We start from the raw sequence: 492,676 nt of genomic DNA on the forward strand, positions 1-492,676 counted from the left end.
CAGCAATGTTATTCTCAGGCTGAAATTCTCACCCTCAGGAGCAAGGAGACGGAGCAGTCACTGTGACTGGCCCACACATTTGCAGCCACTGCTCTGGAGAAATCAGGGTAACCACAAACCTCAGCACCTTCACAGTCAGCGCAAGCCCTGCTTCAGTCAGCCTCCCCACAACATCACCGCGCAGAGAACAAACAGAGCACAGTGTGCTGTCTGCGGTGGAGGAGAGAAACCTGCCTTTATGCATGCATGGAAGTGCATGCCGGGAAAAGCTCAGATACCCTGGTGAGGGGCACCCTATGGGGACTGAGAAAGATCACTGAGAAACAGGGCTCTGCTTGCCCTAAAGCAACAAGCAGAGGAGCATACAAAGAAGAGCAATATGCTGTTTGTTCCCACACCCTTCCCAGGCTAGAGGAGCACCGGGTGCAGCAAGGATGCACCATTCACATATACAGAAAAAATAATAGCTCTCTCTCCTCCAATCCACAATTAACAGCCACCAAGCACTTCAGCTTCATTTTATCTTAAGTATGCTTTAAGTTCAACCAAAGCTGATGAAACATTTAGGGTTAAAGGTGCTCTGTGCACAAGACCTGGAGAACTCAAGGCAGTGGCTCACATAAAAATAGCAGCTTTGACAGCACGTCTATAGCAAAGCACTAATGTTTATTCTTGTATCTAGGACTAACTTTAATTCTGCCTCAATGCATGTACATAAGAAGGCACTAATGTTCCTTAAAGAACCAATGCCTCACCTACCTATATGCCAAAAAAAGTGAAAACTGCCCCTAACTTTGCATCCGCCTTGTTCCTGCGCATGGCACACAAACACATTGCTAACACTGGAATACACCTTCAAAGGCAGCCATGGACTGCAAGTTAAAGCACAAAATGAAAACCAGAAAGCACATAAACAACTTGGTTATCTAACTGCCTTCATGACTTCTGAAGAGGGGTTTAACAGCTGGAAGTTCTGTGAAGGAAACTCAGCTATGTCCACACAACAACCAGCTATTTCCAGTGCCATATGGAGGAACCAAAGCACTCAGCAGTGGCTACTGATGTGGAGGGCCTGGCAGCTGAAGTCCTTCCATTAGCTAAAGCCCTGCTTCTGCCTTCAAAGAAATGCAATTGATTCACCTCCAGGGGAAAGGGCGGGGGATCTTCCACCCAGATACTGCCTCCGGTTACTGTAATGCAAAGCGGGGCTCCACAGATCCCACACTTTAATGGAAACATTTGAGAAACACAAATACTATGCAAATTGACACCAGCAGGTGTAACTTTCCCCAGCTTTCAGCAGAGTTACCCCGAAAAGAAGCAATGAGTTACCTGCATTTCAACCCAGACTTCCCATAACCAAGCTGAACAGCAGAAAGAGCCAGAGAAGAAGGTGCAGGAGGCTGCATCAGAAGAGAGCTGAATTTCATCTCAGCAGTTAAAACACACACAAAAATCCCCCAAACCAAAACAAAACCAACCCCATGCCAAAGCAAGCAACCAGCTAACAACCTATCCTAGTGCAACATTAGGGCTCCGTGATGTTAGGGTGAAGACAGGACTGCACAAGACATGCTGTACCTCCTAGGATAGATGTTAACAGTGTCACCATCAGATTGCCACTCAGCAGCATCCCTCAGGGGGAAACCAGGGCTGGAAATGTGATTGATGTGCAACACACCTCTGCAAGTGCATCTCCAGCACCCACGTGAAAAACAAAGAGGGACTGAGACTCAGTTCCCACACTTCTCACTTTCTTTTCTGGACTGAAAAAGAGTGGTTTGCTCCTGTTGGAGCAGGATTTATACTCACTACAGGCTGGGAATCCCCTAGAGGCAACAGGCTGCAGCATGGAAACAGCGTGCACCCCTTAACCTCCAGGCAGCATTTCCTCTGCTATGGGAGGGAATGGGTCAAGTGATCTCGGTGCCAACACGGCCACAACACCCAGCTCCTCTCTGAGCACTGGGCCCAAGGGCAGTGTATGGCAGGAGCCTTAACCCAGACACCAAACTCTCCTTGCTTTTAGCTGACTTTCCGAGGAGCCGGGCAAGCTCAGGCATTCATTCCCCAGAGCGCAGCCACAACCTTTCCCCAGATATCAGTCAGGGACCTGCCTCAAACCTTAAAACCCAGCCACAGCGTGCCAGGTATCTCCTACTGCTCAGGCTGACTGGACACATCCACCATAACAATGCTAAAAATTAATAGCCACATATTGGCAGATTGCTCAGCTGCATACCAGATTTTCCCATATAAGGGAAAGTTGAAGGCATTGTCCTATCGCACGGAAAACACATTGCACCAGCCTGAGACATTAGAAAGCAAAATCAGAGCCTCCCCACGCCACACGCTGACACCGCAGCACCACGGTTTTCCCCTTTTCCCAACGGTTTGGTTGGCTTTCCCCAGCTCTGCTGCGTCCTGAAGGATCGCTGGAGGCACTGGCAGTGCTGGGATCGCAGCCCAACGCTGCACAGGGACCATGCACTTCCTTAAGAGGATTTTAGTCCCACCACCACCACATGCTGGCAATGCAGGCACAGACACTACTGGCAGGGTGAAGTGTAACTCTGCTTCTTGGGGGTTTAGCGTGCTGAGGACCACCACACAAGCCCTGTTCACTGTCACCAGCGCTGCTCACAGCAAACACTGCTATTCGACTACACACAGAGCATTCACCCTCACCATCTTCTCCTCCCTTTACAGGGCCTTTTGGTCCCCAACACAGCTCTGCCTCTGCTTTCACAGACCAGAGCAAAACCACCAGAGGATGATGCCACTGGCCCAAGCAGGAAACTGCCTCTGAGAGAGAAGTGCTTTCACTGCTATGTACAGGAGCAATGACAACAAACCCCCTCGGCTCCCCTGAAGCCCAATGAGACTTCCAGCACTGTGCTTGCCAAGCATCTCTTTAATACAGTTTTGGAGAAGCCTCCCTCTTCATGCTGCTTTCAAGACCAAACACACTGAGCCCACATTCCTGCACCAAGGCTGATCAACCCTCTCCCCTCCTTCACAAGGACAAGCTTCTCCTCCACGCTGATGTGTGTGATACTGGCTCTTATCTCTGCAAACCTGAGACAGGCCAGGACAGCGCAGCCCCACACAGAACACAAGTTGCTGCTCTGGCAGCCAAGCTCTCAGCCGTGCCACCTCACAAAAACAAGTTCACTTGCTTGTGCAAACCCTTCTTGAAACAACGCAAACCATTACAGTGAGACACTTTATATCAGCCACCTGTAAAAGTTTATGTCTTTGGATAAGCTCTTGAGAAAATAGAACAGATCTCTCAAGGAAAACTAAACCTTAAAAAGTACTGAGACTACACTTTGGGATGGGGAAAGGGGGCAGAGATCTGCTTCTCGTTAGAGAAATATGGTTAAAAGTAGTCAGGAAAACAAGATATTCCTCCAAGAGCCTCCTCCATCAAGCCACTAGAAATCACAGACCCCAAAGATAACCACAGCACTGACCTTCGGGGCTAACACTGGCCTATCAAGGGCCAGTTGCTCGGAGACCAGCAGCTCAGACAGAGCTGGTCTCCCCCAGTGCCAATACATAAGACAACAAAGGGAGAGGTAAACTCAAGGCCTTCAAAAGGCACATGCTACCAAACCAGTCAGCAGCACTCAGAGCAAGGTAAGGAGGGATCCCAACAGCACCATCCACAAGAGGTGCGCATTAATCACATGCTTTAGCTTCTCAGATACACAAAGGCTAGTTTTTAACACACCCATACTAGCCTGCAGCTAGAAGGGGCTGCAACTGCCTTCTCAGCAACAGGGCAATCAGTGCTGCTGCTTGGAGGATTGTCTCCAAGTCCTCTCACTGACTCTGGGGTTTCATTTGAAGGATACTTACTGTGAGTTCAGCTGCACAAGGTATACACAGACATTCTGACGGGATGCAACTCTGCTAGTTATGCTTTACAGCCTGAAGCACTCGAGGGGCAACATTCAGGCAGCTTCACCCCATCACTGCTGCAGGGAAAGAAACCCAGCAGCAAGTCCCACACTCCTGAAAAGCCCCCAAGTCCAGGCAGCAGCACCAGTTTGGAGACAACGAGCAGAATTAGCTTTTCCAAAAGCAAACAGTCAAGAACATGAAGCTTTGTAGTGGAAGAGAAATCAATTTTCCACTAAACAAGTGGGAAAGGAACCCAGGGGCAGCCCTGAACAAAACCAGCCCAGCTGGAGGGCAGAAGCCTCGAGAGAAACAACCTATTCTCCAGGAAGAATTCACTCCCAGAGCAAAAATATGCTGTTATTGCTTCATACTGCAACAGCTGGACCAAAACAATGATTTCTCTGCAAAGCAGCAGAGCAGAGCCTCCGCATGAATGAGGTAAACAAGAGCAAGGAATGGTAAGGGAGCACCTACTCCTGTGCCATCACCTGAACAGGACCCAAAAGCAACAGCAACACTTCAGGGCAGTAGGGAAAACACTGGCAGAGCTCAGTGCACCCTCTGCTCTGCATCACCCTAACCCAGCTCACCCCACAACACTTCAAAGGATACAGGCAGCACCAGCTGCCAAATATCCATAGCCCTACAAGTGAAGGTGTGAGGGATAAACAGCCAACAACTCCAACCGCATCTGCCTGCCCCTGAGGAGCCCTGAATGCTGCCAGGGAGGCCAGTGGCTGCAGGGGCCTGCGAGAGACCTACAGGATACTTTGCACAACCACATGAACCATCTCCACACCCCTCCCTCATTCTCCAACCCCCAAAGCCATTTGCTGCATTTCCCGCATTTCCCAAGCAAGAGGGAAACAACAAAAAAAGGCAGAGCTTTTGGCTAGGACCATCCCAACTTACAGAAGGAAATCAAGCACTTTTCACAGCAAAAACACTGGAAAGCTCTACCACATCCAAGGCCGGCAGCAGACAGAGCAGAGCCGTGTGCCGGCGCAGCCTGCCTGGCCTCCGTGGTCCCCGACTTCGCTTCGAGTTCAGCGTAGTTTTCGGGAAAGGAAATCGATAAACGGAGAAAACGCTGCTCCAGGCGGGGTGTGCACCTGGGGCAGCGATGCCGGCAGAGGATTTCTCTTCACCTTTCCGTTTGCGTGCGTTTCATGCGCAGCGTTTACCCCGTTGAACCTCACGAATCAAGCCCCAAAGCCGCCCCAACGCCAGTGAGAGCCGCCGGTAAGCGCAGCGGGAGCCCCACCGCGCAAACACCGCGCACCACGCGTGAGGCTGCGCGGGGCGGCTGCGGCGCGGCGACTGCAGCGAGCGAGACGCGGCTCCGACGTGACTGCGATGCCTCTGTTGTGACATGGCTGCAATGTCACAAACAGCCCCGCGTCTGCTCCGCGAGCGGCGGCACGGACCCGCCGAGCACAGGGACGAGCCCGTCGCGGCTCTTTAAACCGAGTGCCCACTTCCATCGCCCCAGGTGCCCTTGCTCAGCGGGGGGCCGGCCGCGGGGAAGCCGTGCCCCCAGCCCGCACACGGGCCCGCTTCTCCCCCGCCCGCCAAGTTTAAAGCCTCAATTATCGATGTTCTTGAGCACTGCGGCCGCGGTGACGGCGGAAAGCTGCGCCCCGCGGGCGGGCTCCCGGTGCCCCGCATGTCACCCGCCGCCGCGGTCGCGACGCTCGCTGCGGGGCCGGGGGGCCTCGCTCCCCCCCTTCCCGACGGGAGGAGCCTCCGAGCAGCACAGGGGGGAGCCCGCCCCGCCCCCGGCCCCCCGCACGCCCCGCGGCTACAAGGGGGGCGCCGAGCCCCGAGCTGCCTGCCAGGCACCGGGTAGGCCCGGCCCCCCCACCACCACAGCGCTGCTGCTGCCGGCCCCGGGGGGCGGGCATGGGCCGTGAGGAGGAACCCACAGGAGGGACGGGGACGCCGCCGCCGCCCCGCCGCCGGCCCGTCCCCGCGGCCGGAGCCATGACAGGCCCGGCGGCCGCCCCGGCCCTGCCGCCCTCCGCCCGGCCCGCGCCGCCGCCGCGTTCATTCATAGCGCCGCCCCGGCGCGGCCCCGCCGCCGCCCCCCGCCCCGCTGCCCCCCGCCGGCCGCGCCGGGCGGGCGAACGGCAAAGTTGGGGTCAGAACTTACCTAAAATGGCTCCTCGGCCGCCCCAATACAAACAGCTATTATTTGGTGAAGTTTAGCCCAGCACCCTGCAAGGACACCCTAACCTCGCCCGGGCACGCCCCCGCCCCGCGCCCATTGGCTGCCCGCCGCTGTGCGCCGGCTCCCATTGGCAGGCGGGCCCGTCAGCCTCGCGGCGCCCGCGCCAAGCTTGGCTGCAGCGCGCCCGCCGCTCGCTCCATTGTGCTCCTGTTTGCACCGAGCAGAGCGCGGCGGTGATTGGCCGCGCCGCCGCCCCCGCGCGCCGCCGCCCCGCCCGCGCCCTCCACGTCCGCGCTCGCCGCTCGTTCCCCGGATGTGAACCGGAGCTCGGCCCGGCCCCCGGAGGGGGCTGCAGCCGGCACCGCCCGCCGCGCCCCGCCCCCGGGCTGTGCGGGTCCGGCCCCGCGGCCTCTCCAGCGGGGGTCGCCTGAGGCTCCGGAGGTGCGAAGGCGCCCGGTAAAACGTGGGGGCCTGAGGAGGAAGCGCCGCCCCCGGGGGATGCTGGAGCCCCTCACAGCCAGACCCCCTCGGGGCCTGCTCCCGCAGCGCTCCCGCGGCCCTTCCTCCGGCTCGGCACCCGGCAGCACCTTGGCCTTGAGGGCCGACACCGCCCGCGTCCGCTTCTCTGCCTGAGAAGGCGAGAGCTGCTCGGGAAGAGGAGCAGGGCTGGCAGAACGCAGTCACCCTGGTGCCAGCTGAGGTGCTCCGGGCAGGTTGGCTCTGGCACCGCAAGGAAACTGCTGGAGCAGACGAGCTATGCTGGGGCCTGGGGCTGATGAGCCCAGCGCGGTCCTCACGCAGCCGTCCTGCTCGCCGCCCTGCAGGGAGGTGCTGGCACACCCTGCACTGTACCCGCTGAAGCACGGGCTCTGGTCCCCTGTGCTGTCCGGCTGGCACCTTCCCTTTGTGCTTCCTGGCTTCCCCCAGATGCTGCCATCTTCCGCTGGTCATGGGGGACACCAGCCCCCATGGACTCACTGGTGGGAGAGAGCAGGCAGCATCATCAGCAGTGCTGGTGTGCTCCGGGGTTACCTGGCGCTGCACACAGGTAGATCAAACACAAAGAACACAGACAAGGGACACAGATCTATCACAGAGCTAACACCCACCCCATTCTACACCTCCTCTGCACAGACCAATGTACCGCTATGCTCTTCCCAGTGAGACAGAGCTTAGTTCTCTGCAGTGTTTATACTTGCTCCAAGCCGTATCTTCAGATCCTTTTTCTGCTTGCAGGTCAACACGTGTGAAGTATTCCTCTGCAGTGCCTGCCCCTTTCCCTAGTCCTACCTACTCCTTCCCTGCTCACCAGGCATGCCTGAACCTGATCTTTCAGTTTTCATCCTGCACTGGTCAAACTTTGGCCAACCAACACCATCCTTTGCTATATCCTCCCCACAAGATACAGCAAAGAGTTTCCAGAGCAGCTCTTCGGCTTCTGCACGAAGAATGTCTCGTAAAGGGGGAATTAATTGGTACTTTCTGACCAGAAAACCAAAGCAGTTTATTTTCAGATTAACCACTTTTTGGTCAGTTGGCCTCAAAAGAGCACCTAAGGGTGGTTAAATGACTCATTGCTGTAGGTGGGCCAGTTGTTAGGAAACAATAAAGCAAGACACAAACAAATCCCCTCCTGGATGAGAATTCTTCTGGCAAACAGCATCTGGGAAGTCATCCTTCTAACACCTTGACTGTAGAGCTGCAGAAGTGCTGGTGGGAAGGGACCAGAGGAGGTTTGTTAGAGATTTCCAGAGGTCCCTTCCCACCATCACTTTCCACATTGATGACAACTAAAAGATGAGGTCACCCATGGCTTTGCTTACCTGAGTCTTAACACCCTCCATGGCCAGAGATTCCATCACCTTTCTGATGTCCTATGCCAAGGCTGCAGCACCCTCCCAGGAAAGGGTTTTCCTAACACCCCATTCTGAACCTTTCAGGGCTCCTTTGTGGCTGTTGCTCTTTAATGTATCAGCAGACACTGGCAAGAAGGATTTGACTGCATCATCCTTGCTCTTTCACTACTTAGACAGCTGTTAGATCAGCTTCTAGGTAACTCTTCACCAGAAGGAACTGACCCAGCTCCCCTCTATTCAAAGGCCTTATGTCCATCTTGGTCATCTGTCACTGGTGCTTCTCACTTCAGACTCTGAGATACATAGCCCCCTGTGAGAGCACATCTTTGAGAGCAAAACTTACTGTGTCTGTCTCTGCCCTAGAACAACCCCCATAAACTGATTCAGGAATGTCACAAAAGTGATTCTGATTTTGCAGAGATTTCCTCTGCCTGAAGCAAGGTTCAATTGCTTTGAGAAACGCTTTGACTAAACCCATCTCTGCCTGCATCAGCTATCTCATGCCCAAGGAGGGGATATTCTCTAACATTGAGCATCTGAAGGCTGTAAAATCACACCAGCAGTAAAAGCATCACTTATGCTTCCAAAGGTCTTTTGGAAGGATTTAATGGTGGGCAATGACATCCAACCAACCCAGGCAAGGGGGACATGCAGGTCCAGCCGCCAGGTCCTACAGGGACAGAGGTGTCAGCCCAGCCCTGCCATGCTGCGAAGCAGGCGAGAAGCAGAGCTCAGCTGCTGAGTGTCTCTGGTGGCAGCAAACCAGAAAGGAGCTGGAGCTGCTGGTGGTGGGCAGGAACCCCTTTGGAACTGCAATTTCTGCTGGCTCCCAGCCGGATCCATTGCAGCAGGAAGGAGAGGGAGTTACCCTAATGCAGCAGTACACGTCCTTCCCTTCCTGGCTGTTGAAGCACACCTATGCCCCTGCGAAATACAGAGCCTGCAGGCAGCTGGAGGGGAAGGAACAGACTTGTGAAGGCCTTGCTCAGGCTGTGAGCGTGCATGGGTAATTAACCAGTGCAAGCATCAAGGCAGAATTCAGTGCCTTAAAGACCAGCTTAGCAGGTCGGGTTAAAGCTGACTTCCCAGTGCAAGGTGTGAAGAGCAGTTCTGAACCCAGGTAAGTGCTTGGACACCTCTGCTCAGGCCCATGGGCACCGCAGGTCCCCCAGCTCCAGGAGACTTGAAACTCCCATATATCAGGTACTCTCTGTTGGAGCAAACAGCAGGGAGGTGATGGGGTCCTCTGTGGGCAGCTGAAGCAGTGTCTGAACCCTGCATGGGATCAGAGATGCCTCAGCCCAGATGCTTCTCATTCTGGCTTTGCTTGTTCCCTGTAGGGTTCTACTGCCTGCACTCCTGCTGCCGGGCTGTGGCAGGAGCAGCTAACCTCCAGCCTGCTCAGGGGATGCCATGGATCTGCATTTCCTCAGCCTTGGTCTAGGGAGTCTGTAAGGCTTCAGCTGGAAACTCCCTGCTCAGGGTTTCCTTGGATGTGGTTATTTGAGGAAACTCCCCTGCCCTCAGGAGCTTCTATCAGATAAATTACAATTGCTGTTATAAATCTTCCTGTGGGACTATTTGGGATTATTAAGGGGTTTCCTGGGCTTTGCTGCCACAGATGATTGATGGCAGAGGAGATGGGCTGCTCCCAGGAATTGGGAATTTCCTGGACAGTCCCCCCTTGCCATCATACTTCTCTGGTGCTGGGCTGCTCTGCATGGCCATCACTCACTGGCCCTGCAGTGAGTCCTCCGCTTTGTGCTGCTGTAAACCTGGGCACTGTCCCATTCTGCATCCTGCTCATGGTGCGGGGCTGACTCTGTGATGGATGATGGAGCGAGGACCTGGGAGCCTGAGGGAAGCTGTCCCATGAGGCTGGGGGCAGCCCACCTCCTCCCATAGACTTGTACAGGGCACAGATTAAACACAAAACTTCACATCATAGAATCATAGAATCATAGAATAGTTCGGGTTGGAAAGGACCTTAAGATCATCAGTTCCAACCCCCTGCCATGGGCAGGGACACCTCACACTAAACCATGCCACCCAAGGCCTCATCCAACCTGGCCTTGAACACTGCCAAGGATGGAGCATTCACAACCTCCCTGGGCAACCCATTCCAGTGCCTCACCACCCTAACAGTAAAGAATTTCTTCCTTATATCCAATCTAAACTTCCCCTGTTTAAGTTTGAACCCGTTACCCCTTGTCCTGTCACTACAGTCCCTGATGAAGAGTCCATCCCCAGCATCCTTGTAGGCCCCCTTCAGATACTGGAAGGCTGCTCTGAGGTCTCCATGCAGCTTCTCTTCTCCAGGCTGAACAGCCCCAACTTTCTCAGCCTGTCTCCATACAGGAGGTGCTCCAGTCCCTGATCATCCTCGTGGCCTCCTCTGGACTTGTTCCAACAGTTCCATGTCCTTTTTATGTTGAGGACACCAGAACTGCACACAATGCTCCAAGTGAGGTCTCACGAGAGCAGAGCAGAGGGGCAGGATCACCTCCTTTGACCTGCTGGTCACGCTCCTTTTGATGCAGCCCAGGATACGGTTGCTTTCTGGGCTGCGAGCGCACACTGCAGCCGGCTCATGTTCATTTTTCCATCGACCAACACCCCCAAGTCCTTCTCCACAGGGCTGCTCTGAATCTCTTCTCTGCCCAACCTGTAGCTGTGCCTGGGATTGCTCCGACCCAGGTGTAGGACCTTGCACTTGGCATGGTTAAACTTCATAAGGTTGGCATCAGCCCACCTCACAAGCGTGTCGAGGTCCCTCTGGATGGCATCCCTTCCCTCCGGCGTATCAACCGAACCACACAGCTTGGTGTCATCGTCAAACTTGCTGAGGGCGCACTCAATCCCACTGTCCATGTCACCGACAAGATGTTGAACAAGACCGGTCCCAACACCGATCCCTGAGGGACACCACTCGTTACTGGTCTCCAGCCGGACATCGAGCCATTGACCACAACTCTTTGCGTGCGGCTATCCAGCCAGTTCTTTATCCACCGAGTGGTCCATGGAGCCTTAATCTTCCTTTACTGCTGCTCTTCCGGGCTGGGAAGAAAAGGAGGGAACAGGCAGCTGTGATGTGTTGCATCCTTGTGCCCCACTCCTGCATCAGCACCCGTGCCCCTCACCGTGCAGACCCCATGTGTCACTGTCATAGCAAGCGATGGCGGCAGGAGCTGTTGTCTTCATCCGATCAGACCTAACCCAGGGGCACCCTGTGGGCAGCAGCTTTAGCTGAGAGGAGAAGGCTTTGCCAGCAGCAGTTTCCCATTGCTCCCAGTGAAACCCCCAGGATTCACTTTCTGCTCCGGTTTTGTGGCTCCTGTTCTTCAGGGCTGCAGCTCCCAAGTGCTTCCAATCACTCCTCCAGTTAATGACAGTGAAAGGTGCTTAACATGCTGCTGCTCATTAACCAGGTCCCTGAACCTGCCTCCAATGTGAGCCCTACTCATTCTGTGCATGCAGCTGAAGCGGAGCCCCTGGATGGAGACAACAGAAATAACCTCACTAATTCAGATTACGCAGCCCTCAGCTCTTCACACGCTGTTTCCCAGAGCATTTTCCTCTCCCTGACTCCGACTGATTTTGCTTCCAGCCAGGTTCCCTCTCTAAGCTCCTCTTTCCCCAGGCTGAGCACTCACCATGACGTGGGGTCTGCTGCCCACAGGAGCTTCACCTGCTTCTCCTTACCCCAAAGTTCATTCCTGTGACTTCTCCAGCCCTGGTTTCACTGTCAGTTCCCAAGGGAAGCTGGTTTGATCTCCAGCCCCCAGCACCTCCCTGTGTGGCTCTGTGGGATGATGCCGCTATTGCCTTTGTGGTCCCTACATCCCTTTGGGTCTCTAGGAGTAATTCTTGCCCAGTTGTTCTGCCTTTTCCTCCTCACATGAGGCCAGCCTAGCTCTTGCTTTAAGGGTTTTCCGTATGTGTGCACCCAGAAATGGTGAAGTTCTAGAAATGAAGGAACCTTTAGGAACAGCTCATGCCAATGCCACACTGCCAGCTCTCCCAGAAACCCCGCCATGGAGACTGGCTGGGAAGAGTTTTCCCAGTGCCTACCTTGAATTTCCCTGTGATAACTTAACCCTGCTTCTCCTTGTATTATCCAGCACAAGCAGATGAATCCTTTCCCCGTTACAGGAATCATTTTCATTCCTGCCAGCTGCTACTGCAGCCCCTCTGCTCTTTCCTACCAATTGAGCAGTCCCACATCGCGCTGGTTTTTCTTGCTGGTCGTGTTTTCCAGGTCTCTGGCATCCTTCCCTGGATCCACTCCAACCAGCCCAAAGGGCAATGTCCACAAGTAGCTGCCTTCTCCAGCCACCACTTCCTGGTGCTGTAGAGACAGGCAGAGCCAACTCCAGCCCCTCCAAAGCCCTCCTGGTTCCACATCCCGGTGTCGTGATTGCTCCTTCAGTGCTCTGCTGGGATTTATTAGAATATCAGGTCCTTCCCCCCCAAATTACTTCTTGCTCCCCATTTCTTGTGCATACGATGGCCTGGTGGTGCTGGGATGCTGCTGCCTTGGGCTGTGCTGTTCCCCAAGGCTATTTATCTAATCTGTCACTGAGGGTGGCATGGGGGGGAGAGCTCAGGGTTAGGAATCTGCCTTCCAACATAATTCCACTCTTCCTAACTTCCTATTTTGGCTGCAAGTCCCATATCCCATTATGTTACCTGCTGGCAGCTGCAGCGTGGAGGCGGAACCGAGTTGGGACCAGCACTCATTTTACAGCAGGGTCAGGCTGAATACGAGCTGCGGCATGCTTCTGGGCTGCCTTTAGGAACCTGTGCCAAAAGCCTGACAAACAAACACCCTGCAGGTGAATGGAGGCAGTGAATGCCCCCAGCACTGCAGTATCCCCATCAAGGGCTTCCCCTTCCCACCCCACAGCATCAGGCCCAGCTTTGCCTCTCCCCTTCCTTTGTGTGTGCTCTCATTGCTTTGCTCGCCCCATCCTATTTATTTTCCCTTTGGCCTCCTTGATTTTGCATTCCAGGCTCATGCATTTACATGGAAACCTGCCCGCCTGCTTCCTTCTGCTCCCCAGCCTCCTGGTCCGAGGCTCATAGTTTGGAGGCAGCATGGGATGCTCTCTGCCTTGCCATGGCTGTTGTGGTGTCCTGGTTTCAGCTGGGATAGAGCAGACCCATTGCAGCCAGGCTGGTGAGATGTAGATGGCAGAAACAGCCAATAACAGGGGGTAGGAAAGGGCTGGAGCATGGGACATGGGGGGCACAGTGCCAAGACAAGACCCAGCATTTGGGGAATGGGATCTAAGGACAAGACCTTCTCCCTGAGGGTGGTCAGTCCCTGGCCCAGGGCTCACAGAGGTGTCTGAATGAAGCCCCAAGCACCCTGCTCTAACTGGCCCTGCTCAGAGCACTGTGTTGGACCAGGCATCCCTGGATGTCCCATTTCTCAGTCTCAAGCTCTAGCTCTTTCCCTCTGCAAGACAAGGAGCTCCTTCATGTCTCATTCACATTCATCCCTCTTATTTCCCTCCTTCCTCTGCATCCTTGCCCTGGAGGGTAGGAGCAAAGCCAGAGCCTCCCTCTTCTACTAATCTCTTCTCCCAAAGCAATCACTTTAATGCCTTGGGAGTGTTTGCTGGGCAGTCTGGCTGTCCCTGCTGTCCTGGTTCCACACCAGCCGCTCAGGTGGGATATCCTCCATCACCACGATGTCCTGGGCTTTGGATGAGCTCATGGAAAGCTCCTCACTGTGCAGCCACCAGAGCAGGATGGCATCCAGGTTCCCCCCGGTTTGCAAACCGAACGTATCCAACCCTCATAGACAAAGCAACACATTCCTCCTTAATCCCCTGCCTGTCTTTCCAGAGCAAGCTGCATCCTTCCATATTAATATTCCAGTCATGTGGCTGAGCCCACCAAGCCTTTGTTATGCCAATTAAATCATAATCTTGATCACGCACGGAGACTTCCAGCTCCTTTTGTTTGTCCTTCCTGAGCGCCCCGGCGGGGCAGGACTGAGCCAGGCTGAACCCTGGGATGCTCTGGGCCCAGGGGCTGGGCTGGAGATGCCACCTCCAGGGCTCCTTTGAGCTGCAGCCGTGGGGTCCGTGTGTGGATGGGACCTGGGGACCCTCTGAGCATCGTGTGGCTCCATGAGGCAGCCCCCAGTGCAGGGGTGATGCTGCCGGGGCACTGCCTGTCCCTGCACAGCATCACGGCAAGGGGACAGCAAGGGAATAAGACCCCCCGGGCCCTTTGTGCTGGCTGCAGAGTCAGTAATGGTACATATGTGTGTGTGTACATGTATATATGTGTGCATACATACGTACATATATGTGTATATGTGTCTACATGTGTGTGTACATGTATATATATGTGTGTGTATATGTGTGAGCACACGTGTATATGTGTGTGCACACGTGTGTATGTGTGTATATGTGTATATATGTGTGACAGGAGCACTCGTGTCAGTCTGCAGCAGCCCCAATCACAGCACCAGCACAGGGAGAAGCCGGGTCTGGGTTATTCCAGCTTCAAGGCAACACTTGGGCGCTTGAAGTGCCAGGTGTAAATCCAAGCTCTGGACACACTCCCCTGGGCTGTGAGCCCTCATCCTGGAGCCCTGTGCTTCACTGTCAGCACTGGCTTGGACAAACAACCTCCTATCCCTGCCCGGAGCAGCCCCAGGCAGTGGGATGCTCTCTGCCCACACCGTGCCAGTGTGTGCTGTGGATCTAAAGAGCAGTGAGTCTGCATGACCAGAGGCAAACCATGGCAGCAGAGCCCAGGGAAATCAATAGTGTGAAGGAAAATTAGCTCATTAAACAGCCATCAATGCAAATGCGAGGAGCACTGCTCCTTCCGCTGCATCCCTACCACTGCTTGGTAGATGCGGACAGGGACAAGCCCAGTGGACGGTGGGACAAGGAAGGGTCAGGCTGGGGCTGGAGACCTCCAGAGGCCCCGTGTGCCACCCCATGGTCCTCTGAGACAGGACCTCTGCTGAAGGTGGAAATAATAAGGAATATAACAAGGGAAATGATAAGGGAATTTCAGGTCTCCCATTGTAGGGCAGCAATGCTGTGCTGGAGCCAAATGATGGGGAAGCTTCCACTTCAAGCAAGAACTCATTTTCCTTTTCCTTGACGCAATGCCTGTTGGAGATGCCATAGCAATTCTTAGGGAATTAAAGCAGTTTGATTCCTTATTGTTCCATTATAAACCAGCACAGTTCGTTAGCAGAAATTAACAGCACTGAGTACTCCCAGTTCTCCACCTGGGCAGAGGCTGAGCTCTAAATCCCCCACCACACATCCCTCTGCTGCCTGAATGCTGCCTGTCGCCATGCTGGGCAAGGGGCTGGTTTGGTGTCTGCGGTCACTGGTGCCTGATGTGGGACCATCAACTGATGGGGAAACTGAGGCAGAGGGAGTCGGGGCTGTCACCTCCTGCCCTGTGGAGGGGCTGAGGTGCCGGCAGCATCTCCCTGCTCTGCCAGATAGAGCCCTCCTGAACCCCATCCCAGTGTCCTGGGCTGGGAGAACACGGACACAGCCACGATGAGGATTCATTGAGCATCAGCCATTGATGAAGAGCACAAACCCCAGAGCCAGGAGGGTGCCCGTTAGCACCGGTTCATTCCTGGGCCTGGTGCTGGTGCGAAGGAAGGGCCTCACTCACCCTGGTTTGTCCCTGTTGGGGAGACTTCTGATGCGGGGGCTCTGATGCGGTGCCAGCACACGGGGGGTGCGGGGACAGGGTTTATTCAGACCCAAAGCAGATCGGCTGTGCGGGAGGAGGGGAGCAGGGACGGGGCACGGCGAAAGCAAACAAGAACAACTTCAGACACATATTTTGGGGGCAAAAGTGCAGGTTTCCGGCAGGACCGGTCAGGCGGGTGGGAGGAACCGGGGATGAGGAGCCACCACCAGCACCTTGCCAGCAAGGGGAATGAGAGGGGGGATCTGGGATGCGAGTGTGCTTTGGGGCGCCCCTGGTGTTTGGGACCCAAACATCAGCCTGGTGCTGCAGCACGCAGGATGCTCCGTGACACCGTGAGGTGACCAAAGCCGAGCTCGGGATCATAGCGAATATCCTGAGCAATGGAGGGCCCTGGGGAAGGGGACAACGGGGGCAGCGCCGCTCCCCTGCCTTGTCCCCCCATACAGGAGCCTTCAGCACAGTCCTTGGATGCTCCCATTTCTCCTGCATCCCTCCCCCCCCCACTGCCATTCAAACAAAGAGACAAAATAAACCTTATTTGGCCCATAACTGAGTTTCCTTCATGGGAAAGGAAGAGTCCTGCAGTCAATGAGCAACAGAATCCCCAAGGGCTCTTGCTGCCGAGGACGAATGGAGCCATCGCTCTGCTAACAAGTGTATTAGCTAATGAAAACAGTATTTAAAATAATCACAATATTTCTTTATTTGTATGTAAAGATGACATAATAAAAGATAATGAGCAGCGTGTGAAGCCGCTTCTACTACTCAATTTTCTCAGTTTAGCTAATTAATTATCTTAGTAAAATGCATCATTATGGCTAATTTTAGCAAATCGAGCAGCTGCAAGGTCAGAGTGGGAACAATTTCAATTTGTAATTGGAAGAAACAGGAAAGTGAGTCAGATAATCTTTCATTAGATAATACTAATAACGAATCACATGGGCATGTATATGAAGTACTTTAAGAGGCTGAAAATGCTCTTAATCATTTAATAATGCCATCAAATGTGCTTTCATCGGGGGCTGTTGGGGGAACACAGGGGCATCCCAGCGGCTGGGCTGTGGGGGAGCCCCCTCCCATGGGTCAGCCTTGGGGGGGCTGCCCTGTGCCCCTGCTGGCAGCAGAGCACCCCAGGGCTCGCCACAGGGGATGGGGGCTGTGGGATACCCCAGTGGGTAACGGGCGATGGATGCTGATGGGGATGCTGGAGGTGGGCACAGTGGGATGGGGGCCGGTGCTGGGGGAGTCAGAGGCCAGTATGGGCAGGGAGCACAGGGCCCACGTGCCAGCCCTGTACCCCCAACCCCTCTGGGCCACCCCAGCTGCTGCCCAAAAAGCATCCAAAAGCAGCCTGGTCCCTGCCAAAGCCAGCAGAGGTGATGGTGCTGCTGCACCGTGGCTCCTCCTGTCCCACCGGCTCTGGGCAGCCCAGGGACCCTTTGCCTCTGCTATGGGATGAGCTGGCCCATCCCTGCCTTACCCATAGACCTTTGTGAGAAAGCCAGGCATGAGCCCCAGAGCCATGGTGCTTCCCCTCCTCCCATCACACCCTGCCTGGGTTAAAGGCAAAGCTAGGCCCGTGGCAGGGGCAGGTTGGTTTAACACAGCACATATAATAAAGCAGAAGGTGTTACCGCTCTCGCAGGAAGCAGGTTTAGTTCTCATGTGTGTCCAGGTGAGTCTCCACAGAGCTCTTCTTGGCCACTGCCATGCCCGTAGTTTCTGGAGCAGCACTGGGAATGAGGGGTCCCCCCAATGCACCGATGCAAAGCCACAGACCCCCAGCTGAAAGCCAGGGCTGAGCCCCCGGGATGCTCCTGGTTGCTGCAGCAGCACATTGCCCTCCTTGATGCTGCTGTGCTGGGGCCCGTTGTCGCAGCAATGACCCAGCCCACAGCCATGGAATGGCCTGGCAGTGGTCCCTGTGTCACTGGCACAGCTCAGGGGCAGTCCAGCATTTACATGGCCCAGGGACACTGTGGTGGCACAAACATAGCCCAGGAATACTCCAGCAGCACCAGCACAGCCCAGGGATGTCCCATCAGCATCTGCCAGGCCTGGGGACACTCCACTGGCACCCACAGCCCAGTGCACAGCGCATGCACTGCCTGAGGGACCCCCCTTCAGCACCTACCACCCACGGGGGTGCACTGGAGGACCCCAGCAGCCACAGCTCAGCCCAGCTCCACCTTCAGCCTCTTCCCCCCCTCCCAAGAGACACAAGTTCACTGCCAGCAGCCAAATAACATTTCCTCATCTTCAAGCAGTGACTAAATCACATTTCACCCTGGAAAATTGTTTGTAATGCAATTTGGTTCCATTTGTGGTCAGAATGAGCCGTGCTGCGGCGAGAACGGGCGCATTGGGCATCGGCGCGTGGGGTTGCTCCTGCTTCCACTCAGCACGTTTATGGTATTGAGCTGAGGAAAAGGGTGGTGGAGGGCACTGGGGACAAGACATCTTCTGCATGACCCATGGCAACGCTCCACGCACCCAGGCTGGGCAGGACACAGTGTGGGATGGCTCTGAGCCGCTGTCCCTCCTGCCTCCATCCCTGCATTGGTTACTCCTGTCTTTACAGCCTCCCGAACGATGCCCTGGTGCACAACAGCAGCTTGTGACTGTTCAGTGCAACAAACACCTTCAGTGCCTCAGCAACAAACACCTTCAGTGCATGGGAGGAGCTCTCATTGGAAACAGAGCCAAAGAGGTGCTTGGAGCTGCCCCAAGAGAGCCTGAGGATCCACTTGAGCTGACTTCGAGCTCCTGGGCTTGAAGCTGCAGGTTGGTCCCCACTGCTCACCCAGCGCGCACAAAACAGGTCCCGTTTCCATGCGCCCTGCTGATGGAAAGGTGCTTTCAACCCATGGCCTCGTCACTGAGAAGCCAAATTCTTTATCCTCAGCCTGCACAGGAACAGGAGCGGTCTCCCAACACTTGTAGCACTGCATGAAACCACCCGGCCTTATCCCAGCCAATTCCCGGTCCTGCTGCAGGACTTCAGCAGGGGCCCACGCCACACATCAGAACCAACACATTGAGCACTTCACACCGCAGGAGCATCCGGTCTCCCTTTAAAGCTGCATTTCCACATTTTCCTTCCCCACACCATTGAGATGCAATGAAACCCAAGTGGAGCGCTGTTACCATAGCTGCTGGGTAGCAGAGGATGCACGATTCCACCCCATCCCTCTGCTATTTCCAGACGCAACATCTCTATTGGGCAACGATTTCAACCAAAGGCATTGGAAATATTAAGAATTGACAAGTGCAATGTTACTAGATAAGAATCTTTAAAATTTATTGGACTAATTGTGTTACATTCAGTATTTGATGTGTTTCTCCTGGACAAAGAATTGGCATAAATACAAACAAGCCTTTGTGTGCCTTCCCTAAACAAATAAGAGATAAAGTACTAGAGACAAGGGAACATAGTTCACATCTTCCTATTTACACTTTGCCTTTACTTTACAACTTAGCGCCAGGAATATTTACAGAAAAATACAAGAAGAACAAAAAGATCCCGGCTTGGCAACATACAGAAATCCATACAAATTGTACATGGTTTGAAGCACACGGTATCTTGTCTGTAATTGCTCCTGCTAAAATCCATGTGGAAAAGGTCTGTGTTTGCCTTCAAAGACGCTCCTCAGTTACACAGCCATTAAAATCACAACAGGTTTGTGTCTGTTAGAGTGAAGTGTGGTTCTTGTGTCTTTCTGGGCATGAGAACCTCACAGGAAAGAAATGAAGTCACCTATGGAGCCCTCAGCACATGCAGTGAGGGGCTGCTCCTTCTTAAGGCCCCATGCACACGCTGCTGTCCACACTGGCACCATCCTTCCCACCTCCCGTTTGCTCTAAGGTTTAGTGCCTTGGTTAGAAGTACCTTTAAGAAAAATGCTTTTCTTTACAAGAGAGGCTCTAATAAGGTCCTAAAATGTCTGAATTTCCACACTAACAAGTGACAGTGGTTCCCCCCCACCCCTTCCTGCACCATTAAAAGGATGCTGTCAGTTAAAGCAGAGTTATGAACCCAACCAGGAAGCCCTTATGCAAAGAGAAAGTCTCCGTTTAGATCTTATGCAAAGTCTGAACTCAGCTTTTGCAGCAGATGCAGGCTAACATCATAGTATGCATGAAGCAAGTGGTCAATACCCATCCCCTCCAGCAAAGAGGAACACAAACCCAAGTCATGCGAGCTCTCAAGGTGAAAACTCAATACAACAGCTTGTGATAAAGAACCCCAGATCTGGATTCCTGACTAGCATGTTCTTGCAATCACAACTGGAATACATCTCATTTGCTCTAACCCTGCTGAGGAAAGTACTCAAGGCTGTATCCCTGGACTAGCTGAAGCCATCGGAGTCTGGCCACAGACTTCAACAGGACAAGGACTTCATTCCCAAATAGGTGTTTGTTATGGAGTCAGAGACCTCTCCACGCACAAGGGAGGGAGGGATGCTCCTTGCAGACACCCTCCACCAGCACAGCTCTGCCAAGGGTGCTCCTGCTGTAACCAGCATCCAAACCAAGTGGGATGGCAACACACGTCTGCGATCACAACATCCTTACACTAAACTGCAGCCTTCTTGAAGGTTCCGCTTTCCAGGCAGCAAATCCCAAGGCTCAGGGCCAGGTCACACCACTGGTGTGCAACATGTTCACCAGCTGGTTTACAAATCAAACCAATGATCCCAAGTACCTGCTCCTTCGTGGAGGGACCACGCAAGCTGAAGTTACCTTCCTTCAACGATGCTCTCAGGGCTGTTACAGCACAAGTGGGTGCCACATCCACGCTTCAAATGAACACAGGAACAAACCCAAGACCATTCTCCAGCCTTTATAAAGGTAAATTTCCAGGCAGCCCATGTGGCTCAGACTTTATGGAAAACAGCCAGGGAATTCCCTGATGCACACATCTTTACATCTCTGCACCCAAGTGCCTGAAAGAAGTATCTTCTGTGGCTCACTGCTATATAGACCAATGACCTCGCACACGGCATACACTTAGCTATGGTATGTGGGATTTGTGTTACATTACTGAAGATGTGCAGACGTCTGGTTGCTCAGTATGTTTGTTTGTCACACATGCACTGGTCATGCCTTCTAAATCAGTGGACTAAAGTGTGTTTGGCCAGTCATTAGATCCAATAGGTACATAGAAAATGTGGATATATTTAGTGTCCATGCATTAAACGGACACTGGCAAGAGTCTGGCAGAGGAATGAAGCTGTCAGTTTCCCTTCACACCTTTGCCACTACACCCAAGCGCTGCCTTGCAGCCCCTCCTGCTATCTGCAACCTGGGCATCACACAAGCGAGGGCCATCCCTCATACTTACTGCTGCTGTAGGTTTCTTTATGTGGTTTCCTCTTTCCACTTGTGATGCATCTGGATCAAAATCCAGAGCTCTGAGCTGAGAGGCCAAGCGGCTTGTCCCCTGCAACAAGCACACATCATCTAAACCTAATCCCCCTTGGTTAACATCCCTAAAGTCCTTTCACGTGTATTTTTAGGGGCCTGTGTTCCCATTAACTCTGTGAAAAACCACATTGAGAGACAGAAGCAGGGGATGTCCCTGGCAGGTAAGCTGTAACCAAACAATTGAGACTATTTCAGGTCTGAATTGCTGCAAAATAACTCTGAAATATAAAAACTGACTGACAGGTATTACTGCAACACATTAAAAAGCTACTAAAACACTTCTGATGTGAGGAGTTCCCCAAGTTCCTGCTCACATTCCTACTCTTCCATTACCTGCTTACTGGAAGGGAAAGGACACGTGCTGCTGCCAGCGATCACAACCTGCATCTACCCGGCATGCCAGTGATGATTCATCACTGCAACACAAGTCAGGATGTGTGCCGGGAGCCTGGAAGTGCTCCCGAGGCTGCCGGTGCCCACTGCAGCTTTTAGATTCCCAGTATTAAATCCCACAGTTGTAAACACCTTTACCCAGCACATCCTTCAAGTCCTGAGCTCATGAAATCCATGGTCTGACATGAGAGCTTCTGACCTAGGTGAAAGGGAACCACCACTGCGGAGCAGGAGAAAGCACAGTCGATCCAAACCAGTTTCACATTCTGACTCCAAAGGGGCTTTCATGGAATTGCAAAATTAATGGGTAAAAAGAAGAATACTTGGAATTTTTTTGGACTTGTTTTAGTCTGTTTAACAGGAGCTTCTGAAAAGTGTTGTAGAAGCTGCGAAAACTGCTTATGCTATAAATACAGCAGGCAGGAGGCAGCCCCAGAATCTCAGATTTCAATCCAATGAAAGGAAAGCAAGGGATGTTTATGCTTTTTATGGACATGGTGAGTAGGTGATACAGACACTTGAAAATAAATTAAGTAATTGCATAAAAAAATTAAAATAATCAAGCTACTAAAATTAAATGTGACATTTTGCAACAGACCTGAAAGCCACAAACCCCTTGTTTCTGTAATCAAGAGCTCTTATCTAGTAACAACTTAGGTTGGAAAGTCAGGTAATACCAGGTGGTGTTTGTTGCCAGCATGACAAACCTCGTGGGTAGACGGACTCGCTCCCAGCCACAGAGGGAACTGCATCTCAGCTATTTATCCATGACCTGGTGTTTCCAAGCAATTTTCTTCCTCTTGCTTTTGGTACACAAATTGGTTACAAGCAGTGAAGGATCTTCTGTTGAGCTCTGAAGGGGGGCTGAAAATGTCTTTTAAGTTCTTGCAGGAAAATAGAACGCTCTGAAACTGCCTCTCTCCCCTCAAAGGAAGAGATCTTGCTCCCTTCTCCTGTAAGATGTGGGTGTAACGAGATGTCTGAAGGCAGGTTTGTTTGTATTTTGCTTTCTATCCTTATATGCAGAGATGGCTTTGTTCGGATTGTTTTCCTCTCACAGAATGAGACACAGTTCCTAATTAGTCTGGAATAGATGACTGGGTGAGGGATTATGCTGCTATAGCATCCAGGAAGACTGGAATTAAGTAATCTTCTGAGGGTAGGTGAATTAAGTCAATATCCCAACTGCAATGTTCTGGATTCATTTCTCATTCCTCCCACATGGTATCTGCTGACTTGTGCTAGAATATCATTTCCTGAATTCCGGAGGGCTGAGGAAATTTGTTGTTGTTATTTAACCGTTTTCATTACTGTAGCCACCAAGCTCTGATCTAATTGTCCTGGAAGGATAATGACCTAGGGGTTGCAGTTCTTGAGCCCAACCTCCTGGAAAAGCGAGGTATAAAACTCTGGCTCCAGCTGCCTGTTGCGATATTTATTGACAATGTCTGCTATTTTCTGTTTTCGGCGGACATGGGGGGGGTTGTAGGAGTCACTTTCCAGCCTCTTCCTCCGACAAATGTTTATTACTGTTTGCCTCACTAAAAAACCTGGAAAAGAAAGAACGTTTGAATCAAGTTTAAACAAATTCAAGTCTACACTCCTTTGCTGGCTTCGCTGCTAAGGACAGTTCTGGGTTCTGTCCCATCTAGAAACCCAGGGCAGATGCTCAGCACTACCAAGTCAAGAACTTTCTCAATGAGTCGTTGGGAACAGACAACTAATGGTCCCTAGGCCTTTAAGGAGGTTTTACTGTGGAAAAAATGGGTAAGAAAGGGACTAAGTCAGTGATACCCTGAACTGGCTGGAGGAAGAGAAGGACGATTTCTCTGCTTTGCCAGAGCCAAGCAACTGTCTGCAGTAGCACACTCAAGACCAAGAGGGGAAAGAATCCAGAGCAGCTAACACAAGAATCACAGTGCTACGGCTCCAGCCATGCTACATGAGAACGTGCAGAGCTCAGGTAACCACAGGGGAGCTTTCAGGATGGCAAAAGCACCCATCAGTACTTTCTCCAGTAGGAATTGCAAAGCCTTCCCCTTGGAACAGGAGATGAGGGAAGCCTTGATGGGTTATGGCTGGAAACAGGCTTCCCCTTGCTGCTTTGCCACTGTTGTTACCCCTCTAACTCATGCTGCTGTATATGAGGGAGAAGGTTGGGAACCAAAGCTGTAACCCTTGGTCAAAGCTCATAGTGGACTTTATCCTATTTTATTCTGAAACTGATATGCCTCCAATGAAGTAAGTGTCCATTAACCCTTTTGCTGTTTGACTAGCACATTCCTACAGGCAGAAATAGTGTCTTCCTTATCTAGGGGACTTGATCCTGACTGCACACCAACCGCATCTGCTGAACTTGGAGATGAGACAAACTTCATCACATTGACACTCCTCATGCAGATGAAAAACCAGCCCAGCTCTAGGAAAACACACCTGATTCTTTTTCAGTACAGGCCATTATCATCAGCTGAATTCACAAATGCTATTTAAAGGCCAAGTTTGGCTTCAATTTCCCCATCACTGACCTAAGCATGCAAAACCCAGAACCTGAAAGTCACCACCAACAGATCCCTACAACGTTAATTTCATGGTGATGTACCAGCATCCTAATGTTTGTTTATTCATTTTGCTGCCTTGTGAATTGCTCCCACTGGAGTGAGACTTCCAGTTACAGAAGCTATAGTAGCACAGATACCAAGACAGTCCATTAATCCATCCAGGAGCACAAGAAAAGGCAGACAGCACACACAGACCCCTGTTCACACATGCCTGCATAGTAGGTTAAATATTTTATTGAACACATTAGAAAATCCTCAATTGCTGTGGCTTTTAATCACTTTTAACACAGCATGCCAGCACAGCACAAATTCAGCAGTGCCCTCTGGCAGGCACTAGCACCAGCACCTCAGCTCTTAATGCTAAACACTAGGGTCACATTTCTGATCTCTCTTATCTAGATACCAGGTATTTACCTTTTCCTTCCACTATTACTAGTTCCAGTCCCTCATCTCTCTCCAACAATTAAGTGGAGCTCTGCTGTGGTGCCAGCAAAGTGCTGACCACCTGCTCCCTCTGCTGTTCCTGCTACCAAAACATACTTTTGCTGCTGCAAAAAGCAGGTTTTTGTTTTGTTTTGCCATGCCCATTGCCTTTCCAAGGAAGATTCCAGACCATGTGCTTAGCAGATACATTATTATTATTATTAAAAAGGAAAATATATCAAAACATGAGTGTTCCTAAAAATCTTTAACTTACCAAGAGCTCTCCTACTGACTATCATTCCATCCACCAATGGGATAACCATATTGAATTTCCCAGTTGCTCCTTGTAGTTTTATCCTGAATAAGCCAGTGTTTAAAGGATGGATGAAGATCACAGGAACTTCCTTCTCAGGAATGGTAGACCTTAAGGAAAAAGCCATGACTGTTACACCAGTTTTATAGCACTGTTTCAATTAATCTAGAGATGAAAACCAACCACTTTAAGTGTTAAAAAGAGTGTTAATTAATCAACTGTTCTGTTTCTATGGTCTTCTGTCACCACAGAATGAGAGTCCTTGCGCAGACAGGGCTTTAAGCCTCACGCACACACAGCATTAACCGCCTCACAAGCGACTAAATCAGGAGGCAGACTCATCACATACTGAAGATAAAAACTACACATCTTCTGTTCCTTAATTTAGGTTTAAATTGCAGTGATATGAAAAGCTCCTTAATTTTTTCTGAAAAAAGAGAAATCCACTGAAGAAACTCATCTGTCTTTAACACAGAGCTAAAGCCTAGGGTTTTCAGGACAGCTGAAGAATGCAAATAATCTTAGCTAGGACCTTTTTTAAAGTGCAGCCTAAACTGTTGTCCACAAGAACCAAGAAAAAACATCAGAATAAGAGCAGTCTTACCTTAGGGAAGTGCTACTGTTGGCTGTAGTTTCCACACCAGTGCTCGTCTCGGACACCAGATCAGGGAGGGGGAAGTTTTCTGTAAGAAGAGGATGCACTGAATAAAGCTTATCTACTCCTGGGTTTGGGGTGGCTTTTTGTTTTGTTTTTGTACAAAGATTATTTATCATCAGTCAAAACCATGCAGTCCTGAAGCATTGATACCATGGATGTTCCTGCACTGCTAGCAATGCAAAGTCTGTTTTTAAGATTAAGAATTCATGGAGTGTATAGACACACCTCAGCCACCCTGCACCCAACAGAGAGGTAGGACATGTCCCAGACCCTCAATTCTCTCAATCCCAAAGGTCAAGTCTCTAGAGGAACAGTGAAAGCAGGAAGGAGATGAAGTACTTCAATCACAGAAAGAGCTTTCAAGTTGTTATGTACAGCATCACCTATGAACAAGCAATCAGCCTCAGGAAGAGTGCTGGGAATTCCCAACAATACCACTGCTCACACACCTGCTCCAACAAATGTGGTATCTTTCCTCAAATCCAAGCTCTTAGATCCTCATAACCTACAACTCTGCTGCCATGCATTTCATAACAAGTGACTGGATAATGAAGGTGCAGGAGGAGGAAGTAAGAACTCAGCTCCCTGGAAGTGGATGTCAAAATTCCCATTACCTTGTTTAGGGGCAGAAACTGAGAGATGCTGACAGTCATTCATAAAGTACAGTTCAAACAGAAGGACAATGCTGACACCTCTTCCAGCAGAAAGAGTATATGGCCTTAAAACACCTTGTGCTATCCGAGCTGGATACTAAGAGTAGACAAAAGCTGGAGCTAGCATGGAGGGCCATGGAAGTACTTCAAGATAGAGGAACAAAGAGAGCAGGCAGCTGGCACAGGGCTGACAGCCTAGACTACACAGTGACAGCTTTTCCTTGTCCAGATTCAAAATTGTACCAGAAGCACAAAGTAAAAGCCAAGAACATAAGAAGCATAAGGCAAAGCCTGTGGGCTAGGAGCTACTTTCAAGAACTCCCCCCACAAATCCAACTGCCATTCTTACTGAGTCTCACAAACTCATCTCTTCACCTTCAGGCTCAGAGCTTTGGGAGATTCCTACAGCTGCTGAAAGAAGCAGCCAAGCAGAAACATGCATGTGCAGCACAGCTGCTGCCTCTGCAGTGAGCTGTCTTTAGCTGACACCCAAGAAAGAAGTGGGTCTGAGACACCAGTTTGGGAAATGAAATGGCTGAGGGACTCCTGAAGCTAAGGGTACACACTCTGAGCCAATGTCTGGATAAGAAAATGGTGCTGCAGGACTTGACGTCTGCCTCCTGATCCAGGTAAAGCTCTGAGGAAAATGCTTTGGACATCTTGAGAATTTACACTGACACTTTATAGGAAGCTCCTCTTCTCTTGGTTGTTTTCCTCTGGAAGAAGATGGCAGCTGAGAGGAACTCAAACCCAGGGGTGCACACTTTCTTTGTGCATTCAGCTTAAAGTGCATGACAGCATCTCACAAGTAATCTCCAGACCTGCATGTCACTGATTCATGTACTCCCAAGGACCACCACTCAAATACCAAAGAACTCTTTTAGAATCTTGCAAGTGTCAGCTACAGACATTAGTAAGGATTTAGCATTTCAGAGAGGAACAGAACAGAGTTTTTTCCTCTGGTTCCTGCCCTGTCATTACTTCAGCAAACAATAAGAACTTCTACGCACCTATATCATCGTAACGTTCCACCCAGACCACATACACTTTGGTTTCAGGTCCCATTGGTGGAATGGTCCGGCCCTGAGGCACCCTCTTGGATCTGGAAGTAGGACTGAGCTGTTGTGAACACAAGGGAAGAGCAGCAGCTGCAAATATGAATCCAGTAATGCACCCAACAAGCATTTCCACTGATGCTCTGCAGTCTTCCAGGTCTCACACAGATACAACCTCTACCAACTGCTGAGATGGGGCAGCTCCTGTGGAGCTACCCACAGTAATATGGGTCTTCAAAACATTTAATTTCAAAGTAAATTAATATATTAAATCTTAAAAAAACTGCTTGAACTTTTTCTTAATGTTCTGAAAGATCTTCAGCCAGTTACTGAAGATGCATTTGGAAGCAAATTCGATATAAGAAATAAGCACTTAAAATCCTTTGCTAACACCAACAGCAGTTCATGGTTTTCTGCTTTGCTACCATACAGAAGCAATTTCACATCTGATACTTCAGACAGAACTGGCACATACCATTTTAAATGGGGTAGGTACAAAAAGTGTCCATGTCTATTCATCCTAGATTTCCAAGCATGGATTAATCACTCCGTAAATAAGGCACAGATTTTTTTCCTGCATGCATTTCAGTACGCAGAATATTACTGTTTAGCATATTTAAGTTTTATAATTAATGCAATCTTGCACCCTCCTACTGCAGGTGCAAATTCTGGCAGGATCAAAGCAGATGTCAAAGATTAATAGCTAGGAATGAGTAGCTCCAAATGGTAGGAAACCAAATCATTTACTATCAGGAAATGCTGCAGAACTGCCAGTGGGAGAAAGAAAAAAGCCACTTTCATTTTTCAGTGCAAGTTTTTGCTTACCCGCTGGGAGGGATTAAGATTGTCTGTATGATTGGGGAAGAGTTCAAGTGTCAGAGACTGCTGCTTCAATATTCCTGGCAGTAGATCCATGTTGGAGTCACTTTCTTGGTCAGAAACGCTGCTTTCCAGTGAATCAGCTGTAAGCCAGAAGAAGAAAAGTGGGGTTTGTCTTTTCTTCTGCCAAAAAACCTAAGCTGTCATCATTGTAAGGTTTTGAATCGAAAAGTCTTACAAGGTTTTTGAAACTAAACATATATAGATTTACAGTCACGTCAATATAGCACTCAAAAGCAGGAAGAAGAGTCAGCAATGGACAACTGCCAGGTATTCCAGAAACAGACTGCAATTAAAGCACTCCCTATGGATTTAGAACTGTCCCATCCATTTCTTAGGGAACAGAGTCTCCTCCTTCCATGGCTGTCATTTCCTCACAGCCCTTTTATTTCAGGGAGTGTGCAAAAGATGTGAAAGCTCTTGCTCACCTACACAGCAGTTGAGTACATGCTCCTCCATGTGCTGCAGAAGCATGTCATCAGGATGGGAGAGGAAAAAGGAAATAAGCATCACCAGTTGATGGTGAACCCTGTGTCCAAACTAATGCACCCAGGGGCACAGCAATATTGAGGCTTAGACTGAGATAAAGGGCACAGAAGAGATGCCACTTTAGGAAGGAGTATGAGGATTAGAATGCTGTAATTTAAACATCAGTAGCTTTCTGACAAGGATCTTGCCAGGCACAGCATCAGTTAATTTAGGTTCTCCTTCTGAAAAAGCTCTCTAACAAAAAAACGTTTTGGATTTGCAAGCAGGAAGTACAAAGTGGTCTTACTTAGGGACTCCACTGGGGATGGGACAACAAAAGCTATTTCTGTCAGGGCATCCGCATAATACAGCACCTTCTTCTGCCCATTGAAGATACTTGCCCCAACATCTTCTGAAATAATTAGATCATCTGAAACGGACATGAAAGGAAAGTTTAGTCAAAAGGAAGCTCCACCTCTTTATATACTGCCTCAGAAACAGCCTTCAAAGATAAGGTGCAAACAATGAGAAGAAATCAGGCAAATCTCATTTTAAAACAAGATTTCACAGTCAAATCTCATAGGTTCTAACCTTTCTCAGGTAAGTTTTTATTATCTCAAAGGAAATGGCATTTTGGGTTGGGAGAGGATTTATTCTGAAATCATTTCCACTGTACTGCATACCCTTGGATTGAGTATTCTAGTAAGCACATCTGCCACAGAATTCATCTAGTAGCTATTTCTAACCATTCCCTCCAGCAGACATTCAGTTAGTCATTAAATTTCCAAAGGGTTCTAACATTTCTAACTTCACTCTGATGCTATTCTAAAATTCAAGCCAGTTTCTACAGTGTCTCCTCTGTGCCTGTTCTTCTGCCAAGGAGAGTTAGCAAGAGGCTCTCTTGAATCAAACCCAATACAAGAAAGCTCCCTGTTCTCAGCTCCCATTTATTCCCTCATCGCAGTTAGTCAGTACATCAGGCTTCCACAGCAGAGGAAGATACCTCAGCCCACTTTTCCTTCCCCATACCACCTCCAGAAAGACTAGCAAGGACTTTGAATTATTCCCTTGTTCCAGTTTACAGACAGTTCCTGGGATAGCTGCCTCAGCAAAACCAAAAGAGCAATGAATTCAGCATGCTGACAGAGAGGTGGCCAGGGGCACACAGGAGCCTCCAAGCCATGTTTCACTGTCAGGGAAGTGCTCCTGCATCTCTAGCCCATAGCCCTCAGGGAGCAGCACCACAACCTGAACCCAACCATTTAAGAACTTCTTTGCTTTTGGGAGTGAGCAGGGAAGCAAACCCAAAGCATATGCCTGTGAATTGATTTTAATGATGCCTCATGGGAAGCTATTCCAGAATCACAGAATCATTTAGGCTGGAAAGGACTTTTAAGTCTGCCGAGTCCAACTGTAAAGCCAGCACTGCCAAGTCCACCACTAAACTGGGTCCTTATGTGCCACATCTACACATCTTTAAAACACCTCCAGGGATGGTGACACCACCACTTCCCTGGGCAGCCTGTTCCAGTGCTTGACAGCCCTTTCAGGGAAGAAATTTTTCCTAATATCAAATCTAAACCTCCTCTGGCACAACTTGAGGCCATTTCCTCTTGTCCTATTGCTTGTTACTTGGAAAAAGAGACTGGATATCTCACTACAACCTCTTTTCAGGTAGCTGAGAGGGATAACGTCTCCCCTGAGCCCCCTTTTCTCCAGACTGAACCCCCTTGGTCTCTCAGCCATTTCTCATCACATTGTGCTCCAGACCCTTCACCACCTTTGTTGCCCTTCTCTGGACCCACTCCAGCACCTCAATGTCTTTCTTGTGGTGAAGAACCCAGAACTGAACAGAGGATTCGAAGTACAGCCTCACCATTCCAAGTACAAAAGATAATCACTGCCCTGGTGCTGCCCAGACTATTGCTGATACCAGCCAGGATGTAAACTCATTAATGGATTTTTAATCAGAGCCATTCACAAACAGAAAATCTATTTAAAAAAATAAATATCTTCAATCACAGCCAAGACTGGAGGAAAACCAAAGCAATCTTCACAAGCTTGTCCAAGTCTACTTCAAATGTACCATTTGAGTTTTTAAGCAATTGCTTGTTAAAGCTACGACTCCACTCATGGATTTTTCCAGCAGCAGAACCAGGTTAGAAGTGTTCCTCCCTCCCACCCCTGAATGCTTTTTCTGTTCCTTCTGTTGAATTAATTCAACTATTTGGAGGTCTGAGATCTAGGCCAAAGGGCTGAAAAACCATCCAAATTACAAAGCCCACATCAAACCAAGTTACCTCACCTGGGCACTGCCTTCCACACAGCTTTACTGACAGAGCCAACTGCAAAGGGAAGGGAGAGGGTTTTGCCTTCAAGTAAAGCACAGTCTGATCCTGTCTTCAAATGAAAATCAAACCAAGACCTGGCCATTTGGTAACCTCCCCTGACTTGTTCAGGGAAAGCCATGCCTCTCAACATCTCCCCTGCATTTCAAGCCTTCAACTGTTTGTAGTTTTATTTTACAAATGACTAGAGAAGCCTTTAGTTGCTCAATTACAGGTGAAGAGCATTTCTAAGGCACAAAGAAGGGAAAGTAAAGTTGCTTAAGCAAATGCAGTAGTAACAGTGTTGTATCTGATGGAAATGCCAGATCAAAGACACTGGACAAGCTGGACCAGCCTGCTCAAAGCCTTCGGGTGGCCCACAGCAGAAGGCTGAGGCTCTGAAGATCACCAAGAAAAGAGTCCGGCCCTTTGGAGTAGTGACCATGAACCACACTGAAACCAACCCAGATGCTGTCAATTGCAGGTGATCCAATTCAACTGTTCAAGGCAGAAACTAATTCAACCTCCACTCTGGGATAGCAATTCACCACCCTGAGGATCATTTTAGTTGACAGAATGGGGAGAGGTAGTATATGACAAGCCCAGAGGAAGAGCTGCTCTACTGGAAAAAAGCAGAGCAAATTAAGCAGGACAGAAGAGCTGTGTGTGGGCTCCAACTACTGTGACCTACAAACAGCAGCTTGCTTTTATTACTCCCTAGCAAGCATGATTACAAGGCTAACTTATTACTACATCTTATTTTAATCTACTTATAGAACACTAAAAACCACACAATATTTCAAGTCTACTTGCCAATATGCAGCACAATCTGTATCTGATTTCACCCAAATACTGGGTAACATATTAAAGACTCATCAAGTCTGCTAAAAACACAGCACAGAGATACTTCTTGCTGAGGCTACTTCCTCCCAGTAACAGATACACATTAGTTTTGCTCACTTTGACTTGAAGTTTAATCAAATATTTACAAATTCCTTTCTAGTAAACATTAGCATTTCTCTAATAAAAATACGCAAGTGCTTAGATAGAATTTCTTGCTCCTGAGCACCTAAATTAACTGCCTACTAAAGGAGCCTAAACTTCTTAATTTAACCATTTACTATGTGTTACCTTGTTCAGGTCCCTCTTCATCACTGCAGCTATTGATTGACCAGCTTGTTGAGACATGGCCGGTCCATCCAGGGTGCTTCCCCACATCTACAGACCAGCCAAGAGACAGCAAGAACTCCAGGAAGTGTGGCTGAACAATTCTGGAAGACTCCATGTTCTTCAGGATCTGAAACAACCAGCAGCACTATGGTAAATACAGGAGACTTCAAGGAAGCAGCTCTCTTCTCCCCACACTTTTTAAATTAAGATTTAATGTCACCAACATGGTTTGCTGAAAAACAGCCCTTCAGCAAGCCTGGAACCCCAGGACACTACTCCCTGCTGCCCAGCATCCTCCCGTCCTGCTTAGCAATGTCCTATTCTATCAGCCTGTCTCTCTGCCATTACTGTCAAAGCCTGTAAAATGGTTAATCAAGCTGCTAGAAATGGCAATTTGGAGATTTATCCACTCATTAGGGATAAGCCACAAAACTGTTCAGCACAGAATCTGCATTAGCACAAAATGTAACATGAGAATTTCCTGGTCAATTTTTACTACTAAACTGAGGGGAAATTGGAGGAGAAAGATGTTTTATCACTACTCACCTGCACATGACATCCAGCGATTCAGACTGTGGGCCTTAAGTTACAAAACTGATTTTGCAAAACTATTTCAGCAGGATCAAGCAAGCACTTTAATCAAATGTCACTGTTCCGTGCGCTTCGCTTTAAACCTTAATCCTACTTCTTAAAAAGATCTGAGATGTTTCCACATCCAAAGGTAATTTTTATCCATTAAATTGAACCTTCACCAACTGCCACACAGGGAGACATGGATGGTTTGTGATTTGGTCTACCAGAACCACTGTGACCTGTGGAATAGACAATGCTGTGCAATGCATCCATCCTCTCTGAGCTATGTGAGAATCTATTCTGCAGCAGGAGTGTCTTTGATTTTGGTTTGTCCATCCACACAGTCCTGGCACCCCACCCTAGCGCCTCGTACAGTATTCAGCAGTGGCTATACATACTGCATTGCTGTACTACGATTATTCTCATCACTAAACTCATTGAAACTGTATCTCAATTCATTCTGAAGCATAGCTAAAAGCAGTTTAGAAGACAACTTCAGAAAACAGGCAAGCTCAGGCTTTATACAAATGTATGGTTTTATATCTAAGCCCATTCAAAAACAGAATTTACAGTAAAGCAAGGACAAGGGGGGATTTTCAAAGGGCATTTAATGATGTGAGGTAAAATGATGTAAAAAGTGAGCAGGCAGCTTCATTACCCTGTATAAATAAATGCCATGAGAACCTTCTCAAGCGTAAAAACCTACCACCACAGAAAAATATTTGGAGCTAAAGCAATAGCAAGCTAGATGCCACTATTCCAGGCTGTACAGCATCAGATAAAACACATCTGACACCACTCCTTGTGAAGGGACAGCAGGTCACCTCAGAACAGAAAGAAGTCCTGAGCTGAAGTGGCGTGAACTCACAGAAAGAGACAGATGAGTAGGACCAGGCAGCCAGCCTTGCTAGAAGCACAAACCATGTCACAACTTGGCTTCGATCTCCTCCTCCCTTGATGGTTAATATCAAAACCAATGCAGGACAGAAATAAACCACAGGTCTTTTCAAGGATTGGAGCAGTATCAGTGTTTCACTCAGCCCTGATCCATAGAGACAAGAACCTTGACTGTCACTGCAACCTTGCACAACCTGAAAGGCTTAGAAATCACAGCAAGATGACCACGGATCTTGAAGCAGGAGTGGCATCTTCATACTGTGTCTAAATACATCCAGAATCTCCCAAACACAAGATTTTATTAAATCTACATGGCAAACCCCATGCTAATTGGGTTTCCAAAGGCTGGCAAGTTCTGCAGGACTAAGTAATCACATCCATAATAGCATTTAAGCATCAGATGGGAAAAAAGCATTCTGCTAGCTCAGCAAGAGCACATTTCAGCTGGAAGGCAAAACTTATATACCTTGTTTGGTAGCTGACTTTGGAGATGGAAAGACTGGGTACTGGCTACTCTGAACTTCAACTTGAAAACTCACAAACAGCACGATCCTGGTTTCAAGAACTAGTGTATTCCATGCAAAAGCAGAAGATGCTGCAATGTTCTGTCAACTTCTGTCACAGAGATGTGAAGAGATGGCACAATAATTTATTATGGAAGCTATACTTCTACTCTTTGCTACGAGAATTATGAATGGAATGAGGAGAAGGTACTACAGAAACAACCTTTTCTGATGAGCCCATAAGCTGTCTTAGGGAGTTTCTAGGTCACAGTCTAAAGAAGTGACTATTTAGGTTTGCACAAATCAACCTGATTAACCTGATTGCATTGGAATATAAATAGTGTAATGTAAAGACTTGCAAAGCAGCTGTGCTTTCTTACTTGCAGAAGCTTTTCATTCCTTTAACAAGTGTTTAACATTAGAATCAAACTGGACAAAACCAGGACACTGCACATTGCTGAGAACAAACTGCAACCTGCCCTGCAAGCTAAGCCAATTTGAAATGCATTTCCAACATGAATCTTTGAACTCTACAAATAATGACAACAAGGACAGAACAGATAAAAATACTATGAATATTTTAATATATTAAATATGTATTTTATATATATATTTAATTATATAAAAGAGATGTTACCACAACCCTAGATGTGGGTAACATACCTCAACCTATAGATGAAAGGAGTACACAGTGACTTGTTATAGCTGACACTGTAACTAAACAGAGTGCCCAGAACCCCTGGGTCTGACACTCCACTCTAGTCATTAGCAGAACTTGAGAAACACTAGAAACAAGACAATACAGGCTAGTTGGCATGCTATGCCTTCACTTACCTCCTGGCTTGTTTTCTGGCCTGCCTTCATGTAGAAAATGAAAACGGTATCAAAAGGACGACATGGCAGTAAATCCAAGTAGCCAAGGTCATCAAAAAACCCAGGAAGAGCTGAGTCAAGTGCAATCAGGTGAGGAGGTAGACGACTGTTAGCAGGTTCCTATCCAACAGAGTTCAACAGCTTAAAACCCCATCTTTCCTAACTGGAAAGTTCTTTATGGTTTCTATATGAATCCATTAAAATATAAAAAGACAACTTCCCTTTTCTAAGAGCAAAATCATGCACAAAGTTCTGATGTATTATAATCCTGTTACCACGAAAAACACCATAGTTTGACAATTTGTTGCATTCTACTCTTCTCATTAAATAAAAATGCTATTTTGCCAGTGAAACAGACATAACATTTTGCTCAAAAGGAGTGCTAGCTACCACAACAGAAGCAGCAGATACTTTCAAACTAGCACAACTATAGTCACATATGTAGTTACATATTTATTAACTTATACACCAAAAATCTGTAAAATACTAAACACTTTTAGACATAATTTTTGCAAAAGCTCCATTGTCTGCTTTTGTTGATGGTTTTCTGGAAGAAAATGCAACAAATAAAAGGGAGAATCCACAGATGAGAGGCAGAATTTCAAATTAAGAATATGGATCTTCTCTACAAACTGTTACTTTAACTTTAAAAAGAAAGCTCTACAACCTATATGCACTCCCAAGTGTTTATTTATGATTAAACCATTTCAGCACAATGATCTCTGGAGCAGAACTTTTAAGGCAGTCGTATTTCAGAAACTCTTAAAGTACCAACCCAAAACCTAATTCAATCTTATGCAATGATTTAAAGCACGAGCATAGGAATGGGATAGCTTTTGTACTGAGGGCGTTTGCACAACACTAAGAAGTATCAGATCACCTTCAATGCCTCTAGCGAGAGAAACCCGAAGTGAGAGAGGAAGAGGCGTGCTGTCTGGAACTCCTGTGCTGGTGGGGGGGGCTTACACTCCGTGATGGGATCAGGAAAGCTCTTCTTTCGCCACTCCTCTTCACTCTTCTGATCTATGGAAGTCTCAAAAATAATTTGCTGGGCCATGCCATTCCTCAGCTTCTCATGTCGCTCTTCGAGCTGGAAAACATCGTGTGAAATGCCGATTCCACCAAGATCCATTAAAACAACAGCTCCATCACTCAGGAAAGCTATAAGGAACTGGTAAGCAGCAGCTGCAACTCCACTACCAGGATGTTTACTACAGCTCTATCAACAAGACCTTGCCATGTTACAAAGTGAACATCTAAACACCCTGTCTGCATGGGACCACTGTTGCGAATTCCCATGCCCAGTATCAGCTACAGCTTCTCCCTTTTAAGTGAACAGAAAGTAAAACATATTTGGCGCTGTGAAGCTTTATTTTTGAGACACACACTCCCTTTCTTCCCTGGATCTCAAAAAAAGGCCTTTCCATTTCCCTAGAAGAGGAAACAAAATCCAAGTCATTGCTTCCCAGCCAAACCAGGATATTAGGATCAGTAGTAAGACATGTTGAACAGTGCCTCCCAAAACCACATCCAAGGCACTGTCATCCGCGTGGAAAAGTGCACAGATTTCATTAGTTTGCAAAGATTATAATTCCATTAATATTAAATTAGTCAAGCTAAAGAGTAAAACTACAGTAAGACATTAGTGTATGATTCATGAACAGACAAAAAAAAACCCAACCCAAGTACAAAATTAGAGACTAATAATGACTTACTTCCTCATTCACAATTTCATGTAAATCAGGAATGCTCAAGTCAGCTTTCACAAATGGGATCTTGTCCACTTCTTCAGGAAAAGGGCGGTGCTTCACACTGTACTTCAACCCAACATCATTTTTAGGAGCTGGTCGAGGCTCTGGTACAAAAGTCTGACAAAAAAGGGGGAGAGTTTTTACACTGAAGGCATCGTAACACTAGACAATACTTCATTGCAATAGATGGAAAACATTCCCTCCCACCTCACCACCAGAAGTACACAAATGCATTAGTGAGAAGTATCATTAAAAAACATTGAGTACTTCAAACTAATAGACTTGTATTAAAGACATGGCTGTAAATTTTCAGACACAGCTCTGCCCATTTTGGTGCCTACACTCCTGGAATCTATGAACCCTGCTTACTATCTAACCCCTGAGCAGCTGCAAATCCCAATAAAAATGGCAAGTTTACATGGCAACATCTTATTTTCATCCCATTGTAACTGTATTGAGTGAAATCTACCAACTGTTTGAGAAGGCTCCATTTAAACCCTGCTGACTACGATGATCACAGCAAGTCAAACTGAGAAGTCCTGGAAGAGAACAGCAGCAACGCTGTGAGTCAGGAGGGAGATGCACTGCCAGAATATCAAAAGGGCTTGCATAACATATCATAATGTAATTCTGACATTGCTGCTATGTTTTCTAAACTGTTAGTGTGCAATTCAAAACTTGCAGTTACCAACAAAAGATCTAGGTGCACAAGATTCAGCAAATAAGACCTTTAATTACATCTTGCGTGCTGCTTTATGAATTTATTTACTACCATTTACACTTCTAAAGGGCAAAACTGTTAACATTAAAAGTTAGAGAATCACTTCAGGGTGGAAAAGTTCCCTTAGAACTGGTAAGGAGGCCAGGACATGGCTTCTCCTGTGGTGTGGGAGGTCACACACTTGGACTGACACTATCTAGTGAAATGGCTCAGCTCCAGTGACAGCACAGCTCCAAAGGCATCATGCGGAGAGTCTTCCTGAAGGCTGCTCTCAAGAGACCAGATTCAGCTACATGACAGCTGAGACTGATAGGCCCTGATTTCAGCTACATTATTATTTCCTTTATTTTACTGAGAGGCATGTGAAGAGTTTGAAGATTTGGAGCAGTTCAAAACCAGACAGAAATGCAGCATCTCATCCTACACCTCTTGACTTTGCTTCCTCTGCTGCAAGGGCTTGACCTGACATCCTAAAATCAGCATTAACACTCATGCTTACACACTAAATACACTGTCCATTGCCCCATCACCTCAGAAGATGCTCTCAGGAAAAACAAGGAGAATGCCCCCTCCCCTTAAGCAAGTCTAGAGGCAACAGCACTTTCACAGCCTGTATTTAATATTAATCACAAGTCGTAAAGAGTCACCAGAGATGTGTCACATTACCTACAGCTAAAGGCCCCGTGGCTCAGCCTTAATGTATAATCACCAGCTCTGTGGGGCTGTCTCACATTAGTGGAATTTCTGCTGAACATCTCTAAGTTAAAGATTTCTTTACGGCTTTGATAGAGACCTTTTGATTTGCTTTAGCTCCTCTTGGTAAGAGACAGAGCTGCTGGGCCCATGCAAATCTTCCAGATGTCCCACGGATCAAAATCGTGACAGAGGGGAAAGAGTCATCTGCAAAGCACATGGGTTAAGAGAATAATGCATCATCATAAGTTGCAAACAGTTCACTGTGCAGTAATTTAACCAGAAAGAAAATGAAAGCATGATGACAGAGGTTTTGTTTTCAAGGTAACTCCTCCATGACCCTGATGACAATTCCTAGTGAGGAGCAAGTGATCCTCCTCTCTGCAGCAGGGAAGTTCTAGTCTACCCTGTGGTCTGTTCAGTAGCTGCCAGCTCAGGTTCATCATTAACTTTAATCCAAATTCATGAAGATCACTTTTTCTGCCCAAATTATCCCCAGGAATGAAAAAAAAGATTGCCCAGCCACTGCATGTTTAGATAAAAAAAATGACCATATGGAAACACGGTTTCCATGATACTTCCATGGCCTTCTGTAAAGATCCCACAAAAATACAATCATTTTCATAAGGGCCTGTAGGCTCTAAACTGAAAGAGGGCAGATTTAGATTAGGTCTTAGGCAGAAGCTCTTCCCTGTGAGGGTGCTGAGGCGCTGGCACAGGGTGCCCAGAGAAACTGTGGCTGCCCCATCCCTGGCAGTGTTCAAGGCCAGGTTGGACACAGGGGCTTGGAGCAAGCTGCTCTAGTAGAAGGTTTTCTGCCCATGGTGTAGTGTTGGAAACTGGATGAGCATTAAGGTCCCTTCCAACTCAAATCGGTCTCTGAATCTACGAAATAGCAGCAATAAGCACAGTATAAGGACAAGACATAATGGTCAACCTAAGACACAGGAAGACTCTGACTTCACATCATGGAAAATTTTTCACAAGGAATAGGGAGAACAAAAAGAAGTTGTCCTCATGGGTTTTCAAGACCTACTTGGACAACGTCAAGTCGCTCTGTCCTGGTCTGAATTCACTATTAACCTTGTTTAGAGCAGGAGGCTGGACTGCAGATCCCTGAGGTACTGCCTTTCAACTTGCACAGTGGTGGTTTTAACATTGCAATGATTTCAGTCTTCCTTCAAGACTTAAAAAGCCACTGATATTCACCACTTTAGAAGAGGGATCATCATACCTCTAGAGCTCCTCTTTTTAAAATAGTGTATTTTTGTGCACATAAACCACAAATTGACACCGTCAGGTAACTAGCAGATACATATTCCTTCCCCAGTATTTCATGAGAAGTCCAAGATAGCTACATAAACATACATAGAAACAAACCAAACCAGCTCCCCGCAGTCATTCACTTCTGTGGCCTTCCCTAAAAGTGGCGTGTCCCTTTTGTGCAATACTGCATTTAATCTTGTCATTCAAAGGGGATTTGTAAGCAAGTTATGCACAGCAAGAAAAGATAATTTAATCAGAGATTCTAATAGCTTTACAGAATTCCTCAGTAATGAATTTAGCAGGGGCAGAGTGAGAATTGCTCAGATGTTCAAGTATGCTCTAATCCATTCTAGTCAGGAACATGCTTGCTCAAACACAGACTGAGGCTGGATGTGCAGCAGCTCCCAGCATCAGCATTTTCTGCAAGATCTATTTAGTGATTTGCAGTGAGGCTGGAGCACTCGGGACCACAACTCAAAGTAACTTGGCCAGTTCATGAAGTTCTGTGCAATCTGTTTTCAAGACTAGTATCTAGACTCCATCCCATCCATAGATAAGGAAAAGGTATCTGTGGCAGAGCAGCAGATCTAACATACCTTGGTCTTAAACCGAGGTTGCCTATAAGAGAGTCTTCATCTATTCTGTTAGGTACTGCCATGATACATGAAGACTTACAGGGGGATCAGTTATGCAGTTCAAAGCATCATGTAATTTAACACCAGACTTTAACATAAATTCTTGTTGGTCAAAGCACATGAAGCTGAAACGAATCAGGTTCATATGTGAAAGCCAATACCCTGTGACAGATCTCCTTTACAGTAGGTGTCACTGATGGAACAGAATGGTACACGGGAAAGTTATAACAGCTCTGAAGCAACTAAAACCATTTGAGCTGAAAGCACCCACAGAAGTATTTATTAACAGGAGACCTAAAGCAAGCAAAAGCACCCATGCAACATAAAGGTGTCAACATCAACCATTTGTTGAGCACTTCTCCCTGTCAAGCCTCCTATATTCTTTATATTTTCATTCTTTCGTGAACAAGGATGTTTTCAAACTGTAATGCTATTGCTTTAGACCATCAGCAATAATTTAGATGTCAGTCAGCTGCAAGTATCTGATCTAACTGGATGAAAGGCACAGACAACTGCATGAATAATTTGGATGGGTTTGTACATGTTTGATTATTGGTGACATTAAAGTTATTCCCACCACTTCATCCCAGAACAACACTCTGCTCAATTATACACCCACGAAACAGGTTAAGTCCCTGAAATGCAAGAACAACACTTGATGAACTGCCTTTGTTTCGCAGCTCTGTACAATTTTAACCAGAGGAAGGAGGAAATGGGAGGTACTAACTTACTTTGTTCATTCCCTAGAGGCTGCTCCAACATCGCCAGGATGACACTGTTATCCAGAACAAAGTATCGGAAGCTATGCTTGTTTATGGTGGGTAGACGAGAGTATTTAATTAATGTGATTTCATTCACCAAGCTGCAAGGAGAAGCAGGGCCACTGGGAGAAGGAAATGCTCCAAGTAACTGCATAATACTGCAAGTGAGAAAAGAGTTACGACAGATTAAGAAGATGAACAGTTCCACCAAGGCACAGGCCTTCACTCATACTCTTTATTTATGTCTTGACACAGCAGTTATGCTGCCAGGGTAAACCTGCCCTCTCCCATCAGCTTGTTTTGAAACAGACCTAGTAACTTCAGAAGAACACACATGAAACCCTAGAAGAAATACTATTAGAAACCGAAAATTTCTGTGGCAGGAACCAATAACGACAGTTGTTCAGTGTCAGGCTGGAGATCCTAGGATTTATCTCAGGTCTTTACTCTTAACACTCCACCTGGACCAGAAGTAAGTTTATTGAAGTCCTCCCCTCACACTTTTCCGCTTTACACCAAGAACACATAGTTTCATCTCTCCAAATGAAGAGAGGCACTTTTATGCAACAACAAATGTTTGTCCATAAGTTCTGATGAATGCTTGTTTTTACCTTAGTAAAAGGACTGTGTAATTTTCACGAGCAAAGTTCATCATCGTTTTATTGCAAAGCAGAGCAAGAACGAAAGCAGCTACTGCCTTTTGCAAAACATATTTATCCTACCCATCCTCAATCTGTCCTGTCTACCATCATGCTTTTCATCCAGTAAAACAGTGCTCTTCAACTTCTCTGGAGCAAATCCCAACTTTCCTCTCTGTGCTTCCCCTCCCCAGCCCACACGTTATCTATTACTGCATTTCCAACAGAACCTCTCAAATATATTAAGCAGGCCCAGTGCTGTGGGCAAACTGATATCCCTTCCTGCACCAGCTTACATCTGCTGCATGTGCTATTCCCTGCTGCATTACACATGAGGCCAGTGTCTAACACTTTCACAATCAGTGCGAGGATGGCATTTCTCAGGCAGAGAAGGGGAAGGGGAAATGGAAAGACAGGACTGTTAGGTTAAGTGGGAGAGCGAGGGAACTGCTGTCTGCAGAGAGGACTGGCTGAGAACAGAACACCATGGGCTGCAGGAAGGAGTGGGTTTTGCTCTCCAAGGAAGCAAACAGGCAGGAGAGGAAGACAGCAGTCGCAGGGATATTTTTCCTGTTGAACACCCATAACAGGAGAAGGAAGCCAGCTAAGGCAGAGCACAGAACAACCCTGCCCAAAGGGCAAAACAGAGGGAGCTTCTGGCTCACTGTTCAAATGCTCTTGCTACATCAGAGATCTCACCATCTGGGAACTCCTGATTAAAACACTTGGGACAACGCAACACCAAACAGCAAACATGCTCTGACAAATTACATACCACGTTAGTGTAGCTTCAGCAGCATCCTTCACTCTCATGGATGCAGGGTTTGGCTCCTTATCTCCTTTGTACTTGACTTCTTGTTCACTGTTTTTGGATTTACTTCCCGAAATGCCCAGCTCCACAATCTCCAGTACCTCTTTTAAACAATCCTAAACCACAAGAGGAGCCATCTTAAAGCAGAAACACTCTCATAGATGTCTCCAAGACCTCAGTGAAACAGTGATACACCATCTATTAAAATAAAGCACTGCTGGGAATATGAGCAAATAAAGGCAGAAGATTATACTAACAGTGTTGGAATAAGATCACACTTGCTGTAAGAGTACTTTCTCTATGTACAGATGTCTACTTATGTTTGTATTCTAATGGTATGAAGTGCTCTGAATGAATATACACACAAATATATTCCACTACAAATGTACAAAATTGCCAAGAGGACTATTACAAGTGCAATTGAAAAATGGAAGCATATTGAAGAGATACTAAATACATTTCTAAGACTCTGCAGAACTTCTGATTAAGTTCTAAGCATATCAAGAATGAACTCATCTGGAAAATTCCACTAAATCCTTTTCCAAATCTTTCAATTGTCAACAGCTTTCATAAGATATATCATGGGATCTAATTCAGCAGAAGAACAGTAACAATATTCTTAATGGACACAGCAAAGCTTCAACAGATCTATTGCAGGAGATGCCAGCACTCAGCAGAACTGAAGGTATGACTCAAGTGTTGCTCATCACACAAAGCCATTTGCTGAAACTATTTGGATTGCTACAGCAAAGGTTCAAATCTCATGGCTTGAGCTACGGAACAACAAGGAAAGTGCTCTCATGAACCAGTAACTACCTAAACTCTTGAGCACAAGGAAGTGGCCAGGTTTTACCACCAGAGATCAGGCAGGGTTCTGTGCCTTGCCCTGTATCCTTCCTTGCATTCGGAACTGATGTAGAAAAAGAGGTGAAGAGGAAGTTTTCTGACATAGCAAAATCAACCAGTGTTGAGATGCAACGACTGGCCATGAAGAATTACAGAAGGAGTTTACAGTGTTGGCTAGTAAAATAGGTGAAATTCAGAGCAAATATAAGGTGAGGCCCAGGGAAAATTGCAATTCTAATACTTGCAAATGCAATGAAATCTGATTATCATGACTCAGGAATGAGCTACTAAGTGTCCAGAATGTATCACACACAGTATGTAACATTATATCAGTATGCCATGATAATTAGAATAAATAACCTAATGAAAGGAAATTAAGCTTTATGCAATTGAATAACCTCATGCTGTGCCACATCTTGTCCTAGTCACCTACTGCAACGCCAGCATCCCAAAATGCCCTACAGAAAGCATATTTTTGTTGTCCTGCTCATGGGTTTTCAATTCTCATTTATAAAAATATACATATTTTATACATGCTATAGAATATATAAGCAAAATAAGAATATACGAAGTATATATTCTATATAAAACTGTATCGATAATACATACAGATACAAATTATATGTAAAAATCTAGTAAGACCACTGAGCTGTCTCTGCAAGGAGACCAGCAATGAAATTTCTTTCAAATTATATTTTTTTTTTTTCCACAGCAGGGCAGAAGGCTGTTGGAAACATGTAACTTTCTCTGCCTGCTCTTTTCAAGCTTCCTAAGGAAATTCCATCTTGAATTGAGCTGTGCCTTGCTCAGTTTCTACAAAACTGGTTTTTGGTGAAACACACTATGATTATCAGAATAGAAGTATCAAAGGAATTCCAATAAGTGTAGAAGATGCTTTAGTTGGGTAAAAGCTCAGGAATGGGAGGAGACATGGCTTTTAGTGAAGGTTATGTGCAGCAGGTAGCTGCTCTATATCTACACTGTTAGCGCTCATATTTTTCTTTTCAGTTTCTGTTCTTTTTCCAGGTTTCTTCTGCTCTCTTTTCCCAGCTTCAAAAAGCAAGAAGAAGGATCAAGACACTCTTAGAAATAGAAAAGGTCATTTTAAAGGCAAAAACATTCCTGACGACTAAAGAACAGAAATGAAAATTGAAAACTATTTTGCACAGAAACTAGTTTTGAAATTCCTGCTATACTTCTGAAAACTAAGAAATCCACATGAAAGTATCAAGACCAGACAGGCATTACAACCTGGAGTGTTGGAGATATGCACACCAGAGGTTTGTACCTTCTCATCCAGCATGTCCGGGTGCTCAGTGAGCCAGACACAGAGGCACTGGAAAGCCGCAACTATCATGGAGTGAAGGTCACGGGAGTGGAGCGGGGCTGGGCGGCTGCACTGGTACACGATATAGCTGCACACTGAACTGATGGCTCTCTTCCGATCAGAGGGATCCACTGCCACTTTCACCTGCACAAAGCAAGGAGAGGATGAAGATTCCTCCACAAAACAATTCTGGAACAGAAGTAGTTTTTAAAAGCACTGTGTGCAGATAAAGCTCTTGAAGGTGACACCTTCCTATTAGAAACACACTATTATTTTCTAAGCTTAGAAAACTATTTCCAAAATGAGATCAAGGGGAAAAGCAGGTACCACAATTACCAAAAGGGCAATTAAGTTGCTTAATACACTGCGACATGTACCTGAACGGACCACCCTGACCTTCCTTTCAAGGCAGCAGTCATTTACAGGGCACACATCACTTGAGCCACAGGCATTCACAATTAGGACAATATGAAGTACAAAAGGAGTACTGCTTTTCTTGTGTCCAAACAGAACATTTGCTGACTAACTCAGACACAGACAACTGGTGGCATGACTTTCACCTGAACAGGACTATGATCACCCTTTGAGAAGGGGCCAGAGTACACAAGGCTTCACCTCTCACCTTTGCCAGCCCAGACAGAAGCTCCAGTGCAGCCAGTGAGATACTCATGTCCTGCCTCCACTGGGAGTTGAGTCTTTGAGTTACCAGGTGAATACTGCGTATCAGTAGTCCAGCAGCTGTATCTGTATTAAGAGCTAGGATATAACCCCAATACCACGTACCACAGGGAGGGAAAATAACTAAGCATTAGTGACAATAAGCAAAGCACAGGCACAAGCTAAAGCAGCCACAATACACACAAAATTATACACAGCCCAGAATCTAGAATTTGGGTTGATCACTTTTGCACAGGATAACTCCCTCGTATGCACCACCAGACATTATAAAAACCATTCAGACTAGCTTATCCCAATTTTTACTTTAAAAACACATTTTTGATAATCCCAGCACTCTGCTGCACTTCAGGTTTTGCTGTTGTATTTAAATTGCTGCGATGTCTTGCAGTCTCAGAAAAATTTAGGCAGTGGTAATGTATATTAAATATTAATACTTGTATATTTAGGCCACAATAATGAACTAAGAGTGCATGTAACTTCAGCTATCTATGCCAGAAGCTACCCACTCTTTCTATACCTAGTGCTTATCAAAAGTCGTATTAGTTTGATAAACACAGATAATGCAAGAATCAGTCCTGGAGAAAAAAAGACCCAATTATTTCTAGACTTTAATTTTGGTTTTGGTATCAGTTGTTCCCATTTCTATTAGGAACCAAAATACTATACATAAAGCAGTATATACTGAAGTAGGCAAATTAATTTCATAAACAAAAACTGCTAAATGACTAGTTATAGAGACATGAGAGCTGTGACAGCTAAGTAACATCCTTCCCCAAACTTCATCAGCATCATCAGATGTGTAATTCTGTACTTAACTCTTCAGTGTTACAAGTAACAAGTGTCTGCTACAGTTAAACAGTAAAAATAAACCATCTTATTTTCAATTTTCTCTTGTTTGAAGCATCTAGCAGAAGTAATTTAATTCTTTTCATAAATTTCTTACATCCTTACCTTTGCACATGGGAAATTTAAGAAAATCCAATAAGATAAATGTATTACAGACATATCTTTCAAGTCATGTCACGGTTTAAAGACTTCATAAGTCAGATATATTTTTAACCTTACAAATAGATAGTTTTACAAGCACTTGCCAATAAAAGCCCATACGAACTAAACACACAATTTAAATGCTGTGCTGAAAACTAGCACTTTAATAAATCTCAAACAAATCCTGTAGGAAAAGCATCAACATGTTTATATGAATCCCTAGAATATCCTAAAGTCTTCCCTGCTAATCTCCCTCCTCTCAGTTATAGAGCTAAAGAAAAAAAAACAAACCCAAACCATTTTTGGTTGGCAAGAACAGAGCTGTCAGCCTAGGTTCCAACATAATAAAGGTGATCTGTTCTCACATTTACTTGGTCAACATCAGTTAAACTGCTGAAGACCAAAGAAGCAAATGAAATTCCAGGATCTCAACATTTGGCCAGCTTACCACACAGATTTATAACATGGATGTTATTACAAAGATTCAAAAATGCACAGTACAAGACATAGCAAACTGAAGTTAACCACTGAATTCTCTTGTTATAACAAATGACACAACACAAGCATTTTGCTTACTTGCTCTAGAAAAACTGGAGTCCCTCAAATGCTCTTTAAATACAGTTTAAGAAAAGGTGTTGCAAAAGTCAGGTAAGCATTTGGAATGCTACCAAAATGATTGAAACATGTTATTTATACCTGCTATACCTTCGTCCCATTGCTGTTCATGAAAACTGAATGTCTTGAAAACAGAAGCTTAAGACAAGCAGTTTGCAAACACCTTTTTCATAAGCTTTTACATTCTTATTTTAAAAATGTTAACCAAGTCCTTTAGTAGGATTAAAAAACAATCACTTAAAGGGCACATATGAGCACAAACTGGCAATAAACAAAGGGTCTCTCCACCATGGGTTCATACCACCCATGCACATTAATGTATTAGCCAGAATGAGAAACAGGAAAAACCCCAAACCACCACCCTGGCATGTAAGGATAAGGCGTTTTCAGAAGAACTTTTCTTACCATAATCCCTCAGAAGGGCTTGTGCTGGTCTCTCACTATCTGGTGTTGTGGGCTCCGTACTGCCTCCACTTGCAGTGCTAATGCCACTGTTAGTACGACTGTGGCTTTTGAAGAGGTTATTTTCACCACCATTCTGCAAATTGAAAGTCAGTTTTGAGCTATGAGCAGATTCTTCTGAGGAGATTTCCTATAGCAGAGGATGTTCTCAGGTACAATGGAGAAAAAATGGTGATCAAAGCTCAAGATGCTGAGAACATTACAACAGCAGATAAAGCAACGCATTATTTTGGTTACTTCATAAACAGAAAATACTCACCGTTTCCATCTGACAGCCAATGGCTTCTAACAGTGCTGAATCTTGAACAATATTTAACATTGCACCTGAAGAATCAGATATAAGAAGATAACTAAAAACTGCAGTAGAATATTAGCTTCTAAAATGTACAAAGAAGTGCTGAACATCTAACATGCAGGATTGCAATTCTGGTTCATAAAAACTCTGTGTAAGGGTTTTATAAAACACGGGTTTTGCTTCAGGCTTAGCCATTTGAAGCAGATGAGAGCTGAGACAGAGTGCTTTCAGCTACTTTACAAATGCTTTGAACATAGGTTTTTCAAGTTCCTCAGTTCAGAAGGTTTTTAGTTTCACAGAAGGGTTGATATCATTCCTTGACTGATACCATTCCTTCTCTCCTATCAGACTGTGCTGATTTAAAAACTCAGGTTACATTTAAGGAATCTACTGATTCTGTGAATAAAACACTACTATTTATTAGATAACCAAGTGCTGAAGTGAGCTGTGTAGTGCAAAGCCACCTCCAGGGTTATACAGTGCTGGCTTTGGCTAAGTTCTTGCCTGGCACCAAGATGCTCTCTTCCCCAGTTTGGCCATCAGGATCACTCTGAAACCATAAACATCCTCATCCCTTCACCAGCACTGGCCTCAAAGCATTCTTCCAACTATTCCCCTCTAGTCTTCCACTAGTAAAAGAACTATTTCAGTCACTGCACGGAAACTTCCCAAAAGTCTTTGCAGACTGGATTTGTTTCCCTTCATTTCTTTGACCATGCCATTTTCCTGCCCTCCCCTATTAATCGGCAGGCTCTCCATGTCCCAGAACAAGGCAGACATCTCTCATTGCAGTGCAAATCTGGTTCCTTTTTAACCAGACAAAAGGAAAGTGGTATTGTAACTATCAAAGGACAAGAACAGCATTACATGGAAAATACACTTCTAAAGAGAGAAAAATAAGGGGAGAAGAATAAAAGGCAAGTATATTTTTACTTGCCTGAAAATATATTTAGCTTGACAGATTCTGTGCTATTCAAGTTTTCAGCTTCTACTTACTTTCTGAGTATTCAGAATAATGATAATACACTCATTACCCCAGTGAAAAGTTTGTTGCCAAACCACAATGCCTCTCCAGACCCTGTGCCAAAGCTGTTCTCTGAGGATTTACACAGTGCTAAGCAAATGTCATCTCTATTTTGCCAATGTCAGACCGCTGGTCACTGGTTCAGTTTGTTTCTAGACATAAGCATGCCAAAACTTAAAACGTTCCCTGTAACTCATTAGTCAAGAATATTTCTCAATATTAAAACTTTTCCTGTTTCTATTCCTACTTATAACTGACTTTTCCTGCTAGAATGTCCTTCACTTCCACCTCTATTTTTCAAGGACTATTCCACACCTGTAAAGAAAGATTTAACAATCTCTTTTGAGGCTTTCCAAGATGTTTTCCTAGTTTGAGGGAGATTATACAGATGACAACCTGCCAGGATTTTCACTTTTCTTGCAAAGCAACACGTTGCTAATAACCCGTATTATCCCAGAACAGGTTAAGACAGACACTTCTCTAACACAGTTAATAAATAAAGAGTTGTAATAACCTAGAATCATTTGAGTATTGTTGGGATCTGTTTCTGTTTGCAAAGCTCCTATAAGTATATTCACAAGCCTCAGCTTCAAGGAAAGGAAGGTTACTGGCTTATCGTATGTCGAGCTGTCATCATTGCTGAATTTCCCTTCCAGGACAACCTGAGGGTAAAAACACATTTATTTCAGTATCAATTAGAGATCACACCAGCATGGTGTTGGTTTCAAAAGTCAGCATCGACAGCACACTTGTAATAGTCTTACTGCTACAGACTTGCTAGAGAGAGTTTTAACTGCTAAAGAGAACACTAAATACAACCCACAGGTCATCCAAATCCCATCCCAAAACAACCAGGAAAACAGAAATGGAAATGCAACACAAAGTGGTAGAGTTTATTACCTCAGACTTTATGGTTCCAAAATGATGAGGGAGAGGCAACAGAGACAGCAAGATGTTAATGGAAGCTCTTCTTAGCTCTGTGGGGTTTACATAGATTTTAAACTTTGAGAGTTCTCTGCAAATCAAAGCATTGCACAGTTAATCAACTTTTCACAGGAATCTGCAGCCAAAACTAATTAAGTTAAAATTAAGCACACAGCCACCTTGTGGTCTTAAATAATTTGCAGTAAATAATGTAGCTGTTTCTTTCTAGGCTCAGGGTTCTTATTTCTTCTTTAAGGATTAGCAATAACACAATGAATCCATGAAGGAACCATCACTTGCTAAGGATTTTGTACCCCACATGAAAGCAGTGAGCTGATGAAAATACCATTTGTATACTGCATCCATCTTCAAAGCAGGAAGTTTTAGTCATGACCCTCCACTGGCTTATTACAACTCAAACCCACCAGAGATCCTCAGAATATGCTCACATGCATTCTGCATAGAACACAAGCTGCTTAGCAAATAGCTTTTTTCAGTAGCCACCAGCAAATTCTTCTACTTATAAGACCTATCCAAAAGAAGCAGTGGCTCAGATTTAAACCCAGAAGATAAATAATATTTTATGCGTAAGTTCAAAATGAAATGCAGTACCAAGACACAAAACATAAGCTGAAGAAGGCATGCGCAGAGTAGTATTAAACTACTTAGCAAAACATTCAGGAATCTATACAGTTCTGCAAATGACGTATCTTTTGGTTTAAGAACCTACTCCAATTTCACCAGCCAGTCTAAATCATCAATTTTTCTATTTAATGATGTGCAAGATGAATTCACTGCAGCAACAGCCACTAATGAATGTCCTGTGAAATTTTACTTAAAAATCAGTAGGTTTTCAATATATTTGAGCTAAATCACTCCTTTTCCCTATTCTTACAGCTACTGCTTTCCAGAATGGAATATCTAGCTAACACAACTCACATATTTCATTTAAAATAAGCACTACCATTGCTTTAAAGAAAATTGCATTACACAAAAGAGCAAATTAGAGCTCATGAGGTGTGTTATTATCACCATCAAATACAAACACACTATGGGGCCCACACTGCAGAGTTCCTTCAATGAGAGCTACTGACAGAAACCCCTGAAGATAAAGCACTTCCCCACATTTCTTATGATATTTATATGGAAATAGCAATTTACCTGTCAGGTAAAATAGTTTCAAGAGCCGAAATGAAATAAGGAACCACGACATCAATCCCTTTCAGGTCACAGCAGAACAAAGGAGGGGAGTTTAGAATAACACTGGCAAGAACTGGGTGGCAAACGAAATCTGCTATCTGCAAACCCTGAATTAAAAGCATGTAAAATCTGACAAAGAAAGATAAGATTAAATTATTTGCACACAAAAAGCATCAGCATCCCACATGAACAAGAATGTGCAGCCACTATTTGGTCTTTTCTATATAAAATAGTTCAAAAATCAGAGCTAGGAAATGTTTCTCTGAGCATTCCCCCAAGATACTTCAGCAAAGGCAAACATATTAACCAGCTTAACAAAAACCCCTCACAAATCACAAGTATTACATGTGAAAAGCCAGTGCAGCCCAGTTTTACTGAAAGCTTTGACTAGTTGCAACACAGACTGGGAGCTGTGCAAATACAGCCCGGACGATTACTAACAGCACTTCGACCACATGCTCTCCCACTACTCCCTTCCCCACATAAAATCAAGGTCTCACTCCCATCCTTAATTCCCCAACACAAGAACAATACTGGGAAATCTTTGGTGAGGGGAAGAGGACAGGACACACTGATCAACAGTTTGGAAAATGAGACTAACCATAACCATCATAACCAGTTCAAATGAGAAAACTGGGAGCAGGAACCTGGCTGGCCATCACCCTGGAGCAGTTAGTTTCTTTTACAGTTTTCTTATTAGAGAATCCTTATATCCCCTTTAATCTGTTTTTTTAAAAGGCTTGCAAACACAGAGGAATCTGACTGAATGGGTGAGAGGAACACAAACTATCTATACACAAAACACTACCACATGCAAGAAATAACACAGTTCAGTCTTTCAGGAAGTCTTGATGCCACCTGGGACAGTGTGTACCTGGACAGTTGGAAAGTGATGATTTGAAGCTGAGTCTCTGCCTTTCTATTACACTTTTTAACACAAATTTGGAAAAAAAAGTACGCTATGATGGGCAAGATTGCCTTATTTTATGAGAAATAAGACTGAAAACAGAGGTAGTTCAGAGCCCAACTGTTTCAAATAGCAGAATATTAGTGCATTTCTATATTTGAAGAAAAAACCCCACTACAACAAACAAATTCCATCCCAGTGTTGTGTTGACAATGTAGGACCCTTCATGGTCTAATAAAGTGTACATCTTATGTCTGCACACTGATTTTATCCATCTGAACAGTATCCAGTGACAAATTACAGAAAAACAAGAATACAAAAAGCAGAAAAGTATCAAAAAGACAACATTCCTTACAGCTGGGAGGCACTTTAGAGGACTTCCTTACAGCTGGAACTGGAAGAAAACCCAATGAAAACCAGCACCATGAGAAGACAAAAATCACTACTTGGTCTAGCTGGGCATCCCCACCTACAGCATCTCAAGGCTAACCAGGTTTTTGAATTGCCAACCCAGAATTCAGTCAGTAACTGAACACTATTCACTGTGAGTTAATTTGCACCATAAAGTTATACCAACAAAGCAACTGGAAGACAGGTTAGTACCGGGATAGGTAAGCTGGTAATATTTCCTCCCCAGTCTTCTTGCTACAAAATATCCTACACAGTGTCCCGCATGCCTCTGCCCTTCCTGCTTCATAGTTGTCTGGGAATTCACTTGCATCAAACATGGGGTTGGAAGCCATTGTGTCTGTGGACATTTGAGATCCTTTCCGGCGGAACTCCACGCTAGCTTGAGTTGCTATAGCTGGGAAGAGAAAAAACAGCGTTTTACTGTGGGTGTTAATGTATAGACAAGGCTCATGGGATCCTGGACACAAAGATCAAGTCAAATTTAGTAGTTATCATGAAGCTGTTAGTTCACTGCATTTGAGACAGTGCCTCTGTTTAGAAAGTATTTGTGAGTGTAATTAACTTTTTTCTTTGTAAGGATGACAACTGACCCTTGTATTCTAGAGCCTGTTCCAACTTCCTGCTGGGAAGAGCATGCTTCTATCCAATATTTGCTTCCTACCCTCTCTGGAGAACAAGAATCTTCCCTCGCCTAGTTCTCATCTCCAGAAAACTGAAGTACCACCTTGCCTTGCTGTTTTAACACACCAAAAAACTTTTAGATGGTGACACTGTAACATCCAAGCAAGTGCTTAATATTCAGCTGGCCAAGTTACCCCTTACACTGCTCTGAATATCAGCCTGCTTTGATCCAGTTTTGTTTTATAAACGTTTGTTACAAATAAATTATAGGGACCCATATCAATGGGATTCAGCAAACTGCTCTCTCTCCTGATTTGGTCCCTCTACTACTGAAATAGCCAAATGAATCTGAGGTCAGGCAGTCTCCAAATGGCACATTAACACTTCGACCTGTTAGTTTATGGATAGGTGTTTTGTTAGCTTTTAAAGGAAACATCTTAATGACAGGTGTATACTCTTTTTTTGCCTTTAAATTCATTGTTTAGCCTACTGTTACCTTACAAATTTTCATGACATAAGTAGTAAATAAGCACAAATCTTTATGTATCTTCCCATGAGCCATTTTTTGTCCTGAATAAGCTATCCAGCAATATATTGTAGTTGGAAAAAAACACTACATGCACAATGCATACAAATCAAACACTAGGTCTGTAAAATAAGCATTAAGTAAAAAAAACATGGTTAGTGCAAAGTCCTGAAACTCATGACATGATCACAGACTAAAGTACAGAAAAGATGGGACTGATTCAGGCAGATTAATTTGCTTTTGCCAACAATCCTCCCCATTCAAAAACACACACAAAAAAAATTACTTGTCTTTTTCCAAGTAAAAGTGCAAAAGCTACAAGAGACAATGGGAATGAATTTACAAATAAAATATGGGATAATGGAAAAAAGAAAAGCATGACCGCAATTAAGGAAAAGCTACTGGTTCCTACTTACAAGATTTATAAGAAAGAAGAATTTGGATAAAAGATGCTGCAAGATAATAGAAATAAAATGGAAACAAATCAAAGGACAGCAGTAGTTATAAAATACTTTTAAGATGGTGAAATTGTAATATAAGTTAAGAAGCTTTTAGCTTTTTTAAAAAATAGATTAAAAGCTTTATGATACAGCAAGCTCGTTAAACACATAGGAAATTGGCATTCAGGTCCAAAATTATGGTTTTGAAAGTACCATGCAAAACAATGAACAAAAAGTTACAAAATACTAATAAGGTTCAGAGCTGTTCACACCAATGTACATCAGTTCCTCAAACAGATGCATTAACCCTTCCCTGCTCAAGTACACTTCCCTAGGCTGCACTGTACCTGATGTACACACCAGGCTATGCTAAGGCTCTGTGACTTGGGGTACAATGTCTTGTAGGGGGAAGGTTACTTACCTGCAGTCTCCTCACAGCAATATTCCTACTTCCAAACCATGAGTTCCTGAAGGTATTACAGCTCTGGCTTCCCTAAGCCAAGCTGCTATCAACCAGTATACCCGAGCATGCCTCCCCTGACCACCAGCTCAATCAACAACCTTCCAAAGCAGAAATAAAAGGCAGAGCACTCCCAGAAATATCAATACCTCAAAAACAATCTCCAGAGAAAGAGGAAAGATTCCAGTAGCCAGGGACCAGGAGAGAATGCCACCACCTCATGAGAGTGGCTGCTGTGAATGTGCAGGGTCAGATCAAGACCTATGACCAAGCAATGCTCAAGTATGTCCCTAATCAGGGCTTCTTGTAGCTTGCTCCTAGAGCTCCAGAAACAGTCTTTGGAATGTTTAATATTAATGACAGTAGGGACAGAAAACATGAGGATAAAACTACACCCACTGCCAACAGCACCAGCAACCAGCCTAAGGCCAGGCTCCCTCCGCTGCTATAAACCACATAGCTGACAGGCTCATGACCAACTGGTACAAGGATTAACAGTGAGGCCACCCAGACTGGAAGACTCAGTTCCTGAAATGCAAAGCAGGGTCAAGTAGAGCCAGTTTGGTTAACCTTCCACCCATCCAGATATTTTTCATCTCAGAAACACAAAAAGCTGCACATTTTTTCCACCAGTCGTTTTTCTTAACTTCCCTCCTGGAGGTTAAAGTGTCCAAGAAGTAAGATATGTGAGGCTCCAACACAAGGAGAAAAGCAAGAGCAGAGAGGTACTCATTCACATGCCCCTTGATTAGCTGCTCCTTACTTCCTAAAGCTCATCAAAAAGACTTGTGTCTTAAGATGGGAGAAGGATGATGTGCTGGTCCCTGTGAATCAGCAGGGTTTATTTCAAAGAATTGAACTAAATTCTGAACTAGAACGTGAGATTGCAGCTTGTCTGCAGCATTACTTATTAAGCAATCACACGTAGCTCATGAATGCTTCTTTATAAATCATGTCAAATGGGTTCTCATTGAGAATGAGACATAACAGAAGAGGAATAAGAAACACACATTAGAAAAAGCAGCATTCCAGAAAGACATCCCAGGGCAGGGGATCTCCCTCTGCAGGAGCAATCTGTATCAAGATATTTCACCTCTTTCTTTTTCAAAGTGGTCCTCAGTCCTCCAGTCAGACACAGAACAGAGAAATCAAAGCAGAGAGCTCCAAGAGAAGAAATTCTGAACTGCATGGCATTGAAACAAACTGAACGTTAGAAGGGTTTAAAGCTGTTGAGATCTTACACAGCTGCAGTCCTACGACAGAAAAATAGTGTGTGGGCCAGTAGAAGACAATATTACATAGCAAAGCTGATTTTAAGTGCAGACACTTCCCAATCATAAAATATTTAAAGCACCCATAGTGCTTCCTGAAGCTAATGCAAAGCTTATCAACAGCAGTATCAAACATGGTAAGACTATTCAAGCTATTGGCAAGAAGTGGTACTGTACCAGGCTACAAAGGGTAGCAGATGGCCTGTGATATATACAGGTACAGACAACCTGCTGCCAAAAAGAAGCAGATTTATTTTTGGCCTCTTTCCTAAAGGTTAGGGACTGTGGCAGCTAACCGTCCTTTTCTGCTGCCCTCTTTCTGCAAGCCACATCTACACTGGGTAACACAAGCAGAGGCTGGCGGATGGGCACAAATGCTGCTCTGATTATTACTGATGGGCCCCACTCGTGTGACAGAGGGGGACGAGAGCACACGACCCTCCTCATTCAGCCTTATTCAGGTTTCATGAATTAAACTCAGAGAAGCTTTTCAATTTGGACTTAAACCTGATTTAAAGGACATGGACACTTCAAATCAACAGAAACTGCAGGAGCCCTTTACAAATCTTGCTTCATTTTCCTACAGCAGAGACTGTGCAAAAGGATTTATTCAAAAGGCTGAATCAGGCAATTAGATTTTGGAGCCTCTGGAAACTCTTTACAGAGTTTCAGCAACATGGGTTTATCTTCAGTTCGCTCTCCTGACAGCCTGCCATAGCATTTTGTCACCAGGACTTTACACAGTGGGAAGAACACGTGTGGCATCCTGGAAGGGCAGAAAAGACTTGACTAAATTCCCTAAATTAATTCTATCTTCCAAATAGCTAGAAAAGCAGGACATAAGAGTTTTCTGGATCTCCAACAACATAATTCCCTCAGATCCGCTGCAGCTAATAAATGGCAGAATTTGTGACAGTCAAAGACTGGTCTCACCAGGGACAGACCTGAAGAGGATGGAGGAGGAAGATAATCAAGTCATTTCTAAATAGGTGTTTCTAGCTTTCAGGAAGCTAGTAAGTTCTTCTCTAGCAACATGACCATTTTCTGACCACTGTTAGGCATACATGACTAGAAGGCCCTGGAACCCCTTCAAGGAAGTCAATCATTTTGATTTAGGATAACTGTACTTCTGCTAGAATCATGCCACCTCTGTTTACAGCTGACACTGTCACATAAGCAGCATCTCAGCCAAAATTGTTTTCAGGTTAAACCCTTCAATAAAATTGCTCAAGATACAGGTTATGTCAAAATTAAAATGATCCAGTCAAATCTGAAAAGCATTAATACAGAAACACATTAGGAGCACGTGAAACTGAACATAGCATCAAGTGATGCCTTATTGCTTCCCAAGTGCAGCTACTGCTCTAGTAATGTGTCGTAGGCCTTTTACAAAGGGACCCGAAACTTCTATCACAGAAATCCACAACTGAACACTTTCAAAAACCACGTGATCCATATCTAAAAATTCCTTTAACAGATTCCAAATCCTAAATCCATCGCCTCCACACAGGTATTTGTGACACAACAAACAAGGGAGATCAGCAGTTTAACTGCTGCTGTCATGTCCCACCGTGAACCCAACTTGCTACAATATCTTCCTCCTATTTCTCTAAGGCCAGCAAGCTCCTGATAGATACATTTCTTGGAAGAGTTTAGCAGACATTCAAAACACTACATGAAGAACACGGAAAATGCAAGGAAAGTTTATTCTTTTCTGATTATCACCACCAGAAGGAAGAATGTTAAACTCCTCTTTGACCAGAGCACTACTTCTGCTATCATGTTTCAAAACATCTAACCTCTAAAGCTGAGCAAAGCATAGGAGACACAAATAAATGTAGCAGTCAAGGACTGAAGACCATCAAGGTATCAAGTCATATAGGGGAACATGGAGCAGCCACCTCTGAAAAGCAGCAGCTTCGCCTGCTACTTTAAGGATTTCTGTTTTCCTAACTCTCCTCAACACCCAGAAATACCACTTTGTGCAGTATCTGGAGCAATGTCTGACAGTATTTCAAATATTAAAGACTCACTATAAAAGTTGCTATTATTCAGAGATACTCAAGCAGATTTCAAATTAGGCAGTGGACTCTTACTGCACCATTTCCTTCACTTAATAAGATTTCCCCACTAGCATGCTCAGGAATGCACTGTTAGAGCAAGTGTTTAATAGCAAAAAGTGATTTTTTTTATAGATTTTAAAGCCCCCAAACACCTGCTTCAGCTAATAGCAGGTGCTGGCTCAGCTGGGAGGGGTTAACCACAATACAGCACTTCAGATGATTTTGGCTTGGATTATGCATATGTTAATCTTGCAGGTAGGAAATGTCAGTAAAACAAGGAAAAAAAGTGTATGTGTATTTTTCAGTGATATTTACCAGTCATGCTGCTGTCTCTGTTTATTCCATTATGAAGTTTACAGTGAACAAATGCTGCATCAAATAACCACGATCCAAAGAGGTTCAAGATGCTGTTAACCTTTGGCCTGCGAGGAGCTGGTAGTGGCCGTGGCTCAGAACTTGTCTGGTTTGGGCTAGACAGTGGAGAAGTAGAGGAGGGTTGATGCTGCACTTTTGAAGTATGTGCAGTAGTTACCTATTTGAACAGAAGAACACATAGATCAGCTCCTAGAAGCAAGTAAATCACTTCCTCTAACAGAAGAAACTATCAGAAGGGGCAGCTACTTAAATACAGAATAGGGAGTCTTACAGTGCTGGTTTTCATTGTTGCTTTATTCACAGTCACTGCCCGATGCCTTCGGTTGTGGGGTGGAGTGGTGTTGATAGCAGTGTTCTGGGGCATGCTCAGCCTATTCACTGGCGTGGGTGGTGCACTATCAGACCGGGGTCGTGAAATGCCTGTGGATCAAGAAATAAAGCAGGTTTTAAGCAAGGATTCCACAGGCTTATATGCAGCAGCTCAGCTAAGTAGGCATCTGGGCCTTCTGTAAATAGACTAGCTTTCCTCCCTGCCACCCAAACCAGCAGCAGTAAGAAAAACATTTTTCCCCTTTTACTATTAGCAGAAATAAATGTACAACGAAAACTCTGCTTACATGTGAGAAGCAAACGATTAAAAACCACCAAAGAAGGTGGTTACTACACCTTAAGAAGGTCAGAAGTGGGATATGGTAGGAGCAAGTCTAAAAGCAGACAAGAGGGGAAGGGGCAAGGTTCGTTTGCACAAGCTAACTTAACAGCTCACTTCTGCCAAAATCCAGGTGCCTCTCACCTTTGTTCTTTCCCAGTGATCCCATGGTCTGTTCCAATTCCCCTCTAAGACTTCTGACTCTTTAAAGCCATCCTAGCTCACTAAACTAAGCTGAAACCCATCCATCACATAGTTTTCTACCAATTTGGTGAGCCGAACCACTTGCTGAACAGTCAAACACTAAGTCAGTACAAGACATGGGGTAAGAAAGCAGAGCAAGCTGTCATTTTTCTGTCAGGACATTAGATCAGCCTTTACACAGCCTCAGGCAAACACTCCTGGTGTATAAAGCTACTCTTCCCAGTCAGAATCAGAAGCAAAATCTTCAGTGACAAATACCACTTCTTCCCATTGTAATGAACACCACCCTCACACCCCATTTGGAAAATGACATGTGGAATTGCAGTGTCCTTGAAGATCTGACACAGATTTTTTTGACTGTGTTACTTAAGGCACCCAAATACTTTCCATAACACATTATAGAACAACTAACTCCTGCTAAACCAGCAGTGTTGCACAGCCAGTTTTCTTTCTGAACACATTTTACATGTTTGCTCAAGTCTTCTGCAGTCTCACATCAGCTCACACTTACAGCAGACGACTACATTTGTTTGCATACATTTAAAGAAGCAGTAAAAGACAGGCAGCTCTTCAGAGTATACAACAGCACATTTTTCTCTGAAGAATTTTAATAAGCCTGAAGCATACTAAGAACAATGCTTTAGATTTCAGATGCTATATAGTGTACTTAAAACTTATCAGCCAGCGCTTAGATCTACTTCACCTTTCAGTCAAATTTGAGCTACTCACTTAACCAGCAGACACAAAGAAACAGCTTTTCTTCTCAGCATTACTAGTCACCCACTAATCACAAACTAAGTGAAACTGGCACTTGTAGCATAAAGATCTGAAGATGACAGTCAAAATTCAGTACCTTATAAAAACAGGCACTGCACTCACCTGTTGCTACAAAGTTCATAAATAAAGTGGTCAGTACTCACAAGAAGCTAAAAGCCTAACACTTGTATTGGTGATTAGACAAAGAGAAAGAAGCTTTTCTTGGGGAAGAGATGGCTGCCTTTATTTTAGACTTCAGATTTATTTATTTGTTTTGCGTTTCAAACTAAAGCCATCTACAACTTCATGCATTCAAATGTTATTACTGCGTACACAGATGGCCATACAAAAGTGAACTGAGGCTCCTTCCCTATCAATTCCAGGATATACTTGCAAATGATAAATTGTTATGGCTGTATTTATATAGAAGACATTTAGAAGAGATAACATCATGATTAAGTTACTATTCCTAGCTATCCACAGGTAGGACAAAAGCATTACCTAGGAATGCATCCACTAAACAGCTGATCCCACGCATGGCACGAAAGAATATTTGAGGCAGATGTTTAAGGCAGGGGTACTGATTCAGTTCTTGAGTCATCCCACTCACATTCAGAAACTGCTCCTGAAATTTGGGGGTAGAGCTAATAATGGCTGGGTTACTCAAATCCACAGGATTACTGCAGACAAAAAGAGCAAAATATGTTTTAGTCAGTTTAAGATCAGGTGTTAGGATTTTAAAAATGCTTAAAGACACAACAGTTTAAGGCATTTAAACAACACCACCACAAAACAGCATCAAATATCAACATACTTTTAGCCGTCACTCCATCACAGGAAGTCAATTTTCACTTCCTGGGTTAGCAGTACTTTATTGTCTTCATTTCAAAGGTACCCAAATACACGTAAGACTGTTATTGAGAGCCAATGAAACAGAGCATACACTTAGAATAGTACAGTCTTAGAACAGTATAGTCCCACTGTTGCAGTAATATTATTTACTTATAGTTTTTTGAACCCAGTTTAAGAGGCACTTGCACTGTTAAAATTCTTCTCAAATTATTATTAGCAATGAATTTGCTATTACCAGTGACAAGAAACGGAATGGGATGTAAAGTTTGAGCAATTTTTCCTGACTGATGCAAATCCTGTAACAGCAATTCCAGATTTGAAGAGTACAGCACTTGTGACATTACTATCACAAACGAAGAAAAAGAACAAATTTGATAACAATTAGAATTTAAAGTCTAATGTTTCTCTAGCTTTAATCAGTAGAAGTTTTAGGTACATAGTTTAATATTCCAGCCATTCAGAAAATGAATGCAATGCCATTCCCAAGAATTATACAACCAAGCATGCCACTTGGTTCTGCTGTATATTTAAGGAAGAGTAACATGCATGTTAAAATTAACTGCATACCTTTCTTCATAAACCAGAGGTACACCCTCTTTAAAAATAATCTTTTGTAGGTTAAATTTAACACTCTAGAGAATAAATGGGAGCAGTTTATATCTCTGGGAGCTATTGTTCTGCTTTTCCTGTTTGCTGTCCCAGAGAAACAAAATTATATTGAAGTCTTGTTTTTCAGATCCTTCAAAATATCAATAGCTAAAAACTTTCTAGCTAAATGAACCAGTTTACATCCTAAAAGAGTCAAAGAGTTCAAAGTTGAACAGCATAACCTGCCCTGAACTGCTGCAGTGCACTGCAATAACAAGGCTCTCACACTTTGTGTGCTCAATCTTGGCAATCTCCAGAGAAATCTTTCATTTGTCATGCAAACGTATAGAGATGATGCAAGAACATGAACAATGGATGGCTGTAATTACAATACCTCAGCATATGTAAAAAGCGAAACCAAGTTTGTGCAACGCACTCATTATCCATTTCAGGAGGAATCAGACCAGCATCTTCATCGGGAATTTTAAACGGAGGAAATGAAGGTCCATATGTAAAACGCAGCAATCTAGAAAGCAAGTCAGGCAGATCTGTCATTCAGTTAATACTCCTCAAATCAGCAGTGCATTTGAGCCTCAAAGGAATCAGCAATCCCCAGATGGGCCCACAAGCAACAATGCAACATCCTGAGTTTTCCTAGAGCTCCTCACTTTATACAATCATTTAGTCCTCTTATAGCTTTGAAGGGTACATGCCTTGGAGCCTGCCCAAAGGTCCAACCAAACCAAAGAGTTGTGGAAGCCTAAATCTAATAGGAAAGTCAGACTAAAGGCTCTCCCATGTGATTAGCCAGGGGGTTACTGGTTAATGCAGGCACACATAACTGACAAGATGCTGCCTCAGAAGGGAGCAAGGAAAAAGAAAACGAAGAAGGAATTTAAGCTCTTATCATTAAGGCTCTTTAGCTAAAGTGTCCTATGACAGGAAGTCACATTAGATTACAGGTCTAAATTCCAGGTTACTGATGAGTTACAATTTACACCATGAGAAACACTCAGTGCTGTTCTACAAGCAGCACAGGATTTGCAATCCAGAGAGTAGCAAGCTCTTCAAGAAAGGCGCACTGTGTTTTGCAGAAGCTAACACAGGGTTCTCTAAAAGGATGGAAGAGATCTGAGACACACTTTTCAAATATCCTAGCATTCCCAGAAATTAGTTTTTACCTTTCCCTAAGTGAAACTCATTTGGAGCCTGCCCAAAGGTCCAAACAAATCAAAAAGCTATGAGTTTAAAATACCACTGAACTTGAAGTTAACCTCAGAGGAGTTCAGCTCTCTTTGTATTAGGTGCAAACCAGTATTACTGAACAGCAGACTACAGCATTACAGAAAACCTGCAGGTTAGTGTGCATCAACAGAATGAAGACTGTTAGTCAACAGTGGAAGCTAAAGTGTGGGCATAGTGCATGGAGCAGAACACCAACGCATGTTTTGAGACTGAGCTGTTCTTTTCAGACCAGTGAATCATAAGATATTTTCTGTTATGCAATGCTGCATCTAGTGAGCTAAAAATAGCTACAGAAATAGCGTGGGAAATACACAGGACTTGCACTGCAGCTTTATTTCCCACAGATTTAACAAGGCAGCCCCATAACCTGGAAAAATCTATCTACACTCGGAATTTTGACTGGTAATTCAAGACCAAAAGTTTCCAAGAGTTAAAATAAACCCTTGCAGAAAAGCATATGATTGTGTTTTTCACAGTGCAGCAATTTTCATGCATCTTTGAATTTTTATAGAACTGGTTATTGATGTCTCAGGATTGCTGGGAAGAAGAGATCCAGACCCCTGCTCCTCACTAATTAGTTTAGTTTTTTCCTCTGAGAGGCTGAGATTTGTCCCACAAACTCTTCATACAAGGGGAAGTGGCCTCAAGTTGCACCAGGGGAGGTTTAGATTGGGCATTAGGAAAAAATTCGTCACCAAAAGGGTTATCAAGCATTGCAACAGGCTACCCAGGGAATGGTGGAGTCACCATCAACATTTAAAAATGCAGATATGGCACTTAGGACATGGTGGACTTGACAGTGCTGCATTTATGGTTGGACTTGATGATCTCAAAGGTCTTTCCAACCTAAACAATTCCATGATCCTCACTGTTCCTATGCCCAGCAAGGTTTGGTCCAGTTCTCCTCCTATACTCCCTGGAGCAGAATGCCACTGCTCAGAGGAGAGCCTGCATCACATTCCTACTGCCAGGACACAAGCGCCAGGCAGCTATAGCACAGCATCAGCTCCACAGGGTAGGAGAGGCAGAGTCCAAGAGTTACAGCAACATGCAGTAGTAACAAGCACCTAACAGTTTTGATGGTGACTGTCATTAAACATACAGACTATAACGTGACACTAATATTCCTGACTCATTCTTCATGGGACATAATGAAGAGTCACAGTGATGGAGACTAGTAAACATACTGTAAAGTACTAAATATCTAAGAGATGATGAGATTACACAGTGACAGAGAAGATCCAACTCAGATCTTCACTTGCAGAATGAAGATACACAAGTCAAAACAGGGCTTTGAGAAACCTGGTCTAATGGAGGATGTCCCTGCCCATGGCAGCAGGGTTTGAACTAGATGAGCTTTAAGGTCCCTTCCAACCCAAACCATTCTATGATTGTATGAACAGTAAAAGCCAAGGATACGAGACACAAGATCTCTCACTATGCTCTGCTCATTCACTTTTGGATTGCTGGTGTTCCACAAATAAGCAACTCCAGAGAAAAAAACATGTATAACCATTATCATCCTTGCACATGTGTGTATGTCCTTGGGATTTCTCCTACCTGGAAGTAAGGGCACAGATGACCTTGCTCCATTGCTCCACTACTGCAGGGTGATGTCGCCAGTTGGCCACCATCTCTTTGGCAGTTTTCCAGTAAGGTGGTGTTGGAAAGCACCGTGTACAAGCCAGTAACCACACCTCAAACAATACGCCGATTAATTTTTCAGCCAGATTCTCAGCAATGCCACCTTATAACAGAAACAAAGCATGCCTTCAGTGAGTATGTGACCTAAATAACCTCAAATACCTCCTCAGGAAGATTTCAGTTTGAGTGTGTAAAGATTCTTAAGTTTAGTTTTTTCATTTAAGAATGATTCCCAATTGCTTCCTACAGCCAATTCGTCTTTTTACAAGACCAAGCATATTATATAATGTGCAGCCAAATACGTGTGTCACTAAGGGACACTGGCAATTCCCTGATCTGTCTTCCATTACATTCTATCTATACTGATGTCTTTTATTTAATAGATACAAACTGACAATATGATTTTCCAAGCAGGCAGGCCAAACAGCAAGACACATGAGGGTTTCAGTGAAACAAAGAGGGAACAACCACCTGAAACCATTCACCAGGAACTGTTCCTGTATGAAGTCACTGTTCTGCAACAACACATTAAGGAAAACTCAGCTCCAAACCATTCAGTCTTTTCTGACAAAGCTCTACTGCAGAGTAGTGAAGCCAAATCAGGAGTGAGCTATGGTGCTTTGGTGGCTATTAAAAGCTTTTGGCAGGTTTCACCCCATCCCCCTGGCAGCTCAACATCAAGCAGAGACAAAGGTTTTTCCAGCAGTTGAACCAAATGAAAGTTGAACATGAACCTTGCACAGTTGGAGCTGCTAGAAGAGTGTCATTGATCTGAAGAAGAAATAATAACAAAACCTCCCAGGTTTCTCTTGCCATAATTGTCGATTCATGAGCCAGTTTCTGGACAGCTTTCAAAACCTGCAAGCACAATCTGATCTGACTAGATCCTGGGTCTGGCCTGCAAGAGAAGAAAACAACACTCGAGTCTCTAAACAAGAACTATAAAGTGATGTGTACAATAATCTGAACTTTGAGCAATTACAAGAGGAAACATCAATATTATTGAACAAGAGCCAAGAACATGAGCTAATATGCTTCTACGCACCTTAACTCTGTCTCTAAGCATCCTAACTCTGCCTTAATGAGTACAAGATGTACTGTAACATTCTTCTCTAAATGACACAGAACTCGCCACCATAAGGTGAACACACCCCATTATCTCAAGGGAATTTTTCTTAGGCCAAACAATGAGAATGTAAGACATCACTGTTACACACATAATTCAGAAGGAAAGTGGCAAAATTAGGAGAAACATTATTAGCAGACTAATTTAAATTCCTCCTAGTTTTCCTTTTGCTTCCAAATGTAGATGCAACCCTAACCCCCAATTCCTTGGATTTAGGGGGAAAAAAAAATAGTATCTAGAAGAGGGTCATTAAATAGGAAAGTCAGACTAAAGGAAGAGGAGGTAAGTAAGGAAGAAAGGGAACAAGTTGATATTATCAAGGTCTTCCTTATAGTAACAACCAGCTCCACACTGCCACTGCTGAGTCACTCAACAAGAAGCGTTGCAGAAGCAGTCCAAAGCAGCACACTCTTTTCCCATCAGTTAGTTTGGACAAAGCAGAAAGGGGTACAAAACAGTAACATGAAACATTCTGGACAGGATCTGAGGACACCGATGAACAAAGCTGAGGAAGCCTAAAAGCTGAAAGGGTGAAAGAAGAGACTTCAAATTACAGCGTGCAATATACACAAGCTGCACTTCAACTTGTGCACTCTTTCAGCTCTCCTACCACTTACTGAAGGGATGACAAAAGAAATCATAAAAATATTACCTTCCACTGGACTACTAAGTAGTAGTCCCAGATTCTTCCAAACACTTTCAGTGTGGTATAACTCACAAGTCACGTTGCATGGCAAGTATCTCAAGAACATGCTGATCCACTAGATAGAGATCTGCTTTTCTTACACAGTAAGATTATTGTCAGATACCTTTTAAAAATACTATCAACTATTATCTGGATAGAATAAATGTTGCATTACAGTACTGGAAACAAGATTACAAAGACTCTAGATAATATCTAATGCCAAACTGCAGACTAGTCACAGTTCAGGACTTGAGTTGCTTGATGCTGGTGCTAGATCCTAACAGTTTCTGTAGAACAAAGCTTGACACCAGTAAGCCCTGCCTTGGTCATAGCCCTGTTTTTATCCTGAGCAACAACAAAACAGATACTCTAATTGAAAGGTATCTTTAATATTGACAGACTTGAAGGTTCAAAGCCTGTTTCAAGACTTGTTTCCCTAATAACATAGGGAATCTATAAAAAGGGGGTTTACATATAGGAGCTCTATATGCAAGATGACCAACAGGATACCTCGAGCTGATCAGGCAACTCTAAAGTCCCTCTACATCTACCAGCTCCTCTTGTCCACAAAGCTAACTGAATGGCAAACTTTGGTTGCAGCATTTTGTAGATTCATGTCTAGATTTCTCAGAGCTTGGCCTTTTGGTTTCCACACTCCTTTGTGACAAGAATTGTTCTCATGATTTCACATGAGACGCAGAAGTTACTACAAAAAAAGCATCTATTACACTTGGACAGTCACATGTTCCATAATCTCTCAATCAATTCCAGATACTTCAGTTGCACAGAAGACCCTTGTATCTACATCTCAGTCTCCTGGGGAGGGGAAGAGGGAGAGTTCCCATGTTTTCTTTCTGTGCTTCCAATAGTTTGTGGCACCAAAACCTTAGCGGACAGCAGTAACTACTACTACTGCTTCAGTAATCTGCAAGGCTTACAGAGTATCGTAGGGTTGTCAGAGACAGAAAGCCTAAGTGTTGCCTGGGGACTGCTCAAATACATCAAGAAAAGAAGAGTTTGTTCCACTGGGTTGGGCAGGTCAGTGCACGAGGGCTGGATGCAAGTACCCTCTCTCTAGTCTGTCCAGGAGATAGAGAAGAGGCAGCTTGACTCTTCCATTTTTCACTGTTCTTATTTCTTGGCACCACACCATTTCAAGGGCTGTGCATATAAACATATGCTACAGCCAGGCACTCAAACTGGAATGTTTTATACACACCTGCTTTGTATTTAGTGCATACATCTTCCTGAGATGCTATTTAAGTCAAACTGCCCACTTAAGGCTGCTGCATTTCACACCTCAACTCTACATCTGAAACCCTCACCTCAACTCTGGGCCACTACTTTTAGGCAGCCAAACCAACAGCTACATCGTTTCCTGGAAACCAGGATGAGGAAGGAAGCTATTTTAAACACAACCCTCCATAGGACATAGGCTTATAATAAAGGCTTAGTATTTTCAACACAAGAACAAGAGACTTTTCCAGGAGATAGCTCAACGCATGTTGCTACAAGAGCTGCTGGGTAGGTGTTCTACAGGAGCCCATCAGAACCAGCAACCTGTATCAACTAGGTAAAACCAGAAATTATTTTTCTCTTCCCCTCCCCAGGCACATAAGAATTTGCTTTCACTCAAGCAAGGTGTGCACAACCCAGTTCTGCATTTAATTTCCACTGCAGAATGTATTCCTGTTGCTGGAGTGAATTCTGAACACAGCTCCCTGGAGGACAAAACTTAAAGTTCAAGTTTTCAGCTATGAAAAAAGTGTTTCAGATACATCCCAGAGGCTTTTGAAAGAAAAACAACAGAACAGTTATGCTGGGGGAGGGAGGAAGAGGAGTAGAGTCTTTAAAATAACGATTTTCCAGCCCTCCCTGTTTCTGGATGTTAATTATTTTATTCAAGAGTCATCCTGTGCAGTCTACCACCCTTCACTGAGCTCCATCAATGAAGCTGAGAGATAAAGGTGAAATGGCAGCTTGTGCCAACAGAAATGTGACCACTGAACTGCTTGCTACCAGGGCTCCTGGTGAGAAGGCAGTCAGGGGATCATAGCAACAACTATTTCATGGACTAATGAAGAATTCATTCTTTACTGTGACAAGGGAATAAAGGTTCCCAGACAGTAGACTCTATTTTGCATGTATTAAAGCTTAGAGACAACTTCCTGCAGAAGTCTTACCCAGAAGCATGCTTTACTCAGGTTTGTGTTGTTGTTTTGACCATACTTTAATGGGAATTAAAATGCCTTTTTCTCTACAAACCAAGAGCAATGACAACTAAGGTTAGGTTATACACTCTGAAGCAAGTAATAAAGAGCAATGAAATCCTTGCCTGAATTCGTATCAGTTGTTAACAAAGCCTTCAAGTAAAGTTAAGTGATCCAAGCGCAGAAGAGCGCTTTGAAGGCCATTTGCAGTGATACATTACTAATAGTGACAAAAGCAGGTGATCTGGTACTCACAGACATACACTAAACATTGATCTGAAGCAGTTTCAGATAGCTAATATTTAAGTACTGTTTCATAGGGCACCATTAAATAATTTCCTCTTACTTATCCAATATGTGTGTTCAACAGCAGCAGGTAAACTTATCAAATGATATACGAAGTATGATGTTTGAGCACCTTGACAATGTAACTCTGTCCAAGGCCTAAAAGCATGTGAATCTCAACACTACCATCCAAGGATGTTGAATTCCTGAGCCTGCCGAGTGTTCCAGTCCTAACACTCACCTCGGCACAAAGAGATTTTGGAGATGTTTGAGAATGCTTTGAACATAAAGGTTTGGTTCCTTAATAACTGGTAAAGGAATGGAGTCCTTAGGTAATACAAGAGCCATAATCCAATCTGTATATACATCGACGCAGTATTTCACAGTATCGCCATCCAGAGGGAGGGTCAGGCCATAACAAACCACCTCCATAGTCCATTTTACCTGAAGAAACAAAGCAGAAGTTATTAAAGATAAATATTAGCAAGTAAACAATGGTCAGAGCACATTGCTTTGTTGAGGTAGAACCAACACTAGTTATGTGGTACAAGCAATTCTGTTTAACATATATTGCAAGAAAACACCAAGTCATTAATTTGTATATCATGACATTAAGAAGATTAACAATAAATGGCAAATCACTCTAAACCTTGAATCTCAGTCTAACTTGTAGAGAGAACTCTTCAGAACACACAAGAGCTGATGCAATGAAAGATTTCCAAATTCTAGTGAACACTTGTACTATTCAAAGACCTTTTAAGAAGTCGCATACTGTTGCTTCAAAAATGAAAGTAAGTAGAAAGGTTTCATGTGTGTTAACTGCTACATCCCTTGTTCATTTTTTTTCCTAGTTTGGTGGTGTTTGGTGGGTTTTGGGTTGGTTTTTATTGCTTTAGCCTGAACTTCTGGGTTCGGTAGTAACTATTTATCTGAGCTACTAGGTCATGAAGTACACTGTTGCTATGATCAAGCTGCTAATAGAAGCCTTATTTAGATTATTAACCTAAAAATATAGCATACTTCATACAACTTGGGACTACTACAGAGAAAAATAAAGGAGGCTACAGAAAATCATTATGCTGCCACTCTAGCATGAAGGAAACTATGCTCTGTAAGGAAATGCACTTACCTCTTTGTCTGTTTTTAGTAAACTCTCACTTCCAACAGATGATGTAATTAAAGCTTGTCCAAGAGGACGCACCACTGCGTTTGCCACTTCTCTCCCCACGTTTTCAGGATAGCTGTGAAGTACACTGGTATTCCCCTGATCATTTTGAATGACAAGATGCAAGGATCTCCACTCTGAGTACATAGTGCCTCTATGCTACAATCCAAACAACACCTGGGGGCAAGGAAGGAAAAGAACACATAATTAGTACAAATGTCTATGACACAAGTTACCAAAACTGAGGCTGTCTGCCATGATATCAGAGCCTTGGGTGACATGGTTTAGTGTGAGGTGTCCCTGCCCATGGCAGGGGGGTTGAAACTAGATGATCTTAAGGTCCTTTCCAACCCTAACTATTCCACGATCCTATGATATGGACCCTTATAAATTCAAGATGCATGTGTCCATGTCACACATTTGAAGACCTGGAAGAGATTCCAACAGCTGGTTTCCAACCTTAGTATGTTGTGGTAGATTTTTGTTTTGTTTTTAAATACAGCTGTGAGCTTGGGGGTTGGGGTTTTTAATAAAAAGATAAACAGTAAGTTTCAGTTTGAGAATCTAAGTGAAACTGCCTGCAGCAGCAGCAGGCTTTTGTAGCCATTCACAGCAACATTAAAACTGCCACTTGGAACTGGGACCAAACTATCTTTTCTTCTTCTTCCACCAACACCAGCAGTGTTTTATCAGCTATCTGAGCCAGCTGACCATGTGAATAATAACACAAGGAAAACAGGGTTGGCACTGGGGAAAAGCAAGGAGTGTTCAACAGTCACAGCTTGGATCAGCTCAAGATGTCACAAATGGCACCCTGAGGACCGTTTGCCAACTGCACTTTGGAGGCACATTTTGGAAGCCAGTTACTTATACAGGAAATATTTGCAATGCCTCCCTTAGACATTCCTTGGCCCAAAACCAAACAAGAAGCCAGGCCTGGAAATACACCTTCTTAGAGAAAAGCCACCATTTAAGCAAGTCTGTGTATTTTGCTGACTCCACAAGTGTTTATTTACACCCAAAATCCACGTAAAAAGCCTGATGATTCCCTTCAAGGCAGGAGGGAAAGCAAGGCAGCAAGATCTTGGCTTTCCGAACTATGTCCTTCCTGGTTTGAGGCAGCAATCACGTGTGCTTATCTGACAGCAGATTAATCAGAGCAGCCACAGCCTGCAGGAAGCATATCCTCTCTATCCTGGAGGCACTTTCCCTCCTCTGGGGGCCTTGGCAGGGGGAATGCGTGTGCCACTGTGGTCAAAACTATTAGCTTAGAGGAAAACAATTCCAGGACGCTATCTCTTGGGACACAGAGAAGTCACAACAACAACAAAACAAACCACCACCAAACAAAAACCCCAAAATAAGCATGACCCACAATCATTAGTGATATAGGTCACTAATTCAGTGAGTCAGTCACTGCTTAATTTCATGATACAGGTTTCCTTAGAGGTATCTTTTCCTTTTATATCCTATACTCATGGGGCCTCTGTATCTTCCCTTTCTGTCCCATCAGAACACTGCCTGAGTCTCCAGCTTGTGTTTGGAGTGGAAGAATGAGGGACAGAAGTGAAGTATCATCCACTTTGTAAGCCTTCCCCTTTCCCTTGCAAACCCCCAGCACTGCCTGTACCCCCAGAGCAGCATGCCCCTTCCCCTGCCCTGGCATTGCTGCTCACCACACAGGAAGGGGTGAAGGCACTCTCCATCCTCCCATTTGACACTCAAGTTCGTTGCAGAAGCACATAACACCATTTGAGGAGCGCTGGTTTAAATAAACCGATTTCAGCTGATAAAGCAGCATGTACTTTCCATCACCACGCTCCAGCTGAAGGACTGGCAGCTCACAGGAACTTTATCAATGTGCTGATAACCGCAAGCACACGTAGTGTGCCTGCCTGTACACCAGAATAGAGTTCCCAGAAGCATGGAAGTGCTGCACAGCACAAACTGTAAGCAGTGCCTGTGTAGGAGCTTTCTTGCCCACAAGATAGAAGTCATCAGAGAGGATAAAGATTCACAAATCCTGCTGCATTTTGGAAAACCCACATTGCACTAGGGCAAGAGAACGGGAAGACAAAATCACTTGCCTTCATGCAGTTCCCTGCCATGCTGAAGCAAAGATGCAAAGATCTTTTGTGTGACCTTCCACACTTCTGAGAGGAGCAGCGTTTGTAACACAGAGGATAGATATAATATGCTATGTTTAAGAGAGGTTTAGCAGCAGGACAGGGTAACCAAAACCTCTGGTGCCTCATACATCCAGCCTGCTGCCTGACCTTTATACATAAATTTGATGATCAAATCTGCATCTTATTCAAGACTTCCTTTGGTCTTGCCAGAAATCTTCTGTCAGTCTTATCAATACGCAAGGAATATTGAAACAAGTAATTGTTCCAGATGTAAAATCCTTTTGCGGTGGGATTTCCTGGGGTATTGATTTATTTGCTCCGTATATTTAGCAGTAAGAAGTTTTTATTTGCAAGGACTAGAAGTCACTTTTCATTTAATATTCTACTTCAACTGCCATTTGAATTGGAAATTGCTGCCATCTGTTCAGACTGGGGCATAGCTAAACCCATCTACTGTTCAGCTTCTTAAAATTGGACATAAGTTGAAAAAGGCTGGTAAGTCCCTCCACACCACAGTATCTGTTACGATGTGTTTCAACAGATACAACACACTGACAGTTCTGTAACTTGCTTTAGACAAAAGGCACCTAATGCTCTGTAGAAGCAGGGCTCACTCCCTCAGAAGAGGCTGTTACTGATCACAAACTACTTACACAGCAACAGCAAATTGAAGAAAAAAATGCAGCTGTCACACAGGCAAACAGCATTCCCTGATTTTTACTTCTGTCTTTGCAATGCTTCTGCATTTCAGCTTCAAACAAAGCATCCTCACTGGCCCAAGTAACATCTCCTAAGTTCCATGCAGCTGAATGTTCGTATTTCACTTAAGCATAAGTCTTACTGAGGTTCAAATCACTAAGGACCCTCAGAATGACAAGCAATCTAAATAAGAGGAGGGGTGGGAAGAAGAATAAATACAACCCTGAAGTTTACCAAGCAGCAGTTTCATACACCCTCAACTTTGGACAGGGGTCCTGCTCCTGCTCCTGTTCCTGGAGGCTGCACTATTTAAAACATCTCCAGGTTCTCACAGACGGACCTGGAAGGAAATTGTCAGCATTTACATTGGCATGACAGCTGAGAGATGTGAAGTTCAAATATCTACCACCTACTATGAAACTGAGCATAATTCCAACATTCCTTAGTGTGGCAAATAATTTGGGTTTCAACATATTCCCCCCCAGATCCATTTCAGCTTAGGAACTGTAGTAACTATAACCATATAAACCACTGAAAATGGGTGTTTCAGCATTTAAGACCAAAGATCCTCAGTTCATAAACACTGTAGAAGCTGGTGAGCATGAAGGAACTAGCTAATGAGCCCATAAAACTCCAAAATTAAGGATATTTAAGTTCTGTTTCAAGTCCTCAAAGACTTCATATGAACAACTGCAGCCAAAATATTTAAACTCTTGGATCAGTGAAGATAGACAGTGAGAATTCCCTAACTACATAATAGACCCACATTCTGCAGTTACTCTCACAGAACACGCAGAAGCTCAGAGCCTAAAGCAGAGATGGGGGTTTGGAGCATGTGCAGGGAACCAGCAGTGGTGCCCAAAGCAGCCCCTCAGAAACCCTGTGCTCAGTGAGCGCAGTGCTAAGGGCAAACATGAACATAGAACCCTTCATGCTCAGCAGCTTCATAAAATAAAATCATACATAAAATGAAATGTTTGCCTACAATGCAAAAGGATTTCAGGCCCAGAGACAAGCTGTCCTGAAAACGGATGCTTCTTGGGTTTTATTAGAACCAAAAAAGCAGAGCTGAGACAACTGTTATGAAGAGAGTAGATGCAAAAATGACCAGCAGAGAGGTGCAAAACGAAGGTGGAAGACTTAACAGAGCCTAATCAGAGAAGCATCAACATAAAGGCTCTACACCATAAAGCTCCAAGATATTAATATACTTTAAGTATTTCACATATATCTCTAACACAATCCCTGCTATACCAGTAGTACTGACATCTGCTCTCTACAGGCAACAACCACTGCCAGAAAGCACCTTCCACAATGCACCTTCCCTGGACCACATACCAAAGAGTTTATGAGCTATTTTTTCAGACACTCTGAGCATGGACAATTGCCACATACCCACCTGGACACTGTTGTCCCTCTGCCCTCCAAGTTTATGTGGATAGAACAGCTCCAATCCTGCCAAGACTAACTCAGCACCTCTCATATTAAGCCCAGCAGGACTGAAGCAGAGCAGACCCCTCCAGGCAGATCACCTCTGGAGCCCATCCAAGCGGTAGGCTCCGCCCTAGGCACGCACTGTGTGTAAAGGACAGCAGCAGAGCAGACAGCAGGCAAACAGTAAAAAAGGCAAAGGCCAAACAGAAAACTCAGCTTTCTGCTAGTGTTTGTAAGTCAGGATTTGGTTAAAGAATAAACAGAGATGCATGTCATGATTGCTATTAAATGAAAAAAAAGTCTAGATTCAAGGCAGGAAGAAATCAGGCACAGAAAAAACAGGAGCTCATGTCATCCTTTCCCAGGCCATCCAGCCCCAGTGTTGCTGAGAATTGAATCACAGCCCCCCTTGCCCAGGGAAGGTGAATTTGTCTGATTTTACCACCTAACTGGAGAAGTTAATATGTGATTAAAGGGAAGGCTGGATCGCAAATGTAAGGTGCCACATAAGCCTTGGGGCTTGGGTCCCACTTTCCCCAGCACTCCTACTCACTGACTTCAGTCATGCTGGTTCTGAGGGCACCACTGGACACCAACATTCCCAAAGCAGGAAGATGGGTACCTGCCACAGAAAAAGTGGCTGCCTAACACACATTGCAATACCTGAAGATTAACAGAGCCACCAGAAAGCAACAGCACCAGTTAATTTTGTATGTTTTGGCTATTACTCTGCTTTCAAGCTTCATTACTCAGCCATCAGTGCTACTTTGCTTCTCACCATCACTCTCATCTCTAAAAGCAGGTTTGAGAAAATTACCTTCCAGGCAGGGGACCTGAGAATTTACTGAGTTTTCACATCCCTCACTTGTGCCAAAACCCACACAATGAACTCGCCTGCAGAACAGTGCATTTCCCTGACCCAGAGTGAGAATAGTTTTTATTCTACAGCTTATTTTACACTGGCATTTCTTCCTCAGTCTAGGTCCTTGTGCAACTCCACCAACTGCACAACCAGGAAAGGACCTCCTGAAGCTACAGTCCCTTACATCCGGGGAGCAGAATCTTGCTCTGCTTTTGCTGCTGTTCCCCGGTTTCCAAAGGAAATCTGATGTACTGCCCGCGGATCCTGAAGATCAAACGGACGAGAAATCAGCAAGGGAAAGCAAAGGCAGGCCTGCAGCCAGGAACGCAAAGCACCACCGGATAAGTCCTAAGAAAGTCTGCAAGGGAACAGCGACACAAACTTTTACCTCCCGCCCGCTCGCACTCCCGCAGGCGAGGGCCGGCCTGCGGGGGGAAGGAGCTCACCGGCCCCCGGTGACACCACACGCTTGTGTCGGGGACCCGAAACGCGGCTCGAAACCCGTCCCCGCAGCACGGACCCGAGCCGAGAAGGACCCCAAGATCGCGAGTGGGCGCGAGGGGTCCCCCGGCTCACTCCCCCCCGCCCTGCGGCGGCTCCGCCACACCAGCCGGGACCCCCTGCAGCAGCCGCTCCGCGGCGACCCTCGGGGATGAGCGCGGCCCCCGCCGGCTCTGTCCCGTCCCGCCGTCCCGCAGGCCCGGCCCTGCGGCGGGCAGCGCAGAGGCCGGCGCGGTGGAGGCTCCCGGGCGGCGCCCTGCCGCCACAGGCCCCGCCGCCGGCAGGAGCGGGCCGGGCGCGGGCAGCTCCACGGCGGGAGGGCCCGGGCAGCCGTACCTGCGCCGAAGGGCCCGGCGGGCATGTCGGGGCAGGCCCAGCCGCTCCGCCCTCAGGCCGCCGGCTCCATGGTGCCCGCGGCGGCCGAGGCGACACAGGGGGAACGCCGCTCCGCGCTGCCCCGGCTCCGCTTGGCCCCGCTCCCCGCGGCCGCTTCCGGCAGCGCCACAAAGCGCACGGCGGGCGGCGGGGCCCCGCGGCGCTCTGCGCATGCGTGCGGCTAGCTGCAACACTCCTCCAGCACGGGCATTCAGCCCCGCCACCGGTCGCGCCGAGTAAGTCGCGGAGGAAGGCTCCGCGCATGCGCGGGCTGGGCGCGCCTGCCGCGCTCTCTGCGTTAAAGAGGCCGTGTCTGTCCCGCTTGCTGCTCCTCCTTGTGCCACCCTTTATCTCTGCGCTTACTACCTGTGGTTTTCAGAACCACTGAGAATGGCCTCAGGGCTGCTGCCTCCCCAGCTCGGTGCCGTTTGCCCTGCTTGGGTTCTCAGTGTCTTAGCACAGGGTTCACACACCTCTCCATTGTCACGTTATCTGTATTTATGTATAACAAAAATTAAGATCTCTCTCTTCCTTCCTTACACATGCTGGGTTCCCTCTCCAAAGCCAAGCCACAGCACAACTGCCTCTGGAGCATGCTGGAAGATCCACGTTCCCATTGATCCTGACAGGGCATCAAGGTGACCCATGCAAGCTCTGGCCCAGGGGCATAGCTGTGTGCACCACGGGAGAAGTTTGGTCTGGACCCCTGCCACAGGATGAGCTGCACCAGCAAATTGTACTGGAGGAGCCTGTAGGCAGCTCCCACTTGGCATCTGGCGATGACGCCACCGGCCTGTCCTTGTCCTTATCTTGAAGTGAAGCAGCATGTTTCCATTAAACAGCCTCTGCCCAACTGCAGAAATGATGAATGGAGTTGTTTACCCTACAAGACCCTGAAGACCACAACAGCAGGTGCTTAAGCCTGTTTCTGCTATCCTCTTTTCCATCTTGTGTTCCAGCAAGGGTTATTATAATCGATTCCTCACAGAGCCAGAGCATGTTTCTTCCACAGGGGCTATACCCAGCACCGCACCAGGGCAATGAGCACAAGCCTGAATCAGGACAAAGGCCATGCAGGCTCTAGGGTGGCTGTTACCTGACCTGCTATATAAAGAGATATATATCTATACAAACCTATTTCTACATATGCAAAACTGTAAAAATAAGTAAAAACATATTACACACATACAAATTCACTTTTATATATTTTTTATATTTGCAGAACATAAATATATATAAAAGTGTATCCAGGAAAAGATTGTTTAATAAGAGGTGAACTTAGTAATTTAAGTTTAACTGCAAATAGAAAGTAACAAGAAGCAAAGGCAAGCTCAGGGACCATGGTTTGCACAGTTCCAACCCCCTGGGGTGCAAAAAACCCACACACTGCTGAGGCTTGGGGCTGACCAAGAGGTGCCCACCCAACCCAAATCATGCAAAGGAGAGGCCAAGCCTGTGTCTGGCCCGGAGGCTCCCATGCATGCCTCCAAGCCAGCCAGTGGCCAGCCTCTATTACTGGGGTAGCCTTTGGTGTTTGTGCTACGTAAAACACAGGCACGCCACCCACAGAAATGGAAAGCCACGTCTAAATGCCAGAAGGATGTGTGTGGCGACAATAACTCCCAAGGGACACTGGGCAAAGATCGCATGCTGGAAGAAAAGAGGGCTGGGCCAGATGGTTAGAGACAGAAAACTGCGGTTGCTGTCAGGTGGGGTTTCCCTTTGCCCACAGCTGCCAGTTGAGCTTAAAACCACTTGTACTCACCATTCAGCAGTATCAGCTTGTGCTAGCTGTGTTTTCTTATCCTTTGGCCAATGATTTTATGACATGCTTTCAAAACACAAGCCTGGCTGACCTGGTAGAAGACAGCAGTGCTCAGTAAAGAGTCCTCATCCATGTTTGGAATCACAGCTCTCAAAGAAAGGACAATGTCAGAGAAAGGCTATTGGCATTCAAAGAAAAAAAAGAAAAGGCTTGTTTTAAATTTAAGGCTTTTTTGCATTCTAGAGAATGACACATGTCCACTAATTGGGCTATTAACTCTGGTCTACTAGTTACATTCTTGATGGGGACCTCCAGCCTCTCTGCTTTGCCAGTGAAGCACTTTTCCCTCTATAAACCCATCATGACTCATCACTATTTTACTGTACTTTTCTCACATTTCCATCAATGACATTCTTTGCTGTAGCTTCCATGCATTTGCCTGATAGAGACATTAAACTCTGTGGCCTGTAGTTCCCCAAATCACTTTCAAAAAGTGGAATCACATTGTGGTGTCCCACTCTTCTCATATCAAGGGCATTTTGCTTTCTGGTTACATAAGCAGGTAGATGACTAATTTCTTGTTTAGTCTACAACACAGGAGGGGTATGATGTAGAGCTAGCAATGTTTTCTTATGTGCAATTTGTCTTAAGATTTCTTCTGCTTCAGTTTGAAACAGATTTTCTGGCTGACTCATTCCCCATCAAGAAAAATCGCAGCCAGGGAATAGCCTGAAGCTCCTCTGTAGTAAACAGCAATGCAAAGGCTTCAGCTGGCTTCTTGAAAACCTCTCAGATTTTCTCTCAGTGTCAACCTCGATGCATTCGAATAGTGAACAGAGAGAGATGGGGGTCATCCCGACCTTGGGACTTGTGTAGAAGTGTCCAGCTTCCCAGGGTCTGCCTTCTTCAGAGTCAGCTCCCAGCCCTGGGAGGAACAGGACCGCTTCTGCCCTGCTTGATGAGGTAAAACATTTGTCACATAGGTGTTCTGTAGACAAGCCAGCCTTGTGCTGGGACTGAGCAGCACATCACAGTCTGAGCTTCAGTAGCTCTGTTTTATATACAAGCCAGAGCTCTGTTTTATAAGCATCAGAGGATATTTATAAAAGGATGAGCATCAGTTCCTTACTACATGGCACCATGCTTATAGGCTGTCTTCTATCAATCATATTTTAATTTGCTAATTATTTTACATACATTGAACATACTTAAGTCCAAAGCTCAAGCCCAAAGTACTCAGACTCCAGGACCATGCATTCAGTTAATTCTATATCCATATTACATCAGTTCACTACATATATGCATAATGTATATAAGTAACACATAATTAATGAGAATACATAATTAATGAAGTTGGGACTGTTCAGCCTGGAAAAGAGAAGGCTGCGTGGAGACCCCATAGCAGCCTTCCAGTATCTGAAGGGGGCCTACAAGGATGCTGGGGATGGACTCTTCATTAGGGACTGTAGTGACAGGACAAGGGGTAACGGGTTCAAACTTAAACAGGGGAAATTTAGATTGGATATAAGGAAGAAATTCTTTACTGTGAGGGCGGTGAGGCACTGGAATGGGTTGCCCAGGGAAGTTGTGAATGCTCCATCCCTGGTGGTGTTCAAGGCCAGGTTGAACGAAGCCTTGGGTGGCATGGTTTAGTGTGAGGTGTCCCTTCCCATGGCAGGGGGTTGGAACTGGATGATCTTAAGGTCCTTTCCAACCCTGACTATTCTATGATTCTACATCTTATATGATATACCTGTGATCATAACCATTTATGTACATATACATGCGTAGCTTTTCTTTGCATATTTTTACTGCTTCCTTAGCCTGCTCTTCTGCATTGAGACAATACCCCAGGTGTCTTGTGAAGATTTTCTTCCGCCCTTTATTGTAACCCTTGTGGTCCCACTTAAGAGCTTGTTCGGAAACAAACTGCGAAAAAATGCTCTCTATCCATTATATTCTCTCCTTTCCCATTATTTCCTCTGCACACCTCTGATACATAGCTATGCTTTCAGACATGCTAAGCATTCATTACTTTAGTTACCATTAAGACTTACTAGGAAGTGAATACAGAGAAAGTAAATGCCAAACAAGTAAATATTTAATGAAGAAAAGACATGGGTTCATAAAAGAAAAAGGCATTTGATGTGATCTATTTTCTAGGCTGGAAGATATGGAGCCACCCCTATTTGCACACAAACAGCCAGTACTCCCAGCTTGGGCAGAAACAGGGATTGTGCTGAAAATGAGAAGAGTCTTCCCCATTCAGTGGAGCTGCTGAAGAGGTATATGGCCCTTTCATGTCTGTGCTCCTTGATCATAAATCACCCAGCCTCAGGAAGGCAGCTTTCTGCCTTGAGAAAACAGAGCAGCCAACCTCCACTTTGCACAGTAAGCAGCGCTGCCCCACTTAATGTTGTCAATAAATGCTCAATACAATGGATGTGCAGTGATGATGTGGAAAGTGTTTTTCGTCATACCACTGAAATAAGAGTGCTCCTTTCAATTCTTCCACTGTCGTGAAAGCCGCAGAAAGCATGAGTGAATAATTGGCTGTGATACAAAGAAATGAGGTTTGCAGCAAGCAACTTTGCAACCCTGCCCTCAAAGCATTATTACAGTGTTCTGTCTTGCAGAGAAGCAGCAGCCTTTTGCAGGAGCTCTTCAAGGGCTCCTTTTGATGCTGGCACACCATGCAGGGAGGTTATCAGACTTGAGCTCCAATACACATTGGAAACACATGCTCTTATATCATGTTGTCTTGAACAACTTACCTTATAAGCTTGTCATTCTCCACAATCTCTGGCCTTGCAGTGCAGCATGCTTCTTCATTTCCCATCTGTGGCTAAAGATAAGCAATCATGACTTCTGTAGCCTGGGAAGATGCTTGGCAAGTGCAGCCAGGAGGACAGCCATCCTGCTGAAGCACTGCTGCTGGCAGTTTCTACAGGAGAGCAGGATTGGATGCTGTAACAGTTCTGCTCTCTGGATTCAGACAGCTTTGCTCTCTGCATTAAAAGGTGTGAGAAGTCATGCTGGCCCAATGGATTTGAATGAACCTGGTGAGGGCAGTGAATGCAGAGGTGGCACAGTTGTTTGCGCCCTGCTGTTCTCCTGAATACTGTAATGGAAGAGAGAGGTGCCTGCTAAGGGCCAGCCCCAGGCTCTTTACCTGATTCCCACTGTCTCTTTCACTGTGTTCAGTGGAAACAAGCCATCACCTTTGACAGCAGTCAACAATTCAGGTGAGTCTCCTGTGGTAAAAACAACGAATTAGGCTCCCTTTACCTTGCACTGCAGCTGTATATGCTGTATGCTCCTTGTTGCGTGGTCACAAGAGCTGTCAGAAGGAGAAATGTTAGATTTTGAACTGCTTGCAGAATCAGGCCATGCACAGCAACCCTCTAGCTCAATCAGATGCTCTGATGCATCCCTCTGCGGGGCTAGGATGACTCCAGCAGCAGTATAGTCTAGTGCTGCTCTTCCTTTCCTGCTGGGAACATGCTCGGTTGTGGTTTACCTGCACACTGCCTCAGCTTTGCCTCCCCTCCTCCGCTGCTGTTCAGTAACAGCCTTAAATTATTTAAGAAACGAATTAGTAGCTGTACGTAGGACCACCGGGTGGCGCCAGAAACCAGAATATGGATTATGTTCGGGAAATACCTTGGTGCAATCACGTTTGGGGCAGGGCCTTACCAAGGGTAAGGTGAGAGGCGCTGGGGGTGGAGGTAAAAGGCAGCAGGAGGTAGAGGATAGCGCACACCCCGCTTAGGGGGTAGAAGTGCCAGGCGATGCACGGAGCTTGCTGGCTGTTTGGGATGCTCTCCCTCATAGAACACGGCACCGGAGCCAGGCTTCAAACACAAGGACTGAGGGTTAGCAGTGACCTTGAGGAAGGCTCACCCAACGTTCACACTGCCGGAGCCTCCAGTGGGGGAACAACCAAACCTGGTCTAGCAAGAATTTAGTCTTACCTCTGGAAGGACAGGAGAAAGGACGCAAGCAAAGCGAACACAGAAATGTTAGCGGCTTTGAAGCTGCTCCGAGCATCGCCATAGCCAGCCTACCTCCGACCCTGGTACCCCCGCCCCCCCATTCCAGCTCCCTAAGCTGGGGCATGCGGTCAGGGCTTAGGAGTCACTATGACAGCGAGAGGACCGAGAAGGAAGGCTCACCAAACAGAGTTAAACGCAGGCGACTAGTACCACTTCCTGCCTGGGCGGGCAGCGGGGGCCCAGCGCTCCAGGCTGAGGGCGGTGCAAAAAACCTGCCCCAACATGTCGCCCGTCCAACCCGCCATCTTGTTTGTAGTCCCGACTCCCCCATCAGCTCCCCGCGCAGGCGTGGTCCCGCGGCGCAGCGCGCAGGCGCGGAGTGCCCGCATGCCGCGGGGTCGGAGCTGCGGACGCACCTGCCGTACAGGTGAGTCCCGTCGCGTTCGTGGCTCGCACCGCACTCGCGCCTCCGTCACCGGTCACTGCGGCACTGAGGCGCTTAACAGCCGCTCGGAGGGGCGGCCCCGCGGCAGGGCCGGGCTCAGCGGCTTGTACCATCTGCTCCTCCGAGCCCTCCGCCCTGCGGCCGCTACTGCTGCTCCGTGACCCTGGGGCTGCCGGTAAACGGTTACCTGAGAGGGGCGGGGTGTGTGTGTTTCCCGGGCGGGTCCTACTGAGGCTGCCGCAGCCCGCGGGGCCCCACCGAAAGGCCGCCGCTGAGGAAGGGCTCTGGAGCTGCTGTTCTGAGGCGCCGGGGGAGAGAACCGCTCCCTCACGGAGCCGAGTTTAGCAGGCTGCGTTGGGGAAAAGGAGAAACGCCTCAAACTGCCCCTGGCTTTATTGCGGATATGATATTTTTTCCATGTAAATAACAGGAGCGCTTCGGGCTTTCTGCTTGCTCTCACCTGCAGCTTTTCATTTTAGAATGCAGATCTCGGGATTCTCTGTTATATTATTTCTTTTGGGCAGCGAAAACAAGGGATTTTTTTCTGTCATTCGGTGCAGTGTTGTCGATGTGTGAATGGGAAAGAAATAGCTTACAAAAAGGGTTTTTATTGACTTGTATCATCTCTTTAGGTCAATGTCCGCTTCTTTTTTTAATATTTAATGTAAGTTCTGGGGAGTAATTAAAACATTGTAATAAAGTCAGATGATTCTATCTTAAAACCCATTGCTATAAAGTCTGGTGTGGAAAACACAGTGTTAGAAGCTGAGCGATGTGGCACAGCGCTGTGCTGGCTTCCAGTGTGTTTCCAGAGAATAGGGAAAGGGTCAGGAGATTACATTTGGGAAACGCAGGGGAGCTTTTGTGTTGAATACTGTGATGAGAAGATGGGGGTTGCAGGTGGGGAAGAATCCACTTCTGCTTCCTGGGTCAGGCATGCTCGTGAGTCTCCCATGTTAAGATAAGAAGACTTGGGTGCTCATTACTTCAGCTTCTGCCTTTCCTTTTCTACAGAAACAAGAGGACAGCAGTCTTCCAAATAGTGGAGCCTGTCAAACTGCGTTTGGCACCAGTGTATCAGTCTATGGTGAAAAGTAAGAAAGGTAATGTAAAGTCTTAAGAGTTGAATTTAATGTCAGTGTAAAGCTTTCCTAGCACAAGGTAGGGGAGCAGGGCCTAGCAGATGTGTGTCTCACTGAATCGGGGATAGGGTCCTGAAGAAGCAAGGTGGTCACTAGGATTCATTTGGATTGTTGGACTGGGATTGTGGAGAGAGCGCAGGATTGGGGACAACTCTTCTAATTTTACTGTTTGTTTGGGATTTTGAAATTTAGCTTGTGTGTGGCACACAAGGCACTGAAACTTGTCTTGAGGGCAGAAACTTGGTGTGGGCTGTGCTTGGCTGGTATTGAAATGTTTTCAAGTGCAGGAGCTGGAAACGTTACAAAATCAAACAATTGCTGGAAGCAGTGTTTTTGGAGGCTGTAATTATATTCCTGGCTACTCATTTTGTATCCAAGGGTAAAAGCTAATTGAAATGGACAAACATCCTTAGCTTGTGTTTTCCTAATCTCAGATCACCTTCAGAAATGCCCTAGTACTTCTGTTTGCAGCTCATGTTTCACACTGGTCATGATCTTCAGTGCTTTTCAATGGAAAGCATAAGTGTAGTGGAACACTTAGACTTCAGAGGCTTTATTACATGCAACATATATTTTGGCTCCTTAAAGATATACCAGGAAATTTTCTGAAAGATGCTTCTAGAATAGTTTTCTTCAACATTCCTCTATTGCATGATAGAGGAATCAAGGTAAACATTATAGCTAAGTAGTAATATATAGGTATTTCAGTAAGAAGCTGGAGAAGTTATGGTCGTAATATAGTCTAAGCACAAAAATGAAATAATAAGTAGGAGAAAGCAAATCAGCTTTAAAACTTCTGGAAGGTTTTCATGTGTAACAGAGTAGGGATGTTAATTTTTAACCATTTAATTGCCACTCACAAATAACTCGGCTGGATTGCTACCACTGTTGCTTCCTGGAAAAAAAGGGGCAGCCAACCCCTCAGTGAGTTCTATTTCTGTAGGCAGTGCTGACACCATAGCCCTCCTTTATCAGGGTTTATCTTGTGCTCATCATCTGTCAGCTGGGTCTTGGATATAAATAAATATGCCTCTGCTGCTTATGGCTCTTAATCCTCAGATTGGGCAGTTGTGTGGTACTGGTTAAGATTATTTGTGTCTGTAATTATTACAGCCTGGTTCAATCAGCAATAGTTAAAGGAGAGCAGAAGAATGTTTTGCTACTGTTCTCTGTGTAATGTTGAAGACAATGTTCCTGATGTGTGTTTTGATACATCCCAATGGTCTCGTTTTCATATGAATGTGGTTTGGGAGGAATAATAAAATTTGGTACTGCTTTTCCCTTGGAATTTTCAGTGTTTTGGCCACATCAGGTCAGTTATTAAGCCAAGCAGTTGTAATTTCATCCTGATATGGGTAGGACTGCGTGACTGTGCCTTCTGCTGTGCAAATCAGAGCTGATGAGAGATTTTAATAATCTCATTTGGTTTTAGTTCTGTTCTTGTAAATAGGATTTGCTGGAGTTTTAATATGTTCTTATTGATCAATCACATTTTTCTATCTGGTCCTACCCCTTAGCTTCTGATAGGACTGATGTAGCACCATTTAATGGAGTAATCAAATCGATGCTGTGGGAAGCACGGGAAGGAATAGCTTTGTTTTCATTTGGCTATTGGCCTTACCAGACTTGGATGCATTTCCTTATTTACAATGGGTTTTAGTTCGCCAAGGGGTGTTCCTTACTTTGCATAGTGTAAATACCGTAGAAATTATAAATGTGACCTTTTATTTTAAGGTAACCTTTACTATTCGGTTGTATATAAACTAGACTCTCTTTGTAATTACCATATGGATTAAAAATGTGAAATTGGGCCTTTTTTCTTTTTCTCCCCCACAAGATCTGGAGTTGTGGCTTTTCTCTGTGTGTTTGAACAGAGGATATAGGCAATCTGCTGCTTCCTCTTCATCTGCATTTTGGTGATGAAGCTGTGTGTAACATCTTAAACTGACCTAATGTCTGGTTGGCATGCAAAAGGGCTGGTTCTGTTCCTGCTGCCTTGTACCGCCCTCAGCATTTGCTGGATGTTTTCCTGAACCAGTTCAGTTTGTTAAATAAGCAGGGCTCTTGTCCAGCCCCTCTGTGTCCGCATCTCTCCAGAAGATCAGCTTTTGCCAGGTAAGCAAGTTCAGTGAGTTCGAAGAGGGCTGAGGAATACCAGAGATGTAGTTGATTTTTGTGGTGTAAAAGCAGCCATAGAATCAGGTGGAACCATCAAGTCCACTGTTATTCCCTGACACCAAAAAGAAACAAGCATAAGGGCAGGGCAAATTACATAAACCCTTGTCTGGGAGCCCTCTTATCTCTCATCAGCTGTAGGATGTCAAGAGATTGTGTTGGTTGCATTTATTTTGTTAATAGTTAGTGTGTTTTTCTTCTGTGAACTTGCATGTTTCTCTAGTCCGCTTCCCAGGGTAGACCTTCCAGAGCACAAAATAATGTTGTAGGTGCTTAACAACCTCTGCTTGCTTGCTTTTTCAACTTGACAGCTGCTAGCTTCATTTCATCTCTTTTTGTATGGTTTGGAAAAGGTGAACAACTGATCTCTATTTACCTTCTCCATGCAACTGATGATTGTATAGCCTTCTGTCATAGGTCATTGCAGTAATCTCTGTTTCCAGGAAGAACAACCTCAGTCTAATCGACTATTCCTCATTGTTTATCTTTCCAAACCTTGTTTCCTTTTTAAACATATTTTGCCCTTCCATTATGTCCTGTGGACATGAAGGAACAGAAGCTGCATCCAGGATTTAAGCTGCAGACATTCTATAGCTTTATGTGGTGGTTAAATTACTAATCATTTCCTGACGTTAGGTTTATTTTTTATATGAATAGCTGTGAGCTGATGCTTTTCAGTGTCATGACTCCAGCAAGACTTTCTGAATGTTAATGATCAGCTTGGAGCACATCACTCTCTATGTGAAATGAGGATTATTTTTCTTCAGGCTGCTGCTTTATTTGCACTGAATTTCATCTATTATTTCCTGATTATTCAGCCTCAGGTATTCATTCAGTCCTTCTGTTTACTATCGAATAGCTCATGTTCTCAGGAGACTTTTGCTCCATTCCTTGCCCCTTGTTCTAGGTTGTTTATGAATACAGTGTATAGCAGAGCACTGCAAAAGGCTTCCAGAAGTCTCCCTCCCTGGGAGACTTGACTGTTTATGCCTACTGTCTGCTGTGCTTGCAGGTAGTTTAGTCCAGATGAGGGTTTCTCCATTCATCCTTCGGCTGCGGTGCTGCCCATGTTCAGCAGCTTTAATGCTGCCCTGTATTGCGGTTCAGTCACTGCTGTGAACGTGGTCTGTGGACTCCCTGTTCACGGAGAGCTTCTGCCCATCCTCACAGCACTGGCTGCTGCTCCCCTTAGCGCTCCTGCTGCTGTGCAGTGAATCCTGCCTGGAGACAGATCTGGCTGGAAATGAACTGGCAAAGCATAAAGTAATGCTGATTTGGTGTTGCTGTACTGATAGTACATACATACAAATGTGTGGATTTAATTAGAATCAGTTCAGTTAGGTAAGTGCGTATTTCTGCTTGCTGCTGCTGATTGAAATTGTGACCTTACAGGCTCAACTGCAGTCTAGACTGAAGGCAGTGTGTCTGTGCGCTGCACTTTTTATTTCAAATTGGCATGGATTTGATGCTGTAGATAGATCAGTATGACCTGGTGTAGGAATTGCACTTGGGTACCGATTTCATCGATTTTGTGACAGCTTCTTGGATGTTTTCCCTGTACTGAGACAGAAAAACAATCTGACTGTGGATTAATATCTGGAATTCCTTAAACAAAGACAGTGAATAAGAAGGTGTTTGTTTTCTTTAGTGCATTTATGTAAGTTAATAGGGATCCAGTATTACTTTTATCCTATATATGGACTTCATTCTAATAGGAACAATGGCATCATAAATACTTCAGAACTATGTAGCTGGAAATTCACAGATTTTGCTGCTGATGCCCTTGCAGTGCTTTGTAAAAACTAGAATTATTTGTGTACGTTTAAGCTTCCTAAATACAGTGGAAGTCTTTAATGAAATACCTGTTTACTAAATAGGCTTTTCAGGTCTGTTCGTGAAAATGCATATTCAAATTCACCAGTTGTATTGTCATCCATAATAAGTTTTCTGCTGAGGGTTTTTTTGGATTGTCTTTGTGTGGAGAACTGAAGTTAGATGCTTCTGTTTTTAGCAGCTTCTTTTGGCTGTGGTAGATTTGAAATGTATTGCTTAGCCAGTAAGATCTGTTCTTTTTCTGTTTGTGTAGGTGTTTCTACCTTTGCATAGATGAAAACAAAAGCTTGATTTGTGTAAATATATGGTTATAACACTTAGATTGGTGCGTGTCCTCCAGAAAAGGAGGTTTCTGTGCTTTACTTTCCAGATGGTAGAAGATGGGGGCTTGGGGGGTGGTTTGTCTGCTTTTCTCTGCTGCCAGTTTGGGTGCTGCCTGGTTTGTCTCTGCCATGGCTGGAGAATTAATACAACAGCAAGCACACACTCATCAGCTGATAAAGAGGCATTTTTAATGGTTGTATAGTAATCTGCCTTTGCTGTTTTGCTCATGTAGTTCATTCTGACATGGCTTTCATCAAGGGAATGGCCCTTGTTACAAACTTTTTTCCTTCAGCTTTGATGAAAAGGTTACCAAATATATTTTGTATGGTCATTGGGAAAGCCAGGGAAGATGGTTTCTCATTTTGCAGTGCAGTTGAACTTTATCTGTGGCAGACAGGGAGAAAGGCACAGGGCTTGGTGAAAACCTGCATATGGATTAGCTCAGCCACAGAACAAAATTATACTTTCCTGACATTAAAATGTTGGGAAATGTTTAAAGACTGGAAGCACTCTTTAAGAAAAGAAAAAAATCAGTAGGAAAGCTCATATGCCTAAATAGTTTTGGTCACTTCTAACAGGAAATGGTGGAACACCCAGCAGGCTCCATCCAGTTCATATTTGGCACATAAATCACATAATTTGCTACATCACCTGATGGTGAGTGGCTTCCTAGTTCCATCCTCACAAAGGTGAGCACAGTTGTGTTGCTGTGAGATGTCAGTGCATGTGGAGTCTGGGAATACCTTCGAGTTTGGAGCTGAAGTGTGGGATCACAGGTCTGCTGGTGTGCAGCAAGGACACTGCTTTAAAAGGAGCATTTTACCAGTATAGCACCTATAGAAAGTAAATGCTGTGGCTGCTGTTGGAAGAAACAGAAGGGGGTTGTTTAGAAGATACTCTGTAAAGATGTCTCCTTGGTGAGCCCATGTAGTTCCCTGTGTCATGCTGCGAACGCTGGGTTATGACATCTCCCGGTCTACAACTGCTGCTTTGTCACTTGGCGGTATTGGGTACCATACTTGTTCCTACCTGTATCGTACAACTGAGGAGTCAGTACAGACCAATGTAGGACTGTCAAGTGTCATTTCTCTTTATTAAGCCCAGACTGGGAACTTTGCAGTACATGGGGTCGTGTTATGAGAGAGTGAAGGTTTAAAAAGTTCTCTTAAGGGTTTTAAGTGTTCTTTTGACCACACTGAGCAGAACCACTGCAGCAGCTGGGTGGTACCCAGATGTTTGTTACCTTTTGGTAGCTTAATTTGTGCATTTGTAGTTTTAAACGGTCTTGGAGCTCAGGGCTGTTCCTCCCCTGGACTTGGTTATGGGGCTGACTACAGGAGGTGAGAGATGAGGCAAGTTGACTGGCATTTGTGATTCCAGGGGATCACAAGGGTTTTTTTAAACTTCTACTAAAATGCCACAAACAACGCAAAGTTGATGTGCTGCTGCTGATCAAGCTTCAGGAAACACCTAGTGCTTGTGTGGTTTCTTTTGCTCACTAAAGCAATCTCTCTGATCTCTTCAGCAGCATTCCAAATCTTAGAAAATACAAACCATTGGCATTTCTCCTGGTTTCTACACCCAGAAGGGTTATTTATGTGCCTTTGCTGAGCATGATGCTTGCAGTTGGATTTGCTGAGCATGATTCTTGCTGTTGGAGCTAATGGGCTTAAAGCCAGGTTGATTTTGTTGTCCTTTAGCTCAGGTTATTAATTGTATTTGAATATATGCTTGTCTGGGTGTGTTGCTCGTGGCAAGAGGATATGATCCCAGACTGCTTTGTGCAAGTAATTGCTGACTAATTTTCCTGTGGACGTGCTCTAATGGAGGGAGCAGCCTCAGACATGTCATTCTTGCTCAGAGGTGTTACTTGCCTTAGGAATGATTGACTTTACTGCAGCACTCCCTGCACTCAGCCAGAGCTCCAGATTTCCACCCCAAACCTGTGAGGAAGTCAGATACCTTTGCTGATGTGATTTCCTTGGGGAGTAGCCTGTTTCTGAACTTCAGTGGTGGCATGCTGCAGAGCAATAGGTGGTGGAGATGCAAGGATAACAAACACCATTTTCCCACTCCCCTTCCCCCCCTAGTAAATTCTTCCTTTCTGAAATAACTGTATTTTGGGTAGTGAATAGGAGACCTTTGTATTTGTTTCTGATAAGGATGCCCTTACTGGGTAGGGATGCTGCAGCCTTTCTGGCCCCCCTTCAGCCTGAGACATTTATACCAAGACAGTGATAGAGGCTTCTGGCACCTTCTTTACCTAATGCTTTTTGCTGGTTGGTTTGTTTGTTTTTCCTATTCACACATGTTGAATATGGATTGACAACGTTGACTGATGTGTATGCCCGTATTATCTTCGTGGATTCTTTGCAAATACATAGGAATGTTGGCAATGATTCCCAAATTTGGGGTAGCCTGCCAGCTGCTGTTACAGAGGATTATTGGCTTCATAACAACTCGCTTATCCGGGTATTTCAGCAGTGCTTTGAAATCTGGGAAGCAATAGCATCAGTGCCAGGGCTGACTGGGCACTGTGTATAGAAGCTTCGCTACTATAATGAGACCATCAAGCCTCTGATAGTGATTCAGCTTACACTGTGAGAAATGGCTTTTATTGTTATGCCTGGCAGTAATTGCCTAAATGAAGTGTTTTCAAGGGTAATTCTAGGCCACTGTAATTATATGTATGCTGCCACTCTCACCAGTGTGAAAATGTCTTTAAAACAATTTGCAGAGCTGGCCAGTTGGTTACTCAGGAGGGGGGTCCTCTGCCTGTTCCACATGAATGCATTCCGCTTTTGGTGGTGTTTTTAGGTGCTAGAAAATGGTATTTCCTTACACATCGCAGTTTCTTGGCAGCAAAGTGACCCCTAAAGAGTTCTAAGAAGTCTGTCATCCTGCTTTTTTTTTTATTAACTGTGATGTCCCAAGGGCAGCAGAATTCCTGGAGGACAGTTAAACCTTGATAGTGAAGATGGGTAGCTGTAGGACTGTGAGGTGGAGCAGAAGATGCCTTTGGAAGGGACAGTGAGCTGCGTGCTCACAGCCAAGCTGCAAACAGAATCCTCAGCTACAGCGCCAGCAGTGTTGTGCTGCCGTGCTTCCCACAGGAGCAGTGTGTGCTGTGATGCTGGAGCACGGAGCCCGAGCTGCTCTTCTCATCTACCTTCCATCTACCAAATGCCAGATTTCAAATGGGTTGCACAGGGTTTCTCAGACAGATGAAGGAGGCATTCACTAAGCATTAGATTGTTTTAATTTGTTAGTAGTAGAAGGATAGTGGAGGGGTTTCCTTTGTCTTTTCACAAGATAACTGCTTTTTTCCCCCCTTGACTATAATTGCTTCATTCTTCTTTATTAAAGACAGCAGTTTCTTAACAATGAAAGCAATAAAACAGCCAGAGAAAATCTTTTGCTCTCTTAGAAAGAAGGGAGAAATTAAGAAATACAGTTCATTGTGTGGTATAGTAACCTTTGAAGAAATTTGTAGTAGAATAGGAATGTAAATTTAAGACTTTACATAAAGGCAGGAGAAATACTGTCAATAATTCATTTTCATAGAACAAGAACTGTTTAGGAAGAAATACTATTCAACCTTCTAGGAAGGTCCCCAGAATATAAATCTCTGTATTTTCTCTGACTGGTGGCTAGAAGTTGTTGCGGGGGAAAGATTGAAATGGCTTGAAATATATGCACCAGAGAGCTCAATTTGTTACCTAAGCATTAATTGCCTGAACTAAGAAGTGTTGGGATGCAGGGATCTTGCTTCTCTGTAGTTTGATTTCTTTGATGTGATGTGTTCACGTTTTCTTAGATCTCCAGGATTCAAATGTCATTCCTGACTTTGGATTGATTGTAAACTTGGCATTTATGCTGCTATTTTTATTATGTCTCCACATTAAAAATTAACTGCTTATGTAGAAGCCATCATCAGTCACCTTGTTGGCCTAAAAATGGTTTAAGCAAATACAGTCTTGATATTGTCAAAGCTTTCAGTAAGGAAAGGCTCACGGAGTTTAAATCCTGATCTTGAAACGTTGCCTTTAATGAAATCTGAAGTATTTTTATGCTGTCATAAATCACTAGACTTGCATTTCTTTTTAAGAGAACCCCAGGTCTTCCTAGCAGTGGTGACTCCAAATTGCTTTCATAGTCTGGGGCCTTAGCTTTCCAGACTGGCACTCGCCTTTCCATAAATCAAGGGACTTGTTCCGCACTGTTGGCTTCTGCATCCCTGCAGCACAAATCAAGCTTCCATGTGAATAAATGATCCAGGGAAAGCTGAGGTGCTGCACTCCCAGGGGCTGGTCCGGAGCTCCCAAGTGCAGTTGCAGCAGGAGGAGGTCACTTTCTTTTCCTGGCCAAACAAACAAGGGCTGCAGTGATTCCTGTGCAGCTATTAGAAAGTTCCATCCTTTCTTGTCTGGCATATGTGTAGACATATTTTAAGGGATGAATGGTCACATCTCACAAATGACAGCAGCTTCCTCTTTTAGAGGCATCTACAAGGCCATCACAGTCTTGTAAGGAGCTTGGTTGAGCAATACTGTGTTGTCTTTCTCCCTCATGCAGTGGTTAGATGAAGAGAAATGAGTTTTATTACTGGTGATCGGGTAATAAAAAGTAGAAAACAGCTTTCATGATTCAATCTGTCTGCAGGGCAGCAGTGGTGAGGGAGGGTCTCTGTTTCACTCCATACTGGCTGCAGAGTCCTTACAGGGGGGATGGCCTTGGAGCTCTTACCTCTTTCCTTGCTTCTCCTCAGATTACAGCTTCATTTGAAGGAAAACCAAAACATTTCAACTCTGCCCGAGGTGAATATTTAACAGGAGGAGTGTATCAGGTGCCAGTGAACTGGGCTGCAGTGGAAAGTTTTGATCCCTTCATTAAATGTTAAATGTCCCTTCAATTAAAGTTACTCAGTGCTGACTCAAAAGATGCCAAGGGAAATGGCACCGCTCAGTCCCAGCATGTGTGGCTTGATGAAGGTATTATACAGAGGAATTTATTATCTTGTGCTAGGCAGGAGAGTCAGAGAAGACTGAAACTGATCTCTACTGAGTTTACTGAAGAAGCATTACCTGAAGAGTCCAGGAAAACCAGCAGTACAGCCTATAAATAGACTATGATGAACTGTCGAAACTAAATCGGATCAACACGCTGTGTTGAAAAGCAGCATTCACCTGAGCCTGCAGTGATTTCCCCCTGCATCTTCATTTTGATTGGAGATCTTAAACAAGTAGAGGACTTCACTGCTGCAGTGGATGGACACTTTCTTTCCAGCTACCATGCACTAACCTAGGGTAGCTCATTCACAAATGCTGGAAATGTACATAAAAAGCCTAATCTAAAAATAAAATTAAAAATTTAAGTCAACATGAAGTCAAGGGGAAGCCGCTGAGCAGCTTAGATTTAAAATGATGTAATACAAAATTGGTTTTAAACAAAATTCCCAATTCTGGGAGTAGTGTGGAAAGCAGGGCATTATGTAGAAGGTTGCCTGCATGTTTATAAAGGTATGTGGCAGTTTTAAGGAACATTTCTAAAGAGAAGCTCTGATATATCTCCCTGAGGAAGAGTGAAAAATGATCCTATAGAACAGCAAAATCTTAGACATAATCTATATTGGAGCTCATTATCAGCATAGTTATACTGACAAATCCTTTGCATATAAGAGAACTAGAAAAGAGAAAGGTGACATGAGAGAGCAAAGGCGTGGGGTAAGGAGACATCAAACAGTTTCAGACTTTGCACCTTGGAAAGGAGTCACTTGGAGGACAAAAGGAAATAATAAAGCTTTATGAAAACATGACAGGAGGTGAGTAAAGAATAACCAGCATTTCTGAAAGCATGAGACTGTTGAAACATCCCATAAAAATTCAACTGTAAATTGGACAGAAGGAGCATTTATTTTATACCATGTTTTCACATTAGCCATTGCCAGGGAGTGGTGTAGAGGCCAAATGCACAGAGAAATCAAAGGTGGAAAAATAAATTGAAGAGAAGTGACAATGGGATTTTTATTGATAAAAACCATAATTGTGATAGTAAATAGAGGACTTAACTTTGAGGAAACATGGAAAAATCCTTCAGCACTGAGTGATAAAACAGCATTTTAAATTCAGTGTGGTGAAGTAGCGCACGTGGAGAAGAGCCCCCACTGTGTGCAAGCTCTGAATTAGCTTTCCAGTCATAGATGAAACTTGGGGTTATAATAGGCAGTTCTATCAAATACTATCTCAGTGTTTGGAAAAGCAAATTGAAGGTTAGGTGCTTGTGGAAAAATAATAGTGATCAAACAAGGAAAGATACTGCTGTGCAAAGCCATAGTGTTGTGAATGCTGCGTCAGTGCTGGTCTCATCACTTTTAAGGACCCAGTGAAACCAGGAGAGATCCTGAAATGGTTGAGAAGAATGATCAAAGGTGTGAAATGAGTTGCTTGTAAAGAATGAGAAATAGATCAAAACCTCAGTTTCAAAAAGAAATTTTTGAAGAGGGTATGATGGAAGCAGATAAAGTGTTAGCAGTATGGTGCGTGTATGAACATTATTTACTGTGTCTTCTGATAAAAGGACTAAGGCCATGAAATGGATGTAGTGGGTAGCAGGCTCAAAACAAAGTGACATAAAGTGGGAGCAGGACCTCCTCCTTTCTCTTTGGTATTGAGGTTTTAGTCTGTTGGCACAATTCTCTGGATTTAAGCTGATTTATTCCGCAGTAAACACTTCATCAGAACGCTGTTCATGGGGCTTTGAAAGCTTAGCTCTAGAGCTCTGCTCATAAGAGAAATCCTTTTGAATGTTGGAGTAGGGATATGGAGCCTGGCAGGCTGAAACAGCCCCTGTGATCGTTCTTCATTGAGCAAGATCAGTGCAATTTCTCACTGCTGGATGGAAACACCCAGTGAAGTCAAATACAGTTTGTACGTATCACAACATACAGCCCAGCCTTGTAGGTGGTATTTTGGGCTTGTTATTGGAGTATTAGAACTTCTGTGACAGCAAGGGTTTATGTTTTCTCTTTGTCTGACAGTGAGTTGGGATGGTGGTGTATTAGTTGTGATGGGTAGTTCCAGCTTCTGCTGCTACAGAAATAATACGACAATAAAATACCAGCTAGTGGCAGCAGTGTTATTTTGGGATTGCTCCACAGGATTTAGAAAAGGACAGACTGAAGGAGAAGCTTTTGGATTCATGAAAACTAGGCATGGTTCTAATGTACAAGTGTTATCTATTTGTGACTTATTACCTGTGCTTTGTCATGTTCACATGTTTTTTGTTGACAAAAATAATTTCTTGCCATTTTAAGCCAATTTGGAGCATCTTGCTGAGTATTGCTTAATTGCAAAGAGAAATTATTACATAAACCCTTTGACTGCTGAGGGGAGCTGTGCTTTGGGTTGTGTTTTCAGTTTAACATCTGCTCCTGATGTGGAGAAGGGCTTCTGATCACAAAAGCTTGTCACTGTTTCCAGCTAGTTAAATAAAAGATATTACCTCAATCTGCAAATCTGTGAGATATTTGGAGGTTGAAAGAGTAGGGAGAGGAGTGATGGGATCTGTTGATGTTGCCTAAATGACCTGTCTGGTGTAAGGTGTGCTGAGTCTCTGGCTCCCAAGAGATGCTGTGATCTGCCTGGGGATACCACCTCTGAGCAGCCCGAGGCTGAATCAGGCTCTTGAGAGTGGTGAGGGAATACTCTGCATAAGGTGGGTTATTGTCATTTTACTCCTAAGGTATTATGTCTGATGCACAGTAATTGGATTACTGGTGCTTAGCAGATAACTCTGTTATGTTCTGTGGATGCTCTTGGGCCTCTCCACCAGCCAGCTGAAACTCATTAGTTTTGCTGTGGAGGAGGCTCAAAAGAGAAGCTACACTTGGCTTCCATGACAGTGACTTAAACTATTATGATCTTCTTTATAATTGGGTTTGGCACCTGTTAGTACCACAATTCACCTGACTAATACTGTCTTAATTATGTCTTACAGTACCACTAGCCCTCTTCAGAACATTTTAAATCTCCTCTGAGGGTTTTTGTAGAATTCATGGCTACAAAACTGTAATACTGGGCATGGGGTAGATGGATATATCTGTTTTCCCAAAGGATAGGGCAATGAAGCTTGGGAAGGGAGGGGCAAAAAAAGCAATACTGGAATGAATAAAATCCACCCAGAACTGGGGCTCTCATTCTATTCCTGAAATGACTGCATGAGCAGTGTCTTTAAACTAAATTCTGTTTAAAGGTTAATGTGGGAGAAATATGCACATAATATGCATTTCCTGGAAGGAAATAACCAGGTAAAGAGATGTGATTATTTCTCTCCAGGTGACTGTTAGCAAGCTAAGCTCTATCGTTAGAGAAGGTATTGTCAGCAGGCTTTTGTAGGGTCAGGGCTAGTGTGCTAAGCGTGTTTTGCATTGAGAATGTGACTTGGGGGGTGTTGGTCGATGAGAAAATGAACATGAGCCGGCTTCAGTGTGCGCTCACAGCCCAGAAAGCCTGGGCTGCATCAAGAGGAGTGTGACCAGCAGATCAAAGGAGGTGATCCTGCCCCTATATTCTGCTCTCGTGAGACCTCATTTGGAGCATTGTGTGCAGTTCTGGTGTCCTCAACATAAAAAGGACATGGAACTGTTGGAACAAGTCCAGAGGAGGCCACAAGGATGATCAGGGGAGGGGAGCACCTCCCATATGAAGATAGGCTGAGAAAGTTGGGGCTGTTCAGCCTGGAGAAGAGGAGGCTGCGTGGAGACCTCATAGCAGCCTTCCAGTATCTGAAGGGGGCCTACAAGGATGCTGGGGATGGACTCTTCATCAGGGACTGTAGTGACAGGACAAGGGGTAATGGGTTCAAACTTAAACAGGGGAAGTTTAGATTGGATACAAGGAAGAAATCCTTTACTGTTAGGGTGGTGAGGCACTGGAATGCGTTGCCCAGGAAGGCTGTGAATGCTCCATCCTTGGCGGTGTTCAAGGCCAGGTGGGATGAGGCCTTGGGTGCCATGGTTTAGTGTGAGGTGTCCCTTCCCATGGCAGGGGGATTGGAACTGGATGATCTTAAGGTCCTTTCCAACTCTAACTATTCTACGATTGTATGATTCCCTGGACAACACACACTGACTTCTGGCAGGTTGTGGCTGCTCAGAGCTGTTAAGATGGGTTGTCAGAAGGAGTTTGTCTTTGATTCAGCCTCTGCGGTGTCTTACTTCATATTTTTAATTTTTGCCATGTTGAGGATGAGAGAGCATCCTGTGTGTCATAGGTAAAGCTGTTAATAACTTTTGTGGCTGTCAAGGAAGGAGAGAGGCACCAAACTAAATGTCATGGATACAGCTTCCTTAACAGTTACTCTGCAGAATAAATAACCTCTGTGTTTGGAAAGAACATCAGCGTTTCAGTGCACTGGGGAGAGGCTCCTACAGGACCTGAGACACTGATGCTCCTCTGAAGTGTGGGAGCAAAGAGGAATATCAGTAGGTGCTAGGGAACAGCAGCAGAATAGGCATTTGCTCTTGAACTGTATCAGACCAGATCTTGCACCATACAGATCTTGTGCGGTTCTTCATGTGTTCTTATTCTGGAAAGCACTGAATATTTTTTAGGTGTGAAGATCAATTTTAATATTAAACCTCTTATTTTGACGTGTTAACATCTGCCCAAAAAATCTATCAGGAGATGATCCATCCACTTCTTTAATGTGAAGTGTCTGACTTTATTTCTTATTCATTATTAAACAGTTTTAGAAAGGGAATTTTTAAATAGTGTTGATGTGTGGCTGTAACAGACACTGCTTCTGGATTTTAATTTTTCTTTTTATTCTGGTCTGTGATATTTTCAGGTTAAAAATCTCTTTGTTTATACATCTGTCTTCTATTTACAATGTCTCTTCTGTGCCACCTTCACCTGCGGAAGAGGCTGGGAACAGACTTCTCAGAAACGTCCCCTTTGTACTTCTTACTCGCGGAATTAGGTTTAGACTTTGGTGTAGTCAGTTTATCCTCCACTGTTGCCTTGGTGTGATGTGTTCCCTCGTCTCACGCTGGTTTCTAGAGGATGAAATTGGGAATGAATCTGATGTTAATTAATCAGGTTAATCTGTTGTAACCAAGTCTTTCTAAATGTGGAGGGATTAAACGTGAAACTCATGATGGTTCAACTTCATTCAGAACTGGAGTATTGAAACTAAATCACTTTATCAAAAGCTTCAGCTACCCAGTAATTAGGTCACAGATTCCTCCTTAGCCTTTATCTGACAAATGTAAAATTTGGGAAGGCGTATTTGCTAGAGTGCCATCCTCCTCTGGCCTCCAGCTACCTTCAGGAAGGCATTCCTAATTTGATGGAAAACACCACTTTCCTTCCGAAGATATTTTAGGTATCTACTTTATATCACAGTATCACAGTATGCTAGAGATTGAAAGGGACCTCAAGAGATCATCTAGTCCAATCCCCCTGCCGGAGCAGGAACACCTGGATAAGGTTACACAGGAATGTGTCCAGGCGGGTTTTGAATGTCTCCAGAGAAGGAGACTCCACAACCTCCCTGGGCAGCCTGTTCCAGTGTTCCGTCACCCTCACTGAGAAGAAGTTTCTTCTCAAGTTTAAGTGGAACTTCTTGTGTTCCAGTTTGTACCCATTACCCCTTGTCCTATCATTGTTTGCCACTGAGAAGAGCCTGGCTCCATCCTCATGACACTCCCCCTTTATATACTTATATACACTAATAAGGTCCCCCCTCAGTCTCCTCTTCTCCAAACTATAGAGACCCAGCTCCCTCAGCCTTTCCTCATAAGGGAGATGCTCCACTCCCTTAATCATCTTAGTTGCCCTGCGCTGGACTCTCTCCAGCAGGTCCCTGTCCTTCTTGAACTGAGGGGCCCAGAACTGGACACAATATTCCAGATACGGCCTCACCAGGGCAGAGTAGAGGGGAAGGAGGACCTCTCTCGACCTACTGACCACCCCCCTTCTAATACACCCCAGGATGCCATATGTAGTTTTATAATTGACTTCAAGCAGAAGTTCTTATGAACAGTGATTCGAAATCAGTTACTGGTGGCCAGGAATCAGACCCAGAGATTTCCATGAGGCTGTGCTGAGATTTAACCGCTGCTCCACCGGCCTGTCAAGTGACAAATTGCTTGAGCAGCTGTGACTGGCAACGATCAACAGAGCTCAGCATCAGAAAGAGCTCCTTTATTTTGGGTAAAGTGCCACTTGGTCATCAGTGCTGATGAAATAGCAGTGGTTCTGTGCCACCTCCTGCACTCTTCTGTGACCACAGCTGCTCAGAGCTGTGCTGCTGTGCCAAGCATTGGCATCCCAGGTGGCCTCTGAGCCCCTTCTGCTGATCTGACTTGCACGATACTCATTGACCTGTGCAAGGGAAGGAGAGGAAGGAATTTCTGTCTGGCGTAGGTAGGGAAGACGGATGGGGCATCCCTCTGGCAGCAACCCATGATGATACTAAATGAATAATGAAATTACATCCTGAATTGATTCTGAGTTGCCCTATATCTGTTACTGGGTTTAGCTGCGTTAATTTGAGCTGCCTCCTGTGCTGGCCAGCTGCCTGAGAAAGGGAATAAAATTCAGCCTGACACATACAAGGATGATTTCTTGCTTGGAAGTTACTTCACAGACTGGAAATGATGGAAAGGACAGCAGTACAGCAGTCGTGATGGTTTTGAAATAATGACACTGATACTTAGGAAGGGATCGTCAGATGATGCAGGATGGGCAATGAGCCAAACCGAAAGAGCTGGTTCTGGGAAGCTCCAAGGAGCAGTGCTGCTTGGGGCAGGGAAAGGTGCATTTAATTAATGAGGAAGAAGAAGGGGGGCGGGGGGGAAGCATAAAATAAATAATTTATCAGCTTGTTTTTCACACAATGTATGTGTTCTTGAGGTTTACATCAACCCTGTGATTGCCTCTTTTGCAAGAGATCTGCAGTTAGCAGATTAATGAAACAGCATCTTGAGGCTTAAATCTGTCTTGTGTACATCTATTCTTACATTCAATAGACATAATTATTTAATATTAAACTATGTATTTGCCATGATAAAGCTTAAAATATCTCTCGCATGTTCGGTGGATTATTCGAAATTGGAGATGTTGAAATGTTTGATCAGCTTTTCCCTGCAAGTATATGATTTTCTGATAGCCAAAATCCATTTATTCAAGCTTGAATGAAAAAGGAAAGTTTGGTTTTTCTCTGCAAAGACATTAGTAGAAGTGATTTAGCTGTATATACATATACAGCACAATAAAAGAGCGTTAGTTACCCGAATGAACTGACACCAGAAGCATTTGTGTTGTCTTAGCTGCCGAGGAGCAGGATGTATTAATTCTTCCTGAGCTTTGCATGTGTCTGTGGGTGATTTCTGTACATTTACCTCACATTACGGGGGTTTATCCAGGCTGCCCTCCATTGCACTGCACATGCCAAGAGATGTGACCAAAACCACATGGGGCAATTCCTTCACTGCTGAATGTATGTTGCTGCATTGGGTTTAGGCTGTATAATTTATATTGAACATTGTATATAATATTTATTATATATTATTAATTTATATGAATATAGATTATATTAATATATTATTTCTTTATATAGTATATTTATGTTTACTTATATGAGTAAACACAAAGCATTTAAGGCAGTTTTATCTTTAAAATGAAAGTGACTCTGCAAGTCTTTCTTAAGTATTTGATCTGAATACTTTTCTCCCATCTCAATAGCACTTGACACAAATGAGTTAAAGAAGATCAATCACAACTGCATTACAAGATAGGAAGGCTGAGGTCTGACTAAATGTTTGTTTAGCTACACCATAACTTACATGGTGGCTCCTCCCACACGGCAGAAGGCTCAGCTGGGTGTAAAGGTTGTATTTATCAATGCAATTTAATGTTTGGTAGCCAGTGAAAATGCAGCTTTTTCAGTAAGATAAAATGCAAATTCAGCATTGAATTTCAGTAAATTGAAATGTGCTGCTTGATGATAAAAATTAGTGTTAAAATCACATTTAAACAGATTTCCAATCCATCTTGCTCTGGAATGCTTTATTTTGCTCAGTGGGATACATATTACTTTTGATTATTATTTTTCACTTAAAATGTAGAAACACAGAGTCAATTAGTAGGAAGTGTAGTTGAAACAAAGCAGAAACAAGATTGAAAATAAAACTGCAGAGGGAACTGCTTTTCTTGGTGGAAAGCAGTCAGATTGAATCACAAGCTGCCCTAGAGTAAGTTGCTGTTGAAGAGACCGATTTCCCAACTTGTGTTGGATCAGAGGAATTGAGCTCAGCTACATCCATGCCTAGGTGGGACATCCTGAACTATGAGTGTCGTGGAACGGGCAGCTCAATAGAGCGCCTTTGAACAGCTCTATTTGACGTGTCCTTCACCATAAAACTGAAAATGGTTCTGTGGCTTCATTTGAGTAGCTGATACTGGATAATGCCAGTATTGCCTCAAGAGTGGTGCCACCCTGAGAAAGGGACATGGAAAAATGATGTGAACAACATGATTGATGATAATAGCCACTGCTTATTTCATTGGCAGTAGGGAGAGCAGGTTATCAAGGGAAGTGCTACAAAGCTAATTGAAAGAGATACAATGACCAGAAAAAGCTCCTTTGGAGACAATAATCTGCATCATTTCCAGAGGAGAAATTTCTCATTCCAGTATCCCCATTCTAAAACATCTTGACTGTACTGTATAGGGGCGTTCAGCAGGGTTCAGTGTTTTCATGATTCCAGGTAATTCAAAACAATTTGAAGACTTACGTTTTCCTTGCATACTTGTTTAATCAGGCTTATAGTTGATTCCTGCTAATTCAAATGGTGACCAAGAATGATGTCCTGCTGGCTGAGCTCAGTTACACATGGGGCAGCGTGACCCTTGCTATAATGAGAATTGGACTCCTCCAAAATTAATGGAAAGCTGGGCACGGCCTTTTCCTCACAAAACCATTGTTAAATGTAGGTCTTGTTTAAATGCCTTAGAAAGCTGGCATTTCTGTCCTGGGTGTAGCCCAGATTTAAAGGAGGTAGAAGCATGCTGTGTAACGAAGCTGCTGTCACTCGTGTGCAGTTGCTGGCACTGTGCTGGTTAAGCAGAACGTAATTTCTCTCTGCAGGCTCATAGTTTGTCTTGGAGATGAAGAACCATGTGGTGCATTCCCAAAAATACATGAGCTGGAATGCACAGGGAGTCACCTAGGAAAATATTTTGAAGTGAATTTGGACCCTTTTGCCTATTTTGCTGAAAGTTTACCGTGTCGGCCAGCGTTTCAGCCTGTGCAAATGGTTGGGAAGCGCACTTCTGTCAAGAGGCTTACAAAGGACTGAGGAGCAACGTAACAGGAGTGCCCAAGTGTCTCAAAGCCCATAAATGAAACTTGATTTAGTTCGGATCTACATGCTGAGATTGTGGGCTCAGACTGAGGAGTCCCAAGAGGCAGCTTATCTTCAGGTGTGTCTGCACCAGAGAAGCGAAGGAAGCACAGGAAGCAGGAATCCCCTTCTGTAGAAAGGGAAAAGCTGCAGTGAAGAGCTCCACACCACACACAGCTGCAAACCTGAGGACCATGGGTAGTGTGCTTTGGTTCTTGCACTGCCTGCAGATTCTGAGTTTCTTCTCTTCTTCCTTTGCACACCCAAGAGCAGCATTTCTTCTTTCCATCCCCTGAGAAGGGGGTGGCTGTGTCAGGGAGCAGTTGTGGAAACCTAACCCACATTGTCGTGACTGTAAGTCACTAGAGAGGAGGCTGCTTCAGCCAGCTCTGCTAGGCTGCCAAACAGAGCAATGTACATTTAGGTAGATTTAATGCCATGTTTTGCAGCATAGCTACTGTCTTGTGTAATTTCCCCTCAGTGCGGTTAACATACAAAGCAGGAGTATAACGGGCTATAAAGTTAACAGATTAGAAGCTGTTGTCTAGTTGAGATGAATGAACAAGAATTGTCAGCCTCTGAATACAAGATTTTTCTGCAATGTTCCTTAACAACATGAAGAGATTGCAATTCCATAATAAACCAGAATATTTCAAGGAGGTGCCCGGAGAGCTGGATTCAAAATCCGGGTCTTGCAGCTTGGAATCCTGGGGAGAGCAGCACTGCTAGAGCTCTGCTGACTACAAATCAGGACCCGAGTACCCACAAAACATGCAGTTCTCACTGCTGGCTTGGTGCTGTAGTACTCGTGCTCTTGGCTTGCTGAACTTATTTTCACACACATTCTTTTTTTTATATCTTGAAATAATGTAAATTGAGAGCATCCTTATCTTGGAGTAAGCATGTGAGCTTACGTATTCCAGATCTTATTTATAGGTAGGTGGTTTCTTTCTGAGGCTGGCCTGCCTTGGGGTTTTTTTGCAGCCTTCTGTGTCCTACCCTGATTTCTAGTCTCTGCTAATGATTCACCAAATGTCATTCCTCGTATTACTGGTTTTCAAAGAGCATAGAGCCTACTCCAGCCTTTAGGAAGCTTTTGGAAAGGGATGGATGGTTTAAATTGAGGTATTTGAGTGTATTTATAGCCATCTATAAATGGAGGCAGGAGGAATACTTGCAAAGCATGTGGTATTGGGACGTTTAAAGAAAAATGCATGATTTATACACAGATCATTCCAGGCAAACCTTTTGCTCTGCCTGTAGCCTGTCTTCTATGGAGCTCTTCTGTGTGCTATGAATATTTATGCTGCTTTGTTGTGGTATTTTAAACTTGATTTCAGTTTCTGAAGTGACAGGTTTGGTTCTCTGAATCACCAGAGGAGTGGAGGGAGAGTACTGATTGTTTCCTGGGCAGCCATGTCTGCATGTCTTTAACATGGTTGGAGCAGAGGGTAGCCCAGCTCACCGATACACCCCTTCCCTTTGCCACTGCATTTAAAGAGGTGTTTTACCAGGTGTCTCTGCTACAAATCATTCTCTTCTAAGAAATTCTTGTGGCCTTTTTTGACAAGTCCCCTTTGCCATGTTTCAGACTGAAAGCCACATTGCTGTCTGCATCGCAGGGTGCTCAGGTGAAGTTGTGCTCAATAATAGTACAAAGTCAGACCTAGTGCTGTAATGACAAGTTACACAGATGTGGCTCAGGGCAATCACATTCAGCTTGTTAAGATCTTGGGAAGAGAATAGTGCATGCATCTGCCTGCAGAATATCCTCTGAATGGATTGAAATGAAATCCTGAGTCTGTGACAGTAATTTTCTGGAGAGTTCATAAGTGGATTGGGAAGAGCTGGTTCAGCAATCTAAAAAAAGCTGCTTGTGAGCACTGATGGGGACCCCCTGTAGCTTCTCCTTCAAAAACCTTCAAAAGGCTTTGAGATTCTAGGAAAGCGGAAAAGCGTCAGATTTGCTGGATGAGCAGGTTGGAATCAATACGTTTAGAGAAGCAATTCACCATCTGGCCATTTGTGGCTGTGCAGGTTTATTCTCTGCCTGATTTTGCTCTCAGTGCAGCAGTTTTCAGTGATTTCCTGGCTCGCCTCAGTATTAGGTCACCTCTGACCCCTCAGAGCTCTTGCTCCAGCAGCCTGGGTGAGGGTTTGTTCCATGCCACAGAGTCTCCCAGGCTGATTGTGCCGCAGGCTCACTGCAGAGCACATCTCATGCCCTTCCTGCATGCTCCTCTGCAGTTTCCCCAGCTCCATGGGCTCAGTTGGTGTAAAGGGAGCTGTTCTGTTCTCTCTCAAGGAAGTTTCACCTGATTATGAGCCCAGCATCCAAACCAGCAGCTTTCCTTGTTGCTGCCCAGCTTTAACAAAGGAACAACACACAGTACAGGTGTAACACAGACATTTGTTGTCTTACTCCCTAGAGACCTCGCTTCCCCTGAAACAGTATTTGCAGTAGAAATGGACCAGGAAGAGCAGCCATGGCTGTTTGCCTTCTACAGTTACACAGGCTTTGTGGTGCACTGAGAACCAGATTTTTTCAGACTTTCTGGCTTCAGCTTGAGCATATACAAGTCTAATGAAAGATCTTTAAGTTTGCTTTGGCTAGCAAATCTTCTAATACTGTTTCTAACAATATGCCTTTGTTTCAGAATCAACCATTTGCTGCTCTGAGGATTAGTTGGCTCCACTTACAGCACCATGGATGAACTACAGGATGTTCAGTTGACAGAGATCAAACCACTCCTGAATGATAAGGTAATGCTTTGGCTGTACTCTAACTGACTTTGTGTCTGGCAAGGAGCCTTGATTGCCAGAATCTCTTTACATCTTGAAGTACCTTAGGTACTGACTTAAGTGCTTCCCCACTCTGGTAATCCACCACCACATACTCTTCCGAAGTCTCAGGGCAAGACAAACCACCACGATTCAGGCGAGTTTGGAGTCCTGGCCAAACAGTATATCATTGTCATGCCTGTACTGAAGGTTTACAAAGGCAGGGTGGAAACTGGAAAGGTGATACCATTGCTGACCTCTACTAAGTTCCTGCTTGTTAGAGAAGCCTTGGACTGTATCCCGCTTTCTTTTTTTTTTTTCTCTTTTTGTTTAAAATAATTTGTCTGAAATTATCCTCTTGTGTTTTGACCTCCAAAACAACCCTGCCTCTGTTCATTTAGTAATGGAGAGCCATTTCCTTTTAATACCTACAGAGCCTAGCTAGAGCAGTCCAGATTCATGCAATACTGAGACTTTGGAAAATCACTATTGTGGCAGTTGTTCACTCTGTCTTCTGTGGGCTGGAGAACAGGCATCTGGGCTTTAGGACAGCCTTAGCCTCACTGGATTCTGCCACAGACCGTTGCTCTGCTAAAGTCGTTACGGGCCATCCCAACAAGACCTAGAATCTCGCATCTGCAAATTGTGCTTGTAAGCAATGTGATTTGGTGACTTTCCATACCTCACAGCCAAGTTTGATGGTATGTGAAGCAGTTCTCAATGCTTTGCTGTTTAATGACTGACATGAAGGACTAGCTTGTGCTGCTGAAGGGTCACAGTACTTTGTCCACTCACTTGGGAAAGACTGTGCTGTCTAATGCAGTTAGTGTTTGCTCATTTCTTTAGTGTGCCACCATATCTGTTTAGTGTCTGTGAAGTGTAAAAATCCGGCAGAGTCCAGCTGCCTGTTCTTACAGCGTAGTGCTGACTGCCAGGCTTCCACTTGTTGCTTAAACATCGTCTTTGAAATGTTTCCAGGGAGAGTGAGTTTTGAAGAACAGAATCAGTGTAGACCAGCAGAAAGTCCCTTGGAAACAGTGTGTGATTTCAAAATGAGAAATCAAGGTTTACAGAAGACAAGCTTCCTAAATGCAATGCTCATGATTCTTCAAGGACTTTCCATGTTTGAGTTCAAGAGGGTAGATTTCCCTTGCTCCAGTGTGCTGACCTAAGCAGGAGGTATCGAAGTATACTAAAACAAAGTGGGTTTCACTTCATAAGTTTTCAGTCTCTCTGTGCAGTATTGCCTGGTCAGTCCCATCAGGTCCTTGCTGTGATGGCACAGCCACTTCTGTTATCTAACAGCTGGGACAGTTCTGGTTTAAGTGCAGAGTGCTCACCTGAACACCTGTGGTGTTAACCAGACACGGAAGGGCACGTACCAAGTGATATTTGGTTTCACTGACTCAGTTCTGGAGTTACAGGAAGGATCTCAGTAGGGAAAAAAATAAGTAGGGTGGCTCCAGAACCATCCTCTGCACTGCATGGGAAGAGAAGTGTGCAGTGGCTCTCCTTTTAAGTTTGTTTTAATAAAAGGAATGCCTCAGGGAGCTACCATCTCTGGGGTCTGGTCTTTGTTAATGCTTTCAAGCTTGAAATAATACGAAGTACTTTTTAGACCTATTTTATGGAGCATATGGGTGTAGTGCTATAACACACTGTTATGTGCAGTGTTACCAGAGTCCAGAAAGTACCGAGGTGACAATTCACCAAGGTTTTCACTGACCACTTGAGATGTAGTAGTTTGAGCTAGAGTGGATTAATGGCCAGAAATAGTACAGTAAAATTCTTAAGGTACTAAGAGCTTAGGTGCTCAGCCAGAAGAAATGTTTGGGGTGTGGTTTTTTTTGTACATATCTGGTCCTAGCTGTAATTTTAGCACTAAGGTGCTGTACCTAAAACACAAAAGTTAGAATGCTGTCCCAGGTTATTTGCTCAGCCTTTTGCAGCATTTGACAGCACTCAGCAATGTTACCTACGCTATGGTCAGAGACAGTCTTAATAAAGCACATGAGCATACAGACAAGTTACTGCAGGCCTTCGAACTTGCAGTATGCCGAATGTGGGATGCACTTGCTGTGCTTACCTGCATATGTGGTGTCACCCTCTGGAAAAGTCAGCTGTGGATTGCTGAGCCCAGTTCCCATGTGCTCTGGTCTCAGTAACTCACAGGTCACTGTTTGCCCTGGATCTACACCATGCAGTTACGCAGGGGAGCTGACTGCATAGCCTGTTTCCTTGTGCTCATGACATGAGGTCCTAGTGGTAGTCCTTTCAAGGGCACCAGGACCAGACAAAACCCAACCTTGTAACCAGCTTAACTTCGGTCAGGGTCCTTCCTGTGTATTCCTGTCCCTTCTCTAGTACACTCAACTCTCACCTGTATCCACAGGTACTCTTCTTAGCTGGCAGGCTTGGGAGAGCCCCCAGCAACCTCGCTGTGTAGTAATGGGCAGAACTTGCCTGGAGTTCCCCTGTGTGGGTCTCACATTGAGCTGCTGTGGTGACTGCAGTCGGGCTGGCCTGTACTGAAGAAGGGGAAAGGGTCTGTGAGGGGAGCTTTGGTGGTGTTGGGAGTGTTCTGGGGTCCTGTGCTGAATTCTTGTTTTTTGTTAACAGAATGCAGCTCGCAACTTCCAGGACTTCGACTGTCAGGTAAGACACATGGGTAGGCTCCCCATAGCCCATCGATAATGCTGAGAGAGATGAAAAAACTCTATATATTAATTTTAGCTCTTGTTAAGGCTTAATCAATAAGAACTTTAATATATCCAGTTGGCAGAAGTTTGCCTTCACCCTTTCATGCGGCACACATTGTTCTGAGCGCAGAGATGTAGACCTGTCCTGCTCTGCCAAGGTTCCATGACATCTTGCAGGATGGCTGGTCTCCTGAAAAGCAGTTTCTTGGAAAAATGCAATATGCTGAGCAGAGCTGCAGCTCTGTCACATCCCATCTGCTTCACAGGCTAGGAAAGGAGGAGCTTCTGTGCTCTATTTGTGTTAAGGGGATGGAAGTCAGCAAGCTGCCCCAGATACAGCACCCTGCTTTGCTGGGCCTGGGTCACCACCAGCGATGGTCACTGTCTGGGAGGTTGTTCACCTGAGAGAGCAGTGTGGAGATGAGCCTGATCACTCTGGTTGTATAGGAATAATCCTTTTAGAGGAGCACTGCACCACCAGCATCTGAGACAGAGGACACCTTCTTTGTTAGGCAGAGCACAGCACTGAGATTACGTGGTGTGTTTTGTGGGACGCAGGCTCATTTACTATGCTGGATTACCTTGCTGACATGCCCTCAGCATGTTGATATGCAGCCAGCAGCTCTTCTTTCTCTTCATCTGATTGCAGTCAGGTTGAAGATTCTTTCTTTTCAGCTGTAAGAGGCTGCTGTGTCTGGAGCATTCTGCTTAGCACCGGCCAGGCCCTCGCTGCTGTATTACACCAGTGGTATGGCCAGGGGCAGAACTGTCAACATCACATGATAGCTTTTAATAAAGGTCTGTTGATGCATGGGATTCCAGAAGGCTTTCCGCAGGCCTGTGTGGAACAGAAATGTAATAAATACAGTCCTTAGAAGATAGTTTGTGCTTTTTCTATCTCTTGATAATCAGACACTGGAAGTACAGCCCATCTGGGCAGCACATGTCACTGTACTGCTTTAGCTTGATTCACTGCGAGTTTTAGTATTCTTTTAAAGCCTCTAAATATAAAAATTACTAATCTTAGCATGTTATAACTTTAGTCTTAAAAGTGGCAAAAGTGTTAGGCAGTGATTTTTTTTGTTTTAATGAAGGTAGATGGTGGGTTTAAAACACTTCCCTGTATTGTCTTGTCTTGTCTCCATCTGTTGTTCTGCATCTTCTCCTTCTCTTCTAGAGGTGCAGTGTGCTCCTGTGTCAGATGGGTGGTGGGTAAAGATAGGTGAAATGCTTCTGAATAGGAGCATTATGTAGTCCAGTTACTGCCTGCTAAGGCCTGTCTGTTATGATTGGAAAGGATATAGATGAAGTGCCTGACACATCAGCCTTCACTGCAAATTGTCTAAAGACCCACCAAAGCTCTTGGTTTGCCGTGCCCTGCCTGTCTGTGAGAAGTATGGTCTGGGGAGCCAGAGTAGGAAGATAAGAAGGAGTCCCTTTAACAGAGGTGTGCATCGCTGCTACCTTTTCACGCTGCCCTTTCATTCAACAAGCAAAGCCTTTCTGTGCCCTTCTTTACAAATTGCCCCAAATCTGAAGCTGTATGAGCCCCGCAGAAACATGGTGCCACCACCATCGACTCAGCTATGCTTGGCATGTCCTCATGTTGTCTGCCCTCGGCTGAACTGCAGGAAGAGCTGGGGAGCCCTGCAGCCAGGGAGAGGGGCTCTGGGGAGCACTGGGCCAGGGAAGGACATGCTTGTTGCTTCTCTGTGCTTCGATTTAGATCAGCAGTGAGCTGGTGGCCATGGCAACAGTTGGGCAGGAGACAAGATGTTCCTTCTGGGAGCCCTCTTGGTAATTCATTTAGAAGAATTTTTTTTAGCAAGAAGTTAACGCTGACTCTTGTGACTGTAAATACTATCCTGGCCTCAGCTCACTCCAGCATCTCCCCTTGCAAGGTGTGGTTTCAGGGCACATGTGGCTCAGCCCCCTCCTCCTACCTGTAAGATACCCCCCAAGGGCTGCATTAAGTCTTTGAAATCTGTGAGAGAGGAATAGGTGGTATGTCGGGTCCTTTGATTTTTCTGCTGCAGGAACAGTACCAGGAGCAGTGCTTAAACTTGGAGAGTGAGCTCTTGTGTTGTCCTGTGAAGAGTTACTGCTGCCTTTTAATCCAGCAAAGCACATCTGGCTACCATTCAGGCCTCTGGGAAAGTGGGGTGATTCTACTTACCAGCCTTGGAGAAGGGAGAATTAAAAGTGAAGAAGTTTACTAGGGCTTTTAGAGGAAAAGAGAACCTTAAAAGCTCTTAGCACTTAGGTGGGAGATTAATTTGTCTGGAGACCCAAACTGGCCACACATTCATGAAGGCTGATAACTGGAAGCTGGTTTCCAGTTACAGTGCAGTGAAGTTCTTGATCAGCTTTCGGTGGCAGAACCATCTGCAAGGAACCTGGCGGGTTAGGGGCTTTATGGGATGGATTATCTTACACAGTGTAGTGTTTCTATGACAGGATGGCATCAGCGACGTGAAACCTGCATTGCAGACCTATTTGTTTTTCTAATAGTCAAAAAAAGCTGTTTTAAATGAAGATAAGGCTGTGGCTTTGCATGGGCTGACCACATCCTGGGCTGTGCTTGCAAGGCTGCAAGGCGAGAGAAGCGAGTGCCCTCTGTCAGCGCTGGTGGCAGCCCTGTTGACAGCGCAGGTCCGGTTTGAGCTGCCCAGTACAGACACCGATGTATTGGAGTGAGACCTGTGTTATTTCAGCCTATCTTATTCTGTGCCCTTGACCATGAGGTGGTGATGTGCTGCAAGTTCATCCTGACTCCTTCCGGGACTGACCAGTGCCCCTGCAGAACTCTGTCTTGCATACAGCAGAGCAGTAACACAGCCAGCCTCAGTGTCTGTCCATCCTGCAGCGCCTCTAGACCTTCTTCTGGCTGTACGCTGGAGTTTCAACTTACTTCCTGCAGTTGATCCATGCTTAGGGCTGGGAGAAGTGTTTAGTTTAATCCCAGCTCACGAGTGTGTCATTAGCACTGTCACTGACTGTGTGTAGCGCCAGGCACAGGGGTTAGGCACACTGTTTCTGATCAAACTTTGGCATGTGTTACTTTTCAAGGTAATACGTATCTAAGGTTTGTAAGATCTTCCCTTTGGGGGAAATGGGTGATACTGTTGTGAATTTCTATTGATTTCCTGGTGTTTGGTTTTAGTTTTTAATAATTTGCCAGGATCAGATGTCGGCTAAGTCAACAGAGGAAGTGTCCTTCTGAAATTGGTTACTCTGGGTGAATGTGGTGTGGAGATGCTTTTAGCTCTTCTGATACAGCTGACTTTGAGATACAGGTGCCCTGGTTTTCTTAAACTGCTCATCTACAAGCAATCACAATTACCCCTGACAAATAACAGCTTGCCTGGGCATCAGTAAACAACCCCCACATAATCTGATAACCATTTGCAGTGGAGATAAAAAGAAGCACTAGCATGGTGGCTTAGGGGTCTTTATCAATATGAATCTAGGTTATTCTGAGAAATAACATGTATTAACCTAAATCTGAGATCTACATTTTACTTGAAAGCTGTATGAACCCTAATGAAAGCTAAGCTTAGCTTCTTCTCATGTTCATGGGCAGATGGTGAATTAAAAGCTCTGGATTGCTGATGGACAGATGGTGTGGTGATCAGTGCTGTTAATAGAGCTGTGCTTGTGCTTTTGTTACTGTCTGCTGAGCCTTCTTCAGCCACTTTGAGAAGTAGGTGTTCTGTGTTAGCCTGAGTGTCTCTCCTTTTCCAGGTGATTTGCTTTAAATACCAATGAAGGAATGTGCTGATGTACTTGTAAAGCTATCCAAATGAATCTGCATTGTTTCAGTCTGACATAAGCTAGCATTTGGTGGGAACTGTAGCTAGTTCTTCCCCTCTGCTGCCTCCTATCCACATGAATAAAGTGTTCTGCTCTCCAGCACACACCGTGCAGAAGAGGACCTGGACCTAGGGTGTGGAGATGGGACTGGGATTTGGCAGAGTGTTTGCAGAAAGCTCACAGGGAATGGAAGATGTAGGGATAAGTAAGTCCACGACATGCAGAGTTTAGCTGAAACAAGAAAGACAAGCCATAAGTAAACTCATGGAGAAGAGAAATTAAAGCTTCCCTGTAAAACAATGTGCTGTGTGTTGCTGGAGTTGAAAGAAAATATTGAGTTATTTGGTGTTGCCCAGAATGAAACAGCAAAATATTTGAAGAGTTAACAACAGACTGCCAGTGAGGCTTTTATTAAAGTTTGCTCATCCTTGCCCAATGTCTTTGCTTTACTTTGCTTGCTGGGCAGTAGGTGATGACATTCTGCTAGTGAGGGGTTGCTGAAATATCCCATCATGTGCGTTTTCTGATGTCATAGACATTGAATCAAAGCTGTTCATTTTTTAATGGCATCATTAAAGCCAGCTTGTGATTGCTACACAGTGGTGTTGAATACAAGATGTTGGCACTTTGAAGAAGTGTTTGCTTTCCCCGCATGAATAACAGGGAGTTGTTCTAGCCAGCACTGAAACATTCTGTCTAGGATATTGAGGACAATCGTTCTTCTGATTTATACAATGACTTCTTTTGTTCTCTTGTTCAAAGTGCTGGAGTGAATTTTGTGACAACACAGAAGATGTTTTTATCTAGAAAGCAAGCTTTTCGATGCCTTCTAAATTAGGAGCTGCCCCCAATCTTACTAAAACTAGTGTCACCACTGAAGCGCTGCATTTGGCTTCTGCTGAAATCACAGCAACAAATACTGTAAAGCTAAAAATTAGTAAGATTCTATTTTACTTAGGATTTTTTTTTTCATTACTCTTATTTCTTGGGAGGTTTTTCCTGTGATTTATCCCAGCACTGGCTTTCCATCTCAAAACAGTTTTCTGTACAGCTGCAGTGTTGAGCTCTGTACAGCTTTCGTTAGCTGGGCTTGCATGGAAACCTGATCTTTATTTTTAAACACATGAGCACAATTGTGCCATGGGGTTTACTGAAACATTACTGTTGCTTTCTGGATGCTCATGACAACAGTGTGCTAAAGAGGCTGATTATGCAGATGTGGTATTTGAAGTTCCTGTGCTTTTTTTGTTCTTGTCAGGGAGTTGTTACAGCAAAGAAAATGTGTGTGCTTTAGGTTGAGAAAGGGATTTGCCTCCTTCCTGCCTTGAGAAAAATGAATGGTGCCTCTCCACTACCAGTGATTGATCTGTTTCCATCAGTTACACAACACCATTAATGGTATTTCAGAGCAGCTACTGAGTAATTGCAATGCTAGTTGTAACTCAGTGCAGACTCAGTTGTGGTTTTCAGGGACACTGAAGGTTTGGAGGCACAGGACATGGCCCTGCTTTCTCTTCTTCAGGAGGTTTGAAGATGTTCATGGTCTTCAGTAATATACTGAAATGTAGTTTGACACAGCATGTCATAGGTAGACTGTCCTAGGCTGGAAACATGGCCCCTGGCTTAGCTTCCAGGTTGCCTTTAGGGGTTAAGGTGATCTGAGGTCCAGCAGTCATGCCAAATATTTTTAGACTTGCCTGTGTATTAGCACGTTCAGATGTTCCTTGAGTAGGATTCAGGTTTACAGAAGCTGTGTGCCTGCAGGTTGTGGCACCTCAAGCCCACTGTGCAGGGAGTGGAGGAGTGCTAGAGGCATCAGCCTCTTCTGTTTGCAGCCCAGGAGGGAGGCAGCAACTTGATTCTCTGCTGACTCAAAATAGCGGTGCAAAGTGCTGGGAGAAAACCAGCTCACTGCCAGACTTGGGCATATGAAAGCTGATGTCATCTTGGGCAGATAAGAGCTATCTCATCAGGGTTTAATTCATCCTGCACTATTTATAGATCTAGGCAGGCCCAATTTCCTGCATTACCTCAGAGAGAAGGGATTTACCCTCAGAGCAGGAGTAAGAAGCACCACGTTTTCCTAAATCTATGCTGTGTGCCTTGCTCATGATGTTGGACACTTTACTGGATGCAAGAAAGTTGTGGCTTTAACTGCTGCTTGGAATACAGGCAGGGCAGCAGCTGGAGGAGTACATATTGCTCCATCTCTGACATGTTGGTGTTGTCATTAATTGCTTGTTGGGCTCAATATTGTGTGATTGCAGAAGTTTGTGATGTGGGAGCAGAAGCCCAAGCTGTCAGCTGTACTGCTGTTGTAGGTCACTTGACTTGAGTTCAGTTGACTGCAGAGGCAGAATCTGTTCTCCAGCAGAACCTGTGTTTTGGCAGTGACTTTGCCATTTCTCTCTGGCTGACACAGGGCTGCAGGTACATACCAGGTCTGTCCTGCAGCATCACATGCCACTGGAGGGGAAACACACAAATGGGGGTAGCCCTGCAGCACCTTTGTCTTCTGGCGCTTTTGTTGTTTGTGTAACCAGATGACATACTTCATTCTTCTGCTCCTCTTAATTCTCACCCAGCATTTCTCTAATTTAAGACTTAATCCCATTACACAAACTACTAAAAACCATTGCCTGCTTGCATAGATCATATTCTGTTTTCTATTAATAAATTTCTGCTCTGTATGGAAATGAATAATTTAGTTCAAGATGTTGCTTTAAATCTGATTTAGGCTTGCTGCCCACGCAGCCGTCTCCTTCAGCTCTACTCTATCCAGAATAGCTTTGCACAGAAAGGAGGTAACTGCCTTAAGATCGATGGTACTGCCATGGTAAGAGTTACCAGATGGAGATGTTTTACACTCTTACAATATTTTTCTTTTGCTTATAGGCATGGTTTGTGATGTTGTTTTAGTTATCTGTAGAAATTTGAGGGCAAAAAGCAAGACAATGGAATCTCTACTTTAATCTCTCCATGGTTAACAGCTGTAATAGGTTGCCCAAGGAGCATGCTGCAGCTGTTTTCTACCTTTGCCAAGACTGGCAAAGATGACATGAAGTAAATAATCCTGTAGCTACACTATCACTGAAAAAGAGGAAAATCTGATCTGGATAATCTGTGTCTGCTCCACTTCACAGCAAAGCAGCAGTGGCAGTTTTCTTTGCCTTAGGTGAACCTGAGTGTCCTTAAGCTGAAAGGCTTTTCAGCTTGTTTCTGGCCTTCTGCTAGTACAGACATTCAACAAGCTTGAGCAGAACGCAAGGAACAAGCACCTTGCTGCTCAGTGTTCTGCTGGATTTGAATATGAAAAATGAATAATTGCAGGGATTTCACAGATGTGTTCTTTATTTACAGTCTCCAAATTAAATCAACTCTCAGTTCTTCTCCAGGGAATTAATCTTGAACGTTGAGCAGCTTCACATTGGGACTAAAACTCATCTGGTAATACCAGAAAAGAAGCTTAGTAAATTAGTTGTGAAAAGCACTGGTAGTATGAATTCTCATCATTAATCATTCCCGCTGTGAAACGAATGGCTTACTACAGACTTTAATAACTTTTAAAACCTGAGCTCTCAATCACACTCTGATGTAGAGCAGAGGGAGCATGGCTGGAATTGGCAGTCCAGCACCCAGGTACCTCTTTTTGCTGCCTGGGTGTCCCTGGAGCTCGGGAGACTCCTGGATGTGCTCTTGGATGCTTCATTCCTTCACTCAGAACTGTTAATATGGGACACTTTTGGTGGTACCTGTCAGTGGCACTCATTGCTTCCCTTCCTGGCCACAGCATGGCAGTTGGAGATGATTCCTCCCCTCATTTGAACCCTTTGCTGTCAAGGTGTGCATCTACTTCTTTCCATAATCAGTCCCCCTGTACAATTAGACTCTGGCAGTCACAGCTGCGGGTGTGTTTTCCTCCTCGATTTAAGAATCATTCAAAGATGTTAAGGCTAGGAGACAGGACAGGGGTAGGAAGCTGCTCTCTGACAGTTGCACAGGGACATGAGACCAATACTGCAGTTTAGCTGCAAACTTCTATGGATGCAGCTCATTAGGGAGCCCAAAGGAGGAGAAGCCACTGTTGACATGATTCTGAGATGGGCAGAGAAACATATTCAAAAAGAGCTGCTCCTTGACGGGAACCATAATGTGCTCCTTCGGAAAAGAAAAATACATGGAAAACTTCACGGGTTTTGCACTCAAAGTTCAAAACAAGAACTGCACAGAAATGGAGAAGCTTATTGAAAATAAGCTATGCAGAGGGGAAATGCCCACCATCTATCACTGGAGACATGAGGAATAGTGCGGGGAAGCCAGCATGACTAAACAGAAGGGCATGGAGGCTGTTGAGAACAAAAAAGCATTTTTCAAAGAGCTGCAGAAGATGGGGAAGGTTATAAACTCCGGCACATGGAATAGATGAACAGAACAGAGCAGGCAAAGGGGAGTTTGAAGGGTGATTTGCAAAGGGAAATAAAAAAATAACAGTCATGTGTCAGAGCTATCAGAAATGGAACCACGTGAGAAAGTCTGGAGAGCTCCTGACTCTGAAGGGAGGGCTCAGGGAAGATGCAGCCAGAACAGAGGAACTAAATTGACGTTTTCCACACCCAAGCTTGTCACAGAGCCGCTCACAGAGGTCACCGTGGTGAATGCTCCTTGTGAGGAGTCAGCAGAGACCCTGCCTTAAACTGCAGTGCCTGTTGAGAGGCCATAAAGGAGATAAAATGTATGCCTTTAAAGCAAGTGCCAGGACTGGATGCGTCAACACAGGAGTTTTAAATGAGTTTAAGGATGGAATAGTTGAGTTATGAAGTGAAAGGTTACGCTCCTCGGTTGAAGCTGCCATGGTGCCTGAGGGCTGCAGTGCTTCACATGATTTCCAGAATAGATCCCAGAGGAGTTCTGGGAATTCACTGACCAGCAGGACCAGACAGACTGATAAAACCAGCAAGAAGTAGCGTGGATTAATCACACTGATAAATATTGGGAAAGGGTCAGCATGGTTTTTGGAGCGGGAAGAAGTCTTCTGCAGAGCTGCTGGAATTCTTTGGAGGAGTCAGTAACCATATAAATAAGGGCAATTCAGTTGATGCAGCCTGCTTGGATTTCCAAAAGACAAGACCCCTTACCGAAAGGAGTTCTTAAGATATATGTCTTAAGGGACTTAGGTGGCCATGTGGTCAGAGGAGAGGTCCTTTCTTGGGTGAAATACTGGTTAAAAGGAAAAAAAACCAGGCAAGCAGCAGTTATTTTCACGGTTGTTTGAGATCACTAGAGGAGCACCTCAGAGATCTGTGTTAGGACCTATTCTGCTTAAATCTGCTCTTAAATGATCTGGAATAAGAGATGGAATGTTCAATGGAAAACTTTTATCTGCCTTTGGGTAAACATAGAGCGTGATGTACATTGAGTAAAACCATCCTACAGTGGAATATTAAAGTGCAGGCTCAGGGTTGATGGTCACCCGGAGGCATAAGGCCTTAATGTCATGAGAGATGAGTGAAAATGTCAGCTTGTGGCTCCTGGCTTTCAACAAAGCAAATCAATTCTTGTTTATCAGGAACAGAGAACAAAGCGACCTCATTGTGCTACTGTGAAAACACACAGTGCACCCATGTGTGATTGATGTGCCACCAGCCCCTTGTCTGAGGGAGGGCAGAACACGGTGGGACACTTCTGGAGAACAATAGCATGGTCAGAAGAAAGCTGCTGTGCCAGAACCAGCCGGATGGTCCAGAGCACATCTGCCCAGAAAGGGGCATGTGAAGGGGAATTGCAGCAAGCTGTTAGGTCATCACATCTGGAGGGTATGGAAGTGGGGTCAGTTGTTCTCCATCTTCCAAACCAAGGACTGGGAGATCTCCTGCAAAACCAGCGGATACAAGATGGGAAAAGAAGCACTTCTTCACCCTACAGGTTGTTAAGCTTTGGCTTTCCTTTTCACAGGGTGAGGCAGGTGCCAAAAGCACAGGTAGCAGGAGGTGACTGCCCAGTTCTCAGATGAGAAGGTCAAAGTGAAGACTACATCTCCAGTTCAGGAAATCTCTTTTGACCTATAGATGGTTGGAGGCTGAGAAAATGAAGGTTACAAGAGGCAAGTGCTGGAGAAAGTATCACTGCATGCTTGCTCTCTTTTAGTTTTCCCATGCCTTAAAGTGAGACCAGGGAGGCTGGCTGGACCATACCAGCTCCATACATCCTGATCCTCCTCCATCACTGAGCCCCTCACCCGTGCCCTGAGGGAGCTGCTAGTGTGTGAAGCAATGCTTCCCAGCTTGAGTTGATCAGTAGCTGCTGCCTGCACAGGACTTGGGTCTCTGCTCCATCTCCCCAGCAGCTCACTGCTATTGGCGTGTGTCACGAGCTTTGTGCCTGCGGGCTGCAGAGCAGAGGTTGCCTCTGCTGTTGAGTTCTGATTTACAGCAGGTTGTCTGCAGCTGCTGGTTATTTTTTGCCTACTGTACGAATAAGGGCAGAAGATAAAATCTCTTCAGAGAAACCTCTGATAAAGTTTCCACTCCCTAGGTGAAAATGAAATCTTACCCAGCTTTACAAAACAACTGTAGATCGCCGTCTTCTCTCACGTTTATCTCCCTTAGTTTGCAGACTGCACGTTTGTCACAATCTGGCTGTCTCCTGGCCACATCTTTTTCACCTGCCTTCTCCTGTCACTGCTCATTGTGGACCAGATCAGTGTTTAGGCCCCAGCTGGAGTTAGACAGCTGCAAGGTACCAAAATCCTTGAATCACCATTCAGGCTACACTGCTGCAGTGTGCCAAAGCTGGCCTGAACTGAGACCAGCAACAAAGCATGCCAGCGTCTGAGCAGTAAAGATGACAAATGTCTGATACTTTCCAACACTACATTTCTACAGGAGCAGTGGACAAATGGGTGAGAATATGCAGAGTTGTGGTTAGGTGACTGGGTGGCACAGGCAGGGCGTCTGGAGGGAGGAGTGTCTGCAAGGACGTGAAGAAAGGATGTTTAGCAAGGGCAGAGGTTGTTCTGTCACTGAGCATTCAGGTACCTGTTGTAAGTGGGTTATTCCACTCCATGTTAATGATGCAATTTTGGCCAATTCAAGGTAGCAGTTGTATCTTACAAGTGTGGAGACTGTTGTTGCCATCCTAAGAGTGATATTAAGCTCTATATTAAGCATCTGCCTCATGCTGTCCTTTGGCTTTGGTATGTGGGAGAGAGCTGTTTCGGCGAAAAGCAGGTGACAGGGAAGTCATGTGTGCTGTAACTGTGTCGTCTGAAAATGGTTTTGTCCTTTGCAATCGTAGGTCAAGATAAAAGCCCTGAAGCTACAGGGCAAGGTTGCAGGGACAATAAAGTTCACTAGAAAAATGGACATAGTATTTATTAGTATGGAAGCTGGGTGTAAAACTCAGTCTTACCATCTCCAGGTAATCTTGAAAAGGAGATCATCGCAGTATTGCAATGTCTAGCTAAAAAAGTGGGTGGAAAGAGAGATTTGACAGGGCTGCAGACTGCAAGAGCTTTACTGAGCTACCAGCTGTGGGTACAGGGAACACTGTTAGAGTGTGGATGTGACCCTTACTGCTGGCCCTCAGTTAGGGTTCCCTGTAGCACAGGCTGTACGTGTAACACAGAGATTCCTTCTTCTCTCTCTGCAGGAACATGACATTGAGACAGCTTTCGGTGTGGTCCATGTCACCATGCGGGGCATGCCCAAGGGGAACAGACCTGTCATCCTCACATACCATGACATTGGCCTCAATCGTAAGCCCTTGCATTCCCAGGACCCTGAAAAAGGGGTTGTTTGTGATGTTTGCTTTTGAGTGTGGGGATCAGCAGGATTGGCCTGGAGCTGAGATGAGACAGGTCATTCCAGGGTAAAAAGATAAAGGTCCTCAGGATAGGGAACATGTAGCACACCCCTGTCCTTTCCAACAGCCCTTGAAAGGTAGGGCCAAGGTGGAAATAGGTCCACCCACCACTCTAGTGCTCCAGCTGACTTGTTGCACTGTGTGACACAAGGCATCTGTTCCGTGGATGCTGGGCAGATGAACAAGTCCCTTCTACAAGGCTGCAGAAGTAGTGTAATGCTTCTGATGCACTCAGTTGCTCTTTCCATGTGTCTTCCCCCCTAGCATGTACTGCTATGTTCACCCCAGCACTTCTCAGTATGTACTGTGAGTACCCAAGCACTGCTAGGCCGTTTTCCAGGGCATGCACACTGGGGTGTCATTTGTCTGCTTGCCCTCCAGTGGTGGCATTACTTTGCTAGGACTGGGTGCTGTGTTGCAGTCAGGGGCACGGCAGTGTGCGTCACCTAGCACCCATTGCCCCACAGACTCAGCAGCAGGGTTGGGCTCATGCAGGTGTGTGGTGCTGTGGTGTTTGGAGGCTGGATTGCAATAAAACTTCAGGAAACGTCTCATGTCTTTTCTTTTTGTTGTAGACAAATCCTGTTTTAATGCATTCTTTAACTTCGAAGACATGCAAGAGATCACTCAGCATTTTGCTGTATGCCATGTGGATGCACCAGGCCAGCAGGAAGGAGCCCCACCATTCCCTTCTGGGTAAGAGCTCTGCAGGGACTCTTGTTGTTCCAGACATGGTCTGGTTTGCAGTCTGGACTGAGGCAGCACCCAGTTTAAGCCAACCGGACTGCCAGGATGCTGAGGGTAGTGGGAGGCAGCTTGTAGGAGCAGAGGAAATGAGAAGATGAGGAGGCTTCCCAAGGGACATTCAGGGAGCCTTCCTAATACCGATGCACACATAAAGCCCTCACTAGTGAAGTGCTGGTACCAGCTTTTTGACTTGAGCACCAGCCCAGCACACTGCAGTCTGGCTGCCATTCCATGCTCCATCTGTCCATGCTCCCACAGAAGTCTGGCCAAAAAACCACAGTTCTGTGTTGGTCTTGCTCTGAGGGATGGGATCCATGCAGTTGGCTAGAATACACGGTATCATTGCAAAATAATCACCTGTGTCTGTCAGATGTTACTTGCTTTTTCTACCTTGGATAGAAATGGAAGGTGACCTCTCTCAAGCTGTATTTGGAGGTGCTTTGACTTCAGTCTCCCTTGGTTTTCAGGTACCAGTATCCCAGCATGGATGAACTGGCTGAAATGCTGCCCGCTGTTATGACACACCTAAAGTAAGTCTCTGAAAGGAAACAGGGTGAGCCAGCTGGATGCAGCCATTCCAGCACTTACCTCTATCCCTGCTTGCAACATCTGATATGCTCACTGAGTTGTCCCAAGAGGTCTGAGCAACTCCTAACCTGTGTAACCCTGTCTGGTTCTTATGCTGGGAACACTGTCTGCCACATGACACAATTTATGGCTGCTGCATCATTGCTGGATCGCTTTGAAAACGAACCATAAGTGAACAGTTGGATGCAGAGAGGGGAGAGGCTTTGCCTCTAGGGATGCTTTGCTGTGAGCTTGTTAGCCTTGCTGATTGGGAAATGCCTGTATTTCAGCCTGAAAAGCTTCATTGGGATTGGACTGGGAGCTGGTGCTTACATCCTCAGCAGGTGTGCAGTAAGTATCTCTTCATTTCCTTGTGATTTCTATGAGCTGTGGTCTTCCTCTGCTCAAACAGACCATTTGTGGGGCAGGGGCAAGGTAGCAGGCAGTAATTACAGTAGGCCTGCAGGGAGCCATGTGAGAGCTGCTTTGCATCCAGATGGTTAAATTGGAGCAGCCAAGATTACTCTGAACCTATGCCAGACATGGGGAGATTGTAATGTGATGTCTTTGAGTCAGCAGAGCCCATCCTAGCTGCTAGGAATATCCAGCCTCATGTCTTCACAAAGATTGCTGCATTGCTGTCTGCTGTCTCCAGTGTTTGTGACACCAAACAATTGATTTGGTGATGTGCTATGAGCACTGAGGAGGAATGTGCTTTTTCACTGCAAGTAGATTTTACACTCCACCTTTGACAAGAGAGTGCTAGCTTTATCTGGGTACTTACTTGTACATTCCTCTCTAGTGGAGTGTTTATAAGCACTTGAAATCATTGGAGGTAGTTCAGCAGCCCAGGAATTTGTCTGAGTCTTTCAGAGAGAGTGTTAAAAAAAACAAATACAGAAGTCTGACATTCTCAGTGAACTTGGCTTCAAGTTGCTGAGTGCAGAGTTGCCTGTGATTTAGGCCATTATTGTTTCTTAAAGCCACTTCACCATGCAGCTGCCCTCCTACCAAAAGTTCTCTGCTTCCCATTTCCCCCACTCAGGGTTGAGCCTGAGGCGGTGTGAGGCACTGGTGGTTGCTGTTCCTTGCTTTTGGTATCCTGTATAGTTGCCAGTCTTGTTGAAGAGATAATCACACAGATAAGCCTTTGTCCTCAGCTCAGTTAAGTGCAAGAAAGCTTTTGTCGTGCAATCTGGATTGCAGGCCATTTCCTGCAAGGAGGGTGTTTCCTTCTGCTTAACCTGTGCTAATCTATACTGTGGAGCAGAAGAGCTGGTGCAACATTTCAGCCTTGGAGTGAGGCTAGAGCTCAAAGTTTCCTGGCTGTGTTGGATTGCTGGGTTTGTGTTTGCAGATCTCAAAGTATTTTGTGCCCGTGCTGCCCATGCACCCCCAACGTAAACTGCAGGGTGCTGGGGAGCAGCAGAAGGATGTGCTCTCCAGGCACAGGCGTGTGTCCAGGTCCTTCCTGGAGGTGCCATATTGGAGCAGAGAGAGTCACTGCTGACAGCCCTGTAATGCACAGGGGCCTGAGCAGGACCTACAGCTGCACCAGATGCATGGGTCACCAGATGCCTCTGGCTGCAGGTCAGGTACTCTGTGAGCAGACAGCCCCTTAGTGCCAGCAACTGAATGAGTAAGGTCTAGTTGGGAGCCAGCTTTGGACCAGGCTCTGAAAAGGCTGCTCAGCACAGGAGGAGTTCCCCATTCGGCCTTAATTTAACTTTCTTTTGCAAGAAGCTTTCTAGCTGCTGTGCCTGCCATTGACCCATGTGTGAGCTGAATGACCTTCTGAGTGTGCCTGTGCTCTCTCTCCCCTCAGCTCAGCCACCCAGACCTGGTGGAGGGACTCATTCTTATTAACGTTGATCCATGTGCAAAGGGCTGGATTGACTGGGCAGCATCCAAGGTGAGATTCTTCTTCCCTTGCACGTGTCCCCTCCGCAATGCTTAATGAACATTGTGTAGAGTAAGCAGAAAAAGGACAGAGTACAGGAATGTGTTGGTTTCCAGCAAAAACTGTACAATCTCATTTCTGTCCCTGCTGCATTCCCAGTCTGGGTGTAGTACGGCCTCCACTGTAGGAGTAGGGGTGGGTGCGAATGAGAAATCCTGGTAAACTGCTTGGAGGTGAGTGGCTGTTGGGCACTTGGCTCTTCTCTGGTTTAGTACTCATGCTTGCGGGCTTTGTTTGGCTGAGGTTGAATGGATGTCTTAATTATTCTATTATTCTGGCCACTTGCAGTTATTCAGGGTTCCAAGTTTCTGTAGAGCTTGTGTGAGCACAGGCTCCTTTGGAGTCTTGCACGCCCATCCCATTTGCTTCTTATATTGCTTGAATTATTTCTTTGTTGTTTTCCTTCCTCTGAGGAGCTGCTTTGAAATTTGTAATGAAACTGCATTTTCCAGTTGTTGTCCCTCCTTCTCATTCATGGTCACTTTCAGTTTTCAGGCTGGACAACCAACATAGTGGATATCGTCTTGGCGCATCATTTTGGCCATGTAAGTAGCTAGCAGGTGTTAATGTTTCATGTACAACTGTATATGGGGCTATAATTTCTCTACGTACCTGCTCTGAAAGAGCTATTCGGTCCACCAAATAAGGGTTGCCACGGATAGTACTGTCCTCTCTGTGTGTTAAGCTTGCATCAGGGCTTTGCCCACTGCAGGTGAGTGCACATCCCCATGCTTGTCCTGAGTGTTCCCAGACATGTTAAGGAAGTAGTATCCCACACACTAGTGCTAGAACTGCAGAAACAAGTAGGAGCCAGTTCTCTGAAGCCAGCATGGAAGCATTTGGGCTGTGGGTAGAGCACAGATCAGCTGGGAGTTGACAGAGGGGTATTGTATGTGCCCAGATGTTGAACTGCTGCATTCCGCTCTTCAGTTTCAGCAGAGGCAAACCAGCCCCTCCTAAAACCTTTGGATGCAGAAATGCCTTCTGTTTGGGATTTGCTGGCTTCCAACCAGCAAGCTTACTGGGCAGCTGAAAGGGTCTGTGCGTCATGCACTCTATATATGACATGCAGCAGATCAGTCCCTGACCTGAAGCCCTCCTGCATCCACACACATCAGTGCTGGAAGGAGTCACGTAGCTTTCTCCTGCTTAGAGCACATCCTGTTCTCTTCCTGCTTTCAGGCCCTTCATTATATGTAATGCTTCCTTGCATTCCATTTTCTCTCTGTCTCTCCCTAGCTCTCATTGGAATGCAGTTTCTTCATAGAACTGTGTGTTGGGATTAAATTTTCCTTCAGTCCCACTCTTGTGGCCTACTTGTAGTCACATACCGAAGTATGGCACGTAACAGCCACGTCACAGAGACTCTTCCTGTCTCCTACTAATGCAGTCTGGAGTCACTGCCCTCATGTTATTGTTCACAGGGGAATGATGTGTATGGTGGCAGTTTAATGCTTCAGAATTTTTATGAGTATCGTTTCTTTACTTGTGAAAAAGGTGATGTTCCCTGACTTCAAATTCTTCTGCCTTTGTACAGGAGGAACTGCAGGCAAATCTAGATTTGATCCAGACATACAGGCTTCACATCGCGCAGGACATTAACCAAGATAACCTTCAGCTGTTCCTCACCTCATACAACAGGTACAGTTACTTTTTTGCTTGCTAGATTGCTCCCATAGCTTCCCTGCTTCTGTATGTATTACTCTGTTGGATACTGTCATATGAACCTTTGTCCTAAGCTTAGTGTTCAGCCATTATCCTGAGCAAAGCTCAGCCCTCATGCCTGAATGACCCTTTCATATACCTCAGTAGATCATCTCTCTAGGCACATAGCAAGCTTGCCATGAGAGCGTGGATCCTGTTTTAAGGCAGTGATTGCTGAGGCTCCTGCTCATAGTAAGACACAGGGAGTGATAACCTGTTGCCTGGGTGCTGGGGCCAGCACTCCTGGTTGAATTTTGTATGCTCCCACAACAACCAGGTTCCTCTGCTGCTTTGATGGCGAATTGTTCTGTTTTGTCTTTCAGTCGTAGAGACCTGGAAATCGAGAGACCAGTTCTTGGCATGAATGAAAATACTGCAAAAACACTCAAGTAAGTTGCTCTGGGTCAGCCTGTTTCAGACACTTACTGTGCGGTCCCCTCAGTAGAAAAGCTGCTTCTCAGCAGGAACCCCTCAAGCCCAGGCACAGTAAAGACTGTCTAAGCCCTTCCATTAAGAATACATTTTGATTCTGCAGAAGGCAGAGTCAGAGGAGTAAGTGTATCCACCAGCAGTTACTGTATTTGCTGAGCTGTTAGTTTGGCTGTTTTGCATGAAAAATTAGGGAGGCAGGTTTTCGTTTGGTGCCACTGACTGCTTTCCCCCACCTTGCTGAAGAAATCACATGTGCAACAGAACTGGCAGTTGTTGTGCATGGAGAGGGCAGTGTGGGTATATGTGCAAGCCCTGGAGGATGTTTTGGTGCAATAAAATGCCACGGTGTGGTGGCAGGGAGGGACTTTGCTCTGAGCATTGTTAAACTTTCATGAGGCTGTTGGTTCACAGAGTTCAAACTTCTCAGCAATCCCTTTGGAGCACTGTGAGTAACGTCTCTGTTTTGATTTTTGACCAGGTGCCCTGCCTTGCTAGTGGTTGGTGACAGCTCACCTGCTGTGGACGCAGTGGTATGTACGCATGAACTCTTTCCTCTCACGTCACGAGCCCTAAAAATCACTTGGCAAACCTGCCTCACCCAGCAGTGCTTTCAGCATGCCCAGAACTAGGCACAGAAAGTGGCTTCTTGTCTCAGGTTCTTTTCTAGTCCTCCAGCTGTTGAGATGTGTCAGTTATTAGTGGGAGTCCTTGTGCCCTAGCATCTTGCTGAACAAGTGATGCAGAGAACACCTTTCAGGAATCCCTGAGCTCTGCCAGGCTGCTGCCCAGAATTCAGTTCAAGTCACGAATTACTGTTCTATTGCTGTTGTACTGAGGCTACCTGGGGTTTAAAAATAAGCAGTGTGACTGCAATTCCTGTGGTGGGGAGTCTGCAAAAGCACTGCTTCATAGGGAAGGCAGCACTTACAGGCATCTCCTTCCTGTTGTTCTCTGTAGGCATCTATAACCCACTTCCCTCCCAGCACAGTTATAAATGGGGCATGGAACAGTGCAGTGTGGTTGTGGTGAATGTTGCTCCTCCCCTTCAGCCAGTGATTGTGGGGAGACCAGGGGATTGTGACCAAAAGCAGTTGTCTTAAGGAACTGTGAAAGAATGTAATCTCCTAAAGCAGTAGCTTGGACCCAGGAGCTGTGCATGGAGAACTGCTGCAGGGCTTTTTCTGGTCATGGCCTGTTGCCTTTTCATCAGTCTGGTCTGGAAAGCCTGAGACATTCTGCAAGTTTTGACTTTGCTATGATACTACCCCTGAGGATTCTCACTGCTTCCCAGCCACAGGGGGGGAAGTTCTCAGTCCTTCCTGGCTCCAGAGAAGTTCTCACTGCTGAAGACAGCCACTGTTTCTAATTCAGCTGCCCCACATGTTATATCTCACTCCTCGAGTTTTCTGTGTGATGTCATGTCCCTCCTTCCTCCTTTTATTTTAGGTTGAATGCAATTCACGTCTTGACCCAACCAAAACTACCTTTCTGAAGGTGAGTGCCACTCCAGAATCCATTCCAGCTCCACAAAGACAGTACTTTTGCTGAGGCCAGTTCCACTTAGGTTTTTGCCTTCCATACGTTTGGCTTTAAGAAGTTTGTGGACAGTCATTCAGGGCTGTGTTTCTCCTGTATGGAGCCAGACTTGGGAGAGGAGAGTTTGTCAGGGTGTCCCTGTTTTATGACCACTTCTCTGTTATCTCCAGCCAGCAGGGAAGACCTGCTGAGAGATAGCAGAAGTGCCCTGCCTGCTCTCTGCCAGCAGCAGCATCACTTCTAGCTTTATTCCAGTCCTTCCCATCCTCACCCGTGGCTCTGCAGCATGCCAGACCACTGCTGTATAGAAGTGCAAAGTGACAGGTTTGGGAAGAGCAGCAGAAGCTGGGATGGTCAAGGGTTACTCCTGGACCTAGAGTATGGCCTGAGATCACTTGGTAATGTGGCCTCCAAGGTGCTGGGTTCCTTCAGCAACAGGCTCTCAGGAGGTGCATCACTGGGCCCTGTTTTAGCTTTAGAGACCAAATGACACAAGTGTGGCTCATGTGGCAATGCAGCCTCATGCCATCGCCCTGGTGGGGTGGGCAGTGCTGGGTGGGTCTGGGGTTGTGCTGCTGGGGTGGGAAGGACAGTTCAACCTCCCTTTGTTTCCTGTTGCAGATGGCTGACTGTGGGGGCCTGCCCCAGGTGGTTCAGGTGAGAAACACCTCTCAGCTCTCCTTCAGCATTTGGGCTGACAGAGCCCCTTGCTCTGCTCACACTAAAGCTGCACTTTCTGTTTCCACAGCCTGGCAAGCTGACTGAAGCCTTCAAGTACTTTGTGCAGGGAATGGGCTACAGTAAGTGGCAAACACAGTTTTCTGGTTTGGAGCAGGGCTGTTGTGAAGGGAACTCAGCCTTCCTGGTCCATCTGAGCCCATTGGCATCTGTGTTCCCACCCATCAGTGTGGTTGCCAGGAGATCCATCCACAGTGGAAAATCAACTAGGGTGCTAACAAGCCTTAGCAAACTAATGTTGTCCCTGACGTGTTTAATCCACACTGCAGCTGGAGTGGTGACTCCTTTTTAGTTTCTGCTGTTGGTAAAACCTTGTGAGTCTGTCTTTGTGCCAGTCCAGAAAAGCATGATCCCAAGAACAGTAAATCTCCTGAAATCTGTGCATACCTTCTCCAGAGGGGAGGAGCTGGCAGCACAGCCTCACAGTTGTGATGGGTACGTGAGAGTCCTTCCCTTTCTTCTCAAACATGCCTATTTCTTTCAGACTCCCACAAGGGGTAAATGATATCTCAGAGTGAAAGCCTCCAGTGGCAGAACAGAGCTGAGTGACTTCTGAGACACCCAGGAGCCCAGAGGGAGCTGTGCTTTGATCCAGTGCATGCCCTGCTCTATGGCTTCCTCCTAGTGCTTGGAGGCAAAAGACATTGTCTCCTGAGTGTGTCAGGCTGACAGCAGCTCAGCTCCACTGCTCTTGGTACTCCAGAGACTGGGGACTTCAGGAGAAGAGCTTCTCAGTGCACCAAAGCACCTCTGTCTCCATTGCAGGCCCCTTGGCACAGCTCTGCCTTGCCTGCTAGGGGTCAGGTCTAGGAGTTCCCGTCTGCAGATGCTGAACCTTCAAAAGCTGGAAGTATGGGAGGGGTTGGTTCATGTGGCTTATTTCAACTAAGGATGGCCACTGTGGCAGCTGTGACACTCCCCATGGTCTCCACATGGCCAGGAGTTCTTTGCCAACTCATGTGTGTCAGGGCTCAGCAGAAGCTGTCCTTTTCCTTAGAGCTGTGTGTAGTTGACATGAATGTAGTAGGACATATTCTCCAAGGCTGGCCAGTAGGGCCTGGTCCTGCAGAGGAGTGTACTATGTGGGAAGGCTCCCTCAGCCTCACTGAGAGAGCATTTCAATGCTCTTATCTCCTGTGTTCCTGGTGTTAGTAAAGTCAACAAGTGCTGTCATCAGAGCAAGGACTTCAGCAGCACTTCAGGGGTGAGATCTCATGCAAGTAGGATGTGCAGCACTGGGTAATTTTATGCTTACAGAATTAGTAGCTAGTACCAAGATGGTTTTTCCCAACTTTGGTGGACAAGACTGTGTTGGCACTGCTGAGCTTAGCCTCCCCTCTCAAGAGAGAGAAGCAAATCAGAAACTTGCCGTTTCTAGAAATGCACAAGTCAGTTCCTCAACAGCTACTCAGGTGTCTTCTGCACATTGGCTAAAACAGTTGCCTGGGCTGACACTGAGGGTGGAAGGTGACAGACACTTTGCAGGAGGCTTTTAGCAGAAACCTGATGCTGTCGGGAAAGACATGAATTTCTGTTCCGTATCTGGAGTTACAGAGTACACCCCAGCTTCCCCACCGTAGGAAAATGATGTCTCTGTTGAGCAGTTGTGGTGTGTGCAGCAGGGAGGTCAGCAGGTGCATTGCAGTTGCCAGCTAAAGGCATTGAAGAGATCTGGCCCTGATGGATTTTGAGTCACTTGGCATCTCCTGGAGATGCTCATTAGCTGCTGTTTCCACAGATGCTGGGAGCTTTCAGTGCAGTGTGTTAGCTGGGAGTGGAAGGGAAGGTAGCTGGGGGTCCCATGAGCATTGCAGCTGCTAGTCACACACCACAACTAATTGGCTCTTTCCTGTATTCATCCCTTCCCTTGTCTCATGTTGTTTCCAGTCCCTTATGTGCAGCTCAGCCACCTAAGCACTGAGTCAGGTACCTTCAACTGCGCATCGCCTCGGCCCAAGTCTGTGTACTGAGTTGAATGATTCTTCGGGTGCATTGCTGTGTCTCGGCATGTCCTGCTGCGGGCTGGGCTGATCATTGTACAGTGTGTGTGCTGGGTTTTCACCTTTCATTTGTATTTTGTTGATTGTTGCATGACTTGAGCTCTGTGGTTTTCTAGAGTGACGAGACTGACTTTCAAAAGGTCATCTGTACAACAGCTGCCTTGGTCTGCACAGACACTCGCCATGACTGCACTTGCAAATGATCAGTTACACTTTAGGCATTTGCTCACCTTGGACCTTTTGAAATTGGGCCTTAAATATGTTGCTTTAGACGTTAATTTTGGCAGTGAAGAGTGAGTTTTCTTCCTGAGGGTATAGTTCTTTTCGTGCTTACCCAGTGGCACATATCTGAGTGACTGTTACACTGCTCTACAAACTTCCTCCTTTTCTAAGTCCCACGCTTGTTCTCTCTTGCAGTGCCAGCAGCCAGCATGACCAGGCTGATACGCTCCCGTACCCACTCCTCCTCTAGCCTGGGCTCTGGTGATAGCATCCGCAGCCGGTCTCACGCTAGCAACCATGGTGAAGACAGTGCTGGAACTCCAGAAGGAATTGACCTCCAGGAGGCACCTCAAACCATGGAAGTATCCTGTTAGGCAGGAGCCCCTCTTCTGGATTCAGACAACTCCACTCTCCCCCACTGAACCCACTCAGAATCTAGCATTTCACCAACATGGCATTAATTGTTCTAACTTGTGCATGCCCATCTGAGCTGCCACCTCCTTGGTAGTCTGTACTTGGCATTACTTTGGTCCTTTCTGTATGCCCTTGGCATCAGAGCCTCTTTAAAACTCATTCACATTCCGCAGTCTTAGTAAGTCCCGTTACTGTACATGCTGGTCCCATTTCCTGTCTGTGCTGTATATCAATCCAGATGACAGCCGTTGTCTCCCCTGTTCATTTAAATATAATTTCTGTGGCTTTGTGAGGTTTAGAATTGCTTTCTAGTTGTGCTTCTGCTAAAGGACCCTTGTGGTGCAGTTGATACGGCATCTGTGGGACATGGGAAAGCAAGACCACGATGATGTGGGACTCCAGGCGCTGGAGCAGGTGAACCTCTTTGGCAGAGCTGTGCCTGGAGTGTAGAGCCCATCAGAGGTCTTTGTGTTCCCAGGACTCTCGGCATGCCAGGCAGCCATGGGGAAAACAAAGGTCAGAAATACTGTCTTGGTCTCATCTCTGTGTGTGTGTTAGGAAGGAGCAGAGTTGATTTCTCACCTGAGCCTCCTGAAAGGGCAAAGCAATTAACAAGTAAACTTTACTCTAACCAAGGTGCACTATTAACCGAGTACAAGGGATTACACTGCAGCAGCCCTGGTTCCAGACCACCTCTGCTGGCCCTCCAGGGTCAGATGCAGTTTAACACCTATTCTGCTCTTCTGCCCTGGCATCTTCAACATCAAGTAGGTTGTGAAAGGGGCAGCAGTGCCCCATGCCAGTTCCAGGAATCTCCTGCACTGCCAGCTCTGCTTCCCACCACTGCCAGCCCAGGCAGGGTGTCTGCACAGGGTGTTAGCTGAGATTCAGGAAATACCTGTGGATGTCAGTGACCAGCAGGCACACATTTATGTGAGTCAGGTCAGAAGCATGAGCAGGGAATGCCTCTGTGCAGGTGCTGTTCACTGTCCTGCTGGAATTCACAATTCTGCTGCCTTTTTACATCTGGCTGGGTCATAAAGAGCGGGAGGCAAATGCCTGCTGCGTGCCAGGGTCTTGCTGTTAATGGGAGAAAAGGGAAGAGTGGTCAGGCTACTAGAGGGCTCAATAGATGAGCAAAACACCCTTTCTTAACTGTTGAGCAGGCCTGACTCACTGGGAGCCAGCTCCTCCGAGGGTCACGCTCACGTTCTGCTCCATTTCAGGTAGGGAATGGGACTGGGAGGCTCTGCCTGAGGGGGACTTTGTACCAGTTATTAAATAAAGCTATAACTGAGTTTCATTGTTACTCGATGTGCTCGTGGTGTTTCTCCTGGCACAGCTTGAGGCCGCTGGTGTGAGAGGCAAACTCTTTCCCATGGAAGGGGCAGCACTTGGAGAGGTGGCCATGCAGGAGTGGGCCCTGGAGAGCTGCCTTCTGCAGAAATGCAAGAGGAAACTTGCAGCTTTGACAGAGTGGAGGCGAAACAGGCCAAGAATTGCCTCCAAACAAAGGGGAATACAAGCAGCTGCCTTCCCTGATGAAGAGAGCTCCGCAGCGGCGGGTGTCACAGGTAGGACACAAAGTGAAGCTGTCAGCCCTGTGCCAGGGCCGTTGTGACACGAGGAGGCTGAGGGCCATGAGGTCTGTTTGCACGTCGTTGCTCTGCACCCCAGCCAGCTGCGGGCGCAGTAGGCAGTCGTTAACACAACCGGTTCTTCATCTTCTGCTTTGGAGAGCCGGGTTTTGCTCTGAGGTTTCAGGTTTGCCATCGCAGCTGGCACAGAAAGCCAGCAAGGACTGGCGGGGGCCAGCTGCTGCTCACGGGTTAGTCGAGGTCTTGCTGTCGTGCCCACAGGGCTCAGTGCTGCAGCCTTGTGCTTTGGCTTTGGGAAGACCTTCAGGAAGGTCATTGCAGGGAGTGAGACAAAGGGGGTTTGTGAATAGCAAACTGAATGGGGAGAAATGAGAGTTGTGTTAATGAGTGAGTAGTGAAGTGATGAAGTGATTAAATGAACAGAAATACAACAAGAGACTACCAGAGCGACCAGACCAGCAGATACCACATGAAGTTCATTGCTGCTGGATGCAAAGCAACGTGCACAAGAGGGAAGCTGCTGGTGGTGCAGTGCTGTGATCTAATGCCAGCTGTGACTCCACTGAGAAACGATTCTTCCTCGAGTTCCCTTATGACAATACAGCAACAAACCAAATGAAAGGGAAATGCAATATTAAAATGGCAATGAAATGAGTTAGAGGAAATTAAATGACGGCAGGGGTTGGTGCAAGCTCGATGAGTGCTGTTTGTGATGTGGAGCAGGAGAGCTCGGAGCTGCAGGCTGCCCATGGACAAGGAAGCCAGGAGAGTAAATAGATGAGATTTTGGGCAGTTTGGAAGGAAGGTGATTAAGAAGAGAGTTTTGTTGCCATGGTAGTTCACAGGCATAAGCGAGGCAAGATTTGTCATGGGGTTTGTTGTATGTTTTATTACCCCAAGGATAAGTGGAAAAGTAAATTTGTTTTCACATAAGTAATTGCTTTTCCTGTTAAAAATACAAAAATCAAAGCTAAATACAAGCTGAGAAATGAGTTTAGTAAAGGACAAAATGTTTCTCTGGGTGGCACGAGCAATGCCATCCAAATCCAGGAGCAGAGCTTTGGCTCAGGACAGGCTTCCCCAGGGTGGGATCCCAACCCACATTGGCGCTGGTGCTTCCACACTTCAGGGCAGCACTGAGGTCCCTGTAAGATCACAGAGGCCTTCCTCGGCCTCTTCTGGCTGGAATTTGAATGCCCGGGGAGGGGCTCAGCACTTTCCAGCTCTCCCATACTCTTAGGACCAAATTCACAACTGCTCAGATCCTTGTGATGAGCTCATCCAACAGCCCAAGCGCCTTTGCATCAGCAGCAGCGTGCATCCCTCTCTCCAGCAGCACGGGGCAGATCGCGCTGAGCTCGGCTCTGCTGCAGGTTTCTCTGCGGTCACCGATGGAAAATCACCTCTCGCAGCCACAGGCTGAGGTTTCTGCCTCAATCTGCAGCACCTCTTGTGCTGGAGGGAGCAGTTTGTTACCAGGAAAGCCACAGGCCTTGCAAGGAGGCAGCTTCACGCCGCTGATTCCAGCTCCTGCCCTGGACCACGCTGCACACCCATACCCGGATGTGCTCCTTGGTGCAAGGTGATGGAGTCAAACTCTTCTTGGTGCCAGATGATGCTGCAAGGAGGAACTTGGTTGAAACAGTAACTGCTGCTGTGTCCAGGAGGCACCTTCAGCCCCTTGTCCAGCCTCAACCTCTCAGTCCTGGAGCCTGCTCCTGCTCTCATGTGCCACCCATCCCTCCTTTCTACCCACCCCAGAGCCCATGCGGTGACCACAGTGCCTTGAGTGCCCTCAGGGAGCTTTCTGTGTGCCGCAGTCCCCAAGGGGCACCAGCAGCTGAGCAGTGCGAGTGAAGAAGAGAAAACCCCGCTGTGTGTGTATGTGCACGTCACAGGAAGCAGCAGCAGCCGCAGCCCCTGCTCCAGCTCCTCGCACCCCTCACACCGCAGCACTGCTGGGAGCACCCAGCCCTAGAGCAGAGGGACGAGGGCAGAACAAGGGGATCCCTCAGCGGCAGGGGCTGCCCTGCATAAGGGGGATCCACTGTGCAAGAGGGACCCTGCAATTGCAACCAAGGAGCCTGAGGACCCACCACACAGTGAGAGCAGGGCCCAGCCCATGCCTGCCCAGCCCTGACAGCTCCTGCAGGATGGTGACAGCGAGACACAGGTAAGTGGGGTTCACCCCAACTGAGGGCAGCAGCAGGTCCGGGGCCTCAGCCAGTGGAGGGTCTGGGTCACACAGAGCTTCGGGTGCACCTTTCTATGGCCAAGGAACCAAAATAGGTGGACCTGTGTCCCCATAGCCACTGAGCTCCCATGAGAGCTGGTACAGGGAGCCCCACACCTTGCAGACACCAGGCTGAGGGGTGGCAGCACATAGAGGGTGGCCATGGTCAGGGATGGAGATGTGAATGCCCCATCCTGGGCAGGGTCCTGCTGTCCCCACCAGTCCTCATAGCACTTGGGGGGGGGTCCCTAGCAACTGCCCACCAGGCTCAGCCCAGCCCAGAGCCCTGCCCTGGGGCACAGGGTTGGTGCCTGCAGCCCATGAGCATCAATACACGGCACCACCGGGGTCCAACCTGGGCCTCCCTTTCCTCCCCAGCCGGCAGCAGCCGAGGGCCGGGGGTTGAGCCGCGGGATGGGGAGCGGGCCCAGCCGGGAGCAGCCGCTCAGCATCACTGCAGCGGCCCCCGACACGACAGAGCCCCCGCTGCCCGCACAGGCAGGTGAGTGCCTGCAGCTCCGGCACCCCCATGTGCCCCTTTCCTCCCACCCCTGCGGGGGCCTGGTGCCATTTGCGGAGCTCTGAGCCCCATCACCGTCCCCACAGCCCCCGGTGGCGTCCAGGCCCTGGCTCTCTGCGACTTCCCCTCTGGCTCGGGGGCCATCCTGAGGATGGGGGAGCGGCTCCGCGTCCTCTCCGAGTAAGTCCCTGACCCCAGTGAGTGCTCCCAGCCAGGCACCGGGCCCTGGCGGTGGCACCGTGCTGGGGTCCCCTCCCTGCAGCCTCAGCCCCTCAGGATGGCTCAACCCCTTCTCCGCAGGGATGGGGACTGGTGGCTGGTGGCATCGGAGGTGTCCGGTAAGGAATGCCACATCCCCAGCAGCTGCGTGGCCAGGATCAGGCACAGGTAAGGGTCTGTCCCAGGGCGGGCACTGAAGGACGTGGCCCCACTGCAGAGAGCCCGGCCACAGCGCTGAGCCCAAACCCCAGCCACTGCCCCGTTCCTGTCCCTGTGACACGGAGCAGCGCTGGGGCTCGGGGGGTGTCCCCAGGACACGCGCTGCTGCCCTCCGAGCTGTCCCCTCCGGCCCCGGGGCGCAGGGAGAGGCTGTGCCAGCGCCGCTGCCCTGCAGGTGGCTGTACGAGGGCATCAGCCGGCAGAAGGCGGAGGAGCTGCTGCTCCGGCCGGGCAACGGCAGCGGGTCCTTCCTGATACGGGAGAGCCAGACCAGGCGAGGTGAGACCCGCGGCCCCGGGCCCTGTCCCCGCTCCCTGCCATCCCCACTGGGGCCGATCCCCCTCCGTCGCTCACACCCGGTGACAGCGGCCGGCTCCGTGCGGCAGTTTCCTGGTGCTGCTGCTCCCTGCGTTGTGCTGAGCCTCTGCCGCGGGGCCTCGGAAGCCAAAACCAGCGTGAGGCTTCCTGCGGCTTCTGTTGAGCTGAGGGGTGGAAAGGCTCAGCCTCTGAAGTGAAACAGGGCCCCATCACAATGGGGTGCTGAGGGAACCTCACAGGCGATCCTGCTGGGTGGCACGAGGCCGATGCACCAGCTCAGTGCTGTGTGGCCTCACGGCTGCTGGGAACAGAGGGGGCCATGAGGCTGGGGACAGCCAGCAGTGAAGGCTTGGGCAGGGATCTATAGCACCTGATGCTGAGGGTGTGTGGAACATGGCGGACAGCTACCTGAGGTCATCCCATGTCCTGGCACTCCCACAGCCCATTGTGGAGGTGCTCATGGCATGGGGCTGCCACAGGGTTGCTCACACCCATGCAGCCCCATGGGTGCTGCCGGCCACCCCCGCAGGGCAATGACATCCCTGCTGCGGGCAGGCTGCGCAGGGGGTGCCTGCCTCATCCCAGCCTCGTGGCCCGGCCCCGCAGGCTGCTTCTCGCTGTCGGTGCGGGGCTGCTGGGCCGCGGTGACCCATTACCGCATCCACCGCCTGGACAACGGCTGGCTCTACATCGCGCCCCGCCTCACCTTCCCCAGCCTGCACAGCCTCGTGGAGCACTACTCCGGTAAGGCCCTGGCGCCCGGCTCTGTGTGTGCCCTGCAGGGAGGGAGATGGCGGCCGGTGCCCCACTTGCATTGGGGTGCAGATGGAGGGGTTCACCCTGTGACAGCACCGGCTCCCTGCACAGAGTGTGGAGAGGGGCTGTGCTGCGCCCTGGGCGAGCCCTGCTCCACTGACGGGGTGAGGGTGGCTCCTGTTCCCGCCATGCCCGCTGTCGTGAGGAAGCCATCGCTCAACTGGGACAAGATCGACAGGTAGGGACAGGGCGGCTGCCCCTGCCCCGGTCAGCACCCAGGGTCTGCGGGTTGCCCAGTGACCGCCCTCCCACAGCTCCCTCCTGCTGGACACTGCGACCCCCCCCGAGGACTCCCCCATCAGCCTGGGCCTGCGGGAAGCCGTCAGCTCCTACCTCCTCCTGACGGGGGCGGCCATCCCCGAGGAGGGCACTGAGGGGAAGGGGGCAAAGAACTGCTGAGGGCAGGGCCCCGCCTGGCCACAGCCCCATGGCGGGGACGTGGCCTGGTTTCAGCCGTGGCTGCTCGTTGATGCTGCGGGGGATGGGAGCCTGGACAGGGGAAAGCTGAGGCCAAGGTGAGGACTCAGAGGCACCGATGCAGGAGGAAGGGGCTGCCCAAAGGCCTGCACTCCCCAGAGCCGGGCACTTTGGGATGTGAGGTCTGAGCAGCCCCAGCATCTCCTCCCATGGCGCTGGGTGAAGCAGAGGCTGAACACAGGAGGAGCCACTTCAAAGAGGCCATATCCACACTCCCACAACAGCAGGGAAATAGGATGCAAATGGCCCAAAGCCTGGCCTGGGGGTAGGAACGGACCCCTCGCGCTCATGTACAAACTGACTTGGGGTGAGGTGGCTGCAGGACAGGGCCTGTGAGAGAACGCTCCTGCTCTCCCCGAGCCCTACACTCACCCATGGGACCAGCCACAGCAGCCAGGAGGAGACCGGCCCCTCCTGCACCCGCAGCAGCTGATCTCTGAACCTGGCACTGCCCGGACTGCGCTGGGCTCAAGGGCCATAAACCAGGATCCTGCTGGAAACCGCCATTTATCACATCTTAATTAAAGGGCATCTCGGTCACATTGAGGGGGTGTGAGTAAATCGTGAATTGCAGCTGCAGCCACGGGGCTGGTTTCACCCTCCATGGCCTGGGGGGTTTTGCTTCTGCTCCCAGCTCCCCACACGGGGGGAGCCACCGCTCCGGTCACTGAGGACAAACGAATGAGCCCTAGAGCCTGGAAATGTTTAAGGGCACAAGCGCTGTTCTAGGAGCAATGGGAAACGGGCCCGGGCCGTGACCCAAACAGGCAGAATGCAAATCCTTGCGTCCAACCCCCACTGAGCTGCACCACTGGGCTTAACAGCAGGCTCAGAGCACCACCAAGCCTCAGCACAGCACAGCACGGCCTGGGGAAGCGCCCGGTGTTGCTGCTCCGGGCCATCCCCTCCTTCCTTTCCCTGCGCTGGTGCCTCAGGACCCCCCTTCTCTGCAGGTTTCCTGCCCTGACATGCTCGACTCTCCTCATTTTCATGTCTGACACACGGGTTCCTCCAGGCCCACCCTCGCTGTCTGGTTTCCCTGCACGCAGCAGCCCGGGGCCTCACCCACCTGCGCAGCCGTCGGGCTCAGCGCCGCTGTCTCGGCGGCACAGGTTGGGTTTGTCCCTCAGCCCTGACCTGGTTCCACAGCCAATTGAGCCGCTGCTGTCACCACTGGGCCCCCGAGGCTGCGCTGCGGTTTTCCTTCCTTTATTTTTGCCCTTATCCCCCTGATTGTGCCTCCTTCCTCCTCCTCCAGCCTGGATCCATCCACAGTGGTGTAGGAGCATCGTTGGTGCTTCCGCATCGATGGTGCTACCTCAGACTGGAGGGTGCTGCTGGGGCTGCCCAGCCCCATGTGGCACTATTCCCACTCCGGCCTCCCACCCTTAAACGCTGCAGCCCGTTACCAACATCAGCACAAAGCCTGATGGCAAAGCAGGATTTCAGGCTGTGGCCAGCACTGATCTCCTTGGAGAGCTTTATCACCAGTGTCCTCTGAAGTGACACGTAGCAACATGCAGGTGTGCAACCCTGCTATACACACCTGTGCTCTGCCACCTCAAACCAAGCTGTTTGAGCATCCCTTCCACAAGATCAGCTACCAGGCACTTGCTGGGAGCAAAGGGACTGCTGAAGGTGTTCACATCTCCCTATGGAAAGACCTTTCCACCGGAAAGGTGAACAGAAATGACGTCTTTCTGTCATTTCAGAAACAAGTGAAGCACCAACCTTCATGGCTCGGTTTGCAATGTTCACCTGACAGCACTCGTCCTGGTTCACTGGGTCCTAGGAACTGCCTGCGGATGCTACACCTTCAGGCCTCCACACTCTTGGAATGAGTGCCCTGGCTTCACACTTGAACCCTGGTACCAGACTCTCACAGACACAGTTCCAGGTGCTGAGAGCTACGCTGTTCTGGTTAGAGCAGCCTCCCACCTGCAACACTTGGCTGTTGTGAAGTGAATCCTCTCTGACTGATCTCAGCTATGAGAGCTACCGCTCTCACTGACACTGCCGAGTGATCAAGTGCAGCTCTCAGGCTGCTCACTGGAACGGGCACACAGATCAGGTCAGGTTTTATACACCCAGTGTAATGTATTACATGTGTCAGGATGTGGGAATAAAATGTACAAGCTCTTCACTAAAACAATATCCAATACACTCCAATACAGTTTACCTACTGAGAATATTTGAGATGTGGAAAACAATCACTTCCATACTTAGGAACAGTCAGGATCTCCATTCCTGTTGAACAACAGTATTTACATTTCAGTGCTATGTGAAAAACAGTCCAAAATTGATCAAAATGACTCATCATTAACTGAAACAAAGACTTCACTAAGATTTAACCAACAAAAACCTATTTATTTATTCCAAACACCAAGATACAGAAGTTTTCAAGTTTTGCAAATATTGCTCCAAAGCAAAGTTCTATGTACAGCGCCCTCGGTTCTAATAGTGCATAAACAAAGACAAATATATTCAGGTATCCACAGTGCAATGTTTGCTCATTTCATCAAGGCTCCACTTTGCATTCACTTACCAGTGATTTCAATAAAAAGTGACCTGCCAGACCAAACCGTGGGTCCAGACTAAGAAACACCAATGTGGAAACTTGCAAAAAACAGGGACAAAAATGAATCCAGGCAGAGCACAATAAAGCATCTTTCCTTGAACATGAGGAAAGCTATTCTAGTTTAAATAAATAGTTTCAGTCTTTAGCTGCAAGGGCTCCCCCAGCTCTACCCACCAAGTCTCCAGTATCTGCCAGTTGATACCCCCATCAGAACCATCTCTTCTTCCAAACCTTAGGTCCTGCCCTGAGCAAAAAGAAACTGGCAAAGTAAAAGCCTGCAATGGACACACAAAAAGCAATGGCTTGGGAAGGAGAAGTTCTGCTTTGGAGTGAAAAGTCTGCTCAGGGATTGAACTGCTTTCGTGTCCTCCAAGCACAGCTGACATGTTAACACCACAGCTATGCTCTTTGAGACGCCCGGCGGGAGTGCTTGCTTTCATTTCAACCAGGGAACACCCTCCTAGCCCATCTCACCTTGAAATACCCCAAAACCTTCACTGTGCCTGGGGTGCTCCTTCTGATGCTGTCCTGGTTGTCCTGTCACTGCTGCCTGTTATAGAGCTACACAGTACCCACAAACCCAGGTATCGTTCAGAGGAAGGAGACAAGGTGTAAGCACTGGGCTCATCTTCAGGGAGCAAAGTGATTCTTAAATATCAGGTAAGCTTTATCCAATTGTGTTACAGAAAAATAACTATTTTTCTGCTGTACGTGTGTTGTACTCACTACAGATCAACTAGGACTACAAAACCACAACACAAATTATCCCCTGAAATGAGTCTTGGCACAGAAGCCTCAGTTACTACCTGGAGTACCCTAATTATTTTGATTTCTAAATGAAATAAAATATTCACTGGGTAGATACCCTTAACTCCTACAATAATAGTGGATATTTCAAGTTTACATTATTTGCTGTATACAAACATTACAGATTCGTATCCAAAATTAGTAATTCCTACAGTTACGGGCCTTTCAATTACAACTGTGCTTGAACCTTCCCCTTAGGTGGTACCATCACACACAAGATCAAGGTAACAAATCCAGTTTTTTAAGGACACCCTTTCTCTACAGAAACAGCTTTCCAACATTCCACAGTGAACTTCTCAGCAACGCTTGGGAAGGGAAACTAAAGTCACATCCATTATTTATGGAGCTCTGATCTGCAGCTGAAAGACTTAACATTTCCAATACTTACAAGACACCACCGTTCCATAGGTATAATGTGACTGGACCAGAAGCAGCATTTTCACCTTGCTCTCACAAAGGAACACAAACAAGAGAATTCAAACTTAAGGTATAAAAAGGGACTTTGTGAACATACACCATGTAAGGTAATAACCCACTCACTGCCTGCGAGGACAGTACCTCATGCATAGATCTCGAGGCTTTATTTACACAATATAAAATAAACTGATTCCCAAAACCACACATTCAGAGTAGAGTCTTTACAATGAACACGTTCAGAGGACTGAAAAAAGTCTACATTTCAAAAGAGAACCGGAATGGCAATTATTAACACATGGGTAGAAAACGACACAACATCCACCACAGACCTTGCCAAGTCTGGAACGCCGAGCGCGTCTTTCCAGGGCAGCATTTCCTACAGCCACAACCAGGGTGTCCCACTGCACTGCTTCAGGAGGCACAGCGTGGCCATGTTTAAGAGCTCAAGAATGCACATCAACACAACGTTAATGGGTTTCTCCCCAGTACCAAGTCATGGGATAGTGACAGGATAAATATGGAAAACAATCATTTATTCTGAAAGTGAGTGCAATCCACCTGTGACCTTCTGCTACATTATTTAACATAATAGAAGGGGGGGTTAGGCCACTGTTACTTGCAAACCTCCATGTAACACTTGACAGTTAAGAGTTGGACATTCATATCTACTAAGTCTGAAAACTGTTATAACGTTTCCTAATGATTAAATACTGTGTGCTATTATGCATAAACCAGAAGGAATAAAACATGACACAAGTCACTTAAACTATGCAAAGTTATTTACAACCTCTGTCAACTAAACATTTTTGGCTCTTAGAACTCTGTTCTTTCAGTGGCACAATTTTTAGTCAATTTAAGGATGAAAAAGTCTACCGTTTAATTGAGCAACTTGTAAAGGAGTGAGATTTTAAGCGTAATTTACCAACACCCAACCTCTGAAGACAACAGCATGACCTCTTCTGTATCGATACAATGGCCAAATACACCCGAAATAACCTTTTAGCTGTTCTTTGAACAGCGCTTCTTCACAAATCCCTGAAGTCAGTCTGCATCTCATGCAACCAGCATGCTCATTTCATTTAAATATACAGGGCTGTTCACATCAGATGCTCCAACTTCGCACTCAGTAACAGTCCTCAACATCTTCTAGTCTCATGTTGAGCAGCAGAGTGCAATCTGTTGCACTTTGCCTAGGTCCGTTATAAGCTGCTTTATGCAACGTTTGAGCTGAGGGAGTCGAGCCAGTGGTTCTGGTGGTTCCAGCTCTCCTGTGTAATCCAGCCAGCTCTCCAAAACTGCAAAGAAAACCAGAAGTGTCACTACTGCAGTGCTCAGTGAATAGGTCACCTGAAGCCACAAAGCAGGAATCCACTACATCTTCTGTGAAGAGCAGTGGGCAATAGTTTTAACATGTGGTACTTCAGAAAACCCAGTTCCCCACGTCAGCCTTTGCAAATAGCTTTTGATACATGACAAATAATTCAGAGGGGGGTTTGTGATGTTCCTAGGAAAAAGAAAGGAAGGAAAACTCAAGACTAGATAGTGTGAAATCTGGTGATAAACTTCCTCTGATGTGTATCAGTTTCACCGCAAGGACACTGCAGTACAGGAAGCTTATATCATGCGATTACCTTTGAGATCAGCATTAGATGCAACTGAAGATCCTAAAAGGACAGGACTATTCTAATGGAAGAACTTTGCTATCAATAGACTATAATGGTCAAAGACAGAAAGAAAATGAGGATGAAATCCAAAGGCACAAACAGAACTGACTACCACACAAAGAAAATGCATTCCTGATCTAAAGCTTCTCAGTGGGAAACAAGAACCAGCAATACAACTGACCAGAAGTCAACTCAGGCCACACTGTAGCAGAACCTTTTTCTGCACAGTTCTGCTCAGTTTTAATTTGATCTTTCTTTTGAGATCCACCCCCCCCCCCCATATCAGCCTGTTTTCTCAGTAAATGCAGTAATCGGACAAAGCAATGTTCACCTTTTTGTAGGTCTGCAGAAGTAAAACTTGGGTTAACATGTTCTGAATGAGTCATTAATCACAGTTCAATTTTGAAATGGGAAAGCGTCACCTACCATCTAGCTCCTTCTCAATGAAATCCATCCTGTGGATGACTTCATCTTGCAGAGATTCCACGTGAGCTAAAAGATTGAGCTGCCACTGCAGCTGCGAGTTCACAACTCCTTCTTTGTCTTTTTCCAGCAATTTCATTTCAATTGCTTCCTCTGGAGAGACTTTCTTAGAGACAGACTCTCTTACCTAGCAGGAACACACAGAGTAATGGTTGTTACTGTGAAATACAAGTGGGAAACCAGCCTGTCTGGGTCCCTACAGTTACTCAAGCTATTTGCTCAACTGATCTTAGGCTAATGGAGGACAGAGACACATAGAAGAGATCATACACAAATGTTAAGGTGGACAAATGGGTCTAAATACAGACATATTTTTACATGTATTTTGCTAAGATCTATTCTTTGCATTTCACAGGCACCTGATTTTCAAGAGAAAACATAAATCCATGTAGCTAGCTCCCTGTCAAAGTCCAGCCTTTGTGCATCTTCCATCTGTGCATCCTTGGGAACACTAAAGCCATTTGTAACGTGACAGTAACCAAGTAAAGAGCAAATGATTTTGCAGTCAGAAGGGATTTTTCCTGGAGGAATATAATCTCAATTCTACTACAGCTTTCAGAGAAGCATCTAGAAAAAAACACATCACCACCCCTTATAAAACTTGACTGCACTGTCAGCAGTGTTGATTCTACCCCCTACTTTTGTCATCGTTCTGCTGAAATACAACAGGATTTAGAAGAATGCTCCTAGAAGACTGAAGAACTGAAATGCACATCTTTCTGGGAAACATACTGCAATCTCAACTGATCTGATAAAGAACTAAAAAAACCCCATAAATTTCACCTGACATATGCACGAAATAAAAGCTAAACCTTTTCATCTGAAAAAGGGAGGTCGGTATTTCCCAGAGGCTTTCATTTTAATTTGTATTGGCAACTTACATTTAACAGCATAGAAAAAAGTTAAACACAAATAAATAAACTAAATACTGCTAAGAAGTGTTGAGGTTTTCACTTCGCCAGGCAAACACATCTTCCATGCAGAGAGGGTTATTTTAATGCAAATACCTTAGAGTAATTGTGTTTGGATTCATTCTCCATCTTGCATATTTCTCGGTCTAGATTCCAGCCAAATCTCTCTGACAGGGCATCATCCCCGTTTTCCCGTATTCTATTTACTCCATCATCCATGGCTGAACCTCTTGTTTCCACAACCAACCTCTGCTCTATCGCAGGGTAATAGGCCCGAGGCTTCTGGTAACAGTGTTCACTTGTAATGTACGATTCCTCCACAGAAGGAATGGTTGAGGGTTTCTCAACTGTCCCATTCCAAGTTCTATAACTTGCCGTCTCCTCTTTGCAACAGTTTTCCTCAATGTGAATGATGTGTTTTGTATGAATCTTGTCATCCACCGTGATGTGCTTCCATGGATGGCACCAAAGCTTCAGGTCAGGATGCTCTTTATTTCTGTTCAAGCATACAGAAAGTAAACCACCCGAATTTAAACGTCAAAGTGATGACACAAACTATCCTTTCCAAAGGGGAAAGAGAAGTGTTTCAAGTACTGCCAGTGACCCTACTGCATCACCGCAGGTTAAATGTAAGGGGAAAAGTGCTTAAGTACACTGGAAGCACTAAAAGCTTTGCTTTCCAAACAGCTGCTGCTGTGTAGTTTATCAACTAACATATTACAAATATGGAATTCAATCAATTTAAAACTGCTGGATTTGTGTTAGAAAAAAAATGTTTACAGTTGTCAGAACCCCAGGGTGACTTTAAACAGGAAAAGATGCAGAAAACTCAACCAATTTCTACAATCCTTGCAGAATATGTTATTTTTTCATATATCTTTGTAGTAATATAATTATATTATTTTATATATAATAATATATATTATTATATTATCTTTGTAATAATATAATAATAATATCTTTGCATAGAAATGAACTGCTACATGTGGCTGAAGGTGCAACTGCTCTTCCGTTAAAACATTATGCTGAACAAAAAGATTTGCTTTCTGCTGGAAAAGCTCTGGTTTAGAATTACTGGAATGGAGAAGGCAAGCGTTACAATAATGCTGCCATAGGTTACACACCTATCATTCCTGTTACTTACATCTATTTAGGTGCTTTAGCAGAAGCTGCTGTTACTAGTTTTCTCCCTCTTCCCTTCATACTTTCCCAACCCTTCTACATACAAGTCAATTTACACCCCTCAACACACTCACAGTTTTTAAGCAGCCAAGTCCTTTTCCAAGATCATGTTAACAATTCAAACTATGTTATTAAATATCCACAAAGAAGCACAAAAGTAAGTCTGAATTTCCAGCTATTTTCCTACTATTTGAAATCTAATTCACATTGAGAACATGCCAACTGATACTTAAACACTGCTTACTGTAATATGCTCATCTTCAGCTGCAGTCCATGCAGTACTTCTATCACTCTCTGTACATCGCCAAGAAGCTGGTGAGTGGCTACAATCTTCTTGGCATTCTGGTGGGAATAGTTTTCTTCCAGAAACGCTAAGCCATGCATGTGCCCATTACTTAACCACTCCTTCTCATACCAGTACTTTAAGCTGGACCTCTGACCTAAAGCAACAGTAATGAGTGTGTTAAAATGAAGCATTCACTATGATATGTTAACATTAATAGTAGCAATTCTGATTATCTCCAAGTCTTACAACAGCTTATTTGTTCTTATCAATAGTACCAATAAAGATCCTGTAATTGCAGACAAAACACTGCAGACATGGAAAAACTTGTAAAGTGGGAAGTGAGATAACCTCAGTCAAAAATCTCTGCCCAACTATAAGAGCATTCAGATCACAAATTCCATCAGGACAACCACAACAGGTAATTGCAGCTGATGCACAGGAAAAACGTGTATTTTTAGCAGGTTATCAGTGTTTAGTAACCATGGTTATAACGAAGGCTACAGACTGAATAGAGCTCTCTGCAGACAGAAAATGCAGAAAAAGGCAGTGAACATCTCTTCTCCAGTGGTCTTGTTTTTAAGCATCATACATGCATTAGCACAGCCATTTACAAGTACATTTTAAAGGAATCAATGATGAGGTTCTGATGGAGAACTTGCCTAAACTGGGCTATTAATAATGCAAATTCTAGCTTAAGAGTTTGGTAAGAGTTTGGACTATCAACAACAGCTGAAATTCTGTTAAATGTGGTAAGTGTATCAGTAAAAATAACTTAAAAAGCCAAACAAAATGGTATTAGCAGGGAACAGTGGAGCTTGAGATTCATGCTAAACTGCAAACACACAAACATGTAAGCATAACATGTCTTCCTTGCTATTAGAATACAAGCTACACAAATCAATGAGTTAAGCTACAGAAGAATTGGTAGTTTAAAACAGCCAGAAAAAAAAAAGCAGAGATGACAATGCAAGTATGTATGTAAACTGAAATAGTCTTAAAATGTCTTGTGATTAGGCACAGAGATCCCATTTTCTCATCATTAATGAATATGGACTCAAGCCCAGACCTCATCTGTTTCCATATTCAGCAAAGCTTTATAATTCATTGAGTAGGAAGTCAGAAAAGATGCCCACAACTGTAATTATACCTTGTGTTAGATGGACTAAGACATTTTAAAATCCATAGTTAAGAGAAGAGAATGTATTGCTTAATCAACTCTGACTGCATTACCCAGGATAAATGCAAGTAATGCGGTCAGACAAGTAAGAGCCATGGCTGCTGAGAGCCTGGAAGCCTCTTGCTAACTTAAAGAACTCCTAAGCCTGGTCTTGTTGGAGGAACGCTGCATTCACATCCCGTAAGATGTGCCCATGGGGAGTTTTTGCTTAAGTTTCCTGAGTGCTTCTAAACTCATTTTCCGTAGCCAGACAGTACAATCCTTATTAGTGGCATATATGTGACAGATGGTCACCACAGTTAAAACATTCATTTCTATTCCTGTCCAGCTGCAATTCCACAATATTGACTCATGCACATTCACATAACTTAAACTTTCTGTATCTATAACTCAACTCTAATACCTAGAATGACAGGCACAGCTAGGGGAGCAAGAAGTTTAATCTTTGCAATATGTATATAAACTAATAAAGTTACTGCACACAGAAGAAAGCTCTGTAACCTTAAATTTCTGTACCTGGAGGATCTTGGCAAATATAGCAGGTATATTTCTCAGGTATGTTATCTTCCAGTAAACCCATACAGACTCCATGCTGCCAGCACAGACACTCTTCACACTGTTTAAAGTCAAGAAGTGCACATCAACAGAAATGAAGCCTACAGGAGCTCAGCAAGATTACCTCAAGTAAGAGACACATCATTTTGAGATAAAAGGTGTATTAATACCCACCCCCTTTTCCAGCTACAAGCAAATACATTAAAGAATCAGACTACAATAAAATTCAAACCCTTCCCACAATTTTTCACAGGGATTTCTGGAGAATGACGCCGATTACTAAGTAGAAGGAGAGATCCTGAAAAAATGTTCCCTTTGGAGATGAAAATCTTTCACACATAATCAGGACAGAAAACAGAATGCAATCAAGCTTGCTTTAGCAAAATATATCAAGTATTCTGAATGAAAAGGCTTCCCCTTCAAACAGTAAATCACATTCCATTATAAAACAGAAGGGGTATTTATGTCACACCAGACTAGCCAATATTACCCTTTACTGACACTTGTATCTCTAACATCTTACCTATTTCAAAGGTAGATCTAACAGAAAACCAAAATGGAGATGCATTTGCACTAGCTTCAAAACTTCTGACATCCTTCCAAGTGTGGGCAATCATACTTGCTAGGACTGAACATAATTTGGCTCTACTTTTTTAGCACAGTTATGCTTTTTAAAAATGCAGCCATTGTACTTAAAGCCATACCGGTTTTAAGCAGGAAAAACTATATCCACATGTTCTGTTTCAGTCACTTTCCCCCCTTTCACAAGGAGGCAAAACACCAACTGCAGCCTAAAGACCGCTGAAACATGGGATGAATCTCCACTGAAGAATATCCAAGGCAATTCTGATTTGAAACTGTGGTGTCATTCAGAATTACTATTTTCATAAGCAGTTGAGACAACAGAGTCAACCTTTGCTTCTTGGAACATAAGCCAAAAGCTTAATGCAGAAATCTTGTCAATATTGGCAAGGTTTTCAAAATGAGCTAAACCAAAGAGCAGCTGCAGCAATCTCAGATGCTGCTCTTCACTGACCTATGGAGATGCCAACGTAATCAACATCTGTGTTGAACACTACTTATACCACTTTCAGTAATGCTGCTTTTATCTGCAGTCTTTCCTCAAACTAGGAGGGACAGAAAGGGATCAGTTTTTGAACACATCACTGTATTACATTAGTAGTCTAGGTCTCGAGGTAACAGAAGTGCTGGGAACAGAGAATGTGTAAGGTCAGAGATACACAGATTTCTGTAAGATGGGACTAACAATGTTTTGCCTTACAAAATGGGTAAACAGTGCTAAAGCAGCTGTTTTCGAAACAGGCTGAGAAACCATTCACCTTTCACTAAGTGATCAGTAGGAGCCAGGAAAAGGTGTCCTTAAACAAAGGAAACAGTAAGAAAAATATGCTAAAAATAAGAAGAGAGCTCCTGGACACTTGATACACACTTGCATCCTATATTCCTGCCATATGGCAGAGCTACACTTTGTGATTTTCCAGGCAAATCTGCCCAGAACTCTAATGAAGCATCCCAACTGTTTTTATTTTACTCAACTGCTATTTAAATATCTATCCCATTAGGGCACGGGTCCTTCCTTTTATCTGCATGTCCCACTTCACAGCCTGGCTGGCCAGGCAACTGTTCTGGACACATGCTACATAGGTGCTACTCCCTGCCCAAGCAGTAATAGGGAGATTCAAAGCAAGCCCAATATAAAATCTGAAGAGGGAAAACATGCAGAGTTGTGCAGTAACACCTAAATAAAAGTGCAAAAGAAATAACCAACGGGCATTTATTTGAACACCTTTTCATCTTCCAGAACAAAAATATCCCAAGTTCATTCACATCCATCACCTCCGAGGCTGCCAAATCCAGCCCCAGAATTCTCTACAAGCCCATACATTGAGCAAAATTATGTATCTTCAGGAAGAGAGGACAAGTCTAAAAGAAAGTTCTTTAGTGTAGACACTTCCAAATTCGAGTTTCCAAGTTTCAAATTGAAGTCTGAGTAGGAAATAGGGGAGAAATCTTACAAAGTTATGAAAACTACGCAGGATTCTCACACTATAAAGTCAAAAGGGAAGCGTCAATCTCAGCACTACACCTTTGGAAGCTGAAAATAGGTTCCCCTCATCATAATTCCATAGTATCTTTGCTTTGTAGTAAAGCTCTATACTCAACTAGCTAACTCAGGCATTTCTACATCAACAACAGAAGAACAGACTGCTCAACACATTTCCCCCCAAAACCACAGCCTGACAGGAAGGTGTAGGGGAAGCACAGCACTTGGCACCTTAAGCAAACTATGTGCCCATCCTACACCCCCTCTGCCCCTAGATCTTGTTACCAGCTCCTTGCTCCGCACTTCCTATTGCTTCACCCCCCATAATGAATGCAGGTACTTACCATGCTGCTGATCTGCATCTCTTTGCCAGAGAGAATAACCTGCTCTCCTAGGCAATTCTTCTATAACACAGCCAAAGTGTTTAAAACTTTGCAATACACAAAAAAATCCCAATCCCCAAAGTAGATCAACCCAGAAAACCCATCTCAGAAGCAGCCCACGAAACCTTACGTGAAAGCTATCCCTAGACTATGTCCTCAGCTAGCTGACAGCTCTCTGCATTCTGCAGTCATAAACAAGTGCAGAGCCTGCTTCTGCCAGAAAATTATACTACAGCCTTTATCTGTGTTTTACACTGATCCATCTCCTCTGAGGGCAGCCACCTCCTTTATCCCCAACTGCCGGGCTCCTTTTCCCCCTCTACACTCAGTTGTTATTTAGCTTTGACCACTGCCCATCACTACACCCTTTCCTACTAATGCACAAGGCATCTTTTGTCCTGCATGTGTAGCAAAATGCAAATCCACAAGTGAGAAGCCAACTGTCAATGACTTGTATAGAACTGGCCCTTTTCCCCCACTTTCCTTCAATTAAAAACCCCACACTGTGCTAAAAAGCAAAGTTCTCTACTTATCATTGCAGCTGCTCAACCTGACAGGTTACCTTAGAAAAAATTCCTATTTCAGAGGACAAAGCCAGTTTATTTCATGTACAGACTGTACCGATGCATATTGTTCTACAGACATCTTCTACTACTGCATTCACCAAAATGGGAATTCACCTTCCACGTCGTACCTGAATCATGAAGTCATTTTCTTCTTTTACTTCACAAACACAGCGAACAATCTCAGAATCGCTTTCTTCAACTTCTTCATCGGGATTCGTGGTGACATCAACGTCCTGACTGCAGTCATCATCGCTCCACAGCAAGCTCTCCAGAGATGACTCACTCAGGGTGTCATCCTCTGTACAAAAAAGAAGTTAGATAAAACCCCAAGTAATGACAAAAATCCCAAGCAAGTCTCATGATTTCACCCTGAGTATGCAGACATACATTTCTAAAAGCATGAGTCCACCATCTGATTTAAGGAACATTGCAATGTTACTACATTATCTAATGAATTTTAATGCTAAAGTTACTACCATATATCATAAAGTTTTATATTCTTAATAGTTTCTTCAAAATATTCCAACTTAACAGCTTCAGTCATTAACATTGTACTCTCGACACACAGTGCCCCAAACCAAAGACAAAAAGCCTCTTCAGACAAGTAAGTGTAATAAAACCCCGTTTATAAATTAGAACAGAATTCATACTAGTTCCTGCAATTTGTATAGAACTGTGGCTTGATACTCTAAGACTAGAGCTCCCAGAAAGAGATAAGAGGGTTCTGTGTTATGAACCATTCCATCTCACAAAGTAATGACTCCATTACAGAAACATTCAGAGTCCAACACAGAATTTAATCCTGCTTCAGAAATGATTATCATTTAGCCTCCTGTTGAGGACACATTTATCAGTTCAGGGGCAGTGCAGGTATTCTTTAAGAATGCTCCCATAGTACTTAATGCTTTAAGTGGATTGAATAAAACTGCCAAGAAAATCTTGTACTGAGCAGCATGCTAAATTGAGATGTTCACCTTAATAATACTAATGCAATGTATTCCTTGGGGGTCGGATGGGAGGGTCAGAAAGAGAAGGCAAGGATTTTAATTATGTGTAAAATACTTTAATGAGGTGGAGGACAGCGGAAGGTAAGAATTTAGTTGCTCTGAAACAGACTGCGGTCTCTCACCTATGTTGGGTAGAACTACTTTGATCACTTTGGCCCTAGAACAGGACTGCAGAAATAGAAGAACCAGCCTGTGGTACAAACTCAGTCATTTGGAAAAACATCTCTTCTCAAATTTAAGGGGCTGAGAACCCACTGTATTAGTTCATTTCCAGGTTTTAAAGCTTTATTCCACCTCTGAGATAGGACACTCCTCAAGTATTCTGGAAGCAACAGATGAAGCACATTGCACTTCCATTCTACACAAGTTACACTATTGCTTACACCAGATCTTGTTTATCTGGGCACTGCTGTTATTATTAATACAAGTTCTGCAGATGCAAAAAGCAGTAAGAGAATTGCAAACAGGATGAAATAAAACCATTTCCAATACTTCTCACCTCTTTCAATGTCTATGAACTGATCAAAAGAATTCTGAGCAACTGATGGCCAAGTTACTAAACTGCAATACACACTATGGTCAATATACTCCATAACCACAACTCATCAGACTTGCAGAACATGTTTTAAGACATTATCACCATCTGCGCTTCAGTAGTTTTTAATGTTTCCTCTGTTCCCTGTGTGATGGAATTAACTGAAGTTAAATTTTTACATTTTGCCTAATTCCAAACAATAAAACAATTGTGTCAAAGCATAATTGAATGGTCACCAACAGTGCATGTCTATAATAAGGAATCAGTGAGGAACTTAAGGCTCCTGTACATGAACATAATCAAGCTGCCATACATTTCCCGTTTCCTTCAAATTTGTGAGCTTTAATAACAGAAAGAACAAAATGTTTGTTTGCCTTTTTTATCGTACCAGCTTGTGACAGTAAATACTGAAAACTCTGAAAGCTGGAACACAGCAGCCACATTTTTATGAGCTCTGTTTATGAAGTACTATGAAGATAAGAATAAAGAGCTTATCATCATCATGAAGCTCAGGAAGTCATTATAATCATATATCATAGTGTATCTACACAACTACATGTAACCACATCCAGTGGTGTCTCAAACACAGCACACATACTGCATAAAACTTGCATAACCTCTGTTTTTAACTCCGAATTATTATTTCATTAAAACCTTTGAAATACTAAAAATTTAATTACTAAACTCTGACCACAGTTATTATAGAGTAAATAAGGGGCTGCAAAAAGGGGCAAAATGAGTTTGAGTCTGAAATAAGGGCAACAGTCTTAGAGTTTCTGTGAAGGCAAAGTCAAAACAAAAAGCAGCAACATCAAGCTTTGGCAAATGAACTGGGTTCAACTTCTTCGGGCAGGGGAAAGGAAACACACAGTCCTGCATAAGAACAGCCAAATGTACATCATGGGTATTGACTTTTGTGGACGTTAGTGCAGCTCACACATTTACTGGTAATAACAGAACCAGCAAATCAGAGGGGAGAGTCAGCTTACCGTTTCTTTTTGATCTTCCTCTGTGCTGCCCGGACCCAGAGCAGTGCAGCACTGTGCTTGTATGGGCAGATGATTTATTTGAAGGAACAGATTTTGTGACACCTGATTTTTCAGGAGAAAGCTCCTGTGAAACATCCGTGGTTTCCTCGCTGCCAGAGTAGTCTGAAAAATCATAACGAGTGGTATTACTAGAAATCTGAGGTCAAGAGAAGTTCAGGAAAGAGAAAACCAGCACCACACATGGAGCAGGGATGTGTAATTCCTTGTGACAGCTTCCACTTCAATATGCCAGAACTGCAGGACTTTGTTATGCTGCTGGAAGCTTTCTAGAGGCAATAAAGTTATTGTCTGAACCAGGAAAACCTTACACAGTTCTGTCATCCTTCACTGCTGATGTATGTGAGAGAGGCTGAAAAGGCTGGCTAAACCTAACTATTCTTCAGGGTGAATATGCTTACAATGCTTCTGCGTTACAGGCATCTCCACATAAGCACTGTTAGCTGGACACCTCTCCCTTGTATCCCACTATCATTCACATGGGCTACTACACACATCCCCTCATCTCTCAGACTACAAAGTGGGCAAAAAGCATCTCTTATTTTCCTAGTGTGCATATGGAACAGGATGCATGAGTGGAAAGCAGCACAGTTAGGAACATGTGGAGAAAACACCTAGAACAGCTCCTCTGTGAAGCATCCATTCAGCACATCCTGGATGTTGATACATCAAGGCTGTGTGTAGTTACAAGCAGCACCCTCCAATCAGTTATCTGGGGAAAACCTTTAAAGCTCCTGAAGAACCACAAGACAGCATCAAAAGAAGGGGCAAGCAACATCTCAAAATCCAAGAGTAAATGGACAAGTAATAGTGGGTACTACTTGCAAATTATTTGTGCATCTACAAATGATACTGTGCATATTATTGTTATATTTGAGGGCACCATATAATCAGAACCTCACTAAAATATTTGTCTCAGTACAATGCTGAGTCAGTCTGCCTATGGTTCCTTCTCCTGCTCTACTCTCTCATGACAGCTTGCCCTATTTCTTCACTGCAGCAAACAAAAAGGTAATCTATCTTCTTTCCCATCTCAGTAACTCCTCCGTAAGGAGCTCTAGTTTAACAAATTATGCATGCTAGTTTGGAATGTGCTGCATTAATGATCCTAGACATTCATCAATGGCAGAAAAAGCTGCCATGCTTGATCTCTAAGCATTCCACTAGAGACATCTTCCAGAATCAACTGCCATCTCCAGAAGTGAAGAAGCCAATCACCAGTAACACCTGGGCCTAGATATGAACTTCAAAGTGTAAAGTGCCCCGAGGAAAGCATTCCCAAGCCTCTGTAGATAAAATCAACAGTGAAGACATGCTTCTACTACAACCCTATTACCACAGGTGGAACAGCATGCTAGGGGACATGACAGAGGGACACAGCATGAGTACAGACTTTAGATGAGGCTTTTACAGGAGCCCCAAAACTAACTTATATAACTGAGAACATCTGGTACACAGGGCGTTTGGTAGCAAATCCAGGGAATCTGCATCCTCTGTACTTATGTACAATTTGCATACAGGTGCATTTGCTAGTGAAAAGCCATGCTTAATGTTATTAATGCTTAACATCTATTTTAGAGTTAGATTTATTCTGTGCCATTACATGCACTACTGCAAGATGTCATCCAGCACTAATGGTGCAGCCCAACCAAGAAACAAATTATCTTGCAAATCACAATATTAACCACTTAATAATATTAGAACAGATTACAGAAGCATTATTCTCTGCAATGCTTACTCAAGAGCATGAAACTAAGTAACAGGCAAAACAAAACAACAAAGTTGTATTTCTCTACAGAAGAAAAAAGAGCTTTACCAGGCTTAGTTCTCTTTCTCTTTTTTTTCTTTTTCTTTGACTTGGACCTTCCATAGTCTTTGGATTTCCTTTCTTTGCTCTTCTCATGTTCTTTGACAGCTGAAATTAGACAACATTCCACCTTAAGCTGTGAGACACATACACACTGATTCTACTTAATTACTTTCTTAAAGACCTCCATGGTTTCTTTGGACAATCAGGGCCAGTTCACTGCAAAAAACAAACAGTAAGAAAACTTATCTGTAAGAATCCCCGGCTCCCACAATCGGAATGTGTTGGGTTAAGTCCTAATTTGACTGTCCCATAAGAAAATTACAATAGCATGTGTGAGAAATCAGTTGTACACTAATGCCCATTTACTACTTAGGTGCTTCAGAGACTATTAATAAAGAAATAGGGGAGATTTGTTATAACTGTTTTCTAAATTATTATGGCTGAACATTTCAGCTGCATTGTGACTGAAAGAACAAAGTCTGAAAGAACAAAACCCCAACCCCCCCCAAAGTCTAGTATGGCTCCTCAGTCAAGTATTTAGTTTTCATAGAAGATGAAGGAACAAGTGGTTCAGCTGGCTCTAACTGCAATCCTCTCATCACTCGTTCTTCATTCTACTTTTATGGGAATAAAACACCCCATAATTTTTAAATGATTGGGCAACAGGTTTCAATAAAGTCCATCCTCAAAGCATGCTTCCAGAGCCCTCGCCATCAAGTATATCCCTGCTGGGAGGTGACGTGCACACAAACCCTTGCTTTCTATATCCTAGCGTTTGTTCACAACTCCTGTCTTTCAGATTTAAGTCTCTACAGCAGAATTTGTAGATACTTACATGCTTCCTTAAATTATCCTGACTCAGCAGAGACTACAGATGCAATCATCAAATCTATTATGGAAGGATGCCTTGCATCTCAAAAGAGCTGTGCTCGCAGAGTGCTTGGCTGACTAAGCCACTCACCATCCCATTCAGAGACCTATTTCAATTTCTGAGTATTGTTACCAGAATAAGCACCTAACAACACTGTATTATAGGAAAGCTTCTCCTACAGAACACATTTAAGAACCCTAGGTGGTCACTCATGAAGCAAACCAGCAATACCGGTGTATTATGTTAACCTCTTTCATACACACCAATATTTAACTCCCCAGTTCACCATCTCAGCCTACATATTTCTAGTACAAACAGCTCATTCTGAGAAACTGGCAATCTCAGTCACATTTCCCCAGCTGGGATGAGCATGCAGGAGATGTGCAATGAGCTCCTCCTTGTGAGAGTCTTCAGCTCTGTATCTCCCCATCCTCTTAGTCCTTGAACAACATCTGCTACTTTGCCACTTGCACTCCTCTTTGCTGTCATTAGTGATGGCTGCTAAAGCTGCATTGCCAGCAGCCACATCAACTGCTGGCATTGCTGGCAACCTGCCCTACCAATGACATGTCCTTCAAAGGCAACATGACAGGCAGCACGAAAGACAAGCTTTATCCCCCCTCCATTACCATTTGGAGGGGAAAGAGGTTCATATTTAAGTCTCAGAACCTCCACCTTCTTTCTTTCCTTTATCCTCATCTCCTAGTCCTCCAGTGATCAGGATCCTCTGGGTACCATTTCCTGCTCCCTGCACACAGGGATGCAAGTGAATTCTGCCATTTTATTCTTCCAGAATGACACAGAGAAAATAACTAAAGTCAACATAAGCATGAAAATTTTGCATCTTTTCATTTGGAAACTGAGATTTGCATGCTCAGAACATTTGTTTTAACATATCTGAGAGCAGAGTACGCTATTTCAGTCACAATCAATGTATCTGTGATGAATATGACAAAAACCTGTCACTCTGTTCCACACTTTTCCCCCTTGAGCTTGCTGGCATGTTTAAAAATCTGGAAAAATCCCATTATTTGCAAATTTCTGTGTACAGCTGTCATCTTAACTGCACAACACAGCTAATGCAGGTTTCCTTAAACAATAAATCTGCAAAGAATGAGTATTATAAAAGGGACCTTCCAAACCCCCCTGAACTGAAGAAGCTTCCTGACTCAAGTGGCTTCTTGCGAACATTCTGAAGCCTAATGAATTCTCACTGAAAGAAGACCAGATAAGGAGGCTGGCCAGGTTTGGAGCATCTTCACAACTCCATGTGATCAGAGAGAAAGGTGAACTGCCCTATATGATCCTAAAAAGTCATCACAAAACAACTACGTTTTTAAAAAGGGGTTTTTGGCAAAACCAGTAAGAGACATAAGTCCTCTTCACCTCCCTGAATGGCAGAGTAATGAAGATCAGGAGGAGTACTCGATCACATCCTCCAATAGCACTATAAAAGCATGTTCTCATCTCTACATGTCATCCTCTCAAGCAAGTGTGAATTGAGAGGTGTGAGATGTCCCTGCCCATGGCAGGGGGGTTGGAAATAGGTGATCTTAAGGTCCTTTCCAACCCTAACTATTCTATGATTCTATAAACATCCCACTGCATCAGCCCAATGAGGAGACACTAATGGATCTCATTCAGACCTTCCTACAAGGGAAAGCAGCAAAGGATGCCCAAGAATAAAGAGAGGTGGTAAGTACTGACTGACCACTATGACCAACAGAACAATAGAGCAACAGGTAAGAGGTGATCCTCTCAAGACTATCTTCAGAACAACAATCACCTGTTACAGATAGAATAAGCCTAAGCTCAGATATTTTTGTGTTTTCCTCATCACTGTGACTCAATTCTCACCACGTATCCGAAGGAAACTGGTGATGCAGTAAATCTGGAAGTATGCTGGACAGTTTTCTATGTATTATTTATAAATAGATATTTAAATATATACATACATTACTTGTATATATGTGCATGTATACTTACACACACCCTGCCCATTATGGCTGTTACCCACCTATACTATAGTAGATTCCAGTATAAACATGGTTTACACTATACCACCGAATAAAGTCAGGAAGCAAAGTTCTTCAGAGATATTCAGTAGCAGTAAGTTTTCACTATCAGAAGTAGCCAAATGTTATGAAAAACCCAAAACTACAGAAGAAAAAACTGGATCATCCTGCTCCCCTCTCTTTTTTATTACATTTAAGTATCTCAAGTTCAGGATCACTTCCAATATTTAACGCTTTGGACAACCAAGAGTTTAACAGAATTAAGACTTGTCAAATAAGCAAGCAATAAGCAAGGATCTTTCACGCCCTTAAATACTTCAGTACTTTTACATCTTAAAACTATTACCCACTGCCTGGGAAGAATAAATCCCAATGCACATAGCAAGAAAACTTCAGTGAACCCCCTACATGGATTCTTCATTTGAAACTACAGCAAAGAAAGTGGCAAAACCCTGCTTACATTTTACACTGTACGCTCACTGAAAATTAGACGCTCAGGAAGAAAGTACACAGAACGTTTGCTATCAGTATTATCAGATCCTTACAGTGTTTAAAACCTTTCCTTTTCCAAGTTTAACTCTCTCAAGTCAGACTAAAAGGCGTACCAGTTCCAACTCTCTTTTCTTGAGGCTTCCGCAGTGATCTCACTACATGGTTCTTGGTTTGTTCTCTAAGAGGATGTCGGTGACTATTTAATGCACTTACAGGAGTCGAAGTTCTTCTCCTTTCTACTTTGTCACCTCTACATTGGGTACTCCTTAGGGCTATGTGTACAGAAGCATCTACAAAGAGAATAAAGACCAAGTCCAAGCTTTAAACACTTTCAAGATGCCAGTCTACTTCACCAGTAGTAGCTTTCATAGTCCATGTGGAGCGTTTCTGAGCAGACGCACTGCTCAACTTGCAATCCAAAGTCGATGTAAAGGCTAAAACTTGTACTGCTTTTATTGGTCTGGGAATTTTTCCACAAAAAAAAAGAAACAGAGGATGCAAATGCATTCCACAAAGCTCTACTCTTCCAGAACACTGCAGCTTTGAAGAAAGGTGGAAAGAGAAACAGTTCAGTTCAGCAGAGATACAGGTCAGGCAATTTTGTTATCAGTTTCTTTAAGAGAAAAGAAGCCCTGTTGATTTGATCAGAGGAATCAAAGCCTGTTCTCAAAGGCACGCTTTGTAATGAGACATGCAGAAGTGGTATAAAGCTCTGCACATCTAAGGAAGGGCAGCTTTAAAATCCATACCGCTGAAACAAGCAAGAATTCAGAATTACTATCTAATATTCATAAAAATCACAAGATACAAACATGGCTTTATCTGAGATTCATTTACTGTTAAGTCAAGTCAAACAGTTCCTATCGCCTAACTATGGCTAGCAACTCCTACTGAAAGACTCCTGGATATGGAAAAGGAAAGGTGAAGCTGACAAAAGCTACGGCTGCATGGCATTTAGGGCAGCCAAGCTGAACGAGACAAACACACTGCCACCCTGGAGTGTGACATTAAGCATTTTGGTCAGTGAGAGCCAGCAGCCACAGTGACAACTTACTAACTTTCATCAAGAACATCCAATTCTATCACCATAAGCATCTCAAAGGTTCAGTGGATACGAAAGACAACTTCCTTCTTGTCTGAAGACTTACGTGCCAGGCAGATTTTCACCTAAGACACCTCTAAATAATTCTGAGCAGTACCTGGCCATGACTGAAAACAGAAGGAAGAGTCCAAGAGAGCATACTTCAGAGAAGAAGTGGTATCCAATGCTCTGCCCTGGACAACATTTTAAGTTGAAGCTATAAGGCACGCTAAAACATGTCATTATGGAGCTTTCAGAATAAAGTGGATGCCTTCAGGCAAAAGAAACTCCAAGATTCAGAAATCTGGAGGCCATCAGGGCCATTCTTCCCTGATCCTCTCACTCTGATGCTGCATTAGAACTTAGGGAAAAACAGAAGTATAGGAGCTTCATAACTATTTCTGTAACCAGCTTGTTACCTTCTGGTCACCTGCCATAGTGCTTAACAGCAGCCACAACACAGAAATTTGACTAAACTCCAAATTTCCACACAAGGCACCTTTTATCCAGTCAGGCAACTGACAGTTGCTTTTCCCTATGTTCTTATTTACCTCAAGAGCTGCAGAATTTTAAGGAGCTGCCTGTTTTGCCCACAAGTATCAAAACCAGAAGATACTCCTTGATAAAGATACTGCAGTGTGTGTGTGGCCTTCTATTTTCAAGAGAACTAGCTTCTCTTCTTGCAGAAATAAGTATAAAAAGGGGTTTTTTTGTTGGTTTTGTTTAAAATATGGGTCTCTTTTTGTAGGACTTCTTGCTAACAGGATTTGCTCCTCTGAGAACTTCCACGATTCATGGGCTGAAGAAGACAGCATCAGTTCATACAGACAGAACTTCTTCCCATGGTACATGGTAGCTGAAAATGAAGATACTGCATAGGCTGTTTGGGAACCCCAGTGTGCCAACAAACCTTCCAAAATGCAAACTGTGTGCAGTAGTACCGGGCGAGAAGTCAGGTAAAGAAGCCTTTCTCAGGCTTTCCTGATTATCTACCACTGCGCATAGTTTCTAAACTATTTACAGAACATTACACCTCAGGGAGCCCAAAAATTACAATACAAAAACCTGTACAAACCAGACAAGCTTCATTTAGGCCTCTTAACTTCCCCTTCTCCAAATTTCATGAATTAGCATCTGAGGAACCCCACAACCACCTTGAGCCCACCAGTCTTTCAAAGAGCACAAGGCATCTGGGCTTCCCGTAAGCTGAGATCTGTACATGCAGACTCTTGGTAGAACAAAACCACATTTTATGTCCATAAGGGGTTTTTAGCTTTGCAAGACTGGATTTTTAGGAGATTTTTGCCAAGAATATGTCGCATCTTTTAAGACCCTGCAGTTCAGAAGATAATGCAGCTTTCACAGGAAGCAGAGACTGAACTCCCCAGTGCTGTGAATTAGGCAATATTCCCCATCCACAGCTGTGAGATCATGCGCTGAGAATATCCACTGGTATTTTTAAGACTGAAAGACCACATATCATCTTGACTTACAGCTGAAGCATTTCACACAGCCATCCTCCACAAACTAAATGCAGCCTTCTCAAGATAAGCTACAAAGACCATCAGTAATCCTGCAGAACACCGCGGGAGTTAATACAGAGCTGCACCTACTCCAGTGAGACACCCTGTGTTTGCAGGTCACCCATGCACATTCCAAGCCCAGCAGAGGCATCCCTCAGCCAATCTTAAAGAGGAAACAGGGAACCCCTCAAAGGATCACCCTGGAAACCACTAACACACATGTCAGAGGTTCACAAGTTAACAGCTATCAGCTGACAACTGGACATCTTAGATGTTTAACCTGCAAGTTTGACAGCCTGCTTCCTATACAAGCACAGGTACGATCTCATCAGTAACACAAGCCAAAGACCCCTTTATTCTTCACAAGTATTCCTGGCATTAAGACACTTACACGTTAACATGACATACTGTAACCAACTTTGAGTAGGCAGGACCTGTTATCAATGAGGTCACATACAGAAATGTAAGCCCACTGACAAAATCAGTTTTGTTTTTCTTTAATTCTCTTTTAAGGACTCCTCAATAAAACAGATTTTCTACAGTCTCTGAACTACAAACCACAGGTTTGCTGCTTTCTTTCCTCCCTCATGGAAAGAACAGCAGAGCCAAGTCTGGCAGCAACCTGTCAGACTGAGGCTGTCATTCTATACCTACATACCACGACTGCAGCCTAATACCACAGCACTTTTAAAGTCTCAAAACTAGCACTACTACATGGTTATAAGGCCTCCCCATAGCCTTCTCTTCTCCAGGCTGGAACCTGGCATAAGTTGCCTTTCAGATTTCAGAAGAACTGGACATCCATCTTCATTCCTATGTGCTGAAATTCTGATTTTAAGCATTACAAGAAAAAGGTTTTGCTGCTGTTCTGAATATTATTACATCATCTCCTAATGACAGTAATTACACCCATTACTTCAGGAACAGTAAGTATTTTCACTTTAAATCTAGCCAACAGTCCACCTCCACCATTTATTTATTTCATGTGTAGCAGAAACAGTAAGGAGCTGCAGAACACCAAAATGAAACTTTTGAGATAAGGACTTAAGCATGATAAAGCTTCTAAATCAAGACTATCTCCAGGCTTATGGAATAAAAAGACTCATCGTTTCTAAAGTTCTACGTGTTAGAAACTGCCCCCTTTTCTTAAGCACTACGCAACTTATCTAATATACTGAAATATAAGAAAGGGAAATTTGTACCAAAAGGTAAAATGATTCAAATATATTCACTTTGAACAGAAGATTTTTTGCTCACAAAGACTGTAAAGATGTACCATACTTAATGACGTATTCAAAAGCCTCCACTCTCACTAGGCAATACATCCGAACAGCCTTTTTAACAAGTGACATGTAGAAAGCCTTGCTCAGCAGGCTGTCATCCATTAAGATCAGAAGAGATGGCTGCAAAAGGACAGAACAGAACACAAAATCCAACAGCCTGAGAAGAGAAGACTGTGTGGGGACCTCATAGCAGCCTTCCAGTATCTGAAGGGGGGCTATAGGGATGCTGGGGATGGACTCTTCATTAGGGACTGTAGTGACAGGACAAGGGGTAACGGGTTAAAACTTAAACAGGGGAAGTTTAGACTGCATATAAGGAAGAAATTCTTTACTGTGAGGGTGGTGAGGCACTGGAATGGATTGCCCAGGGAAGTTGTGAATGCTCCATCCCTGGCAATGTTCAAGGCCAGGTTGGACAGAGCCTTGGGTGACATGGTTTAGTGTGAGGTGTCCTTGCCCATGGCAGGGCAGTTGGAACTGGATGATCTTAAGGTCTTTTCCAACCCTAGCTATTCTGTGATTCTATGACCTTATAAATCCCATTAGCTCTACTTTAGAATGTGCAATAACTCCACAACACCATTTAAAGGAATTGAGAACATACTGAGTTAAACCCTAAATGGCATTCAGTATCAGACATACGACTGATATATAATGACATTACTCTTTATTGATGAAGAAAACCTTACTGCAGTTCCAGCAGCAGGCTTTGACAGTAAAAGAGACTTGAGAACTTTACGGTCCACCTTCCACCTTGACACACTGTTCAACAGCCAGCACAACCCAAGGGCTTATTTACAAGGGTATTCTTTACATCATCAAAACAATCCAGGTTAAACGTATCTATCCACAAATAGGGAATGAAAGGGGTGTGTGCTTAGAATAAGGTTACAACTCAACACCATCAAGAATTTCTGCCAGCGCAGCCAAAATGATTACCTTAAACCAGTGTGCACTTGAGTGAATGGATAAATGAAAGGCTCAAGACCTTGAGTGACTCATCAGTTCATTCAAGACAATCACAGAACAGCTTCTCAAAGCAAAATAACTACGCAGTTACACAGAGCAGAAGTCTATGGAAAAGCACAACATGCAAGAAGCCCATTCTGATCACTGTGCAGGTGTTAGCAGCCATTCCTCAAAGCAGTCATCTCACACGTGTTTGTCAGAGCAGCACTTCAGTTTACCTAAGCTGCATGCAAAGCATAATACACACAAGCTGGCACATCCTAACGCATGTGAAGAACAATCTTCCTCTATCTAGTCAAACCTTATGCCTTTGCCTTACTGAAGTTACAGATGTAGTTTGGGTCTAGAAGTTTACATGCTGTAGTAGTGTGTTAAGTTATCTTGTTAGGAACAGGCAGTAGCACCTTAAATGAGAACACATTTGCTGGACACATCAGGAAAAGCAGATGTGAAGCAAAGCAAAGCTAGATACATTCTGCTGTAGTGACCTGTAGCGCAGTGAACTTGCAAGACTTTGAAATTCTCAAACAGAATATTAATGAAACATCAAAAGCAAAGACAAAACGCACCAGGGAACTGACCAAAGAGAAAGCTGGATTTGATAAAACAGGCTCAATCAGAAGACAAGAGATGACAATTTTTATGGACCTGCAGTACAAAGACAAGTCAGTCCACAAGAACAGAGTTTAGGCAGGTTATCAACACCACCTTGCAGCTCAAAACTAGACCTGCACTGCCACTCTGATGTTACACAGGACACCAGGAAGAAAAGCACTTCAGAGAATGAGACGTTGAAACAGAAGTTAGCATGATTCCTGAACATTGCAAAGCAGTTAGATCTTAAGCACTGATTTTTTCCCTAACCATTAAGTTTTTATCCATTTCCACCACCCACGAGTTGTGTGAGGATCTTTTCCAAGTACAGCTGTAGCAATTACATTTGTTTAATACTAGGACTTTCTTCCCCCACAGCTCTAGCAATGAAAATGGTAAATACTGCAGAAACTGGCAGTGGATTTCTGGTCAAGTATACTCTTCAAGTCAGACCATGAAATGTGAAGACTAAGTGAGAAATAGGAGAGAACTGGAGTTACTCAGATCATTTCCTTAATAACAGAAAAGTCAATTGCTACAAAGGAATAAGAGAAGCTGCATAGTTGGTTCATTACAGAACATGAGCTATATTTCTAAATGGGGGAACTTCTTCAGTTTTATCGATTCTAAAACATTTTTACAGGTATCATGCTGCTTTTCCACAAAGATGCTAAGATGTAGCCCTAAAGAGACTCCTTCAGCCCCAAATTTCTCCTCTTCTCTGCTTGCCCTGCCTACTGCTGCTGTTTAAAAAAAGGAAGAGATCAGCAACATACTTACACAATGAACCAGCCGCGCTCCGTCCTCTTTTTGACCTTTCTTGATTAGCTTTTTCAGAAGCCAAAGAAGCTCTGGTTTGAATATTTCTTTTTACAGGGTTCTGCTGTGATTCTGCAGCCTTCTCCACTCCATGAAAGTATTTCATGTGATAATGCAATAACTTGGCTTTGCGGAAGGATTTTGAACAGTCCAAGAACTTGCATCTAAACTTGTGATCTTGATCAATAGTTGCAGGTTTTTTTGATGCAAGAAAATCTGTTCTCCTACAAGGTTTTGTTACTGTAAGAACAAAACAGATAAATTCCCCCATGCATTTGCTATATTTATCAAATGGTTTCCTAAACTTAAAACAATGAAAAGAAAGGTTAAGAAATGGGCATGCATTAAAACATGTTAGCCACAAAATGCTAAAAAGGAAGTTTTAATGCTGTATCTGCCTTTAAGCTCAATAGCTTTGAAGGGAAAACTCTGCCCTACTGTGCTCTTAAAAACTGTTATAACAGCAGTGCTTTTGTCGAAGAGTTACTATTAGAAAATCGTATTTTGCTTCCATGAGTCCCTTGCCCAACTGCTAATGTCACTGTAATATAGTGCTAACGTCACTGTAATATAGTGCTAATACAGATATGAAACTGAATTACACAGAGATTGTGCCTTTAGTCAGAATGCTGAAGGTTATGTCCTATCAAGCATTTATTTAATTGTTTAAAACTGTTCACATCTTTGGTGAAAGCGCTTTCCAAGGAAAACAGTTCTGTTTCTTTGTTCACAAATATTCTGCTATTTGCTTTCCTTCTCCTACCACCAAAGTCCGGTTACTTCCAAGAACGACGGAAGCAGTATGTCAGGACTGCATTTCTCAAGTAAAACTGAAGTTTATTTCAATTTTCAAGCAGCAATTGAAGACTGAAACTAAGGAACAGGAAAATTGCCTGCATCTGTTCCAAAATGTCCCCTATGAGCTACAGTTGGTTTCTCAAAGAAAAAGGCAAACTGAAGAATACTTTCAGGTACCTGGTGCACCGGGCACTGCCGTGCAAGCCAGGCCCATACCTAAACGTGACCTGGTGAAATCTTACTTCTCTTCCAGCACTTCAGAAACTTTTCATTCATGCTTTTGCCAAGAAATACATAAAAATCCCCACTTTGAACTATGACTACATCAGATTACTGTCACCAGTATCTGGACCTAATACAACAGAGGAGAGGCAGCCATTTGGAAACACACAAATATACAGTGATCCAGGCAATCATCCATCACTAATACACACAGCATCAAAGAATCCCTCCCCAACTACAGACAATGGAAAGAAGGTGTCATTTCTTACAAAACAGCTTTCAAGTGTAAGTTTTCCATTTGTTTTGCCAGTACTCAAATATTACTTCCATATTAACAAGTATTTTCAAGCTTTGAGAACTGCTTAAAGCTAAAACCCAAACTGAGCAACAGTGATGCAAAACTGAAGGTATGTGGCACATGAATTAAGACATTCTATCAGAAACATGTGCAAAGAAGGAACACAAAAGGACCTAGAAACATCACAAACAAGAGTAAGTGAAGAGGAAGACTTTCCACAAGTGCACATGTGCAGGAATGCACTGAATGGGAATGCTAAAGGTAATGTCAATACAATCTTGGGGTTTAGAACAGCACGGCTTGGTCAGAAGTTTTCAGCATGCAGCAACAAAAATGGTGTTACTGAGCTGCATACTTAAAGGTTACATCACAGGGAAGAAAAGCATCCTGGACAGCGGTATCTGAAGCACACTCAGCTTTTAAGTACTGTGTTATGACAACAAAATAACACTTGAAGTCATTCGTAGAGAAAAACAAGCAATGGTACTGTGGAGGCTGATGCACAGGGAAGGATTAACAAGTCATACACACAGACTGGTTAAAAAAGAACATTCACTTAATTTTGAGAACAGTAAAAATGAAGACACTGCTGTTGGGTGTTTCACAAAGGTAACAACAAGGTGAAAGACATTTTGGCATAGCCACATTAAGAACATGCTGACAGCGATGCTGCCTCAAGCAATTATGGTAAAAAGACTGCAACAAAGCCAGACAACAGGATCACATTTGCTGAATGACAAAGTTTGCCAATACCAAAATTGAAACATGTCCTATACCATTAAAAGTTGCATTTATGAAGAATGAGAAAGTGTTTCAGGAATGGTCAAGTGAAGTGGCCCCGGGGTTTAGTGAAGGCAACTGCAGAAGGTTCTCCTGCCCATAAAGCTAAAAACCAGGATTCAGGACAGCGAGAGAGAACTTGTTTCTATTTAATAACTAATACGAAGATTGGAAAAGACTGGAAAACTTCACTGCAACAGAATTGGGTAATGGGGTCCGAAAATCATTTAGCCAAAAAACATGACAAAGATGACAAGGAAACCCATTACAGCATCACACAACTATTGTGAGACCCTGTATCCAAGCTCAGAACAAGTCCCCTCCATTGAGATGGACAAATTCCAGAGAAGATACAGGGAATGGCTTCTAACTGATGAGCTACAAGCTGGAAGAAGAGTACAACATCACCTTAGCTGAAGCTTAGAAACAGAGGTAACCATATACGGGGTAGCGGGAAGCAAAGCAGACAAAAGCTCATTGCAACATACAAAGGCATCTATTCAGAGTAACAAAAACTGACAATCCCCCAGTCTGAAGCAAAGTTTAGTTATTACCATCACCACACGTTTGGGGGCATCTTCCTCCTTTACAAGCAGCACAACAGAGCTTCCTGCTGCCAGGGCACAGCAGGAAGCTCCAAGGAGAGGCTCTGAAGAGCCTGTGCTCCCAGCCAATGCTCAGAGGCCAACTCACTACACCAGCATCCAAAGGGGAGAACTTCCACCCCTGCACATGTGCACAATTTTTGTTCACAACACATGGTACTAAAACTGGTTTCTATGGGGAGAAAATTTTGTTCTATTAGCTTCAAATTTTCAGTCACTTGCCTTTCCAGAGGAGCTTGGTGGGTGTCTTCTCCAAGTATAAAGTTAATGATAGACCTACCACCTCTTCTTTCTTCTATGTTTATAACCCAAATGAAAACTCCTCACTTGGCATTCAATTAGGCATTACAATATTAAGTAGAGCCTCAAGGTCAAACAAGCAAAGGAGAAAAAATCCCCATCTCTTCTGTGTTCAAAGAAGCCTCTTGCTTCTCATTGTGCTGTACTATCAAGGTCTGAGCTATAACCACATCAAGCAGTAAGCTTATAGTAAAATGTCACCATGTGAAGCTTCCGAATCCACAAGAGACCTCCCCACATACACAAGCTCAACCTATGTTAGAAAACAGATGTCCTTACAGAAGGCATTTTTTCATAGTATTTGATCACTAACCCCAAAGCTTTGTGATTACACACAAGTAAAATCATCTTTATTCTTGAGAATATTCCATGATGACTTCTGGATTATTTTACAAAGGCAATGGCAACAGATGCTTTCTTAACACAGCATTAACTGCTTAGAAGAACATCTGTGATCATTAACACAGTTTTTCTATGCTGTTAATACAGTGTGCTCTTTCAGAAAAACCCAAGATTTACCATTCCCCAAATTCCCAGACCTTATCAAAGCTGTGCTTTGTCGATCTGCAGCTCAATGGGTACCTTCAAAAGCTTACACAAAGATAAGCGTCATCTTAAAAATGCTATACTTCAAGCTGAAAATCTTCTGGAATTTACAAAACAAAAGGCTGAACGCCTGTCAACTCAAAAAACCTCGCTTTAAGAAATGGAGTGAGTTTATCATGAAAGGTCATTGAAGTTAAAAGTTTTCTATCATGCTGGTTTTCCACATAAAGTATACCCAAAAGGTGACTCTTCACCGCAGCGGAGAGCTTTGCCATACCTTCTCTTCTATTAAATAGTTGTCTCAAAAGTGAGTATTTTCAGCCACACTCAATATTCTTTCAATTTTCAGAACTGCTACAATCTGCTGCATCTCTTGTAAGAGTTGTGTCTAAGGTGCAAGTCCTGCACACTTCACCTCAAAGCAGTTCAGTTCACTGTACCTGTTTGGAGCCAGACCTGTACCTGCAAAGCTCGCATGCCAACAGCTTGAGTCACAACAGCCACCACTCTTTCTAGTTGCCTGAAGCACAAGATTCCAATAGAGTCAAGAATCATATACTCAGAGCTAACACAGAGAGTAACGGCATTTCCTTGCTATTGGGAGAGGTTAACATTCTGCTCAGGAACAACCAACCAACAGTGGTTTTGCCTTCATGAGCCAAAACAAGCTACAGCCCATCAGTTAAAAAAGGTAAACCCAGAAGTACTTTACAGACTGACAAGGACACAGCATCCTGACTAACAAAAAGCTACTGCAGCCACTCTATCTTTTATACTCACTGCCAGAACACAGGGAAGGAAAAGGTATGGCCCCAACACACACCAACTGAAAAGGCTCTGAATATACCATAGTTAAAATACAGGAGGGTATTTCATCAGCCTGCTTAGGAAGGACAGCAAGATCAAAATAGCTCCAAGCTGTAAATATGAGAAGACCGTTCCATCCAATCTAAGCAAAGGAGAAGAAGCAAATTCCCTCCTGCACAGAAGGTACACATCAATGGCAAAGAGGGAGGGTGTTTTATTTGTACAACTACACGAGAGTGGGTGAAAGCACGTGCAAGCAGGAGAGCAAATCTGGAATAACCAAACAACATCATGACAGCCAGCACACATAGATTAGCAATGCTGAGTAACTGTAAGCCCCTGTAAATGTGCTGCTCCACTTGAAACTAAGCTTCTTTGATAAAGCACAAACCAAGCAGTTTGTAGTTCAAGCTTCCCCAGCTAGCTGCAGATATAAGTGTTGAAGTTACAAGAAATAATCACAGGACAGCACTATGTTTTGGCATCTTTACTATCTGTATAGGAAATTTGAATTTGAAAAAGCAAGGTAAGCACACACCCCAGCTAAGAGAAGACAGAATTCTATACATTACTAAGTCAGATACTGCAGTGATTGAACCATTTCATAAAGTTGCACTAAAACCTCTGAATAGTCTAAGGCTCAAGTATAACAGAAGCCAAAACATGAGGATATAGAAATACACAATCAGGATTACCAAACATTAATGCTTCCACATATGTGCAGCACAGAAATGATAGAAGAACCTGCTCTTTTAAGATGTTAGTTCAACTTAATCCAGAATGACAAACATTGAATTATAACCTGAAAACAAGCATTTGTTAATGTCATCATTCACATGCTAAAAATATTCCACCCAGTCATTTAAAAATTACGATTTCTACTTTTTGGAAGATCACTGTCAAACTGCAGAGCGTAAGACCAAAACTGACTCCATAGGGAAGAAAAATAAGCATTTTCCCCCATGGTTACCATTGCAGTAACACACATTTTTGTTAGTGACACTTGTACAAGCACAAAACACCTGGCAGCAGCTGCCTTAAGAAACGCATCAATATTAAGTATGAAATCAAAATTTGAACCTGGAGCAGCAGAAGGTTCTTGAGTTACAGTTACAGAGGAAGACTCAGCGTCTTCAACCTTCTCTTCCTGTAAACTGGCATCTGTGCTGGGTGCTGTGGTATGTGATGTGTTTCCGGGAGAACCTTGTTCACTGAAACTTTGGTCAGATTCAACAGGAATTTCTAACTGGACTAGAATGGAAAAGAAACATTTCACTGAGTAAAATACACACAAAGGCATATTACTGAACACTGATGTATGTGTTCATCACATTACAGTGGAGACAAACAGTCATCCACGCTCAGATGCTTGCTGTTGTATTAACACAAAATAAGTTTTTAACAGCACAGCTACTTGTAGCAACCCTCTAAATTTAGAGCTCCTTAGAAACACACAGGCTAACTCTTTATGGCCCAAAATGGGATAGGTCTCCTCAAATCATTATCAGAGCTCTCCCTGAAAGGGAAAGGTAGTGAAGCACTGGGCATCTCCACCCAGTCTAAGAATAAAAGCATCCTGTTTGAGGTTGAACAAGAGGATTAAACTGTAAGCTTAGCATTTGGGTTACTGCTTCAATCTCACAGTGTGAAAACTTTGTAATTACTTCATTTTCACAAGCATAATCTGCATCCTTAAAAAAACCCCAAAAAAACACCACCACCAAACAAACTACCACATTTCCTTTAAGTTATTTTACAGCCTATGGAGCTCTCCCCTTTTGCAAGGCGTTATCTCTCTACTGGAAGAGCTCCCACCATGCAAGGGGAATACTAAGGTTACTGATGGGAGAGAGAATCAAAAGCAAAAGGCAACCAGGGCTGCACAGAAAGATACAAACTTGAGTTTTCTCTGCACTGCTGATGTAACCAGGTTTCAGTTGCAGCTAAAGAGCCTGCAGGATACACAAGTAAAACTATCATGCTTGCAACTAGATGACTGCCACCAGAGTGTACCAGGAAGCTGCTTACCCTTCTCAGGCTCCTTTTGGTCAGATACTGCATCTTTCCAAGGCTGAATTTCTGTTGAAGTTGTGACATGATCTGTATTTAAAATCTCTTGGCTAATACCAGATGAGAGTCTTGAAGATCGCCTCCTGATCTGGTCTTTTTCAGGGTTATCTGAAGAGTTCTTCAATTTATCCTGAGCTGGAACAGACAAATGTAATGGTACCATGCAGTTACATGATTACTAAATAGCTCACAAGCAAACTTTAAAGATCTTCCAGTGGCAGTTTGAAAATGTATTTAAGGACTGAGGATAACAGCAAAAGCTATACAGCCCTGGTGATTAGACCTCTCCATAAAAGCTACAATCATATTAACAGTTATGTTAAAGGTCCCTCAACATCTCTTTTAGAAACAGATCTGAAGTAAGAATACAGATCAGTATCTTTTGCTAAAACATTGCTTTAAACAGCAATTGTCCCACTGACATTAGTAATACAGTAAGTTAGATGGGACAATTCAGACAAAAACCAACTTTGACTCCATGCACACTGAAGTTTTAACATTTGTGGACCTAAGGAAGGGAAGGACAGCTTTCTTCAGATCTTCGCCACTAATATAATTGTCTTTCCTCATCAACACACTCAAGTTCAACATCACTACAAAGTATACAAAGATAAAGTAAAGACTGTTAGACTGCACTGACATGGAAATGTACCTAGCATTAAAGTCTCTTTGCTAAGCAACGTGGTAAATCCTCCATCTAGTAATTAAAGTTTCTGTAACTAGAAAAAGGCTTTTATAATCTTCTATGTATTGCAATATAATCACTGCCTCTCCTTCCGCATCAAGATTCACAGCTTGTGGCTCCTTTATACAAACCCAGCTTCCAAAACTTAGGAGGAAATTCCAGCACAATGATGCTGTATACAAATGACCAATGGAAGAAGAACAGGTGATGCATTTCAGCCACTGCATGTATCACAGTTCAAGGTTAGTACTACAGACTTTTTCCCACTCCACTTAAGCTTCAGGAACTTGTACGTACAAATACTGTGAGAGCTGAACACCAAAAAATACTTACACAAATTCTTTTCAATCCTGGGGCGCTTTGATGGAATTTCACCTCCTTTAGGTATTTTCCGACGTCTTAACTCCAAAGTGATGGGCTGCAGCGTCTGAGAACTTTGCTCTACATATTTAGACAGAGAACAAAAATTGACTGGATGAGAAGCTGTGAATCTGCAAAACAAACTCCTAAGCATCACAGCTTACAATACTGGACTTGCATAAAGAGTTTCACCTGGCTTTCCAAAGGCTACATATTAGCATTTAATCCTGTTGCAGACATGGTTTATAATACATAAAGAGAAGATTATTTGCCTAAATGTAATCTCTGACCAAACCACTGAAGCTCCAAACGTGTCTGACAAGGATGCTCTCAGCTGTCCTAACCAAGCCTGAACAAAGATGAGTTTAAACATTTCTGTAAGTTTCTAGAGAGTGAGGCTGTGAAAGAGCAAGATACTTCTTGTTCCTCTAGGTAAGTTTACAAGGGTTCTGATACATAGCCTAAACATTTATGTTTAGATACATACCCGTTGGAGGAGTTACTGGCGGTCTTCCACGTTTTCGTTTAGTTTCTTTCACATTTTCTTGTGGACTCTTTACGTTGTCATTCTCAGGCTTCTTCTCAATTTGTGTATCTATTGAATATTCCATATCATTCTCTGATATATTCTCCTTATCTTCTTTTCCATTCTTAGATATATTCTTTTCCGAGACCTTGCCTTTTTCTGAAATACCTATCAATTTTCCTTCTTTATCCGGTTGCTTAACTCTTTTCTCAGTCTTTAATGTCTTTTCATCCTTGTCTTTCTTTGCATTACCTGTTGCTTTCCTCTGATCTTTAAATTTCTCCTGCTTTTCAGGAGATGATGGAATTTCATTACCTCTTTCCTTAGGCTTAGCATTACCCACAATATTCTAGAATAAAGAGAACATAGGAAAATTAACTTACTGCAATCTCAGAGTCCTCCCTCACCTTTGCATTTAGCAGACTCGCATCCTTGTCCATTTTTTCACAGGACAAAAGCACATACTCTATTGTAAACCACAGATTAAAATTTAGAGGCACTTGAACTGTTCAAGGACCAATGCAGCTTTCACAGGACACTGCAAGAGATTCAGATTCAATCTTTTCACAACTCAATGGCAAAGAGATTTGCTGTTTCATTGCTGTCATGTGCCTCAGGTTTCATCAGTTGTGCTGCTCACAGAACCATCCAATTTGAAGCAGGTAAGTGGTATTGGAACACTCATGAACCATCCTAATCAAGTTATTCTCAAGAAACTAAACCATAAATACAGTATGTCTGAATTGTCTCTTGAATTGCCTCGATATTCCTGAACTCTTAGAAGCTGTGTGTCCTTGCATAAATGCATCCAGAGCGCAAGTCATCGGCATTTACCACGACTCTTCAATATAGCGTGCTACACCCTCTATACAGGAACAGACCAACACTGACATTAAAGAACAACCAGCTTATACTGCTGCCTTCAGAAATCAGGTGGTCTGGGCCTCTCTCCTACTGATGAACAGGAACAAGACACTTCCCATTCACTGCCAGCATGCTGCTGTATCTGTACTGTACCTGAATCCACACCTTAAGTAACTCACACTCACCACTGAATCTTGAGCTTTGCAGCGGCTCAAGTACTTTTAAGCTTTATTTCTGATTGTGTAACCAGAGCTCCCTAGGGAATTCTCTCTTTATGTTTTTTATGCTGAAGAAGAGAATAAAATGTTTTAACACAACTTATCTCTTGGGTTAAGAGAAATCTTCCCAGACAGCTGTTAAATGAAGAAAACAAAGTCTTTTCAAAACCTACCTAAAGCTATGAAGAAACATGAGACTCCCTAAAAGGAGAGAGGAAAGACAAAATATTTTGCCTTTCTTATGCACAATATTTAAGATTCTTCAACTTCATGTAGTTAAGGTTAAATATGGTAGAACTATTTCTCAACCAGGCACAACATTCAATTCAACTCAGAATATTCCAGTAGCAAACACACAATACTTACCTGATCTTTGGAAATAGCTTTGACATGAATGTTTTTGACAGTCTGAACTACACCATCATAAAACTTCACAGTGTATGTACCTAAAATTTGAAAACAAGAGCTTGAGGATCAGAAGCTATTTAACAGAGCATTTGCTAACAGCTTCAATACTCTAGCTTTATCTTTAGTTACAGATAAAAGCTGCCTTATCTGTGTTGTTAGAAACTTCAACAGTAGAGGTCTTATCACAAGCCAGGTAAGGGCAAAACTGACATTATGAAAAACCCAATTCTGGTCAGCATAAAGATGCATGTCTAAACTTAGTGTTGCTCCTTTGATACACCTGCCTCACAAATAGCTTCGGGGGAATATTCCAACAGATAATTACAGACTTTTTCTTCTTAATCGTATAATATACAATCTAAAGAAAGCACAGCACGAGAACAAGTTCTTCATGATTCCTTACTGATATAAAAAAGAAGGATGAGGAGAAGCATGACTGTGCTGTTTTTTGCATTCGTAAAGGGGTTTTGCAGCTCTGACACCAGTTTTACTGCAATTACATGTATCTCTTGACAATAAACTCCAGAAGAAACAGCTTTTCCCAAATATATACTTAAAGCAATTACTGACACAGCAGAAAGTTCTTTTATGTCAGAAAACGAATGAGAGGTTAGGTTAAAAAAATCTGATGGCAGACTAAAAACCACAATTGAAAATAAAGCTTTTCACAGCAGTTTTCTGTCTGCTGTACTACCTCTCCACCTTCACAAAAGGTTAGAATGCAATCAGAAACGCATTACTAACGAGCATAACAAAACAAGAAGTGACTCCTTACCATCTTTGTTAACAGAAGTAACTTTGGCTGGATAGAAGCGACAATCAGACCAGCATGCCAACACCTGATCATTTATATGAAATCCCTACAAGACAGAAGTGTTTTCATCTGAGAATTACTGAAACCTATAACTTCATTAAAACATTTAAATTGTTCGTTTTCCAATACTTAGAATAGATCGTAAAACTCATGGAGCAAGCAACACAGCAACAGTGAAGCATTTTAATGGTCATAATTCATACAACTGCATATTAAATTGTTACACACTCAAATGTCCTCTATTTTCTACTTACTGCACAACCTTCTTCCTCCTGTAATCCTTCTTTTCTTAACTGTATTTTCTCTAAGGGACGCAAATAAGGACTGTCCCAACAAAACCATTCATCATATCTATGGTTCCAGCGTTTGAAATGGATAAGCACTTTTCCTTCTTCATAATCAATTTCTTCAATGTGAGCTGGATACCTGGTCAAAAGGTAGATTAAAATATTTCAATCAAGGTAAGTGGCCTCAGGCACTTAACTACAGCACAAAACATTATACAGATGGAGCCTTCTGCATGATCAAAAGCAAAATATCTGAAGATCTGCTTCATCAGGTGCTATGGGAGCAGAGTAACTACACTTAACCTTTAGTTTTGACTATCTTAATATTATTTGATTTATAACTTGTGTAAGGAATAAAGATACTACAAAACGATTAAGCTCAGCACACGACAAATCCCAAAGTGAACAGGCAAACACTGGCTGCAGGAAGAGGAAACAACCGAGTTCTTAGTCTGGGATGGAAAAAATGTAACTAGAGATCAGGAAGTCAGAAAAACCTTCCCTACACCTAGAAATTCCACATATTAGAAAAAAATGACAGCTCCAGCTCCCTCTTACCAAGAATAACACCTGGAATACACTCACTTCTCTGAGGCATCGATCAACAGGCATCATAAATCATCTTCCCAGTGTAACTGCAAAAGCCCAGCAGGCACACTAAAGCTCATTTAAGTTTTATATTCTCAAAGTTAAACTTCATCTGCAAAGTCCTGGGAATTTTAAATAAAAATGCCTCAGTATTTTACAAATACAGGAATCTGAGATGCTTCAGATCAAGTTGTTTCTAATCAGGAACACCTTAAAACCTCTGCATTTCTTTAATTGCATTGGTAATTTCTTGACTTCAGAGAGTATTTCAGAATCGTAGCGTATTTCACTATCCCAACTGAAGGTAACATCCCAAATATTGATGTTTTCCCCTCTGCAATAATAGTGCCAGGAGAAAATCTTCTTGTCAGTGTTTTCAGTTATTTGTGGAGGAAAGGCAATGCCCCATTGCGCTCCTGAACAAAGGGCTGCAGAAAAAACCAAAATCAAACAACAAACAAATCCACAAGTATTCTTTACCTGATAAATCACATTTAAAAGGATAGCACAAGTAGTAGTAGAAAGAAATGGCATCTCAACAGGATCAAGCCTGATGCTAAAAATAAAACCCAGACATGTTGGAATTAAGATTTAAGGCAACACAGACTATCATTCTACAATTCTCCAAGGACGAAAAGCCACCTAAAACTGCAATTCTTCAGCCAATCTGGTATGTCCAGTCAGGATGTGTCCAAACAGACTACAAACAGGCCACACCAGAGACTAATGCCTGGCTTAACACTCGCTGCCACATGCCTCAAGCTATGCCATTAGTTCATCCCAATATATCATTAAAACACATGAAGCAAAGCCTGTGGAAGAGAGGAAGACAACAGGGCAGAGACATCTCTAACTGGTTACCAGCTTCCTAGGAATAAAACAACTTCCTTTGTGTGACAGTCAACATATTTCATATTTAGGTAACCCCAGGGACTACCCTGCACAGGTTCACAAAGGGGGAACAGTCATAGTCTTTCTACATATAACATAGTTCTATTATAGTATATTCTTAGATATCTCAGTAACTGCCTATCACTAAGTAGTGATAATGAACAAAAATCAGTATTCAGTGCAGTACAAAGTCCTGCACAAACAATTAAACCCATGTGACTGACAAGACAAACCTTGTAGCACAGTACTCCAACATACTAATCTTCTTCTCAAGACTCAAGAGCCTCAACCAGAATCAGAAGTCTCTTAAAATCCATTTTAGTCACACAGAGTGAACTTGAAGAGGTGTCATTACAACAGGTAACATAACAAGTGCCATCATCTACTGCAGGCATCCAGTGCAGTCACTCTCTTTTCAGTAAGAGAGGATGGCTGCAGTTAGTCAGCACTGAGGAGTTCAAACGATCCAACGCAAAATCCAACTCAATTCAAGCACGACAGCATGCGCACGTACATCATCACAGCTAGATCTCTAGGATCTCTCCATTTAGGACTGCACCACAAGAGCAGTCGCACAGCTCCATCCTCTGAACTCCACCGCTATGCACCAAACAGACCTTTCCGCGTGCACAGAGTCACTGCCTGATGGCCAGAGATCTCCTTCAGCACCCCAAGGTCAACAGACATCATCACAAGGCTTCATGGCAGCTTTGCTGCATCAACCAAGTCCTGAGAACTAAGCCAAGCACTGAAAGTACTCAGTGTACTCACTGGAGTTTGAGTCCAAGAGGTGACAAACAACTGCACCAGGAACTGAAGCACACTTCCAGAACATTATGATTCCAGAGTAAACACAAATCAGTAGGAGCTCTAAAGATACAAAATTCACTCATCACTTTGGCAAGGAGAAGACTGCATTGACTACTCTGCTGGCATACACTTTTCTTTTTCCTCTTCAGCAGGGTTGGCATCACAACCAAACACCCTGAAAGTCCTGAACTAGCATTTCAGGGTGCAAGCCACTGCTATGAAAGGCAGGCAAATGGGGCTTCGAGATTAAATACTTCCCAAAGCACTACTGCCATCTGAGAAGAGAAGCAGTACTGAGCACAGAAATTAAAGCCAGCCCCTCAAGCAAACAAGAAACTTCTGCCTTTGTTTAAGAGCCAACATCACAACAGACGTACACCTAAGAAAAGCTTGGACCTCTGAAGGTCTAGCACCAGAAAAAGCAAGTTCCAGCAAACGAAGTCTTGTATCCATGTAAAAGGAGCACACTGGTGCCAGAGTGGTCCTGTTCATATAGCAGCAGGTGAAAGGAGCAGGGGAAATAAACAAGTCACCTGTACTCTACAAATCCACACCTGGGGAGGTGTCAGCCTATCAACACTGATATTGCTAAGAGAAAACAGACCCCCCCCAGCTCTTAACAACATTGGTTCACAAACCCTGAAAGCACACACACACAGACAACCAGCCAAGCAAACACAGACTTTCTGAACCAGTATTCAAAAGCCTGGCATGCAAAAGAAAGCTTTCAGAATGGGAGAGTTAATAACTAAGATGTGAGATCAAGGAGTTACAACACACTGAACATAAGACAGGTAATTTAAGTCCAAGTGTTTTCAAAAACCAAACAACACAGGTTGGTTTTGGACATGCAGCATATCCAAAATTCAAGTTGAAGCCAAGGAATACACAGAAAATATAGCAGGTGCTGAATCTACCAAAGTTTTCCCATCTAAGAGCCATATGCCCATATTTTGAGATAATGCTGTTACCCAAAAATGTCAGAAGGATGATCATCATGGACACAAGTTATTAGGCTTACTCAAACACAATCTATGCTGAACTGCATCTTAATAAGCCTGCACCACAGACAGGCCAAGAAAACTCATTTTTGTAGGCATGACAATTTCTTCTGCTGTACAAACAAAGCTCAAGAATACAAAGATACATGCAGATTCAGACTGAAGCTCTACCTAAGGTTGGTTACGCAGGAAGGCCAACATAACATGCAAGCATGAGTTAATGCTGTACTTCACATTCTTTCCAAAAGAGCTGCTTACTTATTTTCACAATTCCAACCCCCTGTATCTGGAAAGGGGACAAATACTCTGCATTCAATTAAGATGCTTTGGAACAAGCACCCTACGTCTAAGACAGTGCTCCATCCTTCTGGAATGTCCAAATGGTTTTCAACACCGATTTCTGTACACTTAACCCACCAGCAGGTTCCAGAGCCTGAAGTACAATCAAGTCTAACCCATGGTGGTAGGCTCTTTAAAATTCCTGTATTTAAGAAGTCTTTGAATCCAGCAATTTTCGCTGTATGCTTCATTCCTTGTGCATTATTCAATGCTAACTTTTGAGCTAATTTCCTACAATGATCAGCTAGAAGGCTCAAAGCTAGCTCAAGTAGCTTTTAGGCCCTTTTTCCCTTCCTACTCTTCCTCACAACTGGAGTCTCCAAGACAGGCTCCAGAACAGACTTCTCAGTGTGGAATATGTTGCCCTATCCAATTCTCTACTCTAACTCTGACCACCCTCAAATGAGCAAAGGCCATAACAATTTCAAGCTGACTTCAAACCTCCGAGTTCACAACACCAATAGGGAAGGAAGTAGCGAGGAACTACCCTGGGCATTCCGTACAGCAAAGGATTTCTCTCTCCATGTCTGCTTTGCAATCTGCGCGTAGCACAGAACTTAGTGTGAATTCACAGGTAGCAAAGTGAAGTCCCATTAGATTTATGAGTAGTCCTATTTCCCAAACAGACACAGCACCAGTACACTTCTTTTTAAGGACTAGCACAACACATCACCATCTAGTGCCCATTACAATCACTGGTATATAAACGTTTATCAATTAACTACTTTCCTACAAACCAATGACCAGGACTCTAAATATTGTACCAATACAAAATGTTTAAGATATTAAAGACTTAGAGTTAATATAATATGAATGGTTTTAAAAAAATACCAGTTTTTTAATCTGTCACGGGCTTCCAACTGGGCTCCCACCTCAAAGTTGATCCCTCTTCTATTCGGAGGATGTTTTGTCATTTTGTAATATCAACACTGCTGATTTTATTCCCCTGAAAAATGCAATTAAATATCAATCACTAATCAAGACATACACAAAATAAGCTTAAGCACCATAATCCCCCAAAAGCTAGATGTTACGGGACCTCTGTATTTGCAATTTGCAGGAAGTAATGGGGACAATTATCTCTAACCACGGTTCCCAAGTGACAGTGTGCAGAACCATTCCAAAAATGCATTCCAAATGGGAGCTACTGGACCATGAAAGATTGAAGCTCAACCTTTGTCCATCGGTCCAAGTTCCAGGTCAATTAAGAACTCTGCAACCCAATGTTTATTCACAGCTGAGATGGAAGTTTCACAATATCCTCTCCCCCCTCCCGGGTTTGATGAAAACAAGGAATCCCATAAACAGGAAGTGGGCAAAAACAAACAAAAGAACAAGCTTTCACAGCTACCATGATAGTGAAACACTCCAGCACACTATGTCGCCTCATCACTACAAATGCAATAGAGTTCAAAGATGCCAGAAATACGTAGTTTGACCAGTTTTAGAAGGCTGTCTATGCTGCCTGCGTATCTGCATTGCTTTCTTCCCTCTTCTTCATTTTAACCAGAAAATACTCTTCATTAAGACATGTTTTCAACAGATAATACAGAAGGTTTAAGAAATCTTGTCAAAGTAGTTTCTCTCAAGGTATATTTACTGGAAAGCTTGATGAAGAGCTATTTTCCCCAAATTTTTGTCAGTCACTTCCCACAGCTGTAAGATACAAAACCCATTCCTGTAGTCTTCAAGCTCACAAGATCCAAAAATATGAATTGCTTTATTCTATACTGTCCTCTCTACAATAAGACTGTGTCTTGATGATTCAGTAAAAGACACATAACATGGACACAAGTTAAATTAAAAACCCTTCTAGTCTTACACTACAAGAATACAGACATGCACTGGCAACAGAAATAAGCAGCAGCAATTTGGTTTACACAATGCATAAACAGCAATGATACCAACTGAGCTGCATCTCCAAAAGGACTGACATTATTTTATGAAGAACTACTCTCAAGTTCAAATGTGGTTCAGAAATGAAAAGATCTTTAAGAAAGTCATAAAGCTTCTATCACAGGATAAAGCTACTCCATCAACACACTCTTTACACCATGCCATTTGCCAAGTCTGGCCATGGAGGCACCCTTGACACAGCAGTACTCAGCAAGCCCTGCATAGCAGGCTTTTTGTTTCGCAGCTAAAATCAGGAACAGCTTCCACAGGCAGATACATACTTGGTAGAACATTACATGAGAAATTACTCAATAGAGTACCTCAACAATTTAACCCGAAACACACAGCTGTAGAGGAAGACTGAAATCATGTATGACATGAGCTTCACAGGGAGCTACCACACAGCTCTTCACAAACAAGGCTAAGAGGCAACGCTAAAGCCCATCCACATTTCACCAGCGTGACCTTGACCACGCAGAGAACTTCGTTTCTCAGAAAGACAGCACTAACACAGGGACTTGCCTCCGCTTCAAGAGTTTTGGTCTCTGTCCTCCCCTGCAAGGACTACTTAAAAACCTCAAACTACATCAAAATTCATCATTAACGAACAACCCCAGACTAAAGACACAGCTGTAACTATGACTTGGAAATAAGAACACTTCACCCAAACATCTCTTCTAAGATTTTCTTCAGCAGAAAATGAATTTGTACTAACTCGGTAACCAAACCGAGAGAGAAGCAGCCTTTTCACTTCAGTAACTCCGGGAATCCATTATTCTCAAGTGCTCAAGACCACAATTAAAACAAGGGATAGATACCAGGTCTATTCCCAAAGCTGTATGGCTTTTCTCCAAAGCTTGTATGAGGATTAGACCTGTTTCAGGAACAGGCAATCCATGATTTAAACAAGTTACTATTTCCAACAGAAAATATTCCTACATCACTGAAAGTACACATCTGTCATTTAAAACGGAGAGCCTTTTCTTCTCCATCCCAGAAGTCACCAGGTAATTTAGCTTTTAAAGATTATCCAACTATTCAGATACTTAAAAGGTACCAATTAGGAAGGCACATTTCTATCAGGGCAATGCAAATGGGAACACAGTTACATTAGCATTGATCCCTTAAGGGATCATTATTTTCATCCTAAAATACACTTTCTGCTCTGCTAACAGTGCAGGTTCTGTATACCTGCAGCCATTTTTATTCTCTTCTGTTTTAAGCTCTGTCAGTGCTGAGCCCCAAGTCTGGCACATCACTAGTGCCCAACAGGAGAGGGTTCCCCTGGAAACTGGAGAAGTCTTTCACTTTATCATACAGAGCAAAAACCAAGCAGTTATGGCAAACTTTCACTAATAACAGCCTCTACTGTTTTCTCTCCAGAAACAGTAGAACCATTGCAGCCTTCTTCAAACATTACCTACCTTTGCAAACACCATTTTCCAAATCACTTGTAGGTATGGTTAAACACCTATGTACTATCAAACCAAAACGCTCACCTTCAAATTCAGTCCTGCTTCCAAACTTCATACTATCTCAGTTCAATACTGCATAGGCAGCTCAGAAGAATGACAAATACAATCCCACAATTCAGCCTCTTAACAACTTCATTCTTCAGTGTATCTGTGCAAAACTCACAGATTCCCCCTCATCAGAGCACAACAGAGAAAGAGGAACTCCATGAAAAAACACAGTTATTTGACTTGAGAAAGGAGCATGGTAAACTTTGACATAAATATAAGCTTTCAGTGTAAAGTAGTATTAAGTTTTATTCGGGATGGTGAGCTTACTGTCCAATGCCTCTTGGGGATTCTACATCACTAGTGATTCAGTAGGACTGCATGGTAGGACAGGTAGCGGGTTAATAACAAGCACTGGCAAAACCAGGGTATAAAAGCAACTAGCAAGAGATTGCCTTGTGCTCACTGGAGATGCAGCACAGGTTTAACTGCACTTCGATACTGAAGGCAGCCCCAAGATTTTATTTGCAGCTTCTATACAAGCAGCAAGGCACAAGCTTGTTTTGTTTCCTTCATGTATAAGCAGCTTCGATGCCGTAACAGGTTTACAGTCAATTCCACAACACCTAAACTGACTCTACGGTTCACTCCAGCACCAGACAGCATTTCAACCGCTAGCATATCTACATGCCCACTTTGAAACTGCCAGTGACTAAATCCAGTCACATTTTCCACATTAGGTTTTTATTGTTCTGCAATAGTTAGTTTTGATCTTTTACCATCTGCATACATGACACCAAGCCTTACATCTTCATCAGTGGTAAAACAATGAAAGCCTCACCCAGTTCACCCCCTACAACATGCACGCCCCCATCAGGGATGGTCAATCCAGAGAAGTCCATGGTCCCCACCACAATCGGAAGACCTTGCAAGTGGATGACCACAGCCATGCTGTGCTGAAGCCACACACCTGCAGATAAGAAAAGGTAATGGCTATATCAGACTACAAAACAGCATTTACAGACACCATTTACATTATACGGCCCTAACGGCACCTTATGAACACTAAGTACCAGTCTCACAAACATTTGAAGACCACTTTTAAAACTTGTGATCAGCTTCCCAAGTCAGTGCCAAAACCAACAGACTTCTATTGCCTGCAGACAATCAAAATTGGCCTACCAGGTTTTGCCTACAGCAGCACTGTAACCATGAAGTATGCCTCACTGTATTCTACCCTCATATAAAGCCAGAAATAAACCCTCACCCTGTTAAAGCGCTAACTCAGACAGTTTCTGTACCAGCTGTTTATCTAAGGATCCCTATGCTCCTGCCTCACGTTTTGTTTATGCATACTACTTCATAGTAAGATTAATAAGTTTCAGGACACAATCCTAAGTTTCAGATGTCCTTAGTACAGGTATTTCACAACATAATGCCTCAGATTTTCAGTCAAGCTGGGTTTTTTTTAATGCAACAGGAGCAGAAATGGGAGAGATCTGAACTGGATGTGAAGGCACTGCAACAAATTCCAAGGAATACTGCATCACCTCCCTTTTTCTATCCAAAAGGCATTTCAAACAAGACACTGGACTTCATGCAGTTCTTATCTGCACTATGTATGATCCTCAATTAGATCCTAACCAGAGCTCACCTCCTGCTTTAAAAGTTTCCCAGATTCAATCAACAACTACACAGGCAAATTCTTTGACTGAGCAACACAACTCTGAAATTGGATCCTAAACTGATACTGAAAATTTCCACGAGAAGAACACTGCACAGATAATTCCTCAACACTAAAACATTCCCTCAAAGCACAAGATACAGTATTTTATCTCAGACTCCCGATTTTCCTTTATAGTAGACTAACAAAACCAACACCAATAAAAAAATATCCGCATTTACTCTCTTCTTCAGGCAAGACTTAAAATACTCTGTGACAAAACAAAAAGGGGTCAGCACATAAAAGTTACCCTCCCCAAAGCAAGATCCTCACACCCTGTCTAAGATCACAAGACAGTGAGAATGTCATTTCTATCCTCCCAACAATAACTGTGCTGTCAATTCAAACTGGTGGCGAGACTGGCACAGACCAACGAAATTATGAACATGGGCAATTGAACAGAAAAACTATTTTTCTATATTAAAACCTATTTGAATTACCAAGTGCAATTAAAGAAATACTCATGGCTGAAAAGAACTCTTTTTAATCATGTGATCATCTCTCATTTAGCTGTTCTGGTTTCTCCTCCTTCCCCCTGTCACACATTAAAAGACAAACACTCCTGAACACTGAAGAGGCAAAAAGATTTGGGAAAAGTGTTTAAGTCACAGGAAATAAAGCAGGTTTTTCCTAAATAAAACCACATTCAAGAAAGTCTACTTGAACAAAACTGCCATTTTTTCCACCAACTGAAAATGTGCAGTCTTTGTTTCAAGAATATAAGGATTTAATTTAGAGAAATGCTATCCACAGTGGCTCTGCAAGAATTAAGAAAAACCTGAACTTTAAAGCAAAACTTAAAAAGCTTAAAGAAAAGCTATAATTAACAAGAACAAGGATCCATGCTTATACTCACCAAGAAGAAACTCGTTGCTTATCTGGCTGCAAGCATTCCAAACACTGTTGTACGACTATAGGGAAGGAAAAACAAAAGTCATGTGAATTCCAAAACTAAAAGTAGTTTAGAGTTCAAAAAAAGTATCTTCTCTACAGCAAACGATACCAAATCATACAGTAACACTTCTGGAACACCCATTTAATCTGAAAGTATTTCAGTACACAGGGTCAGCAGGCTGCCGTGAGCCAAATTAGAAACTTCAAGAGATCCTTGAAGACACTCCATCCACATACCCACATCAAATTTCTCCAACACTTATGCTTTGCCAAACAGAAGCCAAGTAACTTTATCATTACTCTTACTTTGATGCAGCAGGTATTTCAGAATCACCCCATTAACTAAGCTAGTGGGCAGTGTAACTACCAAACCTCATATAAGCAAGTAACTCAAAATTCAAGGTACTGCCTGCAAATATCTAAAGAATAGATCACTGACATGCTAAATGCACCTTATGCTGCACTTCAAGGAAATAACAGTTTTATTTGGTGATTCTAGTTGCAATGCCAGGCTAAAGATGCAGCACAGATGACCATCATGAGCTCATCATCACCACCCCTTTATCTCTTTTGCCTTTTTTCTTCCTTTCCCTTCCTCTGCTACAATTGCAGAAATTCTTATCTGCTCTCCCCATTTCTTTATTTAACCACTATAAGGCAGATAACACTTTTAAGTAAATTTTCTGAAACCTTCAAAGATAGCTAAATGCAATCAATCTACCTCAAATCTAATGCCTTCTTTTCCTTTCAGTTTTACGAGAGCTACCACTGAGAAACCCTGACAAACACCACTGCAATTATACTCCCATCTTCCAAACAATCTTTAACTCTGAGGACAGCAGCTAAAAAAAGAGAAAGCCTCAATTCTGAAATACCAAGTACGAGAAGGAGCCTGCAAACAAAACTGAAACTGCCAAATCCGAGTGGAAGGGTCAGAACATCCAAGTGTTCTAGATTTGGAAGTACATCAAAATGCTTTTGCCAAACAACTACAGCAGGCTGGGATTCATACCACTGATTCACTTCTGATGTAACACACAATTCCTGCTCATACCAGTGGATTTCTGATGCAATACCATGATGGTTACTGAACTTTAACAAGTCATCTTCCAGTACTTACAAGTTATTTATAAAATAGAAAACAACCAACCAATACCTGAGGTGAGATACAAGCCTTCAACAAGATTAAATCACAGGGATACCCTGATTCCACAAGCCTGGGTTTTCAAGACAGATTGCAGTAAGACCGATGCTTTCTGAATATTTAGAAATAGCTTTTAAACTAGTCAGAGACACATTAAAAAAAACCCTTCTTGCATTCAGAAATAATTCCACCACCACAAAACAGCAGCATAACAAATGGGGGGGGATCACATTAAACACTTCTCTCACTGAAAAAGCTTCTAGCAACTCATCTCTGGTTTTAGATCGTCTTAGTTAAGAAAGAATGTATTTAGTGTGAAGGATATTTTAAGGTGCAAATTAACATATCAGACAGCAAGAGTTTACACGTTTAACAACTAAAAAGACCTGCAGAGAGCTCAAGCAAGCTGCATTGTTTCTCATGGAAGCACAATCTCCAGATAATGAGAGTTCACCTCATCAATCCATGCGTGTCTAGTCACGTGAGCAAACACGAGCCAAGATGACCAAACACAGCCCTCTCCTGTCAGTGAGGACATCCTCAGTTGGATAAACCACATTCGTCACATGGCAGAGGGATCTGTGTTCTGGTCATACAAGAAATAACAGTTTCTTCATCCACATTCATGTTAAGACACGCAGGGCTTCTCCAGACTGCAGGAGTGGCAGAAGCAAGCTACAGCCATTTGTATTATTCCAAGAAGTCTGATTTAGCCCACAGATTAGGCACACCAATGCAATTTCTCCTGCTTTTCTACTGAAATGAAGCTGTATACAGCTACTTCATGGCTCTGAATGCACCAAGTGTAACTGTCCTTCAGAAGGCACTTTTGCCCTGCTAATCAGGTAGCCAGGGGCTTAGAACGCCTTTATCAAATCAAAACGGAATCAGAAGAGTGGACTGATTCTCTTTGCCATTCTACACTTGCTCAGAAGCAAAACCAACAAAAAAAACCCGCAGAACTCCTTGCACAAACTTACAGTGAGACTGTATTTAAATATTTGGCTTAGGCTGGTGCTGCAGCAGCCTAAGGCTGAACCTATTACACACCCTGGTCCAGGTGCTAACTGTCAGAGAGTGGCCTTGCATGACAGATGAGGAAAGGAACCACATGTGTCAATCTCAGTATTTTGCAAAGACAACCAGTTTCTTCTTAAAAGAACATACCCTTAAGAAATGGGTAGGTACCAAGAACTTGATTTGCCTGCTCATTGTCTGCTTGGCTACAACATTTAGATTACTGAGCCTAATACTGTTCTGCACTCAATGCAAATGTTTCAAAGTCAGTACAAATATCTGTGTATTAAGTAGGTCTGAAGTATTACCGCCTACATCCCTACTGCAAGTAATACCTTGGTATTCTAGAGAAATCCACATTTCAGATAGGAATTTAATACTTCAGGCTGCATGCTGGTCAGTAAGCTGACCAATTCATTCCTCAGTTTTGATGAGATGTCCCGCCCCTCGCTTTGAGGTTGCTCTGGTTGTTCCAGCAGCACACTATACACTTACAGCAGCCTGCTGAACCTAAGGTTTTTCATATCAGCTGGTATCAACATGTATTTTAGCTATGAGAAGAAAAGATTCTGACCAAAACCCGGAGCCAATAGGAAAGCACAAAAATAATCTGATAACGGTACCTGCAGCAGTAACTGGACCTGGGCTTCTGACTCTTAGAAGAAATCTACCTGTAAAATCCATAAAAAGAAAGTTTGAGAAATATTTTTCACAGATATCACCTGCCATACTGGCCACTGAAACCCCCCCAGGGCATCACTTGCAGTCAGTCAGTATATAGTGTTCTGACACACGTGGCATTCTCAGTTTCATTACTCAGTTCCCTCCTGACTGGACAGGGTCAGGTCTATCTTACTTGCTGATAAAGAAGAGGACACTTTAATGTCAAATCAAGGGAAATCTTGCAAGTTACGCTGCCATGAGCTTTGATTTGGTCTTCATTTAAGACAGCTCATTAAGCAGACAAATCATCTGTGTCTGTGCCACACTGAGAAGGATGAAACTCCCCTGTTTCATTACAAGAAGAAATAGGTGCACTTCAAGGCTGCTTGCTAAGGATGCTCAGTTCTACAACCGGAGGACTAGAGGTGTTCAAGACAGATTCCTGACGTGAGCGCTCTGTGGAACAAGAGGATGCTCTCCATTTCCTTGGCAAGCAAGTGCCGAGTATAAGCAGAAGAAAGAGAAGTCCGTTTCAAAACTAGGATTTTAACATCAGCAACAAGATCAGGAAAGCCCTTTGGTACTAACTTCACACTGAACAAACAAACCCCACACTAACAGATGTTAAAATGCATGTAGCTGTGTTATAAGAACTAAAGACACAGATGGAGACAGTTATACCTCTTTTTAACCAGTTTCATAAACCCACCTGAAATAGAGTTCTTAAAACAAGGCAGACTGCAGCTGGCTATTCTGAAACAAGGCTGGCTGGCTGAAAGTGCTCAAGCCCAGTAAAACCACATAAACGCAGGGCAACAAACATCAAGCCTCAAAGAGTATTTATATTCCAGCATGTGTTATTTACTGCCACACACATCTGCAGTCAGTCAGCACAGATACAACAGCCACCCACATGTGCATGATCTTGCATCCACAAAATAAAGAGCCACCAGTTCCAAAAGGTTTTTTGGAATATATAGGTGATGTAGCCATTGGCATTTTGACAGCAAGGACAAACCAAGAGCTATTTCTTACCTGAAACAAGTCTTTTCCTACAGGAAGCACGAGTCAAAATAAGCCTGTAGGCAAGCAAAGAACAGAAGTACAAAGATGATAAGGAATAAACTGAAACAAAAAAGAAGTAGACTCATTCAGCTGTTGAATGAACTATTACAAACACTGCATAAGACTTGTCAATATGATGCACCATTAAGCCCAAAGTATACGCAACTTCTCTCTGTTGTTTAACTTAAACCACTGCACCCACACAATTAGGCAACCATCAAGAACACAGTTTAAATACTGATGACAACCACTTGTGGGGCTGAACAATAAATCCTCCCCCTGCCTCATGTACACTCTTTAGCTCAGCTCACAATACTTGCACAAGTGCTCACATGTGCGCAGGGCAGTGCCATATGGGCAGAAATGAGGAGACAAGTGACAGGACAGCTTGCCTACAGCAACAGCTCCTGTCAAGGTCTGACAAATCACAGCTACACACAATACATAGGTTCTGGAATATGTGGTTACAGAGAATTTATTATCCCCGACAATTAAATCAGGGATCGCACCCTCCTTTCCTGACCAAGGGGGAGAATTCAGGTCAATATCACTGCATAGGTTATCCAGGAATTACAAGAGCAAAAGAAAGTGCTTCAGAGAACTTATCCAATTAAAGGTAAGAATTAATTACACGCTTCTTACATTTCAGTCAAGGCAGCACTGTTATGAGCAATTACTATTCCTGCCTCATTTCAAGCTTGACCTTAATGAATTACTCTGGATTACAAGCAAGCAGATTTTACTCTCAGGCTGCTCAAGTCAAATTTTACTTCCATTCAGGAGACACCAGCAAACTTATCAGCAAGAATAAACTGAGCTCTTCCAAGGCTGACTCAGGTCAGTAACAAGTGAATCACCTTCAATTCCAGAACTACTGAAAAAGTTACACAAAAATGAAAGAGAAAATTATACTACAAATAATTCTTGTTGCAAGTCTTCTCACGTGGCTTGCTTTGGAAAATGGTCCTGTGAAAGGATCCTTGCTCAATTATAGAAGCATAAATGAACCCAAGCCCAAAGCACTTCTGTTATAGAGACGCTCAATTACAAGTCTCTGTACAGACAGCTAACAAAAGGTTACTTTAAGCCACTAGCACTGCTTTTAACAGTTGGGTTTATTCTCCTACAGCATAAACCACCAAATTCTGTACACAGAAACAAGATATTTATTTTATCCAGCCTGGACTCATCAACACTCAAATATCCTTTCTATTTTCAAGCGTTCCAGCTAGAAACAATAGTCTGGGATCACAGAAACATCTCTGATACCAGCAGGACCGCCAATAAGTAAAGAAGATACAACCATTTCCCAAAACTGTACTGACGACCTGCTTTGACTAACCTAGCCCTGCTATGACCACAGTCTGCACGTCCGTGCAATAATGCACATCGACTGCAATAAGCCATAGCTGAACCTAGGCCTATCAGGAGAAAGAACATGGTGCCTCCCAATTCTACGCTTTAACAGGTATGACATGAAGCAGCACTTGGGTTAGAGCAAGGATCCACCGTTATTTCTGCTCCATAAAGGCATCTTCAAGGAACAAAACCCGGCGGCATGGAGACATTCTCCAGCCTTCACGGGACACCACAGCTTCCAACCTGCGGTACCGCCCACAGAGACCCACCCCGGCCGCGGTGACACCCTGCGGTGTACCTGCCCCACGCGAGGTTCCTCCCCACTTCATCCCTCGGGGGCAAGCGAGGAGCAGCGGCAGGCGCCCGGCCGAATACCCCCGGGGCCGGCTCCGCGCCCAAGGGCCGAGGCGCCAACAACGGGACCGCGCCACCGGGCGCGCAACTCCCGCGGCCCCGCCGCTCCCGGCCGGCGCGACCCCCGCACGGCCGCCGCCACAGCCCCCGCTCGGCCTCCGGCACCACCGCAAGGTCACTTGGCCGCCCCCGACAGCCGGGCCCTCGGCGCCTGCGCTCGGCCCGCACATACTCACCTGCCCGCGCAACCCCGCGGGGCTCGGGGCGCGGCCGGAGGGAAGGAGGAAGGGAGGAAAGGAGCGGACCGGGGCCGGCCCGGGCCCCTCGGCCTCAGCGCGCCGGGCCGCGGCGAGGCAAAAACGGCCCCGCTCGGCGCCCCAGGCCCGCAGCGCGGGAGACGCCGCCCGGCCCGGCCCTTTGTGCGCGGGGACGCGTGCCAGCCGCGCCGCGCCCGGCCTCCCTCCCCTCGCCTCGCCGCCACGCCGCGGGCCCGCAGCGCTGGGCAGGGCAGGCGGCCCGGCCCGCCCGGGCGCCGCCGCGCTCTTACCGAGGGATCTGTACGGGAAAAAGGGTTAGAACGGAGCCGACCCGCCCCGGGCCCCGCTGCGCGCCGAGCCCAGCGCCACCGACCGCGCAGCGACACAAAATGGCCGCCCCGATGCGGCGCCGCCAGCGGAGGGGCGGGGCGCTGGGTTCCACCTCCTCTCGCTGCCCGGGGGGCGCGCTCGCTCCGCGCTGTGGGGCCGGGCGCTGAGGCGGCGGCGGGGCCCGGTCCCGGGGCGCTGGAGTGGCCGCGGCGGGGCGGGACCCGCCCGTTACCGCGCGGAGCGGCAGGGCCCGCCCAAGCTCCTTCTGCCGGCCAGGAGAGGCCTCGCGCTCTCTCCCGCCGGGCCCCAGCGGCGCCGCGGGCCGCAGCGCGGCTTTTGGGACAACGGCCGCGGGTGCTCGTTCGGGCGAGCGGAACTGTGCGGATCCAAATCGAATTCTGGGGGTTTTTCTTTCAGTCTCATGCTAGGTTAAAGCCAAAGCCAGACACAGCAGAGCATAAATGTTTGCAGGCTGAAATTCACAGAATCACAGAATCAGCTGGGCTAGAAAAGATCTTTAAGCTCATCAAGTGCAGCCGTTCCCCAGCACTGCCAAGGCCACCACTAACCCATGGCACTGCGGGCCTCGTCTCCACGGTGTGTGAGCACTGCCAGGGACGGTGACTCCACCGCTGCCCTGGGCAGCCTGTTCCAATGTCTCAGACCAGCCCCAGCTCAGTGTGAGCAGTGCCATGAACTCACCTGGCTCGCTGCTGGGGAGCGGCAGGGGCAGGGTGCTGTGCTGGACAGGCGAGCTGAAGCCGAGCTGCCAGTCGGACAGGCAGGGCACTGTGCCATGGGAGCAGAGCGGGGCTGGTGGCAGTGATGAGCATGCATGGCCCCACAGCGGGCTGCAGTCAAGGCGCATGGGCTGGTGTCAGGGTGTGGATCAGGGCAGCATTCCTTAGGAAGACAGAGGAAGCTTCCCGTGAGGCATCCTCAGTGCTTTCCCTTCAAGGCCAGTTCTACAGCCGTGCTATCAGAGCTGTCCTTGGGCACAGGCAGTGGTGCTAACGGCATTGCCCCTACCTGCCGGAGAGCTGAGCTTGTTGGCCAGCTCCCTGTACCTCAACACAGAACACCGGGAACGTGTCTAGGACAGCGCCCCAGCCAGCCTTCCGCCTGCACTTGTGCACTGGAGGAACTGTGCTCAGGAAGCACCTCTGGCATTGCCCAGAAGAGGAAGCCAAGCAGCTCCAGCCTGACCAGCACGGCCATCGGGAACGGGTGTCCCTGTGCCGTTGGAGTTCACCTTCTCCTGCACGGGACCTGTGCGGGAGCCCTCGGCTGCCTGCGCGCAGCCCACGCGGGGTCACTGCAGCTCTGCTGCCGAGAGGCGGCGAGATGTGCACATCGTCCGCCCTGCTGAGGATCAGGTGAGGGCCAGTATGGGTCTGGCGGCTGCAGGCTCAGTCCTACCACGGTGCGTGCAGGTGAGATGTCTGTGTCAGCTCTCCCCACTGTGCCTCATCCTGCTCGTACCTCCTCCTGCTGTCCCCACAGGCCTGGTCCCAAGGTGCACACAAGGCTGGGAGATGAGGGACTCACCGAGACACCATATCTTCATCACACCAGTGCTCCACACCCAGGCAGTTCCTACCTCAGGACAGCTTCTCCCCTCTTCTTCGCTGGCATCCAGAGGGGCTGGGAGCTGCCTGCAGACCTCCAAGGAAGGATGTCCTTGGGGCAGCGTGGGGGAGATGTGCAAACAAGCAGCACTTCTGCACCAATGCACCCCCAGGGGATCCCCTCACCTCCTCCTTCTCTTTGGGGCTGCCTGCAGGCAGCAGGGACCCACTCTGTAAGGCCCCTCTTGTCCTTGGGGTGATGGGGTCTGGCTGTCTTATCCAGCCCCAAGAGCAGGGGTAGCACACACTACAGGGACACTCCAGCACAGTATTTGGGCACTATTTGCAGTTGCAGCAGCTCTGTCTTCCCCAGCAGGTACCAAGGCCAGGTGGTACATCGCGGCTGAAACAATCCCCCAGCTCCTCCCGCACTCTCCACATCCCCCCATGACCCACCCCTCTCCCCGTTGCCTGTGGTCTAAATGAAGCATCAGACCTGGCACAGGTGGGATGAAGGAAATGGGGCTGGAGTGGAGATGAGCTGATAGAAGCCATTCGGTCTCCTCTGGGAGAAGCAGGAGCTTGTCAGACCAGCCTTGGGCTTCTAAATACCTTCACGCATTTAAGCCCCGAATCCTGCCAGCACCCAGCCCCGACAGCTGAGGTCGCACTGCCCTCAGTGCTGACACAAGCTCCCTTTACGGTACCAGGAAACACTGAACACCTCAGGCAATGTGGGATGGCTTTGATGGTGGAGGCTGCATCTCCCCTGGGAAATGCAGGTTCAAACCATCATGGGCAGAATCTTCAGCTGATGCCTCCTGCTTCGGAAGGAAAAGTCCAGCTCATGAACGACTCAATTCATCCCAAGTACTCTACTCCAGCAGGGTCCATTCGTGCTTCAACTCACCCTGAACGCCTGGGCTTCCCCTGTTCCTTCTTCATGCCCAAGATGCTTCCCAGCTGCCTGCACCCACACCCAGCTCTCCCCACCATTAACCGTGGTTGACAAACACAGCAGGACAGCAGGAGCTCCGAAAGCAGCAGCGCTCAGCAGCTACATCAGCTTTCTCCATCTTATCAGGGTGGCTGTCCCGCAGACAGTTCGTGGGTGTGCTGGAGCCAGGCGCTGCGCTGCAGAGCCCCAGCTCAGTGCCACCTCCACCAGCCGGTTCTGCCGATTCCACCGGTGCTTTGCTGTGCCCACATCAAACCCGCTGTGGGGCAGCGTCAGGACAGGGGCCCTCCCGTCCTTGCCTCCCTCGGGTGCTGCAGGGCTCCTGATGCAGCCCTGCCTGTTCCTCTGCTGTCTTCCCACAGGGCTGATTGAGCACAAAGCTCAATGCTTTAGGATTAAGCTAAAAACCCGCATGAAGACTAAAGAAAAACTGGCCTCCTACTCTGGATTTTTGGGGAGGTGGCACAAGCTTCGGGCACCTCTGGTTTGGAGGAGAAATGAAGTATCTGGTGGGCCAGGAGAAGGGAGACACCTCACATTTGCAAGGGGAGGAGACAGTGCAAGCTTCTCTACTAGGATGGGTGGCCTCATGGTGATCTCATCCTGTAGAACACCAGGCAGTTGCCAAAGCTGAGCACCACCTCCCTCCATCACAAGCTGAACCTACAGAAAGGTCCCAGATCCATCCCTGACTCCCCAACATCTCCCCAACCTCTGCAGCAGCCCGGTGGAGCATGGACAGCAGGCCTGAGGGCACGGTGTCTACCAGCTGCATTCAGTAACTGCAAAAATTGCTTCTACCACTTTTGTCTGCAGATTCCCAGGACACGATCACAGACACAGCAAGAGGCTCCTGCCAGGTGCTGTGAAAAGGAGACTTAAAACAGGCCAGAAATTCAACATCACCAACCAGAACACCCAGCACCACAAGGGTGCTGGCCCCACTGGGACACATCACCCTTCTGTGACCACTGGCAAGTCTGGGGCAAGCTGCTTTGCCTCAAGTGCACCATCTCCAAGTACTGACCTTTATCAGTTTCAACCTGTTCTCTTCCAAGTTCCACTGAGTGTCCCTTACCAGCTGCCTGAGAACTAAGAACAAACCAGCCCGCAGCTTGGTTTCCAAGCACTTACATCATGCCGATTCCCAAACGTTACTCATGAACACTGACAGGCAGGCTGAAATCAGCAGCTCTGGGTGGACATGGTCAGGCTTCAGAAAGTCACAAAGACAAGAGACAACCATGGAGATTGTATTTATTATTATAACAGAGGAGAGACCGCTTTACTGACTCGTATTTACAAACCTGTTGGCAAAGAAAATAATATCCAGTGTCATTTATTAGCATTTATTTTACAGCCCTGGCAAGAAGCATTCATTTGTAATAGCAGCAAATGCCTATGGTTTGATTGACTGCTACAGCTAAGTGCAAGGAATAACATGGATCACTTACGTGGTGGCTGGCTGCAGGCAAAGCCCCACACAGGCACATGCATCTGCAGCCCAAAGAGGGCCAGCACCACAGGGCTACTCCAGTCTGAGCCTGGTCAGAGATTCCAATGTCAGGACTGTGGCAGTGCCAGTAACCCCCTGCCTGTCCCTACCCTTCTGGTAAAACAGGCCCACATCAGAAGCACAAGTTGTTGACTGCTTCAAGAGGCCAAACCAAGCTGGACAGCTTGGATGGGATGGATGGGATAGGTGTGTGAAACAGATCTGGGCACGTATTTGGGGGTGTGTTTGACAGAGCTAAGCCAGACATGGAGGCAAGATTCCCTGACCCACAGAAGCACCTGGTACAAGGAAAGGAACCACGACCCTTGTTCAGCTGGGTACAAACTGAACTCCTACTGTGGAGTTCATCCGAGCAAACACATGCCCTGGAAACCCTGTTCACACACAGCAGGAGATCCAAGCTGCCAGCAGGCTCGGGGCACTCTGCATGGGGCACTGTGTGCCCAAACTTTGGGTACAGATCCAGACATCAACCTCACTGCTGGCAGGGCTCAGCTCCCCGCGGCAACCAGAAGATGATCCCACTTGAAAGGGAGGGGGATGCAGAAATGCAAATGCAACCTTGGATGAGACTGGCAGACCTGGCACTGCATGAGAAATCCCAACACAGCAGCAGACCTGCCTCCAGCAGGGAAAACACTTCAAAGGAAGAGAAGAGTAACACAAGGATGCCACAGAACTGGAAATGGCTGCTTGCTAAGGAACATGCAACAGTAGCCAAAGGCTGCAGGAAAATCCAAGCACCGCCTCTGGAAGACACTGTCCTTGCTGTGCCTCACTGCTGGTGGCACACAGAAAGCCACAGGGGTTCAGTAGCAGCAGTGAGAATGCCTGACACCACCCTTACACAGACTCCACCACAGTTTGAACACTCAGATCTGCCTCTTCCTTTCCTTCCCCTTCACAACCCTTGTGCAGCTCCCATGGGAATTCGGTGGGAAGAGCACAGGTGCCACAGTTGACTCCAGCCAGGATCAGCATTTCACGAGCACACAGCAATGCTGCTGCTGTGCCTGGAAGGGCACATCTGAGCACAGGAGCACTTCTTACTGCTGGGGGCTTTCTTCAGAGCTGGGCTGAACCAGGAGGATGGGCACAATTGGTATTTAGTCTTGGCAGAGCAGTTTGGGAAGGACGTGGTACCAGGAAGGTGATGCCAGAGCCATGGAAGCCACTCTTGAGCGTGGTTTTAGGTGCTCTTCAGGAAAGCTGGTGTTTGCTCACGCTGCCCATAGCAGAAAGGAGCTGCAAGGCTGCTGGGGTTACTCCTCCAGAGGATATGGCCCTTGTTAGGAAGGTGTTTATCTGTTTGCTGTCAGGAGCATCGCCTTCCTCTTGTCCCCAGCCCTCAAGCCATGGGTGGGTGCTGGTTTAGCTCAGCACAGGGCTGTCCCACATGCTGCTGTGCAGCTCTGCAGTGGCCTAAAGGAGTAGGTTAGGTGCATGCTGTGTGGATGTAGCCTGTCAGGGCTTCCAGCTGTGAGATGTCTGCTCAAATGCCTCCTCTCCTCTGGGCTGCAACGCGCTTCCACTGACCAGGGCAGTCCAAGGAACCCCTCTGCCTCAGCAAACCCTCTGCACCTTCACATCCCTCTACCAACATCATCATGGGGTGAACCAGGCTCCATAGTAGTGGGCTTATCCCCAATGAGGCAGCATCTCCCCCAGGACCAGCCCATGCCACAACACAGGAGTGATGTCTTCCTACCTGAAGCCAACTCTGCCTCCAGAAGGGAGATAGAGTCTCACTGCCCCAGGCAGCAGTTTCTCATGGATCTCTCAGCATTTTCAATGAGCAACCAAATCCTGCGGCTCCAAGAAGGCAGGCTGCCCCCCTCTGACATACATTGGAAGGCCAGGAACCACTGAATCTAGCCTGGCGTGTCCAAGGACTTCCTGGTGCTGAACAGTCCTTGTCCTCGAGGTCATATGCTGGGAGATGCTCAGGGGCTAACCCAGGGTTTCACAACAGCAAAGACAATGAAGAAACCTAAGTGGAGGGGAGAAGACTTCAGGCACCCAGCGACTCCCCAGAGCAATGGTTTGGACCCCAGGGCAGCGGCTCAAACCAGCCCTTTGATGAAGCTTGTGTCCAAGTGCACTATGAGCATGCGAAGAAAGGACATTTCCTTGCGCGTGTTCTCAAAGATGACACGAGGGTCGTCAGACTGGCAGCGCAGGCAGTTGGGGGCCATCACCATGGCCAGGTTATTCACATCCATCTTTGTCCTGCCCACGTTTGATGGCTGAGCAAAGATCTGTGGGGAATAAGACAACATTCACCTGGAGCAGTGGAAAATGGCAAGAGACTCCAAACACATGGGCTAAGAGGAGGTGCAAGGAAGAGTAGAAATGTGGCCTGCCTGAAGGACAATGCCCCACAGCCACACATTCATAGAGGAAGACTATGCTCCAACACAGCCGACAGCATGGGAGCCTTAGCAGACAGGGAACATCTTGCAGATCTCAACCTTTGGGGTCAAGCCCATGCTCTACAAGATCAGGAACATGGTTAATTGCTTCCATAAAGGACAAGGCCAGCAGACCGCTCATCAATCTCACCTTAAATACACGTGGTCCTAAAATCCTGCACCAGTGGCCCACCACAGCTGTCCCACTAACCATGCCCCATATGCTGCCTACCTGCAGGAAGTGTATGAGGTAACACAGCACCAGTCTGTTGAGCTCTGGCAAAAGCTGCACCACGGCCACGGCAGCATCAGGGTTCTCGTAGTTGCTGATACACTCTTTGTAGAACTGCTGGGGGATGACGGGCTCCTCCAGCTCCCGATACCAGAGCTTGAGAAGAGAGGCTGGGCAGAAAGAAGGTGTATGAGAACAGCTCTGATCAGCTCCCCACCACCTTCAGGGGCAAACTTGGCAGTGAGACTCAGTGCCTCAGGAAACGGAGGGCAGAGAAGGGATTCTGCACTTGTGCTGTTTCACCTTATTTCAGTCATGGCTCTGAAATGCTCAGGCAGCCAAACTGGACAGACAGAAGGAAATACTGGCTCTTATCTACCTGCTCCTCCAGGAAGTGGCTCTGAGGCCACCTAAAGGAGAGGAGAATGGAAGCTTGGAGTTAAAGTGCTGCTTCTGAATGGCTTCCAGCCACTCTACACAATGCCCAGCTTGCACAGCCTCACTGCACCCAAGCCAGAGGTTCCCCCAGCGTTTTTTCTATGGGCAGTATTTGAAGTGGAAAGGCACAGAAAGAAAACCCAGCTGGTGAAGACAGCCTGTGTACACGTCCCCAGACAGCAGCACATCTCCTGGGCTGCTCCTGCACCTTCCCCTCCACACTGTACCCCAGCTTAGGCTGCAGCAACCCATGCCTGCTGTGTTCCCATACCTGGGATGTTGGGGTCACTGAGACTGCTTGGGATTCTCCACTGATCCACTTGCAACTTCAATGCATTGACTTCATCTATGTCACCAGGTATCCTGCAAACAGAGACACAGCAAAGGTGCTTGAGAGTTTGGCTACTGAAAAGCTAACACAAATATTAAATAAAACAAAACAAAAATCCAAACCCAAACCAGCATCCCCTATGGTCACCATACAGATTTGCTGACTCCTCCTCTCTCGTGACTCATGTCTCATGCATAATCAAGGCTGATGTGCTGCATTTGATTAACTGCTCTGCTGCTGTTCATCTTGATCAATCTGCTGTTGATGAAAGTTCAGTGCCTGGCCTGGGTACATGCTGTCCTGAGTAATTCAAGGCAGATCTATGCTGCCCCCTCTGTGCTAATGAATGCCACTTGCCTGATGCTACTTTACGAGATCATTCTTGAACCTGGGAAAGGTTGGGTTTTGTCTGATCCATTTCAGAGTGCTATTCTCAGGGAAAAGGAAGTGCGTGGAGGTCAATTTTGACTTCTCAGCATTGAGGACATACACATGGGTGGCTCAAAAGTGACACCATGTCCCAGAAACTCACCTGAAGATCCCCTCGGTCTGTTCTCCTCCCAGCGCCAGGACCTGCTGCGATAGCTGTGTCTGCACCCAGGGCAGCTTGTTGCCCGGGTACATGTCCTGCTGCCGCAGCATGATTTCCTCCAGAGAGCTGCCGAAGAGCGACGGCGTCACGATGGCATTCCTGGCATGTGTTATCTCTTCCACGGTCGGCTTACGGAGGCCCTGAGGACACAGAATTGCTCAGTGCAGCACACAGAGAAACAGTGACCTGGGTGGTGGTGAGCAGCCAGGATGGAGGGATGCCCATGCATGGGGACACAACACTGGCCTCCTGGTAGCATAGTTCTCACTCTTGAGCCTCCACCTCATAAAATCAGGAGGGGTTTCAACTTATGAGGCCCAAGAGGAGCAGAGAGAGGCCCCTTTGGAGCTGGTTTTGCCCAAACCTGTCATGTTTTGCACATTGAGGGTGCTGCTCCAGCCACAGCTCTACCTGCTGGTGCAGCAAGAGGCAGAAGGAGGGAGCCCAGCCTGTCCCCTGCTGTGGTGAGGTCAGCACAGGGCATGTGTACACCAGCCCGGTGCCGGCCAAGCGCTCAGTCACAGGGCAGCTGAAAAACAGCCCTTTGGAGAAGGGAATTCCAGGTATGAACAACTCTAGGGAAAGCCATGCTCTCAGAGATGCTAAAGCTCTCTGAAAAGTGGGCATGGGGTCTTGCTGCTTCTGAAAGACACCACCAACACTTGACAGGGGCTTTGAATCAATCCTGGCAGGGATCTGGAGAAACACGGAGCACTGTCATAGGGGCGATGGACTACCCAGTGACCCCATGGCCAAGCAGGAGGTGCAGCAGAGGGGAGAAAGCTCCCACTGACCCCTAGCAGGGCAGCAGCTGCCTGGGCTGCAGTTGTGTGCAGTGCGTGTCCGGACGTTTCCTGTCCTGCGCCTGCAGGGACGCCGGGAGCCTTCGCCCCTCCCGAGGTATTTGAGCTATTTGCTTGCTGTACACGGAGTCCAGATGGCAGCAGGGCCCCACAGGGATGTGCAGAAATAAAAGACAACCGGATCTGGCTTGGAGACCTTGGACGGACGGGCTGAGGCCGCCTGCCAGCTTCCACAGCCCCAGGCAGGACCTTGCAGGGGAAAGGGAGGCCGGGGACTTCCAGCTAACGCAGAGCTCAGAGGTTCCCTTCCACACCAACCATCTCCACTGTGTCAGTTTCTGAACTGGGAATGAACAACTCTGCAGTAAATCAGCTGCCAGACCTGGCCCATGCAAGCTCTCAGTGACAAAGTGAGACTTTTCCTTCACTAGAAGCAGCCAGAGGATGGTCAGCCCCTGCACAGACTGCTCCTCTTACCCTGCAGACAGGCTTGTCCTCCCCATCCCTAAGGCCAGCACACAGGCACTGCTGCCTGCCAGGAGGATGGTGGGACCCAGGCAGCACCTTCTCCTGCACGGTCATGGGGAGCTGAGCCTTGAGCAAGCCTCTCCCACTCTCTCTATCTCCATTTTCCATCACTGAATCAGCAGTGACCTCCCAGTCACAGGAGCTGAGGCAGTGCTCACGCAGCCCATGGGCAGCCGCTCACCTTTTTGCCTCCGGTGACAGCTACTTTCTGCAGTTTCCTGTAGCAGTATTTGGCGTAGGTGCTGATGGGCAGACCTGGTGGGAAGGGGAAACGAGTGGTCACACACAGCACCATGTACCCACCACACTGGAGCCTTTCAGAGCACACCAGCACAGCAGTTCACACCGGCACAAACAGCCAGCCCCTTCTGCACATCCTGTTGTAGGGTCAGGGCACTGAGACTGCCAAAACCTCACACTGAGCACCCCAAAGCCTCCGGGCCCTGCAGCCCCATGGCAGGAAGTGTCGGTGCAAGTCAGTGCTTGGGCTTGGAGGTATTCATTTTCTGAGCTCATAGCTCTGCACCTCCTACCCCTACTCCTGCAGATCTCCACCTCTCACACAGGCAGCCTTACCCTGTCCTGACTCAATGCAAGATGCCCGTTCAGCGTTCATAGCCTGAGCACACGTATGAAAGCGAGTCCTGGCTCCCGGCACTATGGCTGCAGTTACGTGGCTCACAGACACAGGTCTGGACATTTCTGTATTGCCAGATCTCAGCCAAGGAGCAGGCAGTGCCAGCCCCCTGCCAGGAGAGATTTCAAACTGCTTTAAACCCAAGTGGTTTATGATTCAAGAACTACAGTCCTGGGCTAGTGAGAGAGGCGGCAGCAGCACTGTGAGCGAGATCAGGATGCAAGGAGAGGCAAGAGAAAGTAACAGGGTCTCCCTCATCTTCCCAAAGCCCTGCAGAAAGCTTCCTCACTCTCCTGCCTGCAACCTGCTCCAACCCAACCTTGTACCGCAAGGCTGTGTGATATAAGGAAAATCAGACACATCAGCGCTTGGGAACTTCACCACCAAAGCTGCAGCCCTCTGCAAGAACGGCTGCTCTGGTGGTTGTGCTTGCTTCAGCGAACTCTGAGGGAGAGCAGAGCCAGGATTCAAAGAGCTAATCCCCCCGTGACACCAAGAGCAATGTTTGCACTGACAGAGCACTGATTGCTGGGAGAGTTTTTCCAAACCCGTTGGCCTTTTGTTCTTTTTCAAGTCAAGCCCAAATTGCTTGCTGAAAGCACTGAATAGATCTGCCCTATTTGATTCCCTGCCAGGCTCAAAGCTTGCAGCAGAGTTCAAAATACTTGTGGCTTTTAAAATCTACATTCTGGTCATATGCTGCGTATTTCAGCTGAGCCCTGCGCACAGCCTACGGCTTAGGTAAGCTGGTCAGGAGCCTGGAGTTCCTCAAACCCTCTCAATGCTGTGGGAGGAGAAGCTCTTCCCAGAGCAGAACGATTCACAAAGGTGAGAGATGCACTTTTCCCGTTCTCCTCTCAGCCAGCAGACAAACCACAACCCTTGGCTCCTCACAAGCACCCCCTGCCTCAATCAGTCTGCTTGGCAAATGGATGGAGCCTCTCCATAATGCTGGAGCAATGCTGGAGGAGGCACAAGAGCATCTCCTCCTCCCGCAGGCAATGGGATGCAATGTCAGTTTAAAGAATTCCTTTCTCTTGGGAATATCTAAAGCAAACGTTCTCTGTATGCAAAAATCCTGCTAATCCCAGGCATGGTTTATACTGGAAATATCTAAGGATTAAAGAAAACAAAACCAATGAGAGCTGCTTTGTGATGCTTCACTATTCCAGGTTACAGCTCCTGTTGTTAAAATGCATGGACACCCCGAGGCAACGTGTCACCTGCTTCACAAAGGAGGGAATGGGAAAAGACTGGGCTGTGTCTCTGCATCACAACAATTACACAGGAGGCAGCACATTCAGACCTTACAATAGGAAATGCTCTTTTCACACTGTAATTAGACCATGAAACCCATAATCACATGAGGAGTTTAACCAGGTCTGCGAAGGAACTGGTTGCCTGCACGGCTGATGTGTGGGCAGCAGCCAGACATGTTTGCTTGAAGCCTGTTTTGTGCTTTCCCAGGAAGCTCCCTGATCCTGGGAAAAGCCTAAATCCTACATCCTGCTCCCAATGACAACTGAACTCCCGCAATGGACCCAGAGGGGAGCTGACTGCATTCCATGCAAATAAACTGAAAACTCAATTTGCTCCATGAGCAAGGGACTGGCCACAGTGGGCACACAACAAATGGCTCCTGCAGAGGCTCACACCTTAAACATGCAGCGTGCAGCCTCCCCGCTACATAGCAGAGTGCTCCTGGCTCCCAGGGCATGGTGTAGAGCGAGGTGGGTGAAGGAGACATGGAGAGGCCAGGAGGTAAGTGTTGAGCTGCAGAGAAACATGAGGGAAATGAGCAGAATTTAGCTTTAGCCTCTGCTTTTCCAGACCAGCGACTTCGCTCGACCATCTGACTGCTTTCACAATGCTCGTGAGACCTGCTCCTGGCACCCAGCTCATCCCACAGAGTCAGCTCTCTTAACAAGGGGCCAGGTACTGCCTCTGCTGCCCAGCTCACAGCTCTCAGGCTGGAAAGGGCTAATACTGAAGGCAATTGCATGCTCAGAGCAGATGCTGAATCTGTGAAATCCAAGTTGAGCTGTTATTTCCTGTGGTACCACAGTAGCCCCAGGAGCTCGGCAACAGCCCACACAGTGAAAAAGAGTTTGCAAGGAAAAATATTTTTCCATGTGCTGGCCTAGAAACACATGCAAGGAGGTTCTTAAAGAACCTCTCCTTTCATAACAAGCTAAAATCCAGGCAGGGCACACGCAGGAACACACCTTCTGGAAGAGACTCAAATGCTCTCCTGCCAAAAATGCCTTAAAAATGCAGCAAAGTGTGGATTCAGGAGCTGGCCACGGGACACCTACTTTAGCACAGCAGAAGCTGTTGTCTCAGTATACCTCTGATCTACCGTGGCCTCTCAGACCTCAGCCTGGCACAGTCAGAGCAGGCTTCAGCCTAGGACCTGCCTTGCTCTGCTCTTCAGCACAGGGGTAGGTGCCTCCAGAACAGCTCAGCTGGGTGTCACTCTCCTGGCTTAGATCTGCCCAGGCACCCCCATTTTACTGCAGTGTTTTATCCCCTCTTCCTCGCACCATCAGCACATCCTTCTGCATCCCAGCAATGCTGCTCCCTCACTGTTCTCCTATGTGGGAAAAGCTATCCTTTATCAGCCCAAATTGCTGTACAAGTCAGCAGCCTGCATCTGCCACCAGGAGGATAAGAAACAGATACAGGATGTCTGAAAAGTGAGTATTCCCCTTGGAATATCTGCTAACAGCAAGTGAGAGATACCCTGAGGCAGGGCTGCACCTGGACCATTAGCCATCAACTGAGAGACCTCTCTTCTTTCATTTGTCCCATTTCTTCCTGAACACGTTTATGCTCCCAAACTGCACAAAACCCTGCTTTGCCAACTCCTAATGGTTTCCTTTTGTGCTTCAGGACAGAGCAGTCTCAAGCCTGCTGCCCAACAATAAAAGCAGGTGCTTTACAATTCTGCTACAATGAGATGTTTTCTTCCTCTTGCTTTCCCCACATGACCTGCGGTTGCTTGCAGCCCACTGCAACTTCAGGTCTCTGCTCTGAATCCCACCAGAGACCAAGAAGTGATGGACACACTTAGTGCAGGGGCTGCAACTAAGGGGCCTCCTCAGCCACTTCCCAGCCTGCAGTGGCCTCGAGGGAGCAGTGACACAGGGAAGCCACCACAGGACAGCGTGGCTCTGGTGCCCACTGCTGGCTTCAGGTAGGGCTCAGCAATGCAAGAAGCTGGACTCCAGCTCTCCCAGATTAAAACCCCAAGGCCACATGACATAAACTCTGCTGCCTGATAGAAATTCCCAGGGTTGGATCAAGTTTCCTGAAAGCAATATAGAAAAAGAAAATGGAATGGACTTTGTCTAGCAAGACTTTAGCCAGACAAATGATTACCCTGCAGGCAGCAGTTAGAACCTGAGGCTGGAGGAGTAAGTGAACTCTTGTTCATTCAGCAGAGGTGCTATTGCAAGCCCTGGACTGCAGAGTACAGGGAGGTTGGACAAGGGGAAGCCAATACTGCGGAGAGAAAAAGGCAGTGCGCATTGCCAAATGTCAGGGTGCTCCCTGAGGGCCTTCAGGTTTGGTAGTGGTTTACAACATCCATTACTACAATTGAGACAGATTCTTTTCACCATGCTGGCTCGTATGGCTTTTAGCACTGGAATGTCCTATAGGAAACTCCGTGGCATTACACAGACCAGTTGAATCATAGCCTCAGGTCTGCAACCAAATTAAAACCCCTTTGTCACACAGCTGTGAGTGAAAGCAGTCACACTGTACCCATCCCATGTGCTGCCACCCACACTGCTGATCTCAAAGCTCTCACAGCAGCCACCTGCAGCAGAGTTTCCTGAATCTAAGTCACTTAATCACTTAAATCACTTAAAGAAAAGGTCGATTCTCAGTGGAGCTCAGCATCCCTGCCTGTCAGAGCTCAGTGCAGTCTCTCTCTCAGCTCCCTGCATGCTGTGCCTCTCTTTACCTTCGTCCTCAGTGTTTTGTTTCCTCTTTTTCCTGGATTTTGAGTTCTTCTTGTTCTTCAGATCCGCAAGCTCCTTGATGCGTTGGGCAACTGAAAAATCAAAAGGTTCCAGATTAATAATGTGGAATAATAAAATACCAAAGCCTGAACTGCCCCCAGACACTGTAGCCGGCTTAACTCCAGCATGAGGAGGTCTGCTTGGGGAAAGATCTTGTACCATAGCCAGCTCCAAACACATCCAAGGGGCCCATAACATCACCCAGCTTCTCTGAATGGCCAAAGAGTTGAGAAGGAGCTCCAAGCAGCAAGGTTATACCTTGTTATAAGCTTGTTATGGCTAAGGTTATAAGCTTCCTGTATTAACATTCACAGACACCAGTGAGAACCGCAGGGAAATGAGCTGGTGGCAGCTTCAACCCATCAAGAAAGGGTGAACTCACCCAAAACACGGTGCTCTCACAGATGGACACCACAGCACTGGCTGGTGTATTTAAAAACCAGACAAGCCTGAGTAAGTGGCACAACCCACCGGAATGCTGCTGGGGACAGAGTGGGTTTGCACAAGGCACTTACTGTTTTCATCACTATCAAGGTGGCGATAAATGTAACCTTCCAGATAAGACTGAAATTTGGGTGATGGGGAGAAAAAGGCCAGACTGATGGCCATCAGTTCCCAGCCCCACGCCAGACTTCGGTAGCACGTGTTATCTGTTGTCTGCCGGATGAGTTGGATATAGAGCTCATCCCGTAACCCCTGCATGCTCCAGCACTTGGTGACTGTGACCAAGGCCACATGATTCCGGTCCATGCGAGTCTGACGATCTCCCATGTAGCTCTGCACCAGTTTGAACATCTCACACGCCTCTTTTTTGATGGTGCGGTTGCTGGTGATGAGCATTGGCTTTTTGATAGAGCCACCGTTCCAGGACAGCATGTTGGAGATGGAGATCCTTCGGCGGAAGATGCCCTGCGTGTGCATGTTGAGGTTCTTAGAAGCCCAGTCTGCCATGCTGCTCTGAGAGATGGGCTTCCGCAGAGTGTTGTAAGGGAAGTGGTATCCTCCACAGCCACCAGGCTGGCCACTGCTCTCCTGCTTGGGGTCCAACTCTATTGTGCCAGCCTGCAATGGAGAACAGGGATGTTAAAAGCAGTTTAGATGACTCCTTACACTGCTAGGAAAATTATCCCATGGCTGGTTCCTGCCTTTAGTATCTTCCCAAGTTCTAGCAAAAATAAGAAGAAAGAGAAAACCATGGCTAGCAACCACCAGGAGCTGCTGAGCTTTGGGCAGCCTGTGCCTGCACAGCCTCTGCTTTAAGGCACTGTAAAGATGTATCTCAATTCCACCATGACTTTCCTAATGGAAATACTGGCCAGACACATGAACAGGACAGAAGAAGCTTAGAGAGGCACAACAGTGCATGGGCACAGCTATTTTGATGGCCAGGCTGTCACCCAGGTAGGATAAATCATGTTTGAGTTGGTGAAGCAAAGGAGACCAGGTATCTGCATCAGTTAACTCTACCACCAATGGATCCCACTGTACTGCCTCTCACTGAATCCTACAGACACCACAACCTCCTCCCAAACTGGCCCTGGGCTCCCTACCATGTTTTCTATTCAAAACAGGCCTAAACTTCCCCAAATCAAATTAGAATCGTTTCCAAGCACTGGATTGTGTTTTATTCTCAGAGAACTAGAACAGCCGCTGCCCATCCACAGCCTGCAGTGATCAAACTCGTCTGTTCCAGGGACAAGTCCACTGATCACAAGCTGACAGAGATAAGCAGCAGAGATAACAACCTTCCTTTCTCTCAGACTCTGTGTGCAGTTCCTCCATGCAGCTCTTATCCAGCCTTCTCCCCCAGTGCTGGCTATGGATAACTAGATAATTAGAGCTTTGGTAGTACTGATCCCAAAAAATGGTGTCTAATAACTACTTGTGAGAATAAGACACTTATTTTGCCCATGAAGAATTCTCTGTTTCGGATGGAAGTGGCAGCCTGGGACACATATTGTACTCAAAACACCCAACAAGCTGTTTTAGGAAGCAGACTTTTTGATTAGACTTGAAATTACCACATATAGCAACTAAGGGCTTAACAGCCCACACTTTGCTCTGTGACCTCCAAGATGATCTCCAGCAAGTGAAAAAAGCCAAACAAGATAATCTTGAGGATTTTGGGTTTTAAAGGAAGACAAAGAAACGTAAACCCTGTAAAGTTTGGTTTTGCAGTGGAAAAAGACAGAGAAAATATGCATTTTCCTTCCTTGCAGATCCCCTTTACCTTGTGTGCCACACTCTATGCAGGTCCTGGCCTACAGTCATCCCCAAAATACACATCAGTTCTTAAATGTTTAGAGCAAGTCACTGTTTTCTTCTTAGTAAGGAGGAATTGCTGAACTCAGGACAGAGGCTTGTGCAGTGCAAGGCTTCCCTATCTTACCCCAACATGTACCTACATGTGGATGACAGGATTAGCACACATCACACACCACCTCTTATTGCCAGCCTGAGGCACAAGTATTTCTCCTGCTTTTCCACTTTGTTTTGGTTTTCTATCCCTCGAGTTACCCCCCCACCTCCTTACCCCTCTGAATTCACCTAACACAACTGACTGAAGATCCCTACCTGCAATCCTCTGCCATCTCCATCCCTGGTCTCCTTCAACACACCTTTCAGGCCCAGGACTGGTTTTCCTCCTACTACCCTAATTGCCCGTTCAGCATGTTAGACACTTCTGAGGATCCACCTCCTCACACTCTCTAGAGGTTCAACAGGCTCTTGGTTCTCTCCTCTTCTCTCTCTAGAGTTTATCTCTCAAATCTCATTCACACAACTACCCAGCTATAATTACCTTTGTGCTGACAGTACACATCCACCTCTGCTCAGCCTGTCCTAGAACTTCTGCCCACCCTCCTCAGTAATGAATTTCCTCATCTCCATCACACAAGCCCAGCACAGGCCACTGCTGGTGACTCAAGCCACACACTGCCATTTTCAGGTGAAATAGTGATTCTCTGCAACCTCCTCTCCTCCTTACTTGGACTCTTACGTCTCAGAGTATTTGTGTAAATAGAGAGTTTATTTCTTGACATGTTGCCTTTACCACAACATCCATCTCCTTACATCTTCCACTGTGTTCTCTCCTTCTCCAACCTACCACACATGAATTATTCTTCATTTTCAAGGCCATTCCCAGCCTATCCTCAATCTCCCATCTCTTGCACTCAATCAAGACATCAAGTTCCAGCTCTCCACGTCAATGCAGTGAAGTGTAACATACCCTGAAGATGGGATAGCAGTCTTCCAACAAGTCTAAAGAGGCTGTGAAATGAAACTGCTGAACTATTAACTGTCACATGTGAGTGGTGTAAACTCAGACTGACCCTGTGCCTCAAAAATGGGAAACGGGGGACCATGGCATCAGCTTTTAAAAGGGTTTCAGGTGAGAGCAAGGTGCTATTGATCAGGAACCACAATAAAGAGGAGAATGCACACACATAAATCTGGTACAGCAGGGAGGCGTCAGCCTGGCTTTTAAAGCTACACCTCACAGGTCTACTGGAGCAATCTGAAATGCTCAAGGAGCTTTGCCAAGTTTCTTCATGAAAGGTCATGTAGTGGCAAACAAGAGAAAGGAGAGAACAAAGGGATAAAATAAAAAGCCACTTTTCATGCTGGAGGTTTATTATTAAAGAGATGCAGTGACTCAGGCTGCAGGGTGAATAGAGTTCAGCAGGAGTGAAATAATTGAAGAGGGAGCAAAAAGAAAAAGGGCAATACCTTCACAGGATATAAAATCACCCATGTAGAACCTAAATCTGAGCGAAGGAAGCAGGAGGTTCCTTCAAATCCAAATAAGAGAAAAGATGGCAAACTAAATTTTGCAAAAGTGCTGTGTTATAAAAACAAATCCACTTGTGCAGGCAGGCTAAGGGGCCTTAAAATAGCTATTCCCAACAAGAAGATGCTAGAGTCACTGCCACTGGTTTTCTGATTCCACTCAATGCTCAGGCACAATCATCAGGGAGAACACAATATGAGGAACTAGTAGGAGAGAGCCAGGTTCTCAGCTCTGCATCACGACAGCCCAACACAGCATGACATGAACCCGGTGTGGACAGGGAGGTACCTGGGAGGAGTGACGTGTAGCATCTGACGAAGCCAAACTCGTCTGGCTGGTCACATTCTTTTCTAAGGAATCTATTTTCTCAAAAGTCCTCTTCTGCCTCACTGTGTCCTGTGGAGACACATCGCTGGGAAAGCTGCCCCTGCTCTCCAGGCCCTGTCTATACAGAGACCTGTTACTGGCCGAGATGTCATCCCTTGAGCTCCGGCTGATGCACTTCTTCAAGTGCTCAGACTGGAACCTGACTTTGCTGTTCTCTGCTGGGATGCCACTCTCCAGGCTTTCAGCATCGAGACTGGCCTTGCTTCCCCTGCAAGCTGCTGACCTGCCCACCACAGCACGCATCTCAGCAATCAGCTTATCATTCAAAGCCGTGAGCTCGCTGCTGCTGCCCACAGAGCCAGGTCTTCCCTGACCCATCCCTTGCCTCCTTCCTTTCCTTTTTCTCAAGCTTGGGGAAGGGCCAGTTGAATAACCAGAGTCCTGATGGCTTATCCCGGTTGGGTACTCTTGAGTTTGCAGGCTGCTCTGGCGACTGTGGTGGGCTTCCATGTTCTTGAGGACGTTGGCTTCCAAGATCCTCCAAGACTGCTTGAAGCTGTCTTTTGAAGTAAGCTGACCTGGCAATTTAGTAGAGGCATCAGTTGTTGCAGCAGAAGAATGGGAGAGTTTGGAAGACTGGTCAACATTGACCATGTGTTTTATATACTCTCTGCCAGCTGGGCTGTATTCAGTGGCAGAGGGATTTCTTGCATGCTTCTTTGCAGCTTGCTGCTGTTGCATACTTGGATGCTGTAATAATTTGGCTGGCTGCAGCTGCTTTTTTAAGCTACTGCTTGGTGACCTTGGTGGAGACACCCCACTCATGCTGATGCTTTCAGTGTCCATATCTACTGGTGGCTCATCGTAAATTGGAGACTCCAAAGATGGCTCATCATATATAGGTGCAGGGGAGGCATACTTGGGGGATACAGGCTGAGGGGTTCCTGTCTGGCTCCTTGGAGGTGTTTGAGAAGTTGGACCATTCATCAGCACGAGGCAAAACCCACCATTCTCTGTCTTTTTGATCTGCATAGACTGCTTCGTTTCTCCTGTAGGCATTTGCTTTGTGGGTCCAGGGCTCTGGGATGTGGATTGAGGCTGAGCATATATGGCTGGCTTCGGAAGAGATTTTTGAGTGCTGGCCTCTGAAGCACCCTGCAGCTGAAGGGAACTGTTTGAAGAGCTCTGTATCTGCCTCAGACTGTTCACTTTGACCAACATGGCTGCTTTCGTGCCAGGCAGAGGCTGCCAGTGGGTAGGAGTCTCCCTACAGAAGAAACATACAAATACAGGGAATTACTTAAGAATGATACTGACTGAAGTGTTCTCTCATCTACCCAAATCCCACATTGTTAAGTCTCAAGAGCCTGGAGATTCCCCAAGCAGTTATATTGGCTCCTCATTGTTTTTTCCTGGAGATCCCCCTTCCTGAAACAGAAACATCCCTGTTACACACGAGATAAACTTCTGAGTCATGAACAGCAGAACAACGAGATGAAACAAGTTCATTGTACTATAACCTGTTTGCTATCAGCAGCACAAGACAGGAAACAACCTATGCCTTCCAAGGCTCATTAGCTAGCACAGCACCCAGAACAACCAGCTGAAGACCAGCAAAGCTGTTCTGAACTACTCAAGCACTGAGCTGCAAGATAATCCCAAGTGTCTGCCTTCAGACTGTCAACCTGTGGTGACAATCCTTCTACACCATGCTACTGTTTTGATCTAAGTTTCCTTTTATTTGGCAGAAAACCCCATGATATCTACAGGAGATGTACAGGGTATGTGTTACACTCCCACACAACCCAGTGAGCTTCCATGCAGAACATCCTCCCAGCCCGGCCCAGATGCCCTCAGATCCAGTTCCTCTGGCCAAACCTCCTGTCCCTGCTCAGCTCTCATGGCTGTGAAATCTGCTGTCAGGCTATACCCAGTCTGTATTTGTGAGCTCTGAGGAAAAGGGAATGGAAAGGCTGTTAAACCAGCCTGAACTTCCAGGTCTTCAAAAGAAGGTCCCCTTGAGCCTTGCCCCATTTTGTGCCCTTCCTCCATGCATCTGCTACCAGCCATCCCTGAGTACAACCTGAGAGTGTGCTGTGTATGCCCCAAGATGTTCCTCTAACACCTTCACAGCCATTTTGCTCTATTTGAACCTAAACACTTGTTCCATATCCCACACCTCTGACCTGTCCTGCATGGCTCATGTGCTGGCACACAGACCCACCTCCACTGCATGCCCAGAGCTGCCTCTCGGTGATCCTACCCCTTCCGTGTGCCTTCCCTGCCAAGCCCCAAGATATCTGGACATCCCAACCCTCTTGCACTCTGCTCCTATTCTCCAGAGACCTTTCACCTGCCAGGTCCCAGTCTCTCCCTTCAGCTCAGCTTCCTTGGGGGTGCTCTGCCTGTCCTCTGTGCCTCTCCCCCTGGCAGGGTGCTCTCCCCACACCCCAACCCAATGGGACATTTCTGCTCCAGAGCAGCAGTCTGACGGCTCTGCCGATGCCCTATTTCACCTGTTCCCCGCCTGAACACATAACCTGCCCCACATCCTCTGCTCTACATCCAATATTCCATGTCTGCTCCTAACCACTCCAGTTCTAAGGGGCTGGTGTGTCCCTTCCCCATCCACCGCTTACCACATCTTTGGGAAACCACGCTCTCCAGTGGCAGTGTATCACTGTGAATCCCACCTTGGCACAGTGGCACTGGGAGAGGCACAGGTGAGGCTGGTGCTGGCTCCCAGCCATGGTCCAAAGGCCACCACCCCCCTTTGGCCCCACATTGCTCCACCACTGCCTCGCAGGGCCCTGCTCCTTCCCCAGGACAGACACTTAACTCTGCCTCGTGCAATTACCCAGGTGACCAGAGAGGGTCTGAGGAAGGGTCACCATCCTGTGCTCCCCATCGCCCTAGGGACCTTCACCAGCATCTCCTGCTAAGGCACAAAAGCTTTTATTATTCCATCAGCCCTCCCTAGGGACCTTCCTCACACTAGTACATCCCTCCTGCATGCAGCCAAGTCCCAATTCCAAGTGCAAATGCCACTGAAGACCTGGTTGTTCCTCGGAGAGCTCCTGGACTAACAGGAAGAACCAGAGCAGCAACATTGGGTAGGCTTTTAAATGAGCATCTCTGACACCCCTCCACCTACCCCTCTGCCTGGCTGAGCCAGCAGCTCATTTTGTGGCAGGGAAGTGAGACTGGCAAAGAGCCACATCAGTGACGAGAAGGACAGAGCCACTCAAGGGCTCCTCATTTGGGCAGGCCAGCGGTGATCGTATGGGAGTGATCTTAACTCAGTGATACAGCCAGAGCAGCACTGAATCTGGATCAGCACTGTCCAGCTATTGTTGGTATCTCCCCAGGGCCCCCCAGTGCCCACTGTGTGCCCATGGGCACTCCTACTTCAAGGAGAGGGTATTACACCCATGCGTTTTACATTCATGGCTTTACGCAGGCATGTTCCTCATGCCATAGTAACATCCTTGCATGGCTCTGCCAAAATATCCAGGAGGGTCTCACAGAGCTGGAGGAGAAAGGGGAGCTGTGCCACTGAGAGAAGAGGAAGCCAACCTCCAGCCTGACCACAGCCACCATGCTCCCCCTGACCAGGAGCTCTGTAAGTGAATATGATGGAGAAATGAACCCTCTAAATGTGTGCCTATCAGTCTCATCTCGGACACAACCCGCCATCTCCAGCCTCCTTGGCTGCTGGAGAGGAAAGAGGCACCACTGCAGAGAAGACAAGGCTTTTTTGAAAGGACCCTTTCCACAGCCACATCTGGATACATCTTTTCTCAACACCATCCCCAGGCTCCCTGAAAGACCAAGCAGAGGAGAGCAGGGACTTTCTGATTTTGCAGCATGAAAAAGAGTTCAGCCTCATCCTGAGCAGTGAAAACCTGAATGAAAAGCAAAGTGAGTGGTGCAGAAATGTCCCTCTCAGTCATGTTCTTCAGCCGTCAGCAGCAGAGACTCTACAGAGTCCCCCGAGATGTTCCTTCGAGGAATGCTTTCAAGTAGCTCCAATATAAACATGGCAACCCGGCACTGGCTTTCCCAGCCCGCACCCAGCTCCAGCAGGCCCAGTGTATCCGGCAGCTCTTCCCAGGCTTCAGAGCCCTATTGTTTGCTCTTCCCTCCCAGAAGGCTGGAGAAAAGGACTTGCACCTCAGCTCTGCCCTTTCCAGCAGTGGTTTTCCTGGTGCTCTGACATGTGAATGAACAGGGATGTTTATCCCAGCAGCACTGCTGCTTCCTCCAGCGCCCATGCTGGAGGCAGGGATGGAGAGCCCATGGAGGCAATCCACCCAAACCCAGGTCTGCACAGTGCCAAGGAGAGCTCTGTGGACACTTGCAAAGCACCTTGTGTGTTTGTGCACCCTGTCCCAAGGTCCGGGGCATAACCGGGGAACAAGCCTGCAGTAGGAACCCTGATTGTGTTTCTAGCCTATTAAGAACTTAATATTAGCATTATTTACACTGCGTCTCAAGAGACACAAGCCTGTTACAAGGCAAACCAGACTCAGAAGGAGCAAGAGGTATCCTCATTGCCACCTTCATGGGCTTCATGTCCTACTATGCTGGATTTGTATCTGGAGGACTCTGAGATGCGTTGTTATAGCAAGGGGAACCCTGGCAGCACCGCTCTGAAACAAGTCCTGGGAGACTCCTGGGAAGAGGAGGAACAGGGTTGGACTGCATGGACAGCAGGGCCGGGTACAGCAGAGCCCACTCATAGCCCTGACCAGTGGCATGCCCAACTGCTGCAGCCAGCACACAGGCTCTGTTCCCATCAAGACTGTCCTCTTCAAGCCTTGGTCCTCCACGGAAAGCACAGTGTCCAGCCCCTTCTCACCCCTGAGGCCTGAGGAGCTCCAGCAAACCCCAGCATGGCTGCAGCAGCTCACAAGACACCTCCAAAATGCTACCAGCTGCTTTCAGCCTCAGGTCGGTCTCCTGATCCCCAAGGGAACACATCCACTCTTTGCAGAGTTTTCCAGCACGTGAAAGGATCTTTTGGCCCCTACCCTCCCTGAAGACTCCGTCTTCCTTCACACTTGGACCCCAAGCATTTGGGATGGATTTGGAGCTGTAAGGCAAGTGCTGCCCACTGTCCTTGCTCTGGCAAGGGAGCAGCAGAGCCAGCACTGGACTGGGTAGCCCTGGGAAGCACAGCCAAAACCCAACACAGGACCAAGAGCACATGGATCAGCAGAAGATCCTCTCCAGGAGGCTCCAGGATCACAGCAGCATCTCTCACTTCCCTGGATGGGGTTGACCTCCCTGTGTCATGTAGGGAAGCCATAGGCCAATGTCCAGGGAATCACAGAATCCCAAGGGTTGGAAGGGACCTCAAAAGATCATCTAGTTCAACCCCCCTGCAAGAGCAGGGTAACCTAGAGTACATCACACAGGAACTTGTCCAGCCGGGCCTTGAATATCTCCAACGTAAGAGACTCCACAACCCCCCTGGGCAACCTGTTCCAGTGCTCTGTCACTCTCACAATAAAGAAGTTTTTCCTGATGTTCACATAGAACCTCTTACACTCCAGTTTACACCCATTGCCCCTTGTCCTATCACTGGACATCATTGAGAAAAGCCTAGCTCCATCATCCTGACACTCACCCTTTACATATTTGTAAACATTGATGAGGTCATCCCTCAGTCTCCTCTTCTCCAAGCTAAAGAGACCCAGCTCCCTCAGCCTCTCCTCATAAGGGAGATGTTCCACTCCCTTAATCATCTTTGTGGCTCTGCGCTGGACTCTCTCCAGCTGTTCCCTGTCCTTCTTGAACTGAGGGGCCCAGAACTGGACACAATATTCCAGATGCGGTCTCACCAAGGCAGAGTAGAGGGGGAAGGCAGAAAAGCAGCAGTGAGCAGTAGGGCAGTGAGGGAGAGGATGAGATCAGCACCCAGATCGAGCTAATGGGCAGCAAGGAGCAGTGGTTCAGTGCTCAGCGTCCAGAGAGTGCCTCTGCTCTGCTTGAGGCCATTGAGAGAGCACACAGAGGCTCTGGGAGCAGGGAGACGTGGCAGTGGGCATAGCAGACTGAGCAGTGCTGGTAGAAGGCACAAGAGAGAAAGTGTGTTTGGGGGGGGGAAAGTCTGCTAAAAGTAAAAAAACCCTACTCGACCACAAAGTATTACTGAAAGGAGGACAAAATCCCTGCCCCCAGCTCTCTGTGGCATGTGCTTGCAGGAGGCCCCTCTTGGGGACCACGCTGGTCTCTTCTGGCCTCTCCGTCTATCACGGGATGACAAACACGGAGGGAAGAAAAACAAATCTTTTGTGCTGCCCTTAGATACAAAAGCGAAACCGTCTTGGGCTCAGGTACCTATAGAGATGTCAAGTGCTACCAACAGCACTCAAAGTATTTGCCTGGTGTTTATACAGCTGCATCCCTGACAAGGGAAGGAAGAGGATACACTTATGTTTGTCTTTAGAGAACAACGCAGACAGAGCTGACAGGCTGAATGTGCTTTTACTGTTCCTAGATTAGACATCCCAGCAAGGGCATTAGATCCCACCTGGGTACACTTGCTTTGGGCTTAGCTCTTTGTTCACCATTTTATGAGCTAGCAAAAGGCAAGAAATCTCTCCCAGGTGTCAGCCTTGGGTAGGGAAATCGCTCTCCATGCCAGAACTGGATATGCAACCCCTGCTCACACACAGCAGTGACAACACGTGATGGATGTACAAGGAAACAGTGTTCAGTCTCCTGCTTCCAAGAAAGCAGCTTCCACAGGCAAATAATGTCAGCTTACCCACATGAGGATGTGGAAGAGCCTCACACGTCCAAGCAGCCTATGAGCTCCCATGTGATCTGCCACTCATACCTTTACTCAAGAGCCTTAGGCAGAAGTATGCTGGACCCCATGAACCTCAGGATATTTTATGCCCTGTGCAAGGCTCTTGCACTCACTCCTCTGGAAACACGTAGTTTGTTGGTGTCTGTTGGGACTGGAGGGAACTGGAGTTACTGGGGTTCAACTTAAGGCATTTCTCACTGTTTGTGCTTCTCCTGGCAGGGATCATTCTCTGGATGGGTCTGAAGCTCAGAGGAGCAGCTTTTGGGGCAGAGACACTGGAAGCATCAGACACCAGTACAGCCTTGGCTCTTTTCTGGTGCACTTGATGTGCATCACCAGTGTCTTCCAGTCATACAGATCCAAAGTGAATGCAGGAGCATCTCACAGGGGCCAGCAGACAGGCAATAAACCTCAGTTTAGGGTGCATATATTTTCCAGAATTGCCATTATAATGGTTTTCATCATCTTGGCTTTTTATTTCTCTCCTCGCACAGAGAGGCAGCCTTGATTCAGAAACCGAGCTGTCAGAGCAGCCTGGCTCGCTGCATTGCCCAGAAGAGGGGACAAGGAGCAGTGGCATGGATGACAGGAGTGCCAGGCTCTGCTCTAGCCTTTGCGTGAGTCACTTCTCAGCGTGACTCAACTCCGCTTGCTGCTGTTGGTACCATGTTCTCCAAGGCAGGATGATGCCCAGACAGGAGGAAGGCAGAGCAGCTCTGTGTACCGCTCCATATGGAGGGGCCATCCCCACAGACTGGGGAGAAGATGCTTTTGTGCAGCTGAAGCTGGCAAAGTTTCAACACAAAAATAATTTGTCAGAGTGGTTTGAGTGTAAGAAAATCTCTGCCAAACAAAATAGCACCCCGTTATAATTTTTTCATTTCAGGCTTGATAGGACCAAAGAAGTGTTCCCAAGAGCTCTGTCCCTGCAGCCCCATCTCCTGCCCTGGCTGAAGCTGCCGGCACATGCGAGCAGCAGAGTGAATGGGGAGGAAAAGAGCCGAAGCAGCCGGGCTCACCCACACCCTTGCACGGCAGCTCAGCCACCCCAGCAAACCCTGTCACAAGTGTCCGACAGCTCTTGTCACTGTGTGACACTCCTGCCCATCTCCTCTCCTGTTTAGCATAAAGGGCTCTGGAGCAATGACTGATGCATGTTTTCATGGTGTCTCACACACAGGAGGCCTGGCTTAGGCGGGCATATTCAAGCAGTACTGCAGTGAGAGTGGATGGCTGCACCCCTGGAAGAGGAGGGCACATGGTGGTGATCACTGGCAGCACTTTGCCCCGGCTCTGCACCCTCTTGGGGCAGCACAGCTTCCAAGCCCATCCATCAGGCAGCAGAGCCAGCCTGACACCTGAAGCCACCCAGTAGACAGAGAAGGCCAAAGCTCTCCCTACCTGCCAGGGTCTTTCCTCTTCTCCGCAGCACAGTCCCCCTTGCTCTTCTCCATCTCCTGCAGGAGGGCCATTTGGACAGGGGTGCTTCTGCCATCACTGCCGGTGCTGCTGCAGTGCTGCCGGCCCCGGCAGTCGGGCTGGGAGCTGCGCTTCATGGCCTGGAGCTGCGCCAAGGGCACGATGTCGCAGCCCTGGGGCCGGTGCCACACCGTCTGTCGTGTGATGGCATTGTAGTAGTAGAAGCGGTTGTTGTTCTGGTCAAAGAGCTCCCACCACTGCTTCTGGTCTGACTGGCGCACCTTGAGGTTGGGAGGGGGCTCCCAACCGCACTCCCCGGTGGTCAGGTTGACATACATCCGCTCCTGCGAGCGGGGCTCGATGATCTCCACCCAGTCCGAGCTGCAGGGACACGAGAGCCACGTTAGTCTGCGCCCAAGGCTCGAGGCAAACTGGTCCTCTGGGAGCTCTACAGAGCTGCTGCCTCTGGGCCAGGCAGCTGTGCTGCAGATCAAAGCACTGCTCGGGGCCATTCAGCAGTCTAAGGAGCTCAGGAGAAGACAAGGTTTGAGAGGGGGCAGAACCAAGGAACCAAACCAGCAGCTCCCTGGCACAGAGAAGGAGAAGTTACCCCCCCCGCCCCAGCGTCAGCTCACACCACTCACCATCCCGGGACAAGTGGCATGGGGCGGGAGAGCATCGTCTGCTGATGCTCTGATAACTCACATCAAGGGCTGGCGCGATCGCAGGAGTGCCGGCGCCTGGCAAGATGCGCAGGGGAACTTGCTCTTGAGAGTGGGGAGGATCTGCAAAGCAGGATCTGCTCCTTTGGGGAGCTGCACCCTGTTGTTAATGACACTCCAAACCTCTGGCTACCCGACTGATGCAGACAGTCTGCCCATGCAGGTGCCTGCCTGCAAGGCTCATGTGCTGTGGGGCTGGAGGGAACCTCTGCGTCACCTGGTCCCTGCTCAAAGATAGCACTTGCTGGCCCAAAAGATAAATGCAGGAACTGAGGGATGGATGAAACCACCGACATTAAAAGCTCTTCCCATCCTCCCTTAGCTGATGGGACAGAGTCCTCAGTGGGGCCACATGAATAGGATGGGCTCAGGACTACCCTTGAAATCCACTCCTGCCTGGTGCCTTGGGAGCTTACCCTGGCACAACCTCCCGCTGCTCCCTGGAGAGGGCATGGCAACAGGAGCCATTCCCATAGGAGCAGCAGCAGAAGGGAGATCCCATTGCTTCCCTCCCACCTCCACTGCCAGCCTGTGGTTCCTTAGAGGCGTCTGGGGTGATGATGGCAGCACTGCAGCGTCCAAGACAGGAGCCTGGGCTCTGGGCGCTCAGCCCTGCTGGCACAGTGGTGGGAGAGGAGGTGTTTGCTGGCAGGGCAGCACAGCCTCAGCTCTGCCCCAGCTTTCTGGGCAAGGTCAGTGTGTCCTCTCCAACCAAGCAAGCCTGGGAAGGGGTTTAATTGCACATCACACCTCCCCACTAGGAAAACCACGGCTGAACTCGATCCTGAGCAGTCTGGCATGCACCCCTAAGAAGTAGGCTGCTCCTTGAGTCTTTGAAGATGCAAAATTGATAGGTACAACATCAGTTCAACCCAAAATAAACCTGAGCTGCCTGAAAAGGTGCAATTATCCCCACCACCACATCTACCACACGATGCTGACCTCCACGCAGTCTCACAGAGGGCTGATGTTCAGGCTATTCAGGCTGGGGAAGCTGATCCAGGTGAAAGCCACTGTTTTTGTGGCATAGGCCTGTTTTCAGCCAGCTCAACTCACCTGGCCCAGGCTATCACCACCACGACCGAGCAGTTGAGAGCAGGACACCCATGGCACCCCTTCCTGCTGTATCCCACCACTGCCAGAGCAGCATCCTAAGTGGATCCCACTTGGAAAACTCCATGTCCAGAAAACATCTGGTTTGTTGTTTTGGTATTTTTCCATCAAAACAACATCAGTTCCCCTGTTTGATTTAAGGTGTAACAAACCAGCTGTACCAGCACCACGTGCCACGGTTGGGGGTGGGAATCACAGAACCAGCCTGATTATTTCCATGCAGTTACAATGTGAAAGCACAGGCACAGGAACACATCAGCAAATCACTGCTGTTATCAAGGGCACTGTCAACTGCAAAGAGGTGTCATCCATAAACAGGGCATTAAAAGGGGGAAACAAGGGCCCAGCAGTGCTGGGAGTGAGATGAGCATGGCCATGGAGACAGCAGCAAAGTGGTGCAGGTAGGACAAGGAAGTGGCAAAGTGGGCAGAGAATGAGAGGAGGTAGATAAGGAGTGTTTGCTTGGCAAGGAAAAAAGGAAACAAAAACCCCCTTTAAGACCCATCTGAGCAATCCAGATGCAGTTGAGTCATCAACCTTTTGAATGTTCAAGAACACACTGGGTTTGAACTGTTTTGCCAGCAACGGGATTAGCACAGCTCTGAAACACCACTGCTCCACCAGCGCTGCTGCTCCTCAGGAGGGCTCAGCTATTTTCTGTTAAGTGCAAGCTATTGAAAATAACACATTCTTCTCATGGCACTTGGCCACAACCAAGCACGTGTTGCTAACTATAGCCTTCCGTTTTAACGAGCTTACATTCGTCTTTGCGTGCAAAGAGATGTAAGTGGATGGCTTGAGTGATGGTGACCTCTTTGCTCCGCTTAAAAGTGAGGGGCTGAGGATGACTGAGGTGGAGTTAAACCAGGGAAAAATCTGCACAGAACACACTGCAATACCAAAGGGTTTGCTACAATCACATTCATATGTAAAGAAAGAAAAGGAAAAGCAAACAGCACATTCCTGGAGCAGGGCCAGCCCTGGGCTGCCACACAAGCCTTGAACATAACATCAGGAACTCTGGAAAGACGTGATAAACGCAGGATTGCAGAGAGATAAGGCCATAACTTGGACATTAAAGAAGAATTAATTCCAACTCCCCTCCATGGGGATTAAGACGAAGTTTCCTGGGAATAGTTTGAATAATGCTTTTCCCCATCGTCTCAGCTCCAAGCACTGGACAACTGTGGAGCACGCATCCTCTCCCGCTTGCACAGCGGTGTCCAGTCATGGTCCCACCAGCAGGATCACTGCGGTGGGATGGTTTCAGCCCATCTCATCTCTTGGGACCCAACCTCCCCAGGCACAGGACCTCCCTGCAGGCCCAGTGTGCAAACACACAGCAAACCCCACTGCAGCCCAAGCTGGGGACACGTAGCCCATGGGCACCGCCAAGCTCAGTCCTTGGACACCACAAGCTCTTTGTCAGGCCATCCAAAGATAGGAATAGTAGAGAGATGTTTTCTCAGCTGGAGCTTTCTGCTCGAGGCCAGCAGGCTATGACCTCCCAGCCCTCTCCATGAGACATTCTCGCCACTCATTACCTATGCACACCGCTCAGCACCAGCTTGAGGAGGCACTCACCTGCCGAGGGTAAAAGAGCCCCAAGGGAAACCATGGGAAATCCCTGCCTTGGGGAGCTTCACACCAGGCTGCTAGCAAATCCCTCTGCATGGCTATAAGGAGAGCTCTTCCAGCTTCATCATCCCCCATTTCACTTCCCTGGTCTGCAATTCTAGGACTTCTGTGCTCTGAGCCAAGATCCCACCTCCCTCGCCCACTTCCCTTCATCAGGATGAGCCCTGCAGAGAGCTGGGGCAGTACCAAGTCCTTCTTGGACAAACACAACTCCATACCAAGTGGGAATTCGGAAGGCTGATGCCCTCAAAGGCACTCGGCACATGCTCAAAGGTGGCCCTGGCACAAAAAAAAGCAGATGGGAAATACAGCTCTTCCTCCAGGAAATGGGAGCCTGAATGCAGCCAGTGTATGGTCTCATGTTTAGTATTACAGAAGGATGGCTGCATTCAGAGGATGGGGACCCTCCTGGACAGCAGAAGACTGAAGAACTTGAGGGGCCACAGGCCAACATGACCTTAATGACTGTTGATGCTTCCCTTTACATACTCTCCATACCCTGCATGGACAAGGTCCTGACACTAGGTCCCGTGCAGAGCAGCCACCTTGCTGTGTCCTTGCACAAAGAGCTGCAGTTCTTTGCCTGTGGCTCCAAGCCAGGGCTGCTGAAGCCTCTGTGATGCTCCAAAAGGCGGTAGGGCTCCAGGAACAGGAGGATCCCATCATCAGTGGTGATCTGTGATGACAGGCATCACAGAATAGCTTCTGTTTAGCTAAAGCCACCCCAGCACTCCAGGTGGGCTGTCAGACAGACTCCCCTTAGACAAACCTCACTCTGTGCAGACAGTGAGCAATCAAGTGCAGCCCCTGGGTGCTCCAAGTCACTCAGATCTGCGCACCAAAGCCAGGACAAGGCTGTAAAACTCATCTGTAACCCAGAGCTGCAGAGGGCCTCTAAGAAGGTCTCCAGCACCAGCTCCTTGTGGCGATGCTCCACCAGCTGACTCAGTGGGGTTTATTTACTGCCTTCTCCCAGGCAGAAGTGTCTCAAGTCCAGAAAAGCTGTAATTTAGGGGAAAAGGGAAGTACCCAAAACAACCCTCTCCCTTTCCCCCACATACATATATATATATATATATATATATATAAACTTCTCTTGAATACACATGCATCCTTCTATCAAAAATTATAGAGGAACTAAAATAAATACAATGTCAGCCTGTTCCTAAAACTCTCCTGCTTCCCAAAATAAGCATTATGCAAACAAACCAACCTCTGCTTCACAGGAGACAGACCAGACGGTGAAAATATAGAACAAACGGCTGCAATTGCTCAAAGCCTGAGCACAGATGCTCAACTCTAGCAAGAGCTGAATGGGCGCTGGAAGCAGATACCAGACCAACAACACACCACAGGGAGAACAGGGCACAGCATCGTGAGTTGGGTGGGTCAGAGATAGGAGAGAGGCTGGAAAAGGTCCTATCATGGAAAGCATCTCATTACTTTGGTGGTTTTAATTACAAAACCAAACAGCAACCGAAGCCCCAAGCCTTCTGCTAAGTGGTATTTTCAAAGGCAGAGACATCAGATGAGAAACTTGGCGGCTTCTCAGTTGCTCAAACTCTGCCAGTTCTCGCTTCTTCCCCAGCCATTCCCAGACCATGCCCCAGCCCTCCGATCTTGTCACCCTGAGTCTCTCAATTCAGCCCAGCTCTAGAGCAGAACTGATGGCAATGGGGCAGCTCATCCCACAGGAGCAGGTCAGGGCAGCACCAAAATTAACAGCAGATTCCTTCAAGATCCTGAAATCACTCCCAGGCAAGCCCCAGAGTCACACAGAGAGCATCCCACAGGGAGGGGAAGACAGAAAGACTTCAAGTGCTGCTCATCACCACCCCATCCTCCATCCCTCCTCCAGAGGATGGGAGTTGTGTGACAGAGGGAAAAGCAAGGGCTGGGAAACATCCTCACTTCCATGGCTTCACAACAGAGCATAAAGCACCTGCAGGACAGGCACTAACAGAGCAGGAGGAGTTCAAGTACCAGAGATGTGTTTATAGATGCTTCCCTCTGCTCTTTGTAAGGCTCCCCAGGCTGCTCAGGCTGTCCTGTGTGTCTATCCCAGCCCAGGGGACAGGCATTTTCCATGACTGGGGAACAAAATCCTTTGTAGAGCATGAGCCCCAGGCCACAACAGAGTGGAGAGCCAGTTTCCCTGCCTGGACAAGTGGTCCAACGCTGGAGCTGCTGCCATGGCATCCCTGGATCTCTCCTGCCTCCATGGCTGGAGTTTTTGTTTTGCATGTCAGAGTATGGCCCAAACCCCCAATCCTTAAGCAGCCTCCCTAAAGCTCTGCTTTGCCCCAGACGCAGCGGCACCTCCTAAAGCTCAGCTGAGTTGTTTTCCCTTTTAAGGGCTGAGCTTTTGAGAACGGGTTTCAGAAGAAGGAAAAAAAATGTACTGGCAGATTTCATCCCTTTCTCTCCTTCCAAAACGTGCTGCATGCATCCACAGCCCCATCCAAATCCCAGCTGCTGCAGGGGAGGCAGCTGCGGGACAGGCTCAGTGCCAGCCGGGTGATCCCTGCCCAGGGGCACAGAGTTGTGCTGGAGGGGAGCTGAGGCCTGGCCAGCTCGATGCTGTCCTGTCACCTGCACAGCCACAGGCTGCATCAATCCCAGGACACATGGTCAGGTCCATTGCTAAGGGGACTCGAGTGATGTCAGTGGTGCTGTACTCTGATGGTGACTGCATCCCTCCCCAACACGCTCGTAACCAGGCTCTGTCCCCAACATGGGACTTATAGGGGAAACCCTCAATTTTAGCAATATTCTAGACAGGAAATACTTCACAGATGCTTAGGTGAAGGTGCTATGGAGCAAACTGTGAGGTCAGCAGCAACTTAGCACCACGTCTGGAACGTATCCTGCCCTCCCCCTGATCCCCTGGTGCTGCCGCACTGAGGCACCCTGCTCTCAGGCAGCAGTCTCATGCCTTCCCATGGTCCCCAGAGGTGATGGCCCTGGTTCAGGAGGATTTGTAGAGGCAGATACACTGTAGGCACAGCTCTATGAGCTCACTGCAGTCATCCCACCTCTACATGGCGCCACCAAAGAGAGCAGTGGGCACTCACACCAGGCTGCACCGACTGCATCCTTTCAGGCGTGCAAATCTCTGCCATGAGGTATCCAAGGCCACACATCTGCTTTGTCCTTATGTCTTCCTGGAACACACCAAGCTAAGACAGATGCTTCCAGCCAGAACAGAGCTGGGCTTTATCAACCTCTGAGAGCATGTGCTGGCACTGACTCATACAGGATCTGCCCAAGATGGGACCCAAAGCACCTAAGAGCCTCCCATAGTTAATGTAACCCTAAAATTAGGCATAGGCTGTTCCTGTTTTATCAGGGGACATGTGGCAAGAGGAAGGGATGGAGCCAAAACCTGTGCACGAGTCTCCTGCCTTCCTGATGAACCCCAGCACCATAGGGGTACCCGCTGATGGAAACCCTGCTCAGTGACCAGAAAGCTGAATACAGCTTGTTCCTGTTTCATAGAATCATAGAATAGTTAGGGTTGGAAAGGACCTTAACAGCATCTAGTTCCAACCCCCTGCCACAGACCTTCAAGTTCCCTACACCTCTCGCCAGCCACCAAACAGAAGTAAATCAGACCTAAGCAGGGCAATATATCCCAGTGCTGACAAGGCAGCAGCAGAGCCAAGAGCACCATGCAGAGGTGGAGAAGTTGCACCTGCTGAAAGGAGGAAGGGCAAAAGCCCAGAGCCCTGTAGAAGCAGCACACGCCAAGCACTCTCCCTGTGCCAAAGCAAGTAATGTCACACAGATATCATCCCTGCCATCTGAAGGACACAGCAGCACCCGCTGCCCTCTCTGTCATTCCAGGAATTACTGACACCATTCCTGATTTATCTGGCTTGCTGCTCAGCTGCTTCAGGACTGAGATTCACTCTTCACAGCCTCCTGTGTCACCACTGCTGATTTCAGGGATTCCTCCCAGCATTGCCACCAAGCCCTTGCAGCCCAGGACCCTGCAGCTGCTGCCTTGGCTGGTCAGTGCCAAGGGGAGCAGCCCTGAAACAGGAGGCTCCACAACCAGAAGCTGTTCTGGAGAAGCTGCCCCACTACCTAAAGCCAGCAACTGCTCCACCAGCCTGGCAGCAGCCCACATCACTCACCCTGGGAGAGGAACACGACTCTGCAGCGTTGGTTAACTCTGCACCAGCTCATCTGCACTGTACATGGAGAGATCACCCTGGGCTTAGCGAAACCACGCGAGGCATTGCTCAGCCACAAACACACTGCGGTGCTCCAGCATGTAGAGTTTCCACCATACAGGAGGGAAAAAGAAGAACAGCTTTTGTATCATCTCTATTGAAAGGAAGAGAGATCTCATAGCAGCCATAACAGAGCAGAGCAAACAGCCAAGTGCCAGAGGCTCATTTACACCCGGGCATAGAGACATTTGTGTGCTACACAAGGGAACACTGAGCAACACGGAGAAAACATTTACAGACGTTTCTGAGCGAAGACTGGGAAGACAGGAACAGAAACCTGTAAAAGCACAAACAACAAACCCCATCCACTGCCACCTCAAGACCAAGCAGCCACCTTGGCAAGAACGGACAGGGACTGAAAAGGCCTCTTGAGACACCCACCTCATGTCTAAAATAACTCCAGGAGGCCGTGAAACCCCCGCCACAAGCTCAGCTTGTCCAAAGGAGGCAGCAGCAGTGGCAGGAGCAGACCAGGGCTCTAATTGCAGGGTGGAGCACCTGCAAGGCAAGGCCACAAGCGCCTGGTGTCACCCAGGGTGCCAGCCACTAGCTCCACACAACCCACCAGACCCCAGAGCATAAGGCTTCAAGCAGCAGCCTCCAAAGCTCCAGATCTGAAGCTGGGACATTCCTAAATGCGTGGCATTAGCAAAATAATGGCCCTCTGTCCCTCTTCATTTAAAGGGCTGCCAGTCATTTATCAGCCCAAACACAGAGCCCCTTGAAAACTGGTGCACAACACAGCCGCGGTCTGCAAGGGACCAGGTTATTTCCCAGCTAAGCAGAGCCCACAAGACACTGGTGGCTAAAAGCATAAAACAAAGATAACAGTGTTTCATCACCACTTTTTTAGGCCATTTCATTCTTCTGCAAATCTCTCCGGCTGCAGCTGTCTCTGCTGAAAAAACTAAGCAGGAACAAATGCAGAGCAGCTCTTGAAAGTATTAACTGTCCAAGCTTGTTAAGCGTGACTCCAGTTAACCACTACAGTGCCAGGATGGCAGAAGAATTTGGCAGGGAGTCAAAGGCAATAGGAAACACAAGAGTCCGTAACTCTCCCCTGCGCCCCAAGCTGCCATCAGGAAACTCATCCCAACATGACTCCGTGCAAAGGAGCTGCTTCACAGTCGTCATTTCTCCCAGCCCAAAGCACACTAATTTCCTCTGGCAAGGGAAAAGAGGCAGTAAACAAATAGCTGAAAACCTCAGCCACGGAGTTCACAAATCTTTCATAAAACAATAAGCAAAAAAACCGTCTTTTCCATGAGAAATTAATTTCTTACATTTGTTTTGCCTACAGGAATTGCTGAATGAGAAGCGCATCGGACATGACAGAGGGAGGATGCTGCAAAGCCGATGAACTGGATCACGCAGCATCAGTTCCCTCCAGCATGCCTGTCCCACCGAGCAGGGTATGGTGCCCTGCTCCACGCACGCCTTGATCCCTGCCACACTCACCTATCGATGAGTGAATCCGCAGTTTCGGATGAGACATACAGCCCATGTTTGATTTTTTCCATTGTTTTTAATTCCGATGTAATAAACCATGAAAAAAGCTTCCTCTGGAAGGAAAGGCGTGTTTAAGAGTTGCCCCAAACTGACATTCTTTTCCTGATTGTCTCCAAAACGTTACAGTGTGGGTAGGAGTCACATCCCGTGAGCTGTATTTCAACCTCTGCTGTGTGCGCTACACGCTGGTGTCTGTAAGAGCAGCAGTGACTATAGTAACACCTTCAAACTCCAAATAAACAAAACCACGAGTTATGTGTAGTGCTGGTGCTTTGTCATTAACAAGATCTGGCTTGATTTAATGAGACAAAGACCCAGTCGCTCAACCTTACCTTAAAACGCAGTCACAGCCTTTTTAAACCGAGCATCTCTGCAGTCTCGCATGTCAGAACAAAGCACGAGCGGTTAAAGCCCAAAATCTGCCTTTGCTTTCACCATGTCATAGAAACAAAGGTGGGATTAACCTCCCTGAGAGTCAGCAAGAAGCCAGTTATTGTAAATGACTGTGCCAGTCACCAAACGTTCTCAAAAAGGGTCTCAGCTGCTTCTTGGAGATGTGCAGGAGCAAAGCCGGGCTGTGTGAGCTGGTACCATCCCAGCCAGGCTCACTGGGCTGAGCTCCCGCCTCCCATGTGCTGCATCCCCAGGGAGCTGCAGCCCTCGGCAACACCTCCAGTGGTACCACATTCAACAGATCCTCCTGAGAAACAGAGCAGCAATAAAAGAAGGATGCAGTCACTTCTTGCAAACACAACTGAGTCATTCCTTGCCTTGGACCAACCTTTTGCAGGGCATATGCTCATTTCTGCAGCTTCTCCAGGGAGGTCTGTGTTTGCACTAAATCTTTTCCTTTCAGTGATGACGGCAGGCTGTCAATGCAGCGGGGTGGGGAGATCTGGGGAAGGGTGAAGCCAAAGACAGCAACAACAGAAGATGCTGCAAGACTTGAGAGCAACAGAAAATAAGGAAAGCACGAGTGCTCATAGAGAGTCTTCTTTTCAGCTCCCAAGTTGGTGAGGAAAGGGGGTAGGAAGGCTTTTACAATTAATAGCTATGCTTCTTCAGAAGAAAAGTGAACTCACTGAGGAAGAAGGGATTGCCCTGGCAGTGTAAGCAAAAGCCCAAGTTCCACCTTCTCTACAGCTCCTCAGCCCATGCCAAAAGACGTGGTGACTATTTCTGACACACTTCTCTCTCAAAGGAGATTCACTGGGGCATGCTAATGCAGCTAGGTAAAGGTGGATAGGCACTGAGGGGTTTTAAACATAGTTAAATGTAACTACTGCCAAGAAGTTGAACCACAAATCTGAACACACGGGATTTATCTTGCTTAAACGACCAGGAGTTAAGTAAAGAAATTATGCAGACCAGAGCCCGGCCGAGATCATGTTTAATTGGGCAGCAGGTTCTCCCCTTAACCAAGTTAGCCTGGAATAAACACTTCAGCTTCTGTGCATAGCTGGATGAGTAAATACGTGTCATCTGTTCGTCCTGGTGAAGGGAAACAAGGGAAAACAAAAAGATGGAATAAAAAACGCAGACTGGGCTTTCTTATAAATAGCACAAGAGACAGCTCAGGAGGTGGCTGCAGAGCTGGCAGCACCGGACAGGATCTCCAGAACAAAAAATATCCAGGAAATCCCCAGTGTCACTTCTCCCCACCATTGATTTCAAATGAGCTTATCCCTCACACTTGGTACATGAGGAAGAAGAAACTTCCTGGCTACAAGAGGGGGGAAACACAGTTATTAATAGCACGACAATGAGCAAGGATCAGAAGTTATGTTGCAGCCCTGGAAGATCTTGGCTGGATCTTGAAAAACTCTGTTGCCATGGCAGTCATTGCTATACATGGTAACAGCACACAGTGGTGTGAGAACAATTTACTTTTTGATTTGGTGCCCAAAACAAGTTCCTTTTGTTTTCTCTCACCAAAAACCCAAGCATTTATTAGCTTGTGCTCAGGCCAAAACTGAGCTTTTCACTTTCAGCAGTGGTAAGGAAGGCAGCAGAACAAGGAGCAAATTGAGAAAGGCGTCCAAGCGGGCAGTGCTCTGTCCTTCTTTTAGAACAAAGCCAATGGAGCGGGGCAACCATCAGGACCACAGTCAACTTCCCTTTATATCTGATGTCCATCTAGACAGCCCTCACCTGCCTCCAGTACACAGTATTTGCCACTGATCTAAAAATCTGTGGGAAAAACCCAGAGAAGCACTTACTTTCATCAAGGACTCTTCTGAGACGGGATGAACTGACATACATTCATTAGTCAACATGGCAGCAGACCACAGTGGTATCATGACTTTTTCACTGTCCTTCACTCCTCTCTTTGCTGTTCTCTTTCTCTTCCCTTCCCACAGCACTGCCAAACACTAGCCAACACTTTGGCAGGAACACCCATTACCCCCAACCTCATTTATTCCTCAGGAACCGCAGCATTTCTTCCCCCCTTTGCTCAGAGCCCAGCACTGCTCACACAGACAACGGGATGCTCCTCCCCAGCCATCGCTTTCATCCCTGTTTCTAGGTCATGCACAAACACTGTGAACAGAGATCCAGCCTGGTCCCCGGAGGAGCTTCCCTCCGCTGGGAAGTCTGACAGTCTATTCCGCATCTTTGTAGATGAACTTTTAACTGTTTATTCACCCATTCATCCCACAATGGACTTGTCTTGGATACGCCATCCTGAAACCTTTCAGGGATGTCCACTAGAACACTCCACTGGATCACCCCTGCCATGTGTTAGCAAACACTTCCCAAGTACCAACGGAGCCACGCGGCTCAACTTCCATTTACAAAAGCCATGCTGGCTCCTCCAAAGGGTCAAACTGATGCCTTCTGCTTTGTTGTTATCTCCCTTGCTGATTGCGATCAAAATTTAATGGCTTTTTTGGCTAACACTGCACACTGAGCTGATGATTTCAGGGAACTGCCGATGATGACTTTGAGCTTCTTTCCTGAGCTGTAACCACCAGCTCCAGGTTCAGCATTACACAGGCCCGGTATAGGTACTTTTCCCTATGGGTATCCCACATTTCCCTACAGTGAAGTTCAACTGCCACTTGTTTGTCTACTTGCTTCTCTGTGAGGATTTCCACTTTTGGTTTTCCTCGCTCCCAGAGAGGTGTCGAACTACCTGAAGGAACTGAGGATCCTCTGCAAACCTGGGCATTTCACTGCTCCCCTCCATGCCCAAGGTCACCAACAGGATGAAAACCGGTCCCAACACCAGTCTCTGGGGCCTCACTGCTGACTCTTACCCATGCTAAAAAGCCCTACCTTCACATCCTATGCTTTCACCAGCTCTCAGTCCATAACAAGACCTTTCCTCCATGCCCATTGCAACCTAGTTTAAAGGTGGAGAAGCTTGCCAAAGGCCGTTTGAAAACCCAGATATAAGAAGTCTCTTGGTCCTTCTACCCACGTGCTCACCAACCTGCATGAAGCACAGCTGTGGTCACCAGGATCCTTCCCACAGCCCTTGCCAAGCAGTGTGCCCGGCACAGACATCCCACTTTTATCAAATGCCATCACATTTACCACCATCAGTTTCTGTGATACCAAGGGCACTTCAGCAACAGGATACACACAGAAGTATCCCAGCAATTCCAGATTTCAGATCCTATGGCACTCTTGAGTGAACGCTATCTGTTCTTCACAGTCTCTTATCAGTGCCTCTGTTTGCTCTAAAGCCATTTCTACTCACATTCAATGCGAGACAACTTCTCAGACAGCTCTTTCATAGCCAGCTTGCAGCTTGCAAAGCTACAAAGCTCCTCCACAGGAGTCAAGATGGCCAGAAAATGGTTTAGATTCTTCTGTGATAGCTTTACCCTCCATGCCTCTCATGCCCCCATCCCTTCCCCCACCTGGCTCCAAAGGGTTTCCAATGCATCTGAAAATTAATCATATTTGGCAAATTCACTCTTTGAAAGTCTTGTAGTGGCCTGTCTTGTTCTGATTTTACATGCAGTCTGCCAAAATAAATAATACTGCTTTTGGTCTTCTTATAGGGATACAGTTCCCCTTTTTGACCAACATCCTTCCCACTGCAGCAGCTTCTTTCCCTGCACATTTCCTTCTGGTTGCTGCCTTACCTCAAAATAGGGGGAAAGAAGAGAAGAAAAAGCCCACAACGCTGTAGTCTTTGATCTTTTCTTGGTGGAGGTATCCATTCCTTCCGAGCCGCCAATGTCATCACCAAATAACTTCCATACCACCCCTGGTCCTATCAGCTACTCTTCTGCAGAGGGACAGGGCCGTACAAGGCAGACAAATATCAGGGCTCTTACATGACTGCAACAACAGCCAGCCAGGCTCAGGAGTAAATGCCAGCTCTATGGCAGGGCAGACATAAACCTCATTAATTTTATTAACACTGCCACTCATAAAGAGTCTGTCACAGCCACAAGCTCGGAGTTATCATCACTGTTCCTGGGCACCTAGGTACTGAGTTTTCACAAGTAACTGCATATTCCTGGTTTCCAGACACCCAAGCCAAGATGTGGTTCCAGCTGGAAACATGTTAAGTGACTAAGGCACCTCTTAAGGCACTCACCAGATGAGAGGCAGAGCCGTTAAAGCTTCTCCTTTCTGGGGGGATATGGGATCACATCAAAGGGCAGCCACGACCCCAGGAGAGCAGCACCCTGTATCAGCATCTCCCTCCTAGGGAGCAGCCCCAGCCTGGACCTTCTCCCTTATTTTCAGTTTCTGAGCACGCAGAGCTGCGGTCAAGGCTTGCACAGCTCCTGCCAAGGTCCTGCTGGACACAAAAGGCAGGGCCCAATTGCTTACAAACTGCAAAACAGGTTTAGTCAGCAACAGGTTTTAATTCAAAAAATACTAAATTCCCCAATCAACTTTTGCCTGAAGCGCAAGAAAAACGAGGGTTTCATCTCCCAGCTGTTCATTACTCTTCTTGATGCCTCCTGTCAGATCTTGGCAGGTGTGAAGTTGAAAGAGATGAAGCCTGATACTCTTCTGCATCTTGAGCAGCACGGAACGCTCCGCCACAACAGGGCTGCACCCCAGCAAGGGGCTGGCTGGATGTCACCCAATTTTCACAGCCAGCTGCACTGACATTGCTCTGTGTCCACAGACCCACATACTGCCTGTCCTAATGAAAGCCTGCACTGCACGAGGACCAACAGAGCGGCCCAAGCTCTTGCAGAGACGCATCTCACCGTTAAAGCTGTTTATGCTTACGGATGTTATTTGCCTTTCCCAGGGGAAAGTGCTGCACCATTAGGAGGGTTTACAGCTATAGCCCTATGGGCAAAGCAGCACTAGCTCCTGTCACAGGTAACAGCCCCAAAATGGTAGTTTCAGGGGAATACTGTTAATTCATCTAAATTCCATGGGGACTCGGGTTTACCCCAGGTGTGGAGGGCAAGAAAGCAGCACTGCAGGCAGCCCCAGGAGAAACCTGCCTATTCTCTAACCTTCCCCATGCATTCACTTGAAGAAATGGCTACTGCTGCAAATAGCAGAGGTTTGAGCAAGGTAAGAGGAGTTCAACATGTGCCCTCCCCTGCCTATACCCATAGCCCATAATGTGCTGCTCCTGGGGCTGAACTCTGCTCCAGGCAGCCACCACATGCGCTGCCAGGACCGCAGTAATGGAGCTGCCATGGTCAGCTGCAGGGGCTCTTATTTCAGTGCACAGAGTACACAATGTACATGGTCATCAGGAGACACTCAAATAGGAAACTGTGCTCTTCCCCAGCAAGCCTCCAGTGCAGCATACAGCCCAAAATCCACATGCTCCAAGCACAGCTCACTGCCCCAGCCACCAGGCCAGGCAGGAACAAGAACATCAACCTTTGGAAGTCACTTTGAGCTGAAACGCTTCACGTTTGGTCATTGCCATGCCGTCCACCCCTTTTCCACTTGCAGTCTGTGTTTTGTGCTCCAGAGCAAAGAGGCAGAGAACATAGCCCAAGATGAAGTTTCCCTTCAGCCCCACAGCAAACATGCCTTGCACCAAACACACTGTACTGAAAAACTTCTTCACCATGCACAGTTCTTGCAGCTCAGCAGAAGCTTTCCTTATCCAAATGGAAACAAAAGCAAGTGACTTCACCCTCCAAGACCAAATGAAGTGTAAGCACTCAAGTGCTGGTGTCCTGCTGGTGACCCATGGCCAGAAGAAACAAGAGTGGCAGGGCACAGGTTCACCCCCAGGAGACCATCAGTGTCTTTCTTATGTGTCTATTGCCACCCCAGAACAGACTTCTGCTTTGGAAGAGCCTTCAGTCTCCAGAACCTCAAACCTGTGTTTTAGATCAATTTCAAATTATAGCTTTAGTGAATTTAGGCTGAGCTGTCAGACCACCACCTACTCACCAGGCATTTCCTCTGCAGCTTCAAAACCCACACAGTAGGGAAAGGACCACAACACTTGACGTTCGCCCTCATTTTCATTGACTTAAAACCTAATTTCATTAAAAGCTTATTCCAGTGGCAAACTTTCCAAGGAGTTTCTCAGCCAAAACTGCAACTCTTCTGCCATTTATGCTCTATTGCAGGACCTGCAGGCACAAGCCCAAGGGCAGCACAAAGCTGCCCTCCAAGCCCCAACTACTTGCTTCACACTCATTTTACTGTCCTGATTAAATGCGGCTCAGCTGTATCCCAGACAGACTATCCATGTTATTATGATGGTATAAATTGCTACGAAAATGTACCTCCATATTACAGCGTGCTTAGCATTTGTCCTTAGGCATGCACTAAGTGCCAGCTGCACTCCAGGCTCTCCACCTCAGCTTACGGCCCTTTCGCCATCTCTCTTAGCTTCACTTGATGTTGATTCATCACCAAGAATGCATAAAACACTTGGAGCTTCTCTTCTCACCATAGCTCAGAGCAATGCTTGGAAGGCCTAATAAAACAAAATCCTAAACCTAATTACTGTAGCTAGGGAGCTAGAAGAGCTAGACAGTGTGGCTGATACACAGGTACCTATCAAAGGACTATCAAAGAACTACAATATACATGAGCAGGAAACAGGTGCTGGACCAGAAGAGGACCAAATATGGCATTTACAGCTTTACAACAACCTGAATGTGTTGAAACTAACATCTGTTAGTTATCTTAAGGGGTCTTAAGACCATCTTAAGGGGCCCCTATAGTAAAACTGATCCAGTCACCCCAAGGTGGATCAGCCAGAGCAGAGACACAGAAAACTGCAGCCAACATCCACTGCCTGCTCTGGCCACAGCCTCTGGAGGAGCATCTTCCCAGGCAACACCACACAACACTGCTCAACCACTGCATCTCCTGGGTCTTTATTTAATTATGCAGCTATAAAGTCTCCTATGATAACTTTTTCACTGACTTCACTATGTTACCGAAAATACTTTACGCCAATTCATCCTTCTAAACTGAGCCTTGGCTGCTGCTACACGTGAAAATCCACACAGCAGACATTGCTCTGCCTCAGTTAAAAACCCCAAGACAGCTGAACTCCATGTGGTTGAAAGGGACTTGCTGAGCTCAGCCCCAGCTCGTCAGGCAGCATTGTGCAGTGCTCTTCTTGGTATCACTGGTGATGGAAACAGTAAGCCTCTTTGTCATTCGTCTGGGAAAGAAACCAAACACAAGCAAAGCCAAACAGAAGAACCAGATCTATAGAACAAAGAAGTTATCCCTGTTACAGCACACCTGGCCCTGGGCCACTGGTTCATAATGTCCAAGACGACACTAAATCCCACTACACTGAGGCTTTTCTGCCTCCGTAACAGGTTTCCAGCCAGAAAGCAGCAACCTTGTTTGCCCAGGTAGGAAGCAGCCCCATCTGCCAAAGCAAAGTGCCTTCTGGCAGTGTCCCACATCTGCCAAGTTACACACACAGAGGAGCCCAGCACAGGTTCAGTTTTCTCTCCCCCGCACCCCACTTGGCTTGTTTGTTTTTGGTAGATCATAAACCCTGTGGCTAAGAAAAAGGTTGGTTTAGAGGGGCCCAGGACTGCTCCACTCCAGGCGGAAACAGGAATACACAGCAAGTCTGGGGAGCACAGGGCGTTTGCTGTTGTCTTCACTCCATCTCACATTACAGCAGTTTCCACCAAGGAAGGCAAAGTGCAGTGACAGCCTGACTCAGGGAGCTGAGCACAAGCAGAATACAAGAGGGGTGAGAAAACACATCCTCTGCGTAGAACCAGCCTTCTATTTGCCTTCAGTGGCTGATGAAGATACCAATGAGTAATTCTATTCAGACACCTCTATTTCAGATGTTCCCCAGCACTCTGCAGCATAAAGCCCTCAGTGGAATTTCATGGAAGACCTTAAGTCCAAGAAGACAAAAGAAGCTGAAAAAGAACCACATCAGCACCTCCGCTGCTTTGGTCTTTCAGCTTGTTTGATTCAGGAGGAATTTCTAAAGGGACCCAAGTCCCTTCTCTTCACCTGAAGCACGTAACTGTGCGAGGCCAGACACATCCCAACTCCTTAAGCTGCTACATAAGACACACTGATGCTCCCCCTGGGATCATGGAGTCCTTTCCATCTCCCAGGCTTTGCTGCAAGCAAACAATCTGGATCTTCAGCATCCTCATTATAAGCTTCCCAAACCTCTTCTGGCTCTGTGCACTGCATAACCAACAAAAACCTGACAACACAAGGAAAAAAGCTTAGGAGAGAACCCAGAGGATGGTTGACACCAGCTACACTGGAATTTGCCAGTCAATATTCAACTGGAAATATAAAACACTTATTGCTCACATCAGTAACCTCAAACACTTGGAACAGTAATTAGGATGAGAAAATACAGCCCAAAAAATGGTATTTTTTCCATTCTCCCACGAGACAAAGACCAAGTGCAAAAACATTCTCTTGACCTGCAGTGTCTTGTTCCAGATGTACGAGCCAGATGGACCTCATGCCTGCTGCTTCAGTTAGTGCTTTCCCGACACTCCAAAAACTGACTGCTTTAAGAAACTGCCCAAAGCAGAGGCTGCTCTTCCCCATGAAAAGTATAAAACCAAGCAGACAGACAGTTCGCTTCAGAGGACACTCCTGACGGAGCTACTAAAAGCGCAATGCTCTTTCCCACTGCCTGTCTATGCACATTGACAAAGGCAGGAATTAACATCAAATGTGTAAGTAAGGCCAGCAGAGCTCAGACACCTTCTATGAATCCATCTGAAAATCAAATCCCGGTGTCTGATCTGGAATTTATTTTTACTACAAATAAGAGGCACATCACTGACTATTCAGATCTGCCCACAGGGCCTGTTAAAGAAATAGGAGTGTGTACATGTCACAACAAGGCACAAATAATTGTGCTCCACCTGGGAAGGATTGATGGAGCCTAAATGGAGCATTTCAAACCCTGATGTATTTACTTGCTGAAAGCTTGCAAGCATCTCCTGCTAATTGCATCATCCACTGAGAAAGCCATTTGAGCAGTACGACAGGAATGGAGACACTGGGAAAGGAGACCACAGGGAAGGAGGAAACACTGCTTCTCTCCTTTGAACTTCTGATTAGTATCCATCAGAAGACTCTGGTGTGTCTGAAGGTGTTTCCCAAGGACCAGGCCTTATCTGCATAGTCAAACACTGTAACTCAAGGCACGACTCCACCTCAGGAGCTAACTCCAGGCTGTGCTGGGTCTGCTGACAGAGCAGCTTCAAAAGGATACGGCAGTGATGGTGGGCAAGATGACTACCTTGTTCTCCACAGCTTATCACCGCTCTTCTGCGTCTACCAGCAGAGCTACTGGAGCAAAACCACACTCCTGGTTTCACTTAAAGCCAGTTCATCTTTCATCCCTAAATCATTTCATCCCAAGAAAAACTGCCCTGGCAAGCTCACCAACAGCTCCAGCAGAACGTTCAGAGAAGCAGGGATGACAGCAGGAGCACGTGGCAGAGGTCAGGCTGCTGATAACCTCTCTCACCTGCACTTATCTCCACTGATGTCAGAGAGCAAACAGAGACCTTCACTGCCCCAGCTCATTTACTGTGAATGAGCTACTACAGTGCTCATCCAGGAATAGGCTCACCCAGAGAACAACCTGCTGGGAGCAGAGGCTTGTTCCTCCAGTCACAGCCAGCTACAGAGAGGACATTTATTCATGGCCTTATTTAAGCCAATTAAGAAGAGGGTAAACCAGAACAGGACACGTGGACCCAGTTCAGAGAACATGGGGAGCTCTGCGCTGAGTAACAACAGGAGGTTATGCCAAAACCAAAAGACCCCTTTGCTGCAAAGCCACGGCTGAGCTCAGACACAAGGAGGCTGTCATCAGCCTGCCCTGCAGCTGCTGAAGCGTGGAAGTTTTCACTCACTCCTAAATTAAAGCTTCTGAAAAAACAGAGACCAGTATTCAGGCAAAGACAAATTAAAGCCTGAATTCAGCCAAATTAACTGCATGCAACAAACTCATACTCAACATACCGAGATTAAATAACAAAACTAAGAGTCTTCATCGCAATCAGAACATAAAGCACACAAATCCTTTATATTTTTGTATTAATCAACTTAAAACAGCCAGCAGACCAGCAGGACTCCCGCTGAACAAGTGCACTCGTTACCATCCCCAGCTCTTCTACCCACCCAGGTAAAAGGACTCGGAAATCCCCAGTGCTCCTGCTGCTGGGCAAGATCTCCCTCTGCTCACATCCCAAGGTTGTTTGAGTCAAACAGCCAAAACCATGCTGCTAAAACAGCAAGTCCCAACTGAAAAGCTTTCTTCTCCATAGGTAAAATGGCAACCAAGTATTATGCTTACTAATACATTTACCTATCAAGGAATATACATGTGACACATCCTTTTGCAACTTCAAAGAAAGGGTTCATGAATATATTTATTAAACTGCACTGCCAGGGAAAAACAAACAAAACACAAACACCCTCATGGGCCTAAAAGCCAGAATCCTACAGCAGTTTATGCTTTGTTATCTTTAATTACAGATGCAATTCCATTAAAGCTGATCCAGATCTTACAATCCTTCCCACAGTCCCACAATGATGCTAATAGTTCTTCCTTCATGGCTCCATGGAAAAAACTTCTCTGTTCCCTATTTACAGACTTGCCCTGGTTGCCAGCAGGCAATTGCTCCAATCCCACGAAGCCAACCCCAAAAGAACAGCAGGATTGATTCAAAAAATGCCTCAAAGCTCAAACACATATACATTGAAATGTGCAGGTTTCTCTTACCCGTTTGGCACTTCACTACAGGAGTCTCAGCCTCTCCTCCTTTCATCTTTGCACTACAGCACATTACATTTTTCTAGAGATGAAGTAAATCACTTGAATGGGAGGCGTTTGCCTTTTGTGCCCCTAACGCAGGTCGGCGTTCAATGAACCAGATCCTTCACGTCTTGTTGGCACACTGAATGTGCAAGTCTATCAGGAGCTTTTCAGCTTCAGATCCACTAAGGGTCAGGCTGAAAACAGCCTTTTGCACCACAAGGATGACCATAAAATTCTCTTGGTTACAAAATGCACCAAGCCAGTATAACTTAGATCTCTCTGTAGCTTATGTGCTCTCAGCTAAGGCCAAGACATCTGTTTCAGCTAAGCAAACCTGTTGTGAATACAGAAGGCATGTGAACTATCCAACCAAAAAGCTGGCTTCAAAACCTGCATTCCTATAATCCACTGTGATCTCAGCATCACTCCAAACAGCCTTCACCCTCCTGATAGGAAAAGCTGTCTCATCAACCCAGCAAACACTCAACTCAGAAAGCAACAAAGAGATAATCAGTGGGGATACACCGGAAAAATTATGCCAAAACCCAGTGCAAGAAATGCTGTACTCCTCTGCACGAGCTACTGCAGCAAGAGCCCCAGATCGACATGGTTTTGTCAGGTTTTCCAGTTTATGCCCTGAAATGAGCAACCTGCAACCTTGATCCCTGAGCACCCAGTGCCCTTGGCTGTCACAGCAGGGAGGCAGAAGCAGCCGCTACGAGTTGCTATTGCTGGCAGAGCACTAGCATGCTGCTGCCCTCATCATTTTGCTCTGAATTCTGGCATTCTACATCCACCCTCAAGAGGATTTGCTATCTCTTCCCTTAGTCCATAAGAAGGCTTCTTTTAACCATGGTTCGCTCGAGAAAATGCAGAAGAGACAGAAGAAATTTAAAAAAAAGGGGGGGGGGAAAAGAAAATAACAACTTCAAACTCAAGAGAAGTAAAAAATCATTCCACACACCTTGCACCGTCACCGAGGTACAGGGCAAAACGCCAGCACAGCCCTCCCTCCTCTCCCCCAGACAAAGAGAATGCGAGAAGCCAGCTGAAATCTGGTGCCCCTGGGGAGTGCCGTGCTCGCAGGAATGTTAAACCGTTCCGAGCTTTTCATTTAGCATGGAAAAAAAACGCTGGCAAAACAGCACAACAGCAACTGGCATCAGCCGCGGGGATGACAGCGCTTGTGCCAGGCTCGGTACCTTCCTCCCAGCGGAGCCAAACTTAATTCAACCACTTTTGGTCGAGGCGCAGAGCGAGCAGGAGGAATTCTCCTTGAATGGGGGTATTCAGAGGAGCCATAAAATCCGCCCGTGTTTGTCGGAAGCAGGAGGCAGCCTGGGAAACTGGCCTGGCTACCTGGCCCTCCATTTTCACTGCCAACAGGTGATCCTGGCTCCCTACCCGCTCCCAGGCAGGAAGCGAACCCTCTCCTGGTCACCCCCCTCCAGCAAACCCAGCGCAACTGCGCTTGACCAGGAAAATACTGTCATTTCAGAACTGTGTGCGGTTTTTAAGGCAACAGGGAACAACCAACTCGAGCCTCTCACCCCAGAGCCTGCAAGCCCGGTCCGAAACGCATCCAAAACCAGAGGGTTCTCCCTATTAACAGCTCTTCTGAGGTGCGAGGCCACCCTGCAGAGCCGCTCGCAGCCTCCGGGGAGGGCGATGCTGCCGCTCCGCCGGAATCGCGGGCAGGATGGGGGGCTCCGGGCCGGGGTCAGAGCAGCTCAGCTCCGCGCAACTCGGAGCCGTCCGCCCCGCTGGAGGCTGCGCTCAGCGGGGAACCGACCTGGAGGGGCCGAGCGGCCGCAGGATCCCCCCACAGACGGGCCGCCGAGGCGGGGAGGGACGGGAAGCGACCCGGGGAGCGACTCCCGCACAACTTGGCGGCCCGGCTCGGCCTGGCGGTGCCGCCGCCACAGGGCCTGGCCCGGCGGCGGCCGCCCCTCACCTGCCCGCCCGGCCCCGCTCCCTCGCCACGGTCCCGGGGTGCCTCCGGGTGCCGGCCCGCTCCCAGCCCCGAGGGGACAGCGGCGCCGCGCTCCCCCCCCCGCCGCCTCAACAGGTGCGCAGCGGCCTCGCTCCCGCACTCACCTCTCCGCCATGTCCCGCTCCGCCGCGCCAGCCGCTCTGCCCGCGAGCGGGGCAGGATGTGAAACCCGATCCCGGCCCCGCCCGGGAGGCGGTGCGGCCCAGCCCGGCCCGGCCCGGCCGCCGGGACCCCCGGCCGCTCCCCGGGTCCCTCTGCTGGGGGCCGCCGCGCCGAGCGGGGCCGGGCCGGCAGGGGCGGGGCGGGCAGCGGAGCCCGGGGCCGTCGACAGCGACGGGGCCCGTGGGCCGAGGGCAGCCCCTGGCGGCGGCGGCTCTGGGGCCCTCCTGAGCCCCTGGTGCAGCGGAGCCCGGCCCGAGGGTCACGGCAGCCCCGGTCAGTACATCGATAAATGGTTCGTTCCTATGATGGGCGTCCCCGACACGGCGCCCGGAGCTGGCAGGGGGTGTCCAGACGAGCTGCTGCACCAGGCTTGAACGGCTCTGCTCGCCCTCTGTTACTGCTGACACCTCCAAGGGCAGGAATTGAAAGAGGGACGTGAACCAGCCTGCAGAACCGACAGAGGAAAATGTCTTGGTCTAGACTGGGTGCCGGGCTGTCCCTGTGAGGTGACACCGTGGGATGACGAGCCTTGGGTCAGCCCATGGTGTATGGCTGCTACATGTCAGGATTTGCCCAGGCATGCCTTCTACTGTGCCCCAGCAGCTCTGTCTAGAAAGATTTTGGGGACTTTCTGTGTTCATCTGTGTGCTGAGCACATAGCAGTCTGGTCAAGGAGACCAGGTGTGTCCCCCATGCAGGCACAATCAACCATCAGAGTACAAACAGCAGTTTCAGAGGCCTCTGGAGAAGGCAGAGCCCTGCTCCTCGACCAGCGTGAGCAGTCTGAACAAACACGCTGTGCATTAAAGGTCAGTCCCGCTAGCTCAGCTTCTGTCAGCCACCAGTTTGGAGTGCGTCACTTGGCACGGTGGCTCGGCAGAGCCCTGCTTATCACAGTGACTGCTGCAGTGTGGCACTGCTCCCAGCAAACCTCATGTGGGGTCCTGTTACTGCAGAACAGGAACAACCCCCTTCAGGGGCAAATCTGGGGGGTTGCGCTGCCTGGGGGCCTCAGACCCCTCTAACTGTGGGTGCAAGACTTGGCAGACTCGCAGTGGATTTTGCCACTAAGAGGGATTTTGGGCACATATCACACCACGCAGCAAATGTCTGCTACAGACAGAAGTGAGTCTGTTCAGCTTATTCATTGCCCTGGAAGAGCCAGCGGATGGGGTCCCTGCACGGAGCGATACCGCACTTGCCGTGTGCTCTGTTGCAGACAGTGTTTTGGCTCTGCTGGAGAACTTCAGAGTAACTTAATCTGAAGACATTTGCATGGAAGTCCCACTGCACTTTTAAATAACAAATAGAGAGACAGTGAGATCATGGCTGCACAGCTGCCTTGTGCTGACCAGGGGGTCCATGCAGCGGGGCCCCCGCGGGGGCTGCGGAGCTGCTGGAGATGCCCATGGTGCTGCAGCAGAAATGAGTTTTGCAGGGATGCAAAGCCCAGGGACTAGTGGAGAAGGAAAGGAAGAGTTAAACCAGGTCTGCACTGGAAACAAAAGTTTGCTGGTGTAGCTCTAATGTGGTTAAATTGGCAGCTTTCCTTGTGGGGATGCAGATCTCACTAGCCTTTGCCAATAATGGCTATACCTGTCCTCTGAGGGAAACAGCGATGCTTGGAAAATGCTTACAGCAGCCTGACAGTGTTCACAGGCTCTCATAGATACAGACTTGGTGTATAAAAGTTTTAACAGCCTGATTGGCATCACTGTGCCAGCAAGAGCCATGGGACAGGCTGAAAATAGAAGCTGGGGAGATGGGAGGTTGCAAGAGTGCTACCTTCAGGGGACCCCAAAATGAGTGATCAACATGGTACATGGGAAGTTGGCTGCAGGAGGGACCAGACAAGCATTCATTTTTTTCTGCAATGTTCTCATTTATTTTGCATGTTTTGGGTTTTGATGATAATATGTAGGCTGGTTTCAACCTACACCTCCAGCAGGCTTCCTGGAGTAACTTCATTGCTTAGTGGCTGCAGCTAAAACTTGGGATGTGATTGTGCACATAGCGTGCCAAGAGATCCCTTCTCTCTTCAGGCCACGGTGGGTGAACTGGAAGCACTTAAGGACATGCTGAGATAACATCTCAGATCAGCCCTACTCAGCAGCCCTGTGCTGTCTTGCACACTCATGCAGCAGGAGGGCATCAAAATGAAGAGCAAGAAAACCACTGTGAAAACAGAACCTCTCCACCAGAGGATGGTCACATACCCACTAGCACCAAGGACACTCCTGGGAGCAGAAATCCTCACTGCCAGAAGAGGAAAGCTGGATGAAAGGGGGTTCAGCTACCAGGCACGATAGATGGTTGTGAGATTGTAACTTGCACGCAGGTACAAAGCTGCCAGACCAGGGTTTACCTCGCTGGGAGAGGCAGAGAGCGCTGGTGGACATGAGCTGTGTTGACATCAGTGATCCAAGGAGGGGGAAAGAAATCCTTGAAGGGAAAAAGTGAAGCAGCTGAGGGAAAAGCTTCTTTTGTGGGACCTCTGCAGTGACTTTTTCAGGGGCTTTCACAGCCTGGGCAGTCATGGGCTGAGAAAACTTTCTTTTAGTGGTACCTGGTACAATAACATGAGGAGGTCCTCCTCCAGCGAAACAGATGGGTCACTATTTGACACGTACATGGGAGATGAAGCTCATCAGTCAGGATGCCCACCATCAGTACACCAAAGATGGCAGCAGGAGGTGAATAGGAAGTGTCTGAAAAGTCTTTGAGAGCACGGCAAAGACACTGCAGTGCTTTTGAAAACAGGGGGTAGTAAACCTTGGCTCTTTTGCTAATAACAAAACCACACTGCCTACAAGAAGAAACAGCCTTCATGAATTGTGAGGCTGTGAACGCTAGATCACCCTCAGATGAATTAAGAGATGTATGTTCAGTGTTTCCAGGCCAAAGTATCCCCTTGCTGCTTGTTCTTGGCTGAAGGATATTTCCTACAACTGTCACTGAAGAGCTGCAGAAGGAGCCAGCTCTCTGAGATCATGCTCGAATCGTTTCTTCAGATGCTGCTCCCAGGTGGAAGAAACTGTATCTGGAGTCATACATACACCCCGCTTTCATGAAGCTGCTCAGCTGGATATCCATACTTGCACATGCACTCCAGGAAATGGGGTCTTCCTCATCTGTGCGTGTGGAAGAACTGGTGATGCTAAAGGTAAGGAAAGCTCAGTATTGCACTGCTGCTGCCTGGCATATAGCAGGTTAGGGACATGGGGCAATGCCCAGGTAGATGTGCTACAGCTCTGAGCACAGCCTCACAGTATCTCCATATACAGCAAGCAGGGAGTAACAGCTTCAGTCAGGTGTGCACAAAGCCTTTGTTGAGATACTGGGAGTAGACACCTAAAATGCTTGGCAAGGTTTGGATGAGCTTACAGCCAGCAGTGACCCAGTGCAGCTGCAACCCTGGATTTGCCTTCCAGTGATGGTAGGAGGATGAAGGAGCCAGTAATATCAGAAAAAGTCCTGCACTGTGAAAGCCATGTGTTAAATAGGTCAAAATACTGCCAAGCTACTACTGTGAGTACTTACATGTAGGTGAGATGTCTCACCATTGGGAGCACTTTGTTGCAACAGGAACAAGATAAAGTGCTAGGTTGACCAGGAGGTACAGTTCACCCACACAGAATCATAGAATAGTTAGGGTTGGAAAGGACCTTAAGATCATCTAGTTCCATGAGTAATATGTCCTCATGTGGATCTCTGTTCTTGGAGATTTTCAAGGTTTGGCTATGCAAAGCTATGGCTGACCTGATCTAGTGTTGGTGATGGTCTCACTTCAAGCAAGAGTTTGGGCTAATGCACTCCAAAGTTCCCTTCCCATTAACACATCTGTAATTCAATGTCATGTAATTCAATGTCAAGGGGCTTGAGGTTCGAGCCGGGCAGGCTGATGTGGTGAATTCTCCATTGTTTCAGCGCACAGGCATCTGGTATCAAATGTCTCAAATACATTATTGAACAGGACTGGGCTGACCTGGATGCTGGCTGAGGTTCTCTGGACTGTGCACTGTGAGAGTGCTCTCTGACAAATGGTCTTAGCATGTAAGAGGCAAAGGAAAACCATCCCTGTTCTTAATTAACCCTGTCTGTGTTTTGAAGCTGACTGAAGATATCAAATAGCTCAGGATGGTGTTTGGAAAGAGCTAGTTGGATATATTTGGTCATTTGTAACAATACTTGTTTGTAAGCAACAATCAGCAGGGGGTTTTATAATGGGCATGATGTAAATGTATATAACAAGCCAGGTGTTCTGCAGAGGGGCTTTTTAGTATCATCCTGTCCCAGTTTTTCCCTCTTACCTTCCTTAGCTCCCTTGCAAAGGAAGCAGTTGCGCTATCACATTACCAATTGGCAATGGCAGCAGCTGGCTGTAACCCAACCTTAGCAGCATGGGACACGGAAACAGATGGAGCAGCAAATGCTCTTTGTTTCCTCTCCTGCTTTCTAAAACAGATTGTGACTAAAAACATACAGGAGAGGTTTCTGCCATCTTCCCTGCTACCGTGGCTCCCTGCTGCTGGCAAAGCTATGGGATGAGCTCTAGCAGAGCTTCCCACAGCAAAGGAGAGCTCTGCCTTTTTAGAAGGGAGCTGAGAACAGGAAAAGAGCATCAGATACAACAATTACAAGCCCTGAGAAGGGAAAGAAGGGTGCAGTGAATGAGACAGCTGAACAGAGCTGAGGGCTGCCCGTGCATCAAGTCTTGCTCCTCCTGCTGCTCTCACTCTTGGTTCTGGTGTTCATCTGAGCCTGGGTGAATCATGTCAGCTCACTAAACTGGCACAAACCAGAAGTGAGTGGTGTTTTGCCAGGCTGGTAACCTGAACTGGCCCAACAAATGATCAGGTGAACACTGGGATGAGGATGAGGAACAGAGCCACAAACCAGAACGGGCCAAGAAGAGAGGAGAAAGGGGAAGGAAGGTGGAGGTGGCAGTGTCCCTTGTGAACCAGGACGTCAACTCTGCTGTCCTGGGTAGTCCTTGTCCCAAAGCCAGGCAGAGATGGGAAGGGAAGCGATGCTCCCAGGTTACTTTCTGTGATCCAAACTCTGAGGCTGCTGGCAGCGAAGGTCAGGAAAATGTCAGCAGCAGAGCTTTGCTTGCCTTACTTCAAAATTCCCACAAACTCCGCAAAATAAGGGGCATATGTCCCTGCCACCACATCAGTTACAGGTTCCCAAGGGATTTCTACACCTATTTGTGTCTGGTAAGAGCTCTGCTGCTTTCAGCCTAGTCCTCTAAGGATTTACTGATGGGTGCAAACACATGAGCTGGGCAATGTTGCTCGCTCTCCCCTGCAGAAGACATTATCCACTGGAAAACATGACACTATGTGTGGGTTGGCTGCACAAGTTTTACCAGCAGCTGCCATGGTGGGGGACAGCTGCCTAGCGCAGAGGTGGGAGGACAATGCTGATGACACTGAGCTGACACCACAGTGTGCACCCAGACAGCAACATGAGCAGTGGTGACAGAGCAGTCCCACCTCACTGTCACTCCCTGCTCCTCTCCCTCTGGCTTCATGAGCTGCCAGACCCGTCTGGCTTTGCAGTGGCTGGTGTTTGTGCCAGACCATGTAACACTGTTGTAGGTACTTGCCAAGAACTGAGTTTATTTCTTAGCCACAGACAGAATCTGTAAATCTTAAAGCTAATTCTGCAGTCTGATGGGTTCTTTCTTACAAGCCTTTACAAATTAATGGAATCCCCATTTCTATGATGAACCTGGAAGGAAAGTCCCACAGACAGAACTACAGAGATAAAAGCAGATGGAGATTTGCAAGGTCACCTTTGCCATTTCTCACCAGTGCAGAGGCTCTTCTGGGGGTATTTCTTGCTGGCCTTGTTGTCTCCTGGAGCAACCGTTCAGACATCTACCTCAGATCCTGTCAGGGTGGTTTGTATTATAATCTGCCTGAGTTTTCTCAGCTTCATCCCATTATTCCTGTTCTTCTTAACTATCATAAAAAAATAGCTCCATTTTGTTGTTTATAGATGTCCCCAACTGAAATACCTGCAGGTTGTTATTTCTGTATCCTTCCAGGGAAATAACACAGATTTGTTTTCTTTAAACTTAAACTTAATCCCTTTTGCCCTCAGGTAGTGTCTTGCGCTCTGCCTGCACACCGCCTGCTTACTGATACATACTGGTAACAAAAAGTCCCATAATGAGCACAAGTGTACTAGTCTTTATCTTTTATCCTTTCTTATACAGTCAAAGGTTTGAGGCCCAGCCATGCTCCTGCTGAACTCAGTGGGAACGGCAGCAAGTTCTTTGCTCTACTGCATAACCACAGGGAGAAATGAAGTTTCTGAACCTGTGGTTGCTGACATTGCAATGCCAAACATCCTTGTTTGCATTTGCTGCACCAACTTTGTCAGGCAAGCCCGGTTCCTCTCAGCATCCAGGTATTCAGCTTTAGGCAAACCACTCTGAAAGCAGTTCTTTGCTAGTTCTTTAAACATCTTGGAGATCTACTAAGCAAACCAACTCAACAAACAGGTTCTTATGTTTTAATTTGAGTGCTGACAGCCTGAATACATGCATCTCCATCCAAGTACCTCTGTGGCCACCCTTTGTAAAAGTACAGAAATGAGGTAATAGCTGCAAACGTGCTGGACTTTTAGGCTGGACTTCATTTGTTCATCCTCCCATTTGTTGTTTCCTTCTCCAGTGCTGCCAACCTCCCGCCCCACCTTTTAACTAAGAGAATTTTAATGGCTGATTGAAGAATGACCCTAAATTTTGTGCAGGCAGTGCAGGCAGGATGGGCAGCGCAGGCAAAAGGCAGGTAGGGCCGGCAGGCAGGGCCAGCAGGCGGCGCAGGCAGGAGGCGACACAGGCAGGAGGCTGCGCGGCAGATAACCTTAACGTGCAGTCCCACATGGTCTAGCGGTTAGGATTCCTGGTTTTCACCCAGGCGGCCCGGGTTCGACTCCCGGTGTGGGAAAGCCCAGTGTTTTTTTTTCCCCTCACGTCTTTATTGTGAGGGATTATTTACTTATTTATCATTCGTAAATTCTGCGAGATCCCTTCTTAATTCTTAGACAATTCATTTTTTTCTAAATGTCCCAAACTCAGTTAAGTTGAACAGCTCATCCTAGAAAGACTTAAAAACCCTGTGCAAGAGCTGCAGGATCTTTTTAGGATTTCAAGATTTCAGGAACTTTGTTGGAAATTACATTAAATGACACAGCAGCCTGAGAGCTTTACAAAACCAGCAGCTGAGTTTGGTTTAGGTATGTCTATATGCAACAGCAACATAATAATTTCAGGAGGCAAAGTTTGTTTATAATTTCTCTTTATATTGTTTCAGTTTTGTAGGACAAAAGACAAAGAATCTAAACCCCAAGCCATCGTTGCTTACCTGGTGCTGACTTCAGCAGGAAACCCACTCAATCTTATCTGTGTTACATTGAACAACTGGCTAAAACTTACTGCCTATTATTAAACTTAAATACAAATGAGGCACTTTGTAGGCTCCCAGGGGAAACAAAGCACTGTTAGTGAGACAAGTGGGGTTTGTTTCACAAAACACTACTTACTTTCCGAGTTAAACTGTTCAGCTTCAAGGCTCCAGCAATCCGCATGGGTTTGGCCAAGAGCTGCACCTGAATGCTGGGTCAATGGCAAGTGAAGTTATACTTGAAGTGACCTGGCTAGAAAGCTGTTAGATAGCGGCCTTCTGAGGGGGTGAAGTACAGATGGGTACAGCTATAATGCTGTTACGCCTAAACTTAATGAATCCTGTCGAGCCCTCAGCCAGGGGGTCAGACCACAGACACTGTTGAATTGCTGCATCAGAACTGCTCACAAAGGAACATAAACAGTTTCACACCCACACCCCCACAATCCATGACCTAACTTGCTCTCCAATCAAAATGATTCTATGATTTTATGATTCCAAAGCTTGATTCTATTCCTCTCTCCTACAGTAAATAGCAAGCTTGAAACAGCAACCCCAGACCATCATCCATTTGGCCCAAGACAAAAGTATTTCACCAGGGTGAGCACACAGGGCACGTCCTCCCTTGCTCAGGCTCTGGCATCAGCAGCTCAGGGAGTTCTAGACCTGGACATGACTGACACAGTGTGTGTGTTCGTCACAATCAGTCAGTTCTTTTCACCTGCCAAACTCCAAAACTCAAATCCCATCCTCAATGCGATTCCACCGAGAGGATGTACTTATACTGGAGATATTAGTGTGAGGGTCGACCAGGACCTCAAGGCATTAGTTTTCTTGTACAGCAAGCATTTGATATAACAACATGGGTAGAAACCTGGACACAGATGTCAACTGGCCTGCCTACACCGAATAGACTGTGTGTACAGTGCAATAAACTTCGAAAGAGCCAACATGGCTTTTGAAGCTGACCATAAACCACTCATGGTGACACGGTGCTCAGGAAAGGAATGAAGTGACACTTAACGGATCAAATACACCCAGCCTGGATGAGACCCCTGGGCAGGACAGCGGCTGGGGCACACAACAGCCAACCCCAGGGCCCCTGCAGACCGCCAGAGACGGAAGGCTGGGCGGGGACTGGGGATTCGGGCACAGAAACGGCCGTTGGAACGGGCGGCCCCACACGGGTGTGAAGCCGATGTCAAACCTTACCCCTGGTGACCGACCTTTCCGCCTGAAGCGGGCCCGCCGAGCTCTCGCGAGAATGTTGAAGCCCGTGACGGCCCCCCCCCCCCCCCCCAAATATCGCGACCATTCAATCCTCCGCTTCCGGGCGCGATGTCTCGCGAGAGTCGGCGGGTGCGGGCGGGCTTGCGTGCGTACGTTGTCTGGCCGTGCGTCTCGCGAGAGCCCCTGCGCCGGACGCTGGGCGGCCCCGTGCCGAACGCCGAGCTGCGAGCAGCGAGTGGCGGCGGGCGCCATTTCGGGGAGCAGTCGCCGGTGCCACAGCCGGGGCCCAGCCCGGGTCCGGGGACCGCTCGTCACGGTCGCGCTGCCCCTCGCCGTCTGCCGCTCTCGGGCTGGCCGAGCGGCGCCGTCCATCTCACATTCAGACGCCTGGAGAGGGCTCCTGAGCCCTCGGGCCCATCCCCCACCGCTAGCGCAGCCGGCGCCGCAACCGGGAGTCGCCGCTGCTGCCGCCGTACCTCGGGCATCCGAACCAGGACAGCACCCGCCCGCGGCGCAGGTAGCTACCGGGCGGGGAGCGCTCACCCAGCCGCTTGGTAGAACCGCGAACTGCTCCGCGGCGCGCTGAGGCCTTGGCTTGCGGGCGGCCCGGGAGGGCTGTGCCCCTCCCTCAGCCATGGCCGCTTTCCTTCGGTCTGGCCCCTCTGTCCACTGCCTCCAGGGACCGCCTCTGGCCTGCCCGCCGGTGCTCACCCTGCGCTTTTTTGCGCCAGGGGCACTCGGCGGCTTGCCTGAGACCGCGGCCTGGCCGTGCGGGGTTCTGTGGTTCCTATGGCCACGTAGCGGGCGGGCCCGGCCGTCCCCGTCGCGCCGTTGTCCCTCCCCGAGCTCCCCCACGATGGCGCTGTGCAGAGTGACCAGCCCTGGCCTTCGCGGGGCTTTGGCCCTGTGTTCGGATCTGGCAGGGCCCGAGCGGGGAGCGGACCCGGGATCTGATCTGATGGGGCGGGCCGGCGCGTTGGCTCTTGGTGATCTGTGGGCGCACAGGGGACGAGGCGCGGCGCTCGGAGCAGGCCGGAGCCCTGGCGGAACGGGGCGGGTTGGGTCACCGCGGAGCTCTGGTCGGCGACCCGACGCCGTTCGTTGCGATCGCACGGAGGGAGCATGCGGATGGGAGCTATCCGGGCATAGGTTCCCCCCCCGAAGCGTCGGCCTTCTCCTTAAACTCTCCTGATGCTTTTCCAAGAGGCTCCTTGCAAAGCGAGAATGGAATTGTCATCTCTTGGAATTCCTAAAGCAAATAATGGCGAGGAGAGGAAATCCTTTTATGTAATAGAACACAGAAAAAAGATGGAATCTGCCGTCAAAATACTGGCTAGGCCAGTAGCAGTAAATTTCGTGCCCCTTTAGGTTTTCTGTAGACTCACAAAATCTCAAGTGTAGTTAATCCCTTGTTTGTTTTGACGTTTTGGGGTTTTCCTTGTGTTTTTGTTTATTTGCTTTGGGTTTTTTGTGGGAGTGTTTTTTTTGTTGGTTTTTATTGTGACAGATGTCAGGCATATGCAGAATTTTTAGAGCAAGCTAAAAGGTTTTTATAAATTGCTTTGTGCTTCTTCAGTGCTTAATGAGGGATACTTGAGAATCTGTTATGATTTTCTATTAATTTGAAATGAATAAGGACTCTTGATTATTTTTTAAAGAATAACAACTTTATATGTAGTATCATTATGTGCATTACGTGAATTAATGTTAATGGTAGAACTGTGTTATATGAACAGAAGGTATTCTGATAGAAACAGTATCATACCAATGAATGTGTTACGTACAGAGTACAAAGAGCACGGATTGCCCGAGGTGAGACCAAAGGTCTGTGTAACTCAGGATCTGGTCTGTGATGGTGGCCGTCAGTAAATGCCTATGAAAGAATAGAAGCAGCAGGCAGTGGGACAGCGATACTTTTCTCTGTGTGCTGTCAGCCACACAGTTGTGGTTCAGAGTCACAAGGCATGTCGTTGTTTAATGAAAAGCTTTTTCTGTCAACTTTCGTGGGTTTTGTTTTTGTTTTCCCTTTGTTAGCATCCCCAGTGCTCTGTAACAGTGAATTTCATGGCTAAATGCTGTGTGAATAAGAACCTTTGTTTTGAAGCCACCGGATGACAGTTATTTACTCTCAGTAGTCGGGTGACTGCAGTAATAGCTGCTCCCTGCTCAATTTTCTGTGCCACTTCTGACTTGGTGGTCCCTATTCTGGCCCCTGCCATCCCTCAGTGGAATGAAGGATCCCACCACAGGTTGGCTGATATGTTGGCTAAATGACACATATGGACATATCATTGCAGGTGGGAGTTTTGTTGTAGAGTCGTGGGATAGGCTTGGGGCTTTGATATCCTTAATCATACTGAGGTACTTGTTCATACCAAATACTGACAGATCAGCGGTGAATTAAACCGTGTGCATAAATGATATGTATGTAGATAGGTTGAAAAGCCAAAGAGGTAAAATTGAGCCATTAAACTAAAGATGATCGTGTTTGCAAGTGAGAGTACTATAGCCCAAGAGGTAATATCTTGAAACTGAGGTTACCATGCCTCGGTGAAGTAACTGAGTGTGAACTTAGAGTACTCCGATACTGCTAAAGGATTATGTTTTACTTTTCATTTTATTAATGAGCAGTGGTCAGATGTGGGTGGGAGAGTGATTCAATTCTTACACATGGTACAGCTCTGGTATGATAATCTCCATTATGAGTGAACAGTTTAAAGGCTCTTGAAGTGTTGGAGTGATTTCATTCTGCTGGTCAAGTCTCTGGATGTGGCAACATTTCAGCGCAGTTCCTACAGCAATACCTGTAACAAAGGTGTAAGAAATAACTTGTATGTTTAAAAGTCCATTTTATGGCACACATGCAGGAAAATCTTCCCTCTTGGGCTATCTGACTTGAATCTGGAGGGCTGGCTGTTTCTGAACCTAAGAAAGCATAAAAGACACTGTTGTATTAAGAGATTTGAGGAAGTTGAGTCTCTGTACTTCTGTGTAGAGAGTCTTGAGAGGTTCTTAATAGCAGACCTGCAACAGAAAAGAAAATAGTACGTCAAAGGGATTCAGAGTGTAATAAATGTATAATTACATTGGGGGGTTGAAGTTGAAAAATAAGGGGAACCATTTAAAATAACCAGCCAACCCAAACACATGTGTGGTGATTGGTGTTACGTGGCTTGGTGGATTTCTTTCTGTCTGGCATCTGAGGTTCGAAGCTGGATGGATCTCGTGTATGCTTCACTGGCTCTTAATGCTTGAACCATAACTGTGTCTCTTGTGGCCCTCATTATGCAGGAGGCCAAATTTCTTAAAGGACATTAGTATTGACAAGTTTTCAGCTCAGTAAATGTGGTAACAAATGCTGGGAAGCTGTGAACAGGTTTGCCTGAATGTTTGTACTGTGTTCTTTACATGTTGCGCGAGTCCTTTGGTCAAGCTCTGGTAGTTCTCAAGATGGCCACCACACCTGTGTTTCTATATCATAAATCATCTCTGCTCTTTGTTTTGAAGGAAATAGGTGGAACACCTCTGGGGTTTCCACTGGCTAGTTGTGTTCGGTAGCATTTTGTTGTCTGCAGCTGTAATTGCTTTGTGTCACGTTCTTTCTCATCCCAGTGGGCAAAGCTTCATTTCAGTTCTTGTTGGAAATGTCTTCTGAGACACTGCTTTGTGAATTTGAGCCAATGCATTGATGGCCTTTTAAGGAAAAGCCTTTGGTATATAAAGCATGAGGATGTTTTTGTTCTCAGGTGGATTTTGCTGCTTCTTTCAGGTATCGTGAAAAATGGCTGATGATATTGATATTGAAGCAATGCTTGAAGCTCCTTACAAGAAGGTGAGAAAAATCTGCCAGTGAGGTCCTGTTTACCTTAATTTAGCATTATTCATGAAACTACTGCTGAACTGTAAACTAACATCCCTGGAGCCCTCATGATTTATCTTATTGGAGATGCATTACATGTAACTTACAAGTAAATATATACTGTTAATGTAATTATATTGTGCAGTAGTTTCACTTCAGCGTGATGAATAAATGCCCATCTATCTCTCTTTGTAGACTTGCCTAACGATATCTCACCTCTACTCCCATGAATTCACCTTTGATTCCAGTGTGAACTGTCAATCATAAGGTAGTAATTGAGTGACGTATCGCTGTACCGTGGTCCCTTAGGTTTAAACAAACAAAAAAAGAACCAAAAGCAACAACCAAACAAAAAAAAACAAACCAAAACTACCCGCAAACAAACCAAACAAAACCCCCACAACCAAAACCAAGAAAACAAAAACCTCTCCTAAAATTGCCAGGTCCAGTTTGGTATAGCAACAAGGTGAATGCAGTGGTTTGGGAAAACAGCAGGGTTCCAAGAATAACCTTTTCACCAGTCCCATGGCAAGTAAATATTTGAACAGTCTGCTCGGTGCAAGAAGAGTGAGACTTGCTTTTAATGCAGAAGGCTGGTGGTGGTTAATCTTTTAACAGGGCAGATGAAAATCCATTGCTGAGTGAACGAATTGACAGAAATTCTTGGATCCCTGAATAGAATGTTCTTAGCAAGTAAAAGACAGTATCACAGTCTGCGGTGTCATTCTAAAATGAGCTCTTGTATTTCTCTGTCCAAGTTGTTGAATTAGGAAATGTCCATTTTTTTAATGCAAAATTTTTCTCAATGAGCGTAGCGATGTCTTTCCCATAGACCAGCAGCAAATGAATACTGTCTTTTGTTGTTTTCCACCAAATGGTGGTGAAGTGTTAACATTATGCATGCTTTAGTACTGGTGTCACAAAACATGTATATTCAGTTTAAGTCGCTTAGGAATTGTTCTTTTGATGTAAGTGATGTGATTAAACTGTAAAGCAAGTATATAAATTCTATAGCAGTTCTTGTTAGTCTATTCTGCAGTGTTTATTACAACCATGTGATGAGTTTTGGATGAGCATTTGTAAGTTTTAAGTGGTATAATTATTTTATGTGATACTTAGCAGTTACGTTAAAATCTTGAAGAGAAAATTGTAAATTTTGTTATGTTTAAAATTCTTGTGTCCTGGTTTAACATGGATATTTTCCATGTAAACAGGTATGGAAATAGGGAATGTTTAGGCTGGACTGGTGGATTATTGATGACTTTCTTGGGAGTCGACGTTACTAAAGCAGTGTGAATCCCTGTTTGCTTCAGGGCGAGATGTGTGACAGAGGTGACATCAAGCTCTTACAACCCTTCAACGAAAATGAGCGAAGATCTCGGGAATGGCATCGGTCACAGGAAATCCATAGTGGCTGCTGCTAGCGTAGCCACCGGGGCTTAGGCAGACATATAGCCTTGGTACTTATCAGAGGGGCACACAAACACAAACCTGAAACTTCCTCTTACATGTTATAGAAATAACAGTTAACCACTTGAGTGCTGAATTCAACAGGATAACTTGCTCTCTAAACCATGTAAGGAAGTACCTACAATTTAGTACACACTTTTAAATGATGTAAGTCTTGTATTTTGTAATTGTATGACTTAAATATAAGCAGCAAAGTGGTTAAACATGCTTATCTAAATTTTCTAAATCTTTCCACATTAAACTGCAAACAAATAATTTAGTATTATAATTTTTGTTTTGTATTTTCTTATTCCTATTCCCATTACCCTTTGACCACTTGAAATGTTTCCGCTTCGTCCTCATGATGTTCTTCTATCAACCCTGCTTAGGATGAGAACAAATTGAGCAGTGCCAATGGCCATGAAGAACGCAGCAAGAAGTGAGTGTTTTCTCAGTTCTCTGCATTTCGGGGGAGGCTGCTGATTTTTGTAACCTTGCAAATGCATGTCAGTATTGTTTAGGGGTATAAAATGGAAAAGCTTGGTATTTGCAAGTGCTGCAACTACAGCAATTAGGAAATGTTCTTTTTGTTTACAAATGTAGTTACTCCCTTGTCACTGGTGTCATCAAAATTGTGGAAACGTGATGTTGGCATCTTTTAAAAATCAGACTTGGTACATTCAGCATATTTAATTTCTTATTTGTTGCATTAGCAATGCAATGGATTTTGCATTTTAAAAATGAATTTGGTGTAGAATTTTATGTGCTTTGGAACAGTTCAAAGCCTTTAAAGATAACTGGCACCTTGAGAAGTTTTGGGGTGTTGGATCCCTTCCCTCTATTCTCACCCCATACAAAAATTTGCAAGTTTTTTTGTTTGCAATCTAAACACTATGAAATTATACTGTAATATTGTCAAAGAAGCAGAGTCCAAGCCCAGCTTCTTCAGGAAGCATAATTCCAGGGTCAGAACACTGCTGCTGACCCAGCCTATGTGGAATAAAGTCTTTGAAGGAAAATGCTTTGCATAAGAGTCAAAGACTCCAAATAAATAGAAGGGGTTTAAGTCTGTGAAATAAATTCTCTACCTTACAAGCATCATTTGATGATGAGATAGTTGACGTAGGGCGAATAATTGTCAATTTGATAGTTGACTAAACAGTAACCAGTATGTGTCTGTAATACACACCTCACTTGAGATGTCAACGTGTGCTGTTGTCATCTTCTGAAATCAGAGATACATGATGGGGATCCAAAGAACATTTCTTCCCAGAGAAATGAGCAGTCCAATTCCAACAGACTTAGGTTGGAATCTAATAATCTAAAATTGATTATATCTTACATGTGTGTTTGAACAATACTGTGAATGTCATTCTCATGCTGACTATTAAAGCCCTATCAAAAGCAGCTGCTCCCAATATTTTTAAGTTCTGCATTTTTGTTGCTTTAAAATACATACACGGCATGTAATACCCTGCTTTTGTTTGGCTGCCATGTCTCAAAATAGAAACTGGGATTTGAAAAAAAAGCACTGGGGTTTAAATCTTAGAAATGGTTCTGACGTTGATTTGTGGTAGAATTAGGAGAATACTGGAATATATTTCAGTTCGTTTCCTTAGTTGCTGCAGCCTCTCTGAGACCAGAGCACAATGGCATTTGCTATCTTTCTGTGCATGGTTCCGTTTTCATGGTGAACCTGTATGTTCAGAGTTTGTATCTACAATTCAGAAAAACAGTAAACTAAGTTTAGGAAAGAAAGTTGTTGTAGAAGACAAGAAAATCGAGTGTTTTGCTGCTGTCTTGCAGTGTCATTGTGTGGAGTTTCACTTCCTTTTCTGGTTTTCTAATTGTACTCTCGTGTCTGTTCAGAAATGTTGCTTCTGTGGCATCTTCCCCATTTCAGTTTTTGAGTTAACTTGACTGGAAGTCTGCCCATGGCCATAGAGAGTACCAGGGATGAACTTTGTGAAAAAGGGGGGTATGATATAAGAAGTCAAGTGCATGAGTGACCACTTTGGCAGATGATGCTGCGTGCAACCTGAAGGCCCAAAAGGAGAGGAAAAATTCAGTAGTGAAGGATGTCGTGAATTTCAAAAGTTTAGCAGCAAAATTGGTTATTCCCCAAATGTAGTTTGAGTTAAATTACTTGAAGTAATTGGCTTGAGCATCTGTTTAACATGTGTTTTATGTATGCATACACAGATACATGTTTTAAAAACTAAGAGACATAAGGTTTTGTGGTCTGAGACTGAGATGGAAAGGAAAAAAACCTGCAAATAACCCAGAAGCAGTGAGACAGTGGCTCTGTGGTCTTCAGATGTGAGGTATAATTGACATAGAGATAGAAAAAGTTTAAAGTTTCCAGCTGAATGGTTACAGTGATGAAGATCTGCAGTTTCCTTCAACCTGTAAGAGCTGCAGACTTGGAAGAGGGAGTGGCTTGTGAGTGGGAGTAGCAAGTGGGAAGCAAAACTCTTAGGCAATATGTGAAGACTGATGGCAGGGAGTATCAAGAGAAAACCCTTCTTTCCCTCAGAGTTGTCTCTTCCTTTCTACTTTTATTATGTCTTGGTTTATTTTGCTCTAAAAATAAAATTTATTCTTAGCATCTTGATGATGTATTGAAAGTATGTTTGAAAGACACATGCATTTATTATGTACAGGAAAGTCTTTTTACTTTTCCTGGAAACATTCTTCAGTGATTATATAATTTTAAATAAGAAAGTGCTTTGGAGCACTTTATGTTGTTGTTCATGATAAATTTGAGAGCTTGAGACATGCTTAACTACCAGAAAAGACTTGTATAAATACCAACAAGTAGAAGGGTTTAACTGTCAGTGTCTGTGACATCAGATTAGAGGAACTGTGGCATGTGAGATGAGTGGCAGCACTGAGCCATGTGTGTAACCAAAGGTGTGTTTTTCTTTCTCAGGAGAAAAAAGAGCAAGAGCCGAAGTCGAAGCCATGACAGGAAGAGGAGCAGAAGCAAGGAACGGAAACGGAGCCGAGATCGGGAAAGGAAAAAGAGCAGAAGCCGGGAAAGAAAACGGAGCAGAAGCAAAGAACGCAGACGCAGCCGTTCCAGGAGTAGAGATCGCAGATTCAGAGGCCGCTATAGAAGTCCCTAGTAGGTTACTGATGTGGAGTTGCATGTGTACTGCTTCAGTGTATGATGTGGAAGCTTTAAGTTTCACTCTCTGCTTTCTATGTTGGTCGCTAATCATCTTGGAAAAGGTGAGAGGTAAGGGCTGGAGAGTGTCAATAAATATGGAGTCAAGAGGAGGAGGGCAGTAACATATCCAGTCCCTCCTGCTAGTTTGCATTCCTACCTGAACTCAGAGATGCAAAAGCAAGTGAAGGTATGTGTACAGCTCTCTGGTAAGCAAGGTTCATCACAGAATTAAAATAACAAGCAAGTTTTCTACATGTCCTCCCTATCTTCAGTGTATGGACCTGATGGTTTAACTGTCAGAAATGAATAACAGCCTGGCTCATAAAACCTGTCACTTGTATTACAAAGGTTTTTACTGGGTTGCTGCTCTTAAACATTTACTGCATAAACAGTTCCGTGTTCATGCATCCAGACTGGAAGCATCTTGTTTTACCAATGCCCATACATCACATACTTGCCCTGCTTTCTCTCAAACTTGTTTAGAAGAATTCTTCAGTTCCTCTCAGATACTTGGCTTGCTAGCACTTCTGCTATATGTAGTTTGTGATAGTTGCAAGTCATTTCTCCAAACCCATCTTTTCGTTGGTATTTATTCTGTTTTTCTGCTCTTCTGTATTCCTGTCCTCCCCTCTGCATCCCCATCACCGGTGAGAATTGGGCTGTGTATTTGGCTTTCACTGATCACTCGAGGCTGCTCTTTGTGTCTGCTTTTGTCTGGATCTCATCCCAACTGTTGTCAAATCTCAGAATCATGTCAGAAGCAGTGTTTGAAAAGGATGTATATTTTTAATTGTGGCATGTAATGTCATCCACGATGGAGAAAACTCTCAGGATGATAGAGAAGACACTTTACCTTCTGAGAAGCTGCAGGCTTGTACAGGTTTCTGCACATGAATGTTTTTCTAGATGGCTGGATTCCAACTCAGGGAAACACATTCCTTTTTGAAATGCAAATAAAAAAATGAGGTCTCATTTTGCACTAAGTCAGCTGGATGTTGGCAGTTTCATAATCACGAATGGTTTTGGTTGGAAGGGACCTTAAAGTTCCTATAGTTCCAGCCTGCCTGCTGTGGGTAGGGACACCTTCTACTAGATGAGGTTGCTCAAAATAGTGAAAACCTAGTGCAGCTACTGGCTCTGAGATGCAGTGGCATCCTGTGCTTCCATCCATCCTGTGTACTTGGGATCATAGATTATATCAGCCCAGCTTTGCCTTGTCTTGAGGAACAGGCCCATCAGCCTCTGTAAAGCTGCTCCAGGCTTCAGCTCTGAAGATTTCAGCTGTGCACAGTTGGAGTGTTATCTGCAGCTTTTTGGCACCCATAAGATTGCAGTAGTGGTTGGGTTCTGCCAGTGCTACTGTTGTGGCTCCAGACTGTCTTGAGCACTTGATCAAGATGGAGCCTGCCAGTCTTGTCACCTCCAGTGTGGGGTTGTGTGGAGAAGATGTCCTTCATCTTATTGTTTGGTTGGGAGTTGCTGCATTCTCCTGGCTGTCTCAAATGGCTTTCTTCGTCTGGAGAAACTTGGAGATTTGAGTGTTCAGTCTTCCAAGCCAGTTTCCTCAAGAAGAGTTTGAAAGGATGGCCATGACTACAAAACCTCGTGCCTGTTTTAATGACTCAAGATACATTGTGCCAGGAAGACAAATGGTTGTGAGGGATCTTTTTCATTGTTATACTTGTCTGTAGCTGTTCTGGGCAATTTCTCTGGTATTGGGAGATAGTGAACAAAATATGGATAGTCATTGGTTTGTGTTGCTGCATTTGAATTGCAACGGAGAACACCCATGTTTTACGTCAGGAGGTGTGAAGATGGACAGTAATCATGTCTCTGCTAAGAAGCCAACCTGTAGAATTAGTACCAGGGTTTCCAGCTGCAACCTTGGCAGGATGTGTGGTGGACATTGCAGAACCTGAATGGACACACTTGGCTTTCATTTGTCTGAACTGGAGTAGGAAATGAAGTAATTTATCCTAGGCAAAATGTCTGGTGTTGATGAGTAGTGATCTCATCTTAACATGTGCCTGGTTTTGTGTTGTCTTTTCTCTTAATAACTAGTTATTTTCTGTTAATAAGTAGTTTCTAAATGGTCTTTTTTTCTTTATTGTTTTTACAGTGTTACACAGGACGGTAGTTCCCCTGCTTTAACCTGGCCAGAATGGTTTTAGATTTTGGCCCACTACTTCTACCTATGTCATGACATGTTTAAAAATTATCATCCCCCTCCTTGTTGTGAATGCTGAGTTTAACTATAAGCATTCCTGCTTCGCTGAGTAGCGAGATGATGTTTATCAGACAAATTGATTGGCTTAAATGGATTTAGTGAAAGTCTAGTTGATGTTTTCAGCTGCTGTGTCTTTCAGGGTGCTTTCATATCAATTTATAGCCACAGCAGAAAGAATCAAGTCTGCAGATGGAAAGACTAAGCCCCTAGCATTCAGTCTGTGAGCAGTGCCTCTGCTGTTCAGTGGATATACAAGAGGAACATTAACAGGTGGTGTTCTTTTGCTTGTATCTACAAGGAGATCAAGTTCAGGGAGAATGAGATAGGCTGAATCTTTCTATTCATGTCACGGACTGTTACCCTGTGCCACAATAACTAGCAAGAGGACTGTCCTTATCGTGGAAGCAGTGGGTGGATTGCCATGTGTTCTGTCACCTTCTGTGATGCCTGGAGAACTAAAATTAGCTTCAGCCAGGAGATTGGATTCCTTCGGGGTGACATGTCTATATAAAGTTAACTGCTGGCTTCGCTGGTTCTTTGTTTTGATGTCCTAGTAAGAACTTTACTTGAAGGAAGCTGTATTTACATACTCATACCATGTGGGTCCAGCTGAGAGAACAATAGTGAATGTGTCCCTTGCGGACGTCTGCAGGGAGCGACTTTGCTTTCCCCTTGCACCTTAAATTTTATGAAACTTTCTGTTTTGAAATGTTACATCCAAGCAAATAGTCCTGTCATCACCACAAACTCATCTCCAGACTCTTGAGGAAGAGTTCCAGGCCTTCAAGGTACTGCTTTGCATTCACAGTAGGTAGAAAATGAATGTGGACGAAAAACTATGTCAGAAAGGTAACAGCAGTGACTGTAGCTCAGAATATTTTACACGTGCAAATGTGCCATGTATGACTGACCCATGATTTGGTTCTTCCTTGGCGTCCTGCCTATGCTGGGGTTTTGTGACAGTTGAAACTGAGCAGGGAGGATAGTCTGTGCCTTACAGTTTGGAGTGCTGCACGTAGCTTATGCATACGATGGGTGCTGCTAATGGAAAATGTTCACAAGTTCAGGTGTGAGGGTGGGTGAGCACCTCCAGTGGAATGGGGGCACAGACAGGAGATGGTGAACGGGGTGCTCTAGTAAGTAACATCTGTCTTTGCTTTTACCGTAGTTCTGGTCCAAAATTCAACAGTGCCATCAGAGGGAAGATTGGTCTGCCTCACAGCATCAAATTAAGGTTGCTAAGTTTTCTCTGCTCCTTATTGCATTTGCTTAAAATCAGACTGATGTATTTGAAGGTTTTCTAATAATCTTATTGATCTCTCCTCATAGCAGAAGGCGCTCCAGAAGCAAAAGTCCCTTCAGGAAAGACAAGAGCCCTGTTAGGTAGGAATTTTTACACGTTTGTGATGGGGTTTGGTTTGTTTCGTTTTTTTAATTGAAGTTGGAAAAGTAATGGTGAAATAATGCATGTCTACTTGCTCTCCAGCTTATACTCACAAGTAATGCTGGAATTCATTCAGATAGCCCCTGAGAGGAGAGCATTGAAAAGATGTTGTTTTCTCCCCATGTCAAGCTGTTTTCCCCCCCAGTAACAGTGCACACTTATATGAATAACACTACTTTGCAACACATACCTTGGTTTCCTTTTTGTGTTTCTGTATTCTCAAGCTTTTTTGTCTTAATTGTGTTTTAAATTAACTTTTCTGCTAAATCATACTTTATAATTTTAAGTACAGAATGGAAAAGTACTGCACAAATGCTTCTCTTCCCTATCCAGTATGTAGTGATGTTATTTGTAGAGCAGCCAAGTATCTTTGAAATCCAGGAGGTGCTTATCTATTCTTAGGCTTCTTATTTAAGGGAATGGATTTAGATTGCTGCTAATGAGATTATTCTCTTAAACTAATGCAGTTAAAATTAACCAATCTTGCTTTGTTTCTTTTTAATGATTAACAAATTCTTTCTGCAATAATTTAAACTTTTCTTGTGTATTGTCAGCTTCTTAATATTCATTAAAAAAATATAAGTACCTACTGCATGACTGGAAAGTCAATGCAGGCTCCAACACTTCCTTTGTTTTCCCATCCTTTCACCTCATCTTTTTGACTGCAAGCTCCTTAGTGCTGCTGCCTCTTCTGGATAGTAGCAAAATAGCACTTCTATTTAGTTGAAGCTTCTGTACTCTAATATGTAATTCTCCAGTCATATTTAATGGTAACAGTTGAAACATGCTTAGTTGTGTTAATGAAGTAAATATTACAGTAATACCAGGCATTCCCTTCAGTTCTTGACTCTGCCCTTTTATAAAATGGCAGGAACTTTTTTCCCCACCAGACTCTAAAGTACTGGTTATTTAAAGTTTCATACATAGTCCGGAGATGAGTTATCTTAATTCATATTACTTCTTAACTGAACCTTTCTCTTTCCAGAGAACCTATTGATAATCTTACCCCTGAGGAGAGGGATGCTCGAACAGTATTCTGCATGCAGCTGGCTGCAAGAATTCGACCAAGAGACCTGGAAGAATTTTTCTCTACAGTAGGAAAGGTAATTATGGAGGTTATAATGATTCTGAATACCTCCAAAAGGTGTCCTAGTACAGGATTAATACTCTACAGAATTTAAAGCAAGTGGCTTTCTGGAGCTTCCTGTACAGGTTAAAGGGGGAATCAGTGATGACCAACTAATTCTTAAAGGCTCTGAACATGAAAATATAATTAACAGGAGTTCATTGCTCAGCAAGTGATGTAAACCATGGCAATGCAGTTCTGATTCAAACGGCTTCATTTCCCAGCTGTTTCATTCTTTGGCAGATAGTTCTGCCACTTATACTGTCATTTAAAAATCGAACTTTTATTTTTGAAAATCTTCATTTGTTCCATCAGCTGTAAGGTTCTGGCTTTGTGTTATAGTGCTGCAAGTATTCTACTGTCCTTTTTCCTGTAGCATACTACATTTGTCTTGGAATAGCAGCTTTTAATGCTAGCTTGCCTCTGTGTGAAGATAGCTTTATGCTACTCTAGATTTGCAGCCTAATTACAAAACCCTGGGCTTGGCAAATAATTGGGTTTTAATTCCTTACTGGAAAAAATGGACTGTGTTAGGGTTTTTTTAAGGCATTAGGTAGTTTCCTTTAACAGGATTTTTGTTCTTGCATTTCAGGTTCGTGATGTGCGAATGATTTCTGATCGGAATTCCAGGCGTTCAAAGGGAATTGCTTATGTTGAATTTGTTGATGTTAGTTCAGTGCCACTGGCAATAGGACTAACTGGACAGAGAGTCTTGGGTGTACCAATCATAGTACAAGCATCACAGGTAAGGAGTTGTGAACCTCAACTTTATTCTTGTTGAGCAGTGCTGCATTTGTCTTGTAGGAAGATTTTACTGTTGGAAAACTTGGTTACTGTTAAGTGTTTGGAAAAGTACCAGAAAAGATTATTTAAGCTAATGATAAATGGACCTTTGTTTCCCATAGTTGACAGGCAAATTACAGCAATTCAAAGTGATATAAATGCATTTTGAAAATACAGAAGAAAACTGTAGTAATGAAACTGTAATAGTGTTACAGTATTGTAGTGTATATTTGTATGCTTTCCAGCATATGTAAAAACAAAGTTGTTAATTTACCAGATAGACGCCAGAATTCTGTGTGAAGTTGTTTAGTTTGAAGGTGTTTGGAAGCTGTGTCTCTATGCTTGGTCATAGGCTTGGATTTTGTAAGTTTTAAAGTCTAATTGAGAATGTGCAGATTATAAACCAGCTTGTATGTTTAAGTGTATCTGCTAGGTGTGTACTGCTTATGTTAAGGGGTGTTATTAAAGTCTTACAGGAGGTTTTTCTTTCTTCCTTAGGCGGAGAAAAACAGAGCAGCAGCAATGGCAAATAATCTGCAGAAGGGCAGTGCTGGTCCTATGAGGCTCTATGTGGGATCATTACACTTCAACATAACCGAAGATATGCTGCGAGGAATTTTTGAGCCGTTTGGCAGGGTACATTTTCATTTTTTAGTAGTTCATCTTAAAACTCCACATTAGTTTTAGAGTACTTGCAGCTTCTGGAAATAATTCAGCTTCACACCTGCAAAACACTTCTGCTTTTTCCTGCTTTTCTGTTCCTGTACATCCACAGAGCTTTAAATACATAGTATTGGAGAAGAGAATCTTGATGTGTAATGTGCTCCACTGATTTTTTTGAGTGGCAGGTTTTGTGAAGGAAAGCTGAGAATACAACGAGCACCTAAAATTACAAAACAAAAAACCTTACAAAAAACCAATTCCTACATCATATCTGGCTTCTGCTGCTTGTAAATACCTTCCCCTGACATGATTGTGAATGGGGGCCCCATGTCACAGCTTAAAGCACAAAGCACAGGATGGGATCTGAGCTCTGTTCACTGTGAATGTAGTCTTTTCATCTGTTTCTGAGGATTTTTGCTCATGTTACTAACACACTCTGGCAATGCGTCCTGTAAAGCTTGACACTGGCCCCTTTTCACTCCTGATCATTAGGCCCCAGTTTGCAGCGTTTTAATATGTTTTCGTATAGAGAGTAGGTTGAATATGAAGTTTCCGGTGAAGTCATAATAAATGTAACCCTATTGTGTTAACTAAGGTATCATGAGTATGTCATTGCTAGTTAGGGAAAAAGTAATATACTTAACATGCTGCTTGATGGAAGAAAAAAATAAGGGTGCATCAAGTCCGTTGATGTTCCTTTCGTGCTATCTTTGGATCTTAACCTTGCCTCATACATACTGTGACAGCACTTTTCAGATGCTTTATTCAGGTTCAGATGTGTATCTCTTTAATTCTCTTGTGCAGAAGCCTGGAAAATTGCAGCAGTTTATTAAATACGAATCCACCTGTCCTTGTTTTGTTTCCTGTCAAGGTCTGGCAGTGGGATTAATGTAGTTTAGGAAGCTGACCTACAGAGGTGTGAAGGTTTTTCCTTCTACTGATTCCATGTACTCCAATCTAACTCTTACTCTTCTTAGTTTTGTGTTGCTGTCTCTTCCCAGCACTGGGCTCTTAGAAGACTTAGTAATGTGCTTTAAATTGAGATCTGTAATGTAAAAGTTCCCATATGCAATAATTATTTAAAATATCTCCTTTTTCTAAAAGTTCCTGGTCAAACTCATGCAAACTGCTTTTCTTACCTTGTGAAATGGAGTTCCTCAGCCTCTGAGATGCCATGACTATAATGTTCTGGATATGATTTGATGATGCCTGTTTGCTCATTGTCTGCTAGAATGTTGCATAAGGGCCAAGCCTCTGCCTGTAGATGATCTTAAAGGACAAATTGCACATCACCCTGCTGGTTTAGTGTCAAAGTCCATAACCAGCTGCCTGTACACTCATTGAGGAAGGAATGAGGAACTGGTTAAAAGTGGTTTCACTTTCATGTACGTGTATTTGGCAGGGCTGTATTCAGGTTTTGGTTTGATATTTCGTAGTTTATTCCAAAATGCATGATAATGAATAGCTTTCTTTTTACTTTTAGATTGAAAGCATTCAGCTGATGATGGACAGTGAAACTGGACGCTCAAAAGGATATGGATTTATTACGGTATGACTGGAATTGTCAGACTACTTAGGCAATATCTTAATGTAACCTTCCCATATAGTAGTATAGCTTACTCAGCAGTCTCTGTTAAGTCTCTACTTAGAATTGTCATGTTGCAGGAGATGCACCAGTGGCCTTTTTCTTTGTTTCTGACAGTTCTCTGTGGGTGTTGTGGTTGAGCAATGCACATGTTTAGGATGGAATAGTGTACTTTGTGTCAGTGCCTGATAAAGCAGTGCTGTCATATGCAGGTAAAGATACTAGTAAACAAAAACTGGCATTTTCAACTTCCAGTTGAAAACAGCTTTCCTCTTTACCCTCAGATAGATAATTCTATGAACTTGAGTTTATTGACTGACATGACAGTTTGTCATGGGACCTCTGGCACGTGGAGAGAAACCAAAGGCACTATGTAGCCCATATTTGATGGTTTAGTACTGACAAAATATTTGTATATTTAGTGAGGTGATACACAGCATCAAGGAGAACACCTGATAGGAATAGCCAGTAAATGCATGGCAGTTAGAGGTTACAAAGAAGGTGACTCATTCTTGGAAAGTGTTAAAAGAGACTTGTGTTGATTGCAGTATCTGGATGCTCCAGCTTCAACAATAATACATTCTTACCTAAATTTGTGAAAGTAAATACCCAAACCTGTATGCATTTGGTTTAAATGGAAAACATGAAGCACACTTAAGTTAGTGTCTAACTATTGTTACCTTAAACTTGGTGTTTCTCATGTTTATGTAGCTGGGTATTACATATGGTAGAATTGTTGCTGAATCCTATAGGCTGTATTATTGAATGCATATTTTTCCAATCTACAGTTCTCAGACTCTGAGTGTGCCAAAAAGGCCTTGGAACAACTCAATGGATTTGAGCTGGCTGGTAGGCCAATGAAAGTTGGACATGTAACTGAGCGCACTGATGCTTCCAGTGCCAGTTCATTTTTGGACAGTGATGAGTTGGAACGGACTGGAATTGACCTGGGAACAACTGGTCGCCTTCAGTTGATGGCAAGACTTGCAGAAGGTGTGTGTGATGATTAACAGGAAATGGGGGGGAAATACAGAAGCTCGCAGGGTTGAAATTGGCACACCCCACAGTATTTTATGCTAAATATATGAAATGGTATTTTTAAGCTTTTGACAACAGTGGAATTTGTGGTACTGCATCCCTGAGTGAAAACTGCTTGCTATAAAGTACATTCATCTTCTGCTGTAGGTACTGGTTTGCAGATTCCCCCAGCTGCACAGCAGGCACTGCAGATGAGTGGGTCTCTGGCATTTGGAGCTGTGGCAGGTAAGAAATTACCTATTTATTCTTCAGAAATACTTTATGCTTTATAGTTTTGATACAAGAGGCACTTCTCTACATTTGGTGATCTTTTAAAATGGGAGCATAGGTATTACTGCATGTTTTACAAGCTGTAAAACAGTGCAACTCCATGAACTCATAAACAGTTGACAGTCTATGACAGCTTTGGGTGTGATTTGCTTCGCATTATTTTTTGCAAATCTGTTTTAGTTCATTTAATCCATTCCCAGCCTTCATCTCTTTATCTTTACTATTCCCTACTAATTCTACTGCAGTGCAGATGTTGACTGTTAAAAATGGCAGGCTCATAACTGGAAAGACATTGACCCCTCTGAAAAAACAGAGCTGTAGTGTTAGGTTTATGCAGTGTGTGTCCTGGTGAGGAAGGACACTGTATATAAAGGAATTTGTATGTTGTTTGGAATTGGCTATAGTTTGTGTGTTCTGCAAGTGGGTATGTTGAAAGTGTTACTGAGACTTTATTTTGTTGTGAGAGGGGATGAGGTTGAAGATACAGGATTGCTGCTCCTAGGTCATAGCTGGCCTGAACAGCAGACTGTTCAAGAGGGCTTCAGAACTAGAGCAATGAATAACCCAGGAATTGAGGAATTACAGAGTGGAATTTCTTCTTACTTTTTATTAATACAAGAAAAAAGGGCATGAAACTGTCGTAGCTGTGAAAAAGACGTGAATGTCACAAATAACTAAATGCTGGAAGGTGAGAGAAGTGTTAGGAAATCAACAAAGAGCAGGGGGCATTGTTCTGTTTGTCTTACAGAAAAGTTTGTAACAGAAGTGATTCAGGATTAAAATACACCTGAATCACGTTACCGAAGTTATTCAGGTGCAGTTTGGAGAAGAGCATGCACATGAAACTGTAGACAGTTGCTAGAAGAATATAATAGGGTCTCTCTATAGATAGACCCATGGAAGGAATAGGATCTGGCAAGTAGAAAAGAAGTGTGGGTTGAGGAATAGGGTTTTTTCTATTTGAGAAGAAAAAGGTGGAAAAGACACAGGGGCAAGGAAAAAGTATATCCAGTCCAGGAGAAGGAAAGACAAACAACACTAGAGATAAGTTGCCTGTAATGTAGGTGACAGAGTGGTGTGACAGGCTTGCTTAGGAACAGGTATAGTCAATAAGAAATCAAAACACCAATGCTTTTCCCACCCCTGTATTAGAAACAAAGAAGTCCAAACCCCCAAATCAGTAACATGGCTGAAAATGTGTGACACAGCTGAACTGTTAGGATAGCATGGAATCAGTGCGAGACAAAATGGCTCTGGAAGAATAAGTGGTAAGGCCAAATACAGGGTTTTGAGGAATGTGCATGTTCAGAAACTAGAAATGAAAGTGGTAGGAATAGTGGTGTTTGTTCTACTTATATTGTACAAAAGGAGTAATGCAGACATGTGCAACCTAAGTAACTTTGGAAAAAAAGCTTTTTACTACCATAGAGTCATGAGCTATCCCCAAAGTGAGATTTGGTTATGGATTAAAGATCTCTTTACTCTTATTAGAGAAAATTACTACCAGGAATTATGTCATTGTGGGAGACTTTAACTTCCCTGATACAGATTGGAGAAGAATTGCTAGTAATAATGGTGGGGCCCAGATATTCCTGGATGTGATATCCGACAAATTTCTTCATCAAACACTCACTGACTCATGAAGAGGGGATGCTATTTTAAACTCAATTTGGTAAGTAATGAAGATGTTACGGATGAGAATAGAAATGACCATTGACTTGAGGGATCATGAGTTGCTCAAGTTTAAATGGAAGGATAAGCAGGTCTGTAAGGCTTCTGATTTCTAAAGTGGTGGTTGAAGAAATGAGGCCATAGAGTCATCTGGTCTGAGCAGCTTGGGTGTTTGAACAGTGAGGATGTAAAAGGTTTCTTCAGTTCCAAATTGCTAATGCTATATTGGATCTGTATTCCACAGAAAGAAGAAACAGTCCTGTTAGAAATGGGCTCCACACCGCACTGGGTGATTAACTGCCTCCAAAGATATAAGGAATAAGCTCAGAGCCTATGAAGAAGAGGAAAAAGGACTGATAATAAACCTGTATTTTTAGTTTGGGAAGTAGTAAAATTGAGAATTACCTCATTAGATTTAGGCCTTGTAAAAGACTTGAAAGCATAGATGAAGATTTGCCAACTCCTGAAGAGAACAAAAAGGAAGCAGGGCTGAGGTTGAATGAAAAAATACTTCCAGGGTGTTCCAAAAGAGTTTCACTGCCTCAGTTTGTAGTGGGGACACTGGTCATTAAAGTTTGGAATTTGAGGATGGTTAGCTAGGAACATGGAAAAAAACCCTATTCACAGGGTTAGGAGTAAAGCTGAAAGTAAGATCTCAATGTAGTAAGAAAACTCCCATAAAGTTAGTGAGGGAATAGGTACATGAAATATGGGATTTGATATCTGGTTTTGTCAGTAAATATTTTAAGTCTGTGATACAGTATATAGCTGTAATATCTAAATTACCTACACTTAAAAGAAGGAAGAACACCACAGCTTGGCCAGTTTCCAGTCCTGTTACTCTGACTTTGCTTCTCTCCTTAAAAAGCCATACTAAAGATGGGTGAAGTGGAGAATATTACTAAATACAGCATACTTCCAGAGAAACTGCATTTAGAGACTCAGTCTTTGATAAAACTGAGTTTCTTACATGAGGAGCAGTAGTAGAGCTCTTCTCTCTGAACTTTCGACTTGTGTCATTCGGAAATCATCAAACTATACAAGTGGGTAGTACAAGAAATCCAAGATGTATAAAGAAAGAGAAACTGTCATTTTTGGAAGGTCCAAGGCTGTTGTTGAAGCCAAAATTCAGGTGTTGGGCTGATCTTGTTTTAATATTTACATAAATAACAATAGTCAACACGAGTATGAGTGAGGTTAGTACAGATGGGCTGTTGATAAGGCATTCTTGGGCTGTTGTACATTGTTCACCTTTCAGGATTGAAACATTCTAAGTGTATAGCCTGGGACTTAGCAGTGAAAAACAGCCAAGGAAGAGGAAAATAGATCTAAATACTCCAGTTCATCAGTGAGTGAATATGAACTGTCAGTGTGCTGCATTTTTGAAAGGGCAGCTATGTTCCTAAAGGCAGCATACTTGAGCAGCTGAGATGTAAAGTCCACATTGATGAACAGTTCTGGTCACCCATGTTCAAGAAGGGTTGAACCAAACTAAAGAACTAGTTTTACAGGAGACCTGAGAACTTGGATGTTATTCCAATGGAGAAAATTCCAGCAGGGAAAGGAATTGAAGCTGCAGCTTGTACTTCCTGCTCTTTAGTAAACTGTCTGAAAATCTGGAACTTAAAATAACTATGAGGCTATAGGACATGCTTCTCATGCTTCGTGGCACAAAACATCCCTTACTTTTGGTAAGGAACTGTCAGTTCATGCAAAAGATAAGATGGTGCCTGCGGTAGAGGGACAGATAGATGTTATCATCCGCAACCTCTCTCTGCTCTGCTGTTCTGTTGTAAGTAATCACTTTGAGTAATGCTTGGCAGGCTGCAGTTTATTAAAAGCTAGTTGTGTTTTGAATAAAGATGCAGCTTCCTTTTGGTTTAAGACACAAAATGCTTTCATAGATACTTCCGCTTTCTCTGTGCTAAGCATGTACTTCTCAATCATGCTGGACAGATTATATGTACAGAACATACTGAAGAAGGTACTTTGACCTTAACTTGACAGGTGTATTGGAGTTTCTACATACGATTTAAAGCTGCATGTGGGGAAGACTAAGAGATGTGACAATGAAGGGTGACAATGAGTCTAAATTCCAGATGAATTTAGAAGTGAGTGAAGAGGACCATTCTTCAATCTTGAGCAACAGGAAAATTCAGTTACTTGAAGAATAGGATTTGTTTCAGAGGTGGTAGATAATGAACCTGTCAGACCTGTTCCTACAACGCACTGATAGCAGATGTGTTTAGAACAGATGTAACTCTAGGCTGTAAACAGAGCTTGCACTGGTGATCTGTGTAGATTTGCCCCCTTTGGGGCTCACTGACACTGGTGAGTTCAGTTGTACAGGGTGTACCTGTGCAGTTGTGTCAGAATTGCAGAGCGGGATGTCTCTGTCCTCCTCTAACCTGAGGGATGTAGGAGATTTGGGGGTTTGTTAATGTTTTTAAAGCACATTTATTTACAGATAAGTTTGGATAGTGATTAACTAGGTGAAATCAGTTACAGACCGGGCCAAATCCATGCTGTTTGTGCAGAGAATGCAGGCGAAGACAGTCTTCCCCAGTATTTATCACTCTGTGGAGCTGAGGATTTCTTTATGTTCAGATCCCTGTGGAAAACATGCTAAACATAGCCAATTCCTATTACAGTTCAGCCTTCCGAGCTTACTCCTTCCCGCTCTTGTTTTCAGTATAGTTCCCAGTATGTGGAGTTCTGTGGAAGTCACTTGGGAAGGAATATGAGGAAGACTTCCTCAGTGAGGCAGAGCTCTTGCTGCCTAATACTTAGAGAAAAAAATACTCATTCCGATTGCCTCCCCAGTGTTGTGGAGAAGGGTTTATTAGGGAAAATATCCCAAAGGATGCCTGACACCTTTGGGTCTTTCCAGGTAAGCTGGGAAGCTTACTTGGGTCTGTCACTTCACTGCTTTCTAAACAAGTGAATGAAAGATGATGGTTAACTTTAGTCTTCTAACTAAGTTAAAATTTGTGTGAATTGAATTGGAAGTGAAAAGGCTTATGCTGATGCTTCCTGCATTCTGAAGTTTTCTATTGGTTTAAAGATAGCAAGCATTAGAGTCATAACTTTGGAAATGGTTAGAAAGTCTGCATTTGTCTGTTCCCATTACTTCAGACTGGGACAGCTCCATGTTAAGTTATTAAACAAGACATTAGTGGGGGGATTGGGGGCAAATTAAATGTTCTGAACACTTGAAAATGTTTTGAATTGCAAAAAACCCAAAGTAACTTGTGTCATTACGACATTTATATGGACAGGTAACAGGTTCAATACCTTCTTGTTCTACTTGAAATTGCTGTCTGCTTTCAGAGTGTCGTGTGTTGGGACAGTCCTGTGCTTAAATGCTTTCTGTTAGTGAAGATGCCAAACTCCCAATGCCTGTAAGAATTGCTGTAATTATTTTCTCATGGAACAAAATACATCTTATAGATATAAGATCAAGCACAGCAAAAGCAATGAGGAAATTACATGTCGAATTAAGGGACATGGTCATGTCTTTTAAGGTATTCATTCTCTTTGAAATATGCTTGCCTCTGGTTATGGAGTTTCTGTTGAGTACAGAATATTCCAGTTGAGTAGCTGAAATTAGTGAAACCCCTCACAGCTAGAGAGGAGCAGTGAGAGTGGGTTGTGGTGCCTGAACAAGCTCTTAACCACAAGAATACAGCTAAAAGCCTGGCTGGCAGGTGATGACCCAGCAAAGGCACACACGCTAACAAACTGTTTATTCTTTCTTTAGATTTGCAGACGAGACTATCTCAGCAGAATGAAGGTAAGCAGTGTTTGATACGACTTGTCCCCAGTGAGTTTTGTTATAGATGTTTATAAGTGAAATGCTTCTGGTACAGAGTTTGGCAACAGCCTGAGAAATTGTATTGTATTAGTGTCTGCAGGAAATCAGCCTGATTATGGACTGTAAAAACCAGAATGTATGTTAAATACTTCACTCTTTCTTCACAGCATGTCCTGAGTGTTGGTAATGCTCCCCAGCCATACCTTAGTCCTTAAAAACGTGTAGGTTTGGGTGTGGGGTTGTTTCCAAGGGGGCAAAAGTAGGGATATACTTCTTTTTGAAGGATAATTCAGCATGCTTAAAATACATTTGGAGGATGTACAGAAATGTCTGTTCCTTCCTGTGAAGCCATGTGGAGTGGTGCTACTCCATCCTGAGCTGCTGCTTGGCTTCCATGAGGAGATGCTGCTGGCACACAACTTGGGCAGAAGTTTTAGATGCATTGAAGATGCATTTACATATTTACATTGAAAATCTGCCAAGATCCATGTACAGGGTTAGCTCTTCACTTCTTGGCTTCAGCTGTACTTCATCTGTGCTGTTTTCTGTATTGATCAGTTTAAAATAGCCTGTCATAGATAAAGGTCTAGCTACAAGGTTGGCTTTTCTGCCTTCAATTTTCTTTTATAACTTACTGTTGAATGTTGTGATTTTTAAAGCATAGATAGAATATACTCATTTATATTGGAGCCATGCAGAGCAGGTTTAGATCTCTTACCGTTTTCTTCCATTACAACAGTTCTGGCTGCAGCTGCTTCAGTACAACCCGTTGCAACACAGTGCTTCCAGCTTTCCAACATGTTTAATCCTCAAACGTAAGTGATTTATCGTGGTGTGTTTCTGTTTGCCATTTGTTGATGACTTTAACATCTGAGTAAGGAACTGGAATATGGCAGAGGGGTTTTTGATGAGTTTTGGGTTGAATTTTGTCTGAGTGATGACAATCCCATCTCTGACCTGTTTTTCCTTCACCCCCTACAGTGAAGAAGAAGCTGGCTGGGATACAGAAATTAAAGATGATGTGATTGAGGAATGTAACAAACACGGAGGAGTTATCCACATCTATGTAGACAAAAATTCAGCTCAGGTATGCCTGGCTCCTGCCTTACTAGACTGGAGATGAGCTGCTGTGTGGTACATGAAACCACATCCAGTCTTTCCTTGCATTTCCTGATCGTGAGGATCACTGATGTGTGGCACTGTTGTGCTGGTGGGAGGCAGATGTGGTGTATTGTGTCAGAGAAAGCAAAGTGCCTTTAGGTAGGGGGGAGCCCAGCAGCAAAAAAACCCAAACGCAACCCCCCAAAAACACTATCCCCCCAAGCCCAAAAAAGCAGCAGCCCTCAACATAACCTCACATAGGTTCTGAGCACATGGAGCTGCAAATCTGGTTCACGTTACAAAGTGGATTTAAAAGAAAAAACTACAGCTACTATATCATGAGGTAGCTGTTGGTTAATGCAGGCCACTTTGTCACAGTAGCACGGTGGTGACCCCGATATAAAATACCCACTGATACTTAAAAATCCTGTATTTGAACATGAGTTTCCCCTGTGCTGTTCTGTTTGCCAGGCTTAGATTCTGATTCCATTACCTTTTAAGTGTTCCTATTTCCCATCTCTTTGGGGCTCTTTCCCAGACTTGCCAGGCTAGGGTCTGTCAGCATTTAGCTGTGAAGATGGGGTTTGTTGTGGGTGAAAAGAGTGTGGTGTGTTAGGGAAAGCTAAAGCTTTATGTTGCAGTATCTCGTGTCAAGGTTTCAGCAGCTCCAATGCCTGCGTATGGGGAGGCTGAGAAAATAACTCTGTGTTAATTGCTTAATGCCGCAACCATCAGCCCCTGATCTCGAGTTTCCCCCTAGAAGGAATGAGTTAGATCACCGTGGGAAGAGTTAGTCCTTGCTGGCAGAGGCTGCTAAAGGAAAAGCTGGAGCCTGTTTCTTAATAACCGTAAGGGTGGTGAGGCACTGGAATGAGTTGCCCAGGGAAGTTGTGAATGCTCCATCCCTGGCAGTGTTCAAGGCCAGGTTGGACAGAGCCTTGGGTGACATGGTTTAGTGTGAGGTGTCCCTGCCCATGGCAGGGGGGTTGGAACTGAATGATCCTAAGGTCCTTTCCAACCCTAACTATTCTATGATTCTATAATATTCTTTTCCTGTAAAATCTGTTTCAGTTAGAGTCTGATCTCTTCAAGAATTACTGATAGTAGTCTCTCTGAAGAGAGCAGGCAGCCAGAATAATGCATACACGTTACTGTGGGTGGCTGTGTCTTGAAGGTATTGAATGGGAATGTTGCAGTGCACTGGATTAGGCTGGTTTGGTGCCTTAGGTTCAGATGGAAGACCTCTGTCGCTCATGTTAGATACTGTCCTAGGCTGCTCTTGCCCTGCTCTGAGGGGATTTTCCCCCTTTGTCCCAGTCCTTGTTCAAGTTAATGTAGCAGTAGTACAGTACCAGTCTTCCTCAGTACCAGTCTTCCTCGAAGCACCAGACATCCTTCCAGCCCGGGGAGTGCTTAAGCCCTTTAAAAACCAGGCTGCGAACTCGCCTATCCAGTTCAGGCTGGTGATTTGCCCAGCTGGGGGCCTGGCCTGCAGCACAGGTAGCCAAACTCCTCCTGCTTTTGTTTTGCCCCAGCCATTGGCTGCTCTTTGTGGAGGGTTGTTCTGAGCAAGTTCTGCTCGCTCATTGTGGATCAGGCACGCTTTGCAAGTTCTGCTTTGCAAACTGCTACTCAGAGAAGCTTCATGCCAAGGTAACAGTGTGGTAGCACGTACTGGTAAAAAACTGTTTTCTCATGTCATTCTGAGTTACGGGGTGGTCACGGTAAGAGTAGAGCAATGGTTTTGCCTCTGCCACAGCCTCTTCAGCACAGGTGATGCTGGACCCTCCTCAGGCTTCTCACAGCTCTGCCCCTTCTGTATTACAGGGCAATGTGTATGTCAAATGTCCTTCCATCACTGCTGCCATTGCAGCTGTAAATGCGTTGCACGGGAGGTGGTTTGCAGGTGAGTGGCTTCCACACAGAAACCTTTAGTTAATGTAGTTAATTACAGAAATGACCAGATACTGATGTCTGTTGTTTCATCTTCTGATCAGGTAAAATGATCACAGCAGCATATGTACCTCTTCCAACGTACCATAGCCTTTTCCCAGACTCTATGACTGCAACCCAGCTACTGGTTCCTGTTCGACGATGAAGATGGATTTAGTCAGTTTTGTACATAGTTATTTTTTGGAGGAAGATTGAGTTATCTTTTATTTAGATAAAACTAAAGGAAAGGATTTAATGTCATTTTGTGTACACTTCCTGCTACCTTTAAAAATAAAATGAAGTAAGCAGAAATGCAGTGTGTTCATTCTCCCTAACTAGCATTTCCACTGTATACAAAGCTGTTGACTTCTTGTTCTGCCTTGTAATTCTTGTACATTGACTAAGGTGATCTGTAGGAACTGAGAAGTAGCTCATAGAAAACAAGTTCTCTGTAAAAGGCAGATGGGACATAATGACATTTTTAATGTTTCACAAAGCCTTTCTTTTAATGCAGCAATTACATTTACACTTCACTAAATGTAGGTGATCTGCTAAGGGTTAATATCAGAGGTAGATGTTCTGAAGGGACATATTTAGTGTTTTGTATAAATGGAAGATTCAACAGGCTACTGAAAGCTGACTCTAGGCAGCCACTCAGCTTGCTTTGTGCTGAATAATTGGTAAGAATAGAAGGATTGAAGGGGTTTATTTCTTGATGGTAACTTTTGATTAATGTATCTGTAAAAGTTTCTTTGTAAATACTGTGTGAGGTGTGTCTAAGTTTCCAAACAAAACGATCTCTGCATTTCCAGATAAGTCTCTTGTGTCTGCCATGGGGCACAGCTGAAGGATTTCAGCCAGGTTTGAAAATGGGTAGGAAATACAGAAACGTGTTTTGTTCTGGTTGCATATAATCTTTGCTCTTTTTAAGCTCTGTGAGCTCTGAAATATATTTTTGGGTTACTTCAGTGTGTTTGACAAGACAGCTTGATATTTCTATCAGACAAAGACTTTCATATTGCAACAATCTTTGTAAGAACCACTCAAATAAAATTCTCTTAAAAAGGCCTTCACGAAGCTTTATTTCTCCACTGGACTGGAAGTGTTTGATGGGTGCTGTGAAATGGAGGTGGGTGGAATGTCACCCTTCCTGGTGTGACCCCCCCATGTGCTGCAGCCTTGGCTGCTCAGGAACCACTTGTGCCCTTTCTCAAGCTCAGGCCTGCTGCAGGTCTTTCCTGCCCTCCTCTGCCCCATCTTTCACACAGGGTCATGGATTGTGAGGATGGAGCGGTCATTTGTTGGTTGTCCTCTCACTACTCCTTTCCTACCTCCCTATCACTTCTAACTGTGCTCATACAAGGGGTGGTTGATGGTGTGGAGTCCCATGGGTGGCAGAGGTGCTGCTGCTGCTCAGGGCAGGAGGTGGTGGTGACCTGGGCTCCATCAATGCAGCCACTCCAGGTGGGTGTTGCTGTGGCTGAGCTGCAGAATGGTCTGGGGAGCAGGAGGCAGGGATGTGCTGCCCCAGAGCAGTTTTGGCAGTGTGTCACCCAGCTCAAGACCACCACACAAAGCTGCCTTTTAGCTTCGTTTTGACTGCAGGGTTTTAGTTGCCAGTTCAGAGTAAAACTGGAGCTTTTCAGAACAGCCGTGCTGCTCAACTTGGTTGCTGGCACTGTTCCGCTCATGTTACTGAGCCACATGACAGCAAAGCAGGCTTTTAGTAGCAGATCTGTGTTTTCCCTCTTAAAAACTGAGGAAATGGCACTTGTACTAGATACAGGTTGTACGGCTGCTGGCTCAGGTTTGGCTGCTGCTACCCTGTCCTAAACAGAAATAGAGGAGCAGCAAAGATAAGCCTGGTTTCAACCCGCAAATACCAGGAGGTTGCAACACTGAACTAACCATGTGCTAGTTCAGATGTAGGCAGGGCTGCAGGGAGTGACTGCTCTCCCTGGCACATTACAGGCCTACTGAAGTGAAAAGGACAATGTCCTGACAGCACAGCTCCTCTGGGTGACCCCTTCCTATGCCCAGGGAGTGTAAAGAGCCACTGCAAGTACCTGGTGCTGAAGCAGCCACAGCTTCTGTCTTCCCCTCAGCAGAGTGCCCTGTAAGTTGGTGCCCTGCAGAGCAGGGACACACATTATCTGTCTTGAGGGCAGAGCTGCAGGAAGGGCATTGCTCAAGGCCTGAGCAGGTTACATCACCCACATCTGCTGTCCAGGTCACCCTTGTGACTCATCACAAGGATGAGCTCTCAAGGCAGGAGAGGGGTTTTCCATTTCCCAGCAGTTTAAGGATTTCCAGCTCTTGCAGCATGGCTGTACCTGTACCTGTAACCGTGCTCTTCCCTGACTGCTGCCTGCACCACGTGCTGCCGGGCTGGTTGGGACCTTGAGCTCTGCAGTTCGCTTTTGGTTGCAAGGACTTGCCCGAGTCCTTCTGGGCTCCCTTGCTTTTGTCCTGTATTACCTGGAACTTGGAAATGGGGCCAACTTCAACCCACTCATGTGCATGGGAGAAAGCTGATAGTTGAGTTGAAGTAGCCACAGGTAACTCCCCTTGACTCAGGAACACGAGTGGAACAGAGCAGCTCCACATCAATGCATGGGGCATGAGAGCTGCCCAAGTACCAAAGGGAGAAACGGGAGGGCCGAGCTTACACCTGTGAACCAGGAACTTTAATGTAGTACAAAGGATCATTAATTCTCATCATCGTGGGAGTAGGAGATGGGAGGAAAGTAGAAATTTGGTAAAAAGCATGTTTACAACCGGCAGAGCAAGGAGGAGATGGTGCTTCCTTCACCACGTCACCAAGAGCTCTTGCTTCCAGGTATCCAAACATTTTATTATGGTACAGAGGAGGAATGGCTGGACGGGGGCACTCCGGGCTGGGACCCACGCTCCAGGTTAGCAGCGGATTCCCATGCCAATAGCCATGAATGTCCCAAACGTCCCACCACTCTGCATCATCGTTTTGCCAACTCCTCCCACCAGCTCTCGTCCTCTCATGCCAATCCTGAGAAGAAGAAAAACACAGGAATTACACAGAAGCTGAAGCCTGTAACAGACACACAGCAGCAAACATCTGGTACAACCAGATAATAGGTGCTTGAGCACCCAAATCGAACACCTCCTCTCCAGTCTAAGTGACATCTGCTTGTGCAGGGAGATGCTGTGGTGCCCCGTGCCTGAGCTACAAAAGCAAGGAGCTGTTCTCTTTGGGGTGCAGCAGAAGTAACACAGCTGCTCATTCAAAAGCAACAGAACCACTGTCACTGCTTCCTCTAAATACCCATGACCTGTGCTTTCTGCTGGCACTGAACCACTTACAGATACTCTTCAGGATCTGTGAGAGAGCCATAAGCTTTGAACACTGTCAAATCAGACTTTGTGCCTTTGCCTCCTCTCAGGCTCTCCTCTAAACCATAGGATCATTGAATGGGTTTGGGTCGGGTCATCTCCCTGTTTAATCACAGATTAAAAAAACATGAGTTCTGCAACATAGGAAGGAGCTTATTTCAGTACTGCCTGTCCATGGCTGATGTGTGCCTGCACCGGGCAGTGAGGAGCCAGCTTGGAGCACTGAGTGTTGTTTATCCCTGTGCTGGCACACTGGGAAGGTGCGATATTGCCCCTGATTCACGATGGGATTGCGCCAGCGCCAGCCACGGCTCTGCCTCCTCTCTTGCCATTAACACTCAGGGTCAGTATGGGAATTGCCTCCGTGCAGGGAACAGGGCACCCAGGTCCCTGAGAGCCTGCAGAGCTCCTCAGGAAGCTTCTGAGGAAGGAGAGGGCTGCGCATGTGGCTGCACAGAGAGCTCCTGCTGGAGCGCACCTCCCAGAGCCTCAGCCTCCGGCACAAGCTCCGTATGAGCACAGGCAAAGCTGTGCTCTCCCCTCATGCCCCCCCCATGTCCAGAGGGACCCGTCTGAGGCCGGGGCTGACACCAGGCTCTCCGTTCAGAGCCCTGGCAAAGCTTCACCTCTGTGATGGCAGGAGCAGACCCGCACCTCCCCTCCCAACCGCAGAGCAGAGGAGTTTCTCCCTGGCTATTGCCCTGTCACAGCCTGCCCATGGAAACCATTCCCTCGGCATACCTGAGGCAGGAAAACGTTCCGAACAGCGCTCCCGCTGCCATGCCCACTGCAAAGCCCATCATGAAACCCATCTTTACTCTGTCGAAGCAACTGGGCTGCGATTGCCCGTACGGGCCCACGGTTACAGGCATCTAGAAACACAAGCACAAACCCGTGGATTTACTGTTCGGTCTAAAACACTTCTACAACCAACCCGGTCCGGAGGGGTCCCGGTGATCGCGGTGCCCAAGGCTTTGCCGGCTTTCAGAAGTGTTGCTCCCGCTCGGAAGCAGTGGATCTGCCGCTCCGGAGCCCCGGGACAAGGCGGGGCTCACGCCCTGGACGGCCCCAGCGGCTCCCTGGGCGGCGGCGGCGGCCTCCGCCCGGCACCGAGGCCTTTACCCGCCGCGCCGGGGCCCTCGGCGCCCGCTTCACCTCACGGGGCTTCTACCGCACCCCCCAGGAGCCCCGCACCGACCCAGGCCCCCCCGCACCTCGCTCGCCCCTCGCCCTCCACCACTGCCCGCTCCGGCCTTCACTTCCGGCGCGCTCCGTGATGCTTCCGGAAGGGGCGGGCAGCGGCTCAGCGCAGTGACGCCGCCATGATGCTGTGGCGGCTTCGGGCGGCCCCGCGGGCGGCTCTCGGTGTCCGGTGGATCTCAGGGGCCGCGGTGGAGCCGGCACCGGGTAAGGCCGCGGGGGGAGAGACAGCGGCGGGGCTTGGTGCGCGGACGGGCCTGCCCAGCAGAGCTCCGTGCTGCCAGTGCCGCGGGTACCTGACGGCTCCTTCCTTCCTTTCCCTCAGGGAAAAGCGGCGATGGAAGCAGTGCCCTGCGGCCGCTCTACATGGACGTTCAGGCCACCACCCCGCTGGTAAGAGCCAGGTCTCGGTGTGCCGCCGTCTCCTCCCGACCCCAGAAGGGCTTTTACCTTGGCCAGGGTCCCGCACCTCCGCTCCTGCTCTGCGGGAGTAGCGATAGCCGCAATTGATGCCTGCGGGGATGGAGATTGCTTTGAGGGGCAGCGAGAACCGAACGTAACCAAAATACCTGAGTAACTTCCCGTGGCTTTTTAAGACCTTGTATTTCTCCTGCTCAGAGGAAAGGCCGGGTTGGACGGGGCTTGGAGCAAACTGCTCTAGTGGAAGGCGTCCCTGCCTGTGGCAGGGGTTGGAACTGAATGAGCTTTAAAGTCCCTTCCAACACAAACCAGTCCATGATTCCGTATGCTCAGAAAACCTTGTTCTTCTGTGATTGTCTTGATGCAATTGGAGGGCACAGAACGTAATTGCCAGACAGTTGGCTTTGCTGGAGGCTGTGTTGCATATAATGTGTAATAACCTCACATGGTCGAGATCTGGCCTGAGCTAAACACTGCAGGAGCATCAGTCCTGAGGCAGGGTGTGTGGAGGGGATGCTTTCCCTTCTCCGTGTCCAAGGCTGGGTGGTGTGTGTCCTGCAGGATCCCAGGGTCCTGGACAGGATGCTCCCATACCTGACAGCGTACTATGGCAACCCGCACTCCAGGACACATGCCTATGGCTGGGAGAGTGAAGCTGCCATGGAGAAGGCGAGGAAGGTGAGTCTCTGGCTCTCTGCAGTGGTTTTTCTGCTGGTGAGGAAATTCAGTGTTGAAGGAAAACCAAGAGCAATGATGAACTGTTGCAGGTAGCTCTCTGTGGGCTGGTTTAGCAGCCGCCTCCTCACATAGCTCTGCGATAGCAGATTTATTGCAAGAAAAAACAGATTAGAGGAACTGAAATGGCAAAAAACATATTTCAGGCAAAGGTGCTGCAGGATTTTTGGCTCCCTGAGGTCACAAAGTGCTGCAGTCATTGGGATAACTCCATTTTGTATCATTCTCCTTATCTTAGGTATGGGATTTTGTTTATTGTTTTGAAAGTAACACATCCTGGGGTTTTGTCTACTTAACTTTCATGTTCTTTTACGGCAGCCTAATGCTTAAAACCACTACTGCTGGTGACCCTTATGTATTTTGTATTAATGCAGCTATTTAGACCATTGTACCTGTAGCACAACTTCATTAGATACCAGCTGTGATCCTTTCGAGGCTTAAGGGGAATGTTCTTGAGAACATTTTGCATGTGTTTTGCTACAGTGAATTCACTCTGTTTTGTCTTAACAAATCAAATTTGTCTTTCAAACAGCAAGTTGCAGATTTAGTAGGAGCTGATTCAAGGGAAATTATATTTACCAGTGGTGCAACAGAAGCAAATAACATGGCAATTAAGGTAAAAGGTTTACACTGATGGTTATTCATTATGTTAAAATTATGTTAAGAACTGTACACAGCTTTCAGCAACTGAAATGTTAATATCTTGGGTTAGTTAGCAAATATTTGCATTCCTGGCCTTACTGCTTGTGTTAGTCGGCTGCATGCGTGGAGGGAATACTGGGATGTTTTGGTTCCCAGGAGATGGTTTTGAGTACAAAGTCTAATATTAATGTTTATCTTGCAGGTATCAAATATAACCCTTCTGCTTAAGTGGTTAGAATCTTTATCATGAAATACAGCAGAGATGCTGATTACAAACTTGTTTCTGACTAAGACTGGGCAGTGTTTTAACGGTTGGCATGTGCGTCATTGCATGTGACTCCATTGCAGATGTTTTTATAAAGTATAGCTGTTAATAGTGTCTTCTCTCAGTGAACACTTTCAGAGGCTATTTGAAAAGAGATGCTTTGGAAAACGAGTGCTGATGGAAATACAGTGTGAATTACACATCAGTACTTTTTAGATTCATGACTTTGGGGCCAAGAGGGAAGATCCAAATTAATTGTGTCTAAATAGTAATGTCTTGTTTCTGATCCTGGTGTGTAAACGTTGTTTCTTCAGTGATGAATGACAAATCTCTTGTTTGTGGGTTGTGCCTGACAGGGTGTTGCAAGATTCTATAAATCCAGAAAAAAGCACATCATCACTACTCAAACAGAGCACAAGTGTGTGCTGGATTCCTGCCGCTCCCTGGAGACAGAAGGTTTTCGGGTCACATATCTGCCTGTTAAAAAAAATGGGCTCATAGATTTGAAGGTGAGTTGTTTAGTGACAGAAAGTGGAAATAGTGGAGGGCTTGCTTCGTATTGATGCTCAGGAGGACCTTGTATCCTCTTAATGTTCAAGAGGAAAGGATGATAAATATCACCAGGTAGAATGAGAGTCACAGTCAAATCATCACAGCTGCAGAAGGATCTTCTGTTTTGTCTGGTGCTCTAGACTTTCCCTCAGCTAAAAACATCCATCTCTCATCCCACCATTCACCCGCTGTCATCCATACCCATGCAGGTGGAGCTGCTGCATACCCTGTGGAGAGCCCAGTACATGGCTAGGATAGAGCTGGCTTTGATACACGGGTTTAGTGGTGAAATTTCATGACCTGAGCTACTCAAGGCATTAGAGACAGCAATTTACAATACTCCCTTCAGATTGCAGTCTGTGCATTGCCCCTTCAGGGTGTACATGCCTCAGCCCTGGGATTTAGAAGTTGTATATGCTTATTTTGTCATTTGTGTCCTACAATACAAGACAGCATCAGTTTTATTTCTGGCCTTGTCATCTGGCTTGGAGAGATGGTGTGTGTATGTGGTGGGCTGAGGGATCAGGCCTGCAGGTGCAGAAGTGTTAGTCATGTTTGCTGGGAACTTTGGCAGACTCTTTTCTTTGCATGATGCTTTCTTGTATGTAGGGCAGTTCCCTTATAGCCAACCTCACTTCGTTTATATGTGGTTTAAGCTGTTTTGTGGGTGGTTAATTCATAAAGTTCAGAGGAATGTATGAGACACAGCAAAAGCCTGTTCTGACTTGATTTAATGGAGTCCAGTGGCATGGTGCATACCAGGATTAGGATATGCAGTTGATCACACTCCTCTTCCTACAGGAATTTGACATTCACATGGATCCTCTTGCCAGGACTGTTTGTCAGAACCCAGGGGTTTGGTAGGGGGCTGGTGGGTAGGATTTGCTGGCAAGTTGAAGGTGTGCACAGGCATCTTGCTTTGCTCTTAGTCACAACTTCTGTTTGAATATTTCCCCAGGATTTGGAGGCTGCATTCCAGCCAGATACAAGTTTGGTTTCTGTAATGACTGTGAATAATGAAATAGGAGTAAAGCAGCCAGTTCAGGACATTGGTAAGTACACTGTGGCTTCCAGAGTCCAAAGAGTGTCACTTCTGCTTCATTTTACTTAATATTTTCATAGCCAAGTGCTGCTGATGCAAAAGATGTAGTATAGTTAAGGAATAAATAATAATGCTGTCCCGAATAAAAACTTACTTTAAAAGGGAAATGAAGATGAAACTTGGTTCTTTTACACGGAGCATTACAGCAATTGCAGCTTTGTAGCACAGATCAGCTGCAGTGTTTTGTGTTTCATTTTTAATTGGATGATGGATGAAATTATTGCCTAGGATAACTGGCCAAATGGACCTGACATACAAGTTACTGAACACTTGTAGAGTTTAAGAGGAGAAACGTGGAGTATTTGGGGTGGGAAGGGATGGTGACACCCTTTCTCCCCCCAGTATTGCCATATACAGTCATGAACAATTGGTTTGGAGGCTAAAAGGCTGCTGAAGAGCCAGGTTTCTGGAACAAGGAGAAGGTGAGCCAGGCTCTGAGTGGGCACGTGGAGAGACGGGACCTCAGAGCAGTCTGGCAAAGCAGGTCACAGTGATTCCTTGATAACACCATGACAGTGACAAAACACATCTCTTCCTGCCCTTTTGTATTCAAGATGTCCTTTTGTAAGATGTTTGAGTTTTTAGGGAGTTTCCAGGCATTGTCTCTGCCCTGGCATTTATACAGCATCATTCTGGAGGGTGCTGCTTTTCCAGCCTGTGGCAGGCATCTGATCCTGTTGTGCAGCTGATTTTCCTCTTGTGCTTATGTTGTTAAGGCCATTAGTGTTGTCCCACTCTTCAATGCCAGAGATATTTGGTGTCAAGCTCTGGTTCCCACAGGAACCACAACATCTTGATCGCAGGTCTAATAGGCCAAGACTGGGACCTCTTACCTGCTGACCTGCTTAAACCAGCTAGGCATCAGCTAGAGTAGCTCCTACATAGCTTTAGATGCTTCTCTGTAAAAGAAACACAGCAGCACCCATTTCTTTCCTTGTCACCTCAGAACTGGTCCCTGCTGTAAACTGGTTCATAGTTGGAATCATTGGAATCATCACAATTAGATGAGATAATGTGAGTGGTTTTGCTCTTGTGGCTGTGTTACAGGTGAGATCTGCCGCGAGCGTAAGGTGTTCTTCCACACAGATGCTGCACAAGCAATTGGTAAAATTCCTATGGATGTCAACAGCATGAAAATTGATCTGATGAGCATCAGTGGCCATAAAATTTATGGGCCCAAAGGTACTTACTAAAATGCTTTTCTAAAGACTTGTTTCATGCCTACCTTAAGGTGACCACACAAAGTATGAAGTCAAACCTGTCTGTCATAGTGACTGTTACTTAAACTGTAGAAAACTATTGGACTGCCTTTGGAGTAGTTCAAGCACTGCTGCCAGACACAGAGCTGCAGTAAGTGGATCTTCAGTGCTGACGGGTTGTGAGGTGGCTTCGCCAAAGAGAGAGACACTGTTTTATAATGGTGGCAGCGTTAGGAGTTGTGGCTCTTCAGGAGTCATCTGCTTGATGCAAAGCAGCATTGATGCTGAAGCAGTTGAAATAACTAGGTTTTAGGGCAAAGTTTCGGCCCAACTGCAGCTTGCAACGAGAAGGTTAAAAGGTAACTGGAAAGTTTAAATTTGTAGTGATTTTTGGTTGCCTTCTACTTCCAGTGGCTTCTCCTCAACTCCATTTATGCATCTTTGCAGAATGGAGTTTAAAATCTGGCTATGGATTTTCTAGCTGACTCCCAAACAGTAAAAGTTTAGCAATTGGCATGGTTCATTCAGTTTGTAAAACTGGATGTAGAAAGGCGGAAGTCAGGTTTGCTGTATTTATATATATATATATAATGTGCTATTCAGAAACAAAAGGCAAAATGACTATTTTTTCAATATGTTGTATTTTTCTGTGTGAGCTCTGAGAGCTAAAGACGTGTCTCTGGGCGAGGACTGAGGTTTCAACCAGTAATTTTGGGCAGGTGACAGACATTTCATAACTTATTATGACCAGAAGTTGCAGCCATTCTTCTTGTGGTGAGTCACCTGTTAGGATAAGCCAAGGCACGTGAAGGCATGAAAATCAAGTTTTTAGGTGAGGAAATGAAAGAAGGACACTGCCTGGCTGTCAAATCTGGTTCATCTGATCTGCCCATTGGAAACTGGTGCTACTGATGAGTCTCCCTAAAGAGAAGAAAGGGAGAGGACTCCTGGGACTGGTGCTGGCTTGGTAATCCAGAGAAAGGAGTTCTAGAGCTTTCAGCTGGAAGTCAGTAAATGAACATCAGTGAATGAGATATCTGCGCTTAAAAACTTCAGTGCAAAGAGGTGAACTTCATTTCAGCACAGGAATTGTGAGAGGGAAGGGAAGTATTTAGTCCTTAGGTGGCCGAAGCACACTGGGAGAAACTGGGCTTCTCCCATGGCTGGGAGCCTGAGTGAGGAGGAACATGAACGGTTGGAACAGACACCACTTCCTAGAGTGTTCATTACCTTTCTCTCCAGTGAGGTGTCCAAATGTGTGTTTTCTGTGGAAATAAGGAATGTTTCCAAGCCTTGGAATCCCTTTTCATCGTTTCAGAACTGGATATATACTAAGCCAGCTTTCCTCATTTTCCAGGGGTTGGTGCTATCTATGTTCGTCGCCGACCACGTGTTAGGCTGGAGCCCCTGCAGAGTGGGGGAGGCCAGGAGAGAGGATTGAGATCTGGGACAGTGCCCACCCCTTTAGCAGTGGGCCTGGGTGCAGCGTGTGAGGTGGCACAGCAGGAGATGGAGGTATGTGGGAGATTGTCCTGGATTCCAGAAAAGAACATAAAGTGGCCAGATAAGTCTTAGATTCCTTCAGTCTTTTTGTGTCCATGTGCCTGAGTTAAACTGGATTCTTGTGTTTAACATTGAGTAAATGTTTTGAGATGTTCAAGGATGTTTTGGGCAGCTGGAAGGTGATTTTCAGCTTTCTTCAGTTTCTTTTTTGAAGTGGCTTGAATATTGTTTTTCTGCAACAGATTTACCATTGACAGTTTCAGTGAAATACAGGTTTAAGTGCTTGTACTCAGCTCTCCCTTCTGCGCACATTTATTAGCAGCATCTCTGAAATGGAATCAATCATGTTTATGTAATGTATATTGGAAGAAAATTAGACTTCCTAGCCCATTATTGTACCTAGTCAATGTATGTAAGTTCAAGTTTTCTGCAGCTTTTCAACTAAGAATTATTTTTCTCCTAGCTTGAACAGTTTATTTGCTCGGTCTGGTATCTAATCCCCTGTGTGCTGTTTTATCTGTTTGTGGGCACCAACACATTCCTTACAGCTGGAATGTAAGAATCCTTTAATATAGTGCCAGTGGGATGCATAGGTCAGATGTCTGTATGTACAGGATCAAGCTTCTTCCTGGGAGAGAGGCAGAAGTCTGCTGTATGAGCTGGGCGGTTATGGAAGCTGTGTTAGAGGCTGCACAAGCCTCACATCTGGATTCTCTTCCTTGCCCAGCAGAGATTGGCATTTCTAAATCAAGTAATATTTGAGACTAAAGCTTTTTCAAGCGTGTAAACAATCATGAATTGCATGTGTGTGTCTGCATCAGAGCTGATGCGCTCCAGAAGCAGTAGCGTATGGTGAGGGACATCATGTTCCAGTCTAGAACAAGACACTGCGTGTGGGCAGTTCTTGCTGTGTAGATTGTGTTGTAAAAGCACAGTTTAGAGTCATTTGCAAAACCATGTCTTTATGTGGTACAGTTTGAGAGCTCTGAAGGAAATAAGGGGCACTTACCACAATAGATACCCTTTTATGTTGCAAAATGCGTCATCTTACGCATTACCTGACTCGTCTTTAAACACAAAGCACTCGGTTCTTTTATGGAAGCCAATTTGGCAGCTTGTACATACAGATCTTTCTGAATGGTTATGGATATTTTTGGAGGCTGAGCTAGCAAGGACCAAAGTGGTAATTCTCTGTTAGAATAATCACTAGAGCAGGCAAAGCTTGATGGTTTCTTTTTCAGATGTGTTCTTTCCCTGCTTTAGCCAAACCCAGCTGCTTCACCTGCACACAACTGATGACGCAAAGCAGTTCCAGCAAGGTCAAACTGTGCTCTGTATTTATTCTGGTCTCTTTTCTGGTTTCTTTATAGTATGACCATAAGCGAACCTCACAGCTGGCAGAACGACTGGTTACAAAAATAATGAATGAAATTCCTGATGTGGTTATGAATGGAGACAAAGAGCATCGCTACCCAGGTAATGTGAGCAGAGTCCTGAGCCCATTAGAACTGTCTGTGTTAGTGGCCATGACTCAGTAGTGCACTTTAGCTACACACTGTGCAAGTGTTGCCTTGAGATGTAGGATTTACCCTCAGTTTCAGCTGGTGGAAGTTTTATTTTCTGTTTCATTTATTTGTAGGATGCATCAATTTATCTTTTGCATATGTGGAAGGGGAGAGTCTGCTGATGGCTCTGAAAGACGTGGCTCTCTCTTCAGGAAGGTAGGTGGAATGTGTGGGCAGCAGTTGAATTTTGGAGAGAAAATGACATCTGCTGAGGGAGGTACAAACTAAGGAGTGGTCTCTGTGCCCTGTATCTGTGTGTTGGGTTACTGAGTCAGCCTGGCATGGATTTCATTCTGAGATGTTTAAATGCCACATTTTGAATGAAGGTCAGATTTACTCACCCTAAAATTAAAAACTGAACAAAAAAGACCCCCAAACCAGGAAAAACAATCTAGAAATTTCTACCTGCCAGCCTTGTAGACTGATTGCCTGTGATAGCCTTGACATGTAACTGCCAGTGACTCACTCATTCTAAAGGCTGCCAGCATTTGAGCAGTTTCTGTCCTTCAGTGGGATTTCACACCAGTGGCAGATTGTAATTGCCCAGACAAATACTGGAACTAAATTAGCTCATATGGCCTGTGTTTAATGCAAAAGTAGAGAGAAAATTGAATACACTTTATGGAGCTCTGTTGACTCTACAGGAGCAATGAATAACATTTCTAAGACAAGCTTGATGCCTCTGGTGCAGTTAATGAGTGTAAAGATGCCTTCCTTCCTTCACCTATGAGAACAAAGTGGTCAGCAGATCTTGATTCACAGTACGCTGGCACTGTGAATGGGAAGAACAAGTCTGCACATGACTCTCTCTGAAGCTGAGCACTTCTGTAATTTGAAAGTCTCTCTGAGACACTGCTTTTTGCTGCGTGTTGAAGCCTGTGAAAATTGAGTAACAACATGGAACCAGTTTTGCCTACTGCTCGAGATGGAAGTTCTCTCTGCTGCGAACAATAACTGGATCATCTTGCTCTGGATTCCTCTGTGCACTCTTTTTCCTTTATTTGTTCTGCTGCCAAACAGCAACTTGTAAAGGCTTTTTTTAACTTTTTGAATGTTCTGGCTGTTTGTTTTCTTCTCTGGCTAGTTCTGCCTTGGCTCCTTTGTCTTTTTTATACGGCTTTCTCTTCAGCCACCTCTTAGTCTGCTTTCCCACTGATTCGGCTTGGTGTTGTGTTTATTCTTACTCTTTTATCTGTGTTCTCTCTTGTTACCGGTTATCTCATGCTCCTAATCTATAAAACTCATTCACCTCTAATAACCTCCCATTTCTTCTTTCTCTTCAGCAGCAGAAATACCACTCTTCTTGCTTGTATTCAGGGTGGTTTCCAAGAGGCTGGGGAAGCCAATACAGGTTGTTGTAAAAAGTCTTAGTAGCATGAAATGTCTGTAAGTGACCTGTTCGTTCTTGGAGGAGGTTAGGGAAGTGTTACTTCAGTGTGGCATCTGCATGTGAACAGAAGCTTGACAGTGCCTTCCCTTTCCCCAGTGCTTGTACATCAGCTTCTCTGGAGCCTTCCTATGTTTTGCGGGCAATCGGAGCAGATGAGGACTTGGCTCACTCATCTATAAGGTGTGTGGAGTGGTCTTTCCTAATGCTTCCGAATGTTTTTTTTTTTCTGCCTAAAAGTAGGTGGTGGATTTGTTCCACCCCTCCTTAGGCGCATAGTTCTAGTCCTTGACGGTTTTCTTTTGGTTTAGATTTGGCATTGGTCGCTTCACTACAGAGGAGGAGGTGGATTACACAGTGCAGAAGTGCATACAGCATGTTAAGAGGCTGAGGGAAATGAGGTGAGCTGCCATCTTACTGAATGTGAAGACTTCTTCAGTGTGGTCGTCATTTAAGAGTTGGATTTAGTTGAAAGTAATTGTTTACCTCAAAAATCTGGTGGTGTCTCTCTGTAAGCAAGCAGAGTAGGAAGAGGACTGATATTAACAGTAGTGACAAATAAGGACACAAACTTTCTCCCAGATCCCGCCTTTGTCAGAGAAAGAATGCAAGTAGGGCAGGCACTTAAGGCAGTACCTGGAAGTTTCTAAGCCACAGATGGTATTACTGAGTTTATGTATCCATAAGTTGTTTTATTTTGGTGAAAGTGGAAGACTCCTGACTCATCTGGACAGTGTCAAATGAGAGGGCTCAGTCTTTGAGACATCAGTACTTAATGCCTAAAGTGGGAGCAAGCAGGGCATTCTCTTGTATTTTGGGTGGAGGACACAGTTGAGGGCTGATCACCTGAAGCTCACTGACCTCCAGAAGAGGAAGGCAGGTAGATGGGTACCTACTGGCTTCTTGTGTAGCTGATGAAATTGTCTGTTTGATTCTTGTTGTTGATGTTGTCCTGTGTGTTTGAACCCTCATTTTTCTCCTTTCTTTACAGCCCTCTCTGGGAAATGGTGCAGGATGGAATTGACCTCAAAAGTATTAAATGGACTCAGCACTGAGAAAACATCGCTATCTGTGGACTAGGTGTGGATTAAAATGTGTTTTCTGTGCATTCTTGAGCAAATTATGCAGCACTTCTGATTTTTGACACTTGCAATTTGTCTAGAAAATGACCCTTTCTGATCACAGAGTCCAAGAAGCCAAAAATGGAAATTAGTCTTTATCCCGGAGACAGGCAGGATGATTTAACACCCACTGCATTTATACTGACATGCAGAAATTTATGCTAAAGCAGAATTAATTTGTTGATGCATTTTCTGATAAGAAAATGAAATCAGTGTGTTATTTGTGGGCAAGTGGAGTCCTGGTGAGAGGAGCTCTCGTGTAGCTGTTCCCCTGCAGCCAGGCTGCCTATTCCTTCTGCTTGAGGAGGGTATCCTGCAGCAGCCGCTGCCTTTGTGCTGCTCAGATGTGTTGTATGGTGAGAGATCCTCAGGTGGGAATCAGCTCAGCATTTCTAGAGGAAGAAGATGCCTCAGTGTGGCTATGTGCCTTCTCAGTTAAGTTGTATGTGCAGATAAGAACATTTTTTTTCTTAACCAGAGTATTTGTAATGCTTGTTCACACTAGTGTGCATTAATCCTAAACATCCTCTGTGTTACAGAGTTTATGGTGCAATGATGATGCACTTTGCTATCCCCTCCATTGTGTTTTTCCATGCAGTTTTCTTCTCAGTAAGCAAAGAAAACTGGAATGACTGCAGGAGGGGGATAGGCAGAATATGTCAGCTTCAGTTGCAGCACTAGTTCAGTTGGAACATGAGTGGTAGTGGTGGTGGGCAGAGCAGATGAAGTGCAATGTCTTAATGCAGTCTGGGTTTTTCTGTTGTGTGTTTTCCCCTCCCCTCATGATCCTTTGCTGTCACTCACAGTTTGCCGATGGGCTGTTGGCTTCTGTCACTTCAGGGAGTCCTGCCTGGTGGAGGCTGTATGTTTTGTCTGGAATTTACTCTGTGTAACAGACTGTACTTCTGTCTGACTGCAGACTTCCATGGGAATCCGTTCCCTGCAGATAGTGGGGAAAGTGTCTGTTAAACAGGGTTTGATGAGATTAATTCCTGTCAGTGTTTCTCCTTTCTTACCTTTGTTGGTCTTTCCAGTAGGAAACTTAACCCTGTATTGCAAAGTGCCTTTGTTTCAGTTGCATGAGCAGACAGCTTTCAGTTGGTTTTGTTGACTGATGGATGCTGTATTAGCTGCTGAATGTAATACAGACAGTACGTCTTCAGTTCTGGATGGCATCTACCTCGAGGATAAACCATGTGATGTAAAAGCTGAAGTCTCACAAGGTGGATTGTGTTACAGAAGCTTGTGCTTTCTTTGTTACCAAGGACTGACTGGCTGGTTGTAATGCAGAGCTAATCCTCAGTTGTTCTGTTTGAAATTACTAGCTTTAGCAGTTCCAGTATTGTAGGGCTGGCACCTTATATTTCATCACAACATTTTTTAAACTGCCATATGCGTAAATAGGCTTTAGAGGTGGTGTCTGGGTGCTGGTTTATTCCTGGGCTTTACATATTTTCTGGATTAAGAATGTGATAATGTTTTCCCAGTATGTTTTAGAACTATATGAAGTTGTTCTTTGTGTTTCATGGATGATAAAATTATAGATAAGACTTAAACTTGGCTACTTTCACTCTTTTTGAATCCACCTTCTGGCTGAACTGTTGTAAGATTTAAAGTACAAATTCTATGTGTAAAGGTTGGGGAAACTCATTCACACTGTTAATAATGATGAGGAAGAATTTATAGTGGAGATACTTTCCCCATTAACAGACAGAAGTAATGCCAAGGTTGAACATGGAGCTGCACATCACTGAATGCTGTTAAGGGGTTTTGTATGGGAAAGTTCACAGAGGAGGGGAACATGAATCCATCCCACACCTACCAGTTTGATGCTGGTGCCAGCAGGAGATGCCTAAAGCTTTTAGAGCAGTCACATGTCAGCAGGAGAGCACCTGAAGAGCAACATAAAGAAATTCCAGCCACTCCAGCCACAAGCTGGCTTCTTTGAGGCCTCACTTAGTTGTATGGGGAGTGAACAAGAAGAGTTAGACATGCACATGCCTGCAGGGCTACAACATTACAGAGTCACAAAGACCTGGTAGGATGGCTCCCCATGACTGCAGTTCTGGGATAGAAGGACTCAGGCTCTCCAGGAAGGACAGGCTGGGGAGATGAGGAGTTGGTGTCACCCTCTTCCACCTGGATATGGATGAGGAGCCAACCAAGAGCTTATGGGTCAATATTAAAGGGCAGGACAGGGGACATTACAGTGGGGGTCTGCTACAGGCCAGGAAAACTGAGTAGATGAAGCCCTTTATAGACAGAAACTTTAAAAATACAGGTGAAACTTTACAATGTTCTCAGTGTTTTTTTCCTGTAATTGGATACCCTGACACCCTTCAGTTTTGTTTTGGGTGAAGGAGATGGATAAATTAGCTTGCTCTCAGTAGTTTCCTAGTACCTAAGAAAGGCAAATACCATTCCTTTCTAACACTATTCTCTTCTGCCTACCTTCCACCAAATACATGTTATAAGGGAGCGTATTGGATATGGTTACCAATGATTCCTGTCCTGTAACCTCCTGCCTGCCAGTGTTTCCAGAGCCACTTTTCCTCCTGTTACTGGTACCTGGGTCCATCATGCTGCCAGCTCCTCTTCAGTACCCTTTGTCACTTGTCATGCTCCTAATACTAGCCCAAGATTCTGTTCCCTTGCACCCACTCTACAACAGATCTGCTTCTGTCCATCTTCTCCCCATGAAGACTTGGGTATGGCTGTGAAGACAGTTGGAGACCTGTGGAATAGTCTGTGTCACAGGCATCTGTTCCAGACTTTGCTCCAGGTGAGCTGCGGCACAGACCAGAACATTTGAGGTGTGGGAACGTGAGCTGGTCTGCAGCAGCTGTGCAAGGCATTGGGACTTGCTCTCCAGTGCGCCTTCATGGCATCAGTACAGACATGGTCTAGAGTACTACTGAAGATTATGTAGCTTGGTCGTATATATTTTTGGCTGGCCCTCACGATAAGTGTCACAAATGTCTCCACCAGACTTTGTTTCAGCAACAAAAAGTAGTTTTTCACATTGCACAGAAGCTGAAAAGCCTCAGGTTTCTTATGGCCTGGGATACTTCAGGGCTGCCCTTTTGTTATCCTACTGCAGGGTAGCTGGATGAGGGAGAAAATCAACAAGTGTGGACAGTTTATTGGAAGGGGATGATAGTGATAAAGGAGGAGAATTTGGGAGTAGAAAGAGGGGATATAAAAGGAAACAAATTGTGGAGTGGGGGTTATTGTGGTGCAGAGCACCCCTGGGCCTGATCCTCTCACCTCAGGACAGCACACTCATCAGTTTGGCCCAGGGTTCTGTTAAGTGGTGAAGAACAACTAAACTGAATTGCTGAACTCCCAGATTCGCCGAAGTGTTCGCAGTGTGAGGGGATGATTCATTTTGTTTCTTGCAGCAGATTTTGCAGCAGTTTTTTCCTTTGAAAATGGGCACTGGGTGCAGAACCTGTGTCCACTGAAGCCCAGCGACGGCATCTCCTGAGGGGTGTCTGTTCTTCAGCTGTTCCTCAGCAATCACCCCTTAGTTACACCATCACTGACTTCACGATACAACGTGTCACTGTCTCCGCATTACTGCTGCACCAGACGGAGCTCAGCGGACCCTACCCATAGACCCAGCGCTGCTCTCCCCAGCCTCGGGCTGCGGCGTCCGCGGGCGAGGGGCGCTTCACCACAGCGACCCCGCCGCTTCCCGCACCGCCCCTCAGGGGAGGGACCACGGCCGCGCGTGCGCCGCCCGCCACGCCCTGCGCCGTTCCCGCCCCTCCGCTGGCGGCGCCGCATCGGGGCGGCCATTTTGTGTCGCTGCGCGGTCGGTGGCGCTGGGCTCGGCGCGCAGCGGGGCCCGGGGTGGGTCGGCTCCGTTCTAACCCTTTTTCCCGTACAGATCCCTCGGTAAGAGCGCGGCGGCGCCCGGGCGGGCCGGGCCGCGCCGCCTGCCCTGCCCAGCGCTGCGGGCCCGCGGCGTGGCGGCGAGGCGAGGGGAGGGAGGCCGGGCGCGGCGCGGCTGGCACGCGTCCCCGCGCACAAAGGGCCGGGCCGGGCGGCGTCTCCCGCGCTGCGGGCCTGGGGCGCCGAGCGGGGCCGTTTTTGCCTCGCCGCGGCCCGGCGCGCTGAGGCCGAGGGGCCCGGGCCGGCCCCGGTCCGCTCCTTTCCTCCCTTCCTCCTTCCCTCCGGCCGCGCCCCGAGCCCCGCGGGGTTGCGCGGGCAGGTGAGTATGTGCGGGCCGAGCGCAGGCGCCGAGGGCCCGGCTGTCGGGGGCGGCCAAGTGACCTTGCGGTGGTGCCGGAGGCCGAGCGGGGGCTGTGGCGGCGGCCGTGCGGGGGTCGCGCCGGCCGGGAGCGGCGGGGCCGCGGGAGTTGCGCGCCCGGTGGCGCGGTCCCGTTGTTGGCGCCTCGGCCCTTGGGCGTGGAGCCGGTCCCGGGGGGCTTGTACAGTGCGAGCTCGGCTGGGCGCTGGTGGCTGCTCCTGGCCCAGCCCTGGGGGACGAAGCGAGGTAAACGCTCCGCAGTTTGCGGGGATAAGGTTCCTGGTGCCTGCGGCGTTGCCTCCGCTCGTCGGGGTTGCCCTGTAAATATCAGTGGAGTTGCCTTGTAGTAACGTAATGCTCTTATTCACTAAAAAAAGTCAGCTCTGTAAGAGCCCAGGTCTCCAAAACCTCACCAGACTGGTGTTGAGATGGGTCCCAGAAGTACACCAGGAGCCTATGTGAGCTTTCTTTCAAAACAGTCTTGGCTCTAGTTATAGTTGGTTTTAAACTTACCCATTCTTCTTAGTGATTTTCTTACCTCAATCTGCTGGAGTTAGGTAGAAAAATCGGCAGGTTTTCCCTTAGTGGACTCTTCAGGTGGTTCCGTTGACTGTTTGTGTCCAGGGGATGGTGGTGCTTTCGGTATAGCTGGAAGGGTGTTGTGGAGAGTCTCCCGCGAAGCCCCAGAGCTGCGGTGTCAGCGTTGTGTGGGAGCACCTGTGCTGTAGTCCCTGTTCTTAGTTAATATGCTCTTGCGCACCGGGTTGACTGAAAGGATGGCTTTATCTCAGGAGTGGTGGATGGTTTTCTTTAACGTTGAGAGAATTGAGAGTTGCAAACAAATGTAGATGGTGTTCGGTGGAAAGATTAACGCAGCAGAGTGGAGGTTTGCACTTTTTCTGCAGAACGGTGCTTGGTTTTGTTTGTGTTTCACTTTATAGCGTGTTGTCTTAGTCCACTGCGAATCTTCAGCTTGTTCTCAGTGTTGTGAAGAGGAACGTATGCAATGTTGTGGTTGCTGTAACTGGAAATACACCTAATGATTTGGGGTTTTGTTCAAAATGGAAAGCTCCTTGTGCATGAAAGATTTATCTTGAAGCAGGTGTGGTTTTGCATTAAACTGTTTTCAGATGATTACATTCTATTCTGCTTGGTAAGCTACTGTTTGGCACTGCTAGATATGCAAGTATATAGGTGAATCCTTATGATACAGGATTGCTTGTTTCTCCTAAAGGTCTAATAATAATAAAACCCCTCGTCTTTTCCTAAATGCATTTGCCTTTGTAACGTAAATGGAGAGTGTAGTTGTATCTTTCTCACTTGTAAGTTGGCTCTTCATGTCCTGGAAGATCTGTATATATCTGTGTTTGTTTTAATTCCCTCGGTTAGGGAGTTTGTGGATGGGTTAGTAGTACTTCTTCTTCTAAATTCACTTTGGTAATGATGCTTATAACTGAAAAAGGCGCTTTTTGGGTGTTGTTTGAGGAGGAGGCAGTTATCTGTTCTTGGTGTGATTCATTCCTGGATAGTTTTCCGAAGAATCACAGTTTTAGTATGAAGTGGCTTACTCAGCAATGAAAGAGCAAGAGTTTCCCATCCCTTCTTTAGATATAAAATACACTTGTTGCCACTTAAAATGCTTGGCTCTTCTGTTGAGTTGTAAACCCAAGAAGACAATTTTTCTATGGAGATGGAAAAATTGGGCATTTGTTCAGCATTTGGGTAATAAAATTACAGATTACAACTGAAAATACAGTTCCTCTGTGGGGATTTCATACTGTGTGCTGTCTAGAGGTGGCTGTGAAAAATGTTGCTTAGTTTCGCCAGTTTGTGACTCTTGAAGGATTCCTCATGTGCAGCTATAGGGAGATTTTCTGAGGTGGATTTTATGTTGCTTTGTTCAAGTAAGAAGATACACAGGTGGAGGAAGGAATGTCCTTATGGAATAAGAGTTTGTTAAGCTTCAGGGGTTTCAAGTATTGAATTCTTGTTCTTTGCCTTTGAAAGAGTGATTTGTTCAACTCTTGGTGACGGGAATATTTGAAAGATTCTTTGAATGCTTTCTGGTTCTTTTTATATCCTTCGTGGGAGGCACGTTCATGTAGTGAAGCCATACAAAAACTGCAGTACAGTTGCCAACAAGTCACACAGGGATAAGGTATTAGAAAATGCAGTCTCGTGGTTGCTCAATAGTCAGTGCCTTGTGGTGGTTGCAGGTTTGAACTTTCTGTATATACAGTTCTTTGTGGACTGTTCCTGCTGTTGTGTTGCCTGCATTGATTTTTGCCTCCATTTATTCTTTATTGCAGTCTAAAAGTTGGTTTTAATTGGTTGCCCACAGGATTGGCTTGGCTTCTGCTACTTGTTAAGAAAAAAACATCTGTCTTTGCAGGTAAGAGCCTTTGAATTGAAGACTTCTTTATATGCATATTAAGTATATCTTAAGATATATTTGAAGCTTTTGGAATCTGTGAATTGGTGTCAAAACATTTGGGTCAAATGATCTATAGCTTAGTCTCTTTGAATCCCACTGGTGATGGTGGTTCTGGCAATGTTGTTCTCGTAAACAGAATTTTCTGCCAAACTAATGTTTTGTTGTTTCATCAGCATGTGATAGTCTGGAACATTCTCCCAGTGATTTTGCTCTGTTGGAAAATAGAGCTACTTTGCTGCAGGCCACAAGTCTGCATGTTTCTAACTATTGGAGTTTAGATGTGTGCAATGGGTTCTAACTAGGTTTTGCAGCATTTAAAGGGCTTGGATAGTTTCAAATTAGCTCTGCGATGACTATCTTAATCTAAAAGGTTGATTTTTAGCCTTTAACAAAACCCAGAAAGGCAGAACTGTAGTTTGCAGTTCTGGCTTTTGCAAGACAGTCTCAGGCTGGATACTTAAAATTCCTCCTACAATACCAGTCTTGCTCCAGTTCTTAATCTTCATCCAAGAATTGCCAAACATATTGTGTATGTGCATGCGTGTACCGCCTGGATATCGTACTTGAATGCTCTCCAGGAGCTAGGTTGAATCTTCTAAACTTGGGCAATGCATACATCTTAAACAGCTAGTCTGGTGTGTTTAGCGATTTATGCTTATAGCCAAGTTATTCTTATTTGAATGGCTAGCAGATAAGTTGACAATGCTACTTCTTCCATTTATGTAAGTTTTTCCAGTGTAACACAGTGGTTTTAGAATCATAGAATCAACCAGGTTGGAAAAGATCTTTAAAATCACCCAAGTCCAACCTTCACCCCAGGACTGCCAAGTCCATCACTAAGCCATATCACTATGGACCCTCCTCTGCACGCTTTTGAACACTTCCAGGGATTATGATTCCACCACTTCCCTGGGAAGATGGTTTTACAGATGTTGCTGTCAAGACATAATCATGTGATTAAGGTTCATCAGATGAGTTGAATCAGCTTGATTGTTGGCAGCTCTTTACAGTTTCGATCTCAGGTTGCTAATGGGGATGGATTATCCATAGTACAACTCTAGGATTTTGTGCTTCTGGTCTCTCTAAAGGTGTACCAAACACACAAAATGACAACAAACCCTGCTTCTGCCTTAAAGTATCTCTTTTTTACAGGGGGAAAAGCAGAGAACACCTCTAACAGTCCTCCAAAAAGCCTTCAGTGCACACTTAACAGGCGTGTAGCCTATTCTGTGTCTGAAGTTAATGTTGCCTCTGCATGTATGTTGATCTTTACAAATGAATGGTGAAATATTTGAGCAGGCTTTGCTTTTCCCTAGTTGGAAAGTTTGAGTGAGTGGGTTATTGTCTCCTAAGTGCGTTTTGGAAAGAAGCAGACTTGTAAGTGTTTAGGAATGTGAAATTTGTTCCTTTTGGTCCTTGTGAGTTTTCTTTAAATCATAGGAGTGGTACTAATACTATGTTAAAGCATTAGTATCCTGAAAAACTTGAAGCAGTTATGTTTTGAGTTGACAAAATATTCTTTGCCCAAAATATATGACGAGCGAAGTCCTTAAAATTCTTTTCGTTCATACCATGCTACTGTTAGCTCTTGCTTAATAGCAAGAATTTGCTTAATATGATGCATGGAATTAGTTGGGCTGAAGTCATTGCAGTTAGCTTCTCTAGCAACTGCATGTGTAAGCAGCTGTTTAGGGTTTTTTTTTTGTCAGTAGTGATTTAGTAGATCTGAATAAGATACTTGGTAAGAAAACTTCAGGATAATCTCGTAGCATTTATAGCGAAAGTTTGAATTTAGTGCAAGATTGAAACACTTGTATTATCATACAAGTTATATAAATGTTCAGATGCTTGAACTGTTTAAGAATTCTTTTGTGACCTTATTTGTTAATTTGTCTTCTGGGCTAGATTCATGGAATCATTAGTAAATGCAGTTTTCCAGTAGATATCAGTTCTGCTACAGAATGTATGGTGTTCTAAACCAGCATATCTGAGCTGAAAAACCTTCTTGAGTTGCCTTTGTTCAACAAAATCAGATCATCAACACTTGCGTCAGTAAGGAAATAACTACAAGTATATCTCCCATTTAACACAAGAAACCTAATATCTTAACTCCTGATGCATAAACATTTCTGTAACTCATTTCTTTGTGTAACAGGCAATAGAGAAAATACAAACCTCCTACCAGGATTTGCTATTAGTAGTATCTAAGTTCTCAAAGCGTAGGTGCAAAACCAGGGATGCTTTTATACCATTTATTTGCGTCAGGATAATCTAATTCAAAAGCAGTCCTGTAGCATCATGTAGTAAACTTCAGTTTTACAATTCCCTTTAGGATGGCTCTTTTAAAGTAGGCAGGATTTCCATTGGAATTTGGTTTCAGAGATAGCCATCAATGTCAGGCACATTTAAAGTAAAACTACCGAATCATTTGAAAATCCTGTTTTAAGACAGTGCAGTAAGTCTTACATGCTTTCTTAAATGTGTACATAGTGTGATAGTTCCTACTCTGACCTGTTTCTTTTCAGATGGGCCACTTATTTTGCTGTTGGAAAATGGTTGGGCAGTGAACTGGAGAATAAAGTTAAATGTGTCACTGTAAGAGTTGAATGCCAAGATGTTGCTTTGTTACCTCGCCATGGAGATGGGAAAGTTGCTTTAAAAAAAAGTAATCCCTCAGGCTTAGTTTATATTCTTTCTGTTGCTGCCTTCCCTTGGTGGGGGATTAGGGGGTTTCTTAGTGGTACGTACAGGTAGACTTTGTTTAGACCATCTCATGTTCGTCTTGCAAGTTCCAGTCTCTCTTTCAAGATGGTATAGTAAGGAATCAGATTGTTGTATGCAGCTGCTGGAGCAGCAGAGCTGACTTTGTGCCAATGGGCTTGTCGGCTGTTTCCTTGAGGGAGAAAGGTCCTCTGGCTTTCCTGGAGTCAGCTGGGTGTGGGCCAATGCCCTGTAATACCCTGGTATGTTGTTTGAGTTCATTAGTGTATGAAAGGGGTTAGCTTTGGTTTATTGGGCAAGAGAACAAAATACTTAAGTACCTATTTAAATAATCTGAAGTTCAAAAGAAAAAATTGCTTCTTTTTTTTCCTATAGTATTGTTGCTCTTCTTTTTGTCAAGTACTGAGTTCAGCCTTATGGGCATGGTTAAATTGTTGGATAGTGGCTTTCTTTACCAAGTACTTAAGGATGTATTCAAGATGTTACCTAAAGTGATTGGAAGACCTGGACAGGCAGATGTTGTCAGGCAAAAGACTTTCGTCCAGGCCAAGATTTGACTGTGTGCTGGAATACAGTACTTAGCTGAATGTAAAATGTTGGGAGGCAGTTGCTTATTGTATTTGGTCATAGCTGGTATATGGCCAGAAGTCTTTGGTGCACTGCCTGCTGGTGTTGCATTATATTGTCTGGTTGGGCTCCATGATCTTAAAGGTCTTTTCCAACCTAAATTATTCTATGATCTGGTTAATCCTTGATTTCAAATGCTTAATTAACAGCTTTTGTATGTGACCAGTGGGAGCCATGGAGGTTTCCACACAGATACTGAACTTGCTTGTACTTGAGAAGTCAATAAGTTTCAGAGATGAAGTGGCTCAGGTTAAACAAGGTGCTACCTGCTGATGGTTTAGGATGAGAGGCTGGCTTCTGAACTAGTGAATTGTGATAGTATTAATATGACACTTTCAGTCTTTACTCGAAGTTTGTGAAGAGTAATTGAAAATTGCCTACTCTCCTGTTTATGTTGAACTTCTGATATGACCTCAGGCTCTTCAATAAAATGTGCACAAGGTAATTGTAATCTAATGTTCAGCATTGATTTTATGCTTCAGCTAACCTCAGCTGCAGAGGTAAAAGCCATTTACCTTGTGCCTGAGACAAGGTGTAATGCTATGTAGAACATCTGCAACTATTACAAAGTGCCTTGTTCTGAAAGTTGTAAAGGCCAAATATCAAGCTAGGAAATGCATAGATACTAATTTAGGTGAGGTCTGTATACTCACAAAATGTCTGGGACTAGTTTATAACTGTTAATAGCTTCATGCTTACCTGGACCTCCTACCTTTGCTAGGAGAAATATGGAAGATCAGTATCATCCAGATGGCTCCTGTCAGATGACGGGAGAGTCTCACTCTTGCTGGTTGTCCATAACAGGTTTTTGTTTGTAAATAACACACTGTTGTATTCTCAGTTGTCTTCACCTGCGAGGAGATCAAATCCCTCTCCTAGTCAGAGAGAACTCCATTTCCCATAGGTGTGCTTAATTTTCTGCAGTCACTTTGCCAGGTACAGGGGATACCATATATATCAGTGTGTGGTAAATTGATTTTATTTGCTTCGCTGAAATATTCATTTTGGTTATGTTCCATTAAATATTCATCTATTGATTTTTGATGTTTCTTAGGTGTTTTAGGTTTTTTTCTTGTTTTGATTTTTTACTGACACTTGTGGGTCTCAGTTTAACAGTTACTTTGGAAATCCTAGTGAAAAAATATGTACTGATGATGTTGGTAAATGTTTTAATACTTCAATCTGTATGAAGTAAATGTGAATAAGGAACTTGGAGTATGAACATGCTTAATCTTTGCAAGATGTTGTTAGGTGTATGTAAAGAAATGTGGTGTCTGTAGGTAATTGCATGGTGTCATAAACAGTAGTCTGACATGGCCGTTGCCTTTTCTCATCTGCAGGTGTGTGTTGTTTCAGCGCAGCATGGCTGTGGTCATCCGCTTGCAAGGTCTCCCGATTGTGGCGGGGACCATGGACATTCGCCACTTCTTCTCTGGATTGACCATCCCTGATGGGGGCGTGCATATTGTAGGGGGTGAACTGGGTGAGGCTTTCATCGTTTTTGCCACTGATGAAGATGCCAGGCTTGGTATGATGCGCACAGGTGGTACAATTAAAGGGTCGAAAGTAACGCTGTTGCTGAGCAGTAAAACTGAAATGCAGAACATGATAGAACTCAGTCGTAGGCGTTTCGAAACTGCCAATCTAGATATGCCACCAGCAAATGCTAGCAGATCGGGACCCCCGCCTAGTTCTGGAATGAGTGGAAGGGTTAACTTGCCTACTACTGTACCTAACTTTAATAATCCTTCTCCTAGTGTAGTAACTGCTGCTACTACTGTGCACGAAAGCAATAAAAACATACCCACATTTTCTACTGCCAGTATGGGGAGTGCACCTCCAAATCTTGGGAGTACCTTTGGTAGCCCAACGTTTAGCTCAACTATACCTAGCACAGCATCCCCAATGAACACAGTACCTCCTCCACCAATCCCTCCTATCCCAGCTATGCCATCTTTGCCACCAATGCCTTCTATTCCCCCTATACCTGTTCCACCTCCTGTACCCACTCTGCCTCCTGTTCCTCCGGTTCCTCCAATACCCCCTGTGCCCCCTGTACCTCCAATGACACCTATGCCTCCCATGTCAGGAATGCCTCCTATGAATCCTCCACCCGTAGCACCTTTACCTGCTGGAATGAATGGGTCTGGAGCAGCAGTGAATATGAACAGCGGCTTGAATCCATTGTTTATTGGTCCCATGAATCCTGTAAATCCTATCCAGCTGAATTCTCAAAGTAGTGTCAAGCCAATTCCAATCAATCCAGATGATTTGTATGTCAGTGTTCATGGAATGCCCTTTTCTGCAACAGAAGCTGATGTGAAAGACTTTTTCCTTGGGCTCCGTGTGGATGCGGTCCATATGCTGAAGGATCATGTAGGTCGGAATAATGGAAATGGACTAGTTAAGTTTTTTTCTCCTCAAGATACATTTGAAGCACTGAAGCGAAACAGAATGCTGATGATTCAGCGCTATGTTGAAGTTAGTCCTGCAACAGAGAGACAGTGGGTGGCTGCTGGAGGCCACATAACTTTCAAGCAAACCTTGGGTCCCTCTGGGCAGTCCCACCCACCTCCTCCCCAGGCTCATTCTAGGTCCAAATCTCCTAGTGGACAGAAAAGGTCACGGTCAAGATCACCCCATGAGCAGGGTTTCTGTGTCTATCTGAAAGGTCTTCCCTTTGAATCAGAGAACAGACATGTGATAGATTTTTTTAAAAAGCTGGATATAGTTGAGGACAGCATTTATATTGCTTATGGACCTAATGGAAAGGCGATCGGAGAGGGGTTTGTTGAATTCAGGAATGAAGCTGATTATAAAGCAGCTTTGTGTCATCATAAGCAGTACATAGGGAATCGCTTTATTCAAGTTCATCCAATTACTAAAAAGGCAATGTTAGAAAAGATAGATTTGATTCGTAAAAGATTGCAGAACTACAACTATGACCAGAGAGAAATCCTCATGAATGCTGAGGGAGATGCAGGCTCGCCAAAACTGTGTGCGCATATATCTAATATTCCATACAACATAACAAAAATGGAAATCCTTCAGTTTCTAGAGGGACTGGCAGTAGAAGAAAATGCTGTACAGATTCTTGTTGATAATAATGGGCAAGGTTTAGGACAAGCTCTGGTTCAGTTTAAAGCTGAAGATGATGCTCGTAAGGCAGAACGTTTGCACCGTAAAAAACTGAATGGAAGAGATGTTGTTTTGCGTTTGATAACTCTAGAAGAAATGAGAGACATTGAGAGAAACCCACCATCTCAAGGGAAAAAGCTACTGAAAATTCCGATCCAAGGAAACGCGGCTGTGCCAGGAGCACAGGGTTCTGGTGGGGATGAGCATGTTTTCTTGGGGGGAAATCCGAAAGATGCAAACAATGGTCCTCCGTTTAATTTCCCTGGTAACTTCAGCGGGTCTGGCTCATTTGGTCCCCCTCTACCTCCGCCTGGAGTAGGTGGTTTTCCCGATTCTAGACCAGGGATGCCTACAGTTGCAGCTGGCGGTTTACCTGGTGCAGGTGTTGAGGTCCCAGGTTTTGCGGGTGGCCCTGGCAATTTGAGTGGACCAGCAGGTTTTTCAGGAGGTCCTCAGGCTTTCGGTAATGGTCCTGGCAATGTAAGTGGACCCCCTGCCTTTGGTGCTGGTCCTCCAGGGATTGCTAGTGGTCATGGACATATAAGTGGACCTCCAGGGTTTGGACCTGGACCAGGAAATATACATGTTGGTGGACCCCCTGGTTTTGCAACAGCCTCTGGGAAGCCAGGACCAACTGTTATTAAAGTGCAAAATATGCCCTTTACTGTTTCGGTGGATGAAATTTTGGATTTCTTTTATGGTTATCAAGTGATCCCTGGTTCAGTGTGTTTAAAATACAATGAAAAAGGCATGCCCACTGGAGAAGCAATGGTTGCATTTGAGTCTCGTGATGAAGCTATGGCAGCAGTTGTTGATTTAAACGACAGGCCTATAGGCTCCAGAAAAGTAAAACTTGTTTTAGGGTAACTGTTAATATGAAGTAGTTGTAGAATAGATATTCATAGTGCTGTGATAAATGCATCCGGATTGGTTTTTATAGTATTTCCAGGCTAGAACCTGTGGATTGTTTAAATTGTAAAACAGATTGGTTTTGATAAGACAGAGCACTGGGTTAACCATTGCATAAGAGCCACTGCGAGGAGAGACGCGCAGTGGATTTTCCTGTACAAGTCTGTGGAGAAGCCAGACAGATTCTTATTCACCATAGCAGTTTGGTAACCTTTACTGGTCACAGTGCTTATCAAGGAGTTTAGATTGGTTTTACATAGTTTTGGATAAGGGAAATAGATGAAGTCAGTGAAGCTCTTCAGTGGGTGCTCTTGCAAGCCATTGTAAAATAGATAGCTATTTCTAGATTTGGTTAAAAGCTGGCTGAATTTGCTTTGTTTACAGGTCAAAGCTTTGTTTAAAGTCCTGATTTTACTCTGCAACCGAATGAATTCTCAGTGTACACAGATTAATTGTTTTGTGTATGTATCTTTACTTTTTTTCCAAGATTCTCACTGTATGAACAGTTGAATTATGCCCATTGCTGATGTGTCTACCAAACTAATTCCTATGAGTATGAGCAGAATCGTTCTGTAAAATTCAAGCTGTTCTTTGTGGAATAACCTTTAGTTATTTATATATTGCAATTATAACTGTGCAGAATAAGACTTTTGCCACAAGTATAGCTAACCTCAAACATCATATGAGTTTTGTAGTACACTTAAAACATTTGCAGTAGAAGTAACAACTTGAAAAATACTCATTATTGTTTAAGTAGCTTGATTTGTTAGGATTACATGAATCAGTTGGGATAGGATCTTTGACACTAGTTGGATATTGATGTTGTATTTCTCATGTGTCTCTTGAACTCCTTACATAGAGTCTCTGCTAAGAGAACCAAAGTGGTGATTATTAGTAGAAGATTGGAGTCCAGCTAAAGTGTTAAACTAGTTCATATATGAAAGAAACTCTTCAGCAACTCTGTCATGAATTACTGCTATGGGTGAATTCAGAGATAAAATTTATTTTTCTCCAAAACTTGAAAATACTGAGTTTGCTATATATTTTTGCAATAAAGTTGTGCTGTTGTATTCAAAGTCTGTATAAGAGTTGCCATTTTCTTTGCTGTGCAGTAAAACCTTCCGTGGAAAACCAGCGAATTGAAAAGGAAGTAATTGCACAAGTGAAAAGTAGACTTTTTTTGGTTCATCCTTGCTTAGCTTATGATAAATTCTGAGACTTGGACATTGCCTGAAAAAATCCTGCTATTCCCTGCAAATCATTGTACTTAAACATAGTAAACTTTAAACTGTTTTGTTTCCTGGACAAAGAAAAACAGTGCCTTTTGGTGTTGCATATCATGGAACACTGAAGTGTATGGTCAGGCAAAACTGAGAGGTGCAAGTGGCAACAGTTTTATTCATGTGGTGTGTAGGAGAGATTTGCAATCCTGTGCAGCGCTGCATCCTGAGAGGATTTCCCAGTACAGGAATGTGTGGAAGGATTGTATAAAGGTGTACTTCAATAAAGAGGCGGTCGCATTACACAGATGCTTCTGTAATTCATTAGCGTGATTTTGTTTTGACAGATCATAGGTGGTCCCACCTTTTGGAAAAGTCATGTGATTTGTATATACTGTTCAAAATTAAGCCTTCTGTTAATAAAACTGTCTGTCTCTGAAGCTTCATGTTACGCGTTTCAACAGTCTTTGGGAGTAATGTTTCAACAGCAGATCTTTGTTTCCTTGATTTTATTTTCCTTTTGGAAGTCTGAAAGTGCCCTTGCTGATGGCAGAAGGATGTGATTAGGAGTCAAGCCTTTCAGTTTACCTTTCCAATTTTGCTCCTTGTTTCTTTCTTTTTTTTTTAAACAACTTTTATTAAAGTTTCACACTATATTGGAGTTACTTGGGTGCTTGTTTCTTCATGTTTCACATTAGAATAAAATTACTGAAAAGGAAAACTTGGCTTCATTGTTCACAGCCTTGATTTAAGATCTTGGTGTGTGTTGACTGGCGGAAACTGGTGATAACTGTGTTCAAGTTCCAGTGGATCACAACAATGCTTGCCTTGTTGTGAAACGTAATTAAACTCCAGGTGTCTGGAGTTAGATGCACAGTTCTCTGTTAACTGTCTTTTGATTTCATGTCTAGATCCTCTTGGTAATGGATACAGGGTTATTAGGATTTGCGTTAGTCACAGCTTATGCTGCGAACCGTGCTTGTGTGCCTGTCCCTGAGGACTTTCAGAAAGTGCAGGTTTGTTTTGGAAATCTTTCATTTTCTAATTCTTGATTTTATTTTATGTTATTTTTTTCTGAATTAAGATGTTTAAATGCTCATCTACAAAAATACGCAAAGCAATACAAAAAGCCAGTGGTGTTTGGGACATTGACATGGATGGAACAGTTACGTGGGGGATCTGGGGTGGGGAAGGGGCTGCTGATCTTGCCAAGCAGTTGATGCTCCAGGTTTTTCAGCATAAATTCTTAGTAAATTAATAAGTAAATAGCCCCTCTTCCTTGAGAGTGGGCTCTTGGAGAATAGGAAATTGTAGGCGCTATCAAGTGTTACTTGCAAATATGGGAAGTGTTCAATAATAACTGGCTTTCATGTTAGAAGCAGCCTTAAGCTGCATGTTGTTCTAAATTATGAGGGATACTCTTACAGTAACAGACTACGCTGCCAGATTTGGTAAAATTGCTTCACGTGTGTGTGTATTTGTGGACAGCATTAAAAATAAGGGGTAGGACCTCTGAGGTCCCTTCTCCAGTGTGGAAGGTATGAACTGCCCTTGAATATTCCCTTTGAGGCTGGCTGCTGATAAGAGTTAGCAAGAGAGCGGACACTGCTCAAATTCACAGTTGTTTTGGCTTTGATGCTCTGAATGTCAGGTGCTGACATCCTGCTTAGTCTCCTTGGAACAATGCAGTGGATGCCACTGATGTCCCAGTTTCTTCCAAGTTATGTTAAGAAGGTACTTGTGTTTATACAGCTGGCTAAGTTGGTGTTTATAGCAGCTCCTTAAGTGTTAGTGCCTAAAGTACTACTTCCGAAACAAGTGGTGAAGTGTTACATTCACAAGGTGATTTATGTTAAACATACATATTTTTGCTGTCCCATTCACAAGAGAAAGTATGAATATAATATACATCACAAGTTTGTCACTCTATAGTTTATGGAAGAACTGCGCTGGTTAGATGAGGGTGACTTTAAAGTTACCAAGTTTTCAAGCAGTTACATGTAAATGTCACAGTTGGATTTTGTTTTTAACACAAGTCAATTCTGTAACATCACAGACAACATTAAAGCCAGTTCCTTATTGATGAATTATTGTTGCCATGTTCTAAATGTGGATTTATGAGAGCTTAAAGGAAAACAAAGGATACTACTTTTTATTCTAAGTAGTGTTCCTTGCATGGCATTTAATGTTTTCCTTGAATGTCCATGCTCTGAATTTGTTGTGAGTGGAGAGGAAGATCGATGCAGAAATGAAGACTATAGTTGTGTGCCAGTTGATACTGAAGGTCTGCTTTCTAAAGAACGTATGTGCTGGTCAGTTCTGAATTGCTTAGGCTGTTCTTTGTGAAGTTGTCTGTGTGAAATTAGCAGCTTGTTTCACTGACAGTGTTTTGGTGCCCTAAAGACTGCAGACTCTAGAAAAACAATACTTCTGCAGTTACCTGTGCACACCAGTGGTGTCTTAACTGTAAATAACACTTGCGGTTTCTGTATCTTATTTTTCCTCGGTCTTCTGCTGTGGTGGTTCCAAAGCTGCTGCTTCCCACAGCAAATGCTGTTGGTCCTCAGCGTGTTCAGCAGTGTGCACCTCTGAACCATGTTCGCCTTCTGATCTGCAAACCCAACCCGCCTCCTGTTACAGACCACTTAAATAAAGCCTCTGGCTGGACAATGGACCACTCTTTGGGAGCAGTTGTTTTTGAATGGTTATCCAGATATGTGGATTAGACCCTGAATCAAAGCATTGCAATTCCTGTTTGATACAGGCTCTATTGCAAGGAAAAGATGAGATTCTCTCTTTGATAACTGGTTGGAAAGAAGCAGTTTTGAAACTGGACTGGTATAAGGAGACAGTTTGAGTCTAGGGCACAAATGAGTTTTAGTCAATTCGCTGCTTTAGATATTGTGCAGGTCTTTAAAAAGAAAGAAAAGATGCTAAATTCTGATGCTGTAAGAGGTTTTTGAGGAGCAGTGCCTTGGGCCTGGAGCACTATTGCCAGATACAGTTGCTCGTCTTTGTCCTTCTGCAGGTTTGCTAATGCTTCCTTCTGTTCTGTGGCTGTATGTTTTTTCATGGTCTGGGGAAGACTGAGCTAGAGTTTGTGTACAGAAAGAATTACTTCTGTTGGAAGAAGAGAAACTTAAATGCTTCTGCAGGAAGAGAAACCTCCTGGGGCTCTCTTTCTGTTTGGTTTTGGCAGTGAGAACATGATTGTAGTTGAAAGATTTGGCTTTCTCACGGAATGACAATCTGTTGGTAGCATGTATTTGCCTTAATGTTTGTGGCTGTGCACTCAACCCCGCTGCTCTGTCCCTGTGTTATGATCAGGTAGGTATAACGTAGCTTATTTTCTATACGGATGACTTTGTCAGTGATTTTCTCAGAGCTGTCGCTTTGTGGAATGTTTGGGTGTTGTTTGTGCGGGGAGTGCTTCCCACCTTCCTGACTTGGATCCTTTTCACTCATGAGTATAAATACCATATTCCTTTTCCATAGCTTTAGGCTGAACACGATTGTCAGATGGTTTAGCCAGGACTCTTTCTCACTCATGGGTCCTCACTTCCTTTGTTAGTGTTCTGTTTTTATGTATGTATTCACAGCATGGCAGCTTAGGAGAGGAGCAGCCGGAGGAATTCTGACCCGAGTTTTCTTTCCTGCTTCTGCAGAGCCAAAGCTTACTCCTGTGTGGCTGTTTTTTCTCTTGTATGCTCTCACATCTACAGCCCTAAGTTCAAATGGTCTTGCCAGTTGCTTCCCAGATATGAAAGTAAGCTTTAAGAAATACTGAATGTGTTTCCTTTCAATGAGTCCCTTTTTCACAAAGCCAAATTTGTGACTCTGTATTTACTACTCTCACACCAGCATTGCTGATTTTCCCCCCAGTTTTGGGAGGTGTTTTGTTATGAGTTACCAGTGATTAGACTGTAGTTCCTCATTCAGATGACAGTAGGTCACAGGCAGGATAACTTCGGAGTAGAGTGGGAATTGCCTTTACAGTACGTGGTTGAGTACATTTTCCCTGTAAAGTCCAAAACTGAAAATGAAGGACTTGGAAGGTTTGCACAGGGAAAACAAGAATTGATCCTGCCTAAAACTTCCGTGGTTGGTGTAGCCTGGCTTTTTGGACTGGTTGCTGCTTCTGGAAGGCTGGTGACTTTGAAATCTTCACATTGTGGTTGCAGTGTTGTTAACCAAAGAAATCAGTAGGATGATGTCGCTCTGATTGTGACCATCTGAAGGTAGGTGGAACTTCCAGGTAGCTGTTTCATAGTTTCATTTCAACCATTTCCCATTAAATGTGTGTCTGTGTGGCATTGCTCTGTGTGACAGCAGGAAGCTTGGAAAATGTTTTTTAGCCGCTTAAGCAGATTTGGGGAGGGAAATAGTCAGAACCTAAACTCCTTCAAGAATTCCTTTTAGATAGTTTTGATTGAGTGCCTTTTTGATAAAATTCATAGGACTGCTGTCACTGAGGTTTCAGGTGCCTGTGTAGCACCTATTTGCTCAGTGACCTTGCTGTGGTGGTGTTTGCCAGAATGTGCTCCATAATGTGAGCTTATTACAAAACATTGCTGTTTTCAGCAGTGTAACCGAAGCAGTGATGCCTGTTTTGACTGGAGGATGGATGTGGAAAGTGGAAGGTCCTTGCTTGTTTGAACAGAAAACTCAATTTGGAAGTGAAAATGATGGTTGCCGATAGTGTTGGATTATTAGCCAAATGATTCTAATAATAAAAGGGCAGGAATTACAAATCTCTTTTTCAGGAACATTAATGCAGCCAGCTACGAAAGCAAAGAGACTAATTAAAGTAAAATTAGGCTTTGGCAATTCATTGACGGAATGGAGGGGAAGCCCCCTTCTGTAAGGAGGGCAGGCAGAGTTGTTAAACATTACTGATGCACTTGCCTAAGATTCCCCTGCTACATTGCAGTGTTGCTGCAGAGCCAGTCTGTGTTACAGGTCCAGTCTCATACGAGTCAGTTGAGTGTTTTCTGTAACACTTAGAGCTCTTTTCACCTATGGACTTGAGTGCTCTTAGGAGGTAAGTGCCTGTGCAGGGTGGTGATGTGGAGCTGATTTGTCTCGGAGTAAGCCAGTGTCAGAATGTTTTCATTTGTCTCATGTTAAAGGCACATAAGCATTGACATCAGTGAAGTGGCTTTAGCGTTGAAGTTGAAAGGTTGAGGCCAAACTTTCACCCTTCAGCCTTAATAAAAATAATCAAGTGATGCCCTAATCTAATGAAGAGTGTTTGTGGTTCAGAAACTTCACTGAGCTTGTGTGAAAAAGCAGAATAAACTAGTGAGTAGATAAACTAATCTGAAATCCAAATTCAGTTGCTAATAGTAGAATGTAGATCTGTAATTGAGCTAAATGGTTTGCTGTTAATCTGTTAAACCTGAGCCCTGCACCATCTTGCATGTTCTTAGATTGTAAACCAGGATTTGTTTTGATGGTCAAGTCTGTTTTAAGGTTTATAAAGACAACTGTAGTTGTCGTCACTGAAGTCAGTGATAACCCCTGTAAGTATAGAAGAGTGTTTGGAGTAAACTGGGTGCACCTATTAAAGAAAAAAACCCTTTCAAGTGTATCGGAAAAGTGACATACACAACATCATGCCATACTGCACCAGCGTCCTGAAGGTTTGGAAGGCTTTTTTTTGTCCTCTGGACACTCATCCCTCCCTTTGGGTAATTTTTGTTAAGACAGTAATCGAAATGGCAGTTCCTCCTTTCAGTACAAGTAATGCTATGCCATGCTAGTTCTTTGAATGAGGAAGTAGTATTTGGCTACCCTGATTACTGCAGGAGCAGAAAGGAGGGTGTGCGAGCAGTGCTTTCCTTTCTGCTGGATGGCTTGTGCTACTGCTCGTGTTAAAGTCTGTCCTTAGTTGTGCTGGTAAAATAACTTCAAGCAGAAGCAACAGTAAGTTTTCTGAAGCCAAAAATGCTTTGTTTAAACAAACCCAATAATCAGTAGTAATGTAAATCCTAATACAAGTCTGCAGATGGTGCATCTGTGTGAAATATCGGCTATTTTGACTGAATACAACTATAGTAGTATCTTTTAATTCTGTTACTGTGAAAGATGAGAGGAGCCCCTGTAATCCAGTTCTACACCAGCTGCACTGTGGTATGTAGTATGTAACCTTCCTCTCTGTCTTGTGTAGTCTTGAAAAGATGGTAAGGACCTGTTGTGTTGGATGCTTTTGAGCAGCCCACATTCCAAGGTCACTTATGTGTGTAACATGAAAACAGATACAGTTTTAATCTTTTTGTGTCTTCAAATCCTTGTTCTGCTGCATTAGGTCCAGAGAGAAGTTGACTGGTGAAGAACCTGCAGTGAACAAACTGCTAAGGTGCTGAGCCTGTCTGTTGTGTTGTCCTGTGCTGCCTGTTGCAGTTATTCAGTTTGTCTCTTACTGTGCAGATAGTGCTCTTCCAGGTTCCACCTAATGGTGGTTGCTCCAAGTCTCTGTACTCAGAGTAAATGGAATTCAGTTCATGCTTGTACAGCTGTTGCATTTACTCTAGGTTTTTCACCAGGCAGGTTTTTGCTCCAAGAACTCTGCTTTAGTTTGGTCGTATTTGTTAAAAATATCTTGGAACTATTAACTTGACTTTGAGAAAATAAAGACTCTCTCCTGTGGGAGAGTCTGAGGCTTGCCACTATTGGGTTGTAGGGGTTTAGGTTCTGAGCTTGCAGACGCGTGTTTTGTAAAAGGTGTGAAACACCTTTGTAGCAACTTCAACCTTTCAGTGACAACAGGCTTTTGTATAGGGTATAGGTTGGGAAGTATTGCAGTACAGATACTGTGGCAGCAGGCATGGAAGAAGCACTTGGGGAAATACTTGTCTGCAGGTGTAGAGTCTCTTCTCCCATACTGCAGGCAGATCGGATGGTCATTTTGACATGCTTGGCACTGAGACAAGCGGAATAGCTTGACTGTTGTCCTAATGCGGTTGTGCTTTTGGGAAGGTACATAGGCAGGAGGAGGTGGATCTGAAGAACAGGAAAGGGACACAAGGTCCGTGTGGTGGTTTGTGTCTTTTAAATACTTCTGTTGTTGTTCGGGGGGGGGAGGGGGGGGGCTGAAACAATGTTTAAAATCCCTTGCTATAGCCTTACCTTCGTTCTTCTGCTTCTTGGTGCCCTGTTTTTGTGGTGGTGGCTTTTTTTGGAGGTTTTTCTGTTTTGGATCATCACTAAATTAGGATGGAGAAGCGAAGATGTTTGTACTACCGATGGTAATAATTAAGTGACAGAAAAGTATTATGGGGATGTGAGTCTCTTAAAAAGAAGCATGTACACAAAAGGAGAAAGAAGAACTGAAAGAAGGTATTGGCATAAGAAAGGCTGAACTTGCAGTGAGTAAATCAAAGAAATGAATTTCTTATGAATACTGCAGAAGTAATACGGGATTTTTTCCAGATTGTATTTCAGTAGGAGTTATATTCAAGATTACAGTGTGTAAAGAAGAAATCCTGAATTCTGTCATATGGGAGTAGGATTCTGTGATGCACAAGAACTTGAAAGGTTGCTTCTGCTTTATGTCCTTACTCATTTTTAGGCAAGAGTTGTCTCTGTGCAGTAATAACTCCAGGACAACTACAGATAGTCTGAAGACTTCATCTGGGGTATCAGCCTTTTTTAAAAGCCATATTTTGAGCTCATGCTGTTCATACGGTATGCGCTAGTCTAGACAGATGGACCTTAATGAACTTCTGCCTTGAAGTCACCTGTGTGATGTATCTACATGTAAGGGAACGGGTAAAATGTGGGATCTGGAGTAAGTACAGGATTGCTGAGATTTCCAGTCTTTGGAAAGGGTAGAGGTTGCGAAAGGGACCAGCAAAAGAAACACCAAGATGTTGCATCAAAAATCATGGGTGCGTGTAAGTGGTATGTTGTGGTACTTGTACGTGAAGCTGCAGTGAATATGGAGGAGTATAGTGTAGTCCTGTCTCAGCTTAAGGAGTTTGGACTGAGGAGTGGAGCATTGAGCTGTAGCCAGCCTGATTTATCCAGCATAGGACAGAATGTGCTGGAGATGGGAATAGCAGGAGTCTCAAAGGGAAAGAATGAGTCTTTACTTGAAAAAGGCAAAGATGATTTGCAGTGTAAAATCGCGTGTTTGGGGTTGTTTCGAAGGTCAGTGTGCTTGAGCTTCTAAGTCTGCTTTTCAGTGAAGTTGTTCTTTACATTTCAGTAATGAATACTTGAGAATCACAGGGTTCGGGGGAGGGGAAAGCAGCTGAATAAAAGAATATGAAAGGAATGAAAAAAATCTTACTTGGTGGGAGAAGTCAGTGAGCACTTCAGGAACTGCAGTTACTGTTCCAGCCAAAGGAATGACTCCAAAGCCCCAGCCTGCTTTACGTTAGCTTTGCAAGGAAATGGGTTTTGATATTCTGCTCTTAAATGCTATGGAGAACTTTGAAGCTTGTTTTCTTTTGCATGAAGAGCATGGGACAATAACAGGTTTTGCTTAAGTTCAGGTGTTAATTTGAACCCCGTTGTAATTTAATACAAACTAATATCTGAAATAGAATCAGTGTTCACATATCAGTTTGATGATACATGTCTCTGAAAAGGGGAAAAATATGTATCTATCTAAAGGCATGCACAGGCATTTCTTTGAGCTTGTTGGTTATGGTTAAGGTAGATGGTGGTGGTGCCTAAGCTCAAGGTGAACATTGAACAGTGTAAAGTTGAAATTGAAGAAGGTGGTGGTGTTTCCTTAGAGCTGGGGATTGGCTCTTGTTTGTTTGCAGGGGGGAAAGCTGCACTGAAGATAATGAAATGACTGAAGTTCTTGTTGGCATTTTCTGTTGGAAATTGGTTCTCTTTGTGACTTTAGTGCTTTATTTCAGCTTTTTTTTTTCTTAAAACTGTCCTGTACTTGTTATTTTTATGATTGTAAATGGGAGCTTTGCTTCTCAGTCAGTTCTGCGAATGTCTCAGAGGTTGGATTGTCACCACGTGTGCTCAGCACTTGTTCCCGTGGGCTGACTTATGAGAGCCCCCAAATCTTCATCGTGACACTTCCTCAGCTTCAGGGCTCATGTGGAGACAGCTCAGTGAGTAGAGCTAGGTCATAACTTGTCATGTGTGTTTAGTGCCTTCAGTGCGCAATAGTCAGTAACCTCTTTGCATAAGGTTGTAGTCAGGACAAGGGGAAATGGCACACCCTCAACACTTCACCCTGTAGGAAACACAGGTCAGCTTTCTGCTGTGTCTGTCCTCCCTGGGAGCTCTCATCCCTGAAATGAAGACTATATGATGGGCAGCGGTTGCTCATCACCCGGACTGCATCAAGCCATCAGAGCAGTTTGGTTAGACAGATGTGTGTAACTGTTCAATGCTCTTAGTTCTTTTTTACAATTGGGAGATGCCTTTTGTTTCAGGTTTTATGTCAAATTTGTCGTAACAGTTAATTAACCCCCTTCCCACAAAGCTTTGATTGATCAGTTGACACATGATGACAGATAACTCGGAACACAGTATGGAGAATACTGATTATTATCTGCCTGCGGTAATGCTGGTCTTACTCATCTCTGCTCCAAACCCCCAGGAATAATGAAATTGTAGGAAGAAACTGTAGCTGTTTCTATTATGTGCAGAGCTTCTGGGCTGTGGAATGAGCTCTGTGTAGTGTGGAAGAGCCAATGTGCTGGAAAGAAGCTTTATTGACTAATAATTGTTGTGGACTGTGGTCTTTCTCATGAGACTCCTCAATTTCTGTTTAAAGTAAAGATGCTTTTTGTGCATCTAATGGTACAAACCTGAATGATTTCTTTTAGAGCCTGGAAAGCAGAATCACAGTAGGATTCTAATTTTAATCATACATTTAGAAAGTGATGCGGATGCTACCTCAGCGTCAGTTCTGTAATATCAAACCCTGGAATGTTAGAGGCTGCCCCTGAAAATTGAACTAGTAATCTGAGAAAGCTTTGCTTCTGCTGGTCTGCACATCCAAGGATCACAGCAGGAGAAGAGAGAGGCTGTTTGGAAGAGTGTAGTGTGATAACTGCAAGATGTGGGATTAAATGAAGCAATGGACAAGGATAAAACTATGTTATGTTGTTGGGAAGTGCAAGATTTATTAACCAGGATGGTCTGTTACATGTGTTGGTTTATTTCTTGAGTTGTTGGGTAGCTTAAGGCTGAGAGGGTGAAAATTGCAGTTGGTTTGTGCTGCTGGCAGAATTGCTTGTGCTTGTGTTCTGTTTGTAAGCAGAATGTAAGGCAGAAGCTGCAGTCAGTCTGGTACAAAATAAGCTCATCAGAATTCAGCTGTCCTTAAGGCTTTAATACCTGTGCTCAGGCTTTAGTTAACCAAGTTCTTCAATGTGTAATACTTGGTGTACACTGAAATGATGTATTGAGTATCCTCTACAGTGTGATACAGTTGATGAGAATTTATTCATGTGATTAACTAGGAACAAACCGCAGGTTTTCTTGTGCTGAATCCTTGCTTATATTCCATCTTATATGGAGCAGTGAAACCAAGCTGGCCACAAGACTGGCTTATGCAATAAAGCTAATGTTCTCTCCAGAAGACACCACTAAAAATCCTGCTGGTGATGTGTGATGCCATGAAGCTGTTCAGTTTTTCTTGTCCTTGTTGTGACTCTGGGTTCTGTGAGCTGCCACATTGGGGTGATCAGAGTCACAACCCTCTTTTGCCCTGTGCTCTCCTTTTTCACCCCATCCTCCCCAGTGTTAGGGGGAATGGGAGGCTCTGGCTTTCAGGTTAGTGTGGTATGGAAACACGTCAGAACAAACGTTGTAATTCAGTGATTCTCACCTTATGTGGTCCAGCACTTGATCCTTCGTCGATTAAATGGTGGCCCTCCTGCTGCAGAGGGATAAGTACAGAAATGTTTGTTTATGCTTCAGACACCCATATGTGGCATTTTGGGGAAATGAGAGACCCTCTAGAGCTCTGAACTGGGACATTGAAACCTTCCGGCATGCTTGTTCTGGAGCTTTCTGCAAGCCAAGGCGGACTGTGCCTCCTTTGCTTATATTTGATTTGCTTTTAAGTTTTGGTTAAGCTGAATCAGGAGAAGAATGGTTAGAAATTAATACTAGACTTGTCTCTGGAGCTGATTTTGGTTACATTGGACAATGTGCTTTTCTGCATGAGATGAAGTTGATTTTTCTGTGGAAATGTGAAAAGGGTGGAAGTTGTGCAATGCTTGCATGAAACTACAGAAAGCAGCAGTAGTCGCTTATTCTTCTGAATGCTGTAACTTGGATCTCCTATGTGATATTTCTAGAATGTAGCTTTTCTTTGGTCTCTGCTTATTTAGGACCAACTTCTTTACTGGTGTGTTTCAATTTGGTGTAGAACAGCTGCTTTGGGAATACGGGATTCCTCTTTCCATTCATGTTATACAACTGTTGGAGTTTGTGATCTTCTTACTGGGAAGCAGTGGTGTGCATAGTAAACCTAATGTCTTTTAACTGGACCTCAGTTTGGCTGTCTGAGCACTTAAAGTGTACTTAGTGTGGAGGTATTGTGTGTTGTACTTGAATAACTTGGTATGATGTCTGGTTGAGCAGGGAAAGGCTTCGCTGGAGTATGTGCTTGGGATCTTGGACCTCTGTGGGTAGTATTTTGCCCTAGAGTTCACAGGGCTAACATGGGTGATATATTATCAGGCACTCACTCCCAGCCTTCTTGGACTGTTTTGAACAAAGTAACACCTAGAACCTTTTTCTCTTGTCGTGTGTCTGTTTGCAAAGCACTGGTAAGTGATGAAACATCGCTGCTTGCTCAGTTCAAAACCATACCGCTGGCACAGTGCTTGCTCCTTGGGATTAAGCTGGCGTGTGCCAGCTGGGCAGCCTTCAGAGTGATGAAATACCAAGAAGATGTTGCAGGGTTGTGCAGAAGTTCAGAATACGGGAACTTAAGAGGAAAAAGAAAGCATCACAGGGTTCTGCTTGATGGGAAACGGGATGGGAGGTTGGATTAGATGTGAGGTTGTTCTAAGTGGTATCGTCAAAGCCTTCAGGATGGTCACTCCTCTGAGGAAATGAGCAGAGCCTTTGTGGAGAGAGGTGGAGATGAAAGTCAAATGATAGATATCACAAACAGTTCATTTTGTTTTATAGGAGAAGAGATGCAGCTACTACAGTAAAATACAGTTTCCTATGAGGAGTGAAAGTAAATACGAGAACTTTTGCTTTAGGGAGGAAAAGAGAATTGTTGAGACAGTGCTGAACATCATTAAATCCTGTTCAGAAACATCTGACAAGGGAGGTTGGGGGTAGTTTTCCTCATTGCTGAGGAGCTCCACTATTATTCCCCCCCTTCAGTATTTTTGTATGTGTGTGTTTGGGAATGAAAACAACCTAAGCTTTTGATCTTTTTAAGCTTTTCAGATACAGGCAGGTTTCAAGAGATTTGAGCTGCTTCTGGTAATTGCATGAGCAGGATAACTGAGTAAAGGTGCTTCCCTAGGGGCCAAGCAGATCTTCAGGCTTGACTGAAATAGATGTTTTGTCTTTAACAGACCTCCTACTCCCTGCTCTTGCCGCTGAGATGTGTTGACTGGTGTGTGTGTGTGAGCAGGGTTTTCTGCTGCTATTATTCCAAGGGATGGATTGAAACTGGAGAACACCACGCAGTGTATTTGGAAAGCTGTGAAGTGAAAAAACAACTTTGTGTGGGCTCCTCAAGGATGTCTGTAGGCAGCAACATATAAACAATTGCTGGCTGACGTTCAGACTGATGTTTTCAGACTAAACATGAATTTGATCTGATTCTGTTAAGGATAACGGTTGTCTGGGGTTGCTGAACCAGCTTTCTTGTTATCCCCTGCGTTGGCAAGGAGGGAGTCCAGCCTGTTAAACAGTTCCTGCTTTGCTGCTACCAACAGCCGAACTGGATGTACCCTGTGTGGTCCCGGTTGTCACCTGCATCAGCCCCATGCCCTGTGATCTCCGGGTGGAGGAGGATGTAGGGAAGGATCCCTTGTGGCTTGTAACTTCCCAGGGGTTCAGCAGAACATCTGGGTTGTGTTCCAAGGGAGATCCTATGCCATTACTGAATCTAAAACAGGATGAGACAGCCTTCTGGGTGTTACTGTATTGAAAGATAAATTCTTGAAACCGTGGGGTATTTTCTTAATGTCATAATTGATACTGATCTGTGTCACTTCACCTTCAAGCTTTGTTGTGTGGTTTAAGTTCCCATCTCACACTTTTAACTTACTGGTGTCTTTGTAACGTGATATAAATGTGTATGGACTTGTTCTGTGTGCAGTTTGAGATATGTAGTAATGGTTTCCTCCCAGAAAGGGACTGCTGCTGTTAGGGGATGCCAAAGCTTGCAGGGAGCTGTTTCTTTGAGGTTAACTTTACTCCTAATCCTTTGTGCTCTGGTGGGAAGGAAGAGTAGCCCTGGTTCTGTCTCCTGTTGGTACAGAAACCTCTGTTACAGTAGAGGAAAATAGAGGAGAAGTGTTGGCACGGGAGCTGAGGCTGGCTGACCTGATCTTCCTCCTTGTCAAACAGCTGGTGTCATACAGACACGTCTGATTGTCTGTAGAACTGCGCTGTGCAGACGTGACTGTGCGATGCAGGCTGGTCTGGTGCAATGGCACGTGTAGGTAAGGGAAAACCCCAATACCCTGACTTGTGGCTTTAGGAGAAATGTATTTATTAAAGGCAGTGAGTTTATTTGTGAATCTCACTTGGGGTTTACGGCAATTGAATTGGAAGATGGAGGGCTCTGACTGGTAGATTTGGAGTAGTCTGGTCAACCGGTCAACTTGTTTGAAGATGCTGGCGTTAAAGCTGCTGCTGCCCTTAGCAGAAAGCTGAACAATGATCCTCCTTGCCTAAAGCTTTGCTAACATTCTTACTGAGCACTGGTTTTGCCCTGCCACCATCACTGGAGCATCTGAGTGCCATGCAATAGTGAGTTAAATGACATTAACATCTGTCCAGGGCAGTCAAAAGAGTTAAACGTTGTCTAAGAAAGGCTAATCTCTTCATTGAGAGATTTACGCCCTGAAAGTATCAGCCCTGTGGATACTCTGGTACTAGAAAGACCAGACAATGATTTCCTTATTTTCTGAACTCTGAAGGACTTTTCCTATGAAATATTCACATTTCAGATGCTTGTTAGAGCTCTCAAGCTGTCGAGTCTCTTGAATGGCTTTTTGATGCTTGAAGCTTTCATCTTCTAAATTTAGTTTAATTTAATCTTCTAAATTCAGATTGTTCAGTCTGCAGAAGAGAACGCTCAAGGGGAGACCTAAGAGCAGCTTCCAGTGTCTAAAGGGGACGACGAGAAAGCTGGAGAGGGGTTGTTGGCAAGGGCCTGTAGGGACAGAACAAGGGGAATGGTTTTAACCTGACCGAGGGGAGATTTAGGTTAGATCTAAGGCAGAAGCTCTTCCCTGTGAGGGTGCTGAGGCGCTGGCACAGGGTGCCCAGAGAAACTGTGGCTGCCCCATCCCTGGCAGTGCTTAAGGCCAGGTTGGACACAGAGGCTTGGACCAGCCCGGTTCTATCATTGATGTGTAATAAAATTCAGTTCCCACCCTGTTACGAGCTCACGCTGCAGTTTTTGTGAAGGCAGCACCGAACAGAAGCGGGGCTCCGGAGCACATAGGGCCCGGAGCGGAGCCGTGCAGGGCCGGGGGGGGGTCACAGCTCTGCACCGGGATTGAGTCAGTTTCGCCCCGTTCAGCTCAGAGTGGTGGCTGCGGCCGGGGTTTCATTTCTGCGGGAGGTGACCGGCTCCGAGAGCATCTGCAGGGGCAGAGCTTGGGCTCCGGGGCCGGTGTAACCAGCCCCCGCCATAGCACACCGTGTGCGGGGGACTTTTGTAGTGTCCTTCCCCCTGGGTGGGGGGACGGGCCCTTCGTTCCGCCGCCCGCAGGGAGCCGGGGCCGCCGGGAGCTGCGGGCACAGCCCGATGGGAACACGGGGATAACGGGGCCGGGCCGCGGCGGGCGCCGCTGCCGCTGCGGACGGTGCGTGGGGAGCCGCGACCCCGCAGCCACTCCGCGTTGAGGAGCCCCGCGTCGGGCCGGCAGTGCCGCCGCCAGCGGGGGGCGCGGGGCCGGAGCGCGGTCGGTCTCTGTGTGTCTATCAGTGGGTCTGACCCTGTGCTCTGCCCGCAGATGGCCGCGTGCGTGTCCAAGGTAGAGCTGTCGGTGTCCTGCCAGAGCCTCCTCGACAAAGACCTGGGCTCCAAGTCGGATCCGCTCTGCGTCCTGCTCCAGGACCTGGGCGGGGGCCACTGGGCTGAGGTAAGGGTTAGGATTAGGTCAGCCCCACATTGCCCTTGGCAGACATGCCAGGTTTTCCCTATTTCCATCCCACTGCTTTTCCTAGTGGGTGTGTGATGTGTTTAATTTACATTTGCATTCAGCAAGCAGCCCCCGATGCCCATGCTCAAACTCTGTTTGGGGTTTTACCTTCATTGTTTCATTAACCGCTCATATGTTTATATATTAGAGTTGCATTGGGTCATTTATTTGCCTGTTAAAGTATGGACTGCCCTCTTTCCTTTACCCTGGAGCACATGCTCCAGAATACAGTGCTCTCCCAGCCTTTTCCCCCCTAGTTTCAGAATTCCCCCATATAGTAACATTTATTATCCAATGTAGTTTCCCTTCCTGGCAGGCCATCAGTCAGCCTGCCAGCATGGCCTGATTCATCACCGAGTGCAGAGCAAGGGCTGGGGTGCGTAGCCTGGCTGGTGCCTGTGTTCAACCTGTGCAGATGAAAAGCTGTGAAGGAGAAAGTGTGCTTCTTGGTCATCATCAGTGTCTTTGTTTCTGTGTTTGCGCAGCTGGATCGCACAGAGAGGATCAAGAACTGCCAAAACCCTGAATTCTGCAAGAAACTGGTTGTGGATTACTACTTTGAGAAGGTGCAGAAGCTGAAGTTCGGTGTGTATGATATCGATAACAAGTCCTTTGATCTGAATGATGATGACTACCTCGGAGGGATCGAGTGCACGCTGGGACAGGTATGTGTTAGAAGCATGTTAAATGATGTACAAAGTAGCAGCAAGCGTTGGTTTATAATGAAAAATGGGGCGAAAGATTGCTTTATCAAAGGCTTTGTCACATTCAGATTTGAAACCATCTCATTGAACAGGTTCATTTCTGTTACTGTGGAATGTAGTTAGAAAAATCTCTGTCACAGTGACAAAGCGGAGGTTGGAAATACACATGGTTTGCAATTAATTGCTTAGGAGGTGCTTGTAGCACTAAAGGCAGTCTGGAAGTAAGGAAGGCTTTGTGCTTGCAGAGCTCTAATGAGTTTCCTTCATATAAAATGATCATCAGGCAGTAAATTTGGGGAAATCAGGCTGTTTGAGATTCTGTATTCATTTCCTGATGAGGGGTTTGTATAGCGAGGTAGGAGAAGAAAGGAAGGCTAATGTTGTTCAAGAAAGACTTGATAAATTAAATAGTCATCATCTTCTTAATGATTTTTTGGCTGCTTGTGATGAAAATACCTCTTGTGTCTCAGCAGAAATAGGAGGCTGAAGTTAAGTTTGGAGACTTGTTAGAGAGTGCTGTTCTGTGGATAGCAAGAGAAGGCAATTTTCAGATTGTTCAGCCATTCAGGAACACAACCTCTGATGGCTGTCGCTGTTGGAAATGCATTTAAATCCTTTCAGATCTTTTAGAAGGGCTTGAAAATTTTGCCCTTGAGGAGTGATTCTGTGCTCCTTGTCTAACCTGGTATTTATATTTATCTGTCTTTTAACCCTAGGTTGTGTCCAGCTCTGTGTTCACCCGACCGCTGGAATTGAAGCAGGGAAAGCCAGCAGGAAAGGGCACCATTACAGTAAGTAAGTTTTTTGTGGGGGAAAAATGGTTTCTCACTCTTCCGTAGTTCTGGTTTTCTGTCAGCATATCTTCAAATGCTGCATGTGTACAGGAAAGATGGGTACTTAAAACTACAGTTTCTTTCATGGACCAAGTACGAACGAAACTCTGGGGTTCCTTCTTTAATAGTTTTTTTCCTGCATTTCTGTGGCACAGATTTCAGCAGAGGAAATTAAAGACACCAGGGTTGTGTACTTGGAAATTGAAGCCCAAAACTTGGACAAAAAGGTATTGTTTTAAACTGTATTGCATGCTTGTGTGATATTTACAGTTAGTGGCTTTTGGCCAGGACTCTCTTTGTATTTGCAGACATTCAACTAGGCTAGGTAATTCTTGCAGGAATGCATGTGCTCCTTTACTTACAATGAAGCAAACTTGAGACGTAATTTCCTGTTGAAGTCCACAATGTCGAACTAGAAACTCAACTGCCAGGTTTAGGTGGTGTAGTTTGTTTGACTTTGTGTTTTAAGTGCTGTGTATTGTGAAGTATTAGCCAGCTCTCCTCTATGTGAGTAAAATGGAGGAGGCTGATTGCTGATGTTGGGTTTTTGTTTGCAGGATTTCTTGGGTAAATCAGATCCATTTTTGGAGTTCTACAAGCAGAGTGATGCTGGAATGTGGCAGCTGGTGTACAGATCAGAGGTAGTATTTCTACACCGATGCTTTTCTTGAGTTGATCAGAAAACTTACTCCTACTGAAAGGGGAAGTCCCACTCCTGGTCATGCTTTGCACCAGTTCTGCAGTCCAGAACTGTCTCATATCCCAAAAAAGGGGTTCTGCTCACTGACCTGCCAGCAAATGGTTGATTTACTGCCTGGTGACTGCATGAAACTGGTTCAGTGAAGAGTCCGACCCTGCACCAAGTGAGCAGTGTGGCAGGACTTGCCCCATTCAGTGATGATGAGCTGTTAGCTTGGCTCAGCTCTAAAATTTAACTTTACCCTGAGCTTCAAGCTTTTACTTCTTAAAGAGCTGTTGCTTGGCCATCCATGCACGTCAGGGTTGAATGGACTGAGGCTGTTCTTAGAGAGCCACGCAGAACACTCATGATACGTTTCGCAGTGACTTGCACACCACATCCCTCATGTGACATGATGCTGTATTTTTTTAAGGTGATTAAGAACAACTTAAACCCATGCTGGAAGAAGTTCAGTGTTCCTTTGCAGACGTTCTGTGGTGGAGATTTTAATAAACCCATCAAGGTACAGCCTTCACATTCTTTCTTTGTTGTTCCAATCTGTTGATGTTAACTGTGAGTTATCAGCGTGTCCGGTCCTATTGATATTTTTCCATTGCCTTTCTACAATAGGAATGTGGCAGAGAAGTGATTATATGACTAAGTATGAAGTCCATATTAATATGTTAATTCTTAGTTGTCAGACTGAGGGTTCAGGAAATGCAGAAGTGATGCTCTTCCTAATGGTTCATTAGAAGAAGAATTAGAACTTATTTTTCCACTGTTCTGGCCAGGGTTTCAGGGTACATTTTGGTTTGGGTTGGGTTTGTTTTGTTCTGTGGTTTTCTGGGTTTATTTTGGTTTGAGTTTTGGTTTGGTTGGGTTTATTGTTGATTTGTTTAATTTAAAATTGTGGCTTTCTAGCACTGCTTCTAAGTTAACTGAGAAGCTCGTGTGTGTTGGACAAGCTTGAGTGCCTTAGGATATTGACATAGAGAGGACCTTAATGCTTCTCTCATTCATCCATTCATGAGACTGACAGGCTTGTCCCAACTCCCTTTCAATCTGTTCCAGCTAGTCGGAACTGCAGTAGCTTGTGGTCTTGTGTATGATGATGGATTATCTCTGGTCCTGGCTTATGGAGGTAGTAGCAGAACAACTGTATCTTCTCATAAGCTTCTACAAAAGAAAATCTGATGGCAAATCTGTTAATTTCTCTTCTAAGCAAAGCATTGATAATGTAAAGGCATTTAAATCCATAGATAGTTCTATGCGCATATGGTCTCTCTCTGCTTACACGACTCCTAAACACTTTCCATTTGTAGAATTTTCCTGCCTCATCCTGTGAAGAAATCTCATGCTGGGAGTTCGATCCGAAAGGTTTAGCCAAAAGCAAGCACGTTAAAGTTGTTACTTTGCAGCATGGCAGGTCCAAAGAATTACTGAGATTACTAACTTCAGATGTGCTGCCCTTGTTGATCCGTGGCAATGTTCTAAGTGGTGTTCAGGAGCTTTTACTGTTGGTGAATTAACAGTCTTATGTCAGAAGGAAGTCCTCTGGGTCCAAAAGTGAGCAGCAAAGGTGGAAAGGAGATGGCAAAGATGCGTATTGTCACTTGTCAGAACTGACATGAAATGGCATGGTTTACACGTTCTGTTATGTGAGGCTGTATTTGTTATCGCCCCAAAAGATTTGTGTGCTTGGTGGTTGGTTTTGGTTGGTTGGTTTGGTTTTCTAGGGAGGGGTTTGGTTTGGTTTGGTTTGAATTTTGGTTCTGTTTGGGTAGTTGTTGGTTTTCCAGAAGCTTCCTTTGTAATGTGCTTTGGAATTCATTTTGGAATGACCTGCTTCTTAAAAAGGGTAGATTTTTTTGCTGTTAGTTTGCTTCAGCCAGACTTCTGGATGGATGTGCAAAACATCTATTATTTCACAACGCAGCTGTGAAGAAGGATTATCCTGTTCTTGTACTGAACAGGTTAGGGAAGTGTCGTGGTTTAAGCCCAGGCCGTAGATCAGAACCACGCAGTCTACTTCCCCCCCCCCACACACCTTTCTTCCCTCCGCTCCTGGAGGGACAGGGAGGAGAATCGGAAGAATGCAGTTGGTTGAGACACGGGTTGAGACAAGAACAGTTTAATAACTAAGGTATAACACTAATCACTACTGCTACCACCAATAATAATAATGATAAAGGAAATAACAAGCAAAGAGAATACAGCACCTCATCGACAGATACCTTGACCCCCACCCTGCAGTGATCCAGCCCTTCCGGCTACTCTCAGTTCTACATCCTGGGCATGACGTGCTGTGGTATGGAATACCTCTTCAGCTAGTTTGGGTCAGGTGTCCTGTCTCTGCTTCATCCCGGCTTCTCCTCCTCCCTGGCAGAGCATGAGACTCACAAAGTCCTTGGTCAGGGTAAACATTCTGACCAGCAACTGAAAACATCGGCTTTATCAGTATTATTCCCAGGCCAAAAGTCAAAACCACAGCACTGCCCAGCTACTAAGAAGAAGAAAAACTGACTGCTGCTGCTGAACCCAGGACAGGAAGCCAGTCAGAAAGGGGAATCCAGGCTGACAAGTTCACTTGCAGCAGTAAGGGCTGTAATAACCCACTGGTGTTTGATTTTTCATCTGGCATTTGCTGCTCTGAACCTCATATTTGAGGCTTCAGAATATTTATGTAGGGACACTTGCGTGTGAAATAAGTGTCAGTGAAGGGAGAACTCCTTGTACTTCCTTGGAAAGTGGAAGCATTTTGATGCATCCCCTAAACACCAGCTTTGCCAGCTATGTATGAGGGTTATGTGCTGAATATGTGGGTGAACATAAATCCTTTGATCAAATTAATGATGCTACCCAATATGCTGGTAGTTCTTTTTTCATTGTGATGCAAAGCGATGTTCTCCCGTGTTCAGAGCAGCTCAGGTTCGTGACACAGCCTAACCTTCTTGACAGTTTTGTTAAAAAATAGGGGCAAATGAAAGTAGCATCTCTTCCCTGGCGTTATTTAAATGGAAAGAACAAAGGTGACATTTGGGAGGTTGGTATTGGGACTAAAGCTGCCAGTCCATGCGTCTGATGGCATATGCATAGAGGCAAACCCATTTCTTGTCAATTTTGAAAGCTCCTCCTTTAGGTGAAAAGGGCCATTTTACCCACTGACTGTATTTCAAGGCTCATAATGGATATTGGATAGTTCATTTGTGAAGAATTCATCAGTGAATAACTGTATACTCTGTCCTGCAGTATTGCTAGCAGGGTTTTGTTTGCAGCAGCACCACTCTTCGGGCTGCATACAGTGAATCTTGGCCAGTTTTAGAAAGCCTTTGTGAAAAGAGGTTTGTTTTAAGCTCTATCACTCTGTGAACTAATAACTAAACTGGCTTTAAATGCAGTTTTCTTGACATGGCTGAGAGAGGGAGTGGGAGAAAGCAGGAGGGGAGAAGGAGGTTGGGAATGCTCTGCAGGTGTATTGGCATGAAGGAGACAGTCTCTAAGGTGATCTTAATTTTCCCATTTAGAGGCTGAAGGATGATACAGTGCTTCCCATGTAGGTGGCTAGATGAGGCCATAATTCAAGTGGCTTATTGTAGGGGTTTCCCCATAGTGGAAGATCCCTAATGGATCAAAGTCATCCATCCTAAAAGAGCCCTGGTTTAAATCCAAATGTCTAGCCGTTGAATTTGACATCCTTGAGGTGTTACCCATGGGTTCATCTTGTCCCTTTGGCCTGAGGAGAAAGCTGTCACTGTGGTTTGTACTGGAGTAGCATCAGTTTCTTGATCACTAAAGGCAGATCTTGGAGAGCTTTTAAATCTGTGTGGCACATGAACTTCAGCAGGGGAGGAAGCAGCTGCTCACAACTGTTCCTTGACTGACTGCTTCTGGAGCTACTTGTGTTCTGCAGTCATGTGTATTGTGCATGTTATAAATGCTCCTTACAGCTGATTTTGTAGGGAGCTGCTGACAACGTGGGTCTTGCTGTGTTTGCTGTAAGCCAGAGTTATTAGCATATTTTAATTCTTAAATGCATTACTCTGATGCATGATCTGGTTCGGAAGTTGTTTGTGCTGATTTAAACATGACTGGCTCTTAATTAGGTATTATAATTTGGTTGGTGAAAGTGCAGAAAAAGCAAAAGCTCTGTGGAAATGGCAGTTTCATTGCAAATTGGTGCTGTTGCTGGGCAGAAGAGTATATTCAGAAGATGCTTAGATAAAGAGCCTTTAGTTGCTTCTTCCCATTACCCCAGTTGCATATCATGTCCTGTATGACCTTGCGTTTATACATCAGGGCTGTGGAACATTGGGGTATTTCATCGTTGGTTGGGTTTTTCTTTCTCTCGTGTTTAAACTAGGGAAAGCTTTGAATTAAAACTTCCACTGTGCTTACTGAAGTGGGTGAGCAACTGAACATCTGCCTTTGTCTGAGACTCAGTGTCTCTCTTCCTGTCAGGTCTCAGTGATACAGATGCTACCCCCAGTTCAGGTGTGAGGGGGTCTGCGCTGTCATTGCTGCAAAGCTGTCAGAGCCAATCCAGCAGTGAACAGCTGTATTCTCCCTGATGCAATGCACTTGCCCATTGCTACTCTCTCTTCAGGTCCAGTGTGCAGATCATGACAGCGATGGCTCGCATGACTTGATAGGCACCTTTGAGACCACCCTGACTCAGCTGCAGCAAGGTGACAGCTCTCCGGTAAGTTTTCTCAATCCCCCTCTAGCTTGGTCCAGAATTCAGTCTTTCACAAACCTTTTCATATTGACCTCAGAGATATTTTCAGTTGCTGTCTCCAAGAGTCCTGTTTTTTTTCCTGTCTATATCTCTCTATTACTAAGCCGACATCTGGGAAGAATAAATCTGGTATGGGAATTACATTGCTCTTTTTTCCTTGGTTACTGTTACCATTCCTATTTCTAATGACATCCTTGAGCCCGTTGGTCTGCTGGCAGCCAGCTCCCTTTCCCAGCAGTTCAACTTGCTTTTGCCTCTGCTGAGTCAAGTGAAAACAAAAGGGCTTGTTCATGCTTTAACAGATGAGTGCAGAGGTAGGGCTTGTCTCATGCTTGAGCTGGTCACTCTCCTGAGTGCTCTGGTTGCCTTTTCAGGTAACAGAGAGCAGCAGTGCTTCCAAAGGCCACTCTTCCTACCTTGTCTTGGGCATCCAGTGTAGAATAAGCTGAATCAGTTGCTGGTGATGCCAGTTTCTCTCTGTTTGCAGTGAAAACCTGAACTCTCATTCTTGTGGAGATGTCTCATCTGAATCCAGGCAGATGAATTCACACACACGATGTAGCCTAGGACTGCTTCCAGTTCCATCCAGCTCCATTTCTATGGTTGTAATCTGAAAACCCAATGACACTGTTCCGTGATTGCATATGGAATAACAGTTACGTTAAGGAGAAGGACTTTTCTGAGGTCTTTCCTTGTGTTTTCACAGTGCTGGGAGCAAAAGCATCCCACTTATCTTGTCAGAGAGCAACCAAAGTAGTTGCAAATGGTTTTAGAATGAAGTTTCAAGCTTCTGCCAGGTTTTTGGGTAACTGTGTGATGTGTGACATTGTTCTGTGTCAATAACTTGTCCTGCTATAAATGCTGGTATTCAGGGACTTGCTTCTTCAATGCTTGCTTTCTGTAGGTGGAATTTGAATGCATTCATCCTGAGAAGAAACAGAAGAAAAAGAGCTACAAAAACTCTGGCATTATTAGGATAAAATCCTGCAAGGTAGGAAGATTTTACTGGAGTATTTTTGCTTTGTTATTTACTGATTGCAGTGAGTTGTTGTGGGAAGGAGGTATAACACTGCCTGTCTGTTCCTCCAGATTGAGACAGAATATTCATTCCTGGACTACGTCATGGGAGGCTGCCAGATTAACTTCACAGTGAGTTGTTTCCCCATTGCACATCTTGGTAGATAATGGGACAGGAGCAGTGAAGTTGTAATTAGTACTTTAATTTGTGATGTAAATGACAAATGCAGTGTGAATTTGCAGTGATGAAGACTGCAAAAACCAGATTTTTACTTTCTTTATCAAGTAACAACTTTAATGGCATGAGGGTTTCTTAACTTTGGAGAGATCAGTTCAGTCCATCTGTGGAGAGGATTGCTACTCCTTAAACATGCATGTACCCCAGTGGGAAAAGGTATGCAGGCTTGTGTGCCTGTTGCTGGGAGGAAGGGAGCCCTGTGGGCCTGCTATGGGTATGGTTGTTCTCATTTGCTTCTGGTGGTGCACCAGTGACTTGCTTTCATCATCTTGCCTGATTAGGTGGGTGTAGACTTTACTGGCTCCAACGGAGATCCCAGGTCACCAGATTCTCTTCACTACATCAGCCCAGACGGGATAAATGAGTACCTGATTGCCATCTGGAGTGTGGGAAGTGTGGTCCAGGATTATGACACGTATGTGGTGATCTTAACTGATCCAGCCACTGCATCAAAAATGCACTGCAGCATGTGCCATTGATCAAGGCTGATAGCTTGTCCAAATCTGTAGTGTCTGAATGACTGAGGTGCTGCCTTTCCTTGGGACATCGCTTCAGGAGCTGCTACTGCTTCCTCCTGCTTCTGTCACTGCCAGGGAGGGCAGTGGCAGCCCTTTGTAGTTTGGCATATTTCCCTGCTTTGTCCCTCCAGGTCTGCCCTTGTCTGGCCTTGAGTTACTCTGTAATGCTGCTTTAGCTGCTCACTAATCCCTTGTTGCTGATGGTGCATTTCAGACGTGAATGTTCGATTCAATGGGAACATGTTTGTCTGCTCTGTCCTTCAGCCAGGCTATGGCTGTGGTGGCTTTTCTCTTGTTACTTCCAAATTACTTCCAAATCTCTAGATCTAGAGTCCTGCGGGTGCTGCACTGAAAGAAATACTAAAATCAGGCCTGAAACCCTTGGGTGACTGGTGACTGGCCATGGGCAGCCAGATGGGGTACCCATTTCTCATGACAGGAATTGAACCTCCAGCTGCTTTCTGGGAATAAAACAGAGTAGTGAGTTATTAAGGAATTGCTCTTTCTCAATTCTTGTTGTTTCCCTTTCTCTCCCAGGGACAAGCTGTTCCCCGCATTTGGGTTTGGAGCTCAGGTTCCTCCTGACTGGCAGGTAGGGCCTTCACAACACTGAACAGTTGCTCTGTCCACGTCTGCATTCCGTAAGTGCTTGTAATGTCGCCGTTCCTAGGTATCCCATGAGTTTGCTTTGAACTTCAACCCCAGCAACCCTTACTGTCAAGGTGAGGATACCTCTTTATTATTAGTATTTCACTGAGAGGGACAGATGTTTGAAGTGTTGTATTCCTTTCATAACTGGTAGAAGAAGCAGCACAGGATGTGCAGCAAACATCCTCTCACCTGGATGCTGACAAGAGTGGATATGTGTTGCTGCAGAGTTCTGTGTCGTCTCCATAAACTCCAGTGAAGGGGTCTGGATTTAATTTGATGGTTAATCCGTGCTGAAGGTTTTGTTGCTTCACTGGATTATTTTTCCTACAACTTGCCTGAAAAGCTCATGGTGATGTTAGAGGCACAACGAGAGAACAGCAAATCTGATCTCTGCAGATGTCCTCTGGTTTCAGCCTTGTGCTTTGTATATTTGCTGTTATCCTGCTGCTTATTTGCCCTGTAGAAGTTCACAGTTGTGTGAGAGTTATTACCCTTTTGCCGTACTATTTAGTAATGCCTATAAAATAATTCCTGGAGGAGTTGTGAGGCTCCTGTGGCAGTCTGCTTTCCTTGTGTTACAGGGATCCAAGGAATAGTGGATGCCTACCGCCACATCCTGCCTCAGATCCGACTCTATGGGCCAACCAATTTCTCTCCTATTATAAACCATGTGGCAAGGTTTGCAGCACACTCAGCACAACAAGGAACTGCTTCAGTGAGTGCATGTCCTTTCTTGCGGATCTGCCTTGGGGTTGATATTTGTTTCCCATGTTCATAATGGGATAGAATGGACTGGTAAAGTGAGCAAAGAAATGGCTCCATTTCCCTTCTGTTGTGTGAGCTTTGATGTTGAACTCCCTAACTGGCTCTTTCCAATGTTTTTCAGCAATATTTTATCTTGCTGATCATCACAGATGGAGAGATCACTGACCTTGACCAAACCAGGCAAGCGATTGTTAATGCCTCTAAGCTGCCAATGTCCATCATCATTGTGGGAGTTGGTGAAGCTGATTTCAAAGCAATGGAGTTCCTTGATGGAGATAATGGTGTCCTGAAGTCTCTGACAGGAGAACCAGCTGCACGAGACATTGTCCAGTTCGTGCCTTTCCAACAGTTCAGAAATGTAAGTTGTCTCTGACTTCAGCAGCCCTGGTGCCAGTGTATATGCAGTTACTGCATCTAAAAACTGGGTATGTGTCTAGACAAGGCAGCAAGCTGCACCCTCACAGCGCTGTCCAAGCTGCTTGTTCCCAGTGAGAGCTGAGATGGTTGCTTCTGTGTTTGAAACTGCTTGCCTTGTTGCAGCTGTCTTGCAGCTTCTTCTTCAATAGCTGTTGTATCACTGATCTGGTGTGCTAGCTCTTGGCTAGGGCAGAGTTAAAGGATCTCTCCTGGTCTGCAAACATTTAGGCAAGGACCAGAGATCATATTGTCAGTCTCCAGTGCTGAGTCCTGTGAGTGACAGAAGCTGATAGAAGTCTTGCTTGCTGTTGAAAGCAGTCCTGTCATTCTCCAGCTCCTCCCTCCTTCCACTGCTGGCACTGGCATTCATGCACATTGCACAGTGGCTGGGGTTGAAGAGTGGAGTCAAAATGAAAACCCCAAATAAGAGACATTATTAGTGCCTGGGCAGGTTCCTACCCAGATCAGGGGCATATAAAGGCTGTGTGAGCTTGGGCTTTGGTGGGAGCTGTGTAGGGGTGGGAGTGCTCACTGGGAATGACTGGATGTGCTCTTAAAACTGCAGCAAGGAACTCTTGAAAGAGGCACGTGGTGGGCTGCACTCTGAACTTGGTAAGAGGGTTTGTCACTGGGCTCATCAGTCCTTTCTCTGCAGCATTCCTGATTTACTCTCCCTGTTCTCCTTGCAGGCTCCCCAGGAAGCGCTTTCCCAGACAGTTCTGGCTGAAGTACCAAAGCAGCTGGTGTCCTACTATAAGTGGCAGGGATGGCCACCCGTGAAACCACCTGAAGTAAAGATCACGTAGATTGCAGCCTGACCTGGCTGCCTGTGGCACCACTGGGGTGAAGAGGGATGTCAGCACCCACACTTTCCCTTGCACACTATGGGATTGTACCATTCACACTAATCTCTTACCTGCTTGTGCTGTGTCTTTGATCTTTTCTGTTCCTCATAAGAGGGAATGTAAACATGGGAGAAAACCACACCTGCTGGCAGTTTTTATCACAGAAAACACCATCTTGTTAGTTTTTTTACCTAGAAACAGTGGCACATCATTGCTTGACACGACCCAGCTGCTGCTTGGTGTCAGAGCAGGCATGTGCACTGCTTCAGTGCCGAGTTTGGTAGGAGAAGTATTGCTGTAATGATACTTGTCATACATTCCATGATATATTTTTTTCCTCTATCAAGCTGCCTTGGGAATGGGGACCCCTCTGTCCTGGTTGGTACCAAAGTCTGTTGGTTGGATGCCTGAGGTAGTTCCTGTCGTGCCTTTCTGAAGTGCCAGTATATTTTTATATGTCAAGGTTTATTTTTACATGTCAGTGACCATATTTTGCCATCTTATTTTTAATCATGTTCTTCTCTTAGCAAGAACTGCTTTTGTGATGGCCTCTTGCTGGGAGCCATTGTCGAAACACTGCACTTTGCTTATTGGGGGGGATTAATGAAGATTAATCGTTCCTTAATCGGGGCAGCGTGGGATCAATGAGTCACCTTCATGTGACTTTCAAAATCCAGCAACTGGAAACATTGATACAAAGATGCTTTGAGTGATTTGCTGTGTGACAGAGGTTATAGAACTCCAGAGAGGTGCTTCCTTGTCCCCAGAAGGGTGAAGGGTGTGTTATGCTCTGGGAACCGTAGAAAAGCACAATTGCATTGAGAGACAGGAATTTCAAAGTAGGGATAAAGAAGCCTAGACTTGTCATTGCACTGCGAGTGGTCATCACTTTCCGTTTCATAAATAAATCATCTGCTTTGATTTACGTAACATCCGTCCAGACTCTTTATTTCCTTTCTGTGCTTTTCCTTTTCTTTCCCAGCGATGGGATGTTTTGGTTTATGGAAGGTCTTTGCTATAGTTGTAGCCTGGTGATGATTCAGCATCTCAGCCCAGGTTGTGTGTGATCAGCTGCAAAAGCAGAGCAAGTTGTCCATCATCACTGGTTGTGTTAAACCACTGAGGCTGTGGAATGTGTAACCTGCAGCCCTGGCCGGCAGTAACGTGGGCTGTTTCTTTACTGTGAAATTCTGACGGAACTTGTCTGTTCTACCGGGTGAACCAGGAAATAGAACAATTGGAAGACTGGCCTGGTGACTCAGGCTGTGGAACTGGGCGGTTACAAACCTGGGTGAAAGCAAAACCTGGGTTTGAATCCACCTCTTCAATTAGACTGGTTGTTCTGGGTGGTATCAGCCACCAAACGCGTATGTAGCTTGTGCTTGAAGGGCTGTGGGTCTAGGAGCACTGGGTTAAGGTGAAGTTGTACTAGTTTCTCACTCAAAGCCAGTTTTGACCATGATGTGTTCTCCCAGGTTCCTCTAGAGAAAGCTGGGCTGTCTCTTCTGAAACACTGCATCACGTAACCTGCAGCACCAGTGTTCTTGCACTTAGATTCTTGAAGGAAACCAAGCAGCCTCTTCTTGAGTGGCTGCCTAAAGAAAAACGTGTTACAAGTGTGGAAGAGAGGGAGGAAAGCTGCCCTCACGGCACGCTTTGGTGATACGATTGTCTCATTAAGCAACCTGAACTGCAGCCCGTGCTCTGCTCCAGCCATGACTGGGTGTGGACTCAGAGCACTGAGCTTTATGTGCTGCCCTAAACTGATGGGCTCCTTTGGGTTCACAGCAGTGGTGCTTAATGCTGCCAGCCTGCTATGGTTTTGTTGCTGCTCTGTGAAGCTCCTTTCCACTGCAGCTTGTTTCCATTGCCAGCTTCCCTGGCGCTGCCCTCTTGTGCAAGAGGGAAGTAAAGGGAATAACTACAGGGCTCACTTCGAAGGGGCCTGGCATTGCACAGCCATGATTCACTCTTCAGTGTTTGCAGAGCTGGATTAGCCACCCTGGACTGCTGCAAGGTGTGTGGGTGCAGGTGTTTGGTGTTGCGCACTGAGTGGGAGAGCCAGACCCCCAGGTGGAAGAAATGCTTTCCAAACCCTGCTGAGCTCGTGATTGCACAATTGCTTTCATCTGGCCTGGATCTGGGCTATAGACGGGCTCAAACAGCTCAGCTTTTGTGCAGGTGAGGTGAGCATCAGGCCTAGCAGCTGAGTGCAGCTGTGAGCACACTCCTGGCATGAGGTGCCCCTGCTCTTCCTCCTGCTGCCAGAGGCCGGTGCAGGGCCATGCAGAGCAGCTGGAGCTCCTATCCCATGGTCCATGGATTTCTGCTTGTCTCTATCCTGTGGAGAGCTGGGACCTGAGCTGCAGCCTCTGCCCACAGACAGTGCTCTGGTGTCCAACCTCCTCCTGGCACGCTCCGGTGCAGGTAGGCAGGGGGCGAGCAGGGGCTGCTGAGCACATGCTAGTCTGGGTGCAGTTTCCTCGTGTCAGGGCAGCCCAACCCTCCTAATCAGAGGGCTGCCAGGCCCTTCCCCACCCTCCCTCTATTTGCTTTATATGGGTTTAACCCCAGAAGCCGCGATTTTGTGCTGGAGAAGCCGCAGGGGTGGCCGAGAGCAGGGCCGCGCTCCCGTCCCCGCCCCAGTGCTCAGGCTGGTGTCCTCCAGCCCCGGCTTTGGAAGCCCCTGTCCCCTCCAGGAGCGTGGTCTCCACCGGGGGTTTTCCCCTTCTCCTTCCGTTCTCCTGGGAAGGGCCAGCGCCGGCCCCTGCGCTCCCCGTCCATCAGCGCTGCCCCGCGGTGAGAGCGGCCGGTGCCGTCGCTCGCGAGCGCTCCCGTTAACCCCGGTGCCGTCGAGCCGGAGCCGGCCGGTGCCGCAGGGCCGTGCCCCCTCTGCGGGGGCTGCGGGGCGGGGAGCGGAGGCCGAACCGGCCGGGCGAGTCGGGGCTGAGTCACGGCGGGCGGAGCGGGGCGAGGGGGCCCGCGCTGCCCCACACCGGCTCCATGGCGCTGAGCGTCGGCGTGCGGCGGCTGAACCGGCTGCCGGGGCGCGGCGAGCGGCAGGTCCAGCTCCGCTTCCGAGGTGCGCCCGGGGGCAGCAGGGAGGGATGGAGGGATGGGGTCTGCGGTACCCGGCGCCTCACGCCTCCCCTCTCCTTCCCAAGGCTTCACCCAGAAGACGAGGAAGATCCACTGCAGCTCGGAGGCTGTCTTTGAGGAGGTGAGGGCAAAAGCATCGGGGCTCCTCTGCAGGCGTTGTCCATGGGATGTGGCAGTATCTCGGTTAGGACCTTGTCATCCAGGGGAGCGAAGGGTGGATGGGGGGCTGTGGAGTTTTCCTCCTAGCATCATCCATGTGTCTGGCTCTGCGATCCTGAGCACAAGAGGGACTTGGAGCTGTTGGAGCGAGTCCCAGAGGAGGCCACGGAGCTGCAGTGAGGGCTGGAGCAGCTCTGCTCTGGAGCCAGGCTGAGAGAGCTGGGCTGGTTCAGCCTGGAGAAGAGAAGGCTCCTTAAGGGGAGACCTTAGAGCAGCTCCAGTGCCTAAAGGGGCTGCAGGAAACCTGGAGAGGGACTTTTTATAAGAGCAAGTAGTGACAGGCCAAGGGGAATGGCTTTAACCTGCCAGAGGGGAGACTGAGATGAGCTCTTAGGCAGAAGCTCTTCCCTGTGAGGGTGCTGAGGCGCTGGCACAGGGTGCCCAGAGAAGCTGTGGCTGCCCCATCCCTGGCAGTCTTCAAGGCCACGTTGGCCTGGAGAAAGGAAGAGAAGGCCTTTGGGGGCAGGATGGACCTTTCCCTCTTGGCAGCCACAAAGCATCCAGCCTGTTTGAGTGTCAGGTGAATGGCAGCCTTGGGGCACAACTTTTCAATGTGCTTCAGCCTGATGGCTCCCTGCCCTGGGTGATCTCTGCACCTCCCCGTGCCCTCTCTCACCCCACAACCTGCCAGCTCCATGTCCTCCACGGGCACAAGCACCCTCCTCTGCCCAGGGTGATGATGCTCTGGCTGCCTTAGCAGTTGACCTGTGGCTCTGTGCTGCTGGAGGGACCCTCACTTCCCTTCCCACCATTCCTCCATCCCAGCTGCAGGGTCTGCCCTGGCCAGCAGGAAGGTGGCTCCCCACCACAGCAGCTTTCTGTGGTGCTCTTTGGCTCGGTCACCTCGCAGAGGAACCCAATCAGCCACCGAACAGTGGGAAGTGTGCCCGGGAATGAGCATCCCCTCTTCATGCTCTGTTTGTAGCTCTTTCGCTGGCCTCACTATGGGAAGCTCGTCATGGGAGAAACGCTGTCCATTAAGGTTTACAACTGCAGCAAGGTGTTCAGTAACAGGTAGGTCCTTTGGTTGTTGGGGTGACCAGCAGAGGTGGGACAAGAAACATGCTGGCCTTTGAATCGTTCACTGGGAATAGAATTATCTATTGGAAATTTGATGGAAGGAAGATGAACAGGATACGAAGTCTGGAAGAGGGATGGAGCTGGTTGTTCTGGTGTGCCAGCACTGCTGCATATATTCAGTTAAATAAAGGGAGTGAATAAGAATGATTTGGTTGTGCCAGCAGTAACAGAGGCTACCCAAGGATCCAGATCAGGCACAGGTAAAATGGGGCCCTAAAAGATAGAGCTACCAGAGCAGGATTTGTAGCAGAGTGGTGGAGCAAGCAAGAGAGCAGAGGCACGTCCATCCAGGACACTTGAAACATGAGGCCGCAGGGAAAGGTGTCAGCTCTGATAAGCGAAGTGCAGGAACTGAAGACAAACCAACAGGAACAGCTTTTCTGAGGCTGCTTATAATATTGCAAACCTTTGCAAAGCCATCATGGACCTGCCAGAGAGGGTGTGGAGGAAACGAATGAAGGCAGCACACACGAGATGCTTAAAGATAAAGCCAGAGCAGAAAGTGTGGCCGAACTCTGTGTCGCTGTTTACTGGATGCTTTCCTTATAGGAGCTGGATCAGGGGAATTATCTCTGACTGAAATGTCAATAGAAACTGCTATAGGACAAATAGACAAAGCAAACAGTAAAAAATCACCTGGACCTGACTGCACTGACCAAGGAAGTCCAATGGGAAACAAGTGGTCTGGCACTGACAGCATCTATCCACACCGGATAGGTGCTCTAGAAGAGGCATGAAGCTGGTGGTTCTGATGCTGGATGTATGAAGTTAAATAAGGGGAGTAAATAAGAACGATTTAGTTGTGCTGCTTGGGAGCAGAGTAATGGCAGGTGCCCCCTTTGGAGCAGGTACATTCTGCCCTGACTTGCTGCAGGCATCCCTATGGCCATGGCTTTATGTCCTGTTTCTGCATTTCCTTCTACGGAGCTTCTGCTTCCCTGTTTTGCCTGAGAAGCCTCAGCAGCTCTGCTGGGTGCTCAAACACAGGCTGGCTCCTGTGAGAGCAGCTCTGGGGAAGGGGAGAGCTCCCTCACACTCAGTGGGACTGGATCTGCACAAGCCTTTAGCCATTGCTGGCAGCTCGGTTGCAAGCCTGGGCATGGCTGGGTTGAGCACAAACTCTTCATGGTCGGTGGGACTCTGGTATTTTGGCTCCCTATGGAAAACCCTGTAGCATTTTCCTGCCTTCACTGCAGCTCGGAGGAGCTGTGAACAGGAGAGGGAAGATCCTGGTCCTCTCTTCCCGCAGGATGTGGGCACTGATGCTATGAACACAATTGCTGCAGCCTCTGGTTTTGTTCCAGGCTGCTTGGTACCCTTGTCCTCAGCCTTCAGCACCTGATGACATCCGGGAGGCTGATCCTTCGGGAAGCCCTTGTTGACAGGAACCAGAGGGTCACTGGTGTAAGTCCTCTGTGGGCCACCGGCAATAGGGAAGGCTTTGAGGGAAGCCTGATGTGATGCTTCCCAGGTAGATTTGGGGCTCAGGGGGAATCCAAGGTGCTGCTTTGAGCCTGGGAGTGCTGCGCATTTGAGCCTCTCTGCGCAGAGGTGCAGCTGCTCGATACCCATCAAGTGGTTCAAGGAGCATCGAGAAGTGCATGGGGTGGGCTGGGGGCCTTAGAGACCTGCTGAGGGCCTGAATGGACACAGGGAGGTTCAGTAAACCCCCCCATTCTGGGTGATGGATGCAGAAGGGGGTATTTCATCTGCTGAGGTGGCTGGATTGGTGGGTTTGTGTCAGTTTTGTTTTCTGTTTGCAGATCTACATCGAGTTGGATTTGCGCTACCAACCTCCAGATGGCTCAGCTGGGACCTGGGTTGAAGAGGACTTTGTCTATCAGATGAAAGACAGGTATAGAAATCCTAGGAGGAACAAATTCCCAGGCAGCTTGTACAGCTGCCTCTGTCCATGGCAGCCTTTGGGATGCAATCCAGCCTCATTTACTCTCCATCATGGCCAGGCTGATGCATCTCTGCTCTGCAGTAAGTGAGTAGGGGTCTTGGAAAGCAAATACCTTCACACTTGACTGCAGCAATCCACAGCACCCTGGGAGTCCTTTTGGACTCGAGAGCATTTCTGCAGCCTTCCTGGCTGATGGGAGCGAGACTTTGTGGTTGCAAAGGTGCAGAGAGTGTGGCTTGGGACTGTATCAACCCTGGTGGTACCCAAAGCCAGCGGTGATGTGGGTGTCTGGGTGCACAGGGTGACAGGCAGCAGCAAGGGAGGCCTGAGCAGTGTCACTGATGGAGTGCCAGAGGCAAAGCAGTGGGCACATTGGATAGACAGTGGAAAAGCATCACTTGGGAGGATGCTGTTGTGCTTGCCAGGAGCCAAGCAGGAGCATGGCTGTGACACTGTTGCTAAATGCATCCATGATCAGCCCGAACACACTTGTTTTTTCAGCAAAACATCTCTTTCTCTTACAGTTCAGAGTTAATCATCTGCAATCCTGCATTTGAGGAGCTGGAGTAAGTAGCCCCAGTATAGCAGCTCTCCCTCCGGGGTGCAGGGAAGTGCACTAACCCCTTGTCAGGGCTCACAATGTGCTGAGTGATGTGGTGGGGGTTTGCAGGGCAGCCGAGGGACCGAGAGGCAATGAACTGGACAGGAGAGCTGCTGCACTGGGCAGGAAGCTGGCAAAGGGCCTGGAGACGGATGAGGAAGAGGAAGAGGAGGAAGAAGATTTCTACGATGCATCTGAGATGGAGATCTCGGGCATTGTCTTCAGCCCTGTGAGGAGGTAGCTGTGGTGTGCTCTGCTCTCCTGCCCCTGGGGTGGGAAGTGCCAGCTCCTGCAGGAATCCTGCATCTCTTGGCATTCTGCCTCTGCAAAATGGTGATCTTCAGTCACCAATGGTGCCAAACAGGGGCTGTTGGGGTTTGCTTGTTCCCAGGACGAGGGACTGTTATTTGCCAGGGTTTCTGTTGTTTCCCTTGGTGGGACCTTGCTTAGATCCCTGTAGATGAACACCTGCTCACATGGGTTGTTCTTCTGTGCAGCCGCTCCAGACTTTGCTCCGCACGGGACCTCTTTGCTACCCCAACCCCGCAGAGCTTCCAGGTACCGCAGCGCTGGGTGCGCATCCCTGTGTCTATGGATGTACAGGAGAAGAGAATCGGCCTGATGGCCACACGTGCCACTGCTAAATACTGCCCGAGCACGGCTTCGGAGAGCACCCAGCCAGGGCTGGTGCCTCCCAGCTTCCCCAGGGACACGTGGGCCATGGCTGGGGTGGAGGGATGCTGCAGAGGCTTTCTTGGAGGTGTTGGAGGCTGGTATGAAGTTGTCAGAGCACCAACCAGAGCCACATCAGGTTGATCCGAACCCACTGTGAAGCCTGGAAATGTTCAGTACCATTATTTGCCCTTGCAGATCTCAGGGGAGGTGGATTTAAATCCTTCCCTGGTTCTAAGTAAACATGGACTCACATTTGCATCTCCTGCTTTCCAGTGCTGGGTCCTATTGACCAGGCAGGAAGCTTTTGTGAGGATGGAATTTCCTACCATCCTTTCCTTGAAGCTATTATTCTTCAGCTTAACAGCTGTTTGCTTGTACTGAGAGCAAATGTGAGAACATTTCTCCCATATCTTGACTCGTAACAAGTTGCAGCAAACGAGACAGCCACATTCCAGTATTTCCCATTGGAAAAGATCATCTACTGTGTCCATCTCAGTAGGATTCAAAGAGAAGTATTGCACTGCCCTGCACAGTTGTGTACCAGTATTGCTAGAACAAGCTCAGATGGAGCTGGAAACAACAACAATGTTCACCTGAAGGTTTTCTCCCGCGTTTTCTTAGGTTGGGATTAATATCATTGAAGCCCAGAAGCTGGTGGGGGTGAACATTAACCCCTTTGTGGTAGTCAAGGTTGGAGAGGAGAAGAGGCACACGGCAACGCAGAAGTCAACAAACTGCCCCTTCTACAATGAAGTATGTGACAGAGGCTCTGTCCTTGCCCTGCTGGCATCCCAAGTCCTTGAGGGCATGCTCTCAGGCAGTGGTACTGGTTGTGACGTTGGGAGCCCAGACTGAGTGGTTTTGTCTTCTCTTCCAGTATTTTTTGTTCGAATTCCATGAGCCAAGAGACATTTTATTCCACAGACTCATAGAGATCTCGGTAAGGATGCGCTCCTCTTCATCCTTCACCTGTAACTGGTACAGCCCAATGCTGTTGCATGTTGATGCTGGGGGTGACGGGCAAGGTGCTCAGGAGGGTCTGTGCTGTCTGCAGGTTTTTCATTCCAAGACAATTCCATTCCTGGGAACGTGCATCGGAACGTTCAAGATGGATGTTGTGACAGTGTACAGCCAGCCAGGTATGATGGACTGCACTGCGTGCCACCTGAGACTGATGCTTCTGGTGAAGGCTCCCTACGTGAAGCACTTAGTTCACATGAGGAGCAGCCCTTACTGGCTGTGGGCTGGTGATGCCTCCTGCACCTTCAGAGGCAGGGTCAGGGCAAGCTTTGTGCTGCTGTATTTGGGATGAGAAATGGCAACCTGGGCTCTCCACAGGGATCTCCTTCCCTTCCCTCCCAGACCACAGGTTCTTCCAGAAGTGGGCAGTTATCAGTGACCCCACGGACACCCGGGCAGGCGTGAAAGGCTTTGTGAAGTGCAACATCTCCGTCACTGCACGCGGGGATGTTGTGAGTTCTCTTCCCACCTCCTCCAGCAGCCAGGATGAGGACATTGAGAGGTGGGTGCAGTGCAGTCTTGCATGGTCAAGTTTTGCCTCATTATTCCCTGTGTCAATGGGGAAAGACCCAGGGAAAGAAGCGTGTGGTGGAGCAGGACCCAAACCTCCTGCCAGGCAGGGCATTTCCCAGCGTTGCCTTTCCTGAGCTCCAGGAGAGATCCAGAACATGAATTTGTCTTTCAGGAACCTGCTGCTGCCCAAGAGAGTCCCTGCAGAGAGACCCTGGGCCAGGGTCTGCATCAAGCTCTACCGTGCTGAGGGCCTGCCCAGCATGAGTGCGGGCATCATGGGTGGTTTCTCCAAGATCATAGGGGAGAAAAAGGTCTTTATCGACCCATATGTGCAGGTCTTGTTCTGTGGGCAGCAGGTGAGTCTGACAGGGGGGCTGCATGGGGCTGATCCTCCCTTGGCTGTGCAGCACCATGCGTTAGGCTCATTCTGCCGGGAGTCTCCGTGCGCCACAGCAATCCCACTGGAGATGGCTGGGAAAGAGCCCAAGTCCTGCTGCCTTTGGCAGTGGCCTGAGCCATGTGGTCATGGATATGTGGTGTCTGGATGAGGAGGTTCTTATGGGACTTATGTCTCTGCAGAGGGGGACAGCCCCAGCCCTCAGCACAGCCATTGAATGAGCAAGCAGAGATTTCATATCCCTAAACATAGGGGCAAATAAATCCCAGAGCATACAATAAATCCTCTGTGGCAAGCTGGACTCAGCCTGACACCCTTGGGAGAGTTTACTAAGCTAATGGCCCTTTCCTTGCACCCGAGGCCAGGGTTTCTGGTCCTGTGATGTCTGTTAAGATGAGAATCAGTGCAAGGCTTCGGGACAGCCCTCCTGGGTGAAGCACAGAGAGCACTTGCTGGGATGGGGGCAGGAGCAGGGACACTGTCACATCCAGGTCTGCAGGAGTGATAGGACATGCCATTCCCAGAGAGGCTCCGAGGCATCCCTGGCTCTGGCTGAGGCTGTGTGGCTTTCACACCACCTGCTTCCCAGGGGGAAACATCGGTGGAGACCAGCACCACTGAGCCCGAGTGGAATGAGCAGATCAGCTTCATTGAGATGTTCCCGCCTCTGGCCAGGAAGATAAAAGTCCAGGTGCTGGATGATGCCAACGTTGGTGACGTGGCCATTGCTACGCACTACATTGACCTGCAGCAGATCTCGGACCCTGGCAGGAATGGTGAGGCTCTGGGAACATGCCGGGCAGCCCCATGCCATCACCCTCTGCTCAGCCATGGTGGTCTCCTGGAGGGTGGGATGCAGGAGAGGCTGAAGCACATTCACATCCCCATGCCCTGGGATGTATTCTTGGAGTGAGGTCTCTGTGCATCAGCCCCTGTGGTGTAATTATCCCCTGTCCCTGTCGCTGCAGGCTTTAACCCCACATTTGGCCCAGCCTGGGTGAACCTGTACGGCTCCCCCCAGAACTCAGCTCTGCGGGACATCCACAGGGACCTCAATGAGGGCATGGGCGAGGGGATCTTCTACCGGGGACGCCTCCTCATGGCCATCACAGTGGAGATCTTCAGCAGCCCCGGCGTGGCAGAGAGGAAGCTTGGGGACAAGGTGAAAGGTGCTCTGAGTAAGCTGAAGCTGAAGAAGAAAAGTAAGAAATCCAAGGAGAAAGCCAAAGAACTGATGGAGCTGCGGGGAGAGGAGGAGCCTGGGGGCTCTCATGAGGTCGAGCAGCCCGAGGAGGTCACTGTGGAGGTGGAAGAGCTTCATCCGCTCCCCGGGGTGAGTCCTGCAGTGCTGGCAGTGGGATCACTTGCTGGTGCAGCAGTGCTGGAGCAAACCCAGCCTGCCCAGTGCTGGGCCATGCAGGATGCTCTCAGCCTCTGTAAGGGCTGGGGCCAGACCCACAGCCTCCCACGGTGAGGCTTGGAGCATCCCCATGGAAGGGCTCTCACACAGGTGTTATTCCCAGGGCACAGCTGCCTTTGAGCATGTGCTTTTCCTCCCCTGGAACCAGGGAGCTGTTAGCTGGTCCTGGGTCTCCACTTGGCCTGGGAAAGGCAGGAGGGATAGAGCTGTGTTCATAGAGCAGCCATCCCTTAGCCTACAGATCTGCTCAGTGGCTTCACACAAGCATCAGTCAAAGCCATGGCTCTGCACCAGCCCCCGGGGATACCCAAGAAAACTTCCTGCTGGTCACTATGTGCAGTGGTAGTGACCTCAGCAGCATCCCACTGATACCCCTTGGGAGGGCTGGTGCTCTCCCAGTCTCTGCTGAGGCAGTGGTTTGGCACACGAGGCTCTCAGGCTGATTTCTGTCTCCTTGTTCAGAACGCGCTGGGGAGGAAGGAGGAATTCCTTCTCTTTGCTGCCTTCTTTGAAGCCACTATGATGGACTCCTCTCTCAGCTCAAAGCCTGTCAGCTTCGAGGTCTCTATAGGTGGGTATTCCCCAGGGACTTCTGTGCAGAAACTATGGGAACAGCCCCAAGTCAGCGCTGCGGTCCTGAGGTGCCAGACCTTGCACAGCCTCCAAACAGGAACTTGGGAAGGATGGAGGATGAGGTCAGGGAGTGCCTTCATTATCTTAGAAGTCCAGATGCTCTCCCATAGGGATTGGAGATTTGCAGTGTTTGTATGAACTGCCTGTGTGGGGAGAAGAGTGGAAGCTCTCCTGGGAAGCAGAATGGGATGGGAAGTAGAAGGGTTTGTGAGCAAGGAAGGGAAGCAGAGGAGGGGTAAGCTGGAGTGCTGGGGTTGGCTGTGTGGTGATGAGGGGCTGTGACAATGGGTGATGGGGAATCAACAGTAGGAGAGCAGGTCCAAGCCCTCACCTACTAAGCTGGATGGGTGGAGATGCTTGATGCTGAGAGGTCTTCCTGGGTGACTGGTGCTGACCCCAGTGCAGGGGTGTAGGCGGCAGCATCTGGAGGAGCTGGTGGAACTTGGAGGTATGCACAAGGACTCCTTTGCAATTGCCCAGCTCAGACCTCCTGGTTATCCATTGGATGCTGCTGAATTGCTAGTTCCAAAAGCAGTGCATGGCCACGTGCTTCTCTTGGCAGGATGATTGCACTCTGGTTTTGTGAGCTAGCAAACTTGTTTAACAGTGATCCCACTTATCTGTTCAATGCTTGACTTCAAGGGAACTATGGCAAAGCTGAAGAGGCTGTGACCAAAGCATGGAGAAAAGTGGAAAAAGGAGAAGGGAAAGAAGAAAAGCAGCCTTTGCTGGACTCTGGTTCAGAGGGTGAGCTGGATGTTGAAGTCCTGGCCCCAGCTTCAGCAGCACTGAACAAGTCAGTGACAAAGAGCCAGAGACCAGAGCCCATGCAGTATGATAGGTGAGTCTTCGTCCTCCTTTCCCACCTTCCCTGGTCCTGCCTCAGCTTCCCAGGTTGGTTATTGCAGACGTTGAGAGGTCTGCTCAGCAATGCCAGTGCTGTGCAGTGATTTTCCTCTTTGCAAACCCTCAGCTTGCCATTGCCCATTATCCCTACAGGCCTTTTGGTGTCTGCTTGATGTGTGCAGGTGGCCAAGGACAGGGTCCCAGGGAAACTGTTGCCCATCAGTAACAGCAGCCGCTTTTCTGGTTAAGAAGCAGCACCTTAAGGGCTCAATTCCAGTGAGGAGGAAGGAGAGGAGTGCTCTGGCACATGCTGTCCTATGCTGGGCAGGCAAGACCCATGTGCAAGCTCTTCTGGTGATACGTTTGCTCTGGGAATGCTGCCTGGTTTGTCCTACAGGCCTGGCAATGTCTTGGTGTTTGCATTGTGAGCCCAGTGCCTGCTACTACTCAGTGCCATGGCAGCAAGAAGTCCCTGCAGCGTCTCACGCTCTCATCAGCTTCATTCCACTGGGCACACGCTGCTGTCTGCTGGAAACCCTGTGCACTAGTTTGGGATGATAAAGGGCAGATCCAGGAACTTCCATCCATGTCTGTGGTGCAGGGCCCAGAAGAACCAGTTCTCTATGGGGGTGACAGAGCCCAGACCCTGCTCCCTGTGCTGTGACATGGTGTGTGACAGCAGCATAACCCCCTGTGCCTGCTGCCCTCAGGTCATACAGCTGCCTGCCCATGGGGCACGAGAAACCCTGCGTGTACGTGTGGAGCTACTGGGAGGACCACACTTGGAGGCTCTGCATTTCCAACTGGATCGTCAAGCTGGCGGAGCGCCTGGTAGCGTGTGCAGGGTGGCTGTGGCACGCTCTTGCCTGGTCTGCTTTCCTTGTGGCACATGGAGCTGCTCTGTGAGATGTTTGCCATCAGCATCCTCACGCCCCGTTCTGTGCGAGTCTGTGTCTGTCGCAGGGCTCAGTCCCACCTTCCCTTTAGATGTGTGTGCAGAGCCTCTGCCCATGCTGTGCTATGGTGGCTCCTGGAGGTGTGAATGACACAATGTCTGTGACAAAAACCTCTTCTGATGCCAGCTGCATGTGCTGGGGAGATGCTGCTGCAAGCAGACTCAGCCTTGCACTGTCATCAGCGGGTGCAGTCTCTTCCCAGGGCCTCATCTTTCCCTTTTGGGCTTAGAAATCTTCCCCTGTGTTTCCGTGGCAGCTCAGGGACTGAGACACAAGGTTCTTTAACAGCCAGTGTTAAGGTTGTCCCCAGGCTTCAAAGAGAAGTGATGACCTGCAGCACTCTCACAATCCCCAGCCCCACAGAAGGGCACAAGATGTTTATGCCAAGTGCATCCTTGCAATGTCTCAATGTTGTGCTTTCCCCACAGGAGCAGGGGCTGGATGATGTGGAGAAGCTTGTGAGAAGGCCGAAGGCTAAAGCAGAAGAGCGGCTCCGAGAGGTGCTGGAGGAGTTTGTAGCAGGATGCAGGTTAGAATGTCCCTGATATCCTAAGGTTTCTTGGTTTAGGTTAGGAGGGCACATCCCGTTCTGCCTGGGCAGAGGGAGCCTCAGGTCCTGAGCAATCCCTTTTCTGAATAAAAAGCTTGCAGAAGCGAGTGAGTTGCAGAGAGGGTGGCTTCTGATGTGTTTGGATCAGTACCAAGGATCTGGAGCTTGTGGCCCTGCTGTGTGAGCTGTGCTCTGCCTCCTGGGTGAAGGGCATGCAGAGCCTGTGCTGCTGTTCTCATTGCAGGCAGTACTCACTCAGTGCAGAGAGAAAAACAATGGCACATCCAAACAACCTGGACAGATGTCGGATGAAATACCTGATGCGCAACATCGTAAGTGGTAGGACTTGGGTGGGGGGAACCTGTGATCCCTGCTCTTGGGGATGCTTCTGAAGGACCAGCTAAAACTGATGCTAAGAAGGAAACTTGGGGCTAAGATTTATGGTATCAGTCACTGGCATCTCCCACTTCTGCTCAGAGCAATGCTGCTTCCAGCACAGGGAGCAAAGGCAGAGACTAGTCATGGCTGCCTCCAGTTTTATACAGATGCTGTGCCTTGATGCCATCCTTCCTGCCCTGTGGGACACGTGTGGCTGAGCACATGAATGATGTTGCCCAGTAAGCTGCTGGAGGCCTTTTGCTGCAGGCTATTCCTGCAGGCACCTTAGGGGGAGCTCACTGAGACCCACTGCCCCTGGAAACTCAGCCCACAGAGGCTGGGTACCCATCCAGGCAACCTACAACAGCCGTCCATCTGCCTGTCCCCAGAGAAGGCATTGTCTAGGGGCTCATAATCCTGCAGACAAGGCCAGCTGTCTGAATGGGAGCACAGTTACCTATCCTCCATCACAGCACAGCTGTAGTCACAGTCCCCATCAGACTACAAAGCTTGGAAAGGCTGACCAAAATGTAATGACAGTGACAGGAAACAAAACATAGCCATGTCTGGGTCCCAACTCCCTTCTCTTTGTCTCCCCACACATCATCACCTGAGGTATGGTGAAGGTGATGGCTAAGACTCTGAAAGGGAGAACCAGCCCAAGAGATGAGTTTTCTGGCCTTGTCAGTCCATATAGAATTCCTTCTGGATTTCATTGTTGGTTTTGCTTCATCACAAAGTCTCTTCTCAGATGTGCACACTATCAACTAATGGGCATGAAAGCCGCAGCCCATCTTCCAGTTTTGTACATCCCATACCTCTGTGGCCCCAAATTGCTTCTTGTGCAAAGCCTCCCCCTGGTACCCTCTGGAGCTTTAAAACCATCAGCTTCTGAAATGTTTATGCCTTATACATATGAGCCGTGGTGGAGGTCAGGGTGTGATGAAGAGGGATGGATGTGATCAGCACGCCCAGCTCATGGCATCTGATGCTGTGCTCTCTGTGCAGATCCTGTATGCGAAGCAGGGGCTCCGGGTGAAGCGGCGGCTGACTCGAGCCAACGTTAAGGAGAAGGTGAAGGAGATGAGGAGGATCCTGGCAAAGCTGCGCTTCATGGCTAAGGAGGTACAGCTGCCCCAGGGGCTCCCTGTTTCCGAGCAGGAGAGGGAACAGGCAAGGAGAAGGCACTTCCTGCCATCCACTGGGAATGTTGCTGGCCCTGCAGAGCCAGCCCTACACACATTTGCACACTTTTAGTCCCTGCCTGGAGGCTGGCAGTCTTGGTTTGGGTCAGTTATCAGTACAGGTGAAATCGAGATGGGGAAGAGAACATGGGTTAAAGGAAGTCATTGCTTCCATCTGTGTGTTTGCTTCAGTTCTGCTCTCAACCTGAACTGCAGCTTTATGCTGGGCACTCATGTTGCTGGATGCCAGCTAATGTGGTTTCTTCCCATGGATCAGCACTTGGGTTTCTGTCAGAGTGTGGGGTAGGATGCCACTTGTCCAGCCTTGTGAGGGGTCCTTCTCCCCAGCATGGCATGGAGTTGAGTGGAGCACAGATTGCTCCAAGAAACCTGCTGGGCTGGTTTTGGCTGGGATGGAGCTCATTTCCTTCACAGTAGCTGGTATGGGGGTGATGTTTCTGGATTCGTGCTGGAAGCAGTGCTGATAACACACAAATGTTTTCCTTATTGCTGTGCAGTGCTTGCATAGATCAAGGCCTTTTCTGCTTTTACCCCACCTGCAAGTAGGCTGGGGGTGCACAAGAGACTGGGAGGGGACACAGCCAGGACAGTGACCCCAACTGATCCAAGGGATATCCCAGACCACACAGCATCATGCTCAACATATAAAGCTGGAGAGAAAGAAAGAAGTGGGGAGGACATTCGCTTTCACTGTGTCAGCGGAGGGAGGACAAGGTATGTGACATTCCTCTTTCTTCCCTCCAGCCCCAGTGCACCCTTCCCGATGTACTCGTCTGGATGCTCAGCAACAGCAAACGTGTGGCATATGCAAGAATTCCTGCACAGAACATCCTGTACTCTGTAGTCGAAGAGGAGAAAGGCAAGGACTGTGCAAAGATCCAGACTGTCTTTATGAAGGTAGGGCTTATACCAAAACAGAGCACTCTTGCTTGCTTCGTGCTGCTTCTCCCTGCTTGCTTCCAGCTCTCCTTTGTGAAACCCTGGAGTTCACAGGGAAGCACAGCTCTTGCTCCATGACTGCCTTTTGCCTCTGTTAATGCGGTGCTGTGTCTGCTGGCTGATGTGATCATCTTGGTCTGAAGGGCGGGGGGGTATGGCTGAGGTGGGAAAGCTGCTAAACCTCCTGTGCTTCCAGGTCCCTGGCTTACACACTGGTGAGATCTTTGCCAAGCTGGAAATCTACATGTGGCTTGGGGTAACCAAGTATGCGAAGAACTGTTTGTTGGAGCTGCCTGAGGAGTTCAAGTCCCTCTCTGAGAGTGGACAGGAGATTGCTCAGCTCTCGGCATGCAGCCCTCCCAGCCGGCTCAGCAGGGATGGTGAGTGCAGATGCCCCTTTCCCGTGGTTTAACCATGAGCAGGTAGGTGAGAGATCCTCGGTCAGTGTCCGAGGAGCAGGACCTCATCTGTTATTTCCGTGTCATCTCCAAGCCATGACTGGGACAGGCAGGTCCAGTTTGCTCTCAGGAGGACACGTTCACACAGCAGTCAGGATGGGTGTTTCATAGGCACTGATTATGCTTCCAGAGTAGTAATGGGTACAAGGTCTACCCCTTTTCCTGGGGTCTGGTGGTGTCCCCATCCTCAGAAGATGCTCACAGCAAATCACTGCACATTTCATGTCATGTGCTTCCCAGAGGAGCCTGGGGAGCCTCCTGAGCTTGTCTCACTTGGCCAAACCTTTTGAGATGCGTTGGCTTTCTGAGAACCACTGTAGGTGCCCCTAGAAGTGGTACCCATTCCTTGCAGGATGTGCCCACTCCTACCTGACTGGCCCTGTCCTTCACACAGGACGGGATTGGGGCACAGGGACCTTCTCTTTTTCTTACCAGATTTCAGCTATTTCCAGCTGCGAGCGCATCTGTACCAGGCTCGAGGGATCCTCCCTGCAGATGACAATGGCCTTTCAGATCCATTTGCAAGAGTGGTGTTTTCGACTTATTGCCAGACCACCAGGGTGAGAGCACTGAACTCTTGCTTCTGCCTTCTTCGGGGACTTGGGGACAGAAGAATCCCCATGTCCTCACATGCTGAAGGCCAGTGCTGTGGCAGTGATCCTGGAAATCCCGTAGGGCCGGGCATGAGGTATTGATGGGCTCTGGTTAGTGTGATTCTGTTCGGGGAGCATTGACAAAGCATGTGTGTTGTGGTCACAAAGGCTCATTGGCATCTGCTAGTTGTCCCAAGGTGCTGATCGTGCTTTTACCATCTCTGTCCCCTCCTGCAAGGCACCATCTGTGTGTGGCTGCGTGATGGAGGGGATCAGTCCACTCTCTTTATGAAGTGTACGTAGTTTGTTTCCACTGGCTGTGGTACATTCAGCCCTCCTGTCTCTGTCTGCAGATGCTGGAGGAGACACTGAGCCCCATGTGGAACGAGCTCCTTCTGTTCGACCAGCTCATTATAGATGGGAAAAAGGAAGAGCTGAAAACAGAGACCCCCATTGTTATCATCAACCTTTTCAGCCACAATAACTTTGTGAGTATGGCCACGCTGCCCTCCTGCTGTACTTTCCAGGCCAGGGAGGGCAGATTGGGGTTGGAGCACGGGGCAGGATGAGAAGTGGAGACCTGGGTATATTCAGCCTGGAGAAGATGAAGCAAAAGCAGTGCCTTACTGCTGCCTACAGCTGCCTGATGGGAGAGGGTAAAAAGGGGAGACTCTTTTAGAGGTACCCAGGGACAGGATGACAGGCAAGGAACATAGGTTGGAACCAGAGAAAAATGCAACTTGATGTAAGGAAGCAACCTTCACCCAGAGGGAGTTCAAACACTGGGTCTGGAGCTCAGAGGGGTTGTGGGATCTCTGGAGACATTAACACTCTGGTTGGAGGACACTGAGCAACCTGGTGCATGGCAAAGCCTTTTGGCCAGTTCTGCATGGAGATGAACTGGGAGTTGAGAGGATCCTGCTGCAGGCACGTTTGGTCTGCTGCTAGCTCTGGATGGAGCAGAGGAAATCAAAGCAGAGGATGGCAAGGGTGGAAGAGTGGTCTTGTGCTGTCCCAGACTGGCTGGAATCAGTGGTGCTCTTTGAGGAGGTGAGATGATGCAGGGATGCTTTGACCCATTCCCCCTTTTCCTGCAGGGGTCTCCTGAGTTCCTCGGCCAGGCCTTTGCAGCCCCGCAGGTGAAGCTGGTGGATGAGCCGTACACCAAACCTGCCCTGCAGTTCTTCGACATCTACAAGGGCACCAAAGCAGCGGGAGAGCTCATTGCCAGCTTTGAGCTCATTGAGCTGGATTACAGCGGCTATTTGGAGGTGACAGGCTTGTAAGAAGCTGCTCTCTGGTTGTGGGACCCACCAGAGGATCCCCTGCTGAAAGCTACATCTGGATTTTGCAGGGACACAGCCTGTGAACACAGACCAAGAGGGGGAGGGAGAAGGGGCATGGCATGGAGTAGGGATGGCTTTCATTACTTGAAAGTAATGGGAATCCCCTGTATCCATCTGTTCAGCCATCAGTGCCCGAGGATGTGGAGCCCAAGGAGCCCGACTACCTGGGAGACCCCCACGATGGACGGTTCATCATCCCCGAGGGCATCCGCCCGGTGCTGAAGGAGTTCCGCATAGAGGTGCGCTGCCTTCCAGTGGGCTGGAATCCCGCTTGGAGCTCAGATGTGCCTGTGAGGCCTGAGCAGATGAGAAACGGAGGTGTTTGACATGAGGAAGAAACAGTCCCGGCGTCATCGTGAGGTTGGGTTGGAGGGCGGCCTCATGCCTCTCTTTGTGTTGTGCTTCAGATCCTCTTCTGGGGCCTGCGGGACCTGAAGCGGGTGAACTTGTTTGAGGTGGATCAGCCCCAGGTGATCATTGAATGTGCTGGCAAGAAGGTGGAGTCAGAGGTGATCACGGCCTACAAAGAGAACCCCAACTTCACTGAGCTGGTCAAGTACATGGACGTGGTGAGTGGCAGGGCACACCATGGCCTCTTTGCACCCATGCACTGCCTGTCTGCATGGGGCAAGGTCACAGCAGGGGAGCTGCCCCTGGGGCTTTGCTCTCCTGTGGCTGCACAGTTCAGCTGCAGATAAAACCTTTATGAAACTGCCCATCAAAAGCAGTCTCAGCATCACCTGTCACTGCAGGGCTTTGATTTTGGGGCAGAGCTGCAAGGCACACTTCTCATGTGTAGCAGGGCTGCCATGGGTATTGCCCTGGCTCCTTCAAACCCCAGTCTGCAGGTTCTTTTTGTGGTTCTTGTGTAGGAGCTCCCAGAGCAGGTCTACCTGCACCCTCCCCTCAGCATCTTTGTGGTGGAAAAGCGGGCGTTTGGGCGCACGGTGATGGTGGGTACCCATGTTGTGTCCGATGTGATGAAATTCTCTCCCAGAGAGCTGGAGGAAGAACCAGAAGATGTGCCCAAAGGTGAGCTGTTTGGTGAGGCTTCCATTGAGGGAGCGGACAGGGCCCTTCCATTCCCTCCTAGCCAGGCAGCAAAGCCCTCTCTGAGAGCCATAGGATGCCTGGCAAACACACAGCATGGGACAGGTTGGGGTTGGAGGCAGGTTGTGATCCTGGTCTGTAGTACTTGGCTCCAGAGTGGTGCTCGGGAAACAGCAGCAGCCAAGTGATGGAGAGCTGTGTAAGGGCTGGAATCCCAATCTGGGGATGGCAAAGGGCAGTTTGCAGACTCTTCTCCAAGGTTAGCTTAACACTTGCCTCCCCACCACACCAGCAGGATTTTATCTGTGGATGTGGCATCTTCTCAGGGTCTCTTTCCCAGGCACTGTTTGCATTACATTTGTAGAAAGTAGAAGAGGGAGAATGGCTCATAAAGGCGTCTTAGTCCAGCAGGACATTCAGATGGGGTAGGAACCAGGCAGTGACTTATTCCTGTGGAAAGTTTGTGTCTAGAATCACAGATGTTTGGCCTGGGAAGGGTTATTGCATTGACCTGTTTCCACCTTCTATAGCCAGGCTGCAGAGCTGTCTCCAGTGAGGCCTCCACCAGGCTTTAGGGAGCTGGTCCATAAGGATCAAGGATTGAAAGGTTTATGCTTCCCTCACGTTGCTGGGTCGAGGTCTGGTCATTGGGCAATGGGTTCACTGAGTAACTGTGTGATAGCAACAGCCAGAGCTCCTGATCCGGAAGCGTGTAAATAAATACAGCACAAAGCGGAAGAGGCAAAGGATTGACGGAGCTGTGGTTATTTCTGAGTGGGGAAAGTGTATTTCATACATCTATGATTGTGGGAGTCAGCAACGAGGGTGTCGATGATGGTGGCCACTCTCAGCCCTGCACTTGGGTTTCCAATGTTTATGCAGGGTCTGCTATCAAAAGCTTTAAAAGCAATCCCACAATAGTGGGGTAGAAGGGAGGGGTTCCCTGTGGAATAAGACCTGACCAGGAGGCAGGGAGCAGTGGGCAGAAATAAACCCATGGAAACGTGAAATTCTCTCTCTTCATCTCAGCTCCAAAAGTCTCATCCCAGCGCCTTCCCTCTCAGACTGTGGTGAATATTGACCCAGGTCCCAGCACTCATCCGCTCAGTCTTATGAAGGTGAGTGGTGCGTTGGGCCCAGCAAAACCTGAAGTCTGGAAACAAAGCAGTTTGGAAAGCCAGGCTGAAGGCTGCAAACAAAGAAAGCTCAGAGCTGGGTTTCAGGCACTGTGTTTCACTCTGGTCCCAAACACTCCTGTTCATCAGCGCTGCTGCATGTCTGGAGTCAGGCACAGGGAGCAGAGATGTGGTTCCTTGCGCCTTTGTTTCTATAGCAAAGCACAGACCTGGAGCTGCAGGTAGCTTTGCATCTCATGTGCTCTGCCTGAAAGCTGTGGCAGAGGCTCCATGGGTGAAGGGGTGTTCTGGGTAGTTGCTTCCTCCCTCTGAACTCTTTTCTCTGTTCTTTTAAGGCTCCTTTGAAGAAACTTCCTATCAATAAGCTTGTAAAGAAGGAGGAAGAATATGAAGAGGAAAAACCAGAGCTGGAAGAGCTGGATTGGTGGTCCAAGTACTACGAGTCCCTGAAGGAGCTGTATAACCAGGTAAGGTTTCATGAGAGCTGTCTTGCCAAGGATGTGCTATGGGTCGGCCCAATTTTCCTTCCTTGCCCTGTGTCCCTTAAATAGCAAACAGAAAAGCCAGCATGAGGATCTGGGGGGGAGGAAAATGTCCTGAAGGCACTCACTGGATACCCTCCTGCAGTGATGTTGATGTTAAATGATCTCAGGTTAGGTGTTACTGACCCTGCTGGCAGGAAAGCATTGACAGTGTCCTCTGCTTGGGTGGGGAAGCCTTTGCTGCCAGGGATGCGGGGTGACTCTGTGTGTGTGTGTGTGTGTTTCAGACCCGCAGTGATGAGGAAGATGCTGACAATGATGACCTGAATGATGCAGGTGAGTTCTTTGGCAATACCCAGTGCTTCTGTGGGGAGTGACAGGGCTGAAACCATCCCAGAGGGTGCTGGCCTTGTGGGAACGGGGTCTAAGCAGGCAACAGCTTTGCAGCATTCAGCAGAAACAGAGCAAAAGGCAGCACAGAGACTGGAAACATCGGCAGGGGCTGACAAATGCTGTTTCAAGGTGAAACCACCAAAATTTCCTCAGAAAATGATGGAAAATGGCTTTGAAGCAACAGCCTTCAGAGTGAGCAAAAACCTGCAGCAAAAGCAGCTGCAAGAGCAGCTGTACTCTCTGTGAGGGTAGAGCAGAATCTGTGCCACCCATCCAGCCATGCCTTGTGGGAATCCGAGATGCCATAGGGACACTTGTTACACGCAGCGATAGCTCCAGTTACCCTGATGCAGGCCGAAGCCCTGGGTGAAAGCGAAGGCTGTTGCTGGGGTTGTTTCATGGATGGATACTTGAGATGATGGGAGAGATCAGAGCATTTCCTAATCTTTTATTGCCATTTCTAGATGGAGGAAATCTAAATGCATCCTCCATTGACATGGAAGCGGAAGACGAGGCAGTGATTGAAGCTGAACCTGCTCGACCCAAGAGGAAGCACATTGCCACCCTTCAGGTGATTATTGGGGTGACAGATCCAGCCCTTTGTCTGTGTCCCTGTCACCTCCGTGGTGAGGACCAGGTGAAGTGGTTGAAGCAGGGGAAGGATGGTCTTTCTGACTCCCTCCCCTTTAAGATGGCAGGAAAAGCCCCCAGATTACTTTCTGTTTATTTCAGATCTACAGCTCTGAGCTGGAAAATGAGTTTGATCACTTTGAAGACTGGCTGTGTATTTTCCCCCTCCATCGTGGCAAGGCAAACGAGGATGAAGATGGAAACGAGGATGAACATTTTGTAGGGAAGTACAAGGTACTGTGTCATTTGAAAGCCATTTGTGCTGCCCGTGGAAGCAAATCCTTAGGACACCCTGCATTTCAGAGCCTGCCAACACGAGCAGAGCCTTGTGTGTGCAAGGTGCCAAGTGGCCATGGTGTGGCATGGCCATTTACTGTTGGTGCCTGTGTATTGTGGTCCTTTGTTAATTGACAAATGCACCTGATGTAGATGTTTTAGCTTTTGCAAGGAGAAAGCACGAAACACAAAGGACTCTTGTGGGGCCTCCGGGGTATGTTCAGTGTACGAATAACAACCGGTGAGCTTCCCTGGTTTTAAACTCAGTAAAACTTGTTTAAAAGAGGCAGCATCCTTGCATCCAGGAGCTCTTGAATACTAAAACACCAACTGCAGAAGCTGATTTAAGGTGGTCCTTAGAAAACCTCTGGTGCCCCCTGCCTTGTGCAGTCCGAAGAGCCTGGAGATGTTCAGGTCTGGCATTGGCAGTGCTCTGACAGCCTGCAGCTTAACTTGCAACAGGGACTGTGCCTTTGGGAAGGACTGTCCCCGTAGGCACTGGGTGTCTGTGGGCTGCATGGGGCAATGGCTCTGGTTTTCCAGTTGGTGCGTGAAGCTGGTCTTGGTGGCTCCAATCCCATCTCAGATACTCTCTTTTGTATCTAGCTGTTACTGACAGTGTTTTTCCTGCAGGGCTCTTTCTACGTCTACCCCACCGCGGAAGCCGGCAATGAGCCCAAGATCTCCCAGGGTGTTCCAAGGAACAGACCCATCAAGGTTCTTGTAAGGGTTTACATTGTTAAGGTAAGACCCTGCTGGCAGTGGCAGTGATGCTCAGAGCTCTGTCCCTCAATGGGGACCTCCTGCCCTTCTCTGCTCACTAAATATGAGCAGTGGCACCTGTGACAAGCTCAGTGCTGGCTTGAAGGCCAGCGGGAGGCAGCTGCATCTCGTCCATGGGGAGCCTTCCATGCTTTGTAGCTTCAGTAGGTACTAACATTCCGATGGGCATTTCTTGGGCATTTCCTTTGCCTCGAGACTATGAGCAAGTAGATGGAGCCATGGGTGGCTTGTTGAGTGGGATATGTGTTGAAACAAGCGCTGGTTTCACTGCTGGAGGGCCCTGACAGTGGGCTTGGGTGGTTCCTCATGGAGGTTGCTCTCTGCAGCTGGTGCATGGCAGTTCCTCTTGTGTGTTCCAGGCTACCAACCTGTCTCCAGCTGACCCCAATGGCAAGGCAGATCCGTATGTGGTAGTGACTGTGGGGCAGGAGCAGAAGGACACAAAGGAGCGATACATCCCAAAGCAGCTCAACCCTGTGTTTGGAGAGTACGCAGGAAGCTTTCATCCATCAGGTTTAATGGGAATAGTGCAGATCTGGGGCTCAGGCTGTGGTCCAGCATGTGCCACTTTTGCTTTCTGCTGGGAATCTTGTGCTCTAACACAAAGGTTCCTGGCATGTCTCTTGCCACTGGCTAACACAGGAGCCATCAGTGTGTTGGGTTAAGTAGAGAGCATTCCTAGGGACTTGATTTAACAGACTGAGCAGCAAGCCAAGGAGCAAGAGAGCACTGGAGAGCTTTTCCCAAGCTCTATCCAAGGGCATCCTGGAAAAGCAACTGCTTTGTTTGAGCGTGCACACTGAAAACTGCTGCACCATGAAGTTCACACGCTGAATTATGGGGAAGCAGATGCTATCAGAGGTCTTGGAGTTGTCAAATACAGTTCTTAGATGAGTAGGACAATCAAAGCAGAGCATGCGTTTCGTTTCCATCCTCTTTGCTAATTGCACTCTACCTGCCTGCTTCTGTGCAGAGTGGTGGAGCTGACGGTGTCATTTCCCGTGGAATCAGAGCTCACTGTGGCAATATTCGACCATGATTTGGTTGGATCTGATGATCTGATTGGGGAGACCAAGATCGACCTGGAGAATCGATTCTACAGCAAGCACAGGGCCAACTGCGGAGTGGCTTCTCAGTACAACACGTAGGTACCAGTGTGATGCACTGGGGCCGTGAGATGTGTTCTCGCCTGCCATCTGCGTGGACAGCAGAACAGCTCCAGTTTTGCAGGACAGAGCTTGCACCCAGTTTCCTTTGAGCAGGTGCCCCACAGATTCACTATAAGTTACCTGGATAATTCCACCTCCTTTAGATCCCTACCAGCTTCCTGTGATAGCTCGGATCCCCACTGCAGACCTGTGGTTTTCCCAGGGGAAATCTGAGCCAGGATCTGGTGGCACAGCATGTGCTGTAGGGCAGGCAGGGCGCTTCGCAGCCTGGGATAAGAACCTCTTGTGTCTAAGCTGAAGATGTTCTCAATGTCCTTCCTTCCATGCAGAACTGGCTACAATGCCTGGCGCGACGCTTTCAAACCCACACAGATCTTGGATAGTTTATGCAAGAAAAGCTCGCTCCCTGCAGCAGAGTACAGGCGGGAGGAGGTCAAAGTGGACAACAAGATATTCAAGGTCCCTCCAGAGGCTTTTCCTGAAGGTACAGAGGGTTGGGAGGACAAAGACTGCTCCCTTATACCGCTGCCTGTGCTGGGTGGGGAGAGCTCTGGGAACCCACCAGCCTCTCTCCTCAGGACCATCCTCAGTGCCCAGTGCCCTGGTTTCAGTGGGTGATGGTGTTGCACTGGGGGAAGACCCAGGCTGGTAGGTCCCAAGGTGAATGGAGCAAAGTAAACTCACTTGCATGGCAGTGATCTGCACAGGGGTTTGATGGTGTAGCTTATTCTGGTGGCCTCCAAAAGCCCTTTTCCCCCTTTCTCAGGTCAGTGGGTAGCTGGGAGGTCCTGTCCTGGTGTTCCTGAGAGCTGGCTCTGGTTCAAACATGGCTGCAATCATGCTCCATGAACCTCTGCTGTGCTCAGGGCCTGCCTGGGATGGTTTCAGTCTCAGTCTGATCTCCAAAGGGCAGATGCTCTTCGTAAACCCAGGGCTGGGTTGGTCACTTTGTCCTCCCATGGTGGTTCCTGCAGGATTTGGTCTTGAACTGCACCCTCAGCTCCTGCTTCTCCCCGTGTTGTTTTCCTGGGGAGGTGCTTGTTTGCCTGGTCCATCACCTTCCCTCTCTTGTGCCTGTGACCAATGTCTTGACGTGGCTTTTGCTGGCCAGATGCCTTTATCTCCTACCTGGCTGTGTCCTGCTGCAGAGACCTCTGTGAGGAACAAGAGAGGAGCAGCGGATGAGAACTCCGCCGTGGATGATGAACACAAGGCTCTGTACGTCCTGCAGCACTGGGAAGAGATGCCAGGATACGGATACAAGCTGGTACCAGAGCACGTGGAGATCCGGTCCCTCTACAACCCTGAGAACCCTGGGCTTGTGCAGGTGAGGTGTTTCCTTGCCCAGCATAGACATTGCCCTGGGAAGGACCTTTGGGGCAGCTGGTTCCCAGCCCCAGGCCCCTGTTTTCCTCCTCACCATGGCATGAATCCCATGTGTTGCCCCTTCCTGGATGGGCAGCTGGGGCTGTGTCTGTGGAGGCTGTCCCTGCTATGAAGTAAGCACTGTTGGCCTTGGGTGTCCTTGGCTCAGATCCACCCTCTGACCTCTCATGGTGCTTCTGAACACCCTTTCCTCAAGGGCTCTCTGTCCATCAATGCTGTGGTACCAGTGCTGGTGCCCACAGTCCTCCCTGTCTCTCAATGAGGTGCTGTGTGGGGGTCAAGGGACCTGCTCTGCCTTCCGCTCCCTGCCATTATGCACCATGGTGGGCAGTGGTGTCCCTGCCTCTTCCTCTGCTTTGTCTCTACCACTGCTGCTTTGCTTCTCTGTAATTTTTGGTAGTTTGAACTATTTTCGCTATCTAAAACCCAGCCCCACGTCCCTGAAGTGCTGGGGATGGACAGAACCAAGCGGTGGGGCTGGCGAGAGCTCTCGCTGCAGGACCAAGCCCTTGCTCCTTGAAGGGCTGTGGTTTGAAGTCTCTGTGCTGTCTTCCCTCCTCAGGGCTCCTTGCACATGTGGATTGACATGTTCCCAAACGATGTCCCTGCACCACCGCCTGTCAACATCAAGCCACGGCTGCCTGTCAGGTAACACACATGGGATGGGGCTGGTGACCTGCGGGAGGGATGCGCCACAGAGTCCTGCACAGGCTGTGCTGGCCTGGTGTGCAGCAACTCTGCTTCAGCTCTGCCATAGGGTGCTCTCTTGGGTGCATCAGCCTGGGGTCTCAGAGCTTCAGCTCATAAATGTTTGTGAAGGGCAGGGTTAATCCCTCTAAGGCTGAAAACAAAGGTGGTGGAAGCCCAGGTTGGAGCTCCTCATCTGGCTCTGTTTTGGCTTCGGTTTGGACCAGATGTCCTTTAGGTTGCTGGAGAAGTGATGCTGAAGGAGATCTGCTGTTTGCAGTGATGTAATGGGGCTGTTGAGATGGAAGGGCAGAACCTTCCCAGAGGTGCACAGGAAAGGATGAGAGAGAATGGACACGAATTGCATCAAGGAAAATTCCAACTGGATAAAGGGAAAACATTTTCCCAATGAGAGTGAAGCTACCCTGGGGTAGGGATGTAGCGACCCAGGGCAGTGCTGGGATATCCATCCTTGCAGATATTCAGAGCTCGTGCAGACACAGCCCTGGGCAATCTGATTTACCATGAAATTAGAGCAGAGCCTGCAGAGGTCCCTTCCTGCCTAAGCCTTTCTGTGCTCCTGTGGCCAAGGGGGGCTGGTTGGGTTTCCCCAGGGATTTACTTAGCAAGAGCTGCCTGTTGTGACTGTGAGTGTCTGTGCCGTGGGTTGTAGCCTTTAGGAGGGGTTTTGTGCATGGCAGCAGGGCTCTGCTTGGCCAGAGAAGCCCTGGCAGAGACCACTACAAGGGGTCCCTCCCAGCATGTGTCTCACTCTCCCCTGTGTCCTCCTCACAGCTATGAGCTGCGTGTGATCATCTGGAACACAGACGACGTGATCCTGGATGATGTCAACCCCATAACGGGAGAGCCCTCCAGTGACATCTACGTTAAAAGGTCTGATGGGAGGCAGGGGGAGGCCAGATCCTGGCTCCTGCCCTGCACCCTTGCTGCACCCTCTGATCCTCACCATGAGGTGCCCTACTCCATCCCCCTGCTGTACCCTCAGAAGTGCTGGTCTGGTGTTGGTCTGGTTTGGCTCTTTCCTGCAGCCCCCCAGTCCTCTGCTCAGCCTTTGGACAGGGGTAAGAGATAACCGAGTTCCTCCTGCAGCTGGATAAAGGGTCTCGACCACGACAAGCAAGAAACAGATGTTCACTTTAACTCCTTGACTGGGGAGGGCAATTTCAACTGGAGGTTCATCTTCCGCTTTAACTACCTCCCGACCGAGAAGGAGATCACCTACAAGAAGAAGGATTCTGTCTTCTCACTGGAGGAGTCGGAGTTTCGGGAACCGGCTGTTCTGGTCCTGCAGGTCTGGGATTATGACAGGATTTCAGCCAATGACTTTCTAGGTATGGTGTGACCTGTCCCTCACCTTGCTGGGCTGTTACAGTGCTTCCCTGGGGCTGAGCTTTCTGAAACAGGGACACCGGGAGCATCAGATCAAGCTCAGCAGCCACTTGGGTTGGTTTTTCATATGTGAGATGCAGGCAGAGCCTGGAGATGCACCCTGAGCTTGCATGCTTGTCCCAGGGCCTTGGTGCCCCTTTTCAGGGCTGTGGTAGCTCCTTCCAAGGAGGATAGGGATGCAGGGGAATGAGCCAGGCAGGGAAATGAACTGGGGCTGCTAAAATGTGAGACAGATTTGAAACCTTTAAGAAGTTTCCCAGATTTAAAGTTTTGATTGACATTTGCAGGAACAAGTGGGGGAAAAGGAGCTTGGACAAGTGAGGAGAGCAGGATAGATGTGGTAAAGGAGGGAAAATAACCCATTGTACCGCATGCAAACCAAACTGGCCAGAGATGAGACAAGACCTGTGGCTTCTTCGGCTTCTTGCTCTCTAACTTTTGGGCTGGTCCTTTCTTATGCTGAGCTTCAGGTTCTCCACGTGTAGATGTGCAGGGTGCTGCTAGATCATTGCAGCAGGGGCCGGCTCATGGTGGTGGGAGCATGGCTGAGGCAGAAAGCCACATCATGTGTGGGGGTTTCACCGTGAGCTCTCCTCTTCACTGTGCCTGCAGGGTCCATCGAGCTGAAGCTGCATGACATGGTGCGGGCAGCCAAGAGCTCGGAGCATTGCACCATCAAGATGGCCAAGGAGAACGCAACCCCGCGCTTCTCCATCTTCCGGAACAAGCGCATGAGGGGCTGGTGGCCTTTCATCAAGCTCAAAGATCAAGAGGATGAGGAGAGAGAGGAGAGGGAGAAGAAGCAGAAGAAGAAGAAAAAGAAGTGGAGCAGCTCAGTCAAACCAGAGGACTTGGAGTTCACAGACCCCAGTGGGAACAAGTACCTCCTGACGGTAAGGTGGAGTGTTGGCACGAGTGAGTAGAGAGATGGTCTTGACATGGCAACTGTGGTCCTGCAAGCTCCATTGCACGCACAGCCCCTACAGAGTAAGGTACTGAGCAGGACTTTGTGCAGCAGTGGAGACTTGTCCCATCTGCTGCAAATCCAGCCCCTCATCTACACAGATGCCATCTGCAGCTGCATGCAGGGGATATCTGTGTCTTACTCTGAGCTTCCCACACACCAGTGCTCAGTGCAGGGAGCAAAGCAAGAGGCACGTAGCTCCACATCCACCAGCCACGACAGCAGCAAAAGCTTGTCCAGATGCCAGCTGTCCCAGGACAGACTCACTGGTGATGGCCCTGCTCATGGACCACTGTTTGTCCCTCAGGGTGAATTCTGCTCAGTGCCGGTGCGGGAGGCTGCAGAAAACCCAGGTATCAGGCAGTGTGTTACAGTGCAATGCCTTGGCTGCAAACCAGTTCATTTCTGGCCAGGCCGCAGTTTCTCGTGGCTGTGAAGTCAGAGGCACTGTAGCTGATGCCTGGAGAAAAGGGTAATGGCTCTGAGTATCTGTAAATGGAACTGGGAGGAAACAAACCCAGTCCTGGCAGGGATCCGCAACATCTGTGGCTCAGATTTGTTCTCCCTACAGGGTAAGGTGGAAGCCGAGTTCCAGCTGCTGACTCTGGAAGAGGCTGAGAAGAGTCCTGTTGGTTTGGGTCGAAAAGAGCCTGAACCCCTGGAAAAGCCCAAGTGAGTACCTCTGTTATCCCTGTTAACGGGGATGGACAGTGCTGGGTTTTCAGCAGCTGGTTGCATGGGGACAGGCAGCAGCTGCTTGTCAGGAAGCTGAGGGCAATCAGTGGGGACCTGGGCAATGAGGGCTGCAGAACTGGGACTGCAGCATCTAGGGCAGGGCTAAGCTCAGTGAGGTTCTCAAGGCAGCTCTGGTTTGGACACGTGAATGTCCCTGTTGGCCACAGGGATGCAGAACAGCGCTTGTGAGGCTGGCCTGAGCCCCGTGTCCTGTTGTATCCAGCACTTTCACAGGCACTGTAGTTAATGCAGCCCTTAGGGTGATCCTGTCCAGAAGCAGCAGGAAGAGCTGGGGCCCCATGAGGGCAATGTACTGCCCTGAGGGTTGAGTCTGTGCTTATCTATTCTTCCTGTTCCATTCCAGCCGACCCAAAACCTCTTTCAACTGGTTTGTGAATCCTATGAAGACCTTTGTGTTCTTTATCTGGAAGCGGTACAAGAAGTACATCATTGTGCTGCTGATTGTTGCTCTTCTGACCGTCTTCCTGGTTCTTTTGATCTACACCATGCCTGGATACATTAGCGAGAAGATCATCAATGGATAGATGCTTTTCAGCCCAGGCCTACTCAAACACGAGGGTGATTATTGCAGGAATTGAGACTGGGCCAGCAAGTTTAAGGAATCCTGCAGGTGCAGAGGCAACCTTCAGAGTGACAGACAGACCTGCAGAAGTGGCCTCTCCTTGGGGAGCACTGTTGTATGATAAGTACCAGTGAGATGCTGCAGGCCCTCCTCACTGATCCCCCTTCACCTTTCCTACCAGACAGCACAGCACTGGGACATTGGCATGGGGTCATTTGCATGAATCCAGATTGTGGTGTTGGGCTGATGCAAATTAAATGAGATTTATCTTCAGCACGGTCTCTGGTGCCCCAGCGTTCCTGTCTTCTGCACAGACAAGCCCTGATGTGATCTGATCGCAAGAGGAGGTAGGTGCTTCACCCTGAGTTTTGGCAGCACAGGGATGATGCTCAGAGGGACTGTGGCATTTCCAGTTACATTAACTGACAAAGGGGTTTTATAGTAAAGGTGGTTGCATGAGTGGATGGTGAATAGGGCAGGAACAGAGTATGTTTTGGAGAGAAAATGAGCTTGGCCTTTTCCTCTCCTCCCTTTATACCACATTTTAATACATTCAGGCAACCTGTGCTTGCCTAAAGCCCTGATGTGTAAAATCCCTTGCACAAGCACTGGAAGTGTTTAAAGAAGGGATCCCTCCCTGCTTGAACACACAGTGTAAGGGTTTGTAGCTCATCTGGACACACAGGTCTGCATTCACCCTCCAGAGCAACATTAATGCTGACATTGCATTACAGCTGTGCCCATCTGAGCTGCCTTCCCACCCCACTTACCCCAAAGGGTCAGAGTCTTCTTTGCAGGTGGACAAATAACTGCTAACATAAGAAAATGGTTAAAATTATCATTGCATTACACTTACCATAGCATTCTGTGTCATTTAGACAACCTCAAAAAGATGGGGAAGCTTCTTGGATCACATGAATCTTAATTACTGTGAATTTGATGACATTGATCAGAGCATTCAAGCATCTCAGTATATATTTCAATAGCTTCCCTAAAAACTTATCTATTTAATTACATACCTGTGAAACTTGAAAAATAGGCTGAAATCAGAGCGTCTCATTGTATCCTATTTGTTCTGTTGAGTTTTTGTGCTAGCAGAAGAATGATAGTTGAGGAACACTATAGCATTATCCATCAAAGGTGTTAAAAATATAGTCAAGGGTTCTGTAAAACAGAGTTGAGAACCTTTAGGTCAAATGCTGGTAAACTTACAGGTGAGAGAAGCAACCTGTGCCTGACACAGAGCTGAAAGTGCAGTAAGGAAAGGGATAATAACAATCATAGACACACACACGGAGTGAGCCTCCCTCTTGTGGCAACCTTCAATGCGCTCCCCTCCAGTTGTGAGGGTGCTACAACGAATTTGCCTCTCTCTTTGGACAAAGAGGATGAAAGCCAACAACAGATGTGCCATGAAAATATCTCAAAGTATGCACATGACGCAGTGTTCACTCCAGTATCAACTATGAAGTTACTAAGGGCCAAGATCCCAGTCAAAAATTACATGAATTTAAACTACTGGAGGGAGATGGATGCTGTCAGCTTTTCAGTCTAAAAGCTTTTAAAAGCTGAGACAAATTACATGAAGGGCTGACTATGCACTCAAAAATGTGTAATTTAAAACAAAAGCAGGCGCTATGGTCTTACAGATCTCTCCCAACTCTTATAGCCTCTCCAGCATATTTCTAAGGTACAAACTCTGCTGAAGAGGGAGCACAAGGTACAGCACACCATGAAATAACTTTGATTGTTCAAACACGTCTTACCCCCAGCTTGCTCCTAGAAGCAGCACCTGAAGGTCAGTTTGTTGCCAGCTTACCTGCCACAGCTTTGTAGACTCTGTGCTTGGTCCTTGGATGGCCAGTGGAGATTCACATTTAAACCAACACTTTCAACAGCTAAAGAAAGGCTATGACAATGTTTTGGCAAAAGTCAAAGTTGTTTCTTTCCACTTAATACCATTACACAGTTTGGGAGACAGCTTAGGGTTTACAAACAATTTAAATCTTCAAGTTAAGTGTCACATATGGTGTCAAGTGAGTCCATCACATTATGGGCTAATCCACAGTCTCCTCATGCAGCCCAAGTCAGTGCCAATCTAAGCACTACTTCAATAGCAGTGATTGATGCCTGTAGATAGATTTGTCTGTAAGTAATGATCAAATTAATATGATTTTCTATTTAAGAGCAGGATTAGGCCCTCACCATTCTGTATTATTATTTAAGTAAGTTGCCCACAAGGGATTAAAAAGCCCAAACCAAAAGGTAAACATTTAGCACAGAGCATCACAAAAACACCTTTTCATGTATTCACATTAATAACCAAAACCAAGTCTCCAATTATATCCTTTTACAGTTGTGCTCCAAAGTCTGTGGTTTATATCACACCTTCTTCTGAAGTCATTGTAGTTAACTCTGGTTGAGGGAGCAGACTGCCCTCAAGGTGTTTTATTAAACCTTCACTAAACAAACCCAAAATACTTTCAAGATCTCTTCAGAAACTTAAAAACCAAATAAACCAAACCCATTGATCTTAGTCCAAGACCCCACAGACAACAATGAAATGTCAAGATTCATAAAGTTACATATCCCCAAACTGACAAAACAATATAACCACCCCAAAGTGCATCTTTAGGAAACAGCATCCCCTCAGACAGGCTTATCTTTTACTATACCAAGACAAATAAATCCAAGAGGAGAAAAGATTTAGCGAGAAAAATACATTAGCAAATACAGATAAATTTGTTTTTAATAAAGGAGTTAATTTTCTTTCAATCCTATATAAAACAATAGCAATTAAAAACTTCATTTTTGAAAGTAAAATATTTACATATGAACAAGTAACTGTGCAAAATTTACATGAAAAAAAAATGGAAAGACAGGATTTCCTAAAAGACAAAATAAAAGGGGTGTAACAGTTGTCAGGTGTTGATAAAAATACTGATCAGCATTCAGTTTACACGCAAGAGAGTTAAATTCTACCATGAGAGTTCACACAAAGAAAGCCAAAGTATTTACAGTCATAAAAGTACTATCAATAGACAATTTAATACAATAACCTCTGAAAATATAAAGAACCAATTAGTATATTTGTAATAAAAAAATAGGTACAAAGAAGGGACTTTGCTCTGGACATCTTTAAAGTAGGCCCACAGCTTGCATACAGTCTTTTAGCAAAATAATTATAGTTTACATAGCCATTTTTATGTTATGTGCCAAAAATTATGTACAATTACTGACAAAATACACCAACCATTTTTCGACACTTGATTCACACTGAGAAACAGTCTTTTTGATGATTCCTCCCGACTTTGATTTTATTTAATCTAAGCTTTCACTTTAGCTAAAAAACACAGTGCAAGTAAAATATATTTATGCTGAAAAGGTTTCTCTTTTTTTCCTTTTTTTCCTTTTTTAACTTTACAGCTTTACAAACTATAGCAAATAAAAATGCATTTTTACAGATGCTGCTAAAACATTCAGAAGTAAACCCTCCTTTATGGGATTTCAGGGCCTCTAATAAGCAATAATGTGATTAAAATTGAGGTTATGTTTAAAATTAACTGTATATCCCTCTAGATTTTGAACATTTGGGGGAAAAAGATAAATATTCTTTAAAAAAAATCAGTTTGCTTTGCTAACTGACCGTTTAAAAAACCAAGCTAAATGAAATGAGGTCATCTGCTGTAGACATATGCCTATATAGTTGATTTAGTTGAATAAAACTGAACTAAAATGCACAATTAATGTCGAAACTGCTACAGGGCTGACAAAGGGTAGCTAGTTATTTGCTAAACGATTCCATCAGTCTTTATATATGGCTTGTTTGGCAAGAAGGCCACTCAATCAAAGAGATGAGTTAAAATTTAATTGTCCTTTTATAGTCTCCACAGGCCTTGTAAGTATCCTCACTGTTACAGAAATGCATTTCTCTGATACTGAAGAGTTTATTTATAAACAGGAATATAAAACTGTTCCATGTAAAGAGGTGGTTGTTTTTTAAACAATATCCCATTTGCTTGTTACAAAAAGGCGTAATTTGTAAATATATTAAAAAATGTCCTCAGGCGTCTCTCCGTCAAAAATACCTTGATCTTTTCCATTACTTAAGGAATGCTTTATATAGCAATAGTGAATGGCTTGTCTCTCGCTCATTTTCTAAACAAAATATGAGGTCCCTGAGGTTCACCCGCGTTATCCTTTGTCGCGTAAACTGTCTGGTTGTTCCAACTCCAGAGCCGCCTGGGACTGCTGCATTTGAACCAGATCCCTGCAAAGGAGAAGGACCGGTAAATCAGAACAGTAGTGACAGGACAAGGTAATGGGTTCAAACTTAAACAGGGAAAGTTCAGGTTAGATATAAAGAAGTTCTTTACTGAGAGGGTGGTGAGGCACTGGCACAGGTTGCCCAGAGAAGCAGCAAATTCTCCATCCCTGGCAGGGTTCAAGGCCAGGTTGGACAGAGCCTTGGGTGACATGGCCTGTTGTGAGGCATCCCTGCCATTGCAGGGGGCTGGAACTGGATGATCTTAAGATCCTTTCTAACCCAAACCATTCTATGATTCTATGTCAGTGCCCTCAAGTATTGCACAACTTTGCAGAGAAAACACACAAGGTAAGAACTAAGTGACTATGTATGTGAAGCTACCAAGCAGCAGCTGTATGCTACCAGATCAGAGGTTTCTTTTTAATAGTTATAAACAACAGCTGAACAATCAGAAGCTTTCAGTAATATTAAATATAGACTCAAACAAAGCCAAACCCAAAGCACTGCTCTTATCTTTAGGAAGGCACTAATGATAAGCAATCCAAACAACCAAAACAAACAACCAAGAAAGAGATAGCATTCTTCCCAATGCTGGCAGACACATCCCAAGGGTAGCCCTGGTGTTCTGAAGTGGGAAGCAGTCCTATCACCTGGATCCTGTCTTGAATAACATACTAGATTCCACCCTGCTTTTCATGGTAGGGTGCCATGAGCTCTCCTTTCAGTGACAACAGTAGCCAAACTCAGGATTATATTAAGCAACAGCTATCCCAGACACAGTCAGACATTCTCTAGTGATCTCTGAATTCATTCTCTCTCATTCAGCCATCTCTGGTACACACTGGTAGTTTTCCACACAAAGTGGCAAGATAAGTAGTATGTTATGATATTTGACACTTAATCTGATATCTTTAGAGATACCCACGTCTCTTTAGCTGTTTAGATGCGCACTGCCTGGTAATGGAGTTACAAAGCTCTGCTGGGCTAACTCCAATGCATTTTCACTTGCAGAACACACAGTTCCAACAGGATACATACAATTAACACAACTCTACTTGCTACGCTTTCCTTTATACACGCAAGGGATTCCTGGAGTGCTTTAAAGTCATCAGCCATTGGAACTGGCAGAACACTATCCAGTGACATGGTGCCTCTTCCACTGAAGACCTGGGTTTGATCACATCCTGTGCACTTGCACAGAAACACTTTTTGGTAGGAAGAGGGGCACAGTCCAGCAAGGAGAACCAAAGAGCAGCCTGGCTCAGAACAGCAGCACTCAAACCCACTGGGAAGCAGCATCCCTGCAGCAGTAAAGCGCAGGCACCAGCAGATGGCATGCAGAGACCGGGAAGCCAGCTTCCACCTCCAGTTCTAAAGTCTGGAATCTTTTTGGCAGCTGCCTGTTGCTGGTATCTTGCTCTTTCTGTATTTATGTAAATAATGGTGTTCTGAGTTATTTGTAACAGGTTATACTTCTGTGGATTATCTAGGGATTCTTTTTTCCTCCAATTTCATTTACTAGAATAATGTTTTCTTTTTCAATGGAACTACAATACTTGGTGATGCCAGAAGGTTCAAACACACTCCACTAGTGAATAAAGATTTATCTGACTCAGAGTTTGGAGAATTTTAAAAGGCTGTTTTAGATTACAATACCCCAGACTTGAGAAAAGCCAAAATCTAGAGTAGTGCAAAAAGCCATGCCAAATAAGCTGCTGAGGCTCACACCAGCACAGTCCTCTCCACATGTGAGAGTAGTTATATCTATGATCAGTGTATATTAGATTGATTAAAAACCAATCTAAACTTGTGCCTGAAATTATATTCTATTGGTTAGTAGTGTACTGTGTTCAGTGCAGGTGTTCTTGCTCCACCATCCTGCTAACACTGAAGTAAGACTTCTGTTTCTCTAATAAGCTACCTATTGAACCAGCAGCATCAAGTCACTGAAAACCTGTATAGTTAGAATGGTTTAAAGGCTGGATTTTCGAAGAGGTATTTTAAGGCACTTGTACAACTTAGGTGTCTGATTTCCATCAATTTCACTAGAAGTTAGTTAGAAGATGCAGGAGAACACTGGATGCTAACTGGATTTTCTCAAATACATACATATGGCTACTAACAAGAAAGAATGGTTGGAAGGGGTTCTAAATTCTGGGGATTTAAATATTCTTTAGTAGAAGCTCAAGCCTGATTTTATTATGTAGTTTCTAATACTTCAGATGCAAAGATAAATAGCAGGAGTCTTTAAAGACACAGAACTATGCTGCTCCTGTAGGCACAGAATAAGTTAAGAACCTTGTTTGTAACCTTCAATAAAGTCACATGGACATAAACCTCAAACTGACAGCAACCTGTTCTGTTGGATTTTGAAACAAAGCAGTACAATTACTACTTAAAAGTGATTTTACGTGCAATTAAGATTCAGCATTCCTAGACATCACAAGCTTCCATTTACAAATCTAAGTAATGACAAACCTTATTTTCAACACTTCTTGTAATATGCCTTAACGACAAACTGCGTACAAATGGTGACAAGTGGAGCTCAATTTATAAATGTCAAGTGACACAGCAGCAGAGGCACAGCTGTGAGAATCAGATCAAAAGCAGCTGGTTCTTAATTAAACAGACAAAAAGATGAGATTTCCAGGGAACCTGAAGTTATTTGGTTAACCAGTGACTGATTAATCTGGGATAACTGAATTAGCCAGATTTAGATGAAATACAACCAAGTGCTCACAGAGGATGTAAAAATACATTCCATAACTTAAGTGACATTAACAGACTATTAACTTTGCACATGCAGAAGGAAGCAATGTCAACGTTAATGCTGCACAAGATACTTCTGCATGTTCCTCGGAGATGACTTCATTTATATCCACATCTATCTTTGTAAAGTGCCACATACAGCAATTTTTATAATTTTAAGCCATAATCATGAACCTTTAACACAGCAATTCGTCCACTTACTTTTTCATAAGTCTCATTATTAGTAACAAGCATTCTACTAAATTTCAAAACTCAAAATTACTTTAGAAGATGCTCCAGAGAGGCTTGATAGTTCTTTTTGTATTTTTGTTAATACAAATAACAGTTGCTAGTATTGTTCTCTAATGTTTATATATCAAGCATAGGTAAATCATCTCTTCTAGTAATTAAGTATAAACTGAGGTGGATTCCTTGGAAACAAAAGACTTTTCTACACTATAAATGCTTTAGCACTGAAAATTGGGAAAGCCCAGGGAGTAATAATCAGAATTACTTAACTACTATTATCCTGATAATTGCTATCAGAAACAGGGAAAAAAATCCTCAAATTCTGAAGAGAGCTTTTGTCCCTATAAATGACAAGTTTTGAGAAGATTTTGTTCTTTTTAAACACTAGAGAAATCCCCTATTTCTTCCATGCAGAAAGCAACTCTAGCATTTCATGTTTAGTACCTTGTTTAGAAATACAGCAGGTAGTTTACCAATGTATCCGAATTAACATTAAACTAATCAGATATTGAACACAATGATACTTAGTCTACAGAGACATTTTTAAAAGGCTAGATTGAACAGTAGCGTATACAAAGGATGCAAAAACATCATTGTCAGATGGAATTGGTCAAACTGATCTGCTGTAGAGATACTAAAACTAAGGCAAATCAACAGCTAAGGAAAGAAATTAGGAAAGTTCCTATGACCTGAAGCTCCTGCTGTCAAATTTAACAGTGACTGAATTCTACCACTGCACCCACCTCAGCAGCATTAATTACTCTGCACTCGTATTTAAGTAGGTTGACTACAACAACAACAATCTCTTTCCAAAACTTATGGAAGACCAAAACCAGCACAGACCTGAGAGAACAGAGATGACTTTTCTAACATTCCTCCAATGAGGAGGACTCAGGGAATGACAACTCAAATTCTATTCCCCATACCACACACAGATGCCTGATCTTGGGGCAAGCAAATCTGAACACAAAATACACTTCTGCTGCTCAAAGCATCCACAACTAGGGAAAAAAACTCTGAACAGAAAGGTTTTATAAAGGCTGACACAGCAAACCCAAAGATTACAATTACACTGTACCTCTGCCCCTGATCCAGATCCCGGTGAATCCACTTTCCTTTTCTTCCTGGGACCAATGGCAGCTAATGCAGTCAAGTTGGCATCCCTCTGTCTCATCTGTGCTAGCTCTTGTTGCTGCATCTGTGTGTGCCAGAGAAAGTACAGTTAATTATTTTTCTCTCAATTCCCAAGATAAAAGTTTGTGTTAAGGTGAATACTCACTTCCTTGGCCTTCTGTTTCAACCTAAGCTGTTCTGGATCTTCTTGTCGAGATCGAGACTATGTTGATAAAGGAGAGACATGGAACGGTTGGAGAAAAAGAAAGAAAAATTAATATGGTTACAAAAGCAGTTAAAGTTTTACAAAGTGTATGAAAATCTTACTCCAATTAAAGCAGGAAGTGGACAATACCTGCCACTGCCAGAGACGGCAACAGGGGAAAATGACTTTTAGGAATTAAAAGCAGTTTTCCTTTTCTTAGTTCCAGGTATCTTATGTTTGAAAAAGCACCCCTTTTTCCAGCTTTGTTAAAAATAGTAAAGCAATAGCTAAGCATTTACACCTTAAAACCATGACAAGACATGAGTTACAGAGATCTGTGAATTGAAACACACACACTGCATACGAAAGAAGGAATTAGACCTGTACTTCTTGGAAAAATTCCTCCCCTTGCTGTGTAATTATGCACTCACTAAGAACGTATCTTTTTGCTACACATCAGACTCCTGTTTGAACAAGCTGCAGCTAACTAACCAACAGACCATTTACATTAGCAACTGCCCATTTCACTTTATTGTCTAACACTATTAACACGTATTTGCCAATTGCTATCTTTTTGCTAAGCTGACACTGAATGTCAAATCTCTTAGTTTCTTGCCTTTTCCAAGTTAAACAGAAAACAGGAAGACCTTCAAGACAGTCTTCCATCCGTACTCTCACATAAGGCAAGACTAACTATATTCAAACAAATCCTGACTGTTAAATCCATACATTCTTTAGACCAATTACAAATTAAATTATTTTAATTCAGTACTCAAGTTCCTTCAGAATATTAAGCTTTTCCTAATGATTAACCTATGCCTTCCCTCCTGCACTTTATATGCAGCAAACAGGATTATATGAATACGCAAAACAAATTCATGAGGAATTATGTCTCTCCCCAGTCTTTTCTCTTCTGAAGTAAATGGATTTACTCTTTAATCTGACTTCACAGGTCACATTTCCTAGACCTTTAAATTGCTTTCCTTCTGAAGTCTACTTAGCATAGGGCTCAAAATCCGGATAGAGCATTCCAGCTCAGGTCTAATAGGAACCAACTAAAATGAGGATGCTGGTCCACAACTTACATGACCATAATGGATCACAAACCCAAGAGAACCCTTAGGTTGTTTTGTGAATTATTTCTAGAGTGCTTCTGCCCAGCTAAGTCACATTCATCCTATATTCATGTCACTGAGTAAAACCTCAAAGTCTAAAGCTTACATTTGTTCTTACATTAACTGCTTCCTATTTATTGTATTTCTGGGACTTGTAAAGAAAAAAAATCTGGATTCCATTTCTGGTCTCCAAAATACCTGTAATGCCTCTCTTCCATTTATGAGTACCATCAAGCTATAAATTTCATATTTTTCACAAAGCAAAGTGCAAGAACTAAGGTTTAAGACCTACTTTAATTGGGAACATGCAATATGACTGGCAAAGAAGCTGTCTCATATGCTTTACTATGAAAAGCAGAACAGAGATCTAGCTAAAGAACATACTCATCAAGCTCCATCTTTGAAGATTAGTGTTCCCCTTCATTGCAAGCACTTCAGAATGAAAAGAAACTGCAGTTCTGATGTCAAAACTGACACATTGCAAACATGTGTGAAATCCAAGCACTTGCCTTTGCTGCACGCATTAAAATTTCCCTTTCTTGTTCATCTTTACGCTGCTTTTCTATTTGATCAAGTTGTTCAAAGAACTTGAGCTGTGCCCGAACGTCACTTGCTTGTTCGTATCTTTCATCATCCTGAAAACATGGCAAAGATGTTTCTCATTACATTTCTTAAAGCTGTTAGCTTGTACTGTACTGTAGAACTTACTTACACATTTAAAGCTCAAACGTTCACTTTGTCCTCTTCAAGCAAATTGCAAATGTGTATTTACACCGGTCAAACCAGCTAAGATTCTTAAAAGCATTTTGTTCTAGTCATGAATCATCAGATTTTGACTTCAAAACTAATATCATCACAGCTTTAACTTCCTGAACACATTTCACAGAGCTGTGTGGTTTCTTTAAACACTGTTCAGGCATTTGAATCTATTAAGAACACCCATCTGCCAGCAGTCTCTTGAGACATCGAAGCAGCACTGTTATCTGCCTGATTGCAGAATCACTCAGACTCTAAATTTTTGACATAATAAAGGGGGAGGGCACGGTTTCTCTGCATTTGCTTTTAAAATATTTTGTACATGCAAGCTGAAGAGTTCTAGTAATCCATATGTATTAATAGCTTAATGTAAGATGAATCAGTCAAGAGAATAAACAACCTGAATTCAGAGAACAAAATACCTGAGCTCGGGCATTACAGCCAACATGATACTCTGCTGAATTTCTGCAATCTTGCCTTTTGCTTTGTGCAATTAAATACAGTTACCTTATAAGAAATATTCTTTTGTTGAGCAGTCTCTGATAATTTTTCCACGAGGTTTTGTAGTCTTTGTTGTGTAGCATGCGATACGTAGCTAACTACATCAGGATGGATTTCTGTTATGCCATGTTTTTTACCTGTGATCAGAACAGAAGTCAGTTGCAAAAACTTATTTTACAATACAGCTAAACATGTGGCTAACCTCAGTCATGTTCCACTATTAATTCGGAACTAGTAAATGAATATGATTGAAGTGTTTCTGGATTTTATAAAAACAAACGTTATTTCTGTTATGCCTTCTCAGTTAAAACAGTGAGAATTTTTAACCAGTTGAAACAGTGAGAATTTTTAACCAGGTCCAGGAATTTTGATGTTAAATTGCCATTGTTTTAGAAGGCAATGGTTTCTGTTGGTTTGCTATCCCTTAACAATGCTCTGCTTCCATAAGCTGAATGATTGTCCACAAGCATCAGAATACACAAAAGGTAATGACTGCAGCAACTCCAATCTACTCAAATCAATCTCTATAGAAAATGCCTTCAAATCAAACCCAAGACCAATGAAATCTGTTTAAGAAAGTTCAAGAGAAATAACATACCTATTTCTAATATCCTTCTTTGTAAAGGTGCTGGGAAAAGGAAGGTTTCATCTTTACAGGACCTTGTTAATGTGCCCACTAGTTCAGAGTTTGTTGCCAATATCCGAGCACTTTCTTCTGACAGGTTGACTCCAGCCATGGATGCAACATCATTAATGTCATCATCATCCCTTAAGAAAGGAAAACTAATTACAATCATAATATTTAGTGCTTATCTACACCCACTTCTGCAATACTACAGCTGCATATGATGAATTCCAATAAATCTGAATGCTTTATCTCATTTTTCCATTTTATTTGCTTTTATTATATAATAAATAAAGCTAATAATTTTATTCCAAAGAGCACTAGAAGTAGTTTTCTACTTCCTAACTGTTCTCTCAATGTTTCTTATGTAATGTTTGAGCAACCTGAGAAGCAAGAGACCAGATACATCACTACCAGTAAACAGTAATAAACTGCACTCATCACTGTAAGGTAGGCTGTGCATTTGGACAACTCAAGCAGAGTTGGGAGGAGTGAAGGAATGAATTCTACTTGCTTGTCCAGGCAGGAATTGTTTGCGAGGTTTGATATTTATCCTTACTGACAGCTAAATACTATAACCAGGCTGGCACAAGTATGCCCACAGCTGGTTGTTAAAGTCTTTAATAAAGTAGCAAACCTCCCCATTGAAAATCCAAATAGCTCTTGAGCTTTCACCCAACCCAGTCCAGCACCGCTGCAGCACAGAGAAACGTTCCCACTGAGTTCATCAGGCTGCCCAGGCGGCACAAGCACAAATAGGCACAGGGTTCCTCACCTAAAGGAGCCTCCCCCAGGTTCTTTCAGTTTATTCTTCTGAGCAGCAGCTAGTTGTGTCGAAACAGTGGCAATAGCTTTGTTTCCAGGTAATACTGCTGGTTTTACCACAGGTACTGCAAGAAGAAAGACAAGATTTGTACTCCGTCAAATTTGTATCAGCGTTCAGATTTACAAGCCGGTCACAGTTAGCAATGGCAATAAATCTGGTGCAAAGACTTTATGTCAAAAGTTTCTGCCAGCATTTTCACTCATCTAAAACACGACACTCTCACACAACTCTGGCTCCGAAAAAAATTTGTCTGTAAATGCTGCCCTCACAGATGTGTATCCCCAGCCACTACAGCACTAAGCTCTGAAGATTTTAGCAGCAGTACAACAGCCATCACACAGCTACAGGACACTTAGGCACTGACATTCATAAACCAGCCTTCAGTGAATACTATCAAATCTAGCATATACTACCGAGTATCTTAACCTCCTACCTGTCTGAAGTTGATTCAGTTGAATTTGAGGAGTAGTGAGCATAATACGACTATGTGGTGGCCGCAGTGCTACCACTGGTGTCTGTGTCAACGTTACCTGTGGAGGCCTTATCAATGCCCCTGCTTTTTGAGACTGTTGGATAACCTGCAAATAATTAATAAGGAAAAAGAATGGTAAGCAATCTGAGTAATAACTAAGGCTAATAATGAGGTGGTAAGAACAAACCTTAACAATCAGACTTGTGAGCTGTGAGCTTAATGCATCTGTTCATTGATCTAGAAACTGTGTTTTTAGGCACTGAGAAGTTTCTTTATCTAAATTATACCTTACAGGAAAACTAATATTCCGCTTTTTATGATACAAAAAAGAAATAAATAACCTATAAAAAAGAAAAATCTATAATCACAAAGGTCCAGTTAAAACTTTCTACATGTGGTTTCCAGAGGCAAACAGGATCTGCCTGAACAAATCCTAGAATGAAGAGAGATAATAAAGATAATACAGCTGGCTCTACATAGGCTGTTTTATACAGAATCAGCATAAGTTGTAGCTCTGTAACCTTGTACTACTGGATTGTTAGGTTAGACTCTCAGGCAACTGTAGCCATACCACTTCTGAACCTGAACTCAGTCACATCACAATGCTAGTCAGAGCAATTTATTCAAACTCGTCTTCTGACCTCAACTAGTTTCCAGAAACTTACTTTCAAACTACTGTAAAATAATCTGCCAACACTGCCTATTTTGCAAGCTCCATCTCTATAAATATATGAAATAGTAGCAAAAGAAATACTTGCAGAGTTAAAGGCCAAGCTATTTTGTAAACCCAGCACCAATGAACATTCAGTTTTTATTCCTTTCCTCTGTTTCTAACCTCTTTCTATAATACCTAGGTTATAAAGGCAGTAAGAGCAATATAATCACTAGGTTTTTTCTCAAGGTAAGCAAAAAAATATTTGTGGATTGAAAAGATTTCTCCTTTTCTTTTTATATGAAATTTCTGGACAGAGCAGCTCAGATGAATGCTGACCGTTCTACATGGAACACTGAAATACTAAGTAGCAAAAAGCACCTAGTAATTTAATAATGTATATTAATTAATACACATCCTAGACACTGCTTTGCTATGAGGAAGGTAAAAAGGTGCTGTACATTATACTGTTCTTAACCTGGTTTATATCCAAGCCCGAGAAATTCTTTTCTCCTCTTTTGGGGTAATCTGTTGTTAGACTTATGGAATAGGAAATGAAGAGTCCTCCAGAACACTGCTCTCTCATGGATAGGCAGTGATTGAGAGAATCTGCCAATATTCCATGCTAAAATAGGAAATAATATAGTACTTTAATTAAGAATGGATTTTAAATTCATCTTTCGTTTTTCCTTGGTTTCTCTGATGAAGTTAAAGATCTCTGAGTTTAACCACCCATTTAAGGTGAAGAAGTCACAAAACCCATGTGCAATAACAGATGATACACTTCAGCTCACGTACCAGTGGCGTAGACTGCCCCTGTTTACTGACACCAACTTGTGTAGGCTGAGTTAGGCTGATGACAGGTTGTTGGAGAGTACTTGTTACAGTTGCAGTTGCCTTCCCTGCTGTGCGCTGAACTGAGGAGCTGAGCAGCACCGCGGCGGATGGAATCGTTGCTATCGTTGCTTGCGTTGTTGGCTGCTGCTGTTGGCTTTGTTGGATGAAAGCGGCAGAGTCTGGTGTTAACTGTCTCAAGGCAGGTAAACTCCTCTGAAAAGAGGAAAGGAAAGAATTTGCTTGAGTGTTTTAATCCTAAATTTTTGTCCTCATGAAGAGTTCAAGAAGCTCATGAAGCATTCAAGAACTTGCAAATATCAACACACATCTAAAGCTATACCCCTTAATCATACATTAGTCCAGCAGTTATACTCTTACCATACAGTGCTGTTGTACTTCCTTTCATTTTCAGATTGTAAATGTCAAAGTAATGTTTATCTCAAAATGTGTCAAATTACCATAAAATTTATGACAAATGGGATTTATTATTGAGAGGTGACATATTTCCTGTTTATCTTTCAAACAGATATACAGCACAGGCCAAACAGTTAGAATTTGCCCTGAGGGTAGTTTTCTCTATCATTCAATCCCTTGTTTTCTTTCCAGAACTAAAAAGAGGATAATAAATCAATTCGCAGGTTTGGTGCTATGGAAAGAAACTGCTTATAAAAGTCATCTCTCAAAAGAGCTATGATGTGACACTATGGTAGAAATTACATTATTGACTGTGCCCATGAATCATACTAACAAACTCTTGGAACCAAGAGACAGAAATATTTTTTAAGGGAGCAAAAGTCTAACCAGGCACTGTTTAAAACTTCCATTTACACCACTTTGGAATTCCATCTATACTGATAAAAGATGTGTTTGTGTTCATTGCTGCTGATACATAAGCACAAAATTATATAAAGACTAGTGAAGACAAATTACCTTCAGGAAAGGCACAAGGTAAGGTTGAGGTGAAGAATTAAGTTCTCTGTACAGCCTACTGGTGAAGTCTTCTGCTTCAATTTTTCCATCCTTCAAAGCAGAAAATCCAAATGAATGAACTTGTAGAAATTAACTTTTACAATATTCAACACACACAAAAAATTAGACTTAATTTATTGTAAATAAGTGGCTTTATTGGTAACTAAAACCAGTGAGGGACGATAGCTTTATGGTAGTAGCTATTTTTACTTCAAATTTCAACCAGTAAGACCTACAGTCCCATCTTCCCTTTTCTCTTTCCTGTCTTCCAGTTAATTTTAAGAAACCTCTCCAGTTGTCACCATTACAGGAATGTCCTATCCATAGATCAAAAGCCAGGTGGAACCTGCAGGAATACTTCACGTTACCTGCAGTCAGCCAGCAATGGCTGTGGGCAACCCCATCTTTGATGTTCTCTTTTCCAGATGTACTATAGCTCCTCTATTTCAAATGGCTAAAGTGTGCCCACCAGGCACAAACTGGCCTTGTCTCCCACAAAACCAAATGTATATCCCTGATGGGAAGATAGACTTCAAATGCTAGTCTTGTTTTACACAATAACCAGAGGTTGTCACATCTGGAACACACAGATCTACCTTGACTTAAAGGTTGCTAACAACTAGGCTAAGCTATGCTAGTACTCATTCTATAAATACTAATTATGTCAAGTTTTTACATTAGCTTCAGATAATATTACTTTTTTTGTACAAGCTTGTGATTTCCTACACTCAGCTACTGCATTATAACATTTACATTACCCACACTACAATTTAACTCACATTCTCATGCATTAATATGAGCAGTAATGTGTCATTTACAAGCTTAAAGGAAAACCCATGCATATATTTTAATTTAGAAGCAGCAAAGTTTCAATTTGATTTCTCTCAGATACTGTTTCTTTCAGCTTTTAAAGAACTTTGCTTACCAGCAGGTTCTGTACCAATTCTTTCACGTTAGCTGCAGTCTCTGAAGACTGTTTTCCAGATGAGGCCAGTTTTATTAACGTGGACAGGAAGTTTTTACATTTCTTCACATTTTCCATAGTTTCCTAATACAGGAGGAAAAGGAAACAGTCAGAGAAGGGAAGAGAAACACTTTATAACCCTTGATCTATGTACTCTGAGAAATAAAGTCCTTCTCTAGTTCATAACTGCCAAGTATTATTTATAGATAATTTCCCCACCACTTCAGACAAAATCAGACTGAAATTATCATTTTGCTTCATATATACATGCATTGTATATCTTTTGGTTATCACCATTTAAGAAAATTATGATTCTTAATGAAGTCAGGAAGCACCATGTATTTTATAAATGGCACATGCACATATGTATATGTGCATAAACAAAGGAAGATCCCAAATGCACTCAGTATCTTACTGTAGCTGCAGTGGAGGTCGCCGTTGTCCCTTGCACAGTTCTCTGAGGAGTTGCAGTTTGTACAGCCGTTGCTGTCCCCAACGTAGTTGTTTGTGCAGTACCGCCCAGAACAATCTGAGGCTGCAGAGAATACAAACATAACAATCTTTTACTTGGAACACACCAAACGCTGTTTTCCTGAGCCATCAAACAGAAAACTGAGCCACAGGCCAGCCAAACACCTTTCACAGCTACTATAAAGTTACTCATCCTGCAGTGGAAAGAAAGAGCCACCAGATGGCACAAAACACTACACAGTGAAACTGAAATCCTGAAAGGTGATTTAAGAGCTCCACAATTTTTGGTTACTGAATAAAATGGCAAAGTAATACCACGAACATACCCTCACACACTGTGATTTCAAACAATTCAAATGAGCACTAAGTTTCTGTGAATGCAATAGCTTTGTTTTAACCTGTTCCCTTACACGCTAAAGGAAGGCATTTCTATAAGAGCCCAAGAGATGCAGCAGCTCAGGTTTTACCAAGATCTTTTTCATGAACAGTGGGACAAAATGGTTTTCTACTTTAGTACACAAATCAGTAGTTCGAAGTAGGAATAACACTTTTAAAGAATCAACACTCCAACCAAGACCTTTTCCATGTACACAGTTCATTCATGGACATCACCACAGTCTAATCACTAATGACAACCCTATCAGAGGGGCAGTGATTCTCAGCAAGCTAAAGCTAACTCAGAATTTTAACAACTCATTTGTAAACTTGCTCTTTCTATAAAGGTGCATAACAAAAGAGGCTGCAGCACTGACAAAGCAAACTTGTGCTGGTATTTTGAGAGGCAGAAAAGTAGGCAAGGATTTGTCTCATTTTTTGAAATCAGGATAAATGAAGTCCATGGTATGCCCATTACAGAACAAAAGATGCAGATGGAATGATTTCTTTTTTTCCAGTATAACAGCAGTGCAAATTAAGACAACTCAGGTAAATAAACTCTTAAATCTAGAAAGATCGCTGGCATAGGCAAAGGCTCTCTGAGGGGAAAAGGGCTAACTGGATGCACAGCAAAACCTGCATGTTTTAAATTAAAACTCTCTAATCCTGTCTACTCAAAGGATGAAGAAAGCTCAATGAAAACAATTAGGCGACAGCAATCATATTGTATCACTGTTGCCTGGAAGCCATGTGGAGAATTTCACACTTCTGCACTGTTTTAAACTTGCACTACTTGCGACTTGTGGCTACCAGTGCACTCTAGTTTGTAACTGTACATTTTGCTGCATGATTCAGAGGACTACAGGGAATCAGTGTCACTTTCTTGAGGCAGAAAGCACAAAGTTATTTTATTTTAGTCATTTTTGTGATTATAAGAAATAATAACAGGACATCTTTAAAAATGTATGCATATAGGTATAGTATGAAATAATAAATGGTAATAATAAAAATTATCATATATCTTAAAGATACAGGAAATTGAGATCTGCAAATGTTTTAGAATGGGTAAGCCAGAAGATACTTGTTTCATGCACTCAGCAATTGTATTTCCTGTATTTCTGGCAGTCTCAAGCAGGTTTTCAGCTAATCTTAACAACTGAGGTCTCTTATGGACACATTACTTCTCTACAAACTCACTTGCACAACTGGAGGACGCTGTAGCGTTGTTGTGGGTTGCACTGTTGTTTGAGCCTGAGACACTTGCTTGATAATGGTAGTTGGTGTCACTTGTCGTGCAATAATCGGCGTTCCTGGAGCCTGGAGAACAGATAAAAAAAGCCAAACACATTAGTTCCTATATTTAAGTCTAATCTACCTTATCTAGCATTTTGTTTCTGGCTAGTTGCCATTATTACAGATACAAAAGAACACATCTGGACCACTATAAAACTGAGACAAGGATTTTTAGTCCTGAACTTCATGCAGTTGTGATGATCTCAGTGTACATTTACCCATATCCACTATTCTCTTTTATAGTCTTATAAAGAATAATGATTCTTTGGGGAAAAGAGTTGTACCCGTTAACCATATATGGTCTTGAACAGTCTTTAAATCAAGTGGTTTTAAACTTAATGCAATTCAGCTAGGTAGAAACAGTTTTGATGAGTAACAGACAAACTGTAACAGGATTAGGAACAAAATGCAATGCTTATGCCATGTGGAAAAGCCTGGATGGCACCAGTTTGATCAATGGTTTCTTCAAATCACTAACATCTTGCCTTCCTTTCTGGTGTATTCTTCACAGGAACAAAAACCTTACCATTCTTAACAGTACAAATGACTGCACTGACCTGCACTGTGGATATCTGCACTGGAGGAGCACTGGTAGGTGTAGCAGGACGAGGAGTCATAGTATTTTGAGGCTGAGACTGGGCATGTGCCTGTGCTTGCATCTGTGCCAAGGCTTGTTGAGGGATCATCAGCAACTGCCCGTTCTCACTACGCACAAGGACCATGCCTGTTAATAAAGAAACTGGTCAAGAAACACATATCCTTCTCAAATATGAAAACCATCTTTTTGCAGCTTTTTTTATCCAAGTTGGATACATATGGAACTGATAGAGTGTTAAAGGACTACACAGCTAATAACAGGGATTTAGAATAAAAGCAAAATACCCAGCTGCATCATCAAATTTTGTATAGAATAGCTTAATTACAGAAATACTCTATATCACTATGGTGCACATTAGAACACACAATGAGTCGTATTCACCCCAACCAAAAAATTCCATGTGACTGGAAGTTAAACTTAGCAACCATGTAAAAATCCTACCTGCTCTTTACTAAGCAACTTGGTTTATAAAACACTGCAAATAGAGGAAAGTCTTGCCATTAGGCAAGATGCCTATTAGTCTGTCTTTAAAGGGAGGATATAATCAAACATAGGCTTCACCATAAACAGGAACACAATTGCCTAAGTTCTAAATTAATTTCCCACAACAAATTTGGTAATGAAAGTGGCTATAAAATCATAATCTCTCTCATGTGCATCTGCAACAAACTGCATCATGCCATGTTACACCCCAAAAGAAAAATAAAATGGAGGGGGAAACGAGGCACTCATTCCCTGCTCAGTCACTCAGATCAATACATTTAACCCCACTGGCTACCTATAGAGAAGCAGATTTTAACAGGCAGATTTTTCAGATGATAGCCTCTCTTTCTTGAAGGCACATGAAGTGTTTTCATCCAGCATGCCTCACTGAGTCCATCAGAGACTCAGGACCTCATCAGCTCTGAAAAAGCCACTAAGGAAACTGACTGAGCACTCAAAATTAGCCTTTCTGTGCAATAAACTACAGGAGGAAACTTCACCATGGAAGATCAAGAGGCACTACCAGAATCAGAAAGTTTTTCTTAAGTGTTATTCAGTGCATAAAAAGCCCCAACAATACCTGGAGATCTGTTCTATGCCATCTCAGAGCATGACTACAAAAGAATCAAGATTTTATTTGCTTTCCTATTCAGATGAAGAGCTGAAATGTTTACAGATGATGCTTTCAACAGTCTTCTTGGACTGTTTGAACATTAGCATTAAACTGCAAGAATTCACATACTGCTTTCTACACAAATGAGTTCAAAAGAAAAGGAGATTACATTAGTTGATTCATCCCTAATTTCTTCCTTGCAATCTCCACATTATCTCTCTTTTAATGAAGCAGAGTCACACAGACACATGGAAGTAGTTTATGTCACACCCTTGACTTTCCATTGGGATTTATTTAGAAGTGTTAAGGTGGGACAGTGATGTGCTATGGGCAACAGTTATATCTAGAAACAAATATTCTCAAACTGGTTTTCTGTAGGATACAAGGAGTGGGGAAAGCCTATTTATAATCCTGCAGACTGTAGAAACAAGTACCCTGAGTTTAGCTGTCAAGTTCAGAAAAAGCCCTTTTCCAAACCATTTCACAAAGGTTTTTTCTCCTGTAACTTACGTAGGGAGAAGCATTTTCATTAAAACAGCAGACGTACACCATATATCAATAGGGAATACAGAGCTTGATTCTGTCAGCTGCTCATCACAACCATTACTACTTTCTCACTATCAGCCTCACACTATGGGGAGGTGGCTACTGACCAAAAGCAGACAAATTCAATAGTTTAAGGACTAGAAAGTGACCTGCTACTACATCCAGCTCATTCCTGCACAAACAGAACTTGGCATCTTCTTCCAATGTGCAAACATAAAATCTTGGGAAATGAACTCATGTTACCCATCTCTGTCATTCCTCAGAATCATCAGCTGAAGAAGTTAAACACTGAATCAGTGGAAATCTTCAATATCATTGTAACTGAAAATATCAGTACAGTGGAAATCTGATTAGAGGAGCTGGTTTCAAGCCTGTGTCAGATATTAAGGCTTGTTGATTACCATATAGGTCCCAGCAACTGAAAAGGTCCTATGCTACTATACATGCTTGTGCTTTCAGAAGCCCTTAAACATCACAGAATTATACTGACATCCTATAAGAAACTTTTTCCTTAAAGTTCACCATTTTGGGGGGTTCCCGAGGATATTCTAGCACTAATGTACCATCCCAGTTCTTCAATGAATGATATATTTTTTTTTCTTTCCAGAAGCAACAGAAGTGATGCTAACTCTAGTTTGGGGTTTGGGGACAGGGGGGTGTTTGGTTTTTAAACTTCTCTCTCAGTGCAAAAGTGACTGAAGTTACCTGAAAGAGCCAACCCAAAGCAGCTTACTTGTATATGAGAACCTTTATAGCATCAGGCACTGGCACACAGCTCTACACTACCCGTTCAGTCTCCAGCTCAATACATGCATCAGGCTCAAGAACAGCTCCACACTTCATGTCAGGGTCCTGCAACAGCACAAACACCCCTTGGGACACCACTACTGTCAGCACGTTGTTTTGCTCGCCAAAACATGAATGGAAACAGGGAAAAAAGAATGGCTATAACCACAGAGTGCAGGTTGACTACCCCTGGAGTGCAAGCACAATGCTTGAACAATGAAACATTCTCCCTGAGCTACATGCAAAATTAGAACATGCCTACACATTAACATAGCACAACTGCTGAAACAGACAGTTGAAAAGCATATTAATGTGAGCTTTAGAAAACATACCAAGAAAGTTCAATTTTTGGCAGCAGCCAGACAAAACAATCATTTGTAATTCAAACCCTAACTGGTGAGATTTGTAACTCTGGGAAGTCTGTTCCTTCCCTCAAGTATCAAAGTTGTAATAAAGAAGTAATTCTTCCAAAGCTACATTCATATGTGTCCCTACTTAAGGAGTTCTTTTATACTGCCTTCATATTTGATACAGTGTTATTATCACTTTATACAGTTTCAAATATGTCTTTAAGTTAGGGTCTACCACTGATACAAATTGCTGGGCACATTTAATGGGCCACATATAAACATAAAGACATAAAGACACAGCTGACTAGCCTTGCATAAACCTTAACCCTGGTACCATGATAGAAGATGTTTTACCTGCTTGAAATTCTACCTTGTTAATATATGGGGGATTTCAGAAAAGGTGTAAAAAAGATCATGAAGTTTGTTACTGAAACTTCTATGCAGAAGTTCACCAGCAGACAGGTAGTTTTGACTCCACACTTCACACCTCTCCAGTCTTGCTGAAAGGTCTTTAATAAGGGAGATAGAGCTTCTCTCTCTGCTTCTCTCTCCCCAGCCCAACTACAGACTCTTTTCCAACCCAATTAGCTAAAAAAGAAACTCCCTAACCCAAAACTACACCCAAGCTAGCATTAAGTGGATTTTTAGTGAAGTTCAGAGAGCTCAGTGGAGCTCACTTGATTAAGAATTAAGACGAAAGTCCCATTGATTTCCCACTTCTAAACAAAGTCAATGTAGGACTGTAACAGTCCCCTCTCTCCATACATACATTATCCATCTCTCAGTTAATTCATTCACTGCAATGGAAAAAAAGGAGGGACTGACAGCTTTATGTGTAAAGAAAACCCAACCAATTCTTTCTCTTATGATCCAAAACTTGTATTTTAAATATTTAAATAGAGCATCATAACCTCAAACTCCAATGCAGAAAAGTGCAAATGCTCTATGAACTAGTTCAGAAGTGACTACGAGGTACCAGAAGGCAGCTAGAATTGTACCAAGGTATCTCACTTCTCTAATTAGATATGCTGCTGCATTTAAAGTAAGGATGAGAAATACCTCTCTGTTTCAAGTTTACCATCCAGTTTTTTGTTCCAGACACTGAAGAATTGCTATTTGAGACCAAGCAGCTATTAAGGATCATTGCAAACGTTCAATTAGCAAAAGGTGACACTAAAACTTGGCCATTTTAAATCTCTCTCTGTCTCCTTTTTCCTAGAAGGTCTGATCTCATGTACTCTAAAATCAAATTCACTATTAAAAATGCAAACATTCAAACATTCTTTCCGAGTCTCTCATTAAAAAACCTATTAAAATTAAAATTAATTATAATTTTTGTTAGAAGTTAGAGGCTTAAGAGAATCCGGAAAGATTCATATTGTAGTTTGAATTAAATGATTCATCAGAGCTTCAAATGAAGGATTAAACAAAATTGAGTTGGACTGCTCATCTCAAAAGGACTTGTACAGTCATCTCATGTGTTCATGTTGTGCAGATCTTCCCAGATCTCTCCTGGTTTAGAGTGCTTGGATGGAAAAGTTCATTACTCCATGATGGAGCTGCCTGATGCTACATTGTGTCATCTTTGCCTCTGGATGTTTGTATTTCCATTTGCTAAGGGCATTTCCATTTACAAAGTGTTTTGCTTTGGGTTGGGGTTTTTGTTTGTTGGTTGATTGGGATTTTTTGGTTAATAAAACTTATAAAGTCATGCTCTGGAATAAAAAACAAAGAGCTCTGGCCATATGACATGTCAGAAAAACAAAACCCAGGCTTTTTCCTAGTGTTTTCCTCTTCCATTTTTCTTGGTTTAGCAAAGACTAAAGAAAAATAGAATTAGCAGAATAATACAGGAAGAAGAATAAAATAGTATTTTGTAGCCTTTGCAGAACACTCTGCTTGTAACTCCTGAGACATACAGCTTTTTTGCTACAGAAACCCCAAAGTGCCCTGTTTTGTTACCTGGTTTTGCTGGTAAACCAAGATTAATAATATTTCTAGGGCTGGACACCCTGATGACAGAGTTAAAGCTTTCCACAGATACAGCAGACTTCTTCAGATTACTGTTCTGAGGAAATACAGAGTTCAGCCACTTGTCACCCCTGACAAGCACACATAGTAGGAAGCCACTCAAACAGCAACATATCAACATGTCACCCTCTCTATAATAATTGCTCCATTTCTCAGGGACTTGATTCATACAATAGGTGACACACACTGGAAGGCTTCATCTACAGTTAGCAAGGACCAAGGTTTTATGGTCCTTTCATCATAAAAAAAAGAATCATAGAATCCTAGAACAGTTAGGGTTGGAAAGGACCTTAAGATCATCCAGTTCCAACCCCCCTGCCATGGGCAGGGACACTTCCCACTAAACCATGGCTCCCAAAGCTCTATCCAACCTGGCCTTGAACACCGCCAGGGATGGAGCATTCATAACTTGCCCATGCTTGTCACTGGGCATACCAGCAAGAATGGAACTCTTGCATCTGTGAAGTACAAAACAGACAGTACCCTACCCAGTCACAAGTGACAACATCCCTCTTTCTGATACAGATACTGAAGACCAGAAGGCTCAAGCTTACACATTCTGTTCATTACCCACCCTGCAGCTCAAGGTCTAACCCACAGAAATTCAAATCTATTACTACAGAACCTAGATTTTTAATAAGTCCTCTTTTTTAGCAGCTCAGACATGACAGAAGACTTAATGAATGTATGACCCTGAAATCACATGGAGAATCCCTTTTCCAGTCTCCATAGGAAATTTTCTTCTTAAAGTAAAGAAGTAACTTTTTTTCCAGAGAAAAATCTGTCAGGGTCAGACAGAACTGCTTGGCAGCAAAGAATCGCCTTCAATACACACACATGTTCAGAAAGAATGTCCAAACCGGAAAGAATAACTAAAGGATTGATGCTTCAGGTGTAGGAAATCAAAGTCCTTACAAACATCTCTAGAAAAGAGAGTTATTGATCAGAGAATCCACTGACATCTTACGAATGTTCAAACCCTAACTAGATTTTCCAGGGAAGTTCACTAAGAGGTTATCTTAACGTCAAAGATCTTTCTGCCTCAAGCTCTCAAGCATATATTCATTTGTGGCAAGATGCTGCAAACATCTGACATGACAAAAACCCTGACAGCAATCACGAGCTGCTGTGCCATATTAGCAGAAGAAAGCTTTACAATAATATCACTTCTGTATCGTCAGAAGAGATTCTGTTGCCACAAAAAAGGAAAGCAAGTGTGTGTAAGGTTATGCAAGTTGATATCATATACACCACAAAAGCCAGATAAAGCAAAAAGGATGAGGCAATGCTCTGTAGATGGGTGGATCAGGCTATACAGACATGATGGAATGACAAAACCTTTATAAAAGGACAAAGTTTCTAAGGTTTTGCCAATACAAAAAAGCTATAGAGACAGCTAGAGAAAAGGATAACTGCCTATACAAACCACAGGAAGAACTCTCAGCAGAAATGATGGATATGATAAGGTCCTTTACTGCAGAAAAGGAAACGATAACCTGGTCCAACAATCGCCATTCCTCCTTGTCTGATAACTGACCTGCCTGGAAAAGTTCTCACTCTATTGGAAGACAAGGGAAGAACCTGTCAAAGTACCAGTTCACTGCAGCGCCACGAAAATCTGGTCAATTAAGGGAACCTTGCTTTTAGCAGATTCAGAATCACTTAGGTCAAAGAGCAGCACCTGTAACAAACCAACAGACATGTAGCAGCTCACCTAGGACAACCTATACATCAACTCATCAGAAACAGTTACAAGTCAAGAGGAACAACACAGAACTTTAAATTGTAACAAAGCTGTGGATTATATGTTACTGAAGACATTACTTTGTACCTGATGAGAGACTGGCGCCACCAGGTCAGACGCACAAAGTTTGGATGCTTAGAACCTTTGGCGATCTGTGCTGCACAACAAATCCAGACAAAAACCCCAAAACACGTTTACTTGAACCTTCTTGCCAAAGTCTTTGACACTGTCAGCGATCCTGGCTCTTGAGTTTCATGAACAAATGTGTTTTGTTGAGCTATGACACCTTTATAGAAGTCACAAACAAGGATAACCTTAGCATCCACAGAGAAGTCTACATAGTGCAGGCATCAGCTCCTACACACCAACTAGCTGAAAATGAGCCCATGACTATACACGACTTCACCTGCTCCAGAAGTGCCTGTCCTGCTGATGAGGTCAGCCTGTGCAAACATGAGTAGCAGATACATTCCATGCCAAGTTGCAGGTCTACAGGCCCTAAACCTGGCAGCAGTTGTAGAGCTGTCCAGCACCCTGGAGCGACCTGAGGCACTGTGCCAGATTCCCTCACATCTTGTTTCAGAGCAACAGACACCCTAAAGCAAGGAACAGAAGGATTTGCACAGAGTGGTACTGAGAGCACATAGTGCACACTATGCCCAACACATCTTACAGGTGCCTGCTGAACATTCAGCACCTGCTGAGCTTAGGGTGAGCTAAACTTGGCATGAAAAACATGACTTCCAGATGTTGCTTCAGAGCATCTCCAGTAAAAACCACTTGGGGACTCTCCAGATAGGCACTACATGTTACACCATAGTGAAGACTGGCGCAGCACGGAGTTTTGGACAAAAACTTACTACAGAGCTGCAAAGGCACATCAGTCCTTGCACTTTCCAACTCACGTTACTCTGGAATAAAAACAAGTATTACCCAGATACAATGCCTAGAAGTTTTGGTACAGCATTAGTTTACTACAGCACTCCCTTTGCCTGTCCTCACTCTCTCCACATGCCTGATCTGCACACACAGATCACAACTAACAGTTATGGAATGTGAAACACTAATTCTTGAACAGCTGATTTATGATTATTGAGCACAGATGAAAGATAAGTCCCCAAAATCATCAAGAATCCTGACTGCAGTGCACAGCAAATGTATTTTGTACAGACAAAGCACACAACTTCAAATTATGAAAACTGCCTTTGTTTTTTTCTTCCTAAGGAGTCCAAGAAACTGAAAGCGTCATTAAGCCTTTGCTTACTCTTACTATGCAATAATTCCATTTCAAACTACAGAATTCAACTATACTGTATAAAAAGCAAAGAAGTGAATCACTAGTAAAGTATTCCTTCACAAGTTTTTTAAGAATATAGTTAAAGGAACAATGTCGTGCTGGAGTGCCAAAAAGCCGCTGTTTTTAACTGATCCCATATGGAAAAGATCTTACCTGCTCATTGAAAAGGTGTGTAAGAAGTGCTCTGGGAAATATGTCATTTTATATGGCAACAACTGATAAACACTTCAACAACAATGCCATTTGAAACCATTCTGACTTTTCTGGAAAGCTGGATTCCTTGAAAGTGTGTGTTAACATTCCTTGCTAGTCAAGCATACAAAGCCAAAACACTAGAGTGCTCTGTCAAACTGGAACCCAGTCACCACACAAAGCTCTCTTTGGTCTGCTGCAGAAAGAACTGAGAAAAACACTATCAAGAGCTAAACCTTAGTTATTGATCTCAAAGTGATTCAGATTCAGCTCTACCATTAACATCAATATGCTTACATCAAACAACGCAGTTACATCAAAATCAGCTTTAGTTTTGAGAAAGGAAGACATAAAATGTCACTGATTCTTTTGATCTATTATTCTAAATAGGAGATTTTAAAACTCAACTAGTCTTCATTTCTGGCAAACAGTTTGTCTATACTAAGGTATATCAACATTAGTGCTGTTCAAGCACCTGAAGAAACGGGAATGGGCAAGCTACTCTGCATTTACGACAGTCTGCGCACAATATCTAATAAGGAGTAATGCATTAAATCCACATTATCTTCCTTCAAAAAGCAACACTCTGAAATAACTAAGTACATGAGAACCCTCTTAAAAAATGCAGTTCTTTAACTAGTCCCCACTGTGAATGCCCTACTCTAGGTATATACCCTTCGTAATTCTGGCAGGGACAAAACCCTTTGCTGATGCCATCTTTTCACCTGGAGCTGCAGAGACCAGATGTCAGACAGTCCCACCACGTGACAGGTACCCAAAGCAGCATCAGAGGAAAAGTTCCTTTCACATCCTCCTCTGCAGAAACAGAAGGTGATTTTATCACTCACTGCTGATTTAGAAGTTTCTCTGCTTTAAGGAAACACTGAACACCATGGCTTTGAGTTCAAACACAAACTATTAACATGGACATGATATTACATGTAATTTGGCTGATAGCAACACTGATTAAACAGCACTGCTTTGCCAGTGAGTCTGAACACAGAAATAAAAGTATTTTCACACCTGTAAGCTCGAATTCAGCAACTCAAGTCTTGTTTTGATTTTTACTAACCATCAAATGCACAATCCTGAGTAATGACTAAGCTTAATGACTGGCTATGACTAACACTTATAAATAATTAGTGCCTTCTCTCCCCTTCCCCCACGAGGCGAGAGAAGGAAAGAAAACCAAATGATACACTGGAAAAAAGGAAGAATGAAAGGAAATAAGAGGTTGAAGTTCAAGGCATGATCACTTGTTTCTTATTCCACTCCACCCTTGATACTACTACAAACATGACTGCACGTATGTTCATTAACAACTGAAAGCTCCTCATGCTTTTTTATAGACTTCTGCACAGTTCAGCCTTCCTACTCCATATCTCTTCTTCTGGACTCCTCCACTGATCCTTCAGCAAACTTTGGTCACTGCCATTGACTTGTTTGCCAGAGGTGCTGCAATTCCACAGCGCTACTCCTTGGAGTTGGTACTTCTGACTCATGTGAGTACAACTGGTCCCACTCGCCACGCCACCACTTACGTTGAACGCACCTGACATTATTACATCCTGAGAGAGGCACTAAATCCAACTCTCCCTTACAGAAATACTTGATTAATAAACTGAGGAAAGGTGTGAAGACAGCCCAGTGCAGCCTCGCTGTCCCCTCAAAGCATTTAAGACAGACCAGAGCACTCACCACACCTCATTGCTTAGGTTTTGTTTATACTCCGATATCTACAGCATGCTTTTTCCAACTGAATCTGCACTAGTTGTTGCACAGAGTTTATCCAGTATGTGGTTTATTCTGCACTAAAGTACTCTGATGGCTTTTAGTAGTTCAACTACTCTCAGAAGTATATATTAATCAAGTTACAATGGTAAGTTAGATCATTTTTGCTAGAGACTTGCTTAGTTCAATACAAACCTGAGAACATGATACCCATGTAAAATAACATCGCATATCAAAGCGAGGTTTATGTCACTAGTTATCTAGGTACTGGTTAGAACATATAAATATTTTAGTAACACATTTTAAGGAAAAAAAGCATCAAAATTAAAAGATACAAAGTGTTCATATTTACAGTTCAAATTTAGAGTTCTTCACTGACAAAAAGTTATTCAATTTTTATCAGTATTCTTTCCCAAACCCCACAGAAAAAGCTTGGCAACAGAGTCAAACCTTGCACTAAATCCTGTATAAATATCCAGTAAAAGCAGTGTCCCTGGGTGAAAGGATTTACAGCTTATTTATGCACTTTGCTGAGAATCAGCCTTTTATGTTCAAAGTGTAACTTTCGACCACTGGTAATAAAACTGCAGAAACTCATCTTTTTAACATGTTATTTCCAGCCTGACAAGAGTTACAGAGGCAAAGATTATTCACATTTGTGCAACGCCTTTAGATAGCTCTACCGAGGTACTGAACAGCTCTTCCTGCACAAACAGGACACAGTTGTAACAACTCCTTATAACTATCACCTCTTTCTTGATTATTGCTTATACCATTATATAGTGACAATAATCAAGGTTCTGTTCTTCACCAAAAAATACTCTATATTTAAAACCCCCTCAGTCACAGCCTGGTCTGTGTACAGTTTTTATGCTTCTCTCAATATTCGAGCTGGAAATGGGACCATTTTGCCACAATAATTTAGTGGTACAATCACCAGTGCTGACACAACTATATAGTTGGAAGAGACGCTTATTGTATAAGCTGTTTTCCTTCTCTCATGAGGAAGCAGTATGCAAGAGGGCTGATCCAGCCAAAACTACCCAGACAAGAAAGGTTTTGCAACTTTCAAGAAACCTGTATGATTATAAACACACAACTTCCTGCATTTAGGCAAGACCTTCATTAGTTTAAAATCAAATTCAAGTTAACGCATTAACAAATTATAACAGCACAAAACCAAAGCTCAAGTATGCCCACAGCCACTGTCTCAGTTAAACAACTGTGTGCAACCCGCCTAAGGGATGAAGACCTACTGAGGCTTCAGCCCCAGAATGGCACCAGGAAACTTATCGATGTTCATGGATCACACATCTATTTTTTATTATATTATATTATATATATATTATATTATATATATCTATTTTTTATTATATCTATTAATATATCTATTTTTATTATATTATTTATTTCTGTACACAGAAACATTCACATAGCCGTGCACATTGAAAAACCCTTTCTAACTTGTGAGCACCACATACTCGCTCTGGAGTTTGGCCTTCCTTCACATACAGCTTTACATAACAGATAACTGCTTCCTAAGTATGATCAAAAATCCCTATCATTGTCTTCAGTTGTGAGAAACACAATTTTCAGAACTTTTTTTTCATGCTTCTACCTCTTCAAATCTTTCACAAGAGATCATATGCCTGAGATAAAAAAGTTAATCTTGCTAACACTTACTGTCTTCCAACTGGCAAAAGCCTTCTTTTTACCATCAAATTCAAAGAGCAGATTCAGACAGATAAGTGGAGTTATAAGGATTCATACACAGAGAACAACCCTGACAAGATAATTCATTTTCAGGTTAAAAAGCTGATTTCAGGTATTTCTGAGAAAAACTGAATATAGTCATAGAAAACCCCAAAAACACTTAACGTGTTGTGCTGTTACTAAGCAGCCCCTTAGTATTTGATCACTCTGTTTTGTTAAGAACAGAGAGCCAGAAATCAAGCTTTCCCCGAGCCAGCACCTTCGCTTTGCTAAACTCCAGTTAGATTAATATCAGTATTTTCAACTATGCTCCTGAACAACTTCATACATTCCCTCTTTTTAGGATTCTAGTTACATATCATTTCCCAAAACAAAGATGACAAATAATAGTAAGTGTTTTCCTACACCAATACATCTGAGGAGAGTTTGTGATACCTACTAAATTGTGTCTTATCAGTGCCCCAAACTGTTGCGTTTTCACCTCAGACTTCTAACTTTGCTGCAGCATCCTGTCTTAGTAAGTGATTCAAGTCCACAAAATTTGTGGTCCTCAAACCATGATGCTGCATTTTAGAAGTAACCCACATAGATTTCCATAGCTGGAAAACTTGTTTAGCTCACTGACCATCAGAACACCACATAACTTCTAGAGTAGCAGAGTGCAGAATGCCTCAAAAGAAAGCACTCACAGTGGTCATTGACCAACAACCTTGATCGTAAGCCTAGTGATACCCAAAAAACCCAGGAAGACCATATGTAGATAGGCATACAAAACGAATCCATACATGCTCTCCCAAAGGTACTTTCCACAGCAGAGCTGAACAATATGTAGCCAAAATTAATAGTTTTCACAGCTTAACAGAATCACTATTATATTTCCATCACTTAAAGAGACACTCTTCTCAGATGCGCAAAACATCTCATGACACTCATTTTAAGAGCAACAAAATCCTATTGCACATCTCCAAGTCTGAAGTCCTCTGGGGTACAAAGCCAAGCATGCAGGATTCCTCAGTCATGAAAGTTACAGTGAGAACAAACACAACTTTCAGTCTGGTGACATATGGCAGATATGAGGTAGCAGATTTCAAATAAAGCAGAACGTTCCTTTTGCTGATGCACAATTTGAACATGAAATCCACCCCTCACCCAGAAGAGTTGTACAGAGGAGATCCACAGTTAGCTTTCAGAAAGAGATACCACTTTATGCACCAAGTATAGGGCTCCCAAGCTCTACTCTTGGCAAAATATCCATGCCCTCATGGCCTCGGGCAAGTCAGAACTTCTCTAACTTGCTCCTTCCCCCAGCTCTAAAGCAGAGTTCATACTACTTTATTTACCAACCACACAGGCATGTTACAAGGATTAAGTTTTGCAAAATCCTTTGAAAGTAAAGCATACTATAAGTCCTGTAATAAGTTTCTGTTATCACTGTGCAATACAGACATTATTTTTAACCAAATAGAGCCATGCCAACACAGTTAACAGGCATAATATTGGCAGAACATACAGGATACATACAGGAAAACTATAATCAGGATATGTTTGAACTCACTTACTAGTCAGTGAGAAATAGAAACAACTACATTCCACTACTTCATAGTATTTCTTCTGTCCCTTTCTGTATCTCTTACATTATAGATCTCTGTAGATTTCCTCTTCTATTTATATTCCCAGTTACTTTAGACATTTCTGGATACATATTTCATGTATAAAGTAACCCAAAAACCACTGCACCCCAGCTCCTCACTGAAGGAAACTGAACTGCTCCTGCAGATGTTATCTTTCAGTGACTCCAGCTTCAGGAAGTATGACTGCTCATGTGAAAAGGACCAGAGCCCATGCTGTAAAGGCAGTATGTGCTTAGGTAGTTTCCCCGTCTTAAAGCCACTATAATCAAAGGTTAAGTTAAGAATCCTTCTTGGATAGGTAGCACCAGCTAAAAATCAACAGCTTCTACAGAAGTTAAGCTTCCATTTAACACCAAGTGAAGTTTGCAGCATCTAAGGCCATGAACAAAACCTTGAACATGAAAACAGATACATGTCTGCATCAGTGGATTACAGCACCAACATTCTTCCAGGTATCCTTTGCTTCCAGAAAGCACCAACAGTAAGTTTAAACTGACTGTAGAGGTCACTTGCATTAGGCCTGTTCAGAACTCTGGAACATCTTTAGAGGATCCCCATGGGTTTCACAGCCAAGAGTGGAACATCCTGTAGTCACCATAGAAATGGCACATGAGACGCCCTCCAGAAAAAAAAGTAATAATGCAGTCTAGTCTCATCCTCTAGCATTAGCTACTGGCAGATCCAACTGAGTTTTTGAAAGTAATAAAGAAGTTACATTATTAGATACAAAGCAAAACGAATCTGTGATAGGAGTTCTACTACAGCTGCACAACCACGTTACTACTAACGAGAATAATACTGGTCATGATCACAGAAGTAAAAGAAATACATAAACTCCACAGACAACCTGTCCTATCTGCTATCTCCAAACAAACAGAGAGTCACAGAATCTTGTTTCTTCAGGGAAAAAAAAAAAAAAAAAAAAGGAGTCTTTAGCATCAAGCTGGCAAATCTTTGTAAGTACAAGAAACTTCTAGTGAAGGTAAAAGAAAAGAAAGGGACAGTGAAGTGAAGGTCTCTAGATTTCGGTTTCACTGCCCAGACCTACCCACTCTGTATTGTTCTCACTGTACACCTACAGCACTCCCTCCAGTCTGCTCTCTTCCTTAAGCAGGTACCTGCTTATGATGAGATGCTTGTACATAAAAATAAAGCAGAAGAGAGTAACAACAGAAAGCATCAGCAAGAAGAGAAAGCAAAGTTTTGAACCTTGACTTTGCCAATACTGATAAAGTACAAGCTCACAGACACTGGTTTTGAAACTGTATTATAGCATTGCTGGGGAAGATAAGATGTTGAAGAGTGATTCTGAAGTACACAAGTTTGTCCTTTTACAAGATGATTTTACCATGTGTCAGTGACTGCCTCTAAACACTTCATGAACTCTCACACTGCAAAAGATTCATCTAAGGGCATGTTATGCTTTTCTGCAGACTTTCCTGAGTGCCTATAACAGCAGAACACTAACTTCATGCTTTAACAAACTCACCAATTTTCCTACCTCTTACCATGTTACTGTACGCATTTCACCTTATTGCCTGAAGTAGCTGGAACTTCATACAATTTATGTTCAGTCCCAGTTTCAGATGATGTTGCATCTTTAAAGCAGTGTTGTCTAAAGGGAAACTTGCGCTCCCGCCCCCTAGGAAATCATCTGACAACATTATCATGTCTTTGCTAAGAAGCTATAAATAAGGTTATTTTTGGACCTTCATTACACAGATCTGTCCAACTGGACCACAAAGTTCCAACATGGAATCCTGAAGAGTAAGCACAAGAGTGTCTTCCACAGAGACACCAGTAGCTGAAAACCATTTTTAATGCACAGATACTCCGAATATTCCAGTTTATTTGGGAAGCATTATGCCAGCATCCAGTAAGGGCACAACAACTACAGCTCATTCGCTCTTCAAACAGCTCTGATTTGGTCATTTTTTGTTGCACAATTGCTTTGATGCACTATTCTGAAAGTAATATATTTTAAAGAGCATTGATTGAGTCTGTTTTCCACAGATGCATTTTAAAAGACTATCTGAAACCTTTCAAGGTTTCTCATTTTCAAGCCCCTGGTTAATAACACTTACTGACATTTTATATTCTGCTCTCCATGCATGCAAAACTGTAACTGTGTTGTGGAGTTAGAAACAGTAATCCAGGGTAAGAAAATAACAATAAAACACATGCTGCTTATTGGTCAAACCTTCCATAAGGTTTTCTTTCTAAGTGTTTGTAAATCTTTGTGTGGAAAGCAACATGTGCAGTGCAGGATCTAAGGCTATTTCAAGCCCTGAGTCTTACAAACTCTCATTAGCACATAGCAACTTTTATAAACCTAAACTTGTGATGTAAATTTGATGCATGCAGCAGATGCGCAGCACACAAGTGCTGTAGTTGCAGCCTCATAGTAGCAAACATCCTTTAAAAATCCAGCCTATGACACTGTAATTTGAAATACAGTTTCAAAAGCAGAGCCATCCATTCTCCTTTCACTCTGACTGTATCTGGGGCCTATTAAAGATTAAAGCAGTTGCAAGGGCTAAGCACCTCTGACAGTAGCACATGCACCTGCGAGATGTTTGTAAGAGCTCAACATCCATCAGTTCTTAAGTGTTCTGAAAGAAATGCTTTATGCAAAGCCCTTTCAAAGTTGGCTACTTTGGCAAAGTACAAAAATGCAAACCAACACAATTATAAATATGTTTTGTTCCACTAAAAAAATCCTTTCCAATATTAAGTCTGCCTTAGCATGCAGAAACCCAGTTCCCAATTCCTGTGCATTCAGTTATTCTTTAAGAGTCATGCTATTCTTCTGAAGTTATAAACATTTTTTAAAGTGTGGGACAGACAAGAAAAGTGCTAAGTAAAAACCCTCCAGTGTTTAGAACCTGTATTGGTTTACTTTGATCTACTGAAACCTCCAAAGGTGCAATTTATGGTCCAATTATGCTTAAGAACTGCCAATGCTGCTTCTAAGAGTAACACATTTCAGTGAGCTCTGGCACTTGGAAAACATCAGCTACCTGGAAAAAAGGTCCCACTGGACTCCACAGTGGTATTTTTCCCATAATCAGGTTTATAATGCAGTATTAGTGAAAACATAGGTGTACATGGCAATAGACTGGAACGTGAAAAACCCTTTGATACACTGTGGCAGTAAATAAATAAATAAGGCTTTTCCAGCCTGTCAATTCACAAGCTTCAAATCAAGCTCTGGGATTTTAAGGTCTGAGTTTTACTGCTGGGTTTATGTTAAATTAGCAACATGTGTCATTCAAATTACTCATAGAGAGAATAATCTTCTCTAGAAAAAAAGTGAGGAATATTTATGCCAGTTAGAGACACAGAATGTTTGACAGACTTCATCAAACTTGGTGGCATCACATACCATAAATAGCATATTACACAAAAAGATGGTGTAGAGTAACACCGTATGGTTTGTGATGTACCTCACGTGACAGGTGCATTGCTTTGAGTTGCTCAGGAGTTTCAATAGGTGTATTTTTACTAAGACCAATTGAAACAAATGGTATCCAACCACCACTAATTTCACTTGGTACCAACAGTGAAATTTAACCAGTTGTTCTTTGTACACTGCCCTGAAAACACTCAATAATAAGAACACAGCTATTACTATATACTATTAAAAAACCCAGGAAACTATGTGCAGGTTCACACAAGTATTTTCAGTTAAAAATAGATCTGGATATAATGAAAAACCTGGTTCAAAATAATAGCAAATATATGACCTTAAATCTCCAAATCTAGGATATTTAAGGAGGGACACAACAGTGCTCAGAACAGAAAGGTTTCTCATCCTGCTTTTTTACTCACCCACTGAGTTCAGGACTAGATTCCTTGTCCAGAGATGCTCAGCACTAAGCATGAGACTAGCTACTACAAAAGCTGCAACCCTAGACACAACAGGGTGAGGTAAGGACAGAGGAAGACTGCCTTTTGTATCAGAACTCCAGTGACTAAAAAGATGATCATAAGCTTCAACTCTGTGAGTTTTTAAGTCAGACTTTGAAGGTATTTCAAGCAAAAGAAGGTGGTTTTCTCCTGTTGTATCTGCTGCTTCTCTATTCATGAGTGCTCTGTGGTGCTGGGGGCATGCAGGGACAGAGAGGGAACCGAACAGCACGTGAAGAAGGTTACATGAACTACTGACAAAACCACCTTAAAAGTCAAAATGCCTTAATGTGAAAATGAAATAGCAACTTTTCCTTTGATAACATCCCATGGTCAGGCTTTGGCCGTTTACAGCTTCATCTATACTCACACCCTGACAAAGATACCAGACACAATTATTCTTGTATTACTACCACTGGAAAGACTTTTTGGTCACCCAAATTCATACACTAGGTAGTGGAATGCTATTACGCTACTACTCAAAATCAGACAATTCTCATTGTTAAATGTAATGCCGTTTCCACACCTCACAATTGAACAGCAAGAAATCTTATTTGGACCCCTTCCTCCATGCAAGAAATACACTTTCAAAGTAAAATCCCTCAATCCTCTTGCTTACCTGGTGGTAACTGAAAATTCTGAATGTTAGTTGGGTTCTGAGGTGGCTGAGGCAAACGAGGTGCTAAAACTGTAGGAGTCAAAGTTGCTCTTATTCCACTCGTAGTTGCTGTTGGAGTCCTTGGCAGACTTTGTGCCACTGTATTGGCAGTGCCTTTAGCCATTCCCGTGGGGGTGCCAGGAGCTGCAGGAGGTATCCCACCAGGATTGGGAGCAACATTGGAGAGCCCAGCTTGCATAGTTTGCCCAATAATCATGTTACCCCCTGTAGTACTGGGCTGGCCAACAGTAGCCAGTGTCTGCTGTTGGGATACTGCCTGGACTATAGCTTTAGGAGATTCAGATTTGATGACCTGTGTGGTGGGAGCTGCTGGCACAGTGGAACCAGACTGGCTGTTCACAAGTGATGTCTGGAGGGAAGCTCCAGATCCCACAGTGGCTGTAGCAACAGCAGGAAAACTCCCCACACTGATGGTTGAATTGATCACAGTATTGCTCCCATTCTGAGTGGCTGCCCCAGCTGCAGCTACTGTGGGTCCTGCTGTGTGGATTGGTGGCCGCACAAGCGTTACTGTCGGTGTCCCAGTCCCAATGCTCGGTGGTGGCTGCGAGGAGATAACTGTGGGCGAGGAGGAAGATGCAGAGGACACAGCAGTGTTAAGGAAAGATGTCTGGATGACAGTGTTGGAAGCTGATGGCAAAACAGCATTAACAGTATTTCCCTTCCCCACAGATCCAGGTCCATTGTTAACAAGAGGGGCAACAGCAGGGGCAGGAGTAGGGTTAGCGGTCACCGGAGTCCCAGGGAAAGCAGCACTTCCTGTATGGTGAGAGTTCATCACCACATTACTCCCATTCAAAGTTTGCACTGTTGTGGTCCCAATCTTGCCATTCCTGGTGGACAAGGCTGTTGCCATGGTGCTGATAACCACCGATTTGCCCTGACTGAGGGTCCCTGGAGCAGCAGTGACTTCAGATGCTCCTGCTGCTGCAGTGGTGGTGCTGGTGCTCGTTGTGGTGGCTCCATCCAGAGCTGAAGTCTGGGACCTGGTGTTATGGTTAATAACGCCCCCTTGCACTCCTCCTGCTCCTGCAAAACAACAACAAGGTTAAACAGAGAATGAGCAAGAGGAGAAGTCCAGAAGAAAGAATGCTCTTCCTCATCACCAAGTCTTCTCCATCTCTCATGCTGCCTGCCTGGAGCCAAGAGAACAGGACAGAGCACAAACCGAAGATGGCTTCGAAGCCTCCAATTTCCTATCAAAGCCTGGCAGGTTCAGTATTAATTTGAACATAACTGCTTTCAACACTACAGTAAGACAAAACAGGGAAAGCAAATTTGATATAAACGAAGGGAAGGCAGGAGAAAGATCATCTCAGACCTCTTCCCCAATCTAGAGCCTGACATGGCATTTAGCAACCGGACTGCAACTGCAAGGAGGGAAGACACACGAGTAAGACAAATCCCCTCTGCCCAGAACATGTTACCTATAGATCAAGTCAGTTAGATCAGGAGGCTCAACCACAGCAAAACATGAAAAAGTGAAAGGAAAACATGAGGCTGGCAAGATAAGAAACGCCGCACGGCCTGGAGCAGGTTACTATAAAACCCCTCCACTGTATCACTGAATTTGTTCTTCCAGACCTGAAGTTCCCACAGCCTGAGATCACTGAAAAATAAAAAAATAAAAAGCAAAGCTGGTTTGAGAAGGGACAAGATGATGAAGCTTCTTGTCCTGAATAATCCTCATGCCTCTTGATGAGGCCTGGTGTTATCACAAGTACAATCACACACAGTATAGGTCCTGGCCCTATAGAGACAGAAAGAGGAAAAGCACAGTGACAGACAGACACTGAGAAGAACGTTATAAGGGTTAAGGAGATCCTCCTAGAAGAGCTTAATTAATCTTAACAGAGGATCTATAATATCTTCTTACACTTCAGCAACAAGAAAGCAAGCAATAAAAAAAAAATAAATGGGGGGAGGGGAGGAATTGCAGAGATTCTGGGGAGACATTTATTTTAATTCCCTGAAAACCAGCTTCCCTCCATTCCCATGTAGTGAGCCCTTATCCCAGCCTTCACACTGTCCCTCTACAGCACTCACAGCACGAAGAAGGGGAATATTCCCAGGTAGCTACGGGGGGTGTGTGAGTGGGTGGGAGAAGACATTGTACAAGGTGCGGTGTTGTGGCCTCAATTCCCCCCCTTCCTGGGACCTAGTGTTGTGACAACCCCCCCTTGAGGGCAGAGGAGGAATGAGAGGTGTTGAATGCCCCCTCAAAGCCCCTGGAACAAGGGAGGGGGCCGGGGGGGAAGGAATATCCAGGCAGGCAGATATGGGGGGGAAGCATTTTGAGGGACTTCCTCCCCTTGAAATCCCCCCTCGCTTCCTCCTCTACAGGAAATAGGTGTCATGATTAATAACACCCCCTTCCACTTCAGCAACGAGAAGGGGGAGGGGAAGAAGCATTTACACAGACAGCTACGGCGGCATTATCAAGAGGGAATCCCCCCCATAACCTTCCACCCCTGGAAAGGGAAGGGGAGCAGTCGCGGGCGGCATAGGAGGCACAGCCATTACCAAGGGGGGTGGGCTCTGCCTCCCTCAGCCCCCGAGATGAAGAGAACGCTCTTACACTCCAGCAACAAGGGCAGGAAAAGCCGAGGGGACCGGCAGAGTCACGGACAGGCACTGCCGGCTTGTTCTGCGGGGAGGCTGCCCCCACACATGATAAAACACCCTCTAGTAAGAAGAAGCGAGGAGGGAAAATAAAGGGGAGGGAGCAGAGGCGCGGATACACACCGAGGGGGCATGATGAGGGGAGGCTCTCCCCCATATGATCGATACCACCCTTTGCACTCCCGCTCCTGCCACAACGAGAAGGAGGAGAGAGGGAAAAGGGGGGAAAGCAGTGAGGGAAGGAGGCAGCCGGAGCTGGGGAGTGGGGGGAGGGGAGGGCCCCTCTCCCCTTAGAGCCCCCCACCCCTGCCCATGTTACCTGCTTTTGTGATCTCTGGGGCACTCAGTCCCATCTTGCTGCTGCTGCTGCTCTCTGTTTGGGCATTAGCATTGCCTCCTACTACTACTCCTCCAGGGCTAGGGCTAGGGCTGCTGCTGCTACTGCTGCTGCTCACAACATGGTTCCCCAGCAGCCCCCCAGCGGCCCTCAGGGGCTCCTGCGCCTTGTGGTGCTGGTGGTGGTGGCCGGAGGCCGCCAGCTGAGACTCCAGGGAGCCCACCAGGTCGCTCACCACCTTCTCATCCACCTCCGTGTTCAGGAAAACCTCATCCAGCAGATCCGAGCCCGCCGCCATCTTTTTTTTGGAGGGTTCCTGTGAGCGGCTCCCTCCTCCCCCCCCTCCCCTTCCACTCCTCCCTCCCTCCCCCCACCCCACACACACACTTCAACCCGCCCAACTGCGCAAGCGCAAGCGCCCAGCCTCACATCACCGGCCGGAGAGGGATTCCGCTCGCCGCCGATTGGCCGGCGCCCGCCTATAAAAGGCCGTGCAAATGGCTGCGACCGCCGAGTTAGGAGGCGGGCGGCAGCGGCTCGGTTGTGGCGCGGCTAAGGCTGAGGGGGGCAAGCGGCGCGGGGCGGCGCGCAGCGGCCGCGGGTGAGGCCAAGCCCCGGCCCGTGGCTCGGCGGAGCGTCGGGGGAGGCCTCGGTGGCTGCGGCTCTTTGTCTGCCTCGGCCCAAAATGGCTGCATGTTTCCCCCGCTGCTCCCTGCGGCCGGGTCTCCCCCGCCGCCGCGAGTCTGAAGGGCGCCCCGCACCTGTGCCAGCTGCGTGTAACTGATCCCCGGCAGGCGCGGGGGGGAACCGGGGGGCGGGCGGGCGGACGGGACCCACGCCCAGCCCCGGGCGGGGGCAGCGGGCGAGGAGGAGCGCGCCGGCCCCCGCGCCTCCTTCCCTCCTTCCGCCGCTGGCAGAGGCGGGCTGTCCCGGAGCGGCCCTCGGTGCGGCCGGTAGCGGTCGGGCCGCCGTTGGTCGTCGCCGCAGCCGTGTGCCAGGCGCGGTGTCGGCAGGCTCCGCTCCGCGGCCTGGGCAGCCTGACTCAGCATGCCGCGGCGCGGCTGGGGGGGAGCCCCGGGAAAGCGCGCTAGAGGAAGGAGGGAGGGAGGGCGGCGGGGATTTAAGCGCTGGGAAGGGAAACAAGGGAGGGGAGGAGAGTGAAGAGAGGGAGATCCCCGCTTTAAACGGTCCACTCGCAGCTCTGAGCCCGGCGCTGCGAGGCGGGGGCCTTGCTGCGCCGGGGACGATCCCCGCCCGGTGTCAGCGCGCGTTACACCCCCGCTGCCGCTTAACCCTTGTGGGGAGAGACGTGTCTCTGCCGAGCCGTGCTCGGCGGGAGCCTTGCGCCGGCAGGAGAAGCTGCACCCGGCCGCGGCCCGACACATCGGGCTGGGCTTGGAGCCCCGGCGGGGTGCGGCGGGGCCGGGCCGGGAGCTGGCTGCAGGTGGACGAGTCTTGCTAAGCGCCAGCCTTACAGTAGAGCTGCACTTTGACCTCGTTGTGCAACCATCGTGAAGGAAGTAAATATAGTTAACGTAAAAATACAACCTGCCTTTGGATAAATGCTCTCTTGTGCCAGGCAGTGTTTTCACAGGAAACTGAACTATTGGAACAATATTAACTGGCCGTGGAGTAGTAGGAGGAGGCCACAAAGATGCTCCAAGGGCTTGAGCACCTCTGTTATGGAGATAGGGTGACAGCTGGGGTGGTTCAGCATGGAGAAGAGGAGGCTCCAGGGGGACCTTAGAGCAGCTTCAGTGCCTGAAGAGGCCAACAAGAAACCTAGAGAGGGGCTTTGGACAAGGGCCTGTAGGGACAGGCTAAGGGGAATGGCTTTAACCTGCCAGAGGGGAGATTGAGATGAGCTTTTAGCTAGAAGTTCTTCCCTGTGAGGGTGCTGAGCTGCTGGCACAGATTGCCCAGAAAAGCTGTGGCTGCCCCATCCCTGGCAGTGTTCAAGGCCAGGTTGGATGAGGCTTGGTGCAAGCTGCTCTAGTGGAAGGTGTCCCTGCCCGTGCAGGGGGTTGGGACTGGATAAGCTTTAAGGTCCCTTCCACCCTAAATGATTTTAGGAGTCTATGAACTGAAAGATAAAGTGCAGTATGTGGTAAGTTATTAAGGGGCATCAAGCTTAAAATAGCTCCTCTTCTTTCACTATTATAAAATAAGCTTTGCTTTACATATTGGGAAAGGGCGGAATTGGAGGCTGGACACATGTTGCAGTGGGATTGACTCAGCACCTGCTCATGCCCTGGCTGACAATGCCCAGATCTGACTGGTCTGATAGCCGCCAGAAGGCTGCAGAGGTGAAGAATAAGAGCTCTGAGTTATCTAAGAGAAGGGATTGCTTTAAATAGGTCAAAGTATTCCCCACTTAGAGCTGCCCAAACATGGGTGTCAATGCTTCCCGCCTTACATATTTGTGGTGATCTTGTATTTGTTCTTGTAGTGCTGTGACATGAGCTGAATTGCTCTGCTCAATACTTGGCCCTGTGAGCAATGGGAACAGCACTGGAATACTGTGCTGTGTCTTGCTTTGCCCCCACATATGCAAATGTGTCTACAAGGGAGATGTTCTTTGCCAAAAGTTTGCAAACATAAAAACTGGCAGGTATCTGTTCTTAACACACAGGCCTTGAATAAGAGGGTGAGTAAATACCTTTAAATCAAAAATGTTAGAAATTCAGCTTATGGTAAGGGCTATTACTGTTCTAGTTTCTGATTTCCTCCTCTCACCTGCAGTAGACTTTGGCTGCTGAGTAAGAATGACAACACTGAGCCTTTCCCAATGTACTGGTCGCTTCACCAGGTGGCATCACTCAGAGGGAGCACCTAAGTCGTCTGAGAAGTTTTATATTCATCTTTTGTTCCCCAACATTTTGTACTCTGGAGCTTTCCTCAGTCATCATTTGAAACTCAAGGAAGAGAAAGAAAACGCCCTTCTCCATGACTTTGAGCTTCCATTTTCCCAATTTTTGCCCAGTTACAGGGCTGCACAGTAGGTGCCATTGCTGTAGGTCATGCTGCCTGTTTCCTATGAGGTAGGAATGCTGCTGCAGGCAGGGGAGTCCCAGCCACACTAGAGCACAAAGCTAGTTATAGCTGGGGGAAAATTCTATAAGCAACATACCAAAGAACTATCTAGAATAGAAGTCTGGTCCCATTCCCTAGTCAACTACACATTTCCTAACTTGAGTACCTGAAGAACTAATCTACATTATCTGCTCAAGTTATTTATTTAAGGGTAAAAAAGCTTGACTTAAGCTGAACCAGCCTGAAGCTGTGGAGTGGCTGCAGGTCTGTCTCTTGTGGCATCAGAGTACAGCCTAATGCTGGGCTGCAGCACCAGAGGGGAAATGGAGGGAGGACATGCATCAAGATGCAGCAGCAGGAGGGGTCAGAGCAGCCTCTGTTCCTCCACTGCTCACATTCTAGGACAGCTTGAGTGTAGTTTTCAGTTGCATACAAAACTAGAAATAAAAGCATAGAAATCTTTGTGTCCTTGTTCTAACGCTCTCTTTAGTGCACCATATGGTGTATCTACCATATTAGGTAAACAACTTTACAAAATTACAAGAGCAACTGAGATTCATTACAACTTGTGCATTGTAAGTGTGTAGGATCCATTACTGAATAATTTATCTTTTCATACTCTCTGCCTCTTGTGTGACATTGGAAGTCACTTTCTAGGCTGGATTCTTCGGGACTAGGATCCAGCTCCTCTCTGCTCACTGCTCACCTTCCATTTTAAACTGTATGAAAGAGCAACTTGGGTAAGAGTTCTGATAATGGGTTACTGGTAATTATTGGTGCTGGTGTAGAAATAGTCAGGCTCAACATACAGTGAATTCTATTTCACCCATCAGCAATTACATCAAAAGATCTTGAACTCTACAGGCATGTATGGATTCTCTCTAGTGCCAAAGAGTAAAAGCTAGGAGGAGCTATACAGGAAAAACATAACACCGATAGTTGCTTTAACCTGCTTCTTTAGGATATTGTTATTTAATACTCATTTTCCCTACTGAGAGCTAGCCTATATAGACCATGGCATAGAGACTGTCTCAAAGTACAAGTGGTAATGCAATTCTTTTTCTGTTTGTTTGCTATGATTAGCCTAAAATTCCGTACAAGAACATCTGACAGAGGTGGTAGGAGGATGGATTAGTGATAAGGGATGTATCAGAGAAGCCTACAGATGGTTTGTGAGAAGGAGAGTAGCTTTTGGTTGTCTCTGCACAGCTCCTTTGAGTCTTAAGTGACCAGTGAGTTACAGAGTGTCAGGAGGAGACAAAAGAATGGAGCCTTGGTTGAAGATGTAGTCCTGTGTAGAATCTCCTGGTTAGTAGATGTGAAAGTCTGTGTGCTGATTCTTCTGCAAAGAGGTGTCAGTCTGCACTAACAAGTGTTCAGCAAAACCAGCAAGACTTCCTATGCATCTGCAATACAAGTGTTTGAGAATCCATAGGAAAAATATCCCTGGTTTAAGTGTTTTACTTTGAATTTAGGGGCAAATGCAGTCTTACTACAGATGTGTGCATGGAGATAAATAAGCTGTCTTCTCCTTGGAACCTCAAAATATTGCTTATTGGTCTTAAAATCATCCTAGTTACTTCAGCTATCCTTAGGTGAATCCCTGAAGAAATCTAATGTCTCCAGTAGTCAGGGATTAATATTGGAAATTAAGTGTGCTGTACTCCAGGAAAATGGCTTAATCCTGGCATTGTAAGATAAAGAGAGATGAGCAGTAGATTTGGAAAGCAACTCTGCAGTCCCTATGTAGTTGATGATAATCACACCTACCTACTCTCCTGTTTCCACTTAAGGACAGTGTCTACCCTGATGTGTACTAGACCGTCTCTGACAGCTACAGAAGCACCAACGCTTTGACTGCAATTCAGTGTTGCAGACAGAACACCTAACACAGTGCTGCTATGGAATTGTGGCAAAACCACCCACCTATTTAAGTGTTTGTAGCTGCCTAACGTTACTGGAGCTCCAGCAGTGGAGCAGAAACCCTAACAACTCTTCTTCTCATCAAATATATTTAATCACAGTGAGATATGATGGAATAAATATATTATGTGTCAGCTTATGGGATATCCTCATTATAAAAGCAAGGTATTTAATAATACCTGGTTACTGATTGGGAAATACGTAGAAAATATCTGTTAGAGACTACTTAAGAGCTTGATTTTCAAAAAGCAAAGTTACCTGAGCACACAACTGCCTTGGCAATGTCTCAGTTTTATGAGTCAGTTAGAAGACTGTCACTAACACATGCTACATGCAGTTCACATGGGAGTTATTTCAGTATGGCTGCACTGAGGCATACCAAAGGCCATGCAACTCAACATCCTGCACCCAAAAGAAGGTGCCCAGAGAATACACTGTGGGATAAAGGATTATTGTTTAAGGGCCTTCAAGGCTTTACAGTCTAAAAGCACTGTGGAATATTCTTTTTCCTTCCCAACTGCTCTTAGTCTAACTCTCATGCTTGGTACTGCTGGCCAAGATAGGAAGTATCAATATCCAGACTCATCTGTGAGGGAAGAGCTAGAGAACTGTACTAAGAAAAAGGAGCACTTGTGTAAGAAGTTGGAAGTTTCCAACTACGCAGCCCAGCAGCTAGCAGTTCTTTAAGCATATCTTCTGAATGGAGGTGACTAGCAAACATGCAGAATGATGGCTATGAAGGTGACCAGAAGCTCTGTGCTGAGAGATTTCTTGTGCAAGTCCACATGATTCATGGGGGAAACAAAATATTATTGGAAGATTAGTGTCCTCCTGGTCACTACAATGAGCTTCAGTAATTTCACATTAATTTGAATTTAGCAAGTTATTAGAACTGACTGCGCAAACTGAACATGTTTTCCCCTCTCAGCAAATGAGAGTAACTTTTGCAATATTGAATCACTATTTCTAAGTGATACTCTGAAAGAATATGTCAAGACAATGTGCCTACTGATGGGGCTCATTACTGGAAATTCAATTTGCACATTTTTACAGTCAGGATTTGTTAGAATATGTTTGAAATCCTTCTTCATAATGAGAGGTGAATTTGGCGGGTTTTGCTTCAGTTGCTCTGTGATTCTTTGTGAGCAAAGCATTCCCTTGCTGGGGATGCTTTATCAACAATACACCCTCAACAAACAACCTAAAGGTAATACACTGGTATTTCAGTTCTGGACTCTTGGATTCAGAGCTGTTCTAGTTTTTCCTTGAGCTTTCCATCATCACTCAATACCTAACATTCTCTTCACCAGTCCTCACTATTTACTTTCTGAGCAGTGCACATCACTGGTCCTCTTCTTCCTTTGCTTCTCTTCTAGATGCCAATCCTCCACTTCCCAGCAATTTAAAAACAGTGGACAAATTGGTCTGTTGCTTCTAGACACATGCTTGGTAGCCTGCTATGGTCAGAGGTGGCTTCTTCACTCTTAAAACTGGAACTCCTCAAAGAACTGAAGCTTGCTTGATTTTTTCCAGTTGATACCATGATATGTCATTCTCAGATCATCACCTTTTTGCCCCACCAAAAGGAGTTTTAGAATCATAGAATAGTTAGGGTTGGAAAGGGCCTTAAAATCATCCCATGGGCAGGAACACCTCACACTAGATCATGTCACCCAAGGCTCTGTCCAACCTGGTCTTGAACACTGCCAGGGATGGAGCATTTACCACTTCTTTTGGCAACCTGTTCCAGTGCCTCACCACCCTCACAGTAAAGAATTTCTTCCTTATATCCAACCTTCGCTTGTTTAAGTTTAAACCCATCACCCCTTGTCCTATTGCTACAGTCCCTGATGAAAAGCCCCTCTCCAGCATCCTTGTAGACCCCCTTCAGATACTGAAAGGCTGCTATGAGGTCTCCACGCAGCCTTCTCTTCTCCAGGCTGAACAGCCCCAACTTTCTCAGCCTGTCTTCATACAGGAGGTGCTCCAGTCCCTGATCATCCTCGTGGCCTCCTCTGGACTTGTTCCAACAGTTCCATGTCCTTTATATGTTGAGGACACCAGAACTGCACACAATACTGCAAGTGAGGTCTCACGAGAGCAGAGTAGAGGGGCAGGATCACCTCCTTGGACCTGCTGGTCATGGTCCTTTTGAAGCAGCCCACGATACAGTTGGTTTCTGGGCTGAAGCACACACTGAAGTGGCTCATGTTCAGTTTCTCATTGACCAACAACCTCAGTCCTTCTCCGCAGGGCTGCTCTGTATCACTTCTCTGCTCAACCTGTAGCTGTGCCTGGGATTGCCCTGTCTAAATCACTGAATAGTCCCACAGCACCTTCTGTTAAAATAGAGGAGTTATTTGATAAGAGAGTTCTGTGTGCTCCTGAGTATACACTTTTTAACTCAACCAGAAGAATTACCAAATGAAACAGACAAAAAAGTTGGTCAAACTTTCAGTGTAGGTACAAAAAAAGTCAAAATCCAGATTCTTGTAGATTTGAACTGAAAGAATAATCACATGTGCAAGTATTTCTGCAAGTTGTCTTCAGATGACAAACACACTAAATAATTTTCCCCACTCCATCTCGAGTTCACAGTCTGCCAAATGCTCTCACCAAGCCCTATGAGATGATAGGATTCCTCAGAGCAACTTTACTAATCTTAGTGGCATTATAAAGAGCCCAGACACAAATACACTGAACTGGAAAGCCAGTGTAGACAGAAGACTCATGGAAACATCATCATTTAAAGAAAAAAGTGAAAGACATCTAGTAAAGAATGTTTGTTTTGGTTGTAATGAAATGAGATTGTATCTAAACATTGTGTGGATTTGGAATGCAGGAAGTATGTAAGCAGGATTTTGCCAAGTTTTATTTTTTTAATGACTTCTCTGTAGGAACTGATTAAAATAAATCATGTTGGAGCTTCTTTATTGAGCTACCTCAGACTTTATGAAAACACAGCACAAAAGACTATTATACAAGAGTGGGTTTTCCTGAAATCTCCACCAGTCTAAGATAGTTAGGGATGTAATTTCAGACTATAGGATACTTTCTTACACTACCTAAAATACATTCTCACTATTGAAGGCAGAGTTCAAGGACATGCCCCTATTCTTTTAATGAGCTTTTGCTTATTTTTGAAACTCCAGACAAATCCACTAATTCAGTTAAAAATGGGATGTGCTCCCACAGCTGACAGAAGTTTCTAAGCAAGTCAGACAAATATTTTATCTCTTAAATACAAGATGGGGAAAACTTCCAGCCCAAAGGAAATGACACACCTGGATGGAAGGCCAACTTTTTTATGTTAAGTTGTTCCTTATTGTCAGTTTTGTCTTCATGGGTTACTTGCAATACTCTTCCATTATCACAGAAGTATATGAAGTATGAAGTAGAACACCACTATTACTTAATTTTCTAGCAAGGACAGTAAACCCATCCATCTGTGCACACCAACCATTTATTAGTGACCAGACAAAATGGCAGGTAACAAACACAGTTTGCTTAGGAAAGGTGATTACTTAGGGAAGCAATAGACAATTTGTTCTTGTGTAAGAAAGTCAAATTGTTCTTATGCAACTATAGAACTTGTTTCTCTTCATTATCTCCAGCAGACCAAAAGAGGGAGCTAGTTTTGCTGCTCTATACAGTTCAGTGGGCTTCTCCGTACAAGTAAGTTTACTCATTTATTACTATTTCTTGATATGAAGCCATCTAAGCAGAATTGTATAACTTGTCAGCCTGAAGCCATCCCTGCTACACCCTCATCCCCAACAAGAACCCATCAAATGTAAGTAACATCCTTGTGACTTTAAAAGCTGTGCGAAGTTGCATTCTGGTCCCTGTATTGGTATGATCATACAACAGGCTAGTTCTTACCCTGCACTATCACCAGCATTTCCATCAAAATTTCCACAGTTGCCCCCTTCCTAAAGCTTTCCTGTCTTTAAAGGGGATTCAGAGAAAACAGAACCTTAAACCTCTTGCAATTTGACTGCTTTCAGTTGTTCTAAATTCAAACTTCTCAATTGAGAAGGTTCATCTGTCCTACAGGAGTCACACCATCCTCTTTTATATGTGGGTGGAGTAGGAGCCACCTGCATCACACAGAGACTGAATCACTAACTCTTGCCCTGTAAAGACCTGGTGCATTATTTTCTCATTGCAGCTCAGATAATTATTGGAAAAGTTATTCAGCACTATGTCACTTCAGGCTGCCAGTTCATTCTTCTGCAGATGCAAATACCAGATTTCTTTCTGTTTAGAATAAAAGAAGATATATTTTTCCAGCTCACAACCTCACCCTCAACCCTACTTCTGCTTCATCAACAACAATTCAGATTCTTCAGACCAGTTTACACTCTGAGTTATATTTGCACACACCTTTTGTCATCAGAACGTCTTACTAGCAAGTGTATGTCCCACAGAGCCTTTAGAAGTTTCTCACAGGCGATGTCATGGGCACAGTAAGTGCTGAGGATGCTGCTGAGTAAAGTGAAGAATACAAATAAAGCTGTAATGCTCTCTGGAAAGAAAAGGAGGGTGTTAGTATGAATTAAGTGAGAAAACTGAAATGCCAAATCTCAACTGTTATTATTAGGGCTACTTTACAGAACAAAACTGTGGTTTAAAAGTGCACTTGTCATACATCAAGTAATAGCGAAATGGGGTTTGAAGTACAAATGACACAAAAGTTTTGGAATAGTAAATGTCAGCATTTTCAGGTGGATGTGGAAAGTGTGTACACAAATACTACAACAGTGAGGAAAAGCATGAGTTAGAACTGACCAGGCAGAGGGACACCGCTGTCTTTTGTGAAGACTGATTCTCAGTTTAGCTTCTAAAATGTGACAGAGATTAAATGCCAGTTTATAGTCATGCAAAAAGAAATTACTTTCTGAAAGTGCACTAACATCCTGTTGCTTTGAATTACCTTTCTTGGTATCTGTACCCAAAACCTGAGTTAGAACCTATAAACTTTAAACCCCAAAGCCTGTTTAGTCTTAATTTAAAAAGCAAAATAACAAACATAAATGAAGAACACCCTAAACCAGTGACTAATAATTCCATGCTCAAAGGCATTTCTGAAACATGCTTTTTAAAACAAGTCCAAGAGCAACTGGAGCTATGAAACTGCAGCAGATGTTATGCAGGGAAGTAACAGCATGGTGCTGGGTCCAGGTAAAGTGATACATTCCCCACCTGAACAGGAAGAAGTAGAATCTACAGTTCATTTGTAAAACAGGTAAAGTGAGGGACATTAATTTCTTTGGCTCAAGAACAGAGTCCACTATAAAGAATTAATTCAAATAAGGTCTCTGAATTAAAACACATAATAAAGGAGCTCTTTCCTCCATGTTCTCAGCCTGGTGATGTATGTTGTCTGACGATTTAATTTGCACTAGCAAGAATTGGGCAGCAGAATCTTGGTTCAACCCCATTACAGCCCCAGTGTCAATGAAATAGTGCTCAATACTGACAGCCTGAATGAGTTCAATAATTTGTAGAGAGACAAAGAAGTACAGAGAGAGAAGGAGGAGCTCTTAAAGAAACACTGCTATTGAGCTATCTGGAATTTTAGCCAAACCCAATTAGCAAAGATAGATTTCTGTACAGGGAATGGTGAAATTTGCTAGTCTGCAACATCCAGACATCTGAAGTATGCAGTGAATATAACTTGTACTCTCCAAAACATATGATTTCATTCTGGAAAGACTGTACACAGAGCAATGTGTCATCCGCTCCTTAGTCCCTCCACTGACACCCCTGTGAAGTGTACCAGTAGGTCAGTTGTGATAGTCTAGTTGCAACTTGGCCTCTTCCCAGCCTACAAGTGGATTTAGATCATTGGCTATCTCTGCAGCTCTTGAACCTCTTGGAAAGTTGGGCATGAAGCTAAATACACAGATTCTTACTCTCCTAGTTAATGCATGAACCTGAAACCCTACAAAATCTTTATTTGCAGACTAATCCTCTGCAGCATTTGATGCCTCAAAGACAACTTTTTGCCTCCTTTCTCCATTTAGGAGAATTATCTCCTACTTGCCCTTCAGCAAGCTCTTCACCTTTTGCTCACTTCATACCTGAAAAAGCTTGATGAAACCCCACTTTGAACCTATACCCTCAGAGCAGCGCATCTGTGAGGAGGATGCACAATTGCAGTTCAGTGCAATGCTACCCAAGAACAAGCAAAACAAAGTCAGAGATTTTTCCTAATGGAACATGGTATTTTAGGCTATGTTCAGAACTCCCCACTGTCCTACATAGACAACTATCTCTCTTTATGCCCTAATTATTTCTAAACTTAGGTCTGAATCCTCTTACTCATTTGAATGGGAGATAGATGCCTAAACACCTTTTTTTAGAATCTGGGTCTGGTTTGTAAGACTTCACCCTTCAATTTTTTGTTACCAAACTGCAAACTCCAGCTTTGTCAACCTTTTTTGTATTACATACATTATCCATTTAGCTGTCTTCATAAAAGGATCTTTTAAATTTATCTCCAGCTTCCACATTCGTGAATAATGACCCCCTCGTTAGCCAGGATCACTTCACCTTGCCCTTTGCGATTCAGAAAGCCTCAGTATAAAAGGTATTTGCACTCCTCTAACTGCTCCACCCCCCCATGCTTCAAAGATTAAATGAATCACAAGAGCAGACAGGATTTTGGCTTGTGTTCTTGGTCTTATGTCTAATACTGAGTGTGGTTTTTTAGTCTCATATTCACAGCTTTTAAAGCAGTGCCTGTAGTGTAGTGATGTGAGCAGGAAAAGTCTGGAATAGCAGTTTGTGTTCATTCTAATAAAAGATGTTATACATGTCCAAGATATTTCAGTTTTATGAAATAAGTGAATGTATGCTCCCTGCTTACTCTGTTGCATCAAAAGTGTCCTAGTGATTTGTAGCCTCTGTAGGTTCAGGTAATCAAACACAATTTTTATAAGTAGACCTTGTAGATTCCTGAGGTACAAACAGCAAAGAGGGGGCAGGTCAGGATGGCACTGTTGGCTTAGCCCACAGATTTAAACTGATATATTGAACCTGACTTAAACAACTGAAGAGTTTAGATGCCAGACTAGTAAACTGAATCCCCACATGGGAATCTGAATCTTCCACATGGAAGTGCTACACAAATAGAAAAAGTCTCCAGATTTTCTTTGTAATTTTAGCACTGGATTTCACAAATACAAGAAGATTTTGCATCACAGCAAAGAACTGACTTTCCGTATAGAAAATAACTGATTTAGCATGGAAGAGAGTAAACTGACTACAGTCTGAAAACTGGTATTGAATGCATACACCAACAAGAAAACAAGGATATAGTATTTTAGTGTGAGTGTATTTATAGTAAAGCTGGTTAAAAAGTATAGATTAAGAGCCTGTTAAATCTAGTGGGCAATTCAGAATGTTACTTTTTTAACCTATATAGGTAAAGCTTAATGTTAGATACTGACACCTTGTAAAGACTGTGAATCTATTTGTATTTCATACAGTTATAGCATGGAAATAATCAGCAATGCCCAAATTGTGGTCTTGCGTTGACACTGACAAACTTTGTGGGTCTGGAAAAGAAGTTTAAGCTCTCTGCCACTGCATCCATATTGGTAAAAGATGTTTTATCTTGACTGTGCAACACACTTGGGCTGCTGAGAAATGCAATGGAATAATGTAGAGTTAAGCCAGTTCCATTAAGTAGACAGTGGAGGAACTGATTAAGACAGTGAATCCCACACAAGCCTAAAACTATGACACTTTATAAAATATTTCATTTAAATCCAGGAGTTAAAAACTGACTTTAAATTTGATGCATGGGGGTGGAATGAAAGATGTCAAAATTGAAATGTCTGAGGCAGACTCAAGACTGAAAAGAAGAGAAAGAGAGAGGGGAGAGGGAACAGAGCAGTATTACAGGTATTACAAACTATGTATTTATTTCTGGAATAAAAAAGAAAGCAACACCTATTGATTTGGGGTTTATTTTCCAGAAGAGATCCCCTTTTCCTGAGCTGCCAGACAAACCAGTGTACCGAAGCACTATTTCCTACATATGCCATTGTAGCTCTTTTTCTTAAACTGTGGGAAATAGAGAAAGTAATTGTATGAAGCACACATCTAAATAAAAGTTACCAAGTTTTCTTTTTTCCCCCTACTTACTCATGTTTCTATTTGTTTCTTTTCATAATCCATTCTCCTTCCCTCTCTTTTCCCTTTATTCAAGTTTCCTTCAGTTGACTTTACATGTTGGTTTTTTTTCTTTATTCTACTTCCTCTGCTTTTCTTTATTTAGCACAAAAATACTTACATAGATGGTTCATTTTTTTCCCTTCTTGTCTGAAAAATCTCTCCAGTTTCTCCAACCTTTTCTAATCCCTCCTTCATTCCTGGGCTCTTCTCTACTGCCCATTCCCCACACCGCTACAGAATCATGTTCTGCACTTGGTGACTTTACCTTCCTTCCCTGCAGCTACCACATTTTTCTTTGGAACTACTGGTTTGATTCTAACTTTTCTTCCTGTAGGGCTTACATGTTTCTCCCTTCCTTTGTATCATCTGTTTTGTTTGCCACACCCAAATTCAAATCTCTCTTCCACTTTCACCTCTCCATGCCAGTCTCTTTTGTCCTCTCTTCTTTGCCACCAATTGCAAACGTATCCCACTCTCCCCCAGCAATGCTTCAGCAGCCAGTGCCTGTCTCACTTCTTCCAGCAGTTAGAGCTTGTTACAGATGTTTCCAGCAGCTGCCCTCTCTCATTAACTCTGGCAGCTGTGTCAGTTCAGCTCACATTGCCATGGATATGGCCATCAGCCACCACGTAAGTGCTGTCTCAACCATCACACACCCCACAAATTTTCATCTCTGCTGTAAGTCACCTTTAACTGGTATGAAATGTCGTGAGATGTGATCATCCCAAATGCCACTAGTTGCACTGCAACTGCCACGGGTGTCTCCTTAGTTCTGGCAACATAGGTTTTCTGTAAATGAACTAGCTATGTAGTTACATACTCTGACTGTACCCAAAGAAAAGAGTGGTTTAAAATGCTGTTCTGTGAAAGCTGTGCCTGCTGCTATCATGAGGTGTCACTTTGCTACATTTCTTCCTAGTACCATGATGAACTGCAATTGGCTTCTTAATATGAAGCCAAATATTCCCTCTTCATATGAGGGATGCCTGGGCCTGCACACTTGTCATGAATTCACCCAGTGAAAGATGCTCTTTCATTCCCCTTTTTCAGCACTTAATAGATGAAGAACTATTTTTTAGCAGAATAAATAACAGTAAGAGGGCATTTAAAATGTCAGGTGTCATATTTCTTCTTGCTGATCACCTGTTATCTCTGACTGCTGTCAAACAAAAAGTACCGAGGAAATCCATTACAAGAATCTCTTCCAGATGCAGCCAATTTATGGCCATGATGATCATAACAAAAATTCCATATGTTTGCATATCCTACCAGTGTATAGTTCATGCCACTCTGGAGTATTCTTTTTCCACATTGCTTTACTGAGTTTTCCTGCCAACTCCACGTTGCTGTATTGGTGTGTGGGGTTGTCCCTTTGTCTTCCCTGATGTTAAATTAAAAAAAGAAAGGATAAAACAATTATAATACCTTTTGTTGAATACAGAACAAAGCACTGGAACTAGAGGTGCTTACGAATCAGTGACATTTTGGTGTGCATAAAGAAACAAACAAGTTGAACTGAAAAACCCATTTACCATTTCTGAAATGTATTTAAAGAGTGGAAATAAGGAGTTAAATCTATTGTGGAATTGGAGAATATAATCTAAAAGAGGGAGTGCTGCTTCTCTACCTTTGTTAGCGTTGCTTATACTGATATTGTTTTTCCCATTCAAAGTAATCATTTACAACTGCCCCAAACTGAACATTTCAGTTTGTTTGGTTCCCTCCCCTATTTTCTCTCCATTTGAACTCTTCCACATGTTTAAACTAGAGATTCTTCATACAGGGGAGCTACATGAGTTTTTTCATCTAACCATTAATTTGCCCACTAAAGGGCACTGTTCACTGCAATAGAAAAGGAATTCTTTCTTGTTCTGGATTCACTTTAAGGGCTGATCTTCTTATTCAAAAATACTGTTTGCCCAATTAATATATATGAAATCATTTACCCTGGGTTTTTTTAGCAACTCTCTCCATGTTAGAACAATGCAAATTTAACAAAAGACTGTACACGTGTGTGTGTAAGAGAAGGAAAGAGTCTTCCCTGGTCAGACAGGGAGATCTGCTCTCCGAGCTGTGTAAACAGCATGAAGAGTAGCACCATAAAATGTTTAAGGTCACAGGGCAGACAGCTTGGGGCGTCTGGAGAACAGCTCTCCAGGCATTGGTGTGCAAGGAAGCAGGTTGTTACGACATGAAGATAAACCTGTGGACTGCATACTACCAGGTCACTGCTGCATCACTGCTGTACACGTAACGAAGGAGCATGCAGCTCAGTGAACCTCTTCACGCTCAGACAATGGCTCCCGCTGCATTGTCTCCAGCTGCTGGGTTTGAATGTTACTCATTTGTGTCACACGAATTAGTGAGATTTGCACACCCTGACCTGCTGCTCTGTGTGTAACTGCCCTGAGCCCCGTCCACCTTCACACTGGTCACTGACTTCATCTCCCACCACCCTGTCTGCCAGACACTACCGGTTGTTTCTCATTGACCCGCAGATGGCTTCGGAGCCGGAGAAATCCCAGGAGACGCTGCACTGAACGCCTCATACTCCAGCTGCGGCCTAACATGGTGGTGCCTCTGCTGAATGTCACTTGCCGCCATCCCACCTCGCCCGCTGAACAAAGGCACGGTGTGCGCCTCACGGCGTGTGCCCTGCCGTGCACCGAGGGCTCTTCCAGCACCAAACCAGCCTCCTCCACCGCCACGGGGGGAGGAGAAGGGGCTCGGGGGCAGCCACTCCTATCCTCCTCAGAGCGCGGCTGTCCGCTGCAGCGGGGCTGGTGGGCAGTGGGGTAAGTGAGGCGGCGGGCGGCTCTTAGGGCGGGAACAGCTCCCGTCAGAGCTCGGCTCGGCGGGGGAGAAAATGCGATCCCCTCCCCTTCCCTTCCATTCCTTTCCGCGGTGTGTGACTCAAGCTCCGCCGACCGGGTGACAGCGGGCAGCAACACACGGCTGGGCTGTGCCAGCAGCAGAGCGCGGCCCGCCCGGCCATGCCCCATCACCGACTGCTCCCGCTCCGCTCCCCTCAGCCGCGGCAGCGCGGGAAGCGCGGGAAGCGCAAGAGCTCCCGCCCCGCCCCTCCCCTCCCGGCCCCGCCCCCGCCCACAGAGCACGTGGCACCCTCGCCTGTGACGGTCACGTGACGCGGGCTTCCCCCTCCCCTCCCGCTCATGACCCCGTCTCCCGTCTGGTCAATAGCTGGCGGCGGCGCATGCGCGGAAGGGTCGCAGCACACCCCCGCTCTGGGCCTCCCCCCGCAACCCGTCTCCCTCCGCCCTACATAAGGCGGCGCGGCAGGGTCCGGGCTGCGCACGGTGCGCGGGCGGGCGCGGCGGCTCCGCGCGGCCTCTTCTTGCCTCAAGCACACCACCACCTCGGCCCGGCCGCGCCGCCACCATGAGCTCGGGGACGCCGTACATCGGCAGTAAGATCAGCCTGATCTCCAAGGCGCAGATCCGCTATGAGGGCATCCTGTACACCATCGACACCGAGAACTCCACCGTGGCGCTGGCCAAGGGTGAGGCGACTGTGGGGGGTGCTGAGGGGGGTGCGGGCAGGCCTAGGCTGGCTCTGGCGCCGTGGCCCGCCGCTCGCTGAGGGGATGCGGGGAGACCCCCCCCGCTCCTCGCCTGCCGTCTCCGTGCCCTGAACAATGAGCCTGGCCTGGGCGAGCGGCGGCCAGAGCCCGCCCGCCTTGAGAGGCTGCGGCGGGGCCCGGGGCTCATCCGCGCTTGCGGCCCGAGCTGGGGGGTGGTGGGGCCGAAGCCCCGCGCTTTCGGCGCTGCTGCCTTTCCGTGAGTCAGCATCTGCGATGCGGGGCCGAGCACGGGCCGTGGCGGGGGCTTGTGGTGCCGCGCGGGGTGCTGCGGGGGTCTTGGTTGTCACAAGCAGTTACCATCCCCCGATGAAGAAAGGCTGCCAGCAATGCCGGCTTCTGTTGCTATTGTCAGAGCCGGGAAGGTGATGATCTGTGCGCCTGCTCGCGGTTTAGCTCCCCTTCCCTATCTGTACATGGATGCCTGGCAATGTGTCGGTGCTCGGCTCCGGCAGGCTCCAGGCCAGCGCTGGGGAAGACAGAGTTGCTGTCGATATGCCTTTGTTCCTTTCGGGATCAATAACTGGACTCTGCTCCGGTGGAGAGGCTGAGAGCTGGTGTGCAGAACGCTGTGGGCATCCGCACGTGGGTCTGGCCCTTCCTACCCTGCAGGCTGCTCATCACAGCTTAGCATCTTGTTTCCCTATAGAAATGGAGATCCTTATCTTCTGCTTAAATGGTGTCATTTGGATTCAGTTGTCACCTGTGTTGAGAACTGCTGTACTTACTCTCAGAAAAGCCTGCCCTATCTTGTTCAGTCTCTCAGATAAGATCTTATTTCTGCACTGCTTTTAATGTCCAGCTTGGCTACTCCAGCTAATGTTCATGAGCTTTCTCCCTGTGTTTTATTCTTCCCTGTTCTGGGAAGTTCACACCTTCTTCGTTGTCTTCAACAACCCATCAAGATTGTCCACAAACAAAATATCTTTTGTTTTGAAACATTATCTGTTGGCCGCAGACACTGACTTCCTTGAGCCTCAGCTATCCTTAAGGCAGCCTGTGCCACAGTATTTATTCAGGATAATGGCATTTATCTGATGCAGGACATTATTTGACACCTGTTAGTGTGTATTCTGAAGTTAAAAATGTGAGGTTTAACAAATTCCCTTTTTTTTTCCTCCTAAGGGCATAGCTGTTTATTTAACTGTAAAACAGAGCTATTTCTGTTAGTGTTCCACTCAAAGCAAATGAGAGGTTGCCATTCCTCTACTCTGTGCAAGGAGGTCTTCACCTTTACCCAGCAGCAAGTGGAAATGGTTTCTTGTAGTTTCAGCTCTTGCTGCTTCAGTGGTGTGTTTCAAAGGCAGATGTGCTTGAAATGCTTCATGGTGTGAGAAGGTACATGCTCTGTGTAAGATTTCTGTTAGGTTTTGTATTTATTGCTCTCTTAATGTTCAGTTTTGATTAACTGGAATGCCTAAGGAGTAATAGTTACAAATAGAGAATACATTGTTTTCCTCACTTAAAGTGCTGCTCTAAACTTCACAGGACAAACCCCGCTTTTCACTTTAGCTCAGAGGGGTTTTTCATTTTGATGTAAAGTCTCCAAATTTAATGTCAGAATTAGGAACACAACAACAATGTTGAAGTTGGTGACAGCAATATTAACTCTGTGCTCGGGAGGGGGACAGTGGTTTAGTACACTTGATCTCTGAAGCATTAGAAGAACCATGTATTGCTGACATGCAGTTGGAGTTGTCCAGATAGCTAGTAAATCATTATTAAGCCCTAGCTGCAAGTGTTTAAGGCTCAGACAACTTCATTGTATAATGTTAATGCTATTCTCTTCACTTCTATCATCCAAGTGACATAAAGAAAAAACTAAGTTGAAAGAGACCTCAGGAAGGAGGCTGGTTCAGCCTTTTACTAGAAGCAGGGATAACTTCAATTGGTCTTGTATTTGATTCCTGTTAAATCTCAACACATACACAATGTCTTAAACACTGGCTAAGGAGATCCCATGTGCTTAATTAAGCACCGCAAGAAATGTGTGTCTTGTTAGATGCTGAACTTAAATTGCAAACAAAGGAGGTTTAAGCCCATTACTGTCCTGTTGGCAGAGAACACCAGGAATTTCCTCCCCCTTCTGTAGAAGTCTGAAGAATCTAGAGCTTTTAAGAAATAACCACAAGCTCTGCTTTCTAGATAGCCAGTTGCCTTTGTTATGCTTCCTGATGCTTCAGAGGTCTCCTCAGTAGAGCCCTACACATGGGTATAAACTGTATGATAAAACATGAGCTGCAGTGTGGTGTGGGATTGATTTCCTGCTCATCTGTAAGCAATAGTTGCTGTAACTCTTCATGGGATACAGCCCTTCAGACCCCCACAGGAACTTAAAGCTGTACTTTGTGATGTGCTAGAGATAGTCAAACCTTTCAAATGCAGGGGCACACGTGCTCAACTCCTCCAGCCATCTGAAATGCCCTCACTGTTGTTTTCACTACAAGGGCACAAGTTATCCACCTTTTTAGTTAGAAACCTTGGGACCAGCCAATTGTCCAGGCAGCCTTTCAACTTTTGGCTCTGCCAGTCATGTGTTTCTCTGTGGAAGCTGACAAGATGATCCTGATGCTCAGAGAAGATGTGGTGCTTTCCAAACTAGCCATGGGATAGTGCAGTAGTCCCTGCATAGCTTTAGTAGTCTTGCCATGAGCTATGTGCTGTAAGAATCTAATCTTGAGCAGCGGTATCAGTGGTATGGTTCATGTTTAAAAGGCCACAAGCATTGTTGTCAGTTTATAATCTGCTTTTGGTTGACTAGGTTACAGCTGTAATATGATCAAACAACAGCTGGAGATCTGAAATAACTTGGAGAGGTTCTGTACCCTAGGAACCAAAGGAAGACAGTCATTCAGAGGAAGTGACTGACAGCTTTTCCTCATAGCAGTTACAATTCCCTTCCAGTTGGCTATAAGCTGAGGTGCTAAACAGCATCAGCATGATAGGGACAAAGTTTAGCATTGATCTGCTGGTCCCTGGAGCTTGCTGTTGCTTGAGAGCTCACAGATATGTTGCACAGAGGTGAAGACTACTTGCAGCACTGACTGCTGCTTGATGGGGATACAGCTTTTCATCTCCAAGAACAGGACTTTTGATGAGTAGCCCTGGCCACCTGTTAACACTCCTTGTAAGTTAACAACAGTATAGTATACTGGGGATGCTCAACATGGAAGTTGAGTGGATCCCCTTTTTGTTGCCCTTTTTCCGGGAAGGCTGTGATGCCCCCCATCCCCTGTAATGTCCCAATCTGTGTGACAGGGCTGTCTGCTTATCGCTTCCTATCTGTGCAATGGAAGCTGCAGCAGGCTGGCACATCTGACTGTGCCATGGGCAGGGGCCTGTGAAAGGTCTGTAATTGGTAAAAGTACTGCAGGAATTGTGGCATGTCCTGGCAGAGAGGGTGAGAATTCTTCTGTTGGCAGAAAACATACATCAAACTAGAATGTGCTGGTGCTAATCTGAACTGGCAAAGCCTCATGAAGACAGAAACCAACTAGATTGGTAACCTTGAGCTTCTGTAACTTGTGGCTGAAATTTCAAGCTTCCATATGTCTGTGTCTCATGTAACTGCTACCTGTTCTCCTGCACTAACAATCCAGTGAGTCTGACCTCTTTTTAATGGTTCAGGTTAATTTATGCTTCTACCTGGTAGTTGCCACACAGTCAATTGTAGCTTTTCTTCCACTCTAATGTATAACATCACTGGTTTGTACCTGGTCAGGTGTTGTGATATCTGGGACTCAATAAAGCCTTTGTAGGCACTGAGGGTTTAGATTTATCACTGAGCTTGCTTTGTAGTCAGTGGCACGGGGAAGAGAGGGAATTTGAATAGGAAATTCTTGTCATTGATCAAATTTACCTCTATCTGTATAAGAAATATGTGAAACCAAAGATGCAAACTTGAGCTCTAAAGCCCTCTTAAGATTTTCCCCTCCTGCTTCAGGGGCCTCTCCCATGGTCTGTTGTAGTGGTAGTTGTCTTGGGCTGAATGCCTGCATGGGGCAGGTGCTGGGGAGGGAAGGGGAATGTGGCAGTGCAGTGCTGTGGGGAAGCCCTCGGTTCTGGAGTAGGATACTTCACTCCAGTGGTCTGTGGTCTTTACCTTCAGAGCTTGGTGTAAACAAAAGTGTTTATACAAACTGCTGGAAGAGTTGATGTTTGAGGAAACTGATGTGTGTGATGAGATTCAGGGTTCTGGAGGTAAGCTTTTTTGTTGCTGAAGTTGGTAGATATTACAGTATTACTTTTTAATTTCATAAATCTTCACTTAAGCAATGCTGTGATGGTGATACTGAACTAATAGTGATCTTCTTACTGCTCAAGTGCGATCCTTCGGTACTGAAGACCGGCCCACAGACAGACCTGCTCCTCCCAGAGAAGAAATCTATGAATACATCATTTTTCGAGGCAGTGACATCAAAGACATCACTGTCTGTGAACCTCCAAAGGCTCAGCATACTCTGCCACAAGATCCTGCCATTGTTCAAGTAAGTTAGCCTGAAGTGTTGATAGAAAGCTATGATAAAACATTGGTGCTGAAGGACTGGATTTTGGTATAAACAGGTAAAAAATGAAGGCCAGTAAGTGTCTCCAGGAATCTTCAGATTGTTTGAAGCCTCCTGAATTTCATTGTAATGTTTAAAATAGCAGCATTAAAGACTTCAGTCAGCAAAAGCCAGAGCTAGCTGAGAATGCAGAAAAAAATCATAAAGAGGTAAACTAATGCTTCTCAGTATTTACTTTAGCTTTAGTAATGCTGTGTATGAAGTAGAAAATTGCTGCCAAAGCAAGTTGACTTCTGGACACTGTAAATGGAAATGTACTTTGTCTTGTTGCAGTCTTCACTGGGCTCTGCCTCTACATCATCCTTTCAGCCACATGTGCCTTACAGCCCGTTTAGAGGTATGCCACCTTACAGCCAGCTTGCAGCCAGCTCTTTACTTAGCCAGCAGTATGCAGCTTCATTAGGTTTAGGTAAGTAAAAACTTTACTTGCTAGAATAAAGGTCTGATCCTTGTAGGCAGCTACTGTGAAACGAAATAAAACTAACCTAGACTTCCTGCCAAGTGTTAGGCTGTAACCATCGGTGAATAAGTAGTTAACTTTGTGCAATGATCTTTCTGCGTGGAGGCCTGTGTTTCACTTACACCTGCATGTACACACACACAAGAAACAAACTAGATAGCTGAACTTTCCTTCTGGGAGTGATGTGAACACCTAACAGTTGAGGCCAGCTCATTTCTAACCTACCATACCTTACATATCCATCACATGTAAAAAGAACTTGAATTCCTAGAAAGGACTGTAAATAAGCCACTCTAATGCTGTTCTAGAGATTCTTGTATCTCTTTCCAAGTCCTTTGGATGTTTCACTACCTGGTATCTTATCCATGTATCTTTGCTTTCTCTTCTTCCCTCTATCTCTTTAGAGAAATTGGTAAGCCCTCCAGCATCAGCAGCTGCTTCCAGTCCTAGTTCTTCTCCGTCTCCACAACCTGTCTCAGAGCCTGACATGTCTTCAGAGCCCCATCAGCTCTCTTCCAAGGGTAACAGCAGTTTGAGGACTCCAAATATTTGGAAGAACTGCATGGCACTTGCAAACACTCTGTTCTTGTAAACCCCTCCTAGAATGATAGTACTTGTATGGGTAATGCTAGTGAAACTAGTTTGTTCTCAGCTTTTTTTTGCCTTTCATTATACGAAGTATTCCTCCTGTCCCAGAAGTATCAATTAGACAGGATAAAGTACAGGACAGTGGATTCTCTTGTGTAAGTATGAGGAGGGGGCTGAGGTTCAGGGATGTTAATATGCTGCATCCTATTCAGGAACATATGTCACCTTAGGGATTGAGTGAGGAATTGGCCTTTGCTTGGAAGACAAACACTGCTGAAGTTGTGGGTGGCCTTTCTGTTGGAGACCTAGGTTAATAGAAGGTTCAGGAGTATTGCTGTAGTTGATGAAATGTCAGGATAAATTTCATGCATGATGGGGCATTGTACCTTATCAAGACTCCTGATTAGCAAAGCATGACTAACAGTAAGTGGTTTGAGTTGTGGTAAGGCTGAGATGACAGTGATGGGGCCTTGCTTCTGTGTGTGAAAACCTAAAGGTTGAGTAGAGGTACTAGACTGACCATCCTCAAAGCAGAGAGACCAGGTGCAGAATGCATTTAAACATGGTAATGAGTTTCTTCTGTTTTTAACTTGAGCATGTATGCTTGTGTTGGCATGGATTGGTTTTTGTTTACTCACTGTACCTACTCTCTCAGTATTCTGGCAAAGCTTTGAACCTTTATGTTAAACTTGTGCAGCAGCTTTGTCCTATTGAATAATCCTTAGGATATGTCTGTTTTCCTTGCAAGTTTTCCAGATGTACAGTAACTGGGAACCTGCATGATGTTAACTACTGGGTATATCTCATGTGGGCTTGAGTAACCCAGCAGTGTCAGTGGCTTGGTTTGTGTGTACTCTTCAGCTTTTCTCTTTCCTTGCTCTAAGTATATTTCAGAGTTTGCTTCCAAACAGCTCTTATGCATAAGTACATAACCCTTGTAGTACTCCAGAACTTCTGATTAAACCTAGACTGCAGTGTTTCTTCTGAGTACTGAAGACTGTCACTTTTTAATATAGTTGGTGTAAGGTATCCCAACCCATGAAAAGTATTTACATGTTTTGTAGTGTGAATAAATAAGCCTGGATGGAAGAACAACAGAAGTCTTGGTAACACTTTGGCCTTGACCAAGAAGGATTTTAAAAGGGTAACTTTGAGATCCTTGGCCTGGTTTCAGGTTTTCTTTGTCTGAAAGTTAACCATAAGCAGTGAAATTGAAAGACTTCTAAAGCAGTTTCCAAAATGAGATATAGTTGAGATGGTTGCACTTTTGCTGCCAAACTTTCTTGACAAAGCAGGGCAGTTTCAAAATGATGCATTTTTTGCTTCAGATTTAAAGTATTGTGTAAAGTAAAATCCTACATAACCAAAGGTACACCTAGAAATGAGGTTTTGGTATAAATTGTCAAAGAGACTGACCTGGCTTGCTTATCTAACGTGTGTCCAACTTTGCTGAAGAAATAAATGGGTAGATTTCCTGATTATTTTTTTTTAAGCTCTGGATTGGAGAGCTATGACTCGTAGTGCCTTCCCTAGTGTATATGCCGCTTAAACATAGTACATAATGATGAACACTCGAGGCTTTGAGTAAATCGTGACAAAACAGTTTCTCCATAGCAGCGGGTAGGGTTTGAGTAACGTTGACACATGCTGAGAGGTACTGGGTCACTGGGATCTTTTCCAGGTGCTGGTTTTCCTTCTGTTCACCCAGTCCGCAAAAGCCCCATGGTGGAACAGGCTGTTCAGACCGGGCCGGTTGACAACATGAATTCACAAAAGGCACCCCCAGTGAAAGTCAATCCCGGGGTTCAGCGCAATGGGCGGCAGGTTCCCCAGGGCAGCAGTAAGGCAAATGGTACGTACACATCACTGCTTCCTTAACGTGCTGTTCTGAAACAGCCTCCCAAGCTGCAGGACTGAACAGTTTGGGGTTTCACTGTTTGCTCCTTCACTGAGTTTATCCTTCTTGTTCAGTAGATACAGTTCAGGCAGCACCTGTGCAAACCCAAGGACAGGTGAATGATGAGAACAGAAGACCTCAAAGGAGAAGATCGGGTAGGTTAACCTGGCACTGAACAGGTGTGTTGGTCTGTAAAGGCAAGTATTGTGAGCTTCAGTCAAGGGTTATTGGACAGAAGATGGTGAGCAAAGCTTAATGAGACTTTGGGCATTCAGAAATGTTTCCCTACCAAAATTGGTTCTGGAGTCACAGTGGTTCAGAACATTCCAGGGACATAATTCCTTAGAAATGTGAAAGTATGTTATAGGAGTTGGTACCACGAGTTGGCAGCAACAATTGGACTTTGCTGGATCCTGAAGGGTTGTTACTGGGAAGGGACAGCTTGCTGAGAATTCGTAGAGCTGTTAGAAGTGAGAGGAGCTGTGGAGCCCTTGCTTCCATCAGGGCTGCTGTTTAAGCACAGGTCAAAAGACAGTGAAATTGAGTTCGAACAGCTATTTCTGCCCAAGCAATGTGAGGAGGGGAAAAAACAAAAGGGGGGGGAGAGGGGGAAAGGCAGAAAACAAAACTTCAGCCTGAGGTCTTTGAATTGGCTTGCCTGAGGGCAGCCCTGCAGAAGGGAGTTGATAGCCTCAGTTGGAAACCAGCAACAATAGAGAGTACAGGCTCCCTTTGTGGGTAGGTGAGTCTGGGGTATATTTTCCAAAACCAGTGACCTGCATCTCTTTTATGACAGGTTTGTAGAGTACTTACAGTGCCCTGCTTGCAGATGGGTAGCAGACAGGAAGGGCAGTTTTCCCTGCTTCTCTCATTGTTCTATGGTATAGTACTTGTTCTTATTTCCCCTCCTCACACTGGAAGGAGAGTTGGGTATATTCTGTCTTACCATTAAGATGAACATCCAGGAATGCTTTTCAGACAGTTAAAGTGTTGCTGTAATATGTCTCCTACAGCCAAGTTAAGAAGTTACTTTCAAAGAGGTGTGGCCTAACCACAGGACTGGAAGCCAGAACCTCCTGAGTTCTAACCCAGGTTTCCTCTGGTCTTGAGCAAGTCATTTAACCTCCCTGTGCGTTACCCAGTGTTTAAACTCTCCTGCTTTCAGGAAACAGGAGAACCAGAAACCGTTCTAGAGGCCAAAACAGACCAACTACTGTGAAGGAAAATACAATAAAGTTTGAAGGTGACTTTGACTTTGAAAGTGCAAATGCACAATTCAACCGAGAGGAACTTGATAAAGAATTCAAGAAGAAACTGAACTTTAAAGGTTTGTGACTTCATTAAATATGAATTGCTGAGCTAGTAGTAAACACTGCATAGAGAAACTCGTGCTGAGAAACTGCATGATTACATCTGAGATCTTGTTTGAGGGAGCAAGAGAACAGATGGCTCTTCAGTATGCACCAAGGAAGTGTAATACGCTTTATTATCTTCAGATGACAAAGCAGAGACGGGGGAAGAAAAGGGGGACCCTGGAGTGGCAACTCAAAACAATGATGGCAGTGCAGAGGAGGACCTTCTGGGGCCCAACTGCTACTATGATAAATCCAAGTCTTTCTTTGACAACATTTCCTCAGAGCTGAAGTCTAGGTGAGTGTTCTCTGAAAGGCTGCTGGGTTTTAACGCAATTTTAGGCATAGACTTCTAGGCAGAATCTGTCACTTGGTTTAACTCTTTGTAGAATACAAGGAAATGAGCAAAACAAGGGAGTACTGCTGTGCAGTTGGTGGTTACAAGTGATAATAACCAAGCTTCATGCAGTGGGATCAAGCAAAAAGCGAGGATTTCTACTGATACCCTCGCCTAAACTCTGATACAGGAATTTCCAGTTCTGTTTCCCAGTACTGGCTTTGAACTTGTTGATTTTTAAATGAATTTCTTATCTCGGTTGTGGGAGGAGGCATCAGGGTCAGGCTGTGCTAGAGGTGGAGCAGCCTGCAGGCAGGAGCTGAGCCTGGAGCTGGGGCAGAGTGGAGGCCAGCTCTATCTGTGGAGATGCATTAAGTTAACTGTTGGGGATATTAAATGAAAGCTTCATCTTTGGCTGCTGATGTTATCCCCTGCCTGGAGAAGTCAGGCATCCCTGGGGTGTCAGGATGTGGAATTCCCTTGGTAAGGCTTGTGCCTCCCTTTAGCAAAGCTTTCTTCCGAGTGTGTACTCTGAGGTGCTGAGGGCACGGCGGGCTCTGCTGAGGAAGAAACGTACCAGTGCTGTGGGGCTGCCTCAGTAGCAGTCACTGAACTGCTCGTAAGATCATGTTCAACCCTTTCTTAGGCCCAGATTTAGTTTTCCAGTATGAAAGTGGCTTACAAAAGCCAATAGCTTCCAATTTCAAATCCACGCTTTGCAGAGGAATTGAGTTGGTGATTTCGGTTCTTGTTGCTGTTCAGTTGAATGGACCGGGGTGTGAGAGGCTTCCTGCTGAGTGCATTGTGGCTGTCGCTGTCAGTGTCAGACCTGACTGTGATGTGGTTCAGTTCCAGGCGCACCACGTGGGCTGAGGAGAGGAAGCTCAACACGGAGACGTTCGGAGTGTCCGGCCGGTTCCTTCGTGGCCGCAGCTTTCGTGGTGGCTTTCGAGGTGGAAGGGGCAGTGGCGCAGCGAGGCGGAACCAACCCACTCACAGAGCTGGCACTGGCAGAGTGTAACTCGAGGCAAGTTCTTTACTGAGATTAAAACTGAGCAGGTTTGTCTCTTGCTCCGTGTTTGAGCTCTCTGTGCAACCTCTTTTGCTCTCCAGCCTCTCAGATACACCAAGACTTGTTCCTTATTGTATCTGATTGACCCTTCTAAGTGGTAGAAGGCAATAGGAGTGGTTTCAGTGTGGTGTTTCACATATTGAATGTGCTGTTCATTTCTTGGACTGGCTTTTGGTCTGGGGAAGCAAGAGCTGCTTGCTGGAGCAGAGGCTTTGTAGCCAAGCATTTCAGTTGAAACACAGGGGTGAACTTTGCTGTCTCCTGGAAGCAGATCCCCATGGTGTCAAATCTAATCCTACTCTTTTTCCTGAATAGGTCCTAACATCTCCCCTGAGAGGATGAAAGTGTATATAGAAATAAACCACCCAACTGCTGCACTAATGTGGGAAAATGGTTCATATTGTTTGCTGTCTCAGCTCAAGTGACAGAACTTCATGTACTACTGCTTATATTCTGGACTTATTTTGGACCAGCAACTGTCAGCTGGAATATTCTTTGGAAGAGGGAATGTGTTCAGGGGTACCTTCTTCAGGGTGTCTTTTTTTTGTGTATGATTTTTTTCAGTGCAGATTAACTTTCATGGTTCTTCTTTCTGGGTCTCTCAAAGGCTGCTGTAGTCTAAGCTGAGTCAGACTCCTTTTCTGAACCCTGAAGAAGAGAAATCATGCTATTTTAACATGGAACCAAAGCTCACTTGAAATAAACCAGCTCTAATTTCTTTGTTCTGAGTAACCAAATGGATTTTGGTGCTGCTGGTCTCGCTGGTTTCAGCAGTAGGTGCGAAGCAGTACTTGGTGTCTGAAAGGATGGATTCCTGGTGCTGAGCAGTTGTGTATATGTTCACTTGGGAATACTGGATTGTTGATCATGTAGTAGTGTAAAAGACTGTACAACTGTTTGGCTGGTACTAGTGTAGAGGTACTACAGGTTTACACAGAGCCATGGCTCTCCCTTGAGCTCAAGGGCACCCTGTGTTCCTCAAACTTGGAGCTCCTTACAGGGTCGGGGCAGTGCAGGGAACAGTGCTTTGTGTCCTGGTGGGACTCCTCTCTCCTGTGCTCAGCACAAGGAGGTTTTGGCAGTGTCTGACTGTCTGGGATGGAATCTGCAGCTCTGACTTCTTGCTTCAGTTTGTACCTTGCTCCTGGGTAGTACCAAATGCAAACAGTTCTCTGTACACTCGTAGGCTGTGGTGGAACACTATGGAATGTCTTCATTAAACTGGGGATGGGAGTCCATCTCCTGAAGCTTAACTGATGGGCATGTTTAAGTTGTTTCCTCTGTACCCCCCCATATTGTAAATAGTTTAGTTGGGCTTTTTCTCTTTTGTTTTTAACAAGCTGTATGTGGGGAGGGGGATGGGAGGGGGGAGCCTTTGTTTGCATGAATAAGTGGGTTAAATTGCTGTAGGCATGCGTCCCTTTTCAGTTGGTAGGGAATTCTGTTGGAAAAGCACCTTGACGACTGAACCCCTTACAGAGCTAGAGTTTTAGTTATGCGCTGACCTAGGTTACTGTCAAAGCTTGGATTTATTTTTGTAGGACTTTATTGCTAAGACTTAGACCATAGCAGTGGGGCTGCTCTTTGGAGTAATGTAAATTGTAATTATAATAAACATGTAAATGTTTCATGTTTCCCTCCTGCTTTGTTCGGTGTGGAGCCGGGTAGCACTGATCTGTACAGCTCCTTGGGGGTCTGTCCTTGCAGGGCTTAACCCAAGCTGGGACTAATGGTGCTGCAGAGCTCTGTGCAGCCTTACACAGTACTTGAAAAGGGCTTAAAACCCCAAATCCAGGCACTGACCCCCTGGTCTCTGTTACCCTCTGTTCCACCCTCCTGTTGAGCACCCACGAGCAGGGTTGTGTTGTCCACACATCGCCCTGGTCTTAGTGGGGCTTGTTTTGGGTGGCAGTGCTGCTGGTCAGTAGCCACAGATGGGTTCAGTGTCTGGGCTTGTATCAGCACAACAGGGCTGTACCAGGCAGCTGATCTGGAAGCTGCTGTGAGCCTCCCATTTCTCAGCTGGTGCAACAGCCAGTGTGATGAGAAGTGTAAGGATGGAGTTGTTCTGCCATGCAAGTGACTTGTCCAAGGTGGCTGTGGCAAAATGAGAAGCTGCTGTTAGCTTCCCTGCACTAAGGCCTTTTGTTTGTTTTCAGGGCAGTTGTTCCCCTTGTTTCTACAGCAAATCCTCAGCTCCAATACAGGAGACAAGAGTTGCTGTTTCGGATGCTGTGGAAGCTGCTGCACTGTGGCTGTGTCCAAGCTGAGCTGTACCTGGGTCACTGGTGCATGGGAACAATGACAGGACTTGTGGCTGTAGCTCAGCTCACTGACTGGGAGCCCTTCACAAGGAATGAGTCTTTTTCTACTAGGGCTGTTCCTGCTGGCACCAGGGCTCTGCTGCATTTACAGCTTAACCATGTTGTCACATTTAGCTTTGGGAAGCCATCAGTCTGTCAGTCCCCAGTGGCCAATCCCACCAGCAACCCCTCATTGTAAACCAGAGGAGTCACACAGCCACTACAAGCCAACCACACTCTGCAAATGGACCTGTGCAGCCAGTTCTCATACTGCACCCCCCTAACACCCCTGTTCTGCCCTCCAGAGGTAACCCACCACCCCCTGGCACAGGGCTTGGGGCCAGAGCCTTGCTCTTTACATTTGAAGATGCATTGGGGGAAAAAAAGCACAATTCCACACTGCTTCTGTTCTGCTGCTGCTTTAACCCAGCTGTCGAGCCAGCTACTGACAACTGAGAGGGTGCAGGGAACAACCATTAACAGAATGAAGTGACCCAGGAAAACTGCAGCCAAAGCCTTTCTCCTTTAATGGGTCACTGATGCTGATCTGCAGCCACCAACCACTCCCAGGGAAGGAAAATCCAAGGAATGGACAATTCCAAACTAACAGCTTTAAAAAATAACACCCAGTAGGTTTATTGTAGGTCTCCAGAGGGGCAGAGTATGGACAAGTGGAATGCCTACACCAATGGTCTATACAGAATAACCCATTGCTTCAGTTAAAAAGCAGCAGCTGAGCCATTGACTTTCCATCATGTTGTTTTCTTCTGCTTTTTCTTCTCATTTTCTTCCTTTTCTTTTTCAATTTCAGCAACATACTTCTCTATCTCCTCAGGGTTCAGGATCTAGAACAGGAACACAGGAGACCCTCAGGATCCTAACACATCTCAGGCCTTTTTGTTCCAGCAACTCTAGCTCTCACACAGAATGAGAGTTAGCTGGGATTCATCCAGACCCAGGTACCCCGTGCAGACACAACAACATTCCTTGGCCACCAACAGACACAAGCTCTGGCGAGGACAGGATGCAAGGTGAGGGGGTGGAGGTTAACACAGCTCAACAAGGACAGCGGGAAGGGAGAAGAGCAAAACAAGGGCCTCACTCACCTTCAGTGGCTGCTCCCGCCTCATGACCGCCAGCTCGATGTTCTTTCCTCCAGACTGCACCACCTTAGAGAGTTGGGTCAGTGTTAGAGTTAACGAATGGACACACTCCCAATGGACACAACCCCCTTTCAGGTCAGAATCGCTACAGAGGGGCAGTATTCCCTTCACTCTCTGGTCTAGCAGCAGTGCAGCTCTACAAAAATAAGGGTCTTCCTTCTGGGAGCAGGCAGGAGCCCCCATTGCCACCATCAGCCTCCTGCTATTTGCTGTTTCTTCAATCCAGCAGTAAAATGTTCTGCCTGTGGTGCAGCACCTGTGTGGTGCATTTGGTTGAATGCCCAGAACTGAGGCCTGTTTTCCTCCCCAGAAAGCTGCCAGTAAATTCCATGTAAACTATGGAAACTGTTACTCAGATACTCTGAACCTTGAATTTAATCCCACAAGGAACAGCTTCACAGATCCTGCTATGGCTCTCTGCTGTGACATGCACAGAGATTTTCCTGTATTCCCACTGAAGAAGTCAGTGCAGTCATACAGGGAGAAGTCACTGAAGGGATGTGAAAGGGACGCACCTCAAGAAGTGCCTTGATGACAAGCTTGATGGTGAGATCATCTGTTTCAATGGCTTCATCGGTGTAGTTTTTCTCCAGGAATTCACGCACGGATTTGGCTCCTCTGCCAATGGCATTGGCCTGGAAACGTTGAGGGAGGGGAAAGGCAATGGAAGTTCAGGAAAACCTCACTGACAGAGTAAGCAAGCAATATGAGTTGTACAGTTACATAGTCTGAAGCCATTCTGTGATCCCCATCTGCTTTTCAGGAGTAAAATGTGTAAGTTCCCACGTGTCACACACAAAGACACTTGTGGGTTTGGGGTTTTCCTGTTGCAAACAGGACAAGATCTCCCAGTAAAGCTCAACTGCAGCTGCCATTCACAGCCAATCCGATCATTAAGGATTTCTCCAGCTATGAGACACCCCTATCTGGTCAGTGAGCTATCCTTCCTACACCAATCCCTCTTTAAAGGGGACATTAACTCACAAATACTCCATCCCATCTCCTCAAGAAGCAGAACCAACTCACCTTCCAAGCATGGTATGTGCCAGAGGGATCGGTCTGGTACAGCCGCGGGGTCCCATCGAAGTCAAAGCCCACAATAAGAGCAGAGATGCCAAAGGGTCTGCGCCCGTTGCTCTGTGTGTATCTCTGAACAAAGAGAAGAGACTTATTTCAGATGCAGTTCTAAAACCATTGTCAGAGTAAAAGCAGACACTGGAGATGAACCAGAAAAAACACTAGAAATATTTTTAGCAGGCTCTTACCAATCTACCTGCTAAAGTTAAAATCCCAGACTGGTTTGGGTTGACGGGACCTTAAAGCTCATCCAGTTCTGACCCCCTGCCACGGGCAGGGACACCTTCCACTAGAGCAGGTTGCTCCAAGCCCCTGTGTCCAACCTGGCCTTGAATACTGCCAGGGATGGGGCAGCCACAGCTTCTCTGGGTGCCTTGTACCAGCGCCTCAGCACCCTCACAGGGAAGAGCTTCTGCCTAAGAGCTCACCTCAGTCTCCCCTCTGGCAGGTTAAAGCCATTCCCCTTGTCCTGTCCCTACAGGCTCTTGTCTAAAGCCCCTCTCCAGATTGGAGGAGCTCCCCTGGCTGCTGGGTGGTGCTGAGGGGCAGACAGCACAATTTATCACAGAGCACAGCTGGGCAGATTTTGATGCTCTAATTAATTTTAATTAATATTAAGCATAAACCATATTCAATACTGCACTGATTTGTGTCCCTCTTATCCCTCCCTGCAATGGCTTAGTAGGAGGCAAAATGAACAGGAGCCATGAAGACATTCTGACAATAACACAGCTCCGTTGTTATGAGGGCGAGATAGAGCTGTGGATCAGCAGAGTGCTCCTGATGATATCACAAAAGTCATTGTGCAAAACTCGCCAAGTGCTAATTAATTTCTTCATCTTGGAAGAGAACCCAGTCAGTCATCACTCCTCCTGTTCTATTACTACATCCCTAGTTCTAATAAACATGTTTTGTTGTGCTAATTTTGACCAGCTGAGTAGAACAAGGCTGGGACATACTTAAGTCTGGAGCTCTGTTCATCAGGATGTATCTTGAAGCATCCCCGCGGGGTCCAACGTACCTGTTTCAGACTGGCAATGTAGCGTGTGATGTACTCCACGGTGACAGGATCCTCCACTGTCAGCCTGTGGCTCTGACACTCCACCCGAGCTCTATTTATAACTATTCTGGCATCAGCTGTCAGCCCTGAAATGACAGAGTATTCTCAGACTCATCCTGCACAAACACAACTCGTGTTGCCTCAAAAAGGCTCTTGAGGTCAGTGTGACAGCAATGGAAAAAGCAAATGAGTTCACACTTCCTCAGGTTTGCTGCATTTTGAAGGCAACAGAAAGAACCCAACGTACCAAAACAAGCAGAGGGGTTAGTTCACAGCTTTCATGTTTGTGAGTTTTAGGGAACACACACAATTCTGAGCCAGGTGATGGCAATGCTACTGACAGAGCGACAGCACTTGGCAAAGCAATCTCAGTTCTCACACATGCTGGCTTTATTTCTTATGCAGCACCCCAACTACAAAGCAGCTTTATGTGCACAGCAAATCTTACCTAGTTGAACTTTAACATGTATTTCCCCTCATTAGATCACTGGCTCTCTCTCTATATTCATCCATACAGTAGACTACTCTTGTTTTACAAAGAATAAGCAACTGTGGAACCACATTCCCTCTCACAGTTCTCAGCCACTTACGGTAAGTGTTCCAAACCCCCTGAGGGGAGCATGTACCTGCAAAAGCCATGCAGACATTGTCATCGAGCGCACAGATCTTCCGTACAGTCCTTTCATCCTGCAGTTTTGCCACAGACTTCTTTTCCACACCAAGAACAACAATATCCTTCCCTCTTACTCCAACCTTCAATGCATTAAAAGAAGGAAAAGTTAAGCTTTTAAGGCCCCAAAACTTGGTGAGCTTCAGAGTGCACTGAAATTAGTAGGCAAAACCACAACACACAACCCCCCCACGCTGTAAGTGTTATTTCAGCTTGAAACCAGTATTTGATTTCCTATTGCCACAATCTGGGGAAAGGGCTGATGTTACAAAACCTGCAGTGGATTCCAGGGTGCAGTTTTACAATCAATTACTACCATTTAAATTCGTGTGGCTCTCAGAGATACAATCCCACTCCTGTCACCAACCCTGCCTTCCCAATACCAGCAGAAGTGTTTGTGCAGCCGCAGTAGGATCAACAAAACTACTGCTACAACTGTTCCACTGGTGCTGCTCAAGGCAGAACCCACAACAATGAAGGTCCGAGCAAGTAAAACCTGATGAGCAGCCTGCCAGGAGTTTGCTGCCTGTGAATGCTCCATCCCTGGCAGTGTTCAAGGCCAGGCTGGACAGAGCCTTGAGTGGCATGGTTTAGTGTGAGGTGTTCCTGCCCATGGCAGGGGGTTGGAACTGGATGATCTTAAGGTCCTTTCCAACCCTGATTATTCTATGATTCTGTCCTAACCCATACTTTGAATATACCTTTTCCGGCATCAGGGACAAAAGAAACCCTTGGTCTTTCTCACTCATTCCCACTGGTTCTTTAAGGGGTGATGGGAATCTTTTTCCTTATGCGATGGCTGTCAGTGTGTTACAGACAACCAACTACTCAACAAGAGGGCCAGAGGTTGATTATATCTGATGTCTGCTCCACTTTTACAGTGTTCATTTCTGTGAGATAAAGAAAGCCACCTATATGGCACTAAATATCATTGTATTTATTCCACCCCAAGGACAGTAAATTTTCTTCTGGGTATTTTGTTATTTGGAAATGAATACTTTTTTCTCCCCAAATGATAAAAAAAAAAACCTCACTGAGCAAAACCTTGCGACAAGCGAAAGCTGGGAGCCATGAAGTTACTTCTATGCGCTTTGACTGACACGTTTGCCAGTCCACTGGTGCCCCGCATGTGCACAAGCACAAAGCACTGCCACTGCCACCACACAGAGCAACAGAACAGGACCAGCGCTGTCCTGGGCTCTGCTGCAGCTTTGTCCCCTCGGAGGCCGTTTGGCCACTGCGGCCTTGCCGGGCTGACAGGGCAGGGCTGTTAGGCCGCGGTACCTGCCCCGGGCCTCACGTTTCGTGCTCAGTGCACAAAACTTCCGACTTTTCCCCCAAAACCCGTAGCCACGGCCTGAGCCGGAGCCTGACAGAATCACGGCACCACTAAGGAAAACGGTGCTGTTTAAGGCAGCTCCAACCCCAGAATTCAGCACGAACGCCTCAGGCCATCTCCCGTGGGGCCTCACCCCCAGCGGCCCGCTCGGTGACGGGCGAGGCGCAGGCCCTACTGCGGGCCTTCCCTCAGCGAGCGGCCCCGGGCACCCGCGGCTGCCGCCGCTCTCACTCACCGCCGTGGAGCCCTTCTTCACCGCCTCCTGCGCGTACTCCACCTGGAAGAGGTGCCCGTCCGGGGAGAAGACGGTGATGGCCCGGTCGTAGCTCATGGCTGCCGCCCGTGCGTCCCGCGGGGCCGGAACCTGCCGCTCCCTCAAAACCGCACACTCATCCCCTGCCCCGCCCGCCGCTTCCTGCGCACGCCGCCGGCGCCCCCTGCGCCAGCCCGGCGCGGCGAGAGGCGGGGCCTCGCCTGCGCTCCTGGCGTACGGAGCACAGCGCTACGCATCCAGCGTAGGCGGCCGCCTCGGCCAACTCTATCTCCGCGCTGGCGCACTTGGCGTACAGGGCGGCCGTCCTACGCAGTTGGCGCAGGCGGCGGCTGCCGGCGGAGGCAGGGAGCAGCCGCTCGCCTGCGACAGGAAGCCCGGCAGCAGGGACGCACCATGTGCGGCCGGCGGGGAGGCGGCGGCGCGGCGGCGGCGGCCGCTTCCCGCCCCTTCCCCAAATCCCCGCCGGTGCTCCCCCGCCCCGAGCCGGCGGCGCGGGCAGCGAGGGGAGGGCGGTGCGGGCCGGTGGCGGTGCGGTGCCGGTGGCTCTTTGCGGGGCGCAGATCGTACCATCTGCGGCGGCCCCCCCCCTCCCCGTGCACTGCGGAGAATCCCTGCACGGCAATAGCAGCCAGATAATAACAATATTATTAGAGGCTGGAACAGATATATTATAGCCACATAAAATAACCCCACCATGTCGGTTGCCTTTGCTTCTGCTCGCCCAAGAGGTAAAGGGGAGGTCACCCAGCAAACTATCCAGAAGGTAAAAAAAGCATGCTTTTATACAGCGGATTTTAGACGTTTATTCCGCCCGTGCCCCCGGAGCTGAGGAAGGAGGCGGATTGCTGGGGCGATCAGGAGAACCAGGGAATTTGCGAGGGCTGCAGAGATGGACAGCTGGAGAGAGAGGTGGGGGAAGGAGGAGGAGGAGGAGGTGGAACAAAGCAAAGGTGTTCAGATCGCTGCAAAGAGAGAGCCGGAGGAGGACTTGGGAATAAAATCGGGATGGCACGTTATCGCTGCTGCTCGTAAGGGGGAAAAAGCTGCCAATAATACACTGGGAGATGGCAGTGCAGTTAATATGATTAATTTAGGACAGTGTGTCAGCTTCTGCACCCCCCACCCCCAAATCCAACCTAAAAAATTGAATTAAAATAAAATAGTGAATTTGCAAAGGTTTTCTTTTGTATTTGGATGCGGAATGTTAATCTCTCTGAAGACAGAGGGAGCACCGCTCGCTGACATCCTTCACATACCGGTATTTGCGAGGTGTTTATGGGCATTTCGTGACAGACAAAGGTTTAGGAAAGGTTTTCTCTGGAGAGGAGCTCTCCGCATGGGTGTAGTGTGGAGGCTGGAGCCGAGGGCTCCTAGCTGGGAAGTTATTGTCTCCTGTTCGGCACGGCTGCAGCAAGGGCTGCACGCACATGCCCGGCACCCCTTCCTCCCGCCGCCGGTCACGGTCAGTGCCGAAGAGGCTGGAAATGTCAGTGAAGAACGTGCGTGTTTTCACCGTGACCTCTGCTCCTCGCCTGTATCGTGCCCTGCACGGACGGGGTGCGAGGAGCGGTCGGAGCGAGGGGTGTGTGTGCCCGGAGTGGTCCAGGCGTGAGCAGGGACCAGGGTGAAGCGCCGTTGCTACCCCATGGGTGACCGGGCTTTGGTACCAAGTTATGACTTCTAGGGAAAACCCCCAAACCCTCAGTAGAAGCCTGTGACAGAGCAGAGGTGAAGGCAGAGAAACTGCCGCGAGAGAGGCTGAAGAGGGGACTTCAATCTCTGAAGGCTGTTTGGAAACTGATCCCGTTTGTGCCGCTCTTACAGCACGCGTGGGATTGTGAAGTGATTGGTTTTAAATACTAAAAGGTTTCGGACTCGGTGGATAAATTTCTCTCTAACCTCCACATTGGGTTCATAATTCAGATAGTTTGTGCTTAAACTCATGCCCGTGGCCACAGACAAAGGCAGCCAAAGTATCTTCAGTTGGATTTTCAAACTCTTTCCTTTTGCATATTCATCAACTTTATGGAAGTTTCAAAATGTTATTTCTTTACAAATGATGTGTAAAAATGTCTCACGTCTCGGGTACAGCTGCTGGTATGTTACCTCAGGACTGCTGGTTGATGTTGGGCTGTTGGCACTGATTTCTGGCAAGTGATGGTGCTGAGAAAGAGACTTCAAGGCACAGAAGTGGGATGGGCTTTATAGTCGTGTATAGAAATGGGGCAATAAGAGAAGAGTGTAGAAAAGGAGCAGATGCTGTGCTAGAAGCTTAAGAAGTATATTAAAGTGAGCTTTGTAGAACACGTACCAATTTAATTGAAAGATTCTTATTTGCATTTGTGGTATATAAGGATCTTACTTTTATTTATTAGCTCAATTTCAACAGCCTTTCAAAGCTGTTACTATTCCAGTACCAACAGCTCCTCAAATCAATTTCATATGGAGGAAGTCAGAGCCTTTGGCAACAGAGCAGTGACAGTGATGCTTTAAAATAGTTCCTCAAACAGCATTTGCAGGACAGTAAACTTCAGTTTCTTCTGTGCAACGGAAATCAGAACTTGGTTACTGAGGTTACTAAGTTTATTGACTTAGTAAGTCAGGAAAGAGCTATTCCTGATTCCTTTATTGGTAAGGAAAACGTTCTTCAGCTAGCTGTAGAAGCATAGTCCTTTCCTGATGAAGGTATCTCTAATATTGCTTGGACTCTTGCTGTTGAATATGTATCTTAACTGAATGTGAGAACGTTGTCAGTGATATCTGTTGTGGAAACTGAAAAGGACACGTTTGTATTCTTTGCTGATTCAATATGCAGTTTCCACTGAGATAGGTGACTATTCTGCATGACAGTGAGTGCAGAGCACGAAACAAAGAGCTGCACTGGGAACCAGGCAGGAGTATTTTCCCTTCACATTCCAGGCTCACCTTGGGTTGCCAAGTGAGCATGGGCACACGTACAGGAGGAACATGGGTCCTTGACTGACAGGGTACCGATGTTCCCTGTCAGTGTGCGAGGGGCAGCCTGCGGACCACAGCAGTGCCTCTGCTCCTCGCCCCTCGCTGGTGAGCTCCAGGGGATCGCTGCAGTCAGTGATGGACAAAGGGGTCCAGCCAGGTTCAGACCAACTTGCAAAGTACAAGCAAGCCCCAGGAGCGGCTGTGCTCTCTAAGGCAGTGATTGAGAGTGCACCGGAAAGACTCTTTGCTTCCTATCATCTAACTCTTTGCATGTGAATGGGTCAAGAACTGGTTCTGATCAGAACACGTACCTACACGGATTAATTCACACTGTCAAAACCATCTTATTCTTTCCTCGAGAGTTCTTCTGTCCTGATGACACTGTGGGTCAAAAGCCCACTCTTGCAAGCATTTAACAGCAGCGGTACCTACAACCTGTATTACGTAGTGAGTTTTTGCCAGAGGCAAGTCTAAATTTGTGAATACTGTTGTTATTTTTCCATTCAGTCACCCTCAGAAAGCTCCCACATCCACAGGAAAGCTGTGGGAAAGAGGCAAAATGTTGTATTTGAAATTTGAAAACTAATCAAAAGGTGTTTTAAGCTTTTAATTACATTATAAGTTCATGAAATAAAGGTCAGTGGTCATTCTGTCCAGCGGCTCTGATCCTCTTGGAACAAGTCAGTCGCTAGAATTTATTGCATGAAGCTAAGCTAGCAGCCACTGATAAACATAAATTAACTGATATATAATTACTTTGTGTTTTCATTTTGAGTCCTCCCTGCACTAGGACTGAGCTGAACCCCACAGGACATGTTGGGATGTAGTTGTCTTCAATGTGGTTTCGGTGAATCCAGTATTTTTACACTTTCCTCATGGCAATCCCATGCAGGAAAAGTAGTGGGTTCAAACTGCTTGAAAGTATGTTTCTCACTTGAAAGTAGCCATGTCAGTAAAATCTGCAGTTTTGGAAAGGGCGAGTGATGGTTTAGAATGCGGCAGAGGTGTTTCATAGCGAAAGCGTTTTCCTTCTTCAGCATTAAAATCTATCTGCCAGTGGAGGAGCAAAAAGGTAAGTCCCTGAATTCTTCTGTGTTGGGTATTTCAACCGATTCCTTTAAAGGGAACTGCTCATAGAGGAATGATTTGAAAAGCACAACCTTGCGGCTCAATAAAATCATGCCCAGGAACTTTGTAACATCCCAAGGCAACAGAACTGACAAACCACCACCCACTGCCATGAAAGGTGACTGCAGGGCATCACAAACCCACGGGACTTCAGTACGGTTCTCATAGTAACTTGTTTTGATCATATTTCTTTTATGCAGATGCTAGATGAAAATCACCACCTAATACAATGTATTATGGATTATCAGAGCAAGGGGAAAACTGCAGAGTGTACTCAGTGAGTATCATGAGTTTTGGAGCATATTAGAACTTTTGGGTGTCTTTTTTGTCAGGAACAGTCCTATGAGCAGTTCTGATCACTGAGAATACTTGGGCTGTTTGTCTAGATGCACTTGTATTTATGAATGGATATTGTTCTTGTAAAGGAGGGCTTTTTCTGAAGGATTTGATTATTTAGTATTTACAGTATTTTTAACTGGTCATTTGTTATAATAATTATAAACAATGATGGTCATTAGACCACTTGCTCTATGCAGATTCGTTAAATACATGTATATATGCAATATAATATTAATTCATTAAATAAAGTAGAATCATGTGTAAAGTTAATAACACATTTTCATCAGAAAGCAATTCAATGTTAAAAATCAGCCATGTGGTTACCTGTGGCTAAAACAATGTGCATGTGGAAGTACCAGTTTGTATCACTGCTTACTATTCCTAATCTTGAAAGCAAAATACTTTTAGTATTTTAGTTTAATAGATATAGCTTTTAGGTGCTAAATCTCAGCCAGAAGAGCAGCCAATCGGCCCAGGAAAGGTCAAGTCATGGGGCTGTACTTCCAAGCTACTGGTCTGAGAAAGACCCCTTCGCTAAAGAAGTCGTGTCACTGTTCTAGCTTCACCTTTCCATTCTTCCCCACTTCCCAGCCGTTTTCCTCTTATCAGAAGAAAACTCATGCTAAAAAAGCATTGTTGTTCTTGGAACCCTCCTCCCTGTTTGACTCCTCACTTTGCTCAGTGGCACAGCTCCTAGTTTGCTGTTGGGTGCCCTTCTGTTCTTTACTATGAGCTTTTCCAGTTCATTGAGAACTGTGAAGAAGCATCAATGGTTGAGGTGGTGCTTACTTGAGTAAACACTCCAGTTGGAGCACTCTTGAAAAAACCCTTGTTCTTCCCAGCTTGCTGGCAGGGCACAGAGGTTTTGGGTTTTGGAGTTCTGGAATTTCATTGCTCCTAAGAGCCTTGTTAAACAGAGGAAGTGGCCAATTGTTAGAGCAGCTGCCCCGGTGTCAGTACTCAGAGACCGAGGTCCCAGCTTCACAATTCACTCAAAGTGCTTTCAATGGAGAGAGTGTTTTACCTCTCCCCTCCTCCAGGTTTACCCATTTGTAGAAGAGATGTCGAAGACACTGATGCTTGGTGAAAAGCAGGAGAGCACAGATATAGCTCATTACTGTAGCTATTTATTATGACTGGTGAAAAGTGGGATAACGTAATTTAACAAATCAGTTGTAAATGGCAAAAAAAAAAAAAAGAAGTTTGGAATTTTCTGTAATGTTAACCCTTTCCAAATGAGCTTTACTCCTTATTCTGTAGATACCAACAAATCTTGCACAGAAACCTGGTTTACTTGGCAACAATAGCAGATTCTAACCAGAATATGCAGTCCTTGCTTCCTGCAGTAAGTACCAGTGCTACCATCAGATGCGGTTACTATGCCAGAGGGAAATGTTCTTTGATTCTGTTACTGATCCATGTCAATAAGCCTTTTATTTAGTGTTTTTCCAGCTATAAGTTTTGAAGTGGTCAAGTAGGCCCCAAAACAAATCAAAAGTTACTTTTACTGTGTTTAAAACACATTCTTTGGGGCATTTGTGTTAATCTCTGTCTCCGTAACTGAAGTTCTATATACTATAAATGGTGCAGTGGTGCAGGTCTGAACAGCCTCCGTGTGTTCCAGATTCATTATTCTTTACCTATTCTTACTGTATTCTTTACACAGGAAAAAAAAAAAAAAGCCACTATTTTACGTGAAAAATCTAATTCAGCATTCGGGCATCAGTTTGTCTTTAAACATTGTGTTATTCCGGCTAAACGGATTGATTCTGGAGGTATAACTCAAAATACAGCATAGCTTTATGCTTGACAAAGGTCAATTTGTCAGCAGGCTTCCGTATCATCTTTGCTAATGCATCTCCCCTCTGCAGTTATGTTCTGACCAGCATAAAATGAAATTGATGTCCCTTCCAATCCAAACCATTCTATGATTCTATGACAAGTACAGGACAATGGGCACAGAAGCCAGACTCTGTTATAGGCACAGTTTTAAGATTTTCCCTGGGCTGCCTGCTGGCTTCTCTGTGTCATGCTGAATGTCATTCACACATAGTAGTCGGATGAAGAAGGGTTTACGCAAGGAAGCCCAGAAAGTGAAAGAAACACATATTTAATTAAGGCAGTTTTTAGTCATAATCAGGCTAATTTGGGGGCTATTATTTTTTCTAATTAAAAACCTAACCAAACATTTGCTTCTCCTCCCTGTTATTTGCAGCCACCAACACAAAACATAAACTTGGGCCCAGGAGGAATGACTCAGAGTGCATCCAACCAATCTCTCCATTCACAGAGCAATCTCAGTGATGCAATCGGGACGGGCCTTCCTCCTTCCTCCCTCATGCAGAGTCAGATTAGCAATGGTGAGCTTTGGTCCCCTTTGTGCTGCTTTGCTGTTGCTTGGCAACAAAATCATTAATGCAGAATATACTTACAGAGCTGTAAAAGATCTCTCCTAACTCACCTTTCAGGCATATGGGGGTTTCAGGCACATGCTGAAATCATCACAAAATGGCTACAGTCAATAATGATGCTGGCTTCTGCAAGGACTCCAGTCTGCTTTGTGTTTCTATAGGGGAAATTAAAACCATCTTTTTCATGAAATGCCTAATGAAAATCACCAAGTAAAGATGCATCCAAGTTTTTAGTCAGAAAAATGATACCTTGTGGTATTTTTCTCTTGAAAGTGGAGGGGTTGGCCAGGGTGAAATGGAATTGCTTGCATGACTAACCACACAACCAAGCCTTTAGATTGCAGACCTTCCAGGATACGTGCCTTCCTAACAATAGCTTGGTGTTGCATCAGTCTTTGTCCTCTACAGAAGCTTGCAGAGATTGTACTACACAGCCAAAGAGTTTGCACAGGCATTTCATATGAATAAGACAATATACTTTGGTCTATTTGTGTTTGTTTGTGGAACTGAAACTAATCCAAAGACAAACCAATTGTTTTTACTCTGTGCATTTTATAGTATGAACATATTGATTTTGCAGTTCCTAGTTTTTTAGGCAGTTCTTGTTTCTGTGGCTCCTTCCCAGAGTGACAGAGAAAAAAACCAGTTTCTATGAACAGAAATACCTGATTGTAAAATCACCTTGGAAGAGGCACTCGAGAGCAGATGCAAGCCATGAAATGACTTCTGAGTTCTTAAAAATCCATTTGTGGTCAAGCTGATAGTACCTGTTAAACTAATGGACAAGGTGCCTACCTTAAACAGCTACAGCTTGTAAAGTGAACTTAGTGAATTTATCTGGGCCTTCTTTTTTGAGAGATTTATTACCTAGCATAAGTACTATAATAAGTCAGTCAAACAGTGTTTTATGTTACTAAGAATCTACATTTTCAGTGTTATTGCTGCTGGTTTTTCTTATGTGCTCCCCAGTTCTTTATAGTCATTTAGTGCTGATTGAAAGAACCAGCCTCAGAACAGAAGCAGCCAGGGCAGTTTACCTCATGTTGCAGGTTTATCTCACGTTGCCCCAGCCTGATACTAAAACCCAGGCTGAGTTGCGGGGGTCTCAGGGTAGTTCATTCTCTGCCTGGTCACGGAGACTCCATCACTTGGGTAGTGGTAGCTATTCTATCATAGACATACCAGCCCTGGGAAGCAGACTGAGGACACAGCTACAGTTCAGAATGGAGGTGTAACTGAGGATGTAGTAGCTTGCCTCTTCCGAGTAGCCTGGGTGACAGCAGCAGTGCTGGCATGTGCTCTGCTGTGAGAACAGGGCCCTCACAGCCTTGGGCTTGGGGACACTCCCTTGGGTTGCCAGTCTCTAATGCTGCTGTCTCTGTGCCAGCTAGAGTTGAGTCAGCACAGTGATGATGCATGACACAGCATTCTTGAGGTTGACTTTGAGACTGAGCGATACTTTCACATCAGTCAACAGTTGCTGTCCAACAATTGGGGGGGAAAATAGGAATAAATATGCAGAAATAATTCCAATATAGGGGCTCTAGCACTTGTGGTGATTTCTCATCTAATGGCAGTAGAGATGAAAGTCTGTCATGAACACGTACAGTGCTGTAAGAGGGGGAAGAAAAGGGAAGAAGCCACAGAAGCTGCTACCTTTTATTCTTTATTGCCCTCAGTCAGGCCTGTACAGGAATCACCTCTGCAGAACAGTCACTACGTAACTACACACATGGTAACTGCATGGTGGCAGCTAGGTCAATTGTAATGATAATTCTGTCAATGGGGACAAGCTAAAAAACAACCCACCAGGATTTTAAGTAAACCCCAAGTCAGTGATTCTTCCTGCCACAGCCCTGCAGGCAAAGCCATGCAATTCAATGAACCAACAGTGAAATGCAGCTGCCTCCAGACAGAATTGGGCTCAACTGAGAACTTTAACTGTTCAGAAATCAGGAATGAAGCCTTCCAAAATAAACCCGAACTGCCTTAGATCCATCAAAGTATGAAAGAGATTCAGTGCTTTGTATTTATCCTACTGTTTTGGTGTTTTTACTTACACACGTTTGGTCATGCTTTCCTATTTTCCCTTACAATCACAAGTTAGCCAAACCTTTTGGGTTTTACTGCTTTAAAGGCCAAGATTCTCTAAGTTTTCCCATGCACATAGGTCAAGGTTTACCAATGCTTGCTTCACTCCACCTCTCACACAAAGCAGCTCTAGTTCCGGTCAAACACCGTGTGGCTTTGTGTTGCACAAGCAGAAGTAGAAGCTCTACAAGACATACAAATCCTGGAGCAAAACAGAAGCTAGAGCTTGACCTGGCTCCACTGGTCTCAGTAGAGCTGTGTCTTATGTTGAAAATGCTGCTTGTATCTCTCCACAAGAGGAAAATATAATAATCTACAGCAAATTTGCCCATTTTGATGTCAATACAAACCATTCAGAGTAATTAATGAGGTCTGTACTAAGAGAATTAAACACATTTTTCAGAGGCTGTAGCTACACTAGATAACTGTGAATTAAGATATCAGTATCTAACACTACAACATGATTCTGTCTCTTCTTGGGATTCTGCATGTCTTCCATTCTACCTACATTAACTTAGACTGACAACAATACAGCTGAATTTAGATAGACAACAATAAACACTATCACATTTTAGAGAATAATAATGCACAATGAAAACAGCTTCCCAAAACTCATTCATAAAAGCATTTACAGCAACAAACAACAATAAATAAGCACCAAATTTCCCTCACTTTTAGTTACCCAACAATAGGATTTTAAAAAACAAGCACACTACCAAGTAAGGAGGATGATGAACTCAGGACATAACTGGAGCAGTCTGATGGTTCCATACAATGAATAACTGGAGCAGTCAGTCTGATGGTTCCATACAATGATGCTGGAAAGGGAATACTGTAACGACAGGGATTATTCTGGTGACTTGGGAAATTAATCTTGTGAAAGTCTGTGGTACTTTCAGTCAAACCTCAGGGCAGGGAGAGACAGGTTTGTGCTCTGAGAGGGTCCCTCATCACTTCCTACTCCTCAGCTAAGAGGGTTGGCTGGTGATGGAGCAACTGGACAGAAGCAGCAAAGTGCAAAGTGTTTCTCAGCCACTCCTGTGCCTTCCCATTGTCACTATCTGTGTGAAGGAGACAGCAGGACAGGAGGAAGGAAAGGACAAATTTCAGAGGGCTGGGATGTATCCAGAGTCCAGGTGTTTTCGGAAGTATCTGCAATTACTGTTTAGGGCATTGCTGCTGGTTTTAATCTTCCTGTCTGCAGTTCTGTATGGGATTTGGCTGCCAGGAGAAGGAGGATCACTCTAACTGTGCAGTTTTATTGTCTGTAGATAAATTGTAGGGGATTTTAATAACAAGGAGTTTTTTGTTTGGTTTTGCCTTATCAGAAGGTATTTCAGAAAGGGCATGAGGGCTTTAATGCTCACTGTACATTGCCAATAATAGCACAGATTATTCTTGTTGCTCTCTCTAATTTTTCTAGGTCCTAATCACGTGTCTATGCAGCAGTCAGGCCAGAACACCATGCCCACGACCTCTCTGAGTATGACTGTCAGCAGTCATGGAACTGGGCCTGGTTATAGCCATACAGTGCCTGCATCTCAGAATGTGCCAATGCAAGGCCAGGGGTCAATAGGCAATTATGTCTCTCGAACAAACATCAACATGCAGTCTAATCCAGGTAAACTCCCTCTTCCTCCTTCTGGGCCAGCTTGACTTTTCAGTGACCTCAGAGGTTCACCACACTGGAATTCGTTCTGTAAATGTTTTCTGTACACGGTGACAAACATCCAAGAGTAAAAGACAGCTTTAACATCTCTGAATTGCTGGGTGTCAGGCGCTAGCACACGTCAGAACTTTAACTCACACTGACTTGCTATGGTTAGCAGGGAACTGGGGGAAAGAGGGTGCCCTGGAAGAGCAGCAGCACTATCCCATAGCCCCTGGCAGCGAATCCCACAACTGTGGATCTGAGAAGCTCCTTTATCCTAGCTGAAAAGCCTGCCAAAGAGTATTACACATTTACTATTTGTACATTATGACCCCTTTTTTGTTACTTTCTCACTGCTTTCAGGGCATAGAGAGACCAGCAGACAACTCAGAATGAACCTCTTCATTTGTAAGAAGTTTTTGCTGCTGAGTATTGAGTGGCATGTCCAATGCTTAAAAATTCTTTCTGACAATAAGAAATGTAGAGATCTAATAAGTCCTAGAATGTCAGTTTATTTAAACTGTATAATCATCAGGTATATAGTAAGATGGAAGTAGAAGAAAGAGTTGGTCAGAAAAGAAATGCAGCAATGAATTAGTTAGGAGGAAGCATCAGTTCGTATTTCTTTCTTTAATCCTACTGTAATAATGAGTATATTCTTTTAAATAAACTAATGATAACCAAAGCTAGATGTATTTTTAAATACCTAACTGGAGCAAATGGCAAGAACTGACATGTAATGACATCCTTTCTGGATTACAGTGCAGAAGAGTTAAATCCATGCAGTAGGAAAACATCTGCCCCTGTGGAAAATTCACATCTTTATCAGGATGCATGTTAGCTGAAGGTTCTTAACTTGCTTCTGAAGAGACTAGGGAGACAACTGTCACATCCCTTTAGAAACAGTATTTTCCATGTGCATTGTAGTGTCCATGATGCACCAGCAAGCAGCAACGTCACATTACAACTCAGCACAAGGAGGGAGCCAGCACTACCAGGGGCAGTCCTCCATTGCCATGATGAGTCAGAGCAACCAAGGCAACAGCATGATGGGTCAGCGGCCGATGGGCCCCTACCGAGCTTCCCAGCAAGGTAAACTCTATTACTGAGTTATTGATAGAGTTATTATTACACTGATGATCTTCAGTGCATCCTGTGGGGTAGGCAAGGCACAAGAATTTCCAACTCACATTTCTGAACAGGGAATCCCATCCAGGAACACAGGAAATCCCAGATGGTGGAAGTATGATGCCAGTCAGATGAAGTTGAATCTATTTTCAAGATGTATCTATTTAATTATTTCAGGTCTTTAGAACACATAATTCTGTGTAAAAGGGATCATATATCTCTAAAGAAAAGATGAACAATTTGATGTACAGCTCCCTCCAGCCACTGGGAATCTTGTCAGTTCTTTCAAATGGTATTGGATCAGCTATAATGTGGCACATTAACAAGGACACATTTCTGCAAAGAAGACATAGTTTGCCAGCAATTAGTACGAAAAATTAGGCCAAGGAAAGGAAAACCCCAGAGGATAACTGCCATGCTCTAAGACCTCTCTGGAAAAAGTTCTAAGAGGTAATAAAGCTGCTAGACTGATTCTAACATAAAGTGAATTTTGCTAAGAAACAAATTAATACGTTAATTCAAATCTGTTTAATCCTGACTGTTTTCTTGAGCATGGAATACATGCTTGTGCTTTCTAATAACAACAATTAGTAGATGAAATGTAGCCATTCCTATTGCCACAGAAGTGAGTGGGTTTAGGATGTGGTACTGACCATTGTGTAACTTCAATTTCAAGCAGCTTTTTTGGCAAATACAAATTCATTTCCTTTTTCTAATGAATGTAACATCTTTACAACTGCTCTGAACATACACTGCTTGTTCACTTCTCCAGTTGTAAACACTGTTTTCTTTATTAAGAATAGAAAAGAAGAGATAAGATAGATAAGAACATCCCTTAGGAGTCCCCGGGCTCACTCAGTTTGCTCTCTGTGTCTTTGCCTTGCAGGTTCCTCGCAGCAGTACATGGGTCAGGAAGAATATTACAGTGAACAGTACAGCCATGGACAAGGCTCATCAGAACCTATGAATCAGCAATACTACCCAGATGGTAACTCCTCTGAGCTGTAGTACCATGACTGCTACATCCTAGGACGTGGCAAGCCCATTATGATTCATTCCCAAGTGAAATGCTAGAAAATCCTAATCCCAGGGCATGGCAGCCTGGTGCATAAACACACACATCAGTGCACCCTGCCATCCAAGCTGCTTCAGAAGCAGCATGAAGCCAAGTTTGGATTAGTAAATGCAAGAGATTTATCCATAGATGTGACTTTTCTTCCCACACATTTGACCTCCTACCTATGGAGTCTCTATTTCTTCTCAGCCTCATCTTTGTGCAGCTTTATGATACATCATTCAACAATATATATGTAGTTCTATTAACAGTGTGTCTCATAAATCTTTGCAATTCTTTGTAGGACACAGTGATTATGCCTATCAGCAGTCATCCTATACTGAGCAGAGCTATGACAGGTCATTTGACGACTCTACACAACACTATTATGAAGGAGGTAGGAAAATATATTGCCAATCTTTGTAAAGCAAGCTCTAATCCCCTAAAATATTAGTGAAATGCTTATGAAAATGTAAAATAGGACCTGCAATTTCTGTATCACTAACTGCTGTTCCTTAAGGAGTGTCCAGGAAATGGAATTTAGCTATATACGGCATTTTTTATACCAAGACTACATCAGACTGTCCACATGTTGGTACCTGTGTTGTGGGGCAGTCACGCTGTGCAGCTGTGTGGGATCACCAACAACTTGTGTGTAGCCTCATATTCATTACAAAAATGATCCTTGTTTGTAGCTGAGCAGGGTGGAATTAGAGCTATAGATACTGACCTTTTCTTGCAGTAAAAGACTTCCAGGATATTGGTATCCTTCTCCCTTACATTAACAAACATTTTATATAATGTGAATAAAAACGGTTGTATTAAAGTAAATGGTTATGCTGAGAAAGATAAAATGCAGCTAGAAATGAGGTCAGAACTGGAGAAAACTGGCAGTCATAAATGGAAATTTCTCTGGAGTAAGAAAGCCCAGTGGTTAATTCCAACCAACTGGTTTTAATCTTACTTAATTCATCTTACAAATGGTGAAGAACAATGGGTTAAATGAAACTAGTCTTTGAAAATCAGTACTATGAGTTTACAATTTGACCACTAAAACCTCTCAACAGGAGTACATCATAAATTCAGTGATACTGTTAAGATACCTGAACTCTAAATTAGCTGCAAAATGTTATCTTAATTATGATACAGTGAGTAGGCATTTAGGAAAAGCAGTGCCGTCTGTGTAGTCTCTGTGCATTTGGTTGTTTCAGGATATTGCAAATGGAGTTTTTATCAAAGGTATTTTAAAACATACCAGTAAAAATTTGATAAATGGCCTTTTGGGATATGGGAATAAACATCAGTGTCTAGGAGAAAATACAGTGGGAGGGTTTCTTGAGAAACCAGCTCTTTACCTTGGCTCCCTTATCTTTGGGGCTCTGTGGTTTACTTCTGGGGTAAACAAGCTCCTGTGAGAAACAGGTTCTTTGTTTGTCTGTATAGTGATGGATACAAACAAACACCTCTCTCCTGTTCAAATGAACTAAAACTCACTGAAGGAATAAACATCCTGCTTGGAAAAATGCAATCAGCTGTTTCAGAAGAGCATTTGTCTGAGTTCCAGACCAAGACTACTTCTGCTTTTGTCTTCCTCATGACTCACATGTACAGTGAAACACCCGCTTCACCTATAACCCAACTCTTTCAATGTTTCCCTCTTTAGGAAATTCCCAGTACAGCCAGCAGCAGGCAGGATACCAACAGGGAGCTGCACAACAGCAAACATACTCCCAGCAGCAATACCCAAACCAACAAAGTTACCCAGGACAGCAGCAAGGATACGGTAAGCAGTCATTGACTGCCCAACTGTTTGCAGTAGTTCATCCTGACACATCCTAAACTAACATATGCTGAAAACTATTTCCTTGATTAACCTTGGGTATTGCATGTGAAAGGATTCTGGGCAGTAACAACATCAGTATAGCACCACATTGCATGAATCCATCCTGAATCCCTCTCTTTTGAAAGAAAGTTAGAAAATACAAGTTTGCCTCACGTTGTCTTCCTGGTAAGTGTGGGCAGGAGGACACTGCTTGGATTCTCAGGCCTCCTGCACATCTCAGTTCTGCAGCTGACAGGAAAAAATAACATCAACAGTCTGGAGAGTCACTGGTCCCTCGCTTAGAATCATTCTTGCAGCATCAAAGGGGTTTTATTCCTTAGTGAGGGACTGAGGTGAAGAGAGCCTTGAGCATGCAGTGGACACTGGTGTGGGGCTTTCAAACCCTTCAAATCATCAGTGGCAGAGTTCCCCACTCTCATCAAAAGGATCCGAGTTTGATGTCTTTGAGCTTTCTGATCAGTTAGAGGCATCTTGTATGTATCCTCAGTCTTCACGAGAAAGAAACCATTAGCTTATTTAGTACAATATAACCAAATATAAACATCAGGCTATTCAGCACAAAACCAGGGTCCAGAGAGATCAGAATAATCTAAATCCTAGTTCTGAGGCAGGGGATTTCTGGTGGCTCTCCCAGATGTGATGGGACTTGACTGTGAACAGGCAATGTTAACCAAACTGGGACTAGATCATTATTATTACTAACACTTTCTAGTGTAAAGCCAGAGGGGAGGTCTAGGCAAAACCTACTCATAGTTCATACTCACAGAGCTTACTTTGTTACCATCATGTGTTACATTGTGTTAAGCACAAGAACTCCCCCTCAAGCCTTAGTAGCAGCTTTTACTGTCTTCTCAGGTCCTGCACAAGGAGCCTCTTCACAGTATTCCAGCTACCAACAGGGACAGGGGCAGCAATACGGGAGTTACAGAGCTTCCCAGACCGGCCCATCTGCTCAGCAACAGAGGCCTTATGGCTATGAGCAGGTAAATCTTCTAAATCTCTGCTATGAAAAAGCGCATGTAGCTGTTAGCTCCACTATAAACCTATCTGGTAATTTGGTACAGCCATATTAGTGATACTTCAGTGGGTCTTTCAAAATTCATAGACCAAAAGAAATCACCTAACTCACTATTTGTAAACCTCTGATATATTATTCTCCAATGTTTTTATTTCTCTTCTTTATAGGGACAATATGGAAATTACCAGCAATAAAAGAGCACGTTCCCGTGTCAGATTCATTTCAATAGTATCTCCATCTTTTGAACTGGATGTACAGGCAGTTTTGATTAATTGTAATATGTTGGTTACCCCTTAGCACAAAGCAGCGTCTGTATGTGAACAGTGTTCATTTCATGCTGGATATGAAGCAGTGCACTACTGGTAACACGACAATGCTTTAATGGTTTGATATTTGGTGCTGTGCATAGTACTGTATGTTGATACAATGCAGAAGTTTTTCATTTACCCCCCTCCCTAGCCCCATTCTTGATGTTTCCAAATAGCTTTAGGATCATTTGATCACAGTTGTGCCCCGTTCTGGAAAACAGCCAGGTTATTCTGCAGTCTGGTTCAATACGAAGCCATTCAGTCACGTCTCACTACAGGGAGTATCCTGTGGCAGGTTATTGATCTTCTTCTAACTAAATGCATCGAAGATTACCTGCTGGCCTGTGAAATCCATGGCTCTTTACTTCCTAAGAATAAAGGTATGGATACATTCCTTATGTGAAGACAGTTCTATACCATATGATAAAATAAAATTAACTGCAACTTCTGTAACACCTGCCCAAGTCTTACAATTCAGTAATCTGCAAAGTCCACATTTCTGTTGTAAAAGGTACAGAAAGAGGATCCAAACCTATATTCAAGGAAATGTTAATCACTCGAGGCACCTCTTCTATATCCATGTCAAATAAGGTATTTCTACTGTGGAAAGGAAAACAGAAGGGAGCTCCGAGATCTGCAGCGTCAGCCTCCTAGACATCAGTATTGCTTCATATTGTGCTTAGCTAAGAAACACATCTGGCAAAACTTCAGTCTTAAATATACCACTCCAAATTCTGTAACTCCCATATCCATTTTCATGCCAAATTTTGCAAGCAGGTGGCTGGCATCCTTCTTTAGTTCTGATTCTTCCATTGCCCTTGTTCAGATTTTCCAGCAAGTATTATGATCATAAATATTGTCACGTTACTTGGTCTGTTGTTCTTACAGTTCACCATCAGTTTTTATTTTCCTCTGATATTTTGACAGAAATAGTTCAAAAGTAAACGAAAAAATCCATCTTTGTTGCAAATAAGCAGCTGAATTCAGCTTTAATTGTGAATCAGTATTATGCATATAGAGAGGGGAACTATTAATGGGGTCAAAACCAGTGAAAGAATACCTATAGAGGGAGAATTTAGGAATAAAGACTAGTGGTATGTAAAAGCCAGTATGGACAATATGAGTCACTTCCAGGCAGTTTTATATGTTCTTACGAAGTGTTGATAAAAACCACTTATAAAGTGCTAATATAAGTGCTGAAGGAAATACCATGGCCAATACCATGGCCAAAGTTCTCTGATGCAGAAGGCCAGAATGACCACACTCTGTGAGCAATTTTAATATGAGATAAACTGCAAATTTACAATATAAATACACCCTCTGTAGGTTGTTCTCCTTTTCTTTACCTGAACTGGTGTATTTATAGGATTTCAGTTTGGGGTTTGAAAAACCAAGACCACAAGGAAAAGAAGAGTCTCCCAAGTCACTGCTTTTATTTTTCTCCGTAAAGTCTTTAACTGGACAACTAAAGAGTTTACTATTAAATGTTGTCCAAGCACTGCCCATGCTACATTAATAGTTTTAATTACTGATTAAATAGTGGGTCCTCATTTCTCTCATCTTTCCTGCTTACAAATAGCAAGGAACAGCAAGGAAGATTGCTTTCTTTACCATGTTAATATTACAGGTAGCCAGAAGAATGCAATATTGCTCTTTGCCAGCTTGGAAATATGCCTTTTATGTGGTTTTTTTGTAAGTGCTGAAATACTGTTGAGAGAATATGAACACCACATCAAATGAAACAGCAACATTACATCAATCTGAAATGTCTTACATTAAGAACTCCGTGAATGTTGTGTATATAATGTATTTGAAAGAGCACTTTGGAAATAGTTTGTACATTTATTTCCTAATTTATACATGATTTTTGGTGTTAATATTTTTATTGTTAATAACAAAATGTTTATTTAATGTGTTGTCCATTTTTATGTATTAATGTGGAAACAAAGTGATGCCAGCATTTGGACTTCTTCCATTAATTGTATCATTTTCTGGTTTGTAATACAGAATGCTTGAAAACTGTTTAGGTTAAATATTATCTGAGACTGAAGTTGGTGGTACTTTTCTTATGGCCCAGATTTTTGAATGGAAACAACAGATACAGGGAAATTCTTTTGAGCTGCACCTTCTCCCCTGCTTCTCTGGTATAACTTCATGGATGATTATAGATGGCAAAAGCTTGTCCCAAATTCACATTATTTGATATGTGAAGATCAGACGTTCTGTGTGTGCCAAGTGGATGTGAGCAATTCATAGAATGGTTTGGGTTGAAAGGACGTTAAAGCTCATCCAATTCCAACCCCTGCCACGGGCAGGGACACCTCCCACTAGAGCAGCTTGCTCCAAGCCCCTGTGTCCAACCTGGCCTTGAACACTGCCAGGGATGGGGCAGCCACAGCTTCTCTGGGCACCCTGGGCCAGCGCCTCAGCACCCTCACAGGGAAGAGCTTCTGCCTAAGAGCTCATCTCGGTTTCCCCTCTGGCAGGTTAAAGCCATTCCCCTTGGCCTGTCACTCACAAGTCCCTTTCACAGCTCACCTCACAGGCAGGGCGGAGCAGGGGCACTGTGCCACAGTGACCGATGGTGCGGGAGGACTCCTCAAGGGGCCGGGACATCCGCAGCCCCACGGTGGGCCTCTGTACACGCGTTACTGCTGCTGCCGCTCCGGGCTTGTTGGGGAGACAGCGACTTCTAGCGCCGTAAGACGGAAGCGGGCAGGGCACTCGGCGCGCCCCTGGAGGGAAGAGATCCCAACACCGGGCCTCGCAGCGCTGTGGCCTGTGGGCGCACGGCGAGATGAGGCTTTCGCCTAACGGGTGCGTGAAGGGAAGCCGCGGGCTGTGGGGGGGGAAGCGGCGGAGGAGCAGTGTGCGACCATAGCTGAGCCTTCCCGCGCTTTCTCCACAGCAGCGCGGCTGCGCCTGCGTGCGGCCGTAGGGCGGGCTGGGCCCTCAGCGGCGGGCTGTCCCGGCGGCTGCCGGAGGCGTCCCGTCTCGTCCCGGAGCTCGGCCATGCTGGCGCTGTGCTGGGCTGTGGTGGGCTGCCGGCCGCTGTGGAAGCCAATCCTCCTTCTCAGCCCGGTGCCGCTGCCGGCGGGAGGCCGGCCGGTGCCTTTCTCCACAACGTGTGTGAGGTGCTCGAAGAACAGGCGGCTGAGGCAAAAAAGAATCATTTCGGAAAGGAAACTGGTAAGTCGTGAAGGGAATCAGCTCTTGATTTGCAGTGCATGCACAGGTCGAGGAAGCAAAACGCCGTACATAGCTTTAAAGCTAAGGGATTGTTTTGTGTCTCACAGGTAGCAGTCAGCTGGCAAACACGCAGCGTTTTATGTCAGAGACACGGCAGGCCCCGGAACGTTTTTCTTCATGTTCGTTTTCTAATTAAGCGTTTATGGAAAACCTTGTTTTCTAATGCTCTTCCTATGCACTTCCCATTTAAAGCACTAGTTTCCTGTCTCGCCGTGTGGTGGTGCCAAATGGTTTTATAAAAGGCTTTTTAAGACATCACCGGTCACAGTATAACAGATTATCAATAGTTAAGGGTTTTTTTTCAGTTACTTATCCGGTATCATAACATAAAGACCACTTTTCCTCCCTCAAATACTGTTTGGCCTTATTGTGCTTTCTCATTATGAAGCCCCTTAGTAATGGGCAGAATTTGGATGTTACCACAGTCAAGGTCATACTCTCTCTTCATCCCCATCATAAGCAGTTTCACCTGCCTATATGAATGTACTTATCTAATGTTTTCCCTTGAGGATATCAGCCTGCTTCTTGGGGATAGGTCAGTATCATCAAACCTATTTTGCTGACAGAAAAGCTGAAACGTAGTGCAGTGTAATTAGTCAAATGTTAAGTTAATGTTGGAAATAGAGCTAAGATATAGAATTCTCTTTATGTATTTTTAGCAACTGGTTGGGCATGTATTAAGATTTCCTCTGCTTGTGTTTACAGTTGCGTTTTATTCTTTGCCTTTAATACTTTTCTTAGTTGCTATGAGGTTGAAGGTTGCTTTAGTTTCATCACCTGGTGTAGAAAGCAGTGCATCAGTCAAAATATCCCTCCCACACATGCACTGTGTCCCTTTTGCAAATTTCAGTTCAATTTAAAGAAGTAAAAAGTGCATGTATATATTTTTGCTTGTTTTTCTGAGTTACTGAGTGATTTTTATTTATAGTGTGGTCCCTTCCTTGAGCTACTTGTCTGCATTATATGACTGTATTAACAGGATGCTTTCCCTCTTGTTAGTTCCCTTAATGTGAATTTTATACCTCTGATATCTGAGCTGCTGCATTGGTTATATCAACATAGCCTCAGGCATGTACTTTTAAGGGGGTTCTTAAAAATTACTTAAAAAATGAAATTATTTTTGTTAGTGTGCTGTATTTGGTTGATCTGTGAATAGCAGCAGAATTCCAATTTCTTCTGGGTATTTTTTACTGTTGAATGGACCGCATCATGACTCAAAACAGCAGGTCTGCATATTACTGAGTTTTGCAGAACATTAACTTCTTAGCAGATGACTCTGATAAACTGTACTTCTCTTCCAGACACGCTACTTTGTGGATCAGCGGAAAGTGCGTGTGGTTGGAGGACAAGGAGGAGGAGGAAAACATTCTTTTTATAGTGAACCCAGAAAAATATTTGGAGGTCCTGATGGTGGAAATGGAGGTGATGGGGGTCATGTCATTTTGAAAGGTAAAACTTAATAAATCTGGTTTTTTTCATGTTGTCTTATCTCTTAACACACCCACTTCTCCAGCAAAAACAACCCTACAGGTATGGTAAATGTCAAAAATGTTAAAATGGATGTTTCTGTATAAGATGTTTTTACTTTTTAAGCGTTGTCCTGAGCTGTGGTAACAGGGACATAAATGCCTTAGAAAGCATTTTGATAGTCTGAGTATTTTCCAGACATTTTGGTGGCTGGTGCCTGATTACGTTATGATAAGGCTGGGATCTGATCAAATTTTAAGATGGATAAAGCTGCTTCTGCCACCACCCTGCTGCAAAATCTGCTGATCTATAACAGGAATTTTCCAGAGCATTTTGCAATGGTTGATTTTTTGAATGATCACTTAATAAAGTGCATAGTTAATAAACAAATAGTAAGGGCAGTTAAAGTGCATCATAACTTTCATTAATATTAGTAGTTCACTCATATGTTGAGACAGTAAATAGGATATTCATTCATGCAATATTCTAAAGGGAAAGAACAGTCAAGGAATTGCTCTTCTGTGCCTGTTCTGCTGTTTAAAATATGTGCATTTTCTTTGCAGCTGACCAGCAAATGAAATCGCTTTCTTCAGTCCTCCCCTTTTATCAGGGTTTCCACGGAGAGAGAGGAGGAATTAAAAACTGTTATGGAGCTAACGGTGCATATTTGTATGTTAAAGTAAGTAAATGAAGTTTAAACACATGCTGTTGTGTTAACTTTGTGTTAACATTGCTGGTTTTCAAGGTTATTGTGAGAGAATCTCGTGTTTTTGCAGGGAGCTGTGTGCGCTTTGTCTACTAAGACAGGGCTGGTTGGCACACAGGCAGATCAAGCTGCTTGTAAAGATGTTTGTAAAAATAAGACGACTTTGGAAGATACATCTGGCCAAAACAGATACTGTCCTGATTTGCTCTACTTCTGTAGGTCATATGCTTAAAGGAGTCGTAACACAGAACTTCTTCAACAGAAGCAGAATTTTTCTTTCATACTTTTTTTTCCCCAACATGCCTGTTTTGGTTATGAGAAGCAGTATGTTTCTCAGCTCACTACTGTGCTTAGGCTCCTTTTCTCTCCTTTCTTGAAAGAAAGAGAGTTATGGTTCTGTTAACACTTGAATGGACTGCAGATATCTCACCTGTGCTGTTTGGGTTCAGAAGGTGTCTTGTGAAATCCACTTCTCTTTCTGGATTCGTCATCTTGAGAATATGAAGGAACGATTTTCAACAAATCTGAAGTCAGCTGATAAGGCATCTGCTGAAGACAGTTCTGCTGCAGACTTCAAGTTCAATTTAACACTTGGCATCTCTCTTCTCTTTAAGGTACCTGTAGGTACACTGGTCAAGGAGGATGGGAAGGTTGTGGCTGACCTCACTCAACATGGAGAAGAGTATGTTGCAGCTTACGGAGGAGCTGGAGGGAAAGGTAATCGCTTTTTTCTTTCCAATGAAAACCGATCTCCAACAACATTTACTCCAGGAGAACCAGGGCAGGAAAGGGTCCTCCATCTGGAGCTAAAGACAACAGCTCATGCAGGACTGGTGAGTGTCGCTGCTGATTCTTCAACTTTCTTACCATTGTAGGATGACACTTGACTGACTGAAGAAATGATGTTTGATAACATTTTTGTTAGTCACTTGGCTTGCTTGTTTAGAGATGCAACTCAATGCTTTCTTGCTGTTGCTTGTTAGAAGGGTGTCCAGAGTGATTTGCAGACCTGTCACTCTCTTCGTCCTTGATGTCATCCTACTTCTGCTCAAGTCAAAACTATGTATAGAAAAGCAGTGTGTGAGATTGATCAGTGATTAACACACTTGCTGCTGGTGTACAGGAGGCTTTGTCTGCTGATTCTGTAGGTAACAGCACAGTATGGAGAGTTCTTCTAAATTAGTTTCTGCTTTCTTGTGGTTTTTTTTTTAAACCAAAATTGATAAATTTCAAATCATCTTCTGTTTCATCCTTATGTTTTTCTCTTTACAGATATTTAATGTTTTACTTTGTTAGTTCCAGGGTTAGCGTCCTCTGAAATAAAATATACTATATAGACATGAATGCAAAGTCAATTTAGGGTTTATGCAGTTTTCCTATCTAAGCATGTAAATGTTTTAAGGCCAGCTGTTAAAGCTGTTAAAATGATGCTTTGCTGCATAACAGCAGTTCAACAACTGCAGAATAACTGTCTGGTCTAGCAGAATTTTGTCAATTTATTTAGAGACTAAGAAAAGAGTTGGCATTGGTGGGTCAATATGTATAATTCTCTGACTGGTTGGACACATGGAAATTCTTGCCTTCTTCCTGGAAGGCCAGGTTTCAATTTAATTCTTTGATGTTGAGTCTATGAAGAGCTGTGAAATCCCAAACTTGTATCTTACTTATAGGCCAAACTGGGTCAGGGACAAAGCCAATTCTGAATTCTTATGGAAAATAATAAATAGGAGTTAGAAAACACGGATAAAATGGGAAGTGCTGGATGAAGTGTCATGATGTTATTTCAGGGTAAAAAGCCCTCTTGGTTCTGGACAAAGTAAATACTTAAGATGGCATAAAGAAAGTTAAGGGGATCTGTTTCATATTCATGAGAAAGTATACTTATTCATAAATCAGGATTTAGGAGCAACAAAACATGAAAACTAGGATGCTTTTCAGAGCTAAGTATGCAAAATTAATGTTACGTTCATCCTGGAAAAACCTTGCCACATCTGTAGAAGCTTAGAGTTGGTTTTTGTCAGGATTAGCCGAGAACCATGGCTTTAATAAGTGCTTGTGTTGCAGGTGGGTTTTCCCAATGCTGGTAAATCATCACTCTTGAGAGCAATCTCCCGTGCCAGGCCAGCAGTGGCTGCCTACCCGTTCACAACCCTCAACCCTCACGTTGGCATCGTCAACTATCAGGACTATGAGCAAGTAGCAGGTCAGAACTGTAGTACACTGTGTGTACATTGATAGCAATTTGTGTCACTGGGGTTGTTCTTTGCAATACTGCAGAAGTAAGTTTAGCAGTTCTGTAGAATTCTTGTTGGTTCTGAGGAACTTCAAACAAAACAATACTGAAAACCCATTTCACATTCACTGTGCCCTTAATAGCAAACTAGCAATGTGTGTTCTCTCTTCTCTGAAATGAACTCAATTTAGGTGTTCTAAAAGAGAAGAGCAGCTGAACTTATTGTGAGATGTTGGTGCATTGAGATGTAATTCTAGAAGTACTTGTACTGGCCAGTGAAAAGCTGGCTTGGGGTTTCTTTTTGTTTGATCTTTTGTTGTTGTTGTTGGATATGTTGGATTTACTGTGAAATTTCTCTCATTGTAGTTGCTGACATTCCTGGCCTAATAAAAGGTGCTCATCAAAACAGGGGCCTCGGGATGGCCTTCCTAAGGCATATTGAACGCTGCCGGTTTCTCTTGTATGTGGTGGATCTCTCTGTGTCTCAGCCATGGATTCAGCTGGAAGACTTAAAATATGAATTGGAACAATATCAGAAAGGATTGTCTGAGAGGCCTTGTGTTGTCATTGGGAATAAGATTGACCTTGCTCAGTCCAGGATCAATCTGCCACTCCTTAAAGAACACATAGCTGACCGGGTCATTGCGTTGTCTGCACTGACAGGAGACAACCTAGAGGAACTGTTGTTTTGTTTGAGAGAACTGTATGATGCTTATGTGAAGACAGAACAATCACGAGGGGAAAGCCCAGTCAAGTGGTAGGAACCAGAACTGAGAACTGTACTGAAAGGAGGAAAAACCCGCATAATTTTATTAGATTGCATCTGTGTAGTTTGGGGTTTTTAAGTGCAAGGACACTGGAGTTGTTCTGGGCTGTTGCATTGGGAAGATGTTTGTTTGTTTCCCTCTGAGGTGTCTCAGGTGTTTTACAACAAAATTTGAGAACTGTGATCATGTTGGGTGTTGAATTGGAAACGTGGATCTCGTTTGGCATTGGATGGTTAATTATGGAATGAAGAGAGTGCTGTCTAGTAGAAACGACTGAAGCTCAGGATCTGCAGGAGCTGCTGCCTTGCTTTCTGGATCAGAGTGAAGTGGCTTCTCCTTTTCACTCATCAAAAAATCCGAAATAAAAATCAGGTGGTCCCATAACCACTTTCAGTCATCTCTTCTTAAACTCTTCTCCTGTTCTGTGTTCTCAAAGGAGGTGCAACTGCTCTGTGTCTTAGGGAGGAGAAGTGTCAAACACTTGCAATTAATCACTAAAATTATTTCCTCCTTAGTATGAATAATTAACTGTCTTTAAATGCTGGTAGCAGCTACTTGGCTCTGTAAACTAACCAGGGACAGTCATTTGAGACTCACTTCTGAGTTCTCCAGTTTCTTTTTCTTCCAGATTCCTCAAGGAATCTCAAGCAATGTTCTGAGAAATAGGCTTAAATATCCCAAATTAAAGAAATGCACTGTTCTCTCCCTCCCCTTCCCCCTTCCCCCCTTTATTTTTTACTATGTCATTTTGTGGGCAGTGTTCTTAAATGTTCTCTAGGAATTCAGAAATCTCTATTTAGTACAGTGAGGCTTTGCCCTGTCCTCATGCTAAAAGAAGAGCTGCTTCTGTATACTCACAGTATGTTTTGTGTAAAATATTATCTTTATAGTGAAAAGCCAATATTTATCAAAGCTTTTCATAAGAGGCCCTGACAGACTTGTGGACTACTGAGACACAAATGCTGAAATAGCCAAGAAAAACAATTGTTCTTGAGCTTTTATATGTTTCTTGATTTTTAAAGCAGGTTATCTTTGCCTTCCGCACCAGCAGTCTGGAATTATAGACCTTGCAGGTACTTTGTCACATTAATGAAGGTACAAAGTAAACTCATTGACACCATCATTAAATAGAAAGAGGTTTGTGAGCTTGGCTTTGAGATCTGTTTTTCAGGAAATACAATAGTTTTAAGGACAGTCTGGTACATAATAAAACATGCGCCTATCCCTTATCTTTGATGGAGTTTTGTTGGCTTACAAATAAGGATTTCATTATGTTTAAACTACAGTTGGCTGTTTTCTACTGTATCAGCAGTAGTGGGAATTACTGGGTGGGTTTAAAGAAGAAATCAGCTGTAGTCTGTAACTTCTTTCTGCACACTGCAGTGGAGGGGCTGATTCTCTCTGCTTCTATCACTTTGCACACTTTGATTTCAGCTGGTACCCTAATGCTTCTGAATGGTGCATCCTTAACAGACTGGCTTTCTGGATTCTGTGAACAATGGGCTTTTCCCTGCCTGCCTCTGGCTCGGAAGGGGCAGTGTTGTTCAATCTCTGAATTAAAGCTCAGCCTGCACTTTCCTGCTGTATGAGCATTGGGATCAGCTCTGTGATTATGGTTATGAATTAGAGTTGACTTTGCCTGTGTAAGAAAGAAGGTGCATAACCCTTCTTTTTCTGAAGAGCAGCAGAGTTTTATTCTGAAAAAGCACAAGGTTGATTGAAATACCTGAATTATTAAACAGAAACATGGGCAAGAAAGGCTATTGCCTCTCCTAAATTCACATTCTGAATATTTCTATCTGTGATCAGGTGTGGAAAGTAATCTATGCATTATAAGCAGTGATATTGGTATAAACACAATGAGGAAAAAATGGAAACTAATATTAAATCCCAAAGTCATTCTCATGTTTTGTTTCATACTTGCTTCATCCCTGGAATTTACCAAACTGAATTATGTAGAAGTTAACATTTGGTTCTGCCCTATTAGGTTTTATGCAGCGTTTTTAGGCTTCACTGTTGTTTTTCCTTCTATTGCTACATGGTTTTCAGCCACACTTAGTAAAACTAAGAGAAGATGGCCTGAACACAAAAGCTGGTGCAGCTTTTTTGCAGAACATTTGACACCTACAAACCCTTTGTGTTCTCTCTGGCTGTATTTTAGTATTTGGCAGTCTGAAAATGATAGGGGCTCTTGTAAACATATCTGCACTCACAGGAGCTTTCACCCTTCTTAGTGCTCATGCAACCTCAGTTTGTAGAGTGGAGAGTGTTTTGTGTACTGATGTGCAAAAAGCACAGCAGGTTATTAGACAGCTCCAATTGATCATGTAATTGGTTTCTTTGTGAACATTTCAGCCATCTGTTCAGAGATGACAGCACCAAATTCCTAACCACATGCTTACAGGGTTCAGCGAAGCTTTACAGCAGGACATACTCCTTCATCTGTCAATGAAAAGCACCAAACAGCTCGAGCTTTAGTGTTGGAACAATTGTAGAAGCTTGAACTTACTGTAGTTGATATACAGCTATACCAAATGAACTGACCGCATGCTGGAGGTCCCTGTGGTTATGTCAAATGGGAGTGTGCTGCTCAGCACAACCCTGAGCTAATAGCTTGGGTCACATTTCTCCACAGTGCTCCTTTGGTCTTAGTATGAAGATCTCTTGCATCCAATTCTAATGATGAGGTAGTGAGGATTAACCTCTGGTTCTGCTGAAGATGAGGTATTTATGAAGAAAACTGGTATCTAGGAACAGAGAATAAAAAATAACCAGGTTAAGGGAGAGAATGATGAATCATTTCAGAGAAGAACCATGTTCTGTAGGATTTCTTCCCACTATTTTCTTGGTTTAGGTGTGTGAACTTGTTTTGTTTCAGGCTTTGGGAAAGTTTTGGTGGCTTGCTTCTGCATGGCTTTCTTTAAGGAGCTTTTGCTTTCCTCTGCTGAAACCTTTGCTGCTGTCCTTGCTTTTCAAGTTGACAAGAGGCAAGAGAAGGGGGATTTTATTTCTCATGCTGGCAATAAGCCTTATTTTAATGTGAATTGAAGTCCAGTCTGTTTTGTATTTCCTAGTGAAGCTTGAGCCATAATTTTGTTTAGTGCTTTACAGTTCTAGTACTCGCCTTTTCAGTCCATCTTTTAGTACATGATCATAACAGTATTTTAGTGCTAACTGTGGGCTTTTATATTTATTTGCAATCCTCTCCCTCTTTGTAAGTTTATGGAAAGTGTGGGTGGTATCAATTGAGCAGAAAAAGAAAATGTTAATGTAAAAAAAAGCATTAGAAAGGGCCACACTTTTTAAACATACAGATACTGAGGACTTGCCACAGTACATTAACTAAAACACTGAATCAGTTTGTTTAAACATGGTGTATTTTGCAATCTGCTTTATTTATGGTTTTGTAAAGCCCTTTTATTTTGGATTACAGAATATATTTAAAAGTGAATCAGAATGTGTTTGCAATTAATTGAACTGACAGCAATAAAAATGAGATCCTTCCTGAGTTTGCACTTGGTGGTTCAAGCCTGACACCACCGCCCTGCTTTCAGGGCAGGTAGCACAATCTCACTTGATTTCTTTTTCCATTGCAAGTGAAATCTCTTTCACTGTTGTATGTGTATTTATTAAGCCCCTTCATAGTGATTTTTAGTTTTAAGTCACTTGGTGGTAAGGGAATAGGGACTCTGACCTGAACATGGTTAAAACCTCATAACCTGTTGTTTTAAAACATTGACTCAAATTACAGGCATGGCTTCGAACCAGAGGTGCTGGTGCTAATAAATGGACCTTGCCATAGTTTGCACATATTTGGCTGCTGGATTCAGAACACTGACCTAATGCCTTTGCTGTCTTGTCTTCCACTGGATACTGCTTAACTGGGCTCACTGGGTAGTATCTGTACTGTAAGGTTAATTTTGGGATGAGAGGTTAGGTGTGTTGCAGGTATACAGCTTCATGAGTTATTAGTTGAATGGCTGCTGGAATGCTCATATGTTGTGTTACCTGTGAGCTCTGCAGTGGAAGTTAAAAGACAATAATTGTCTTTACAACTTTCATTATTGTGTAAAATGCACTTTCACTGGTAGCAAGATTGCCACTGTGAAAATGGCTTTGGTACAGATTGAAACTACATCCTGATACTGCCAGAGTTCATCCTAATGTTGATAAGTGCCTGGCCTTTAAGGAACAGCTTAGTTCTCTTCTTGTCTTCCACACTGCAGTTTCCAGTGCTGTTCTCCATTAGGAAGTTCCCCCTGATTGTGCCTGCACTGCAGAGGTCTGCAAAGACTGGAGTTTTTAATATTTGGAGGGGAGGTTACAAATGTGTGCCAGTAATGATAAGGGCTGATTCTGCAGCTCTTGATAATGAACAAATCTGCTTTCAGGCTGCACTCTTGATAGTTCTCTGTGCAGTTCTGAAATTTATGATGTTGTATGTGGCCATTTTTCTGAGGCATAAAACAGAGCTGGCAGGACAAAGGCACAGAGATTTTTGTCAGCCTTGTTTTAATATTGAGGTTGTGTTTGTCCTTGATTTTCCCCCTGAGAATAATTTTTCATCTCCTCTTTCCTGATGAAAATAGAATGGTCCAAGGAGGCCTTAACAACATCTGATTCCTTAACCACAGGGTTGTAAAGTTTTTTTTTATCTGCCCTTGTTTATATGAAACCTCACTTTGACTCTTTGAAGTGTGCATTCCTTCATTAGGCTCTGTTCTTTGCTCATTGCTATACTGTCGTGTCACCAGGGTATAAGTATTTTGTATTACAGATGTATCTCCAGAATGATGATTTTAGTCTTTTTGAAAAGACCATCCATACTACTATACCATATAATCATGGTTTAATAACAAACTCATGCCTGCATGCTGAATTTCAATAAGAGGTAATGGCTGTGGCTGGTTACTTTGTTACAATCCCTTTTATTCTGGTAACATTCCATTAATTTTAATTGAAGTGACTCTGGCATAATGCAGTGGTGACCAAGGCCCAGGTTGTTGGGGTTTTTTTAACCTGAACGCAGCATTGCAGTATGTTCAAATGCTGTTATTTATGTTGTGATTATTGAGTAAAATAAGACACAAACCATGAAGAGCCTTCTGCTTATTCATGTATGCTGAAAATGTTTTATACAGACAAAATCACCTTTTAAAATGCACACTTTAGAAATGCACTTAGAGCCAGGCTTATCAGCACAGAGTGAAAATCAGGACTAGAACTAACTGCAGAACAAATTATCTTTTGTTATTGAAATCCTCGGTGCCTTTTTTGTCTCTGTAACTGGAGAAATTGATAATTAATGTGGAGGTAAGAGTCAATGTTTCACAAAACATCTACGGCTTGGGATCAATTTCAGCATATGGAAAAGCTTGGGCTAAGCTTTAAATATTTCTCATTTGAACCTTGACATTCAGTTCCTTGGTGCTTAGTTACCATTGAGATTGGAGCATGGCTGTTTTCCCAAGGCATGTAAATCCCCACCCCGTACATCCTTTGTACACACACTAATCAGCCATTGATGGAAGTTGGATATTCACTGTCTAAATGCAGAGAAATTAATCTTCCACTAAAGTGGAAAATGCTTATGAAGAAAAGCATTTGCATGAGGCAATGTAATTGCTAAAACACTGGTTGTCAAGAAGACATCTGTGATATTACGGATGAAGTATCCATATTTTGATTATCTTATTCATGAAATCATACTGGTTTGTGGCTATTCATTTCCTGTTGTTTTCCTCTGTTACAAATCAGGAAGATATGTTTGGGCAGCTACTTTGCTTTGTCCAGACAGGACACACATTTATCACATTTTAAAAAGAACCTGGTAAAGGTCACTGCATTAAATCAATAATTTTTTACTTCATTATTTTAGAAAATGGTTATTTTATTCTCTTACCCACCCCCACAGCAGAAATGGAATGGAAGTTTAAAAGCATTGTACAGCAATTACTGGAACAGAAAACAAAACCTGGTAACGTTCAGTAACTTCAGTGCCTGGCAGTGTTCAAAGCCAGGTTGGATGGGGCTTAGAGCAACGTGCTCTAGTGGAAGATGTCCCTGCCCGTGCAGGGCATTGGAACTGGATGAGCCTTAAGGTCCCTTCCAACTCAAACCAGTCTGTGCTTCTGTGAAGCTGTGGGTTTGGAGTGTGATGGGTTAAGTCCCATTCCAGCCATGCAAGGGCCTTATGGCCCCTGGAACCGTAAGTGTAAAAACATGTATTTTATTTTGCTAAACAAACTCATTGCTGTTTCTATCTCAACAGACATTTTCGAGCTTCATTAACTAATTTACCACCATTAGGAAAATGGCTTTGAGGGGTGAAAATGTGTTTTACATCCTATCTTCTTTTTAATTTATTTATTTTTTTTTTTTTTTTTAACACACTGCGCCTTCTGTTACATTTATTCACCTTCTTTCACTGATAGAGACTGAATCACAAAGTGAGGTCCAAATCTCACTGGGCTGGAAAAGCCACATCCCACTGGATTTCAGGAATCTTGAATTTAATGTTTTTCTGGAAGGTGTTTAGGATTTATTTCACAGTAAATAAAACTGGATTTGTAGACAGATAGCAAATTATCCTATGAAACATGTGCAGTTTATTAACTGGTGTCACTAATCCATGTAAATGATGATCACTCATTAAATGCTCTGAAGACAGGGATTTTTAAATGCTTCCTAAATGTGCTGAAGTGGCTGATGGAAGTGATCAACACACAACAGTTCTAGAATTGAATATTAAGACTAAATTAAGTTAGTGCTGCAGAAGTTAATTTCCTGATGTATTTAGTCTGGAACAAAACCAATCCTACATTTAACTAACCGGGTTGACGAACGAGTGCACAGTTGGAAATCTGCTTTTAGTGAATAGTCAAGCTCAAAAATAGCTGTATTCCCACTTTCATGCTGGTAAAGGCTGAGTGCTTATCTATTAATGGAGAAAATAATTGCAGAGGGTCATAAATGTGACAAAATAAAGAAGGGAACTTGTTCGGATTTTCTCAGGAAACATTTTATGCTTGTCCTTGTCTTTGCTAGTTGATGTGTCTGCTTTCTTTTTTCTAAGGCAGTTTGGTAGATCCTGCCAGCACACAGCTACCTCGTCAGAGGTTGTACAAGTAGCATTTAGGCTAACTAAAGTTTGGGGGTTATGTTGCTTTAGTGTGGAGGAGGCAATTCCATTGTTGTTTTACCTGCTGATTTGTAAGTTTGTCAAGCCACAGCTGTGATTAATATTGATTAGCAACTGCTTCTATTTCCAAATGGTGATTGAAAGGCACTCTGCTAAAGTGGTGCACACTGATGGTACTCAGGGAATTAATTGCTGAATGAAGACGTGGTTATTGAGTTGATCATAATAACCATAAATAGTTGATTTCCCAGTTCTTGGTCTTCTGGTCAGTACTTCAGCTGGGGCAGCATCTCGAGAGAGGAAGGAAGGAAGGTTGGATTTCTGGTTTTTTCAAAGACAATTATTATAAGACCCATGTTCCTGGAAACCCTTCTTGAGGTGGTCACTTTATAGCAGAGGTCAAGGGCGTGTAGGATTTCTGAGAGGGAGGTTCTAAGGGATTTCAGCTCTTTACCTTTGTGAAATAGATGAACAGTTCTGCTTACTTCAGTCTGCTGAGTTATTCTCAGTGAGAACTTCATAAAGGATTTGTTCAGCATTTTTGTCCTCTGCTGAGGTTTTAGAATCCCAGACTGGTTTGAGTTGGAAGGGACCTTAAAGCTCATCCAGTTCCAACCCCTGCCACGGGCAGGGACACCTTCCACTAGAGCAGGTTGCTCCAAGCCCCTGTGTCCAACCTGGCCTTGAACACTGCCAGGGATGGGGCAGCCACAGCTTCTCTGGGCACCCTGTGCCAGCGCCTCAGCACCCTCACAGGGAAGAGCTTCTGCCTAAGAGCTCATCTCAGTCTCCCCTCTGGCAGGTTAAAGCCATTCCCCTTGGCCTGTCCCTACAGGCCCTCTCCAGGTTTCCTGTAGCCCCTTTAAGCACTGGAGCTGCTCTAAGGTCTCCCCTTCAGGAGCCTTCTCTTCTCCAGGCTGAACCAGCCCAGCTCTCTCAGCCTGGCTCCAGAGCAGAGCTGCTTCAGCCCTCGCAGCAGCTCCATGGCCTCCTCTGGACTTGCTCCAACAGCTCCGAGTCCCTCTTGTGCTGTTGCCCCAGAGCTGGATCACGACTGCAGGGGGGTCCCCCCAGAGCACAGCAGAGGGTTGAAATCCCCTCCCTTGACCTGCTCATGCTCTTGGGATGATGCACAGGACATGGTTGGTTTCTGGGCAGCAAGTGCACACTGAAGCCAGGTCAGGTTAAGCTTCAATATTAACTATTTTAATTGAAATTATTCGTATTTACCTTGTTGCTGTATTCTTGCAATGAGAGACATCCATGCTTGTTTGACTTCAGTCTTTCCCTTACTCTAGATTTACTATTTATCTGCATTCTTTTGTTTACATAGTTCTGTAAAGTACTTTGCAGCCTTCATTTGATTAAAAGTAGTAACAGCAGCAACAAAGGATCATCTTCCTTATAACGTTCATGAAAGCTCTTGAATAACAGCTTAATTCCTGGTTCTCAGAGCACTTCACATGGGCTTCATGCAGGTATTATCCATATTATTTTATCCCAGTATATTTTGAATACGAACTGTATTGGAAAGCTTTAGCTGTAATGGTCTATTAAATTTGTGCTTCTCAGAGTGTAAATTATTTTCATAATGGAGAGTAATTGCTCTGCCTTGTCAATGCACCATCAACTGATGAACACTGCAGGGTGTACGTGCAACCTCATGTTCAAGGAATTATGTATGTAAGTCCCATTGTTGTTAAATAAACAGCTTCTAATGACTGTGTGTAAGCTGTCACTTGCCAGCTAAAACACTTGCTGGAACTGTCACTTCCCTTCTAGAAGTGAACTGTTTGCGAGCGCTCAGAGATACCTTGAGTGAGATTATGAACTACTTCACAGTCAGTTTTTCTTCAGTGTTAATTGTGTTGCTAAATCCTAGGATATTGGGTTTAAAATCATTCAAAGGTCAGGTGCATTTTTGTGCTTGAAAGAACAGATTCCTCCGTTGTAGGCACAGCCTGCCTATAAACACTATTTTTATCATGAATTGTGCATTTACATGCACAGGAGGGATACTTGTGGTATTTGTACGTACATACCACCGTACCTACTATCATACCCTTTCCTTGCCATCCTTGATATATAATCATTGCATGTTATGGCAGGAGGTTCTAGGAGTTATTGACAAGTGTTTGATGTATAAGAAAAGCCTTTACAACACAACAGAAAGTCCAGCTTGGTGCATCTGACTCATTTAAAAAGCCATTTCAGGTTGTTGAATTGTACAAATGGGAAAATAACAGTGTTCTTCCCCCACAAAGGTGCATGTGTCACTCTACCTCTAATGTTTGCTAATTATAGAATCATAGAATCGTTAGGGTTGGAAAGGACCTTAAGATCATCTAGTTCCAACCCCCCTGCCATGGGCAGGGACACCTCACACTAAACCATGCCACCCAAGGCCTCATCCAACCTGGCCTTGAACACCGCCAAGGATGGAGCATTCACAACCTCCCTGGGCAACCCATTCCAGTGCCTCACCACCCTCTCAGTAAAGAATTTCTTCAATTAAATAATAGTTCCCTTTTGTACCCAGACTGTGCAGGAAGCTTGTAAACTATGAAGTAAAAATGAGGGGCTTGTAAATACCTAGTAATAAGTGATGCTTATGCATCCTAGACTATAGCAGTAAAAATGGTGGTGATACAATGAGTCATCAGCATTCCTGAGCTCACAACAAGAGGTTTAGGGACAGATCTGGGCTTTCTTATCTTCGAGGTGTGTGTGCAAGTCTTCCTTGCACATACAAGGTAGTAGTGGGTTTGCTGAAGTGAATGCCGATTGTAGTTTCATAGCACCAGGTTATAGACAATGCCTCTTGCTCTGCAGAATTCCTAGTTACTTTTCAAAACCCCTTGATTCTGCAAATACAACTGTATTGGCAGAAAAGTACAGTGTGCAAGGAGGAAAGGAGGAGGTTTAAGTCAAGGTTAAGGGAATACAGAAGTGCTGTGAGCTCTCTGCTATCCACAAGGGCATTGGTGACATCTTGCATGAGACTAGCTCTGTGACATTAGAAATCAAGAGAGCTTTTCCCTTTTGTGGCACTCTGCCAGGGCAGTTAGCAAAGTGGTTTTGTTCTTGTCTGCAATTCCCCCGTCAGAAGTAAGGATAATAACGCTCCTTATTGTATCTCATCTATTTGCAGAGTGAGTTCTTCTCTTGCAAGACCAGGTCTGTACTGCAAAGTTGTGCTGGTGTCACTGCATGGGAGCTGGGGTTATGGAAATTAATCCTCTCTCATCAAAATCATGTTGTTGAACTTCCTTCTAGCAAGGATATTATTGTCTTTCCATCTTAATTCTGCTATGAAAATTAATGTTGATTTGCAAACGTGGAATAAAAAACATCAGCGTTCTTTCAAATCAAAATATAATCACATCTTCCTGATTTCTAAGCCCATCCCTCTTGGCAAATCCATGAATTATCCCAGACAGGTGTTTTTCAACAAAAGCTCCTTCTTGTGTTCTCTCTTAATCTCTAGCTTCCTACTTGAGCTAATGAAGCTTCAGTGATGACTCTGGAACAATGGAGCAATTTATGTAACTGCAGGTTGGAGAGAAAACTAAGGAATGGTAATTGAGGAAGGGCACTGAAAGAGGCTGTGGGAGCAAAGTCCCTCTATGTGTGTAAAGAGATCTCTCATTAGTGGTGATTAGGGAGGAAGCATTACTATAGCTGTGCTGAAAAATGTTCTTTGATAGCTTATTGATATGCAGATGCTGCTCAGTGAAGGGACCGCAGACCCCATTTTGGTGGCCTTTACGCCCTCTGAGTTAATGGAGTGTGGGTCTATACAAAGAGGAGGGAACCGGCATCACCTCTGCACAGGTCTTGTGGGAAATCACAAGCCTCTTTCTTTAAAAAGCTCCTGGGTACAATTTACAGCTGCATGAACATTGTTTACCAACACTCCTGCATAAATTGCATACTTCTCCCTGGCAATAGCTGGGTTCTTCTCTGTGTGGAAGCCTATGTGCTTCCACAAATATTGGATGCATATTCATAATTACAGCAAGTCTTCTTCCATGGGTTTTGGGAACAGGTCCTGCCTGCTTGGCGTATGTCTGGGCAATAGGAATGAGGCGGTTTTTAGCAGGTACGGTAGCAAAAAAATAGTGGCTAGTTGCCAAGAATGCCTACCTTGTCTAACAGTAATGCATTTTCACAGCTCATATTTGATTATGCCTAGAAGCTCCCCAGTCCATGCCTCTTCCATATGGCTATAGGCATTTATATTCTGAATACTAAAAATCAGTGGAATTCAAATAGTCTTCTAAGCATATTTGAATTAGTCATCAGCTACTCTGAAACTTCAAACCAGCTCGTAACACTTTCAATATGAAACCCAGGCTCTGGCCTGACCTCATGTACTGGCATAAGTAGTTATTTTTCTTCTTTATTTGGCAAGGCAAAAGCTCTTCTTTCAGGAAGAAATAGAAGATGTTCCCTGCAAAAGCTCTGATGAATAAAATTGCTTTCAGGCAAGTTGAGGTAATTCTGGCCATATGGAGGTCGGAGACCATAAAAATACTGTGTTAAAAAGCTCACGTATCCATTTCTTCACTCTTTGGGAAAGGGCTTTAAGACCAAAACCACATTCTGAAAGCTCAGAGGCAAGTACCATTAGGACTTTAGATTATACAGAAATACATTGCTGTCACTAGTGGGACTCTAAGGAAGCATGGTGCTTGTATGGATGGCATGTGCACGTCGGTACAGGTACAGCCTGGTCTTATGCATCACTGAAAGCAAAACCAGTCTCCAGCATCTCTCTGTGAATATTATGAATGTTATGAGGCTCTTACAACTGGGTATTTTGCTTCCAACTTCAGTTTACTGGCTGTGTGAACATGTAAAAGAAAGGAATTCCTAGTCCATGTACTTGCAATGTCACCTTGACATTCAAAGCTGATCTCATCACTTTTGAACAAAGTTACTGCTAATGGATATAGGGGAAATCCTGTTGTTTGCCTTCAGTATATAAATGCTTCATCATAAGCTAAGAATTTAAGATGAGAGGCTCAGGCTACTGGAAAAACAGCGTGTTCAGAATTCAAACAGTTCGAACTCCTTCTTTTAAGTGTCTGCTTGCTCAGCCCATCATGTGCAGGAAAACCAGTTCTGGAGGTAGGAATGTTAATGTGTTTTGCAAAGGTTGAACTTGATGATCTTAAAGATCTTTTCCAACCTAACTGATTTGATGATTCTATAAGAATCTTTCTATAGAAAGAGGGGGGGGGAAAAAGCCTACTAAAATAACTTGGTACATGGTCCCTTGTGCTTGGCTCTGGTCTTGTGCAACAATGTCATTGTGTTCTTGACAGGTACTGGAATGTGGAGGAAATAAGAAAACCCAAACCATGCCTTCTGCATCTTCCTGTTTTATTCTACTGTTAAGCCCAATTATCAGTCCCTGCTCAGGCAAATGTCTTGTATAGGAAAGACTGATCGATTCTTTGTTTGTTCATTTGTTTAGTCAGAACTAACAAACCTGGGGTCTGGAAGGTATTCTCAGGTCTGGTCTGCCAGAGATTCAGCTGGTAACCACAGCAAGCAGTGAGAGTTTGCTTAGATGAGCATTTATCTTTCCTGTTCAGTTTTCTGTCTCTCAAAGTAGCAGAAGTGTCTGCACTAATGAGATTCCTGGGCTTTTGGCTATGTTTTGGGGTATTTATGTGAAAAAACAATCTCCCCGGAAAGGGAGAAGGGAGGGAATCCAGCAAGGTGCATTATCCTGCAATCCTACCCAGCTTTGTTAAACAGCTGGTACCTGTTCTGCCTTTTTCAGTAGTTACCTGTAGCATCGTAATACTGGTGGCAGTGGGTGGCAACCAACATCTATTTGCAAGCATGCTGAAGACTGGTGAGCAGAAATGTCAAAGGGATATGTGGTCTAAAGGCACAAGAAACAGGCTTTTGTGTCATTAGGGGCAAAAGATGTGGTACAGGAACAGGTGTTGTTGGTATGACTTCAGAAGCTGATAAAATCTCCAGCTGGAGAAAGCTGGCTCTTTGAATGATGGAAGACCACATATGAAATGGAGCCTGTTTTGCAACCAGTTTGCTATCATTTTTACACTTTTTTGGCCTCTAATGTATTTCAAAGACCTTCCACTGATCCAATGAAGGTCGTGCAGGAGAGTCATTAAAAGAAGAAAACAAAATCATTTTTCTAGAACATGAAGTAGGGGACCACTGTTTAATACCAGGTTAAAAAGAAACATAAAGAACAATTTCTCTACCCTTTAGTTAAGGTGTAACACAGTCAGTAGCTTTTCTTTGCATCAGACTGAATGATCTGGTCCTACTTCTCTTTATGAAAAAGTGAAGAGAACCACAGCTGGAAACTGGGACTTTGTTCACATTATGACTTTGTCATTTGTAGGCAGGTCAGTGGATTTCGTAAGTCACAGGAAGAGTTGGTGTCAATGTAGCCTTTCCAGGTCTAAGTTGCATGTAGCATGCTCTGGTAAAGAATGAAAGATGGAAAGGATTAAGTGATGTGCACTCATTGCTCCCTTAGTGCTGTCAGGAATCTGCTCGTCAAAGGTCTGAGAACTCAGCTGTTTCAGGAGCTATTTTTCAGCAAAAAGTATAGGCTTTAACTGTTTCCTCAGACGAATCCATGGATGTTTTGCCTTCAGTGGGATTGTATCATTTCCACCCTGTTTACCATAAAATATTTGACAAGCTTTGTATAAAAATACTTTATTGGGGTTTTCAGAAGGTAGAAGACACAAGGAAAGGTACAAGCAGGCTCAGCAGTACAGACTGCCAAGTCTTGGTACACTTACACTTCAAAGGATGTACTTTAACCCATATATAATGGTCTGACTGAATGTGTCACAAGACTGAAATGTCACATACACAAAACATCTTTTAAACCTGACTTCAGGTGACAATACTGATCAATACTCAACAAATCACTGGAAGAAAGCTGGATAGCATTTTCTTTTATTCCTAGCAGCAGCCAAAAAGCAGTTTGCTTACAACAGCGAAGTGTAAATGGCGGTCACGACACCATAAGCTTTTGGGTGCTACTTTACAACATTTGGGTTTCCATTTGTAAATGTGGTTTTCAGGCTTAAGATCTTGAGCTTCCCTGTATGGTACTGTTAAATATGAGGCTTTTCTATGGCAACTGATTACGTATTTGTATGACTGCCACTGAGCAGTGCCAACAGGGATGGGCGGTTGAAGTCTTTTGCTTTATGGTCATACGACCTCTGTTCCCAAAGAGGTTACAGGATAAATGGGCAAGTGTGATGAAGCATGAGGTAGGAAGCAGAGATAAAACACACAAGACTTTCTGTTAAGACTGAGGTTAAAGCATTGGTGTCTGGAATGTGGTGCTCTGCCTGTGGAATTAGTTGACTGCTTTTAAAGTGTTAAAAATAAAGAAATTGATGCCTGTGTTGCCTGGCTCGGCTCAACCAACTCTCTGTTCAAATGATGTGTTTTAAAAGGAAGCGTGCAGGAGTTCTGGAACTTGCTAAAACGATGAGGTCTGAAACTAACTGAAAAGGAGCACAAGATTCACTTCCCTCAGTACCACATTGCCAAGAGAGTATTTTTAGGATCCTGCAGAAGAGATTTTGAAATGTCTTTGGGAGATCATGGAGGAGGCTCTGGAGAAGCTGATACCCTGCTGGCACCTTTCATGTAGGCGCAGCAGCCCTCTTCCTCGGGGCTCCTGCAGGGCCACAGGCTGGGCTTGCTGCTGCTGCACAGCTCCCCATGTGCTGGGGAGCACTGGTCAATGTGTGGCTGGATGCAAAGAAATCAGATCAGTTTGGAAGGAGGGAATGCCAGCAGGGTACTTCGGGATGCTTGATGCCTCTGAGCAGCTGTGAACTCCTTAGGGCAGAGATTGGGCCCTTCTTGGGAAGTGGAAGGGACATCCATTGCACCACATGCACAGGGATCTAGACGAGAGCTGTAGCTGCTGTAGCAATAATGATAAATTAGTGTTTTCTTTCTGAGGTTCGTTCTTTTTCTGTATCATCACATATGTGTAATACCAAAAGTGCAAGGAAAAAACCCTCCCATTTACGGGGAAGAAGTCAGGTCTGCAAACAGGTAGACTGTAGTTTAGTCCAGGAGGTTTAGGTTACATATTTCTGTTTGATAGCTTTTATGTTTCAGATTATGTTAGCCAAATGCTGGTGCAGCTCTGGCTGACTAGGTGGCAGCAGAACTCTTCTGAGGACAGAGATTTCAGTGCCTGTGGCTAATGTCAAAGTTCAGGGGTCAAAAAGCTATAGGTCAAAGTGCAGGTGTCATAGGTCACCGATTAATGGACAACAGTCAAAGGTCAAAGTTCAGGAGTCAAAGGCCTAAATCTGCTGCTCAAGGGTCAAAGGTTAAAGTTAAGGGCTCAAAGGTCAGGGATGATAGGTCAAAGGTCATAATTCAGTAGTCAAGAGTGAAGGTCAAAGGACAGGATCAAAGGTACAGGTCAAAGTGCCGGGATCAGAGGTCAAAGAGCAACACTTTATGGGCAAGGGACAAAAGGTCATAGGTCAAAGACAAAGCTCAGAGGTCAAAAGGTCATGGTCAAAGGTCAGCACTTTTAGTAGTCAAATGTCAGGTCAAAGTTCAGGAGTCAAAAGGTTATAGGTCAAAGGCAAATGGCCAATGATCAATATGCAGGGGTTAAAGGCCATAGGTCAAAGTTCAGGGGGTTAAAGATCAACGCTTGACGTGGTCAAGGAGTTTCATAAAAGCTCTTCTGAAGCTGTAGTGGCAGAGCGGGTACAGGACAGGGTTGACGGCCGAGTTGATCCACAGCAGCCAGAAGGAAGTCTCGTACCAGAAGTCAGAGATGCAGTGGCCGTGACAGCCGGCACGGATGATCATCAGGAGCGTGTAGGGTGCCCAGCAAATCCCAAAAATGCCCACGATGATTGCCAGTGATTTTGCCACCTTCTTGTCTCTAGAGAGCCTGAAGCGTTGGGTCATGCTCTGGGACACGACCTTCATCCCTTTCTCTAAGGACAGAGCGGATGCTGAGTTTTTACAGCTCTTCTTGTTGCAACACTTGGGTTTCCCAGTGCTCTCAGAGCTTGTTGACAGCAGGGCTTTGGCACCCAGGCTGGTAGTGGAGGCTGCTGCTTGAGCTTTGCTCTTGGAGAGGTCGAGAGTTTCAGCTGGCTCCTTCTGCTCCCACTTGCAGCATTTCAAAGAAAGCTTTGCTTCTGGGCTCGTTTCCATCTCCTCAGTGAAGGACTGGTTGTGCACCTCGTGGAAAATATCCAGGCGTAGTTTGGTGCGTTTCTGTATGTTCAGGTAAATGCTCAGGTTGAAAAACATCACACTGATGAAGGGGGTGAAAAACTCCAGCATGGACGCTGTCATGAGAAAATACCAGTTGTAGAAAAACTCAGCATAGCACTCGCCAGTGGGTATGGTGCTCCGGCCTGAGATGTACTCCCAGCTGATAATGGCAGGTCCGTAAAGCAGGAACGCCAATACCCACACCATCACCATCTTCAGCACTGCTTGCTTGGTGTTGCCTTGCTGGGCTCTGTAGGTGACCTGCAACAGAGGAAACCTTTTCTTAACTATGGTCAGACACCCCAGCTGGTTGAGGCTCTTCACAAATGAACTGTTAGCATTCCTGGTAAAGTTGCTAGGCAATATCCCAGCAGTCTAACAAATTCATATGCCACAGGCAACAGGAGCAATTGCTAGATAAACCATGCTCCTGCAGGGAAGGCTCGGAACCCTCATATTGCAGCTCCAAAACGTGGCATCTGCTCAGTGGAAATGTACCACCTTAGCTGGAGCCCAGCGCTCCGCTGCACCCCATCCTTGTGTCCTCAGCTACGCCCTGTTCCTCCCAGGGAGAGGCATGCACTGAGCTCCTGGGCCAGGTGGGCATCTCCCTATGGCTCTCGCTAAGCCTTGAAGCTAATCTGTGTTGTAGCTGGAGTCAGGGAGCAAGCAGACAGCACTGGATCTGGTCTGCCTGTGAACTGCTCGCTACCTCCTTTGAAAGGCTGAGCTTTTTCATCTCACCACGTACTCAGAGCTGAGGGCTGTGCCCTGCTGAAGCTGGTACTGCAATCTACTGCCTGGGTAGCCAGGGAGAAGCTGGGAGCCCAGCTGCAATCCACTCATTTGTCCTGGAGATAAGAAGTCCCTGCAAGTTAGTGGTAGGTCTGCTTACCTCGCTGGCTGGCTCATATGCTGCTATCCTGTCGTCAGGGAAGGGATCAAACACCTGCACAATGGGATCTGAACATTAAATGATTTAATTATGCCACAAATACTAATCTGAAACCACAGCTGAATTATGTATTTGTGGATAATTACTGCTTTCCATCACCAGGCTGAAACATTCATAATTTCTGGAGGATTCAAAGAGCTTTTAATTATTGCAGAGAGTCTGGAGAATAAAGCAGGTTGAGAGTTATTCCCCCCCCTCCTCCCCCCCGTAGCTGCCATGACAGGACTCACCGCTCTTGTCACCGAGAGGAATCTGTCATAGCTAATCAGCACGATGTTGAAGACCGAAGAGGTGCAGAGCAGGTAATCAACGACCAGCCAGAGTTTGCAGAGGCTCCTCCCGAAGATCCATCTCCCCGTCAGCACATAGGGCACGTACAGGGGAATGCAGAACGCACCTGCAACCGGAGCGGTCCTTTTCCAGCGGGATGCGGGAGTCCGGCTCCTTCCCCCGCCCCGCACGAACCCCGCACACCGCCCCCCGCGGGACCGGCCGGGACGTCGGGAAGGACCCCTGCGGAAGGTATCGGGGCAGGGACAGGAGCTGGGAACCCCGAGGGCAGGAGACGGCCCCGCCGCGAAGTTTCCTCCGGTGCGGTCCGGTCCGGGAACGGCACTTTACCTACTAGGAAATCCGAGACAGCCAGGTTGAGGAGGAAGAAGTTGTTCTGGGTGCGCAGGCTGGAGTCCACCACGAACGCCAGCATCACCAGCGCGTTGCCGGCCACGATGACCGCGATCAGCAGAGCCATCAGCGCGCCCAGCGCTGCTGTGCCCGCGGCGGTGAAGCGCCCGGCGGCGGCGGCGGCGGAGCCGTTCAGAGCCTTGCCACTCTCCATGGCCCGAGCAGCTCCGCGCCGCTCCGCGGGGCCACCGCCCCGGCCCGCCCCGGCCCGCCCCACATCCCCGCCCCGCCGGGGGCTGCAGCCCCGCGCTGCCTTGCGGCCGGTGGGACCGGCACTCCGGCTCTCAGCATCCCTGCATCCCTCAGAGCACCCGTGAATTTTCCCTGAGCATTTCTGCATCTCCCTAGAACAACCCCAAATCCCCCAGAGCATTCCTGAATCTCCACCAAGCATCCCTGCATTTCCCCTTCCCCTCTCAACCCAAGAACATCCCTGTGCCCCTCCTAGAACACCTCTACATTCCTCATTCCCCTTAACTTGGGAGCATCTTTGAATTCTCCCTTGCATTCCTCACAAGAACATTCCTGCATCTCCCCAAAGCATTCCCCCAAGACAGAGGCCATGGGGAATACTCATGGTTCCTGCCTCAGTGGAGAGAAGCGGAGGTCAAGGCTCAACTTACCTGATCAGCAATCAACCAGGAGAGCTCTCAGGCAGGCAGAGCACGGAGGGTGATGCTTTTGCCCAAGGAAACACTGCCAGGAGCCTGAAACTCTACCAAGTGTCCCTGCCACTTGGTCTGCGAACTCCTTGCCCGCAGCCCCCAGCTCCAGGAGGTGATTATTGCTCCCTCCTCCTTCCTCTCCTTTAGCTTTTCATAGCTGAAGAGAATATCTGTTGTTTGAAGACTCTGCAGCTGGTGATACGCCAGGATGAAGTTACCTACCGCTGCAACCCCCAGTGTGCAGAGTCTGCTCCACACCTCAGCACTGGGAACATCTTCATGTCCAGGCATAGGGTCATCTTACCCCAGTCACTCCCTCTGGAGAGGGACACAGGGACATGCAGAGCAGTGACACTGGGAAGCAGAGAAGGACACTGTCTGGAGATGCTGGCCAAGCACTGTTCTTCCTGGGAAAGCCTGATAAGTTGTGAATGCCTTTGAAGAACAGAGATCAAAAAAGCAAAGCAGGAAAATTGTGCAAATCCAGAAACATGCATGAAGATAGAGCCCAGGGGGTTTGTCACCTTCTGATTACTCCAAAAGCTATTTTCACATCAGGAACTGTTACAGCCTCACAGAACTCCTCTTCAAACCCACTGCCATGGCCACTATCCTGATAGCGGATGCTGATCCTGCTGAGAGGAGCCTGGAAGGGTCCTTTTAAATTCTGGTGAATCACTTGCAGCCTGCAGAGCCTGGAGGTGAGAGCACCTCTCAGCCAGCAGAGGCAGGGACCCTGCCAAGCCCTCCCACTGCAGTGGCCTGCAGCTGCCTGACACGGTGTGTCCCTTCCTCAAGGAGCCAAGTGTCCCCAAGCCCCTCCACTCCACAGCGGGCTTGGTACCCGCTGCTGCTGCATCCCGACGGAGGATGTCACTGTGGGCTCGTGGGAGCTGTGGGTGGGAGAGATGCTGCAGAGGATGCTGCCTGTGCCAGAAGCCCCTGGTCAGGGGGATAAATGGCTGGAGGCTTCGAGGAATTTCATGCATGGCTTCAGTGCTGCTTTGAGGAAGATCAGATTCAACAACACACCGGAGTGAATTCCCAGCAGGGCAGTGAGCAGCCTGGCTGTGCAGCTGCAGCATGGCCAGAGCAAACAGGACCTGATTTTGAGAGAAAAAGGGCCTTTTTTCCCCCCCTCATGATATTTAATGAACCCACAGACCACTTCCATTGTGACTGCTTGTGCCCTGCTGGTGTTGGTAATCTCTATTCAGACAATCATCAGGATTCACTGACGTGCTTTCTAATTCCAAGTGATTGTGTGCATGTTGCAGCGTTGTCTCTAGGAGCTGTTTGCTGTTTGTTTGCTGTCATTCTGATTCAGAGTTTTCATCATCCAGACAGAAAGCAGAAACCACACTTTGTGCCTAAGGTAATTTATAAAGTGATTTATAAATGTAACATGGATAAATCATTGTTCATTGCAGGAGTATTAGATATAAGAGAGGACATAGCTTCACAGACTGTGGTTTTCCTTGTCCTGAGGTTTCTCTCTTGCTTCAGCAGAAGGATAAATATATTTCTAAGACAGGCCAGGAAGCCTGCAGTCTTGGTAATTGTCGGAAATAAAGGAAAACCAAAGCAAATCACCCAGCCTAGAAGGAGTAGTTAAAGCAGATTACACACAGACTTGCAAGCAGATGGTACGATAGCTAATGTTTTGACCTGGCTTACGCAGTACATATGCCATGTGTAGATATCCTTTGTGCTCACAAGTGCTTAGAGATGTTCATCTAGGGTGTATTGATCACCCTGCAGTCAGGCCGTGGGGTCCTCTTCTGGGCTAGGAAGGCTACAGAGACTCAGCACCATGCTGCTCAGTGCTTGTGCAGATACAGGAGCAAAAATGGTACTTTCTGGAGGATCAGAGCTATAGCTCAGCTATAAGCTCCCCTGAGCATGGTTTAGTCTAAGGTTGTGACTGACAAGCAGGGGCTGGGGATGGCAGATGCAGAGGTCCCAGCCCAGATCTCCCTCCCAAACCCATTTTCAAGGGCTTCTGCCCCAGCTTGAGCCCCAGTTCACAGCCCAGGTGCTGAGGTGATGCAGTGTTTCCTGAACACACTCAGAGCTCAGCTACACAAGCAGACAAGCCCTAGAAGCCCCCAGGAAGGGTGAAGAGCTCAGGGCAGCCCTGGTGCCACTGCCTCTAAGGCAATTCCTCTCCTGAGGAGCTCTTGAGTAAGGAGCTGGGAGCTCTCTTCCCCTCTCTGCTTCCTTCCCTACTTTATTTTTGAGAAGCATTTAGCCTGAACACGAGTTCTGCAGAACTTCCATATCTTTAAAGAGAACCAAGGGAAATAAGTGGCCTTTTTAAGGCTACTTTGTACTTGGAAGAGAAGTCTGCACTTGCAAGTTGTTTCGCATTCAAGCAGAGAGTGAGAAGTGAATCAGCCTCTTGTAAGATAGCTGTTCTGGGGAGTTTCTCTATGAAGTGAAGCTTCAGGCTAAGAGACAAAGAGCTTCTGCAGCCTCCTGGTGTTTAGGGAGCTCAAGTTTTGGATGTAATTTAGCAGTTGGCTCTATCCTGGATTTTGGACATTCAAAATGTGTGTATTGCCACATCAGAGAGCAGTGCCTGAGGACCATCAACTGCTTTGGCTTTGCTAAAGCCATGCTGGGACCATCACCACTCTGCTTGGTGCTGGTTATTGTGGAGAAACAGGCCATTGGTCTGACCTATGGGGTGTTTTGTATATGCTTTGTATGCACGTGGCTTTGTGCCACTTGCTTGTGTGTTGTTCATTTTTATTTGGAGGTCCTAAAGGGACCAATTTGAAGTTTCCTTTGCATAGCTGTATTTCCTCTGTTTAGCATCTCATTTATGTTTTCTCCTGTGACTTGCAGAATTGCACATACATTCACAGAGGAGGTGGGGAGAAGTTGTGTCTTCTCCCAGAACTCACATCCAAATATATGCAATTTCCATGTGGACTGATTATCTGTGAAGACGCAGTGCTGGAATCTGCTCTTCCTGATGGGACACCTTAGAATCATAGAATAGTTAGGGTTGGAAAGGACTTTTAAGATCATCCAGTTCCAACCCCCCTGCCATGGGAAGGGACACCTCACATTAAACCATGTGACCCAAGGCTCTGACCTTCTACAGGCCAGGTTTAATTCTCCTTCTGTCTAAAATTTAGCACCCTGTAGTTTTATTAGATCCCCATAATTCCCGCCTGCTCTAGTGGAAGGTGTCCCTGCCTGCGGCACGGGTTGGAACTGGATAAGCTTTAAGGTTCCTTCCAACCCAAACCAGTCTGGGATTCTATGATTAACGAGTTTCTTAAGGGAGCACCATCTTGGCCGAGGTAGCTGTTCTACACAGTAAACCTGGAGCTAGGAGGATTATTCTTTTTTAGCTGTTTGGGTAAATATTGCTAGATAATTGACAGCATCTCTCATCTTCAGAGACTGTGATCTTTGACAAATGACAAAGTGATAGTCATGCCTGAGTCATTAGAACAAAACCAAATCTATTCTTAATGCACACTGTCTCCCTGTGGTTTGTCACAGAGAATACATTCACATACATTCCAGTCCAAACCAGCTGAGATGATCACAGCCAAATTCTATGTCAAATACCCTCAACTCCATGAGGCAGCAGATGGCTTCCAAGTTGTCAAGTTCAGATGTTTCCTGCCCCTCTTCCCCAGGCACATCTATAATTCAGTGCTTGCACTGTCGTGCTTGGCTCCAGCTCTGGAATCATACAGTGCTTTGACAGCAGTAGAAGCCACAGATGTGTGGCCAAAGCATCCACCCATGGGAGAGCTCAGCCGTACTGGGACACATGTGTTCTCACTTGCTTCTTCACAAAGGGGAAAGATGGAAGGTCCCGTTTCTCCTGGAATAAATCAAATAAACCCAGTGAATTAGGTGCTAATGACAAGGGGGTGTGTGTGTGTGTGTGTGTGTATTTGTAATCCCTAGGGACAGAAGTAATGTTGCCTGGATGTTGATCAGGCTCCTTCCGTCCTACCACAGAGGAATTTGCACTTTGGTGCTGGTTTAGATACGCATCATTGCAATTACACAGCGACAACAGCTGTATCCTGAAATCGGGGGTTACGGAAATCAGAAGGCACATTAGCATCAGTAACATTTAACAGGGAAATGAGAGCTTTCTGGACACCTTCCCTTTGATGTCTGTCTGACTTTGCCTTTCCACAGAGGCAGAGCTTCCACACGAAGGAGTTTGCTCTTCCAGGTAGCAGTGAGGATGCGTAGGGCTGGAGGCAGAGCAAGCTCTGAACCTCGAGGAGAGGTGCTGTTACTGCTATGCATGAATTGTAGTTTTCCATTGCTTATTTGCGTCCCATGGAGCCAGCTTGTCCGTGAAACAAACTTTAAAGAGAAAGAAGATTAAAAACCCCTCTTTGTGTTCACGTCTTTACTGGTGAAGGTAAAGGTAAATGCCTGTCTGGCATTCGCACAAGTATCTGTCATTAGAAACCCATCCCTTTGTTTTATTTCCTTTTCTTCTACCTTTGTCATGGGAAATGTTTATTCAGCTTGGAATATTCCCTTTTTTGAGATGCCCATGCAAGTTAACAGCACACGTGCGTGAGGGTAAGGGCAAAGTGGCAAAGAGGTTCCAGAGCAGCTGAGGATGAAATCTCCAGAGGAGCCCTTGAGCTCCTGCTCAACATCAATTTTTAACATGTAGCATCAGAGGAGAGGACACAGAAAATGCCGAGGGAGCTTTCACATTCCAGAGATGCATAATCAAAGAGTGGATTTCTCTTTTAAAAACAAACCCAACAACAACTTATCTGTCAAAATTGGAGAGCCGTTAGGACTGAGAAGTAGCATAGAAATCCAAACCTGGGTGGCACAGCATGAAATCACTTGTTGGGTGAGCTTCATCCTGCCGCTCAAGCAGATGTCAGAATGGCTTCTGCTGGCGGGAGAAGGTCTTTTCCTCACTGTACTTCAAAGGGGCTTAATTAAGCAAGCTTGATGTTGGATAAAGATGATGATGATGACAGGAGTAGTCCTCAGAAATGCTGAGAAATACTCTGTGAACCAGCTTTCAAAAAGGGAAGAAGAGCACTAACGTCTCTACTCTCAAAGCAGCATGTGCTGAGAGCCGCACTGCACAGCACCGATGGCACCAAAGCCACCACTTCTCTGAGAAGGACCAAACACTGGAGGCGAGTTGTCCCTGGCCTGGGCATGGCAAGTGTCCATCTGTGTTCAGAACAAGTCCTACATCTTTTCACTTCTTTCTTTTCCTTCCTTTCCTCTCCTTCCTTCACTATTTTTCTCTATGTTGTAGCTGTAACCTGCAAATCCAAACTTACAGCATCCAAAAACTTATCCTTTAATGCAGGGAGACTCTTCATAGTTGGACCAGTCCCAAACAAGCTTCTTGGTCTTGGCTTCTTGGGAACCAACTCCTTAGAATTACAAATCACCTTGTCATCAGAGAAAGTCACATTTCTGCTGTTGTGGAACCAACCATGCTCACGCTTTTGTGAGCATGAAAATGCTGAGTTTAGCTGCTCTGGGGGAGTTTAGCACAGCAGAGCGGGATGTGTAACACAGTGATGAAGTAACTGTCTGATCAGAATTAACACCTGGTCCTTGTCGAGGCCAATTCAATACTGCATTTTGAAATGAAAAAGGGAATAAATACAAAACTCATTCTGCACCTGTCAGCTTGGACCGAACTGACGGCTGCTTTAAAGACCAATAGATGTTTTCAGAGAGAGACTGCAGAGTCTGAATACCAAGACATGATATCCACATCCAGCTGCTTTCAGTGATGCTGGGAGCATTTTGCCATGTGCAGGAGTAAACGTTAAAGCTCTGTTGAAGTATCCTTCGAATTTGGTATTCCATTGGGGTGGTTTAAGAAGCAGGGTTGGGCTTTGTTCTTAATACTCTATAATGACAGTAGGTAGGTTGGGAGTGACATGAGAACACTTGGGACGGAGTAAACAGTCTCCAACTGAAGCCAGATCTGTTCCAAGGCAGTTGGAAAACCAACTGTAGAGAAATGAGCTGGGTTTCCCTGGGCTTTGGTGCAAGCTGCAGCACAGTGGGCTCATTAACGTGCCATCAAACTTCATAAACCTTCCTGACACTAAGCAATTAGAGGGGTAGAGTTTCAGCCACTTCTCCAGTTCATGATGTTCTTCAGAGCTACCACCAGGTTGTCATGGGAGGAGACCTACAAATGTCAGCTCCTTCGCTTCCTGCAGGGGCCTGGAGACAGGGAACTCATGGGTAACCTCATATAATATTTAACAAACTTCCTGGGCTAATTAAGTTTATTACTTTATTTAGTAACTAGCATAGCTCTAATATCTATCAAAATTTAATTCATAACTGCCACTCAACATGGGCCCAATTCCCTGCTCCCTTACAAAGGTGCAACCACGGGAATTCATTGTGCGCACCAGGGAGGTGCACCAGGATGTAGCCCGCGTTCTGCCAGATCCAGTTTCCAAGCAGAAATATAAAGACAACTTTGCTCTTGACTCTGCACAACTCAATTAAACCAAGAGAGTTCCTTCAGAGTCTTGCCAATGTAATTGAGAGCAGAAGCTGTCCCCAAACACTGTCCCATCAGGTCCTCAGTGTCTTACAAGCTGGAGGGTTCTTCAGATACAACATTTGAGGGGCTTTTCTGTAAATCAAAGCTTGGATTCGCTCTGGTACTTATTTCCCAAGCACAGGCAGTTGTAAAAGCAACACAGCATCAAAGGAAAGCTATTTCTCTGAAGAGCAGAAGGCAAACAAGATCTTTGCTGCTGAGGTTAGGAAAATCAGCTCTTTAGCTAGCTGGAACTTGTTTATTTGACCATTTGACTTTTGCAGAGCCCCTGATAATGAAGCCTGGTATCTCCAGGCTGCTGGACAATGTTAAGCCAAGAGGGACTGAAGCTTGTTATTACTTTCTCCCTCTCTGGTGGCTCCTGTGAAATGATGCAGCGGCATCTGTCCAAGTCCTATGGACAGTGCTCTCATTCACCAGGACATCCTCAGGAGAAGTCCCTCTCCCCATGTAGACAGGGCAATCTCTGCTGTTCCAGGCTGGGCTGCACCTACTTAAGGTAAAGGATGCTTCAGCTGAGCTAGCCATGAGAAACAGAAGAGGCTTCTGTCTGCATGCAGCCCCTGAGAGGGGAGGACAGGACAACTTTGCTCTGCTGCCTGGGAGGGCAGGGAGGAGATGCTGAGGATGTACAGGTGGAGACGCAGGCAGAACTGGCTTGGCTAGATCGAAGCTGCCTGTCCAGGCAGTCTCTGTATAGTTACAGGCTGGGACCAGCATCTTTGTCAGACAGGCACCCGGGTCTGACCCACAGATCTGTGTCCCAAGGGATCCCAGGGGTGAAGGTCTGGAAAAGTTAACAGAGATGCTGCTATTGCCAATTTTAGCAGGAATTTCAAGTGCCCGTGTCTCTAAAAGCACTCTCAAGGGTGCTCTGTGTAAGGTCCATCAGCTTCATAGTCAGTTATCAAGCATATTTTCTCTGGAGGAAGGCAGCCTTCCTGGGGAGAGGGGACACATCCCTCTCTCCTTCCAGCCTTCATCAGCTCTGGCTGTTCCCTGTCCCAGCCCTGTGAGCCACTGTGATCCTTCTTTTCCATGTCTGAAGAGGCCAGATCCTGCTCAGCTCCCAGATTACAGGTTTGCTAGTGGAGGGATGCTGCTCCCCCTGCCTGCCTGTTGCCTTCCGAAGCCTCACCCATGGTTACCCACAATCTCCAGATGAGTCTAATTTAGACAGACTTTCATCTGTACAAGGGAGTGATCAGCTTCTCCAGGGCAGTGGGGTACAGCTGATGGAGATCAAGAGGCAGAATACAAATTGCACCAGTCTGTAGCTACACAAGTGCTGCCTTGAGCAGGCTTTTCCCTCCTTTTCTTTCCACTGATCACTTGGTGGTGGCAGAGTCCCACATCCCAGTCAAGATCCCAAAGCATTTTGCAATGTGAGGCTGATTTTCCAAAGCATCCGCTTCAGCTTTCGCGCTCTCTGCAGGACACGGCTGATGGTGGGGACAGGGAATTGTGCTGCAGCAGCTGTTAGAAACCTGGCTTTGAGGTGGGCACACACCGTTGTGCCTTGTCACTGTGTCCTGTGCGTGGTCATGGCACACTGGCACGAAAATGCAGTCCCATGCGAGGAGAAGTGAGGTTGAAGAATGCATCAAAATACAGTTGTATCTTACAATAGAGGCTCCATAACAGTGAAATGCAGCTGGTCACTGACTCTAATTTTAATTGATGTGCATATGAAAGTGCATTAATTTGAGCTGCTGCATGTGCAGCAACCAAAGTGAAGGCAAAACTCCACAGACACAACCTGCAGCCTGGTTTCCAGCACAGTGAGAGATGCTAAAGCTGCTCCTTTTACCCATGCTAGAAGCTTTCAGCCACACATGGACCATTGGTTGCCCATATGCACAGGGCACAGGTAAGTGTGGCTTTGAGCAGCTGAGGCTCAAAGGGCTTCAGAGAGGGCTCTGGCAGCACTTTTCCCCATGATTTATGCCATAAGCGAGGAGCTGGATTTCAAACCAATGCTCCCTGCTCCAGCCAGCCTCTCCCTGCCGACAAAGGAATTTTTCTATGGCCTGGCCAGATCTGTGCTCGTCTGACCAGCAAGGGTGTTAATATTGACACTATTATATCTGGCATATTAGCCTGAGCATCTAAATCATCCCACAGCTTCACAGACACCTGATCTCCTGCACTGATTCCCACAGCCTCCTCACTGCCACCAGCATTAGACATACCAGCAGCCTTCATTACAGGGTGGCAGCCTGCCAGCACCCAAGAGGCAGAGCTGAGCTGCCTGCGCCGCTTGCAAAGGGGGAGTGAAAACCCACCACTGGGAAGCAGCAGGGCAAGCCCTGCAGCGCTGATCTCAGGGTGGGTCAAGCATCTGCTTTGCCTCGGGTTCATCCCCTGGGAAGAAGCATTGCACAGGGGCTTGGCTGGTTCCCAGTCCTGTGCCTGACCTGTCTGGCAGGATGCTCACAGGGACCCTTCCCAGTGGGGTGCACAGCACTTTAGACTGGAGATTAGGAACAGTTTCTTCACCAAAAGGGTGATCAGGCATTGGAACAGGCTGCCAGGGATGTGGTTGAATTGGCATCCTTGGAAGGGTTCACAAACTGTGTAGATGAGGTCTGTAATGACATGCTTTAGTGGTAGCCTTGGCAGTCCTGGGGGAATGGTTGGAGTTGATGCTCTTAAAGGTCTTTTCCAACCCTGCTGATTCTGTGGTTTTATGGTGTTGAGTCCCATCTCCATCCCGCCCCGCTGGAGAGGGTGATAGAAAAGTAGCATTCCCCCATTTCTGCTCTGGAGAGTTCTGGTCTTTTCCCCTGGGTTGCTCAATGTGTGACAAGGGGTTGCAGGCAGTGGGCTATGCCGCTGTACTCCATATAAGTGCTGTCAGAGAGCTGAACACGCAGACCTGCTTCCCTGCCCAGTTCCTGCATCAGTCCCAAGGCAGTCTGGCTAATTCCTTACATTTTAGAGCCTTAAGTTTATTCAGTTCTGTGAAAAACCGAGATGAAGCGACATAGTTCCATGGCTAGCAGGGATCTAAACATCTCCTCCCCAGAGACCCCAGCAGGAGTGAAGGATGGTGACATCCTGACTTAGTTCCTAGCCCTGCTATGGAGTTGTTATGGCATCTGCCCCTCCGGGCCCTTCCTGAGGCCGTGTCTGATAGTGTCAGTGCAATCTTGATGCTGGAGCATCCCCATGGATGAACGCTCACTGCCTCTCCTCGGAGGACAAAAGCGCTTTACATCTGGAACTGAGCTCAAGCAGCTGCTCAAAAGCAGGACAGGGATGAACCAAGGTAAAATCCTTGGGTATCACTTTGAAGCAAACAGATCCCTGTGGCACCTGTGCTTCACAGCTCTCAGCAGATAACAGACAATACCCTGATTATGGGAATGCATTTAGCATTGTGCACCAAATTGGGTGAATGCCTGGTTAAAGAATAGCTATTCCAGCCCAAAAAGATGGCCAGGGAAAAAGAAATCAGCCTTTGGGTTCTGAGTCATAGCTCTGCTTTGCACTCAGGATTTGGTCCACTGTGTGCCCAGAATAATTATTAAGCAAGTTCTGATGGAAGAATTTTATTTACCCATCCTCAAAAAGGAAGAAAAGATCCTTAATAGTTGATTAGATCAAAAAAGGCATAGTTTATTTTTCAAGAAGTGCTTTAGATGTAAGATCAATGGCTTGTAGTTGATTGATAGCAGCTGTTTGCAACGACCTCAAATCTAATTGTACTCAGGCAATCACACAGATGTTTGCTTTCCCTAATACCAGACACCATCCCTCTTGTACAGATGGGGGGGTACCAGGGAAGAGCAATACTGTGCACTAGAGAGTTGCTCAGCAACTGACCCCTATTATTTTTTAGTTGTCCCTGAGTGCAGCCTCCTTCTCTTTGATCTTTGCATAATTTTTGTTGCTGCTGCTTCTCAGAAAACATTTTAAGATAATTGCATCTCCATTTGCCACAATCTCTTTTCTCTCTCTTTTGCCCCCTCAAGCACAGCTGAAGCCTGATGGCACCAGGGAAAGCAGTGCATTTCTTTGCAGAGGGGAGAAAATGAAGGTCCATCTATTCTGCTAGAGCCTTACATGGGGTGTTGGGGAACCCTGGCTCCTACAGGGATTTAGCAGCTTTTTGTATACATGGTCCATATATGATATTCAGAGGCAGAATAATGGTGCTTAGCCCTTGCCGTGAAGCAGCCACACAGATAAGCTGGTACTAGCACTCCTATTTTGGCAGTGTTCTATTAAGCAATGGCTATGAGGTGATTTGTCTGGAGAAGAGAGTGCCAGGGCTGGGATTTCTCACCCTGCTGTAATCCCAGAATGAGCTTGGCATGAAGGCATTACTCTGATTTGGAAGGAGCATCGCATCTCGCCAACCAGTTATTACCAGCCCTGCTTGATAAATGCATTTATGAGCTGCTCATCCTGAACCAGTGCTTCTTCTGTGCTCTGGATGAAACAGACCCCTTGTGGGCCCAAGCAGAAAGGAGCTTCTGGTTGTTGCAGTCTATCAGATCCTTTTTTCTCTCTCATTTATTCTCTGCTGCTGCTGCGCACAAGCGGGTAACAAAAGGTTTGCATTGTGCTTTAGCCTCTCCTGGGTACCACACACAGAAGAGCAACAAGTAAAACACCAAGTCCCTGCAATATGGACCCCCCCCCCAAAAAAAAAAAAACCTAAAAAAAGGAAGAAAAAAAAAACTAATAGAAAATAACCCATAACTTTGGAAATTTGAATCATGAATATGAGTCAGGAGCATCTTTCCTGAAATCCATAGGCAGCAGCGTTGTACAACTGCATGGACTAAAAGGGGGATGACTTGGCAAGGGTTAACACAGCCCCTGCTCGAGGAGGACACACAGCTCCTGAGCCTTGTTACAGCCCAGCTGGAGGACGTCACCGAGGGAAACAACCGATTTCATCACTTCTCTGTGGTCTCACAGTAACCCCATGAGGCAATCAAACACCCGGGCAGAGCTGTGGAGCTGTGAGCAGGGGTTCCTTGCGCTCCTTGCCCAGTGCTGGGTGGCAGAACGCAGCTGCTTTGTTTTACTGGTGTTTGACCAGGCACCACCCAAATGCCTGACCCCCCCCCCCAAAACCCTGAAACTTTCAATGCAAATTAAGAGCCAAGCAGGAGAAGGATGTAGATTTCTACATCCAGTAAAAAATTCAGCTTGAGAGGCCTAAAAATAGACTTTTCCTGCCTTGGGAATTCTGGCCTTGCCTTGTAAGTTGTGGTGCTGCAGCTGATTGCGTTCATAATTTAAATGTTGGATGGGTATAAAATTACTCGTGTGGGAGGTATTCAATTTCTGGTAAGGACATTTACATTAAATAGCGGCTGCACTCACAAAAGAGAGGAAAAAGCCCTTCCACTTCTGCTTGCCTGGAGCGGTGAGGACATGTGCAGCCTCGCAAGGCTGCTCTTGTCAGCAGATTGCCTTTTTGTCCTGCTGAAAACCGGATAAAGTTCACCATGGCTGAAAGGACACTTATGTCTCCTCTCTGGCACTTGGCATAGGGCACCCAGTGCTCATCCAAGCGCTGCCAGGGGTGGCCGTTTGTTTCCAACCCTTACATTTTGTCACCTCGGTGCCTGTGAATCTGAAAGCTCAATTTCAGTGTCCCTCTCCTGGGAGTGTATCTATTCCCTTCTGTCTATTCCCAGATAGAGGACTGAGTGTGCTGGGCATCATAAGTTAGTAATGGATAGGTGGGAAGAGGAACAGACTGGGAAGGTGATCCAGCAGCAGGCCCTGCATGAGTGGAGGGTTTGGACAAGGCACAAGGCTCAGTCCAGCCTTTAATGTTGGGGCAGGAGTTGGGGTTCCCTTTGAAGTCCACCCTTCCCACTGCCTGAAACCATCCCAGGTCTCTGCTCTGTGCTTCTGGAGAGGATGCTCTGTGTTAACAGCAACTGAGAGTTGGGGTTGTCCAGCCTGGAGAAGAGAGTGCTCCAGAGAGCCCTTGTTCTGGCCTTTCAATACTTTAAGGAGGCTTTATAAGAGAAAGATGGGGACAGACTTTTTAGTGCCTGTAGCAATAGGACAAGGGGTGATGTTTTTCTACTAAAAGAGCATTGATTCAGACTAATTATAAGGAATAAATTGTTTTTACAATAAGGGTGGTGAAACACTGGCACAGGTTGCTCAGAGAGGTGGTAAATACCCCATCCCTGGCAGTGCTCAAGGCCGGGTTGAACGGGGCTTGGAGCAACCTGCTCTAGTGGAAGGTGTCCCTGCTCATTGCAGAGGGCTGGAACTGGACGGCTTTTAAAGGCCCCTTCCAACCCAAACCATTCCATGATTAATTTGAGGAAACTGGAGGCTCACTGGTCATTGTTCCTTCCTCACCCCACTCCTTCCTGCCCCAGTCTTCATTCCCTCCACCTCCATGCTCCCAGAGAAGGGCTGTTTCTGATCTGTGCAAAGCCACTGCCAAAAACCAAGTGACCGCATCTGGAAAGCCACTGAGGGAGGACGGTTCAGCTGGATCCAGCTGGAGCTGCACCATCAACAGACCCCAGCTCTGCATCTGAGGGGCTGCAGCAGCTCCGGCACTGCAGCAGCCTCCAAGAAGCCCTGGCTTTCTCCCACCAGCACGTCAGGGTTACTGGTGCTGGTTACACTGACTTTCCAGACAGCCCGGGGCTTTCAGTGATTGATTTTGTTTGGATGCTGTTTTAATCCAGACAGCGCAGCCTCCTAATGAATCACATCTTGGTCAATTAGAAGTTTCCTGTGAGTCGTGCCTTCTTGGACATCATTCACAACAGGGTAAATGCCACGCTTGGAGCCAAAATTGAGCTCTGTCAGGCAGGGAGAAACCATCCCTGTGTGTAAAAGAGGAGAGATCACCTCCGAAGTCCACTTGTGAATGACAGGGCTTGAAAAACACAAGTGTGCTTTGCATCCAGAGCGGCCGAGCACAGGTAAAGCGGCTTCTCTTCCTCCCCTCCCAGCCAAGGCTCTCATCCCGGGGATGAGGAATCAGTCAAAATGGGAAAGGAGCCCTGGGCAGGGATGCGGGCAGAGTTTTCTCACTGCTGGAAACCCTTCGAGGCAGCCAGCTGGCAGGGCTCCTTCCTGCCTGCATGCGGGCCCGGATGGCTGGGAATGCTGGTGTTCGTGCTGGGAGCTTGGGAAACGCCAGCACCGCCAACCCAGCCAGGCAGACACCCAGGGGTGAGTGCTGTCTTTACAAAGCTCTGTTTTCACCCATGGTGAATGCCTACCCTCAGCACAGTGCCCTGGGCTGGAGCAGAGCTGTGCTTTGGGTTCAGGACATCGTTTATTTTGTGTGGAAATAGGGAAAAGGGAGGATTTTAACCTTCTTTCACCATCAAGGTGAGGCAACTGTTATTTGCCAGCTGCAATTTCTCCCAATCTGGTTTCATCATTAGAGATGTCTAATTTGACGTTTAGCTTAGTTAAGGTAAAAAACTGTTCTTTGACTGTGCTCAGGCTGAATCCACCTTACTTTTCTGTTAGGAAACATACACACAGTAATCAAAATGATTCATGGTACTTTAATACACGGAGTAATACAGCTCCTTCCTCCACAACAGGATTCTTTCTGCACTTCTGGTGGCCATTCTTCCACCTAACCACTTGTTTTCTCTCATTTTCTGAAAGAGTTCCCTTGGACAAAAATAATGCTGGGCTTGTAAGACATCATTGTGAATATCAATGAAGGGGGGTTTTCTTTTCCTTCTGCTCCCAGTTCCTCCCCTGGGCTAAAAGTAAATAGAGTCAGCTGTAGCTGACACAGAAGCTGATGAGGGAGGCACATTAGTTTGTCTGCCTGTCAGGGATTGCTTCTATAGCAGGCTTCAGATCCCTAGCCAAACTTCCCAGCTCCATCTGGGACAGGATCTGGGACAGGATCTGATCTTTTTTCTCTTTATTCATGCTCAAATATCCTATCTGTTTTATGACTTCTTGGGTGTTTCTGTGTGATTTCATGATGAGACCCTTTTTATACTTGTTTTTAAAACCAATCTGCAAATGACTATAATTTGGGGAACGTTCAGGTGCTAATTTTCAAGCACAGAAGACACAGAATTAACCTGGATCTCATTTTGATGGATATGTGTGAATTTGTAGTTACTAATTTGTTCTAGTGGTTGCCTAGGGACCAGTGAACAGGACTTTGTTACATTCAGTAGAGGAGACTGTCCCAGCAAGTGATACGTGCATATAAATATTTGCTGGATCAAAGGTGCTAATTTTACAAAGCTGGATTGGTTTGGAACAGTCTGTAGTGCATCAGTAAAAAAAGCTTAAAGTCTGCTGTACTCACTGGGGTTTGGTTTGGGGGTTTTGGGGTTTCTTTTTGCTGGGATTTTATACCAAATTGCAGGGCTGGACTGACCTGAGCCCATTCCCAGAGGCAGTAGATGCTTCAGCTCTGTGCTGCATCGTGATGGGGTGGTACCCTGGGTGTGAGGGCAGTTGTCCTCGTGCTGTGACCTCTGCCAACCCTGGTGGCTCTTCCTTGTGCTGTGGGGCACATTGAAGATGTGTCATCAGGAACACTTGGAAAATACCTGTGCATGCCATAGGAAACACTCCTCTGTTGTCTGTTCATCCGCAAAGCCAGCAAAACGGAGAGGGGATGAGGAAACACCACACTACTGAATTAATGGTACCTAGTTCAGTAAATAACTTAA

The 492,676-nt window shown here is 45.4% G+C and overlaps 17 protein-coding genes across 53 annotated transcripts; 10 read left to right on the forward strand and 7 right to left on the reverse strand.

Annotated features, from left to right (window-relative positions):
* Nucleotides 1–18,934: 18,934 nt before the first annotated feature.
* Nucleotides 18,935–75,051, reverse strand: RALGAPB (Ral GTPase activating protein non-catalytic subunit beta). 4 transcript variants are annotated; one of them, XM_080627885.1, is made up of 30 exons: nt 74,894–75,051; nt 68,897–69,109; nt 68,009–68,211; nt 64,196–64,359; nt 63,378–63,564; nt 60,967–61,098; nt 59,634–59,812; nt 57,795–57,943; nt 57,464–57,680; nt 51,960–52,161; nt 50,411–50,578; nt 49,226–49,340; nt 48,840–48,987; nt 47,266–47,330; nt 46,950–47,082; nt 44,887–45,008; nt 44,226–44,408; nt 42,056–42,207; nt 40,613–40,800; nt 38,081–38,187; nt 36,531–36,683; nt 35,696–35,905; nt 34,777–34,935; nt 31,931–32,096; nt 28,780–28,902; nt 27,951–28,087; nt 27,081–27,189; nt 25,364–25,442; nt 24,721–24,869; nt 18,935–23,015 (listed from the first exon to the last, which is right to left on the reverse strand). In XM_080627885.1, the coding sequence occupies exons 2-30, from the start codon at nt 69,077–69,079 to the stop codon at nt 22,822–22,824; spliced, it is 4,476 nt and encodes a 1,491-aa protein (XP_080484011.1). In that variant the 5' UTR covers nt 69,080–69,109; nt 74,894–75,051; the 3' UTR covers nt 18,935–22,821. The 4 variants fall into 4 exon arrangements, with proteins under 4 accessions (XP_080484011.1, XP_080484010.1, XP_080484012.1 ...); XM_080627884.1 differs by having other exon boundaries at nt 44,887–45,020; XM_080627886.1 differs by lacking the exon at nt 50,411–50,578 and having other exon boundaries at nt 44,887–45,020.
* A 5,994-nt stretch (nt 75,052–81,045) lies between these two features.
* NDRG3 (NDRG family member 3) lies at nt 81,046–129,773 on the forward strand. Of its 3 annotated transcripts, XM_080628006.1 has the most exons (18): nt 81,046–81,119; nt 82,152–82,240; nt 103,676–103,781; nt 106,419–106,454; nt 113,049–113,147; nt 117,959–118,064; nt 118,747–118,867; nt 119,386–119,448; nt 119,776–119,836; nt 121,311–121,397; nt 121,934–121,990; nt 122,983–123,086; nt 123,473–123,538; nt 124,060–124,111; nt 125,028–125,075; nt 125,739–125,774; nt 125,866–125,917; nt 128,273–129,773. In XM_080628006.1, exons 3-18 carry the CDS (start codon nt 103,725–103,727, stop codon nt 128,449–128,451), a joined length of 1,224 nt encoding a protein of 407 aa, XP_080484132.1. In that variant the 5' UTR covers nt 81,046–81,119; nt 82,152–82,240; nt 103,676–103,724; the 3' UTR covers nt 128,452–129,773. The 3 variants fall into 3 exon arrangements, with proteins under 3 accessions (XP_080484132.1, XP_080484134.1, XP_080484133.1); XM_080628008.1 differs by lacking the exon at nt 113,049–113,147; XM_080628007.1 differs by lacking the exons at nt 81,046–81,119; nt 82,152–82,240 and adding an exon at nt 101,107–101,216.
* A 2,963-nt stretch (nt 129,774–132,736) lies between these two features.
* SLA2 (Src like adaptor 2) lies at nt 132,737–134,813 on the forward strand (the record flags this gene model as incomplete). The annotated part of the gene is made up of 7 exons (XM_080628135.1): nt 132,737–132,824; nt 132,929–133,022; nt 133,143–133,229; nt 133,456–133,559; nt 134,205–134,342; nt 134,466–134,592; nt 134,669–134,813. 7 exons carry the CDS (start codon nt 132,737–132,739, stop codon nt 134,811–134,813), a joined length of 783 nt encoding a protein of 260 aa, XP_080484261.1.
* Nucleotides 134,814–137,237: 2,424 nt separating this feature from the next.
* On the reverse strand, nt 137,238–211,211 carry PHF20 (PHD finger protein 20). 6 transcript variants are annotated; one of them, XM_080627977.1, is made up of 23 exons: nt 188,350–188,401; nt 186,060–186,149; nt 184,985–185,032; nt 182,163–182,217; nt 180,425–180,553; nt 177,059–177,173; nt 172,566–172,737; nt 172,273–172,357; nt 171,456–171,535; nt 169,969–170,356; nt 169,455–169,562; nt 168,395–168,571; nt 167,447–167,617; nt 161,972–162,250; nt 155,855–156,031; nt 152,370–152,468; nt 150,497–150,658; nt 148,094–148,263; nt 144,913–145,012; nt 143,178–143,373; nt 141,848–142,247; nt 140,784–140,967; nt 137,238–139,988 (listed from the first exon to the last, which is right to left on the reverse strand). In XM_080627977.1, the coding sequence occupies exons 6-23, from the start codon at nt 177,139–177,141 to the stop codon at nt 139,846–139,848; spliced, it is 3,174 nt and encodes a 1,057-aa protein (XP_080484103.1). In that variant the 5' UTR covers nt 177,142–177,173; nt 180,425–180,553; nt 182,163–182,217; nt 184,985–185,032; nt 186,060–186,149; nt 188,350–188,401; the 3' UTR covers nt 137,238–139,845. The 6 variants fall into 6 exon arrangements, with proteins under 6 accessions (XP_080484103.1, XP_080484102.1, XP_080484104.1 ...); XM_080627976.1 differs by lacking the exons at nt 186,060–186,149; nt 188,350–188,401 and adding an exon at nt 211,197–211,211 and having other exon boundaries at nt 184,985–185,028; XM_080627978.1 differs by lacking the exon at nt 180,425–180,553.
* Nucleotides 192,236–237,426, reverse strand: LOC308226334 (rho GTPase-activating protein 39-like). Its single transcript, XM_080627982.1, has 10 exons — nt 237,308–237,426; nt 214,770–215,168; nt 206,510–207,815; nt 202,947–203,493; nt 202,374–202,463; nt 197,948–198,021; nt 196,376–196,575; nt 195,784–195,875; nt 195,075–195,244; nt 192,236–194,689 (listed from the first exon to the last, which is right to left on the reverse strand). The coding sequence occupies exons 1-10, from the start codon at nt 237,316–237,318 to the stop codon at nt 194,495–194,497; spliced, it is 3,084 nt and encodes a 1,027-aa protein (XP_080484108.1). The 5' UTR covers nt 237,319–237,426; the 3' UTR covers nt 192,236–194,494.
* Nucleotides 237,427–246,390: 8,964 nt separating this feature from the next.
* Nucleotides 246,391–273,215, forward strand: RBM39 (RNA binding motif protein 39). Of its 11 annotated transcripts, none has more exons than XM_080628265.1 (18): nt 246,452–246,530; nt 249,783–249,845; nt 250,068–250,140; nt 251,087–251,332; nt 251,711–251,760; nt 254,254–254,448; nt 258,053–258,103; nt 259,150–259,267; nt 259,883–260,035; nt 260,572–260,709; nt 262,220–262,285; nt 263,110–263,314; nt 263,507–263,584; nt 269,061–269,093; nt 269,854–269,929; nt 270,096–270,201; nt 272,043–272,121; nt 272,213–273,215. In XM_080628265.1, the coding sequence occupies exons 8-18, from the start codon at nt 259,205–259,207 to the stop codon at nt 272,311–272,313; spliced, it is 1,098 nt and encodes a 365-aa protein (XP_080484391.1). In that variant the 5' UTR covers nt 246,452–246,530; nt 249,783–249,845; nt 250,068–250,140; nt 251,087–251,332; nt 251,711–251,760; nt 254,254–254,448; nt 258,053–258,103; nt 259,150–259,204; the 3' UTR covers nt 272,314–273,215. The 11 variants fall into 11 exon arrangements, 8 of the variants coding, with proteins under 8 accessions (XP_080484384.1, XP_080484388.1, XP_080484389.1 ...); XM_080628260.1 differs by having other exon boundaries at nt 251,186–251,332; XR_013957900.1 differs by lacking the exons at nt 250,068–250,140; nt 251,087–251,332; nt 272,043–272,121; nt 272,213–273,215 and adding exons at nt 257,889–257,954; nt 265,121–265,301; nt 265,545–267,092 and having other exon boundaries at nt 246,391–246,530; nt 258,050–258,103; nt 270,096–270,114.
* Nucleotides 273,216–274,845: 1,630 nt separating this feature from the next.
* ROMO1 (reactive oxygen species modulator 1) lies at nt 274,846–276,780 on the reverse strand. Its single transcript, XM_080627584.1, has 3 exons — nt 276,731–276,780; nt 276,258–276,388; nt 274,846–275,172 (listed from the first exon to the last, which is right to left on the reverse strand). The coding sequence occupies exons 2-3, from the start codon at nt 276,386–276,388 to the stop codon at nt 275,064–275,066; spliced, it is 240 nt and encodes a 79-aa protein (XP_080483710.1). The 5' UTR covers nt 276,731–276,780; the 3' UTR covers nt 274,846–275,063.
* A 30-nt stretch (nt 276,781–276,810) lies between these two features.
* Nucleotides 276,811–298,717, forward strand: NFS1 (NFS1 cysteine desulfurase). 2 transcript variants are annotated; one of them, XM_080627612.1, is made up of 14 exons: nt 276,811–276,923; nt 277,042–277,109; nt 277,698–277,814; nt 278,404–278,487; nt 279,135–279,287; nt 280,289–280,382; nt 281,480–281,614; nt 282,989–283,146; nt 284,505–284,610; nt 284,774–284,855; nt 286,186–286,269; nt 286,398–286,487; nt 287,078–287,166; nt 298,585–298,717. In XM_080627612.1, the coding sequence occupies exons 1-13, from the start codon at nt 276,839–276,841 to the stop codon at nt 287,139–287,141; spliced, it is 1,320 nt and encodes a 439-aa protein (XP_080483738.1). In that variant the 5' UTR covers nt 276,811–276,838; the 3' UTR covers nt 287,142–287,166; nt 298,585–298,717. The 2 variants fall into 2 exon arrangements, with proteins under 2 accessions (XP_080483738.1, XP_080483737.1); XM_080627611.1 differs by lacking the exon at nt 298,585–298,717 and having other exon boundaries at nt 287,078–288,763.
* On the forward strand, nt 287,135–302,951 carry RBM12 (RNA binding motif protein 12). 7 transcript variants are annotated; one of them, XM_080627594.1, is made up of 4 exons: nt 291,291–291,423; nt 293,772–293,854; nt 296,422–296,491; nt 298,585–302,951. In XM_080627594.1, exon 4 carries the CDS (start codon nt 298,607–298,609, stop codon nt 301,247–301,249), a length of 2,643 nt encoding a protein of 880 aa, XP_080483720.1. In that variant the 5' UTR covers nt 291,291–291,423; nt 293,772–293,854; nt 296,422–296,491; nt 298,585–298,606; the 3' UTR covers nt 301,250–302,951. The 7 variants fall into 7 exon arrangements, with proteins under 7 accessions (XP_080483716.1, XP_080483717.1, XP_080483718.1 ...); XM_080627590.1 differs by lacking the exons at nt 291,291–291,423; nt 296,422–296,491 and adding an exon at nt 287,135–287,166; XM_080627591.1 differs by lacking the exons at nt 291,291–291,423; nt 296,422–296,491 and adding an exon at nt 290,984–291,107 and having other exon boundaries at nt 293,804–293,854.
* CPNE1 (copine 1) lies at nt 290,987–330,172 on the forward strand. Of its 8 annotated transcripts, none has more exons than XM_080627599.1 (17): nt 290,990–291,107; nt 293,804–293,854; nt 317,661–317,789; nt 318,335–318,514; nt 319,270–319,344; nt 319,542–319,613; nt 319,944–320,027; nt 320,499–320,588; nt 324,669–324,764; nt 325,705–325,791; nt 325,890–325,949; nt 326,337–326,470; nt 327,111–327,165; nt 327,244–327,295; nt 327,806–327,939; nt 328,111–328,347; nt 329,096–330,172. In XM_080627599.1, the coding sequence occupies exons 3-17, from the start codon at nt 317,661–317,663 to the stop codon at nt 329,210–329,212; spliced, it is 1,602 nt and encodes a 533-aa protein (XP_080483725.1). In that variant the 5' UTR covers nt 290,990–291,107; nt 293,804–293,854; the 3' UTR covers nt 329,213–330,172. The 8 variants fall into 8 exon arrangements, 7 of the variants coding, with proteins under 7 accessions (XP_080483722.1, XP_080483725.1, XP_080483724.1 ...); XM_080627598.1 differs by having other exon boundaries at nt 291,065–291,107; nt 293,772–293,854; XM_080627596.1 differs by lacking the exon at nt 293,804–293,854 and having other exon boundaries at nt 290,987–291,107.
* Nucleotides 330,173–332,254: 2,082 nt separating this feature from the next.
* Nucleotides 332,255–359,731, forward strand: LOC308226142 (fer-1-like protein 4; the record flags this gene model as incomplete). The annotated part of the gene is made up of 45 exons (XM_080627586.1): nt 332,255–332,333; nt 332,416–332,471; nt 333,495–333,583; nt 334,954–335,053; nt 335,413–335,504; nt 336,080–336,121; nt 336,226–336,393; nt 336,654–336,714; nt 337,453–337,584; nt 337,709–337,771; nt 337,886–337,970; nt 338,194–338,353; nt 338,537–338,720; nt 339,351–339,537; nt 339,730–340,094; nt 340,644–340,752; nt 341,457–341,655; nt 342,371–342,491; nt 343,045–343,145; nt 343,411–343,498; nt 344,553–344,669; nt 345,494–345,646; nt 345,885–346,068; nt 346,582–346,706; nt 347,093–347,227; nt 347,837–348,010; nt 348,208–348,324; nt 348,493–348,654; nt 348,958–349,117; nt 350,165–350,253; nt 350,607–350,738; nt 351,041–351,089; nt 351,611–351,717; nt 351,879–352,010; nt 352,686–352,796; nt 353,195–353,322; nt 353,809–353,979; nt 354,334–354,488; nt 355,153–355,331; nt 355,953–356,038; nt 356,873–356,971; nt 357,188–357,429; nt 358,100–358,380; nt 359,023–359,123; nt 359,551–359,731. 45 exons carry the CDS (start codon nt 332,255–332,257, stop codon nt 359,729–359,731), a joined length of 6,051 nt encoding a protein of 2,016 aa, XP_080483712.1.
* A 2,061-nt stretch (nt 359,732–361,792) lies between these two features.
* On the reverse strand, nt 361,793–399,782 carry TAF4 (TATA-box binding protein associated factor 4). The gene is made up of 16 exons (XM_080627587.1): nt 399,452–399,782; nt 396,451–397,539; nt 378,765–378,931; nt 378,112–378,231; nt 376,484–376,603; nt 376,030–376,152; nt 375,066–375,155; nt 374,097–374,348; nt 372,608–372,752; nt 372,124–372,238; nt 371,322–371,491; nt 370,730–370,860; nt 369,976–370,101; nt 368,313–368,369; nt 368,112–368,231; nt 361,793–364,039 (listed from the first exon to the last, which is right to left on the reverse strand). The coding sequence occupies exons 1-16, from the start codon at nt 399,765–399,767 to the stop codon at nt 363,872–363,874; spliced, it is 3,309 nt and encodes a 1,102-aa protein (XP_080483713.1). The 5' UTR covers nt 399,768–399,782; the 3' UTR covers nt 361,793–363,871.
* A 16,084-nt stretch (nt 399,783–415,866) lies between these two features.
* Nucleotides 415,867–427,791, forward strand: LSM14B (LSM family member 14B). 3 transcript variants are annotated; one of them, XM_080627614.1, is made up of 10 exons: nt 415,867–416,132; nt 420,534–420,697; nt 421,049–421,184; nt 421,640–421,756; nt 423,505–423,675; nt 423,795–423,875; nt 424,886–425,047; nt 425,217–425,370; nt 426,259–426,436; nt 426,797–427,791. In XM_080627614.1, the coding sequence occupies exons 1-9, from the start codon at nt 416,012–416,014 to the stop codon at nt 426,428–426,430; spliced, it is 1,278 nt and encodes a 425-aa protein (XP_080483740.1). In that variant the 5' UTR covers nt 415,867–416,011; the 3' UTR covers nt 426,431–426,436; nt 426,797–427,791. The 3 variants fall into 3 exon arrangements, with proteins under 3 accessions (XP_080483740.1, XP_080483739.1, XP_080483741.1); XM_080627613.1 differs by having other exon boundaries at nt 426,259–427,791; XM_080627615.1 differs by having other exon boundaries at nt 423,798–423,875; nt 426,259–427,791.
* Nucleotides 427,792–429,391: 1,600 nt separating this feature from the next.
* PSMA7 (proteasome 20S subunit alpha 7) lies at nt 429,392–434,535 on the reverse strand. The gene is made up of 7 exons (XM_080627617.1): nt 434,329–434,535; nt 432,711–432,837; nt 432,046–432,170; nt 430,974–431,096; nt 430,463–430,582; nt 429,891–429,953; nt 429,392–429,629 (listed from the first exon to the last, which is right to left on the reverse strand). Exons 1-7 carry the CDS (start codon nt 434,422–434,424, stop codon nt 429,537–429,539), a joined length of 747 nt encoding a protein of 248 aa, XP_080483743.1. The 5' UTR covers nt 434,425–434,535; the 3' UTR covers nt 429,392–429,536.
* A 232-nt stretch (nt 434,536–434,767) lies between these two features.
* On the forward strand, nt 434,768–450,292 carry SS18L1 (SS18L1 subunit of BAF chromatin remodeling complex). Its single transcript, XM_080627616.1, has 11 exons — nt 434,768–435,130; nt 438,654–438,730; nt 440,053–440,137; nt 441,008–441,152; nt 444,718–444,915; nt 445,873–446,037; nt 446,960–447,061; nt 447,432–447,524; nt 448,791–448,910; nt 449,826–449,953; nt 450,156–450,292. The coding sequence occupies exons 1-11, from the start codon at nt 435,062–435,064 to the stop codon at nt 450,180–450,182; spliced, it is 1,209 nt and encodes a 402-aa protein (XP_080483742.1). The 5' UTR covers nt 434,768–435,061; the 3' UTR covers nt 450,183–450,292.
* A 2,585-nt stretch (nt 450,293–452,877) lies between these two features.
* On the forward strand, nt 452,878–458,712 carry MTG2 (mitochondrial ribosome associated GTPase 2; the record flags this gene model as incomplete). Its single annotated transcript, XM_080628136.1, has 7 exons — nt 452,878–452,935; nt 453,205–453,485; nt 454,847–454,994; nt 455,576–455,691; nt 456,333–456,551; nt 457,783–457,921; nt 458,318–458,712. 7 exons carry the CDS (start codon nt 452,878–452,880, stop codon nt 458,710–458,712), a joined length of 1,356 nt encoding a protein of 451 aa, XP_080484262.1.
* A 15,844-nt stretch (nt 458,713–474,556) lies between these two features.
* HRH3 (histamine receptor H3) lies at nt 474,557–477,008 on the reverse strand (the record flags this gene model as incomplete). Its single annotated transcript, XM_080628137.1, is given in 4 exon segments — nt 474,557–475,402; nt 476,327–476,493; nt 476,718–476,963; nt 476,966–477,008. Coding segments are annotated over 4 exon segments (1,293 nt in total). The 5' UTR covers nt 477,000–477,008.
* Between the last annotated feature and the right edge of the window lie 15,668 nt (nt 477,009–492,676).

The sequence above is a fragment of the Psittacula echo genome (assembly GCF_963264785.1).
Source record: "Psittacula echo genome assembly, chromosome: 12".
In the NCBI taxonomy this organism is placed as follows: Eukaryota; Metazoa; Chordata; class Aves; order Psittaciformes; family Psittacidae; genus Psittacula; species Psittacula echo.

Bases quoted from the DNA above. Each gene is read 5' to 3' on its own strand.
- LSM14B (XM_080627613.1), top strand. From the start codon at position 416,012: ATGAGCTCGGGGACGCCGTACATCGGCAGTAAGATCAGCCTGATCTCC. The intron at 416,133-420,533 runs GTGAGGCGACTG...TTACTGCTCAAG, and splicing joins CACCGTGGCGCTGGCCAAGG to TGCGATCCTTCGGTACTGAA. The intron at 423,676-423,794 runs GTACGTACACAT...CTTCTTGTTCAG, and splicing joins GGGCAGCAGTAAGGCAAATG to TAGATACAGTTCAGGCAGCA.
- NFS1 (XM_080627612.1), top strand. From the start codon at position 276,839: ATGATGCTGTGGCGGCTTCGGGCGGCCCCGCGGGCGGCTCTCGGTGTC. The intron at 280,383-281,479 runs GTAAGTACACTG...GCTGTGTTACAG, and splicing joins GCAGCCAGTTCAGGACATTG to GTGAGATCTGCCGCGAGCGT. The intron at 283,147-284,504 runs GTATGTGGGAGA...GTTTCTTTATAG, and splicing joins TGGCACAGCAGGAGATGGAG to TATGACCATAAGCGAACCTC.
- TAF4 (XM_080627587.1), bottom strand. From the start codon at position 399,767: ATGGCGGCGGGCTCGGATCTGCTGGATGAGGTTTTCCTGAACACGGAG. The intron at 368,370-369,975 runs GCAAGTGCTTGG...TTATCAACATAG, and splicing joins TTTTAATGCGTGCAGCAAAG to TCTCGATCTCGACAAGAAGA. The intron at 364,040-368,111 runs GTACAGTGTAAT...TCTCCTTTGCAG, and splicing joins GATCTGGATCAGGGGCAGAG to GGATCTGGTTCAAATGCAGC.
- PSMA7 (XM_080627617.1), bottom strand. From the start codon at position 434,424: ATGAGCTACGACCGGGCCATCACCGTCTTCTCCCCGGACGGGCACCTC. The intron at 431,097-432,045 runs GTACGTTGGACC...CTCTTTGTTCAG, and splicing joins ACATTGCCAGTCTGAAACAG to AGATACACACAGAGCAACGG. The intron at 430,583-430,973 runs GTGAGTTGGTTC...CAACGTTTCCAG, and splicing joins GCACATACCATGCTTGGAAG to GCCAATGCCATTGGCAGAGG.
- LOC308226334 (XM_080627982.1), bottom strand. The intron at 202,464-202,946 runs GTAAGTGCCTTG...TTGATTTTTCAG, and splicing joins CCTTGATAGTGATGAAAACA to TTGCCCAACGCATCAAGGAG. The intron at 195,245-195,783 runs GTATGGGAACAC...CTTTCTGCCCAG, and splicing joins CAGTGACCCCAACATCCCAG to CCTCTCTTCTCAAGCTCTGG.
- SS18L1 (XM_080627616.1), top strand. From the start codon at position 435,062: ATGTCGGTTGCCTTTGCTTCTGCTCGCCCAAGAGGTAAAGGGGAGGTC. The intron at 435,131-438,653 runs GTAAAAAAAGCA...TCTTTTATGCAG, and splicing joins CCCAGCAAACTATCCAGAAG to ATGCTAGATGAAAATCACCA. The intron at 440,138-441,007 runs GTAAGTACCAGT...TGTTATTTGCAG, and splicing joins TGCAGTCCTTGCTTCCTGCA to CCACCAACACAAAACATAAA.
- RALGAPB (XM_080627884.1), bottom strand. From the start codon at position 69,079: ATGTACTCAGAGTGGAGATCCTTGCATCTTGTCATTCAAAATGATCAG. The intron at 44,409-44,886 runs GTGAGAGGTGAA...TGCTTTGTGCAG, and splicing joins TTCTGTCTGGGCTGGCAAAG to GTGAAAGTGGCAGTGGATCC. The intron at 35,906-36,530 runs GTAAGTCATTAT...GATGTTTTCCAG, and splicing joins ATGAAATTGTGAATGAGGAA to CTCGAAGAGCGACATGAGAA.
- PHF20 (XM_080627976.1), bottom strand. From the start codon at position 177,141: ATGACAAAACATCCTCCGAATAGAAGAGGGATCAACTTTGAGGTGGGA. The intron at 172,358-172,565 runs GTAAGTAGAAAA...TCTGTCTTGTAG, and splicing joins AGGAGGAAGAAGGTTGTGCA to GGATTTCATATAAATGATCA. The intron at 150,659-152,369 runs GTAAAGCTCTTT...ATGATTTTTCAG, and splicing joins GAGAAAGAGAACTAAGCCTG to ACTACTCTGGCAGCGAGGAA.
- RBM39 (XM_080628258.1), top strand. From the start codon at position 249,795: ATGGCTGATGATATTGATATTGAAGCAATGCTTGAAGCTCCTTACAAG. The intron at 249,846-251,710 runs GTGAGAAAAATC...AACCCTGCTTAG, and splicing joins TTGAAGCTCCTTACAAGAAG to GATGAGAACAAATTGAGCAG. The intron at 260,036-260,571 runs GTAAGGAGTTGT...TTTCTTCCTTAG, and splicing joins TCATAGTACAAGCATCACAG to GCGGAGAAAAACAGAGCAGC.
- CPNE1 (XM_080627595.1), top strand. The intron at 320,028-320,498 runs GTAGTATTTCTA...TATTTTTTTAAG, and splicing joins AGCTGGTGTACAGATCAGAG to GTGATTAAGAACAACTTAAA. The intron at 327,296-327,805 runs GTGAGGATACCT...CTTGTGTTACAG, and splicing joins CAGCAACCCTTACTGTCAAG to GGATCCAAGGAATAGTGGAT.
- NDRG3 (XM_080628006.1), top strand. From the start codon at position 103,725: ATGGATGAACTACAGGATGTTCAGTTGACAGAGATCAAACCACTCCTG. The intron at 113,148-117,958 runs GTAAGAGTTACC...CTCTCTCTGCAG, and splicing joins AGATCGATGGTACTGCCATG to GAACATGACATTGAGACAGC. The intron at 124,112-125,027 runs GTATGTACGCAT...CTTTTATTTTAG, and splicing joins CACCTGCTGTGGACGCAGTG to GTTGAATGCAATTCACGTCT.
- ROMO1 (XM_080627584.1), bottom strand. From the start codon at position 276,388: ATGCCTGTAACCGTGGGCCCGTACGGGCAATCGCAGCCCAGTTGCTTC. The intron at 275,173-276,257 runs GTATGCCGAGGG...TCTTCTTCTCAG, and splicing joins GGAACGTTTTCCTGCCTCAG to GATTGGCATGAGAGGACGAG.